Raw genomic sequence first — 487,587 nt, forward strand, 5'->3', positions numbered from 1 at the left:
CTTAATCCAGAGACACTCAGGTTTTTCCACAGTTTCGTACCGGAGCTCTGAGCAGTCATACTGCTCCCTTACATACAGTGCTACTCCCCCACCTTTTCTGCCCTGCCTGTCCTTCCTGAACAGTTTATAACCATCCATGACTGTACTCCAGTCATGTGAGTTATCCCACCAAGTCTCTGTTATTCCAATCACGTCATAATTCCTTGACATCACCAGGACCTCCAGTTCTCCCTGCTTGTTTCCAAGGCTTTGTGCATTTGTATATAAGCACTTGAGATAACCTGTTGATCGCCCCTCATTCCCAGTATGAGGCAGGAGCCCTCCCCTCTCAGACATTCCTGCCTGTGCTTCCTCCCGGTATCCCGCTTTCCCACTTACCTCAGGGCTTTGGTCTCCTTCCCCCGGTGAACCTAGTTTAAAGCCCTCCTCACTAGGTTAGCCAGCCTGCTGGCAAAGATGTTCTTCCCTCTCTTCGTAAGATGGAGCCCGTCTCTGCCCAGCACTCCTCCTTCATGGAACACCATCCCATGGTCAAAGAATCCAAAGCCTTCTCTCCGACACCACCTGCGTAGCCATTCGTTGACCTCCACGATTCGACGGTCCCTACCCAGGCCTTTTCCTTCCACGGGGAGGATGGACGAGAACACCACTTGCGCCTCCAACTCCTTTATCCTTCTTCCCAGAGCCACGTAGTCCGCAGTGATCCGCTCAAGGTCATTCTTGGCAGTATCATTGGTGCCCACGTGGAGAAGCAGGAAGGGGTAGCGATCCGAGGGCTTGATGAGTCTCGGCAGTCTCTCCGTCACATCACGAATCTTAGCCCCTGGCAAGCAGCAGACTTCTCGGTTTTCCCGGTCAGGGCGGCAGATAGATGACTCAGTCCCCCGGAGGAGAGAGTCCCCGACCACCACCACCCGCCTTCTCCTCTTGGGAGTGGTGGTCGTGGAACCCCCAACCTCAGGACATCGCATCTCATGCCTCCCAACCAGCGGAGTCTCCTTCTGCTTTCTCCCCCCAGACATATCATCTGGTCCACTCTCCGCAATGGTACCTGTGGAGAGAACATGAAAGCGGTTAGTTACCTGTGTCTGTGTTACTGGAACCCGGACATTCCGCTTACCTCTTCTGGAGGTCACATGTTGCCAAGCTTCTTCACTGGCCTCTTGGCTCCTCTGTGCAACCTGCTCTATATCTTTAGAGCTTTGTGCCCCTAGAAGGCTATCCTGAGTTTGGTCCAGAAAATCCTCAGTCTCTCGTATACAACGCAGGGTCGTTACCTGTTGCTCCAGACCTTCAATCTTCTCTTCCAATATGGAGACCAGCTTGCACTTTGTACAGACAAAGTCGCTTCTGTCCTGTGGAAGAAAGACAAACATGGCACATCCAGTGCAGGTCACAGCAGCTGAACCCCCCCCTTCCATATCACCTACCTACTATGAGCTTCCTCAGAGACGTTGGCAAGATGTAAGCCTCACTGGGCTCACTCCAGGCGAACTCCCAGGCAAACTCCTGCTGTGAGCTGCTCTGCTGTCCCCGCTGCTCCGCTGCTCCGCTGCCGCTCAGCTGGTTCGCGAGGCTCTGGCTATTTTCAAACAGCCAGGCTTCCCTGACGCAAACACACAGACACCCTAATGCCCGCCCCCTGCAGGCTAGCAGCCAATCAGACACCCACTCAGGCTCTCTCCCTGCCCTCCCAGCAAACACACGCTCGGATACTTCCTCAGCAAGCAAACACACACACTCGGATACTTACCAGTCCCAGGCAAACTCCTGCTGTGAGCTGCTCTGCTGTCCCCGCTGCTCCGCTGGTTCGCTGCCGCTCAGCTGGTTCGCGAGGCTCTGGCTATTTTCAAACAGCCAGGCTTCCCTGACGCAAAACTTGGTTCACTCTACTTCCCTGTAAGCTAACCATCCTCCCCACCTCCCTTTGATCACTGCTTGCAGAGGCAATAAAGTCATTGTTGCTTCACATTCATGCATTCTTTAGTAATTCATCACACAAATAAGGGGATAATTACCAGGGTAGCCCAGGAGGGGTGGTGGAGGAGGGAAGGACAAGGCCACACAGCAGTTTAGAAGTTTAAAACTTATTGAATGCCAGCCTTCTGTTACTTGGCCAATCCTCTGGGGTGGAGTGGCTGGGTGGCCAGAGGCCCCCCCCACTATGTTCTTGGGCGTCTGGGTGAGGAGGCTATGGAACTTGGGGAGGAGGGTGGTTAGTTACACAGGGGCTGTAGCAGTGGTCTGTGCTCCGGCTGCCTTTCCTGCAGCTCAGCCATACACTGGAGCATATTAGTTTGATCCTCCAGCAGCCTCAGCATTGAATCCTGCCTCCTCTCATCACGCTGCCGCCACCTTTCAGCTTCAGCCCTCTCTTCAGCCCACCACTTATTGTCTTCAGCCTACCACCTCTCCTCCCGGTCATTTTGTGCTTTCCTGCACTCTGACATTGTCTGCCTCCACACATTTGTCTGTGCTCTGTCAGTGTGGGAGGACAGCATGAGCTCAGAGAACATTTCATAGCGAGTATGTTTTTTTCGCCTTCTAATCTTCGCTAGCCTCTGGGAAGGAGAAAATCCTGTGATCCTTAAAACACATGCAGCTGGTGGAGAAAAAAAAAGGGACAGTGGTATTTAAAAAGACACATTTTATAGAACAATGGGTACATTCTTTCACAGTAAACCTTGCTGTTAACATTACATACATAGCACATGTGCTTTCGTTACAAGGTCGCATTTTGCCTCCCCCCACCGTGTGGCTAACAGCGGGGAACATTTCTGTTCAGCCATAGGCAAACAACCCAGCAGGAACGGGCACCTCTGAATGTCCCCTTAAGAGGAGCACCCTATTTCAACCAGGTGACCATGAATGATATCATTCTCCTGAGGATAACACAGAGAGATAAAGAACGGATGTTGTTTGAATGCCAGCAAACATACATTGCAATGCTTTGTTCTACAATGATTCCTGAGTATGTGCTACTGGCCTGGAGTGGTAAAGTGTCCTACCATGGTGGATGGAATAAGACTGCCCTCCCCAGAAACCTTTTGCAAAGGCTTTGGGAGTATATCCAGGAGAATCACGAATGCCAGGGCAAATTAATCATTAAACATGCTGGCTTTTAAACCTTGTATAGTATTTTAAAAGGTACACTCACCAGAGGTCCCTTCTCCACCTGGCGGGTCCGGGAGGCAGCCTTGGGTGGGTTCGGGGGGTACTGGCTCCAGGTCCAGGGTGAGAAACAGTTCCTGTCTGTCAGGAAAACCGGTTTCTCCGCTTGTTTGCTGTGAGCTATCTACAACCTCATCATCATCGTCTTCCTCGTCCCCAAAACCTGTGTCCGTGTTGCCTCCATCTCCATTGAAGGAGTCAAACAACACGGCTGGGGTAGTGGTGGCGGAACCTCCTAAAATGGCATGCAGCTCATCATAGAAGTGGCATGTTTGGGGCTCTGACCCGGGGTGCCTGTTCACCGCTCTGGTTTTCCACTCTGCTTGCCTCAGCTCCTTAAGTTTCACGTGGCACTGCTTCAGGTCCCTGTTATGGCCTCTGTCCTTCATGCCCTGGGAGATTTTCACAAATGTTTTGGCATTTCGAAAACTGGAACGTAGTTCTGATAGCATTGTTTCCTCTCCCCATACAGCGATCATATCCCGTACCTCCCGTTCGGTCCATGCTGGAGCTCTTTTGCGATTCTGGGACTCCATCATGGTCACCTCTGCTGATGAGCTCTGCATGGTCACCTGCAGATTGCCACACTGGCCAAACAGGAAACTGAAATTCAAAAGTTCACAGGCCTTTTCCTGTCTACCTGGTCAGTGCATCTGAGTTGAGAGTGCTGTCCAGAGCGGTCACAATGGAGCACTCTGGGATAGCTCCCGGAGGCCAGTACCGTCTAATTGCATCCACAGTACCCCAAATTCGACCCAGCAAAACCAATTTCAGTGCTAATCCCCTTGTCGGGGGTGGAATAAGGAAATCGATTTTAAGAGCCCTTTAAGTCGAAAAAAAGGGCTTCGTCATGTGGATGGATGCAGGGTTAAATCGATTTAACGCTGCTAAATTCGACCTCAACACCTAGTGTAGACCAGGGCTAGGAAACCTGACTTCTATTCCCAGTTCTGACACTGAATTAGTGTATGATCTTGGTCAAATCACTCTGCCTCAGTATGTGAATATGAAAAACAAGAGCTAAATATGCCTGTCACTTTTTGTGAAGTTCTTTAAGACCTACAAACAAAAAATGATATGTTTTAATTATATATTATCTACATGCAGTTTCAGTGCTAGTGCTCCTGAATATGAGTAATGGAAATATTGTTCTGAAAAGTCTCGGGGCTAAAAAGAAATTAAAATGGCCATTTTACTTTCCTCATTAATTTCATGCTAGGGGCATCGCAGGGTATGGTAGTTCCCAAAGCATTGATTCTACTGTGAAATGAAATTATTATTGACCAGTCATTTTATGAAACTACCGACACATTTTAAGAAGACCACTGGGGATAGTAGAACTTGCAGTCGTTTCTACATTCACTGGCCTCATAGGTATGAACCTGTCTGTACTCCTGTTATAATAGAAATCAGATGTGTGTTTAATTAATGCTAGGTCTCTATGCTATTCATTATAATTTACCATGTCATTATGGCTTGCTATGGACACTTGATTAGCAAGGGGATGACAAATTTGTGACTAGAAGAGATGGCATTTTTTAATTTTGTGGGCGATTTAAAAAGAAAGCCTCAGCAGAATTTTGTTCTCAGATTTGCATATAGCTCCTCTGAGGTAGAATCTGACTTTAATTCACAATAGGTTTGTGCAATTCTGCACTGAAAACTCATTTGCACCATATTGGAAGGGCATATAAAACAGCTCAGCTTGGCTTTAACTGCTAGTGTTATGGAGGTTCAGGCTAATTACTTTTTGGCACAGAGAGACCTGGAATCTTAGTTGCTTGTTTTGAGATGTCATTTGTAAATTAACTGTCAAAACCCACCAAACTTGTGTGAGCTAAATGGCTCATTACATCAGCCGAAGGAAACATAAGGGCATTAAATCATTTCATACAACCCAGAATTTTCACCACTAGAATTTCTGGGGAGAACATAACTTTTGAGAACTCAAGTTAACTTTACCCACTTCATAGTCTTTACGGTTTAGATGTTCAGCTGCTTAAATATTTCTAAAGCTACTAGTAAAGGTCCTTTAAGTATACATTTATCACAACAAGTGAAACTTGGGAAGAAGAAATCATATTATGGATATAATTGTTCGACCATTCAGGGATACATTTTCACAATTCTGGGAAGGCTATTAATGCTAATCCACAAAAAAGACTGGTCTATGCTTAAAAAAATTACTAGTATAAATATTTTGGTTATGAGTGTAATTTTTAGCTAAAGTAATTATATTGGTAAAACTCTACTATGGACACAGTTATATCACTATAAAAGTGCTTATATTGGTATAGCTTATTCTCCTTCTCATACGGGAATAAGCTATACCGATATAAGCACTTTTCTACCAATATAACTGCATGCCTGTATCGTTAAAATAGAACAACTTCTTATGTGCAATCAAGCAATAATGGTCTTATCCAAGCCCATTGTAGTCAATGGGAGACTTTAGGGGCTGGAGCGGGCTTTGGATCAGGCCCTACATGTGTAGCATCACATTGCCTGAAGACTTTAACTTCACCTACTCATTCTGTATTTTCTATTTCTGAACTGTATTATATGTCTTACTTAGGCCTTGATAGAACAAGACACTGAGGCATGTCTACACAAGGAATTAAGATGAATTAACTAATAGTATGAAGTTAATACACGTAAATTAAAGTGCATCAAAACCCTGTGTGCATGCTTTCATGCAGAAGTAAAGTGGCTTTAGTTTGCTGAAGTTTAAAGCCACTGCAAAATGGTGAGAGCCCTTAACTCCCACTGCAGTCAATGGGAGCTGAAGATGCTCAATGCTTCAAAGGATAAAGCATTTCCTAGAGGAAATAAAGGGGACAGGGAAGGAGGGAATGTATCCAAGCAACTGCTCCAAATTACAGTGAATTTATTTTTGTCTTGACTCTTTACTTCTGTCCTCTTTTTTTCTTTTCTTTTTCATTTAACAAAAGCACCACAGTTGCCACAGTGTAGTTTTGAGAGGGCTATTGGAAGGGTTGGGGCGAGGTGGTCCATAAGGTACTCCTGGGGGAATTCTGTACCCCTGCGCAGTACAGAATTTTGCAGAAATTAATGTTGTGCATGCAGAATTTCCTTTTTCCCCCACAGAAGCGGGCTGCAGGGATATTGGCCACCACTATGGGCCGCTGGACCTGGCAGAGCCCAGCTCACAAATAGACGACAAGGCCAGGGGATTTGGCTCATAAAATTAGTGCCTTTCATAGTAATTATTTCTTGAGGGCTCCCCGCCCAGAAATACAATCATTCCATCAAAGATTGTTGATGGAGAAGATTATAGATAAGAAGGAAAAAAAGAAAAGAAGATGGAGAAGAGGAAAGAAGAATTAAAATTGACATATAAGAGGTAGAAGTCTGGACTCACAGTGTGGTTTTGGTTTGGAAAACCTTGTCACTTGGTTTTTGATTTTGCGAAACCAAGCCCAAACCAAGGTGAAGTTCATATTAAGGTCCTATTTCATCTGGATGTCAAAGTACATGGAGTTAGAGTTGTGACATACCAGGGTATAGTCCAGACCAGTGTGGGGTTGTGTCACCCCTGTTCTACAACCTTGGGAGCCTTACGATGCCTAGCTGAAGTAGCTCCCATGTGGGCCTCTGACAAACAGCCTTCCAGCATGCAAATCACACCCTGAGTGTCTGTGTGTAACTGCAGCCTGACAGCAGTTACACTGTGGCTTTCACTAGCCTTGGTTATACAGCAGGGTGACTCCAACATACCTTCAGCCCCAGATTTCTCCCAGAAATGTATGCCTTGTGTACTACCCAGCCCTCTCCGAGATAGTACAACCATTTTAAATCCATTGTTCCGTTAAGGGAATAATATTTCAGCTTATTATCTCAAATAGTTATTCAGACACTTTAACTTAAACACACTAAAACAGTAAAACAAGTTTATTAACTACAAAGAGATAGATTTTGAATGAGTACAAATAATGAGGCATAAAAGTCAGAAATGGGCACAAGAAAAATAAAGATAAAACACTTATAATGCCTATCTTAGAAAACCATGTAAGATCCAAGCTAAGTTTCTCACCACATGCTTTCCTCAGTATTACTGACCAAACTCTATGTGTCAAGACCCCTTCCGCAGAGTCCAAAAAATGCTTCCTTTGTCTCTTGGGGTCCAGTGAATGTGATGGGCAGGGGAAGAGAGAGGGATCCCGTGGGGTGTTTGTCCCACCTTTTTATAGTTTCAGTCCCTTCTTGAAAAACATTTCCAGCTGGGCACTAGTGGACAAAGAGTATATGTGGAAGGATGTTCCCTGATGGCTTTGTCTCACCTGTTTGAGCTCCGTTTTCCTTCCTGCTTCATGATTCTGTTTACTTTTTAAATGCAAATTAAGGCAAGCACACATTCCTTTGTTTTCCAGCTTCTGTTTGGGCAGGATTGTGGGGTTTGGAACATATGGTAATAAGACTATACAGAGGAATCTTATAATTTCACATACAATATTGCCACACCTATTTTATCAGGACATTACTGACCCTCAAATTATGAGTTTTCAAACGATACATTACAAGACATACTTTGTACAAAGATTATTACAATAGCATGTAGGTTGTGACTACAGGGGTATATTCTGTCACAAGAATAAATAGTTCTAGTCCATCTTCATTACAAACATAAGATGAAATGTAAGATCTGGATCCCATTTAATTCAAATCCTCATAAGTAATAGTTATATGTATGCTTCATTTTTACATACCATAAATTACCTTTATGTTATTTTGCAGTCAAATTTCTGTTGTATTATTGACTTCGGACAATATTTTCAACTAGAGTTGGGTAGAGTTAGGCTTCTAGATCTGTATGTAGAGACCTACAGAGAAGTGGATTGATTTTCAGAAGTGCGGAACACTCAGCTGCTCCCATTGACTTTAGCCTCACATTAGTCACCTAAATTTAAAAATATTGCTCTTAGTTTCCAAAGCAGGTAATAGTTTTCTAGTTTAATGTCTCTTTGAACCTGTCCATGCTATATGTCAAACCAGTGTATCAACTATAGAGTACAAAAGGTCTTTCTTAACCATAACTTTGCATATGTTACTTTTCTGCTTTTTTAAATAAACATTTTCTCATCCTCAAATGTTTAAATGGAAAGAAAAATGGTAGTAGTTTAGAACTGCAAGCCCTTTGATGCTCATTAAAGAGAATTTTAATGGGAGTAAATATGAAGGGAAAATGCAGATCTTAGAAGACTCTGAGCAATTTCTTTTGGTCAGTAACTAGGAAAGCATTAATATATAATGCTTTCTAACTGTCCCAGAACTCATTATGGTCTGGAATGAGGCCAAGTGAATTATTAGTGGCAGTTGCTCATGTAATGACTAATGGCTAAACCTTTGGAAACAGTGGGAGAGAGACATTTATCAGTAATGCTTTAAAATGTATTTCACAGAGGTGTCTGTGTAATTAATGTATTATTCTAACTTCATACAGGAAAGGGTTCATTGTTTTAATTTACCTTCCATTTTAGGTTTGCCTTAGCTTTCTCTTTTAAACTTCAAGAAGAAAAGTGCTAGCAGTTTCTTAACCTTGTTTGTATGTGTTTTTCTGGTTATGTTCTTCCATATCTTGATCAGGTGCCAGCATTTGTATTAAGGGTGGATGAACTTATTTGAGTAAAGTGTTAATCAATGTCAACCTTTGGAACAGAACCTTTAAAAAAAAGTTTTAAAAAGTTTGGTTAACATTTTCCTCTTTATTTTCCAGTTTCTTCTGCTTTCTATCTGACACCAAACACAGATACTATGAGAAAGGCTGATTGTGCAAGATTACCAGCTCAACAGCTTGATCTTAGCACTCGCAAAACTCCAACTGAAATTTATGGGAGTTTTAGGAATATCAGGAATGTGGAATACGCTCCAGTTTTAAGGATGCAAGAGTTTTGGATAGTGTGGGTAAGGATCAGGTAGGCATCAACATTATCCCAACCAAACTTCTTCAACTATGAAGTTTGAGTATCACTGTTCTGTGCTCCTGTTGACTTACCAAAACATAATCACACTGACCAGTCAATCAATGGCTTTTTTGGGAGGCTATGATTCAGTCTAAGGATGATGGGATGAGGAGGAAGATATGAGCAGAGTCTGTATCTGAATCTTGAATTTTCTCACAAACTAACCAGACATGTTTTGTTCCTTCAGTCTCACTTACACTGGTGTAAATAGAAAGTAATGCAAGTTAAGTTAGTGGAGATGTAAAATGGGTGTGAAATCAGAATCAGGTTCAATCCTCTGAGTGTGGTACTCTTCTCCAGCTGTCACCTATTGTTCTCACTGAAGTACCTTCAGGCATTGAGTTATGAACTATCAGTGATCTAGGTTTATCTAGAATAGTCATTTACAAAGTAATATCAGCAACAATAACTGAAGTCCAGTATGCAGATGATTGTGCTGTAGCTGCACGCTCAAAGGAGGATCTACAAACAGCCCCTAATTGCTTCTCTGAAGCTTACAAAAGCCTAGGGCTAACTCTGAACATCAGCAAAACAAAAGTTCTCCACCAGCCAGTCTCCAGTCAATCATCTGACCCAGCAAGGAAGATCTATATTGAAAAAGAAGACTGGAAAATGTAGAATACTTTGCCTATCCTGGCAGCCATCTTTCACAGAGGGCTGACATAGACCTCGAGATTCAGCACAAAATTCACTGTGCCAGCCTTACCTTTGGCAGATTGTCTTGGTGGGTGTTCAACAATCACAACACCAGAACACATACTAGACTTTTAGTTTATAAAGTGGTGGTAATCCCAACTCTCCTCTAAGGCTGCGAGACTTGGGTGACGTACAGAAAACACCTGAAAAACCTGGAACGCCAGCACCAGCACTTTCTTTGGAAGATCCTCAACATAAGGTGGGAGGATCATCGACTGAAGGTAAAAAATCCATTACAATCTACATACCACACAGACTATGCTGACAGCTTGTGCCACACACTCTCAAAGAAACTGCGGAACCACCTGATCAACATCCTCTACAGCAAACAGGGAAAGATTAAGAATGAGCTCTCAAAACTGGATACTCTCATAAAGAACCAACCTTCCACACAAACTTCCTCGTGGCTGGACTTTACAAAAACTAGACAAGCCATTTACAAAACACACTTTGCTTCTCTACAAAAGAAAAAGGACACTAAGCTATCTAAACTACTATATGCCACAAGGGGCCACAACAATGGTTCCCGTAACCCACCCAGCAATATTGTTAATCTATCCAACTATACTCTTAGCCCAGCAGAAGAATCTGTCCTATCTCGGGGCCTCTCCTTTTGCTCCTCCACCCCCACGAACATGATACAGTTCTGTGGTGACCTAGAATCCTATTTTCGATGTCTCAGACTCAAGGAATATTTCCAAAACACCTCTGACCAACATATTAACCCACAGAGACCTTCCTGCCAACACTACAAAAAGAAGGATTCTGGGTGGACTCCTCCTGAAGGTCGAAACAGCAGCCTGGATTTCTACATAGACTGCTTCCGCTGACGTGCACGAGCTGAAATTGTGGAAAAGCAGCATCGCTTACCCCATAACCTCAGCCATGCAGAACACAGTGCCATCCACAGCCTCAGAAACAACTCTGACATCATAATCAAAAAGGCTGACAAAGGAGGTGCTGTCGTCATCATGAATAGGTCGGAGTATGAACAAGAGGCTACTAGGCAGCTTTCCAACACCACTTTCTACAAGCCATTACCCTCTGATCCCACTGAGAGTTACTAAAAGAAACTACAGCATTTGCTCAAGAAACTCCCTGAAGAAGCACAAGAACAAATCCGCTCAGATACACCCCTGGAGCCCCGACCTGGGGTATTCTATCTGCTACCCAAGATCCATAAACCTGGAAATCCTGGACGCCCCATCATCTCAGGCATTGGCACCCTGATAGCAGGATTGTCTGGCTATGTAGACTCCCTCCTCAGGCCCTTCGTTACCAGCACTCCCAGCTATCTTCGAGACACCACTGACTTCCTGAGGAAACTACAGTCCATTGGTGATCTTCCTAAAAACACCATCCTAGCCACTATGGATGTAGAAGCCCTCTACACCAACATTCCACACAAAGATGGACTACAAGCCATCAGGAACAGTATCCCCGATACTGTCACGGCTAACCTGGTGGCTGAAATTTGTGACTTTGTCCTGACCCATAACTATTTCACATTTGGTGACAATGTATACCTTCAAATCAGCGGCACTGCGATGGGTACCCCCATGGCCCCACAGTATGCCAACATTTTTATGGCTGACTTAGAACAACGCTTCCTCAGCTCTCGTCCCCTAATGCCCCTACTCTACTTGCGCTACATTGATGACATCTTCATCATCTGGACCCATGGAAAAGAAGCTCTTGAGGAATTCCACCATGATTTCAACAATTTCCATCCCACCATCAACCTCAGCCTGGACCAGTCCACACAAGAGATCCACTTCCTGGACACTACGGTGCTAATAAGCGATGGTCACATAAACACCACCCTATATCGGAAACCTACTGACCGCTATTCCTACCTACATGCCTCTAGCTTTCATCCAGATCATACCACTCGATCCATTGTCTACAGCCAAGCGCTACGATATAACCGCATTTGCTCCAACCCCTCAGACAGAGACAAACACCTACAAGATCTCTATCATGCATTCCTACAACTACAATACCCACCTGCTGAAGTGAAGAAACAGATTGACAGAGCCAGAAGAGTACCCAGAAGTCACCTACTACAGGACAGGCCCAACAAAGAAAACAACAGAACGCCACTAGCCATCACCTTCAGCCCCCAACTAAAACCTCTCCAACGCATCATCAAGGATCTACAACCTATCCTGAAGGATGACCCATCACTCTCACAGATCTTGGGAGACAGACCAGTCCTTGCTTACAGACAGCCCCCCAATCTGAAGCAAATACTCACCAGCAACCACACACCACACAACAGAACCACTAACCCAGGAACCTATCCTTGCAACAAAGCCCGTTGCCAACTCTGTCCACATATCTATTCAGGGGATACCATCATAGGGCCTAATCACATCAGCCACACTATCAGAGGCTCGTTCACCTGCGCATCTACCAATGTGATATATGCCATCATGTGCCAGAAATGCCCCTCTGCCATGTACATTGGCCAAACTGGACAGTCTCTACGTAAAAGAATGAATGGACACAAATCAGACATCAAGAATTATAACATTCAAAAACCAGTTGGAGAACACTTCAATCTCTCTGGTCACTCGATCACAGACCTAAGAGTGGCTATCCTTCAACAAAAAAGCTTCAAAAATAGACTCCAACGAGAGACTGCTGAATTGGAATTAATTTGCAAACTGGATACAATTAACTTAGGCTTGAATAGAGACTGGGAATGGATGAGTCATTACACAAAGTAAAATTATTTCCCCATGGTATTTCTCCCTCCCACCCCACCCCCCACTGTTCCTCTGATATTCTTGTTAACTGCTGGAATTAGCCTACCTTGCTTGTCACCATGAAAGGTTTTCCTCCTTTCCTCCCCCCTGCTGCTGGTGATGGCTTATCTTAAGTGATCACTCTCCTTACTGTGTGTATGATAAACCCATTGTTTCATGTTCTCTGTGTGTGTGTGTATATAAATCTCTCCTCTGTTTTTTCCACCAAATGCATCCGATGAAGTGAGCTGTAGCTCACGAAAGCTTATGCTCTAATAAATTTGTTAGTCTCTAAGGTGCCACAAGTACTCCTTTTCTTAGTGTCCTCAGAGAGGCCAACATCTTAAGTGTTGAGGCCCTGATTATCTAGCACCAGCTGAGGTGGAGCAGGCACTGTGTGTGCATGCCTGATGTACGCTTACCAAAACAAGTGCTGTGTGCCCAACTCACCAAAGGAGAAAGGAAAAGGGGAGGCCAAAAGAAAGGCTTTAAAGACACCCTCAAGATAAACATCAAGAGATGTGGCGTCGATACCACATACAGGGAGATAGCAGCCCAAGATAGGGATAACTGGTGAAGACTTGTCAGAGAGAGAACGTCCACTTCTGAGGAAAATCGCCTTGCCCTAGTCACAGAAAAACGCCAGAAAAGAAAGGAAAGACAACTGTCACACAGCTATTGTGGCCCAACCCTGTCTTCCAGTACCACCTGCAAAGTCTGCCAACAAGCCTGTGGCTCAAGAATTGGACTCCTCAGTCACCAAGGACCCATGAAAAATAAAATATGTGAAAGAGATCATTCTCAACCTTGAGGGATCACCGACAACCTTCAAGCACTGAGGTATGAACTATCAGTGATCTAGATCTATCTAGAATAGTCTTCTGCAACTTCACATCTCTAATATTTCTTTCAACAACTATACTGATTTCCTATTTTTACCACTTTTGCTATGTGATAGCTAAACCATGGGCAATGGTAATGCAGACATCTAGAAATACATTAGGAATGGCATTGTATCAGACCACAATAATTAAATGTGATTTCATTCCCGGTACTTCTGCTTTCCAGAAGAAATGTTTCTAGGAAAAATGGAAAAGACATGTTGACCTTCACAGTTCAGACCAATAATAGGTATCATCACGACTTCACTCTCCTCTCTGTTTAATCAGTACAGACGCCAGAATCAAAATGAAAATCTAATGTTCGCCAATACAGTGACAATCAGAATCCTCACAAGAAGGGTCTGTGACAGTGTAAAGAGAATCCATTCTGCAAAATACATAATTTCATGAAAATTCACAGAAAAATTACTCTTCTCTGGTTACGACTAGAGCTTTCACAAAACTGGCTACACTTTGTAAAAGAATTGTGATATCTTTAAAAGAACTAAGCATTATTAATTATTAGTCCAATGCCAATAACTGGCCTAATTCCTTACTCAGGCACATTTCCCATTCACTTCTGTGAGAGGAGTCAAATCTATAGGAACTGACCAGAATCACACAGAAGGGGGGAGTGATAGCTCTATGGTGTGCACCTTTCTGATCTAACAGACTCCCATCTACAGGCACAACTCTACTTGAGGCTCTACTTGGATTTTGGAGATAGGGTCAGGCATAGGCACTGACTCCCTGGGTGCTCCTGGAGCCCTGGAACACCCACGGAGAAAAATTAGTGGGTGCTCAGCACCTACTGGCAGCCAAGCTTCCCCCTCTGCCCCCTGGCCCCAGCACCTCTTCCCCGCAGGCGGCTTCACTGATCACTCCTCCGCCTCCCTCCCAGTGCCTCCTGCCCATTGTGAACAGCGGTTTCGCGGAGTGCAGGTTGGCTCCAGTAGGGAGGGGGATCAGAGGGGATGGAGAGTGCTCAGGGAAAGGGGTAGAAAGAGGTGGGGAAGAGATGGGGTGGGGTGGAGCAGGGGTAGGAAGAGGCAGGGTGGGGGCAGGGGCTTGGGAGAAGGGGTGGAGTGGGGGTGGGTCTGGGCAGAGTGGGGGTCGAGCACCCCCTGGGTAGAGGGGAAGTCGGTGCCTATGGGGTCAGGGAAAAGAAGAGGTTGGGCTAGAGAATAACTATCATAAACCTGATCTCCTCCAGGAGCCATGGTTACATGCCCTGTTAGCTAATGGGAATTAATTATGATCCAAGCAGTAAACTCTTACTGGGTGCCCCTCTATGCATGCTACAGTAAGACTGCTGGGAAAATCCACTTTAGGAGCTTTACTGCTGGGAGAGAGGGAACCAGCTTGGTAACTATATGAAAGTACCAGGCCTTCCCAGGACAGCTATTAGTTTAGGAGGGCAACCTCTGTGGAAAGGGGAGCTTCCCATCTATTTATGGAATATGAGGCGAAAACTCTGAGTTTAAACTTTTATGGTATCTCCCTACTGTGTAGATTTTTCCTGGGTCCAAAAGAATATGTCCCTACAGCAGCACTGCAGGATTTGGCCCATTATTTGTACTGGGGAAATCTAAAGACATAGAAACTGTGATTGGGGTCCCAGAGGAGCCACACTGAGGTTACTTAATTAGGGCAAACTCTGGGGCAGACAATCCCCAAAGCTGGTGGTCATTCCAGTATTTAGATCCACCAAGCTAGCCTCAAAACAGCTTCTATGATACCTTACTGGTTACCCAGAAGCCAAAACACAGTTCCCTTAAAGCAACCCAGCCTTAGGCCTTCACTCAGACCCCCAAGTCATATATGATGAGGATTACTGAAAATCTTATTCATCAAATAAAAAAGGTCTACCAATCCCAAAGGATTGGACACATTACCTCCCAGGTTAATTAATACTTCAGATCTTACCCAAATACACACTTACAGCTAATTCTTATTAACTAAACTAAAATTTATTTAAAAAGAAAAGAGAAAGAGTATTGGTTAAAAGATCAGATACACACAGACATGAGTATCATTCTGAGATCAGTTTTATAGTAGAGATGGTGAGCTTTGTAGTTGCAAAGAGTTCTTTCAGAATTAGTCCATAGTTTATAGTCCAATGCTCATATTCAGGGTGATCCAGGTGAGACTGGAGATCTCAGTCTTATGACTCAAGCTTCCCCTGCATAAAGTATTAAGCAGATCTGAGATAAAAAGGATCAGGACCCAAGACACCTTTATACAGGTCCAGGCCTTCTCTTGTCAGCTAGTAGTCCTTAGGTGAACATTAGTCAATCATGGAAACTTTGAAGTAGACCTATTTCCTAATCATCAGTGGTACTTAGCTACAGGGATTAATATAAGGCAATTGCCTGTTTTCAACCATTTGCAGTGATTTGCTATACATTTCAAAGAGAGATTAATATAGTGTGTGACAGGGTCAGGCCGGATGGCTACAGGAGAGTAATAGAAGGCAGACATATTAGCCCCAGGTTAAGTAGGTCCCTTTTCCCTGGGTAAGGTAACAGGGAAGGTTCCAGAACAATCAGGAACCTTCTGGAGACAATTAAGACAGACAGGCTGATTAGAACACCTGCAGCCAATCAAGAAGCCACTAGAATCAATTAAGGCAGGCTAATCAGGGCACCTGGGTTTAAAAAAGAGCTCACTTCAGTTTGTGGTGCATGTGTAAGGAGCTGGGAGCAAGAGGCACTAGGAGCTGAGAGTGAGAATGTGTACTGTTGGAGTACTGAGGAGTATAAACATTATCAGACATCAGGAGGAAAGTCCTATGGTGAGTATAAAGAAGGTGTTGGGAGGAGGCCATGGGGAAGTAGCCCAGGGAGTTGTAGCTGTCGCACAGCTGTTCCAGGAGGCACTCTAGACAGCTGCATTCCACAGGGCTCTGGGCTGGAACCAGGAGTAGAGGACGGGCCCGGGTTCCCCCCAAACCTCCCAACTCCTGGTCAGACACAGGAGGAGTTGACCTGGACTATGGGTTCACAAAAACAGCCAAACTGAGGGCTACCGTGAAGTTCCAAGGTGAGCAAATCCGCCAATAAGCGCAAGACCCACCAATGTAGAGGAGGAACTTTGTCACAAGTGATATCACTATATTTATACTTCATTTAAATGGTAAGGTCTCCTTTTGATCTCTGAATTAACAGAATACAGCATAGACAAGAACTGTTTGATTATACTGTTAACTTCTAACAATATATATGTAAATACACACAAAACACAAATATTATCTAATAATATAGCTCTAGAGGTTGAATTTGGGTCATTTATCCTGCAGGATGCTTAACCCTTTCTGGTCATGTGTCACAAACATAGAAAAGTAGAGCTGGAAGGGACCTTAAGAGGTCATCAAGTCCACCCTGCTGCAGTGAGGCAGGACCAAGTATACCTATGCCATTCCTGGCAGGTGTTTGTCCAATCTGTTCTTAAATATCTCCAATGGCAGCAATTCCACTATCTCCCTTGGAAACTTTTTCCAGTGCTTAACTATCCTTATTGTTATATTTCCTAATATCTAACAATCTCCCTTGCTGCAGATTAAGCTGATTACTTCTTGTCCTAACTTCAGTGGACATGGAGAACAATTAATCACCATCCTCTTTATAACAGCCTATCACGGTTCCTTCCCTACTCTGAACTCTAGGGTACAGATGTGGGGACCTGCATGAAAGACCCCCTAAGCTTATTCTTACCAGCTTAGTTTAAAAACTTCCTCAAGGTACAAACTTTGCCTTGTCCTTGAACCCTATGCTGCCACCACCAAGCGTGTTAAACAAAGAACAGGGAGACGTCTTCCCCCCATAATATCCCCCCAAGCCCTACACCCACTTTCCTGGGGAAGGCTTGATAAAAATCCTCACCAATTTGCATAGATAAACACAAACCCAAACCCTTGGATCTTAAGCACAATGAAAAAAGCAATCAGGATCTTAAAAGAAGAATTTTAATTAAAGAAAAAGTAAAAGAATCACCTCTGTAAAATCAGGATGGTAAATACGTCACAGGGTAATCGGATTCAAAACATAGAGATTCCCTCTAGGGAAAATCTTAAGTTACAAAAAGACACAAAAACAGGAATATACGTTCCATTCAGCACAGCTATTTTACCAGCCATTTAACAAAAGGAAATCTAATACATTTTTAGCTAGATTACTTACTAACTTAACAGATGTTCTGAAGAGCATTCCTGACCTGATCCCGGCAACAGCATCACACAGACAGACAGACAGACCCTTTGTCTCCTCTCCCCGCAGCTTTGAAAGTATCTTGTCTCCTCATTGGTCATTTTGGTCAGGTGCCAGCGAGGTTATTTTAGCTTCTTAACCCTTTACAGATGAAAGGGTTTTGCCTCTGGCCAGGAGGGATTTTATAGTTCTGTATACAGAAAGGTGGTTACCCTTCCCTTTATATTTATGACACAGCACTTAACATATTTCAAGGCTGTTATCAGGTCCCCTCTCCATCTTCTTTTCTCAAAACTAAACATGCCCAGTTTTTTAATCTTTCCTCATATGTCCTAACCCTTCCACCATTTTTGTTACTCTCCTCTGGACTCTCTCTAATTTGTCCACAACTTTGTTAAAGTGTGGCACCCCAAACTGGACACAATACTCCAGCTGAGGCTTCAGCATTGCCTGGTAGAATGGGGCAATAACCTCCCATATCTTACATGTGATACTCCTGTTAATATACTTGTGTTAGAGTGCTGAGGCCTAACAGATGGGTCAGCACTCTGACCACTGTGGCCTTAATTAGTTTCTCTGGTGATGATTGCTTGGCTAATTCCTCCCTATTTCCTCAATTATATGGGGAGACTGAGTGAGTTAAGGAACTAATTGGCTCATTAATTGACTAGCGTAGTAAAAAGCAGAAAGGAAGTGTTAGGGGAAGACAGGGCTACCTGTGTCCAGACCAAAGGAAATCTTAAGGAAGGGAGATTCCTTTTCTTCCCAGGGCCCTGATGAACAGGGGTTGAAGGCAATAGGGTTACAGGTATTAGAATGATTGTATTGCACTGTATAGGTGCTGATGGAGAGGACTTGAATAAATTATACAGAGTGGACACCAAAACTGTGGTTTCTGTGGTGACTCAGGATGGGAGGATGGAGAAAAACATAAATCCTTGTTATAGCACCCCAGAATATTAGCCTAGTTTGCAACTGCATCACATTATTGCCTCAGCTTCAATTTATAATCCATTACAAGCCCCAGATTCTTTTTGGCAGTACTACCACCTAGCCAGGTAGTCCCCATTTTGTGTTTGTGCATTTGATTTTTCCTTCCTAAGTGTAGTACATAGCATTTGTCTGTTTTGAATTTAATCTTGTTGATTTCAAACCAACAAACCAATTCTCTAACTTGTCATGGTCATTCTAATCCTGCCCTCCAAAGTGTTTGCAATCCCTCTTGGTGTCATCCATAAATTTTATAAGCATATTCTTCGCTGCATTATGAGGTCATTGATGAAAACATTAAATAGTACTAGATCCAGGATAGTCCCCTGGAGATCCCCACAAGATACATCCTCCCAGTTTGACAGCAAATTATAGATAACTACTCTCTGAATATGTTTTTTTAACCAACTGTGCACCCATGTTATAATAATTTTATCTAGACCATATCTCCCTAGTTTGCTTATGAGAATGTCAAGTGAGACTGTGTCCAAAGCCTTACTAAAATCAAGATATATCGCATATACTACTTCCCTTCATCCACAGGCCAGTAACCCTGCCACAGAAGGAAATTAGATAGGTTTGGCATGACTTGTTCTTGACAAATCCATGTTGGCTATTTCTTATCACCCTATTATCCTCTAGGTGTTTACAAATTGATTTTTTAAAATAAGTTGTTCCAGTATCTTTTCAGGTATTGAAGTTAGACTGGTCTATGATCCCCAGGTCATCTTTGTTGCCCTTTTTAAAGATAGGTACCATGTTTGTCCTTTTCCAGTCTTCTGGGACCTCACCAACTCTTCATTAGCTCTTGAGGATAATCATTAAAGGTTCTGAGATTGCTTCAGGTAGTTCCTTAAGTTCCCGAGTGTAAATTTAATCAGGCCCCACGTTTATTGCCAAAAGTCACTCCAACTGCAAGACTTAGTCAGCAAGCTTTGTTTGCAAACTTCTGAGTGCTATGTTCCTAAACCACTAGACTTGGCCTTACTTAAGACTATCCAATCTAACCTGAGATCCCATCAGCTGAACTTTGCCCTCACTTACACCTATACAAACCACATCTCTGCCTAAAGTAGAACAGATGATAGAATCATTATACTATATATTGTTGACTTTCTATAGAATGCTTTATTCTATAGAATTCTATAGACTTTCTGGAACTTATAATAAGAAATATAAATGAGTGGCTCACTATTCATTCCTTAATGTTACAACAAGGAAAGACTTGAAAAGCCAAAGGAAATGTAAGGAAAAACATATACACCTTCACGGCCAAACATAAAAAAGGGGTAAGTATTTCAAATCATTCTCTCCGTATATATTAGTCTAATCATTTTAAAACAATAAATGTTGCATCTTAAGGCATCAAAACAAAGATGTAAATGTTATGCGGAGAGAATATAATTCTTACTATAACTTTGCTATAAGACTTCAGTCAGTTGTCCTAAAAGTATTATGTGAATTTAAGTCCTGATCTTGCACTGGAGCCTTGCTCTTGACTTTGGTGGGATCTGGATAAGTCCTTATTGAAGAAAATATTACTGAACATGATGTCCAACACATTTTTCTTGGTTTTAACAGTAATGATCTCCAACATTGTCAGAGTTATAAGAGTTGTATTTAAGGTACATGTACAGTATAAATGTGTATTAGAAACTAACTATTCAGTTGCCCCCAAATGACATGAAATATATTTTATTAAGTCTCTAGTAGGGATCTTTAACTCATTCCCAGCCCAACAAATTTCATGCTGAAAATAAGGTTAGTTCCAATTTCACCACTGAAAGTTTTTCTGCTGAAGTGCAGTTATCAGAATTATCATATCACATCTGAACAGAAATGGAACATCACATCTATCATGCTTCTGACAATGCCAGCATAGAAAAGACCAAATTTAATTGTGACTAATAACAAACCACAATTGGTGGAATATAATTTAAAAATTCAGGTTATCTTTTGTTAAATTCTTTGAAAATACATATTAATACAAACCTATCTAGCAAAGTTATCTTTGCTATTAAAAAGCAAGCAAACAAACAAACAAACAAAATTTAAAGGAACAAAAGCAGATCTTTTTTTTTTTTTGCTTTGTAGTTTTTAATTTTTATGTTGGTCTGGTGCAAGTGTTCTTTAAAGCTAAGTCAATCTAGCTGCTTTAGACCGTCTGCCGAATGATTTAATTTTAGATTTTCCCACTGAAAATAAATTATTATTGTGCTAAAATTTATATATAATACACACACCCAAACTGAGCTATTCCCTATTTCTTAAAAAAATATAATTTCTCCATAGAATATGATGTATGCTCTTCCCTAGTTACATAGTTTAAAATCTTGATGACCTTGACTATGAAAATTTGGCTAGTTTAATTGATGAACATAAAGGCATTTTCATGTTGTAAGCAGCTCCCTCTTTAGTTATAAGTAAATAATTTGTCAGAGGGTCCTTTTCCATACAACCAAATCACTGCCATGCAATAGAAGAGGAGTTTTCATGTGCACAGTTTTAGCTCAGCTAACAATCATGTGGTAGAAAATCAAAGATAAATTAAATGCAAGAGAAACCACTGTAGCTGGCTATGTATGTACAGGGGTGGCTATGACTGCTTACCATTAGCACATTTTCCTCTTTAAAGGAGGCATTGATGATCTCTGTTAGGAGAGGTTGCTGGCGTTCTGGACTGACATTTATCTGCTAGGACTGTCATGGGTCAAAGTTGACATCTGGTATTAGGATCTGTTCAGCGCCTCAAGGACTTCCTGCTACATGGAGATGCCTGTTGATATCCAGGGATACAGCCCTGTAAGATCCAGTGAGACCATTCCAGATTATCTTTTCTATGGAGTAAGGCTCAGATCCTCAAAGCTATTTAGGTGCCTCACTCCCATTGTAGGCCTTAACTGAAAAGGCCTAGGCAGTCTTTAGCTCTCCGCCTCCCCATCATCCTGTTGTTCCTTTCCTGTTATAGGGTTGCTGTATGGTTCTGCTCTCAAACGTAAGTGGGAGCTTTAAATCATTTCCCAGGTCAGCTTTTTAAGACAAAGTTTAACTTTACCTACTTTTTGTTGTTGTTGAGAATATTAGCTAGTATATCTACAGTCATAGAAACTGAAGCCTTCTGCATATTTACAGAACTATCTGCTTATTTACAAGGCCATGGCTCTGCCAGTTTCTCCTCATTGTTCTATCAACACACCTCAATCCTAACCTGAAGGGATCATGTCTAGGGGTGAGAGGTAGTTCAGATTCCAGCCTCATTCAGTTCTTGGGCTGTCTGTTAAGATTTCCAACAGGGTGCTAGAAAGTGTTGTTTATTAATATAGACAACTTTTTCACTAGAAATTGGATTGAAATGCAGGAATTTTGAACCCTCATTACCATTACTGGGCCATTAATCAATACTAAAGATTTTCTTTTACTGGATTAATTAACAATCCAGTAAACAATTAACTCTCTGCATAACACTGTGATGGCTAATGACTGATCATCAAGGATAATATTACTAAATAAACTATGTGACCTATAAAAAGTATCTACTTTTAAATATTCTCCAACTTTACCATACATAAGAGATGGCAAAATAACTTACATAATAAATTAGTACCAAATTTGGCAGATCTTATTCAAGCAAAACTCCCATCAAAGTCAGCAGGAGTTTTGCTTGATCAAGGCATAATTTGGCCTGACTTGTCATTCTCACAATAGAAGCAATGTTTGCTCTTATATAATGGTCCTAATCCTCAGCTTTAGCCAAGGAACATATGGATGAACTTTGCCTTACTTCAATCTGCTTGCAAAGTGGCCCCTCCACAGAGAGTTGGGCTCCGTACATATCCTTGATAATTTCTCCATGATTTTCAGAAGAAAGTTCTAAATCTAACTACATGCTAAGATAAGGAAATTTATGCAATGAAGTTAGGACAAACTTGTTTCTATAGTTTCCATTACAAAGCTGTCATAATTATTTGTGTATGTCCGTTTGGGGTTCTAAAAGGTAGTAAAAGGTTTATTGGAATTTAATAATACTTTATTTTGAACTGAACAAGCCTTATAATAATGAGAATTTGCCAACGCCCAGGAAGTCTTTGGCCACATTCAGCTGGCTTTTATATTGCAGGAAAATGTGTTATTGGGGTTAAAAACAGTTTCCAAAGGACAACCCTTCAGTTACTCTCTGTACCCAGAAGAAGTAACTGCTAACCTGGCTCAAGGAAGAGCTGACATAACCAGTGAGTTTATTTCTTGAGCTAGTCATTTTATTCAAACCCAGTTTAAGTAAATGAGTCTGGCAGGGAATTCTGTGCAAGAAAGGTGACTAAACTACTGCCTTAATGCAGGCTGTCAATGACAAGCATTTTTTCAAAAGAAGAGATTAGGCTTCAGGTTGGTGCAGGTAGCCTGGCTTTTTGTCTCTATACAGCATACACCAAACTCCTTGCCATGCAGAGGAGAATCTATCTGGCAACTGAGCTATATCTGTTCAGTTCCCTTGGGAAACGTTATTAGTGCTTTAAGGTGAAAAGGAGAGAGAGTGTCACGGGGGGGGCAACAGCAGGGTGAGGAGGTGAGTGGCAAGCCATCTGCACAGCAGGTGTGGGGGGTGTGTCTCATGGCAGGCAGAGAAAGGGTCTGGTGGGGGAGTGAGGGGGTGAGCAGCAGGTGGACAAGTGGCAGGTGGTTGGGGAGGAGGAGGTGAGGGAGGTGGTGGGAAGGACGAGGTGGGGAGGAAGTGAGTGGCGAGTCAGCTGTGAGTGGGGGCAGGGCCTGGGGCAGAGCAGGGTTGGATTGTGGGTGGGGCTGTGGGCAGCAGAGGCAGACAAGAAGCTCGCCTCCCACAAGTGAGGTTTCACCCACCGCCCATGTCTACACCCCCAGGAAGGAAAAAGCTATTCCTCCCTCTGACTTTCACTTGGATTTGACATCACTACCCCTTGTTTAATGAGCAAGGTTACATTCTGGGTGGCCTTTCCCCTCAATTAGGGCATATTAAGAACAGTTCTGCTGCATTTTAGTCAGACAATAAGGATAACAACATTTCATTACTCCTGCATCCAAGTCTTAAGGAAATTTTAACCCCAAATAGCCAAAATTGATCATTTTGGCAAAGCAGGTCTGTCTGCTGATCACCTAGGCAAAATAGATGTGTCTAAGCAAATACAGGCTGCTCCTGAAGTCTTTTCCTAGAATTAATCAATGGATGGCAGGGGAGAGTTCATTCACACCACTGGCTTACACTGAGAAGCTGTGCTTTGCTTGTTCTGGAGGAAATTGATTTTGATATGAGAAATCTATAAGCCTTTGAAAATCATGAGCAGAAGATATTTTTAAGCTTGAAAGTGTAGAGGTAAGGAATATAAATGCATGGCTAAGTTTGCCACATAATCAAGGGTGGTGGGTATTGAAGGTAGGGGAAGGCTAAGTAGCCCCAAACAGCCTTGAATGGCCCAGCCCAGGCTCCGCCCTTCACAATATCCCCTGGCTCCTTCCTGCTTCCCAGCGCTGTGTTGCGGGGGGCTCTTCCCCCTGGGGCTGGGGCCCCAGGCTGGGGCTAATGAGGGCTGGCCTGCCCTCCGGGGCTGGGAGCAGGTTGCACTGCCCACCCGGTGCGCTGGACAGGGAGGGAGCACACCACTAGCCCAACCGCCTGGCACTCTCGGGCTGGAGGAGGGGCAGTGCTGCCCTCTTATGGAGTGTGGCCAACAGAGACTACCTACAAACTTAATGAATCAAAAAGAAAAGCAGTACTTGTGGCACCTTAGAGACTAACAAATTTATTAGAGCATAAGCTTTCGTGAGCTACAGCTCACTTCATGATGATGAAGTGAGCTGTAGCTCATGAAAGCTTATGCTCTAATAAATTTGTTAGTATGTAAGGTGCCACAAGTACTGCTTTTCTTTTTGCGAATACAGACTAACATGGCTGCTACTCTGAAACCTGTCATTAATGAATCAAGAGATCTCTTTTTGGCCAGTTCCTACACAGCAAGCCCTGCCCACTTCTTGGGCTGGTTTCACCCAGGTCTGGCCAATTTGCGTCACTGAACCCCCACATCAGGCAGACTTACCATTGCTGCAGACTTGAATTTGTTAGTGTTCCCAGTAATGAACTAGAGTCTTTCGTAGCTTGAAAACCAATTTTCAAAACAGGAGCATCAGTTTGCTAGCACTGTAGAAAAATTATAAACACAGCAAGGCTGTGCATTAGAACTGAATCCTTTACTGATTTTCTAGCTCTTTTGCCAGGGCTGTTCAAATCTCAACACAAACAGAAGATTCTGGGCTTAATCTAAATCATTAAGTAGGATCATCTATCATTTAAAAAGAGTAACAATCTGAATCAAACTAAATAAATAAATACAATTCCATAGTTAACTATGGGAACTAAACTCCTTCAACTTTCAGTTAAAAATGACGTTTGCACAAATTATCCTTGTAACCACTTGGATGTTTGGGTTTATAATACTCACTTAAAACAGCTAATGATTTATGACATACTCTTAATTATATATGCCTTCTCTCTACCATTATATCAGAGTCAAGTACTAACGAAAATACATATGGAAAGCTCATCCCCTCCACAGGAATAGTTTCAATACTTGCATTGTTATGTAATAATATCATAGATTCCAGGCTAACACTAGAGTCAGTTAGTTAGTTTGCTGATCATAAAAGCTTTTTTAAGGTTTCTGCTAGGAGCAATAAAAATAAGGCTAAGTGTTCCTTTGAAAAGGCAATGTAGGTTACAGTGAAATTTGAGCTGGCTTCTAGATTGATATTGATGATTAACTGTCTGCTTCAGTGGCTGTGAGAACTTCTTGTCTGGAGAGTATTCAGTTTTATTGCCGAAAGTTCCCATAGATTGCTAGAGAATGCTGTTCCTGGTAATGATCCAGGGATACTGTACATGAGTCCCAGAGGTCTACTTGGGAAAAAGAAAGGGGGGGAAAAAAGCTCATGAATTTCTCCAGATGGTCTTGGATGGAATATCCACATTCTTGGAAGCTGGCCTGGTGAGAAAAGAGGATGCTTCCCTTGTCGTGGCTAGAGAAAGTCCCAGTCCATTTAGGAAGCTGCTCATTAAAAAAATGAATAAATACAAGTTGAAGAATTAGCCATTTGAGTCCCCATTTAAAATCAGCAATAGCAGGCAAGGCACAGTGTCATATTTCCTCCTCCCTGGGACTCATTTCAGTAGTTTGATTCCCAAAGAGCTGTCAGCCTGCTGCACTCTTTAGCAGGGATGCTGAAGGGTTTGCTTTGGAAAGGAGGTAGGAGGCATTTAAATCAGTGTCATAGTCTGCCAATCAAAGCAGAAGTTGCATATTTTAAAATGTGTAATGTGGCAGAACGTCTAGTTGCTGTAGTGCGACAGCACAGCCAGTGTTAATAGTGCAACACATGAGTGGCCTGTGTCTGTGACATGGTCTGCTGCAGCAGCAGGAGATGCTTCTCACTGAGGGGGAGGAGAGTGTGAAAGCCAGTGAACCTTCTGTTGGAAGAGTGGAGTAAGAAAATTAGATTGAAGCTAAATGGTGGAAAGCAATCTGAGAATGGAGGGAGGACGAGAGAAAGACAGATCAAATTCAGTTTAAGAATCTGGAGAAAGAACAAACTTAAGAGATTTCTAACTTTTAGTAGTGCAATTAATTTTTAAAAGAAGCATCCATGAAGCTCTCAGTGGCTTTAGGCAGAGTAGCAGAAGAAGGATGCCTGCAGAAGGTACCTACACCTAGCTCAATCATTATAAAACCCTGGAAGCATTTGGAGACTTGATGGGTGGGTTAGCATTGACAGGGGAATAAGAAATTGTGCTCCAGAGGAAACCTGGTCCATGTATTTCAAAATGTCAGACTGATTGACATCTCTGGCTGGTCTTCTCCGTTCAGGTAACCAGTTCAGCTGCAAGCGTGAGCCATAAAGATATACACACATCCATGAGAGCTCACAAAACACACATGCGTGTAAAAGACAGAAAATGCCAGTCCAACCACTTTCAGGCAGTCATAAAGCAAAGCAAATGATTGAATTGCTGCAGATACAGTGAAGAGAGCACAGTAGATGGGCAACTGAGTCAGAGACTACTAACAACCAAGTCCATTTGTGATGTGTAACAGGCATTCTACATGGCTCTGAGTACTGGCTACAGACAGTGACAATGATTCAATGAACAATAGTTGGGGGTAGACATTCTACTGTAGATATAATTCTCTTTTGAACCCAGTTATATTTATGGCCTTCAAAACATCCCCTGGCAATAAGTTCCATGAGTTGCTTGTGCATTGTGTGAAGAAATACTTCTTTGTTTGTTTTATATCTGCTGCCTATTTATTTCATTGGGTGTCCCCTGATTCTTGTGTTATGTGAAGGAATAAAAACACTTCCTTATTCACTTTCTCCACACAAGTCATGATTTTATAGACCTCTATCAGATCCCTCCATTGTCATCTCTTTTCTAAGTTAAACAGTCCCAGTCTTTTAAATCTCTCCCAATATGGAAGCTGTTCCATACTCCAATCATTTTTGTAGCCCTTCTCTGTACTTTTCCCAATTCTAATATATCTTTTTTGAGATGGGGCAATCAGACTGCATGCAGTATTCAAGGTGAGCATATCATAGATTTATACAGTGCCATCATGATATTTTCTATCTTATTATCTATTCCTTTTCTATTATCATTTTGTTAGCTTTTTTTGACTGCTACTGCACATTGAGCAGATGCTTTCAGAGAACTGTCCACAATGACATCCAGATCTCTTTCTTGAGCAGTAACAGCTAATTTAGACCCCAACATTTGGTATGTATAGTTGGGATTATGTTTTCCAATATGCATTACTTTGTATTTATCAACATTGAATTTCATCTGCCATTTTGTTGCCTAGTCATCCAGTTTTGTGAGATCCCTTTGTAAATCTTCGCAATCTGTTTTGGACTTAACTATCTTGAGTTATTTTGTAACATCTGCAAACTTTGCCACTGTTTTCACCTTTTTTCAGATCATTTATGAATATGTTGAACAGTACTGCTCCCAGTACAGATCCTTACGGAACACCGCTATTTACTCCTCTCCATTGTAAAAACTGACCATTTATTCCTATCCTCTGTTTCTGGTCTTTTAACCTGTTACTGGTCAATGAGAGGACCTTCCCTCTTATCCCATGATTGCTTACTTTGCTTAAGAGCCTTTGGTGAGGGATCTTGTCACTATATACGCTAGATCACAGGTTCTCAAACTTTTTTCTTTCTGAGCCCCCCCCTCCCCGCTGTACAAACTCCATGGCCCACTTGTGCTACAATAACTGGTTTTCTGTATATAAAAGCCAGGGCCAGCATTAGGGTGCAGCAAGTAGGGCAATTGTCTGGGGCCCCATGCCACAGGGGCCCCCACCAAGCTACATTGCTCAGGCTTTAGCTTCATCCCTGGATGGGCTCAGGGACCTGGGCTTCAGTCCCATGCGATGGGGCTTTGGCTTTGTATCCTGGACCACAGTGAGTCTAATGCTGGCCCTGATTGGAGGCCCCCCTGAAACCTGCTGGTGGCCCCCTGGGGGCTCCAGACCCCTCGTTGAGAACCACTGCACTAGATCACTATATACAATAAGTCACCCTTTGCCACATGTTTCTTGACCCCCTTGAAGAATTCTTATAGATTGGTGAGGCATGATTTCCCTTTACAAAAGCCATATGTGTTTTTACTTCAAAGGGTGGAGTATCAACCCTCAGGGCTGTGAAGACAGCAAATATATCGAATCAGACTGAGATTGTTTTGTGAGGAGACCAATGCACATTAGTAAGTGCCATACTGTTCCATTCAGGACATTCATTTATGAGACACAGGCTCAGTGCCTTGCAACTGGATCAACATACTCAGCTCTTAGGGGTGAGGGGCAGAGGGTACCTCCCTTCACTCTGTAATGGAAATTCAGTAACAGCCCTGATAGGTTTTGGAGGAAGATATGTCCAGGCCTTGTCATCTGGAACCATCTGGTCAGAAACAGCATCCTGGACTAGATGAACCTTTGGTCCGATGCAGTAAGGTCATTCCTATGTTCTTACAGAAGGACACAGTAGGTGAGAATGACAAAGTCCTGGTTCATGGATTTCTGACTATATGCTCTCCCTTGAGACTCCTTCAAAATAACAACAGCATGGCTTTTGTCTCTGCCTTGCTATGTAACGACTGGGTCCAAGTCCAGCTGGCTACCCATATTTTCTCCATGATTTTGCGATACCAATAAGGGAGTGTTGTTGTCACTCAGGGTGGCAGTAATTTTGTGTTCTATGTTCCAATATTCCACCTTTAGTTCTCCAGCTCTGTCCTCCTCCTCCTCCCTTTTGTCACTTGGGGAATGTTAGTTTAGGATCACATTTGTCATTTAGACTTTTTAGGAGAGGAGGCTGGTACTCTGTAGAGGAGTAGATTATAGTTATACATCCATCTTCAATCTCCAAGCAGTCTGCAAGCATTTGTAATGTAACATTCTGCTCCTGTTGTAGAAGAAGCTCAGAGTAGCAGATTGTACTCCACGGAAAATGTCAAGAGTCACAACTGAATGTTTTTTCAACATTGCAATGAATTTTCAAATCTAAAGCATCTGGTTAGCACAGCCACTCAACTTTTAAAATAGCTTCCATATGAGAAAAGAGAAACATTTAAAAGCAGTACAGGAGAAATAACGAAAGTCTTATAAATAAGTTAGAAGATACTGTTCAGCATTGTCTCAGGCTTGCTAGTGCAAATGGGGAAGTGAGGACGGGATGTGTCCAAGCACTCAGCCCTGGGAGGAAGAGTTACCTTTTGCTCCTAAGGCAGGTTTGAAGCCTTTGAAGGGAGGAAGGGCAGCCTTGTGGTTAAGGCTCTGGGCTAGGGCTCATAAGACCGGTGTGTGTGGCCTTGGGCAAGTCATTTTACCTCTCTTTGCCTCAGTTCTCCATCTGTAAAATGGAAATAATATTTTCCTACTTCATTTGGGTACAATGAGAGTGAATTCACAAATATGTGGGAGGCAGTCTGGGAATACTGTGATGTGTGAGGGGGTTATAATTTCCTAGATACATAGAGAGATGAAAGTCATTTGAAGACTGTTAGAAAGTATGAACTTCAGGGTCATTATTTCTACTACATAGGAGACAAATGGGAGAGATAGTAGAAGCCAATTAGATGTAAAGAAAAAAGAACGAACAAATAAAACAAAATGCCATCATTTCAACTGGTAATGTTTGCTGGGTCTCTCTTTTAAGACTAGATAGTAAGTGAAGACCTTCTGGCTGAGGGTATTCATGATCAACTGAACGGCAAGTCATCTTAGACCTGGAAAAGAAATGCTGGGTAAACTCCAGACTAGATAAGTGAAGTTTCAGGGTACAAACAGAAAATAGAACCATAACAGCTTTGTGAGCCATTAAAGGTTAACACATGGTTAATGAGTGGGCTATTTCCCTTCCACTTCCTACTTTCTAGGTAATATTTTCCTTTAGTAATTGGATCAACAGTCAAGCTGAAGGTGGCATTTCCAAAATGCCATTTCTTACTGAAAGGTTAGACTGTTAATGAAACTTCAGAGAAAATGTAGGTTGTATTTCCTGTATTTGGTTTATATGTAAGAGAAGATAAAAGGTACATGGAAAAGGCAAACATTTGGCATTTGTAGTACTTCCAAGTCACTCAGCTATTAAGAGACAAAAGTGATTTTTGAATTTTCACTGACCTAAAGTTTATGGCTGGTAGAATTTTTACTTATTTATTTTTGCTTTGCATAACATCTAACTAAACTCTAGGCAATTTGCATCAAAATTCCACAACAAGCTGCCCTAATGGACCAGAGAATTTGGTCCAGGTTTAATAAATAATAAATACAGAAGGGAAGATAAAAGAGTACAAAAGTAATTTAATTGAAAAAGCATATAAGTACACCAAAACACAAAGCTTATTTAAATAGCAATTGCTTTTCTTGCCATTCCACTCAAAACAAGACAGCCATTCCCACAAATAGTGTTTGCACTGAGTAGAACTTTATGCTGCAATTAGTTCCAAAGAGCCCCAGGGGACTGAGTAAAGTGCTACGTAACATGAGTAAGGGTGGCAGAATCTTGACCTTGGTTATTAAGGAGGATATTTTCCTCACCCTTAAAGGAAACCTGCACAACACCTTCAAAGGACGAGTCTGGGAGCTTAAGTTCATAATTTTGTAAGACACTAAAAATCTTGGTCATAATAAAGACACAGGATTTATAGCTTATTATAACAGTCTGCAACCCACTGTCATGGGATACACTACTCACTGCTGTGGTGCCTCCTAATGACCACATCTGGGGATTAGCTCATGACCAGTCAGATGCCCCCTCCTTCAGGTTCTCACCCATGGTCTTGTTCTGTCTGGAGCCAGGTGACTCCCTTGTCATAATTCAAGGTGCTTCCTCCTCATGGCTTGGCTTCTGGCGAGGTCTCTATTGTCCTCCCCTTCCAGAGTATCAAAATCTCACTGAACAAGCTACCCTTATGCTGTGTCAGGCAGTCTTCTGGTCCAAGTCCAGATAGAGTGTCACTTTACCAGTGGCTGGTTGGGGAACCTGGGCCTGCCTTCTGTTCTGAGTTCAGCCCAGGTGCCCTGTGCCTAACAACCGGGGTCTACTCAATCTCATACTCTGTTGCTGTTTCCCTGGTCTCCTTCCTATATCACTTCTCTATCTCCTGGATCACCCTTGGGTTTAGCAGCCCATGCTTGCTCTGATCCCAGTGGCTACTCCCTCTCTTGGCTCCTTGCCAGACTGTAGTCCAGGGGCAGGATCCCAGGTCTTACTTGCCCCTATAGGTGCCGACTCCCATGGAAAAAAATTAGTGGGTGCTTAGCACCCACTGGGCAGCCAAGCACCCCTCTCTCCCCCCAGCACCTCTCGTCTGCTGTGGATCAGCTGTTCCGTGGCATGCAGAAGGTATTGGAAGGGTGGGAGTGGAGCAAGGAGCATGCTTGTGGGAGTGGGGCAGAACTGGGTGGCAAGAGGCAAGGAAGAGGTAGGTTGGGGGTGGGGTGTTGGGGAAAAGGGTGGAGCGGGGGGCAGGGCCTGGGGTGGAGCGGGGGCGGGAAGAGGTGGGGTGGGAGTGGGAACTTGGGGGAATGGGTGAGGTGGGGGGGGCCTGGAGCTGACAGGGTTTGAGCACCCCCAGGCAAAGTTGGAAGCCGGTGCCTGTGCTCACGCCCACAAACTCCTCCTTGCCCCTAGCCAGCCTTCTTTCTTTCTAGGGAGTGACCACGGAGCTCCTCCCTGCAACCCCTCTCATGCTCAACTTCCTAGCTTTGTAAAGCCCAGCCTGTCCCTGCCTAGCTGGGCTTTATGTTCAGTTAAAAGCTTATCAACCTTGCCTCTCCTGGAGGTGAAGCCTATCAGGTTAATTGGCCCTTTCTCACTACTCAGGCCTTGTATGAGGTAGGCATCCCATCACCTCCACTAACCCCCCCCTTTTTTGTCCCATGACTGCAGAGGTGTTAACTGGCCACTTTACCTTGAATGACCTCTTACAACACATGTTAGGAACTATGCTAAACAATCTGTTCCACCTTGTGTTTAACTGTGATACTCTGACAGGTTTCAGAGTAGCAGCCGTGTTAGTCTGTATTCGCAAAAAGAAAAGGAGTACTTGTGGCACCTTAGAGACTAACAAATTTATTAGAGCATAAGCTTTCGTGAGCTACAGCTCACTTCATTGGATGCATTTCCGATGAATACATCTGATGAAGTGAGCTGTAGCTCACGAAAGCTTATGCTCTAATAAATGTTAGTCTCTAAGGTGCCACAAGTACTCCTTTTCTTTTTGTGATACTCTGAGCACCTTTCCCATACCTGAAAAAGAGCTCTGTGAAGCTCGAAAGCTTGTGGGCAGGTCTACACTACAGAATTACTTAGGTATAACTTACTTTGCTCAGGGTTGTGAAAAATCCCGCCCACATAGCTACCACCTCTGATGGAGGTGGATTAACTGTGTCAACAGGAGAGCTCTCTCCTGTCAGCATACAGTGTCTTCATTAAAGTGCTATGGTGGCAAAACTGCATCGGTGCAGCTGTCCCAATTTTAAGTGTAGACCTGCCCTGTCTCTTTCACCAACAGAAGCTGGTCCAATGAAGGATATTACTTCACCCATAGGCGCTGAGTTTATAATCTACCAGGGGGTTCTCCCTGTTGGCTCTGCCCAAGCCCCACCCCCACTCCACCCCTTCCCCCAAGGCCACACCCCCACCCTGCTTCTTCCTACCCCCACTCTGCCCCTGCCCCGCCTCTTCCCCAGCCAGTTCCGCCCCCTTCCCCAAGCACACTGCGCCCTCGCTCCTCCCCTCCCCTGCAAACATTAATGGCCATGATTTTTGATTCTTAGGATTGTTTGTTTGCTCCTGAGGATTATTCCTTCATGTGAAATTCATCCCTGTGCAGAAGGTCTGCCCAAGGAACTTCACACCAGTTAGATCCAATTTTAAACCCTGCCTAAAGGGCCAAACCCTAACAGGTAATGAACTTCTGCATCTCCCACCAAAGTCAATGTGCTAAATGGCTTAATGTCAATGTGCTAAATGCCAATTTCACCCTTCCTGAACGCAGTCATCCGTTTGTGACAATTTTTTCCACCACATCCAAGCAATGATTTAAAAGAGGGAGGATTATAGGCTTATGACTTTGGACAAGGAATAAATTGCAAGAGCAAATAAACTCCTAAGTAACAAATAGTTTAACGCTTGTGTCTTTTAAAAGACAAAACAGAAAATGGGATATATACACATGCAGAAGATAAGGGCTACCATGCAAAAACAGGCCAATTTCTGTGGATGTCATTTTTTGGGGTCACAAATAACTGCAAAACCATTCTTGCTGATGCAAATATTGGTAGACAAATTGATAGTTAGACATTAATAATCTTTGTTCTGGCAATTAATACAATAAAAAATGAGGGCCCAATTATGTTTGCTCATGCTACTATGTATAATGCAGGTTTCTTTCTAAATGTTGTGTCAGATTGTGTCTGGCTATGCCATAGTGTGCAAGTGGTGATGAGGAACCATAAGGAGCTTTACACCTCTTGTGTATGTGCGCAGAGAGTTGGCACAAAGATAGACCCCGTGCCCTCTTGAGTGCAAAGAGTGCAGTAGCAGCACTGCTAGCCTGAGAATGCCAGTTCTAGCACGTGCCAGTGCTAGACAGTTCCTCAATAGCCATACTCCTCCTCTAGTCCTGGAGGTGTTCAGATCCTCAGCTAGTAAAGTTGTCCTGGCTCCATAATCTGTCCCTATGTAACTACCTGAATTAAGGTGCCTCTAGGACAGAGGCGGGCAAACTAAGGCCTGCGGGCCCCATCCGGCCCACGGGACCCTCCTGCTCGGCCCCTGAGCTCCTGGCCTGGGAGGCTAGCCCCCGGCCTCTCCCTCGTAGCCTCAGCTCACTGTGCCGCCAGCGCAATGCTCTGGGCGGTGGGGCTGCGAGCTCCCAGGGCAGTGCAGCTGCAGAGCCCAGCCTGACCCAGTGCTCTGTGCTGTGCGGCGGTGCAGCTGTAGCGCCACCAACCATCGGTGCTCCAGGCAGCGCAGTAAGGGGGCAGGGAGCAGGGGGGTGGGGGGTTGGATAGAGGGCAGGGGAGTTGGGGTGGTAGTCAGGGGGCGGGGGTGTGGATAGGGGTCAGGGTGGTCAGAGGGCGGGGAACAGGGGGTTGGATGGGGCAGGGGTCCTGGGGGGGCAGTCAGGAAGGAGTGGGGGGTTGGATGGGGTGGCGGGAGGCAGTCAGGGGCAGGGGTTCCGGGGGCAATCAGGGGACAGGGAGAAAGGGTGGTTGGATGGGACACGGGTCCCGAGGGGCAGTCAGGAATGAGAAGAGGGGTTGGATGTGGTGGTGGGGGGCAGTCAGGGGCAAAGGGTCTGGGGGTGGTCAGGGGACAGGGAGCAGGGGGTGGTGGATGGGACAGGAGTCCGGGGGGGGCCATCAGGGAACGGGGGGGTTGGAGGAGTCTCAGGGGGGCAATCAGGGGGCGAGAAGCAGGGGGGGTCAGATAGGGGTTGGGGGTCGGGCCACGCTTGGCTCTTTGGGGAGGCACAGCTTCCCCTAACAGGCCCTCCATACAATTTTGGAAACCTGATGTGGCCCTCAGGCCAAAAAGTTTGCCCACCCCTGCTCTAGGAGCTCCCACTGGGGCAGAACACTTCTGCATCACCTTTTAAAGCACTGTGGGCTGTGCTTTAAGTCATGACTGAGCCTAGTGTATTTTTTAAAGCAGTCCATGGGGCATCAGTTGGTCTTCAATTATTTTACATTGCTTTAGAATGTGTGTACTGATGTGATGGAATGTGGAAATATATCATTCAAAATACATGGAGTGTATACTCGGCTTTGAATGTAGTGTGCTAGTGGGTCTTTAACTGTACATCAAAAGAAGAATATCTCCTTTGTATTTTCCTGTAATATCTAAAAGGGAAAAAGCTACATCTACATATTCAGCTTGTTATTTGCCTTGGTTTCCTGATTATTTCAGTTCTTTGTATTTCATTTTTGAAAATTTATATGGTATAATCTTTGGATTCCCTAATGAATTATTAGAACAGCACATCAAATTATGGATTTTCAATTGCAAGATGTCTGTCTCTTTGCAGATGCATTTTATGTAAAAATATGAACCTGCATCTAATTTGCCTAATACTGTGTGACTTTGTAATATGGTTTTGTTACAAGAGTTTCAAAAAATTGTTCCAGACCAGTGGATCATATCTGAAGCAGCAGATAAATTGTTGCTTTTTAATAAAGTTAATGCATGTTAATATATGCTAATATATATTTCAAAAGTACCAAATAATGATATCAGATTCCTGCATGAGATTGAATGGTTTGGTCACTGGAATAGGTGAGTCATCTTGATAAACCACTGAACTCAAAGTTCAAAGATTAAAAGGAAGGTAGAAAAGCCCAAGAAAAAGGTAGATTTTCCTACAACGTATTGTGGAAAGACTGCTTGTCATCACTGTGGACTAATGCCCCAGATCTTCAGTTCCAGAGACTTGTATTCAGATTTACTTAGGTCTCAGTCTTGAGAGGCCCAGAACTGGAACAGAAGGCTAGGGGACAGATTTTGATCTCAGGTATACTAGCGCCCTTTTCACTCAGTGGAGTTATTCCAGATTTGCAGAGTCATAGGGCATGCTTCTCCAGCATTCCCCCTTATGGTCCATCATGGGGCTGCAGATACATTGAACTCAGCTTCAAACAATTACCCAGACCAGATGATTCAACCCTTCTTTGCAGGGGCTGATTTATTCATTCATTCTACAGAGGGTAACTCACTTATTTAGCTGCTCAAGTTCATACTCAGTCTATGTCCATTGAAGAGTCCTAGTCAATCTCCTTCTCTGTTCAGGAAATTCAGGTCTACCTCCAGGACCTAGGTTGTACTTAAGACAATCCCTCTGTCCTTCTCCTTAAGACAGAAGCCTCCTAGCTCTCCTCCTTGGAGTTGACTTTAGACCAGCCATAGAGCCTCAGGCAACTTCCGTGTCAACTGGCCCTTCCTCTCTCAGGCTGAGAGGGTTGAGTAGGCAGCCTTTCCTCTGCTGTTGTCTTCCCCCAGCTCATACAGGGCCCTGCAGGATTCTTCTTACTTCCTGCAGTATCTGCAGGCACCTGCACTGTTATGAGCATGGCCCTGCCAAATTTGCAGTCCATTTTCGTAAATTTCATGGTCATAGCATTTTTAAAATCTTGAATTTCATAGTTTCAGATATTTAAATCTTAAATTTCAGTGTTGTAACAAAGCATGAATATGTATTTTAAAATGGCAAAATATGAACATGTAAAGCCCATGACAACCCCCCATCGGACCCGCCCATACTATGCCACCCTTATTTCTATTTTGCTGTTGGTGGGGTGCTGCCTTCAGAGATGAGTGCCCAATCAGCAGCTGCCACTCTCCAGATCTGAAGGCAGTGCAGAAGTAAGGATGACACTACCATGACACCCCTGCAATAGCTGTGCAACCCCCTCTTAGGTCAGGGCCCCAGTTAGAGAAATGTTGCTACAGGTAAAACTACAAAAATGACCAGATTTCACAGGGGAGACCAGATTTCATGGTCTCTGACATGTTTTTCACGGCCGTGAATTTAGTAGGGCCCTAGCTATGAGAGAGGAGGCATCAGCTTTTATGCTCGTCCCCTTTTCCCAACTCATCCCCAGTTGCTTGGGAGAGAGGGGGCCTTGTCCTGCTTTCCCTGCAAGGCTCCTGGCCCCAGGCCCTTAAAGAAACAGTACCAAAGTGTGACATTCCCCACGGTACAATCTGGACTGTTGAACAGCTGTGTCCCCTCAATTCTCCACCCTGGGGTGCGATTTACACTGCTTCTCTGTGACAGCAACCACTCCTGGTCAGCTCACACACAGCCACCAGCATGTACATCACTCCCAGCTATACTGAATGAGTGCTATGGCCAGCCATTCTTGAATTACACTGAATTCAAGTCACAGACTTGCCCCCAGAAATGTGCATCTTGTACTGACTGGCACTCTCCTGGACAATACAAGCTCGTATAAAGCCCACATTTTATTAATAAAAAGTGATATGCACAAATCCTGTTATTTCAAGATTTTAAGTGATCACAAGTAACAAGACATAACAGTCAGAACTGGATAAAAGAAAATAAAAGTAAAATGCAACTAAAGTCTAACTTAACAAGTTAAATGAATTCAAGGCAAAGTTTTCTCTCACCACATGCTTCAGCATCCTACTGGCGGCTTCCTTTCAGCCAGGACTCCTCCGCCAATTCAGTGTTACTTTCCTTGTCCTTCAGGTGTTGTTGATGCCGTGGGTAGAGAAAAAAGGTGGAATATTTGGGGGCATCTGTTCCCCTTTCTTATAATTCTCTTTTTCCTTTAAAAATCAACTCCAGCTGAGATTCAGGAGACAGAACGTGTGTGTGTGTGGCTGGGAACCTCAAGCTTTTCTTTTGTCAAAATGTAGATTTCTCGCTCACACCCTTTTTCCTGCCAAAGAATTGCCACTTAACCAGGTGATAGTCCATTTGATTTCATTGGCACCTGGCTGAGACGTCAGTTTGCCTTTTGTCATTGAGGAAATGGTTTGTGCATGCTTTTCTACACTTGGAACATGTCTCAGTAATGCCATACTGTAGAATCTTATAACTTTACATACAATGTTGCCACACATATTTTACCAAGACAATAAATGATCAGCAAATTATGAGTTTTCAAATGATATCTCACAAGGCATACTACATACAAAATGTATCATACTCTTGTAAAAGGGATTAAGAGACGGTATAGACCAGTGATGGGCAACTGTGGTTCACCAATAGGAGCTACAAGAAGCGGCACAAATGTAAACAAACTGTCTGGCAGCCCACCAGTGGATTACCCTGACGGACCTCGTGCAACCCACGGGCTGCAGGTTGCCCACCACTGCCATAGGCTGTCCAGGAGGGGCTGTTTATGCCATCCCTATGCCATGTGAGGTTTCCTTTATGCTAGATGAGGTACTCCTCAGATGCGGCAATAGGCAGCTTTAAGTCCCTCTTGAGCAACTGAAGCAGTTGAAAGGGGACATCAATGGACGCCAAGATCTGGCCCTGAGGGTCACCATACTGCCCCTTAATGAAGCTCCTAGATAGTATTTCAAGTTTAAATATAATCTTCCCAGCTGACCTTTGCATCTGCACAGTGATTCCATTTGTCCTATGCCATGTAAGCCTGAAGCCGTGTGTTCTGTGAATTAAGACAGAACCCTGTATGTTGTGTGGCTATGTGTTCCTACAAACTTCAAGAAAATAAAACAGTACAGTGGTGCTCTTGAGAAGCAAGCAGTCAGCCTGGGAAAAGTGTTGCGAAAAGCATTAGTGTTAAAGAGTCACATGAGTGGATCCCTTATGCAATAATGGAAGAAAAGATCTTTATATTTTCCCTCTATGGATCAGCAGTAAAATTAAGAACTTTTTGGTTGAACAATGGAATTTAAAAGTTTGACATGCTCTTATTCTGGGTAACATTCACTTCTCCAATGGGCTAGCATGAGACCAGTTATTTGTGCCCTGAGTGGGAATTAAGTGATGCATAAATGTCACCTTTTCATCCTAGATGAATGACTTTCACGCAAGAACTACAGTAACCAGTTGTCTGTGGGTAAATACATATGCATATAAGAAAGTTATGGTGGAAAAAAGGGAGTAATTTCTTTAGCTGCATAATATCGGAAGTAATTCTCCGCAATGGCAAACTCAAATCTCATAACAAGCAAGAATTTTTGCCTCAACTCCCATTTTTATCAAAGAAAGCTGGATTTCTATTGCAGTTTTTCTCCCTGGAAAAATAATCTTTGTAATAGAGACTCACATGTTCTATTAACTGCTGTGACTTTGGGCCAACCCAGAGCCACAACTTTTGAAAGTAAACACCTTGTTTTCAGAAGAGCAGAAACAAACATGCAGAACGCTATCTCTGCGAGTGCAAGTGCCACAGATTCTACCCTTACAAAGAATGGAAGGAAGGAAGAATTGCTAAGTGCTAAAGAAGGGATAAATCACTCTCGCCAATGTCTGTAAAGTGCTTGGAAGAAGCAGGTCGGTGTATAAATGCTAAATATTGCTAATCCCCTTTTCAACCTCATTGCAACTTTTCTATTCTTAGTGAATGTTTATTAATTTGAGTGCAGTGAAAATATAATTTACAAGAGATACCAGATTTTCCATTCTTTACAATCAGAGTCTTGCTGTGCCTTGCTGGCTTTGCTACCTATTAGCGAGAGGAAATTTGACGTTTCCTCCTGCCTTTTACAGTGAAAACCTATGAAAAATGCTCATCCTCGGGATTAGAAGAAGAAAGCAGTGACTAAACACACAAAATAGACCACAAGATGACAGATGGATTATGGCAATAATATGTAATCTGGAGAGTGAATTTTGTTCATTAAGACTGCAGGGATTCTATATTCAGTCTCTGTAAAACAAGATTTTTAAATATTGCATATAAAGACTGAAATAGCCATAATACGTTCTTCCGTAAGTGATGATTTAATTATTTAAAAACAGGAATCACATCTATGAAATATTAATATTTGAGTTTGGGTGCAGCGAAGACATAAGGATATCAGCTTTGTTCAGAAATCAGGAAGGGTTTAAGCAAAACTGTAAAATAAAGGCAGTAATCCCCATCTTCCAGTCCATATGGGGGGGCCCTTGCTTTGTCTGAGACTTCTGCTTTTTATCAGCACTCTTAAGCGTCACCCCCTTTTTGAACCCTTCCACTGACTCCCCCTTCTCCTCTGCATCAGGTTTAAATTTCTGAAGTGAAAATCTGGCCCCCGTGACAGCAGTGGGAGTTTTGCGATTGTCTACAATGAAGCCAAGATGTCACACTTGGTTCACTATCAGAGACCCTCCATAAATCGGCTTCTTTTTCTACATCCAACCTAGTCTTTTCCTGCATCACCCCAGCTTTTTTATGGGTCTATTCCATGCCAGGATTACCCTCCCATTTCTAGTTTTCCAAGGCACTTCCCTTTCATCATTCAAATACCTCATCAAGCCTCATCTCTTCCATGCCCATAAGAAGACAGTCAATAAAGAATAGCAATACAAATTAAAAATATGACTTACATTCAATAAGTTGAGTCTGCACAGTGTCACAAATAGGTAGGCAAATATAAGAGCACACGGTCTGTTATTATTCTATTACTGTTATTATTACGGTAGCATCCAGAGGCACTGATTGGAGATCAGGGTCCCATTCTGCTATGTGTTGTACACATAGACTGTCCCAGCTCTCTGGAGATTAGACTCCATGTTTGCAATGCAATAACCAGTTGATAAATGTAACCCACACACCTCCTGGGTGTGGTGTTCTGTACCGCCTAGTGGCACCGAGACCACTTAAAAGAGAGTTAAATGAGTCTGCTCTACAGCCTTAGCTAAAAGTGTGGTGTTCTGTCCCATCTAGTAGCACTGAGACCGCTTAGAGAGAGGGAGAGAGAGAGATAAAATGAGTCTGCTCTACAGCCTTAGCTAACAGCCAGCTGGCTTTCAGGACTCCTGAACTCAAGCGATCCACCGTGGGTCAGGGTCACACATTTACACATTAGCTATTTGCACGCACAAGATACTAACGTACGTGAACAAATCTCAATGTACAGCTTTGTAAATATGGTCCACGATATCCAGATACTTTCCCTATCTGTTTTGTTTAAAGTTAATAAAAATCAGTGACCTTCCCCCACCCGCATACGTTTATTTAACATAGGCGTTGCATACTTTAGTTTAGAATAATTTTGAATGGTATTTAAAAACACGAGAAACCTTTGCAGCATGAAAAACCTAATGCTTTGTTACTAGTGTGTTGCATACTGGCAGTTTCACTTCAGCCGCTGTGAGGAATGTCTTATTAAAATAGATGTTTTCTAGTATGTGACCTTTTCAAATAACATTTTACATTTTACTTAACATTTGTGAACAGTTGAAAGCCTACCATTCACATTATATGTCTGTCCCATTTAATTTCCTCGCTCCTCTTCAGTCTCAAAACTATTAGGAATCAGCTCCAAAGGAGAGCCTGCTCTCTTAATGCAATGCAAAAACGCAATGGGACCATCTCAGAAAGACTAGCAGAACCTAGCCCAGGATATTGCACCACCGTAAGAGTTCCTCACAGACCAACTGGATTCAATCTCAAAAGACATTCATGGCCTCTCTAAAGATGTATGTGATGTAAAATCCTGACTGTCTCCCTTGGAAAATGAGCTACAAAAGACTGCCATTGACACCAGTGAAATTAAAGAAGAAACCGCCTCCTTAAAGCTTAGACTAGACAAACTGGGAGAAAAACAGGATGACTTAGAAAATAGCTCTCAAAGAAACAACGTTTGCCTCTTGGGCATTGCTGAGGGTCTAAAGGGGAAGGATATTATCAGCTTTCTTCAGAAGCTGCTCCCTGACATACTTAAATTGGACCCCCAGCTGTCCCCAATAGATATTGAAAAGTCTTGTTGAATGTCTGGTACTAGAAGGCAGGAGTCTGGCAAGCCCAGAACCATCATCTTCAAGCTGCTGAAGTTCAGTGATAAAGTAACGTTAATGAATTCTGCTAGAAAAGCTGAAACCCTGATGTACAAAGGCACAACAATTCTCTTTTTTCTGATTTCTCAGCTGAGCTTAACAAAAAGAGAGCTGCATTCAATAGCATAAAGCAAATCCTGAGGGGGACCAAAGTCAGATACAACATGAAATACCCATCTACCCTCATTATAGATTTAGCAGGCTCCACAAGATTTTGCAAGACCCCCTCTGAAGCTTGGCAAACACTTCAAAGACTGAGACCAGATTTGACCAAAAATAGCAGAATGGTTTTATGACAAAAAGCATACCTCAACAAGTTTAAAAATCAGTTTGTTTTCCTATGTATCCTTATAGATATAGTAATATTTGCTTATATAATCATCCAGCTCCTAACAGCTAACCAGCTAGACTTAACTCTTCTGTTATCTACTTTGGAACTGAGCAATAACAACTGTATAACCCCGCTATGCATTGAGTAACAGTTTAACAGTAAACTGGGGTTTATAGCACCATCTACTGACTGAAGTATTATTTGCACTAATCATCACAACATGCATTGCTAGACAGAATATCTTTGCTAGCTCTGCCTCTCATGGTTCATGTTATAGTGACCACAAGTTCCTTGGACCAGTCAATACTCCTGATGTGTAAAGTAGACTATATCTTAAACCTTAAATACCAGTTATTCAAATAAATACTTAAATACTAGTTGTTCAATTTATGCAGGGCATTTCACATACTATGAATGTGCTATTTTATATTGTTATATTTTTCATATTTAGATTTTGTACTAATTTATATTTGATTTAGAAAATCTATTGTAAATTTACATGTGATGAGTCTGTATATATGTGTATGCATAAAATCTATAGGTAGGAATATATTATATATATTCTAGAATACCCAATCGTATTTACAGGGTAATATTGACGTAAAATATTTTTGTATTTAGAGCTGTTTAGACTATTAGAAAATATAGGAGGGGAGGAATGGATTAAACTGATGCCAGCAGGGATCTGAACATGCCCACACTGCTTGTTTGAAGTCTGTTAATTTTTTTTTTGTTTTCTGTTACAAATATACTTTGGAAGACACATGATATTTAACTGTAGATCTCTTTGTACACCTGATACACTTAAAGGCTCAATTGAAGGCATAAATTCACCAAAACTAACCAGTATCTAATATGTATAAATACAGACTATATCCTAGAGATATAGTTTTACAATATCAATGGGGAAATATGTATCTTTAGAATAAGGTTATATGTCTCAATACAGTAGAACCTCAGAGTTACGAACACTTCTGGAATGGAGGTTGTTCGTAGCTCTGAACAAAACATGACTGTTCTTTCAAAAGTTTACAACTGAAATTGACTTAATACAGTTTTGAAACATTACTCTGCAGAAGAAAAATTCAGCTTTTAACTACCTTCATTTAAAGGAAACAAGCACAGAAACAGTTTCCTTACCTTGTCAAATCTTTTTTTTAAACTTTTCCCTTTATATTTTAGTAGTTTATGTTTAACACAATATTGCATTGCAGGGGTGGCCAACTTAAGCCTGAGAAGGAGCCAGAATTTACCAATGTACATTGCCAAAGAGCCACAGTAATATGTTAGCAGCATTCCCATCAGCACCCCCGCTCCGCTCCTAGAACCTCCCACTCCTCCCAGCCCTGCTGATCAGTGCCTCCTCCTCCCTCCCCGCACCTCTTGATCAGCTGTTTCATGGCGTGCAGGAGGCTCTGGGGGGGGAGGAGTGAGGACACGGCAGGCTCAGGGGAGGGAGTGGGAAGGGGTGGAGTGGGGGCAAGGCCTGTGGCAGAGCCAGGGGTTGAGCAGTGAGCACCCTCTGGCACATTGGAAAGTTGGCGCCTGTAGCTCCAGCCTCAGAGTTGTTGCCTATACAAGGAGCCGCATATTAACTTCTGAAAAGCCACATGTGGTTCCGGAGCCACAGGTTGGCCACCCCTGCTGTAGTGTATTTGCTCTCTTTTTTTTTTTGTCTCTGTTGCTCTCTGATTGCATACTTCTGGCTCCCAATGAGGTGTGTGGTTGACTGGTCAATTCTTAACTCTGGTGTTCATAACTCTGAGGTTCTACAGTATATCTATTGTATTGCCATGAATTTTCTTAGACTGTGCTGCTGAAATGTGAGGGAATGTAATCAACCTTCACAAAAAATTAAAATACTGAGACACTTCAGATCAAAAAAGTGTCAAGTAGCTTTATTGCAGGAAACTTATCTAGAATTGATGACAACAAAATCAAGAAGATGTGGGTCAGTGTTGAGTATCATTGAATTCTAAGAACAGATGCACATCTATCTTAACTCATAAAAGTATGACTTTTCAATGTATGCAGTCTTAGTCTGATCCAGAAAGAATATACATTCTGCTTGAAGGTTATTTTAATTCAAAAAAGTTAATTCTAGGAAGGCAAATCTGAATTTTTCAAAGATATTGCAGATATTCTAATAAAAAAGACCTTCCTGTAATACTGGAAGGTGATTGGAATACTACACTAGATAGACATCTGGACAAATCCAATTACATGAGACCCAGATCTCACAGCACATGAGCCCATGACCGTGCCCCTCCCCAGGCCCCCTCTGGAGCAGAACTGGGGGCATCGCTGGTTCTGCCAAGTCACAAACAGGTCCACCTGGGGAGTTCCCCACCTTCGGAAGAGCTGGTGGGCCACTTCCGGGTGGAGGGACCACTCGTGTTGCGAGGAAAAGTCCCTGCTCAAGCGATCCACCCTCTTGTTCCGGGTGCCTGGTAGGTGGAAGGCCTTCAGGTGGATGTCGTGGGCTATACAGAAGTCCCACAGCCTGAGGGCTTGAGGGCAGAGGATTGGGCCCTGCCCCGCCTGTTGATATAGAACATTGAGGCCATGTTGTCCGTGAGCACCCTAACTACCTTGCCCTCCAGGTGCGAGCAGAAGGCCATACACGCCAGTCGCACCACTCTGAGCTCCTTGATGTTTATATGTAAGGTTAGGTCTTGAGCCGACCACAGACCTTGGGTCTGAAAGTTCCCCACATGGGCCCCCCTACCCAGGTCCAACACATCGGACACCAGCTCCAACAATGGGGCCATGTCCCTGAATGGGATTCCTTGGAGCATGTTGTTTGGGGTGGACCACCACCATAGGGAGGTGATCACAGAGTCCGGCATTGTGAGGACCTTGTCCATCCTGTCTGTCACCTGGGAGAACTTCGACACCAACCAGAGCTGTAGGGGCCTCATCCTGAGTCTGGCGTAATGGACCACATGCGTGCACACTGACATGTGACCCAAGAATTGTAGGCAAACCCTGGCTGTTGTCACCGGGAACCTTGTGACCGAATCGATGAAACCTTTTAGAGTCTTGAATCTGTCTGGCGGGAGAGAGGCCCTGGCTGACATTGCGTCCAGGAGCACCCCGATAAACTCTATGCATTGGACTGGGACTAACGTGGACTTGGTGTTGTTTACCAACAGGCCCAAGGCAGTGGACAGAAGGAGCACTACATGATCCCTCACCTGCGACTGGGAGGTGCCCTTGACAAGCCAATCATTCAGATAGGGAAATATCTGGACCCCCTGCCGTCTGAGGTAGGCCACTACCACCGACATGCATTTTGTAAACACCCCTGGGGGCAGTGGACAGACCAAATGGGAGGACAGTGAATTGGTAATGATTCTGTCTCACCATGAAATGGAGGAAGCACCTGTGCCCCTCGAATATGTGGATGTGGAAGTACACGTCCTGAAGATCGAGGGCAGAGTACCAGTCCCCGGGATCCAGGGAGGGGATGATGGAGGCCAGGGAGACCATGCGGAACTTGAACTTCGACATGTACTGGGTTCAGACCTCTGAGGTCCAGGATGGGCCTGAGCCCCGCTTTGACCTTTGGGATAAGGAAATAGCCGGAGTAATACCCCTTGCCCATGAACTCCTCGGGCACCACCTCTATTGCTCCTAGACCTAGGAGCCACCCCACCTCCTGCTCGAGCAGAACTTCGTGGGAGGGATCCCCCAAGGGAGATGGGGATTGGGGGTGGTTGGGCAGGGAGGAAGTAAACTGGAGGGTGTAACCCCGGGAGATGGGGTTGAGGACCCATCGGTCTGAGGTTAGCCGTGATCATTCCGGGAGGAAAGCTTACAACTGGTTGGAGAAGGGAAACTTTATTGGGGGTGGATCCCTGATGAGGACTGGTGGGGTACCACCGAGTGTCCTGTCAAAAACGCCTTTTCCCCACCTGCTTGCCCTTGGAGGACCCAGGCTGCGGGGTAGATCAAGACTGCCTCTGAGGGCGTCTCTTATAGTCCTGCTGCTTCTTATGGGCGGCCTCGTACTTCAGGAGGGTGGCCTGGGTGGGAGTCTGCTGCAGCTTGAACTTAGGTTTTGCCAGAGCCGGGACATAGAGGCCCAGAGTCTGGAGGGTTGTGCGGGAGTCTTTCACGCCATGGAGCCTTGCATCTGTTTCCTCTGCAAACAGAGCTTTCCCTTCAAATGGGAGATCCTGCATGGAAGACTGCGCCTTGCTGGACAGCCCAGAGAGCAGGAGCCATGACGCCCATCTCATGGACACCACAGAGGCCACTGATCGTGTGGCCGTGTCCGCAGCATCCGAGGCTGCCTGCAGGGACGCCCTAGCAGCCACTGCCCTTTCCTCCACTAGCGCCCTGAACTCCTTCCTATCGCGCTCCTGGAGGGAGTCCTCAAACTTGAGCAGGGAGCCCCACAGATTGAATTCGTACTGGCCCAGAAGAGCCTGATGGTTTGCCATTCGTAACTGGAAGCTCAAAGATGAATAAACTTTCCTTCCGAAAGAGTCCTGTCTCTGAGAGTCTTTGCTCTTTGGGGTCGGGGCTGGCTGACCCTGTTGTTCCCTGTGGTTGACTGACTCGACCAACAGGGAGTTGGGCGCCGGGTGGGTATGCAAGTACTCATGCCCTTTAGCGGGTACAAAGTACTTGCATTCTGCCTTTTTAGAGATGGGGGCCAATGAGACCGGTGTTTGCCACAGGGCATTTGAAATCTTAACCCCCCCTTCATGGAGAGGCAAGGCCACCCTACCCAGTGCCGATGGGGATAACACGTTAAACAGGGAGTCTGAGGGCTCCTCCATCTCCTCTGCCTGGAGGTGGAGGCTTGCTGCCACCCTCTTTAAGAGTTCTTGGTGGGCCCTGAAGTCCTCCTGCGTGACAGAGGGGGGTGAGGTCGCAATCACCTCCTCTGCACGGGGCAAAGAGGCTGGTGCGGTGCTCTGGGTGTCGGCTGGCACTGGAGGGTCCACCACCTGGTCGGACTCTGGGCATGGTGCCGAGGACACATGTCCCACCACCTCCTTTCTTGGGGGTCTGGAGAGGGAGGCTGATGGTGCCTCCAAAGCTCTGGCCACTGAGTGAGCTCCCACCAGGCGCTGCACCGGAGGCCACGGTGCCCACTGGTACTATTGGGCTGGTCATGATGCTCGGTGCCACTGCACCTGCTGTGGCACCGGCAGGGCCAGCTGTTTGGGTTGGCTGGCCTGGCCCATCGAAGGACGGCTACAAATGGAGACCGGGCTGGTGTAAGATCTGCTGCTGTCTCTGGACTGGGAGGAGCGGTGGTGCCGGGATCTACGACGGCCACAGGACAGTGATCTCAATATGGCGGACTGGTACTGGCGGTAACAGCTGCTCCGCGAATGGCCTCGACGGGCAGACCCGCGACAGCGAAACGCCAATGATCAACGTCCGGGGCTGCCATGCCTTGGCGGAGACTTGGAGCGGAGTCCGAGCAGGAATGGCATTGACGACCGTGCCATGATTGACTGTGGTACCATCTCTGAGATGAGGACCGATTGCGATGCCCACCGCGGTCCTGCCGATATTCGCTCCTTAAGGATGAGCGATGCTGTGATTCCTGGCCGGCTGGAACGCAGTCAGACAGTCTGGTCGGCGTCAAGGGCGATGCACCTGGACTCTGCCTCAAGCAATCGCTGGGTGGTGATCGGTGTTGGGAACGTTCCCTTAACCAAGACCAATACCGGGCTGGAGGCGACTGCAGAGATCCCAGCAGCGACTTGCTTCTGGAGCGTGGGGCCAACATTGGCAGCGCTCCAGGCACTGACGTGGACATAACGTCCTAGGCTGCCTGGAAGGCTTCAGGTGTGAATGGTATCTGGACATCTGGAGAGGCCTGTTCCGAAGGGGCCTGGTGAGGATTGAGGACTGCCCGACATGGACCTAGCCTCTGTCCCAGACTTCCCTTGGTGCTGCTGAGAAGAGGGAGTCTTCCACACCCTCTTGGCGTGCCCCGTGGATGCGGAGCGGTGCCGACTGGTCAATGGCACTGGAGGTTCACCGTGTACCAATGCTGCGGTGCTGGGTACCGGTTCGGAGTGGCATGCCGGGGTCGGGGTCAGCGCCGACTCCATCAGGCCCGGAGCCTAATATCCCTTTCTCTTTTGGTCTGAGGCTTAAATGACTTGCAAATCTTGCACCTTTCGCTGATATGGGTTTCTCCCAAGCAGCGCAAATAGTCTGCGTGCGGGTCACTTCTTGACATAGAATGCCTACAAGAACCGCACGACTTAAACCCCGGGGCATGGGGCATGTCCTGGCCCGGGATCACTGACTAACTAAACTCACTAAAGAGCTAACTAACTACAGATACTAACGCTGAATGAATTAACAGTTCTGGGGACAAGATACAGCAGAGCTGGAGCAGAGCAGTTCCGACACACCTTCACTGGCGGCAAGAAGGAACTGAGGGTGGGAGAGGCACACAGCTCCCCTTATACCATGCCAGGCAGGCGCCACTCCAGGGGCTACGGGGGGTGCTCCCCCCTATGGGTACTGCTAGGGGAAAAACTTTCAGCACCGGTGCACATGGCAAGCACACACAGCTATTGTGGAATACACATGAGCGATCACTCAAAGAAGAATAAAGATGGTTGCAACTGTGGCACCATCCGCCCCATATCTGTATTGAACACAAACTGCAAAATAATTGCAAAGTTTTTAGCATCATGAATCATAGAATATCAGGGTTAGAAGGGATCTCAGGAGGTTATCTAGTCCAACCCCCTGCTCAGAGCAGGACCAATCCCCAACTAAATCATCCCAGCCAGGGCTTTGCAAGCCTGACCTTAAAAATCACTAGGGAAGGAGATTCCACCACATCCCTAGGTAATGCATTCCAGTGCTTCACCACCGTCCTAGTGAAAAGGTTTTTCCTAATATCCAACCTAAACCTCCCCCACTGCAACTTGAGACCATTACTCCTTGTTCTGTCATCTGCTACTACTGAGAACAATTTAGATCCATCCTCTTTGGAACCCCCTTTCAGGTAGTTGAAAGCAGCTATCAAATCCCCCCTCATTCTTCTCTTCTGCAGACAAAACAATCCCAGATCCTGCAGCCTCTCCTCATAAGTCATGTGTTCCAGTCACCTAAATCATTTTTGTTGCCCTCCACTGGATGCTTTCCAATTTTTCCATACCCTTCTTGTAGTATGGGGCCCAAAACTGGACACAGTACTCCAGATGAGGCCTCACCAATGTCGAATAGAGGGGAACGATCACATCCCTTGATCTCCTGGCAATGCCCCTACTTATACAGCCCAAAATGCTGTTAGCCTTCTTGGCAACAAGGGCACACTGTTGACTCATATCCAGCTTCTCATCCATTGTAACCCCTAGGTCCTGAACACCTGCCTACCATCAATTATACCTGCAGATCAAGTTGGGTTTGTTAAAGGAAGATTGGCTTCTGGTAATACAAGAAAAAATTGCTCACTTGATCCAGCAAGCTCAGATGTCAGATGTTCCCTCCATAGCCTTATCTCTAGGTGCAGAGAAAGCCTTTGGTTGAATCTGAGCCCTATTATTATTACTAGCACTGGTCCTCCAGTCTATATCTGGGAAGTTAAAGTCTCCCATGATCACGCAGTTTCCATTAGTATTTACTTTATTAAAGACATTAAAAAGGGCTCTATCCATAACCAAATTAGATCCCGGAGGTCTATAGCACACCCCAAGCACTATCGCAGGAGAGGCTTTACTAGTTTTCTTCCCCAATGTAATTTTTGCCCAGACAGACTCTGTCTTATCCATTGCATCGCTTCTTATTTCTTTACATTCTAACTCATCGTTGATATACAATGCTACTCCACCCCCTTTACCTTTGTTTCTGTCTTTCCTAAACAGCACATACCCTTCAATACCTGTAGTCCAGTCATGACTACGATTCCACCATGTTTCTGTTATCCCTATAATATCTGGTTTCACTTCCTGCACCAGTAGCTCTAGTTCCTCCATTTTGTTACCTAGGCTCCTCGCATTGGTGTATAAACATCTTAATTTTTGCTGTTTGGCCTCGCTCACATTTTGTACCCTATTAGGCACAGTCATTCTACAGCCAGTATAACCTATTAGACTAGTATCCACACCGCCCTCGCTCCTTATATACATTCTCCTACCCATGGCTGTATCCTTTCTTACTTCATCTTCTTCCCTCTCAAAGCTAAAATCTGGCGTGGAGATTTTCTGGACATCTCCCATCCATCTCCCCCCAATTCCTAGTTTAAAGCTCTCTTTATCAGTTGTGCCAGCCTCGATCCTAGAAGTCTATTTCCTTCCCTACTCAGATGAAGTCCATCCCGAGAGAACTGACCTCTGTCCGTGAATGCCTCCCAGTGGCCATACATCCCAAAGCCCTCCTTATAGCACCACTGCCTAAGCCATCTGTTGACAGTCATAATCTTGTCACACCTTTGTTGCCCTTCTCTAGGAACAGGAAGGATCCCGCTAAAGATCACCTGAGCCTCAATTTCCTTAAGCGTCTTCCCCAGACTAGCATAGTCTCCCTTAATACTTTCCAGTGAGAATCTGGCTGTATCATTTGTTCCCACATGAAGGATAATTAGGGGATTCTTTCCCGCTCCCTTGAGGATCCTTTTCAACCTCAGGTCTACATCCCGTATCTTAGCACCCGGAAGACAGCACACCCTTCTATTCTCAGGATCAGCTCTAGTTACAGGCCTGTCTATTCTTCTCAATAAAGAGTCCCCGATCACATAGACCTGCCTTTTCCTGGTGACAGTGCTATTCTCCAGTCTCTCCCCTGTTCCCTCTGGCTGCAAGTTCTTTCCATTCCTATTTTCCCTTATAATCCTCTTCAACCCATCCTGTATCCTCCTGGGGCTCATATTTGGTGTAGTCTCCCTTGACTCTTCCCCTTTTTCTATAGGGCTAGCCTCTCTTCTCTTCTTCCTTACCCTTCCACCTTCAGCGACTACCTGCTGAGCCCCTTCTTCATTTTCCAACTCTGCAAACCTGTTCCTAAGCTCTATTTCTCCTTCACTAGCCCGTCTTTTTCTCTGCCTGGTTCTTTGAGTCACATGTTTCCACTGACCACTTTCCTCATCCAGTCTCTCCTCAAAATTCCCGAGCCCTGCTTCCATCCGTGAGTCTGAGCTTTTCCCTTCAGATACCTCATATCTTTGCTCCATCATCTGCTCAAACCCCTTCCTAAACTCAACCAGACTTTCCACCTGCATCTCCAAACCTCGGATCTTTTCCTCCATCAGCTCTATCAGACGGCATTTCATGCAGACAAAACTCTTACCGGTTCCCCCCTCCAGGATCATGTACATACCACAGCTTCCACATCCAGTTATCCTCAATGTGTCTTTCACTGCAGGAGTCACTCCCACAGCTTCCTCTGTATCTGTCATCTCCTTCCCACCTAAATCCTGTTAATCTGGGAAACACAAGCCACACCAAAAAGACCACCCCCCCCAGCAAAAGCAAACCCCAAACAAGCACCACAATACAAACTCCCACTCAAACTCCCCTGTTTAGAGCTCTGTTTGCTAGCTCCTGTGCCGCTGCAGCTGTCTGTGCCGCTGCCTGACTGGCTGGCTACCTTTATAGGGCCCCTAGTCAGAAGCCCCACCCCCTAGGCAGGGCTCAGCTGCTCTCTCAGCACAAAGCCCCACCCCCTAATCAGGCTCAGCTGCTCTCCCAGCACAAAACCCCTACACACACACACACAAATACAAATACAAATACTAAAAATACAAAACCAAGTACAACTACCTTCTCCTCCAACAGAACTCCCACTCAAACTCCCCTGTTTAGAGCTCTGTTTGCTAGCTCCTGTGCCACTGCAGCTGTCTGATTTTCCTAGATGCGATAGCTGATGGATTCCTTCATCAAGTAGTTGCTGAACCGACTAGAGGGGATGCCATTTTAGATTTAATTTTGGTGAGTAGCGAGGACCTCATAGAAGAAATGGTTGTAGGGGACAATCTTGGCTCAAGTGATCATGAGCTAATTCAGTTCAAACTAAATGGAAGGATTAACAAAAATAAATCTGCAACTAGGGTTTTTGATTTCAAAAGGGCTGACTTTCAAAAATTAAGGCAATTAGTTAGGGAAGTGGATTGGACTGAAGAACTTATGGATCTAAAGGCAGTTGAGGCCTGGGATTACTTTAAATCAAAACTGCAGAAGCTATCGGAAGCCTGTATCCCAAGAAAGGGGAAAAAATTCATAGGAAGGAGTTGTAGACCAAGCTGGATGAGCAAGCATCTTAGAGAGGTGATTATGAAGAAGCAGAAAGCATACAGGGAGTGGAAGATGGGAGGGATCAGCAAGGAAAGCTACCTAATTGAGGTCAGAAGATGTAGGGATAAAGTCAGAGAGGCTAAAAGTCGAGTAGAGTTGGACCTTGCAAAGGGAATTAAAACCAATAGTAAAAGGTTCTATAGCCATATAAATAAGAAGAAAACTAAGAAGGAAGAAGTGGGGCCGCTTAACACTGAGGATGGAGTGGAGGTTAAAGATAATCTAGGCATGGCCCAATATCTAAACAAATACTTTGCCTCAGTCTTTAATAAGGCTAAAGAGGATCTTGGGGATAATGGTAGCATGACAAATGGGAAGGAGGATTTAGAGGTAGATATTACCATATCAGAGGTAGAAGCGAAACTGAAACAGCTTAATGGGACTAAATCGGGGGGCCCAGATAATCTTCATCCAAGAATATTAAAGGAATTGGCACCTGAAATTGCAAGCCCATTAGCAAGAATTTTTAATGAATCTGTAAACTCAGGAATAGTACCGAATGATTGGAGAATTGCTAATATAGTTCCTATTTTTAAGAAAGGAAAAAAAAGTGATCCAGGTAACTACAGGCCAGTTAGTTTGACATCTGTAGTATGCAAGGTCCTGGAAAAAATTTTGAAGGAGAAATTAGTTAAGGACATTGAAGTCAATGGTAAATGGGACAAAATACAACATGGTTTTACAAAAGGTAGATCGTGCCAAACCAACCTAATCTCCTTTTTTGAAAAAGTAACAGATTTTTTAGATAAAGGAAATGCAGTGGATCTAATTTACCTAGATTTCAGTAAGGCATTTGATACCGTGCCACATGGGGAATTATTAGTTAAATTGGAGAAGATGGGGATCAATATGAACATCAGAAGGTGGATAAGGAATTGGTTAAAGGGGAGACTGCAACGGGTCCTACTGAAAGGCGAACTGTCAGGTTGGAGGGAGGTTACCAGTGGAGTTCCTCAGGGATCGGTTTTGGGACCAATCTTATTTAATCTTTTTGTTACTGACCTTGGCACAAAAAGTGGGAGTGTGCTAATAAAGTTTGCAGATGATACAAAGCTGGGAGGTATTGCCAATTCGGAGAAGGATCAGGATATTATACAGGAGGATCTGGATGACCTTGTAAACTGGAGTAATAGTAATAGGATGAAATTTAATAGTGAGAAGTGTAAGGTTATGCATTTAGGGATTAATAACAAGAATTTTAGTTATAAGTTGGGGACGCATCAATTAGAAGTAACGGAAGAGGAGAAGGACCTTGGAGTATTGGTTGATCATAGGATGACTATGAGCTGCCAATGTGATATGGCTGTGAAAAAAGCTAATGCGGTTTTGGGATGCATCAGGAGAGGCATTTCCAGTAGGGATAAGGAGGTTTTAGTACCGTTATACAAGGCACTGGTGAGACCTCACCTAGAATACTGTGTGCAGTTCTGGTCTCCCATGTTTAAAAAGGATGAATTCAAACTGGAGCAGGTACAGAGAAGGGCTACTAGGATGATCCGAGGAATGGAAAACTTGTCTTATGAAAGGAGACTTAAGGAGCTTGGCTTGTTTAGCCTAAGTAAAAGAAGGTTGGGGGAGATATGATTGCTCTCTATAAATATATCAGAGGGATAAATATAGGAGAGGGAGAGGAATTATTTAAGCTCAGCACCAATGTGGACACAAGAACAAATGGGTATAAACTGGCCACCAGGATGTTTAGACTTGAAATCAGACGAAGGTTTTTAACCATCAGAGGAGTGAAGTTTTGGAATAACCTTCCAAGGGAAGCAGTTGGGGCAAAAGATCTATCTGGTTTTAAGATTCTACTCGATAAGTTTATGGAGGAGATGGTATGATGGGATAATGGGATTTTGGTAAGTAATTGATCTTTAAATATTCAGGGTAAATAGGCCAAATCCCCTGAGATGGGATATTAGATGGATGGGATCTGATTTACTATTGAAAATTCTTTCCTGGGTATCTGGCTGGTGAATCTTGCCCATGTGCTCAGGGTTTGTCTGATTGCCATGTTTGGGGTCGGGAGGGAGTTTTCCTCCAGGGCAGATTGGAGAGGCCCTGGAGGGGTTTTTTTTGCCTTCCTCTGTAGCATGGGGCATGGTTGACTGGAGGGAGGCTTCTCTGCTCCTTGAAGTTTTGAACCATGATTTGAGGACTTCAATAGCTCAGACATGGGTGAGGTTTTTCATAGGAGTGGTGGGTGACATTCTGTGGCCTGCGCTGTGCAGGAGGTCGGACTAGATGATCAGAGTGGTCCCTTCTGACCTTAGTATCTATGAATCTATGAATCTATGAATGGCCTTGTCTAACCGTTCTTATCTAAGAAAACATGACCTATGAGAAAAGATTGAAAAAACTGGGTTTGTTTAGTCTGGAGAAGAGAAGACTGAGGGTGGGCATGGTAACAGTTTTCAAGTACATAAACAGTTGTTACAAGGAAGAGGATAAAAAATTGTTCTCAATCTCTGAGGCTAGGACAGAAAGCAATGGGCTTAAATTGCAGCAAGGGAGATTTTGGTTGGACATTAGGAAAAACTTTCTAACTGTCAGGGTGGTTAAGCCCTGGAACAAATTGCCTAGGGAGGTTGTGGAATCTCCATCATTGGAGGTTTTTAAGAGCAGGTTAGACAAAAACCTGTCAAGAATGGTATAGTTATTAGTCCTGCCTTGAGTGCAGGGGACTGGACTAGATGACCTATTGAGGTTCCTTCCAGTCCTATACTTCTGTGATTATATAATTCTATGATTATAGCATTCCCCTCTTACCATAGGTGCTGGAACCAGGGGTGCTGGGGAGGCAGCAGCACCCACTGGCTTGAAGTGGTTTCTATCACTTTACAGTTTGGTTCAATGGCTCTCAGTACTCCAACTGTACAAATTGTTCTAGCACTCCTGCATCTTACTAATTCTCTTCTCGTACCACTATGGAATAACACGTGCCTCAGGATCAAGCATCAACTCCATGCTTAAGAGAATTTGGATATAAAAAGGTTTAAGAAAAATTAAAGATTTAATACAAGATGATAGACTGGCCTCATTTGATTACATATGTAACAAATGTTATCTACTGCTCTCTCACAGATCCTTCTTTCAGTGGCTATGCTATGATTCATGCAAGGATAGGATACAATTGTTCTGTTTCAACTCTTTCACCTCTAGAAGAATATGTTAAGAAATATGGATACAAAAATCACTTTGTAGGAATTACTGATAAGTGGCTTAATTTGCATTACCTTCGCAATCTCAGTCTCAGAATAAAATGGGAGAAAGAATTGAGCCTTAGTATCAAAACAGAAACCTGGGAGGATACCTGGCTTAATGTGAAAAATACTTCAAGTTCTTTATCCTTACTATTCTTCCAGAACAAGATATTAAACAGGTACTACCTGACTCCGGAACATTTGTTTAAGGCTAGATTGGCAAAACACAGTGAATGCTGGAGATGCAATCAGCCACATTCCAACCTTTCATACATTTTCTATTCCTGTTCAAAAATGTATATTTTCTGGAACACCACATTCAGTCCTCTCCTGGAGGGCCTTTTACATCAGAGGATTGTGACAGAGTTTCATTTGAATGGAGCCCAAGGAATGGAGAAATATTTTATGTGACTAAGGAGAAGGCAAGATATACTCTATAATTTTTTTTTTATTTTGCAAGGCAAACTACTTTTCTAATTAGGGTGGAAGGACACCAGTTTAGAAAGGGTGCTAAGAACCACAGTGTGTAAACGGCTTTAACTGTAAGCATAGAAATAAGTCTGCCTGTGTGATCAGAGAAAAAAGCCAATGATATTAGTGATAAGATGCAAACAGATCACCAGCTGATGTCTCCTGGGGTAGAGCTTGAGCAGAACCTGGGGCGAGGGCCAGAGATCACAACTGTCAAAGATTAAAGAATTGTTCCAATATGAAAGAAACCCAAAAAGTGCTACAGTCAAATGTGCAGACTCTACTCTGAGTTTCAGACAGACAGATTATTCTGTGTGCAAAGAACCAGTCTGTCCAACTTCTTTCCTCCTTCCAAAGAGTACAAAAGGGGAGAAGCACTCCAGAAAATTCCCGGATGAACAAGGCATATAGGAACAAAGAAGAAAAGCAACAGGAGCTACAAAGACTATCACTATAAGAACCAGGTGGTGAGGAGGCAAAGGGAGATGGATCTTTTAGATTCTGATTTTTGCCTTCTGAATATTTGTTGGATGTTTTGGTTGCGGGGTTAGTAAATCCAGCCTAATGAATGGGATTAAAATTCACCATGTCAGAACCCTAGGAATTTCTAGAAACTACAAGGCTATGTAGAACTAAAACCAGACTGCAAAGGAAAACCTGCTCTAAAGGGAAGCGCTGGCCTCAGGCTTCTCCCCTCAGGTACCACCCTTCCCTTAGTCTTATGTTAAGAGCTCCATGTAAAGAGCTGCATGCACAGGAGCCACATGGAGTGCATAGCAACTATTATTGGTCTGACAGAAGTCACAAACTATGCTATATATTCCTGAGCACCATATCCTGGCACCTAATCTATTAACTCACTACTTAGAGAAATGCAGTGTTGTAGCTGAGTTGATCCCAGGGTATTAGTGAGACACGGTGGGTGAGGTTGGTCCAATAAAAGATATTACCTCAGCAACCTTGTCTCACTATTTCCAAAAATATAATTTTATGCCTTGCTGAGCATTCCTGTGACACTATGCACAGATATTCTTCAGTAAAGAAGAGGAGAGATGTGCTAAAGATTTTGAGATTTTCCTGAGCTATTTATCTACTAGTCGAGTGGTTCTCAAACTTTTTGTATTGGTGACCCCTTTTCACCAAGCTTCTGAGTATGACTCCCCCTTATAAATTAAAAACGCCTTTTAAAAACTATATTTAACACTATTATAAATGCTGAAAGTGAAGCGGAGCTTGGAGGTGGAGAATGACAGCTCGTGATCCCCCACGTAATAATCTTGCAACCCCCTGAGGGGTCACAACCCCCAGTTTGAGAACCCCTGTACTAATCCTAGGTCTCTCAAAGCTATTTAAGTTCTAGGCCTGAAAGACTTTACTATTGAGCAGAGCATATCTAGGCAAAATATCTATGATAAATAAGAAGAGTTAAATGTAGGGCAATAATTTTCTAAGGAGACTAAGTACATACCCCACATTTAGTGAAATTCAGCATGTATGAAGTCATAGTTGTTTCAGGCTGGTAGGCACTTTGCAATGTGTCCACTAATATTTTTTTAATAGAATAACACAGGCTGATCTTTAGAAAGTACTGAGCACCTCAGAGGACCAAAAGATCAGACCTACTCCTGGGGAATTCTGCACCACTGTGCAATGCAGAATTTTGCACAAATTAATGTTGTGCGTGCAGAATTTCCTTTCCCCCACAGAAATGGTCTGGAGTGCTGCTAGAGGCCACTAGGGGCCAATGGACTCAGCAGAGCCCAGCTTGCACATAGAAGACACTGCTGAGGGGAGAGAGAGGGAGATAGAGGGTTCCTGGCAGCTGCAGTTTCCAGCATGCCCTGAGGAAAGGAGAGGACAGTATATAGGAAATGCTGTGCAAGCCTGGGACCAAACATTAGGCTATTTCACGCTCTGGATCCCTGGGCTTGGGGGGGGGGGGCGGGAATGGGTGTCTGGAAAGGGGGAGGCACAGCTGGGCTCTGGGGGAGGGATGAGGGTTGGGATGGCTCCATGGTTGGGCTGTGGGGAGAAGCGGGTTCAGGTGTATTGGCTGGGTGGTCCCTGCAGGTTGGCCCTGGGGGGAGGGGTTGTGGGTGTCTGGCCCTCCAGCTGGGCGGGGGGGGGGGAAGGGGGCAGAGAAACAGGAACTGCGTTGTGATAGGGGTTTCTTGAACTCTCTACTCAAAGGGGAAATTCGTGTGTGTGTCTGTATTGTTACAGACGTACTTGCTGACAGGTATTTTGAAAGAAATTACCAAGATAATTGAAACTGGCATGATTATGTAATGTTATTTGGACAAATAAAATTTGCAAGAATTTTAAAGTATTGTGAGCAGAATGTTTAATTATTTGGCATTCCCCCAGGAGTATTCCTCCAGGAGTAATCAGACCTCAGGTGAGTTTGTTGTTCAATATATACAGCTGTCTGTATTTTCTAGAGATGCACATATAATAATGAATAATATATTCAGTTAAGTTAGCCACTTTTTCTGTTAGCAGAATAGCCATCAGCAGATCATGCTTTCCTCAAATTTATTCATGATTGGAAAGTATTTGTTGATAGTTTTGGAGCAAACTTTTAAAACTATGGATTGACTGCAAAGAGTTCTCTGCAAGTACTTGATATTTGAATTGTATTTGTTAGTTGAGATTGGGCAGATAAATACCCTGTTACGGCTTCTGTTCCCTGAGGAGATGAGTGAACAAGCACTTCTGGACCAAACACTTGCACATGCAAATGGAAGAGCCCCTTATAGAAAATCCTTGTGCATGTGAGACTTTTAAATCTGCCTTCCATGAACATTTGTGCTAGTACAACTCAAACACACAAATGTTCACAGCAAGATGGGTACAAGCATTGCTGAAGTAAATTCATTTGACAGTTGCAGTGTGACTTTAGCTTGCCTTAGAATCTTGAGGTAATATTGTAGGTAACCTCACAGAATATATTCAGAGACATGTACAGAGAGGTACAACAAGTAAATGCTGTTTGTCCTGGGAGAAGTGAGACTTCAGTGGGAGCTCAAGGTGCTCTGTAGCTGACAGGATGAAGCCGAATGTTGATAGTGCATCTTTTCTGCAATTGAGTGAAAATACACCATGGATAGTAGCACCACAGTGGCATTAATCCCATTTCAGTGGTGGAGGATGTGAGTGTATGCAGTGATGAACTGCCAAAAATTTAACAACGGGTTCCCTCCTCACCCCACGAGGGGGTTGTTGCCCACCCTCGCTCCCCGAAACTCCTGCCCCATCCAACCCCCCCATGTTCCTTAACGCCCCCCCCCGACCCCTGCCCAATCCACCCCCCTCGCCTGTCCCCTGACTGCCCCCAGAACCGGGCAGGAGGGTCTCGTGGGCCACCGTAGTGGGTGCCCACCCCACCCCTAAGAGCCAGAGGCACCTGCAGGGGGTGAGGTGGGGAGTCCTGGAGATGCTTACCTGGGGCAGCTCCCAGGAAGCATCTGGCAGGTCCCTCTGGCGCCTAGGGGCGGGGGAGCATAGCTGGGGGGGAGCAGGGGGAGAGGCCGCTCCCCCACTGATCACATCAAAAGTGGCACCTTAGGCGCCAACTCCCTGGGTGCTCCGGGGCTGGAGCACCCACTGGGAAAATTTGGTGGGTAGCTTCCACCACCGGCAGCTCCCCACCCTGCGCCCGGCCCCAGATCACCTCACCTTCGCTCTGCCCCCACCTCTGCTGAGTGAGCTGCCCCGCTCTGCTTCTTCCCCCCTTCCCCCCCGCTTCCTGCGAATCAGCTGTTCGGCAGGAAGTCGGGGAGGGCTGAGAAACAGGTGGCGGCTTCACACTCAGGCCGAGGGTGGCGGAGGTGAGCTGGGGTGGGGAGCAGTCCCCTGCGTGGCCCCGCCCCCGGGTTACCTGTTGCGGTGCGGGCGGCCCTCCTTGCGCCCCCCCCCCCGCCCCAGATCACCTCTGCTTTCCTGGGCCTGAGCAGAAAGCTGTGGCCTGCTTCTCAGCCTGCCCCAGCTTCCCGCACGAACAGCTGATTCGCGGGAAACCTGGGGGGGACAAAGAAGCAGGGCGGGGCGGTGTGTTCAGGGGAGGAGGCAGAGGCGGAGCGGAGGTGAGCTGGGGCCAGGGGTGGGGCAGGGAGCTGCTGGTGGGTGCTCTGCACCCACCAAATTTTCCCCTTGGGTGCTCCAGGGCTGGAGCACCCATGGTATCAGCGCCTAAGGCACCACTTTGGGCCCGTTAAATTTAGAAGCCCTTTTAGAATCGCGGAACAACCGGTTCTAAAAGAGCTTCTAAATTTAACAACCGGTTCTAGTGAACCAGTATGAACCGGCTCCAGCTCACCACTGAGTGTATGGACAAAAGGAATAGAGTGTTGACACAAGGGTTAATATTCTTGGGGATTTCAGTTTAATGTCTCCTCCACAGAACCACATTGCTGGTACCATGCTGGGATGCTGACAGATGAAGCATGTCAGTCTCTGTGTCCCTTAATATTTCAACCTTTTATCTTCTGGTCCAGTGACAAAAGTGGTGCATACTGAGACACCACCCATACTGTGACAATCCAATTGTTATTTTATGTTTAAAAATGTCCTGTTGTTTATTGAAATATGACACCACCAGAAATCCAAAAGGAGTTTGTTGGAATTATTTACTTACCTCATAAACACTAGCTTTACTAGCTGTGGTAACAAATCCACATTTCCTCTAAAAGTATCTGTTGGTGATAAGGTCATTTGGATTAAAGTCCTCAAGGAATCTAGAAATCAATATAGAAAAAAAGATTAATAAAGGAGGGCTACTGTCCAATTTCAACAGTAACACTTTTGAGAAGAAACTATCAGAAAACTTTTCACTGTCACTCACCATTGTTAAAGTTGTTATATTATGTCTCAAACGATATAAGAATAGACAATAAATGGCATACATTAACCATACCAACAGGTCAGTTTATTCATTGTGAATAATATTCATTGCAAATTTAGCCTTTTTATCTCAGAGTAAATCACTAAATTGTGATTCAGTCCTGATATGTAAGAATGTGTTTGTTATTCATAAATGAGAGTGGAATAGATTAAGTCTATGGGATGATTGAGAAATATTAACCTTAGTTATTCACCATTTATTATTTGGGGTGTAAGACATCTTACTGACATCAGCTATTATTGTTCCTGCTTGCTGATTGGATGGCTGAGACATTTTAAAAAGGAGAATGATCAAAAATAGATAAATAATTTGTGCTGTGAATTTTTGGGATGAATCAACATATGTTAAAATTAATTACATTTTTGAGATTTGCTGTCTTGAACATTTGCACAAATAACTGGTGCCTATTTAACTGTGCAGACAATGTATCATAGGACCCCACAAATAATAGGAAGATGAAGTGAATGTACCACTTATTCACAAACATATTTGAGAATCACTTTTTGCATTATTCACCCAGCAATATTAACCATGCAAACAATGAAAATAATTTTGTTATTAATGTGGTTAGGTTTGAAGAGTCAGACAAAGTAAAAGTGCATTATCTTTTGTCAGAAGCTTTGCGATTTTAAGTGTAGCTCTCAAGAAAAAAAGAGACTATGTAGTGATTTATTATTTATATTAAAGGATATTACTTTTGGACTTGCTAAATCCCTAGTGTTGTGTTGCAATTGACAATAAGGGAGACTGCATACTTAACAATGCATACTCTAATTAATCATTTGCCTCTTCATACATATTTTTGTATGAATCATCATTATCCCTATTTTAATGACTGAAGATAGAAAAAAATAAAATATCATTAGAGTAGATACAAGTTAAAATTGTTGCTTAATAGAATGTGCTGATAGAAAAGCAGGTCACACAAACCACAAGAGCTTTGAAAAATAATTAATGGTTTGTTTGAAAAACTGCATCGGTTTAATAATTTGTGGCTGAATGTGCTGTATTTTGGAATGACTAATTAGCTGATGGTTAAGTGGAGATATCAGTGGTGGAGTGTCCTTGCTGAGTGAATGGAGACAGCAGCATCTAAAGGTTAAAAACTGATGCATGAGAACCTGCTAGGAAACAATTCACTGCTGAACATGCATGAGGTCAAGTGTGAAAACAGTTTCCTGCTTATTTTTATCTCCACGCAGAGGATAAATCAATAACCCAATATAATGTACACTCTTCAGTAAGAAGTAGCTGCCCCACTCTGGGCACATTCACACTGGCTTCATGCCCTGCAAATAAAGAATTTTGTTATCCATCAACATGACTTAGGGTCTGCTTGTTATTCCTTTCTTTTGGTGTCTTACTTCATACCTCTAAATAAGTATGAACCAATGTCCACTGCACAGCCCAGAGATGCACAGCAGGTAAACTGCAGCTGCTTGGTCATTAAAAAAAAAAACCTCTAAAAATATGACTATAGCAGATTCTATATGCAAAACTGGAACATCTTGAGCTGAGAGGGGCACCAGCAGCAATCCCTCGGCCATTGTTTTATCATTCCAGATCTCTGACTGTTGGGGAAAAACTAGAGAGAGCACGTGGGGAGAAAAAAAATCACAAAATCCCATTCCTCAGCAGTCATTTCCTTTCATTGCAGGTTGCTTTTCTGTAGCAAATATTGATTTTCTTCCTTTTGTTTCTCTTGGAGATTTATTCTCCAAGGCTCCACTTGCTTACATAGTACACCAGCACCATCATTAACAGCAACAAAACCACTGATAATAGTGTGGACTAGTTAGCTGCTGCTGTGGGGCCGTCAGAGAAAACACAAGAGCCCAAAAAGGAAGGAGAGAAAGGATGGTCTTGTGGTTAAGGCTCAAAGCTGGGATGAGGGAAGCTGAGTTCAGTCCTGGGCTTCCTGTGTGGCTTTTGGGTGAATAATTTAAAATGGGATTTTTCAAAAGTGCTCAGCTCCCATTGAAATCAGTACGGCTTCATGATGATGCTGCAGTCTGCCCACATGGTTGTCCTCAGAGGACTGGGACCCTACACTCTAAACTAGGGATCTCAAACTCAAATCACCACGAGGGCCACATGAGGACTAGTACATTGGCCCGAGGGCTGCATCACTGACACCTTTTCATATCAAGATACAAAAGCTCCCCTCTCTGCCCCGGCTCCACTCCACCCCTTCCATGGGGCCCTGCCCCTGCCCCTGCTCCCCTTCTTCCCACTCCTTCCCCACCCCGATTCCAAACCCTTCCCCAAAGTCCCCACCCCAACTCTGCCCCCTCCCTGCCCCTATTCCAACCCCTTCCCCAAATCCCCACTCTGGCCCTGCCTCTTCTCCGCCTCCTCCCCTGAGTGCGCGGCTCACTGCTCCTTCCGCCTCCCTCCTGGAAAGCGCTAAGCGCCGCCAAACAGCTGTTTCGTGGTGGGAAGCACCTGGAGGTAGGCAGAGGAGTGGGGATGCGGCATGCTGGGGGCTGTGGCGGGGCGGTGGGTGAGGGAGCTTGGCAGGCTGCAGCAAATAACTCTGAGGGCCACATATTTGAGACCCCTGTTGTAAACTCTTTGGAGCAGTCTCTCGCTACGTGTTTGTAAAGCACCTAAGGGGCCCTGATCTCAGCTGGGGCCTCTAAGCAATAATGTAATAATAACAAAACACTCCTTCCATGTGGGTCCCATATGAATATTTATCAGCTTTTCAAAGAACAGGTCTTGGAGAAGAGAGTTTTCTTTAGGGTGGTGGAAAAAAGTATCACTGAGAGCCTGGAAGACGTAAACTTATTAGTTGTGATAACTTTAACATAGGTGAAACTTTAGGCCTCAACATCTGTACAATTTCTCTTTGAATTATAAATGATGCAAAAATGATTAGGGGTATGGAATGACTTCTGTATGATGAGATATTAATAAGACTGGGACTTTTCAGCTTGGAAAAGAGATGGCTAAGGGGAGATATGACTGAGGTCTATAAAACCATGAGCGGTGTAGAAAAAGTAGATAAGGAAATGTTGTTTACTACTTCTCATAACACAAGAACTAGGAGTCACCAAATGAAATTAATAGGCAGCAGGTTGAAAACAAATAAAAGGAAGTATTTTTTCCACACAACGCACAGTCAACCTGTGGAACTCCTTGTCAGGGGATGTTGTGAAGGCCAAGACCATAACAGGGTTCAAAAAAGAACTAGATAAACTCATGGAGGATAGGTCCATCAATGGCTATTAGCCAGGGGGATGGGCAGGAATGGTGTCCCTAGCCTCTGTTTGCCAGAAGCTGGGAATGAGCAACAGGGAGATGGATCACTTTAGGACTACCTGTTCTGTTCATTCCCTCTGGGGCACCTAGCACTGGCCACTGTCGGAACACAGCATACTAGGCTAGATGGACCTTTGGTCTGACCCAGTATGGCCATTCTTATGTTCTTATGATGCAATTATTCCATCTATAGCTCACAGTCTGTATTTTCTCGTAACTCCTGAGTTCTCTCCAAGATTGCCAGAGGGTCTGGCCACTCAGATGTCACTGTATATCCCTTAAGACCATTCTATTGCCTCACTCGTTATAAGAAAATGTGCCTGCTTTATTTCAGCCTTGCTTGTGCTATTTTCAGCCAGGCTTTTGAAGTGGTTTGAAGAAATATGGGGCAGTTGTCTCCTCCCAATGTAGCTTAGGGCATCCTTCAAGAAAAGGGTTTATTTTCTTAAATGTACTTTTAATTGATTTCTGCTGGGATGTGTGGGGTAGTAAAGGGAAGGACCAATGGTAAGTGGCCAGGATTGTCAAATTTGATTTGCTAAAACCATATTTACTGTTATATTTGCTAAGATGCCTCAGATCAACAGAAGGCTGCATTGTAAAATGCAGGTAACAGCATCAGGAGATTTTCTTTTTTGCTAGGTTGTCATTCCTTGTGTTATTAGGGCAAAGTCGCAGGAGAAAAGTCTGAATTGAAAAACAACAAAAGTGACATTTTGATGTCATTTTTCTCATCAGTGAGATTAGCACATGAAATACTGTTCACAAGCCAATATAGCTAATGTTCAGAACAGCCAGAGGAACTCCAGTAGTATTGTTACTGAGACTGCACACGCAGCTGGTTCTGATAAAATCTAACATCCAAGAGGATATGATCAATGAGCAGGTGACTCAGATCATTACACGTTACACTCAGATCATTACATGTCAAAGGCCAGGACAGCCAATTAACAATTGGGCAGCTGGTGGCTTGTGAATGTAAAACAGCTGTCAAAACGAGACATACATGAAACTGCACAAACTGGCTCTAGGACATAATGGTACAAAAATATCAGAGAGAATGAATGAGGTTCCCCTTGTGCTGACAGTGGACTGGTGGATGAGGATGTTGCAACTAATTGCCAGGTAGTAAGTTAACCCTTGATAGTCTAAGCCAGAGTCATGGATCCATAGGGTCTCTACCATACCCCACCTTTTAAACAGTCCCTTGGAGGAACCCTTTCTGTGTGGCACATGCCAAAATGGTCCCAGTCTTCCTTAAGAGTAGGCCACGTGGCCTCAATGCAGGGGCAGCACCAGCCTCTTCCTGGTGGGGGGTCTGAGGCGAGCCTTAGCCCCCCCCCCACCTTGCCATGAGGACCTGTCTGAGGCCCTGCCCCTCCTCTCCCCCCAAGAGATTGCACCCTAGCCCTGTTGAATGCCAGAAGCTGGAGCCGGGCAGTGCATAGCGCTGGCTGCTCCCAGGCAGTAAGAGCCACCCTGATCACTCAATTTCAGACCTACAAGTCGCAATTCTCCAACAAAAAAACTTCAAAAACAGACTCCAATGAGAAACTGCAGAATTGGAATTAATTTGCAAACTGGATACCATTAAATTAGGCTTGAATAGAGACTGGGAGTGGATGAGTTATTAGACAAAGTAAAAACTATTTCCCCATGCTAATTTTTCCCCCCTACTGTTACTCACACCTTCTTGTCAACTTTGAAATGGGCTACCTGATTATCACTACAAAAGATTTTTTTTTCTCCTGCTGGTAATAGCTCACCTTACCTGATCACTCTCATTACAGTGTGCATGGTAACACCCATTGTTTCACGTTCTCTGTGTATATAAATCTCCCCACTGTATTTTCCACTGCAAGCATCTGATGAAGTGAGTTGTAGCTCACGAAAGCTTATGCCCAAATAAATTTGTTAAGGTTTATCTTTAGTTTGTCTAAGGTGCCACAAGTCTTCATTTTTTTTACTCTCTTCAGTGACCAATGTTCCTCAGCAAGTATTTGCAGCGACACCAGGCAGCCTTTTCAAAAACAGACTAAAGTTTATTGTCAACTGGAACACAGCAATGGGAGTCCTTAGGTGAGCACAGAAGAATAAAGTTTAAGACACTGTCTCACTCAGCCACACTGCCATGGAATCTTTCTAGCTCTTTTTGTCTCTTCAAAGGGAAGCTTTTACCCCAGCCACCTGACAGCTTTCCCCTTTGTCCTCGGGCCTGTGCTCTGCTTCCTTGATGAGATGTTGGGGAAAAACTCCTTCCTCCTGTTGTTTGCTAGATGTGAATGTCCCAGCAATCAGGGTTCCCATTGTCTTTTTGGATTCTCTATTGTGGGGAAGGGATAGCTCAGTGGTTTGAGCATTGGCCTGCTAAACCCAGGGTTGTAAGTTCAATCCTTAAGGGGGCCGTTTAGGGATCTGGGGCAAAAATTGGGGATTGGTCCTGCTTTGAGCAGGGGGTTGAACTAGATGACCTCCTGAGGTCCTTTCCAACCCTCATATTCTATGACTCTATGATATGGGTTGGTTTCAGCCAGTCCTTAATGATTCCACCCAGACAGCTATGTGACATGTACCATGTATGGCTCTTGCTCTGCTCCAGAGGGAAACTGAGGCATGCATAGGATTCATAAAAATATTACAGAAAATTCCCAGTTCCTCACACTGAGGATCTTCTGATTCTCCATCTGTTTGTGAAACAGAGCCCTCCTCATTCCCCAAAATCTTCAAACCAAGTTGTCTTATTTAACAGTACTGTTTAAATGGCTATTTCCATAGATCTCTGTGTATGGCAAAGCTGTTTCTTTTAGGACATTAAATATCTTTTGGATCAAATACAATTCACTATGTGAGCTTGATTCTTTGCTGTTTTACAGTGCAGTGTCAAAAACAAATAACTCCCCATTATATGTCAGTGTAGGGAACCACAGCTCATCATAAACAGCTGCCATTAATCTCCCAACTTTTCTCTGCTGTGACAATGCCACTTATATATTGCGGCTGACACTGCAATTAAAGATAGCTCTGGCTAGTGAGGACACACTCATGACAGCACTACAGTGTTTGTACGTTCACATCTCCATTGTACTGTTACGGTGGCTTTTATTTTTAAGCTGTGCACAAGTGAACATTATGTCAGCGAAAGGTTTTCCCCCTTTTCCCCTCATTCAATGTCTGCTCTGTCACAGAAGATTTTTTTATTGTAGATGTTATTACAAACCTCCCTGAGTTCCCCAAGTGGACTGTCACCAATCTTGTAATTGAAAACCATGTGATTCCAAGCCGGCGAGGTCTGGGCAGAATCCAAACACTGGTTTTAGCTTTGGGTCTCACATGCACTCCTGAGTGCAGAGCTTCTGTCTGGCCCCCTTCCTTGGAAAGTGGCACTCCGCAGCCCAACTAAGCCCTGAAAGCCTCCCCAGTCATAGATTCATAGATATTAAGGTCAGAAGAGACCATTCTGATCATCTAGTCTGACCTCCTGCACAGCGCAGGCCACAGAATCTCACCCACCCACTCCTATGAAAAACCTCACCCATGTCTGAGCTATTGAAGTCCTTAAATCATGGTTTAAAGACTTCAAGGAGCAGAGAAGCCTCCCTCAAGTCAACCATGCCCCATGCTACAGAGGAAGGCGAAAAACCTCCAGGGCCTCTCCAATCTGCCCTGGAGGAAAATTCCTTCCCGACCCCAAATATGGCAATCAGCTAAACCCTGAGCGTATGGGCAAGATTCACCAGCCAGATACTACAAAAAATTCGTTCCTGGGTAACTCAGATCCCATCCATCTAATATCCCATCTCAGGGGATTAGTCCTATTTACCCTGAATATTTAAAGATCAATTACTTACCAAAATCCCATTATCCCATCATACCATCTCCTCCATCAACTTATCAAGTAGAATCTTAAAACCAGATAGATCTTTTGCCCCCACTGCTTCCCTTGGAAGGCTATTCCAAAACTTCACTCCTCTGATGGTTAGAAACCTTCGTCTGATTTCAAGTCTAAACTTCCTGGTGGCCAGTTTATACCCATTTCTTCTTGTGTCCACATTGGTGCTGAGCTGAAATAATTCCTCTCCCTCTCCTGTATTTATCCCTCTGATATATTTATAGAGAGCAATCATATTTCCCCTCAACCTTCTTCTAGTTAGGCTAAACAAGCCAAGCTCCTTAAGTCTCCTTTCATAAGACAAGTTTTCCATTCCTTGGATCATCCTAGTAGCCCTTCTCTGTACCTGCTCCAGTTTGAATTCATCCTTTTTAAACATGGGAGACCAGAACTGCACACAGTATTCTAGGTGAGGTCTCACCAGTGCCTTGTATAATGGTACTAAAACCTCCTTATCCCTACTGGAAATGCCTCTCCTGATGCATCCCAAAACCGCATTAGCTTTTTTCACAGCCATATCACATTGGCAGCTCATAGTCATCCTATGATCAGCCAATACTCCAAGGTCCTTCTCCTCTTCCGTTACTTCTAATTGATGCGTCCCCAACTTATAACTAAAATTCTTGTTATTAATCCCTAAATGCATAACCTTACACTTCTCATTATTAAATTTCATCCTATTACTATTACTCCAGCTTACAAGGTCATCCAGATCCTCCTGTATAATATCCCGATCCTTCTCCGAATTGGCAATACCTCCCAGCTTTGTATCATCTGCAAACTTTATTAGCACACTCCCACTTTTTGTGCCAAGGTCAGTGATAAAAAGATTAAATAAGATTGGTCCCAAAACCGATCCCTGAGGAACTCCACTGGTAACCTCTCCAACCTGACAGTTCGCCTTTCAGTAGGACCCGTTGTAGTCTCCCCTTTAACCAATTCCTTATCCACCTTTTGATGTTCATATTGATCCCCATCTTCTCCAATTTAACTAATAATTCCCCATGTGGCACGGTATCAAATGCCTTACTGAAATCTAGGTAAATTAGATCCACTGCATTTCCTTTATCTAAAAAATCTGTTACCTTTTCAAAAAAGGAGATGAGGTTGGTTTGGCACGATCTACCTTTTCTAAAACCATGTTGTATTTTGTCCCATTTACTATTGACTTCAATGTCCTTAACTAATTTCTCCTTCAAAATTTTTTCCAGGACCTTGCATACTACAGATGTCAAACTAACTGGCCTGTAGTTACCCGGATCACTTTTTTTTCCTTTCTTAAAAATAGGAACTATATTAGCAATTCTCCAGTCATTCAGTACTACTCCTGAGTTTACAGATTCATTAAAAATTCTTGCTAATGGGCTTGCAATTTCAGGTGCCAATTCCTTTAATATTCTTGGATGAAGATTATCTGGGCCCCCCTTTCGCTTCTACCTCAGATATGGTAATATCTACCTCCATATCCTCATTCCCATTTGTCATGCTACCATTATCCCTAAGATCCTCTTTAGCCTTATTAAAGACTGAGGCAAAGTATTTGTTTAGATATTGGGCCATGCCTAGATTATCCTTAACCTCCACTCCATCCTCAGTGTTAAGCGGCCCCACTTCTTCTTTCTTAGTTTTTCCTTCTTATTTATATGGCTATAGAACCTTTTACTATTGGTTTTAATTCCCTTTGCAAGGTCCAACTCTACTCGACTTTTAGCCTGTCTCACTTTATCCCTACATGTTCTGACAACAATTAGGTAGCTTTCCTTGCTGATCCCTCCCATCTTCCACTCCCTGTATGCTTTCTGCTTCTTCTTAATCACCTCTCTAAGATGATTGCTCATCTAGCTTGGTCTACAACTCCTTCCTATGAATTTTTTCCCCTTTCTTGGTATACAGGCTTCCGACAGCTTCTGCAGCTTTGATTTAAAGTAATCCCAGGCCTCCCCTACCTTTAGGTCCATAAGTTCTTCAGTCCAATCCTCTTCCCTAACTAATTTCCTTAATTTTTGAAAGTCAGCCCTTTTGAAATCAAAAACCCTAGTTGCAGATTTATTTTTGTTAATCCTTCCATTTAGTTTGAACTGAATTAGCTCATGATCACTTGAGCCAAGATTGTCCCCTACAACCATTTCTTCTATGAGGTCCTCGCTACTCACCAAAATTAAATCTAAAATGGCATCCCCTCTAGTCGGTTCAGCAACTACTTGATGAAGGAATCCATCAGCTATCGCATCTAGGAAAATCTGAGCCCTATTATTATTACTAGCACTGGTCCTCCAGTCTATATCTGGGAAGTTAAAGTCTCCCATGATCACGCAGTTTCCATTAGTATTTACTTTATTAAAGACATTAAAAAGGGCTCTATCCATATCCAAATTAGATCCCGGAGGTCTATAGCACACCCCAAGCTCTATCGTAGGAGAGGCTTTACTAATTTTCTTCCCAAATGTAATTTTTGCCCAGACGGACTCTGTCTTATCCATTGCATCGCTTCTTATTTCTTTATATTCTACCTCATCATTGATATACAATGCCACTCCACCACCTTTACCTTTGTTTCTGTCTTTCCTAAACAGCACATACCCTTCAATACCTGTAGTCCAGTCATGACTACGATTCCACCATGTTTCTGTTATCCCTATAATATCTGGTTTCACTTCCTGCACCAGTAGCTCTAGTTCCTCCATTTTGTTACCTAGGCTCCTCGCATTGGTGTATAAACATCTTAATTTTTGCTGTTTGGCCTCGCTCACATTTTGTACCCTATTAGGCACAGTTATTCTACAGCCAGTATAACCTATTAGACTAGTATCCACACCGCCCTCGCTCCTTATATACATTCTCCTACCCATGGCTGTATCCTTTCTTACTTCGTCTTCTTCCCTCTCAATGCTAAAATCTGGCGTGGAGATTTCCTGGACATCTCCCATCCATCTCCCCCTTATTCCTAGTTTAAAGCTCTCTTTATCAGTTGTGCCAGCCTCGATCCTAGAAGTCTATTTCCTTTCCTACTCAGATGAAGTCCATCCCGAGAGAACTGACCTCTGTCCGTGAATGCCTCCCAGTGGCCATACATCCCAAAGCCCTCCTTATAGCACCACTGCCTAAGCCATCTGTTGACAGTCATAATCTTGTCACACCTTTGTTGCCCTTCTCTAGGAACAGGAAGGATCCCGCTAAAGATCACCTGAGCCTCAATTTCCTTAAGTGTCTTCCCAAGCCTAGCATAGTCTCCCTTAATACTTTCCAGCGAGAATCTGGCTGTATCATTTGTTCCCACATGAAGGATAATTAGGGGATTCTTTCCCGCTCCCTTTAGGATCCTTTTCTACCTCAGGTCTACATCCCGTACCTTAGCACCCGGAAGAGAGCACACCCTTCTATTCTCTGGATCAGCTCTAGTTACAGGCCTGTCTATTCTTCTCAATAAAGAGTCCCCGATCACATAGACCTGCCTTTTCCTGGTGACGATGCTATTCTCCAGTCTCTCCCCTGTTCCCTCTGGATGCAAGTTCTTTCCATCCCTATTTTCCCTTATAATCCTCTTCAACCCATCCTGTATCCTTCTGGGGCTCATATTTGGTGTAGTCTCCCTTGACTCTTCCGCTTTTCCTATAGGACTAGCCTCTCTTCTCTTCTTCCTTACTCTTCCACCTTCAACAAGTACCTGCTGAGCCCCTTCTTCATTTTCCAACTCTGCAAACCTATTCCTAAGCTCTATTTCTCCTTCACTAGCCCATCTTTTCCTCTGCCTGGTTCTTTGAGTCACATGTTTCCACTGACCACTTTCCTCACTCAGTCTCCCCTCAGAATTCCCCAGCCCTGCTTCCATCTGTGAGTCTGAGCTTTTCCCTTCAGATACTTCATATCTTTGCTCCATCATCTGCTCAAACCCCTTCCTAAACTCAACCAGACTTTCCACCTGCATCTCCAAACCTCAGATCTTTTCCTCCATCAGCTCTATCAGACGGCATTTCATACAGAAAAAACTCTTACCGGTTCCCCCTTCCAGGATAATGTACATACCACAGCTTCCACATCCAGTCATCCTCATTGTGTCTTCCGCTACAGGAGTCACTCCCACAGCTGCCTCTGTATCTGTCATCTCCTTCCCACCTAAATCCTGTTAATCTGGGAAACACAAGCCACACCAAAAAGACCACCCCCCCCCCCCAGCAAAAGCAAACCCCAAACAAGCACCACAATACAAACTCCCACTCAAACTCCCCTGTTTAGAGCCCTGTTTGCTAGCTCCTGTGCCGCTGTCTGTGCCACTGCCTGACTGGTTGGCTGCCTTTATAGGACCCCTACTCAGAAGCCCCACCCCCTAAGCAGGGCTCAGCTGCTCTCCCAGCACAAAGCCCCACCCCCTAATCAGGGCTCAGCTGATCTCCCAGCACAAAGCCCCTACACACACACAAATACTAAAAATACACGGCTGCCAAGATTTCCATCTCCACAGGCATTCTAGTTTATAGTTTAAAGCCTGGGATGCTTGTGGCAGGTCAAGTAAGAAACTCAGTCTTTGCACAGGGAAGTCTAAAAACTACAGTAATTTATATGCTTAAAACCTAAAAGAGTTACAGATCTTTAACACAAACCAACAAAAACCTACACACTTTCAGTCCTGAGCCTATGTTCACCCCTTCTTGTGAGTCCTTAGGCCCAGTCCATGTGTCAGGTGGGTCGACCTCTCCCACCCGGCAATATTTGGCCAGTGTGGGAGACACTGGAGCAGATACAAACCTGTCCCCTCTGTCATATGAGCAACTGCTCAGCTTCAGAACCTGAGTCACATTGTTAGCTGGGCAGTTCCACACACCCCTGGAGTCCAAAGTGGGAAAACATGTACCCTGACTGAAGGAAACTCTGTAGCAAAACCACCATTTTAAAGTGACGGGGTGTGGGGGCGGGGGAGGACTTATTTGAATGGAATTGCCATTGATGCCTCATGTTAGTCTTTTCAGGAAGATGTTGGATAGTTACAATGAACTGCTTTGGTTATGTCCTTGACAGCTTTAGGCAGTTACAGTTGCTTACAAAAAGTGTAAGTCACATTCTTTAACATGGTGGTTACAGTATGAAGGGAAGGCCACAATTTGATACAGATACATACCAAGCCATCACAGATGTTTCCAGAATTTGCTAGAACAGGGGTTCTCAAACTGGGGGTCAGGACCCCTCAGGGGGTTGCAAGGTTATTACATGGGGGGTCACGAGCATCGGCCTCCAACCCAAATCCTGCTTTGCATCCAGCATTTATAATGGTGTTAAATATATAAAAAAGTGTTTTTAATGTGGGGGGGGGGGGCGGGCGCAGGATCGCACTCAAAGGCTTGCAATGTGAAATGGGTCACCAGCACAAAAGTTTGAGAACTACTGTGCTAGAACAACCTCAGGCATCTGAAGTAAGAATGCTTGTTTTAGCCTCAGCTCCATTTCAGCTTATATGCTATTGCCACTGATATATCATAATTAAAGCTACGTTTCCATCACAGGTATTTTTAGTAAAATGGCACATTCTGCAGGTATATGGAATTCCTTTCCGTATAATTGACGTCATCAAAAGCTTCTATTTCAACTTTACATGCTGTGTTGATCACAGTGAGCTCAGTTTTGAAGTCAAAACAGGAGTACATCAAGGGTGTGTCATGTCTGCAATCTTCTTCAACATTGCCATTGACTGGGTAATGCAGCGTACAACAAAAGACATTCCAAGAGACATTAAACGGACACTCTTCTCCTCCCATGACGACCTGGACTTCACAGATAATGTCGTTCTCCTATCACATACCCAACACCATATACATGAAAAAACAACTCGACTCAATGCATTCAGCCATCAAATCAGACTGAAAACGCAATAAGACAGATATTATGACCTTTAATATTGCCTCACCATCACCAGTACGATAAAGGATTATGTTCTCACCAATGTAGAAATATTCACATACTTGGGTAGTACCATCAGCCAGGATGGTGGAACAAGCCAGGAAAATCCGGAACAAAATCAATAAAGCCAGGAACACCTTCAGGAGCTTAAATACACTCTGGAAATCATCAAAATACAACACCAAAACCAAACTCAAGATTTATCAGAGCTGTGTACTTTCAACACTGCTTTATAGGTCAGAATGCTGGGGAATGAGAAAGTATGACGTGTCCAAACTGTCTTCATTCCATACCACCTGCCTCAGAAAAATCCTCTGTATCTTTTGGCCCAGAACAATCTCAAACCAAGATCTACTGACACAGTGCAGCCAAGAGAATCTGAGCACCATCATTGCCAGGAGGCGTTGGAGATGGAATGGTCATGTGCTTCGGATGGAAACTGATTCCATCACCAGAGTAGCAATAAGATGGACACCTGAAGGCAAGCGAAAACAAGGCCGCCCAAAAACAACATGACAAAGAGCTGTGGAAGGTGAGCTGAAAAACCTGGGGCACATCTGGGGACCCATTGAAAGACTTGCCAGAAACAGACAGGAGTGGAAGAGCTTCATCACTGCCCTAAATGCCCAGAGGCATAATAACATGATAATGATGATGATGATTTTTAGTAAAAGTCATGGACAGGTCATAGGCAGTAAACAAAAATTCACGGCCCATGGCCTGTTTGTGACCTGTCTGTATACTAAAACTTGGGCCAGGGGGCCACAGATGCTCTGGGGCGGGAGTGGTCCAGGAGTGGTGCAGGTGCTGGGGGGGGTAGCCCTGGACCCCTGCTAGTACTGGGGGGGCATGTAGTGGCGTACGGCCTGGGACCCCTGCTGGCTCTGGAAGGAGGGACATGTAAAGGCATGCAGCTCGGGATCCCAGCTAGTGCTGGGGTCGAGAGGGGGGCACGGGTGGCAGTGCATGGCCCAGGGAGGGGTGGCCAGGAGGGATCCATGCGCTGCTCCTGCCACAAGCTCAGGCTTGGCAGCTCCCATTGGCTAGGATTCGCAGCCAATGGGAGCTTCAGGGGCGGTGTCTGTGGTCACAGGCAGTGTGCGGAGCCCCCTGGCCCCTCTGCCTGGGAGCTGCAGGGCCATGCTGGTGGGAGGCAGGGAGCCAGCCCAGCCCTGAACCCCTTCCCATACATCTGAACTGCTGCTGCTGGCCCAGGACAGCCCCTGAGCAAGCACTGGCAGCTGCAGAAGTCATGCAGGTCACGGAAAGTCACCGAATCCGTGACTTCCATAACTTCTGTGACAGACACGCAGCCGAATCATATAAACCAAGGCTGGATGTAAGAAAACCAGCCTGCATTTTGGGGAGGATAGGACTGGCTCTATGACCAAACCAAAATGTGTTTCTTAAACAAAGAAACGGGATTTCTTATTACCAACCTCTCCCTTTATCTTTATTAAAATGGATTTAACTCCCAGTCCCAATCAAACCTAAAGAGCAAAAGACTCACCTGGGATCAGTCTTCTTATAAGCACACCTAACAGAGCAATTTGCTTCATCTGAGCTCAGTCCCACTTGCCCAAGTTCCTTGCTTTTTCTGCAATATTTAATGTTTTTTTATCCGTGCCTGGAGCCCAACCAGCTGTTGCTATCCCTTCAACCTTTCCATAGAGTTAATACTCTCTGAAAAGTAATGAATTGAAAGGAAATAGGTGGCTTTTGAGGGCTGTTTGGGGTACAGTCCTGCTCCCATTGATTTAAGTGGGATTTTTTTTTTACCATTTATTTCAATGCAAGCAATGATTCTCTAATACTTTGCACCTTGGGTAGCCACTTACACTTGGGTAAAGTGCATGCAAAATGTGTCGAAAATGTTACTATTCAGATTGAGTATGTGAGTTTTGCGTTCTCTGTTGGCTGGTTGCAACACAGAAAGAACATATGGATTCCTTGATAGATAGCAACCAATTTATCTAAAATGTAGGAGATATGTGTGTTTGAAACTGAGGGACCAGTGCCAGCTCTGCAGGAGAGGGGATAGACCTACTAGGTGTAAAACTTATTTTGATTTTTCTTGTATTGTTGGAAAAAAATTAGAAAGGGGAGGGGAGAAAATAAAGGAAAGTTGTCTCAACAACCTTAACTTTGACTCTTTCCTAACAGTATTCTTTCATCAGAATCATCAAAATATAAACAAAACACAAACCCTACTGAAAAAAAATGTCAAATTATAGGAACATATGAACAGCCATACTGGGTCAGACCAATGGTCCATAGAATCATAGAATCATAGAATATCAGGGTTGGAAGGGACCCCAGAAGGTCATCTAGTCCAACCCCCTGCTCAAAGCAGGACCAAGTCCCAGTTAAATCATCCCAGCCAGGGCTTTGTCAAGCCTGACCTTAAAAACCTCTAAGGAAGGAGATTCTACCACCTCCCTAGGTAACGCATTCCAGTGTTTCACCACCCTCTTAGTGAAAAAGTTTTTCCTAATATCCAATCTAAACCTCCCCCATTGCAACTTGAGACCATTACTCCTCGTTCTGTCATCTGCTACCATTGAGAACAGTCTAGAGCCATCCTCTTTGAAACCCCCTTTCAGGTAGTTGAAAGCAGCTATCAAATCCCCCCTCATTCTTCTCTTCTGCAGACTAAACAATCCCAGCTCCCTCAGCCTCTCCTCAGAGGCCTCTCCATCTAGCCTAGTATCCTGTCTTCTGATAATGGTCAGTGCCAGGTGCTTCAGAGTGAATGAACAGAACAGGGCAATTTTGAATGATCCATCCCCTGTTGTCCAGTACCAGCTTCCGGCACTTGGATGTTCAGGGACACTCAGAGCATGGGGTTGCATCCCTGATCATCTTGGCTAATATCCATTTATGGACCTATCCTCCATCCTTATGTGTGTCTGTATTAATGAGCATGAGACCATACATGGAGAGGGGGCCTAGTCCATGAGTTGGTTGAGTTCAGGATCCTGACGCAGGGAAGAAAGGTAAGCAGCAGGATACGGACCCTGGACTTCAGGAAAGCAGACTTTGACTCCCTCAGGGAACAGATGGCCAGGATCCCCTGGGGGACTAACATGAAAGGGAAGGGAGTCCAGGAGAGCTGGCTGTATTTCAAGGAATCCCTGTTGAGGTTACAGGGACAAACCATCCCGATGAGTCGAAAGAATAGTAAATATGGCAGGCGACCAGCTTGGCTTAATGGTGAAATCCTAGCGGATCTTAAACATAAAAAAGAAGCTTACAAGAAGTGGAAGGTTGGACATATGACCAGGGAAGAGTATAAAAATATTGCTCGGGCATGTAGGAAAGATATCAGGAGGGCCAAATCGCACCTGGAGCTGCAGCTAGCAAGAGATGTCAAGAGTAACAAGAAGGGTTTCTTCAGGTATGTTGGCAACAAGAAGAAAGCCAAGGAAAGTGTGGGCCCCTTACTGAATGAGGGAGGCAAGCTAGTGACAGAGGATGTGGAAAAAGCTAATGTACTCAATGCTTTTTTTGCCTCTGTTTTCACTAACAAGGTCAGCTCCCAGACTGCTGTGCTGGGCAACACAAAATGGGGAAGAGATGGCCAGCCCTCTGTAGAGATAGAGGTGGTTAGGGACTATTTAGAAAAGCTGGACGTGCACAAGTCCATGGGGCCGGACGAATTGCATCCGAGAGTGCTGAAGGAATTGGCGGCTGTGATTGCAGAGCCCTTGGCCATTATCTTTGAAAACTCGTGGTGAACGGGGGAAGTCCCGGATGACTGGAAAAAGGCTAATGTAGTGCCCATCTTTAAAAAAGGGAAGAAGGAGGATCCTGGGAACTACAGGCCGGTCAGCCTCACCTCAGTCCCTGGAAAAATCATGGAGCAGGTCCTCAAAGAATCAATCCTGAAGCACTTAGAGGAGAGGAAAGTGATCAGGAACAGTCAGCATGGATTCACCAAGGGAAGGTCATGCCTGACTAATCTAATCGCCTTTTATGATGAGATTACTGGTTCTGTGGATGAAGGGAAAGCAGTGGATGTATTGTTTCTTGACTTTAGCAAAGCTTTTGACACGGTCTCCCACAGCATTCTTGTCAGCAAGTTAAGAAGTATGGGCTGGATGAATGCACTATAAGGTGGGTAGAAAGCTGGCTAGATTGTCGGGCTCAACGGGTAGTGATCAATGGCTCCATGTCTAGTTGGCAGCCGGTGTCAAGTGGAGTGCCCCAGGGGTCGGTCCTGGGGCCCGTTTTGTTCAATATCTTCATAAATGATCTGGAGGATGGTGTGGATTGCACTCTCAGCAAATTTGCGGATGATACTAAACTGGGAGGAGTGGTAGATACGCTGGAGGGGAGGGATAGGATACAGAAGGACCTAGACAAATTGGAGGATTGGGCCAAAAGAAATCTAATGAGGTTCAATAAGGATAAGTGCAGGGTCCTGCACTTAGGATGGAAGAATCCAATGCACCGCTACAGACTAGGGACCGAATGGCTCGGCAGCAGTTCTGCGGAAAAGGACCTAGGGGTGACAGTGGACGAGAAGCTGGATATGAGTCAGCAGTGTGCCCTTGTTGCCAAGAAGGCCAATGGCATTTTGGGATATATAAGTAGGGGCATAGCGAGCAGATCGAGGGACGTGATCGTTCCCCTCTATTCGACACTGGTGAGGCCTCATCTGGAGTACTGTGTCCAGTTTTGGGCCCCACACTACAGGAAGGATGTGGATAAATTGGAAAGAGTACAACGAAGGGCAACGAAAATGATTAGGGGTCTAGAGCACATGACTTATGAGGAGAGGCTGAGGGAGCTGGGATTGTTTAGTCTGCAGAAGAGAAGAATGAGGGGGGATTTGATAGCTGCTTTCAACTACCTGAAAGGGGGTTTCAAAGAGGATGGCTCTAGACTGTTCTCAATGGTAGCAGATGACAGAACGAGGAGTAATGGTCTCAAGTTGCAATGGGGGAGGTTTAGATTGGATATTAGGAAAAACTTTTTCACTAAGAGGGTGGTGAAACACTGGAATGCGTTACCTAGGGAGGTGGTAGAATCTCCTTCCTTAGAGGTTTTTAAGGTCAGGCTTGACAAAGCCCTGGCTGGGATGATTTAACTGGGACTTGGTCCTGCTTTGAGCAGGGGGTTGGACTAGATGACCTTCTGGGGTCCCTTCCAACCCTGATATTCTATGATTCTATGATAGTCTAGTGGATAAGCGACCAGTGAGGTTATTTGTATTACAGTAGCGCTTAGAGGGCCATATGGGATCAGTGCCCCATTTGGCTACAAATGCACAGTAAGAGACAGGCTATACCCAAAAGTGCTCTCAGTCTAAACAGAAAACATGGACAAAGGGTAGGAGGCACAGCAAGGCAGAGAAGAGATGAGAACCCATGACGCTTGAGTTTTAGTGCAGCGTGCTATGCACCTGACACCACTGCCCCTTAGCCTTCTAGTCAGTGACTTGGGATGAAATCATGGCCTCACTGAAACCAATGGAAAAACTTCCATTGAGTTCCATGGAGCCAGCATTTCTCCCCAGTGTGTGACCTAAAGCAAATCACTTTGCATCTCAGTGCCTCAATTTATCCATCTGTAAAACAAAACTAATCATACTTAGCTTGTTGTTTGCTCTTTTCGTCCATAGGTCTCAAAAAGTCTTACAACAGAAGATAAGTATTATACCTCAATGATTTTAGCATGTATCAGCAAAGTTATACAATTTTCCTATTAAACTGCACTTACAGCACCATTCTCAAGAAACACCAATTATAAATACTTTCCCCCCTAAAAAACATCTGTGAAAGTTGATAAAAATACAATCTAATAATATTTCTCACCTAACAGTAACCCCTAAGTGAACATCCGTGAAATTAGGATAACATACGCAGATACTGAAATGAAGATAATAAAAATAATAAATAATTCTAACCTATGTATGTTAGCTAAGATTATTGTGTTGTGATGAATTTCCTATGCTCATAAAAATATTTTTGGTATGTTTATCATGTGGGCAGTTGACATCTATGGATATGTCTACACTGCAGAGACTACACCAGCTTAATCATGTGGAGTAGCTGTACCAACGCAACTCCATAGTATAGACATGGAAGGGGGTTTTCTGTCAGTGTAGGAACACCACCTCACTGAATGATAGTAGCTCCATCAACAGAATAATTTTTCCTTTGACATAGATGCATCTTCATTGGAGTTTAGGTCCACATAGCTATGTTGATCAGGAATGTGGCTTTTCATACCCCAACCAATAAAGCTATCTTAACCTAACATGACAGTGTAGAACAAGCCTTTGATGTCCTCAGCTATTTATTACTTTGTTTTTAAGTCTTTAGGTTTTGTAAAGGATGTCCTAGCTAAGTTAGTCTTTGGAATTCAAATATGGATCTGAAAGGCCTGCCAACTGATATGCAAATGCCTGCAATGACTGGTAATACAGAACATCAATTAATCTGTTACAACTGAAGTCTTATTTACCACTTCTGTCAAATAGCATGAAAAAGGGAAATGCAAATTGCATCATTTGAATGAAAAATGTACTCCCCAAACAAAAACAATGAGCGTTTCTCTGGGAGCACTGTCAGGTTAATCAAAGGTCATGTGTCATATACTTATGTTTGAAATTTCTTGGTACTTCTAAAATACTGTCACCAGGGTATCTTAGTGCTGGGCTGAGCACACCAAGCATTCTCCCTCTGCTACTTCATGAACATAGATAGTAACCACCAAATTCTCTCTGGGCCTTATGCCTGCAGATAGCCAATGTAAGGTAATGTTAGCCCTCTAGTGTTCAAAGAGAGTTTAGAGTTCCCATAATAATAATGACAGGTTTCAGAGTAGCAGCCGTGTTAGTCTGTATTCGCAAAAAGAAAAGGAGTACTTGTGGCACCTTAGAGACTAACAAATTTATTTGAGCATAAGCTTTCGTGAGCTACAGCTCACTTCATCGGATGTATTTGGTGGAAAAATGCTATAATAATAATGCCTCAGCATATATCATGGGCTTTTTAGAAAGTGTTTATTGACTTAATCCAGGGCATTTATTTAATGTATCTGGCCAATGTGGCTCAGAAGACTGAGACTAAGAAGTTTGATAGCAATTACTAGTAAAGGAACCCATGCTGAAATAACATCACTGCAGTGACCAGACAGGCTGCTCCTACAAAGTCAAGCAGTCTCAGGGCTCTTCTTATGTGAGGTCTTCTGCATGCAGAGGTTGCACCAATCAGTTTTAAAACCAATTTAGTAAAAGCAATGCAAACCCCAAAGTATTATTTTGATGGAAAACTGGCTTATAGCAGTTTAGCTTGGACCTATAACTGAGGCCTTGTCTACACAAAAAAGTTGCACTGATTTAACTAAAGGTGTGTTTTAAACTGATTTAGTTAACTTGTGCAAAAGGCTCTGTGCACACTCTAATTTCAAATCAACCTAAGTTTATTTTGGTTTAACAGAAAATACAAATGTATTGATGCTAAACTGAAATGAGTGCGTCCCCACAGGGTTTGAACTGGTTGATATAAATCAGTTTTAAAACAAAGTTTAAGTTTCACTTAGTTCCACTGTCTCATGTAGACAACGCCTTACCAGTGCAATATAAATGAATATGTTCAGTTTTAATTTGGTTTAAGAGAGTCCACGGACAAAGAGGCAGTGGTTTAACTAAATGGGTTTAAAATCACAACTTTAGTTAAACCCGTGCAACTTTCTGATTTGACCAGGCCTAAGGACTTGTCTACACTTTCTACGCTACTGTAGTGCTTAAGCCTGGTTTACACTACACAAATAGGCTGACGCAAGGTAGCTTACATCGACCTAACTAGATAAGTGTCTACACTAAAATTTCACTCCTGCAAACATAAATGCCTTGCTACACTGACTTAATAACTCCATGAGAGGCATAGAGTCAATGTCAATGTCGTTAGGTCAACACAGTGTCAGTGAAGACACTGCATTGTTTACATTGACTGTTGTTAGCTTTCAGAAGCCATCCCACAATGCCTCACACTAACAGTACAGTTGGCACACATGCTCCTGGTGAGGACACACATCGCCAAGACAAGGAGCATAGTGTGGACACGCAAAAGCGATTTAATTACTGTGGCGGCTCTATGCCAATGTAACTTAGGTCAACATAATTCTGTCGTGTAGACAAGCCCTTAGTGAAGATGCTACCTATGCTGATGGGAGAGCTTCTCCCATTGGTGTAGGTACTCCACCTCTCCAAGAGGTGGTAGCTAGGTTGACATGAGAAGCCCTCCCATCAACATAGCACTATCTACACTGGGGTTTAGGTAGGTATAACTACATCATTTAAGGGTGTGCATTTTCCACACCTCATAGTGATGTAGTTATACCGACATAACTTTGTAGTGTAGACCAGGGCTAAGAGTTGGCAGAGAGCTGAGAAGGGGGAGGAAAAAATAAGTCCCAAAACAGCTTTTTTTTTTCTGATGTTTAGTTTTTAAAACATCTAAAGTGTTTAGAAAAAAAAGAATGGCACAAATGTCCGCAACCGAAATTTTGAACAAAGCAGTTTAAGCAAGCACAACAAAATGTTAGCATTGTTATATAATTTTAATGTGTCGATAAGCAATGAGATGAGCCATATAATATTTTCCCTCTCTCCTCTCAGAACAGTGACATTTTTCTTATGCCAAAAACAGTAAAATGAAATCCATAATAACAACATGAGGCTTGGAAGTCTTTAAACTGTACTGCTAGTAGAGTTCTCAATCAGTAAGAAGCAGGAGAAGCCCAGAAGGTAACATTACTGGTCTAAGAAGAGTGTTGGGCTCCTAGAGGAATACCCAGATGGAAAATAAGACTGATTTCCCTTGTAAAACTGCAGTCAGATACAATATGTGGAAAATCAAACAATTATAGTGACACATAGCCCACTAACTGGGTGAATATTGAGAACGTAAAATGTATCAGGCTGCTGTCTGACAGGCAAGTTGGTGTTTTGAGGCTTTAAAAAAAAACAAGCTGATAGAATGGCATAGAACTACTAAATCCAGCCTCTCCATCGGTGAAATCAAGAAAAAAAACAACAAAACCTTATCTCGTCCTCCTAAACCCATGGCATAGTCTTAGTCACTCAGAGAGTCAGCAACAACACCATCCAAGTCTTACATTATGTGTCTACTCCAGTTTGAAATTCATAGTTTCTAAGGTTAGAAAGGCCCAGTGTGAACATCTAGTCTGACAACCTGTATAGCACACTATAGAACTTCCCCAAAACAATTAGTAAAGAATATCTTTTAGAAAAACATACAGTCTTGATTTAAAAATTGTCAGTGATGGAGACTCCACCATGACCCTTGGTAAACTGTTCCAATGGTTAATCACCCTTACTTTTGAAAACGTACGCCTCATTTCCAGTCTGAATTTGGCTAACATCAACTTCCATCCACAGGAGCACGGTAGAGACGAACAGTGTTCTCTGTTAGATTGCAGAGCCCATTATCGACTATTTGTTCCCAGTGTAGTTACTTATAGGACTCTAATCAACTCACCCCTTAACCTTTGCTATGTTAAACTAAAGAGATTGAGTTCCTTGAGTCTACACTATTGCTCACTCAAGAAGCATTGTCAGAGCCTTCCCCAAATTCTTACTGATATGCATGTCGTATAAACGTTTTGGTGTCCAACTTCAGCAAAACTTTTGCTGAGACACAACATGTATATTCGCAAAAAGAAAAGGAGTACTTGTGGCACCTTAGAGACTAACAAATTTATTAGAGCATAAGCTTTCGTGAGCTACAGCTCACTTCATCGGTGAAGTGAGCTGCAGCTCACGAAAGCTTATGCTCTAATAAATTTGTTCGTCTCTAAAGTGCCACAAGTACTCCTTTTCTTTTTGCGAATACAGACTAACACGGCTGCTACTCTGAAACACGTATATTGAAAAACTCCAGTTTTGTGGCAGTAATAAAACAAGAAAAGGCTCTTCAAATCTGAGGAGGAAACAACAGGCAGCTAAACATTTTATTCCTTTTAACCCTCTACTAAGGCGTTTCTTTCATTCACAATAAGCTGCCCTTTTGTAAGGGACATTTTTTTGTGTGCCCAAATTCGTTGCCCAAATCCCACAATGTACACGTGCAAGTCAGGTAAAAGTATGAACCCTATCATGCTAGTGAAATAAATAGCTGAGATGGGAACCTCAGAAGGGGGTTAAATGTGCTGCATATACACTTAGCTCAGTGAGGGGTTAATAACTCTGGTGCATAAACAGAACAGTGAGAACAATGAGCAAGAATTGCTAATGGATTCCCACACTCCAGCCCTTGAGATAAAGAGGAAGGTTAATTGAATTCTAGTGAGCTTCCTTTGTGTTGCAGAGCAATTGAACAAATCAGGACAACCAACTTGTCCATCAACAACCTACATTTTGGGGCAAAGTAATCCCTCCTGTAAATAAATTGACCAGCAGGGACAGATTTGGCCTGCTGACTCTGAGCTCAGGGAGGTTGAGAAACCCATACCACCTGCTTGGGTTCCAGGTGACAGTGGTTTGGGGAAGATTTAAGAGGTGTTAGGAAAGTGCAGTCTGGATTGCACTTTAAACACAGATCTATGTTGCTGGGGTTCCAAAAGTATTGTTACACCAAGTGAAGCTTTGCTGCTGCTTTTATGGTTAATAGCCATCCTTTTCTGAAGCAATGACAGGAGCCATGTGGATTATTGCAAATAAAAAATAGAGCAGGAAAGCTCATCCTGATTCTGTGTCCTCAGAATTTTTCTCCTACAAAGAAAACACCCCACTTGGAGTACAATTCTCCTCTGACTGCTCAGAAGCTGTGATGTTGATCTTCATAAGTAGCCATTAGCTAATATAACATCAATTTCAGGCCCTTTCAGAAGTTCTGAGGTGATATTTTTTGAGGGGAATCTGCCAATGAGAAAGCCCACCTGGTCCTCACTGACTAAAGACATGATAATTTTTGAGTCTGCTAGACAAACATCTTGTTTGAATTGTTAGATCAGCATTAAGAAGTGGTATCTCCTTATCAGAAATGCTATCCATTTTTGGTTGCAAATTTAACTGTCTGAAATCTGACATGATAAAATAATATTGAACCAATTAGTCATATGCTCATTTAAGGCTGGTGCTTAGACTTTATAATAGTTTGCTATTTATTTCTGTGCTGTCTACACATACAGAGCTCAGTATTGCTCTGGTGAAGGCACAGGGAATTTTGCACCGACATCATGGGGAGTAGGGCAGGGACTTATGGGGATCCAAAATATTTTATTTTTTCATTTTCATGTGATAACTCTGGGTTTGGTTTCATTTACCAAGGGCATTGTGTGCAACAGATGTTTCTGGCCTTGTGGGAGTGCTCTTCTGGGTTGTGTTTTGGTTTTTAAAAAACTTTTAGGTCTGTGGTTTTTTTCAGCTTCTCTCTTCTCTAGGACACTTACATTTCCATCAGTGATCTGGTGCACTCTGCCTCCCTGGTGGGCTTTTCTTTCCCTGGCTGAACTGTATTGTTCAGGCAAGTTGTCACTGCACGTGAGGTGATTTTTCAACTTGTCGCCTCTTAACCTCTTTCCCCTGCTAGGTGCTCCACTATTGAATGTGATGGCTCGCTCCTATTCTTTAGTTATATAAGGAGGTTTTTCACCTGGTTTCTGACATCCCTGAGTGTTAACAACTGACATATATATATTTCCACATCTCTGTAATTGTATCTGATTTCTTACATCTGTAACAGCAAAACTACATAAGAACGGCCATACTGGGTCAGACGAAAGGTCCAGCTAGCCCAGTATCCTGTCTTCTGACAGTAATCCATGCCAGGTGCCCCAGAGGGAATGAACAGAACAGGTAATCATCAAGTGATCCATCTCATGTCGCCCAACTAGGGTACAGACAACTGGATTCTGGTTTTTCCATTGTGGCTAACTCTTAATCTGCTTGTTTTCCTTGCATATGCTTTAAAATGTTTGTTTCAGGGTAAGTGGGGAGGCCTTGGTTCCTCCAGTGATGAAATAATATTGATATAATTATCCATTACAGGATTTCTTCGCCCTTCGTAAGAAACATCTAGAATATTGGACTGGATGGACCACCGCTCTGATCTGCTATGGAAATTGTTAGGACTTAAATGCTACCACTGCTATTCTGCATGCATTTTAAATAAAATTACATGCTACTATGTAGCCAAGTAATACATGAGGTAAGCAGATAAAATACTGTTATAATGAAAGTTTGGGGGATGGATCTGGCTTAATGCAACTCACTTTTATTAACCGAGTACTGTAGGCAAGGACAAAATGTTTGCCAGATTTTTTTTTTTAAAAAGACGACTTGCAGTAACAATGATTCAGAAAGTTTCTGCCGTTAAATACATTATTGAAAATCAAGATTATATCTTCTATAAATCCAGTATTTATCAGATTGTCTAATATACAAAAGCTGAACTTCAAGCTGACACAAAACAGAACACAAAATACTGGCCTTGTCAAATATGTTTTGTAATTTTCTTAAATGTTTAGTCATAGTCTACTTTATAAACAATAGAATGCACATATTTGGTTACTTTAAATCTACAATGTACGTACATTTTAACTAGTTTTAAACTTAAATGTACCACAGAACAGAATGAATACACCAAGCACAAATGTGTATATTATGACTCTTCGAGACTATTACGTTTAAAAAATATCTGTTCAACAGCACACAGAGAAATGTTGGTAGATGCCATGAAAACTGTATTTTATAGTCAAAACTGAGGTTGCATCACTAGTGAAGGCATCAGTGAAAACAATATTGTCTTCTGATCATTCTGCATTACTGTTTTGGCCAGAAAACACTGTAGAACATTGACAATTGCCAGTTTTTGAAAGAAAATGTTACGTGTGGAGCCATACATTACTGTGAGCCTCTCACGAGATCTCACATCAGGCCATGTTAGAGCAACCTATCATTTCCATAGGAAACAATGGTAGTGGAAAAGGTCTCAGGTATACGACAAAAACAATTGTGTTTGGGGCCCAGCTACATTGCTTACAACTTCCAGTGTGTATCTGAGGAAAGGGTACACAATCCCCAGCCCATATATTTTTAACAACCGTATATTGTGGAACCTACAAGATATGTGCCATTCATGCTGCTTTTGGTCGCTTCTCTTTCCCATCCCTGTATTTGTGTAGCCTTAATCTATACTGAAAACTCTTTGGGAAACTGATGGATTCTCTTACTTATCTCTCAAGTGGTTAGCATTCTTTGTACTACACAAAAGAAACCACCATCACATGTAAAAACATGATTTCCCAGACTAAAAGGGACCAAACCACTTTTTAACCATGTTATGGAATCATGATACAGCCTTGGGTTTGTCAGACTGGAGCATGAGTGATAACATGGTTAAAACTTGGTTCACTCCTATATAGATTGGTAAAACTGAACTGTATTTCAAAAGCCTCAGAGTTGTAAAGAGCACCCCAACTTGCTATTTTATATAACTTGTCTACTGCTTCCCCTCTATCCATTCGGCCAGTAACCCTGTCAAAGGAGTAAGGTTAAGTTGGTTTTGCATAATTTGTTCTTGACAAATCCATGCTGGCTATTCCTTATCACCCTATTATCCTCGAGGCACTTACAAATTGATTGTTTAATAAATTGTTCTGGTATCTTTCCAGATATTGACTTTAGGATAACAGGTCTATAAATCCCCATGTCCTCTTTTTTTCCCTTTTTAAAGTCAGGTACTATATTTGGTCTTCTTTAGTCCTCTGGGGCCTCTATGAGTTCTCGAAGATAATTGCTAATGATTCCGAGATTGCTTCAGCTAGTTTCTTAAGTACTTTAGGATTAATTTCATTTGGCCCTGCTAACTTGAATATATCTAACTTATCTAAATATTTTTTAACCTGTACTTTTCCTATTTTGCTTTGTGTTCCTTCCCCGCTTGTTAGAATATTAATTGCATTAAGTATCTGGTCACCATTAATCGTTTTAGTGAAGACTGAAGAGTAATAGGCATTAAACATCTCAGCCTTCTTGATATCATCAGCTCTCCTTCCTCACTAGGTAGAGGACCTACACTTTCCTATGTTTTTCTCATGCTCCTAATGTATTTAAAGAACCTCTTCTTATTGCTGCTTATGTCCCTTACTAGGTGTAACTCATTTTATGTTTTGCGCTTTCTGATTTTGTCCCTATATGGTTTTGCAATTCTTTTGTACTCCTCTTTAGCAATCCATTCAAGTTTCCACTTTATGTAGGATTTGTTTTTGTTGTCCAGGTCATTAATGAAACATACCATGTGTAAATGTTTTTGCAAATTCTTAAACCATGTCATTTTTTTGGCTGATTTCTTATGAAAATTAAACTCTTTACATAATTAACCAGAAGAAAAAAATCCAATTTTTAAAAGCCAGTCCATCATTTTCTGATTTTAAAATCAGCTATATTGTATTTGCATATTCAAGAAAATTACAAGAAAAAGACTAGACTTGAAATTCAGAATCTGTACTTTGTAAAAATACTGTCCCTTACCATGAACTCAGTGCTGACCTTTTTTAGGTCATTCATGAATAATAAAATCTTTCTAGAGAAATATTACTAGAATAGAACTGAGAGAAAATAAAAAGAAAATAAATGCTGTACAGTAATGTGCTGGCCATTTTCAGGTATGGTACAGGATGAAAAAATGCAGAAGTATATACCTGAATACAAATTTTTGTTACAGCTACAGAATGTATGAAATCTTTCAATGCTCCATCTATGCTAAAGACAATATAGACTCTGTGGCGTCATCAATACTGCCATAATATAGAGTCTTCCTAACATACAGTAATCATAATAGAGCTGAAATCTAACATACAGGTCTGTATTATGTTTTATATGGCAAAAAGATAAGCAGTTGAAAAATCCTATGGCATTCATTTTAAATAAATCATATATCAATTATATCTCATTCAATTCAAACCCCAAGAAAATTGTTTTTATTTGAAATGGCTGTTGTTGCAATATGACTTAAGTTAGCCTCTTTTCTTGGTCAGATGTCAAGAAGATCCTCCCCACTCTCATCACTCTCCACAGTTAGTTGTCTTGTCCACCATTTCTTCACTTCTGATCCACAAGAAGCAGCATCTGACATAGGATTCATCTTGCATACAACAGATTTCATAGTTGTACGACCACCAAACCGCAGATTGACTGAAGACACTGAATGGCTTATTGGTTTGGGGGCTAGGAAATTAAATGGAAAACTACTTATTAGAGTACACATGCTTATTGAACTACTAAGTCGTAGAGCTTTTCTATATGAGAGATTTGGCACCAGTTTAAACAGACTGATTTAAAACAGATCTAGTTAAACTGGTGCAAACCCCCAATGTAGATGCACTGTGGGTTTGATCTTGCAAGGTGCTGAACACTCGGCCCTGATCCATCAAATCCTGGCCTTGACTTTATGTAGGTCAATGATCCCATTGATTTCAATGGACTACTCATGATCTTAAAGTTAAACACATGCTTAAGAGCTTTGGTGGATTGGGGCCAGTGTGCTCAGCACTTTGCAAGATTGAGCCCTTACACTGGTTTAACACTTGCTTGAATTAGTTTATCTTGTGCCATTAAATTACTGATCTAAGCTCAACCAGTATATGCTAGGGTTAAACTAACTGATGTGCATCTTAAACAGAGGAATGGAGGAAGAAGGGCCAGTGTGCCTCCTTTACATAAAATGATCCCAGTACCATGTATGCACATAGCCCTGGGGCCCTGTCCCCTGGAGTTGGTCAGCAGAGCTGGCCTGGCATGGGGATTGTGCACTTTTAAAGAAAGAAGAGGCATAGTGGTAGCGTGTGCTTCTTTCAGCGCTTCCTACTCAATCCGCCCGCCCACCCACCCACCCAACATGAGCACTGACTTAAAAGACACTACCTGGCGCTTATTTTCTATTGTGATGTAGTCATTGTGATGACAACTTAAGGGTGCTTCCTGTTTATGAGTAAATAAACCTATCCAGGGCTGATTAAGCAGCTAGACAGAAGGCCAAGGAGTTTATCAATCCAGGATATGATTAGTACAGAGGTGGAAGAGAGCATCACAAGCTGCTACAGTTATAATGAAATGTTTAATTAAGTACTGTTAGTTCATTTTATATATTTCAATAGCACCCAAAATGTGCTAGATGCTGTTCAGGAAGGCACAACTCCAGCATACCAATCAAGTGGTCAGGGTGGTGACTGATCACATCTTAATAATGTCATATTTTTAAAATCTTGAGGGCGTGCAGGGACAGTTTCCTCTTAGAAGGCTCAGGGGGCAAACCACTCCAAAGTGGGTAGGGCAGGGCAAAGAGGAGGAAGGACCATGGACCAGCTTCCCCTTCCCTCTGCATTTTCTCCATCTGGGGCCTGTGTGTAGACACTCTGACCCTTTTAAAACAGCCTCTTATCAAGCTGCATTCCAAGGGGTGCTTTGGTATTTATATATTTTATTTTATGGTTTTCACTTACCTGATGGCAAACGCCATTGTCCAAATTTTCGTTGAGGCTTCCCACCATCTGTAGAGTCCTGCCGATACCCGCCCCTGTCAGAAAGCGTTGGACTAAGGAGCTGCTGCTGGCTACTTGTCTGAATGGAGCAAAACCAAAATCAGTGACCTTCATTATGGCTGCCTATGGCATGGCCATACCATTGTAACAAACGCTTTGAAAGGTCTCTATTTCCCAGCCTACTAAAGAAACATGCGCTCACTTTACACTTTTATTTTTTCCCTGCAGTCTGTTTTCTGGTTCCTTACTGCCCCCCATTCTTCCCCCCCCAAAGTCTACAAATTAACAGAAAAAATAATTGGGCTGGAGCTTACGATAAAATTCCACAGAAGGGCTCATGGGGGTAGGAAAGCTTTCCCAGGATCCCTGGGGGAGCCCCCCTCCCATGTTGCATACCTCCCTGGATATAGAAACCAGGTCTTCTGATTCCCTGTCCAGTGCCCCTTAGACCATGCTGCATTTATAACTGAATGTCAACTTTTTAAACATACGCTGTTTTAATTTTTTTCAATAAAAATGATAACAAAAACATTAAAAAGAATTTTGCTGTGACAAGCTCAAGTATAATTCTTGATTAGTATCAACAACAATAATTTGCATAGGCCTGTACCTCTGGCTGTGCATTGTTATCTTGATTATTAGCATTCATATCTTCACTTGGCTGTGTTGTTTCAATGCTGGGTGGATTCAGAAATCGGCTCAACTCCTGCTGTTGACTCTCTCGTAGACTATGGATAATGCTACATGACTGCTGCTGTTTCTATCAAAATATAATATTTATGTTACCAAAAGGAAAAAAGAAACTTCCCTCTCAAAGACTTTTGTTCCTTGATTTTTTAAATTTTAAAAAAAATCCCTCTAAATACTGAATACTTCAAATAATGTTGAGTGGCTGGTATGGATTCCAAATTGTTCCATGTTTTCTGTAAATCTACATAGACCCCCCCTATCTTCACTATTTAAATATAGAGAAATCTGTCTCTGAAATCTACGGGCTTGAGATGTACGAATTACTCGGTGAAATCTATGTTCTGTGGCATGCAGGGGTTCAGACTAATTGACCAGACTGGTGCCTTTTGGCCTTAAAATATATCTATGCCGCAAGAGACCACCCAAAGAGCCAGCAAAAACAAAACTCTGACTTAGTAACAATGATCTTTATGGGGTTGATCAGAAGCCCGTTGAAGACAATGGAAAGATTCCCACTGATTTCAACGGGCTTTGGATCTGGCCCCAAATAAAGTTGAATAAAATGATCATGGAAGCCTTAGGAATATTTTACAGTGTGGATTTTTTGTTGGAAGTTATTATTGTAACAGTGCCAAAAATCTGCTGGGTTCTTTATAGTACCAACAGAAAAATGTAGCCTCTGTCACTAAAATCTTACAATCTAATTTAGTTTTAAATTAAAATAAATGGTCCTTGGAAAAGGCTTCATTGTGCTGTATGGTTTTAACATGCCACTTGCTTAATAATTAACAAGCCAATTTGAAAATATATAAAAAGCTTATATTAAGAAAATATTTTGCAATTCTACTCAAGTTAATAAAAAGTTCATGTAACAGGTAATGGTCTGATTCATATTGTTAAAGTGAAATGCAAAGTATATTTACTTTTATATATTGTAATTCAATATGATAATGAATTGAGCAATTAGGTTGAACAAAATCAAAACTGAGAGATAAGATTAATTTAACAACAGCTACAACTGGAGTTGGGACAAAAATAGAAAAACTAGTCTGAAAAGGAACCATTTATCTGAATATCCCTGGGAATTTGTTGTTTCAGATAAAATGAAAGCTGTATATTGGGTTTTAGTTATACAAAATTACAAAGCAGCAAGAGGCAGAGCCTACAATTCCCTGATGTACTCAAATCACAAACTTTTCATGACAACACTACAGATTTTCGTGGGAACTTTCCTATTATAATTTCGGCCAAGGTCCATTTTTTTTTTTTTGCCAAAAAACCCAGGACTAACTCAGTGGAAAGATTATGACCGGCCCAAATGTTCTAAGCATTCTGGGCCTGATTTTCACAATGACCAGAACCCAGGGCTTTATGTACAGGGATACAGGAGGGCCAGGGAGCAGTGGGAGAGTGCTAGAGGGCAAATCCATAAGCTCAAGGCTAATGAAGGCATGGTTCCCTGTAGTCAATTAAGGCTGTGTTAGGAACCTAATAAAACTCCCTGCATCAGGCAGACAGAGGAGGAGGAGAAGGAGGAAGAAGGAGAAAGGACTGGAGCTTGGAGGTGTGGTGAGAGCTTTGGAAGACCTGAGCATTGAAGTAAGGGAGACCCTGCCCAGCAGGACAGGGAGACTCCCTTCCCCGCAACACCTAAGGACCAAGGGTAACCCCACCTAAGGGGGACGAGGGTAAGAAATCCACAGGGGTTGAGAGGGGCTGGGACTCAGAGCGAGGAGCAAACCCAGACTCCTCCCCCGCTTCCCTCCTCTACCACCTTCCCAGGCTAGTAGCGGGGCCCTCGGCATCCAAGAGCAGGGGCAAAGGGTGGCATCTTAGCTCCCCGCCAAGAAAAGCACAGGACACACCAGACTAAAATTGGCCATCTTGCCACAGTACCTAATTTACACATGCACATAGAGACATGTTTGTGTGTTGAAATATACAAACTGGCCTTTTGTGTATGTAAATAACTTATTTTCACACAGTCACTGTAATGGTACATTCAAATTAGGCTTCAGAATATACACATTTGGGTCTTCTTTGCGGATTGTAGTACCACTCTCATTGGGATCTCTTTTGCAGTGATGGAGACCCTTGATTTGGTGGTGGTGGTAGCTAACATGATGATCTTCTGCCTGAATAGCTATCCAAGATGGAGTGGCAGTGGCAAAGAAAATATCAGAAGTACAAATGCCAGAAATTAGCACTCTCTTTAACCTATAGCAGGTTGTTTAGAAGAGTGCACAATCCTGCACCACTGAAGATAATGGGCATTTTGCTATAACTTCAATGAGAGCAAGGCTGCACCCACAAAGTAATAAATAATTAATAAAACCCCTAAATAATGTATCCCTTGCTTTATTCATTTGGCCTTGTCAGTTGCAGAGCAGGTCACACGGTTTTCCTGCTGTGTAAGGAAAGGGGATTTGTTGGCAGGAAAACAGGTTTTGCCTGCAAACTTTGTGGAGTTTACTAATTCTGTGAATGTAATTGTCTGTACTACAAAGACTATACCAGCATAGCTAGGTCAGCATATCTATGCTGGCATAACCCTGTAGTGCAGACACAGCCTATACCAATGGAAGGAGTTTTTCCATTCGTGTCAGACCCCACCTCCTCAAAGGAAGTTAGCTACATTGACAACAGCATTTTTTTCTTGACATAGTTGCATCTATGCTAGGGATTCGATTGGCATAGCTATGTCGGTCAGGGGTGTGCTTTTTTTCATGCCCCTGGCCTATGTCAACCTAACTTTTAAGTGTAGCCCAAGCCTGATTTTTCCACTGATACCATATTTTTTCACATAGCTTGTAATGATGGATACAGAGTAAACGAGGCAAAGTGAGAGAAAACTCTAGTGTCACTGACTGGTTCAGTTCACTGCAAGCACTCCACTAGCACTTGCTGTTTTCGCTTCACTTACTGCTCTGATACGCTTTAAGCATTTCTTCAGCCACATGCGTATGGTTTGTTTGGCCACTTCTTCTTCTATCGTGTACTCCAGTTGTTCCCTGGCAAGAAGCTCTTCCAGTTGAAGACTTTTCCTGATATCAACAGACCTGTATGACAGCATGCTAGAAGAAACACACAAATAAACAGTATTTTTAAAAAGCCAATGTACTTACCTATATTATCATTAACAGTGTTACACTTTTAAAATCTCAATGCAAAAATGTCAAACGTTGGCACCCACAGTAAATTTATATAGCTAGCTAAATAAAGGGAAGATCTACTGGTGCTTAGCACAACTGAAAATCAAGCCACCTATATTTAGGTGCCCAAATATGGATTCAGGTGCTTAACTTGAAGCACCTATGTTTGAAAATTCAGTTTCTTTCCCCTGTTTATGCTGCTTGTTTACCTTTTTGCATTTTTTCTCATCTGGGACAATGTAATTATTGGAGGATTATTATTCACTTTTGTTTATAGTCAATTTTACTGTCAGGTTTTCACCTGTGCATTGTTTGGATTTACAAACACAGCAAGGGAATGTTAATTTAAAACAATTGTTTCAAATGGGAATTTAGAAAGCTCATGGAGACATTTCTCTAGGACTTAGATTTTCTACTGTAAAAATTAATTTAGGGAAAACTCTAATATTTGGTTTAAATTTAAGCAGAGAGTACCACTTTGACACAAGCTTGTATCCGCAACTCATTTTTCAGTCTTATGTATAACATTTTGTCTGCAGAGAAACATGTTACAACAAACAAAGGAAAAGCCCACCATACCTCAATACATCATGGAAAGTGACATCTCCACCATTATGCAGCCTCTCCATTTCATAGCACATGTGCTTGAACAAAAGTTTGTCCTTGTCAAGATCTACCTCCAACCTCCCACGCAGCAACCTCAGCAGAAACTTCACACGGAAGGTAGGGATTACCCCCTAGGTATGATTGCATCATAGCTGGTTAATTATGACTACCTTATAAATAAGTCAGAGGCTCTATTTGATGCTGTTTCTCTAAAGTGACACAGATGCTATTTCTCCAAAGACCCTTGGGGTATGTCTACACTGCAGCTAGGAGTGTGTCTGCCAGCCCAGGCAGACAGATTAATCTAGCTTGGCTCGAGCTAGCATGCTAAAAACAGCAGGGTGGAGGTTGCGGCTCCGGTAGAGACTTGGGCTAGCTACCTGAGCACAGGACCAGAAAGTTGGGTGGGCTTCAGAGCCTGAGCTGCAGTGTGAACAGCAGTGCCCACACTGCTAGCTTGAGCCCTACTAGGGCGAGTCTTTCTAACCAGGTGGGGGATGCTCGTTCCCACCTCTGGTGTAGATGTACCCTTTGACTTACATGGGGCCAGGATTGTACCAAGGGCAGTGCAACTGAAAAATGCAGAAATAAAGGGGCTTATCTTCAGCTGGTGTAACTTAGCAATAGTTCCATTGAAGTCAGTGGACTATCCTGATTCATACAAGCTGAGGATCTGGCCCATATATTTTGCCTAAGATTTTAAAAGTTCTCTGGGGGACTTGGATGCCTAGTTTCCATTCATTTGTAATGGGAATTGCATATCCAAACAGGTGGCTTTGAACATGAGCCCTGACATTTTTATTTCCTGAGAATTAAACCTTAGGCCTAGAGTCATTTATTAGGAATAAAGTCAGCTAGATTTCTAAACATTCACAGGTGTGTGCCACTATGCCTGTTATGCAGCTGCCCCATCGTGTGTGCATACAGTGGTGTATAAGTAGTATGTCCTCTTGCTTTTCCAAGAGCTTCTACTCCAAGATGTAATCAACATACAAACTTCTTGAGGTGTTTGTGGCAAGAATTTTGAGTCTGGCTGTTGATAAAGAACTAGGAGTGAAAACACTTTCTCCAAAATTTGCAGAATCAAATAGTTCTCTTTCAACATTATGTTCTGTAACTTTTTTATTATGGGAAGGGATGTAAGTCCTTTGTTATACAAGGTCCCACATCACAACACTCTCTTCTCAGCCCTAGGATGTAGCACTCTGAACCCTGCCAGCCCTGCAAACACAGGACAAGGACTTCAATCCCCACACAGCAATCTGCTGCCACTAGACTAGTGGTGGGAAACCTGTGGCTGCAGGAAGCCGTGGGCCACAGGGACGTGCTGGCCACCATTTCCCACAGCTCCTGTTGGCTGGGAACGGTGAACTGTGGCCAGTGGGAGCTACTGGGCGCCATGCCTGCGGATAGTCAACATCAGCAAAATGTCTCACGGCCCGCAATCAGATTACCCAGATAGGCCGCAGGTTACCCATGACCACTCTAGATCATCAGCTGATCTCAGCACATTGTAGTTCATATTCAAAATTGTTCGAAGTAATTCAGTGATGGGATGAGTGAACCATTCATAGTTTAGTTCCTGTTGGTACCCAAACCTCTAAGTTGCTCCCATACCCAGGCCCTCTCTCCTTTTCAGCTGGGCCATTCTGAAGATAGGAAATGTAACTCTGTGTATCTCTGACCCTAGGTTGAGGGGACAACTCCTGTGCTGCCTGGAGGGAAAGGACTATGACCCCAAGCCTGTAAAGACCTATACACTTGCTTAACTTTACTACTGAATGTAGTCCCTGGGAGCAAAGTTAAGCATGCACGTATGTGTTTCAAGGATCAAGGCCTATGTGAAATGCAACATCTCATGTTCATTGTTCTTTTGTGAACCTGGGCTGATGTTAAAAAGAAAAAAATCACAAAATCCTCCTGTGACGTTGCACCCTATAAGGCTTTATAGACATATGCTTATGAATGTAAATATGACATATCTGGAATATACGTTTTATGCTACATATGCCATGTAACATATCTTTGCAAAGGTTATATTCTACTGAATGTATTCATCCTATTCGTATGCATGTATCATTTTTATATCTGAGGTTATGAGCGTTGGCTCTATGCTTGTATTTAAAAAGTGTTTGCTGTAGAAAGCACTTAAGGCAGATTTGGTCAACATAGTGTGAAGGGGTTATTCAAGTAATTGGGAATACTTGGCCAACAATGGACCTTGACAGACGTCAATCCACATCTGAGCTTTTCTGGAAACATTCGGGCTAACATGGCATCAGGCTGTAAAGAACTGAGTCATGCTTGGACATGTGACTTGCCCATGTGACTCCATGTAACACTTGTAGCTGTAATTCTACACAGGGGGAGAGAGGGGTTTCCACTCACAAGAGGGAGGCTATATAAGCCCCTGGGAAACCCCTCCATTTTGTCTTCAGCTGGCTCAAGAGATAGCCCCTCCACCCCAAAGGATGCCTGAAAGAAACGGGAACAAAGGACAGTAACTACAGGGGTGTGAGTGATTGCTGGACCCAGACTAGAAGGAGGCTGGTCTGTCAAAGAAGCTTATTGGAACATCTCTGAGGGTGAGTTTTACCTGCATTTAGTTTCCTACAGTATTAGGCTTAGACTTGCATGTTTTATTTTATTTTGTTTGTTAATTTACTTTTTTCTGTCTGTTATTACTTGGAACCACTTAAATCCTACTTTTTGTATTTAATAAAATCATTTTTACTTATTAATTAACCCAGAGTATGTATTAATACCGGGGGGGGGAGAGGAGGCAAACAGCTGTGCATATCTCTCTCTAAGTGTTGTAGAGGGTGAAGAATTTATGAGTTTACCCTGTATAAGCTTTATATAGGGTAAAATGGATTCATTTGAGGTTTGGACCCCATTGGGAGCTGTGTATCTGAGTGCTGGAGACAGGAACACTTCTTAAGCTGTTTTCAGTTAAGCCTGCAGCTCGTGCGGGATGTGGTTCAGACTTGGATCTGTGTTTGCAGCAGACAAGCGTACCTGGCTCAAACAAGGCAAGGTACCGATGTCCCAAGCTACCAGGGAAAACGGGCTCAGAGATAGTCTAGGCACATCAGGTGGCAGTCCCAAAGGGGTTTCTGTGATCCAATCCATCACACCCTCTACACAAAACTCACCCTGACTCTAGGTGGGTTTGAGACTCAGTGGGTTAGCACAGCCCACTGTATGTTTTCCTAGTAATACATTTTTTGAGGAAACAATGCAGCAGATTTACTTAGATCATAAGTTCTTTGGGGGCAGGGACTGTCTTTTTGTTGTGGGTTTCTACAATGTCTTACAGAATGGGGTCCTGGTCCACAACTGTGGCTCCTAGGCATTATGGTAAAACAAATAATAATAAAAGTACCGAGTGCAGTGCTTATTGTCAAGTATCTTACCTCTCTTTTGTCATCAACCATGTTCCATATAATCTGAAAATGTCTAAGATCATTATAGCTTAAAAGTTGGTCTTCTTCAGTGGAGTAAAACAATGAGAAATTTTCCACAATGATCGCTACAAAACACATAAATTAAACATAGTATAAGACTAGCTTGTCAGTACTTTCCAACAGTTATACAATTATTAGAGATAATGTATTTCAGCATGAACTGAATTTTCACATGTGGCTATAACAGCAGCAACCTATAGGCAACCCTGGTGCTAATGCACCCCCATATTGTGTGTTTTTGTTGTGCTCAAATTTGAAAATTTGGCCCTTAAATCTTAAATAGGGGCCTAATCTAATGCCCACTAAATTCAACTGGAAGATTCTCATTTACTTCAGCGGGAGTTGGATTATCAGGCCTATGAAATATAAACTGGAGAGTAGACTAGCTCTGGAAAAATGATTTCCTTTGTACAGCTCTCATCTACGCTTTCATTTTCACATAACTTTCATTTACAGACCTCATCAAAAGACATTTTTGTGTTTAGCGTTAACAGCCAACAATTTAAAATAAAGGTTAGAAACATGCAACATACCAGCCAAGTATCTGAAAACATCAGACAATTATAACATTAACTTGAGGGCATTTAACAATTTCTTTTTATTGAGAGAGTTTAAAAAAAAATGTTACAGTTGATATAGCCTACAATGTAAGGCCTGTTCTAGATGAGGCACGCAGATCTAAAGGTACTTCACCCACGTTCTAAAATAACTATTTTTCATATTCAATACTTGTTGCTCACCTACAAGCAAATTTAGCATTATGTATGCAATGATGACATAAAAGGAACAGAAATACATCAGAGCACCAGCATAATTTCCACAATCTGTCTTCCAGTATGTGCTGTTATCTGGAGTACAAAAAGGAGGCTGAACCTTCAAAACAAAACAGTAAATAATTAAATCAACAAAATAGGCAAGGGATTGCTTATCGGTCTGCAGTTAACATAACTATATTTTGGGAAAATAATAAAAATAATAAGGCACCTCAGACCAATGTAGGTTTTGTGGAGAAATACCACAGTTGGGGGAAAGGAGGAAATAGTTCGCTGTTATTTTAAATGGTAGCTGGTGAAAGCAGCTCAGAGCTTGACCTGGAGGTGATGGATTAGTGGGCAGAGTGAAGGTGAGGCAGATCAAAGATGCACGATAAATCCCTTTAACACATTTCTGCAATTACCCCCATATATGAGCATGGGTATATATTACTACAGCAAAACAGCAACCAGTGGCAATGAAATGTTATGACACATGTTTAACAAACAGCAATCACTCCCATGAATTCAAGACAGGAAGTGAAGAACACCTTATCCAATGTAACTGAAACGCTTACGGGGTTGGGGGGAGGAAGAGATTTTATGTTAGGCAAAATAAAATGATGATAATTGAATCTGGGCCATGTCATCAAGATTAATGTTCTTATGAAGTGTCCCAGGGTACTTCATTTTAAGGTCAGATTTATCTAAAGGACGATGGCACCATCAACAACACAGTGCTTCTTTGTACCAAGCCAGAGCACAGGATACTGAGTCAGAGGAAATTGCGCAACCAGTTTCTTGTCTGTTTTATATGTGATTATGTTGTATTTACCATGCAGTCATGCATAATCTTGTTCCAGTCTTCCCCAGTAACTATTCTGAAGAGTACGGTAATAGCCTTGCCAGCTGATGAAAAGTTTGCATGCCTGTTTTTTTAAGCAAAAAGAGAAAAAGAGCAGCTCAGATGTCAGAAATAAAATCTTGGCAATATAAACACATGCAACTTTCTGGAGAATTATTTTGCTATGCATTCAACAAGTAAAAAAAAAAAATCACTTGTATTTTCTATTATTCTTACCTGAGCTTCATGCCCCATATATTGTTGGTAGAACTCAGAGAATAATTTGCAAACGTATTCACTAAATAATTTATGCCATTAATTTAATACGGATTTAGAAGCCGGACTTTAGCCACCCAGTTTTGAAAAATTTGGCTAATATCTTATCAAGTAATAAAAGCTCATTTGGGGCCATATCCTGCCCCAGGCCTTCATCCTATTTGTGCCTCTTCTGTGGTGCAAAGGAATGGAGAGATGTCATTGGGTTATGTAGGATAATTCCCAGGTGACATAAAGCTTATGTAGCTGGCTCATTCTCACTCCATTCAAGGTGTAGGGACCATTTCTGGATGAACCAAGGATGTGAGCAGGTGTAGCTGTAGCACAGTGTTCCAGCAACCTTGGTGAGTGGAACAGTCCTTTTGGGATTGTTCCAGCTAGCACAAAGAAGAGCAGCCATTAGCCTTCTCTGTATTACACTGTTTAGTCCCAGGATTTGGGGAATGGGAAGGTGGCTTAGAGCCTTCTATCATTCACTGTCAGCTGAGTGCCACTCAGCTAGACCTAGAGATCTGGCTCTTGGTTGCTGACATAAAACCAAATGAAAATTTGTGCTCAGAAGATGGGAATATTTTATTTGGCTGTTAAAAACCTTCCACAAAGGAAAGTAAATATTGTACCTGTTAATGTTCTCTCCATATTTCACTGTGCCAAATAAAACTACACCAGCAAAAGCATAACAAAGAAGCAGTAAGAACATTCCCACAATGATGAAGAAACTCTTATACATGCTGACAACCACAGTCAGCAGCAGCATTTTCAGTGTCACCTGGAAAGGCAGAGAGGAAACACAATTCATGATACTATTAAATAACAGAAATAAAGGAGACTTTTACACAAATTTTAACTTTAAATCTTGTAATGATTGTTCTTTTTATTGGGAAAACAGATAGGCTGATGTGCCAGTCCAGTAGTTTAATGGTAGCTCCGTGAAATATGACACAGAGTCTGTGTTTGGAACAACACTTGGTCTCTTGTTCCAGGGTTTATCGCAGTGGATCTCAACCTTTCCAGACTACTGCACTCCTTTCAGGAGTCTGATTTGTCTTGAGTATTCCAAGTTTCATCTCACTTAAAAACTACTTGCTTACAAAATCAGAAATAAAAATACAAAAGTGTCACAGCCACACTATTACTGAAAAATTGCTTACTTTCTCGTTTTAGCATATAATTATAAAATGAATCAATTGGAAAATAAATATTGTACTTGCATTTCAGTGTAGAGTATATAGAGCAGTGGAAACAACTCATTGTCTGTACGAAATTTTAGCTGGATGAGTTGACGTTCCCCTGGAAGACCTCTGCGTACCCCCAGGGGTACTTGTATCCCTGGTTGAGAACCACTGGTTTATGTTAATCAGTAAAGGATTTCACTGGAGATTTAAAGAAACCCATCTATCTACAAGGGCAAACTCTAGCCAACCAGAGAGACTATGACATAACAATCAGCACAGATTGATTAAACTATTTTAATTTCTTACACAAGTCAGCCTGTCGTGTCCAAACAGATTCAAAAAGGCACAATACAGCAAAATGTAGAGAAAATGGAAGCTATATGATATTTTAGCATCATGGCAGAATTATTACCTTAGGTTGAATTAATTTCAAAAATATTTGGACACTGCAGGAACGTCTCTTTATTTACAGGGGAGGTGTAACAATTTTCATCAGAATCATGACAAAGCTGACAAATCATGTTAACTTTTTTCCAATCACACTACATCATAGGCATAGCTTAATGGGATTGATAAAGCTTTTAACATGAAAGCCTAAATAACAAGGTTAAGGGCTTGAAATAAATCTATAATGCTTCAAAAAGCTTTGATGGAAATGACCAGGTCTGGCTGTATAAGAGAAGCAAGAGTTTTTCACTTGACTTCCAAGGCTCTCCACGCTCTGTGTGGTTAGATGGGGGCAGACTTTTTTCTTTGCTGAACAGACTCTGTGACTTACCTATTCTTAACCTTTTAGTCCTAATACAGAATTAATTTCCTTGACTGCAGTTACTCTAATATATCTTATGTCATAGAAAATGTTTGGATAAAGTGTGGATACTGTTTGGAGAAGCTTTGCCACAACAGAATGCACAGTATTACCACTTACTAAAGAGATACATTTGTTCTCTGCATAGGTAGCTGTCAGTTACACTGGTGTAAATTTTCATACCAGGTAAATCGAAAGTAACTCCAATGGAACTACTCTTAATTTATACCAATGAATCTGAGAATTTCGCCCAACATCTTTATTTTACTGAGCACGAATCCCTTATTTAGATAAAATATAAGGTGCGAGATAACACTAGAAATGGACCTGCACTGTGCAGGATGGAGCTTCTGCATGCAGACAGCAGTACAACAGGATGAGCACATCACCCCATACCCTGCTTTCTTGTGGAGAAAATAAATAAAATAAAATAAAAACAACACACACACACACGCACTCACACACACACATCACATCACATCACAGCACATTGAAAAAGCAATGGTTACAAATACCGAAAAGGACACAGTATATATTCAGGGCTTTAGATGGCAATAATTTTAAATGATGTTGTGTCTTGGTTACCTTTTTGATGCCAAAAAATGTACATCATTTCCAATAATTTATTTCTGATATGTATTTCATCTTTATAAAATGTGTGGTATCCAATGCAAAGTTTGTCATGTTGGGTGTCTTCGGAAGGGTCATGAGGCACTGAGCATGGTTGTTATAGTGATGTTATAGTAATTGTTACAGTAATGTTATAGGTTATAATTTCATGTATATAGTTATGAGACTGAAAATGTATCCTCATGGCTTAAAGCAAGCCCAGGCAAAAACTCTCCAAGAACAGAGAGGCAGTTCACACCTCATCAGGGCATGTATGGGACAAACCCAGCCTAGCCTCACAGGAACAAAGGATGCTGGCCTAAACAGCAACAAAAGAATCTGTTGGACTCTTGAGGGAGTCACCCCCCTTCCTTTGGTCACTTTGGAACTGAGATGAGGTAATGCTCATCTGACTCTGAAGTGGGGTAGGCAAAGCCAAGAGGGAAGAAAGAACATATAGAAGGGAGAGAGATTTGCCATGCTCTTCCTCTTTTTTCCACCTACATCTACAGACACCACCACCACCAAGTGAATGAAGTGCTGATCCAAGGGGAGAGCCTGGATGAAGAGCAACCAGCCAGCCTGTGGTGAGAAGCATCTAAGTTTGTAAGGGCACTGAAAGTGTTAAGATCAACTCAGAATGTGTTTTGCTTTCATTTCATTTGACCAAATCTGACTTGTTATGTTCTGACATATAATCACTTAAAATCTGTTTGTTTATTTTACCTGAAGCAGTGTGTTTGGTTTGAAGCGTGTCAGAGACTCCCCTTGGGATAACAAGTCTGGTACATATGCATTTCTTTGTTAAATTGACGAACTCACATAAGCTTGCAGCGTCCAGCAGGCATAACTGGACACTGCAAGATGGAGGTTCCTAGGGTTGTTTCTGGGACTGGAGATATGGGCTAGGGTCATTCGGTTGCACAATCCAAGGAGCAGAGCATGAACAGCCCAGGAGTGGGGGTTCTCACAGTAGAGCAGGGTATGGCTGGCTCCCAGAGTCAAGGATTGGAGTGACCTAGCTGATCATCAGTCTGGATAACACCAGAGGGGAACATCACAATGTAATATACCTAAAACCCTGATATTGTAAGTGAAGCATATAAAATGGAGACTTACAGCAGCAGTACATAAAATGGAGACCAATAGAGTGTACTGTAGAAAAGCAAAGTGATAATTCTTGTAATCTATGCATAAGCATTGTATTGACTGTAATTCCTCATTTGTACTTACATGTTTCCCACAGATGGAGAAGAACCTGAAGACAATTACACATGCACCCATCATATATGTGTATGCATTCTGAAATTTAAACAAAAGAGACTTCATATACAGTGTCCCGCAGTGAACTCTCAAATGATCAGTTTTTCTCCATGAATCTCTCTTTGAAATATACAGTGCAATCAGCATTTTTTAAAAAGTAATGAAACAGAAATTGGTATCGCCAATATTTCAACAACAAATGCTGAACAATAATAAACTAACAGAAAAAGCTGTGCTATTTCAAAAGTACTAACCAAACCTCCCAACACAATAAACCAACAAAACCCTCACAGTTCTCTTAGCTGGGCTGAATTTATGTCCAACAGCCTTCCAGTTCTAGGAGTCTAGGCAGCTGCTGGCTTGCAGAAACTCCACAGGCCTGACAAGCTACTAAGCAGCAGGGGGCAAATTGAGGATGCCAGGGACAAAGGGACAGCACACAAAGCAGGTTTGCCTCCACAAAGAGTGCTTGAGAAAGAACAGAGGGCAGGCCCTCAACAATGTAGGGAAGTGAGAGCCAGCCACAACTGGGGATTGTTGACAAAAGCCACCTCTCCTCTCCAGTGATAAGGTGGGAGAACTCATGTTCCCATAAATGAGGGTGTGCATCCCCCCCCTCTTTTTTTAAAAAAACTTGAGAGGGAGTGCGCAGCTGACTTCTTCCTTGGACAGGTAAATCTTCTACCTTCCAGGACTAAACATTGTTCTGTAACAAAAACTCATGGACCAGACTCACTGACATGCTTTGCGCTGTTTATTGGTTTAAAACCTCTGCCTTGCCTTATTTTTCTGTACAATAACTCCTACCTGGATTATTCCCTCCAGTCTCTCTTTCTTTTTCACCCTCCCACCCCCCAAATGAAACTGCTCCTGGCAAGATCTCCCAATTCCAGGACACCACATTTCTTCCCTCTCCTCATTCTAATCGAGGGCCTAAAACATGCAGCCTGCCAGCTCCCTGCACGCCCTCCCCCCTGCCCCATTCCCCAAGCATTTACCTAAAGTGGCTCCGGCCCGACATGCACTGGGGGCAGGACAGGCTCCCTCCCTGCCTGCCCTGCCCCAGTGCCGCTCCGGGAAGCGGCTGGGACCTGGGGGAGGGGGTCACAGGGGTCTTGTGTTGCCCTGGCCGCGCCTCCAGGTACCTCTCCCGAAGCTCTCAATGGCTGCGGTTCCCCGTTCCTGGCCAATGGGAGCTTTGGAGAAGGTACCTGGAGGAGCGCCCAGGGCAACACACAGACCCCTGTGCCCCCCACCTCCCGCTTTCCGGAGTGGTGCAGGGGCAGGATAGGCAGGTGGGGAGCCTGCCCTGCCCCCCAGTGTGCACCGGGCTGGACCTGCCCCCTGAACACCTCCTACAGCTGAACCCCCTGCCCTGAGCCCCCTGCTGCACCCACACCGCTCCTGCACCCCGACCCCCTGCCCTAAGTCCCCTGCCGCACCCCTCCTGCACCCCAACCCCCTGCCCTGAGCCCTCTGCCACACCTGCGCTCCTCCTGCACCTCAACCCCCTGCCCTGAGCCCCCTGCTGCACCCCTCCTGCACCCCCGGGTGCAGGGAGGGGGCAGAGTTAGGGTGGGGATTTCAGGGAAGTGGTTGGAATGGGGGCAGGGAAGGGGTGGGAAGAGGTGGGGCGGGGCGGGGCCTCATGGAAGGGGTGGAGTGGGGGCGGGGGCCAGGGCAGCAGAGGGTGTGGTGGTCAATGGTGTGGCCCTCGGGCTAATGTACTAGTCCTCATGTGGCCCTCGTGGTCATTTGACTTTGAGACCCCCGTTCTAATCCCTCCAAAAAGTCCCTTCCTCCACAAGGCCTGCAGACACTAACCTATATCAGTCCAATATCTTCTCCACCTCAGCACTATAGGATGGAAGAAAAATCTAGTTCACCAACCCCACAAATTGTTACCTTCTTCTTGGTTCCCAGGGTATCTTGTTTTATTTAGGTCTTATTTTTAGTTTGTAAACACCCTGGGGTTGGCAATTGTCCTTATCTGAGTCAGGGATAGCAGTAAAACTGTTGGTGATTAACAAATAAAACCAATAAATGATCATTGGAGTTGCAATTATTGATCTTACAAGTAAAGCAAAGTGAAGTATCACCCATATAACACCAAGGGAGGTCACCAAAAGGTCATATCGATTTCTTCTGCTTTGCCAGAAGCCAGCAGGTGACATGGCAATAATCTTCATAGTGACCTAGAAAACAATAAAGATAGTCTTGCTAGTACAAATTCTTAGCAAAAGGATATTTTTCACTATAATAACATTTGGTCCCTAAAATGTTTTGGTAATGTTCTACTTGTAGATTGATTTTAAATGAGTAGGAGTTTTAATAGTTAAACAAAGGGTTAGTATGAAGGAAGAAAATGATTAAGTTGATGATGCATAACTAAAAAATTACATGTGTGTGTATGGGTGTATGAAGTGACCGAAGTATATATTAATGCCAGTTTCACACAAATACACTTAAATCCAAGGTTATAACTGTCTTATAAGTCTCATGTACTGCAAATTAATTTAAAAACAACCTTCTTTTTCCTAAAAAGAAAAGGAGTACCCGTGGCACCTTAGAGACTAACAAATTTATTAGAGCATAAGCTTTCGTGAGCTACAGCTCACTTCATCGGATGCATTTAAGCTTATGCTCTAATAAATTTGTTAGTCTCTAAGGTGCCACGGGTACTCCTTTTCTTTTTGCGAATACAGACTAACACGGCTGCTACTCTGAAACCTTCTTTTTCCTGTTGCAAAAGTTTTTTGTTTTACTTCTCGTGAACTCCATCCATGCTCAACAGCATACGTGAGCACAGGAAGCATAAGACTGGAAGAGAAAATAGTGTGGGCCAGTAGATTGCAGTGCGTTTCACAATGCTCCTAATGAAAGCATTGACTTTTCTTAGAAACAGGTTTCAGAGGAGTAGCCGTGTTACTCTGTATCAGCAAAAACAACGAGGAGTTCTTGTGGCACCTTAGAGACTGAGGGTATGTCTACAATACGAAATTAAGTCGATTTTACAGAAGTCAATTTTTAGAAATCGATTTTATACAGTTGATTGCGTATGTCCCCACTAAGCACATTAAGTCGGCGGAGTGCGTCCTCATTACCGTGGCTAGCGTTGACTTACAGAGTGGTGCACTGTGGATAGCTATCCCACAGTTCCCGCAGTCTCCACTGCCATTTGGAATTCTGGGTTAAGCACCCAATGCCTGATGGGGCAAAAACACTGTCGTGGGTGGTTTTGGATACATATCGTCAGTTGCCCCTCCCTCCGTGAAAGCAACGGCAGACAATCATTTCACGCCTTTTTTCCTGGGTTACCCGTGCAGACGCAATATCACGGCAAGCATGGAGCCCACTCAGCGTACCGTCACCACTGCTGTTGTGAGCATTGTAAACACCTTGCGCATTATCCTGGACTATACGCAGAACCAGGCTAAGAGATGCCAGCACAAGAAGGATTGTGATGAGGATATGGACACAGACGTTCCTGAAAGCACGGGCTGTGGCAATTGGGACATCATGGTGGCAGTGGGGCTGGTTGATACAGTGGAACGCCAATTCTGGGCCAGGCAAACAAGCACAGACTGGTGGGACCACATAGTGTTGCAAGTATGAGATGATTCCCAGTGGCTGCAAAACTTTTGCAGGCATAAGGCCACTTTCCTGGAACTCTATGAATTGCTTTCCCCCACCCTGAAGCGCAGGAATACCAAGATGAGAGCTGCCCTGACAGTTGAGAAGAGAGTGGCGATAGCTCTGTGGAAGCTTGCAAAACCTGACTGCTACAGGTCAGTCAGGAATCAATTTGGAGTGGGCAAATCTACTGTGGGGGCTGCTGTGATGCAAGTAGCCAACGCTATCACTGAGCTGCTGATATCAAGGATAGTGACTCTGGGAAATGTGCAGGTCATAGTGGATGGCTTTGCTGTAATAGGGTTCCCTAACTGTGATGGGGCGATAGACGGAATGCATATCCCCATCTTGGCACCAGACCACCTTGCCAACCAGTACATAAACCGCAAGGCGTACTTCTCAATGGTGCTGCAAGCACTGGTGGATCACAAGGGATGTTTCACCAACAAACAACATGGGATGGCTGGGAAAGGTGCATGACGCTCGCTTATTTAGGCTGTTAGAGCAGCTGCAAGAAGGGACTTACTTCCCAGACCAGAAAATTACTGTTGGGGATGTTGAAATGCCAATAGTTATCCTTGGGGACCCAGCCTACCCCTTGCTCCCATGGCTCATGAAGCCTTACACAGGCAGCCTGGACAGTAGTAAGGAGAAGTTCAAATATAGGCTGAGTAAGTGCAGAATGGTGGTAGAAAGAAAAGGAGTACTTGTGGCACCTTGGAGACTAACAAATTCAGAACGTGCCTTTGGACGTTTAAAAGCTCGCTGGCACGGTTTGCTGACTAGGTCAGACCTCAGCGCAACCAACATTCCCAATGTTATTGCTGCTTGCTGTGTGCTCCGTGCTCCATAATATCTGTGAGAGTATCTGTTTATGGCAGGGTGGGAAGTTGAGGCAAATCGCCTGGTATCCGATTTTGAGCAGCCAGACACTAGGGCGATTAGAAGAGCACAGCTAGGTGCGCTGCACATCAGAGAGGCTTTGAAAACTAGTTTAATAAGTGGCCAGGCTACAGTGTAACAGTTGTGTGTGTTTCTCCTTGATGCAAATCTGCCCCCTTTGTTGATTTTAACTCCCTGTAAGCCAATCACCCTCCCCCCTTTGAAATAAAGTAACTATTGTTTTGAAACGATGCATTCTTTATTAATTTTTTTTTTTTAAAAAAAGAGATAACAGACAATGTAGCCCGGGTTGGGTGGGGGGGAGGGAAGGACAAGGCCACATTGTTAGTGTGACTACAATAAACAATCAAACTTTTTGAATGACAGACTTCTGTTGCTTGGGCCATCCTCTGGAATGGAGTGGCTGGGTGCTCGGACCCTCCCCCTCGCGTTCTTGGGCGTCTGGGTGAGACGGATATGGAACTTGGGGAGGAGGGCATACAGTGGATGCAGTGGGGGTCTGTGCTCGTTGGCTTTCCTGCAGCTCCAACAGATGCTTCATCATGTCCGTTTGCTCCCCCATTAGCCTCAGCATTGCATCCTGCCTCCGCTCTTCATGCTCACTTAATTCTTTTTTGGCCTCTGCCACTCAATGCCTCCATGCATTAAGCTGTGCCCTATCAGTGCGGGAGGACTGCATGAGCTCATCAAACTTGTCATCGTGAGTGTGGTTTTTTCACCTTTTAGTCTGCGATAACCTCAGGGACAGAGATGACAGGGGGAGAGTAAAATTTAAGATTTCTGAGAACAAAAGGAAGACGCACAGTGAATCAAGCAATTCATGGCAGACAGCACATGTGCTTTAGGTACAAGGTCGCATTTTGTATTTTATATTGAGTGCCTGCCGGTATGGTGACACATCACACACACATGGCTGGGCAACAGAATTCGCTTTCCAGGCAGCCATAGTAAGCCTTTTGGTATGCGGAGTTGGCTTCTTATGCCTTCCTAACATGTGGGAATGTTTTCAAGCTGCAGAGCCCTCCTTTCCCAGAGGGTTGGGTTTCACATTTAAAAGGACGGGATGCGGTTTTGGGTGGATGTGCAGCACACACCTCCCCCCACCCTTCTGCGTGCCTATTCTCTGGGATGATCCCTTTTAGCCAAACGCAAACAGCCCAGCATGAATGGGGTCCTTTTACTGTTCTCTTACAAAAATTCCCCTATTTCAACCAGGTGACGATGAATGATATCACTCTACTGAGGCTAACACAGAAAGATATATACCGAATGTTGCTTGAATGCAACCGAAACCCAGGACCATTCGCTGCCATGCTTTGTGCTGCAATGATTCTAGACTACTTGCTACTGGCTTGGCATGGTAAAGTGTCCTACCGTGGAGGACGAAATAAGGCAGCCCTCCCCAGAAACCCTCTGCAAGGGCTTTCAGAGTACCTCCAGGAGAGCTTCATGGAGGATTCCGGCTCTATCCCCAGACACGTGAACAGACTTTTTCAGTAGCTGTACTGGCCTTGAATGCATCCTAATTCTTCAGGGCAAATCGAACATTAAACACTATTGCTTTTAAACCCTGTACTGTAGTCACAAATGTGCAGTCACCAGAGGTGCCTTCTCCAGCTTCAGGGTTGGGGATCCTGCTTGGGAGGGTATTGGCTCCAGGGTAATGAAAAGGTCCTGGCAGCCAGGGAGAACGGATTTACCACTTGCCTGCTGCGCATTCTCCTCCTCATCCACAAAATCCTCCTCCCTGTTGCATGAGACTCCCCTCTTGCAGGTGTTCACGGACATTGGTGGGATAGTAGTAGGGTCCCCCGCTAGAATGCCATGCAGCTGATCATAGAAGTGGCATGTATGGGGCTCTGACCCGGAGCAACCATTTGCCTCCTTTGTCTTTTGGTAGGCTTGCTTGAGCTCCTTAACTTTCACACGGCACTGCTGTGTGTCCCTGTTGTAGCCTCTCTCCATCATGCCCTGTGAGATTTTGGCAAATATATTTGCACTTCTTCTTTTTTGCTCGGAGTTCTACCTGCACAGATGCTTCTCCCCATACAGCAATCTGAACCAGTGTCTCCCTTTCGGTCTGTGCTGGAGCTCGTTTGCGATTCTGGGGGGACTGCACGGTCACCTGTGCTGCTGAGTTTGCCACGCTGACCAAACAGAAAATGAAATTCAAAAGTTCCCGGGGCTTTTCCTGGGTACCTGGCTAGCGCATCAGAGTTCAAAGTGTTGTCCAGAGCGGTCACAACGGAGCACTCTGGGATAGCTCCTGCAGGCCAATACCGTTGTTTTGCATCCGCAATACCCCAAATTTGACCCAGCAAGGTCCATTTTAGTGCTACCCCCCCCTCGTCAGGGAGGAGCACAGATGTCGATTTTAAGAGCCCTTTAGGTTGACGGAATGGGGTTGGTTGTGAGGACACAGTCATTTATAAATTGACCTAATGTGGCTAAATTCGACCGAACCCCAAAGTGTATTTATTTGGACATAAGCTTTTGCCCAAATAAATTTGTTAGTCTCTAAGACTCCTCATTGATTTTTCTTAGAAAGTTAGTGATGCCACAGGCAGGATGTTTAAGAATAGGTTCTGTTTAGAAAAGATAACAGTATTTAGCCATGTAATCCATGCAGAACCTTCTTTGAATCCCATGTTCTACTGAAATTTTACCTTGAATCCAACTTTACCTTTGCCCTCTATACAGTTTCCTACTCAGGATGGTCTCCAGGTAGAATGATTGCTATTAAAAAGTCAATACTTCTCAACCAACAGTTACCTCACAGAGGTATCTCAGATACCAACATATTTCCCCATATTTACCACAGGAAATAAATAGAGTATCAGATTGTGGTGTGGTAACTGTAACATAATAATGAGAGACTCATAACGTTGTGGAGGATTCTATAGAATGGTAAAAAAAAAAAACCACTACAGAAAAGATATCATGTGCAATTCTATAAATCGACTAAAATGTAAAGGTTGCTTAGGCTTTACTTTGAGCCTCTTTATTTGATGACTAGCAAAGTGGGTCTTTTTCGTTGCCATCTCCTTTCTTAGGCACACAGAGGAGCTGAGTTCTCTGATTACTAGACTGCTTTATCGGCAGATGTTTCCAGACAGAGTTGTTTCTAGATTAGGGATAAAATATTGTTACAAATCAATCTACTTTGATTTCTTTCCCCCATAAATCTGGAGAAAATGTCATTTTTGTATGTTGCGATTTCTTTTGTCCAAACAAAACCCTTTTGAAATGCTTGGAAATTGTTTGTTTTCACAGGCAGAACAAGAGAGTAGGGATTTCTAAAGCAATCATTACTTGGTGAATAAAAACTGGCCATGTATCCTACAAATCAAACCTCTCCATATCTGCTCACTCTTCTAGAGGCACTGACTCCTCTTGGGCAGAGAAGGCATAGGCAACATATGATATATATAGGATTGCTTCAAGGTATTCACTTCATTGCTTATCCATCATTGCTGGCAAAACCTATCATAGGAACATAGGAACTGTCATATTGGATTAGACCAGTGATCCATCTAGTCCACTATCCTGTCTGGGATAGTGGCCAGTACCAGATGTTTCAGAGGAAAGTGCAAAAAATCTTGTAGTGTAATTATGGAATAAGCGAAACATAAGGGGAAGTTTATTCTTAACTCCCATACATTTGTGATTGGTTTACAATCTGAAAGATGAGGATTTATATTCCTTCTCATTTTTCATCTTATCCAGTGTAACTATGTTATTACCTATACAAATATCTAATCTTTTTCTGAATCCTACTAAGTTCTCAGACTCATTCATATCTTGTGGAAATGAGTTCCACAGGTTAAATATGCTCACAGAGCTGATTTTGGTTGCGGTGTTTTCCAGGCTGCTAATTAAGGAAAACCAACCTCCTTCTTTTCACTGCTTCTACTAAATATTGCTTTTTAAGATGGGAGAAGAGAGTCATATGATAAAGGAAATTATACACCAATAGTTATGTTTGTCATAGTCTTCCCCCATTATATCCCTGTTACATAACCTTTACTTTTCTATGCTCGTATCTACATACTGCCTGTAATTCTGTTGCTTTTGCTTTTTAAATGACTGAAGGAAAGGAGATGGATACACACACAGAGATGCTTATAAATATATGTGCTTTCTATGGCTAACAGTCTTTTTGCCTTCTGTTTTCTCCTGGTGTCATATTTAAACAGACTGAGAATGAAAGGAAGGATCAGGCACAAGGTATACGTTTTAAGCAGGACTTCCCAGGTAGCGAGGCCTTGTGCTGGTTCACTGCACAGAATACCATTTGCTGCTCTGCTTTAGAACTTTACTGAAATACCATTGCCACTGCTATACATATCCAGGATGAAATTATCTGGGTTGCAGATACATGTACTGAAAAGGATACACAAGACAGCATTTTGGGCCTCTAGCCCCATAACAAGTAAAACACCCATTTCTGCAATACATACTCAAGCACTAGTCATATGAGTAGTCCCATGGATATGTAGCTTGAAATTAAAATTTGGACAGTCACCCTAGAACCAAAATAAAACATACAAAACCTAGTCTGAATCTGGAGAAACAATTAAATATATTACTGTACCTCTAGGACAAAAATGAAGGTGAAAACGACAGACATTGTTGCTAAAGGAACAGTCACTGGATCTTCGACATCCCACTGAAATGGAACAAAGATAGTAGATCATAAAACAGATACAAAAATCTATTTACCACTTTTTAATTTTTATTTCAGTGTCTATTGTTGCCATAGATTCTGTTTTTACAGCGAACAACACATTCAGGCAGGAATGGCAGGTGGGAGCATCTTTCCTTTTATATGGATTTAGCCTTAAATGAGAAATTAAAAATAGCGGGCCAGATTGTTAACTGGTATAAACTGGTGCAGCTCCAGAGACTTTAATGGAGCTGCACTGATTTACACCAGCTGAGGAGTTGGCCCGCTGTGTTAAGAAATATTATGTTTCTAGCAGTTCATTGCTAGCGATGGCCTTATGTACAGTTCAGTATTCGTTCTACCACTTTTACAAGACTCAATAAGAAACAAAAATACCTTCACTGAAAGCAAGACAGACTGGGCCAGAACAAGCACAGCAATGGTCCTCTTAAAAAACGGATGCTGCGTTATATCATACATTTTCCCTCTAAAGCCATCATTATCTGAAACGGAAGGAGTTAAACAAGAAGAATTAAAATGCACACAGGGTATTTTTTTTCTCCCGGTTTCTTGACATCTTTTTCTTGTTTGTTAATGGTAACCTAATCCTTGCCTAGTTTTGAAATACATTTCTAATTTTCTGCTACAGTTTCACATATCAAAGTGTGCTTCTGAACATGTAATTTCAAATACTGAACACCAATGTTGCATGAAGGCTTTGGTAGGGGTAAAGCAAGTGCATCATTCAATTGCTGCCAAGATAATACATTCGATTCATGTCATTAACAGGCAAGTGCAAATATATTTCATTTAAAATTCATTTTTCCATTAAGGCTTATCCTAAAACCATGGAAGCGCAACCTTTTCCGGGTTGATTTTAATAGCCTTATGCAGAGATCTGTAGTTGGAGCCTGTTTCCACATTAACTTATGCACAACCACCTAGTGGCCTAACGATTACAATTTTAATTTGAATCTTAGACTCCTGGGGAATTATGAACACTAGGGCTCAACATGAATAATGTCAGAATATCTTTGATACCCGGACGAGGTGGGAGATGAAGAGGTTGAGCTATCTTCAGTCTGCTCTTTAGATCTTCCCACCGTCTCTGATCTACAGTCAGTAAAGCTGTACCCTTAACAAAGAAAAACAAGAAGCTTTTGTCATATAAAATCTTAAACATTTATATGTTGTGCACATGAAAACAATAGCTTGCCTTGGTGCTTAAAATAAAGTTCCATAGTCAAACTCTCCTTGAATAACACAGTATTTGGATAAAGGGGTCAGAGCATCAGCCCTGTACTCAAGAAGATTTCCAAATGCACTAGCTGTGAGTTTCTGGGACTCAACTCAGCAAGCTCAGTTGTTGCTCTTTGTATCAGCGGCCTAGTGGGGGTAGGGAAACCCTACAGGAGGTCTTCCATTTGACTGAACACCATTTGCCGGGGAGCACCGTTTTAACCAGTGGTCGATTCTGTCTGGACTCTGCTGTAGAAAACCCTGCAGGAAGGTATTAGTTTGTCAGCACTGCTCTAGCTTGTCAGGGAACCAGCCTTCCACAAAATCATTATAGACACACTTCCTATGCTTGTAGTATAATTTAAATAAAATAAACATATGCTATGCTACATTTTCCATAAAGGAAGCATAAGAAGTGCATATATGACTTAAGGGTAGGTAGTAATAAAGAGCACACACATCAGAATTTTGATAGCATAGTACAAACTACACTATTTAAAATTATCTTAAGACATAACGGTCCTTACAACATCAGAGAGCTGTAAAATCTCATACCAAGGGTTTGGAGCTGGAAAAGCAACAGAGAACTTTGAAAGGCAAATGTCACAGATTTCTCTCTCAGACACACAGAAACTTTTCCCACTAAGCACTTAACCACACAAAGCTGTGTATGCAGTGGTACCATCCTCATGGAGTGTCTTGGAATGTCTAGACTCTGGAACAGTGAGTCAAATAAATAGGTGGCCATCCTACTAATAAGATCAGAAAAGCTCCCTCTGAGGTGGACATAATCTCTTTATGGAATTGAGTCCTCAAGATATGCCCTGGGAAGATACACCCTAAAATGTGATGCAGTTAAAGAGACTGATTATTATAAGACATATTAATTCTCGCTGTTAGGCCAAAAATCATACAGCACAGGAAATATTAAATTAAAAGGATTACACAATAAAAAGATTAATAAAAATTAATGGATTGTTGGAAAGATTCATTACAGAAAAAAAAAGGTGGTAAAATAAAGATAAAAGCTTAGTGAAATTTAAAAACAACCATGTCACAGACTCTAGATCTGTGTCTCAGGAGCTTTCCACATCACCACCATTTTTGTCAAGTGAGGAACTCAAAGAATGCTTCTCTTTGTTCATTGCTTATGGGTCAAATTGAGACCAGGCCTAAATTCATACTTCAGTGCACCTGCATCTGCTCACTTCAGATCTCAATTTGATCCTCTCTCTGTCTTCAGGTAATATGACCCTAAAGCAATAATGAGTTTGCTTCTTGGATTGTAACTTACTTATATTAGCATCCGCACATCTTATTATCTCATATTGCACAATGTGTCATATGATGTTTAAAGCTAACAAAGTATGAAACTATTCCCATGTGAGCTACAATAACTGAATTATTACCTTATTTTCATTGAAATTAGCAATGACAACTCCAACAAAGAGGGTCAATCCAATCATGCAGCCCAGAAACACAAAGACATGAATATAGATTCCATGGATCTGCATATATGAAAAATATGATTATTCATCAAAACAAATTCAGCAGCTTTTGAAGCGTTAACAGGATTTGATATGCTTGCTTACCGGCCCCACGCGATGAATAATGACATCTCTGACTTCCACCCAGCCTTTTAATGAAAGAACTTCAAATAGTGCCAACATAGCATTTCCCACATTGTCAAAATTAAAATTGCGAGGATTTGCCCTGAAATAATAGTAAAGGAATGAGTGCATTTTAACTATCTTCTGATAAGACCGATCTTAGGCATCTTACTGTGGCCCCTCTAAGTCAAAGAATACAACCTGATGCTATACAAAGGAGCTAATCATATAAATAAGCACAGTTTTTATTTGTATTATTACTCAACTTTTCTTTCCATATCTGCTTAGTTTTTCTTCATATTCTATGTTAGTCTGAGACTGTAAACTCCTTTGTTACAGTGTGACTGTGGCATTGTCTAAAGCTCTACAAAACATCATGCAAAGTTCTCAATAATACTTTGAAAATTAAAAAAATTACAGATACTCCACTTAATTGCTCAATCTTTACAATCTCATATTTATTTATCATCTGAGCTACTGTAAAAATGATAAAGCATATGACATGGCACTGTATTGTAGAGTGTTTCTGACAATACATTGTAAAAGTTAGCCATCGTGAAAAAAATGGTTCTGATGACACTGGCAGAAACAAAACTGTGTGATACAACTCTGCTAATGTACCTCAAGGAACAGAATTTTCAAAAGTACCTATGTGATTTAGGTTCTTGATTTAGTCAGTAGGTGCTTCTGCAAATTATGATTCATATTCATTCATAATATCAGATTTTGCTAGTCCAAAGAGAAATGTTAATGAGAGGAAATCACTGGTTTTCTCAGCCTTCAAACATAACATTCTTTGTGTTAGCCAGGATTCCAAAGGAAGAAACTCTATTTGAAAATCAAAGACTCCACTAGAGGTTAGTTTTTTTTTTAAAGAGCTGTGCATCCCCAACCAGAGACAGATTTTCCAAAACACTCAGCCTCAGCTACCATTCAGACACCAAAATAAGTAGCTAGACTTCCCGTTTCCCTACCAGCATAACTTTTTGGAAAATCTCACCACTAAAGCTATGTCTACAATATGAGTGTGATTCCCCTGCTCGTGTACACATACTCGCGGTAGCTCGACGAGAGTTAGTGTGGGTATAAACAGTTGTGTAGCTGTGTATCACAGGCAGTGGCAGCAGAGGCACGGTTCAGCTGCGCTTAGTACAAACCTGCTCAGCCATGTCTCCATTGCCACTGCCCATGATACTGCAGCTCCACTACTGTTTATACTCATACTAGCACTAATTGAGCTACCAGGGGTATGTGCACACGAGACGGGGAATCACAACCATAGCTTGCTGTATGGACATAGCTCGCACTGTGACCCACAGGCTATCAGGTACTGGGCTCTTGAAAATCTGGTCCTACAAGGCCAACAATTGGTCCTCACCTCCTTGAGGTAACACATTTTCTGCAGTGACAAAAAAATTCTCCAAACTTCATAGCTTTGCTGATTAAGATCTTTTTAGTTATTTCTGGATCAAGCTGAAGTGGATTGAATTTGCTTACTTACAGGAATTCTGCCTTCAGAATTTATCTGAAGCATACAGAAGCTGAAAGAGTTCTGCAGATGCAACAGCTTCATTGACTGTTCAAATCACAGTGTATTATTTCGTTAGTGTAGGATGGCTCAGAATCTTCCCTTGCTACCATGTTCTTTTACTCCCCTACCCCCCACATTAAAATAATTGTAGTTGTTTGGTTGAATTTGCAAAAAGTGAAACAACCTCCTTTCAAAATATAAGCAATTAAAGACAATTTTCACACATTTTTAGGTGTTAGAAAATTTTAAATTGACACTTTCAGAATATAAACCATAAACTTATTGTAGCCATTAAATCATTGTTGCATCTGAGATACCACAATTAGGGTTGTTGATTAATTGCAGTTAACGCACACCATTAACTCAAAAAAATGAATCATGATTAATCACAATTTTAATCACAGTTAAACAATAGAATACCAATTGAAATGTATTAAATATTTGTGGATTTTTTTCTACATTTTCAAATGTATCGATTTCAATAACAACACAGATTACAAAGTGTACAGTGCTCACTTTATATTATTTTTGATTACAAATATATGCATTGTAAAATGATAAATAAATAGCATTTTTCAATTCACTTCATACAAGTATTGTACTGCAATCTCTTTATATTGCAAGTGCAACTTACAAATGTAGATTTGTTGTTGTTGTTGTTACATAAACTCAAAAACAAAACCATGTAAAACTTTAGAGCCTACAAGTCCACTCAGTCCTACCTCTTGTTCAACCAATCACGAAGACAAACAAGTTTGTTTACATTTATGGGAGATAATGCTGTCCATTTCTTATTTACAATGTCACCAGAAAGTGAGAGCAGGTGTTCACATGGGACTTTTGTAGCAGGCATTAGAAGGTATTTAGATGCTAGATATGCTAAACATTCATATTGCCCCTTCATGTTTCAGCCACCATTCTAGAGGACATGCTTCCATGCTGATGATGCTTGTTAAAAAATAATTAGTTAATCAAATTTGTGACTCAACTACATGGGGGAGAATTGTATGTCTCCTGCTCTGTTTTACCAGCATTCTGCTATATATTCCGTGCTATAGCAGTCTCACATGATGACCCAGCACATGTTGTTCATTTTAAGAACACTTTCACTGCAGATCTGACAAAACACAGAGAAAGAACCAATGAGAGATTTCTAAAGATAGCTATAGCACTTGACTCAAGGTTTAAGAATCTGAAGTGTCTTCCGAAATCTGAGAGGACGAGGTGTGGAGCATGCTTTCAGAAGTCTTAAAAGAGCAACACTCCGATGCGGAAACTACAGATGCTGAACCCCCCAAAAAGAAAATCAACCTTCTGCTGGTGGCATCTAATTCAGATGATGAAAATGAACATGTGTTTGTCTGCACTGCTTTGTATCGTTTCCTAGCAGAACCCACCATCAGCATGGACACATGTCCTCTGGAATGGTGGTTGAAGCATGAAGGGACACAAATTTTTAGAGCATCTGGCACATAAATATCTTGCAATGCCGGCTACAATAGTGCCACATTCTCACTTTCAGGTGACATTGTAAACAAGAAGCAGGCAGCATTATCTCCTGCAAATGTAAACAAACTTGTTTGTCTGAGTGACTGGCTGAACAAGAAATAGGACTGAGTGGACTTGTAGGTTTAAAGTTTTTCAATGTTTTATTTTGGAATGCAGTTTTTTTGTACGTAAGTTCAACTTTCATGATAAAGAAATTGCACTACAGTACTTGTATTAAGTGAATTGAAAAACACTATTTCTTTTGTTTTTTTACCATGCAAATATTTGTAATAAAAATAAATATAAAGTGAGCACTGTACATTTTGAATTCTGTGTTATAATTGAATATATATGAAAATGTAAAAAGCATCCAAAATATTTAAATAAATGGTATTCTATTATTGTTTAACAGTGTGATTAATCGTGCAATTAATCATAATTTTTTAATCCCGTGATTAATTGCGATTAATGTTCTTAATCGCTTGACAGCCCTAACCACAATATTTCCTTGTGTATAAAATAGGAAATATCTGATGTGTACAATAATAGGCAGCATGTTTGCCTTTTCTGCATTTCCCTCAGGTTGGTAGGGAAACTAGATTGGTCTGTTTGTCACCAATGTTATTTGCTACTTTCAGTACTAAAATGCTGCAGTGTTTGGGTCCTGCAGCAGATTAGCAACTGAATTATCTAAAGAAAGATTGGCCCAATTACAACTACTCACCAGACTCGTGGCACCCAAAATCCAGGCTTCTTCTCTCCAGGTCTTAGCTTTAAATTCAGATTTTTTGAAACACTTACATTTATTCTGAAGATGCCATGACAATCTTCCTATAGTAAAATAGAGCATATTGGGTGAAATATAGACCTGCAGAGAGGTGAGGACACTGCACAACACAAACAGAACAATAAATAAGGCACCTTGAAACAGTGTAAATGGAACAAAAGGGTTATTTTTTAGGTACTGGATTAATTGCATTGGGAACTGAACTTTTTCATATGCAGGGAAGATACAGCATGAGCAGTGACAATGTAGAATCATCATTAGGCACTTCAAGGCCCCCTCCAAGACTGAGAGGACTAGTAAATCTGCAAGTTCATTCAGCTCTTGGCCTTTTTTCTGAGAGTATCATGGTGTTTATGTGATGCTTGACTGCAAGTGGAATGACGCTATTAATCTGCTTCACACAGGCCATGTAACACTGGCTGGTACTTTTTGTCACTATCAGCCTGGCCTGGAGTTTAACTGGTGATCGAGGATTGCTAGGTGTCATAGCCCATTTCCAGTCCTTTGCGCTGTTCAGTCCTTCAGTGCTCAAGTGTCATGAACTCGGTATCTTTCTCATGTCTTCCTCAAATGCCTGGCACTCCCATTCCTTTTGCACTATGTAACAACCTTCTCTTCATTCAAACCACTTCCTGAAACACTCTTCTTCAGTGAGGCTTCTTCCAATTCTTACAATCATAATCTCCCACAGAAAGCAGTGTGTATTGTAAAAGAAAGCAGGAAAAAGACATGGAAGAGAGGGTTACTCACTCTGTAGAGTAACTGAGGTTCTTCTAGAGGTGTGTCCCTATGGGTGCTCCACTGTAGGTGCAGTAGCATCCCTGTGCCTGGGATCGGAGATCTTTGGCAGCAGTGCCAGTTGGGCTGCACACACACTCCTCCCTGTCTCATGCTATGAGCAGTGGCTATGTAGCACTGTGTGGTTCAACCGCCCTCAGTTCCTTCTCTACCACAGAGCCTACGTTTGAACTCTGAAGCGGAGGGAAGGAGGGAGGGTAGTGAAGCACCCATAGGGACACACATCTCGAAGAATCTCAGTTACTGCACAGAGTGAGTAACCCTCTCTTCTTCTCCGAGTAGTGTTCCCATTGGTGCTCCATTGTAGGTGAGTGTAGAGCAGGGCCCCTAGATGGAAGGCTGGGGCTTCAAAGGCACATCTACTAAGGAGGATAGAACAGTGGTCCTAGTATGGCATCTGATGCCGTGTCATGGGTGATCGCATAATGTTGACTAAATGTGTCCATGGGTGCCCATGTGGCTGCCTTACAAATGCCAGTAATCGGCATGTTATTTAGAAAAGCTATTGAGGTGGACAGCAAGCAAATGGAATGTGTATGAGTTCCAGGTGAGGTTTGAAGTTTGTGTCATTGGTAGCAAAGGTGGATGCATTCTGAGACCCATTTTTACAGACGTTGTTTGGATATGACCAATCCTTTTGATCTTTCATCTATAGAGAGGAATAAGCATGGTGACTGTCAAGGTAAACGGCTAGTGTTCATCTGCCATCCAAGGTGTCATGGCTTCATGCTGTTTGCCATGTGGTTTAGGAAGAAGGAGGGAGGTGGACAGGTTAGTTTAGATGGAAAGAGGATGGTACCTTGAGTAAAAACTTCAGGTGTGGTTGTAATGTGACCTTCTTTTTGTAAAAGATTGTGTATGAGGGGTACATCATGAGGGCATCTATTTCTCCAACCCATCGGGCAGATGTGATGGATATGAGAAAGACCATTTTAATGGATAGGTGCATGTAGGATCAGGTTGCCATAGGTTCAAATGGAGGGCTGGGGAGATAGGCTGAGATCCCAAGGAGGGGTGGGTTCTCGTACCTCAGGGAAAGATTCTGTAGGAACTCTTAAGGAATTTTTCTGTCATTGGGTGGCTGAATACTGAATGACCTATCTTGGAGTGGAATGCAATAATGGCAGCCAGCTGCACATGAACAGAGCTTGCGAATAGCCCTGATCTTTTAAGATGTAGGGTATAATCCAGAATGAGTGGTAAAGGAGCACTCATTGCTGAGACATGTTTGGTGTCACACCAAGTTCAGAATCTTTTCCGTGTATGTAGGTAAGAACACTGGCTATTTTAAAAGAATCTCTTGTATCTGTTCTGAACAGGTCATCTCTGTATTCTGGAACCATGAAGGATCCATGCCTTCAGATGGAGAAATTCTAGATTTGGATGAAGAATCTGACCTGCATCCTGTGAGAGGAAGTGTGGAGTCAGCAGGGTGATAGGTGGACAGACCACCAGGCATAAGAGGTAAGGATACCATATTTGTCGTGGCCATGTTGGGGCAATGAGAATGACTCTGGATCATTCAACTTGTACCTTGGGAAGCACTTTGAAGAGTAGGGGAAAAGGTGGAAAGGCATAGAGGAGAGGTGCATCCCATGAAAAGAGGAAGGTGTCCCGCCGAGTTTGGTGACCTATTCTCTTGAGCAGAATTGTGGGCATTTGGCATTCTTGGGTGTGGCAAAGAGATATATGTTGGGGAATCCTCAGTGGATGAATATATGCTGTAAGGTTCTTGTGTCTATCTCCCACTTGTGTTCTTATGAGAACTTCCTGCTCAGTGAGTCTTGGTATTCTGGTGTCCAGGTAAGTATGCGGCTGAGATACTGATGCCATGCTGGATGCACCAGTTCCACAATTTTTGTGCTTCTGTACACAAGGACTGAGACCTCACACCTGTCTGTTGATATAAAACATGCAGGCGATGTTGTCTATCATTACTCTTACTGTCTATTGTCTGATTATTGATAGAAAGTGTAAGCATGTGTTGCGGACTACATGTAATTCTAGGTTGATGTGCAACATGGACTCTGATGGGGACCACTTGCCCTGTACCGTATGGGTCTGTTGATGTGCTTCCCAACTGAGTAGGGAGGCGTTGATCATAAGTATTAAGGACAGCGATTGGAGGAAGGGATCCTCCTTGCAGACATTGGGAGGTTGTGTCCACCAGTCTAATCAGTTCTTGACCTTCAGTGATATCGAGAGCAGTTTATTCAGACTGTGTCTGTGGGGTATGTATGCTGTTCGTAGCCATCCCTGAAGGCAATGCATATGTAATCTGGAGTGTTTTACCACGAATGTGGTCGCTGCCATATGACCGAGCAACTGTAGGCAAGTTCTGGTGGAGATCTGTGGGCTGGTCCTCATGATGGAAATGAGACTGACTATTGTGGAATATCTGTGATCTGGGAGGAAAGCTCTGACGTTTATAGCATCTAGTTGGGACCCAAAAAACTCTAGCTGTTGTACTGGTGTCAGTTGATTTTTGTATATTTATCTGGAGGCTGAGTTTTGAGAAAAGGTCTTTTTGTTATGACTTGGAGCGTGTTGCCTCTGGACAGAGCCTTGATGAGGCAATCATTGTAGGTATGGGACTATTATAACCCCTTGTTTGCAGAGGGGTGCCGCCACCACTTCCGGGACTTTGGAAAATACTCTGGGTGCCATAAAGAGGCCAAATCACTCTTTACTGAAAATGGTTGGACCCTGGAACAAATCTGAGGAACCTCCTGTGGAAAGGGTGTATGGTAATATGGAAGTATATGTCTTGGAGGTTGAGGGCCAAGAACTAGTTTCCTCCTGTTCCAGTGCTGGGATTATTGTTGATAGTGTGACCATCTTGAACCTCTGTAGTTTGACAAAATTGTTGCAGTTTCTCCAAGTCTAGCATTTGCCTCCACAGTCAGACTTCTTTTGGATTAGAAAATAGTGGGAATAAAAGTCTTTCCTGCTGAGTTGGAATGGCACAAGGTCTACAGGTCCCAGTCACAGAAGATGGTTTATTTCTTTTCATAGATGGTGCTCATGAAAATGTTCCCTGAAGAGGGGCAGGATGGGGTGGGTGGGAGAGAGAGGAATGGAATCGAATACCCGTTACTGATGATTTCTAGTACCCACTTGACGGAGGTGACTTGCTGTCATGTCAGGTAGAACAGAGTCAAATGGCCGCCAAACTGATGGAGTAATTTGGATGGCTGCAGCATCTGGACCACGGGGAGACATCTCAGGGCCTCGACCAAATTTTCAAAATTATTGTTTGGAGGCAGGTGCGTGGGACATACAGATGCGTGGGACATAGCTGCCTGTGTTGATGTCTGTGTACATTTGGGAAGAGGTCTCCGTTGCCTACGTTGTGGATCATAATGCTGTTGAAGGGTGAAATATGGAGGGCAAGATCTAGGGGTAGTTTGATATCTATGCTGTCTTCTCTTCTGTGCTGGTGTATAGAGGCTGAGTGAATGGAGTGTTGCTCTCCCAGATGATAAAAAAAGAACAGTTCCAAGCACTAGTGACAGAAGGACAACTCCTGGCATGCATGGCACTACAAACCTCTCTGTATGCTGCGGATATGGTGGTCCAATCCATTGTGACTTCTGTGGTAATGAGACGAGCCCCCTGGCTTCACCTCTCAGGGCTCCCCAGACAAGTCTCCCCAGGAAGATCTCCCGTTTGAAGGATCTAAACTTTTTGCTGAGTGCACTGAGCCCCTTGGAATAGTTCATATGATTATATATGGATTAAAGTGCCTTGTAGTTAGCGATTTGTCCTTATCGGTACTGAATGACGGTACCTGCTTATGTGGTCCTGCCCACTTAGGGTTCTTAGATCTCTCAACAGTGCTGGTACCAGAGGTACCCGGATGGTCAAAGGAGCGAGGTCTTGCCCCAGAAGATGTCGAGGCTACCGACCTCATGGGGGATGCCTTTCTTTGGTGGGTGAGCTCGGTGCCCATTTCTTCTCATCTTGACGAGAGTGTGTAGATTTTCTTTTAGTGGTTCGCAGTGAGTGGGCGTTGACAGATGACAGTGTTGATGATGACTGGTAGATGGTTTCCTCTAATTTTTGACAGGCCATGTGTGCAAAAAATGTCTTCTGTGCAAACTGTTATGCTTCTGTGCAAATTTTTGTGTGCGGGGGGGTTTCACACGTGCATAGCTTAGAGGGAACAGTGATGTTGACTACTGTAGAGGAGAGGTATCGTGGCCAGGATCTGAGGCAGATCACAATGAGCTCTTCATTAGTAAAAGTTTTCATCTCAGTTCATGGTCCTTTCTGTACCGTGCCTTCAATTTGAGGCAGAGGGTGCACTTTTCCCCTCATCCAAACAGCGTATATACCATGAGTGGCTGTCGTTCACAGGGAGTGCCTCACGACAGGAGCGGCGCCTCTTAAACTTGGGAGATCCAGGCATAAGTAGGGAGAACTTCCCTGTAAGGAAGGGCGTAGAAAAAGGAAACCTATGCTACTCTAAAGAGTAATGGGGAGAAAGAGGAAAGGGTTTTTTTTAATAAGGAGAAAAGGAAAGAAATAAATATAAAGGAAACAAGTATTATCTTAGAACGTTCAGTGGAAGCACTAATATTACGAAATGCACAACAGGCATATGAAGGGCTTGGCTCGCGATTTCAGAGCAGAACAAGGGCGGTTGAGAAGGAAATGAGGGTGGTTGGACCGCACAGGGCTTTATAGCCACCGCTCATGGTATGAGATAGGGAAGAGTGCATGTGTGGCCCAACAGGCACTGCTACCAAAGATCTCCATTCTCAGGTGCAAGGGACACCTACAACAGAGCACCCATAGGGACAATAGTCAAAGAAGAACTGTAATATATTGAAGACATCCATTCCAGTGTCACGACCAGAAAAGATTCATGACAACCAAATGAGAAATGGTCCCCAGGGATTCTATCACATATCACAGGTTTGACAATGAGCCCACTAAATGTGGGGAAGGGATTTTGACATTGACTTCAATGGGGCAGAGATTTCACCCTATGTTCTTTACTATGCCCCTGGTCCTGCACTGGTGGACCTTTTGCTGGTGCAGAGGCCCACTGAACTTAGCTGGGCTCTGTGCCTATGCAGGGGCTGTCCATATGGAGCAAGTTGCAAGATTAAGGCCTATCCTGCTTTGATGCTATGATTTAAAGAATTCCCAGTCCACTGACTATAACAGCCTGGTTTGGAAACGCTGGTTTCCCTTTATGAATTAACACGGTAGGCACAATTTTCTGCCCCAAAATCATTGCACCTGCAATTACTGGCTCTTAGACATCTAAGTGATCCCAACTGTTTTCTCAATCAGTGAAAGTGAAAAAAAGGGAGGTCATATGAAACCTGGGTTAAGAATTTGGCTATGAAGCTGGATGCCATGTTTGTGCCCTTACTGTACTGTCTAATTTAAGACTCAATTATGTGACTTTGGCACAGCCCTGCATTATCCTAGAGGGTGTCTGCAGGAGGAATTCCATCTCAGTGAAGCTCATTCTGTCCCTGACCAATCTGGTGAGGATGTGCACCACTCCCAGGGATAGGGCAGTCTGCTTCTCCTCGTGCAATAAGTCCAGCTTCCTGGTAAGGTGGCAAGTAGCCCCATTGCCCTGTCTCCTTTAAGACAATCTGTACCTCCAATAGTGCAGCGAGGGGATAGTCCTTGTGCTGTGCCAAGTGCGGAGACTACATTTCTGACAGGCCCCTGCAGAAGCATGAGAGGGCGTGGAAGAGGTGGCTTCCTGCACATCTGTAAGGGCAAATCAGTATGGCCAAACTTTTCAAACATGGGGTCTTAAAATCAGGCTCCCAAGCCAATATTAAGGCTGCTAAGCAAAAACAATCTGATTTTTTATGGTGCTGAGTGTTCCCACAGGTCTTACTGACCTCAGGAGAGATGGGGATGTTCCACAGCTCTGAGAATCAGACCACTTTGCTTAGATGAACAAATAAGGCATTCGGGTTGGATTTTCAAAAGTTCCTAAGTGACTTAAGAGAACAAATGTAACTGACTTTCCAGCGGCAGTGGGATTTTTAAAGTGCCTCTAGTCTTAGACAATCTCTACACTAGAAACTTACATTGGTATAACTACGTCGCTCATGGGTGTGAAAAATTGACATCCCTGAGTTATGCAGTTATATTGATCTAACCTGCGGTGTACACAGCGAGAATTCTCCCTTCATTATAGCTACCATCTTTCGTGGAGGTGGATTAACTACGCCGGAGGGCTTCTCAGTTGGGGCAGGTAACATATGCACTGAAGTGCTACAGTGGCACAGTTACACCAGTGTAGCTGCACTGCTGCACCATTTTATGTGACAATCTACCTTTAGGAGCACAAATCCTATGGAAAATCAGTGAGACTTATAGAATCATAGAAACGTAGGGCTGGAAGGGAACGAGAGATGATCTCGTCTACCCATCATTTTGAGGAGGGATCAAGTGCACCTGGACCACCCTTGACAGATGTTTTTCTAACCTGTCCTTAAAAACCTCCAATGACAGGGATTCCATCTTTGGAAGCCTATTTCAGAGGTTAACTATCCTTCTAGTTGGAATTTTTTCCTCCTATCTAACCTAAATCTCCCTTGCTGCAGATTAAATCCATAACTTCTTCTCCTACCTTGAGTGGACATGCAGAACAACTGATCACTGTGCTTGTTATAAATTTGTTTGTCTCTAAGTACTCCTTTTATTTTTGCGAATACAGACTAACACGGCTGCTACTCTGAAACTGTCATATTTGAAGACTGTTATCACGTCCTCCCTCAGTCTTCTTTTCACAAGATAAACATGCCCAGTTTTTTTTAAACTTTTCCTCAGGTTTTCTAAACCATTTATCATTTCTATTGTTCTCCTCTGGAGTCTCTTCAATTTGTACACATCTCTCCTAAAATGTGGCAGCCAGAACTGGACACAGTACTCCGGCTGAGACCTCACGAGTGCCAAGTAGAATGGAATAATTACTTCTTGTGTGCTACATACAACACTCCTGTTAATAAATGGCGGAATGATATTAACTTTTTGGAACCTGCATCACATAGCTGGCTCATATTCAATTTGTGATCCACTACCCTCAGATCCTTTTCAGCAGTACTACCACCCATTTTGTAGTTGTACATTTACTTTTTCCTTCTTAAGTGTAGTACTTTACATTTGTCTTTACTGAATTTCATCTCATTTCAGATCAGTTCTCCAATTTGTCACGGTCATTTTTATGTTGCTAAATCACTTGAGCACTTTTAAAAATTCCACCCTGTGGTGCCTAACTGTGGGTACCTAGGTCTGAAAATGTTGGCATATACTTCTTAGGACTGGGAGCATATCTTTCTCTATTGCATGCGCCTTGCCAGATTGCATTACTGGGGATTGACAGGTGATAATAGCTTATTTTCTTTTTTCACCTTGAATTAAAAAAAAAAACCCCATTTTGTTCTAATTGTACAACCGAATACAGAAATCCCCTCCCCCCCTTTTTTTGGGTACATGAAATGCCATACAGTTTCTCTTTTTCATACTGAATGCTTGTTGTTTTTCCCACTTGTTTTCTCCCTTGCCCAGAGAGGATGGAGTATACTAGTATTTTGAAACAGAAAAGCAGTTCTTACCCTTGCGATGATGATTGGATCATTGCACTTGGCCAGTTTCCCAGCAAAAAGCTGAACTCCAAAGCTTGCAAAAACAAGCATTAATGTCAGCAAAAGAATGGACACCTGTGAAAGTGATGTAAATATAGTTAAATTTTTCTCCTACATAGTAGAGGTGAAGGGCTAGATCCTCCGGGGCAGTCCAAGAATGAGCCGTTGGTGGTATAATGCTGACCTAGAGGATTTTATGGCAGGCACTCTCCCTGCTCCACTGAGTTTTTAGCCACTGCACTTCCAACTTTGGCTGCACTGAAACTTTTAAAAATGGGGCTCTCCCTAAACAACTTTGTGCTATGAATTATAATTTATGCATTATGTGTTATGAATAACAATGTATCATTTTATAATAATTTCTCCATTGAAACTGATAAAAGTATTTTTTTATGTTTTAAAACTTCTGTTATTACGTCTTTTTGGTGATACCATTTCAGCAACTTGAAATATCATTGCATTTCATATTAATTTTGGCTTTTTTAATCAGACAAGCAGTGGGTTTTTTTTCCTTAGTAGATTTTCCTATGAAACTTAAGCTATTGGCCTTTAGTGTAGGCCCTGACCCAGCAATCACTGACACTCTTTTTATTATTTGTACCATGGTAGCACCTCAAAGCCCTACTTAGAGACCAGAACCTCACTGTAGTAGGTGCTATACAAACACAGTGGCTTAACTTTAAGCAAGGGAAGACTCCTACTAACTTCAATGAGACTTCTCATGTGCTTAAAGTTAAACACATGCTTAAGTGCTTTGCTAGATCAGGTCTTGCTCATTAACATGCTGCCTCTGCTGGCTGTCTGGCTCTGTAACACCACAGCAGTCAGGCATAAATGAATTATGATGTAAACATTTTAACTGGTTGTAACAGATATAAAGCAAGTTAAACACTGGCCTTAAACTAATGATCCTTGCCCCTTTATTAAGAGACTACTTTGTGTATTATAACCAAACAATATACATGAATATACAACACACTATTTAATAAACATATACAATAAAATTGCAAGATTTTATTCCTAACCCTCATGCCCAGTCTAAAATCTTATCACACTCTCAAGGTTTTGAGACCTGATCCTGGAAAAAAATTCTAGAACAAACAAACACACACCACTTTGGGGGAAGAGAGAGAAAGAGCTGTTATTCCTAAAACAGTAATAATGGGTTCTGGGATCCCACCAGTAAAACAGAGATTTTAACCTGGGTCTCCCATATCCCACATAAGTGCTCTAACCACTGGGTTACTGGCTGTTCTGAAAAGGGTGTGTGTGTGTGTGTGTGTGTGTGTGTGTGTGTGTGTGTGTGTGTGTGTGTGTGTGTGTGTGTGTGTGTGTGATTTGTACAAAAAAATTCAAAAGATCTTGGTTTTATCTCAATGAGGAATAAAGCCAAATGCCAAAACTTCAAAAAAGTTTATGAGATAGAATTCTTGTTTTCCAGGCAACTCTACCCACCACCATTTCCAGAGCTGCAATCAGGGGTAGGATTCCCTCAAACTGTCTCATAACAAGAATGAGGAGTGACAAAGACTCTCATCTTTGCAAGTCTAAGTTTTCTTAGGTTTCTGTAGATCAGCCACGTAAACATCCTGTCTCTCATCCTCTTCCCCCAGCAGAAATTGCGGTATTTTATCTCTCAGTAATCCTGTCATCTACATCAGTACTAAGATATGCTGAATAAACAAAGTCACTTGTGAAAGAATTATTACTGCATCCTTATTAAATAAGAATGAAAACAAGTGCACTTTATATGGGTAATTTCTTTTTTAACTTGTTACTTTTTAAACTCCAATAGTAAGTGTAAAATGCATTTTCTCTATAAGGTATAAACAGAGTGCAACTCGTAAAAAAAATAGTAAAAACCAAAGCTGAATTACAGAAATACATTTTACATCATTACTCTCCATCTTGTTTTATCATAGGAACAAATAACTGGCACTTACCAAGAAGATTTCCTTGAAGCCACTAAACAGCTCTCGTACAACTTTCCTCATTTGCGGCACCAGTTTGAAAATGCGAAGGGGTCGGAGACATCGTAGTATCATTAAGAGCTGAGCTCCAGATTTAGCAGGAACGTTCTGAGGCATCCAGCAAAGGAATATCAAACTTACCTTGGAGGGGGTGGGGATGGAGAAAGAATGAGCAATCCAGATTACAATATATTATTTAACAAAGTATGATAAAACAGAACATCAATCCAAACTTGTAAGTATCCCTAAAAGATTATAATTGTCCCTTTCGGGGTGTGCTTGTGGGAAGAGAAGGCATAGGGGGCCAGATTTTAAAAGGTATTTAAGCACCTAAAGATGCAGATAGGCGCCTAGTGGGATTTCGGTGAGGAACTCCCTAGTGGGAGTTAGGCATCTAGACACTTTTGAAAATTTCACTAGGTTCTTATCTGCATCTTTAGGAGCATATATATCATTAAAAACCTGAGCTAAAGAGCCTTGCTCATGGGCACAATGTAATTCCTGCATTCTTCTGAACACGAGGACTATACAAGTGTAAGGCAACTACTGGCACTAGCTTCTTCAGAGTGAATGGCATACACATATATTCAAACATATACATATACAGTGAGATATATACACAGATAGACAAAGAAAGGTCATACTTTATATTCAGGGAACATTCATATCTAGTTTATATAGTGTTTAAAATGATCAATAGATATTATAACCATGGTATAGACATGAGTAGCATGCATCATAGATAGTTATGCCACATCTACAGAAGGTGCTATAGATGGTTAAAAATAAAGCTAAGAATTAGTCACAGTTATTTTTAGTAAAAGTCACAGACAGGTCACAGGTAACAAACAAAAAGTTATGGAGCCTGTGACATATGCATGTCTTTTACTAAAAATAACCGTACAAGCTGTGGGGCAGAGGTGCACAGCCCTGGTTACAGAGCCCTGTGGAAGCCACGGGACCTGGGCACACGGCCCCAGCTGCAGCCCCCTATGCAGGAGAGGGGTGCATGGCCCCAGTGGCAGCCCCCTGTGGAAGCTGTGGAGTAGGGGTGCACGGCCCCGACTGCAGCCCCTGACGCGGGGCAGGGGTGCACAGCCATGGTTGCAGCCGCTGGTGGAAGCTGTGGGGCAGAGGCATACAGCCCCAGCTGCAGTCCCCACCGCGGGGAAGGGGACTATAGCCCTGGCTCCTGCCCCAGCCTCGGCTCCAGCCCCAGCTTCAGCTGTTAACAGCTGAACTCCAAGAAGTCATGGAGGTCTGGTAAAGTTACGGAATCTGTAACTGCCATGACTAAATCGTAGTCTTAGTTATGAACCATGTTTATAAACAACAAATTATCTGCTGGATGCTATAATAATTTATAACAACCGATTACCTATTTATTAAAACATCAGCTAATCATTTCTTAACTCTTCATAGAGTATTTTATATACACTTTTTCCCACTCCATGCTCTGAGGTGTCCCTAAACCTCTGACTGCCAGAAGCTGGAACTGGACGATTGGGTGACCAGATGTCCCGATTTTATAGGGACAGTCCCGATGTTCGGGGCTTTGTCTTATATAGGCACCTATTACCCCACACCCCTTGACCCAATTTTTCACACTGGCTATCTGGTCACCCTACTGGATGACAGGGGATGGATCACTTGATAATAGCCTTGTTCTGCTCATTCCCTCTGAAGCATCTGGCACTGGCCACTGTCAGAAGACAGGATACTGGACTAGATGGATCATTGGTCTGACCCAGTATTGTTGTTCTTAAGTTCTGTGTTCTTATCTATAAATGTATCCTGAATATAAAGTGTGACTTAGACAGGGCGATTTCTTAGCTGTAGATGCATAAGAAATGCAGGACCCAGATGATTATTGCCAATATGATTAAAAGCAACAAAAATAATTCTTGTGATTTTTAAAAAACTATATAAAAAACAAACAATCAGTCTAGCAAAACAAAACAGATAAGCAGATGTAACTGAATTTCTCTGGTATCCTCTCAATATTCTAGGAATGTTTACAAGACCTAGATAAAACATGATTTTCCTCCAAACACACAAACAAACAAAAAAAACCCGAAAAGAGGAATGTTGAGAAACCAATGCTACTAGAAACTCTGAGTACAGACTGATCATGACAAATTATATGCAGCACATCTGGGATACAGACTAATCTCTCCAAGAGTTAATCAAACCCATCAAATTCATTTCATTTAGCAGCTCAGTTCAGACTGAAAAAACATTTAATATCTGTATTAGTCACTGATTTCATTGTTTGTTTTTTGAGTATAATCTCTTATTATTAATATTTATTACTCATCTGTTGCCACTGTCAGGCATAGTGCTTTACATAAAAAGGAAAGATAGAATTTAGAGCTGTTCAGAAAATAGTATTTCCATTGCATGAGAAATTCTGATATTTTGCGATTTGTTTTTCTTCTGAACCTAAACAAGAAACTGGAAAATTTGAAACTTCCTATAGAACAAACATTCCGATTTGGGACTATCAAAATGCGTTGTTTCAATAAGGTAAAAATGTTTCATTTTGATGTCATCAAAACATTATATTATTATATAAAATTGTAAATATAATGTATATGTAAATATATATTAAATATATTTTAAATTAATATAAAAGTCAAAGCTAAAAGACTCAAATCTATACAGTTGAAATGAAACATTTTTAGGTTTCAGAGTAGCAGCTGTGTTAGTCTGTATTCGCAAAAAGAAAAGGAGTACTTGTGGCACCTTAGAGACTAACAAATTTATTTGAGCATAAGCTTAGGGTTCATTGGATGCATCCAATGAAGTGAGCTGTAGCTCACGAAAGCTTATGCTCAAATAAATTTGTTAGTCTCTAAGGTGAAACATTTTTAGCTTATTGAAATGAAACGTTTTGAAAAACAAAAGGAAAAAGTCAAAATAATTCATTTCAACTTTTTCCCATTGAAAATTTAGTTAAAATCAATATGTTCCTACAAAAAGTTTCAATTTCAACACAACTGTCTTTTCTATTAAAGTTTTTTTGACCAGATCTACTATAGGCAGCCAGGTCTGATTCAACCATAACAGTCATCTGGTAATGCCCTCTCTACAGGGGGGAACTGGGGGATGAGGGGAGAAGGCAAGGAATGAATGGTGAAGAGCCAGCTACACCAGCAGATTCCCCTGCACAAAAGGGATGGAGCAGGGTCCAGGATCTAGGATCTGGATCTAAAGATAGAAGGAAAGGAGGTCAGATGTATAAGATAAATAAATATATACACAGAGAGAAATTACCACGCAATGGGAAACCTACATTAGCTCATGAATTTACCACAATTTGGGATGCAACTCAATATTCAGATACCTAAGTACACATTTGCAGCTGCAGTTGTCAAGTTTGCATATGAAACTGTGGTGACTGTGTGCTCAAATTACCCTCACAGTTCTCCATGATTTCATTTTTTTAAAAAACTGTCCCCAAATGTTTAATAAATACATATTCAGAAAGATGAATTTTTTAAAAAAGTATTACAAAAAAGGATTTAAATATCAAAACTTACAAGATATATAAATATATCCATGACTCCCCCAAAGTCCCTTATGACAGCTGTTGGTGTAAAAAACAAGCCATCTGCCATAATCTTCAGATTAAGCTCAATACTCATGAATATTACAAAAACATATTCAGCAATCTGAAAATCAAATCAGAAATCAATCATAATTTAGGAATAAGCAGTGGAGAAAAATAAGATGGTTGTGCTTTGTTAAATGTGAGATGATTCAGTAATGATACCTGGAGTGTTGGAGCATGCATAACTCTTCTAAAGGGGGATTCAAACATCATAGAAATGCAGGAGCATATAGTAACAATGATCATAACCCAGTCCAGGTATGTAACTAATCCCAGCAGATCGCTGTCAAAAATATACAAGGACAATCATTAAAGAGAAACTTGACCAGTGTCATCAATTGTCTATTAAAAATACAGTCTAGCTAAGGGGTTTTCTGTGAAAAGTCAATTAACTCTAGAAGGAGGCATTTGAAAAGTTTCATTGTGTCAGAAATGCACAGTAAGACTAGAGAAGTAACAGAACAAACAAATGTAACAAAAACAAAACAAAACAATCCCCCTCCCCACAAACCCAAACAAACAAAAAAACAAACACAGAAAAAGAGAAATTTTAAGCCAAAAAGTATAATCCACATTGATATGCAAAATGTAATCAAACAAATTAAATTACTTTTGCAATGCTTACTAGAGCTGATGGTATTTGGTATTTTTCACAGCTCCGGTAACAGGATCTGTTTTAGAACTATAAAAGGGAAATGAGATATTTAAAATTCAGCAATTTAAATTGCATTTTAGTGGTCATTATTATAATTGTAGTGTGGATGCATCACCTCAAAGCAATTAACTGTCTAGCTTAATGCCTGACATATTCTATGACTTAATGCTCAAATGCTACTTTTTATAAAAAAAGTTGTTTTAAGTTTTACTTACTCAATTTTTGGTAGGTAATTTTAATTCAAATTACCAGTCAAAGCAGTTAGCGGTAGTTTAATTTATGGCACAGCTCTGAGCAAGATAGCTCTAGACTGGCTGTTAAAAACTTTTAATTTAAAATGTAATTAAGTCTGAGTCCAGCTTCTACAATTAATAGCTTACTTTATTCAGTTTTGGTTTTCTGAGAGAAACAACCCACCTGAAACACAACTTCATGTTTCAAGGAGTTTCCCTTAAAGACCTTTCCTCTTGTATCACAATTCATTGGCCGGGTCCTCAGCTGGTGTAAAGTGGCTTCACTTTTTTGGTCCAATCTTCTTTAATTACTTAGTTCAATAATTTTCTCATTAATATTCCCAGATATTTCTCATCTAATTTCCTGTCCCTTAAATCCACTGATATAATAAGCTCCCAAGCCTAACAATCTTCAGCTATAGAACTCAAAACAACCTCTTCATAGTATCTTCTAAAACTCAGGTTTGGACAAATTTTTGCTCCCAGGTATAAATCTGGTTGTCTTCAATGGGATCTGCACTGTGAAACTGAGAAGGAAGGAGCACATATACATACAGAAGAACCCAGTCATAGTGAACTTGCATGTAGGGAAACTCCATTTGTAGTGAAGCAAAATGAAAGCCCCAAATTGTTTCAGTGCTTTTCACTGTGCACAATGAAATTCTGGTTATATGACCCCACTCTGAGAGGTGCTGAGAAGGCTGTAATGGGAATTAAGGTGCACAGCACCTCTCAGGGCAAGGCCCATCATGAACATCTGCTTATAGTGATATTCTTCTGTTGTGGGGGAAGGGTTCGCTTTAAGAGGATTCCATGTAGTAAACATATGCACATTACTTAGAATGAGCAGGCCTGACACCAACACACATAGGTACTATTCTCTTCTCCACTCCTGTCCCCAATCTGCTCATTGGTTACTGTGACAGGCTGGCTCACTAGCTTAGAGATGGCAGCTGAAGCTTCACCCCTTTCTTCCTACCTCTGTGCCTGCAGCTTCCTTATCTCATCTCATGATCTTGGACTGCTTTCATGAGCTTATGTCTTTTGGTTTCTTTTTCTCCAGCAATGAGGTTATAACAGGCTACTTTAATTCCTAGCTGCTATGGGCTGGTTGCACATATTTTCCTTTCAAAATAAATAGACTAGCCCGTAAAGAAAGTATTTGGCCAAACTCACTACTGGAAAGTAATACACTCACGCGTTAAAGCGAGCTCGCACAACCACCCGACAAAAGTTTCTGAATCTGTGCTCTCGACCAACTATGAAAAGTGGCTTATCGAAATATGGATGATTCTCTCGCAACTCCTCCTCTTGGACTTTCCTTTTAAAAATAATACATAATATATTTAATGTTATGCAAAAGATATCCATTATCCAAAAATATCCATTATCATTTTGTTTTTATTTCATTGCAGCTGTTAGATTTTTTTTCCACCCTACAATACCAACATTTCAAATTGAAAAGTATGTTTTAAAACCTTTGGTTTATAAATACCTTTTCATTTCAGCTTGTTCTTTTTTTTCCTGGATCATCTTGATCTCACTGTCTTCTCTCTGTGCATTTCTGTATCTCACTGTATTAGAATGCTAGAGGCAAAACAATTATTTAAAATGTGTTTTTTCCTTTAAAAGATGAAAGCAAGATATAGTCTTTTACACTGAAGTATTCTAATTGTGAAGTCCTCACTTCTAAATGCACTACAAATCATGTAAGCCAAGCATACTGTGTGGTATGTGCTACAGCATATGCTTGATTACTTTCAGTGAGTCAAATTTTGTTGTTAATTCCCCTAGTGCAACCCCAATGAATTCAACTTTATTACTGCATTAACTCTTCCTATCTTTATGATTTCATCACAGTTGTTAAGGGCAAGATTGCGCTCACAGAAGGGAATAGGAGGCATTAGGCTTTTCCTCTGTCTATTGCGCATGCTGCATGTATTACTGGTCCAAACACAGAGGGAGAACAGGATCTATAAAACAGGAGTGCAGAGAGTGGGTAGAGGGTGTCAGAACTGTCAGAGCCAGTGGAGCTGAGCTGGTTCTAATGGGGAAGCAATCTGGTACCTGCTCAGACTCACAACTTTTTCCTTAGCTTGTTCCAGCCATGGTGCAGCTATGTGCTGACAATTATTTCTGGCCCTAGGCAAAATAAGAGTAGAGAAGCTGCACCCTTTATTTTTACTTATCTTTTAGTTCAGTGAACATCTAGAAAAGAATATGAGAGCAAAAAACTAGAGGGATTGAAAACTACCATTCTGGTCTTGAAATTCTCCTTGGCAAAATCAGACACTTCAACAAAATGTCATTAAAAATTTCCAGAAGTGAAAATGTCCTCGATCTTGTGAAAATATGCCACAGTGAAATGTGTGCTTGTTATACCCCTCCAAAACTGGTAGAAAACTGTAAGGTTTTTATCCAATAAGTCTCACAAGGCTGATGATATTTTTTAAACTTTCACTGGGGACATGCAAAGTAGTGGACCAGCACTACCTGCAGCTTCGCAAATTCGCTGAAGTAAGGAAATTTATCACATGTGTGAATATGTTTTTTATTCTGAAGATAATGTTAATGTTACTATCCTATTTGCTTTCTGATTTCCTAATAAGATCTCAAGCCACAGATTAGAAAGTGAATGTTACATAGGCATTAGACTTGTACAGTGATTGTAGTGCATATTAATCTTTCCTATATTCCAAAACTAAAACCATCATTTTTGTTTGGACTTACATCTTGAGTCAAGGTTTCAAGAGATTTTCCCCTGCTGATTCGCTGGCTGTTGGAACCATGTCTTAGTGACCTGGAACAAGCATAATCAATTTGATAATAAGTCTCAAGATCAAATCTTAACCTTTATATGATGGCCATTATAAAGCACTGCTCTCCAGATACAGTATCTCAAATTCTTTTATTTTTTCCTTAGCTTACAAGAGAAGCTTTTATATTCTTCAATTGTCTTTAAGCCTGTCTAACATAAACCAATTTCTTTTCCGTCTGATCTTTAAATTGATAGTTCTGTAGACAGTGAAGGAAATGACATTTGAAATAAAAAGGCCTTTTTCCCATTTATGTACTACAATGAATTTCATTATTGTTACAATCAAAAATGTACAATTTAGTTCTTTGTATGAGTCATTCCTGTTTTAGACGAGTTAGGTATTGTGCAAGTTTAACTCTATTCATTGAATTGAATTTAATATTTTAAAAACACTTTTCCTGTCTGTGTTTACCTGCGCTCTTGCCGTATGTGATGCTGGACACTAAGTATTGACCTTTCCTTTGCAGGTTGCCCCTCAAAGGATCCACTCAGCATGCGTTGTCTAGTGCAGGCCCTAAAAAGAAATATTGTGATTATGATAAACAATTGGAACTTCCACTGTAAGCAATTTTTTATAAAGTGAGACCAATAATTGCATTGCTGGGGACAAACAGACATTCTGTTATTACTTTTGGCATGTCACAACTGGCACATATAGTTTTCCGGGAATGCCAGGGCACAGCCACACAGATAACAATAAACAGGACAACAGAACAATAGTAGGGGCACCTTGTACTTCTCATAAAAAATATATTCATATTCCCAAAGCCAAAAGAGACACAAAGGTTTCTCATCATGTTGTATAATCAATGCCAGGACCTTCTTTATGACCTCTCTTTGCTGGGACACTATGCCCCATTTGTGGGTCCCCTGTTTAGGATTTGCTATAGCAAATGTGCTTCCCCCAGAGTCTATTCACAGGTATAAATGGGGCCAATGCACAAATCCAACACCCCAGTCCACTAGAAATGATCAAACTTTATTCTGTGACTGTTAGTCATGCCATAACCTCCCATTTATTATTAATTATTATTATGAAAACTTCCAGCTACATGCGGGCTCTTCACAGCGCAATCGCTTTGAAACCAAAAAGAATGGAATTATTTTTCATGTCTTTTAGACTGTAAGATTTTGGGGGCAAGGACTGCAATTTTCTATAAGTTTTCTCTGTGCTTAGCACAATGGGAACCCAATCTGATGGCTTCTAGGTACACCTACTATATAAATATAAATATAAAGTTGTAATAATAATGTTTATAAACATTAATTATTATTATTTATTATTCTCCATAATGAATAGGGAATTCCACAAATACAGGCTCCAATTCAGGACAGCGCCCTTTTCAGGAAAACACATTAGCATGTACTTAACTTTAAGTATGAGTTTACATCTTATAGCACACACTTAAGTGCTTTCCTGGATGACTGGTGATATAATATGGTTTAAAATTGACAAGGCTGGAAATCTACAGGAAGAAACCATCAGCAGCCTAAGGGGACAAGGGACACCCTGAATCCTTCACTGAAGAGGCAAGCTGACAGTGTTCTTGTCCCATGAAAAGAGGGTCTGCCTGTGAAGTGCTTGTGAGCAATATTTCATTAGACATGATAATATCTTGTTATTTAAATCTAGGCTCTAGAATGCATGTTACGGTATTATTTTATAAATAGCCATTTGTTTCCAATACTTCTACTTTCATCTCTATTACACTTATACTTGATTTCAGTATAAACAAATCTAAGTGCTATGAGTTAAGCAGAGCAGTGGTGTGAGGTGAAAATAGTAAGCTGGGCTGTACTGTTTCTTTGGAAGTAATACATCTATGAACACCGTGAGTGTCCAGTGAACCAAGTGGCTGGATGCTGCAGGAGATATTCATAGGGTTGGAGCACTCCTACCTCTAACCTGCAGAGTAGCAGTGGGGCCTGCAGGCCTAGAGGGGAGTGCTTGTGTTGCCTTCAGCCAGTTGAGTTGGGGAGCTGATTCATGACTGGCACGGACAAAGCTTCCCAGTGCTAAGGGCAGGTGGTAGCAAGTTGCCTCAGAATGTTGGGTACCCCTGGAAAGTGTCACAGAGCATTCCAACCTAATAGGAATGTGGGCATTTTTTTTTGTACTGGCTGTAATAAACATTTTTGCTCAAGAAAGAGATGACATGAATGCTGTTGAAAGAAAGGATATTTATGCCAGAGGAATATTTGAAGAGGTCACATTTGTGAAAAAATCTTCACTTCCCAAGAACACTGCAACCTTGGATTAACACCCATGGATAATGATTGATCTTATTTTTGTGTTACATCATCTTTGTTGATATGAGTCATAAATTGATATCTCGATTGTTCAACCATCCAACTATTGTATCATCGGGGATGGCAAAGTGTGGCAGTCCACCCTCTAATCTTCTAATTGTGCACTACTCCACCACATGTTAGACTGTCTGCACCACTGCCCCACAGTCACACTGTCAAGATTGGTTAAGCCAAATTGTGGCATTGTGGCAGCCAGTCTTGAGTCTTGAAGGTGCAATTTCTCAATTTTCAGTGGCTCTTGCCTCATATCTGATAACATATATGAGTATTATGAATCTGAACCCTGTGGATACACCACACTAACACTTTGAGCCTTTGAAAACATGTTTACTCCCATTGTTTTAAATAACGTTGCACAATTACATATGGCAGGCTGCGATCTCATGAAGGCAATTATTGCTTTATAGGGGATAACTTTTTTCTTTCAAATATTTCTGTGGATATCTGTTTTCACTCTTCTCTGTTGTTTTCCTTATCTTGGTTTTAAGCAGATGGATGAAAGGAATGTGGGTCCACTGAGAGATCTGTAATGCAAATAAGCTTATAATGCCTTCCTATGTTTTCATCACCCATTACACCAGAATTCCACTAACATGCAATATTATACACTTATTACAAGAGCACATTAGATTACATTATACTGAATAGTCAGAAATATAATCACATTTAAGAAAATTGCAGTATGTCTTGCAGTGCAATACAATTTACAGTATCTCAGCCAATATCTGAATACAATGAATTTTAAAGCATTATGTGATATAGGATAATGTAATGTAATCATTTCAAGAGACAACAAAAATATTCTTTGAATAACTATGTAATTTCTGTGTAAAAGAATAGATAATCACTATTTTCTAGAAATGAATCCTACCTGACTCCATTAGAATGACACTAAGGTCTCCCAAAGCAGAGACAATAGTAGGTTCTGATGTGCAAGTTCTCTCCTATAACGGCTTCTCACTGGAGATAATGGAACAGCTTTTATTTGTATCTTTGTGAATATGAATTACTGTGCTCTTAGGCATATGCATCTGTATTTTAATATCCAGAAATAATTGTTTCCTTACATCCACATGTGACTTCCACATAAATGTTTTCATATGCTTGTACACAACTCATTTTGATACCCAGTTGCTTTGTGAGTGGAGAACACAATCCCTTGTTGTACATAATAAAAGAGAACTACTTGCAACCAAAATACTTAATTCTTCCTGTGACTACATTCTTTATGTCATATTATTAACTGAATAACAAAGCCAATTAAATAAATACTATAAAGGAACAGACCTGGATAAAGAAGCAGACCTGTTGAAAGACTATTGTCAAGATTTTAAAAAAGTAACTGCCTACAGTTTGGTTCCTATAGTCCATATTTAGGTGCCTACATAAGTTGTCTGATTTTCAAAAATGCTGAGAGTCCAGCAATCCCTGTTGAAATCAATGGAGAAATGATGCAATGCCAGTGCTACAGGACTGAGATCAAGTGACTTGAAATAGATAATGCAAATTGTCAGCAGCAACGTGCAGGGAAGCCTTTCCACACTCACAGCGCTGCAGATGATGTGACAGAGAGGACAGTTTTACAAGCTCCTTAGCCTGTTTACTAAATATCTCCTTACTTTTCTCTTCTGCCATCCTCTACTCTCTGGGAACGTCTCCCTTTATGACTCCTTAGCAAGTGACAAAATCTGCCTGACCATTCTCCCAATTGCAAAGGGCCAGATTTTTTAAAGATATTTTAGTCACCTTAAATGGCAAATAGGCACCTTGTGGGATTTCCAAAAGACCTAGTTGCCTAACTCTCATTCATTTCAAAGGGTGTAAGATGCCTAGGTGCTGATGAAAATCCTATTTAGTGCCTACCTGCATCTTAAGGCACTAAATACTCTTAAAAATCTAGCCCTAAGTGCTCTGCACTCAGTTAAGAGTTCATAATAAATCCTCTCTCAGTATGATAAACCTTTATGAATTGGAGCTGGTTAGAAAGTTTCAAAAACTTTGAAATTTCTTTGCAAAATGGGGTAAAAAAAATCACATCACAATTTCCCCTCCCCCTCCCACATTTTCTGACCAGCTGTAATGGCATCCACCTCTCACGAGCACCCCCTCTGGTTGGGTGTGTCTGCAGTCTTTAAATCAGTCACAGTCCTGGCATCGGGCCATACCCCCAGGACTTCCTCCCTGGAGGCAATGGTTTTGCTTTCTTAGTCTGTTTTGGCCCCAGTCTTCAGCTGGGTCTCCTGACAGTTCAGTTCCCTTCTGGGGGTTTACTGATATCCAATTATAGGCCCTTCCACAGTAGCCTATGGGGGGTGGGGATCCGGGTCCGCCCACTACTCTGGGCCCCGGCTTTCACCGATGTCTAACCCTTAGTTCAGGGCTCTTCTAAGCTCAGGCCCAGTAGCCAGCCAGCCAGGAGCTCTTCCTTGCTTCCCCAGTCCCTACTAGCACTGGGCTGTCCATTGTGCTGCAGTTCCCTCAGCCAGCCACACCATCCATGCTGCTCCAGCTCTATCGAGGAACTGCCCTGTCTCTGGTTCTGTAGCTCCTTTTTATAGGGCCCTCCTGGGTCCTGATTGGCTGCTTCCCCTGCAGCCACTCTAGTCTGCTTGGAGGACCTCGCCCCGCTCCTTTCTTGGGATTGTTGTGGCAGGACCCTGAGGCCTCCAGCAGAGGGCCTCTGGGCCTACTCTACCCCATCATACTAGGTCTTTGTCAGATACTAGAGAGACTGGATGTTCATGTAATGAGAGAGATAGGAAACACTGAAAAAAAGACAAGTAGAAACATGTCAAGCTGGTTGCAATGTTTACTTGCTATGCAAAGCTCTGGATGCAGTTTATCCCTTCCTTCTCAGCAAATGCAGCTGCAGCAATGTCCTTCATGTTGATCTCTATATGCACAAAGGAAATAAAGTATGTTTAATAAGAAGAAATTACTAGTCAAGTTAGAGGAAGAAACTACACTGAGCTTGGTTGCAAGACAAGATCCTACAGGGAATATTATATACCATACATTACCTGGGAAAAACTGACGGGGTCCAAAGTCATGAATGAAAGGGGCAGCCGCCCTTTACGCTGTTTCCTTCCCATTTAAAATCCCTGAAAAATAAGCAAATCAGACAGTAATTCAGCTAAATTCTCCACGCCACTGCAAGATGCTGAACAGTTTGTACATATTTTATAATACTGTACCTTCCACTAACAGTATGAGGCCTCTTGCTTTGCATAAGGTGGTGCTCTGTGTGATGACTTTATCAGGGAGGTCTGTTTCTGGCATCAAGTATAGATTTCCTGCTTATGTTGCTGTATTGTTGCAATTTGAGGCTTGTTTCATAAATGAACATCATTTAGTTGAACTGCGTCAGAGTCCCTATCCACATTTTTGCCTGTTGCATACAATTCTCCTGGTGAGTCCTTTGGACAGAATCTTTAACAGAAGATGGAAATGCTCCATCGGTAAATCCCATACTATCATCCTCATTCATTCCCGATGATGATAGGTTCTCTCACCGAATCTTTCCGTAATGCCATCCATGCTTCCAACAAACTTTTGTCATGGTTGTCTGGGATAACCTCATGTTCATGTTCCAGAAGAGCTTGGCACACACCAGATGGATTTCAGCATCCACTTCTGTCATCTTATAAATTGCAAAAAGAAAAAGAGTACTTGTGGTACTCCTTTTCTTTTTGCGAATACAGACTAACACGGCTGCTACTCTGAAACTTATAAATTGCATTCACTATGGCACTGTTTGGACAGCAGGCCAAATGCACTTTGTTAACACAATCAAACACTACATTTCAGCTATTCAATTTGACTGTATTGTTAAAACAATTTGAATCTGACTGGTCAAGCAAAATGGATTATTAATGCAACTTGGATATAATATAAAGCTTTTCTTCCTGGGTCCCTCTTATGTGATCAGATGTTTCTAAAAAGAAAAAAAGACAGTAAACTTGTCTTCTTCAGTTTCTACGCAATCTAGCCATCTAAAATGGCTTATTTACATGCTCACGTCTTTAGCTATCTGGTCTTCATTCTTGCCTTGTTGTCTAACCACTCTCTCCTAGCTGATGTGTGTCTGGGTATCTCCTTGGATTAAACATGAGCCAGTCACAGAGCTTGCTTCATGATGATCCATTAAAAGTATGGAGCTCCCTTAGCACAACAAGTATAAAAAGGGGCAACTTTTTCCAATGGAGCAGACACTAAGCAGCTCCTGAAATTCTTCATGTTTGACTTTGCTGGAGACTAGGTAGAATCCAGTGGCAGCCTTGGTTTCTAATGCCATAAGAAGCTGATCATGATAGACACACCTGAGATTAGTCATATCAGTTGTTTAAAAAAAGTTATAGGTAACCAATCCTAAAATTTAACAAAAAAAGAATCACAGATTTAAAGGATAGGTTTTAGAGTAGCAGCCATGTTAGTCTGTATTTGCAAAAAGAAAAGGAGTACTTGTGGCACCTTAGAGACTAACAAATTTATTTGAGCATAAATAGCTCAATAGCTGTAGATCACGAAAGCTTATGCTCAAATAAATTTGTTAGTCTCTAAGGTGCCACAAGTACTCCTTTTCTTTTTGTAGATTTAAAGGAGAAACCCTGATTGACTTAGGGTTGAATTTGTCTTAAGTGACCACTCAAGGGAGCAACACAAATTGGTTGTTTAATGGAGGAGGCTTTCTAATAAAGATACAAACGAACTACTTACTGTGTCTGAGGATACTCTGGGTTTGTGTCTTAAGACAGGAAGTTGCCTAATCAGGGGGGCCCATTATAACAACATATTGAGATAGTTTAATCAGAGACTAGGTAAATATAAAGTAATATCATAAAACTTTTAGAAAGAGTTAAGAACTTGCTTTTCCTTCATTCTGATATGCATAAAAGATCATTGTGTTTTGAAGAATGCTTTCATAAGAGCAGTCGAATAATCTACAAGAATACCAACAAACTAGTAAAAATGAATTTTTAATTCAACCACTATAACATATTTTAATGACACACTCAAGACACAGTTTCAGACATAAGATAAATGTTCCTTATTCATTCAGCTGTTTATTCCAACTCCAAGCTTCACTTAGGCTATTCCCTCAGGCTCAGTAAATGTCAGAAAAGCTTTGTCTGGAATAGTGAATACATTGTTGTTTATACTTAGCATTAGTGTACAATTTAGCTCTAAAATCAATTATAATGTAATGCATATCAAAAGCTACTCAAGCTAATGTGGCTTATTTCCAAAACTGTCATAATTCATTACTTAATGATTACCTTTGAAGAAGTTGATCTTTTTTTCCAACAGACCCTGAAACTTAGAAATTGCACTATGTATATATGATATGAGATGCTGATGGGAAAATGGCTCAGAATAGGTAGTACAGTAAACAGCCTCAGAGTTGGTCTGCTGATCTATATCTGAACCAGAACCATGTTCTGCATCAACATAGGTAATATGAATATTTTTATTTTAGTCATACAGCATCCAAAAATGTGCTAAGGCACTTTATAGGACCAATAAAAAGATGTGACATGGCCTGTGCCTCGTGGACCTTGCAAACTATTATGTGATGGAATATGCATGTGTAGCAATAGGAGATGATGAGGTGAGAAAGATAAGGCTCACTAACAGTGGTACGGTAACGTGGTTATATGTCAGGTTTCAGAGTAGCAGCCGTGTTAGTCTGTATTCGCAAAAAGAAAAGGAGTACTTGTGGCACCTTTTTAGTCTCTAAGGTGCCACAAGTGGTTATATGTGTATATCTGGAAGGTTCCAGTATATTTACACAAACGATTGTAGGGAGAAGAAGATGGTGGCTGGTAGAGTATTCCATTCTCAGGGGGTAGCATGTAATAGAGAGGGGAGTGGGGGAAGAAAACAAATGTGAGGAGGGTGGGGTTAAGGCTGGTGGTGCAGAGGGAGTGGGAGAAGCTCAACAGGAATGACTGGTAAATTATATAAAACAAAGGTGATGAATGATTCTGGGAATCAGGCAGATATTTAGCTGGCATCCATATGCTGGCTCTGGTGGCAGTCAGGCAATTTTACTATTCCTTACAAAAGCTATTTTTCTAGACTTTGATGATTCCAGATGATAATTAATCCATAATTGACGCTGGGTGTCATCTTCAATTCCATTTCATTTGGTCCCAAGTTCTGTCCTTGGAAGGGTATGTAGAGCCCCCATTGCCACCAATGGAAGCATTAAGTGATCATTTAAGAGATGCACAAAGATAGAATTCATCCCATTGTGTATAATTTGCACTCTTTTGCTTTATGTTAAAATATTTAGAATTTGATAAAAAAATATTGAATAAGAGTGGGTAAGAAGGACAAAAAAGGCGGCACAAAGCAGCAAGAACAGAATTAAAAGTCTTTTTGTTGAAGTAATTTGAGCAAACTGAAGTTGTTCCAGAGCAGCTTTAATTTAGAGAAGCACTTATAGCCACCTTCATCCATACAGACAACGATTAAAAGCCTTTTGGTGGGAATCTTTAGAGAAGGGCAACTTGAACTATTACTGAGTGTTTAAGGTACAAACATCAATTCTTTCACTGTCAGGTCTGTAATGTATCTGAAATTCAAATATCTCAGCTACAGTAGTTGTGATCAGTACAAAGAAAAACCATAATCTTCATGCAAGTTTGAGTTTCTCTGCTTCCTGTGAACAGTATGCTTGGGTTTAGCAGTGATATTTTATCACATTTCACATCCTTTTTTTTTTTTTGCAAGATCCCTCTTCGAGGCTCCACTGTCATAGCAAACCTCATATTTAGTGACTTTCTGCACCAGCAAATCTATCCCTTATATTGTGAAAATGAGTTCTTATGTTAGCATGTTAATATTGAAGCTGTGACACCTGCGGCAGGCCCAGTAACTATAGTATAGAAATGGCATCATCGCAATCAGCAGAGTATGGAAATAATTTGAGGCAGTTACTCGTTGCCAAGAAAGCTCCCTGTTCCTCTTGCTCATAAGGAGGCTGCTTCTTTGTTAATGAATAAGCTATACTCTTGAGACTGGTTTCAGAGTAGCAGCCGTGTTAGTCTGTATTCGCAAAAAGAAAAGGAGTACTTGTGGCACCTTAGAGACTAACAAATTTATTAGAGCATAAGCTTTCGTGAGCTACAGCTCACTTCATTGGATGCATTCCGATGAAAGATTATGCTCTAATAAATTTGTTAGTCTCTAAGGTGCCACAAGTACTCCTTTTCTTTTTACTCTTGAGACTATTACTCCTTGAAGGCCCTATGCATCCTATGTTTGTCTGTGTGTAAAAGGCAGCTGTGCCAGCAAACATTTTGCCCCAGTGGCAGGATCCTATTACCATCAAAACTTCCCCACAAGGGCTCCAAGGAAGTTTGACTCTGCAAATCTGGGTGGGGAAGCACCTGGTAGTGAATATACATTAGGACTGCTTCTTCCTCTGTCCTGTGAAACTGTCATTGACGGGGGATTCCAGGGTTAAAAGTTTCCTTGGAAGCATAGATTCTGCAGATGCCATGCTCTGAAGGGACAAGTGGGAGCAGGCGGCTAGCAAAGCAGAGACGAGGGGGATCTGTGTGGCTGCCCCTTGCAGTGAGAGCCAGATAAATTACCAGGAATCCACAGGTTCTGAAAGCAGAACTGCTGACTTCTTCTAAGGAAAGGAAACCTCACTGTTGTGATGGAAGAATTCATAGGAAACTCTGTGCGTTTCAATTGTACAGTTTCCTTTTGTTCTACACGAGTTATTCTTGCATCTGAAAGAATGGAGCCTTAAAAAGATAAAAGCAGCCCAGGAGTGGATTTCCTATGGGATACTGTCTGAGCTGAGCTTTGAGCTGACTGACGCTTTGTGTAACCCCATTGGAGTCAGTGGAATTTCATGATTATAAATCAGCAACCTGTGTGTTTTTGTCAAATGCTGCTGAGAAGCCAATACATAAAAATGTATTGTAAGGCTTTTGACTAGCATGCAGAAACTGTGCTTATTTCTCTATGGGGCATCACATTTACGTAAGAGACATTTACGTAATTGAAATGCTTATAAAAAATCCTAAGTTTCATTTGCAATGAATACTTTTGGCCTTGCAGTCACATCTTGACAAAGCATATCCAGCTGACTTGCTAATTGGTCACATTTACCATAGTTTTTAACGAATACTAAAGTTGTGTTAATCTCTACAACACTTACTGTAATTTATTCTTTAGGAATATTAAAAAGAACAACAAAAGCTGGCTGCTATAATTTTTCCTCAAATTCCATGTAATTATGACTCACTTTTCAACCATATTCACAGTTCAGGACTTGCACTGAACTGTAATTTCATACTGGAGTGCTCTTCATAAATCATTTATTCTCATTTCACAACTGTATTTTTCTAATCAATTATTCCTGATTTGTACTGCTATTTCCCTATTAGTGGTATTTTATAATATATATTGTAGGTGTGCAAGCTTTGATGACACACAACTGTAGGTAGCAACAAACTAATGATCTATAAATTGTTGGCACAGATTTAATATATAATTTGAATGTTAAACAATGTAAAACAAAAACTGGCATGAAAAGCTGCAGAAAGGTGAGAACTCAGGATAATTTGATGACATGATTCTTGCTCCTCTGAGACACATAGGGCCAAGGACTGTGTATCCTTTCCTCATGTTGCTGAGCATGTATTGGGACTATTGCATGTGATCACCATCTTAAGGGTTCCACAATCAGTCCCACACAGTTAATAATATACAGGTCTTCTGTGTTTTCTTGCATGGCTTACTTATGTGTTTGGTAGGAGTACTCCACTTGGGTTCCTGTGCAAAGATTGTGCTGGAATTCCCAGGCACGAGTGCAAAATAGAAGTGCTTTTGAATAGTGATATCTTGGTTAATTCTAAGGGAAAAGGTGGAAAAAGCCAAAATTTGACCTTATATTATAAAACACGATCTTTCTTTTGCCACTGTGTTCATGAATAATATACCTTAAGAGCATGTTATCATCGGTTATTATCATTTACACAAAGAGGTAAAAACAAGCTGTGTTTTTTAATGCAAAGAGATATACTGGCACAAATATTAAGCCCACACTGTAAACTGACTTCATACTTTAGCACTCATGCAGAAGAAACAGATTAGAAATAATTCATTACTCATTAATGAGACACATTTGTCATCCAAAAGATAGAAAGCATCAAATCAAATTACCCCTATTTGTTACCTAAGGATTTTACTGATTGCTGTCTCCTTTTCCAGAAGATTTCTTGCCCTGATGCTGAAAACTGATTTACGGAGCTATAAATAAAACAAGACAGTGCAATTTTAGTTGCTATATAGACAGTAACGGTTAAGTGCATTGAAAGACCAACTGGTCAACACATTATGTGATACACACTTCCACATAAAACACATGTTCATAGACAAGCATAAATTACAACATAGTGGCCTCCATCATAAAATCAACATTTTCCCCGTGGCTCTGTCATTGATCACCTGTTGACGTCTCCAGGTGAGAAGAGGTGGAAAATGATCAAAATAGCCTTTTCCACAAAATGCAGACTGATTCACTGCTATTCCAGTGATGCCTGAGGTGCTAGCCTCTTTCTGCCATTGCCTGCCCACCCCACGCCTTGGCTGCTTGTAGAAGAGGAGACATGGTGAACATCAGTATCTGATCTCCCCTCCAGCATTGTTGCATTGGCTACCTAGCATGTCCTATATGCTTCCACCCCCGCCCCATTCAGTTCTCCTCCATTCTGTGCTGGTACTGGGCGAAGACATGGAGAAAGTATAAACACCTGATCTGCTTATCACTGCCATTCCATTCTCACTGAACTGCTTCCCACAATGGAGGTAAGAACATAAAGACTTTCTGAGCTGCTGCGTGATCCCCTGCTCTGGTCATCTGTCTCCAGTCCTGGGCTCTACTGCTGTTTTCAGGCGAGGAGAAGGAGGCAGCATTAATTCCAGCTTTCCTCAGCGGCTGAGGAAGCCAGGCCTATCCTTTCCAAGTCTCCTTTCCCCTGCTGTGCTAGTTTTCAGGGAGAGAAGACTCGATTAATTAGACCATTTTTATAAGCAGACATTTTTCTTTGTTTCTGATGTTTGCTTGTTTGCTCCTAGTAAATGCTAGGCATATCTTGTAAGGATTATTTAAGCCTTCCTGGAAATTAGGATAAAGTCACAGACATACCTCAAGAAAGAGGTTGTCAAGCCCAAGCACTGAACTATTGGGATTCCCCTGAGACCTCTTTCCACTCAGCTTCAGAGAACTCAGTTTGACTCCAGACTTCGTCACTCGTGTATATTTATTGCATACAGCAATGCCACACTAAGATGATTAGACTCAAACACAGGGCACATCACAGACTCAAAGTTACACAGAATCTCTTTTATATACATTTACACATTTACTATACATTGCACCACACATTTTGGGACTGATTTGGTTACTTTGTAGGAACCATTCCCTTTACAGCATGCTCTGTTCATGCACTATCCATGTACAAAATACTCTTTACCTCATTTTTAAATTCCCAATATATTTTGTCCATTGATATCTTGTTCTTTGTAAATGGTTCCCTTGGTATTTCTGCCACTTACAGTAGCTAGTTCAGACATTCTCTCTCTCTTAGCTCATTGGCCCCTTTACCTCTCTTAGTTAGCACAAACATTCCGTTTTCAGCCTGCTGATCTATTTACCTCCATAATCCTGTCACTCATGTCAAGCCAGGCCTACATTCAACCGTCTTTATTTTTCTTTTTTATATTAGCATTCATTTAATCCGTATTATAGTCCCGCCTTTTTGTGCTCTCTTTTTAAAGTTTACCAGGCAAGAACATATTCCCAAGGCCACAGTAGCTGTAATCATTTTAATCACTATTAAAGGCTCAAAGTACTAACCAGGGAGGTGCAAGCTCACCTCATCTGGTACAGCCAACCAGGGTGTTTCCACTGTTTGTACAGTATTACCCCAGTTTCCTGTTGCTCGGCTATTAGTTGGGCTCTATTTTCCGTTGTACTAAATCATTGCTGTTAATGGACAAGGGAGATCTAGGTGAAAAGAGATTGATCACCAGTGACTTCCATTTGGTGTTGTCTGTTACAGACTCTGTCATATTCTCCTTAATCTGCACACTTGGCTATATGGCTTGGATTCCACCCTGAGTCAGAGAGGTGAGGTTCAGACAAAAATCCATCCAGGCTCCCCTGGCATAGTGTTGTCCCCATCGAGAAGCTGTGATAACCAAGAGCACATACTGTGTCTCCAGGCTGTACCACTTCCTTTACTCTCTCTTTAATGACTATTCGGGCCCAAACTCCCTCGCTTGTGGTCCTGCTCATTCATACTGAACACTTCAGAACCATTTGTACTTTATTCATTTACAGCAGGTTGTGCTTATTTCCTCTTCTCCTTGTGTTGCCATCTTCACGCTGGGATAATGCTGTTTATGGGTCCATTTTCTATTGTACACATGCTGTTAACATATGCCAAGTCTTTAGGGCCCCCATCCCTATAGGAATAGCGATCATAACTGGCACAGTCAAATTGCTAATTTCATGTGGTTCCTAGGATCCACATTCTAGCCTAGCAATATTGTAAATTCCTTTTTCCACTAATGTGGTTCATATAAGTGTGCTGTTTAACTATCTTGACCATTCCCCCAGTTAATTTTTTTATTTCTTGAATAAAAGAATTTCTTGAATGCATAACAAGTTTAGTACCATATATGCTGCATACAATTGCTTGAGAAACATTGTTACGTAATGAATTAAAGTATTTACAGATATATGAATTCATTTAAAAATTTGCGCAATGGAGTACATATTGCTAATAACTGACACCTCCTGCTGCAAAGTTAAAGAACTAATCCCTCCTCCTTTTTCAATGGCTTTACCAAATTAATCAGTTAGTGGGTTAATTTTAAGGTATAATCCCTCAATGTCATACAAATTACATAAGGAGACCCCAACTCCAGTGCCACCCAGTATGGCTGCCACTATGTCCTTTTTGGCTCTACGGTTTCTGTATCCTCGGAAATATGCCTCCCATTGGATTCTGCCAGTGTGCCCTGATTCTGTTGCTAAACCATGTTTTACTATGTGGCCCAGCAGGTTCCAGGTGATCTGCAAGTAACGAACATTTTAAAGAGAGGAATAAATCATAACTGAGGAATTTATCTATTCCTGCACCTTTTATGAACTTGGGGCCCCAGGCATCTCTCAAGGCTGGACTATGTCAGCTATTTAGGAATCTCTAAGTACCATACCATAATCTCTAAGTAATCATTAGAGAAAAATGTAGGAGCTTCTAGCAATCCCAACCCTATTTTTGATCAATTTGAAATAGTATCTTTAGGCACATCTCTTTAAAGCTATTTATTACAGATGGATCAGAAGTTGGGCTTGTTTCATTTACCTGTATGTGACATAGGGATATAGGCACAAAGTCTTCAGAAGACTATATTTTTTGGTAGTAAAAAAAAAACTGAAGCAGCAAGTATTTTTGTTTCCAAACTGACTCTGATACATGGTAAAACTTCTTTATTTTCCAGACTTTCTATGTCCTCAAAATACATTAATATATGCCAGGTGACCTTAAAATGTTCATTGTTTTGAAAGATTCTATCATTTCTTAAGCGAAATCATACTGCTAAGATGTATAATATCATTGAAAGCAGTAATTTGTTTCCCCACACAGTTGCCCTTTTCAAGTGTGGATATTATATGCTTTGTAAGCTCCTGTCCCAAGCATGCTTTTAATCTGTGCAACCTAATAATAAGGTTGATTATTTTTAAGAATAATTTTTATAAAGTAAATTACAGCTACATTTTCAAAGCATCATACTTTTGAGACTCTTCATCTTCCCAGAAAACCTGGGAGATGTGCATGAAACATTTCAGGATGATCATTGTCTTTTTGAGGAGCTTGGTGTGTATGTTCCCCAAAGAAGATAAACTAAATGTTGGGATTGTTGAATATAGAAAGAACTGGAAGTTAAACAGGAAATATTAGTATGTAATTTAAGTTATAACTGAACTGGCATCACAGAGACTTGCTGGGATAAGTCTCATGACTGGAATATTGGTATAGAGGAGTATAGCTTGTTCAGGAAGGATGAGCAGAACAAAAACAGAGGAGATGTTGCATTCTACATCAAGAATATATACACTTATTGATCAGTTGAAAATCTCTGAGTAAAGATAGAAGGGTTAAAAATAGGGGTGACATCATGGTAGGGGTCTACTATAGACCAACAACTCAGAAAGAGAAGGTGGATGAGGCATTTCTCGGATAAATAACAAGAATATCCAAAACACAAGACCTGGTAGTAACCCAGTAGTATCAGACATCTGCTGGAAAAGTAATACAGCAAAACACAAAATTTCCAGTAAGTTCTTGGAATGTATTGAGGACAACTGTTTGTTTCAGAAAGTGGTATAAGTAACTAAAGTACAACTATTTTAGACTTGATTCTGACCATCAGGGAACAATAGGTAGCAAATCTGAAGTTGGAAGGCAATTTGAGTGACAGTGATCATGAAACGATGAATTTATGATACGAAGGAAAGGAAGGAGTGAGAGAAACAGAATAAGGACTTCTGAAAATCAGACAAATGCAGAGAACTGGTAGGTAAGGTGCTATGGGAAGAAAATGTAAGGGAAAAGGGAGTTCAGGAGAGCTGGCAGTTTCTCAAGAAGATAATGTTAAATGCACAACTACAAACTATTCTGAACAGAATACTAAGAGGCCAATATAACTTCATCAGGAGCTCTTTTTAGTGACCTGAAAATCAAAAAGAAATCCTATAAAAAGTGCAAATATGGAAGAATTGCGAAGAAGTAATACAAAAGAATAGCACAGGCATGTACAACAAAATCAGAAAGGCTATGGAACAAAATGAGTTACACCTAGCAAAGGACATAAAAGACAATAAAAAGGTTCTTAAATACATTAGGAGTGAGAGAAAGATGAAGGAAAGTGTAGGTTCTCTTCATAGTGGAGAAGGAAATCTAATAATTGAGTATATCAAAAAGGCTGAGATGTTCAATGCCCAATTTGGTTCAATCATCGTTAAAAAGGTTAATTGTGATCAGATACTTAACAATTAATATTAACAACAAGGGGGAAGGAATGCAAGGCAAAATACAGAAAAAAAACAGGTTAAAATATTTAGATAAGCTGGATGTATTCAAGTCGACAGAGCCTGATGAAATTCATCCAAGGGCTCTTAAGGAACTAGCTGAAGCAATCTCAGAAATATTACCAAATATCTTTGAGAACTCATGGAGGGCGCTTGAGGTCCAAGAGTCCTGGAGAAAGGCAAACATGGTACCTATCTTTAAAAAGTATAACAAAAGAGGACCCGGGAAATTACGATCAGTCAACCTAACTTTGAAACCTGGAAAGATACTGCAACTAATTATTAAACAAACAATTTATAAGCATCTAGAGGATATAGGGTTATAAGGAACAGATAGCATGGATTTGTCAAGAACAAAACCCGCCAAAAGAACCAATTTTCCTTCTTTGACAGAGTTACTGGCCTAGTGGATGCGGGGGAAAGAAGTAGACTTGATATATCTTGATTTTAGTAAGGCTTTTGACACAGTCCCACATGACAGTCTCATAAACAAACAAGGGAAACATGGTCTAGATGAAATTACTACAAGGTGGGTGCACAACTTGTTGAAAGACAGTACTCAAAGAGCAGTTATCAATGGTTCCCTGTCAAACTGGAAGAGTGTATTTAGTGGGATCCCGCAGGGGTCAGTCCTGGGTCTGATACCATTCAATATTTTCATTACTGACTTGGATAATGGAGTGGAGAGTATGCTAATAAAATGTGCTGATGATACCAAGCTGCAAGGGGTTTGGAAGGCAGGATTAGAATTCAAAAGGACTTTGACAAATTGGGGAATTGGTCTGTCCATCGAATTCAATAAAGGTAAGTACAAAGTACTTCACTTAGGAAGGAAAAAAATCTAATGCATAACTACAAAATGGGGCATAACTGGATAAGTGGTGGTACTGCTGTAAAGGATCTGGGGGTCATAGTGGATCACAAATTGAACATAGGTCAACAACGGGATGCACTTGCAAAAAAGGCTAGTGTCATTCTAGGGCATATTAACAGGAGTGTTATATGCAACACACAGGAAGTAATTGTCCGAATTGTCCCACTCTACTCAGCACTGTTGAGGCCTCAGCTGGAGTACCCTGTCCAATTCTTGGTGCCACACCTCAGGAAAGCTGTGAACAAACTGGAAAGACTCCAGAGGAGAGCAACAAATGTGAGAAGAGATTTAGAAAACTTGATCTATGAGAAAAGGTTAGAAAAACTGGGCATGTTCTGTCTTCAGAAAAGAAGACTGAGGGGAGGACCTAATAATAGTCTTCAAATATGTTAAGGGCTGTTAGAAAGAGGACTGTGATCAATTGTTCTGCATGTCCATTGAAGGTAAAACAAAAAGTAATGGGCTTAATCTGCAGCAAGGCAGATTTAGTTTAGATATTAGGAAAAACTTTCTAACTATAAGGATAGTTAAGCACTCGGATAGGCTTCTAAGGGAGGTTGTGGAATTCCCATCATTGGAGGATTTTAAGAACAGGTTGGACAAACATCTTTCAGAATGGTCTATGTTTACTTGGGCCTTCCTCAGCACAGGGGGTTGTACTAGGATGACCTCTCCAGCCCTACATTTCTCTGATTCTATAATACCTGCTATATGTATACATCAGTAACAGACTATTCTGTAAATCAAAAAGAATTCAGATTTATTGAATACTTATAACAGATCTGTTTCGCATTGGGATGTGGATTCATAATACTGTGTATATAAATGTGTATACGAGTAAGTGTGCATATATAAAAATATATTTTGTGTGCATCTTGGTTTAATGTGATTCTCAATAGTTCAATCACAGATTTAGTGGATTTATGAACATGGTACCCTGTTGTGGATTTAGATATAATTGAGACTGCTGAGAGCAATGGCAATTTTTTGTTTGATTTTTTTCTTCTAATGTCGATGATTACCAAATGTAGTAACTGAAGAACTGAATTATTTTCCTAAAGTTAGGAGTGGGACATAATGACAGTATTTCCAATATTGCGAGGTATTAGCTGTGGACATCTTAGGCCCCGATCCAGCAAAGAATTACAAACATGTTTAACTTGATGTCCTGTGAGCAGCCTAATCAAAGTCAATGGGACGACTTAGACCATAAAGTTGAGCGTGTTCTCCACCAATGGCTGTGGTGCCTGTATGCATATGCAATCCTCATTTGCAACATGTACATAATGCTATATAAGCTGTGACTTGTCTAGATACATTAAAAGTTGTGTATACCTAATTTGAGCACAAGCAAAAAATGTAGACCCAACTCTACAAGTGCACCTTTGAAGATTTGGCCAGCAATATCTGGAAGGGACAACCTTGAGGAAGAATTCTTTAGAAGTGCCCAAATTATCCATTTCTCATATTTAAAGGCAGCAGTTGAGATTAAATCAAGTATCAACAGTCAAAGAGATTCATCAATTTCAGGTACTAATGGGCCTACTAGAAAAAAACCTCATTCAGGAAAACATTGCAGTTTTTTACATATTAAGTATTTTTTCTTAAGTTATTTTATGTATTAGCTAATTAAACCAAGATGCTCCCAACTTCCAAATTTACATGGTGTCACAGACAAAATGCTACAGTATTGTAAGTGAGAACATACAGTTGGGTTTAATGATTGCTGTTTCATTTCATAATGTCTTCATGTCGCACACGGTACATAAGGAGTGTGGCAATTAAAACTTTTGACGCCTGCAGAGTTCCTGAATCGTGTAGAGGAAATTTTTAGTAGCTTTAATGTAGAAAAGACAATACTTGATCACATGATATAGATTTAAGTAAGTATATTATACTCTATTAAGCTTATTTTAGGTTATACCAATTTAGCCTGCTGTTTTCTTTTATTATATATTGTAAAATGCTGGGAAGACTCACTAAGTATATGGCTATTCATTATTTATTTGTTTGTTATTTATGCAGCTCATAAAGGTGCACAGTGCAATGACTACAGTGTTATATAACCTTTTATTGTATTGCATCATTATTTCTCAGTGGAAGACAGTGTCCTGCTTTTGCCTACAACATCTGATTATTGTTAAATATGTTCTTAAGAACTTTTGTTTTAAAGAACTCCTACAGGTTACTTTAATTGGAGTGGAGCAGCTGTGACAGGTCAGCAAACCACTCTTAAAAGCTTCATCAATAAAAAGATTTTAGATGGATGTCATGGAAAACACACACTACTAGGAAACCATTACCAGGGCTCTTCCCAGATTCCCAAGAATTTATTTGTGCAGGTACTGCCTGAGAATACAGAATTAAGAAATCATCAATATGGCTCTAATGTTTCTTCAACAAGCGCTGGCACATTTCACTACTGTCACTGACAGTGGATTTGAAACAGCCAAAGTTACTCGATGCATCCGATGAAGTGAGCTGTAGCTCACGAAAGCTTATGCTCAAATAAATTTAATAGTCTCTAAAGTGCCACAAGTACTCCTTTTCTTTTATCGATCCTGATAATGAGTCTGACTTTTTATTCTTTCATTTTTCTTAGGAATCGTCAGTTACCCAAAATGCATGCAACAAACCATTGTAGCATGTGCCAATTTAAAAAAAAAACAAACCAGAGCAATATTGCTCTGCAGTGCTACATGCTGCTGGAAAAGGGTACTGCACATATTTTAATGGTAAACCATTTTTTTTAATTTTTAAAATAACCATTGTAAAAATCCAAGGTTGTTCTTCCTGGATAAAAAGATTTAGTTCATGAAATAAAAATCAAGGCATCACAGGACAATACTCATTTATTAATTATGCTAGACCAAATCTAATGATTATGGGTCAGTTCCATGTAAAGTGGCATAGTTTCATTGACTTCCTCTGAGGATCAGGTCCAGTGACATTAAATATTGCGAAATACTACTGAATAGTCAGATTTTTCTACATTTATATATCTTAGCAAAATTTTCCAGCTTACAGAGAGAATTGCACAGAAATATTTTTTTATATTAAATTTTACAGAGGCAGGGAAAATGCAAATTACATATTAATTTTGATATTACAAAATTTGATGTTAACAGACGCATGAAGGTTAGTGCAGGTGGGTGTTTTGTAATAAAAGACCTGGATTCATAGTGGACAGTGAACTATAAATCCCTGGAATGTTTTGGGGACAACTGATAAGGTAGATGTAATATACTTTTCCATGGAACCTTGGAATTTTTCTTCTAAATATGACGAGTTTGCAGTTATGTAACATTAATAGCAATGCAATATTTTAAACGTAATTACTATTTCCCATCTGTATAACCATATGGAAATATTTTTCTGTTCTATCCTAAGGAATCCAAGCAAGAAAATAACATCCACCGTGTGTGTTTTACTTGGGAGTTTGGCAGATGACAAGCGGTGGTTTAATTTATATAGCATAACTGAATGAAGAGCCTACTGTATATTATATCTGTTAATTAAAAATATCTGTATTTCGGGTGAAAACATGTATGAGTTCATGTAATATATCAGCATAATTTTCAACAAATAATGAGAAAAATCTTTTGTCAGTTTGGACAAAAACTAGCTAATAACTCAATGTTATTTCCCTGTGCACTGGCAGGGCAAAGGTGCTTTAATGTAAATGAGAATCTGGTTCTAAGGGCATTGAACAGGCATGGCTAGTGTCATTGTAGGTGACAAAAGAAAACGCTTGAAAGGTGTAAAGTGAGGCAGCTGATCACATTTACAGTGTGTTATGAAATGCAAAATGCTGGTCCTACTGACTATAATTCCAGGCCTAGCTTGTAATAAACTTCCTTCAATTACACCTACTGTTCCTCTCTATCTTTCATCCTCTCTCTCTCCTCCCCTTTAACTGCAAAGTCCTAATACTTGCTACCTGGATTTCCTTTCCTCCAAATTTTACTTTGATCCCCTCTCATCCAACTGCCATCCTCTTCTCACCAACCAAAGCTACAGATGAATAACTTCATGACCAACTGTCTTGTAGCTAAATCAAAGATGTACCTGTCTGTCTGCCCCTTTCCCTTTTCTTCTCATACTCCTCTTTCTCCTATCACATCTACAGCAGATGTTCTGCAATACCAGTGGTTTAGATATTTCAGCTGAAGGAACTGAAAACAATGTCTACATAGAAAAGTAGTCATTACTGAGAAGTGAGGTGTAGGGTTGAGATAACTATTTTAGGGAACATTATTATGGTTTTTTAGAGATTGATGAGATGATACAACTTCAAGGTTGTCAGGGTTCCTCCCCCCCTTTGAACTCTGGGGTACAGATGTGGGGACCTGCATGAAAGACCCCCTAAGCTTATATTTTACCAGCTTAGGTTAAAACTTCTCTAAGGCACTAATTCCTTAGACTGATATTGCTGCCAGCACCAAGTGATTTACACAAAATATTCAGGGAAGGGTCACTTGGAATCCCTATCCCCCCACAATATCCCCCCAAGCCCCTTCACCCCCTTTCCTGGGAAGGCTTGAGAATAAACTACCAATCAGTTGCCTTAGCAATGTGAGCACAGACCAGACCCTTTGTCTTCAGGACAGTGAAATCAATCAGGTTCTTAAAAGAAGAACTTTATTTATAAAGAAAAAAGTAAAAGAATCACACCTGCAAAATCAGAATGGAAAGTAACTTTACAGGGTAATAAAAAGATTTAAAAACACAGAGGATTCCCTCTGGGTTCAGCTTCACAGTTACAAAAACAGGAATGAAACTACCTCTGTAGCACAGGAAAATTCAGAAGCCAAAACAAAAGATAACCTAATGCCCTATTCACAGTTTCTGTTGTTTTAGATGGATTATTCCAGGTATATTTTCAGGAGCGTGACAAAGTTCCTCCTCTGCCTTGGTGGGTCCTGCGTTTTTTGGCAGATTTGCTCACCTCAGAGGTTCATGGCAGTCCTCAGTTTGGCCGCTTCTGCTAGAGGCTCAAACCTGCCGTTCACTCAGCTAACCTCATCACTGGTCAGCATGGGGAAGTGGAGAACAATCCCCGCAGTCTCTGTGTCCCACCTAGTGGGTCGGGGACAAGTCAGATCCCTTTCCAAATTAGACCTTCCCTTCTGGTGTTGCTCACAGACCAGGTCAACTCCTCCTGTGTCCAGTCAGGAGTTAGGGGTATGGGGGGGGGGAACTCAGGCCCACCCTTTACACTGGGTTCCAGCCCAGGGCCCTGTGGATAGCAGCTGTCTACAATGTCTCCTGTATCAGTTGTGTGACAGCTACAACTCCCTGGTCTATTTCCCCATGGCCTCCCCCCAGCACCTTCTTTATCCTCACAGCAGGATCTTCCTCCTGAAGCCTGATCACGCTTGTACTCCTCAGTCCTCCAGAAACCACGCCGTCTCACTCCCTGCTCCTTGCATGCCCTCCACTAACTGATGGGAGATCCTTTTTAAACCAGGTGTCCTGATTAGTCTGCCTGCCATAATTGATTCTTGTATGTTCTTAATTGGCTCCAGGTGTCTTAATTAGCTTGCCTGTCTTAATTGGTTCTAGCAGGTTCCCGATTGCTCTAGCGCAGCCCCTGCTCTGGTCACTCAGGGAACAGAAAACTGCTCATCCAATGGCCTCTGCTTTCTATTAGCTTGCTGTACCCAACTGGACTGGGTCTATCACAGGAAATATTGTACCTGCTTGGCTTCTCTCTCCATCTGGAGAGGGAACAACAAACATAGCAAAAAAAAAAAAATCCTTCCCCCCCAGATTTGAAAGTATCTTCTTTTCTTATTGGTCCTTCTGGTCAGGTGCCAACTACGTCATTTGAATTGCTTAACCCTTTACATGTAAGGCAACCCAGTACAGCTGCCAAAGATACATAAAGGTTGCTACCCTTCCCCCTATTCATGACACAAGTCAACTGTTGTTACCAGGTAATGATAATGTGTACAAGTAAAGAAATTTTGTCAGAAGTCATGGTCAGATTATTAGGTTACCTTACACACAATAATGCTTGTCACAAATAAATTACTCTCATAAGAATATTCAATGTTTCTGCCATTTTGGGACAAGAAAAATATTTCCTAAACACAAATGCCCACATATAGCCAAAGTATTAGATTAGGTATTTGGGTCAGAAAGGTAAGGGTCATAAAAGAATAAGGAGTGCAATGCAAGCTCATTTTCCCTTTAAAACTGGAGAAAATCCTTGAAGGGAAATAAATAACTCTGATACTGGGAAGATTTGTTATTTGCAGTCTCAACTTTACAGGAGACCAAAGGAGATAAATTGTGATTCACATTGTCGTGAATTGCATGCCACTTTGGTATTGAATATAAATGTCAGTAAGCACGTCACTACACTATAGAGATAAAACAAAAGAAAATTTCTCAGGTGGAAGTAAGCAAATATGTAATATAAATTAAGTGCTGCCTATCAAGTCAGTAGGGGTGGAACACAGAAATGCTGACATAATTCAAAGAGAAAATGGAATGGCTAGACACATTACAGACACTACAAAGAGGAGGTATGGGGAAGAGCAACAACATTTAGCAGAATCTTGACTTTTGGTTCCAAACCTGACTTTTGCACTGTCAGTGCAAAGAAGAGGTGAAGAACTTCTAAAGCCATCACGGTCTCATCAGTAGTAGTAGGGTACATTCTATGAGGCACTGGTATCAGTTAAATAGTTATGTTTCTTTTTGACACAGGAATGTAAAGTATACATACAATATCATTCCATGCTTGCTTAAAGGAAAAGATATTTTTAAGAAAATTGCTTCATACAGATGAGAGGTTGCCATGGAAACTAACTATAGAAAGCTATAGTAATCACTCTGACTAAATCCTCCCTAGTGCTCTCTTGCTTCCTGCATGAATGTGTAAACACTCAGTTTCATGCAACATCTGACCAGACATGTTATTTATATTTAATTCTACCCTTTAAGTCATCAGAAAAAATGCTTACTTACCTTCTCGTAACTGTTGTTCTTCGAGATGTATTGTTCACGTCCATTCCACATTAGGTGTGCGCATGCCGCGTGCACGAGCGTTGGAAATTTATTCCCATAGCGGCTCCCGTTGGGCCGGCAGGGCCCCCCGAATGGTGCCACTGCGCCGTGCACATATACCCCTGCCAGCCCGACCCCTTCCAGTTCCTTCTTGCCGGCGACTCCGACAGAGGGGTGGGAGGGTGGGTGGTGGAATGGACGTGAACAACACATCTTGAAGAACAACAGTTACGAGAAGTTAAGTAACCATTTTTTCTTCTTCGAGTGCTTGTTCACTTCCATTCCACATTAGGTGCATCACAAGCTTACCTCTGGAGGAGGGTAGAAGTCACGGAACAATCTGCCAACTATCGTGTCCTCTCTGGCCTGCTGGTTGACTGCATAGTGAGTCGTGAAGGTGTGCACCGAGGACCAGGCAGCTGTTCTGCAGATCTCCTGGATCGGGACCTGTGCCAGGAAAGTTGTGGAAGTCACTTGCACCCTGGTCAAGTGGGCCGTGACTGCCGGGGCCGGAACACCTGCGGGCTCATAGCACACCCGGATGCAGCTTGTAATCCAAGACTAAATCCGCTGCGTTGACACTGGGAGGCCTTTCATTCTCTCGGCTACAGCCACAAACAGCTGCACGGATTCGCGAAAGGGCTTGGTGCACTCCTAATAGAACGTCAGTGCTTGACGCACATCCAGGATGTGCAAGCTGCGACGACTTGGGTCTGTATGGGGTTTCGGGAAGAACACCGGCAGACAAATGTCCTGGCCCAAATGGAACTGGGAGGAACTTGGGGTGCGGTCAGAGCTGCATCTTATCCTTGTGAAATACTGTATATGGTGGCTCAGAGGTGAGGGCCCTCAGTTCGGACACCCTTCTGACCAAGGTAATGGCAACCAGAAATGCCACCTTCTAGGAAAGGTGGAGGAGACAACAGGAAGCAAGGGGCTCGAAAGAGGGTCCCATGAGTTTAAAGATGACCAGGTTAAGGTTCCATGGAGGGACTGGGGGGTGTGAGTACGAAACACCCTCTCCAATCCTTTAAGGAACTGTCCCACCATTGGGTAGGAAAACACCAACCCCCCAAAGAACTCCGGATTGAAGGCAGATGTGGCCGCCAGGTGTACTCTGAGTGAGCAATGTGTCCCAGTGCTGGAGGGCCCAGACTAGGGCGATGAGGATCACTGCTGCCCTGTCCCTGTGCACCTTGAGTAGGACGTTGTGTACCAAGGGGAGCGGAGAAAGGCATACATCAAGCCCCCTCTCCACGGGATTGCAAACGTGTCCGCGAGCGAGCCCAGGCTGCGTCCCTGGAACAAGCAGAACCGTGGGCACTGGGCGTTGGCCCTCGTGGCAAACAGGTCTACCCGGGGAAACCCCCACCTGCGGAAGAGCAAAAGCACGACGTCCGCCCCGAGCGTCCACTCGTGCATGTGGTACGACCTGCTGAGGTAGTCCACCAGCTCGTTTCATACCCCTGGGAGATGGGACGCCTCGAGGTGAATTGCATGGGCTATGAGGTCCCAGAGGAGAGCCTCGCGACAGAGTGGTGAGGAATGGGACCTGCCCTGTTTGTTTATATAAAACATGGCAGTAGTGTTGTCTGTCAGAACTGTCATGCTATGACCACTCAGAGTGGCATGAAAGGTCTGGCAGGCGAGACGAACTGCCCTGAGCTCCTTCACATTGATATGGAGTGACCGCTCTGCTCCAGACCACAACCCCTGCGTCATGAGGTCCCCCAGGTAAGCCCCGCATCCATGGTCTGATGAGTCTGTCATCAGCGTCAGGTCCAGCTGTGGGGCAGTGAAGGAGATGCCTTTGCAAACCACGGGCTGGGACTGCCACCACCACAGGGAGTCCATCATGTCCCTTGGGGCTGTCACTACCAAGTCCAGGGGGTCCCTGCCTGGGCAGTACACCTGAGCAAGTCACGCCTACAGAGTCCTGAGTCTCAGTCTGGCATGCCTGACCATGTGTGTGCATGCTGCCATGTGACCCAGCAGCGGCAGGCAGCACCTGGCCATTGTCGTTGGAGACTGCTGCAGGGAGGAGACTGCTTGCTGGATAGCCTGGAATCGGGATAATGGAAGGCTTCCTCTGGCCTGCACTGCATCCTGCACCTCCCTTATGAATTCCACTCTCTGTGTGGTATGAGTGTGGACTTGGGGACGTTGACCAGGAGCCCCAGCTCGTGGAACAATCTCAGGGCCACCTTCACATGGCCCCGCACTTCTGCCTCGGATCGACCCGCCAGGAGCCAGTCGTCAAGGTACGGGTACACCCAGATTCTCTGTCTCTGTAAGAAGGCCACCACCACCACGCACTTCGTGAACACCCATGGGGCCACAGCTAGACCCAACGGGAGAACCGCAAACTGGTAATGTTCTTGGCCCATGGTGAAGCGTAGGAACTACTGATGTGCTGGGTGAATGGTGATATGAAAGTATGAGGGCAGCATACCAGTCGTCCAGGGAAGGGATGATGGTGCCCAGAGAGACCATGCGGAACCGGGCCTTGACCAGGAACTTGTTGGGCCCGCACAGGTCTAGGATGGGGCGAAGGCTCCCTTTGGCCTTGGGGATGAGGAAGTACTGGGAGTAGAACCCCTTCCCCCTTAGGGTGTGCGGCACTGCCTCTACCACCTCCGCCTCTAGCAGCGAGCGGACTTTCTTCTCTAGGAGATGCTCGTGAGAGGGGTGCCTGCAGAGAGACGGGGAAGGGGGGGGAGGGAGGTAAACTGCAGCGAGTACCCATTCTTCACTGTGCGTAAGACCCAACGGTCTGACGTAATGTTGGACCACACACGGGAGAAACGGGACAGGCGGTTCAGGAAACAAAGGGATGGATCTGGTGATTGGTCTGGTATGCTGTCCTCCAGCGCACCTTCAAAAGCCTGGCTTAGTGCCTGGCTGGGGTTTGTGTTGGCCTTGGTTCTGGCCCGGCGCATTATTGTTACTGTTGTTGTTGCGCCGTCACCTGTTATCCCTGCCTTGCCTATGGTAAGGCTCATGCCTATGGCGAGGCTGGTACTGGCATTGAGGGAGAAGCTGCGGTGTAAAGGGCTCCTCTGGGTCGCCGAGGTGTTCATACCCAATGACTTAAGTGTAGCCCGTGAATCCTTAAGGCTGTGCAGCCTCGTGTCTGCCTGGTCTGAGAAAAGCCCAGACGCTTTGAAGGGGAGGTCCTGGAATGTATTCTGGACCTCAGGTGGCAGGCCTGACTCCTGGAGCCACACCGAGAGCCTCATGACCCCCCTGACACAATTGTTCTAGCCGCCGCATCTGCCGAATCCAGGGAGTCCTGGAGAGAGGTCTTAGCTACTGCCTTGCCCTTGTTCACCAGGGCCGTGAACTCCTGTTGGGAACCTTGCGGGAGGTTGTCCTTAAACTTCTCCACCGCTGCCCAGGAGTTGAAATTATGCCTGTTGAGGATGGCCTGCTGGTTCGCAATCCTCAACTGAAGGCCCCCAGATGAGTACACCTTTCTACCAAAAAGGTCCAGGCATTTTGCCTCCTTGGCCTTAGGGGCTGGGGCCTGCTGTCCATGGCGCTCCCTTTCATTTACTGCTGAGACCACTAGGGAGCATGGACTCGGGTGGCAGAACAGGAACTCATAACCCTTAGATGGGGCAAAATATTTACGCTCCACTCCTTTAGCCGTTGGAGCACTGGAGGCTGGAGTCTGCCATATGGTCTTATAGTTAGACTGAATGGTCTTAATGAGTGGGAGTGCTATTCTAGATGGATCTTCGGGGCTCAAAATGTCCACCATGGGGTCCTCCTGCTCAACTATCTCCTTGGCCTGCAATCCCAAGTTCTGGGCGACTCTGTGCAGCAACTCCTGGCGGGCTCTATGGTCTATTGGTGGAGGGCCGGACACAGTTGTACCCATCACCGCCTCATCCGGGGATGACGAGGAGGTTAGCTGCTGCTCAACCCCCTCTGGCTGATCCTCCTGTTCCCCTTCTCCCATAGGAGGGGCCTCTGGCTCGGGCTGGGGCAGGAGTCCATGGGACGGTACCGGACTCGGTGCCGGTCTCTCCGTTTTATCCTGGGGGGATGCTAAAGGCCTGGATTCTGTAGCCTCCGGCACCGTCTGGTGGTGCGGGGACCGGGACCGCTGTACTGAGTAACTTGCCCTGGACGGGGCCCCTTGGCACTCCTGATAGGCCCAGGGGGTCCAGAAGGGCCAACGGCCTGGTGGCCCCCATTGGAGTTGCCAGCCCACCTGAGGGTCCCTGCTGTCCGGGGCCTGGTGTGCGAAGCTATAGCGGCCGGAGTCGGCACTGGACTGCGGCGATGCTGATCGCGAAGGCCACGGCGGTGCCAACGATCTGCGCCGGTGGGAGAACGAGCGGCTCCTGGCTGAGCGGGAGCGGTACCGGTATCCCCGGGACTGGGATCTGGACCGGGACTGGGACCGGTGCTGGCGTTCCCTGGACTGGGACCATATGCGGGAGTCCTCTGGCGAGGCCCGTCTCAACTCCTCCCGGTGCCGGTCTCCAGGTGGTGCCAGAGAGTGGTGTGCCCTTTCTGGTGCTTCCTCACGCCGACCCACTCCCAGTGACACGACCTCCTTCTGGGAAGCTGGTAACTGTGAGGCCGCGGAGTTGGAGCTCAACCGGGACCAACTCCAGGAGTGGTGCCGGGACGGTGTCCTTGAGCGGCACACCATTGCCGGCTTACCCCTCGATGGCACCCGAGGCATGGGTGCTGAAGGGTTTTCCCTATGCGGGAGGGGGCTCGCTGCTGACAGCTTGATGAGGTCCTTTGCAGCCTCAAAGGTGTCAGGCGTGGAGGGCTGATTCGTTATGCCCTCGAGCCCATCGTCCGCACTGAGCTCACTTAGGTCTGGGCTTGGTGGGGCTTGTGCTGCCAGGACCTCTGGTTTTGGCGCCGTTACCGTGACCCTCCCTCTCTCATCGGTGCTTGGGGCCTTGGGAGGCACTGGCCTCCTGTGCGGGGAACGACTACGCCTTCCTTTTGGCTGCGCCGGGGGCTGCACCAGGGAGGACGAGCGGTGCTGGGGCCTAGCCTGGTGCTCTGGGGCTGACAGTTAACAGTGCTTAGCCAGTATAAGGTCTCTCAATGGCTCCAGGGCACTATGCACCGAGGAAGCCTGAGCCGGCGTTGGGCGCTCCGGGCCTGGTGGCTGCAATGCGGCCTCCATTAACAGCTGCTTTAAACAAAAGTCTCTTTCTTTCCTTGTTCTTGGCTTAAACGCCTTGCAAATCCTACACCGCTCAGTTTGATGTTTGTCCCCCAAACAACACAGACATGAGTTGTGGGGGGTCACTAACTGGCATAGGTTTGCGGCATGTGGCGCAAGCCTTGAAGTTGTGGGCCTGTGGCATGCCCTGTGGCCCGGGGCGGGTGCTGGAAGCCTGCAAGCACCTTATCACTCAAGTGTCCACAATAAAAGTATGTTAACTAACTGATAACAGCTACTCTGAAAAGGCTAAGGGACTGCTCTTCTACGAGAGACAGAGAGAGAGAGAGTTTGTTCCAACGCCGCCACGGACAGTAAGAAGGAACTGAAGGGGGTGGGGCTGGCAGGGGTATATATGCACGGCACAGTGGCACCACTCGGGGGGCCCCGACGGGAGCCACTAAGGGAAAAAGTTTCCGACACTCGTGCACGTGGCGCGCGCTCACCTAAAATGGAATGGGCATGAACAAGTACTCAAAGAAGAATTTCATGATTTCATAACTAGAGTTGGGTGAATAGTGCAAAAATAATATGTGAATATTTGTTTCAATTCAAAGCTGAAATTCAACATACCATATTTGCTATTATAGCTGACTGAATAATGGGAAAAAACAAATACTTTATTTTTTTAAAAATGCAAAATCTTATTGAACAAACTATTCAATTAATATGTTCACAATTTATGTGCCCATCTCCATGTGTAATCAAGACGGGTTAATTTTGCATACTGGGAGAAACAGGAAATAATGCTCACATTTAGCATGGTATTTGAGCATGTGCATTTCTGTAAACATGTGAGTAGTCCTCTCAGGTCAATAAGACCAATCACATGTAGTGGTACCAGTAGTACTGCTGAAGTACCTTTTGGAACTGAGGCCTATATGATTTGTTACACAAGAGTATTCTGTAGGAAAATCTTTGTTTCATTACTATTTCAAAGGATAGCATGAAAGCGCTGTGCTTATACTAACCAAATAACTTTTTCTTAAAGGACTTTCATAAGAAATGTGAACACACTTTGCTCTGCCCAGAGTACTGAAAGTTCACATGGTGAATGCACTTCTCACTATATACAAATGGTCCATTATAAAGAAAATGATAGTTTTTGTGTTTTAAGTTTTTTTTATATAGGAGTCAGTAACCTTTAGCATGCGGCCCATCAGGGTAATCTGCTGGCAGGCTGTGAGGCATTTTGTTTACGTTGACCATCCGCAGGCACGGCCCCCTGTAGCTCCCACTGGCCGGGAATGGTGAACTGCGGCCACTGGGAGCTGAAAGGGGCTGTGCTTGTGGACGGTCAATGTAAACAAAATGTCTCGCAGCCTGCCAGCAGATTACCCTATGGGCCGCGTGCTAAAGGTTGCCGACCCCTGTTATATAGATTGCGTTGCTGTAAAATATCATTATGATATCAGTAGCATGCAGATCATTGTCAGGGGCTGTAAATCAGTTTCTATTCTGTGTTAAAGGAGATCTTTATTTTTACTTTGTTTAATAGGTACCAGGTTACTGCCATGTGATCACCAATCTCTTGCTCACAATCTCAGCATGCTCAGGCCATGTGATATCTTTAACACCTAATTTTGTTATTGGGGACAATAGTGGAGACCTGTCAATGGAGAATAATATAAAGCTATATTTTTCAGTACTAAGTGGTTCACTATTACTTTTCACGTATGCTTACACTCTTGCCTGTTTCTGATATCACCAGCCCAGCCCAGGTTAGAATGTAAAAACAAATTAACAATTAAAGGACATTAACTACTTACGAAGACAGAGAAAGAAGTGAGAATATTAAAACTGAGGTGAAATAATAGTGATATTTATTTGCACATTCAGCTGCCCTTTGTAAGGTCAGGTGGTTACTGTTTGAAAACAGGTTTCATAGTAGCAGCCGTGTTAGTCTGTATTCGCAAAAAGAAAAGGAGTACTTGTGGCACCTTAGAGACTAACAAATTTATTAGAGCATAAGCTTTCGTGAGCTACAGCATCCGATGAAGTGAGCTGTAGCTCACGAAAGCTTATGCTCTAATAAATTTGTTAGTCTCTAAGGTGCCACAAGTACTCCTTTTCTTTTTGTTTGAAAACAGGTCAGGTGGTTACTGTTTGAAAACACTACAGTTCATCTTTAATATTTACCTTCGCCTTGAATTATTTAGATTTGCATTGATTTTCACCTTGTATATTAACCTTCACAGTACAATTCACCTATAACACTAGGTTATTCAAGTTTTCAGCCAAAAGAGCTTGAGCCTAAGTTTCCTACTAAAAGTTAATGGGCAGATCCTCACTTAGTGTAAGATGGTGTAGCTCCATTGACCTCAATGGACTTGGGCTCATTAACACCAGCTTATGATCTAGTCCAATATTTCTACTCCTCTACTTGGTGCGGATAATTTTCACCCAACAGAAGAGCTGATACTTGTCTGCACTTTCTCCTGATTGGTGCCATATGCTTTATTGCACTCCCGTTTGGATCAATTGGTACTGTAAATATAGGATCTGTTGGCTATGGGAAAAGGTATTTGCAGGAAACAGGATAAAAACGACCAGTATTTTGCACCTTGGTTACCTTTTTCTTCACCATGCTCACGTGGATACCCAGGCACTCTAGCTTCTCATTCTTTGTACCCTGCCAACCCACTATGTTATTTGAAGCTTATTCTGTTTTCCCTTATTGTTGTAATGCATGCACCAAATTTAGGCAAACATATACCAACTCATATACAGGTATATTGTACTAGTTTGGCGGGGAGCCTTTCTGCGTTCAAAACAACAAGGGACCAAATTTGTAAACATCAGGAACTGTTTGCTAATGATTCACAGACATAAAAAGTGACTTGCACCAAATAGATTTTAAAAATATTATGCTCAGAAAAATAGATGCATTTTAAAAAAATTACACAGCAGATCCTCAACTTCTGTAAAATGGCATAGCTTAACCAAAGTCAAGGGAGCAATGACAATTTAGATTAGTTGGGGATCTGGCCCTATGTTAGACAACTTAAGTTAAATGTAACCTTTTACAAAGCTCTTAAATACTTTAGACTGTTTCCTGATATTTCTGAAATTTTGACAAATTGTACAATTTGCAGCATTTCCTCACACTATATGTTTAAAACAATAAAGAACATATATTGTCTTACACTCTGGTATTTACCTTTTGGTCAATATATTTGTTTTCTTCAATTGCAGATCTTTTGGAGTGGTCACACGAGGAAGAAGATGCCGAAGGGAGTCTTCGCAATAAGCAGCTTGTATCCTGCTGCTGACGATCAATAAACTGCTTCATAAAACTTTCCCTTGCAAATAAGAAAAAGATATCACATTTTGTTGCTAAAAATCCAGAAAGAATTAATCCATGTTTTCTGTAATATGTCACAATTGGTTACTGTTAAGATAGAACAGCAGCAAGATGGAAATTGATGGGCTACTGGATAGTACGTTTAAATAACAAAGATGACTAGATTTAGATGTAATTATTAAAAACAACAATTGAATTTGGTGCTTTCATTCAGTTTCAAACAAAAGTGTTTGCTCTCTTTAATAACTCAGTCTTTTATTTGATTTTTAAAATGTAACAATTAATTTTAATTTTAGTTATTGACATCAAATAAAGCAGTTTAAAGCTTTTTCTGAGTTTATAATACAAATTGCTCATTAAAAGCAAACCAAAGACTCATATAATCCAAAGGATGCATACTTTCAGCAAGAAAATCAATTTTTCAAGAGTTCAAACAGCATCTGTTCATATTACAGCCTTGAATGCCAATTTTAAGGTACTTTGACAATTTTATACTTCACATATGCCATGTTTTGATTTTTAAATTATTTTTGTTTACATGATATACACATTTATTTTTCCACATTCTAAGTTCTATAGTTATATACTGAGTGTAACCAACTCTTCTCTGGAGTGATAGTTCTACACAGTACAACGAATTCATTTTTAAGATTTTATTCTTCTGTCCATAGCTTGATTTTTTTTTTCCGATGGCTAGCAGCAACACTAGGTCTCAATTACTTACCCATATATACATTTGGAAAAACACAGGGGAAAAACAATCATACAAAGCCAACAAAGATCACGGATACACTATTTAAAAAAGCAGCAAAAACTCAATATGTATGTAATCGGGGTTTTGGAAATACAATAAAATATGTCTGATCTTTAAATCTTAAAATTTAACAGTGCTTTATTTTAATCCCTCAGAGGCAGATATTTTGGCCTGTACCACACCTTTTGCACAGTTCAGATGACACAAAAGATTTGAAGACAGCCCCAACTGGCCTACCTGTGGTCTCCCCAGCACAGGAGAATCCCCAGTGATAATAGAGCTGGCACAGCCATCTCCTACACCATGCTCCCTACAGCTATTGGAGTAGGGGGAACTTGGGTGGGGAAGGGTGTAGAGGGGGCTGGGAATGGAGTATGCTATGCTCCAGCTATCCTTATCTGGCAAAAGGTCCCTTGGGAACAGTTGCAGATGGTGCATAGTTACAGAAGTCCCCAGGCTGCTTTCAAAGATTCAGTGAACTACAACTGGCTCCCCAATGCCTACCTGTCCCCGTTCATAAGCTGGGTACAACAGAAACTCTGACCTCTGAGTTTTTTGGGTCATTTTTTGAAGGAAAGTTATCCCCAGTGCAAATCCAGTTCAGTCAGGTAATGGTCAAAAGTTGTTACCCTCTGACAGCTGTTCAGTGTTCTATGCAAGGTGATTTGGTGGACTCAGATGACCAGGTAATTAAAAAACCCACACTGGAATTGATTTTTAGAACTTTTGCTGGGGTCTTAGAAAAGAAACTAAAAAAACAAATGAGGCTGAAGAGAAACTACTTTCTCATCTGCAGAAATGCTCTTTCCAATATACTCTACCTGCGTGCAGATAAATGACTTCCAGGACTATTATTCAGTCCTTTCATGAGCACTAAAGCCAGGTAAAAAAGAGAGGTGGTGATATTTTTTGGGAAGTAAAAATGAGAGACAAATGAAAAGTCACCCACTTTCACCTCTAAATACAATGTTTTGATTCTGATTTCTAAAATTATCTGCTTAATTTTTGGGAGAGAAACTGTTATATGTCCCTGGCACTACTGTGTGTGCTGGTAACTAACAAGTCTCCAGCACATAAAGAAAGGATGTATTTTATACCTTATTTTTGGAACTGTAAAATCTGAAGGAAGCTTGGAGATTTTCACCATTTGTGGCCTGTTAGGAAATTTTTCAAATATACGTAGACGCAGTGGAAGCTTTTCCTTAGTATCAGCATTGGCTTCACTTTGCTTTAGCTTAAAAAAGAAAGAAAAGAAAAGAAAAGAAAAAGAAAGGAAATTTTACTCTAAATGTAAAACTTTTATTTTTCAGAATTCAAAGAATAATAACAGCAATCAGTTGAAGAGACAGAAGATGGCAGCAAAGAACTACAGAGGGTAGTTTTGTTGCTCAGAGTTCATTAATTTACTTGTGTTAGAGGCACTGACAGATATCAAACCATACCAGTCCATTATCTAAAAGCCGTAAGATGAGAGGCATTTCTAATCATTTCAGTTTTAAATCACGAGGCATATTAGCTTTCTATTATGTATGTTTACTTCTATATTTTCTTCACAGTTCCCTAACACTTTTAAAAAGAAAATAAATATTCATGTTTTGTCTTATGTGACTCAGCTTTTTGTGCATGTTGACAGCTTTGGGATATTCAGATAGAGCATAGTGTAGATAAACGAATTGAGGATTAAAATCTTTAGAAAAACCTCAGATTATGAGTGCAATAGGAAAATCACTTACAGATGGATCTATTAAATATTACTATACTTGTATCTAATGATCTCTGAAAAAGTAGATTACATATAACTATTGCATTCTGATTATCATGTAGGGTCACCTAACCATTTTATGGCAACAAAATGACAAGTCAGAAAGGGCTACTACATGGACCAAAGTTTTTATGGTGAAACACTTTTTTAAATTGAAGAACTTAACATTAAAAATATCAATTTGTGTCTAATTGAACATAGTACACTAAGGTTTGGAAATCTAATAGAACACATCTAACTGTGGTCTTTCATACAATAGGGTGTGTTTACACAACATTTTGCACAGATCGGGAGCAAGCCTTGCAGCGCTGGGGTAACAAATTCCCATTAGCAGGGCTTGTGCTAATGCTCTAAAAATAGCTGTATAGACAGCACTTTGAAGTTGCAGTTTGGGCTGAAAGAAAAGGAGTACTTGTGGCACCTTAGAGACTAACAAATTTATTAGAGCATAAGCTTTCGTGAGCTACAGCTCACTTCATCGGATGCACTGAAGCCCACCCCACTTCCTGTTGAGCCAGGCTGGGAGGTTCACTCCTGCTGGCTCCAGAATGCTGTGTAGACATACCCTAAGGATCAGCTCTCCTTTGTCCATTATAGCAGGGGCATCAAATCTTGATTTTTTAATAGAATTGCGAAATGAGTGTATGGCAAGAATGCTGTATATTTCATATATTTAGATTTTAGTAAAGGTTTTAGTATAATACAGTTTCTGGTGGAAGCTTTTTCTGAATATTAATTCAAATTAGCTTAGATGTGAACTGTTATATGGACTAAAAACTGAAGAACAATAAATATGGGGTAATGATAAATGGTAGTACACTGAGTTGGGGAAGGTGGTGTCTAGTGGGGCACTGCAGAAATCAACTATGTCCATTATTATTTAATATCTTCATTAATGATCCTCAAAAGGGAGAAATCATGCTATTAATTAAATTCATTGGATATTAAATTGGGAGGAGTTGAAAATACCAGTGAGGACAGGGAAATTAAAAAAAAAAAAAGACCGATATTAGAAACATGGACAGACAATAACAAATGGAAATTCAATTTTAAAAATGCAAGTTAATAATCCAAGGGGAAAATATGTTGCAACATATTCATTGAGAGAAGACACTGGGGAGGCACTAATGCTGACAGAAATCTAGATTTCTGGATGGAGTGTAGGCTGTGGAAAGGTTTCTCAAGAGCAATGCCTCATCACTTGGTACTTGGAATAAACAGGACCCTTGAAATGCCAGTGTAGTGGAGGAAAAAATTCTTCACTCTCAGGGAAATGGACTGGATGATCTAAAAGGGCTTTTCTAGAGCTACAATAGCTTTTTTTTTAACCGAGTGGAAATTCTCATTGGCACAAGTTTTCTGGTTTTTGTCACTCTGTCTTTTCAATCTCTAACTTCTACATTAATTACAAGTAAATGTAGATATATGCAGACTAACACGGAGAGAAAATGTCTCTCACAGGAAATGACTGCTATTCACGGGAGTCCACAGCTTTGCATTTTATATCTAAATACAAAAACAGGGACTTTGTGATTAAAATGGTATCTGACGTTCCAGTGCAGCAGACAACCATGCTATAAAAGAGCTAAGCAACGTTACATAAATATACACTTTTTGAAAAGCAGAATGATTAAAAACATGCTTTAAAAATAATCTGAACTCAAAGCTATTCTATAGAATATCTCAGCATCAGTCATGCTGAGATAATATTAGATATTAGGAAGCTGAAGGCTTCACTTAGTGCCTCTCAACAAGTCTAGGGTGTAATATTTGCTCTGCATGACACACATCCTGTTCTGTGTCATTCCTTAAATCCTTCACATTTCAGCTCCTGTTTTTTTCAGCTTACTACAAAGACATATCTTTTTAAAGATACAGGATTTGTAGAAATATGGCAACTATGATTTACAACGAGGACTGCCAAGCGATTAAAAAAATTAATTGCGATTAATCAGACTGTTAAACAATAATAGAATACCATTTCTTTAAATATTTTTGGATTTTTCTACATTTTAAATTATATTGATTTCAATTACAACACAGAATACAAAGTGTACAGTGCTCACTTTATATTTATTTTTTATTACAAGTATTTGCACTGTAAAAAAACCCAAAAGAAATAGTATTTTTCAATTTGCCTCATACAAGTACTGTAGTGCAATCTCTTTATCATGAAAGTTCACCTTAAAATGTAGAGTTATGTACAAAAAAATCTGCATTCAAAAATAAAACAATGTAAAATCAGACAAGTTTGTATACATTTGCAGGAGATAGTTCTGCCCGCTTCTTGTTTACAATATCACCTGAAAGTGGGAACAGGCGTTCACATGGCACTGTTGTAGCCAGCCAGATGCACTAAAGATTCATATGTCCCTTCATGCTTCAACCACCATTCCAGACAGGTTCTGCTTGATAACAATCCAAAGCAGTGTGGACTGATGCATGTTCATTTTTATTATCCGAGTCAGATGCCATCAGCAGAAGGTTGATTTTCTTATTTAATGGGTTCAGGTTCTGTAGTTTCTGCATCTGAATGTTGCTCTTTTAAGACTTCTGATGACACGTTCCACATGTTGTCCCACTCAGATTTTGGAAGGCACTTCAGATTCTTAAACCTTGGGTCGAATGCTGTAGCTATTTTTAGAAATCTCACATTCGTAGCTTCTTTGTGTTTTGTCAAATCTGTAGTGAAAGTGTTCTTAAAATGAACAATATGTGCTGGGTCATCATCAGAGACTGCTATAACATGAACTATATAGCAGAATTCACGTAAGACAGAGCAGGGGACATACAATTCTCCCCCAAAAAGTTCAGTCACAAATTTAATTAACACATTTTTTTTTTTAACAAGCATCATCAGCATGGAAGCATGTCCTCTGGAATGGTGGCTGAAGCACAAAGGGGCATAAAAATGTTTAGCATGGGGATCGGCAACCTTTGGCAAGCGTCCCGTCAGGGAAATCCACTGACGGGATGGGATGGTTTGTTTACCTGCAGCGGCCGCAGGATTGGCCGATTGCAGCTCCCACTGGCTGCGGTTTGCTGTTCCAGGCCAATGGGGGCTCCGGGAAGTGGCAGACAGCACATCCCTCGGCCCATGCCACTTCATGCAGCCCCTATTGGCCTGGAATGGCAAACTGCGGCAGTGGGAGCTGCGATAGGCCGAAACTGTGGATGCTGCAGGTAAACAAACCGTCCCGGCCCACCAGTGGCTTTCCCTGATGGGCCGCACGCCAAAGGTTGCCAATCCCTGGTTTAGCATAACTGGCACATAAATACCTTGCAATGCCAGCTGCAAAAGTGCCATGCAAATGACTGTTCTCACTTTCTGGTGACGTAAATAAGAAGAGGGAAGCATTATCACCTGTAAATGTAAACAAACTTGTTTGTCTTAGTGATTGGCTGAACAAGAAGTAGGACTGAGTGGACTTGTAGGCGCTGAAGTTTTGTTTTCGAGGCCAGTTACGTAATAAAAAAAAATCTACATTTGTAAGTTGCATTTTCACAGCAAAGAGATTGCACTACAGTACTTGTATGAGGTGAATTGAAAAATACTATTTCTTTTGTTTATCATTTTACAATGCAAATATTTGCAATAAAAATAATATAGACTTTGATTTCAGTTACAACACGGAATACAATATATATGTCCAAGGCAATTATCCGATGAAGTGAGCTGTAGCTCACGAAAGCTTATGCTCTAATAAATTTGTTAGTCTCTAAGGTGCCACAAGTACTCCTTTTCTTTTTGCGAATACAGACTAACACGGCTGCTACTCTGAAACCTATGGGCTCTAGGTGGCACAGAAGGGCAGCTTTCCTAATGCTGATCCTCCCTTTCTCCCTGTTGGGGATGGGGGTCAGGGGCACAATGGGAGGGCCCTTACCCCCACCTTGGCCACAGATGAATAGAACTTCCTGTCCCAGAAAGCAAGTTTTACATGAGAAAGCATGAGGAGATGGAACAAGAGATAGTCCCTTTTTCCATTTATCTCTACAATATCAGAGTGTTTTAAACATACATCTAATTAGTATTTGCACTCTGAGATGTTCAGTTTCCCCTTAAGAAAGACATTTTTTTTCTTTTAGGCTGTTTTTATATATATATATTTTTTTACAGACAATATACTGACAAAATGTGATTCTGCCTTAGTACACATCTGTCAAAACCTGGAATGATTTCAGTAATCAGTAATGAATTCAGCAAGTAAACTTTGAAGAACATTGAAAACAAACTCTTGAATAAAGTAATGCTTAGTTTAACTCCATGGACTTCGGTGAGTTACAACAGGAATAAATTTGATATTATATTGATTAATAACCAGTCATTTTAAAATTATTACATATTGCGACTCTGATGAAAAGTCTGAATACTCGGATATTTAGAAATAATTCATATAAGCCTTTAATAATCTTCTAGAGTTTAACATTAGATCATCCCTCTCCCACAATACATACAATGCTTTAAATAGAAACATAGTCATCTGGAAATGTCCAGTTAATCTTATTTCACATTTCGTTTGAACAAACTCTGAAAATAAGAACTCCAATTTGACTGCTGTTAATTTAAATTCAACAAAATATAGCTGTTGTTTCAATTAAAATCTTTTATTCTTTCTTAAATGTATTGGTGTGCATTTCAGCTACAAAATTTCCAACATTACACACCTTGTATAATGGCAGAGCTACTGAACCAGAAAAAAATAAATGTTTAACTGTGCTCACACTGAAATGCTCTTTCCAATAAGTTATTTACATTTTAAATGCAGCAAAAAGCATTCACAGAAAAGTAAATATGTATTCAACAATAAATTAGGCTACTAGATTTTAATTCTTATACTCTCTGTAAAACAGCATGCCAGATGGATACTATCATTACTATAGTCCATTGGGAAAAACAGATTTATCAAGAGACCTTCATTGTGTTTTATTAGGAAGACTTATTTTTGGCCTACCAAGGTGACCAAGATCTGCTCTCCAGTGTTCTCTGCTCCAAAGCATCATAGGGAAAAAAGAGTTGCATAGGGAACAGGAGGTTGCATCTATTTTGGCTTATACTGAAGAAATAGCTGCTTTGGACTTCCTATGCAAGTGTCCTGGGGCTAGATAATACGCTGGGGGCTGAGGATTCCTCCGTTTGTATTCACTGTGTTTTAGTTATTCGTAAGGGTACAATTCTGACATGCAGATCACAGATTCCATGACTTTCTGGGACCTCTGTGACTCAGGGTTGCCAACTTTCTAATCGCACAAAACCGAACACCCTAGGCCCCGCCTCTTCCCCTAGGCCCCGCCACCTTCCCCTAGGCCCCGCCCCGGGCTCACTACATTCCCCCTCCCTTGGTGGCTTGCTCTCCCACACTCTCACTCACTTTCACAGGGCTGGGACAGGGGGTTGGTTTGCAGGAGGTGGTGAGGGCTCCAGGGTGAGGTCAGAAATTTGGTGTTCAGGGTGCGGGAGAGGGGTTCCGGGCTAGGGCAGGGAGTTGGAGAGCGGGAGGAGGTGAGGGCTCTGGCTGGGGGTGCGAGCTCTGGGGTGGAACTGGGAATGAGGGGTTTGGGGTGCAGGAGGGGACTCCAAGCTGGGGCAGAGGGATTTGGAGTGCGGGAGAAGCCTGCAGATGGGCTCTCGGGTGGGGCTGGGGATGAGGGGTTCAGGGTGTGGGAAGGAGCTCTGGGCTGGGGAAGGGGGTTGGGGTGCAGGAGGGATGAGGGCTCTGGGCTGGGGGTGTGGGATCTGGGGTGGGGCCAGGGATGAGGGTTTCAGGTGCAAGAGGGGGCTCTTAGTGGGGGGGGGGGCTCAGGGTGGGAGGTTGGGGCTGGGGGTTGGGGAATGGGCTTACCTTGGGCGGCTCCCAGTCAATGGTGCAGCAGGGCTAATGCAGGCTGCCTGCCTGTCCTGGGGCACCACATTGCACCCTGGAAGCAGCCAACAGGTCTGGCTCCTAGGCACGGGGGGGACGGGACAGGAGGCTCCATGGTGCGCACTGCTCTCACCTACAGGCACCATCCACTGAGATCCCATTGGCCAGGAAAGCTGGTGCTCGGGCAGCGCACAGAGCTCCATGCCCCCCCGCCGAGGAGCCAGACCTGCTGGCCGCTTCTGGGGCACAGTACAGTGCCCCATGTCAGGTAGGGACTAGCCTGCCTTAGCTCCGCAGCACCATTGACTGGGCTTTTAACTGACCGATCAGCGGTGCCGACTGGAGCTGCCAAGATCACTTTTCGGTCGGATTTTCCCTTTGAAAAAGGGACACTTAGTCACCCTACTGTGACTTCTTCCACAGTGGCAGGGCTGGAGCAGCTGTCAGCACCGGGGCCACCGGAGTAGTGGCCGATGGTCAGCCCCGGGGCTGCCGGAGCAGTGGTCCCAGGACCACCAGAACAGCGGCTGGCAGTCAGCCACATGGCTGCTAGAGCAGGGGCTGCCATAGGAGTGGCAGATACCCCTCAGGCTGCTGGAAGTCAGTCTTGGGACCACTGGAGCAGGGGCTGACAGTTGGCCCCAGGGCGCTGAAGCAGGTGGCTGGAGATCCACCCTGGGGCTACTGGAGCAGTGGTCTTCTGGCCGCTGGAGCAACCGTCGTCAGGGCTACGAGAACCACAGTTCCCAGGGCCACCAGAGCAATGGCCAGCAGTCAGCCCCAGGGCTGAGATCCCTGGGCTGCTACAATAATGGTCCCCAGGCCACCAGAGCAGTGGCTGGCAGTCAGTCCCGGGGCTGCTGGAGCAAGGGCAGCTGGAGCAGCAGCCGGCAGTGGTCCCTGCGGCTGCCAGAGCAGCAGCTGCAGATCAGCCTAGGGCTGCTGGAGCAGCAGCTGGCAATCAGCCCCGGGGCTGCCAGAGCAGTGGCCCCAGGACCGAAGCGGCAGCCGGGATTCAGTCAGGCCCCCTAGAACTGGAGCAGTGGCAGTCCGCTCCTGCTGCAGGAACAGTGGTGTGGCTGGAGCAGCTGCCAGAGGCCAGCCCCTGGCAGTACTCTGACTGTTATTCCTCCCCCCACACCTTGGTATTTTTAGTAAAAGTCACGGACAAATCATGGGCTTACATGCATTTTTGTTTATTGCTTGTGACCTGTCCCTGATTTTTACTATAAAAACCCATGACAGAATCTTAACCGTAGTCATTTGGCATGCAAGTAAAACCTTCTAAGTAGGACTCTCTCTAAACAGGTATATGATGTCCTTCCTTGCTACTGACAATAGATAAAATAGCTATGTGGAATTAAGGCATGCCTAACTTAAGTTTGAGAAAATCTAACACAAGAAAGCTCATTAGAAGTGCTAAATTATATCTGGAAATGTTGGAGCTGTCAAGATTGTCATGGTTTTTTAAAGCTATTTTCCGATAAGGCATGTGTATATATTTTTTCAAACTTTACTACTATATTAAGGCACTTTTTATATAAAGATGGCCTTATTTTCAAAGGTTTAATGGGATTTGTGGGTTCTCAGCCTTTTTGAAAAACTTGAGGTTGGGCTGAAAATCAGACCCAAAACACACATTTAGAAATTGATACTAGGATATCTAGGCATTTGCAAATATTCTCAGAATGTCTCAGTGCCCTCTTTTTTATCAAAGAGCATAAAAACAAGTGAAAAAAGAAGAGCTCATCCGGACATTTTGCTCCCAAACACAATTGCTTATAGTACAGTCTAGAGGGTATCTCATCCTGCCAGAACTAACGTGTTATTTTTAGTGCAGAATGGAATGCAGCACACTGAAGGCATTTTAACTACCTCAAGACAATGGTGGAATAAGTAAAAAATTCTGATTGAGTGTACTTGGTGCTTCACTTACAATAAATATTAATAATGTCTCTTATTTTTTTTTAAAAGGAAGGTGTTAAATATTTTAAACAACACTACAATAGAGTGGCACATTTTATTTAAAAGGCTGTGCGCAGGTACAAATAAGAATGAAGCTTTTCATACTTTGTTAAGGGGTCAATTGTGCCTTTGCCATATGCTTCAGCTATTGGGGATGCACTGCCTCAGGAGCAGATTGTCACTTTCTAAGTTTCCAATCTACTTCTTGATTTCCCCCTGCTTCAAGGGGAAGTACCTTGCACCTACACTGTATGTCCCGCACCATGCCAGCCTGAAGGTGGAGCCAAGGCTGCTCCCATTCTTCTCCTTTCCTGTCTGCTCCTCACATAAATACATGAGAGGGGATGTAGCTTCTGTCCCATCCCTACTGCTATCCATAGTATAGGTAGCTGGTAGGGGCCACACTCTTATTCCCCTCTAACTCCTCTGCTTGCTTCCTTTCCTCCACAGTAGCACAGAATGGGCCCCAAACGGGCTTCAAATTCTGCAGGATTTCCTCATTAAAGGTCGGACGCTCAGAGCCTAGTCCTGCAAATACTAATGCTAGTGGGTGTCTGCAGGATCTGGTCCTTGATATGCAAAATAACTAATTAACTTGCATGCACGATTATCTAGACTTCTGTCTGTGGGAAAGCAGGATAAGTTATCATACTGATTGAATGGTTTAAAGCAGTGTTTTGCCAGCATTTTTATCTATTTAACAGAGACATCTCTGATTTGAGAGCCTCCAGCTTCCTAACCACTAATTGCTTCATCCCCCGTGTGATATGAATACAGAAATATGACAACTCGGACATCACAAAAACATTTTCAGGATGAATTCAATCTTTCCTGGTAGATCAGCATCTTTATTTTAGTAGACATTTATCTGAAAATACTGATTTCAGCCCAAAGTGAGGAGTTTATTTATGTTTAAAAAGAAAAGCAGATTGAAAAATAAACTTTGTAAATAGTTTCCCCTAACTATTAACCAAATATGTTTAAAAAGCAAAAGGTCGGTAGTAATACTCCTCCTCTTTCTACTAGGCTACATAGATATCCATTCAGTGTAACCCCACGAACTGAGTGTCAAATTTGACTCAGTGATTTCAAACTGACTGCTCATATGAATAGGAGTTGCATGAGCTGGCTGAAAAAGAGCATAGTTTAATTTGCACAAGTTTTCTGATATACTTTACTGATTATGGTCCAGATTATGACTGGCTGCTAAGCAGTTGTATAAGGGTGAGGACCTCTCCTCTCTTGTGCCCCAGTAAAGGTTCCCATTCTAATTTATTTAGCAGTGTTTGTATGAAATATTGTATTGTAGTGCTTAGAGGCCACAACTGAGATGGGACCTTATTGTGTTAAGTACTTTGCAAACACATATGGCTTGTCTTCACTTACCGGGGGATCGACGTTGTGATGATTGATGGACCGAAGGTCGATTTAGTGGGTCTAGTGAAGACCCGCTAAATCAACCGCAAATCGCTCTCCTGTCGACTCTAGTACTCCACAGGAATAAGAAGAGTAAGGAGAGTCGACAGGAGACTGTCTCCCTTCGACATAGCATAATGTGGACCCCGCAGTAAGTAGATCTGAGCTATGTTGACTTGAGTTATGCTACTAATGTAACTCAAATAGCTTAAACCAACTTTCCCCCACAGTGTAGACAAGGCCATAGTAAAGAGTCACTTCACTCTGAATGCTTACTCTAAATGCTTTAGACAGACACAAAGTGGGATAAAGAAAGTGAGAGACAGGGAGATCCTGGGACAGATACATTTTACACTAAAGCCCCTTTACACTGCCTGTAAAGGGGCCTCAGTATTAATGAGAATTTGGCCCTGAGTGGCTTGTCCAAGAACACATAAGAAGTCTGGTCTGAAGGACACAATGGAATTATGTTTTCAGTTTTCAAAAGGACAAAGCACATTCTCTGCAGAGCTCAACAGAGAAGGGATAGTAGGAGAGGGACCAAGTAGTTGAATTTAGGACTCAGTAGAACAAGATCTGTGAGTCACACTTGCCAACACTGGTGACAGATGAGAAAATGTTTTCTCTGTTGGGCCTTCACCCTTTGAGCACATTTCTGGAAGACAGTGAAGTAATGATAGGTCAACATTTCTATAGAATGTATATTGTCCTAAGCTTGTACTCAACATAAAAAGTCAATGAGTGGGATTGTTGGCAAAGTGATTCAGGAAACTTATCTAGTGATTGACCATTATATGGAAAGTTTATTGAATCACTCTGCCAATAATAATCTGACATCACTGTACTTTTATGGCAGGTGCAGGCTGAGCACTACTTTACAGTTATCTGTGCTTCCCACTTCCTGAGACGGACAGCGAGCTTCAATTTGTAGCATTATTTCAAGTGCCTACAGAGGATCTTGAGTTCTCAACACTGACCTGTACACCAAGTGGGTTGTGAGAGAGGAGGAGATAATAGTCATCATTAAGATCACTAAGTGATGGTTAGTTTTATACCTACACCTAAAATGATATCTTGGCTCCATTGACTTTAATGTCAAATCTTCCACTGACTTCAAATTGACCCAGGTTTTGAACCTGAATATTTCCATGTTTTGAAATCACTGGGAGAATGTCCCTGTCATTTCCCTCTCCCTTATTTATATTTTTTCCCTATTTCTTTGGAACATGGCTCCTCCTAACCTGTGAAGTTTTCTAAGATGCATATCTAAGTTTTGAAAGGAAGCAGTACAAACACATGTAAATGCAAATGAAAGTTTTATTGCAATTCTGGAGGCTAAGTCTGTTCTTGGTTAGACCCATGTAACATCACTGGAATCCTAAACTCAACTATAGCCTCACCAATCAACTAGAAGAATGTGGTGTCACAGAAATAAATAAGAAGAGAATTTTATTCTGCTGATTTAAATTATACTAAAAACAAGACTTGTAAGATCAAAATGGTAACCTAAGAATGTTCAGCAACGTTTTAGATTTTAGATTTACCAGCCGCGTCCCTCGGCCCGTGCCACTTCCCACAACACCCATTGGCTGGGAGCCATGATCGGCTGAACCTGCGGATGCGGCAGGTAAACAAACCGGCCTGGCCTGCCAGGGGCTTTCCCTGCACAAATGACGGAACAAGTTTGGGAACCACTGGTCTAAGCACATCTAAGTCTTCTTTCATGAATCAGCAACTGATCTAAAGATATGAAGTGAGCAAACAAATATATTGCTTTTTCTCTTTTAAAAAAATAATTTTTCAAGTGACTAGTCAGACCCAAAGACTTATCTAAAACATAAACAGCATTGTGAATTGATTGGCTACTCAACAGCTGTCCTTAAATGTTCAATATGCTGTTGTTGGTGGTTTCTGTTAAGACTGATAAAACAGCTAGATAATTTATGCTTAATATTGCAGACTTGCTGGTTCAGATGACCAATGGCTATCAGATCACAAAAGGTCAGGGTTGCTGTGTCCATGTGTAATGATTACACCTTGTGTCAAGGCTGAATCTCAACTCTGTCACTCTGAGTGCAGAAGTGGGCCCTCAAGGATTTTCAAATTAATACTTGCCAGTCTAGGCTTGTATTAAACTCCCAAGGTTACAGCTTTTCTGACCTTGGCTTGGTAAACGCTGCCACCACCCAAATGCAAAAAAAAAAAACCCCTTTGAACCCAGGAAGAAGCACTTGGGAATTCCTTCCTGTGAGGTACCCTCAAGCCCTTTCACCCCCGCTCTGGGGAAGAGCTGAGAAAGAAAACAAAGGAAAATAGCTGTGGCTATCAGCTAATCAAACAACATGCATAAACCTTTTAAGACACCAAAAATCCAATCCTGTTTTTAAAAAAGGTAAATTTTATTAAAAACAAAAAGAAAGAAAATATATTTGGAATTTAGGATTTTGCTAGATTTTAAAAAAGAGCAATTCCAAAAATCAAGCACCCAAAATTGTTTTCTTGGGGGTTCAGCTTAAAGGTTACAAGCAAACAAAACCATCTGGGATTAGCACAGAGGAGTCCACAAGCAAATTAGAAATAACCCTAATTGTGTCTAGCTAAACATTCTGATCTACTTACACATTTGGAGTGCAGAAATGTAGTTCTAGGCATGATCTGATGATTTATGATCATACCTGGCTTAAGTTGCTTATAGCATGGCTGCTCTGTCCCTCCAGCCCAGAGAACAACAGACAAAGGGAAAGTTGCTTTCCCAATTTTAAAAAGTTTACCTTCCCATTGGCTCTTTTGGTCAGGTGCCCACTTTTTTTTCCTTTACCTGGGGGACTTTTTAACCCTTTACAGGTAAAGCAAGTAAAGAACAGCTACCAAGGTGAATTTTACAGCTAACTGGCTGGCTGGGTGTCCATCAAAGGGAGCTATCCCCCCCTTTATTTATCACACCTTGTGTTGAAATCTAATGGTTTATGGTTTGGTTTGCATGAGAGGGAAAAAGGGAACATTAAGGGCTATAGCCCTTCCAAATCCATTGAATCTCTCACAACAGAGCCTATTAAAATGGGTTGCTTTCTAGGCAGCCATTGCACTCCAAAATAAAGTGCCCCAGTACTAATGATCCATGCTTAATATTGTAGATAGCAGTTCACAGAGCACTGGCTAGCTGCCATCTATTTAGGCTGTAAATTAAAATATTTGTTAAAAAAAGAGTCAGGGTTTACCTCGAGAAAGAAAATCTCTATAAAACTCTGATTGGGTTAATGTATTTTCATTTTTACAAAGAAAGTATTGCGTTTTTACAGCCATCTTTGGGTCTTTAATAGTTTCCTTCCAGGTGCTTACATTTCAGAATCCACTTTAAGGTGTAGTTTTTACTTTTGTTCTGTGTCAGACAACTCATGTCAATTATTCTACATGATTCTTAAAGGCCCCATTCTCCTACATCAGCAACCCTGAGAAGGGGTTTTTCTTACTCTGGCCATCCCAAACGGGGCTTCCCAGGAGAAAGGAGAAAGCAGTGTAAGTTAATACAATTTAGGTCTCTGCCTTTCTACCTCCAGCCTTCATCTTCTCCACCTACTCCAATGTAGCTTGAATTCCACAGGTATGTTGTAGAGACACGACACCTCACACCACCCCTACTCTGAGCACAGGGTCCTTGGCTTGGCTGATATAATTCATATTTTGATTGTTATCTCGCATCTTCCCTAAACATTTATTTCCACTTTGTTTCCTCTTAACTATTTAAGACCTCTCTTTGAGGGATCTTGGTGATATAACAAGTAACAAATATAATATTTTTACATTGCTAACTTTTAACTCCCATGTTTATTTAATTTTGGGCTTTTTAAAAATTCTGAAGTTTTATTGACCAAAACATGGACAAAGGCAACACCTAAAATCTCTCTTCTCAAAAGTTCACAGAGAAAGATAGAGAAAAAGAAGCAGGATGCTGTGATTTCATGGTGTTTTCTTCATTTACTCTCTAGACAATCACATAAAAAGACAGCAGCAGGAGTGTCTAGCAGAAGTTATAAAAATAGCATGTATTTTCACAGCTTACTGGTTTTCTAGCTAGTCTCTGTTGTTAGAACTGCTTTGGATAAAGAGATGAATACCTGGAGGGTGACACTGTACAGAGACTCAAATCCATCAGCTTAATATCTAGCAGCAGTTAAGGAAGCAAACAAAAAACTTGGATTTATTTAGTGAAGGATATAGTGCCTATCAGCAGAACTATTTAATGGGGTTAGTTAATGAAACAGGTTAAGTAAGGGGTTGGTTGGACCATACTCTGTTTTGTCTGTCTATTCATCTATGCTCCCATGCAAATAGTATCTGTGCACCTTCCAAGTATTTAAAAATAGAAAAGTTGTGTGTGTGTGTGTGTGTGTGTGCGCATGCACACGCATGTATGACAGAAACAGAAAGAACTTATGGAAAGCTAATCCAAAGGAATGAGTTTTATATTTAGTTTTAAACAAATTAGTGGCCTGGTCATTCTTATCTCTGGCAGGAGTTAGCTCTGTAGTCTAGATCCAACTCCTATGAAAGTTCCATCTACAAACACTTATGAGCCTCCTACCAGTTGACAGGTTTTTTTTCATTGGAATGTAGCTGCTGAGAGAGGTCATGGAGGGAGTGATAATCAACAGCCAAGCCGAGGGGAGGCTTTGAATATTAGGACAGAGTCCTTGCGCTGAACTCCGCATCCACTGGAGATTCAGCACCAGGTCAGTGTGTTCATGGAACCTGTGCTAACAAACAGATGGACTGCTGCACTTCGTACCAGCTGAAGCTTTTAACAGGTGGGATGAACAGTCATACTTTCTCTACAGCCAGGCTGGCAAATGCTGACCAGGCCGCCTAACAGCTAATGTAAGCAAAGGACAGTAGGGCACTGTGTGGGTATGTATGTCAAAGTGGGGCTGAATGAGTGGAGTAGTCACACACAAAGAAGACTAGAGGAATGAGCAGAAGAGTAAGTGGGATGTGTACTGGAGACAGGTGAGGAGAGAAAGATGGGGAATACAGTGAAAGGAACAAGAGACTGAAATCCTTATGACTCTTAAAATACTCGGAACCTAAAAATGGATGTATCAACACTGATTAACAAATCATATAGATGTGCATACTACAGATATCCGAATTGTTATATACAATGTAGAGCAACATCCACAGTTCATTCTGCAGAAAGGTAATTACTTGGATCATTATCTGTTAGGATCAAAGCTACCACTACAGTCTGGGCACAAAAATGTGCCTGCAATGAAGCCAGTGCACAGTTCCTTTGACCTGCCAAAAACAGCTGCCTCCACAACCCTACCATCCCCATGCCTGTGGTGCTGTGAGTTGCCCATTTCCCCCAAATTTAGCTCACTTTTCTTCCCGCGTCTCAAAGCTGGTGGACCAGGGCTGGCATACTTTTTTTTCCCCTGGAATTATAACATTTTTCTTCTATGTCTGAAAATATGCTGCTATCTTTTTCTTAATTAAAAATAATCTTACTCTGCATTTGTTTTACTGCACAAAGTGTACTGCACTTTGGAGATTTTTTTCTTGCTCAAAAGCAGGAAATTATCTGGTCTTAGTCAGGTCTGAAGAAGGGAAGGAGATTAAAAACATTTTTTTCTAACCGCATTTAAAAATAATCACTTTAACAATGAATAAGCAACTGCATATGAATCTAAGGTAGAGGCTACAGATTCTGCTTTCTCTGACTGAACCACATTCAAATAACACAAAATACCACCGTTAGCAAGAGGGCTGAATTAGGGCTTCTGCAAAATCATAGTATTGAATTGTCTGACTTTCAGATAAAGGAAATGTTGCTATTGCATTAACGACTGTCCCGATTCTGGAAGGTGTTGAGCACCCTTGACTCCTACTAACATCAAAAGAAGCTGAGAGTGGTCAGCACCATGCAGGGTATAGCCAATATTTTATCACCTGAATCTCTTCTCTGAATTAGTTTTCCTGCCTAGAAAAACAGTGTCTAAGGATGCACTACAGTTTCTTGACAGTTTAAATTGATTTATTTCTAGACTATTTGGCAACCTTTTACTGACTCACTCTTGCATGAAGGGATATATTTTCAAATCCATCTATAGATTATTTATGCCAGAAATGGCCATCTTGCACAATATTCAGAAATTGCCAAATACTTTGCTTTTATGGAATATGATGATGCATGATTTAGCATAAATTAGGGGTCTCCAATCTTTAGTACTGGGGAGAGCAACACAGGTTCAATGATAAATGCACAGTGAGAAACAAATGGTTATTTGCTCTGTTTCCTTAGCAATAAAATTGGGGAGGGAAACGGAAACAAATACTAAAGAAAAAATTGAAAAGCAAAACATACATTCAAGGTTTTTAAAAGTCTGCTGACCTTTTTTGCTAATTATTCCAATTGTTCAAATTTACAGCAGAAGAGCACAGACTAATCAACTGTGAGTGGATCCCTGTTTAAAACAGCAAATACCCTCTTTCCACATTTCCCTATTTTTTCCCGCATTTTTGATGGTATCCTAACACTGTTAAACTGGATTTTATCTGCAGTGTCTCTCCTGTTACCAGTTCAAAAACTCAGAGATGTTTCCCTTCTTACCCTCAGAGTGAGATGCTACCAATGCACTACTAAAATGCCACTACTGTCTTGTTAAATTGCCTTTCGTCATCTTTTCTTGCAAAGATTCTGAACTGCAAAAGCCTGATCCTGCACCACTGAACTCAATGGGAGTATTGCCATAGTCTTCAATGGGAGCAGGATCAGGCTCTAAACCCCTTAAAAAGAAGGATAAAGAAAAGTGTTGTTCAGACCTTACCTGTAGCAGAAGAACAAAGGCTGTCACCATAAACAAAACAAAATGCTAGAAAAGGAGTTGTCTTTAGCTCTGACCGCTAGGTGTTTGCGGAGGTGGAAAGTACATAGAGAAAATCTCTATTTCCAGCATCAAGGGGTCACAGTGCAGTTTTGTGGATCAACAATCTGAAAAAGAGGTAACCATGGAAAACATCCACAAGAATTTGACCGCAAGCAGGGGAATCACACCCTTAGATTGTAGTGTAGTCATAAGATGACTTCCTAGTGTTGCTCAGCTGTTTTCAGCTCTTAGCAGATATTCCGCTGAATGAAACCATGCATATAATAACTGATAGCATGAACCCAACCTGGCCTGGCTGCTGGTCCTGTCCAACATCGCCCTTCCAGACAGCAGGCAATAAGTCACCTTGCAGAATTTGCTCCTTAAAGTAAAGACATGCCACATGCCACCCCTGTTTAAAGATGTGGTTAATCCACCAAGCCAAGGGCTTAGTTCAAAGCAACCCGCTTGGACTGTTCCCCTACAGAACCTCAGTACTGCTTTCAGTTGGTGTACTAGGCATCAAGAACAAGCTTCAAATGTAGCCAATGCCTATCTCATGAGAGTTCCCTGGTTTTGACCTTATATGCCTTCTTTGGGTAAAGCTTAATCACTTCAGATGTGATCAGATGTTCTTCTAATGACCATTCATGACTTTGTGATATCTCCCTGCCATTGTGGCCAGTTAGAAGATGTAGGCCACATACGTGCAGGCTGCACCTATTTGCAAGAGCTGCCTGGTTAACTCATGGACTTGTACAATGCTCTTCCCTCAGCTATTGAATGGTTGAGACACTTAGGGTATGTTTATACTGAAATTAAAAACCTGCAGCTGGCTCATGCCAATTAATTCAAGCTGACTTGGGCTAAGGGGTTGTTTAATTGTGGTGCAAATGTTTGGGCATGTGCTGGAGCCCAGGCTCTAGGACCCTGAGGAGTGAAAGGGTCCTAGAACTTGTGCTGCAGCCTGATTCTGAATGTCTACACTGCAATTAAACAGCCCTTAGCCTGAGCCCCATGAGCCCGAGTCAGCTGGCTAGAAGTTGTAATATAGGAGTAGAAAACAATGACGTACATAAAAAGGGAAGATTTTTTTTTAAACCCAAACCCTAGAAGAGTACATGAAACCTGGGAGAATAGAATCAAACCATGAAGTCTGCTACAGAAACACTTTGTGGATTTATGTTACCTGAGTTTAGATAGGCGCTACAAAAAAGTCAGAGGAAAGATAAGAGATAAGTCTTCAAATATCTGAAGGGTAAAATAGGAAGGATATATTATAGCTAGTGCTGGTAGCTCCGCCAATTATTAAGGTTGCCTAACACTTCCCATTATAAGACCCTGTTTTCAGTTGCTTATACTTAGTTAAACTTGAATCATTTGAACAGAAATTTTCATAGATTCACAGAGTCAGGTCAGGAGGGACCATTAGATTATCTAATCTGACCTCCTGTATACTACAGGTTAACAAATTTCACGCATTTACCCCTGTATTGAACCCAAACTGAAGCATCACTTGTGTTTGACATAATCATATCTTCAAGAAATGCATGTAATCCTGAGTTTAATACTCCAAGAAATGCAGAATCTATCATTTCCCTTGGTAGGTTTTTTCAATGGTTAATCACTCTCACTGTTAACAAATTGTGCCTAATTTCTAATTTGAATTCATCTGGCTTCAGCTTCCAGACATTGACTCATTTTACGCCTTTCTCTGCTACATTTAAGAGCCCTTTAGTATGTGGAATTTTCTCCTTGTGAACTCTCAATCTTCTTTTTGATACGCTAAATGTATTGAGCCCTAAGTCTTCCACTGCATTTTCTCCAGCCTTCAAATGATTTTTACGATATGATATTTTCTACACCCTCTCCAATTTTTCAACATTCTTTTCAAACGTTTGACACCAGAACTGTATGCAGTATTCCAGTATCAGTCTCACCAATGCCGTATCCAGAGGTAAAATCACCTTCTTACTTCTACTCATTACTTCCCTGTTTATATATCCAAGGATCCCATTACAACTTTTTTGCCACAGCATCACTCTGGAAATTCATGCTGAGTTGCTTGTTCTCTATGACCTCTAAGTAATTTTCTGAGTCACTGCTTTCTGGGTTACAGAACCTCATTCTATAGATATGGCCTGCATTCCTTCTTCCTAGATGTATAACTTTGCATTTGGCTGTATGAAAAAGCATTTTGTTTGAATGGGCCCAGCCTATCAAGCAACGCATACCACTCTGTATGACTGCCCTGTCCTCATTATTATTTACCACTCCACCACCTCTTTGTGTCATATGCAAATTTTTTCAGCTGTGATTTTGTATTTCCTTCAGGATCACTGATGAAAATGTTGAATAGCAATGGGCCTAGTACTGATCCCTGCAGAGCGCCACTAGAAACAACCTCATTCAATGATGATTCCCCATTGTCAACTATTTTGAGGTCAGTTAGTCATTTCTTAATCCATTTAACGAGTGCTCTGTCGATACTGAATATTGCTAGAGAGACTGGCTGGGTTTTCCCTATCAGGTGTCTGCCCTTTTTTCTTTCTCTCTCTCTTTTTTTTTTTGTTGTTGCTGCAAGATTTCAGATAACATTGTTCAGCCATTTCTAAGGACTAGGCTAGGGAAACATTAACATTTTGCCCATGTTAAAAAAAACCCTCCTGGTGACCCTTTTTAGACATGCTCTAGTGCCCCACATGTTTTGGAAAAATTTGTCAGTGATGTAACTTTTTCTGCTCCTGTGAAGATCCACAGAAATTTGCCCAACTTATAAGCTTCTGAAAAATTGCAGTTCACACATGCTCAGTACAAACTTGTTAGAGGTCTACAGCTTAATTTTCCAAATATGCCATCTGCATTGGGTAAGCTCCAGCCTAGGAATACAGGCAGCTGAGAAGAACTTGCCCTGCAATTGCATTTCTAGGTTGCTGTGGGCCAAGGCTTAGGCCTGAGAGCAAGGAACCTGTCTCCCATTGCTGGGCTCAGGCCGTGGGAAGGAGGAAGACACCTGAATTGAATGCAGTGAGGATAAGAGCTAGACATTGGAGGGCAGCAGTAGAAGATTGGCACAAGAAGGTCAGGGGGAGACTGGGAAGATGATGGTGGGGGAGAGGAAATTAGGAGTGGGGATGGGGGGACTGAGACAGGATGGGGGGCAGAGGAGACTGTGACTGGGAACCAGTGGGTAGCAGGGATATTGAGATCAGACAAGAAGCTGGAGGAGAGACTGGGACTGAGAACTTGGGAAGGGAGACAGGTCTTATGAGAAGTCAGGTTCCAGAAGAACAGGGAAAGAACTGGGACTGGCTGGGCAAAGAGACTCGGACAAGGAGCCACATGGTGATGGTGGGACAGGCATTGGAGGAGGAGCCCTGCGGGGGGCGGGAGGGAGGGATAAGACCAAGTAGAGACAGGTAACATGAGTGTTGAGGTAACTGGAGGCTGCGGGGAGAGACAGATCAGACAAGGAACTGAGAGGGAGAACTGAGACCCTCTGGACAAGGAGACTGGGGACAACGAGCCAGAGAATGGATGGAGAAGGAGACTGAGAGCAGGGGAGAAGAGTGAGTGCTGAAGGGGTGATTGGCACAGGGAGTCCCAAGTGGGGAAGACTAGGGCTTGCCGTGTAAGGAGACTGCATATGGAATGAGAATCCTGAGGAATGGAGAATGGGACTGAGATGCTGAGCCAGGGGTAGGGAAAATACAGGACAGGAACAGGTTGGAGGGGATGTGGCAAAAGAGATCAAGCTTTAGGAGAATGGACAGAAGAGTCTGTGTCCACTGGAGCACACTCCCCTACAGAATCTGGACTGGAACCCAAGATTTTCATGTCTCAGCATTCTTCTGCCATTTGTAAATATCGCTGAAACCCACTGGCAAAGGGGGGTCATCATCCTATGAACCCATCATCCCCCTCTAGGGCTTGTCCTTATAGAGGATGACAAACTACAACTGCCATCAGTGATTCCGTTAGCTCAAGTGGCAAAAGTCTGCACGTTGGATATAAGGGTTCTAACCTTGCTGATGACCCAGGTTGGTGTAACCATGAAACCATACAATGGAATTGATGTTTTTTTTCAGTTTGCTTTTTTAAAAGCTAGGATGTTACACACAACAAAACTATGTTAAATGAACATTAAGGTAGGAAAGCCAGGTACTGAAAAGTTAGTAAATGCCAGATTTAGGAATCCTTGTGTAACCTTACTTTGTCCCTGTGGCAGGGTGCTGCTAGAGAGGCCTTAATCAGCTCCTGCCACTCCAGCCCCAAATCAGGGGGATTGGATTGGGGCTGGGTAGATAGCCTGATGCTTGCCTGGTAACTGACCACAACTGCCAGCCTCATTAGCAGGAGCTATTAGGCTGGGAGGAAGTGGGAGCAAAGGGGGGTGGAGGCCAGGAAGTGAGGTGAGGCAAGACGAGACTCAGACGGAGGTGGAAGTCTCCTAGTCTGTTGCTGGCCAGGCCTGTGATAGACCAACCTGTTGTAAAAAGGTTTAATATTAGTTGGAAACTGGTGGTGTGGACTTGATCACAAATAAAGAACACAGGTGTTGCACCAGCCTGAAGTGCCCCTGAGTCTCTGAGAAGAGGGGGAGAAGGGCCGAACCGGAGGGGCACGGCATAAGCCCCGTTACAGTCACCCTTGTGCAAACATGTTGTGATACAGCCTTGAATTACATGATCCCAGTGATATTTTCCCACAGGACCCGAGCCTCATCCAGTGCCCAGGATGGGTCTGCTCTGGGAATGAATCATGTTTGTATAGTGAAGAAGTGTCTGTAGGACTCCTACTTCATCTGTGGCAGAAGTTGGACAGTGTCTAGTGAAGGAGGCAGGGGACTGCAGGAAGAGAAAGGATGATCTCCAGGTTAAAGCAACTGAATGCTGCCCTCAATAACAGCATTGTTTTATTGCCTCCACCACTATGTTCTTTTTTGATGCTGGGCAAGTCATTTAAATCAAATTTTTCCATAAGTGGTCAATAACTGTGTATTTCATTTTCTGGGTGCCCATTTTGCAGAAGTACTGAGTGCTCACAGCTGCAGCTGAAGTCAACGGGAGTTGTGCTTTCACCATATATTGTACTATATAATGCTTAGTACTCTGGAAAATCAGGTCCTAGATTCTCAGATGATGCACCTAGAATTAGTGGATACTTTTGACCTTAGTTTCTCTGCATCTCAGTTTCTCATCTGTAAAATGGGGATAATTCTCTTATCTCACAAGGATATTGTGAAAATAATTTCATTCATATTTGTGTAGCACTCAGATACTGTAGTGATGAACACAACAGAAAAGAAAATAAAAATTCTGTCTTCAGAGTAGGATTTGATTAGCATGGAATAAACAAAGCCTGGGACCACCCACTGAACAACAAGGAGAAAACAAAATACTGAACAGCTGCTCACTGAGTGTGCATTGTCCATTCTTTGTACTGAATGAGGCATGGATCTTCGGAAAAAAACCTGTGTACACACAACTTTAATTTTGGCATTTCCTAACTTTTCAGTGCTTGACTTTCTATTGTTAACAGTGTTCTCTTAATGTAGCTTTTTAAATGTCATACATATATTTACTGAACCAACAATACCTAGCATTTACATATCATTTTACATTTTCCAGAATTTGTTGTACATACTAACTGATTAGACTCCCCAGTTACCTGATAGGTATGTAATATTATCCTCATTATAAATACAAATACATGTAATTAAGAAAATAAGGAGGAAGATGCGGGTGATTTCCTAAAAGGAATGAGTAGCTAGGCATAATTTCTGGTCTGAAGGTGCTACTCCCCGTCAGTGACTCACTGTCAGAAAATGCTCTGTGCCTCAATCTTTCCAGCTATTATAAGCAGAAAATTACTCCTGTAGGAATTCTGCACCACTGCACAATGCAGAATTTTGTGTGCACAGAATTTCCTTGTTCCCCCCCCCCCACAGAAGTGGGCTGCAGAAATATTGACTGCTGCTAGGAGCCACTGGACCTGGCAGAGCTCAGCTCACAAATAGAAGACAAGGCCAGGGGGAGGGAACTGGAGGTTCCCAGCAGCTACAGTTCCCAGCATGCCTTGAAGGAAGGAGGTGGTGGCGCACAGGAAACTCTGTGCAAGCCCAGTACCCAGCATCAGGCTGTTTCTCCCTCTGGATCCCTGGGCGCTGGGGGTGGGTAGAGGATGTGAGTGTCTGGACTGGAGGGTGCGGGGGCACAGCTGGGCTCTGTGTGTGTGTGTCTAGATTGGGGGGGGCAACATAGTTGGGCTCTGGGGGGGTAGGGGATGTGAGTGTTGAGCTGGGGGGGCAGAGAAACAAGAACTAGGTTGTCGTAGGGGTTTCTTTAACTCTCTACTCGGGGGAATTTTTGTGTGTGTCTGTATTGTTGCAGACATATTGCTGACAGGTATTTTGAAATAAATGATCAAAACAACTGAAACTGGTGTGGTTATATAGTATTATTTGTACATACAGTAAAATTGTATATACAGTAAAATTTGCAGAATTTTAAAATATTTTGCATAGAATTTTTAATTTTTTGGTGCAGAATTCCCCCAGGAGCAGAAAATGAAAAAAAAAACAAAAACCGAAAGCAAACACATCCCACCCAAAATAGGCATGTGGATTTTCTAAAGGGTGATGCATTTTTATCTGGTATACAGGACATTTCTAGAGAATCAGTGACTTGTAAATTAGCTGGTCTGTTGCTTGCATTTCCTGGCGTTCCATTCAGCTTTTAATTAAAGACAGAGAAATATATTTCTATGCAATGATACAGAACCATTTTCATTACAGATATGCTCCCGATTAAAAACAACAATTACCCCACAATCTCTTTTTCCTTCTCATGATTGGTTTATAATGGAGAAGCCAAAATGTCCTTGAATCAAATACTCTGCTTTATCTTCTGTGATAAGAAAACCAGTAATTCAGTATAATAGTGCACAGCCACTAAAGGGAAACTTTTCTCCTTGAGTCCCTTAATCGGTTGCACAAATGTTAATTTCAAAGCCACATTTTTAACTGTTTTCACTGTAAATACTTTAATCAGAAAATACTACATATAATATTAATTACTTTTGTGTAAAATATATGAAGGGAAGACTTATCACTGAGCAATCATCTGTAAAAAAAAAAAAAGGTTGTTTTAAATACAGAGAAACATTAAAAGCACGTACCATAGCCTTGTGACTAGTAGTAACATTTTCAAAAGCACCTTCGTGACTTAAAAGCCTAAGTCCTACTGCCTTTCAATGAGACTTATAACCTCAGAATTGCAATGCCTGTCAGATGAGCCCGTGTCTATGCTCTGAGCTAGGGGTGCGATTCCTCTGTTCGTGTACACCTACTCACGCTATTTCTCATGGAGCTAGCGCACGTATAAATCGCAGTGTAGCTGCACTATCATGGGCCGCGGCAGTGGAGGCACAGCTGAACCATGATGAATATGGTACCCACCACTTTCAGGTGGGTTTGTACATGGCACAGCTCAGCCGTGCCTCTGCAGCCCATCACCCATGTTACTGCAGCTATGCTGCTATTTATATTTGTGCTAACTCACGGAGTGCCAGCATAAATTTGTGTACACGAGCAGGGGCATCACATTCTACACCTAGTGTGGACATAGCTTGAGCTGAGCAATGCCTGAATACCTTTAAAAACCTGGGCCTTACGCACCTTCAAAAATTTTCCTGTAAGACATTAGTAATGGGTAACTTGCTTCCTACAAACTTAAGTCATTTTTATTGCAAGTCATTTTAGCTTATATGGTCTTCTGAGGCAAAATGCATAATCTGTTTTGCTCTACTATATTCCCAAGATGATCTGATGTAGGCCCCTATTCAGCAAGGTTTTTAAGTATATGAATAACTTTAAACTTATGAATACTCCTATTCAAGACCCATTTTCAGATTTCCTAGTGCCAGTAAAGAGTTACCCTTGCAATGGGCATATTGTCAGAAACAATTTAGTTCAATCTTGTGTGACAAAGTTTCTCCTCTACCTTGGTGGGTCTTGAGCTAATTGGCCGATTTGTTCGCCTTGGAACTTCACAGCAGCCCTCAGTTTGGTCGTTTTTGTGACGCCACAGTTCAGGTTGACTCCTGTGTCTGACCAGGAGTTGGGAGGTTTGGGGGGAACCCAGGCCCGCCCTCTACTCCGGGTTCCAGCCCAGGGCCCTATGGAATGCAGCTGTCTAGAGTGCCTCTTGGAACAGCTGTGCAACAACTACAACTTCCTGAGCTACTTCCTCATAGCCTCCTCCCAACACCTTCTTTATCCTCACCATAGGACCTTCCTTCTGGCATCTGATAATGTTTGTACACCTCAGTCCTCTAACAATCCACATTCTCACTCTCAGCTCCTACTGCTTCTTGCTCACAGCCATACACACCACAAACTGAAGTGAGCTCCTTTTTAAACTCAGGTGCCCTGATTAGCCTGCCTTAATTGATTCTAGCAGCTTCTTGATTGGCGGCAGGTGTTCTAATCAGCCTGTCTGTTTTAAATGTCTCCAGAAGGTTCCTGATTGTTCTGGAACCTTCCCTATTCCCTTATCCAGGGAAAGAGACCTGCTTTACATGGAACCAATATTACTCCCTTTGCCTACCCACTGCTCGGATCCCAATAGGATCACTCTCCTATAGCCCTCTGGAGGGAGAAGGCTGCTCCTGCTTGGCCCTGAGCTCTCCCTACTGCTCCAGCTGCTCCCCTGGTTGGGCCAGACCCCCCCCCCCACCCGACTCTTGAATGCCACTACCACTCCAACTGCAGCCCCTGGGGGGCCTGCTGGCCTGTTCCCCAAAGGAGGGGAGTGAGGGACCCCAGCTGTTCCTGCTGTGGACACCACCACCACCACCTGAGAGGGGTCCTTTCTGCCTGCCTGGACCACCACCTGGAGTTCCTGGAGCTGCTGCTGTGGAGCTTGCTGCCTAGAGCTGCTGAAGCCCTGAGAAGGAGAAGAAGAGGACCATCTACCAGTGGGAGAGCACCTAAAGACTCTGCAGACCACCATGGAGGGGGCCTTAAGACTGAGTAACTTTCAAACTGTGCTCTTGTGGTGGGGGGTTCTGTGTTTGTATGGACACAGGGGGTGTGGTGTGGAGCTGCCCTCTGATCCATCTGTGTGTCCCCCAACCCCCACCACTACTACCACCACCGCTGGCTGTATACCATCTGCCTCAGCTCCTGCCTCTGGACTCAGCTGCTTGCTTGGCTTGCCATGCCCTGATTCCACCCTTTGGGCCAGCAGCAGCAGCCAGCCTAAACAGACTTTGTGCGGGCACACGTGCCCCCCCCCCGGACTGCCCACCCTACAGCTTTGCCTTTTGTTACCTGCCCCATTTGCCCTTTGCAGCTTTTGCCCCCTCCTTTTTGCCCCAGCCCCCCACTAGCTTCAGTTTCTTTGCTTGCCCTGCCCATTTTCCCTCTGCAGCCTTTGTTTGTTTGCCCTGCCCCAGCCTCAGAAGCTAGCCCTTTGGTTTCCCTGCCCTAACTCCAGCCCGCTTAGCCCCTTGCTCCATGTGCCCATGCCCCCTCCCATGCGCTTGTGCAACTCCCCATTTTAGTTTCAACCCCCTTCACTGCACCTCCAATGCTGTTGTATCCTCCCTCTCCTAGTGCAGCAAGAGGAGCCAGAATTCCACCCCGTGTCGGCGACTGACCCCAACCCCTGATTGCCTCCCGTCCAGTCCACCCGTTTTGGCGCCCTCCTCCTCTGCCTGCAGCCTAGCAGGGAGAAGTGGTCGACCTGGTTCTCCTTTCCCCTCCTTCTTCTAGTGTCTCCCCTTCCCTCCCTGCTCATGATGGTGGGGGACGAGACGGGTGGGGTTCCCCCAGCAGTCCCAGCTACCCCTCCCCCGCCTGACCCTCAGTCACCCCCCCCAAGCCTCTACCTCCGCTGCCGAACCATCTGCCACTGCCCCCGCTGGGGCACCAGCAGTAACGGGCACCGGCATGACATCTGCTGCTGCCACGTCCTTCCCCCCCTCAGATTCTGGGGGAGCCCCCCAGCCGGTGGGAAGGGCCAGGGTAAGAAGAAGGGAAAGGGCCCCGCTAAAAAGACCAGGCCCTCCATGGCAGGGGCTGCCCCCACTGCCCCAGCCGCAGCACCAGCTGTGGTGTCCCTCCCTGCTGTTCCCTCTACCAGCTCTACAGGTGTCCCTCCCCCGGCCCCCAGGGTGTACGTCCAGGTGGCGGCAGCCCCCCCGCCTGCCGCTACGTCATCTCTCCTGCCTACTGCCTCCGCTACCATCTATAGAGGCTGGGGCCCTTTTCCCACCATGACCAGGAACCACAGCATCCATTGCCTCCTGGTGCTCGCCTCGCCCTACGTGGAGACCTATGTGCGGGCGTTGGCGAGGGTGGTGGGGCCCACAGCCATTGTGGCGGCCTCCAAAATATATGGCAAGGTCGTCTTCCTTTTAGCATCGGAGGCCACCGCCCAGGAGGCGGTGGAGAAGGGCCTGGCAGTGGGGGGTTTGTTCTTCCCCCTGGAGCCGCTGCACGACCTGGGCGTCTGCCTGGTCCTGACCTCCGTCCCTCCCTTTCTTCCCAATGTGGCCCTGTTACCCGCCCTCTCTACCTTGAGGAAGCCCATCTCTGTCATCAGCCCTCTCCCGTTGGGCTGCAAAGACCCCACCCTCCGTCACGTCCTCTCATTCCGCTGGCAAGTGCAGCTTCAACTGCTGCTGGTGGCATGTGATGGAGAGGCACTGGAGGGGTCCTTCCTAGTCCCCTACCAGGGGGCCCATTACCGGGTGCACTACTCCATGGGGGAGGCCTGGTGCTACCTCTGCTGGGCGATGGGGCACGTCTGGAGAGACTGCCCCTTGGCTCGGCAAGGAGGGGCATCCGGGACCCCTGAACCCTGGCAGGGCACCAGCCCCGTCATCGCTGGCTGCCCGGCACCCGAAACCATCCCTCCTCCTTCCCAGTCCACCATTGCTCCCACTCGGGCCCAAGGGGCACCTCCCGACTATGCCCAGACGAGCAGGAGAGCCCCGCCCCTGCTGCTTGCAATCTGGCAGGGCCTGTGGAGGAGGCTGCGGTCGGGACACTGCCGGGCATGGGAGAGGGCCCGCCCCAAGGGGAATCTTCCCTCCCTTGTGCTGCCCCACCATTACCCCCTCGAGTCCCTGAGCCACCGCCTCTGCCCCCTGACACAACCCCTGCTAGCCTGCCCCTGGATGATGCCATGGAGGGCTGGGCCCTAGTCCAGGGGAAGTGGGGCAAGCGGAAGGCTCGAGCTCCGCTCCTCCCATCTGATGGGGAGGCCCCCCGGAAGACCAGGAAGGGGGCACTGATGCTGAGCCTTCCGCTCTACCCACGGGTGTGTTCCATCCACCAGAGCCGGCTGGGGAAGACGTGGCAGCACTGGAAGGCAGTATCTCCCCTCCACGGGAGTCCCTCCCCTCCGAGGTCCTCGAGGGAACCCCCCCCCCGCCCTGGCTGCATCTGAAACCTCAGTGAGCCCCGAGGCGACTGTCACGTTAGGTGCCAGCGGGGAGAATCCTGGGGTGGCGGAAAATGATTTCCCGTCCATATATGAGGAGATCGAGGCCCTGTGTCTGACCCCGATCACCCAGGGGGAGGACGACCCTATGCCAGCGGGCCTCGATCTGGGTGACTTCACTCCAGCCCCCCTTTCCCCATGCTCCCTCCCCCTAACCGTTGCTTCCTCTCCCACCTCCGAGGAGCCCCTGGACTCCTCCATCAACCTGGCCGCAGATGGCACCCCACTGACAGCCCCCAAGCCTGTTGAGGCAACAGCCAGTGCCACGTGGCCAGGATCCAAGCCACTAGGGGCACCCCTTGTTGGTGAGGAGCAATTGATCTCCTTCCCGGGAGGGAGCCCTACAGAAGAGTCCATCTCCTGATGCCGTAACTGCCAAATCCACCATAGAGCCTGCGCCTGGCATCACTGAGAGCCTTCTTCCCACCCATAATCTCGCCTCTAACCCTGCCCCTATCCTGTCCACCTCCCGAGATGTTATTGCCGCCCCTGGGGCTATCCCCTTCCCTTTTCCAATAGATGACCCCCAGGGTGCGGCCTTTGTGTTTACCCGTCCCGACTCACAAGGGGCTGCTATCTTCCCTCCGCAGCCCCCAATTGAGCTGGGGTTTGAGGGGGGCCATGTGGTGCCAGCCCATCGGGCGCCACATCGGGGGTCTGCCCCTTTCCTGCCCATCTCAGTGGGCCACGGGGCTGTGTCGGTCGGTCCCTCTGGAGCAAAGCCGGGGGCTAGTGACCCCAGCCCCCCATACGCTGCGAGAGGAGTTGTGGGGAATTTTTAGAAGATGTCCATGGCTCCCGCAACAAAGTACAGCTTGCCCTCCAGCGATGGGGGGATTTCCATCTTATTCTCTGGGCCGCGAGGGCCCTCATGGGGGAGGGCAAAAGGACCGAGAAGCAGGGCACCGCGGCCTACCGGCGGGTCCGCATCTTCCATGACTCCTTACTCACCTACGGGGTAGGTCACGGACTGCTGTGTGGCCTGTCGGGAGCCGCGAGTGTCCCTGCCGGTGAGGATCCACCCCCCCCAGCCCTCCTCATGGCACCTCTTACCATTGCAACATTGAACACCCGCGGCTGTAGGATGGATCTCCGCAGGTCCCAGGTGCCCTCCTTCCTTCGGGAGGGAGGGTACTCTGTGCTTTTCCTGCAAGAGACCCATATGGTTCCGGCCGCCGAAGACAGCTGGCGGCTGGATTGGGGGGACAGGGTCTACTTTAGCCTTCTCACAGCTCGTACAGCTGGAGTGGCGACCCTGTTCTCCCCCGACCTACGGCCCGAGGTGCTGGGGTTCGCCGAGGCTGTGCCGGGCTGCCTGCTGCACCTCCGGGTCTGTATGGAGGGGCTTGTGGTTAATCTTGTCAACGTCTATGCCCCGACATTGGGCCCGGAGCGGCTGCGTTTCTTTCAGCAGATGTCTGCCTTCCTTGGCACCTTGGATCCTCGCGAGTGCCTGGTCCTGGGTGGGAACTTTAATATGACCCTCGAGGAACAGGACTGCTCGGGGACCGAGCAGTGCCCAGCTGCCGTGGATGTGCTCTGGGGGATAGTCCACCATCAATCCCTGGTGGACATCTGGCACGACCACCATCCGGACGACGTCTCGATGTTCACCTTTGTCCAGGTGGAGGTCCATCGGTCGCGCCAATCCCGGTTGGACCGCATCTACTTATCCCGTTCCACCTTTCACGGGCCCACTCCTCCAGCATTCGAACGGCCTCGTTCTCCGATCACCACCTAGCCACTGTGACGGTCTCTCTCTGCACGGAGAGGCCGGGTCCAGCCTATTGGCACTTTAACAACAGCTTGTTGGAGGATGTGGGCTTCCTGGCGTCCTTCCGGGAGTTCGGGCTGACCTGGCGAAGGCAGCGGCATCCCCTTTCCTCGGGGCGGCGGTGGTGGGACCTGGGGAAGGTGCGCGCCCGGCTCTTCTGCCGCGACTACACCCGGGGCGCCAGCTGACGGAGGGATGCAGCGATAGAGCAGTTGGTACGGGAGGTCTTAGAGCTGGAGAGGTGTCTGGCCGCCAGCCCCGAGGATCCATCCCTCTGCAGGGTGTGCCGGGAGAAGCGGGAGGAGCTCTGGGCCCTTGAGGACCATCGGGCCCGGGGTGCCTTTGTTCGATCCCGCATTTGTCTCCTTTGGGAGATGGATTGTGGCTCCCGCTTCTTCTAGGCCCTGGAGAAAAAGAGGGGGGCTAAGAAGCATGTCATCTGCCTCCGCGCAAAGGATGGCACCCCCCTCACGGATCCGGCGGAGATGTGTGTGGGAGGGCCAGGGCCTTTTACGCACGCCTTTTCTCCCCGGATCCGACCGATCCTAACGCTTGCAGAGTGCTCTGGGATGGACTCCCGACGGTCAGCGCGGGTGACCGAGACCGGCTAGAGCTGCCTCTCACTCCGGCCGAGTTCTCAGAAGCCCTCCACCGCATGCCCACTAATAAATCTCCAGGCATGGACAGGCTAACCGTGGAGTTCTACCGTGTGTCCTTGGTCCAGACCTAGTCACCGTCTGGGCCGAGTCTTTGCAGAGTGGGGTCCTCCCTCTTTTGCGCAGGCGAGCTGTGCTCACCCTATTGCCAAAGAAGGGGGACCTCTGCGATTTACGGAATTGGCGTCCCATCTCACTCCTCAGCATCAGTGAGTCGAAAGAATAGTAAATATGGCAGGCGACCAGCTTGGCTTAATGGTGAAATCCTAGCGGATCTTAAACATAAAAAAGAAGCTTACAAGAAGTGGAAGGTTGGACATATGACCAGGGAAGAGTATAAAAATATTGCTCGGGCATGTAGGAAAGATATCAGGAGGGCCAAATCGCACCTGGAGCTGCAGCTAGCAAGAGATGTCAAGAGTAACAAGAAGGGTTTCTTCAGGTATGTTGGCAACAAGAAGAAAGCCAAGGAAAGTGTGGGCCCCTTACTGAATGAGGGAGGCAAGCTAGTGACAGAGGATGTGGAAAAAGCTAATGTACTCAATGCTTTTTTTGCCTCTGTTTTCACTAACAAGGTCAGCTCCCAGACTGCTGTGCTGGGCAACACAAAACGGGGAAGAGATGGCCAGCCCTCTGTAGAGATAGAGGTGGTTAGGGACTATTTAGAAAAGCTGGACGTGCACAAGTCCATGGGGCCGGACGAATTGCATCCGAGAGTGCTGAAGGAATTGGCAGCTGTGATTGCAGAGCCCTTGGCCATTATCTTTGAAAACTCGTGGCGAACGGGGGAAGTCCCGGATGACTGGAAAAAGGCTAATGTAGTGCCCATCTTTAAAAAAGGGAAGAAGGAGGATCCTGGGAACTACAGGCCGGTCAGCCTCACCTCAGTCCCTGGAAAAATCATGGAGCAGGTCCTCAAAGAATCAATCCTGAAGCACTTAGAGGAGAGGAAAGTGATCAGGAACAGTCAGCATGGATTCACCAAGGGAAGGTCATGCCTGACTAATCTAATCGCCTTTTATGATGAGATTACTGGTTCTGTGGATGAAGGGAAAGCAGTGGATGTATTGTTTCTTGACTTTAGCAAAGCTTTTGACACGGTCTCCCACAGCATTCTTGTCAGCAAGTTAAGGAAGTATGGGCTGGATGAATGCACTATAAGGTGGGTAGAAAGCTGGCTAGATTGTCGGGCTCAACGGGTAGTGATCAATGGCTCCATGTCTAGTTGGCAGCCGGTGTCAAGTGGAGTGCCCCAGGGGTCGGTCCTGGGGCCCGTTTTGTTCAATATCTTCATAAATGATCTGGAGGATGGTGTGGATTGCACTCTCAGCAAATTTGCGGATGATACTAAACTGGGAGGAGTGGTAGATACGCTGGAGGGGAGGGATAGGATACAGAAGGACCTAGACAAATTGGAGGATTGGGCCAAAGAAATCTAATGAGGTTCAATAAGGATAAATGCAGGGTCCTGCACTTAGGATGGAAGAATCCAATGCACCGCTACAGACTAGGGACCGAATGGCTCGGCAGCAGTTCTGCGGAAAAGGACCTAGGGGTGACAGTGGACGAGAAGCTGGATATGAGTCAGCAGTGTGCCCTTGTTGCCAAGAAGGCCAATGGCATTTTGGGATGTATAAGTAGGGGCATAGCGAGCAGATCGAGGGACGTGATCGTTCCCCTCTATTCGACACTGGTGAGGCCTCATCTGGAGTACTGTGTCCAGTTTTGGGCCCCACACTACAGGAAGGATGTGGATAAATTGGAAAGAGTACAGCGAAGGGCAACAAAAATGATTAGGGGTCTAGAGCACATGACTTATGAGGAGAGGCTGAGGGAGCTGGGATTGTTTAGTCTGCAGAAGAGAAGAATGAGGGGGGATTTGATAGCTGCTTTCAACTACCTGAAAGGGGGTTTCAAAGAGGATGGCTCTAGACTGTTCTCAATGGTAGCAGATGACAGAACGAGGAGTAATGGTCTCAAGTTACAATGGGGGAGGTTTAGATTGGATATTAGGAAAAACTTTTTCACTAAGAGGGTGGTGAAACACTGGAATGCGTTACCTAGGGAGGTGGTAGAATCTCCTTCCTTAGAGGTTTTTAAGGTCAGGCTTGACAAAGCCCTGGCTGGGATGATTTAACTGGGACTTGGTCCTGCTTTGAGCAGGGGGTTGGACTAGATGACCTTCTGGGGTCCCTTCCAACCCTGATATTCTATGATTCTATGATTCTATGGACTACAAGGTTGTAGCGAAAGCCATCTCGCTGCGGCTAAGGTCCATGCTGGTGGATGTCATCCATCCAGACCAGATCTACACCGTCCTGGGCCGCACCATCTTTTCTGATCAATTCTGGAGTTCTTTTCGTCAGGACTGCACTGGGTCCCTGTATGGGTTCTCCATCTACCCCTGGAGGAGGGAGGGCAGGGCCTGAAATGTCTGCTTACTCAGGTCCATGTCTTCCGCCTCCAGACCCTGCAGAGGCTCCTTTATGGTGCAGGTAGTCTGGCGTGGAGCATACTGGCGCACACCTTGCGCCACTTCCGAGGGCTCCGATACGACCGGCAGCTCCTTTATCTCCATCTGAGAGGTCTTCCGCAAGACCTCTCTGGGCTGCTGGTCTTCTACCAGGACCTCCTCCGGAAATGAAAACTCTTTTCAACGACCAGGTCCATGGCAGCCACAAAGGGGGCAGATCTCCTTGCGGAGCCCCTGCTATACAACCCCAGCTCCGTGTGCAGGTGGTGGAGTCCAGCTCAGTGCGCCAGAGGTTGGTCCTGGCAGAAGTCACAAGAGTTGGAGACCTCCTGGACTACGACCAGGGAGACTTGCTCAGCGCATGGGGCTCTCCAGACCTTGTACTCCCTGGCACATACTTCAGGAAGTGAAGGCTGCTTTGCTGCCCGCTGCTTGGGTTTATCTCGACCGGGTTCTGCACGAGGGCATGCCCTGCCCACCCTTGACCCCAGGCCCGCCAGACCTTTTAATTGTTCCTGCCCCATGGACCCAACTGACCCCCTCACCCCTTCGCTGTAAGCCGGCTGCAAGAGATACAGCCAGTCTGCTTTCAATCCGCGCCAAGAAAACATCTATATATGCTTGTGCTCCACACCCTTCACGCCCTCACCCTCAAGTCCTGCCCCGATACAAAATGGCAGGACCTCCTGCCCGCTTTGGAGGGTGAGGAGCCTTGGTGGACCAGCCTATATTTCATCTTAGTCCCGAGGCCCGCCGGGGATGTCAGTTGGTGGCTCCTTCACAGAGCCGTGAGCGCGGGCGTGTTCTTGGCGCGGTTCACCTCAATCCCAGACACCTGCCCCTTTTGTGGCGTGAGGGAAACCCTGGCGCGCACATACCTGGAGTGTGCCAGGCTGCAGCCCCTATTCCGGCTCCTCACCAATATTTTCTTACGTTTTGGGTTGCACTTTTCCCCTCACCTTCTTATTTATGCACTCCCTATCCGTGGCCCCACAAAGTCACGGCATCTCCTGGTCAACCTCCTCTTGGCCATAGCTAAAATGGCCATCTATAAAACCAGAGTGAGGAGGCTGGCCGATGGAGTCTCCTGTGACTGTGGGGCCTATTTCCGATCCTCGGTCCATTCACGTTTCTGGGCAGATTTCCTCTGGGCAGCATCCTCTGACTCCCTTGACGCCTTTGAGGAGCAGTGGGCGCTGTCCGGGGTTCTCTGCTCGGTGTCCCCATCCAGTTCCCTTTATTTGACCCTTTGACTGCACTCCTGTCCCTGTTATTTCATTAGTTGTCCCCCGGAATTATTTGGTATTTAGGTCCTGTGGATCCTCCTTTTTAGGCTGGGGGGGATCCTTTAGCAGTGGAGGGGCTTCGCCCGCCCACTTCCCGGATCCCAATAGAGTTACTCTCCTGTAGCCATCTGGCCCTACTCTGTCACACTTGCAACACATAAGTGAGGCAGAATATTGGATCATCAATAAGCAGTGGTTATAGAAGTCTGCTAAAGAACTTGAAGTATTTCTGTAATACTATTATTTGCAAGTGCCACAAAGTGATAGAGATGTCTCTGACAATATCATTCTTGGAAAAAAATTCAGGTACAAAGGAAGAACAGCCCATGAATCATCTTTGAGCCCACAGCCATCCTTAGGCCAGTTTACAGTTTGTAGTAAACAATCACATACAAAATAAATGCAACAAATGAATTACTTTAATTCCCAAAGCAAAAGAAGAGCAATCCATATGAAGAACATTAATAAGATTTAATTTGGCACACCATCTGTAATTTAGAATTTCAGTGTAAATCTAAGCAGGTTAGTTAACGTTTTTTTTTGTTGTTTTTTTTTTAAATATGTGAAAGAGAATAATTCTACACTAACTTGTGACACACAGTATTTTTTTTCAGTATTTTAGAGCTGAAAAAAAGCCATTGATAAAATAATTCTCCATTTCAGCCCTAATCCTGCAACAAGTTTTGTCACTGATCTCAATTGGAACAGGATTAGGCCCTTGATCTTAATAACTATTTAGTTAAATTGATGAACTTACCTGAAATGTGAACAAAAAAGTTAATAATGATAGGTGAAATGAAGCCATTCTAAGATGAATATTATAGAATGTGCAATTATGTATACAAAATCCATATTTTTAGCAGGGGATTGGTGGGCATGATTATTCTCTGATGCAAATATTTTCCAGCATGAAAAAAAAAACCCAAAAAACTCTTACTTGTTTAAGCTTCTTTAGATCTTCATCAAGTTCCAAGTTGTCCAAAATAACAGCAACAAACAAGCTGAGCAGAATCTACAAAACAATTAAAAGTATTCTTAAAGTCTGATTTCCCTTAAGAAGCAATACTAAATACTGTGGGTGAAATCCTGACCACACTGAAATACATGGGAATTTTGCCATTGACTTCAAAAATGGGGCTAGAATTTCACCCTTTGTATCTACTAGTTTTTTTTATAGTTAGTATATTTAGCTGTGTATACAATAGTTAAACAAAATTACAATTTGAAGATTTTATACTCCATGATGAATCTATTATTTATGTTTAATGAATATCCTTTGAAATGTACCTAGCAGGAGGAAATCACTTAACATTAATCAAAGTTATTACAACAAGAAACAAAGTGTAATCCTGAAGTAGCTCTTAGTAGGAGAAATACTACGAAACTACATTATGCAAAGCTACCGCAACATCCCTTGTGCTGAGCAATGGAGAGTATGTTTGTCTGTAAGCCAGGGGTCAGTGAAGCTCAAGGTATGACAGATGCTAGCTGAGAAGGAGAAAGGTAAAGGGTAACTAGAGGGGAATGCACAGATTCAGCACATCCCCTCAGCTAGGCTCCAATCCTGCAAATACTTATGCATATTCTTAACTTTAGTACTGTGGGTAGCCCTATTGATTTCAATTTGACTATTCATGGTAATAAAGTGAAGCACACATCAGGGCGCAAGCCATAAAAGGAAGCTACTTTTCTCAACTGGGAATCCTGAATGAGGGTATCAGCAGAACCACCATCTAACTGTTCTTGGGGTGAATTCCCTGGCAGTACAAAATGCCTTGCAGAAGTGACTTCAGCACTTGAAGTCTGTCTGCATTCCTACGCACCTAAACACCATAGACTTTCAATGCCACTTAGGCTTCTTGGTCCCTAAAATATTTTAAAAAATGGGATTTATGCCTATAAGTCACTTAGGCACTTTTGAAAACTTGGCTCATACACAGGACCATGAAATATAAACAACATATTGGACAAATAATTTCTGAAAAATGTCAATCTTCAGTAAAAGGAATATTCTTATTGTTACGTATTTGCTTGGACGATATTTAGGAGATTTCCTGCACCTGCTGTGAAGAGCATATTTAATAGGCTACATAATTAAACACTACTTCATCTATTAGTGGTAACAGATTTCAGTCCTGAGGTTGCTGTGTTAAATGTTAAAGTGGCCTTTAAAACGCAAAAGCAAGGCAGAATTCAGATACAATACCTCTTCACTAGCATGAAACACTAATCATTAACAACTATCAATGAAAATTTGTCCGTCATTCTGTCAGAATTTTATGGTATAGTAGTTTTTCTTTGAACAACTTGCATAGTCTATTATACTGTAATACCTAAGGCCTGACCATAACAGTTAAGAAACTATTTATATTGGCATTTACCACTTACTGTTTACATTGAAGAGACACACAGTAACTATTAAATAGATCGCAAGTTAGTACCTCATTATGTCATACATATCTATATCTCTATATATAAACACACACACAATCAAGACACACAAGACTTTCATCTTTCTCTTTCACTTCAACATAAACCTTAGAGCACTTATCACAAAACAACAGTTAAACCCAAACTTATTATTTGTTTAAACTCCTCAGTTCCCATCAGGATTAACAGTATTCACTTCCAAAATAATTTTTGTTCTTCAAGCTTCATCTTTTACTCAGTTTCTATTGAGAAACCTATTCATTTATTTCCAGCTCTCTACGGTCTTCTTTGCCAAGTACATACAACTATCACTCCTCCTTGCTCTGGCTCCTGAAAGTTATCACTTACTTCTACATTTAATTGCTTTTATTTTTTAGCCACTTATTGTTTGTTCTTAGACATCTTCTTGTTTGTTTTGGTAGCAACCTGAACCTTTCCACATCTCTTCACTGATCACACATTCATTTTTCTCCTACATTCTCCCTCTTCATTTTTCAATGTTATTTCTATTTTCGTTTTCTTTTGTCTCCATATAACTTTGATTTCTTTCCCCTTCCATAGTCTGAGAAGACCTGAGAGCTGAAATCTCAACTTTAACCATGTGTTCTCCCTGCTACTCAGATGCACTTCATTAATTGCAGGGACACTATATGGTATAATTCATATTGGGACCAGGCAACTCAAAATTCTCCTTGCAGTTTCCTTTATACTCTCCCATTGTATGCGGGAGCAGCACGAGTGTAATGTGTGTGTGCCCATACAACCCCACATACCATGGAAGAAACCAACGGACTGGTACGTACACGGGTATTTCCAGAACATGGCTGGGGATGAGATGCAGGGAGACAGCACAGCACTTGGGAGACTGATTCTCTTGAAAAGGAGATATTGGACAAGGAAGGATGTGGCCCACTGGGCCAAGAACATCCTTTGCACTGTCAGAGAAGGGGAGCGTGAGATTTCCCCATTACCCTCCCCAATCAACTTTACAACATGTGTTTCCAAGTCCAGTATTTTCCCAGTTCCTCTTTCCATCTCACCATTCCCCTTTCCAGGAGCTTGAAATGGGGCTGCAGTAACCTCTGTGGCCCTTGTACAGAGGAGGGGGAAGTGAGGAATCCATATACACAAGCTGTTCTAGCCCCAGACAAGCAGTGATTCCTGATGGCAGAGCAGGAGTCATCCCCTACTCCCCATCAGGCCTGATCCTGTTCAGGGTCAGCTGGTTTGGTGATGATCTGGTTAAGTAGCTGTAAGAGAATCAGATGCCCCTTACTGGCACCTGTTATTGGGTCAGGATTTTGGCCCATATGAAAGGACTCAGCTTCTTGGTATGGTGCAGGTGAAATTCTGTAATCAGTAAAGCAAACAACAGAAAACTGGGTGTATGTACATAGGTAAACATAGAGTAAGTCAGATAATAAAATCTATACTGTAGACAAGGTAGGAAGGTTCTGAAAGTCAGAGAAAGGAATGGAGGACAGGGAAAATAGGAATAAGAATATTCTTATTTTTAAAACCAAATATATGATGAGCACCATGGGAAACTAGTGGTAAATGCATCTGTTATTTAGTCTTAGGGACTGATGGAAACTAAGGCGATCATGAATTGGATTGTGGTGGTTTCTGTGGTCAGCATCTGAAAAACAGTACCAAGGCCTTAACTTATCTAGAGTTTTTGCAGAACTGCTTTTCCTTCTGCTCTCTACCTAGATAGATAGACATAACCTTGCCCAATTGCAGCACATCAAGGAAAGATGTCGTTAGATATACAGGTTTCAGAGTAGCAGCCGTGTTAGTCTGTATTTGCAAAAAGAAAAGGAGTACTTGTGGCACCTTAGAGACTAAAATTTATTTGAGCATAAGCTTTCGTGAGCTACAGCTCACTTCATCGGATGCATCTGGTGGAAAATACAGAGGGGAGATTGATATATACACACACAGAGACATGAAAAAATAGGTTTTATCATACACACTGTAAGGAGAGTGATCACTTAAGATGAGCCATCACCAGCAGCGGGGGGGGGGGGGGGGGGGGGGGGGAGGAGGAAAACCTTTCATGGTGACAAGCAAGGTAGGCTATTTCCAGCAGTTAACTAGAACATCTGAGGAACAGTGTGGGGTGGGGGGGGGGGAGAAATAACATGGGGAAATAGTTTTACTTTGTGTAATGACTCATCCATTCCCAGTCTCTATTCAAGCCTGAGTCATTACACAAAGTAAAACTATTTTCCAAACTTTCATACAGATCCAGGAGTTGCTCTATTAATTTTTATTGTTTTATTAGTTAATAGGCTGCATCACATATTTCTCAAGTGTTCATTTCTGCATCTATCATAGAAAAAGCATTGTACTGATTTCTAATTAACAATTTGTACCGTGAGGCTTTAAACTTTTATTTTCTTCAGTTTAAATACAGCTGTGAAGGGAATGCAATGAAACTGAAGAGGGCATCTCTGCATGATAAATAGCCCTTGTTTCACTCTGTGATCATTTGAACTATGAGGGCCCATGGTAGTTAACAGTTATAGTATTATGTTACGGTAGGACTTAGGTGTTATCCAGAAAACCTCACATCAGAACAAAGGTTGGCCACCATGTACCACAAAGATTAAGGCTAGATTTCATGATGCATCGAAGAATTAATCCCATGTCCCTTCATAAAAAGTGAAGAATGAGCACGACAATAAGATTTAGCTAGCTGAGTAAAATACACAAGACAAGAAATATTCAGCAATTTGCAGCAAAGGAAAGCACTAGAAATTTGAAGGTCAAAACTTACCAGAGTAGCAAAAAGATGATAAAGTATAAAGTAAATAGCAACTACAGGTGCCCACATATGTCCTACAGCATTAAGAGTCTGATCCATGACATCCACCCATCCTTCCTGTGTAAGGATCTGGAACATTGACATGAATGCCTACAGGAGAAAAGAATCACAAGTATATTACAGCTGCATGCACTGCATTAAAATAATTCTATGGACAACCATCAAAGTTGTATGGAGTAGATTTGACAAAGCAGAAAATCCAGTTACTGTTATCTTGATAAACAAAGGAGTGGATTTCAAATCTGTGAATGAGGATTAGACACAATTTTCAGTGCAGAGGCAGACATAAATAGTCCAATATTTGACTGACCTGTAACAGTTTACAACTGTAAACACAATCTCAACTTTCTTAGTCACCATGAAGCTTGATATCCTCCATAGTTGATGAAATATAAAGACTTTGATGGGTTTGAGGATCAGTCAAGATATTGTTTCCAGGGGTTTATTGTCCTGTCAGTTTATGAGTAGGTCAGTTTATTTTAAGTACTGTTTTCACATTCTAAATATGAAGCAAAACACTGGCTCTTTATGCCTGTAATAAAGCTGTATGATTAAATGTTTTCATAAAGTGATAAAAGTTACATTCATGACTCCTGCCTGGCAAACTATTACAGGCACTTTGAAAACACAATAAACACTGTGGCCCCTGTCCTTCAAGCTGTTACATGCAAGGTGATCTCCAAAACTATGCAAAGCCCTACTGTCTTTTTACAAGTACAGCTGGTCAGAAAATGGAACACATTTTTCATTGACAATGTTTTAAATTTTTTGGCCACCTGTCATTAGGAGCTTGATGGTATATGAGGAACCCAGATTATTTACAGATTTGTATGTTAAAACTCAAAACTTAATCTGGATCCATGCACCATTAAAGACAACCATTAAATAGAGCAATGCAGCAGGTTAGGCAGAGCCCATCTGCTGCCATTTTCTTCATAACATGCAGGCCAAGGATCTACTTGATCGGCACACCAAAGTACAGTAGAGTTCATTGCAGACTATATTCAGTGCTGGAGATATGTGTTATGATTTTCAGGTCACAATCAGGCAATAACCTCAGAAAAATCAAGACAACCTGGGTCCTAAATGTTACCTCACAACCTAAATTCAGTGCTTGGTCACGGACCCAGGCCTCCTGCTGTCAGCCCCTGTTTCTTAATATGGAGAGCAGGATAATGGAGGCTTGGATAAATGGGATTCATTCTACTGTATATGTTTTTATTTCATCATAAAATGTAAAAACTAAAGATTTTCTGTAAAAATGCAAATTCTGTGTTTTCCCATGTTTTCCCATGGCAAATGGATTTCTAGGATCCCTTCTAATTACCTATATCGGACCTGGGGATCACCAGGAAGGATGGAGAGCCTTAACCATGCTCTCTTTATCCTGGTCAGCTCTATGCCACCACTAAGTCAGGTGCAGGGCAGCTTATGCTGGTGGTGCAGCACAAAGAGACCACAGCATAGATCAGAATCTGTCCAAATATGTGAAAAAATTCTTTAGCTGATAGCTCTTTCTGGTGTCCTACTATTTTGTTCAGCACAGGAAAAGACAAATTATCACGGATACCATTCAAGAGAAAATGTTTTGGTTATGATTGCAGCAAGCACTGTATGTTTTTCAACCAATACCATAGGAGCACCACAGATAGAAGCAAAGACTGGTCAAGTACTATGCTCCTGTAAACAAAGTTTAATTAATGTATCTCAAAAAAATCTCCAGATCTTGTGAGTTTGAATCTTTGGCTGTGACCAAATTGTATATTAAACTGTTTCTTTTCCTTTTTCACTTTTGTCTAATATCAAGACTGAATTTCTTTCCAGATAAGCAGCAACGGTTTAAAGTGAGATTTTAGTGAAGTACAGAACACTAAAACAAAGTATGTGAGAAACTGAAGTGAGAAGCTAATGATGTAGCTTGCCATTACGGTTGCTTGATTCAACAGCTTGTTGTGATGTAGAGATATTTAATCTATGTTCATTGTGCCTAGACAGCACAGGAAATAGTACTCACAAGCATTTCTTGTTGGATTCCTTGAGAACCACCACCAGAAAAGCCCTTCACACAAATGTAATCAAACCATGTTCCTGAAGAATGATGTATCATAAATGCAAGTCGAAATACTGTGGAATTTTTATGTTCTTGAAGGAGCAGCAAGTTAGAACGCAGTGCTATGCTCAAAGCTAATGGCAAAAATGTAATTGTGGTGTTCCATGTTTGACACTCAGTGACTTCCATATCAAAATTGCTGAGTTTTTTAAGTAAAGTAATTTCTCGAACTGACAGCTCTGCCAACTCAACATGGGTTCTGAGAGTCAGGCTGAGATTTTTCTTCTCTGTACCTCATGACTAGTAATAAAGGTTTCACAGCTCAAATGTCTTCAGATTTTGTCCTCAGACACCTCTACATTCCTACTGCCCTCAGGGAGCTTGTGCAGATTCAGCTGACTGAAATCCAGCTAAATTTCTCATTTCTGTTATAGTTCTCCAGTGCTAACTGGAGTAAGAAGTAGTAAACACATATTTGTGTCACTAGAGTAAGCACATACGACTGAATAGAACTATTAAACCTATCTGTTAAGTAAGATGGTGCCAGTTTTACACAGTCACTTTTCAGAGCTGAATCACACACCAAGCAAGCCTTCAGGGCTGGTTCAAACTGAAAGTCCCAACTTCCTGTGAGAAGCAAAGCAGGGGAGCACCTGGGATAAATCAGAGTATTCAGATGAAAAAGACCCCACCAACAATGGATGCATTTAAGTGGCAGGTTGCAATGTTATCAATAAACATAACCAACAGGGCTTAACTTGTGGGAGGATGGCTAACTTATATCCAGAAACCAGGAAACAGGGAGGAAAACTGTCCACAAACAAGAGTCTGTAAACCAATTAAAGGATCCAGCCCATCTGTCAGAATCTTAGCCACTGGAATGAAGGTGCAAACAGGAGTGCATGTTGTATTAATTTAGATGGAATATATGGGCCCAAAGAGTCAAAGGTTTTAACATAACCCAGTCCCTGACCAACATTTAACAGTTTAAACAAGGTTCAGGGTTTGCTATATAGAGACCTCAGCCTGCTTAGTAACATGGCGAACATATCATTAAAAATCATTTTAACCTTTTAACAGAATAGAAGGAAAAATAGGGAAAGTATTAAATAGGGCTTTAATTTTAATAATATCCCTTTTTCCCTTTCCTTTAGCTGGAGAGAGTTTTTAGAAGGAAAAACCCACTTGTCTGACAGTCTTTTCAGATGGTAATAACTGTCCTTTTTGGGAAATGAAGAAGTTAGTTGAGATGCACTGCAACTGCCATTGTTGCTGTTGTTAAAGTCTGATTTTATTTCCTAAAAAACAAAACAAGATAAGCATACACCAGAGAGAACAGAAAAGAATAGTAAAGATAGAAAATGCAGCTTCTATCTCTGGCTTTAACTTTCACTCGCAAGCTCGCTGTTGAAAAAACATAGGCACAGGACCATGGCTTTATCAGCCAGTCTGAGATCTGGCAAACTTGCACCAGAACTGGGCTGTTTAGGGCATTGCATTTAGCTGCCTCTCTGGTCATAGGCTTACTGTAGTGATAGAGAGTATGCAGTCTTGGTCAGCTAAGCCAGACCTTTATTAGACAGAAGGAAAAAAGAGAGAGAGAGAGAAAAGAGTTAAAAATAAGGTCGAGAAGAAAACAGGACATGTTGGGATAGTGGGAGGGAGACAAAGTCTCCCATCTCAGATAGTGGTTCGCATTTAGCTGGAGCCAGTGGAGGTGGTGATGACATGGGTTCCCTCTCTCTCGCCTGGTCTGGTAGGACATCTCTCAGGATTAGGACGCAGGTCCAGCATCTGAGGAGATGGTGTGGGTTGCTGCCATGATGGTGGCTTTTTGGGGGGACCGCAGAAGGGAGTGATGGATGAAACAACCCCCTCCCTCATTATTTTGTCCACCAATTAGGCCTAATTTCCAACATGCTAATTTTGGTTTACTGATTTCTGATCCCCTATTGTTCTGTTTATCAGGAATAACCTTAATACAGTCATTGAATTATATCAGGAGGCCTTTTTGTTTGTACTAATTCACTTTGTCTCTCTTTTGCAACTTTTCCCATCAACATTTATTGTTATAGGTTATTGTGACACCTTATGAGCTTCCACTTACTTTTTACAGCTGAGCTCACACTTCGGACAAATACATAGGCCCAGTTATCAGCTGCAGTATCAAGCTGGCAACCTCCACCCAGGAGGGGCCTTTTATTGACAGGGAGTGGGTGGGTGAACTAGTCAAGCTGTTCAGCCTCCTCTGAGCTAACCAGTGGTATAAGAGGAGGAAGGAAGACAATGGCGAAACCTCTGCCCAGTGTTACCTTCCCCCTGCCCACCGCTATTTGGAACTGGAAGGGTTAAGTATCTCTACCACTGTCCCCTGATCTTTTCAGGATGCAGCAGGGCCGGACTTATGGGTGGGTGATGTGGGCAACTGTTCAGGGTGCCACCCTGGTCAGGGAGCACCATGGTTAAGAGGGTGCCAGTGCCCAGTCAGGGTCAGAGGCTTGCGCCCACTGGCCAGGCTCCGCTCTCAATTTGTGGGGCTTGTTGGCCTGAGCAGCATCCCAGATTGGCAGAGGGAGCAGGTGGGTTGGGTTGGCTCCCAGCTGGGGGAGAAGCTGAAGATATGGGGGGTGTTGTTGCAATTTGCAGGTTGGGAAGGTCTGCTCTGGGGATGAGCTGCGGGAGCCCCAGTGGGCCCGGGGGAGTGCCCTGCAAGGCGGGCTGGGGCCAGGGCTGTGCCATGTGCTGGTTTGTGCTGGGGAGAATGCGAGAACACCAGAAGGAGAGCTGCTTCTGCCTGGTGTCTCACTCCCTGCGCTCACCCTGGGCTGCCTGGTGCAGCCCACCTGCCAATGTAGCTGTTCAGCAGCCCCAAATGGCCTTGGAGCAGGGGAGGACAGGGTGTGCCCAGGTTAGTGGTGAGCGCTCCTGGGAGTATATAGCGGCATCTGAAATTGGAAGCTGTTGAGGAGCAGAGTCAGTGGGGATCCCTAGGTAGGTCCCTGGCAGTCAGGGAAATACACGCAGTGCTGGGTGTGTGCTGTGCTGTGTTTCAGTTTGTGCCTTGCAGCGCTGCCACCCCCAGTGCTTCATACGGTTGCCAGTCTGGCATTCTCACTGATGGTGCCAGAGGCTCGGGGGCTACACTGAGCCAGTGCTGAGCGTATGGGCTGCCTGTGCCATTTGCAGCAGTCTCTGCTGTAGATGCACACAGTCCCTACTGTAACTTAAAAGCTTCCCCAGTAAACTCAACTGTGTACTGTGTATCTGTACTTAAATCCGAAGAAAGGGCACCAAAATACAAGTTCGCCCAGGGTGCCATTTTCCCTAAAGCTGGCCTGGGACACAGAGGTGGCTATATCCTACTAATCTGATATGGCCACCCCACCCCACTGAAGCAAAAAGTGAGGGATACTATATTAAAGTTATTCTCATTTACTTCTGGCTCACAACCTTTCTGTGTGTGGTTAATGATTGTTGAACCAGTTTAGCCTTTCTCTATTAATTATATCTGAATTACTTAATATTATTTAATCTCTTTTTTAATGGGAAACTTCAATTTTAATTACTTGCTTCAAGGTGTATAGATATAATTAATATATGACTGCACTTTTTCTCTGTAAAATCTACATAAATTTATTTTTTAAGTTGAAAAGTACCTTTTCAATGTGATGAAAACTTAGCCTTCCATTTAAAATTGTAATATATAATGTGGTTAGTTCTAATGGTATCCTTTAAATAAATTTAAATCTTTCCTCATATTATTAAAGTTCCCTATATTGGAAAAACATTAGTTTAAAGAAAATAATATGGCAGTGAATAATGATTTTGTGTTTTGTACTCAGCAATCTTTCTTTCAGAAAAAGATATTTTTAGTTGAAAGGTACATTTCTAACCATTTATGTTAAAATGAACTGCAACTATCTAGCTGACAGAACTAACAGCTGTGAAAATGAGACTTAGAAATTTATGCAAATGGAGGACTTCTGAATTAATTCATTTTATGGAAAAGACTGCCAGTTTCTATGAGTCTTTACGCCCCATTACTTAATTAGCTGTTTTGATGATGGTCGTCAAACTGCATTTGTGTGAAGTGGAAGATCTGCAAATAGGGCATGTTATATGAAATGTATGAGTCAAAGTGACAATTCTGATTTTTTTGTCCATCCATTAAATAGATAATGCCCCACAAATGACTATAGATAAAGGGGGGAAATGTATAGTTTTACAAAATCTAAGGTTCACTTACAGAGTACTTGTTCAATACGTATGCTTGTATGCAAAGTATCATGGGCTAAATCCTATTGGCCTTCCTCATGAGCAGTCCCACTAAAATCTAAAATGAGGATTTAGGACCACTGTTGTGTAAATGCTTGCTCTCTCTCCCCTACCTCTCCCCTCTTCCACCCTGCTACATACCCAAGAAGAATTCAGTAACATACCATGATAAGAAAGGTCAGCCTGTAAAAACACCTCAATAGGTATTACATAGTAATGGCTCGAAAGAGTAAACAATTCATCATTTAAGAACTAACAAATTTTTTTTTTATGATTGCGTGGAACTAATGTGTCTCTAGCCGAGCCTCTTTCAGCCTCAGCCCCAGGAGTGAAATCCTGATCATACTGAAATCAATGGATGTTTTGCCATTGACTTCAATGGGGCCAGGATTTGACCATGGGTTTCTATGTTATTTTGGACCCATTTTTAAATTCTGATCCTCTTTTCATTCACACTGGAGCAGCTAATGTTTGTCCCCAAGATTCAGAGAAGTGCAATCTGCTTTCAGAGGTGTAGGTAACTATGAAACTGCAATGATCCCTTCTATTTTCTGTGTAGTTCACCTTGAAATTTCTAAGCAGTCTTAGCAGAGCCGTTCAAATGCACACATGGAAGTTCGGTATCTAACTTATTTATATCTTTCAACATCTCTCGCTCTCTGTACCTATAGTTCAGCTGCCCTTTTTTTTCTCTCTAGGGCTCAACACAGGCTGAGAAGAAACATGTGTTAATTCGTTGTTCTCTTAAAGCAAATCAAGGTAATTGTGACAGAGTATCTATTTGGATACAGTAACAACACTTCCCAGCAGTGGTTTGTTTTTCAGTGTAGTGTCTGGCCTTTCACTTAATTTAGACTTAAAAAATATTGCTCAAATGGAATATTTTGATCACTGTATAGCATTTAAACCAAAGCAGAATATAGCTTAATAATGCTATACAAGACACTGTAGAATACTTTGCTATTTTATTCATTTGGGGAGATGGTTTCTAAAAATACAAAGAAGATGGATCTGTTAATAGCACTATAGTAAACATCTGTATTTTGTGCACTTAGTATAGACATAAAGATGAAGTCAGGCCATCTGAGAAGCAGCACCGAACACTGAAATTTCTGAAATTTGTAACCAGAGCAACATTGAGCTTGTGCTTATTGACTGTTCAGATAACCATGTGAAAACATGCAATTTATAGGCATTAGTGAAAGAAGGAGGCCTACTGTTTCCAAAACCCATACTGTGCCTCATTGTACAATATTTATGGTTAAGGGTGGATTTTATTTTTAGTCTACTGTTCCAGTGTCAAAGGGACTTTAGTCAAAATTTACCCTACATTGTCATCCTTTTTGTAAGTGTAACAGTCCTCAACATTTCAGGAACTGCAAAAACCCACCATGTCAATTGTGCCTGCCATTTCAGATTCATTCTTGTATCAGGGCAAACCCCTATACATCTACAATAACACACTCTGCATATATGAACCCAACGTCATGCTTGCCCTCTCTGCTAGTAAAGCTATTTTTGCAAGCATGATTTGAAAATAATACATTCCAGAACCTTTAAACAGAATAATTTATAATTTCATGTGCACTTGTATGTATGTTTGCCGCAAGACTGATTCTGTTGTCATTCAGTTGAAGAATCTTACTGAAATCAATGAGATTTCTATGTTAATGGTAGTCCCCCAACCTTTGTCAGAGGGAGACACTTTAAAGAGACATTGACAGGTCAAATTTCACCCCAAATTCAATTTTCTTAACAGTAAATTTTCATTCATTACATCAGAGGTCCGAAAGCAGTAGAACTACAAAAGGAAAACACACATTACCAATTATATTTCCCAAACCCTTATGTTTTAGTGAATGTGTATAAGGTAAAAGAATAATATTCAGAAAAAGAATAACTGAAGACTATTAAGTCAAACTATCATATGAAATGTATTTTAAAACATTTTAATTTGATTTCCACTGATACACTGCTATTGGTAATCCATCTTATATTCAATTGAGAATTCAAGCAGAAAAACATTAAATTCCTATTTTTCTGTCTTTTAGCATCTCAATAATCCATTAACGGGAATATCCTCTTTTCCTTTGGACAGTATATTTCAGTACCTACATACCTTTGCCAAAAATTAATATGTTAATAAAATAAATGTGGGTAAAAATGCTCACATTAATGTAAAAGTTTACTAATAACATCATAGAGCTTGACAATGTTTGTTTAAACTTGATCTTTCACAGATCATTACATCAGTTAAAATCTGCAAGTTGCTGTGAGGATATCTTACCTTGATTATGTAACTATAATTCTCTTAGGGATTTTCACTGACATTTTCATAGTTCAAAACTTAAACACATGCTAGAAATCAAGTGCACAGAAGTTTCAAACTTTCAATTTATTATCAAAGGTTTTCCTAAAACTATACATTGGAGTTGACAGTACAGTATAACTAGTGGCATTATCACTGCAATTAGGCAGAAGCCTGATTTTTTTTAATAAACTTGCCTCATAGCATTCTGTTTTCTCTCCCTTCTCTAGTGTTTGAAAATGAAACCTAATTATATTTGCAATGATCCTACTAACTCTTTTTCTAGCCAGGCTTTCTAGAATTGGAATTGTAGCATAACATTTCTTCCATTAGCATATCTGTTTTTTGTCTCACTTTTGGTGGCTAACATCCCAGACACGTAATAAAGGAGATCATTAGAAATTGTTGCTTAACTATTTTGTTTGTTAAATTCATGACTCTTGAGGCTGCCTTATTCATTCCTATTTAATTGTTCCAACCAATGCACTTTCACTAAAACAGATATACTGTGAAACCAATATAGGATGATTGAAAGCAATAAAGTGTCAATGGAACCAATCCATGTACACTCAGTCTAATATAGTATTAAAGAAATGGCAGTATTTTCATTCAAAACTGTGTGTTTCACTAACTATATTAGCTACAATTTCCACTGAATATCAGAGTTTCATGTCATGCCCACAGTATCCATTTATTTATGCCCAAAAGGTGGATACATACTTTGGCAATGCAGGCAGGTTTTACAACCTTGCCTAAAATACACATTCTTGTGCATATCAAGAGCAATCATTTTTCATAATACTAAAGGTACATATAGGCTTGAAAGTATTAGCTATTTATTGGTAAATATCAGTAATCGTTGATTTCACTGCACACATAAACTGGCAAAAATACTTCCATTGATAATCAAATTCTACGGATAGGTAAAGTAAGAAAAATGCTGCTGAAGAACTTACTAGAGTTTGAATTAAGGATATATACTGTGTATATTTTGACATGTGATGCTGACAATTTGTTTTTTTAATGGTTATAAAGCTTTAACTTTTTGAGTCTCAACGTCTACCGTCATTAAGTAATTATTGCTTGCCCCTCCCCCATAATTTCCCACAACTGTTAAAATTTTAAATAGATTAAAATTTTAAAAATGCTTAAAATCAAAATTAATATCTGTAACTATTATAAGTCATTAAAATTGATTTCTGCCAAAGCCTAGTTATATATCATGTCCAAGTGGAACATTCCACACATGCACACTATTCCACACATGCACACTTTCTCCATTGTATCCTTGACCACTGTTAGACCCATACTTTTTGCTGTGCCATTATATCTACATCTGTACACCCTAGACTTCCTTCAGCAATAGACAAACAAACAAAACAGCCTAACTCAAACTTCTCTTTACAATTGTGGGTCTGCAGGAAAACAGAACCACACAGCAAAGACCACACTGTTATTTGATCTTATATAAGATAAAAAGATTTCATCGTGATGAAAACTAGATTAGACAGAAAGATTGACCTGTAATAAGATAACTAGTGAAGTAGTCAATCCTTCTTATACTTACCCTTGGAAAAGTTGTAAATCTGTCCAGTTCTTCCACAAAGCAGAACATCTGTAAACTAATTGCTGACATTACAATTAAAAGGCTGGCAGTGAATACAACCAAGCTCCCAAGTTTTTTTCCAGGTCCAAATATCTTATACACAAAATCCTCCAAAGCAGGAGAAATCTTTATAAGTCGAACTACCCTAAGCACCTGCAAAGAGAGAGGAAAAGATAAAATACAATTACAATCATATTAGTTTGTCTGATTATATTATCCATCAATTTCAATAGATTCACAGATTTTAAGGCCAGAGGGGACCTTTATGATCATGTATCTAATCTGATCTGCATACACAGGCTAAAGAACCTCACCCAACAAATTCTGTATCAAGCCCATAATTTCTGTTTGAGCCATAATATACCTTTTTAAAAGACAAGCAATCTTGATTTAAAGATAAGAAGTGATGAAGAATCCACTACACCTCTAGTTAAATTGTTCCAATGGTTAATTTATGCACCCTGTTAAAATATATATCTTATTCTTAGTTTGAAATTAATCTAGGATGATGCAGCATTTTTATTAAGGTTTCCTCCTATTGCTCAGAGCCAAGCATTTGATAAAAAAAATTATAATCTTTTTAACTCATTGCTTCCCTTGGTATTTTTCCCTTTCTATATCAATAGCCTTGATTCACAATCTTTTACAATTCCAGTGTATCAATAAAAAAAAATGTGGCTCTTAAGAGAATGTATTTGTAACACTGAACACTGGGCTATATATTCATGCAGAGAGCATGCACCTGTATCCCCACAGATAGTTTGCCCATACAATGACCTAAGAGGAAATTAACCCTGAATCTCAATGCAAAGAGTTGCATGAGGTACTATAAAATATAAATCATTAAATGTTTCATTAGCTAACATGCATAATTGTTAATACTACATTCAATGAGAGACCTTCCGGTGACATAGTTTCTCAACATGGGGAGAATATCACCAGTATGTGGTGATACACAGCTGTCTCATTATTAATTATTATTATTATTGGTACCATATAGAATCCTAGTAATGGACCACCATGCCATTGTGCTAGGTGCAGTACAAACACACAATAAAAAGAGAGTCCCTGCCCCAAAGAGTTTGCAATCTAAACAAATACATGTCTCTCATGCCCCAGGGACTCCATATATTCTGCACATCTCCGTCACAGAGACGACACTACCAGCTGTATGTATCACAGCTGCCTTGTCCCCAGTATGGGGTAAATAGAAGTCTTGCTTCTAGACACAAGCTGATGTTATGAGGAAGTTCTCTCTTCCTTTAGTGAGCTAGGTTAAGAATCCTGGAGTGACTGTATCATTTCCATGGTAAACCATGTGTTGTTTGCATGAGGGTCTAATGTGTTTTTTCTGTTGTGTAATTTGCATAGGCTACTGCTACCCACTTATTTATTTTGTAACAGGAACACATACCCCCATGACTGGTGTTTTATTACTGCTGCTTAGGAGGGCTTCTCTATAGTTTGCAACTTGTTCAGAATTCAGCACCACATTTGCTCACAGATTTAAGATGCTGTGATCATATTAGGCACAACCTTTGTACTTTATATTGGCTGCCCGGAAAGTGGTAGATTGAGTTTGGCCTGAAACTGTTGATTTTTTTTAATATACAATTCTCCCTTGAAATGTGGCTGAGTAAAAATGATCCCTTTACTCAACAGACCTTCTCCTGGGGTGAAATCCTAGCCCCACTGAAGTCAATGTGAATGTTGATATTGACTTCAATGGGCCTAGGATTAAACCACTGGTTTGCATTCTGAGTTATGTTTTATATTTAATTGTTTTACCTAGCTTTCTTTTTTCTCAGCCTAAAGAGCTCTAACTGACCTTTAAGTAGCACATTAATCTTTATTGGTGTTATTTTGCTATTTCATTTGTTTTCATTAGGAGACAAATTAAATCTAGCAAAGTTTTACTGTAATGACATCCTTGTTTTCCATGCTATAGGCTAATACATACAAATTTTCTTTTTAAAGATTTTTACATAGAGGGTGTGTACTTTTGGGGGTAAAATATATAAAGATTTTGTACCACAATTCAAAATGAAAATTAAAAAAGAACCCACAAGTTTTGTTACATAAAATTTCTAAGAATGCCTCTCTCAAGATGTAGTTATGTTTACCTCAGAAGGTGATTCTATAATATTTTTCCCCAATAAAAAACACCACCTTCTGCCTTCAAAACACAATACATTGCACTCCATTCCATTCCAAAAAAACCCCTTTATAAGATTGCTGTAATACATAAAACATGGAGTCTTTCCATTAACTATGAAGGCCTTTTGGATCAGGGTTGCAGAAAATTTGCTTTACTGTAAATTATGCTTATTTTCTGTCACAGAACGGTTTGCATGTTGCTGTGAACAAGAATTAATATTGATTTACACAGGGAGGTGGTTAAGAAGGTGAGTAATGCCTAGTGTGGTGAAGACTAACTCGTGCTGATGAGAGATTATCTGTGAAGGAAAATAAATAATGTAGACTATGATAGACATTAGGGAAGACTAGGAAGGTGAAAAAAAGTTCTGTTTTATAAACCGGGGGGTATTCAACAAGGAACTCTTTTTAGCTACATTTTTTTGGTTGACTGGGAACACAGCAACCCTGTCACCATTAATATTAAAATACCTGAAGATCTGCCTAACCTCCAGAAGTATCCCTGTGAACGTTACTTTTTGACCTTAATTGAACTGGAGATACGTTACATAGCTTGCTAAAAATCTGCTTGTTTGGGAACATGGTGTATACATGCCTGCACACTGACAAAGGTATTTCCCAGCCTCCATGTCATTTGCCTGCAAGGGGATTTGGATTGTGGAATGTGACCCAGATCTTTCAGTGTAGCAGGTGCTTCTGCTTATAAAACATATGTCTTTTCAGATAGATAGTTCTATGAAAACTACATCTTAAAAAAACTATGTGATGAAACAGCAAGTGCCCTTTATTTCATAATGGGACCAGAGGACAGGTTTGGGTTTTTTTGGAGAATGTAGGGAGGTATCCCACCCCAGTGAAGTCAATGAGAATTTTGCTATTGACTTTGACAGAGCTGGGAGTTCACCTGTAGTGTTTTAAGGTAACAACAAAAATAACAACAAAACACCCTCCCAACCACTTAACATAATTTTTAATAAATAAAAATATCATTTTAAGTTTTATTTCAACATTGTTTTAATCTCTGTAATTTAGGAGTCAGAAATTAATATCAATACCTGAATATACTTTTAGTGCTGCTCATTTCTGTTTCACTAGAATTATGCTGATAGTTAGAGCTCTGTGAAATCTTTTTATAATTTTTCATTTTATTTCTCGGAATTTGTTGTTACTTCATTTTCTCGGGTCCTGTCCCCAGGGCAGTAAAAGGCTGGTTGTAGGGTTAGCCTGTATTCACCATGTAGCAGGGGCTCCTGACCCAAGGGGCTCAGCCCACCTCCCAGCTCCAGGAATTGCAGCGTGGTGCATGGGGTTGCAATGCCATTCACTTTTGGCCTACCCATCCCACCGGTCATGCTGGCAGAGGAGTGGCGAGGCCAGTCCTGAGTAATGTTGTGATCTGGTCTGGCAGGTTAAAATGCCTACACTGGGGAGTTTTTCATTTTATGTCATTTTAATCATTGTTTTTCATTTTATTTCATGTTATTTTGCATTTGCAAGAAATATGGGGCTGACTCACTCTAACTATGTGTCACCATGAACGATTTTCATTTAAATGTAGAAGGCAGGCAAATGACACATTTTAATCCTTTGTGAAAGATTGGTCACAAAGTCAAGGCGGGGGGAGATTTTTCAAAAATACTCAGCAACAACCCACCTCTGTTCTCATTGAAGTCTGTATTAAAACTCCCATATTGCAATGGGAATATAGTTAGGCCAAGAGCAACTGCTTTTAGATAATCCCACCCCAAATGTAAAAATATATGAAAAAAGATCTATCTAGACAGATATTACCAAAGCAAGAAAAAGACGGAAGGACCAGATTCAGGCAGTAATTTCCCCCTTCTATTCTACAGAGTTAGCGATGACCACAATTATTTTGTCCAATATGTAATAATTATTTTAATATTCAAACTTCCTGGAAAGAGACCACAAGCTGTAAGTGGGTTCTGATTAAAGAAATATTCCACCAGTGAGTTAATGTGTTTGCTGCTTGTAATATTTAAGAGTTCCAACTTACTGTTGTCTGATTATTTATTTTACATTTGTGCAATAGAAGTACAGTGGTTTAGTTTAAGGTATTCATTTTCATATGTTTGAGAATTACATCATGCCACTTGAGTAGCATTGTTCTGAGTATTCTGATAGCATGTAATCTCAGCAAGATCTAAAGTGCCCCCATCTAAAAACATTCAATTCCTAGGGGGCTGTGTGCCAGGGTCAGAGATTTTGTAACCTTGTAGGTTTTCCTGACCAATTTTGTAGAATCATGTAAAGAGAATGTGAATAGGCTTTGCGCAGTTTTTCACAATCTGTTGAAGTTCATCACTACACTTCAGCGGACTGCACTATGTGTCATCATAGTTTATCATGCTTTTCTGTAAGATTTAGCTATGTCATTTATTATTTACCCTTTTCATTATTAATTACTAATCTCTTCCTTCAACACATTTCTAAATAATAGATGGATATGAATCTGTTCTAATTTTTTAAACTTATAAATGCAACATATATCACTGAAACTACTGTGAAGGTATTTTGGTCTCTCTAAGCATCACTGTTTTACTTGCTATTATCTGAACTACAATTCCCAGAATCCTCTTATAGCTAAAATGTCTGTCTAGACAGTGTCCTGTAGTTCTCATGTAAGGTTGTGATTTTCCAATGCCAAAATAATTGTTCTAGCCTTTTTAAAGAAAGGATTACTAGATTCAGTAATTGACACCTTACACTTGAGATTATACTACAATATAGTGAACCTATGGGCCTTTTCCCACAACTAGACTGACCCTATAGGGCATATTCATCCAAGGAGGGACAGGGAATTAGTTCGTATGGTGGCTAGGCTAACAAAGGACAAACGTGAGCTCACTTAGAACCTGAAAATGGGTCAACTCCAAGGAATCTCTCTCTCTCTTTGTGTTCCACCAGGGACTTCCAGCAGGAATGGGCAGGACAGCCCCCATAAATAGATTAGGAATAACTTGATGATTGCAAAATGTCAGAATCCAGGGTGGAGCTGGGGAAATGGTTTTAGAAGATCCAGAAGGGGCTGAGGAAGAGAATATCCTAGTTAGGAAAGTAACATGGGAAGGTGACAGCTGGTAGAGTAGTGTCTATGGAATCAAAAGCAAGTTTATGGGGAACTGAGGGCCAATAACAAGCAAACCACTTGTGGACATTAAGGGTCAGTGGAAGGACATGCAGTAAGAAGTGGTGTGTGTGCAAAGATGAATGAAGAATTGTGGCCAAATTAGACCAAAGCTAGGATGAAGCAGTATAGCGGAAGTTGGAAATGAGAGCTGCAAAGAAGGAGGATAGGGGGCTGATCTGCTTACTCAGATAGAGGCCTACTCTTGTAAGGTCTCCGTAGATCCACAGATTTAAAAAGAGACATTTGTTTGAATTATTATTTTAAAGACTTATTCAAAGTGATTCAGCAATATGAGAACACTGGAAGAAACAAAGGAAAGCGCAGATGGGAATACGTATTACTGTTCATGGATAACATTTTTAGTGTGCCTGAACAAGGTATTTAAACAAAAATCTTAAAATTAGTTGACTGTACCTGAAAATATGTAAACTGGGAATGGTAGAGGTCTGGATAAATATGAAGAGTAGTTCCAATTACAAGCAGCAATTCAAATTTGTGAAGAGATGAGCTGATGTATCCAGTAAAGCCCAAGCACCAGATCTTCAGAAGAGCTTCTAAGTCAAAGAGAACTGTAAAAGCAACCTAGGAGAAAACATAAGATGAAAAACAAGTGTTTCAATTACTGATTCAAATCATGGCTTTCTATGTCAGAGTTCATACCTTGCCAAGATTTGAAATGATGTCTACTTGAGCATCTATAGAGCAAAGGAAATAGCCGGAATAACATTTAGCAAAAAATAATGGTATGTGCTGAATAGCCAAGCAAAGGGATAATGGCCTAGATTCATCAAAATGGATGACAGGCATTTCTCATTTTTCTAATTTTTATGAACAAATGGCACTTATTTGTAAAGTCTCAAACTTTGACTATAAGCAGAGCATTCAAATGAAAATGATAGAATACCTGTTTGTATAACATATAGCATACTTTCACAGAAATGATAGAGCAAGTTGATATTTCTAAAGTGCTAATTTTCTACAAATAGAGATACTCACAAATTATCACTAAAACTATTTGTTACAATGTAAAAAACAGATTAATAATAAAAAAATTTCAAATTTGGAAAACCATACACATGCATTTCCTTTCATTAATTGGGTCTAATGTTCTCCCAAGCTTGGCAAATTCTCAGTTGGCCTGAGCTGGTTGCAACTGGATCCCACTTAGGTTAACTTGATGGTTCTAAATTATTTGAGATTCCGACTCTCTTTCCATAAAATAGATATGATTATATTTACCAACAGAGAGGGTTTTGTCAGCTAACTAAATAATGTTTGTAATGTGCAATATATTTTATGAACTGTAAAAATCACTGGCAGAGGTGGAAATATAATGCAAATGTTTGGGCTACCAGCCTTATGTTCAGTCTTCTAGTCAACATATATGGCTTGTTGGTGAGCAGTACCACCAGCAATATCTGCAACAATTTTCCTAAAGTGTTTGAAATATTTATCAAACTTTCAAGTTCTTTGAATGATTAAATCAAACTAAGATGTCTTGCAGCACAACCTTTTGTTTAGGCTGAGCAATAAAACCCAACTGAAAACCCTACTGTGTGCACGCACACACACACACCTGCACACACCTCTCAGTCTTCATATCATCAAAGGCAATGACCAATTTTCCCTGACTTACTCCTTTGTAGATATCATTGAGATCTACAAAACAAGTCAAGTTTGAAAAAAAATGGTTTCAAAACCAGAATGAGCAAAACCTGTGTTTGAAACACACTTGGAAAGTATTTTAATCTGGTTTGAAGAAAAAAAGGTCTTTGAGCAAAGAAGAGTCATACAAAATTTCAGCCCCAAAGGATTTGTGTGCACATGTGCACTCCAGTTATGAAATACAGAAAGGTATTGGAATTCAACCTTACAGCAGTGGAGAAGCAGTCTAACATTCACACAATTCAGAATATACAGGTGTTGCGTTAGGGACAAGATTAGCCAATTTGATGTTAAATATATTTAAATTTATTCTATAAATGTGTAGGCAGAATGATTTGCATTTTACATCCTTGTCAGAGGACCTCAAACCACTAACACTTAAAAAATGTATCATATGGTTTGCATATCATTTGGTTACATTTATACACCTGCCTTCCCACTGATAGAGCTTGGAATTTTTCTTTCATTGTAATTAATAACATGAGAAGAATCAGGAGTCAAATAGACAACATCTGACTTGAATTTTTTGTTACGTATGCAATGCAATAACGTAGGTTTGTATACAAATTTATGCTCATATCTACCCCTTTTGCTGCTGCAGAGAGGGGAAGAGGGTGAATCCAAGGAAAAAGCCATGGGGTGCCATGCAGGGGCAGGCAACTGGTTACACAAGTTGCTACCATCTGCTGTGCTGCCACAATTCCTTCTGTCAAAATACCTATGCATCCTCATGAGCCATGAGAAAAAGTATGTGAGGCTCAATTAGGAAAGAAGCCAAAGAGGAGCCATATGAGTGGCATGCTTCCCTGTAGGTTGAGGGTACTAATGCTGTTTTACGCACAGCACAGCTAGGGCCAATATCCAACACTACCACCTAAGCTGGTTCTGCTGTGCTGCCCTGGCTTGGTTGAGGGGGGTATAGAGCTACAGGTGAACGCAGAGAGGAGTCCTTCTAAGTTGGATCAATGAGGTTAGGATCCCAGATCTCTGGCCCTTCCCTCCCTTTTCAGGTTCCATTTTCTGTTTAATCTTCACTTTGGCAATAGGGACACAGACTTTCTCAGAACAGTATTGATACAAGGACATAGATTCATTGCAAAGGACACTGTCATGTGAGATGGTAGCAGAAAAAATGGTTTAACTCTGTTCATGCCTCTGGAGTGTAGGCCACTGCTTTTCAGGATTCTTAATACTCTTCACTAAGACTTCAATCCTGCAACCTATCATAATGGAGAAGGCTTCTTCTTTTCTGTCTGTCTTGGGTTTTTCTACTGCATACCCTCCTACCGTCTAACCAATGAATATATGTAATTAGATCTTTATGGTGGTGTCCACCATGGAGTTGCTCTTCACCCTTCCCAAGTGCTAGGAAGCTATATTTGGTTGGGTTTTTTGTTTGTTTTTCTCTCACACAAGATTGCTTTTGCTGATTCTATAAGGTTAATATATTCAAATTTAAATAACTTTCTGATTATCTCAGTTTGACCATGAATTTTATTTATTTTGGTACAATGGGCTGATAAATACATTTGTAATGTACCTTAAGCTTTGCAAATAGTTGGGTGTATTGAAATATGTAAATGTGGAATCTGGGTTTAGAATTTACATCCCCCCCACCCCCGACTACTGTTTTAACCCTTAAAACCTTCTCTCCTTCTAGAGCTGTCTGTCCTCTAGTTCCCATAAAGGAAGCAGGCTTCCTTCTTGTAGCTGAGCATATGAAATGCTCCAGGCTAGGCTTGTCTGCTGAATTTAAATGGCTAGATTATTCCTAAATTGAGACTATATTATTATTATGAGACTATATTATTTTAGGGATTTTAATTAACGTGAAAGACGTTCCACTTATGTACAATTTCCTGGTACTGTTGCTGGGCACTGATGAACCTGAAGTGCCAAGCAGACTTTGCCAAGTCCTGTCAAAACCTGTGAGAGCTGTGGCCTAGTCAGATACACAAAAAGAAACAGAGAGCTAGAGGAGAAAGATGAAAAGGGCTTGACTGACAACTGGAGGTGCAGCTCATTTATCTTGTTTGTTTCTTCTGAGTTTTTTGGATGTGTTTGGTTGATTATCTCATTGTTCCTGTGACGGGGTCTATAAGGCCTTGTCTGGCTGCTGCTGGAAACATTACAGAAGAGGGCAGCCGTATTGCTCTGGCCATTAGGCCACGCAGCCCTGCAAGGGAGGGCAGCCATATTGACTCTGGCCATTAGGCCACACTAACCTGAGGCTCAGGGTGGTCATTTGGACTCAGCTGCGGGGCAGTAGTGCCCTTCCCCCATATCCTAAGTGTGATAGGTGTTCCAACCCCGCGACAGATACCTACACCCCAGATTTTAAAGAGAAACTTTTTAGCGCTGAATAATGAAAAAGTAAACATAACATGCATATAGTGCCCTGCACAGAAATACACATGCAGTATGACAATAGAGGGCATTATTATTTGTATCACAGTAGTGCTTGGAGGACCTTACCAAAATCAAGGTACTACTTTGCTAGGCAATGTATTGAAAATTAGAGATAGTCCCTCCCCTCAGCAAAGTTTACAATCTGAGGCTCTGATCCTGTGTTAATTGCAGGATCAGGGCCTAAATAGACAAAGAAAGTATTATCCCCATTTACAGACCTATCAAGGTCACATCAAAATCTGTAGTAGAACTAGGAAGCAAACCTAAATCTCCTCAGTCCCAGTCCAGTGCCTTAACCACAAGACCATTCTCCCTCACATACATCTTCTTTTTTTCATATGTGGATATATACTGAGAAAATTTTCATTACTAGGACAATCAACTAAACCTGCACCAACTCCAATGCTGTACATTCTAGTAAAAATACAATTTTTATTCAAAAGCTTGTTTAAAATGCCTGAAGTGAAAGGACTTGACAGCTTCCTTTTAAGACCATTGTTTAAAAATATGAAAATGTCAAGTCATATCAGTTATGTTATTGACTCTGACCTCTGGATTCTATTTATTGTGTGCTGAACTCCAGCACAGTCTTGAAACGTGCTGCAATTGGGATTTTTGGTACATTCCATATTTATCACTGATTTGTTTGGAATATATTGCTCTGCTATGGGAAGGAGATTCATTTAGGAAAAAAAATTGTATCAGCTATAATAATGATGGAAAACTAACATTATTCCACATTTATTAAAACAATATTGTAAATATAAAACATTTACAAATTCAAATTCCTCCCAACCCCCATTTTTAGTAGGTTTATTATGGAAATCATTGAAACCTTGTTAAATTAAATATCATCCTTACAATTTCAGTTTAACTGAATAGATAAACACATTTTGGCACAGAAACTTAGAGATCAGATCTTGCTGAGGAGTTAAATGTTAGGATTTCTTTGGGTCAATTTAATGGCATTTGTATGTGAAATATAGGGCCATATTGTAACTTCTCCAGGGGCTGTGGGCTCCAGACACAGAAAATATGGCCTCCAACATAGGGGAACCCAGGGTTGTCCAAGGAAAGGAACATCCAACTCTAGAGAGTCTGCCCTTCCATGATGGCTTTGGAACTGTGTCTCTCCCACTTGTTGATAGTTTGGCTCCCTATGGTGCTTTTTTGCCATTGGCCACAGTTGTCAGTTTGAAGAGAGGGGACAGTGTGAGTTAATGTCTCTAGCTGTACTAACTTTTACTTGTGTGAGCAGTGGCTCCAATTCAGGAAAGCATCCCTAATCAGAAAAGGTGATTAGGTATACGTTTAGTCACTTGGACTAAAGGACATATTTAAAGTTAAGCACGTGCCTTTATGCTTTCCTAAATAGGATGGATTTAAGAACAAAGTGAGAAGTGCCAAAAGCCAAGCAGAACTGGACCTTGCAAAGGAAATTAAAATCAACAGAAAAAAGATACTTTATATAAATAAAAAGAAAAGAAGAAAAAGAGAAATGGTCTATGGGGAGATCTTGGCAAACCCGCAAAGTGCCCAAACCACTACTGCTTATTGCTAAAAGTAGCCAAGCTAGCAGGCCGTAAGTGGGCCTATGCAGCAACCTTAGCATGACTGAATCAGGAGGGGAGGGGTTTCGGGTGCCACAGAAAGGGCAGCTTGACCTCGCATCCTTCCTGATGAGATCTCTGTTGAAATTGCTGTGATATGCATTTTAGGAAAACAGGAAGCTTGTTTATATGTGCCCTCAGGGATGCGTCTGTCAGGGCCACGAGGCATGCAAACTCTGACAAAACACATCTGGCTAATTGATGATCAGAAGGAAACTTCTTGTTTAACTTTTGAAATTGCTTGCTTAACAAGTTTTCTTTGAGTGACGTGTTATTGTAATACTAATGAATAAATAAGGTAAGAAAGTTTTGGGTAGTTGGACTCTTCAGGGACTCTCCCACTGGACACATCTTGTGGTCCCCACCAGCAGACAGAAGTTTGGCCATCGGAAGACTACCACTGTGCCACTCAAGAGCCACACCCAATTTAGGTAATTATTGAGGGCTGGGCGTGTTTTACTAACTTGTTGTGGACGTGTGTAGGTGCTTGAGACTAAGTAAAGAATAGCTTTAAGTGAAAGCACTTTTGTGTTGTCCTGTTTGTGCCAGCCATCTATCGATTGGACGGTCGTGTCTCCCTTGATTTATTTCTTGACACCACCTCGCACAGAGTAAAGTTACCAAGAGCTTTGGGTTGAAAGAACCCTGGTTAACAGTAGAACCACGAAGCACTGAGGGTAGGGTGGAAATTAAAGATAAAGTAGGTATGGCCCAACACCTAAACAAATACTTTGTCTCAGTTTTTAATAAGGGTAATGAGGAGCTTGGGTGCAGTAGCAGGGTGGCTAATGGGAACAAGGATATGGAGGTAGAAATAACCACATCTGCTTTCTGGGACCAATTTGGGGGCCTTGGATAATCTTCATATTAAATATTAAAGGGACTGTCACATGAAATTGCAAGCCCAATAGCAAGGCTTTTAATGAATCTGTAAACTCAGGAATTGTACCCCATGCCTGGAGAATTGAAAATATTGTACCTATATTTAAGAAAGGAAATAAAAAGTTTTTCTGGGAAACTACAGTTTATCCATTACTTTAACTTCAGTTGTATGCAAGGTCTTAGAACAAATTCTGAAAGAGAGAGTAATTAAGGACAGAAAGGTAAAGGGTAATTGGGATAAAAATACAGCATGGTTTTACAAAATGTAGATCATGCCAGACCAAGTTAATCTCTTTCTTGGAGAAGATAACTGATTTTCTAGACAAAGGAAATGCAGTAGTTCTAATCTACTTGGATTTCACTAAAGTATTTGATACAGTTCCACATGGGAAATTATTTAAATTGGAGATGATGGGGATTAATATGAAAATCTGAAGGTGGGTAAGGAACTGGTTAAAGGGGAGACTACAATGGTCATTCTGAAAGATGACTTGTTAGGCTGGTGGGAGGTTGCAAATGAAATTCCTCAAGGATTAGTCTTGGGGCTGATCTTATTTAACGTATTCATTAATGACCTTTGCATAAAAAGTGGGAATGTGTTAATAAAATCTGTGAATAACACAAAGTTGGAAGATATTGTTAATATGGAGGAGGACCAGAATATTATACAAGAATATTTGGACAACCTGAAAAACTGGAGTAATTGAACTATTAATTTCATCCCATTCCTAAGTGTAAAGGTCATGCACTTAGGAATTAACAACAAGAAGTTTTGCTATAAGATGGGGATATATCAGTTAGAAATGACAAAGGAGGAGAAGGACCAGGGTGTATTGTTTGATTACAGGATGACTATGAGCTGCCAACGTGATACAGCTGTGAAAAAGCTAATGCAATTCTAGGATGTAACAGATGAGGTATTTCCTGTAGAGATAGGAAAGTATTATTGTTATACAAGGCACTGGTGAGACCTCATCTGGAATACTGTGTGCAATTCTGGTCTCCCATGTTTAAGAAAGATGAATTAAAACTGAAACAGGTGCAAAAAAGGGCTACTAGGATGATCTGAGGAATGGAGGACTGTGATGGGGTGGACTAGGCCCAGAGGCTCCTTGCTGAAGCCCTCAGTGTCCTGCCACACATATCCCGGGAAAGAAGCAGTAGAGAAGTCCTCCAAGCAGTCCAGAGTGGCTGCAGGGGAAGCAGCCAATCAGAGAGGCTGCAGGGAGCAGCCAATCAGGGCTCAGGAGGGCCATATAAAAGGAGCTCTGGGGCCAGAGATACTCAGTTCCTTGCTGGAGCCAGAAGTGGACAGTGATGCTCCTGGCTGGCCAAAGGGAACTGCAGCACCATGGACAGCTCACTTATGGCAGGGACCATAGAAGTGTGGAAGAGCACCTTGCTGGCTCCTGGGCCTGAACTTAGATGAGCTGAGGTAAGGGTGAAGCTTTGGTGAAGGCTGGGGCTGTGGGGAAGTGGCCCAGGGAACTGAAAGCCATGTAGTTAAAGGGACATGGTGGCACATGGCTGCTATTCTTAGGCTCCCTGGGCTGGGACCTGAAGTAGTGGGAGGGCCTGGGTCCCCTCCATAGGCCACTGGGGAACTGGCCTACAATCAGACAGTGATTAAACCCCTAGAAGGGGAACTGAACAACTTAGTGGTCCAGCTGGAGAGCTGGGACCAGAATAGACCAAGAAGGAAAAAAAACTGCCACCAGGGAGGAAGTCCTGGAGGTATGGGCTGATACCAGGGCTGGGATTATTTAAAGACCACAGACACACTGACCAGATGTGGTGCTTGTGAGAGGTAGGTGCTATGCTCTTACATTTAGTACAAGAAGTGGGATTCTTCGGCCAGCCCCGATCTGCAAGGGGCACAACATGGAAGAGGCATTCCACCTGTTGGTGGCAGGCCAGCAGCATCAGGGGGTCACTATGCTGCTGCAGCAGCAACAGAGGCCCCAGGCCCTGCTTATGTAATTAATGGAGAACCTGCAGGGGCAAGAGAAAGTCCAGTTTGCAGTGCTGCAACGGTGGCAGGAGATCCACTCCAACCAGCAGGAATGGATACAGAGGAGATTGGGTCATACCACACATGAGAATCAGTTGGTGACTGAACTGGTGATCTGTTGGTTCTGAGCCTGGCAAAGTTTGGACTGGAAGATGACCCCAAAGCCTTCCTCTGGAGCTTTGAGCAGGTGGCAAAGGAAGCATACTGGAAAGAGTCGACTTGGGCAGCCCGCATAGCAACATTCCTGATAGGTGAGGCACAGGCAGCTTACTGGGTAAGCGAAGAGCAGGCAAGTTCCTACCCTGTGGTGAAGGCAGCCATCTTGGATAATCTGGGGCTGACTCTAAAGGCGTACAGGTACAAGTTCTGGAAGGAATCGTTCCCGCAAGTAGCATGAACATGTGTAGTGGCGCAGAAGCTACAGGACCTGGCAGTGTGCTAGCTTTGTCTAGAGACCAGCTTGATGGAGAAGCTCCTGGATCAGGTGATCCTAGAGCAATTCCTGAAGGCCCAATTGGGAGGGGCACAGAGGTGCATAAGGCATTTCCAACTCTCCTCAGTGGGAGAAGCAGTCAAGTGAGCTGAGGTCTACTTTGAGGCCAAAGGAGAGGAATGCCAAGCTGTATGGTAAACTGAAAGAGGTTCACCAAGGGGGAAAGACCCTGAGAATTCTAGATTCTCTAGGGGTGCACTATGACAGCAAGAGGTCTGGGAGCCCTGCAGCCTATGGGAAGCACTAGTAGGAAAGAGCTAGGAAACCTGGAAATCTTCTACAGGTGTGGCCAGCCCTAACATATTAAAAAGGAACTGCCCAGTAATGGCATGTTACTATGTAAACTATTGTTACAGTGGGACCAATCAGTGCAGGTCTACTCCAAAGATCGGGCTGGCCCCTCCGTTGGTAGTGACAGTCAGGCTGGAAGGAACTGTAGTTAAGGATCTGGTAGACTTGGGGTTCAGGTACACCTTGGTTCAGGAAAAGCAGATTAGGGCAACTAGCCTGAACTGACACCTCCCAGTATACGTCTCTTATGTACATGGAGAGATCCGAGTCTACTCCACGGAAGACTTTGGGCTGGAGGTACAGGCCAGAGACCTCAACTCTGAGTCGGCATAGTCAAGGACCTGCTGTGGCCTGTAATCTTGAAGACTCTGGATGGGTTACTCTTCCCTCATGCAGGAAAGACCAGGACAGTGACCTAGGACTGAGAGGGTCCTAGCCTGGCTGGGAAGGAAAGCAGAGAGGCTGGGAGCCAGGGTAAGGAGACCCCAGAAAAGATCCCCGAGATGAGACCACAATGCCCAAGACATGAGGAACCCACTGAGGAAGTGCCAACAAGAGTTGGACCAGGCCAATGTCTCCTGAGGGAAAGTTATTAACCAGCTGGTCTGGGTAGAGCAGAAGTTGACCCGGGTACAAGTGGAAGCAAAGAGGCAGACGGAACAATGCTTGGATCTGCAGGAAGCATTGGCCCAGGCCCAGAGGGAGAAGGCTTAGAGGGCACATCAGGAATACTATATAGACCCAGAGAGAGACCTGGGCCCAGCAGGGTTCTGTGGGAACTCAGTATTAAATACCCAGTATGCTAACAAGTACAGAGGCCCAGACAGAATCAACCTAGCAGAAGGAGGTGAAAGAAGGGCTGGGGTAGAGAACAGGACCCTTAGCTAGGGAAGGGAGTAGCACAGGCAGGATTTTGTGAGCTCTTTCCTAAGAGAGGATGACCTGGCGAAATGACTGGAGGCATCAGAAAGGGAACTGGAAGATCTCAAGTTCAAGAATGAACAGCTGACTGAAGATCTCCAGTTCACTGAGAATGAACAACAGTGCTTGCTCCATGTGGTATATGGTTCTGACACAGATGCTCAGCGTATAGAGATCCTGAAGTCCAGAAGATGAAAGTGAAGAAAGGGACTGTGGACACACTCTCCACGTAAGAAAGACCTGGGAAAGTAGACTCTGAGAGGCCAGGGCAGAGACTGGCTAGAGGCTCTCTAGACAGAGGGAGAAAGCCCTGATTGAAAGGGGAAAACGATTAATAACACTCTCTAGGAGAAGAGACCTGAGAAAAGGACCCTGGTAGATCAGGGCACAGAGACAATTACTAGTAGCTCTCAGACAGTGAGATTTGGGAGGGAGAAGACCCTGCTAGAGTGGGGCAAAACATGAGGTAAGAAGAATTATCCTGTATAGAACTACCACCCCAATCCTGTTGGGGAGGAGAGGACTGTGACAGGGTAGACTAGGCTCAGAAGGCCCTTGCTGGAGGCCTAAGTATCCTGCTACATCCATTCCATGAAAGGAGCACTAAAGGAGTCCTCCAAGCAGCCAGTCAGGGCCCGGAGGCCATATAAAAAGAGCTTCAGAGACCATCAGTTCTTTGTTGGAGCTAGAGGAGTACAGCTTGTGCTCCTGGCTGGCCAAAGGGAACAGCAGCACTACTGAGTGACTAAGAGCTCCTGGCTGGCCTAAACTTAGATCAGCCTTGAGGTAAGGATGAAGCTTTGGTGAAGGCTGGGGCTGTGGGGAATTGGCCTAGGGAATTGAAAGCAGTGTAGTGAAAGGTTATGGGGCTTGTGATGTGCAGAAAGTCAGACTAATTGATCATGATGGTCCCCTCTGGCCTTAAAGTCTGAGTCTACAATACTAAGTGCCTTCCTAAACTGGGACCAATGCTTGCAGACTGACTACTCCGCAGCGCAAGTCCTACCTACGCTGATACCGCTATTCCCAGAGCTCTGAAGCACTGGCTACACATTTGGCTCTGAGGTTGTGGGATACCACAGGCTCAGGGATGAGGGTGAACAATGCTGCCTTGGCTCCTCTCCACTGTCAACTCTTTCAGGACTTTGGGTTTTGGTACGCCATTTTATTTTTCTTTGCTCCCATCTTTGCCTCACAACTGAGGGAAGCTTACAGCTCACAGAATTTAAAAATGTCAGATATTAATTGTGGATCTAATATAGCAAGCATTGATAATGGAAACCAATTAATGAAATAGTTACCCATAAACTATTTAATTATGCACCCAAGTTTCAAATGTAGGTGTCTTATTTTAGGCACTTAGGGCTAGTGCCAAAAATGGACATGAGCATCTAATTGTCACTTCAGGCACCTAAAGTGCACATCACTGAGATCCTCAAAACCCTTCTGAGCTGCTGCCTAACCTTGGAGGTAACTAAAATGCCTAGTGCTCTGAGTTTCCACTTTTAAAAGCTCCCTAGCTGTGTACGTTTCTGCCAGTGAGCATGCACACAGCTGCCTCAGTCTAGGCACCCATTCAACTGGGCATTCCCTGTGGATTCTAGCCTGGATGGAGTTCTTAGAGAATACCTAAACCCATATTAGATGGCTGGAGGAGGTAGCTTCACATATAACCTTTAGCACAGTGATTAGGATACTGACTCAGGATGTAAAAGACCTGAGTTCAGTTCCCTCCTTGGCCTGATGTAGAGCAGGGATTTGAACTTGGGCCTCCCACCACTCAGCCATGTGCCCTAAGCTATGGCACAGTCTGCTGTGCATGTGTCCTGTTGAAAATGGTCCAATGTGTATAAATGCATTGGGCTAGAGTGAGAATGAATGACTAACTCTGGACCAATACATTATTCTATAGCCCAGTGGTTAGGGCCCTCCAGTGAGGGGTAGGAAACACAAGTTCAGATCTCTGCTCCACATGCATCAGAGGAGGAAATTGAACCCAGTCTCCTACATCATGGGTTTAGGCCACTCCCCTCTTCAGTATTTCCAATTGGCTAGCTTAGGTGGCTGAGTGGCTCCCCACACAGCATGCTAGCTCTTTATGGATCCCATTCTTAGGAATCTAACTCTCTACATAGACCCTAAGCAACTCACTCAGGGCTGTGGATTCCAGTGAGTGACAAGGCACCTCAAAAGTAAGAGTTGGTAGGTAAGATCCCATGGGAAGCAAGTCTAAGGGGAAAACTGTTTAAGAGTTGGTAGTTCTTCGAAGAGACAATAAGGGCACAAGAGCAAACTATCCCACTGTGTAGGAAAGATAGGAAGTATGGTAAGAGACCACCCTGGTTTAACTAGGTGATCTTCAATGATCTGAAACTAAAAAGAGTCCTATAAAAAGTGGAAACTAAGTCAAATTACAAAGGACGAATATAAGCAAATATGACAAGTATTTAGGGATAAAATTAGAAAGGCACAAAACAAGATTAAATTAGCTTGAGACATAAAGGGTAACAAGAAAACATTATACAAATGCATTAGAAGCAAGAGAGACCAAGGACAGGGTAGGCCCATTACTCAATGAGGGAGGGGGAAAAACAATAGCAGAAAATCGGGAAATGGCAGAGGTGCTAAATGACCTTTTTTGTTTCAGTTTTCACCAAAGGTTAGTAGCAACATCTAACATAGTGAATGCCAGTGAAAATGAGTTAGGATCAGAGGCTAAAATAGGGAAAGAACAAGTTAAAATTACTTGTACAAGTTACATCTCTTCAAGCCACCCAGGTGAAATACATCCTAGAATACTCAAAGAGCTGACTGAAGAGCTATCTGAGTCATTAGTGATTATCTTTGAGAAGTCACGAAAGACGGGAGAGATTCCAGAGGACTGGAAAAGGGGCAAATATAGTGCCCATTTATAAAAAGGGAGATAAGGACAAACCAGGGAATTGCAGACCAGCTTAACTTCAGTACCTGGAAAGATAATAGAGCAAATCAAGCGATTTGAAAACACCTAGAAGATAATAAGGTGATAAGTAACTGTCAGCATGGATTTGTCAAGAACAAATCATGTCAAATCAACTTCCTTTGCTTAGGTTTCTTTGACAGGGTAACAAGCCTTCTGGATGGGGGGGAAGTGGTAGATATTTTGACTTTAGTAAGGCACCACATTTCAGGAAAGATGTGGAGAAATTGGAGAGAGTCTAGAGAAGAGCAACAAAAATGATTCAAGATCTAGTAAACACTACCTGTGAGGGAAGAATGAAAAAATGGGGTTTATTTAGTCTGGAGAGAAGAGAAGACTGTGAGGGGGCATAACGATTTTCAAGTACATAAAAGGTTCTTACAAGGAAGAGAGAAATAGGACAAGAAGCAATGGGCTTAAATTGCAGCAAGGACAGTTTAGGCTGGATATTAAGAAAAACTTCCTGTCAGGGTGGTTAAGCACTGGAATATATTGCCTAGGGAAGTTGTGGAATCTCCATCATTAGCAATTTTTAAGACCAGATTGGACAAATGCCTGTCAGGGATGGTCTAGATAATACTTAGTCCTGTCATGAGTGCATGGGACTGGACTGGATGACCTCTCAAGGTCCCCTCCAGTCTTATGATTGCAGAATGCCAGCAGCATTTAATTATCCAGCCACCTACAAAACAGCTCCTTTTCACCCTTTCATCATTCCAAAAGCACAGCCTCCGCCCTTTCCAAAACCCCTATAGAATAATTTTTTCTGTATCATGCCCACAATGTCACCAAATTCAGGTTATTTTGAGTACTGTTCAGGCTATACTTAAGAACAAGATTACAGTTAAGTATGTGCTTAAGAGCTTTCCTGAATAGGGATGCTTTCCAAGCATGCTTTCCAAAGTATGTTTATTTGGTTTGAAATAAAAACAAGCTAAATTCTTCTGTCTGCACTCAAGTTGCTTTTTTATCAACAGATCAGCCATGCATTGCCTGAAGAGGTTGTACTCAAGCCTCAGTTCATTACCACTGACATTTTGTTTGAGGAAATTACCTTTCAGAAGGCTGTAGTTTTTTTTAAAAAGGGTTGTCAGACAGGAACTTGAACAATTTGCAAAAAAATCTCAGAATGCTTAAGGGAATAAAGAAATGACAAGTTGCTTGACATTCACATAGTTTGTCTACTGTTTTCATCTTGAAAACTATCTGGATAGCAAGCCCAGTAAACTCACCTCAGCTAGGTAAAATTCATCATGCTGTCTTTTGAAAGACTCTCCTTTGTAGTAATTACTAGCAGCGACAATGACATCCACAGCTACCATGCTCAGTATGAACATATGAAATATTGATGACCTCATCATTTTCTGTAGAGGGAAAAACACAAACAAGTTGTCTTTTCTTTTAAAGAAGTAAAACTCTATAATTGAAATGTGTACACAATAATTTATTTTTATAACTTGTACTCAATCACAATAATATATTGTGCAAAACTTCATAAACAAATTGTAAATCACTGTTTATCTTATCGTCAAATATATCATTTTACTCAAACTGGTTTATATGCAATGTCATTTTTTCAATTATTTCCTCATCAACTTTTATAAAAGTTTCATTGTTTACTATTTCCATTATTTCAGTACACTCTTAAAACACTTAGCTATATTTATTTCTAGCCATTTTTCCCTTTGTGAACATTCTTTGATTTTAGTATGGCTATAACTGTTTCCTTGTTTAGGTGCCAGCATTATCAATATATGTCAGCCTAGCTCAAATGATACTAGTTACTACAACGTGCCTAGCAGTGACAGAGCAGATATTCCATAGTCCTTTGGGGCTAGTTTGTAACCTTGCTCTCTTCCATGAGCAAGGGTGACTCATAGCTTATTCCCCTCTCTTTTGGCCAGTTCCTTGCACTTTTTCCCCACAACAGGAGCCATAATCTGAATAAGGATTGTGACAACCTAGGCTTCTGATTTCCAGAAGAATTAGACAGTTTTTATTCCTAGATACTTTCAGATTGATGAAGCAGTAGATTCTGAAGCTGGTTTTAGAATGTATAGGGCCTTTTCCCACAACTTTTACAATACTGAAGTTACAAATTGTACCCAAACTACTTCCCCTAAAAGCTTCAACATGTTTGAGCAAAAGTTAAGAGAATAAAGACAAATGTACTTTAAAAGACCATGGTGCTGAGTTGCTGTTGTTGAGTACCTTCCATGATAAATTCCTTCAGTACCAAAAGATGGAATTATGGCTGCAGTTTATCAACAAATGTATTGCTGCCAATAAAATTCAAATTAAATAGCCAAATATACTGATATATAAAATCACTCACAGACCATTCCTATATTAATTGTTCCAATAGAATCCAAGAGCCAAACTTTCACATATCCTTCCACACACAATCACTTGAGCGTGCAGTTGTTACACTATCACTTTTTCCCACACTGTGGAATTTATGCTTGTAAAACCTATTTTCACAAACTAACAACTCATCAGTTGCTGACATGTAAATGTTATTGCACATTGAGTTAACACAAACAGGTTGATTCAATTTGTCCCCAAATTTGTTTCTAAAGGTAGCCAGTACTGAATTTCAGGTAAAACCTCACTATGTATAACACAGCCTGCTAGCCTTCCCTACCTTCTTTTAAAAATGTCGTATGGCTGGATTTAACTTGCTTAAAAAACAGGTTCCCCAAAATCATTCTACATCTACACTTTTCTACTAAAGCACCCCTGCCTCAGTTTCCCTCTACTTCAGCTCTGGGACCCTTAAATCAAACTCCACACTCCTCCTTGGGGATGGATTTATTAAAATAACAATCGATCTCAAAATCTTCATCACATCCAGCCAGTAAAGAGAGTCATTAAAAGAGCCAGAGGCTGCATGAAGACAGCAGCAGTAGGCCTATGGGCACTAGAGCAGAAGCTGGCTGCAAAGGAAAGGCCAGATAACATCAGCCTGAGAGCTGGATGGCTATAGGGAAGCTGTAGCCATAGCAGGTGGATGGTGCACAGCACAATGCCCAGCAAGCAGGAGGCATGGGGGCAATTACATGTGCACAGGAGGAAGATGGTGCCAAGGAAATGGTACAGGCCTCTTGCTATTTTTACACCCCTGTTCTGGACGGCCATCTGGGGCTGGGTTGGGAACTGTTGGTTTGATCTTTTACTGTAACAAACTTTTTGTGCCTAGATATTTGTGCATTTTTGTTTCTGGCAGTCCTACTAATACAAGCGACTACTTACTCAGAATCAGAGAGTGCTAATGGGACCATTAATCGACTATACCCCATAGAGTTTAGTGCCTATGGTGCCCCTTTTCAACTAGATCGGCTTGTCAAAGTTTGGGATACTGGAGATGTTCAAATTGGATGTAGAAATTCATGGGGTCTGGTATTTTATTTGTTGCAATCTTGTTTATTTACAAGGAATGTACAAAGTCTCCAGTCTCTGACCACAGAAGGAACCAAGAACAAAAAGAGCAGTTTCTTATCTTACAACCCTCAAGACTCTTTAGCTCACACCAGACCAAAAAGCACTCTCTCCAGCATTTTTCAAGATCAGGTTATGCTTACAAGCTCCTGCTTGGCACTCATGCTCTCTCTCTCTGTACTCATTGGTTCTCAGTTTTTGTGTGATCTCCCTTCATATATGCACACACACCCAACCCAAAACTATACTCGGCAAAAAGCTTCTGGACAGGTTCATATACAGATTTTGTTTCAGGTGTGGGGGTTATGCTTACAATTACGTTAAGTGAAGGGTGAGTTCACACTGATCAATCAATCTCAATAGAATTTTCACTTAACCCATAACAAGATTTTCTCCGACTCATAAGACCTGGAACTCCAACAGTGCTTGCCTGCAAGCTCATGATATATCCAGCATCCTACCAGACACCCAGAGCACTCACAGTGACACTATACAGTAGAGCCAGTTTTACAACATTTCTTAGAGTTACAATAGTATGGCTTAGGGTAGGACTGTAGGGGCTGGGAACAACTGATATTTATAGGCAGAATAACAAACTACTGTATGAAAGGGAATGTATGCGTCAGGGAAGCCTGGCTGTTTAAAAATAGCCGGAGCCTCGCGAACCAGCTGAGCGGCAGCGAACCAGCGGGGACAGCAGAGCAGCTCACAGCAGGAGTTTGCCTGGGACTGGTAAGTATCCGAGTGTGTGTGTTTGCTTGCTGAGGAAGTATCCGAGCGTGTGTTTGCTGGGAGGGAGCCTGAGTGAGTGTCTGATTGGCTGCTAGCCTGCAGGGGGCGGGCATTAGGGTGTCTGTGTGTTTGCGTCAGGGAAGCCTGGCTGTTTAAAAATAGCCGGAGCCTCGCGAACCAGCTGAGCGGCAGCGAACCAGCGGAGCAGCGGGGACAGCAGAGCAGCTCACAGCAGGAGTTTGCCTGGGACTGGTAAGTATCCGAGTGTGTGTGTTTGCTTGCTGAGGAAGTATCCGAGCGTGTGTTTGCTGGGAGGGAGCCTGAGTGAGTGTCTGATTGGCTGCTAGCCTGCAGGGGGCGGGCATTAGGGTGTCTGTGTGTTTGCGTCAGGGAAGCCTGGCTGTTTAAAAATAGCCGGAGCCTCGCGAACCAGCTGAGCGGCAGCGAACCAGCGGAGCAGCGGGGACAGCAGAGCAGCTCACAGCAGGAGTTTGCCTGGGACTGGTAAGTATCCGAGTGTGTGTGTTTGCTTGCTGAGGAAGTATCCGAGCGTGTGTTTGCTGGGAGGGAGCCTGAGTGAGTGTCTGATTGGCTGCTAGCCTGCAGGGGGCGGGCATTAGGGTGTCTGTGTGTTTGCGTCAGGGAAGCCTGGCTGTTTAAAAATAGCCGGAGCCTCGCGAACCAGCTGAGCGGCAGCGGAGCAGCGGAGCAGCGGGGACAGCAGAGCAGCTCACAGCAGGAGTTTGCCTGGGAGTTCGCCTGGAGCGAGCCCAGTGAGGCTTACATCTTGCCAACGTCTCTGAGGAAGCTCCGTAGTAGGTAGGTGATATGGAAGGGGGGAATTCAGCTGTTGTGACCTGCACTGGATGTGCCATGTTTGTCTTTCTTCCACAGGACAGAAGCGACTTTGTCTGTACAAAGTGCAAGCTGGTCTCCATATTGGAAGAGAAGATTGAAGGTCTGGAGCAACAGGTAACGACCCTGCGTTGTATACGAGAGACTGAGGATTTTCTGGACCAAACTCAGGATAGCCTTCTAGGGGCACAAAGCTCTAAAGATGTAGAGCAGGTTGCACAGAGGAGCCAAGAGGCCAGTGAAGAAGCTTGGCAACATGTGACCTCCAGAAGAGGTAAGCGGAATGTCCGGGTTCCAGTAACACAGACACAGGTAACTAACCGCTTTCATGTTCTCTCCACAGGTACCAATGCGGAGAGTGGACCAGATGATATGTCTGGGGGGAGAAAGCGGAAGGAGACTCCGCTGGTTGGGAGGCATGAGATGCGATGTCCTGAGGTTGGAGGTTCCACGACCACCACTCCCAAGAGGAGAAGGCGGGTGGTGGTGGTCGGGGACTCTCTCCTCCGGGGGACTGAGTCATCTATCTGCCGCCCTGACCGGGAAAACCGAGAAGTCTGCTGCTTGCCAGGGGCTAAGATTCGTGATGTGACGGAGAGACTGCCGAGACTCATCAAGCCCTCGGATCGCTACCCCTTCCTGCTTCTCCACGTGGGCACCAATGATACTGCCAAGAATGACCTTGAGCGGATCACTGCGGACTACGTGGCTCTGGGAAGAAGGATAAAGGAGTTGGAGGCGCAAGTGGTGTTCTCGTCCATCCTCCCCGTGGAAGGAAAAGGCCTGGGTAGGGACCGTCGAATCGTGGAGGTCAACGAATGGCTACGCAGGTGGTGTCGGAGAGAAGGCTTTGGATTCTTTGACCATGGGATGGTGTTCCATGAAGGAGGAGTGCTGGGCAGAGACGGGCTCCATCTTACGAAGAGAGGGAAGAACATCTTTGCCAGCAGGCTGGCTAACCTAGTGAGGAGGGCTTTAACTAGGTTCACCGGGGGAAGGAGACCAAAGCCCTGAGGTAAGTGGGAAAGCGGGATACCGGGAGGAAGCACAGGCAGGAAGGTCTGTGAGGGGAGGGCTCCTGCCTCATACTGGGAATGAGGGGCGATCAACAGGTTATCTCAAGTGCTTATATACAAATGCACAAAGCCTTGGAAACAAGCAGGGAGAACTGGAGGTCCTGGTGATGTCAAGGAATTATGACGTGATTGGAATAACAGAGACTTGGTGGGATAACTCACATGACTGGAGTACAGTCATGGATGGTTATAAACTGTTCAGGAAGGACAGGCAGGGCAGAAAAGGTGGGGGAGTAGCACTGTATGTAAGGGAGCAGTATGACTGCTCAGAGCTCCGGTACGAAACTGTGGAAAAACCTGAGTGTCTCTGGATTAAGTTTAGAAGTGTGTGCAACAAGAGTGATGTCATGGTGGGAGTCTGCTATAGACCACCGGACCAGGGGGATGAGGTGGATGAGGCTTTCTTCCGGCAACTCACGGAAGCTACTAGATCGCATGCCCTGATTCTCATGGGTGACTTTAATTTTCCTGATATCTGCTGGGAGAGCAATACAGCGGTGCATAGACAATCCAGGAAGTTTTTGGAAAGCGTAGGGGACAATTTCCTGGTGCAAGTGCTAGGGGAGCCAACTAGGGGGAGCGCTTTTCTTGACCTGCTGCTCACAAACCGGGTAGAATTAGTGGGGGAAGCAAAAGTGGATGGGAATCTGGGAGGCAGTGACCATGAGTTGGTTGAGTTCAGGATCCTGACGCAGGGAAGAACGGTAAGCAGCAGGATACGGACCCTGGACTTCAGGAAAGCAGACTTTGACTCCCTCAGGGAACAGATGGCCAGGATCCCCTGGGGGACTAACATGAAAGGGAAGGGAGTCCAGGAGAGCTGGCTGTATTTCAAGGAATCCCTGTTGAGGTTACAGGGACAAACCATCCCGATGAGTCGAAAGAATAGTAAATATGGCAGGCGACCAGCTTGGCTTAATGGTGAAATCCTAGCGGATCTTAAACATAAAAAAGAAGCTTACAAGAAGTGGAAGCTTGGACATATGACCAGGGAAGAGTATAAAAATATTGCTCGGGCATGTAGGAAAGATATCAGGAGGGCCAAATCGCACCTGGAGCTGCAGCTAGCAAGAGATGTCAAGAGTAACAAGAAGGGTTTCTTCAGGTATGTTGGCAACAAGAAGAAAGCCAAGGAAAGTGTGGGCCCCTTACTGAATGAGGGAGGCAAGCTAGTGACAGAGGATGTGGAAAAAGCTAATGTACTCAATGCTTTTTTTGCCTCTGTTTTCACTAACAAGGTCAGCTCCCAGACTGCTGTGCTGGGCAACACAAAATGGGGAAGAGATGGCCAGCCCTCTGTAGAGATAGAGGTGGTTAGGGACTATTTAGAAAAGCTGGACGTGCACAAGTCCATGGGGCCGGACGAATTGCATCCGAGAGTGCTGAAGGAATTGGCGGCTGTGATTGCAGAGCCCTTGGCCATTATCTTTGAAAACTCGTGGCGAACGGGGGAAGTCCCGGATGACTGGAAAAAGGCTAATGTAGTGCCCATCTTTAAAAAAGGGAAGAAGGAGGATCCTGGGAACTACAGGCCGGTCAGCCTAACCTCAGTCCCTGGAAAAATCATGGAGCAGGTCCTCAAAGAATCAATCCTGAAGCACTTAGAGGAGAGGAAAGTGATCAGGAACAGTCAGCATGGATTCACCAAGGGAAGGTCATGCCTGACTAATCTAATCGCCTTTTATGATGAGATTACTGGTTCTGTGGATGAAGGGAAAGCAGTGGATGTATTGTTTCTTGACTTTAGCAAAGCTTTTGACACGGTCTCCCACAGCATTCTTGTCAGCAAGTTAAGGAAGTATGGGCTGGATGAATGCACTATAAGGTGGGTAGAAAGCTGGCTAGATTGTCGGGCTCAACGGGTAGTGATCAATGGCTCCATGTCTAGTTGGCAGCCGGTGTCAAGTGGAGTGCCCCAGGGGTCGGTCCTGGGGCCCGTTTTGTTCAATATCTTCATAAATGATCTGGAGGATGGTGTGGATTGCACTCTCAGCAAATTTGCGGATGATACTAAACTGGGAGGAGTGGTAGATACGCTGGAGGGGAGGGATAGGATACAGAAGGACCTAGACAAATTGGAGGATTGGGCCAAAAGAAATCTAATGAGGTTCAATAAGGATAAATGCAGGGTCCTGCACTTAGGATGGAAGAATCCAATGCACCGCTACAGACTAGGGACCGAATGGCTCGGCAGCAGTTCTGCGGAAAAGGACCTAGGGGTGACAGTGGACGAGAAGCTGGATATGAGTCAGCAGTGTGCCCTTGTTGCCAAGAAGGCCAATGGCATTTTGGGTTGTATAAGTAGGGGCATAGCGAGCAGATCGAGGGACGTGATCGTTCCCCTCTATTCGACACTGGTGAGGCCTCATCTGGAGTACTGTGTCCAGTTTTGGGCCCCACACTACAGGAAGGATGTGGATAAATTGGAAAGAGTACAGCGAAGGGCAACGAAAATGATTAGGGGTCTAGAGCACATGACTTATGAGGAGAGGCTGAGGGAGCTGGGATTGTTTAGTCTGCAGAAGAGAAGAATGAGGGGGGATTTGATAGCTGCTTTCAACTACCTGAAAGGGGGTTTCAAAGAGGATGGCTCTAGACTGTTCTCAATGGTAGCAGATGACAGAACGAGGAGTAATGGTCTCAAGTTGCAATGGGGGAGGTTTAGATTGGATATTAGGAAAAACTTTTTCACTAAGAGGGTGGTGAAACACTGGAATGCGTTACCTAGGGAGGTGGTAGAATCTCCTTCCTTAGAGGTTTTTAAGGTCAGGCTTGACAAAGCCCTGGCTGGGATGATTTAACTGGGACTTGGTCCTGCTTTGAGCAGGGGGTTGGACTAGATGACCTTCTGGGGTCCCTTCCAACCCTGATATTCTATGATTCTATGATTCTATGATTCTATGAAAGCACTGGATTCACAAAGAAAGACCCATTCAAAGGACACTCTGATGACTTCATTGCAAAGCAAAAAACAATCTTTCAGACATCAGATGAGACCCTTCAAGTTACAGGGCCAAATTAAAATGTGCCATAAATTGGGGCAACTCATTGATATCTGTGTGTGTGTATAGTACTAATTCAGTTGCTCCAATCAGCATTCACACAATCTTGTAATTTACACTTAATGGCATGTAGTTTTCTTCTGACTTAAAATAACTGCCAGAGCCTGAGGATAACACTTCACCACCAGATTTTAAAAGGCAAGTTTTTGTATTTAAGTAAGATCTAACCCTCTCAATCCACAAACACAACTGCCATTGGCAGCAATAGTTGGCTTGAATTCTGAGTGAGGATAGTTATGCAGTTCTTAGGGGCAAGTCAGGTTGGCATCTTCTATAAAACAGGCACAGCTAGCATCCACTATAAGTACACCCTGTGAAACAGATCTCAGAAGCTCGCAACATTCTCCTTTTAGGTTTTGGAGTCTGTTGGGGCACAGGGGTCCACCCACATGTATCACAACGTAGGCTCAGGGTCTTGCATTGAATTTGTTTGGAGCATTTGAGGAAGTTCCTTTCAGACTTCTTTTAAAGTAGAAGTCTGAATGAAGTACTGTTTTTCACTTGTAAAAATGTTGACCTATTTGTTTTTTTTGTTTTGTTTTTTACCAGGGCTATAATAAAAGCAGGTGGGGTGAAATCCTGGCTCCTTTCAAGTCAATAGCAAAACTTCCATTGACTTCAATTAGGCCAGCATTTCACCTCTGAAGTTTAAAGTTGAAATTTAACAAAGGTATAGTCCTCACTGAGAAGTTGTGATGTTGCTTGGAAAACAGTTGGCAGAAAGGATGAGATTACAGTAATCAATGCAGGAAACGAAGGCTTGTAAGTTTTAGAAATGTGGAGGGAGTAAAAAAAGTTGCGTGTTTAAGATAGCATGTGGATGTGTGGGTCTTCAGAGACTGGAGCTGAAGATGATGTCAAGGCAAGAGCCTGAGGGAGGTGTTGCTGTCTGTGATGACAAAGAATGGGATAAAGAGAGGAGAACTTGTGAAGAAAGATTAGGAATTTGGGGCCATTTTAAGTTTTGACATAAGAAAGCCTCAAGAAGATGTTAAAGAGACATGCCCAGGTGAGCGATTGGACAATAGGATACAGATCAGGAAGGGAGTGGTAGATTTGTGACTGACTGCTGTAAAGATATTAGTAAAAGCCAGATGTCTGGATGAGTTCACCTAGGGAAAGGGAATAGACGTAAGCCAAAAACATGGGAAGTGGAAGAGGCAAGGGTCAGCAAATGAGATGCTGAATCAATGATAAGAGGAGTAGGAGGAGGAGAAAGAGGAGAGGATGGAGTCACAAAAGCCAAGGGACAGTAGGATGTTAAAACTGGGGGTATGATCAGACTTGCTCACCTGCTTTTTCCTATGAGGCTCTAATTCAGTTCACCTTTTCTTCATTCTCTTCCTCTGCCCCTGCCCCAGATTTCTGTCAAGGTAGGAGTCAGGCTGAGTGTAGCTGAGGGGCACGTGCCAGGAAAAGACCCCAGCACCTAGTGCTCCCACTGAGCCCCGGTAGGCGGCACCAAGAACAGGGAACAGCAACCGGACTGGCAGCACAGTTCCACCAGGGGAGGCAAGGGGAAGCATGCTGAGTCCCGTCCTTTCCTCACCTCTAGCCATAGTTACCATTGCTTGACAGTAGATGTCTGGAACCTGCTCCGGTCCACACTGCGCCAGCAGCAGGAAAATGATGGGAGAAGTAAGTGGGGAAGGAGCTGTGAGGGAAGTGGGGGCAAGCTGAAATGGGTGTGGGAATGCATGGGGAGTGGGAAAGGGGCCAGAGGTGACACGTGGGGTTCTGCCCCATCAGAATCTTTAAATTGTGCTTCTACCCACCCCCCCCCCCCCAAGAGTATGTGTCATCCCTGGCTGAGGATTAGGCCCAATGTTTTTGCATTTAAAATATGTTTGAAACATTATGAAATTTGGTACTTTTTTTAGTAACATTTTAAATATGATTGGCTCTATTCATAGCTATATATGTTGTATACTGGTATATGACTGAAGTACCATACGATATTCATTTGATTTAATAAATACATGATTAACATATAGATGACATAAATTTAGTGTACCTGAACCAGTTATATATTCTGATACATTTTATGTTAAAATTATACATAAATGATATATTTTACAAAATATATGGCTACATATACAATAAATATTTTTCAATAACCCATATTTATTGGCCCAGACTTGACCACTATAGCTAAGCTGCAAAACAGGATCAGTTACAATGTCTTGCTTTCATATTCTCATACCTCTGTGAAAAATTCATCTTCAGTCACACATGGGGACAGATCCAGTTAATAGGCCTGTGGAAATTTACCCCAGCTGAACATTTATTTCTTGGTCTCTGTCCAAATAAGAATTCATTGTGTTTGTACAATCTAGCACTATGGAGTCCTGGTCTATGACTGGTGCTCCTCAGTGCTACCGCAACACATACATACTAGAAATATAATAATAAATATTATTAATACTATTTATAAAGCTTGAACAAAATCCTTTCAGCAGTTTTTATGTTCAGCAGTAGTGCAGAAAAAAAAGTTCTCCATTTTAAACAAGTTATTGTCACACTTTATTTCCCCTGTACAGCAACTCAAAATTATCTGAACTCAAAAACACAGCATTAAACTGGTTTTCCCCCACAAACATTTCAAACCAAAATGTTGGGAATGTTTGGTTTGAAATACTTTGCTCAAAATTTTTGAGGAAAATTTCAAATGAAATGTCAATGGCAGTTAGGCGCCTGTCACTTCTGTCTTCGTATACAGTGTAGTTGTAGCTGTGTCGGTCCTAAAGCATTAGGGCATGGCTACACTTGTGAGTTTGAGCGCATTAGAGCAGCCCAGTGAGTTCTAACTCTCGACGTGTCCACGCTGGCAAGGCACGTAGAGTGCTCTGACTCCTTGGCTAGAGCGTTTCTGGTACTCCACCTCGGTGAGTGGAATAACGTTTGATGCACCTCCGCTGGAGCTCCGCAGTGCCAGTGTGGATGCCTTGGTCTGTTAATGCACTCTGATCGGCCTCCAGAAGTGTCCCACAATGCCTGTTCTAGCCACTCTGGTCATCACTTTGAACTCTACTCCCCGTCCTCAGGTGACCAACCATCAGACCTGCCCTTTAAATTCTCTGGGAATTTTGAAAATCCCCTTCCTGTTTTCTCAGCAAGGCGTGGAGTGCTCTCAGTGAATCTTTCCAGGTGACTATGCCTCCACGCACCAGGCGAGCCTCAGTATGGAGCAATGACGAGGTGCTGGACCTCATCAGTGTTTGGGGGGAGGAAATTGTCCAGTCCCAGCTGTTCTCCATCCATAGGAATTACGATCGATACCTTTGGGCAGATATCAAGGGACATGATGGAAAGGGGCCATGACCGGGATGCACTGCAGTGCAGGATTAAAGTGAAGGAGCTGCCCACCGCAAATCCCACGAGGCAAACAGCCGCTCCAGTGCTGCCCCCGCGACCTGCCGTTTCTACAAAGAGCTGGACACAATACTTGGGGGTGACCCCACCTCCACTCTGAGGACCACCATGGACACTTCAGAGCCCAGTCCAACAAGGCAGGAGGAAGAGGAGGAGCAAAGCGGGAGTGAGGGTGCTGAGGAAAAGGAAGACACCCTGGCATCCCTAGATGCATGCAGCCAGGAGCTGTTCTCAGGCCAGGAGGAAGGTAGAGAGTCGTAGCGGACGGTGCTTGGGGAAGGACAAACACCAGAGGAGGTTCCCGGTAAGTGGCTTTTATTTTGGGAAGGAAAATTATTCGGTACAGGCTCTTGGGGCGCGGAGGGTTAGGGTTGCATGCATGCCTAGATGTGGACTAGGGCGTTGATGTGTTCTCTCACATCGCAGTAATCGGCCTCAGTGATCTCTTCAAAGGTCTCATCCAGAACTTGGGCAATGTGCTTGCGCTGGTTTTGTGGGAGAGCCACTGTGGTCCTTGTCCCAGTCAGGCTAACTTGTCCATGCCACTGTGCCATGGGGGACGGGGGGACTATTGCTGCACACAGGCAAGACGGCATATGAGCCAGGATAGAAGCCGCATTGCAGTAGAAGACCCGCCCTTGCTTCCCAGGTCACCATCAGCAGCGAGATATCTTCCAGGATGAACTCTGGAAAATGTGGGGACAGTGTTCAGTATAGAGGCCCCCTGCCGCTGTTCGCTCTCCCCAAGGCACAAAAACCCAGAGGACAGTACAGCCATGAAAGAATCAATCCCCCTTGCCCCTGTGCTTACTTACCATTTTGGGGCTCCCGGGGGTTATGTGCGCTCACTTTGGGACAGGCAAATTATGCCACTGTGTAGACTGTGCTTGCCCTCCTTAAGTACAGGGGAATCATTGCTCTGTCTGGTGTGAACAATGCTGCCTCTGTTAAGTGTTGCATTTTGCCTTTACAGATGCAACCTTGAGATCTCAGCCGTCCTTGTTATCACCGGCTGAGAGGCTGCAAAGACTCAGGAAGAGGCCACGTAGAAGCAAAGAGGACATGCTGCATGAAGTCATGCAGCACTCCCTTAATGAAAATGAAAAAGTGCAGGAGTAGCAGGAGAGTGAAATGATGGTTCGCCAGCAGCATGTGGATCACCGGCACCAAAGCACAGAGTGGCTGATAAGCATCATGGAGAGCTAAGCAGACTCAATCCAGGTGCTTGTAGCCATGGAGATGGAGCATTACCGCCCCTCCCCCCCTGCAGCCCTTGTCCCCAAACTCTTTCCCTTGTGCCACCATGTCACCTCCAACCCACTTTCCCCAACATCCGGGTTCTTATCGCCACCAGCTGCCTGTAGCTTCACCACCCAGCCCTGAAAACTATGACCCTTACCCACTGCACTCAACCCTCATCACCATGCAGTATAGTCATCCTGCAGTGCAGCACTCATTGCACAGCACTCCAAACAAGAAGGCTGAGTATGATAACAGGACATATGCAAACCTGTGATTGTACCATTCCCCACCCCACCCCCTTGCCCTTTGTGTTTCCCAAGCAGTTGTTTCTTTTCAATAAATGCATTTTCTTTTCATTAAATAGATTTTTTTGCTTTGAAAACATTCTTTATTATTGCATAACGTAAAAGATACCTTAGCCTAGGAAAACAACAGGCACTGCAAGTCAGTGTATCATATGTAGCAAACACAGATTCCTACTAACATTGGAACCACTGCACTTCACTCCCGTGCAGGGCACCAGACAGTAATGGTGGCTTTCAGTCTCAAATTGCTCCCTCAAGGCATCCCTAATCCTTGCAGCCCCACGCTGGTCCCTCCTAATAGTCCCACTCTCTGGCTGTTCAAATTCAGCCTCCAGATGTTGAACCTCCGAGTTCTATGCCTGAATGAATCTATGAATCTTTCACCCTTCCCTTCAAAAATGATACAGAGGGTACAGCATGCGGATATAACTGTGGGGATGCTGTTATCGGCCAATTCCAGCTTCTCATATAGAAAGCGCCAGCGGCCCTTTAAATGGCCAAAAGCACACTCCACAGTCATTCTGCACCGTCTCAGCCCTTGTTGAACCACTGCTTGCTGCTGTCAAGGCTCCCTGTGTAGGGTTTCATGAGCCATAGCATTAAAGGGTAAGCGGAGACTCCACGGATCATAATGGGCATTTTGACTTCCCCTATGGTGATCTTCTGGTCTGTGAAGTTCGTCATGCACCTTTCTGGGCCAGCCTGCCTTAATGTCAATGAAACGCCCACGGTGATCCACAAGACCCTGGAGAACCATAGAGAAATACCCCTTCCGATTAATGTACTCTGAGGCTAGGTGGGCTGGTGCCAGAATTGGAATATGAGTTCCATCTATTGCCTCTCCGCAGTTAGGAAACCCATTTGTGTAAAGCTATCCACAGTATCATGCACTTTACCCAGAGTCACGGTTCTTCTGAGCAGGATGCAATTAATGGCCCTGCAAACTTGCATCTACACGATTCTAACGGTTGACTTCCCCACTCCAAATTGGTTAGTGACCGATCGGTAACTGTCTGGGGTTGCCAGCTTCCAGATTGCAATAGCCACCCACTTCTTCGTCGTCAGGGCAGCTCTCAATCTCATGTCCTTGCGCTGCAGGGTGGGCGTGAGCTCCTCGTACAGTCCCATTGAAGTGGCTTTTCTCATCTGAAAGTTCTGCAGCCACTGCCTGTCATCCCAGACTTGCATGACGATGTGATCCCACGACTCAGTGCTTGTTTCCCAAGCCCAAAAGTGCGATTCCATGGTGGTGAGCATATCCGTGAATGCCACAAGCAATCTCGTGTCGTATGCATTACTCGTGTCGATATCATCTTCAGAGTCCTCACTGTCACTTTGGATCTTAAGGAGTAACTCGACTGCCAAACGTGATGTGCTGGTGAGACTCGTCAGCATATTCCTCAGCAGTTTGGCTCCATTCCCACAGATCAAAAGGGAAGACAGAGCACGCAGTACAAAAAATCTTGAAAGATGGCGTCAATTGTGGACGGAAGCAGAGAGATTGCTGGGATGCGAACGGATGCATCATGGGGCGTGGGGACAGGCTCCAGAATGCCCCTCACCCCCTTCCCTCAAGCCACAACGTCAGAATGGGAAGAGGTGCTCTGTGCAATAGCTGCCCACAATGCACCGCTCCCAATGCCACTGCAAGTGCCGCAAATGTGGACACGCCAGTGCACTTGTAGCTGTCAGTGTGGACAGACTGCAGCGCTTTCCCTACTGCACTCTGAAGGCTGGTTTAACTCAAAGCGCTCTACATTTGCAAGTGTAGCCATGCCCTGAGACTGACAAGGTGGGTGAGGTAATATATTTTATAAGACCAACTTCTGTTGGTGAGAAAGACAAGCTTTCAAGTCACACAGAGCTCTTCTCCAGGTCTGTTGAAGGAATTCCTCCCAGTGTAAAAACAAAACATTAGGTGTAACAGATTGTTTAGCACAAGTAGTTAGCACATATTGTAAGGGATCATTCAAGGTAGAGTGACCCATTAACACCTCTGCAGTCAGAGGACAAAAAGAAGGGGGTATCTTCATCCTCTAACAGATGGTTTAAACTCCCTCATAGATTTTCACCACAACTTCAGCCACCAACACCAATCCATTGAAGTCTCTCTGGAACATTCCCACACTAACATCAACTCCTTCGACACCACAATCAGCTTCAACAATGCAACCCTACAGACAACCATACACAAGAAAAGCATGGATCACCACACCTACATTCACAGATCCAGTAACCACCCCAAACACACCAAGAAATCTGTTATCTACAGCCAGACACTCAGATAACACAGAATATGCTTCAAGGAGAAAGACCGGGATATACACCTTAAAATGGCATTCACCAAAGAAGAACACTCCACCAGAGAAGTAGATCACATCATGCAATAGGCCACTCAAATAACCCAAGAGAACCTGCTTCAATACAGAAATAAAACCCCCTCTGAAGTGATCACACCTCTAATTGTCACCTACCGCTCCCTCCTGGAATCCATAGAGGGTATCATCAATCAACTTCAACCCTTCTTGATGGGGACCCTATCCTGAAAGGAATCTTTCATGAACCTCCACTTCTGGCCTTTAAACAACCCCACAACCTCTCCAAGCTCATCATCAGAAGCAAACTCCCCACAGAACAGGACACAGCAACTAAAAGTGGCACCAGACCCTGGAAGAATAACAGATGCAAAACCTGTAGAAGCCGTGTTAGTCTGTATTCGCAAAAAGAAAAGGAATACTTGTGGCACCTTAGAGACTAACAAATTTATTAGAGCATAAGCTTTCGTGAGCTACAGCTCACTTCATCGGATGCATTTGGTGGAAAAAACAGAGGGGAGATTTATATACACACAGAGAACATGAAACAATGGGTTTATCATACACACTGTAAGGAGAGTGATCACTTAAGATAAGCCATCACCAGCAGCAGTGGGGGGAAAGGAGGAAAACCTTTCATGGTGACAAGCAAGGTAGGCTATTTCCAGCAGTTAACCAGAATATCTGAGGAACAGTGGGGGGTGGGGTGGGGGGGGGAGAATAACATGGGGAAATAGTTTTACTTTGTGTAATGACTCATCCATTCCCAGTCTCTATTCAAGCCTAAGTTAATTGTATCCAGTTTGCAAATTAATTCCAATTCAGCAGTCTCTCGTTGGAGTCTGTTTTTGAAGCTTTTTTGTTGAAGGATAGCCACTCTTAGGTCTGTAATCGAGTGACCAGAGAGATTGAAGTGTTCATTGCTGGCACATGATGGCATATATCACATCGGTAGATGCGCAGGTGAACGAGCCTCTGATAGTGTGGCTGATGTGATTAGGCCCTATGATGGTGTCCCCTGAATAGCAACCACACACCACACAACAGAACCACCAACCCAGGAACCTATCCTTGCAACAAAGCCCATTGCCCATTGCCAACTCTGTCCACATATCTATTCAGGGGACACCATCATAGGGCCTAATCACATCAGCCACACTCTCAGAGGCTCGTTCACCTGCACATCTACCAATGTCATATATGCCATCATGTGCTAGCAATGCCCCTCTGCCATGTACATTGGTCAAACTGGACAGTCTCTACGTAAAAGAATGAATGGACACAAATCAGATGTCAAGAATTATAACATTCAAAAACCAGTTGGAGAACACTTCAATCTCTCTGGTCACTCGATTACAGACCTAAGAGTGGCTATCCTTCAACAAAATTTTCAAAAACAGACTCCAACGAGAGACTGCTGAATTGGAATTAATTTGCAAACTGGATACAATTAACTTAGGCTTGAATAGAGATTGGGAATGGATGAGTCATTACACAAAGTAAAACTATTTCCCCATGTTATTTCTCCACCCCACCCCACCCCCCACTGTTCCTCAGATATTCTGGTTAACTGCTGGAAATAGCCTACCTTGCTTGTCACCATGAAAGGTTTTCCTCCTTTCCTCCCCCCCCCCCGCTGCTGGTGATGGCTTATCTTAAGTGATCACTCTCATAGATTCATAGATTCATAGATACTAAGGTCAGAAGGGACCATTCTGATCATCTAGTCTGACCTCCTGCACAGCGCAGGCCACAGAATCTCACCCACCCACTCCTATGAAAAACCTCACCCATGTCTGAGCTATTGAAGTCCTTAAATCATGGTTCAAAACTTCAAGGAGCAGAGAAGCCTCCCTCCAGTCAACCATGCCCCATGCTACAGAGGAAGGCAAAAAAAACCTCCAGGGCCTCTCCAATCTGCCCTGGAGAAAAATTCCTTCCCGACCCCAAATATGGCAATCAGCTAAACCCTGAGCACATGGGCAAGATACACCAGCCAGATACCCAGGAAAGAATTTTCTATAGTAAATCAGATCCCATCCATCTAATATCCCATCTCAGGGGATTTGGCCTATTTACCCTGAATATTTAAAGATCAATTACTTACCAAATCCCATTATCCCATCATACCATCTCCTCCATAAACTTATCGAGTAGAATCTTAAAACCAGATAGATCTTTTGCCCCCACTGCTTCCCTTGGAAGGTTATTCCAAAACTTCACTCCTCTGATGGTTAAAAACCTTCGTCTGATTTCAAGTCTAAACTTCCTGGTGGCCAGTTTATACCCATTTGTTCTTGTGTCCACATTGGTGCTGAGCTTAAATAATTCCTCTCCCTCTCCTATATTTATCCCTCTGATATATTTATAGAGAGCAATCATATCTCCCCTCAACCTTCTTTTAGTTAGGCTAAACAAGCCAACACTCTCCTTACAGTGTGTATGATAAACCCATTGTTTCATGTTCTCTGTGTGTGTATATCAATCTCCCCTCTGTTTTTTCCACCAAATGCATCCGATGAAGTGAGCTGTAGCTCACAAACGCTTATGCTCTAATAAATTTGTTAGTCTCTAAGGTGCCACAAGTATTCCTTTTCTTTTTGCGAAAACCTGTAGACACATCTCCACTGCTACAATGATCAACACACCTTTAAAGATCCATGGATCCAGGGGTGAAAGTGGGCTGGTACCATGTACCAGTAAGAAGCCAGTACCGGCCCATATGAAGCCGACATTAAAGCACTTTAATGTCATTGCCCCTTCCCCCGCCCGCCGGTGGCACTCACAAAGCAATCACTATACATCTGACCTGTCAGTCCTCATTCTTACTTACACAACACTTTCATAAGATGAAGCTTAAATTCGTTGCTCTGCTCTACACCAACAATCATGAACTGAACAGAGATACTGGATTTATGGTTTATTATAACTATCTGTAACCCATTAACACCCTCTTTTTGTCCTATGACTGCAGAGGTGTTAATCAGCCACTGTACTTTGAATGGTCCCTTACAATATATGCTAACTACTTTTCATAAATGGTTATTAACCTTTCTGTAACTGCTGTTCTTCGAGATGTGTTGCTCCAATATAGGTGTGCATGTGTTCCGTGCACCGTTGCTGGAAGACATTTTTCCCCTAGTGGTATCTGTCGAGTTGGATCGGTCCACACACTGGCCACTGAGGAGGAATCTGCCACTGGACCGAACCCCATACTGGCGGGACAAGTCCCTGGGTCTCATCTGTGGGGTGTCTGTGATCCATGTTATATCCATTCTCTCATGAGGCATATGACTCTACCTGCAATTCTGAGCCAGAGGACCTGCTCCTAGGTGACCAGGGTGGCACCATGACCCAGGGTGCTGAGAGACCATGCCTAGATGGGGAATGGTGTCTCCGAGGAGAGCGGTGCTGGGACAAATAACGGAACCGCCATGGGGAGTGATGGAGAGCAGCGCCCCGACGACAAGCAGTACCGTGATTGTGAGTAGCACTTTGGCAGGGAGCGTCGTGGTGACAGTGATCAGCATCTGGAGCGTGACCAGTGCCGGGAACGAGACCAGCAGTTGGACCGCAACCGGTGTCTAGGTGTGATACCACGTCGCTGCGGTGAATGTGGTCTTGGTGCCGAGTCCCCCAATGATGAGTGGGAAGGAGGAGGGCTCAAGACTGGTGCTTGCCCTCTTGTGGCTTGGATCTGCGGTGCCCGGTTCATCCCCTGCAGGCTTTGTCTCAGGGATGGCAGTGCCAGGAGACTCAAGAGGCTTTGCGCCGCCTCGTACACCTCTGGCGTCTATGGCGGTGCTAGGGTCATGTCCCCCTCTTGGCTCACCCTATGCAGGAAGCCCCTCAGTGCCGGACTCAAAAGTTCCCCTGCTGGGGCAGAGTCAATGGTGCCAGTTGAGTCACCTCCAATCGAGAGTGGTCCATCATAGATTGCGCTCTCTCAACAGTCTCTCTTGAGTGGGAATGCCCCCAATCAGACTTCTTCAACTACTTCTTTGGCACCAGTGATGGGGATTGGTGCTGTGTTATCGGTGCTGCCTTCCTTGGTGCTGGAGAAGTGTGCCAGTGCTGGAAGGACAATGCTCGAGAGCTCAAGCCATGCTGGGTGTCCTGAACAGACACCGGAGTGCTCCTGTAGAGGAGGTGCTCGGTACCGGATCCGGTTGCCACTCTAAAGCGGGGCGGAGTGCCTCCTCCATAAGTACAAACTTCAATTGATTGTCTCTCCCTTTTTTGGTCCTCAGTTTGAAGTTCTGGCACTTATCTTGAATATGACCCTCTCCAAGCACTTTAAACAGCTCTCGTGAGGGTCACTAACTGACACGTGCTTGCAGCATGCCGCACATTGTTTGAAGTCCTGGGACCGAGGCATGCCCCATGGCCCGGTGCTTACCGACTATTAACTACTAATTATCACTCTACTTATGCTAACAATCTATTTACAATTATCTACTATCTATTTACAGAAAGAAGAACACTCAAAGAATCACTTGTTGAGCAAGAGATAGGAGCGTTCCAGTGACTGCCACAGACAGAAAGAAAGAACCGAGAAGGGAGTGGGCTGGCAGGTGCCAATACACCATGCTATGGAGGCACCACTCCAGGGGATACCAGAGACAACCCAATGGATACCACTAGGGGAAAAAAGTCTTCCAGCAATGGTGCACACAACACAGGCACGTCTGTGTTGGAATGGACATGAGCAACACATCTCAAAGAAGAACAATCTGTTCTGCCTTACTTTTTGCTTTGACGCTGGGAGTTCCTCTCCCAGACCTGAAGAAGAGCTCTGTGTGGTCAAATGCTTCTCTCTCACCAACAGAAGTTGGTCCAATCAAAGTTATTACCTCACCGATCTTGATATCTGTCTTTGGGAATATCTCCTCATTCATGTTTTAGTAACAGCCGGCTGGGGTCAGAAAGGCCTGAATCTCGAGTTCAGGGCCAGATTTTCAAGTGTTCAGTACTCACAATTGCAAAGGCCCAATTTTCAAAAGAGCTCAGGACCTATTTACTCACCTAAGTAAGGGACACATTTTGAAAAGTGTTCAACACCATAAGTTCCCATTGTGAAATTCATAGCCAGATTGTAGAAAAGGGATCAGCACTCAATATACTGAGCTCTTTTGAAAATCTGGCCACTAATTTTGGTGTGTAAATGATTGCTGAGCTTTTTTGAAAGTCTGGCCCTAAATCTATGCCCAAGTTTGAAAAAGAAAAAAAACCCAACCAATACTGGTGGCATGGAATTTTGGCTACAGACTGGGGTCCGACTCATTACTAAGCCAGAAAACCTATGTTGATATTCAACTTCTTATTTATGACCAGATTTTCAGAAATGCAGGCATTTTTTCATGCTTTTGACTTGTGCGTGAAAACTCCAATATGTGCATATAGTCCTTATTTGCATGTGTGGAGGTATACTTGTCTCTGTAAAAATCAGATTTGGCACATGCATCAGAGTTTTGTATGTTCAAGGTTAGGCACATGAAAGTGAAGTGAGAACTTCTGCATATGCATTTTGCTAATCAGTCTCATAGCCAGGAAAAAAAAAAAAGATTTTTCTTTTAATACAGCTGATATGTTGCTGTATGACCCCCAACTGTTGTGTTTTCTGCCTTTTTTCTTTTAACTTTAACATTTAATTAACACAGTGTTTTATTATTATAATATTAAGTTCCAATTTTATACTATTTTAGTATACTTTCACTTTTGATTATATAGTTATGTACTTAATTTTATATACGTAATATTAAATATATAATCAAAACTGAAAATATACTATAAACATTACAAAATTGGAACTTTTAAATATATAATTTGTGTAAGCATCTATGACACTTATTTTTATTGTACGATAAATAAATAAGCTGTGCTTTTTCGTTTTCTTCCATTGTGTCTCTGAGTTCAACGACTTGCCTGTCATGAGTATTATTTGTGGTAAGCAACTTTCCTATTGGTCTCTATAAGCCAGGCCATGCAATACTCCTAGGAGATCAATCACATTTTTCTCTCTCACATAACTACTGTGTCTTAATTTATATGTTCCGCACCAAAGAATTTTTATTTGGATTTAGACTCTCAAAATGACTGAACTTCGTGATGACTTAATTGTACAATGCACTCCTTTTGCACCTCCCTGGTAATATATGATTGTGAGGATTAACAGCTATGTAAGCCATTTGAAGTGCGGTATAAGTGAAAGCATAATATACAATTGAGCTTTTAACATCACTTTGGATCACCAGATCAGCAGTGTGTCATTTGGATTACAGATTTTTTAGAATAGAAAATGTAGTGTGCAAACTTGAAGGAGACCTATGCCAGTTTTTGTTGTTGCTTAACTTATTGACCTTATTGAACTTATTGATTCAGCCCTGAGGTGAATTTTTTTTAACTATTTAGGAATAGGACGAAAGAAATGTTCTGATGTTGTTGCCAGACAGTTGCATGAGAGAAGAACTGTCTATAATGTCTATAATGTCAAATTGGATTTAAGGTTAGCTGTACAGTTGCTAGTTAGGTGCCTTGTTGCTGCAATCAGTCATCTACAACAGGGAAAAGATTCCTGCATTTACTGTCAGTTACTTTTGAATATAACATCCAGGATGACAATTTTCACTGTCTAGAAGACAAATTGTGCAGCCCACAGCCTTCAACGGAATATATATCCAATATGCCTAAAAGCCAATGCTTGACATAGCTTTAATAAGCTGAACACTCTCAACATTTGGAAACAGATAGGGGAGTTGAGCATCTGCAATGTGATTGCACTGGCTGATTACATAACATAATTTACACTAGCTGGAATGGTCCCTAACGGACCATTCTGCCATCCCAAGATAACTACAGCAGTGTGCTCTGGCCTTACCTCCTCCCATCCCCTATAAGGAGGAGGGAGAGTGGGTAGCATAAAGCTGGCTTTAGCTCTATATCACTGAGGAATTCCTCTACAACAGGGGAATTTGACGTAGCCCTTTTGCACAACTGCAGCAGCACAGAGGGAACCAAGGCTGGGTCAAGGATCAGGCATCATATGAACTGCAATCCCTTTTCATAACAGGGAGAGCTAAGGATGGAGTTTCACCCTTGACTCTGGATTGCATTTCTGGAGTTAATTTTTATTTCAACACAGTAATTTATATGAAAATATTTATAATGAATCATTGTTCAAAGTGCTGTTAAACTAAGATCTGGTTGGCTCAGTGGATATAGGATATGGAGCTTTTTACTTAGATGACACTGGTTTGAATCTGGCCAGGTAAGTAGTGTTCAACTTAACCATCTAATGTCTACGTGGAGACTTGTTTAAAATGAGTTGGGTGCTTTCAGTCCAGTTCCTATTAGGTAGAAATCCAAATTCGATTGACATGAATTAGCACCTTTGTTTGCAGACTTAGAGGAGAAGCCACAGACTAAATGGACATGGAGACTAAATTAACGTCTACACTCTAGAACTGATTCCCTCCTGGTTAGTGCTTAATCAGGCAAAGAGAACATTTGTTGTGTGGATACTTATGCTATTGTTATTCTGTTCCTTTACAGTGCAGAAAGTCACGACTTCAGTGTGTAAGGCTGTTAAAATGCTATTATGTCTTTCACAAACACTAAACTGACATGCAAACAGAAGGAAACGCACAATCTAACTAAACTCTGTTTGATATTTCAGTGTACAAGTAAGCAGTTTTTCTCCTAACTTTGATACTCATGTATTGTATGTCAGCATGAAAGATACATTAAAGCTGCATACATTTACTTATGTTTTAGACATTATTTTAGTGTAACATTTCACAAAAAACCCCAACCATTTCATATTAGAATGAAACAGAACTAACAAGCTGTATATTCTTCTTTCATTTTCTTTATCATTTTAATATTTGCCTTTAGGTAGCTAGATCTTGTTGAAGGATTCCAAGACAGCTTCCAGACATGGCTGTCAAATAACTTTATACTGGTTACATGATTGTCACTGTTACACTTTTCCACTATCATTGTAATACTGTTTGGGGAGGGGCGGAGGGTTGTTTGTTTTTTTGTTTTGTACAAGTCTACATTGGTTTGCTGGCTTTTCATCCTTATTTAGGTAGAAAAGATTTTGATTGTTATAATCAGCACTTAAATGACTTTGAAAAAACAGCTGGACGGGGATTGGAATCCAGAACAAAACACTCAGACAGACTACTGGGAGATCCAGAATCAACCCTTAACAAAGCAAAGTATAATTCAGACCTAAAAGAGAAACCTATTAATGCATGATCATTATAGCTATATTCAACCAACAAAATGTGGACCTCTGACTTTCATTGCCTCTAAATATTTCCTGCAGAATGGATGAAAGAAGTGAAAAGCCAACAGGTTTGACTCACTCTCTCCCTTGGTGAGGAGCTGAGGCAGCACAATATCTCCCTTCCATTTGTTTTCAAGGAAGCCATTCAATATGTTCAGGCTTCTTTGCATTGGGGGTGAAGGGGGCTTCTCTGAGTTCCAGGGTAAAGAGGGGCACAGCTGTGTTGGGAAGGGGCAGATTGAGGGCAGCTGTCTGTGGCATCAACCCACCTGGAAATTTTCAGGGATATTCCTGAGAAAGTTAAACTAGCACTTCTTGCATCTGCATTAATTCCGTTACCTTGGGAGCCTAGCAGATACTATGAAGTGTCTGTGCCTTTGTGTGCACGTCCCCCAAGGTCAGCAGAATGGGTGGCTTCAGGATGTGGCAGAAACAATGGTATTCCATCTAACTATGGTCCTCTCTTTCCCTCTCTAAAGTAGGTGCCGTGGGGCCATATCCTCATGAGATATGAATCACCACAGCTAAATTGACTTCCATGAAGATACAATAAAATACATCACCTGAAGATCTGGTCCATGATGATTGACTTTTAAAGATTTTATAACTTTTTGGTATTTTTTTTCATGAAATCAGTGTATTGTACTCTACTCTCACACTCGCTACTTTCTCATTTATTAACAATCTCCTGTCTTTATACATTTGGCTGCTATTAGTTTTTATAGTTAGCAAACTATTTATTCCCAAGCAAGGAGACTTCAAGGTATGCTTTTTGGTTTGTTTATATGACAGGCTTTGATATAGTTAGGAAATGAATTTCAATACATAGTGTGTTACATATTATGTAAGAGAAGCAGGATTTGAGAAGGTTATTCAGGGGATGGACGTTTGCATAGTTTGGACCCCTTTGTAAAAGCTCCCTGCAAAGCATCATGTTAAAGGCAGGGCCAAAGGAGGCCTGGAATACGAATCTATTATAGTGCGGATCCAGTGTTCCCTTGTCCTACAACAGAGCCTAGAGGTTTCTTCACTGAACACCATATGGTACTATGAATAAAAAAAATAAGAAAATTTCCTAAGTGGAAGAATTGATCTGTTAAAAGACATTCAAAGCTGAAACTTTCTGGAAATTGAAGACAACTGGAGGAAGTTCAAACAGTGCTTCACTCAATATCTACTAACTATGAAAATGTATTACAGAGATGGAACTCCACATAAAAATGAGACATGTGAAAGATAACTTTTTAATCACAGAGTACAAAATGAAGGTGAAACTATAGAAGATTTTCTGACTGATCTGAGATTGAACAGCCAATCTTGCAATTTTGAGGGGCAAAAAGAGTCCCTTATAAGAGGACTGGACAGGGACTGGAATCCCGAACAAAACACTCAGAGACAGACTACTGGGAGATCCAGAATCAACCCTTAACAGAGCAATTAGAATTTGCCAAGCCACAGAAGTCATCTCATCTTGAGTAAATCTTATGGAAGGTGGACAGTTATCTGACCCTGTGGACAAGATTGAGAATCCTAAAAAGTGCAAGAAAAAAAGAGACCTGAGGCAGAAAGGCACATGCAGCTCAAAGTCAGAATCCAGTGCAAAACAGCATGTGGAGCTGCACACGCTGTGGCAACCAACACAAACCAAGACAATGCTTGGCTTTTGGGAAAAGATGCAAGACATGCAATGGATTACATCCCTCTGCAAGACTTTGCAAGCATGAGCAGAGGATGCATGGCATGGACAAAGAGGATGATGACAACACTAGTAGTTGAGATGAATTCTTCATCTACTCCTGGGGGCATTCTGTGCCAAAAAATTAAAAATTCTGCAAATTTTATTTGTCAAAATAATTCTATATAGTCATGCCAATTTCAATTATTTTGGTAATGTATTTCAAAATACCTGTCAGCAAGTATGTCTGTAACAATATGGACACACAAAATTTCCCCCAGGATTAGAGAATTGAAGAAACCCCTATGACAACCCAGTTCCTGCTTCCCTGCCCCCTTTCCCTGCCCAGAGCCCAGCCGGGGGCCAGACACACACAACACCTCCCCCCCAGAGCCCACCTGTGGGCCCCCCCCAGCCAATACACCCAACCCCCCTCCTCCCCAGAGCCCAACCCATGCCCCCGAGCGCGGATACCCGTACCCTGTCACTCCCAGAGGCCAGACGTTGGGCCAGATACCCACACCACCCCTCAGAGCCTAGCTGTCCCCTACCCCTTGCCCAGACACCCATTCCCCCCCGCCCCCCGAGCCCAGGAATCAGAGGGAGAAACAGCCTGATGCTTAGTCTCAGGTTTGCACAGAGTTTCCTGGGTGCTGCCCTCTCCTTCCCTCAGGGCATGCTGGGAACTGCAGCTGCCAGGAACCCTCTAGCTCCCTCTCCCTACCCCCCGTAGTGTCTTCTATGTTCAAACTGGGCTCTGCTGAGTACAGTGGCTCCTCATGGCGGCTAGTAGCACTGCAGCCCATTTCTGTGGGGGAAAGGAAATTCTGCATGCACAATGTTAATTTCTGCAAATTTCTGCATTGCGCCGTGGCACAGAATTCCCCCAAGAGTATTGATACATGCAGTGGAAAAGGTTGCAGCAGAAGATGATTAGCCCATCAGTCTGAAAGCAAATGGGACATTTATTTCTTTTAAGTTGGACACTCGGGCACAAGCCTGTGTGTTGCCAGAAACACTGTTAGTAACTCTAAAAGGTTATAGAAAGTAAACAGGTAAAACTCAGGGCTTCCTCCCTGAGGTTATTCCCACTAAAGAAGTATGTGACCCAAATGTATGAGTAAATAAAATTAAAAAGATATAATTTGTAAAAGTACCAGGGAAAAGAGCACCCATTATTGCGTGAAAATCATGTCAAGCCCATGGTCTCATCACTGGAGGCATAGGCACCAACTCTGTCAGTGGTCCAGGACTGGGCTGTGTGTGTGTGTGGAGGGGGGGGATCGAGAACCCCCCGGGTAGAGGGGAAGTCAGCACCTATGATTGGAGGGGCAGGGGCCCACAACAATTGAGGACGAATTTGAAGGCATCTTCCAGAGAAATGGCAAGCTCTCAACAGAGTACAGAATAGAGCTAAAAGAGCCCACCAGCCCTACAGTTCATACCCCTACAAAGGTTCCCCTCACACTAAGGCAGACGCTAAAAGAGGAGGTCGACAGGCAGCTTGCTCTGAGACTCATAGAGCAAACAGAAGAATGAAGTGACTGGGTAAACTTGTTGGTCACCGTAGAGAAAAATGACAGAACCCTCACTTATGTATAGAGCCAAAAGAATTTTTAAAATATATTAAAGGTGAACATTTTCCACTACAAGGGGAAAAATTTGGGCGGAGGCTGTTGATGCCAAATATTTTTCTCTGATTCATGTACCCATTGAGACAGAATGCACCCCGTATTCACACCCTAAGCCAGTGGTGGGCAATCTGTGGCCAGTCAGGGTAATCCTGGCGGGTCATGAGACAGTGTTTACATTGACCGTCTGCAGGCACGGCCGCCTGCAGCTCCCACTGGCCGTGGTTCGCCGTTCCTGGCCAATGGGAGCTGCAGGAAGCAGTGCGGGCCGCAGGGACATGCTAGCCGCTGCTTCCTGCAGCTTCCAGTAGCTGGGAACGGCAAACCGTGGCCACTGGGAGCTGCGGGCGGCCATGCCTGTGGACGGTCAATGTAAACACTGTCTCGTGGCCCTCCAGCAGATTACCCTGACAGGCCACATGCAGCCCGCAGGCTGCCCACTACTGACCCATGCACTACTGTAAAAATCTTTGTGCAAAATATGACTTGTGAAGTATCATTTGAAAATTAATAACTTGCTGGTCAATAATATTATGGTAAAATGTTTGTAGTAACATTATAGGTAACGTTATTAATTCCCCCCAATTGATATTGGTTGCACATGTTCAAACCCATGTAGCCCTGACTAGACAGAACTAGTCACACAGGTCTTAAACAAAGAATGTGTGTTTACCTCAGTTCACATATGAGTTGTAAACTCCCCAGACAGCATGAGGGGAAAGACAAGGAAAATCTTTATTTCAGCAAACAGAGGTAAGGGTGACATAGACTTTCACTGGTCTGCATTGCATCCCGGAATGTCATACCCATAGAAAAACAGATCACACATTTGTACACACTCAGCACCTCCTTTGTGAGTACTGTTTCCGCAGTCTGCCATTTGGGTTGTGTTTGAGACATGATGTACTTCACAGGAAAATGCAACAATGTTTGGTGGTAAAAAGGGTACCAAGGTTTACACAGATGACATTTTGATCTGTCGGAAAAAATACAGAAGAGCATGACAAGAGCACTGAGCAGCTTTGGACAGAACAAGAGCTGCTGACTTAAAGCTAAATGAACAAAAATATAAATTCCATATAATGGAAATAACAGAGCTCGGAGAGAAGTTAACATGGCAAGGTGAACAGGTAGATCACAATACGATTGAAGCATCACCAATGTGACTTCCCCAACAGACAAGGATGGGATACAAAGATTCCTTGGAGAAGTGAACTATGTAGGGAAAGGTTTCAGAGTAGCAGCTGTGTTAGTCTGTATTCGCAAAAAGAAAAGGAGTACTTGTGGCACCTTAGAGACTAACAAATTTATTAGAGCATAAGAAGTGAGCTGTAGCTCACGAAAGCTTATGCTGTAATAAATTTGTTAGTCTCTAAGGTGCCACAAGTACTCCTTTTCTTTTTATGTAGGGAAATTTATGCTTAATCTAGCTGCCTAAACAAGCCCAACAGCACTATTGTGCAAAGACATGCCATGGATATGGGATGCTAGTCCTAATAATGAGTTTGAGAAACTGAAGGAGTTAATTAAAGAGGCCCCAATACTGAGGTACTATGACAATAACTGCAAAAGTTGTCCATGGACACATCCTATGAGGGTATTGGCACAGTCCTCTCACAACAGTATAGCCAAACTGGAGACCAGTAGTTTATGTGTCACAGGTACTAACAAAATCCGAGGGTAAATATACTCAAATAGAGAAGAAGGCTTTGGCCTAGTCCATGATTATAGACTGTTTAGTTGTCTTTATTTATGGGAGGCCTGTGTTAGTTGAAACTGACCATTTACCACTTATTGCCATTGCCAAAAGGACCTGATAAAAACCCATCCAAAGAATCCAGAAATTATTTTTTCAGCTATAAATGTCTGATTTACAAACTGAATAGAAACCTGGGCGAGATTTATTGGATACAGACACTCTCTAAAGTGTGACAAAAGTGCAGTGAAGCAAAGTCCAGAGCTAGATTTTGTACACAATAATCTGATTTTAAAAAAATAACTGTCCAATCTCAGACGAAATGTGGACTGTGATTGCTAGAGCTGGCTCTCACGATGAGACCCTTCAGAAAATAATTAAGGGTATTAGCAGAGGATGTCTCGGACATCATATTCCTAAGCCCCATTGTGACAGGTTTCATAGTAGCAGCTGTGTTAGTCTGTATTCGCAAAAAGAAAAAGAATACTTGTGGCACTTAGAGACTAACAAATTTATTTGAGCATAAGCTTTCGTGAGCTACAGCTTCCGATGAAGTGAGCTGTAGCTCATGAAAGCTTATGCTCAGATAAATTTGTTAGTCTCTAAGGTGCCACAAGTACTCTTTTTCTCTAAGCCCCATTATCACTTTAAAAAGGAGTTCTGAGTACTAGATGGGATTTTGTTAAGGAATCACCAACCTGGTGCCTTAAAGAAGTTATGGAAAAATATGTTAAAAAAGAAACATGAAGGTCATTTGGGGATTGAAATATCTGAAAGAAGGGCTAGAACTGGTTAATAGTTGCCTCAAATGAATGGAGACATTGAGGAATCTGTTAAGGCTCATATGCCATAAATACAGGCCAAGTCAATTGAAAGAGTCCATGTTGGTGGCACAAGAAAAACTGCCCCCCTCCAGCAAAGTAGGCAGAGATTTGATTATATTTGCTGGATAAAACTATGTACCTGTCCTAGTCGATTAGCCTCACTTTCCTGAGATAGCCTTACTACAAGATACTACTGCTAAACAGGTGATTGTGCATATCAAATCTATTTTCACAAAAAATGATATGTCTGACATAGTTATGTCGAACAATGGCCAGAGGTCAGTGACCATGAGTTTATGTAGTTTTCAGTAAAGTATGGGTTTAGAGATGTAACCACTAATTCCCATTATTCCCAATCCAATGGGTGGTGGAAAACAGTGTCAAAATAATAAAGCGCTTACTGAAAAAAATTGCGAAGTCAGATTCTGGTCTGTATTTAGCACCATTAAATTACAGAATGGCACCAATGAAGCATGGGTTGTCACTTGTTGACTTTTTGCTCAACAAAAAACTATAGAAACTGATGTCAGACTCACTGCTGACATGCAGACGTATAGAGGCAGATAAAGCAAAACAAAAAACGCAGTATGATTTGGGGGTCCTGGAAGCTGCTACCTCTTCATGAAAATGATGCTGGGAGACTCTGTAATGGGAAATTGGCTGCAAACAGCAGATGTTTTCCAAGGGGTAGTCCCCCATCCCCAGTCATATCAGGCTGTCACCCTAGACAGACACATACTGAGGAGGAACAGGTGACACCTTTTCTAAGTCTCAGAAGAGATGGAGATAAGGGGAACTAAGTCTTCTGTTTTGCCCAGGAAAGTCTCACACAGTCAACAACCTCAGCAGGTTGAGACAGCTGAGCCCCAGACCACGGAGCAACCAGAACAAGTGGATTTGCCGCCTCCTGACAGCAGTAGTGCTGATGTGCCTGGGGAGCCCTGCAGGTCCAAGCAATGACGGCAGGGCACATCGAAGATTAATTGAACACTGTCAGCAACTTAAGTTATTAGGTGGGTTACAAGTATTTGTAATTGTGTGTTATATTTATGTTGTTTGTTATTATTAAATTTTGGCTTGGAAGGGACGAGGTGGTATTAGGGACTGTGCCTTTATGGGCTAAGCTTCCTAGACAGAGAGTCTGGGCAGGGCACTGTGAAACTCTTGTTATGCACAGCTAATTGGCACTATACACAGAATAAGCCAGCTCTCTTGCAAGCACCTTACGCACTGGGTGATCTTGAACACCACACTGGCCAGTAGAGATGAGCTAATCAGGGAGTGGAGGAAGTAATCTGGCCTGATAGAGTTTGTCACAGACTACTTGCCTTTGAGCAAGGGGGCAAAGAGGGAACAAAGTGTGACTCTCCAAGCCTACACAACACATGCCTTATATGGGCCACTGAGCCAAGACTCAGTTTGGCCTATGGAAAACTGCAAGCTTTTGATAACATACAGGTTTAATACACTTATGATGTATATTTTATCATTTTGTTCTGAATATGTGCTGAGATACCTTGAGTATGAAAGGAGCTTTAGAAAATCATATTCTATACACTACTAATCATATAGAATTCAGAGCATGAATAGGATAAATTTCATTTTCATCCTCTCGATTAATGGCCATCTGAGCTGGTAGAAAATTGTGAAAATAACTGGTGTAAATTGCAGGAAAATTTTCCTTTTATTTGCAGAGTACTGCAGGGCATTTTACAAGTTGTGTAATTTATTTTCTATAAGCTAATTTGCTTTGAACCTACTTTATAACTGCTTGACAAAGATAAGTTTGTAGAACATTTTAGCAAATTCTGTTGACACTGAAAAATATGTGGACTTCTGATTATTAACTATTGACTCTAAACTGTAAGGAATGGTCTTTTTTACCATCTTGCATTGGTGTGCTTACAAATGAGTCTGTGAAATATTGGCCCTTTATAGAGCTGAGGTATTAGGTATGGTACTTACGATAAATATTCATATACTATAATAGTTCCAAATCTGGGGTATGTTTTGAAATATTATCAGTTTTATATGCAAAGCCAGAGGGAATTAGAGTCAAATGCCTCAGCTCAGACATAATGGAGAGTGGAGAGAGGTGGTTGTGATTCCTTGGCCCAGAGCTCCCTGACCCCAGTACAAACAAGAACAATAGGGGTCCTGCCATAATTTACTCTACTGAAATGCCAGCAGAGGATCAAACACCATGGGGAAATGATTGCCTAAGAAGGAGTACTGCGGAAAGGGATCTGGGAGTCATAGTAGACCACAAACTAAATATGAGTCAACAGTGTAACATTGTTGCAAAAAAAGCAAACATCATTCTGGGATGTATTAGCAGGAGTTTTGTAAGAAAGACACGAGAAGTAATTCTTCCACTCTACTCCGCGCTGATTAGGTCTTAACTGGAGTACTGTATCCAGGTCTGGGTGCCATATTTTGGGAAAGATGTGGATAATTTGGAGAAGGTCCACAGAAGGGCAACAAAAATGATTAAAGGTCTAGAAAACATGACATATGAGGGAAGATTGAAAAAATTGGGTTAGTTTAGTCTGCAAAAGAGAAGACTGAGAGGGGACATGATAACAGTTTTCAAGTACGTAAGAGGTTGTTACAAGAAGGAGGGAGAAGAACTGTGAGGTAACTGATGTAGGAGGCAGCTATATTGCTACCACCAGATTTACTTCAGTGGTGATTCCCCTGGGAATCTGTGCCTAGTTTAAGGCATAAAACAGCATAAAATGGCCTTAGCAAACCAGAGAACCTGTGTAAACTGTGCTGATGAAAGGACATTACAAAAGTAATGGGGTTAGTCATTAGGAACTGGAAAGCCTTTTAAGAGAAGAATATGTATGGTCTTCACCTTACCCAAAAGGTAACCAGATTGAAGAAATTTTGAGGATTATTGAAACCTGAAGCTGGGAAAAAGGCCAGGAAGTACTGAGCACCAATGAAGCTGGGTAATGTAATTTGCAACAACAGAAGGGAAACTGTATCTCAGAAGGGAAACTGTGACAAATCTAAGGAACTGTCTCAGACTGAGGTGTCAATAGAGGAGATTTTGGAACAAACTGACAAATAAAACAGTAATAAGTCACCAGGACCCGATGGCATTCACCCAAGAGTTCTGAAGGAACTAAAGTATGAAACGGTGGAACTACTAATTGTGGAATTTAACTTATCACTATTGGCCTCTGTACCAGATGATTGGAGGGTAGCTAATATAACGCTGAGATTTAAAAAGAAAAGGAGTACTTGTGGCACCTTAGAGACTAACAAATTTATTAGAGCATAAGCTTTCGTGAGCTACAGCTCACTTCATCGGATGCATTTGGTGGAAAAAACAGAGGAGAGATTTATATACACACAGAGAACATGAAACAATGGGTTTATCATACACACTGTAAGGAGAGTGATCACTTAAGATAAGCCATCACCAGCAGCAGGGGGGGGAAAGGAGGAAAACCTTTCATGGTGACAAGCAAGGTAGGCTAATTCCAGCAGTTAACAAGAATATCAGAGGGGTGGGGGTGGGAGGGAGAAATACCATGGGGAAATAGTTTTACTTTGTGTAATGACTCATCCATTCCCAGTCTCTATTCAAGCCTAAGTTAATTGTATCCAGTTTGCAAATTAATTCCAATTCAGCAGTCTCTCGTTGGAGTCTGTTTTTGAAGCTTTTTTGTTGAAGTATAGCCACTCTTAGGTCTGTGATTGAGTGACCAGAGAGATTGAAGTGTTCTCCAACTGGTTTTTGAATGTTATAATTCTTGACGTCTGATTTGTGTCCATTCGTTCTTTTACGTAGAGACTGTCCAGTTTGGCCAATGTACATGGCAGAGGGGCATTGCTGGCACATGATGGCATATATCACATTGGTAGATGCGCAGGTGAACGAGCCTCTGATAGTGTGGCTGATGTGATTAGGCCCTATGATGGTATCCCCTGAATAGATATGTGGACAGAGTTGGCAACGGGCTTTGTTGCAAGGATAGGTTCCTGGGTTAGTGGTTCTGTTGTGTGGGGTGTGGTTGCTGGTGAGTATTTGCTTCAGATTGGGGGGCTGTCTGTAAGCAAGGACTGGTCTGTCTCCCAAGATCTGTGAGAGTGATGGGTCGTCCTTCAGTCGGTGCTAATAAGCGATGGTCACATAAACACCACCCTATATTGGAAACCTACTGACCGCTATTCCTACCTACATGCCTCTAGCTTTCATCCAGATCATACCACTCGATCCATTGTCTACAGCCAAGCGCTACGATATAACCGCATTTGCTCCAACCCCTCAGACAGAGACAAACACCTACAAGATCTCTATCATGCATTCCTACAACTACAATACCCACCTGCTGAAGTGAAGAAACAGATTGACAGAGCCAGAAGTGTACCCAGAAGTCACCTACTACAGGACAGGCCCAACAAAGAAAACAACAGAACGCCACTAGCCATCACCTTCAGCCCCCAACTAAAACCTCTCCAACGCATCATCAAGGATCTACAACCTATCCTGAAGGACGACCCATCACTCTCACAGATCTTGGGAGACAGACCAGTCCTTGCTTACAGACAGCCCCCCAATCTGAAGCAAATACTCAACAGCAACCACACCCCACACAACAGAACCACTAACCCAGGAACCTATCCTTGCAACAAAGCCCGTTGCCAACTCTGTCCACATATCTATTCAGGGGATACCATCATAGGGCCTAATCACATCAGCCACACTATCAGAGGCTCGTTCACCTGCGCATCTACCAATGTGATATATGCCATCATGTGCCAGCAATGCCCCTCTGCCATGTACATTGGCCAAACTGGACAGTCTCTACGTAAAAGAATGAATGGACACAAATCAGACGTCAAGAATTATAACATTCAAAAACCAGTTGGAGAACACTTCAATCTCTCTGGTCACTCGATCACAGACCTAAGAGTGGCTATACTTCAACAAAAAAGCTTCAAAAACAGACTCCAACGAGAGATTGCTGAATTGTAATTAATTTGCAAACTGGATACAATTAACTTAGGCTTGAATAGAGACTGGGAATGGATGAGTCATTACACAAAGTAAAACTATTTCCCCATGATATTTCTCCCTCCCACCCCCCCACCCCCCACTGTTCCTCTGATATTCTTGTTAACTGCTGGAATTAGCCTACCTTGCTTGTCACCATGAAAGGTTTTCCTCCTTTCCCCCCCCTGCTGCTGGTGATGGCTTATCTTAAGTGATCACTCTCCTTACAGTGTGTATGATAAACCCATTGTTTCATGTTCTCTGTGTGTATATAAATCTCTCCTCTGTTTTTTCCACCAAATGCATCCGATGAAGTGAGCTGTAGCTCACGAAAGCTTATGCTCTAATAAATTTGTTAGTCTCTAAGGTGCCACAAGTACTCCTTTTCTTTTTGCGAATACAGACTAACACGGCTGCTACTCTGAAACCTGAGTTTTAAAAGTCTCCAGAGGCAATCCTGCTTGTTACAGTCTGGTAAATCTAACTTTAGTACCAGGCATTTGGGGGAAATTATCATAAAGAACAGAATTATCAGCCATATAGATAAACATGATATGTTGAAGAGTCAACACAACTTTTGTAAGGGGAAATCATGCCTAACCAATCTATTGGAATTCTTTGAGAGAGTCAACAAGCATGTGGATAAGGATGATCTAGTTGATACAGGGTACCTAGCCATTCAGAAAGCCTTGGCAAGATCCTTCACGCTCTTAAGCAAACTAAGCAGTCATAGCATAAGAAGGAAAGTCCTCTCATGGATCAGTAACTGACTAAAAGATAGGAAACAAAGTTTAGAATAAATGATCAGTGTTCACAGTAGAGACAGGTAAACAGAGAGGTCCCCCAAGGATCTGTATTGGAACTAATACTGTTTAACATATTCATAAATGCTCTGGAAAAGGGGGTGAACAATGAGGTGGCAAAAATTTGCAGACAATACAAAATTACTCAAGATAGTTAAACTCAAAGCTGACTGTGAAGAGTTACAAAGCGATCTCACTGAAGTGGGTGACTAGGCAACAAAATGGCAGATGAAATTCAGTGCTGATAAATCCAAATTAGTGCACATTGGAAAATATAATCCCAACTATACATAGCTAATTTAGTGTTAACACTCAAAAAAGAGATCTTGGACTTATCACAGATAGTTCTCCGAATACACCAGCTCAGGGTGCAGTGGAAGTCAAAAAAGCTAACAGAATGTTAGGAAACACTAGGAAATGGATAGATAATAAAACAGAAAATATCATAATGCCACTATATATAAATCCATGGTACGCCCACACCTTGAATACTGCATGTAGTTCTGGTAGCCCCGTCTAAAAAATATATACATTATAATTGGAAAAGGTACAGAATAAGGCAACAAAAATTATTAGGGGAAAGGAACAGCTTCCATATGAGGAGAGATTTAAAAGACTGTGACAGTTCAGTTTAGAAAAGAGATGACTAAGGGAGGGTATGAAAGAAGTCTATAAAAACAGTTACTAACTTTCCACAACTGTTGTTCTTCAAGATGTATTGCTCATGTCTATTCCCAGCTACATGTGTACATGCCCCATACATAGTTGCTGGAGATTTTTACCTCAGTGGTATCCACTGGGCCAGCACTAGTGGCCTCTTGAGCCGCACACATATGCGCCAGTATAAGGGGTATCACTGGCTCCGCACCCTCTCAGTTACTTCTTGCCAGTAACTCCGAAAGAGGGGAAGGAGAGTGAGTCATGGAATGGACATGAGCTACACGTCCTGAAGAACAACAGTTATGTAAGGTTAGCAACCGTTTTTTCTTCTTCGAGTGGTTGCTCATGTCCATTCCATGCTAGGTGACTCACAATCCGTAACTCCAGAAGTGGTTTTGGAGTTCATGGACTTGCTGACTTCAATACCGCCCTTCCAAACCAGAAATCATCACAGGCTTGCTGGGTGATGGAATAGTGGGATGCAAAGGTCTGAACTGATGACCAGGTCGCAGCTCTGCAAATGTCCTTGATTGATACTTGTGTGAGGAATGCTGCTGACAAAGCCTGGGCTCTCATGGAATGAGCGGTCATGATGGCTGGAGGCGGAACTTTTGCCTACTCGTAGCAAGCTCAGATACAGGCGGTTATCCAGGACAAGATTCTTTGGATGATACATGCTGCCCTCTCATCCTTTCTGCTATTGCTACAAAACAGTAGCGTAGACTTGCAAAAGGGCTTAGTCCTCTCAATATAGAAGGCGAGGGCCCATCTAACATTCAAAGTATGGAGTCGACATTCCTTGGCAGTCTTGTGAGGTTTCAGAAAGGAGGTTGGAAGAAAGATGTCCTGGTTGTTGTGGAATTGCAGTACAGACACTTCCCGACTTACGCAATCGTTCCGTTCCAAAACGCCTTGCCTAACTAAAATTTTCTGTAAGTCAGAAACGTATACCTGACTATTACTCAAAAACAAAACAAAACAAACTCCAACAACTCCTATTTCTAGCTTACGGAACTTTTTCCGTAAGTGCAAATTTGCATAAATCGGGTCTTGCGTAACCCGGGGAGCGTATGTACCATCTTTGGTAGGAAGGCCAGATGCAGGGGCAGATGGACCTTATCCTTGAAGAATACTATATAAGGGAGTTCTGATGTCACAGCTTTGATCTTGGAGACCCTTCTGGCCAATGTGATTGCCACGTAGAAGGCAACCATCCGAGAGAGAAGCAGTATGGGGCAAAATGCTAATGTCTCAAAGGGCGGCCCCGTGAGCCTTGACAGGACCAGGTTTAAGTCCCATGGAGAAGTCAGATCATGAACCAGAGGGTAGAGTCTTTCCAGGCCATTGAGAAACCTGACCGTCATCTCATGGGAGAAAACTGATCTGTCTTGCACTGGGGGGTAGAAGGCTAATATGACTGCCAAGTGAACCTTAATAGATGAGAGAGCCAGACCTTGATGTTTTAGGTGGAGCATAGTCCAAGATAGACTGCAGAGAAGACTGGGATAGAGGGAGATTCTGTTCAGAAGCTCAACAAGTGAAATGTTTCCACTTAGCCAAGTAGGTAGTCCTGGTGGAAGGCTTTCTGCTACCTAGCAAGACTTGATGAACCTGCTCCAGGCAGGCTTGCTATTCATGGTTCAGCCACACAGCAACCATGCCGTCAGGTGCAGGGAGGAGAGGTTTGGGTGAATCAACCAGCCATGGTCTTGTGAAATCAAGTCCGGGTGGGGTGGGAGCATGAATGGAGCTGCCACTGAGAGGTTCAGAAGCAGAGCGAACCAATGGTGACGAGGCCACATCGGAGCTATCAGGATAACCTTCACTTTGTCCCTCTTGATTTTTAGGAGGACCCTGTAAACCTAGGGGATTGTGGGAAGGTGTATAGAAGGTGGTCAGCCCACGAGAGCAGGAAGGCATCAGAGAGGGAGCCCCTGCTGTGCTCGCACAGTGAACAGAACTGAGGCATTTCCTGTTTTGTCTGGTGGCAAACAGATCAACTTGGGGAGTCCCCCACTTCTGAAAGATAACACTGACAACCTCCGGATGAAGAGACCACTTCTGGTGAGAGGAAAAGGATCTGTTGAGTTGGTCTACCAGTGTGTTTCAAGCTCTGGGGATATGTGATGCCTCAAGATGAATGGCATGTTTCACGCAGAAGTTCCACAGTTAGAGGGCCTCCTGGCACAGGGTTGAAGATCGAGCCCCTTGCTGCTTGTTGATGTAAAACACTGGTGCAGTGTTGTCTGTCAAGACCTGCATCACCTTGCCTGAGATCTGGGGAAGGAACACCTGGCAAGCCAAACGTATTGCCGTGAGTTCCATGATGTTTATATGCAGGGAGAGTTCTTCCAGGGACCAGAGACCCTGAGTCCTCAGACTGTCGAGATGGGCTCCCCACCCCAGATTTGAGGTGTTCAAAATTAAGGTTACAGATGGATGTGGGGCAGCAAAGGGTCTCTCTTTCATTAGGAAACCTGGGTCTCTCCACCGAATCAACGAAGCAAGGACTGGTGGTGGAATCATGAGTATCGAGTCCAAGTGGTGTCTGCTCGGGGAGTAGATTGACACTAGTCACATCTGTAGGGGTCTGAGGCATAGCCGTGTGTACTGTGCCACATAGGTACATGCTGCCATGTGACCCAACAGTTCGAGGCAAACCCAAGCGGTTGTTAGCTGGTGGATGTAACCGTGCCTCCGTGGGTCACAACTGAAAATACCAAATTCTGGATAAACTGCTGAGAAATAGGGCAGATATACCCAAAACTGGAGGTTATTCTCCCATGAGATATACTAAACCAGCAACAAAAGTAAACTTCTCTTCACCATACTGGCTAACAAGAAGTCATAAAAGCAGTTTCCTTAGGCATTCCAGTCCTTGTATCACCACCAAAAACAGTAGACTTAGAGATGAGTGGTTCTTTAAAACCAATTTCATCAAATAAAAGGTTCTTCTGATCCCAAAGGAGCAGCCACACACCCTGGTCAGTATACAACTCAGATCTTACCCCAAAATCACGCTGTTGCCAATCCTTTAGTATCTAAAATCTAAAGGTTTATTTATAAAAAGAAAGAAAGGCAAGAGTTAAAATTGGTTAAAGGAATCAAATACATACAACAATTGCAAAGTTCTTGGATGAGGCTAGTAGCAGTGATGGAATAAACTGCTGGCTTAAGTCAAGTCTCTGGTTGCTTCCAAATCATTAGAAGGTCCTCGGTCCCTTGGTTAGAATGCTCCCATTAGTATAAGTCTATAGTCCAGAGGTTTGAGCAGGAAAGAGGCAAAATGGAGGTGTTTCCAGGGACTTTTATAGTTTCTGCCATGTGGCGGAAAACCCATTGTTTCCAACAAAGCCCTCAGCACAGCTAGTGGAAAATTACAGGTAAAAGATGCAGTTTGGAGTCACATGGCAAGTCACATGTCCATGCCTGATTCTGCTTAGTCATAGCAGGAAAGTCCATTATCTGTAGATAGGCGTCTCCCAGGGTCCCTTGTGAGTTAAGTGCTCCTTGATGAGCCACTTAATTTGAATAGTCTCTTCAAGATGTGCAGGCTAAATACCTTGCAGCCGTTACTCCAGGAGCAAACATTTGAAATCCAGGTATAGAGCCAACACTCATAGCTTCAAATACAAAAATGATACATGTACACAAATAGCAAAATCATATTCAGCAAATCATAACCTTTCCATAGACACCTTACTTGACAACCTTTGTACAAGATTTATTGCAAATATATAACAGTGGTTGCAACAATGATCTATATGATTATAGTTTAATCAGATAATGTCACAGTGGGTCATGACCTTGGAGATCAGTCCAACATAGCTTGGAATCTGGCCTCCGGTAAGTAGACCATGGCTTGGATCGATGAACTCTATTCTTTGAACCAGGACCAAAGTTAACTTGTGCTCATTTATCAACAGTTCCAGTGCCTAAAAGGTGACCCGATGCTGTGCTGGACCTGAGCCTATGAGCAGACTTTGATTAGCCAGTTGTCAAGGTACGGGTAGACTTGCACGCCTTGACATCTGAGGAAGGCTGCTACCACTGCCATACACTTTGTGACAATCCGGGGGGGCTGCTGACAGGCCAAAGGGAAGCATGGTGAATTGGTAGTGGTGTTGACCCACTATAAACCTGAGGAATTTCTTGTGTCCATGAAAGATGGAGATGTGGAAATAAGCATCCTTTAAATCAAGGAAAGCATACCAATCTCCTGGATCCAGGGAGGGGACGATGGAGGCCAGGCCAGTTTCTTGAGCTATCTGTTCAGGTGACACAGGTCTAGGATGGGCTGTAGACCCTTCGTGGCTTTCAGGTTTAGGAAATATTGGGAGTAAAGCCCTTTCCCTCTGACGTTTCAAGAAACCTCCTTTATGGTCCCCACATGTAGGAGGGTTTGCACCTCTTGGACAAGAAACTCATGAGAAGGGTCCCTGAAGAGGGACAGGGTGCTGGGAGGGGTGGACAAAAACTAGAGGGTGTTACCAACAGTTATAGTGCAGAGCACCCAACAGTCCAATGTTATACAAGACCACACTGGGCTGAAGGGTGACAGGCAGTCCAAAAACAAAAGGGGGGAATGGATCTGGAGTCGAGACTGGTATGCCATCCTTGGGCATACCTTCAAAAGGCCTGCCCCGGTATCTATGTGAGTCTGACTGGAAGGCAGAGGCAGAAGGTAGGGGCTGGTGTCACTTATAGCCCTTCCATTTTCTTTTATAGGGCTCCTACCTGGGATGCGCTGGGAACCTGGGAGGCTGTCGGGGCCTACTTCCTGGAGGTTCTATGGATACCACTGAGGGAAAAATCTCTGACAAGTGTGCACGTAACGTACACACTCCTAGCATGGCATGGACATAAGCAAGCACTCAAAGAAGAATCATTAATCGTGTGGAGAAAGTGGATAAGGAAGTGTTATTTACCCCTTCACATAATGCAAGAATAAGGGGTCACTTGATGAAATAAACATGCAGCACATCTAAAACAAAGAAAGAAATACTGCACATAACACACACAGAAGGGTTGTGCATGAATGGAAATCCTGGCGTGGATAAAAAATATGCCTGCACCTAGTTCAATTTAGCTCCAGCCTGTTAATTTAACATGTTGTAATGACCAGCTGCACAGAATAAAGCAGCATCCTGTATGCGTATATAGATATTGCTCCCCCCTCCAACAACAGCCACTTTCTCCTGCTACAAACTTATAAGAACCACAAACAAAAAGAAAAACAGTGACTCTGCTGCCCCAGAAGCCACGAAATAATGGCTTATTTCAGTTTAATTTGAATCCTTCTCACCAGTTTATAAATCTGCAAATACAGAGATATCATTTTCTCTGAAAAAGATGCAGAGGAACTAAGCAGCCTTTCAAATGACTGCAATCTGGTTCTTAGCAACTGAGAGTGGCAGCTGCAATAGATAAATAAATAAATAAAGAACACTAAAAGTACAACATAAATTGTTCATAACAACAATAATGCATTAAGATTATTACCTTCCCTACAGCTTTTAAGACTGCTAGTGTGTCATCATCACACTAGTAATTTCCTTAAAACCGTGGTTTCATATTGATCAAATAACGCTAAGTAAAACTTGAATAACAAGTATTTGTGATTAACTTTTTTCCTTAACAAAGCAAAGCAATTAAATGTCACAGAAGGACATCACGTAAAATTATTCTTACAGAAAAAGTAAAATAAAATAGGGTAAATTAATTCTTGCTATAAGTCCACTGACTTTATCATAGTTACAGAAAGGATGAATTTGGCCAAGTGTTTTGTACATTATAATGAATCACACTTCTCCCGGTATCTATTCACTTAGGTACTTACCTGGTCCCTATCAGTGTAGTATCTAAATGCTTCCAAGCTATAAGTATATTTATTCTCACACACCCCTGTGAGATAGGGAAGGACTATTATTCCCATTTTATAGGTGGGGAACTGAGGCACAAAGTGAGCAAGTGACTCACACAGGAAGTCTGTGGCAGGGCTGGAAATTAAACCTAAGTTTCCTGGATCCAAGGCCAGTTATTTAACCATAAGGGTCTTTAACCATTCTCCCTCACTGCCCCAATCTCATATGATGCAGCTGACACTCCCAGCTCAAAATATGCTTAGCTTTCAAAGCACATAATCCCATGCATTGCACAGTATGTGCACTTATTGAGGAGAAATGTTAATCTACTGTACATGGCTAAAAATCCCAGCTTTCCATTAGAGAGCTATAGAACAGCTTGAGCTAGGGATTGGCTTGGTGAATAGGGAAGAAATAAACATACAAATGATCTCCCTACCCGCACACACTACAGTTACCAGTCAGTCATTAGTCCAGCCCTGGGAGTGAAGAAACTCCACGTATTTCATCCAAAAGAGAGCTGAGACAGGGTACAGACCCAGCTTTTAAAGAAGGTTTCTTTTCTTTTTAATAGTTCTCCAAGGGGGGTTCCCCCTCTGGTTTGCTGAAATAGTTTGATTGCTCTTATGTTCTCGCAGTGGAGGGATCTGACAGCTGTTGTATGGAGGAATAGTTTTCTTTTCTCCTCCATTAGTATTTGGATAGGGAGGGAACAGTAATGTCTTTAGACTGATAAGACCCCTCTTTCCCTAGCTAAACTCTTCAAGAAATCCCTTTAATTTTTTTCTCTATCTGAATGTCAGCCAGCTAATTAAGAACCCAGCCCTGTGTTAGGATGCAATTAACACAGCCAGAAGTCATGCTCACAAGCTCAGTGGCCTTATATAAGGGAAAAGGCAGTCTTGGGAGATCATGCCGATAAGTTGTGAGCTGCTAATGAAGAAGAAACAGCCCGTCAGAATGACAGTAGCCACTATTAAGGCTTTTTTCTAGATTTGACCATTAAGTATTTTTAATTATCTACTGTAGCAGTTACAAAGCTACAGTAAGTAGTTTCATATTGTCCGAATGATAATTTAATGCCACCATATAGTTTAATCTCACAGTAAAATTCCCTTGTTAAAAAATCAGAATTAAGACTCCATAGAAACCCAGTATATCGAACAATAAAAGATGGTGCCTTTATGGTGCCTGAGAAAGTAGTAAAGATTTATTTGTAAATGATGAAGCTCAGATTAACTGTTGGTATTGAATCCTCTGCGCAATTTATGAAAATCTTGTTCCCAGAAACCAACAAAATACACACAGTACATAGAAAAAACATTGCTAAAAGGATGTTTGGCACAAGTACAGAAGTATCTTCTCCAGACAGCCTTTTCCCACCCACCATCCTCGGCAAACAAGGCCAGCCTGCTGCCCTCTTTGTCCATTTCTACCACAGATGTCTTCATGCCTTCTTTCATGCCACCTCTACCCATGAACAGGTAGATTTTCAGTGGTACAAATAAACAGGAGTCAGACACCTGACTTCCATTGACTTTCAAAAGGAACTGGGTCAATAACTGACTTTTATGTCTTTGAAAATTTGCCCCCCCATGTCTTCCTGAAACTGGTTCAACAGCCCATCTCCCCTAATTCAAATTCCCGTTCAAACCCAATACCATTGAAATGTCAATTATTTATAGGAAGTGAACCGAGCATGAAGATCATACTTTATTAGAGATTTACTTTTTGTGTGTTATTTTTTATGCTATTGTAGTAATCCCCAAAATATGCAGGGTGCTTTCCAAACATGGAGAAGAAACAATCACTACTCCAAAGAGCTCCCAAGATAAAAAGGTGTAAGTTAAAACAAGTAAGCAATGGGGCTGATTCTCCCACTCTTACTTACACTGAGCAGTACCTTTGCCCCAAATCCCCAAGGGAGTCCTCAAATTTAATAGGACTGCTTGAGGAGGAGTATTACTTAACCTGGGTAAGAATGGGCCCTTTATTAATTAAATACATTGAATTTCCCTCCCTTTCCATCCTCCACAATTCACACCTTCCTCCCAAACACCAAACCCAGCTGCAATTTCAAGATCCTTACTCCCTTCCCTCCTCACCAATGAGTAATCCCCTCATAGGTAGATAACTAAGAAAGCTAGTTTCTTATATGCATCACAGAAGAAGTGGATCTTCAGAGGGAATTCAGTCCCAGTGCTTAAGCTGAAGAAAGTATTTAAGTCTCTACTGAGGAAAGCATTTAAGTTCCATGAGACAAACGTAGGTGTTTGGATGACAGTTTCAGAGATAAGGGAGCTGAAACTGCTTACAATGGTCTGGTGGACTGGGAGCTAATGACTTCTGCTGTGAGGAAGACCTTGAAGCATTTCTTCTGGTTCCTTCAAGGCCATGAGGGAAAGAAGATAGGGGGAGGGGCAGGTCAAATACGTATTTTCTTTGACAGTGACAATTTATGTTTAATCCCAATTACCTTTAATGTATTAGGCAAGAATGTATTATTATTATTATAAGACCTGAGGAAAATGCCATATTTATTTTCAAATTAAAAAAACAAACATTAAAGGACTACTACTACAAGATAGGAAGTTGGGACAATTTTCTTCATATGTAAGTCATTTTAAAGAAATGAAAGACAAAAGGGTGGGAAAGACAAGCGGCAGGTCAGTGCTTCAGAGGTCAGTTGGCATGTGAAAATAGCAGATTCTGAAGAAGGAGCAGTTGCCCCTCTTCATAACCTCATTTTCAGCACTAAGCTGCACATGTGTAGAAGCACACAGTCCCCTCCTCAGTTAACTTCTGGCTACAGTTCCAAATGGCATACAAACTCCAAAAATGGGCATCTCTTGAGGCAACTTCATGAAGCATTTTTGTTTAGTTTTCTCCTATTATTGAACTATGTTATTCTTTGTTTTTGGCAACTTGTAAAATGGAGAGAAAAAAACAGCCCCATAAGGAAGAGTTTTTAACTCAGGGGTATATCTGTCTAATATAGATGGATGTGATGTCTTGAAATCTTTGGGAAGAATGGGGTAAATTACATTGCACATAACCTATGTGTGATTGAGCTGTTTGTAAAGTACAGTAATATTTGATCAATGTTACACCTGGCTGAATACTCCGATTATTTGGCAACCCCCTGTGGTATCATGCCCCAAATTCTTCATAGAGATATTCTTATGATATGATTATGGCATAACTAAGATGTATTTTGTGCAAGATAAGACATGTGAGATATCATTGGAAAGGTTATCATTTACTGAATATGATTATCATATTTGTATGCATGTATTATTTTTGTATCTGAAGTTAGGAATACTGTCTATACATCTATTATAACTGTATTTTCACCTGGGGAACTCCCACGAAGCAGAATGCAATCAGTCTAGATTGCTGGCTGGAAAGGGCTACTAGGAAGAACAATAGGTGTTAGAAGATGCTAATGTTTCCTGGAGGGAAAGCCTTCTTGGGGACACTGCAAACAGCCTTTGAGTTATGGCTGCAGCATCATGTGATCAAGTCACCTGATACTGGACACCATGATAATAGTAGTACTTTTCCATGGACTGGGGGTAGGAATCACACTGAAAACAAAGGCGCCACATGTAAAACCTATTTAAGGCAGGGGAGTGACATCCGTTCTTCACGGAATCCCCACCCAGGATGACTGCTGTAAACACAAAAAAAAAGACAATGTGGGAAGAAGGACTGAGCCCAGGCTGGAGAGTTGTATAGCCTGTGAATGAAATATCTGAAGGTTTAAGCTGCAGGCAAGTGCAGCTGGCCTTCAAAAATCTCTGAAATTTGCCTAAAACAACGTTTAGGGTGAGAAATTACTATTTGTAACCAGTTCTTTAGTATCTTAAGCTTAGATTGCATTTTTGTTTTATTTGCTGGGTTATCTGCTTTGATCTGTTTGCTATCCCTTATAATCACTTAAAATCTATCTTTTGTAGTTAATAAACTTATTTTTGTTTTGTCTAAAACCCAGGATGTGGAATTCATAACTAGAGGGCAAAAAGCTCTTGCATATCTCTCTCCACATTGAGGGAGGGGGTGAATGTCATGAGCTTACGCTGTACAGTTCTCTGTGCAGCGCAAGACAGTAGAATTTTGGGTTTATCCTTTAGAGGGGGATGTGCACTTGAGTATTGGGCAATTTCCTAGCTGAGCCTTCCCATAGAGAGCTGATCTCAGCATCTGTGTGAAACTGCAGCTGAGTGGGTCCCTATGCTGGTGGGGACTTGAGAGTCTGTCACAGCAGTACAGTGTAAAGGGAGCCCAGGTTTGTGGGGCAGGTGGGCTCAGTGGTATCCCAGTTTCAAGTGGCACCGCGGGGGGAACCCGTCACCCCCATACACACACACTTTGCATCCGATGATGTGAGCTGTAGCTCACGAAAGCTTATGCTCAAATAAATTTGTTAGTCTCTAAGGTGCCACAAGTACTCCTTTTCTTTTTACCTGCCAAACAAGAATCAGAAAATGATGTATTACACAAGAAGTATATGATCAGCTCTATTCAGAAGCATCATATGCCATTTTCTGTTTGGGACTGGCATTGTGTGTTGTGTTTATTGACCTGTATTGAATCATCCTACCAATAGTGTCCAAACTCTGGATTACAGAGTGTGTCATTTTGTTTTTGCCCAGACAGTGTAATGTACATCATACAGGCAGTAATTATTCTCCCCAGGGGTTTTCGTTGTAGAGGGGTATGGATGGGTGGAAATATTTAGGGAAGATTTATTGTGGAGGGAGGGTTGTCCAAGCTGTGTGTTACAGAAAATCCAAACAGCAAATGTTACGTTTCTGTCACAGGAAAGATAGCATAAGGCATAACATTGATGGAGAGTTCCTCTTCTCGCTATGGCAATCTGGGAGGAATTCTGAGCCCAGGCTGCTTAAATGGGCTTTTCTTCCTCTAAACACAGACCTAAGAAGTAGAAACCTTAGCTTCAGATGGCCTAGGCATTTGATCAGCCTGGCTACTGCTACTCTAGGATATGGGGCACAGGAAAGGAGGAAGAATGGCTATGACCCACTGCATACCACTCTACTCACCCATGCCCCCACCCACATTTTAATTTGGAGCTAGTAGATCTGCAGTTTGACAGTGCACTGGGCAAGACCCTGCCATGGCACTAACATGTCTCCAGTCCTTCCCTAGATGCAGGGATGCTGCAGTCTGACGCAGGGAGCTGCCAGGCAACTCTGTTCCATGCCTTGCAGTGGTACAGAATGCTATTGTTTGTACTTACCTGTCCAAACAACATTTTCACTGCATAAACACGTCTATGACTGCATACGGGAGCAAAAAAAATCAGCCTTCCTGGGAAAACATTTTACATTAGGGAACTGCGATTTCAATGTGCATACAATGATATCACTAAAAGCATGTTCATACCTGTTTCATACAAAGGGACTCAGAACATTTCAGAAAGAGCAAGTCAGCTACAAAAATTGTATTGTAAGTAAGACACAGAGGACATTTATAGAGAATCATTATTTTTATAAACAATATTTTTAGAAGGTGCATACGCATATAAAGCTGAACAGAAACAAACAGCATACTTGGCAAGATAGAGATCTAACATTTTATTGGACTCTCCACTTTTTCATTGAATGCAGTGATCAGAGTGAAATTAGAACATAATTTTCTAGCAATTTCTTGCATAGTTTAGTTACTACATCCTTTTCCAAAACTGAGCAAGATTTACATATAAAAGAAGAGATTACTTTTGAAATAAATCAAATGCTCCATTACAAAAAAAAGATCAGATGAATAATTTGACTTAATGAAGATTCTTTGGATTCAGGCTCACCATCTATGTTCTCTCAAAACAGCTGCTTTGCAAATGAAAAAAAATAAAGCTCCACATCACTTAAGCACAGAACTGGGACTGTGCACTAAGCCTATGGGGCCTATGTCTACACATAAAGCCACACATAAAGGCTTCTGCATGCTTTTATGTGCTGTGTAGCTGCTGCATCAGCATACAGCCCCACTGCTGTTAACAATTATTTATCTTGGCATTTATATTTATATGTCATACTACATCCTAAGGCCAAGATGTGATAGCCAATAAACCAGTAACATTAGAAACGGCTTAGCCTTTATGAAGAGTCAAGCTAGTTTTATCTTAACTCAGTCAAAACTTAGTCCCACTCTCTGCCCTTCTACAGAGCACAAACTGTACCCCTTTTCTACTGGTGAGGTCCCCTAACACCTTCTTTCTCTCCCTTCCTCCCTTGCCTCTGCCTAGTGACAGCCGAGTTCCCTTCCCTCTCTGAGCTGGCATTGTGTGTGCAGGGCATTCAAGCACTCACTTAGCTCTGGCACCTTCTTGGCATTTGCTGGGGCTCATACACCTTCCCCTCAGGATGCCATTATTTATTTCACCTGAGGTCCAGTCTCTTCTCACTCCATTACTCTTCCCCCCTCCTCTGTGAGGACTCCCTGGTAAGTGTCTTCATGTTACCTCAATTTTTTTTTCTTTTCCCCCTTAGTCTACACTGCAGAGTTCTGTCATCAAAAGTTATACCATTTTAATTAAAGCACTTTAATTAAAGTGCTGTTGCATGTCCACACTATGTTCCTCATATCGGCAGAGTGCATTCACACTAGCAGCTCTTGCATAGACACAGAGAGCAGTGCACTGTGGGTTGCTTTGGGAAGGGTTTGCAAGGCCTCATGGGGCAGGTACAGCATCACATGATGCAAGTTTCTCAATCCCATTGTTCCATGGGCATCCTACTAGATTGCCAGATGCTTTTCAACTGACGTGTGGGGAGGGAGGAGGGAGAGTGTGTGACAGGGAGCGTGTGTGTGTGTGTGTGTTGGGAGGGAGAGACAGAGACAGAGTGTGTGTTGGTGGAGTGTGCGAGAGAGTGGGGGTATGTGAGAGAGACAAAGTGTGTGTTGTGGGAGACTAAGTATGTCAGCATGCTGTCTCGTAAGTTCACACAGCCACTGGAAGCAACCACTCCTGAGGGAGTTCAGAGTTCATGTTCATAGCGTGGGAGAGAGCAGGAACATTCCACGTTAATGATTTGCTCTTTGTTGCCCAGAGCAGAGCAGCATGCTCAGCTGTCAGAACTTCCATGAGCTTTGAAAGGGGAGGGGCGCATGCGTGCAGGGCTGCTGAGTTCAAAACAGTGAGCAGAACGGTCACTGCAGGCATTGTGGGATACTGGGGGAGGCCTAGCGATATAACAAACAGCTCTGTCTACACTGTCACTTTTTCATTTTACCTTCGCTGCAAAAATCTCTATGCCTCTCGTCAAGGTGGTTTTATTTTGTCACTGAAACTGAAAGAGTTTTGTCGCCAAAAATGACATTGCAGTGTGTACACCTCCACTGTTTTGTCACCAAAAGCTGCCTTTTAGCAACAAAACTCTGCAGTGTAGACAAGGCCTTAGTTGCTACTGGTGCTGTGTATGTGTGTGTGGAGGGGGGCAAGCCATTCCACTCTTCTGACTTTCCACCCATAACGACTGCCTGCAGCTGAGCTGGCTTCTCCTCTGGTCTATATCCCCTACATCACAATAGCAATTCAGCTGCAGGCAGAGTTAGAACTTGGAGCAAAGGAGATTTTTTTTAAAAAATGCATAAAGAGTTGGACTATAAAAAGCGGGTAGAAAATACAGTAAGAAGGATGGGAATGAGAAAACTAAAGGCAGCACCGAGGGGTAAATACTGTTTGCTCTCTCTCTGCCTTTTGCTATAATGTCACTGTGACAGCTATGGCAATTTCCTGCAATATCTTTGGGAGATCTTACACTGTTATGTTTATGTATCATTGTGGGCCAGGGATTGTATGTAATTCAACATACAAGGGTATACAAGGGAGGGTAAGAACAGCTCCTTCAGGAATTAAGAATAGTGGAAGGTGATTACACAAACTCACTTACGTTGTAACACTTCCAGAGAGGATTTTCCAGAGACAAACAGACAAAGAAAAACCTTTTCAATATAATAGCCTGAGTTTAAACTGACTGTGGGCTTTCTTTCTGATCCAGCAATTGGATAGAATCTTAAAACCACAAGAACGGCTACACTGGGTCAGACCCATTTAGCCCAGTATCCTGTCTCTGACAGTCCACCACGCCAGAAGCTTCAGAGGGAATTAACAGAACAGGGTATTTTGAGTGATACATTCCCTGTTGTCCAATCCCCATTTCTGGCAGTTGGCGGTTTAGCGACACCTGCATCATGGGGTTGTGTCCCTGATCATCTTGGCTAATAGCCTATGATTGGCCTTTCCTCCATGAACTTATGTAATTCTTTGTTGAACACAGTCACCCTTTTGGCCTCACAACATCCCATTGTAACAATTTCCACAGGTTGACTATGCATTGTGTTAATACATTGTGTACTTTTGTTGGTTTTAAACCTCCTGCCCATTAATTTCATGACCCCTTTCTCTTGTGTTATGAAAAGGGGTAAATATAACTGTCCGATTCACGTTCTCTACACCATTCACAATTTTACAGACCTCCACCGTATCTCCCCTTAGTCATCTCTTTTCTAAGATGAACAGCCCCAGTATGTTTAATCTCTACTTGTATGGAAGCTGTTCCATGCCCCTCATCATTTTGGGTGCCCTTCTCTGTACCTTTCCCAATTCTATCTTTTTTGAGATGGGACGACCTGAATCACACTATTGAAGGCGTGGGCATACCATGGATTTATGTAGTGGCATTACAATATTTTCTGTTTTATTATCTATCACTTTCCTCATGGTTCCTAAGACTGTTACCTTTTTTAACTGCCACTGCACATTGAATGGAATTGGATGTTTTCAGAGAACTATCAACACTGTTGCCAAAATCTCTTTCTTGAGTGGTAACAGATAATTTAGACCCCATCATTTTGTATGTAAAGTTGGGATTATACTTTCCAGTGTGCATTACTTTTCATTTATCAACACTGAATTTCATCTGCCATTTTGTTGCCTAGGCACCTACTTTAGTGAGATCGCTTTGTAACTCTTCACAGAGCTTTGTAGCTAACTATCTTCATTTAGTATTGTCTTCAAATTTTGCCACCACACTGTTCACCACTTTTCCCAGAGCATTTATGGATATGCTGAACAGCTCATGGCCCAGTACATATACTTGGGGGAACCCACTGTTTACCTCTCTCCATTGTGAAAACTAACCATTTATTCCTACTCCTTGTTTCCTATCTTTTAGTCAGTTATTGATATATGAGGGGACGGACTGCTTAGTTTTCTTAACAGCCTTTGGTGAGGGATTTTGTCAAAGGCTTTCTGAAAATCCAAGTAGACAATATCACCTGGATCACCCTTAGCCACATGCTTGTTGACTCCCTCAAAGAATTCTAATTCTAATAGAGGCATGATTTTCCTTTACAGAAGCTTTATTGACTCTTCCACAACGTACTATCTAGGTGTCTGATAATTTTGTTTTTTACCATTGTTTCATCCAGTTTTCCTGGCACTGAAGTTAGGCTTACCAGACTTGTAATTGCCAGGATTGCCTCTGGTGTCATTTTTTAAAATCGGTGTTACATTAGCTATCCTCCAATTATCTGGTACAGAGGGTGACTTAAGCGATAGGTTAACTACCACAGTTAGTAGTTCTTTAGTTTCATAACTTAGTTACTGTAGAACTCTTAGGTGAATACCATCTGGTCTTGGTGACTTATTTCATTTAACTCATCAGTTTGTTCCAGAACCTCCTCGGTTGACACCTCAATCTGGGACAGTTCCTCAGATCCATCACCTAAAAACAAAGGTTCAGGTTTGGGAATCTCCCCCATATCTTCTGCAGTGAAGACCGATGGAAAGAATTAATTTAGCTTCTCTGCAACAGCCTTGTCTTCCGTGAGTGCTCCTTTAGCACCCTGCTCATCCAGTAACCCCACTGATCGTTTGGCAGGTTTCCTGCTTCTAATGTAGATTAAAAAAAACCAGTTAAGTTTTTGTGCCCTTAGCTAGTTGCTCTTCAGATTCTTCCTTGGCCTGCCTTATTTTAGTTTGCACTTGATTTGCTGCAGTTATTTCCTGGGAAGGATTGGAAGGACTTTGGCCTATTGAGGCCCCATAAGACTGATGGGTGACCTCTGGTAAACCTTTAGCATGCTTGAAGGAACTTCATTGTTTTTTATGTTTTCTCCACCACGCTTTCACCTTAAGAATAAATGTGCTGACTTATAAAGAGTTGTGTGTTATCTAGTGACTGCTGGCAAGTACCCTATTTACAGCCTCAAAGAGAAAGCAAAGAGCAAATACAGCTCATTTAGGCAGTCTGCCTTGCTGGGAATAACACAGTGTAGGCAGGGAACTATGGAGCCTGGAAAACCACCCGTCAGGAGTGAGACAGAAATGGGTCTCCACCCAAGAGACATGATGGCTGAGGAGCCAGGAGTCTAGAGTGGGTGCCTTGGCTGGACCCTAGAGGAGGAAATACAGGTGCAATTTCCCTCTACAGTGACAGTCACAGCCTGAGTTTCTTTGATGCTGGCGTGGGTGGAATGAGGGTGCAGAGGGAATAAGGAACGCTTTTTTCCTCACTCACCTCCAATAAAGCCCTTACCTGCTTCTCTCTGCACATCCAACCCACTATAAAATATATTCCTATGTGTCCACTCCCTGCATGACAGGAGTCCTGATTTTAACTTCAAATATCTGATCACATGATGCTAGAACCCAAGCAATGAGATGCAGGAAAGCCGTTGGTGATGGCAGATACAGGGCAGATACATGGGAGAGAAACGAAGGAGAACGAAGTTATCGGATATCATGGTGATTGGTCTGATATACGAATATTAGAGCTGTTGGGTGCTCATGACGCAAAGGGTGACATGAGAAGTTGCCACAGGGTCATGGGACAGGGTCTCAGAGGATCCCTGCTTCTATATCTTGCCCTAGGCCTGATAAAACCTAGCTGGAGCCCTTTCTGCAAATAATGTAAAAGGCATGTAGAAGTTTGCCATCAATACACAAAATTGTTTTTAAAAGTTTGATTAACAGAAAAATTATTAGTGTTCCAAAAAGAAAAATCTATAATTATGAATTGATTTTGATATGTACTAAATCTTAATGAAGTAAAAGTCACTAATTAATAACCTAAATCTCTTTTGTCTTTATGGTAAGTGTTTCTATTGAAGTTAACTTCAAAGGATTAATATTAGCATCAAACGTATTTTTCAAACAACAAAGGAATACCCTTTAAGAGGAAAATCCTGTTGTCCTATATTTATGTAGTATAAAAATTCTTAATTGATAATTCTCATTGGAATTATGAAGGTATCTCATGAGCTTTTAGGAAATAATAAGTATGTTACAGTTATATGATAAAACTAATATAGACCTGAATAATTTTAATCAAGTTGCTTGACAAATAAAGAGTGATTTTCATTTGAAACTCATTCAATTGATTTTGAGGGGAGGGCTAAAGGGGTGGGAGGAGGAGGTGTCTACAACAGTTTACAAAATGGCTGCAGTATGTACACCAGAAGGTCATATTCCATTTATATAAGCACACCTAAAAAAGGGCAGAAGCCAGAAACTCCAAATGGTTTGTAAGTTACACCAGGGATCGGCAACCTTTGGCATGCAGCCCAGCAGGGTAAGCCCCCTAGCGGGCCGGGCCAGTTTGTTTACCTGCCGTGTCTGCAAGTTTGGCCGATCGCAGCTCCCACTGGCCGCGGTTCGCCGCTTCAGGCCAATGGGGACTGTGGGAAGCAGCGGCCAGCACATCCCTCGGCCTGTGCCGCTTCCCGCAGTCCCCATTGGCCTGGAGCGGCGAACCAGGGCCAGTGGGAGCCGCGATCAGCCGAACCTGCAGACACAGCAGGTAAACAAACCAGCCCGGCCCGCGAGGGGGCTTACCCTGGCAGGCCGCATGTCAAAGGTTGAAATACATGAAATATATCATTTAAAAAAAATATCAAGTAGTATGACTCAAGGGTTAGGAGCGTCACTCGTCTCTGTAGAAAGATATCATAATTGTGGAAAGAAAATGAATGGCTAAGATAGCAGACTTATGGGGAAAAACAACAATAAATATACAGCACATACACACTTCCAAGTAATTTTTACACTTTACAATTTCTTTACTTAAGTAAATGCTATGCAAGTATATTATTGGATATTGCATAAATGTGCTAAACTAAACACTGATGATGCTAGCACTTGTAATATATGTTTTCAAGTACCCAGTTTTCAAACTGACTGTAATGGGGTTAGCACCCACCTCTCACAACGTCCCCTGGTTGAATGCATGTGCCTGCCCCCTCTCAGTTTATGATGACCCCTGTTGGCAGTTTCTCAGGCAGGTTTTCAGTGACTCAGCCCTCCGGCCAAATCATACATACAGTGTGTATTTGAAATAGAACCAACCCTTCCAGGTTATACAGTCCAAAATATACCCAGTATCCTGCAACCCCTTTTCCTGAGCTCAGTCTTCTAAAACAGTCCAACAGAGCCTATCATGGTACCCTCACTTGGTCCGGCTAGATTACAAGGCTCCTACTCTGGAATTGAGCAGCACCCCGAGGGCTTCTTCCCTGAGGACACCTTACCTCTACTTGAGTCCTCGATGACTCCAGCCTTCCTGCTGAGCCACCCCTTTTGGACTCAGTTTGCTGACCACAGCTCTCCGCTGAGTCAGTCCCAGTGCAGCACCCTTCCCTGGGATAGCACAGTTCTAATTCCCCTCTCCTGCTCTAAATTTCCAAGGGCCACTCCCTGTAGCCCATCTTAGTTGAGTCCCAGGAGCCAGGCAAAAGCTCTTTCCTCACTCCCCGGTCCCTACCAGCAGACTGATCTATCCAGCCCTTTTAGCTCTTTCAGCTATCCAGGAGCACCTCTTGCTCCTCAAGTCCCTACCAGCAGACTGATCTCACTTTGGCCCTGCATCTCTTTTTATCTGAGCCTGCTAGGGCCTGATTGGCTGCTCCCTTTAGTAATTGCTGCTGTTGCATTGCGGCCACCTGCTGCTGTTGGCCTGCTACCAACTAGTGGATCACTTGCTCCATTGCCCTTTTCTGGGGCAGAGTGTGGCAGGGTCATGAGATCTCCAGCAGGGAGGGGGCCTCAGGGTTTAGTCCACCCTGTCAAACTTACATTAACTGGAGACCTGATCCAACTCCCATTGAAGTTAGTGGATGTCTTTCCACTGATTTAATGGGCTTTGAAACCAGCTCTGTCAGAGCATTTTAGGCCATTTAGACTTCTAAGTACCTGATTTGTGTGTGTAATAGGGCACTTGGACATCTAAATGAGCTAAGTAACTTGTACATGCTGCTGGTAATTGAAAACAGGAAGAAACTACTTTGAAAATCTTGACAACACTATATAAGATACACACACACACACACACACAGAGCAAATATTCCTAATTGATTTTTATAATCAATTTTGAGTTAAGGTGAATGGTAAAAAAAACAATGAAATAAGCAGTTAAAGTCAGCACTTCATCTGCTCTCCATTCATCAGTTCTCCTTCATAAGCACAGCTACATTTCATACCCACTGCTCACATACCATATCTCTAACGGTTACCTGAACAACTAACACACAGTCTTAACGCTCATCATGCTTGCTGGTTAATGCTCAAGATTAATAAAGATATGTTTTGGCTCTCATAAATTACATACTGTGTGTGTGTGTGTGTGTGAGTGTAAGTGCGTGAGAGAGAGAGAGAGAGAGAGAGAGAGAAACCGAGGTGCAGTATCAGATTGCAAATGACGACTGTGAGATGTTTTTGTGGTGTTTAGGAAATGTGATATGAATGGGTCATCTATACCCAGTAATCATTTTCATGAAGAAATTGTAGAATTGAGAAGTGCATTTATTTATTTGTGCTTTTGTCCTATTTATGGTTTAATTTAAGGCTGCCCATTAATTATTCAGAATGAGGGTGTCGTCTCTAATGGGCAGAGACATAGTAGTAATTCTGGGGCTTTTTTGAGAAGAACAAGTTTAACTGCATTATCTGGATTTCTAATGTTGAGATTTTTTAAAATTTAATATTCTTGAAAGTTAATATTTACCTTCATTTCACCTTAACCAAGTAATCTGGGAATTATTGTCACCTTCTCCTTCATCTTCCATTCCTACACCTCTGTCTTTTTCATGTCCCTGTCAGGTTTGTCACATTCAGTTTAGTTTGCAAGCTCTTCAGGGAAGAGGCCATATCTTCACTTGCTTTGCAAGGCACCTACTGTGTTTTTAGAAGCTTAAAAAATAATACATAAAATAAGAAAAATGATGATCAAGAGACATTCTATGATGTTCCAGTACATTGCATTTAAATTATGACACTGGTGTTCCATCTACATTTTAGCTTAATACACTTAATTTGGCCAGAATATCTCAAAGCAGGGGAAGTTAGTCTCTTCAAAGCATTAGCACAATGGTTCGCCATCTACATCAATAGCAAGCATGTTCCAGATGCACAGAAGATATCGAAAACAATAATATTGATGAAGAAAGGTGACCCAGAAGAATTGAGCAACTACCATCTGATCATACTCCTCTCACAAGTGCATAAAGTCTTTACCCGCATCATACTCAATCGGATTAAGACGGATATTGAAATGTCTGAAAGCAGAGAACAAGCTGGTTTCTGATCTTGGTATTTGACAATTGATCACTCGGTTCCGCAGCTCATGGAAAATGCAAGGAATACAAAGTACCATTGTGCATTGCATTTGTCAATACAAAAAGGCATTCGACTCGATGCAGATTAACACTGTACTCAACGCACTCAACGAAATCGGAATCGACCTGAAATACATTGACCTGCTGGAAGAAATTAACTGCAATTGTTCAACAGAGATAACATTATTCAATGTCCCCTGCATTATTACTGTACGTAGAGGAGTCAAACAAGGCAACACAATTTCACCGAAGCTGTTCGCAGCAGTACTTGAGTTGCTGTTCAAGAAATTGACCTGGGAAGAAGGAATCAGAATGGACGGAGAACAATTAATGCACCTTCTCTTCGCTGACGACGGTGTAATATTGGCAAAGGGCACAGCAGAACTGGAGAACAAATTGCAGCAACTGCAAACACCTTTGCATGGATAGCGGGTTGGAAGTGAACACGTAGAAGATAAAGTGGATGCAGAATGAGCATTGTGCAGCAGGAATCATCACTATAAATGGGAAAGTAATCGAGCAGGTCCACAAATATATTTATCTAAGTCAGCAGCTGAACAGAGACAATTCATTCAAAGGGGAATGCAATAGGAGGAGAAAGGCGGGGCAGTCAAGTTTAAACAAAATAAAGATGTCTCTAATGGATGATGAACTGCCCATGAAGAAAAAGAAAAAACTATTTAATGCCACTGTTCTGCCAGCAATGATATATGGAGCGGAAAGCTGGTCAATGACGAAAGCAGAGGAAGTAAAATTCGCTGTCACCCAGAGAGCAACAGAAAGGTGAATGTGAAAGCTATCACTCCATGATCATATACCGAATGAGGCAAGCAGAAGGTGTACAGAGGTGACCAATGTAGTGCAGGCAATGTACGACGCAAAGCGAAGATGGGCGGGTCATGTAGTCCGCAGGCAAGACAATAGGTGGACAACACGCAACACTGACTGGATCCCTAGAGACCACAAGCGACCACTGGGGAGACTGAAATGCATGTGGCTGATTCCTTAACAAAACTCTTTGGCCACAAATGTAAAGTACGTGCTCAGAACAAAACAGAATGGTGTGGCATCAACTTGCATTCGTGGAGGGATGGAAGAGGACAAGCCAGAAAGGTGACAAAGGTGACACTTATTAAATGCACATTCAAGATATCACCATAAAAATGAGCAGAGCAAGTCAGTGGCATACGTAGCATATGCCATGTATATTTTTATTTGTCTTCTACACAAAATCCTTACTAAGGTATAGAAACAGAAAAAGCCCACATCTGGAAGACTCTACCTATAGCTTAAGAATTTCAAAGCAGTTGGGGGATTTAGCCACATGTCTTCCACTGAAGGAATTAAAATAATAATAGGTACAAAAGTATTCTTGGAATTGCTGAAGTACGCTGTCTTTAATTCTAAGAACTAGTTGGTGTTACTGTATGAACAGTGTTCAATAATAAACATGAAGCAGTGAAAATAAATTTTATGTAGCTATAGGAAATTGACAAAATTCCCTCTTTTAATTGTACTTGTTGCCAGGATAAATAAACCACTCTTTTCCAATAAGCATAATTTCAAATGTACAAAATGTAAATGTTTTAAATGAAAAACATTTTGGAAAGCACACACACTGCTAAGTGATTTGAACCATATACATATTAAATCCATGATGTATATGACATGTGGACAACCATTTGTTTTAAGACAGCATAACATTTTTTTTTTGTATTTGGAACTTTAGGGGTGAAATACTGCCAATTGAAGTCAATGGCAAAACTCCCATTGAGTTCAGCAGGGAAAGGATTTCACCATAGTCTCTTCTATGCTTCTGTGAGAGGAACGGAAAAAGACATGGTGAAACCAAGGGTGGGAAAAGAGGCAAAACACTGCCTCTTTCACATGCTCTCCCCATCCCACGTGGATGCCCTTCTGCTGGAGATATATGAGGATTAGCTACTATAAAACTTTGGAGGTTGGGCTGGGAGCAGTAATTCTCCAAGTGACAATTCCTGTGGACTTCCTATCAGAAATCTGATCTGGAATTAGTGCTGCAAAGAGTAGTCCACTGGGGTTCTGTGTGAGGGTTCAGCAGCCTGCCCAAAAGTAGCAAACTGCAGGACTGAGGCCTACATTGGTATGTCAGTGCTTGTTCTGTTCTTTTTTCCCCCCATTATTCCCCAAAAAAAGGGGAGAGAGGTTTGAACATAAAACAGAAAAGCAAGTGGGCTCTTGTATGAGCAAAATATATTTTGAACTAATTGAATTTGATTTTGCCAGTGCGTAAGGTTAATGTGAAGCTAACTTGTATAGTTTCACTTTTTTAAAATAAAAAGACTATTTGAGAGCTCTTTCTATTGTGTTGTTGTTATTGCAGTTGTTCTCTTTAAAATATTCACTTTGGGGTGGATTCTGCTACCCTTGAATAGTACCTTATTCCACAAATAGCCTCATTGCCATCGGTGGGAGTACTTGGGACCCCAAATCAGCAAAACACATGCTTTAATGGGATTTCAGTCGGCACTTAAGTGCTTTATTGAATTGGAGCCTCACTAAGTAATGTGCTAGGCAACAGTGTGAGGAATGCCTTAAACAGCATTTTGTGTGAAAATAACATACTAAATTATACCCATACAGACACACACAACAAAATAAAACTATGTTAAGAACATTATTGAGATTGCAAAGTCAAGCAGTCAAAAACTAGGACATGTCAGAATTAAGGTTGTCAGTGCAACCTAATGCAGTCCCCTTGTGCAGATGATGCATTATGATGCAGTCTTTAATTATATTATCACATATTTTTTTCCACAGGACCCCTGGTTCATCCAGTGCGCAAGACAGATCTGCTCTGAGGATGAAACAGGGTTGTGTACTGATGGAGAGTCTTGTCTGTAAGACCCCTGCAAAAGTTGGAAGGTGTGCCGTGAATGAGGCAGGGGATTTCAGGAAGAGGAAGGATGGTCTCATAGCTAAGGCAAATGAATGCTACTCCGGAAAACTAGATTTTATCCCTGCCTTTGCTGCAGAGTTCTTATGTGATATTAGAAAAGTCACTTAAGCCAAACTTTTCACAGGTGGTCACTAATTGTGTACTCATTTTATGGGTGCCCAACTTGAGACATTGGGGCTCAATTTGCAGAAGTGCTGAGCACTCATTACTGCAATTGAAGTCAATAGAAGCTGTGACTGGATATATAAAGTACTAAATAATTCCAAGTACTCTGGAAAATCAGGTTCTAGGCATCTCAAATCGGGCATCTAAAATTAGTGGATACTTTTGACCTTAATTCTCTGTGCCTCCGTTTTTCACCTGTAAAATGAGGGTAATTATACCACTCATCTCACAATGAATTACATGCAAGGTATTCAGATTAGCTTTTGTTTGGTATTTTATAGATTTTTTTTCTCCCTTCACCTTCTCTCCTTAAGAAGGAGGCTTTATTCTTTAAGAATCTTTTCCTGATGTTGATTTTTGTAGATGCCAGATCTGTTATTACTTATTCAGGGTTGGACACATTTTCTAATAATAGCCATTTTATAAGATTTGAAATTCTATTCAGGTTTCATGCTATTAAATGACAATTCACATTATAGCTACAAGTGTATAAATTATAAATGTGTTTCGTTAAATGTCACTAGGATGTGCATCCTGGTTAAGAAAATGATTGTACTTCCATATTTAAAGCAATTTAAGCCTGACTTGGTTTACAAGAAACAAATCTATTACAAAACGAACACATGAAACTGAAGAATAAATGGGTGGGCAAAGTTCAATATTCTTCAAATAAAAATAAAACTTGGTGTCACTGTTCTTATAAACTTTTTTTTCCCTTTAAACATTTTGAGACCATTCTGGTGGAAGATAGAAAGAAATGTAATATAAGTCACCTATCTAGGTATCTATATAGCTAGGTATCTATATATCACTGTAGTATGTCAACACATCCCAAGTAAGTGTGAATTTACACTATTCTCACCATTTTTTACAGATTAAGACATGGAGGGATTAAGGGCCTGAATTGCAGTTCGATGTGTGTTATGGGTGCTCTGAGCATATGAAAAAATCAGACCTTACATGATCTGACTACGGTCACCCAGGCAATCTTTGGCAGAGGATTGCACTCAGATTTCCTGAGTTCTATTCCAGTACCTCATGCACAAACCGATCCTGAAAGTGGGTCTTTTACAGATTACCACTGTCAGCATATACTAGTATGATGCGGACTTAATCAGCCTATTTGATACAGAAGTAAAGACCTTTTTTTAAAAAAAAAACAAATTCAGTTATTTACATGGAATTACACTTTCTTCTTTCAAAAAATGTGTTTGCCGTTAGCTGAAAACATGTGATTTGTGGCTCATTATTGTTATAGCATATTTGAATAGTTTGTTTTATTATTTACTGCCTGTACTGCAAACTTGTGTACAACAAAAGATTTTTTTTAAAAGAAAGTGCTACCAAGTACAGAAAAAAGAAACTTTGGTTTAAAACTCTAAGTAATGTACAAACATTAGAAATAGGCTGAGCTGCAGTGTTCATATTTACCAAAAAATTCCTGCTCAAACAAAAGTTAATCTACAAGTACAACAGAGCAGCTGATGGATATTAGGAACTGATGAAATTACACTCTACCAGAATGGTATCAGTTGTCAGCTATGCCATAGATACTGCATAGTACCTATGCTGTGGATGACAGAGTCTAGAAGCTGACTGAAGTATTGCAGATGCAATACAATTTGCTATCACTGGAGTAGCCCTGGTAGAGAAAGACCTCCTAAAACTGCTCCAGCACCACAAAGCAGCAGAGGGAGCAGTCACACCAGGAAATTGAGAGTTTTGCAGGAGTCGTTAAGATTAGTCCCACAGAGGCAAGGTATGGGACTCTCTACCCGTCACAGTTACAGTTCCTTCCTTCTCCAGATCCAGCAGGGTGGTGTGTGTAAATTCTGCCTGGGCAGAGGAAACTGGGTGGCGAGGGAGAGAGGGGTCTGAATGGTGGAGTTTGAGCCATGGGAAATAGGAGTCAGAAGCACAGGGAAGGGTTCTCAGCCTCAGATAAGAGAAATAGGGCTTGAGGTGGAAGGTTAAGAGTCTGGGGAAGGGTTTAGAGTTGGACATCTGAGCTACCCCAGTTCTTAGTCTGGATAGGGGAAGTTTTTGAGCTAAGATGATGCTGAGATTGGAGCCTAAGAGGTGCTAGTGAGAGGTGATTTCTGAATGCAAGAGGGTTGGGAAGGAGCTTAGGAGCTATAGTGTGGGTGGTTTTGAGCCAGGAGGATAACAGGCCAGGTTGGCAAAGTTCAGTGTGGCTGAATGGAGCCTGAGGGGGGTTAACCGGGCAAATGAGATGCATGGTTGAGTGATGGTGTGAGTATGGGTGAACGAGTGGGGTAGGAAAATGAACACATCTGGGTGAGTATACGAGGGAGCGTAGGGGAGATAGGAGGCAAAAAGCTAGATGGGTGTGAGGGTGGAGAGAGAGACAAGAGGCCATGACTGGGGAAAAAAACAATCAAGCAGATGCAGAGAGAGGAAATCATATTCCTCTCCACTACACCCTTTACTGTAACATGCCATGGTTTTTATCCTGAAAGGGGATAAACTTCCCTGTGAATCTTCCCCATTCCCACCAAAATCCTAGTGTCCCACTTTCTCATTTTGAAAATCTTGGCAACCTGTAGGAAATGGAGGCAAAGAAGAGAGTGGGGGGAGGTTCATTAGCTCTGCCACCTACATTGAGTTCTAGCTTCCACAGTAACAAAAAATACCTTCTGCATCCAAGTTGCCTAATATAACTGCTTGTCTAATTCTTTGCTTTTTATACTCCCAAAGCTGCAGAAAAGGAAACGACTAATACAAATCCTGAACACAATACGATTAGCAAATTGCCCAGTTACGGATTAAGCACCCCAGTAGCATTACTGACAAAAGAATATGTTGCAGAACCCAACGTGTGCAGGAGCTAGCTTTATTCAGTACCATTCGGATCTTGAGCACTTTGGGGCTCAAAAGACAAGGTGGAGATTAAATGAACAAAGACTGACTCTGGGGAGCAATTAAGAGGAATTCTAAAGCACTGTAGTGTAAACATGAAATATCAAGTAAGCACCAGACTGTATTTGTATCAGCTCTGTGTCATATTTATCTTTCTAATCATAGAAGTTAGAAAAGAAAAATGTCTATTATCTCCTGCACTGCATTCCTGTCAATGCAGGATTATTCCTTACAGTACATTTTCAAGTGTTTTGTACTATCCAGGTTTCAGAGTAGCAGCCGTGTTAGTCTGTATTCACAAAAAGAAAAGGAGTACTTGTGGCACCTTAGAGACTAACAAATTTATTTGAGCATAAGCTTTCGTGAGCTACAGCTCACTTCATTGGATGTGAACTGTAGCTCACAAAAGCTTAGGCTCAAATAAATTTGTTAGTCTCTAAGGTGCCACAAGTACTCCTTCTCTTTGTACTATCCAGTTTGTAAAGGCTCGCATGATGGTAAGTAAGGGAGCTGCTACCACTTCCCTACAGAGACTATTCCAAAGCCTAGTACATCTCAATGGCAGCCAAAATGTTCCCTTTTTCAATTGTATCCCATTGCCTTAATTATACCCCCTCTGTACTACCCATATTAGCTTCCATCGTTAGTATTTACACCCTTTATATAGTCAAAATTCTTACCCAGGAATTTTGATTTCTCATCTTTATACACTGTACCAACAAGCCTTCGCTACAGGTTTGTGATAGGAAAGAATTTGGTAAAGTTTTCAGCAATAATCTGGGAATTAAGTGAAAGTTTTTGAAAGACAGGAGAACTGGAAAGAATTTCGTAAAAGGTTTTCAGCAGGAATCTGGGAATTAAGTGAGAGTTTTTAAAAGACAGAAGAACTGTGAACATTGGCCAAAATTCCTCCTTAAGTGTCAGGAAGCCAAACTCCACTATCTTTAGTAAGGTTGAAGCACTTATAGTGAGGGTTGAATTTGATCCATTATTTGTAAGCTTTGAGACAGTCAAGATTGTAACAGAAAGAATTAAAAGAAATGAACAACAACAAAAAAGGCTTAAAACCAAAGCTATGCAAAATATTCTCAAATCAGGCTTCAGGTTAGAAGCATATCTCAGCCTCTGCTTGAGAATGGTTGCAAACATGAGCTGAGTTTGTTTAACAGATCAGAAGCCAGTAAACATCCTTCTTTGCACCCATCTCCCCCTTCCCTCCTCTACATTAACAGCTCTCGTCTTCCCTAAAACTAGCTACACAATCTCTCTCTCCAGAGATCTGAGATAAAAGTGGGCAGCGAGGGAGCAGGCTGGTATGGTAGAGAGGGGACCTTATAAGGGGACAGTGGAATGGCCCACTATGAGGGATTATGCTTAGAGGTTTGAAATGATTAAACTACAACCTCCAAGTGAGGCTGCAGTAGCTGGCTTGAGTCTAAATCCAGCCACAGTGCATAGTTCAGTGCAAAACCCTCTTCATAAACCAATCCCTTCCAGGTTCATGGAACCTTAACTGAGAGAGAATAAAAAAAAAAACCTAATCTAAAGTCTGCTTCTGAAAGTACTTGAGTAACTACACTTCAGTGAATAGTCCACTTGAATCAGGTTTCAGAGTAGCAGCCGTGTTAGTCTGTATTCGCAAAAAGAAAAGGAGTACTTGTGGCACCTTAGAGACTAACAAATTTATTAGAGCATAAGCTTTCGTGAGCTACAGCTCACTGCATCCGATGAAGTGAGCTGTAGCTCACGAAAGCTTATGCTCTAATAAATTTGTTAGTCTCTAAGGTGCCACAAGTACTCCTTTTCTTAGTCCACTTGAAGTCAATGAAGTCACTGCATTAATAACCTGATTTTCAAAGGTACAGAGCAACTTCAGCTTTCATTGACCTCACTGGGATTGATGGGTGCTATGTACTTCTGAAAAATCAGATCACAGGTGTTTGCAAAAATCAGGGCATCTGGCCTTTTGGAGGTTAGACTGAAGCAAAATGGAGGTACAGACTTTCTGAATCTCCTTCAATATGAGTTAAAGGCATTCGAGTTAGTGCCGGAGAAGACCAAGAAAGTAAAAGAAAAAAAAATCTTTTTCCTCTCAGAAATATTTTTTCCTGTCAGATATATTTGGGGTGGAGAAATCCTCATCTGAATATATCATATTCACTTAAGAGTTCTTAAGGGTTCTCTGTAAAAAAGTTTAACGTGTGTGTGTCCTAACTGCTTTCACTTTAAACACCAACAGGATGCCAGAGGCATCAATAAGAAAAGGAGTACCCGTGGCACCTTAGAGACTAACAAATTTATTAGAGCATAAGCTTTCGTGAGCTACAGCTCACTTCATCGGATGCATATGGTGCATATGGTGGAAAAAGCAGAGGAGAGGTATATATAGGGTGGTGTTTATGTGACCATCTCTTATTAGCACCGTAGTGTCCAGGAAGTGGATCTCTTGTGTGGACTGGTCCACTAACCACTGGGAATGGATGAGTCATTACACAAAGTAAAACTATTTCCCCATGATATTTCTCCCTCCCACCCCCCCACCCCCCACTGTTCCTCTGATATTCTTGTTAACTGCTGGAATTAGCCTACCTTGCTTGTCACCATGAAAGGTTTTCCTCCTTTCCCCCCCCTGCTGCTGGTGATGGTTTATCTTAAGTGATCACTCTCCTTACAGTGTGTATGATAAACCCATTGTTTCATGTTCTCTGTGTGTATATAAATCTCTCCTCTGCTTTTTCCACCAAATGCATCCGATGAAGTGAGCTGTAGCTCACGAAAGCTTATGCTCTAATAAATTTGTTAGTCTCTAAGGTGCCACGGGTACTCCTTTTCTTTTTGCGAATACAGACTAACACGGCTGCTACTCTAAAAGAGGCATCAATAATATTCCAAAATACTTCAAAGTCATTATTTAACTTTATGATTCATCTGAACCAATATTATTGGCTAGTAAAGCTGTAACATCGGATCTATTTTTAGCACTACTGTAAAAACATGCCTTGGTTGGTGTCAAGGTTCCTTCCCCTCTTTGAACTCTAGGGTACAGATGTGGGGACGTGTATGAAAAACCCTTTGTTTTTTCCCCTACTCCAGCTTTTGAAAGTATCTTGTCTCCTCATTGGTCATTTTGGTCAGGTGCCAGCGAGGTTATCTTAGCTTCTTAACCCTTTATAAGTGAAAGGGCTTTTCCTCTGGCCAGAAGGGATTTAAAGGTGTTTACCCTTCCCTTTATATTTACGACAGTTGGGGAAACACTTTTTTTTAAAAATATGGGAAACGGGGGGAAGGAAACTAAAAAAAAAGGGGGGGAAATGCTAGTTTTATTCTAAAGCTTTGCAGTTCTTCGCCCAAACTTGTCATCAGAGCTACAGCACTAAGCAAGTCTTGCTGTTGCTGCTTCAAATACTTTGATTGCTATAATTATGCTAAACACACACACACACAAAACCCAACACGACAATTTAAATACCTGTTTTCAGCTTGCTGGGATTTGAAACACTGGACATATTTAACCCCAGAAATTGAGTTTTCTAAAGGAAACTCAGCTGAACCTTAATTTTAGTAGCATTATTGAATACTTCAACACTGGTGTGCCCTCAAAATAGTCTGTAAATACAAATTACAGAACAAGTTCTAGTGAATGTCCATCAATGAGCAGAATTCTAAAACCGAAAAGGTTCACCCAGCCTATTCAAATAATAGTAAAAAAGCCAAAGAAATCTGCAACAAACCAAATCTTTTGGATAGATTATAATAGCTTGACGTATTTAGAGTGTACCTTTCCTCTAATGGATTTCATAGTATTAACTAAATTACTTGATTGTTATGCTGACAGAATTGTGGGGAAAATGGGGGAAAATTCAGGGACCTAGTGGGACTGTAAACATCAGCCAAAGATCCAGAAAGTTTGATAGGCCAGGACTAACATTTATATATTTTAGCCACCACAAATAAACCCCAGAGAATGTCACACAAACCCCATCCTATCAAGTCACCTTCTAAATCTAAACATTGCAGTTTTGGGGTCAGTGGGGGCTGAGGAGATGGCAAAGGCTCAAACTTTCATTCCCATTCTTTAGTGGGGCCTGTCCTCATTCTTTGTGGTGTCCATGCCCAATCCTATTAGAATCTTCAGGGGGACAGGTGAGTAGGTTGATGTAGGAGGTTGCTGCAGTTGAGAGCAAGTATTCTTCCTTTTTTGCCTCTTACAGGCAAGGAGGTGAAGACCATTTTTTGATCACTCCCCTCAAAGAAACTATTGATGAAATCAGGGAGGAGGAAATGACCACCTAGTGCCTCAGAAGCTCCCAAAGAAAGCAGGGCTGTGAAGCACAGGCAGTAGAGCCTAGGAAATTTTGAATATATAGGAGCATGTATTGGTGAATAATATGCCTCTCCTGGAAGGAGCATTGCTCCAGGCTTTCTATTCAGTTCTTTCCTTCTCCAGTATGCAAGCCGATTTCAAGTTGAATCACTACCTTCTATGTCCCAGTGAGAAGTGGATTCCTAGGGTACTCACCAATTTTTCTGATCCAGGTCAACAGGGAGTTTCCAGTCCACTCCTTGGGTCTTGGACCATCAAGGAAAGTCCTGTCCTTGGCTTCTGTCAGCCAAGGAGGGAGGGATGTCTACTCTGAGCAGACCATAGACCTGTTGACTTCTTGAAGGTGAAATTCTTGTAAACATGTCGTCAATGCCCCACTGAAATGACTTCTTCTTTAGGTGCACATGTGTTAATACTGCACTGGAGAAGCAGAATCATAGAAGTGATGGCAGAACAGTATAAAGTCATTGAGGCCATTTTCCTGCAAATGCAGGATGGTTACCCATTGGACATTTTCTGGAGCTGTGTTTTGTTCAGTCTGGTTGTAAGAATCGCAGGTGATGGGTCTTCCACAAAATCCACTGGGATACTATTGCGCAGCTAACAAATCTCAGAGTCAGACAGATTTTCCTGATACTCAATAGAAATTCTTCCCCTCTCAGTTTCCCATCATTCCTAGTTATATACATTCATGCTACAATAAATTAATAAATAAATCTTCTCCATCCTTGGTGTTTTATACTCTTCAAATATTTGTAAACTGTTCTCTCTCCCATCTCCTTAGTTTTAGATAAACCAAGGTATATATATTGTGGTGGTGCCTTTGTGCCACCAAAATCAAGCTTGTGATCAGTTTTGCATTTAATGTTCTTTCACGCGCTCTGTTTTACATGAAAATCCATGTACATCTATTCCAAATTTTCAGCACATAACCTCTGAGAAAAGCTTCAGTTTTCCAAGGAGCTTCAAGAAAATCAGCTAATTAGTTTCTGACTTCTAAGCAACTAAAAGTTGCTCTCCCTCCCCACAAAAATGTACAGTTTGAGTATCATGATTGCTTTGGGCCCTTCTAGATTAAAAGCTACACACTTTAGAACTTGAAAACATTGTTCATTGTGAGAGTTTGGTTGGGTCTCTTGGGTTATGGAATTATTTTGTTAATGAATAAAAAGAAAAAAATCTTAGGATTTTATGTTATAACTATTGGTTCATATTTAGCTGAGGAAAACAAAGGTTCGCATCATGCTTAGCCAGCCTTCCAGCAGCCAATTCCCCAAGCATGAATTGGTGAGATTTTTCAGAGCAGTGCAGAACAACTAGTTTGGGAGAAATCTGGCTATTGATGCTGGTGGGCAGTTTGGGTAAGGGCATGCTGCCAGGATTTCATCCCCACTGGGGCAGAGTTAAGGTAGAAATATGTTGTCTATATGCTGGTTGTTGTAGTGGTCACATATGCATCTTTGGATTAAGGAGTAAAAGGCATATCATGTTAGATACCATGACTTTTCATTTCCTTGCTTTTACGGGTTTGTGTTAAGTATGTCAGGTGTAGAGCAACTTTTCATTCACCCAGCATGAAGAGGGTTTTGGCACTAATTTCTTACAATCAGGGCCTCTCTATACCAAAGAGTGAACAAACACAAAGTAAGAGACATCCCCTGACACAAACAGCTCTTTTAGCCTCTTCCCTTATGGTAAATTGAACCTTCGAGACCTCTGATTATTTTCATTGCTCAGTACTGAATAACTGCTAATTTTCTCTAAGGGAAACATAAAGCGCTCTCTCCCACCCACACAGCCATTGTAGAAAAAGAGGTCAGGATGCTCCCATATCAGGAAACAAAGGAAAAAATTAACCAGTTGACTGCCTCACTGCCACAGGAGGCCTATTCTATTTAATAGAGACTAACTTTTCATTTCTCTCTCTTTTCCCCACCCGATTCCAACAATTATGCCAGGCAAAGAAATCCCCCCCCACCCAAAAAAACCCACCACATACACATACACCTCACCATTCTTCAGCATCGCTGCTATTACAGCCTTAGGGTAAGAATTACTTCTACTCTGGCTGCATTTCCCCTTCCCACAATCCCATCCAGGAAGAGAAAATGGCTGGTGCTTCCATTTTTCAAAATATTCATCAAATAGCTTCCCATAATATCCAGCACTGCAACTGCAGATAGGGAGTTTGTGTGGAGCTGGCTTATGAGGTGCCAAAATCTTATCGTCTACACTGGTTTCTCTGGTGAAAAAGCACTCAGTTTCCCCACAGACACAGTCCCCTTCCATCTCACTTTTTCTCCACTGCTCTCTATAGTTACTTTTTTGAAATATGGGTACGAATATATTAATCATAATTAGTTTATATCTATCTATCTATTTATACACATACACACACACTCCTCCTCAGTCTCTGAAGTAAAAACCCACATTTTTTTGAGTCCCACTTCTTGCCCTAGTAAATCAGCTACATACTACATAAACAAAAATTGCATTAACTCATATGAAATGATGCAACCTCTATCCATGCCCAGGAGTTTAGAATAAGATTAGAATACAGGAAAATAAAGCTTGTTTTAAACTAACACCCTTGAACTTCAGGATTTGTGAAACTATGCAAACTGCTTCTGATGAAACTAGTCAACCCATTCAAGCCAAACTTACAGTACAGTCAGCTATAACAGTTTTTTTCTCTCACCCCCATGAGGAGGCTTTTAAAAATACTCATTAAAATTATTTGAAAGAAATAACATATGTATAAACTTCGACTATACACTGTATTTACTCTCTGTCTGGTATTACAGAGGGATCTGGTACACTCTTGGGGCCGAAGAGAGTTCCATGAACCTCAGGTCAACAATTCTTGGAATTGTCTAGACACTGAATGAGATCATTTTAGAAAGTTAGACAGGGACAGTCAGAGGAGTCCTTAAAAATATATTGGAAGGTACTGAAACCCAATTAAGTCAGTTGGGCCTGATTCTCTTCTCAGGAGTAATTCTTTATAAAACTGTTTAAAGCCAGTGTAAGTGAGAATAGAATGTGGTATAATGGTGTAAAACTTCTAGAGGGACTCTTGAGTTACATAGGTGTAAATGAGATTAGCACTAGGGCCACTGTTCTAATTTAATAATAAGCATTTGCTATAAAAAGGAAAGAGGGGAAAAAACCATTTTACATTCCATACTATTACTGCTGTAATCAAATTCCCCAAATACTGGCTGGTCCTCTATGTGTCACTTTGGACTGGAAATCATCTCTCTCTTATTTAATCTATCCCTCATGATGCAGCTAAAATAATCTCCTATTCCTATGATTCTGCTCATGCCCTCTCTACCCTTTGCTGGTTTCCTGTCTTTCCACATCAAATGTAAGCTCCTTGCGTTCATTTTCAAGGTACTACACAATTCTTTAATAGGTAAACATATACACAAAATAGCAATATTACACAGCACAAGATAACAACTCTTTTGGAAAAAGCTGTTATTAGAATGTTGATGTCTCCTTTGCTCTGATTGGTGTGAAGTGTTTCAGAGTTTTCTAATTCTTGTGATCCCATTTTTATTTTCAAGTGATAACCCATGATGGCCTATACTTTAATTTTGTGGTACCCATATCACATAGATTGAGACCAAAATGGTTAAAAGTTAATAGAATATTTTAAAAATAAATCAGTTTGAAAAAAGTGTTTAAGATCACAGTTCATTAACAGGACACAGATGTAAATAAATTTCACAAATATGTAAATTTCAAAATAAAACAGATAAAGATAATTTCCTTCTATGCATACATGCTACAACACCAGTTCATGTCTCTGTGTTTACCTTAAAACTCTGATGACATTACTAATACATAATGCCATATGCTGCAAGGAATGAAGATCCCTGCACTAATATAGGTGTTAGTTATGTGATTAGTGGTTAGAAGGAAGACACAGGCAGGTTAAAGCTTGTCAATTCATCTTTAAGCCACCAAGAACGTTCTACACATGTACCAGAGAAGGAAAGCATCTTTGGTGACAGAAAGACAAAAAGAAGGAAGGACTAATAAAAGTCAATCCCTTTATATTCCCATTCTTTAGGATTCTTAACGGACAATAAAAAATACAAGGTGTCTTTAACAAGGGGATTAAAAGACTAAACCATTTCCAGCAGAGTTTGAAAAAAAGATTTTTCTGGTGCCTCATGTTCAGCCTTTTGGTATCCATGAGACTGAGAACTTCCCAGTATGTTGGTAGGTGTAATTCATGGTAGGCAGGAAATTATAATAAACCTAAATCTATTAAAACAGTATCAACAACAACAGCAACATAATTTGGGAAAGTGGGTTCCTCACCATGCATTTATGACAAATGATTCATGTTGAAATGGAAATCATAATTATTTTTCTGGGACAAAAAAAATCGGTATTCGTAATCAATGCCATTCATGGGAAACAATGAAAATAAATAACTGGGGACCACAGGTTATCTTTTGGGACAATGAAAAGAAAAATGCAGTAAAAAGTCATTATATAGAAGTAAAGCCTGACTGTAGTTAAGCAAAACCCCAAATGCTAGTAATTATGGGAGGTTATGTCTCACTGGCAATTTCTATCCATTCTGAAAATCTTGAGAAAATTGAGTAGGGAGTTTCTGAAATTAAAAGCTCCACCAAAAACCCACAATCCTTGGTCTACCTCTAGTGCTTTATTCCTACACACTTCTCTCCTTTCACTAAGTAACTCAGTGGGCCAAGAACTTTCTTTATCTTCCCTATGTTCCTCTATTTAGAGACAGTTATTTGGCTATTTATGTGATCTCTACCCCTAATTCCTGACCACCTCATGGTTTTTAATAGATTGTATTCTCATGGGACCTGTGTGAGGTTGGGAAGAATTTTCCCATTTTACAGATTACCTGATTTATCCAAAATCTACAGGAAATTTATGGCTGATTGAGGAATTGAACCCAGGTCTCCTGAGGCCCAGTCTAGCACTCCATCAATTGGACCATTTCCTCCTCTCTGAGACAAAGTGCAATTTGTTGAGGAGATAAATCCTAAATTCTTGATTGTCTAGTCTGTAAACAATTTGCTGCTTGAATACAAAAACTGGCAGAATGTAAATATATCAGTGAATGAATAAATGGAATTTCATCAAAACACAGTCCTAACTGTTGAAAGAGTACCATATTCTTTGTGTTTACAGTAATAATATTTAAAGAGCCCAGAGAAAAATTAAGAAAACCTAACAAAATCTTCATTAAGAAATTTAATTCAAATTATAAAAAAAATCTTCACTAACCTTTCCCAAGAACTCTACCCTATCTGTATACTGAGTGACAACACACTTAGCCAATAAATGTCAAGATAGAAATATTATAAATTCACAAGAATCCTCACTGGCTGAAAATATCCTAATGGATGGACACTTATCTATCAGTCCCTGAAAGATGATTAATCCTTTCATGGGTGTTTTATATACACAACATTTTATATGTCTCTTAAGAAACGTGGAAAAAACCGCTAACAAAACCAAATAAACAACAAACACATCTCTCATTAAGGACTCCAGACTCAGTGAATGCATTGAATATATTGCAAAAGTTGTGGCAACCTTTAGATGCATGACCTACTTAAAATCTATTATATTTTTATTTAAGCAATGGTGCAACTGCATAAAGTAAATACATATGCATGAATTTATCAGGTTTCAGAGTAGCAGCCATGTTAGTCTGTATCCGCAAAAAGAAAAGGAGGACTTGTGACACCGACTAACAAATTTATTTGAGCATAAGCTTTCGTGAGCTATAGCTCACTTCATCGGATGCATTCAGTGGAAAATACAGTGGGGAGATTTATATACACAGAGAACATGAAACAATGGGTGTTACCATACACTCTGTAACGAGAGTGATCAGGTAAGATGAGCTATTACCAGCTGGAGAGCTGGGGGGGGGGGAACCTTTTGTAATGATAATCAAGGTGAGCCATTTCCTGCGGTTGACAAGAATGTCTGAGGAACAGCGGGGGGCTGACTTAGAACGCTTCCTCAGCTCTTGTCCCCTAATGCCCCTACTCTATTTGCGCTACATTGATGACATCTTCATCATCTGGACCCATGGAAAAGAAGCTCTTAAGGAATTGCACCATGATTTCAACAATTTCCATCCCACCATCAATCTCAGCCTGGACCAGTCCACACAAAAGAGCCACTTCCTGGACACTACAGTGCTAATAAGCAATGGTCACATAAACACCACCCTATACCGGAAACCTACTGACCGCTATGCCTACCTACATGCCTCCAGCTTTCATCCAGATCATACCACTCGATCCATTGTCTACAGCCAAGCGCTACGATATAACCGCATTTGCTCCAACCCCTCAGACAGAGACAAACACCTACAAGATCTCTATCATGCATTCCTACAACTACAATACCCACCTGCTGAAGTGAAGAAACAGATTGACAGAGCCAGAAGAGTACCCAGAAGTCACCTACTACAGGACAGGCCCAACAAAGAAAACAACAGAACGCCACTAGCCATCACCTTCAGCCCCCAACTAAAACCTCTCCAACGCATCATCAAGGATCTACAACCTATCCTGAAGGACGACCCATCACTCTCACAGATCTTGGGAGACAGGCCAGTCCTTGCTTACAGACAGCCCCCCTGAAGCAAATACTCACCAGCAATCACATACCACACAACAGAACCACTAACCCAGGAACCTATCCTTGCAACAAAGTCCGTTGCCAACTGTGTCCACATATCTATTCAGGGGACACCATCATAGGGCCTAATCACATCAGCCACACTATCAGAGGCTCATTCACCTGCACATTTACCAATGTGATATATGCTATCATGTGCCAGCAATGTCCCTCTGCCATGTACATTGGCCAAACTGGACAGTCTCTACGTAAAAGAATAAATGGACACAAATCAGACATCAAGAATTATAACATTCAAAAACAAGTCAGAGAACACTTCAATCTCTTTGGTCACTTGATTACAGACCTAAAAGTGGCAATTCTTCAACAAAAAAACTTCAAAAACAGACTCCAATGAGAGACTTCTGAATTGGAATTAATTTGCAAACTGGATATAACTAACTTAGGCTTGAATAAAGACTGGGTGTGGATGTGTCATTACACAAAGTAAAACTATTTCCCCATGTTTATTCCCCCCATTGTTCCTCAGACGTTCTTGTCAACTGCTGGAAATGGCGCACTTTGATTATCACTGCAAAAGTTCCCCCCCCCGCTCTCCTGCTGGTAATAGCTCACCTTACCTGATCACTCTCGTTACAGTGTGTATGGTAACACCCATTGTTTTATGTTCTCTGTGTATATAAATCTCCCCACTGTATTTTCCACCAAACGCATCCGAAGAAGTGAGCTGTACCTCACGAAAGCTTATGCTCAAATAAAGTTGTTAGTCTCTAAGATGCCACAAGTCCTCCTTTTCTTTTTATGAATTTATCAGATGTTTAGAATGCATGTTTTTTAAGGGCACGGATTGTATTTTCCTCTGTGTTTATAAAGCAACTTGACTCAATTTGGACAGTACTATACTATAAATGACAATTTTGTGCATTTTTTTGCTTGTTTTGACCTCCTGCAAGGTAAAATATAATTGAAAATCAGCTGGATGTTGATAGGATGGAGTCGTATCAATCTGTCAAAAGAAAACTACTCTCTGAATTGCAAAAGTAAAAAAGCCACAGCATCAGCTAAAGCATGAGGTTCCAACTTAATGGAACACAATGTACCATGTGCTTTTATGACTCTTGAAAAAAACAATATGCCACACCACAGTAATCAGACAAAGATGAAACAAGCAATTCAGATGTTATCTCGAACTTCCATTCAATGGTGCTTTCACCATCAGTTTGGCAACATTTTCACCACCACTTGCGATTAGCACTTGAGAAATGATAGGTCTCCATGACTAACTGATAGTTCTCCAAATGTAACTGTAAACGGGGAATTGTCATCGAGAGCATGCGTTTCCAATGGGGCCCTGCAGGGTTTGGGTCTTGGCCCTTAGCTATTTAACATTTGTATAAATGGCATGTAAGAAAACATGAAATCATCACTGACAAAGTTTGCAGACAATGCAAAAATTGGGGGAGTGGTAAATAATGAAGAGGAAAGGTGTGATTCAGAGTGATTTGGTAAACTGGACACAAACTAAGAATTATTCAATTTATTATGGCTAAATGTAAACATATACATCTATGAACAAAGAACATAGGGCATACTTACAGTATGGAGCATTCTATCCTGGGAAGCAGTGACTAAAACAGACTTGTGGGTTGTGGCAGATAATCAGCTAACCATGATCTCTCAGTGTAATGCTGTGGCCAGAAGAGTTAATGTGATCACAGAATGCATAAGCAGAGAAATCTTGAGCAAGAGGAGAGAGGTTATTTTACCTCCGTATTTGGCATTGCTGTGATTACTGCTAGAATACTGTGTCCAGTTCTGATGCCCATAATTAAAAAATTATGTTGATAAATTGGAAAGGGTTCAGAGAAGAGCCATGAGAATGATTAAAAGATTAGAAAACATGCCTTATAGTCAGACACTCCAAGAGCTCAATCTATTTAGCTTAACAAAGATAATTTTAAGGGGTGACTTGATTACAGTCTATATAAGTATCTACACAGGGAACAAATATTTAACAAAGAGCTCTTCAATCTATCAGAGAAAGTTATAACAATCCCAATGGCTGGAAGCTGAAGCTAGACAAATTCAGTCCCGAACAAAAGTTTAGAACTTTTAACACTGAGAGAAATTAGCCACTGGAACAATTTACCAAGGGTCATGGTGGATTCTCCTTTGGAATTATTTGGGGGAAGTTCTATGGCCTGAGTTATACAAGAGGTCAGTCTAGATTATTACAATGGTCCCTTCTGGATTTGGAATCTATGAATCTATAAGAACACAGTGCAGATGATGCTTCGGTAGGCTAGATACTGCCACACCTCAAGAATTTACATTCTTTTGTTGGAACAATTAAGAGATATGCCATGAGTAACAGACATATCAAACAATAGTGTGACAAGCTCGTTCAACTTTAATAATGTGCAACTTTCCTGAACTCATGGTAAAAGGCGTTTGTCAGGAGACATGCATCAGTGTATGTCCTGCCAGCTTGTACACATACCGTAGCTCACATGCTAAACTGAACGTTATCAGAACCATAGCCTAGAAGGTACAGATCATATTATTCTGATTGCTGTAGTGTTTTTGGTGTTGTGTTCTGAAGTAAGGCAGGCTCACTGACAAGTGTCATTCCTTATCATGCAAGACTGAAAATTATAAATAAAACTTTGTGGTGCTCTACATTGTTTTGTGAATGGAAAATTTGATTTATAAACATTCTTTATCCTAATTTTGGAGTTATGTAAGGGTTGAGTAAGATGGATTTTCATTAATTCATTTATGTAAAACTAAAAATATCAAAATTAAACATTTAAAACATTGTATTAGTTTGAATGTAGGTCTACTGCCTCCCTCTATTAGTCATATTTTAAAGTTGAAAATGGGTTTTAAGTATTTTTGTGTTGAGCATGTTATTTGGCCCACTTTTTAGTGCACACTATTGTATTTTGGGATTAATAACTGGGCATATTATACACCTAACCCACGGGTGGGATTGATTTGTAGGGAAGGATATGGAGGTAAAGAAGGATTATTTAAATTATTTAAGGTAATAAAATGATATTTTAAAAACCTTTTTTTAAAATGACAACATCGGACAGTCCCTTTATAAAGAATGTACTTTTCTAGACAAACATTATAAAATGCCTTATAATTTGGGATGAAGTCCATACTACTTTCTTTGCTGATTTTATCTTTCATGAGCACATGCAGTATGACTTTGTAGTTACCAATAAATGTAAGGCAATTCATGATTAATATTATTGCAGCTATAATTTCTCACCAACAGCCACTCTAAGCCAACATTCACACACTACTGTTTACACCGATTGCTTTATTTAAAAAAAGTACCGTACCTGTAGACATGCTGGAGCTCTGCCCTGGGGTTTATTCATATCAACAGCCACTAGCTGCCAGCCTCCAGCAGCATCTTCATGAAACATCTTGAAAGGAAAAATAGTTGTCAGAAGCATTTTACATAATGATAAATACAAATGAAACTTGTGATAAATATTTTTTTAGGATCTGCTCACATTCTGATCTCTGCGCTGTTAAAGAAAGAGGGAAACGGTTCTTATTGTTACAGAATACGCAAGATAGATCTCACCATTTTCCTATTTTAATAACAACTGTGTCAGAACAATAACTTTTAGCATGCAGAATTTCATTCAGATAATATCAAAAACCACATTACATCTACTTAATAATTGGTTCTAATTTATTAGTACTAATTACACTAACTAGTTCAGAGTGGATCTGTTCAGCACTATTTGTTTTATAGAATCTCTCAGAACAAAGCTCCTCATCTACTCAGCATATTTAGAAGAAACCCAGCTATCTTACATTCTTGTTAAAAGCAAGTTTCATGGTGGCCTTTTGCAGAACTCCCTGGGATTTACACCAAGGGAACAATAATAAATCACACCATGTCCTTTTACTGACAAAAGTACTTTACACCAAGGGTCAGAATCTGATCTTTGTTACACTGCGTATCCACAGTAAGTCCATAGCAGTTCAGTGCAGTTACTCTGACGATACAGGGGTATAATTAAAAATGTGGAGTGAAATCCTGGCTTCACTGAAATCACTGGCAAAACTCTCATTGACTTCAGGGCGCCAGTATTTCACCCCAGCCTTTAGAAAACAGAACATGTATATAAAATAGCTTTTAATAATAAGTTGTAGGTTGATTGGCATAAGAAATGTTTCCAGAAAGCCATTAACAGAAAATGTGCATATGTTCCTGTGAAGATAATGAGCTACACTAATTTTTTACTCATCATCTGAGAGAACTCCCTTTATAGCACTTACTTCAGCAGCCCATAAACACCTGAGAGCCAACTTTTCTTTGATCAGTAGTAGACTAATTTTCTGCACAAGTTAATTGATTTGTCAAGTGGGCAAATGAAGTAAATCACACAGCAAAAGTACAGAAGAAAATTTTGTCAAGGTCACTTCAAGCCCAAAACAAGAAATATGGTCCATTTTTATATGGCACTTTGTATTGGAAAGGCTCCTTTAGAGAATTCTGACCAATATAGAAACAGTAGAAGCATTTTTTTTATAGTCTGTTAAACTAGATTCCCATTATGTCAGTGTTTCAGATAACATCACTTTTTGGAACAAGATAGCCATTAACCTGTCTACAGTCCACAAATTATTTTTATTCTGTGATATGATGGTGTTCATATTTAATGTGATCACATTCTTCTGATCTGATGACGTTATCCTTAGTGTTTCTATTTTCCCCAAATGTGGCTGTTTCTAGAGTTTCCCCATAGAGACCTTTCTGTCACAGACCCTAGTTAATTCACAGAGGCTGTGGCAATAAAACTAGAGATGTGACAGATACTAAACCCAGATCTGATTTGTATACTGATGTGCTATGTTTGGTGAAATCATCTTCACCCAGAATTACATTTGGCCTAGGCCAGGTTTCAGCTAAGATCATAGTCTCAACAATAACCTTATGCCAATGAGTTTCATAGGCAAAATGTGGATTGTGTGAAAAAGTATTTCCTGCTAGGAGTAATGTGAAGGAGCAAATTTTAAACTGATAAAAAGAAAAATGTTCTGACACAAGCTATACTTAGACTGCAGAACTCAATGCCACAAGATATCATGGAACCCAAGAAACAAGCAGGATTCATTAAAGGACTGGACATTCATATGGATAACACAAATTTCCAGGTTTCAGAGTAGCAGCCATGTTAGTCTGTATTCGCAAAAAGAAAAGGAGTACTTGTGGCACCTTAGAGACTAACAAATTTATTTGAGCATAAACTTTCGTGAGCTACAGCTCACTTCAGGAATGCATCCGATGAAGTGAGCTGTAGCTCACGAAAGCTTATGCTCAAATAAATTTGTTAGTCTCTAAGGTGCCACCAGCACTCCTTTTCTTTTTACAAATTTCCAGAATTATAATAGAAAATATTAAACAAAATAATTTTGGAAGAGATTTACACCCTTATTCTTTAGGGCACAAACTAACATCCAAATACCAGGGGATAGGAAGAAATTTTCCTTACGAGGAAGTTTCCCATATCTGCCTTCTGTAGGGTTTTTTCCATGTTCCTCTCAGGCAGCTAATATTGGCCACAACCAGACACAAGATACTGCACTAGGCAGACAACTGTTCTGAAGAAGCATGGCCATTCCCATGTTCTAGATACTTAAAATAGCCTCTGTGATGATGCAGCAGACATTTTAAGTTGGATAGAGCGTGCACAAGGGGGGGCAAGCAGAGGCAACCCCCCACCAATAATCAGTGAGGGGCACAGAACTCCTCCAGCTCTGGGCTGCGGTGGAGAGAGCAAGCTCCTCCGGCCACGGAGCTGCGGCGGGAAGAGCCCATATTCCAACACCCAAATATTATATGGAAACAAAAAATAAAAAGGAATCATTCAATCTCTAATTACGATGGACAAATGGGCAGTGTGTTCAGTATATAACAAGATGTGCCCACAAATAATGGCTTGATTATGTTCTATTATATTTTTATATTATATTTTTAAGATACCCTATTTGAATGATACACTCTATCATATACAATGTACTGAGATGGGCAATAGCTAGCAGGGATTTCTGGTTTACTACTCTGCAATAAATTAAAAACAGAGGTATCCAAACAATATCTCAGTATTCAGAGCTATAACATCAATACTCTACCTGGGTAGTAGCTGTTGAGGTGGTACTGCTCCTGGACCCCCACATCTGCTGGAATTGCACTCTTATTTCAGCAAATGTTTCAATGATGACAGCAATGAACACGTTCTACAAGAAAAATGAAAAGCAAAGGCTTACCAGGAAGCTCAGCAGGTGGAAAAGAGCAGAAATTCAGTCAAACATGATTTATATTCCAGGCAGGTTTAAAAGAACAAATTGTTCAGTACCTTAACAAGCCAGGCAAGAAAGAAAATTAAGGTGATGAAATAGAAGTATGAACGCCATCGGGGAAAACTGTCAATTGCTCTATACATAAGGAACACCCAGCCTTCTTGAGAAGCAGCTTCATAAACAGTAAATATGCTGGTGCCTGTTGATGAAAAATGAAAATATTTTAAATAAAAAATAATCATTTTCAAGATCTGCAAGCAATCATCTTTCATCCATTTCCTTTTTGTAAATGGTAAAGGTCCCCCAAAAGAAGTAACTCTTCATGCACACTTGCATGTTGTTTCTTCTTATGATTGGATCTAAATTGTTTTTACATTACAGTGTTCCTCATCCACCTCTTGGATACATACACACAGCCCTCTGGATAACTTTAATGGGAAATGCAAATGACTCCAAAGGCAGAACTCAGCCCACTGTGAGTAATCTCAGTATTATCTGTGAGAAAAGTTGAATTAAACTATCAGGATTGTTGACCAGCAGGAGAAATGAGTTTGAATTTATTTGCATTAATAAAGCAAATATAAATTAGGTAATCAATAATATACAGCAAGGTATGTGGTTAAGCTGGTTCAGGTAATCATACTCAAGTATTTACCCAAATGCATTTGAACACTGCAAAAGTGCACATATCTATTACAGCCACACTAATTTAAGTGTCTTATTGCTTTTAGGAAATACTTTTCAAAGCATTTTAAAATTAAAGTTATTCAGTCTTTGGAGAGTATGGGGTGGATGGAAAGTTGTAAGTTTCTATGTGTATGGAAACCTATTTGATTTAAAAATGTATTGCTAAAAGTTATTTTTTTCCAGTTTTAAGGAACTACAAACTTTAGGAGCCAAGAGCATCCTCAAGTCTGGAGCCAATTTTTGCAAACTGACTCTTGTGCTTGTCATCCGACAACCAAACGTTGAAATCTAAAAAGGAGAGCGCCCACTCTCTTCTGTAGCTACTGGCAACCTTTCTGATACCATTTCAATGGAATGGCGATCTCATGGGTGAAGAAAGAAAGAAAGAAAGAAAGAAAGAAAGAAAGAAAGAAAGAAAGAAAGAAAGAAAGAGAAAAATTTTAAAAATGAAAAAAGGAGTCCTATTTATATATCTGCTTAAGAAGCTTGCTGAATTTGGTACCAAATGCCCAATTTATGTTATTATAAAACATTGTTCCAAATATTTTTCTTATATTGGGGCACAATCCTGCAACCCTTCATTCCACATGAGAAGGGACTACAGGATCAAGGCCTTGGGTTATTCTTTTTAAATTTTGTTTCATTATATTGGTTTGTATTTATCCTTCTGATAATGGATCAATCATAAAGATGGTTATCTGAAAACAAGACCATTGCCTTTCATACTGACCAGTTTTGTATCATTTTTATCTTGTGGCTTCCCTGGTCTATTTATTGCATACAGCTGTTGTCCTTTGTCTTACACTTACAGTGTAAGCTACTTGGGGAAAGGACTATATTTTTGTTATAGCAAAGTGGGGACCTGGTCTATTACTGGAGACCTTAAGTGCTATTGCAATACAAATAATAATAATGAGCCTGCAATGAGCCTCATTCAGGAAGACTCCTGCCCTTACACAGAGCCCCCTTTAAGGCAATGAGGGGCCCATTCACAATAAACTCATTGTGGGATAGGGACCCATATTTTTATTATAGATGATATGTTTTTTGCCAGTTACATATTTAATTATCTCCTGATTTAGATCGGATCATAATAAATTTATAAGAAAATATTCCCTATTAGGAAATACTGAGCTGGTGCTGCTAGACTTGGTCAGCACCTAGCTACGCTTGGTTCTCCCCAACAAACAGCCAGGTGGTGCAAAAGGCAGGAAGTCAATGCAGAAGCTTTCCTTGAATTTTAAGATAATTTATATAAAATATTCATTTACAAAATCATTTAACTGAGAGATTTTTTCTAATGTCTAAAAATCAAATGCCAACAGTCAGATTGTGAAATCAAAAGATCAGAATGATAAATATCAATTCTGGGCACATGTTCACTAGCACTCTTTGGTAAATGCCAGACTTTTACCCAAAATTCTTAAAAATTGTTCAAGACTGACTTTTTAATCCAGTTTGCTATTTACCTGCAGTAATTCAGATTGTGCATTCTCTACTGCAGAGCAAAAAGACTATTTCAGACAGGAACTAGAAAAATCTGAAGAAATACATGAAAACAGTGAAATTTCTTTGCTGGTTTGATCTACTGCAACAGTTTGAAATTGTAAAAGGGAAACCATGATGGAAACAACTTTTCTTACCTATTCATTTTTGTTTTTTTGCTAAGCCAGTAATTGGTGGATGAGTCTCTGTTCCACTCAGTATGGAAACAGTCACAAAGCTGCAATACTGGGGCTGCTTGGGAAAAAACTCCACCCCTACTGAAACCCATTCTAATGACCATCTCCAGAGATGAATGATAAGTTTGTCAAAAAAAAGGGGCCAGCTCCTTAGCTGGTGTAAATAGCCATAGCTCACCCGAAATAACAAGAACTCTACCGATTTATAACCAGCTAAAGATCTGGCACTATTTCTTTTTTATTACAAAAAAACAGCACAGTTTGCAACATTAATACAGGTGTGAAGTATCAGGGGGTAGCTGTGTGAGTTTATATCCACAAAAACAACAAGGAGTCCAGTGGCACCTTAAAGACTAACAGATTTATTTGGGCATAAGCTTTTGTGGGTAAAAAACCACTTCTTCAGATGCCTGGAGTGAAAATTACAGATGCAAGCATTATATACTGATACATGAAGAGAAGGGAATTACCTACAAGTGGAGAACCAGTGCTGACAGGGCCAATTCAATCAGGGTGGATGTAGTCCACTCCCAATAATTGATGAGGAGGTGTCAATTCCAGGAGAGGCAAAGCTGCTTATGTAGTGAACCAGCCACTCCCAGTCCCTATTTAAACCCAAATTAATGGTGTTAAATTTACAAATGAATTTTAGTTCTGCAGTTTCTGTCTGAAGTCTGTTTCTGAAGTTTTTTTTGTTCAAGTATAGCTACTTTTAAATCTGTTATAGCAACTATACACCACACCACAGAAACACTAAACCAGGAACCAATCCCTGTCGCAAACCTCATTGCCTACTCTGTCCCCATATCTACTCTAGCGACACCATCAGAGGACCCAACGACATCAGCCACACCATCAGGGGCTCATTCACCTGCACGTCTACTAATGTTATATATACCATCATGTGCCAGCAATGCCCCTTTGCCATGTACATTGGCCAAACTCGGCAGTCCCTACATAAAAGAATAAATGGACCCAAATCGGACATCGGGAATGGTAACATACAAAAGCCAGTAGGAGAATAAAAGCCAGTAGAAGACCACTTCAATCTTCCTGGACATTCTATAACAGATTAAAAAGGTTTTTTGACAACCAATACATCTTCTTTTAAAGACCCTTCTCAAACTGCAGTCACATTATCAAAGACAAATGTTTCTTTCATCCACCCAGAGGACAGAAATACACAATGAAAGGATCACATGTAGAAAAGTGTTTGTAATATAGAGACAGAATCCTGCTCAACTTACCTAAGTACTCTCATGCTTTGTATTATACAGAGCAAAAAGGTGCACTCAAGAGGAAAACTAAATTACTAATAATAAGACACATTTAGCTATATGGGTACTGTAATAGGGTTTTCAAACCCCATACTTAGAATAGGCAGAAAGGAGCAGAGAGTCTTCCCTGCTTAGGGACAACTGGGCTGACCACACCCAGCACAGCCTCCAGAACAGCCAATCATAGAGCATGCACCCAAAGCTGGGACCAATAAGGAAAACAATCCCATCTATAAAGGAAGGAGAACACAGAAATTCTGGGATAGCAGAGAGGCAAGAGCCCCATGCCAGGCTGCCTCTAAGAAACTGACAGGGAGACAAAGGAAGACTGCAATCCCTGGAGTTTAAGGGCTGATTGACTCATTTTATGTTAAATTGATGGGCTGGGATAATTTGAGATGAATTGAGGCAGATGAGTTAGAAACTGGAACCTCTAGAGAGACTGCCCAAGAGCGGTTGACACATACACAGCATACATAACCCAGGAGGTGTTTTCTATTTTTAATTTCTGTAATTATATGGCCTGATTTATAGCTGGTATCATAGAACATTAAAGACAAAAGTTAAGATATTAAGATAATTTAATCAGATGCATGTAGATTCAGGTTTATGCTGACCATCTTGAGTAGAGCTACTCTTTTTTTCTAAAAGAAAAGGAGTACTTGTGGCACCTTAGAGACTAACAAATTTATTAGAGCATAAGCTTTCGTGAGCTACAGCTCACTTCATCGGATGCATTTGGTGGAAAAAACAGAGGAGAGATTTATATACACACACACAGAGAACATGAAACAATGGGTTTATCATACACACTGTAAGGAGAGTGATCACTTAAGATAAGCCATCACCAACAATCTTATCTTAAGTGATCACTCTCCTTACAGTGTGTATGATAAACCCATTGTTTCATGTTCTCTGTGTGTGTGTATATAAATCTCTCCTCTGTTTTTTCCACCAAATGCATCCGATGAAGTGAGCTGTAGCTCACGAAAGCTTATGCTCTAATAAATTTGTTAGTCTCTAAGGTGCCACAAGTACTCCTTTTCTTTTTGCGAATACAGACTAACACGGCTGCTACTCTGAAACCTATCTTTTTTTCTAGAGGGGCTTTCCTTGTCCTCCTCTGCTGGCTGTGAGCCTGATGAGAAGGAAAATTCACTTTAAATCTTCTGACCATAACCCACTGGATGACCTTTCACTTGCCAGCCCATCAATGTGAAGAGCAGTTCCTTTACAGGAGTTTCTCAACGTTCCTTCCCTTTCATATATTTCTCTTCTAGAGTAACAAGCCCAATACTCCCAGCCTTGCTCATTTGTGAATTGCTGTAGCTTGCTCATTGTGACTGCATCTTGTTCTCATTCTTCATTATCTGTCCCCTTTTTGATTAGGGAACCCTACACAATGTACACTGGAACTAACTTTTAGTGTTCATGGCTTGTAAAGATCATTCATTTATATGGATAAATCTTATTTTCCAAAAGCAAGTTTCAACTATTTCTCTACCCTTTATACTGATTTATGTACATTTGGTTGTAAGGATATGATTAGAACAAAATCCTTTTTTATTTTCTTTGAAGTTTTCAAAGATGGAAAAGAATTTCACACCTTTGATTGCCACTCAGCTGCAGGTAAATAATACTACAATTTATGGGATTGCCATTAAGAGCAAGTTACAATTTAAGTGAGCAGCCTATGGCAACGGTTCTCAAACTGTGGGTCGGGACCCCAGAGTGGGTCATGACCCTGTTTTAATGGGGTCACCAGTGCTGGTGTTAGATTTGCTGGAGCGAAAGCGAGTCCCACTGCCCCGGCCAAAGCCAAAGCCCGAAGGCTTCAGCCCTGGGTGACAAGGCTCAGGTTACAGGCACCCCGCCTGGGTCTGAAGCCCTTGAGCTTCAGCTTTGACCCCCCCCCATCCTCCACCCACCTGGGATGGTGGGACTCGAGCAGTCTCAAGCTTAGGTCCCAACTCCTGTGGTCCTGTACTAATTTTTATTGTCAGAAGGGGGTCGCGGTGCAATGAAGTTTGAGAGGCCCTAGCATATAGCATTCAAATGCCTAATGGATGCCAGTCCTTGAAAAATTAGACTTTCTTTATGCATGTATCTGATTTTGGAGGCTGGTGTTTTCTGGGTCTTGACATAGAGATCACCCAGTTATAATGATCAGGGTTGTGAGAAATTCTCTTTTATTGTACTAGAAGAAAATTCCATTCCATTATGTGGTGAAACACCCCAGGATATATTAGTTTTAGGGAAAAAAATGCATTGGCTGCCATTAAAAACACAGGTTTCAGAGTAGCAGCCGTGTTAGTCTGTATTCGCAAAAAGAAAAGGAGTACTTGTGGCACCTTAGAGACTAACAAATTTATTAGAGCATAAGCTTTCGTGAGCTACAGCTCACTTCATCGGATGCATTTGGTGGAAAAAACAGAGGAGAGATTTATATACACACACACAGAGAACATGAAACAATGGGTTTATCATACACACTGTAAGGAGAGTGATCACTTAAGATAAGCCATCACCAACAGCAGGGGGGGGAAGGAGGAAAACCTTTCATGGTGACAAGCAGGTAGGCTAATTCCAGCAGTTAACAAGAATATCAGAGGAACAGTGGGGGGTGGGGTGGGAGGGAGAAATACCATGGGGAAATAGTTTTACTTTGTGTAATGACTCATCCATTCCCAGTCTCTATTCAAGCCTAAGTTAATTGTATCCAGTTTGCAAATTAATTCCAATTCAGCAGTCTCTCGTTGGAGTCTGTTTTTGAAGCTTTTTTGTTGAAGTATAGCCACTCTTAGGTCTGTGATCGAGTGACCAGAGAGATTGAAGTGTTCTCCAACTGGTTTTTGAATGTTATAATTCTTGACGTCTGATTTGTGTCCATTCATTCTTTTACGTAGAGACTGTCCAGTTTGGCCAATGTACATGGCAGAGGGGCATTGCTGGCACATGATGGCATATATCACATTGGTAGATGCGCAGGTGAACGAGCCTCTGATAGTGTGGCTGATGTGATTAGGCCCTATGATGGTATCCCCTGAATAGATATGTGGACAGAGTTGGCAACGGGCTTTGTTGCAAGGATAGGTTCCTGGGTTAGTGGTTCTGTTGTGTGGTGTGTGGTTGCTGGTGAGTATTTGCTTCAGATTGGGGGGCTGTCTGTAAGCAAGGACTGGTCTGTCTCCCAAGATCTGAGAGAGCGATGGCTCGTCCTTCAGGATAGGTTGTAGATCCTTGATGATGCGTTGGAGGGGTTTTAGTTGGGGGCTGAAGGTGATGGCTAGTGGCGTTCTGTTGTTTTCTTTGTTGGGCCTGTCCTGTAGTAGGTGACTTCTGGGTACTCTTCTGGCTCTGTCAATCTGTTTCTTCACTTCAGCAGGTGGGTATTGTAGTTGTAGGAATGCATGATAGAGATCTTGTAGGTGTTTGTCTCTGTCTGAGGGGTTGGAGCAAATGCGGTTATATCGTAGCGCTTGGCTGTAGACAATGGATCGAGTGGTATGATCTGGATGAAAGCTAGAGGCATGTAGGTAGGAATAGCGGTCAGTAGGTTTCCGATATAGGGTGGTGTTTATGTGACCATCGCTTATTAGCACCGTAGTGTCCAGGAAGTGGATCTCTTGTGTGGACTGGTCCAGGCTGAGGTTGATGGTGGGCCACCATGATATGAAGTGAGCTGTAGCTCACGAAAGCTTATGCTCTAATAAATTTGTTAGTCTCTAAGGTGCCACAAGTACTCCTTTTCTTTTTGCGAATACAGACTAACACGGCTGCTACTCTGAAACCAAACACACAGAAATCCACATAAACTCCTGTGTTTGAAATGAGTAACGGAAGTCAGCAGCTTGTTATCTTAGGCAAGCAAACGTCAGAAATGTTCAGTCCAGGGACGTTATATATTTTGGATCTTTAATCGGCAATATACTAAAATACTGAGAATGCCTGGAACTGAAAATCAGTAGGTGTAGTGATGGATTCATTTCAGACAGAAAGCTGAATGTGCAAAAATTCTTTGGAAAAAAATATGTAATTCACTGTTGACTTTCATTGTCTGTCAATCACAATCATTCAGTTGCAGCATTAAATTATTCTGCAAGGCTGTCTTGGTTATAGCAGTCTCATCCCTCATAAAAGAACTTATGAAACAGCAAGACTAATTGATATCATAGACTCAGCTAATTTGCTTTAATTAATCAAAAAATTCTCTGCTATTTAAAAAGGAAGAAAGGAATCCATGTTTAGGACTATGGAAGGATGAGGCCATGTAGAGCATAGTAACAGTCATATCCTAAAAACATACCAATGTCTAAACCAACTGAATTGAAGTTTTGTTCACAGGGAAAGTTAAAATGGGAAGTATAGCTCCAAACTGGACCAAATGGGAAGCTCTTTATTGGGATTACCATCTGGCAAACCAGCATCACCATTCTTGTAAGCAGAAGAATGGATGGGAGAATGAAAAGCTGTGGGAGAAAAAGATGAAGGGGTGGGGAGGAGACCAAGCCCTTCAAGGCAACTGGATGTCTTTACCCATTTATTGGTAAACTTTTGAACAAATCAGAGAAGCTCAATCCTAATAGATGCTAGCCAAACCAAGGTTAAGAGAGCTTTCTACAGAAAGGAGATCACTGCCTAGGGAAGAAATATGGAAATTTACTGTAACTGACTTTCAGTCTTATCGCAATCAAGTTTTATTCTACCTCACAGGGAGCGTTTCAGTGCCTGGATATTCCTAATTTTCATTCAGAGCAAAACCCATTCTACAAAAGCAAAACAAAAAACAACACAACCAGCTAACCTATCCCAAATTCATAAATACTTGTTTTTAAAAAGGGAAGATAGCAACATCTAAAAACTCAAAAAGAAAAATCCTACCCCCAAGCAGAGCTTTATTTGGACTAGATCAAAGTGCCAAAGACTACATATAATCCATTAGGAACTTAGCTATTGTTATTGATCTTCCATGGAAAGTGCTCAGTTACTATCTTGAATGGCAACAGTATAAAACCCTTGGAGAGATTTCAAGGATTCAATTCCAGCCCTTGAGTAAATAACTTCCCATAGTCAAGAAAAGGCAACTTGCTAAAGGTGCCTTGACAACAAATGATGATGTTGCTGATGCTGCCACTGGTTCTACACAATTCCACTTGAGGTTACTGTGAGTTGCACATGTCTATTTGAGGATGTAATTTGGCCCTAATGATTAGATCAGCTTCTTCCTTTAGGTCTGAGATTGTCTGATTTTCAGTACTCAGCTTTCCATGGTGACTGGAAATCACACTGGTGGGCACACATTAGGGCCAAAACTTTCATAAGTGTCCAGTGGATTTGGATGTGTCAATTTTCAAAATGACAAGGTCAATGGCAGCAGAGTTATACCAATACTGAACCCTTCTGAAAATCCATGCAAAACATTCTAAATAGAAGACACCCACAGTAATACAGTACAGCCCACCAGACTTTGAGGGCTAAAGGCTGACCAATGGCATTCACCCCCCAGAAGAGTGACAGCTACTGTACTTGAAAATCACAAATAACAAGACTTGCTGCATCTTCAATATTCTGAAATAAGACAGCAACAAAATCTGACAAAAGGAATCTCTTTAAGACAAAACACAGTTAAGCCTTCAAAGAAGCTTCAGACAACCAAGGCATTATAAAAAGAAACCACATTAATGACAGCCTCCACATATTTGGATAATAAAAACAAATACATAGGGTTTAACATATTTTAAAGTCTAGGCTCTCTGTTAAGATAAAAGTTTCTTGCCCTAAAAGAGAAAAGGGATCCTTATGACTGAATGTAACAAGAAAACTAAAATCAGACTCATTCAATGTCCTGCTTAAATATTAATGAGTTCCATATTGTCTGACATCTGTGATAAGTTGCAGAAAATAAAATGATCTACTTCTGTTGGGTATGTGAAAGATAGAAGTTAAACCAACAAATTTAAATACTTTTAGAGGTTTAGCCACCACATTAAAACACTGAGAAGGGTTGTGAGGTAGGTAAATATCATTAACCCCATTTTAGAGATGAGGAAGCAGACACAGATTGTAAGACTTTCCTAATGCTGCACATGGACACAGTGTCTGAGCTGGGATTATAACTACATGATTTTCTGCCTCTCAATGCTGTGGTTAGAGCACTCAAAAATTCTAGCTGAATATAGAAAGCAAAGAGAACCCACTCCTCCATTCAAACAAATGGCAAAACTCACAATGACTTACATGGCAATAAGATAGGCACCCAAACTTTATTGCTCCTTCAGAAGATAAGAGGTTCATCTGAGAAAGAAAAGCAGCCCTTTATCCTTGTAACATCAGATTTCTTTTATTCTTGATTGCCTTAAGAATGATGTTTCTCATGACCACTGATTTACAGGTTATCAATACAATCTTGGAAAGCATACCACAGATAGACTTAACAGTTGGCACCCTCTTCACAGAGGAAAGTCAAAAACCTTGGCACAAAAATCTCTCTCAGTTGCCAGATATAACTTTTGGAGGGACATTCAAAGTTCTAAAATTCTTTATTTAAGTCTTGTTCTGAAGCTTATTACTTTTTGCAGAAATCTTTTTTGATCTTTATTCAGTGCAGAAACTATTTCAGCACACCCAGAAAAGGAAATTTCCCTATCTATATCACTGTCAAATCTGACTCCTGATTTTTCCTGGATACAACTTCTGTCTTTTTATTAGTTAGCATTAAACTCTCTTGGAATGATTCTAATCCTTTTTTTGGGTATCAGCTCCATGTTTCGAACCACCACTACTTTCATTTCTTATATATTTACTGTATTTTACATTCTTTTACTTAAAAGTTTTTGACAGAAGAAGAAAATATTCCATTTTGTTTTAAAGGCATGTGGCTTGAAAGAAGCATTTTGCATGTATTATACCTAAATAACCTTTTGGCATTGTTAACTGCAGCAGATTACTACAAGCTACAGGGCATATCTACCCCCAGTAAGTTTTATCAAAGGGAGGCCTCTGATATTGATAGCTCCATGGGCATTGTTTTCTGGATGGAAATAAATGGTTCACAGGTTGATTAGAACTGGTGCCCATGTCTAGAGATTCTGCAGCAGCCAGGTTGTGCCCCACTGTACTATGTGCTGTATATTCGAACACCCCCAAATTATAGGGAGAAGGGTAGCTGAAATTCAGATGCCAACTTCTGAGGCTCAGCTCAGTTTCTCATATAATTTGTCCTGAATACCTGCTATGAAAGTGTGGTTAACATCCTTGTGAACATCAGGTTTTCTTGTTGTAAAAGGAGGTGAAAACAGAGAAGCTGAGTCTATGGCTGTCCATTCCTGCTTAGGAGTGCTGTAACTGCTCTTTTCTAATAGCTGATATGGGCCTGCAAGGAGAGTGTCAGGGGCAGAGGGATGGTAAAGTCATGGATGATTCAATGTGAAAAGTGAGTATGCTGCACAAACTTCTTTTGGCCACATAGCTCCCAGGGTGATATGCACTCCTGGAAACCTTCCAGGAGATTCCAGCTGCTGCAGGGTACTGAGGGTGCAATCTATTCCAAAGGTAATATCAAGTCTACATCACTCCTCCAGAAATGACCTGAAGTCATAAGGAGGATGGAATGGAGAAAGTCTATAAATCAGATCAAGAGGAAACTGATACTCCTCAGCTTCTGGGTCAGCCTCTGATTGTGAGAAGTCATCTTTTAAGACAAAAGGGGTATGATGAATCCAGATATACCAGAGACTCAAAATGGCTCAGTTGTATGAGGCTGCAATTAGGAATGGTTCTAAGATTTTATTACTGACTAGGGGAGGGATGTTCAAAAACTCTCAGTGCTGGCCCAATGATGTTAATGGGAATTTTATCACTGACTTTAATGGGAGCAAAGTTAGCCCAATACTGGGCATTTCTCCACCCTGGAAGAAAGCCCTCCATCTTAAAGGCTATGGTCAAAAGAGTTATTTATTAAATTGTCTGCCAGATTGAAGAGACAGATGTATCCAAAACGAAGGTAGTGTTTGATAAGATCTAGGTAGAGTGGAAAGCAGAACTGACTCCAGTCACATTGATTTTTATTGTATCTGGCGGAACTATTTTAAAATGCTACATGTTAGAGCAGTGGTTCTCAACCTTCCAGAATACTGTACCCCTTTCAGGAGTCTATTCTGTCTTGCATACCCCCAAGTTTAACCTCACTTAAAAATTACATGCTTACAAAATCAGACATAAAAATACAAATATGTCACATCCACACTATTACTGAAAAATTGCTTACTTTCCCACTTTTACTGTATAATTATAAAATAAATCAATTGGAATAGAAATACTGTACTTACATTTCAATGTATAGTATATAGAGCAATATAAACAAGTCATCGTCTCTATAAAATTTTAATTTGTACTGACTTCGCAAGTGCCTTTTATGTAGCCTGTTGTAAAATGAGGCAAATATCTAGGTGAGTTGATGTGCCCCCGAAAGACCTCTGCGTACCCCTGGTTGAGAACCACTCTGTCAAAAGACTGGGCATTGAGGATGAACACAGAGAGTTTTTAAAAAGTGATCTCAGTGCTTCCAAGAATGACACTGAAATAGAGCCTTTTTTGCTCTAGCATCAAAATCCATTTCAGCCTCAGCATCAATAGCTTTCAAAATGGAATCAAACAAGCACCACTGCATTATTTTATAAATAGAAGATACATACATTTAGGTTTCTTTAAAGGGCTTTGCACTGATAAGTTAGCAGCTGGTGCTGATGAACTCTGTGTCAAATATAAACTTAACGATTTAGGTTTAGTCAACAAGACCTTTAAGTGGAAATCCCTGTTTTCCTTGACAGAATGAGTGAAGTGGGTTGATCAAATCCCAGACAGACACTGTACATAATCAGTATGGAAATGTGCAAGAAAAGAAAAAATATGCCTGTATTAACCTGATAACTACTTTGAATAGGGCATGTAGAAAATGAACGGAAAGTTAAAACTGTCAAGTTCTGGGGAAAGAAATCCTCATATTAACTAAAGTGATAGATGGGGTGGAAACAACAGAAAATACAGCTTTAGTACTAGTGTTTGAATAACAGCTTTTGAACTGGAGGAGCAGGAAGTTAAGCAAAATTAGATGGGTTAGGTCAGTAATGAAGCCTGCATGTACAGAAAATTTTAATGGTACAATCCTGCGCTGATGAAATAGCTCACAATCTTCTTTTTAAAATATTATGGCTAATGGCTCCAGACATTTGCACAGCTTGAGTTTCCTACAGTGAAAACTTCAATTAATCAAGGAGAATTCACAATTCCCACATATAACCTAATGTACTGTAATGTTAAAAATAGGAACCTCAAAAGGTAAACTTGTAAAGAAACTTGTTAAGAAAAAAAACCCAAAAGAATCCTGATGGGATGACCAAATAACTTCACATGATTTACAGGGGATACTCACTCAACCAAACCAAACAAAAAACCCCATGACTCTGACTTAGGAAAATAGCTTTAAAAATAAATGTTAATACATATAAATAATTTAAATCTCTTGTATTTGGTAAAAATACGTACCTATGTTAGGAATACATTTATCCACAGAGGTCAGACTTGAGAGGGGGGTGGTGCTTTAGCTTTGCTACTTCAAAAGAAGCTTCAGAGAGTCACAATTCCAGCCTTGCTTCCCCTTGCTTCTGGAGGGGAAAGAGCTTTCGGTAGCACTGAAAATGATGCAACTTACTTCACCTTGGCAACCAGCCAACCCTGTTGGCCAGCACCTTGGAAAGTGAAGCCATAGTTCTTCCACACTCCCTGCCTGCTAGCTTAGGGAGTCAGGGAAGTATTGGATGGCTACATCTGCTCTTCCCCTCACACCCAAATCCAAGCACTATACAGGCCCTACACGACCACAAGGCGGGTGAAGGAATGTCCTTACTCCTCCCCACACTGCATGGTTATGTGGAACCCTTAGTAATTATAATTAATATGCATATGATATTAATATGCATACAATATTCTGTTTGTACAGCACTGAGCACAATGGGGTCCTGGTCCATGATTGAGGCTCCTGGGTGCTACTACAATACAAATTATTCACAGTAATAATACAATATTTGAAATGGTAAATAGTAACATTTCTACATTGTTCTTTTATACATTTTAATTATAAAATAAATAAGATTCCTAAAGACAGAAAAAATCCTGCATAAACAACAATCACACATAAAGTTGCCCAGAGTTTTCTGGTCATGCTCATTTGCTTTCCTTCAGAAGCTATATGGTGACCGAGAGATAATCGATAAGCATGTTTTTTCTTGCCAAAACAAAAAGCAATTTTCAAAGTATTTGTGTTGCAAAACTAGCAGAACATGACTTGATTTGACTTCTTAAGACAAAAAACAGAATAGTGTATTTTAAAAGTGAACTGTCTGATTATTATTATTAATGGTAGTGCCCTTGATGAGCCATGTATTTTCCAAATAGAAAAAAAAGCAGTCCCTACACTGAGATCACAATGTTTTATCCCATGAGATGAACAATTACAGGTAAATGACCTACTTGAAAAAGTACATTCCTGTCTGAAGCTTTCTGCTCCTGCTTCAGTTACAAGAAACATGACCACACACAGCCCCTTCAGAGACAGACAGGGCCCAAAGTCCAAATGTACCAATCAGGTCCAAAAAGGACTTGAATGATCCCTTCTCTCTGGAGAGCTGTGCCAGGAGTTGTGGAATAGTAACCAAGCCTGGAGGAGATACTGAACTTCTTTAGTGGGATAGCATTTTTCTCCTTCTTTCATGAAATGAGCATTCAGGAATGAAATGTACTAGCCCTCACTTCATTTGAAAAAGTTCAGGTGGGTCCCATCTTCCATCTGGGTCGAGGGAGAATTTAGACTTACAAAGGAAGCAGGATCTAAAGCTTTAATGTAGTCTGTTTCAAACAGCAGTCCATTAAAGTGCACCAGCAGGGTCTACATCGGGGTGGGCAAATTTTTTGGCCCAAAGGCCACATCTCAGTGGGGAAATTGCATGCAGGGCATGAATGTAGGGCTGGGGCAGAGGGTTGTGGTGTGGGAGCGAGTGCGGGGTGTGGGAGGAGGTTGGGGTGCAGGAGGGGTGAGGCAAGGTGCTTAGGGAAGGTTGGGGTGCAGGAGGGGTATGGGGTGCCCCAGAGAGTTGGGGTGCAGGAGGGATGCAGCAGAGGGCTCAGGGCATGCAGTTAGGGTGTGGGGTGCAGGAGGGGTTCGCACTGTACGCACTGTACGCACTGCCCTCGCCTGTGGGTACCTCCCCCGAAGCTCCCATTGGTGACGGTTCCCTGTTCCTGGCCAATGGGAGATTTGGGGGGGTGCCTGCAGGCAAGGGCAGCGCAAGGAGCCCTCTGCCCCCGCCCCCAGGGGCCGCAGGGACGCGGTGCCGGCCACTTCCAGGAGTGGTGAGGGGCCAGGGCAGGCAGGGAGCCTGCCCTGGCCCCAGTGTGTGCCACTGCCACCCCGGAGTCACTCCAGGTAAGCGGCACCAGGCCACCGTGGGCCAGATCCTAAGCCCTGACAAGCCAGATCTAGCCTGTGGGCCATAATTTGCCCACCCCTGGTCTACAAGGACCAATTAATGTGCAACACATTAATACACTTTAGAAATCACACCTCTATAGAGTGCTTTACCCCACCATGTAGACAGACCTTAAAGATTCATTTCCACAACTATCACACACTTCATTCTGAAGCTCACCTACTCTGTATGTAGAACAAGTACACATACAATGCCATGAGAAAGTAACAGCATTGCAATAGTATAAAGTAATCCTGTATACTGAACTACAATAATAACCTACATACAGCACTACATACAACACAACCATTTAAAACTCATTAATAGGTTGCTGGTTGGAAAAGTACCAGTGACCTTCTGAAATTATGAGGGTACGCTCTGTGCCAGCCTTGGAGCCTGTTGGCTTCTTCTTTCTCTATTGTGGTCAAACAGAAGCGGGTACTTTTGTCCACAATGAGTATAGGAGCCATTAGCTACTCTACAAACCAGCCACAATCTATCAAACCACTGCCTATTATTAAAGGGTTTTTTGGTACTACTAGCATACTTGATGCCTCACAAACCAAACCAACCCCACCTCCCAAAAAAACAAGAAGACAGTGCCCCTGCCCCAAAGAATTTACAGTCTGGAATCTGAACATGACCCAACAAGATGAAGATGGATCAACCAGAATGGACAGGAAGTGAAGAACAAGGTTACACCAATAAATTAATGGTAACTCAGTTAATTCACAGAAAGCCAAAGACCATGGAAGTCAATTGGTGTTTCCACTGTCTTCAATAGGCACTGGATTGGGCCCGTACTTGAGTAAAATAGTGTGTGTGTGTGTGTGTGTGGTTTAAACTTAATTTTAGCTCACTTTTTGTAGACTTCATAACAGTACTGAATTTTTAAGGAGGATTTGAATGAGATGATGCAGCCTAAAGCAGTATCCTGTTTCCTTCTGGATACCAGGAGCAATGTGACTGGTCTAAAAAAGTGTTGAACAGAAGCTGAGGAGGCTGCTCCCCAGGCACAGATACTTACCTGGTACAAAATATTTGTTCTCCACAGCCATTTGCCCCCAGTAATGCTTCACTGAAAAATTCCAAGGTGGCCAAACTTTCACACTCACATCTCCCATCCTTCCTGAGGCAACTTTTGGCACCAGCAATCTACTTGTCTCTTTCCTTGAAAATGAACTGTGTATATGCAAGCACCAGTAATACCCTATTGCTGTGACCAACACTGCCATATACAATGGCTCAAAGCATTTGAAAAGTTAGTTCCACAAAGGTAATGGTTTGACCACCTTAAAATTTAATTAAAGATTAATTAAATTTAATCTGCTGAGGAAACAAAGGGAACTAAATATAACTAAAATATATTAAATATAGACTAGGGCTGGGAGTTTTAAAGGAGAATGAGAGAATTAGGTACTGTGACATTCCCCAGCATACATTCTCAGTTGCTGAACAGCTGTGTCCCCTGAATTCTCCAACCTGGGGTGCTTTTAACACTGCTTTGCTGCGAAAACAACCACTCCTAGCCTGCTCACACACAGCCTCTAGCATGTAAATTACTCCCAGTTGAATTATATGAGTGCTCTTAGCCAGGCACTCCTGAATTATATTGTAGAGTGACACCAGCAAATTCCCAGTCCCAGATTTGTCCCCAAAAATGCGTGTTTTGTGCTGCCCAGTAGTCTCCTAGACAAATCCAAGCTTATAACAAATCCAAGCTTTGTAAAGTCCATCATTTTATAAATAGAAAATGACATACACAAACCTTATCTCAAATGGCATTTCCTGAACACTTCAATTCAAGCACATGCTGGTTTAGATAAGACAATAAAACAAGTTTATTAACTACAGACAGATTTTAAGTGATTATAAGTAATGAGGCATAAAAGTCAGAATTAGTTACAAAGAAATAAAAAGTAAAATGGAAGCTAATAACTAATTTAACAAGCTAAGTGAATTTAAAGCACAAAGATTTCTCTTGCCATATGCTTACAGCAGTCTGGCTGGATTCCTTCAGCCAGGACCCCTCTCCTAGTCCAGTGCTCCTTTCCTTGTCCTTCAGACATTATGGATGTTTTGAGTAGAGATTAGGTGAGAGAGGTGATTTGGGACCTCTGTTCCTCATTTTTGTATCTTTTCTTCCTCTTTGAGAATCTCTTCCAGCTGGGGTTCAGGTGATCAACAGTCTGTGGGATGGGAACTTCTAGCTGTTCCATTGCCAAGATGTAAATTTCTTGCTCACATCCTTCTTCCTACCAAAGAATGGCCATTTAATCAGGTGATAGTCCATTTGATTATGCTGACACCTGGCTGAAGTGCTGGCTAGCCGTTTGTTTCTGGGAAACTGCTTTGAAGCTGTTTCCTAGACTTGGAACATGTCTTATACAATAGAATTTTATAAAACTTTACATACAATGTTGTCACACATATTTTATCATGACAATAATGACCAGCAAATTGTAAGTTTTCAAATGATACCTCACAAGGCTTACTTTGTACAAAATTTATTACAATCTTGTAAAAAGGTTGAAGATAAAGGGCACAGCTGTCACAGGTACCCAACCTGCAGTAGCCTTTGCCTTCTTTGAAAATCCCATCACAGAGCATTTGGAGGAGTCAAGAGATTGTAGATCAATACAAGTCTGAAAATTGTGAAATTTAGAGGCATTTGTAAGGAATGAATGAAATCACAAACCATTTGGGGAAATAGGAGCTGTTGGAGACTATTTTGCCTGGTATCATAGTATGCACAAATCATTATACAGGACAACTCTGGTGGAATGTTTGAGAAGATAATACAAAAAAGTAGGCAAGTGTGAAACAATTAACATAATCTACTTTGATTATAAAAAAGCACTTGAGAAATTACCGTACATTTATATACATCATTTTAGTGATTTTAGCGGTAAAGGCAGCATTCTTCGACTGACCAATTTATAGCATGCAAACTGTAAAGGATGAAGGTGATCATGACATGACAAGTAGTGGAAATAGGCAGAACGACTTTTAGTAAACTTACAAGTTTACAATTACCACCATTAAAAAACTTTGCATTTGCCATTAGTTCCCATAGAGTTTCTTCTTAGCTTCTCTCCAGGCCACATGTATCCTACAAACTGGTCAAGGCAAGTTACGATGGCATACAGACGCTGAAGTCTGTATACCACTCAGGCATGTGCGTATTTGTCTGCTTGTCTGCTGGCTGCATGTACTCACCAGGAGTGCTTGTGACAATGCAAAGTGCGGTGCCCCACAGGTAGTTATCCCAGTGTGCCAGGTGTGGCCGTCTGGGACAATGCATTTTGGGAGATTTTGGCAATGTGTTGTGGTACATAATTGACTCAACCATGGATCTCTGGGAACTAGGGATCAAGTTCCAGCATGCAACCTTCTCCACCCCATAATATCATCAATAGCCCATAATTTTTGTGCCTTTTTTGTACAGCGGACATGAAGATTTCTTTAAGGACAATTTTCTGAGGGAAAATAATTCAAAAATAATTCAAGGCTGTTGATGGCATTCATGGAGCAGCAGCAGAGAGTGGAATGTTGCTTCTGGGCCCAAGAAATGAGCATTGACTGGTGGGATCACATCATGATGCAACTTTGGAATGATAAGTAATGACTGATGAACTTTTGGATGTGAAAAGCCATGTTCCAGGATCTTTGTGCTAAGCTTGCCCCAGCCCTTCAGCACAGGGACGACAGAATGAGAGCTGCCTTGACAGGGCAGAAGTGAATGGCGATCATACTCTGGAAACTTGCAACGCCACATTACTACCAGTCAGTAGGAAATCATTTTGGAGTTGGAAAATCTACAGTGCGGCCATTGTTATGCATATGTATACGGCCATTAATTATTCTGCTACGCAGGACTCTGACTCTCGGAAATGTACAGAAAACATCAAATAGATCTGCAGCAATGGAGTTCTTGAACTACAGTAGTGTGACTGAGAGTAGGCATATCCCTATTTTGAAGTCAGCTCACCTTGCCACACTGTATATCAACAAAGAGGGCTATTTTTTTATGCTTATGTAAGCAGAGTCTGAATGAGTTCCCCCTGACATCTAGTGGTAAGCTGTGGAAAAGGACTTTAGGAGCTGATCTAGTTTGCATAAAGACACCCACCCTACCTAGCTGCTCAGCATGATGGGATTGCTTGCCCAAATGATTACTTGTGGCTGGTGTTGGATCCCCAATCTCCTTGTTATTGGGGCAGAAGTAAAAAAGTGTTGTTATCCTGGTTGTGTGAACCGAGGGTAACAGAACTGTACCTGTCATACCCCAATGGAGGGACTCGCCCTCAACTGAACAGCACTTGCTAGGCAGGGAACATGGGCTCCAAAGCCCAATGAATTGAGAGAGGTTGGGGACAGGTACTTATACCTGGTGGTGTAGGCCCTGTTTAAGGATCCTAGACACCATCTGACCCTTCTTCTCTCCATGGTATAATAAAAGAGCTAATTTAGACTCAACTGAGAGTCTTGTTACATACTACAGAGCTGAAATCACTGATACCTAGGTTGAAGTATTAGACCTACTTTGGGACAGTATCTCTATTGCAAGAGACTGCCCAGTGTGCACCAGCAATGAGGCTCCCCCACTAACAGCTGAAATCACTGAGAGCTGTGTTAACTGGTGGGCATCTGCCTGAAGACATCTTGGCAAGTGGCCAGCTGGGCATCTGGCAGAGAGGTGTGACAAGGGGCCAGCAGGGCAGCTGGAGGAAAGGCGCAGCAAGTGGCCAGCAGAGCGGCTGGCAGAGAGGCGTGGTGAGTGGCCAGCAGGCAGGTTGGCGGAGAGGTGTGGCCAACCGGGCAGCTGGTGGAGAGGGCCAGAGCACAGCCCCGCCCCGCCCTGGAGAGAGGTGTGGCAATTGGCTGGCAGGGTGACGAGTGAGTTCTCGAGCAGTGGAGCATGTAAGGTCCTTCATTAGCCCCCCTCCAACACAGGTTGGGAAGTGAACTCTGCAGGTTAATCTCTGAACTCTGGGGTTGCACTGGCCAGGACAGCAACTGTGAGTGGGGTGCAGAGAAGGGACGGGCCTGTTAAAGGGACTTTTGGGTTGCTGGACTTAAGAACCTGATGGAAAAGGACACTGCCCAATTTACTTGGGGGTGGGTCTTTTGCTCATGGTTTATGTTTATGAACCCTAATTGCGGTGTTTTCACAAATTAATGCTGAATTACTTCCCTCCTTTTATTAAACATTTTTGCTACACTCAGACTCTGTGCTTGTGAGAAGGAGAAGTATTGCTCCTAAGAGGCATCGTGGGGGTGGTGTGTAATTTTCCCAGGTCACTGGGTGGGGACTCGAGCCAGTTTTGCGTTGTATTGGTGAAAAGGAACCCCTAGATACTGAACCTGGCCCTTGTTGCTGCTGGCTCCACCTGGAAGCATAGGTGGATCACCTGGGATGTTTCACCAATATCAATGCGGCTGGTCAGGGAAGGTGCATGATGAGCACATCTTTAGGAACACACAGCTGTTCAGAAGCTGCAAGCAGGGACATTCTTTCCCTACTGGCAGACTACCATTGGTGATATTAAAATACCAAAAGTGAGCCTGGGGAACCCAACCTACCCCTTGCTTCCATGGCTCACGAAAATATACACTGGCCACTCCCACAGCACCAAGGAAAAGTTCAATTTTTGACTCACAAGGTGCAGAATGACCATTGAATATGCCTTTGGTAGACTGAAGGGATGTTGGTTGTGTTTACTCACTAGATTGACTATCAGTGAGAAAAATATCACAATAGTTATAGCTGCCTGCTGTATCCTGCAGAATATCTGTGAGACAAAGGGTGAAAAGCTGCTGCCTGGGTGGAGCTGGAGCAACTGTCCGCTGACTTTGAACAGCCAGCCACAAGGAAAGTAGTTATATGGTGGAGGGAAGCTTTGAAAGAGCACTTTAACAGTCTTCCATAGTAGTATTCTCTTCTGGAGTGTTCTCTGGGCCTGGAGCTTTGGGTACTGTTAAGAATTCCGTAGTGCTTGCTGTACATTAATAAATATGACTTTTTTTCCCTGAAGCTATGAATTATATGGTGCTTGCTGTACATTTACAAGAATGTGTGGTTTGGCTAATGTTATACATTCTGCAATATTTGCTGAGAACACAAAGAAAATTTGATTCTCCAAAAATAGAACTTTATTGAGTAGGGAAAATACAGTGCAGAAAAATCAATGTGCAAAAAAACCCATAAGCAATGTTATACACATTTTTAACTTAAATTAATGGGATGAAACTTTAACGTAAAGACAGGAGTAAACATTTTTGTCCATTTGAGTACACAAATGTAATCCACCATGCATGATGTACACCAACTATGGTTTTCACAGAAGCTGTGGTTTTCCACAGTGTGGATTGTAACGGTAGGGATGTGTCCCGTGTTATGCTATAAAGTGTAGGGAGCAGTGACCTTGGAGTTCTCCAAGGATCGCAAAGGGTGCAGAGTGGAATTTTTGGACTTGTAGGTCAATAAGACTCTGCAGCATTTGAATTTGCTGACTGAGAAGACACATTATGTCCTGGTGCATTTCCCACCCTTTCCTGCTGGAATTCCAGAGCCTTTTTCCTGGCTGCTCCTTCCTTCTCCAGGCTGTCGGTCATATTGGCCATCCAAGCCCTTGGTTCACAGTCCAGTGCAGCAGTGGATTGCAGGATCTTGCTGACTTCGTCTTCCTAACTCCTTTTCTTTCTCCTCTTCATCAGGGTCAGGAATTCTGTGGGGCGGAGAAGGCAACCCTCAAGGACATAATGGCAGCAACTGCTGATAGAAACAGACAGACATATCATTGGATTTACAGTCAACAACAGAAAGGGGAGGATATATTTCAGCACTCTCTTCCCTCATTCCCATAAATACTTTTAATGAGAAATGCTTAATGACACATCACCTTTGCAGTGCCTTGACACAGCATCGCTGTTCAGCTCCAGCCGTGGTGAGTATGGCCTGTCAGGGTGAGAGGGTGGATTTTTTTGTTGCCTGAAGCTGTAAAATTTTGGATCCTATTCCATGGATACGAGTATAGGGCAATGGCACTGATTATTGACATTGTTTTCCACAGGCTGTGGCGAGTTTAGCTGATATCTCACTCCTGAGAGTCACAAAGGCACAAAGAATACAGCTGCTACTGGCATCCTGAAGATGCCCAGGCTGCAGGCCTCTAGCTGGTTTACCGCAATGTTGCCAGTCCAACTCATTGGAGTACCATGGAGGAAGGCAACTGTCTTACTGTGGAGGAAGAAATAAGGCAGCCATCCCAGAAATATTCAGGGAGGAGTGCAGGGTATATTCATGAAAGTTTCATCAAAATCTCTCAGGAGGCTATAGTAGGCACCCCATGTACACAAAGTTCCACATGACTCTCCACCCCCACCTAACCCAATAGGGGAATGAAAAGCAGATGACAACTCTAGCTCTGCTTGTTATATCTCTGCCTCATTTATAGGAATAAAACAATGAAAAGTCAGTATCTTTGTTTTGTTAACTTGGGGATGAGCTGGGCGCCATCTTTAAATTTGATCATTAGAAGGAAAAATGGATTCACAAACCTGAGTTCCTTTTCCCTTCATTGGGCTCATCCATGCTTGCCTGGTGGGACTGGCTGGCAATGGAGGAGTCTCAAACAGGTCATGGCTCATGGCATGGCTAGAATCCCTGTTCACAGCAGAGATCTCTGTCTTCGGCTCCTCCAACGTATCTGCAATGGTCTGCAGGGTGCTGATGGGTCTCTGCCAACTATGGCATATATTTCATTGTAAAAGCAGTGGGTCTGCAGGGCAGCACCATATATATTGTTGCCCTTCCTCACCTAGTGGTATCCCTGGCAAAGTTCCTTTGCTTTCATGTGGTATTGCTGCTGATCCCTGACATACCCCTTTGTCTTCATTCCCTGTGCAATCTTTTAGCAAATGTCCATGTTTCTATGGCTGGTCCACAGCTGTGCCTGCACATTCTCTTCTCCCCATGGGCCTCCTGTCTACTCTAGGCAGGAATGTGTTTAATGCATGGAGCCAGCATGGTCAGTTGGGCAGTTGAATACAGCAAGGGTGAACTGCTAGGTGTGCTAGCCAAGGTAGCCAATCAGGAAAAGGCATTTCAAAAACACGCACAGGGTTTTAAAGAGGATGGTGGTTTCCCATTTCTGTGATCCCTGGGCAGTGGAATTTAAATATTGTGACCAGAGTGGCCACCGTTGCAGAGAATTGTGCATTACTGGATAGCTGCTGGAGGACTGTTAGGGTTGACACGGGTCGTGCAGTGTCTATACTTGCACTGTGTCAACCTGACGAGGTCAAGCAAGGCCTTATGCCACTCCGGGAGGTGGTTTTACTGAGTAGCTGTAACAGGGTAATTACATCGGTCAGAGACAAAACTGTTTGACACATGTACAAATAGGTCTATGTATAGTTTCCAGTCAACAGGCACTATATTTCACCCCTTTATCTGTAATCTTATTGTTACCTAGTCCATTGAATGTTTACATTGCTGTCCCCAATGAAAGATGCTGAAGAGAAAAAGAAAAATTAAGACAATGGCAAGGAGAAGAGTAAGGATTAACATATGCATAAAGGCTTTTAAAAAGAAATAAATGCTCCACAGGAATTGTTCTTGCTGAGAAAGATAGTTAAGAAAGAATATAGTCTGAAGTCTTCTGGATGCCAAAGGAGTTTGTGAGACTATGACAGATGTACTTAGTTAAGCTAACATTTAACCCCAGGTCTCAGAGGACATGAACTAAAAATAAAGACGCAGCAGGCGAAAAAATAAATTTAGGAAAAACATTTCTACACAGAGGGTGGTGAACTTGCATAATGCTTTTCTATGAGCAGAAATAGAAGCAAATAGCACATATACCATTAAACAAGACCTACCACTGGCAGGTAATTGAAAGGAAATACTAATATGGTTTATGGGAAAGGAAAGGTACAAGTCCAGTTTCATCTGGATTCATCAGCTCCTGGATATCCTGTCAGTACACATCAGAGACCAAATATGGATTTGGACACCATGGAGAGTACAATATATTTCAAATATTTTTCTATCATTATCGTAGCACATCTAAATGCTCTTTGTGCCACATGGATGGCTCTGTGCCTTTAGCAGATCTTGGAGGACCTACAAGGTTGGAGAGATTCCCCTAACCCCAGTTACAGAGGAAACTCTTGATAGGAGCTTTGGTGAGTTTTTCTCCCCTCAAGGTCTCTTCCAGTGAGTTTTCACAAAGGAGGGGACAATCTGAGCCACAGTTCACAGCTTCTTAGCTTTTCTATTATAAATCTTCATTTTCACAAAGGTGAAAATTAAATTCACTGAAATTAGGCAAAATCCTATATCATGGCTATAAAATGGGGGGGAAGTTATACTGCTTTACTGGCACAGGGCAGGATGACTCTAGGTAGGAAAGTTGCTGACAGAGTGGAGAGGAAATACACATCTTATGACTGCTTCTACAAGCAGCAGCCTGCACCTCCTCCTTCATGATTCTGACTGCAACATAACAACAGGGGATCATAGGCCTGGCCCTGTTCCCAAAATGGCAGACTATAGCTCCTTGGTGCTACGGTACACCTATAGGTTAATTTTCCAGGTCTTTCTTCCTAAAACTCTATTGAATACTAGAAGAACCCTTTAAAGTAATCTGTACCTTCAAACTCAACATTTTCAGCCCATGCATTGCATGGATCTCTAGATATTTTAGAAAATACAGTAAACATGTGGCAGTTTCAACAAATTAGAATTCAAAAATACAACAGCAACAGGAAAATCAGTTCTTGTTTTGTCTTTTACTGGGAGAAGAAATGTTTCAAAAGAAAGTATTTGCTAAACATGTTACCTATTTATAGCTTCATCTGATAATGTTGCAAGATGTGCCACGCAGTTTGAACATAGCAACACAGCCTCACTACTGTGGTGAATGTATTCTCATACATACATATTTATGTTCCCGGATTATGTTTTTATACTTTCAAGTTATTTCATTTTTTTTAGTTAATTTGAGAAAGTAGGTGGAATTAGGACATCTTACACATATACAGGTTGCATTTTTTAACCCAAAGGATCCCAAAGCATTTTATAAATCTGTTAGGTTGCAAACTCTTCGGGGTAGGGACTAGTTTTGGTTCACACAGTTGGCACTTAGATAATCAATATGACACAAGAATTACCTCACTCAAAGAAATGGCATCATCTCTGCAATGGAACATGGCAACTATTCAAATTGTTCAAAGGTATTGTGCAGGTTAGGAAGAGAACTTTATCAGAAAACTTTGAATTGAAGCTGCTAGGGAGACACTTGATAGTTAGAATAGCCATGAGCTAACAATCTTTCACTTGAAGAAAGCACAAAATGGTGAGAATCTTGGCTTACATCTCATTTGAAAGATTGTACTTTGCAACAATATAATGCTCCCTAGACCATGGTGGAGCAATACTATTTCAGAGTGGAAAGTGCAAATTCCGAATTGCCATGCTGCAGCCTTACTGTTTTTCTTTAGAAGTCTCCCATCAAAATACTGACTCAGCCCAGCCCTAGGCACAGGGACAAAAATTAAAATCTTGACTTTAAAAAACAATATTGTAATATTTTCCTATTCCAAAAGAGTTATAGTACTTTCCGTGCCAGTGGTTCTCAACTTATTTATCATTGTGGTCCGCAGGAGCTAGGTGGCAGGGAAGTGGCAGCCTGCTCCCTGGCCCCTTGAGCCCTGCTGTGCGGAGCCGACCAGCTACCCACCCTGGACCCCAGTGGGCTGGTCAGGAGCCCCAAACACCCGCCATGTGGCTGCCCTGGACCCCCACTCTGTGGGGCTGGGTGGCAAATGCAGACCCCCAATCCCCAGGGGTGGGCCAGCAGCCCTGGACTCTATTCCCCGCGGGGCTGGCCAGCAGCCTCCAACCCCGCCATTCAGCCTGGCCTTTAGCATACAGCTGAGCTGGGTCGCAGCTGTATGCTAACTGGGCCATGGGTTAAGAACCGCTGTTCTATACCAAGAATAGAAAAAACTGTAAATATTTTGTAAAATATATCTATTGTGAATAGTAATTATTCAAGAATTTAAAGGCATCCCCTTAGCTGGTAAGATCTGATGAGATCGAAGTCTGATTTGGGATAGTCTGCAGGGCTGATCAGCCATTAAGTTCAGAGTATTCACCAGAGCACACTAGAATAATCAATCCATACTCAGACATGTAAGTCACTGGAGTTGTACCACTTTACACCAGGGCTAAACTTGCTGATTATGAATATCAAAAAGGGGAAAAGCAGCACATAAGTTTGCTTTCTTGTTCCCTTCTAATTACTGGTTCACCCATGCCATTAAAATCCTCTAGACCTTTTTCTGCACTTAAAAATCTATTTGCTTCACTAGAAGTTAGAATTGTGATTAAAAATCAAATCTAACTCAATAAGTAACAAAATGACACCAACACACAGATATATGACAATTTTACACATATGGTATATTCTGCACCTCGACACCCTTGAAGTGATTCTACCCAATATACTTTACAAAAGTAACATTCTCTGCATGTACCAGAATCTAACTAGTCCACATGTGACCGGGGCTATCTGCAGTATTCTAAACTACATCTGCTAAATTTTCTGGTTTGCCTACTTAGGTCTTCATTGTCAAATAACTTCAAGTTACAATGATATTGTGGTAATGTGCTATTTATTTGGAATTTTTTTTATTTTATTGCTATGGACTCACTGGTGGCTTTGCCATAATTGTTGTGGTGTCTCTGAAGCAGATGATGAGTCTGAAGACCTTGTCCACACTTGCAGCAGTGTGTAGGATACAAGTAGCTACATGCTGCACTGAAAGGCAGGCACCATTTACACTCACCGCAATGTGTAACTACATGCAATAGTGAAAGGCTGCAGCAGGGGGGATGCAGTGAGGAAAGGCTCCAGCAGCTCCTCCCTGCCAGAGCCTTTCCCTGTTGCTGGAAGCTTTCACTACATTGACGAAAGGCGCCAGCAGCGGGGAGGCAGCGGGACACTGCACTGCTACGAACAGCAGTGTAGATGGGGGAGGCACTGCCTGATCATGCAGAGAGCCAAGTAGGGTATAAACCTATATTTCAGGCATATAGGGCACTCTACTCACCTAACCCATGTCCCACCAACTACATTACTATTTATACCCATACTAAACGGGCTGTCATCAATATAAAGGGAAGGGTAAACATCTTTAAAATCCCTCCTGGACAGAGGAAAAACCCTTTCACCTGTAAGGGGTTAAGAAGCTAGGATAACCTCACTGGCACCTGACCAAAATGACCAATGAGGAAACAAGATACTTTAAAAAGCTGGGGGGGAAAGACATTTCCAAACGGACTCTTTCCTAATAATATACCGGTTAGACGTTTGGTGGTGGCAGCGAAAGTCCAAGGGCAAAAGGTAAAATGGTGTGTACCTTAGGGAAATTTTAACCTAAGCTGGTAAAAGTAAGCTTAGGAGGTTTTCATGCAGGTCCCCACATCTCTACCCTTGCATTCAGAGTGGGGAAGGAACCTTGACCTGAAGTTGTTTTTACCTAAGAGCAACTAGAGGGGTTTTCTGTCTATTTGCCTGGAGACAAAGGTGTTAGTTTTTGGGGAGGTTTTTTGGATTTTGATTTTTTGAACAAGAAGCACAGATCTTTAAAAGGAATTTTTTTTTTCCTTTGGGATGCTGAAAAGCAGGTTTTTGGCTGAAAGCAGTTAGAGTTGTTTTTTTTCCTGTGCTTTGGGGCCAGACTGGAGACAAAAGGGAATTGTCTTTTATAAGCTGGAGTTTTCTCTACCTAAAGGCAGGGTAGTTAACCTCCTGCAGGGAAATTCACCCGTCTTCACAGACCTGAAGAAGTTTTTTTTTTTTAATCTAAGAGTAACGAGAGGGGTTTTCTGCCTATTTGCCTGGAAACAAAGGTGTTAGGTTTTTTTTTAAAGGATTTCACTGTAGGCTGACAATCACTATCAGAGAACATAGGTATCTGGACAGCACAGCAAAATTTTACAAGCCAAGTTTTTTTTTGTTCATTTTCTTTCTAACTCTCAGGTGTAAAGTTAATTAAAAACAGAGAGGTCAGGATGACAGACTCCACGGTTCAACAAAAGCTGGAATTAGCCAGATTTGAGATTGAGGAAAAACAAAAGGAACATGAAAGACAGAAAGAACTCATGCGGATGGGAATGGAGGTAAGGGCCAAAGAAATGGAGGAGAAGGAAAAAGAGAGGAAGCATGTGGAGGAGGAGAAGGAAAAAGAGAGGAAGCATGCACTGGAGATGGAGAAGGCAAAGGCTGAGCAGAATATACCAACAAACCCTAGCAATCCTTCTCCAGGTACCACTTCCCATCCCAGAAAGTTCCCCACCTACAAGGCAGGCGATGATACTGAGGCCTTCTTCGAAAACTTCAAAAGGGCCTGCCTTGGGTACAGCATCTCTACAGATCAATATATGGTAGAGCTGAGGCTGCAGCTCAGTGGATCTTTAGCTGACGTGGCGGCTGAAATGCCTAAGGAACACATGAACCAGTATGAACTGTTTAAAACCAAGGCGAGAGTCAGAATGGGGCTAACACCTGAGCATTCCCATCGGCGGTTCAGAGCCCTAAGGTGGAAACCAGACGTGTCATTTACCTGACATGCCTACCACATTGTGAAACATTGGGATGCCTGGATATCAGGAGCAAGTGTTCGCAAAAAGAAAAGGAGTACTTGTGGCACCTTAGAGACTAACAAATTTATTAGAGCATAAGCTTTATGTAGACTCCCTCCTCAGGCCCTTCGTTACCAGCACTCCCAGCTATCTTCGAGACACCACCGATTTCCTGAGGAAACTACAGTCCATTGGTGATCTTCCTAAAAACACCATCCTAGCCACTATGGATGTAGAAGCCCTCTACACCAACATTCCACACAAAGATGGACTACAAGCCGTCAGGAACAGTATCCCCGATACTGTCACGGCTAACCTGGTGGCAGAACTTTGTGACTTTGTCCTGACCCATAACTATTTCACATTTGGTGACAATGTATACCTTCAAATCAGCGGCACTGCGATGGGTACCCGCATGGCCCCACAGTATGCCAACATTTTTATGGCTGACTTAGAACAACGCTTCCTCAGCTCTCGTTCCCTAATGCCCCTACTCTACTTGCGCTACATTGATGACATCTTCATCATCTGGACCCATGGAAAAGAAGCTCTTGAGGAATTCCACCATGATTTCAACAATTTCCATCCCACCATCAACCTCAGCCTGGACCAGTCCACACAAGAGATCCACTTCCTGGACACTACGGTGCTAATAAGCGATGGTCACATAAACACCACCCTATATCGGAAACCTACTGACCGCTATTCCTACCTACATGCCTCTAGCTTTCATCCAGATCATACCACTCGATCCATTGTCTACAGCCAAGCGCTACGATATAACCGCATTTGCTCCAACCCCTCAGACAGAGACAAACACCTACAAGATCTCTATCATGCATTCCTACAACTACAGTACCCACCTGCTGAAGTGAAGAAACAGATTGACAGAGCCAGAAGAGTACCCAGAAGTCACCTACTACAGGACAGGCCCAACAAAGAAAACAACAGAACGCCACTAGCCATCACCTTCAGCCCCCAACTAAAACCCCTCCAACGCATCATCAAGGATCTACAACCTATCCTGAAGGACGAGCCATCGCTCTCTCAGATCTTGGGAGACAGACCAGTCCTTGCTTACAGACAGCCCCCCAATCTGAAGCAAATACTCACCAGCAACCACACACCACACAACAGAACCACTAACCCAGGAACCTATCCTTGCAACAAAGCCCGTTGCCAACTCTGTCCACATATCTATTCAGGGGATACCATCATAGGGCCTAATCACATCAGCCACACCATCAGAGGCTCGTTCACCTGTGCATCTACCAATGTGATATATGCCATCATGTGCCAGCAATGCCCCTCTGCCATGTACATTGGCCAAACTGGACAGTCTCTACGTAAAAGAATGAATGGACACAAATCAGACGTCAAGAATTATAACATTCAAAAACCAGTTGGAGAACACTTCAATCTCTCTGGTCACTCGATCACAGACCTAAGAGTGGCTATCCTTCAACAAAAAAGCTTCAAAAACAGACTCCAACGAGAGACTGCTGAATTGGAATTAATTTGCAAACTGGATACAATTAACTTAGGCTTGAATAGAGACTGGGAATGGATGAGTCATTACACAAAGTAAAACTCTTTCCCCATGGTATTTCTCCCTCCCACCCCACCCCCCACTGTTCCTCTGATATTCTTGTTAACTGCTGGAATTAGCCTACCTGCTTGTCACCATGAAAGGTTTTCCTCCTTCCCCCCGCTGCTGTTGGTGATGGCTTATCTTAAGTGATCACTCTCCTTACAGTGTGTATGATAAACCCATTGTTTCATGTTCTCTGTGTGTGTGTATATAAATCTCTCCTCTGTTTTTTCCACCAAATGCATCCGATGAAGTGAGCTGTAGCTCACGAAAGCTTATGCTCTAATAAATTTGTTAGTCTCTAAGGTGCCACAAGTACTCCTTTTCTTTTTGCGAATACAGACTAACACGGCTGCTACTCTGAAAGGAGCAAGTGTTAAATCTCCAGAAGATTTGCCCTTCCTAATGCAAATGGAGCAGTTCTTAGAGGGTGTTCCTGAGGAAACCGAAAGATACATCCTAGATCCGAAGCCCAAAACTGTAATCGAGGCGGGGAAGATTGGAGCCAAATGGGTAGAGATGACAAAAAAGAAAAAAACTGGTCGCATTTGGAGCAGATACCAGAAGGGACAACCTCAAACCACACCCTACTATAGGGGGCAGCCCAAGGCCCCAACTACCCCCCAAGGAACCCTCCAGCCACCTTATCGTCCCGCCACACCGTTCTCTAGCAATCCCCCTCACCCCAGTGACCTGTCAGCTGGACAATGTTTTAAATGTAACGAGCCGGGGCATGTAAAGGCCAACTGCCCCAAGAACTCCAACAGATTACAGTTCATTGAACTGGAATCAGATCAGAGGTCCTCAGGCCCAGATACCTCCCAGATACCCTTGGAGTGGAGGGAAACCGTGAGTGTGGGCGGGAAGAAGGTCACCGCGTGGAGGGACACTGGAGCACAAGTGTCAGCTATCCATGCTTCCTTAGTGGACTCCAATTTAATCAACCCAGAGATCCAAGTGACAATTCAACCCTTCAAGTCCAACTCTTTCAATTTGCCTACAGCCAAGTTGTCTGTCCAGTACAAGGGCTGGTCAGGAACGTGGCCTTTTGCAGTCTATGATGATTATCCCATCCCCATGCTGTCGGGGGAAGACTTGGCCAATCATGTGAAGCGAGTCAAGAGGGTGGGAATGGTCACCCGCAGCCAGGCTAAACAAGCCGTCATACCTAGCTCTGTTCCGGAAACTTCTACCAGGACCTACCAGGTCAGAGGTGATGGACCCAGACACCAGGCCAATGTCTGCAACAGCAGTAGTGGATCCAGTCCCAGAGACCCAGACAGAGCCAGAACCGGAACCGGCAGAACAACTAGCACCAAACCCATTGCCAGCACTGAATCCAGTACTTGCAACCCCAACACCAGAGGGCCCCACCGAACCTGAACCAGCAGCAGCCCATAACCCTACACAAGAGGCTCAGCCGGAGCCTGAACCCCAATGTAGTGCACCAGCGGAGAGTGGTTCACAGTCAACGGAAACAGCCCCATCTCCTACATCGCTTCTAGAGGAAGCAAGCATAGGTCCACAATCCAGTGAGGAACTGATGTCTCCAGCATCAAGGGAACAGTTCCAGATGAAACAGGAAGTAGATGAAAGCCTCCAAAAAGCTTGGACGGCGGCACAGAACAACTCACCGCCTCTCAGCTCTTCTAATCAATCCAGGTTTGTTGCAGAAAGAGGACTTTTATACAAGGAAACTCTTTCTGGTGGACACCAGGAAGACTGGCATCCTCAGAGACAGTTGGTAGTTCCAACTAAGTACCGGGTCAAGCTCTTGAGCTTAGCCCACGATCATCCTAGTGGCCATGCTGGGGTGAACAGGACCAAAGACTGTTTGGGGAGGTCATTCCACTGGGAGGGAATGGGCAAGGATATTTCTACCTATGTCCGGTCTTGTGAGGTATGCCAAAAAGTGGGAAAACCCCAAGATCAGGTCAAAGCCCCTCTCCAGCCACTCCCCATCATTGAAGTTCCATTTCAGCGAGTAGCTGTAGATATTCTGGGTCCTTTTCCGAAAAAGACACCCAGAGGAAAGCAGCACATACTGACTTTCATGGATTTTGCCACCTGATGGCCGGAAGCAGCGGCTCTAAGCAATACCAGGGCTAAAAGTGTGTGCCAGGCACTAGCAGACATTTTTGCCAGAGTAGGTTGGCCCTCCGACATCCTCACAGATGCAGGAACTAATTTCCTGGCAGGAACTATGGAAAGCCTTTGGGAAGCTCATGGGGTTCCATTGGTTGCCACTCCTTACCACCATGAAACAAATGTCCTGGTGGAGAAGTTTAATGGAACTTTGGGGGCCATGATACATAAATTCGTAAATGAGCACTCCAATGATTGGGACTTAGTGTTGCAGCAGTTGTTCTTTGCCTACAGAGCTGTACCACATCCTAGTTTAGGGTTTTCACCATTTGAACTTGTATATGGCCGCGAGGTTAAGGGGCCGTTACAGTTGGTGAAGCAGCAATGGGAGGGATTTACACCTTCTCCAGTAATTAACATTCTGGACTTTGTAACCAACCTACGAAACATCCTCTGAACCTCTCTAGCACTGGCTAAAGAAAATCTACAGGATGTTCAAAAAGAGCAAAAAGCCTGGTATGATAAACATGCTAGAGAGCGTTCCTTCAAAGTAGGGGACCAGGTCATGGTCTTAAAGGCACTCCAGGCCCATAAAATGGAAGCATCGTGGGAAGGGCCATTCACGGTCCAGGAGCGCCTGGGAGCTGTTAATTATCTCATAGCATTCCCCACCTCCAACCGAAAGCCTAAGGTATACCATATTAATTCTCTAAAGCCCTTTTATTCCAGAGAATTAAAGGTTTGTCAGTTTACAGCACAGGGACGAGATGACGCTGAGTGGCCTGAAGGTGTCTACTACGAAGGGGAAAGTGCTAGTGGCGTGGAAGAGGTGAATCTCTCCATGACCCTTGGGCATATGCAGCGACAGCAGATCCAGGAACTGTGCACTAGCTACGTGCTGACGTTCTCAGCCACTCCAGGACTGACTGAACGGGCATACCACTCCATTGACACAGGTAATGCTCGCCCAATTAAAGTCCAACCTTACCGGGTGTCTCCTCAAGATAAAACTGCTATAGAATGGGAGATCCTGGATATGTTACAGATGGGTGTAATCCGCCCCTCTGGCAGTGCATGGGCATCTCCAATGGTTCTAGTTTCCAAACCAGATGGGGAAATACGTTTTTGCGTGGACTACCGTAAGCTAAATGCTGTAACTCGCCCCGACAACCATCCAATGCCATGCACAGATGAACTATTAGAGAAACTGGGACGGGCCCAGTTCATGTCTACCTTGGACTTAACCAAGGGGTACTGGCAGGTACCGATAGATGAATCCGCCAAGGAAAGGTCAGCCTTCACCACCCCTGTCGGGCTGTATGAATTTAATGTACTCCCTTTCGGGCTGCGGAATGCACCCGCCACCTTCCAAAGACTTGTAGATGGTCTCCTAGCGGGATTAGGAGAGTATGCAGTCACTTTGACAATGTGGCCATATTTTCGGATTCCTGGGAAGAACACCTGGAACATCTACAAAAAGTCTTGGAGCGCATAAAGGAGGCAGGACTAACTATTAAGGCTAAGAAGTGTCCAATATTACGCCATTGTCTACGTTCTGGAAAAGCTACGCCCATATGTTTGGGGATGGCGTTTCCACCTGCAAACTGACCATGCTGCGTTACAGTGGCTTCATACTGCCACGGGAAATAACAAAAATCTTATTCTGTGGAGTATAGCTCTCCAAGATTTTGATTTCGACATCCAACACATCTCAGGAGCTTCTAACAAAGTGGCTGATGAACTCTCCCATGAAAGTTTCCCAGAATCAACTGGTTAAAATCGTCCTTGAGATGTGGAAAATATTGTTAGTCTTTATATACTTGGTAGTATATTTAGACGTGTATGTGTTTTATTAACTCTGTTTTTTCCTAGAGCTTCAGGAAGAAAACCCAGCCAGCGTTTCATCCTATCTGTGATTTGGGGGGGCATGTCATAAATATAAAGGGAAGGGTAAACACCTTTAAAATCCCTTCTGGCCAGAGGAAAAACCCTTTCAACTGTAAAGGGTTAAGAAGCAAGAATAACCTCGCTGGCACCTGACCAAAATGACCAATGAGGAGACAAGATACTTTCAAAAGCTGCGGGGAGGGAGAAACAAAGCCTCTCTCTGTCTGTGTGATGCTTTTACCAGGGACAGAACAGGAATGGAGTCTTAGAATTTAGTAAGTAATCTAGCTAGATATGCGTTAGATTCTGATTTCTTTAAATGACTGAGAAAATAAGCTATGCTGAATGGAATGGATATTCCTGTTTTTGTGTTTTTTTGTAACTTAAGGTTTTGCCTAGAGGGATTCTCTATGTTTTGAATCTAATTACCCTGTAAGGTATTTACCATCCTGATTTTACAGGTGATTCTTTTTATTTTTTCTTCTATTAAAATTCTTCTTTTAAGAGTCTGAATGCTTTTTCATTGTTCTTAAGGTCCAAGGGTTTGGGTCTGTGGAAATTGGTGAGGATTTTTATCAAACCTTCCCCAGGAAGGGGGGGTAACTTTTGGGAGGATTGGGTGGAGGAAGACGTTTCGAAATGGACTCTTTCCTAATAATAATATACTGGTTAGACGTTTGGTGGTGGCAGCAAAAGTCTAAGGGCAAAAGGTAAAATAGTTTGTACCTTGGGGAAGTTTTAACCTAAGCTGGTAAAAGTAAGCTTAGGAGTTTTTCATGCAGGTCCCCACATCTGTACCCTAGCGTTCAGAGTGGGAAAGGAACCTTGACACAGGCATGTAGCATATGTACTCTACACGCTGTCGTAAGTGCAAACCAACCCTAAGAGTCACACACTGCCATCCAGGTTCTCCCTTGTTTTTGAGGAGGAAGTATGCTCTGAAGCAACCTTATATCCCCTCACTCCCTTGCAAGCCAGGTCACAATCTGGCCAATATTAGCAAACTAACAGGTCTTAAATCAAATATGTTTATAACTGCTGCACAATTAAACAATTCAAATTATAATTATCCTAGAGCATATTGCATCACTTTAGAACATTATATATGTAAAACATATTATAGCTCATTTCTACTAACTTTCACAGCGACGCTTTTTTGTTTGTTTTTAAAAAATCATATGGGGGGAGGGAGTAAAAGTCAATTCTCCCTACATAGTGCACGTGTTGAGACAAGGCCAATCACTGTAAACTGGTCACAGTGTAGCTCTTGTCTGAAAATGGAAATCTTCCATTTAGAAAACAATTACCTCCATCATTCAGTGACTGCAGCTTTCCTTATCCAGAGCTACACAGTCTTAATGGAATTCTGTGATAATTAAACTGATAAGACCTAATTTAGCATGCAATGACAAGTTTCTAATAGTCTGATTTCCTGATCTGCCCACTGGCGAAGAGTTTCCTGCTCTATTTTCTGGCTGAAATTAACAGTGTCTTTTTTCAGTGGAGTTAAAATCTCCATATGGGCTTCACCCTGTTCATACTTTTTTGTATTTAGTCCTCTTCACCTTTTCAGACAGCATGTCTGATGTTCATTGCTTAAAACAAGCTGCTCAGCAAAGAGTTATTATGTAAGTCTGGCTTCAGTTCTTTTCTAACAGCCACTGGTGCGGGGGCGGGTTGTTTTGGTTTAGAGCAGCTCTTTTTATTTTCTCAGTTAATTCTCATTAGGGTTGATGGTCTTAATGTGTGCTGATTTCTCTTTGACCATGGCATTCCGAGTGAGTATGTGGTTTTCCTGAGTTCTGTGTTTAGCCTTTAGAAGTTATCTGAATCCTTGGTTAGCACTCTGCAATCTCAGGAAGCAGAATTGTCATTGCTGATTACAGACCTGGACCCTCAACTCAGGCTTCTTACAGGGATTCCATGCAGACTGTACAAAAATCCATTTGCTGACTTTGACTTTAGAGAGTGCAATCCAACTGAACATCATTTATGGAGACCTTGCTGTGCTGTAGCTAAGGCTTCAAAAACAGGTGACAACAAAACAGAAAGGCTTCGACAGTGGAAGAGAAGCTGATCTCCAGAGGGTGAAGAGTTTGCTGAGGTCCCAATCTCTTCCCATATCTCAACACGTAGAGCCTAAGTTTGGCTTTCAGTTACAGCTGACAGTGAGTGAGGGAACTGACAAGCCACACACCCTGGTATCAACCCTCAGAGCAGTGCCTGCTCTAAGTCAGTGGTTCTCAAACTAGGGCCGCCACTTGTTCAGGGAAAGCCCCTGGCGAGCCGGGTCGGTTTGTTTACCTGATGCGTCCACACGTTCAGCCGATCGCGGCTCCCATTGGCTGCAGTTTGTCGCTCCAGGCCAATGGGGGCTGCAGGAAGGGCAGGCAGCACATCCCTCAGCTCGCGCCATTTCCCGCCACTTTCACGCCCCATTGGCCTGGAGCGGTGAACCGCAGCCAGTGGGAGCTGCGATCAGCCGAACCTGCAGACGCGGCAGGTAAACAAACCGGCCTGGCCCACCACGGGCTTTACCTGAACAAGCAACGGCCCTAGTTTGAGAACCACTGCCCTAGGTAATGTACTGAAAGTTCTGGGAGGATATATCAAGCAGTAGCTGCGACTACATCATTTTACAGGATTCAGGGTCATACCAGCTAAGCTAGGGCTTCCTATCTGCCCCATGGAGTTTCTAGCCATGCAGGTGGTTCTGAGTCTCCCAGTTCTTGTGTGCCGGGTGATCAGTGGTGTGCCTCATTGTTGCACTGGAGCATAAAGGACATGGGGATGAAACAGATTCTTATGTCCTCTCCCCCTACCCCTGCATTATGCCCACACAGGGATGCACACAAACTACCCTTTCGGGCTTGTCACTGGGAAATTACATTATGTTAGAACATCAGGGTTGTGGTAGCTAATATGATGTTACACCATGTAGACAGGGATGGTCACATTTAATATAATATTACCTGCCCACCAGATTAACCAGAGATTATGTTAAATACTACAGTCCCTGCAGTGCCTGTGATAAGTTGTGTTTGGCATCATGTTAGTTACCATGAATAAATTCCTTCTAAACTGCGCAGCCGCGGAGCAGCCTATTAAGCGCTGCGTAGGCACTCAGGCTGCGGCAGGAAGAGATGCCTCTCCCCTAGCCCTGGACCTGCCGTAGTCGGGGGAGAGGCACCCCTCCCCCAGCCCCAACCCAGCCCTGGCCTGGACCTGCTGCAGCCAGGGGAGAAGTGCCTCTCCTGCCCCAGCCCAGGTGCTGCTGTGGGGAGAGAGAGCTGAGAGGAGTCCTCTCTCCCTGCTGTAGCCCTGGGGAAGCCTGCATCCCAAACTCTCATTCCCCAGCCCCACCCCAGAGCCTGCATCCCCAGCCAGAGTCCTCACCCCCCTGCACTCCAACCCTCTGCCCCAGCCCTGAGCCCCCTCCTACACTCCGAATCCATCAGCCCCACCCCCGCCACATGAATTTTGTTATGTGCACCTATATGGAGGTAATGTAGTTTTTAGTGTGGATGAGCCTTTAAAGAACACATTCCTGTACTGCAAACACCATAGTAAGCAAAGGGACTTGAAAAACCCAAAACTTTTATCTTGAACTCACAGGTGAAAATGATCCTAAATGGCTCTCAAACCCAGGCTACATTGGGCTTCATTAAGAAGCAATATTATAGCGGAATGTTATGTGTCGGTAAGTGAGCATGTCTGAGTTGATGTAACTTACCTGCAGAGAATCTGGGAAAAAGGTGTAATACGTGTAAGAAGATGCGAGTTGCATCTTCTTCCAGTCTTGTTAGGTACCTTTTATTTTTCTCGCTTCTAGCCCTGCAGCTTGTGAGATACATCATTTTAGACTCTCTTCTACCCAGATTTAGTGGGCCAAATTCTCAGGGGATGTAAGGTGCACATTGGTAAGTGGTGTGAATCACCGTTCGTGTAACATATACTTGTGGGAACGGAAGGATTAAGGTACACCAATTTAGACTCTACTCTCAATCTGGCCCACAGTATGCAAATACCATTCCTATAATCTGGGTGGAGATTTTCTAGAATGGTGGTGGATTTATCTGTCTGAACTTTATTAAAGTAGTTCCACCTTATTTTCATTCCAAGCTTGCTTTTTCTTTAATTGACTCTCTGCTATATTTGAAAGCTTGCTAACCCCCCTTTAAGGATGTACATGCTGAACTGCCAGTAGTAAGGAGACTGATTCCCCACAGCACTTCTCCTTGTGTTGTCATTCACATTTATGCAAAGAGTGCAGGGTGAGTGCACAATTCTACCTAATCAGACTAGCAATAGGAAAATGTATCTTACCTTGCTGAAAATTTCCTTTCTTCTAGTGGTAAACTCTGCAGGTCACTTACAGTGGGTCTTCTTTTTCAGCCTGCTGAGAGGCACAACTAGAACTATCAGTCAGGGAAGGATGGGAGTTGCCAGCCCCTAGAAGACCCCATCAGTATGAAACAGCGCCTGCTCATACATTAAATTCTTGAGGTATTAACTAACAAGTTATTGAGCATAGTGAAATTTGGAAATCTGAACATTTCCTACTGCTGAGCAGATATTAATTCCACTTTAAAACATGGTGGTGAAATATATATTCATATGTTGAGAGGCAAAGGTCATCCCATGGCAGGGCCGTCCTTACCCATACGCAAAGTACACAGCTCCGTAGGGCACCAGGATATTTGGAGCACCAAATTTCTTGGTGCCCTATGCAGCTGCTTGCTTCTCCTGCCCCTCCAGCCAGATTTGTCCTCCCTGAGTCTGAGTAGCAGATCAGTCTGACAAAATGCACACTTTGTATTTACACGCTACACACTACAGTAATAATCTATGCACAACATATGGATAGTAAGGTATGAGTTGAGAACTAAGAACTGTTACGAATATAAGCTGAAATCAATATTGAAGTGTGTTTACCAGACAAGTCTGGGAAGTGAGTAAATCTGTTTCTCAAAGACAAAGGACAAATTGACGATCCGAGCCAGGTGTCATCAAAGTTGGTGGGCCATCACCTAACAAGTGGCCATTCTTTAGCATGAAAGGGTTGGGGAAGGCGGGAAGGAAAGGGACAGGGAAGGCAAATCTACAGTTCAGCAAAGAGACGTAAAAAGATACAGCATGGACTTCTTTCACCACTGGACTCCATGTTGCCTTCTTTACTGTTAGTATAAAATTTGCTTTGAGGAATAACCTTCAGAAAAATGACAGGTTTCAGAGTAGCAGCCGTGTTAGTCTGTATTCGCAAAAAGAAAAGGAGTACTTAGAATCATAGAATCATAGAATATCAGGGTTGGAAGGGACCCCAGAAGGTCATCTAGTCCAACCCCCTGCTCAAAGCAGGACCAAGTCCCAGTTAAATCATCCCAGCCAGGGCTTTGTCAAGCCTGACCTTAAAAACCTCTAAGGAAGGAGATTCTACCACCTCCCTAGGTAACGCATTCCAGTGTTTCACCACCCTCTTAGTGAAAAAGTTTTTCCTAATATCCAATCTAAACCTCCCCCATTGCAACTTGAGACCATTACTCCTCGTTCTGTCATCTGCTACCATTGAGAACAGTCTAGAGCCATCCTCTTTGAAACCCCCTTTCAGGTAGTTGAAAGCAGCTATCAAATCCCCCCTCATTCTTCTCTTCTGCAGACTAAACAATCCCAGCTCCCTCAGTCTCTCCTCATAAGTCATGTGCTCTAGACCCCTAATCATTTTCGTTGCCCTTCGTTGTACTCTTTCCAATTTATCCACATCCTTCCTGTAGTGTGGGGCCCAAAACTGGACACAGTACTCCAGATGAGGCCTCACCAGTGTCGAATAGAGGGGAACGATCACGTCCCTCGATCTGCTCGCTATGCCCCTACTTATACATCCCAAAATGCCATTGGCCTTCTTGGCAACAAGGGCACACTGCTGACTCATATCCAGCTTCTCGTCCACTGTCACCCCTAGGTACTTTTCCGCAGAACTGCTGCCGAGCCATTCGGTCCCTAGTCTGTAGCGGTGCATTGGATTCTTCCATCCTAAGTGCAGGACCCTGCACTTATCCTTATTGAACCTCATTAGATTTCTTTTGGCCCAATCCTCCAATTTGTCTAGGTCCTTCTGTATCCTATCCCTCCCCTCCAGCGTATCTACCACTCCTCCCAGTTTAGTATCATCCGCAAATTTGCTGAGAGTGCAATCCACACCATCCTCCAGATCATTTATGAAGACATTGAACAAAACGGGCCCCAGGACCGACCCCTGGGGCACTCCACTTGACACCGGCTGCCAACTAGACATGGAGCCATTGATCACTACCCGTTGAGCCCGACAATCTAGCCAGCTTTCTACCCACCTTATAGTGCATTCATCCAGCCCATACTTCCTTAACTTGCTGACAAGAATGCTGTGGGAGACCGTGTCAAAAGCTTTGCTAAAGTCAAGAAACAATACATCCACTGCTTTCCCTTCATCCACAGAACCAGTAATCTCATCATAAAAGGCGATTAGATTAGTCAGGCATGACCTTCCCTTGGTGAATCCATGCTGACTGTTCCTGATCACTTTCCTCTCCTCTAAGTGCTTCAGGATTGATTCTTTGAGGACCTGCTCCATGATTTTTCCAGGGACTGAGGTGAGGCTGACCGGCCTGTAGTTCCCAGGATCCTCCTTCTTCCCTTTTTTAAAGATGGGCACTACATTAGCCTTTTTCCAGTCATCCGGGACTTCCCCCGTTCGCCACGAGTTTTCAAAGATAATGGCCAAGGGCTCTGCAATCACAGCCGCCAATTCCTTCAGCACTCTCGGATGCAATTCGTCCGGCCCCATGGACTTGTGCACGTCCAGCTTTTCTAAATAGTCCCTAACCACCTCTATCTCTACAGAGGGCTGGCCATCTCTTCCCCATTTTGTGTTGCCCAGCACAGCAGTCTGGGAGCTGACCTTGTTAGTGAAAACAGAAGCAAAAAAAGCATTGAGTACATTAGCTTTTTCCACATCCTCTGTCACTAGCTTGCCTCCCTCATTCAGTAAGGGGCCCACACTTTCCTTGGCTTTCTTCTTGTTGCCAACATACCTGAAGAAACCCTTCTTGTTACTCTTGACATCTCTTGCTAGCTGCAGCTCCATTTGCGATTTGGCCCTCCTGATATCTTTCCTACATGCCCGAGCAATATTTTTATACTCTTCCCTGGTCATATGTCCAACCTTCCACTTCTTGTAAGCTTCTTTTTTATGTTTAAGATCCGCTAGGATTTCACCATTAAGCCAAGCTGGTCGCCTGCCATATTTACTATTCTTTCGACTCATCGGGATGGTTTGTCCCTGTAACCTCAACAGGGATTCCTTGAAATACAGCCACCTTAGAGACTAACAAATTTATTAGAGCATAAGCTTTCGTGAGCTACAGCTCACTTGTAGCTCACGAAAGCTTATGCTCTAATAAATTTGTTAGTCTCTAAGGTGCCACAAGTACTCCTTTTCTTTCTTCAGAAAATTGCATCTCAAAAGGGGACTGAACCAAAAAAGTGAGGGGCAAACACAACCCAAATTATCTCTCTCATTTCATCTCTCTCTTTCACCTAAGAGTACAAAAGAAAACAGCTTTTGGACCTTGGGAGAAGATCCTGGGCTGAGAGTTTGCCCAGCAATGTTATTACTTGTACTCATTTTGTAGTTAAATAAGCTTGTTTTATTCTTTAATCAAAACTAATCCAATGCTGTGAACTGTGTGGGAAACTCCATTTGAGATGGCAAGCTGTTGTATCTTGATTCCCTTAGAGGGGCAACAGACCTAACATAAATCAGGACTGTCCAGGAGAAGGCTGGACAGTGCTAAATACATGTTTTTGGGGGGAAAGATCTGGGACTAGAAGTGTATTGGAGTCACCCTGCAAGTAATAACCAAGGTTGGAGAAATCCAGAGTGTGATTGGTGTATGCTTCAGGATGCTGAGGTCAGAGCTGCTGAACCAGGGTGGTAGATATACATAGACACTTAGGGGAGGCTGTGTTGTGATACCCAAGTTGGAAGCTACAACAGCAAAGCATTGGAAGGCACCCAAGGTTGCATGGCAGGGGTGACATAGCCCCTCACTGGTCTGGATTGCACCCCAGAGTGTCACAAAGTTCTTGCAATAGAAGATCCTTTTGGTGTGGGAGGAAAAATGGAGGGCAGACTGCCAACAAAATCAAGTCTGAAAACCAGGGTTTCCTTAGCCAACATGGGGCCACCAGAATTACCTCAGGTTTCAGAGTAGCAGCCGTGTTAATCTGTATCCTCAAAAAGAAAAGGAGTACTTGTGGCACTTTAGAGACTAACAAATTTATTTGACATAAGCTTTTGTGAGCTACAGCTCACTTCATTGGATGTACGCAGTGAATTGCCCTGGGGAGAACTGTAAATGGTGGAAAGGCACACAGCAGTCCTTCCAGACATGGATGAGAGTGTGCATCTGTGAATCCACAGCAGGTTAGATTTTCATAGCTTGGCTGTGGATCTGGTGGTTCTTTGTTGATATAAGCAACTTCAACTATGGTGGACATCACTAGAACATCATGATTGTTCAACTCCGTGGCTACGGTTACTAGGGCATACCTGATTGCTCTGAGCTCAAGCCAGTTGATACTGGGTTGAAGCTCCTTGTACATATACAACCCTTATTTGGCTTTGTTCCCTGAATGAGCTCTCCCATCCTTTGCAACTGGCATCATTTGCCACTACAATTCTCTCCAGCTCTAAAATCTTGTGGCCTTCATAGTATCTACTCACTTCCAGCCACAAAGAGCATTCAATAGTGCTTTGTGCAATAAGACTGAAGTATATGGGACTAACAGGTCTTGAGGATCCAGAGAAATCAGGAACAGCTGGAGAGGACATATGTGGGATCCTGCACATGACAGGATGTCGGTGCATGATACCATCATACCAAGTAACAACATCAGAGCCCTAATACATGAAGTACAGAACTTCCTGTTGCCTTTTTAAATGTTTGTCATAGTACACTCCTCAATAACATGGAATACCATGAGCACATCAAGCCACATCTTCTTTCTAGATTGGCTTTCCATAAAATATCAAGTCAAATTCAAAGTCTCAGTCCTTATCTTCAAGGTCAACAACTCTGCTCTTCAGGCACAATGAAACTTTATACAATAAAGGTAAAACCGGTCTGTGCAGAAGATACAGCTTTCTCAGAGGCCAGTCCAAGATTGTGGAGTGAACTCCCCCAGGAACTACAGACTATCACATACTTTGTGACCTTTTACTCCAAGTGCACGGAGCATTTCTTCAGCCTTGCCTTCCCTAACAAACATACAACATAGTGTATATTAAAAAAAACCTCAAAACAAAAACAAACCAAAATACTCTACTGCATACACAATTCTCCTCCCCTGCCATCCCGAGAAAAGGATGAAAGAGAGAAAGAACCATATATCAGATGTTAGTCTTGTCACTTAATGCACTAGTAGAAGGTGCTCAGATACCAAGGTGATGAGGGTGATATAAAACCATATAGATTATAGACTAGTTCAGTAACCAATAAAAAGCTGCAATTATAAGTGAAATCAAGAATGGACAAAAAATTAAGCTTTCTGGGAAGTTGTTTATTTCATTTGAGATCCAATCATTGAGCTGGTGAAACTAATACCTAATATCCTAGAATACCAGGGGAATTTATGTTCCACTGAATGTTCTTACCAGCAGTAAAGTTTTCTTTGACTGACAGTACAAGACATCTGTATTAATCTATTCACATTAGTTTCACATGATTGCCTAGTTTAATGCAGGATTCAATTACTTTGGGTTTAACACAGCAATAAATTAAAATTCTGTGGGGAAGGAGTTGCTTGAGTTTTTCTAAGTTTTCAAAAACTTGAAAAACTTTCCTTATGCTATTTGCTGGCATAACTAAATGAATTCCACTCTCCATATTTCTGCTGAATTGTATGCATATAGCACAGTGGTACTCTGACTGAGGTTCGCAAGTCAAAAGTGGCTCTTTAATGTGTCTCCTGCACTTCTTTGCAGCACTTGATATTAAAACACTGTGTGATTTAATTATTAACCAATCTAAGCTCTTAACCAATTGTAGATGATAAAATAATAATATTTGGTTAGTCATTTTGCTGTGAGAATAATATAAATAAACTAAAAATATTTCCTCTGTCATGCTGCTTAAATATGACTATATAGCACTATAGTAAATGAAACAATGAATTCACATTACTGTGGCTCTTTTGGATAATGCTGATCACTAATTTGGCTCCTGAACCACTGAGGTCTGAGTATCACTTATGTAGCCCAATATTTTCAAAAACAGGAGCCTAAATTAGGCTTCTAATTCCATATTTAGGCAACTAAATAAATAGCCTGATTGTCAAAGCAGCACCAATTGACTTTAATGGGAGCTCTGAGTGCCCTGCATTTTTAAAGTCAGGACACTTATTTAGGTCCCTATATTAGGTGCTTAGCTTTAGCTTCCTATTTTTGAAAATCTTGCCCCTGTGGTTTAAATGTACTTTGTATTACTCATCCAGCACAAAATTAGTAACAGTTCTCTTTTGGGACAAGAAGACCATAATTATGGTCAACATTTAGGCCCTGATCCTGCATTTGGATCTGTGCAGGCAGTCCGATGTCCCTCATGGAGCCCCACTGGTTTTTAATTGCAGAAATAGAGCCTTACATACTACATTTAAACCACTGTTGTCTCTAATTTGTTCAATGCCAAGGTACTTTAGAAATGCAGTCTAACAGACATTCTAGAAGACTGTAAACCATAATATTTCTCACACATACAAAATTATAAATGTAACAGAAATAATAATAAAAAATGCTTCCAGGGGTTGGAACCAGCAAGTCACAAAGAAAGATACTCCCTCACAGAGTCTCCTTTTTTGATCAGTTTAGTCCTTCCAAAAATTCAAGGGGCCAAATTCTTCTTTGAGTTACCCCTGTGCAATCTCATCATCTTGCAAGGATGTAATGTACAAGGTGTAGCTGAGGAGAATAATTTGGCTCAAAAGCTGCTCATGTAATTCAGGGAACCAAAATGAAAGGAAAAATTAAGATTTTTGTCACACTGCCATATTTCAGTGTACGGCCCACACAGCCCTTCTATCTAGGAGGAATTTTCAGTCCTTCTATAATAATACGAAGCATGAAGAACACATAAGAGACTACCTCCTCAAGTCCCTCGCAACAGATCTGGCAGCCTATCTGGAAAAATAACTGTTTGGCTAATTCTGAAACTCTTGCTGGTAATGTTTCTAATGTAAAAAGGAGAGTAATAGGAATGGAAAATATTATAAACTTTGAATATGGAAATGTCTGAAAAGGGAAAAATCATTAATGTATTTTATTTTGAATGTTTTAGTTTATTGTACTGTGTTTTATCACACACTGAAAGAAAGACATCCAAGAATATTTGTCACATAAGAGCAATTTCAAAAATCCAAGAAAGGTGAGACTATAAAGTTTGTCACTGCAGAAGCTACATACTTTTCCATCATTTTTTATTACTGTTGCTGCTCATATATAGCAGTCCTTCCTATGTGCTCCAACTTGAAAATCCAGTGACCCCGTCTTGCTTCATCTCTGGGTTTTGGGAATTTTATATAAATCTTTGTGCAAGCGACTGGAAATCTGCCAGCTGAGAAATTATTATCAGTGTTGTTAATAAACCCCTATAGTACCAAGCATTTTGCTGAAGACACCAAACTAAAGACAATCTTGTCTGAAGAGCTTACAATCTAAAAGACAGAGAAGATGGGTCCCGCAGTGGGGAAGTCTAAGGAGAAAGAGTTTGCTTGGAATTTTTTGTAATTATTTGGTTAATAAATTAATAATGTATTTTACTTTCGGTGGGCTTTGTGGAGTTTTCGGAATGCACTGGAAAGATGAGGAGGTGGTAACTTGGCTGGCTAGAATCTGGAAAGCATTCTATTTCTAAGGGACAGTGTAGAAAAAAAGCCTGGAGACACACCTGGGAAAAGAGATGAATGGGACACTGAAGTTTGCCTCACTAGCGTAGTAGAGGAAGAAGGAATGCAGTGAGTATCATCTAAACTACTGCTTGCAACTCTTTGAGAATCAGTATAATGAAGCACTATCTAGATCTTAGAGATCCTGGCTGGTAAGAACGCATCCACACCAATTGTTCAAGCAAAGACTGCTGCCATAAAACTCCAAATCCTTCCCTTTGATGCATGAGGTAGATTTCAGTAAGAGATATGCAAGGACACAATTTGTTATTACCCTTTTGAAAATACTGTCCTGCTTATATAAAGAAATTGAATAGAATCTCATCAGGGACACATAACTTAATGTAAAAAAGGAGATGGAACAGATTTTGATCCCCTCAAAGAATTCCATGACAGGGCTAAAATTATGCCAGCTGCCAAAACAGCATACCGCAAAGGAAAAAATCTCTCTTAGGAGAAGGTCAAAATTTTGCCTTTTCAAAGCAAAGCTTGTACATAGGCAGTCTGAAACTTCTGGAAAGTCAGTAGTGAGGAAGGAATAGCTGGAATTACGGAATTACGGACAGTGAAGAAGAATATTTTGCCAAAAAACTGCCATCAAAGCCTGTAAGTGGCAGCTATGTTTTAGGTCTGTTTTTGTAAAATAAAGGGACACAACAAATTAAGTATAATTAAGAGATAATGTCAATGGAATAGAAAACTGTCACAGGATAATGCAGAGATAAAGACAAGCAATTTAAGGAAGATAAATGTTTAGGTGAAGCTGATATATTTACTTTCGGAGCAGGAGATATTAATCCTATGACAGTGTTATAGCTGAATCACTTCCTTTCTCTTATCTCTGGTGCACATTAAAGCCTCAATGTCTCAGGATTTTCTGATCAGAAAAAAAAAGTCCTCTTGCACTCCCACCATCGTGTACACTCATGAATCACATGCACAACAGGTTATCATTAAGACAAAAGCTGTTAGATAAATAATTATCTCCAGACCCGGATTCATAAATTTTAGGATCAGAAGAGACCATTATGATACAGTACACCCTCACTACAACAACCTTCATAATAATGAACCTTTGGATATAATGAACCCGGTCCCTGGATTCCTACCTCTAACTCTGGGGCTGCACCGGGGACTGAGAGTTCCTCCACCCTGGAAAAAATGGAGACAGTACTATTGCATCCACTTTTGCAAACGAAGGAAGGACTTGAGGTTCAGGTACCAGACTGTGACATGGGAGATTTGGGTACTGTTTCTTGCTTTGCCATAGTCTCTGACATTTTTTGTGTCTTAGCTTTGCTTAGCCAGAGCAATGTTTTGTTTACCAAGTTCTGATTTATGCTCACTTTAAATGCCTCACTTCTGACATTCTTCCGCAGTAAGAAATTGAATTGTTTCCCAAATTGCAGATAAAAATATCTCCTAACCAGTGTTATGGCCAAGAATTGTTTTTCATGTATTGGTGACAAACATTGGTCCAGACAACAAGTAAGAATTGGAACTATAGAGATCTGAGATCTACTCCCTCCTCACTAGAAGTAGGGTGAGCTTTCTGTATCTTCATTTCCCAATGTGTAAAATGGGAATGATAATAGTGTAATGATCTCACTGGCTCATTACTGGGCAAAGAGTGGGTTACAAGGTTTATTAGTCAATGTTTGTACTAGGCTTTGAAGATACACTGGTTGCCATTGAAAACTCTCCATTTGCCAACCATTTACCACTGCGATAGCAAAGTTTGGCCTATACTCCGAAGAGGAAATAATTGTTGGTACATATTGATTTTTTAAAAGTTGGTGTCAAATTTAATTATTATTTAATGGGCTACTAGCCTTGGAGAACAGCATTTGCAGAACTCCATGATGATACTGAGTAGATTTAGGTCACTTGCTTTTCACTTTATAGAGAAGATCTTTCATGGGGAAAAAACCCTACACAAATACCATAGGATATTTGTCAGTTTTTTAGGTTGATGAGTATGTGTGTCCATAAGAATATATCTCACTCCGTCATGTCAAACTTTGACTGCTAACATTCAGCTTGCTTGATCTGGATAGAGGAGGGATTTGAAGGCTTAAAGGGAAAGAGTGGGTATTGTGAAAGATGAAAGTTGCTGCAGCAGAAAGATATTCAAAGGATAACCAGACCAATTTGTTTTCATGGGTGCTGACTGTGGTTGCCTCTGTGTGTCTTTTTGTATTCTGTTTCTCTTTTCTTTTCCTTTTGAGTGTATTTGTAGCTGTACTTTTTATTGGTGAAATTAGTGGTGAAATTAAATGTGGCAAATGCATATCTGTAGATTAATTACAGGAATGTGTCCACACAGCATATGTGATGATTATTAGCCAGATGTTATTAATATCTGAATGTAAAAAGGGCATGTGCTGTGGAAAAAGTCCACATAGCATCAGATAATCGGTGCTCTATCTAATGCTGTAGTGTGCCTCCAGCAGTCGCCAGTAGCTTTGGAGGAAAGCAAATTACAAAATAAACCCAATACTGCAACAAAACACCCACTAAAAAAAGCTTCTTGTTAACTGTGCAGTGATGTGTATAAATGAATCATGATTACTTACATATAAAACTACATAGACTAAATTTAGATGCACGTTCAGACAAGTAATTATGTGGAAAATATAGTTCAATGGTTATAACCTCCAACCTGCCCATTTATTTCTGTGCTCCCATTTAGTTTCACAGTAGTCTTTGTGTTCTTTAGTGATGAATGTTGAAAATGTTAAAGTACATGCATATGCAATCACATACTTAATTAGACAGGTAATAACTGGGGTTTACCCATGTACCAGGACATTTTTCTGAACATTTAGTCCACTGTGTTTGTACAGTTCATGAAACTATCATAATATTTGTTACACCCTACTTAGCTAATAAGACCAAAGAATGAACTGAGGAGTAAAAATAAGAAATAAGTGACATAGTCCACATCTGAATGTTCCTGACACTTTCAGTGAGGTCATTTCTGAAGGATGATTTAATATAGGAAATATCAACCTTTCTAATATAGGAACCCAAACCAAAACAAGCTTAGAGTGAGAAACAGAAGGGATCAATTTTAATATTGAGGCATAGTGAGGAGCTGTACTATCCACATTCATGAACCCACCCTTTCATTCACATCCTTTCACTCACTCCCACTGACCCCTTCATGGACAGTGTTTGAAAAAATTACCAGACACATTAATAGATAAAGGACTCATCTAAGATGAATGGGCACTCTGTTCAGGAGCAACACCCATTTAGGAAGTTAATCTCTCTGCCCAACTGCAGGAAAGGGGATGATGCCTGGATTTCTACTAAGCATTTGTCCTTGACCCTGCTGTTCACGGAAGTTGTTAAATCTGAAGCTGCTTGCCAACAAAGAGTGAGGGCTATTTATTCTCTCTGCTGTTGCTGCTGCTATTCCCTCCCACTCCAGAATCTCCTGGCTGCTAAGACAATTATGGATCTGGGGGTCTTTGCTAGCCTATTCCTATTCCTATGGCTCTGCTTCATGGCTCATACCTTCCCCTGACCTGACTCTTGACAGTTTCACTCTTTTCCACAGATTTCTCCAACAGTAGCAGTGAAACTGACCAGTTTTGTCAATTTCATTATGTTTCCAAACTGGGAAAGCTTTGAAGCAGACACACTTGAGGGGCCTAGAGATTTAGAAAGATAACACCATACACTTGGTTCACATTATCTTCCCAATTATGTTATCAGCAATACAGGATATTATTATTATTATTATTTGTATTGCAGTGGTGCCTTGGAGCCCATGGACTGGGACCCCATTCTGTTAGACACTGTACAAACACACACTAAGATGGTTCCTTCTCCAAAAAGCTTTTTTTCTTTTTTAGAAAGAAAGTTTAAACTCTGTACTGTACTTGGACAGCACTTGCACAGTAAGGCTTCTTCTTGGCCCAGGCAAGACAAATGTATTTCTCAAGCCCTTCAAGATGGTGCAGAGGACAATGCTGACCAGAATACAAGAGCACATCAGAAAACAGCAGAGAAGAGTTCTAGGATCGGTATGTATTGTACTTCATTTAAAAACCGAACAAAACGGAAAATAGAGTTACATGCTTTTTAGAATAAAATTCCTTGGTAAATACCAAATCTTAGTTTATATACAGATCCAGTCTTGCTCCCATTCATGTCAAATCTATGTACTTCAATGGAAGCAGGATAAGGCCCAAAAGTAAAGAACCTTCTACCATGCACAACTATGTGTTGTGCATATGCGTCTCACAATATGCCCTTTCTGCACCAAATTCATTCCTGGTGCAAGCTGGCAAATCTCTATTAACTTCAGTAGTGTTGCATCCACTTATGACAGCACAGAATGTGATCCTTAATCTGTGGCAAACTTCCTAGATATCTCGCTTTTCTTTTCTTTTTTAAAAATTTGTAATTGAAATTATCAAAATCAAATGCACATAACTTGTACCGATTTACCGTAAATGAAGTAGCACTAATTATATGGTAGCTGCTAGATTGCTATGCTCATATGTTTGTTATAATGACACATTTCAGGAATGAATAGGACAAGCTCTATAATAATACCTTCAGGTAAAACATCATTGCTTTTATAAAATAAAATAATATTGTTACACAAAAAAAGTTTACCAAATAATTTAGTTACCTGTAGACATATAAGGTGCATCATCAATTGGAGCGTTATAAAATATTGCTAAGTTATTGCCAGTTATTGCCCTATTTCCAACATTCCTGATGAGGGGAAGCTTATTAAGATTGTACCAAAATAGTTCTGAACATTACCTGATATCCTCAGATTCTCTTAGACATCTTTCTATAAGATGGCTATTGTACAGAGACAAATTTGAACATAAGAATATAAAAATGGCCATCCTGGGTCAGACCAATGGTTCGTCTAGTCCAGTATCTTGTCTTTTGACAGTGGCCGATGTCAGATGCCTCAAACTGAATGAACAGAACAGGGCAAATGCTGAGTGATCCATCCCCTGTCATCTACTCCCAGCTTCTGACACAGGCTTAGGAACATCCAGAGCATGGGGTGGGTCCCTGACCATCTTGGCTAGAAGCCATTGTTGGACTTATCTCCATGAACTTATCTAATTCTTTTTTTAACCCAGCTATATTTTTGGCTTCACAACATCCCCTGGCAATGAGTTTCACAGATTCACTGTGTTTTGTGTGAAGAAATACTTCCTTCCATTTGTTTTAAACCTGTTGCCTATTAACCAGAATGACATCTGGTTCCTTTATTATATGAAGGGGTAAATAACACTTCCCTATTATTCACTTTCTCCACACCACTGATGATGTTATGGATGTCTATCATATCTCCCCCTTAGTCATCTCTTTTCCAAGCTGTACAGACCCAGTGTTTTTAATCTCTCCTCAGATGGAAGCTGTTTCATACTCTAATAACTGTTGTTGTCCTTCTTGTTACTTTTTCCAATTCTAATATATCCTTTTTTAATTGGGGCAACCAAGATTTCCTGCAGTATTCAAAGTGTGGTTGTATCATTAATATATGTATTGGCGTTATGGTATTTTCTGTCTTATTATCTATCTCTTTCAGCATATTATATCTGTGCTACAGAATCTGCCTGGTTTCCAGTTCATTTTTGGATGTTGATTCCGACTTACACAGTTCAGGTCCTCGTTGTCTTAGAGATTCTCTTTCTCTCCTGCCTTATGCCAACAGTTGAGCTCCTTGGAGATTCTTGGATGTCTCTATTATAGCAGTCCTGACAGGGTATTTTTTATGAAGGCTCCTAAAATCTTGAACTCATTCTCAGCTACATTCTGATATAGCCTAAAATTTGCTGACTTTCAGGTCATGCTGCAACACATATTTATTTACTAAGGCATTTGCCTAAAAGAGATTTGTAAGGTTTCAGGGAAGATTACTGAAGCCCTTAATTGACACTGTATCAATCTGCTCTGTAACAAATACTAATGCACCTGAGTTATTTTATGGAAGTGAACACTTTTATTAAATTAAGTGGGACTACTCAAATGCATAAGAATCAGAATCAGGGCCTTAGAGATGGTTGGAATTTGCATTTTATAATTCAAGTGTATTTTTTAAAAGTCTCAAATAAAAACTAGGCTATTTTTAAAGTTTTATCAATTACAGGAATAGCTCTTGCAATGCAGTGCTCTTACTTTTTTTTCTTCACATTTATTGACAGATTATAATAAACTGCACAATATCTTATGTTTCAGTAAATTTTTTCAGCACATAACCCAATATAATCAACCTTAGGGAATTCACAGCGTTATATTACCTCCCATACTTTCCTGCTTTGGCCAATTAGCTATTAGGAGCTGAAAGGGTTTCTTGGTTTGCCATAATGAGGATTACCCAGGATCCCTAATTGGTATATTAATAAGATGTAGTTGAGTTTGAAACAAATTATACTAGTCTTATTTATCTGGAAATATGGGGATTGTGACAGGGTGGACTAGGTTCCAGAGGCCCCTGCTGGAGGCCTCATGGGCCTGCTTCAACCCACCCCAGAAAAGAGGAAAGGGAAGTCCTTCATGCAACCTAGAGTGGCTGCAGAGAAACAATCAATCAGAAGGGCCGTTGGACTGGCCAATCAGGGGCCTGAAGACTCATATAAACGGAAACAGCAGAGGCAGAGCAGTCAGTTGCTGCCTAGAGCTCAAAGAGGGGGAACTGGGTGTCTGTGTGGCTGGAACAGCAGCAGGACCATGGACAGATCAATGTGGGCAGGCTGAGCCCAGGGGACTGAGCCCAGAACATAGCCAGACCGGGCAAGGGTACTGTAATGCGCCCTCCTGGTCTGGCTGAAGACTGAGCTCAGGGAGGACTGCCAAACGACATCAACTGAGGGTACCAAGATAGGCCCCTGTTAGGTTGTTAAAGAACACAGTGCCTCCAGGGAGAAGGCCTTGGTGCTATGGCCCCGTACCTGGGCCATGAGAAAGAACTAGAGACTGTATACTCTGGAAGGAGGAATAGTGTGTGTGACTTGGCCAGAGGGCTGAGTCACTAAAGACGTGTCAAACAACCACTGGCTGGGGAGGGGTCATGAAAGGCAGGTGCCACCCCATTGTAAGAACTGAAAGAAAAGCAGCCTCACAACCGACCAGAAAGGGGGTGCCTGTGAGAGGTGGGTGCCATCCTCATTCAAAGAGTGAGTGAATGCAGACACATATCAGCCAGAGAGGAGGCACTTGTGATAGGAGGGTGCCACAGGAACAAATGTTTTTGACTCCTCTCTTGGAGTTGGGGATGAAGGTAGCAGTTGCAGTATTTTATGCTGCAAGTACTGCTGAGGGGTTTGCAATGCATATACTCTTACAAGTGCTTCCTCTTAAGCCTGTTTGGGGTACAGTAAGGTGAAAGGAATTGTTCTATATGAGAGCATCCTTCATTTGACCTTCCTCAGACACAGTGAGAGATTTTACACATTAAGTAGTATTTCACACCATGCATACCCCCATTTAAATAAGTGGGATTTCTCATGAAGTAAGGTACTACAGAATGTGAATAAGTGTGCAGAATCTGGACTATATAATAGGGTAAGGGTATAAAGTTGGAGGGAACTGGGGGGAGAAATCTAATGAACACAGCCACAGGTGACACTAGTCCTCTAATCCAACCTGTGTTCTTAGAGGAGCCTTTTTGAACCTTCCCAGAGTCAGAAGTTATAAACCCAGAAAAGGACATTATTTTATCTAACCTCCTGTACAACATATGACTTTCCTGAATTAATTCCTATTTGAACAAGAGTATATCTTTTAGAAAAACATCCAATCTTGATTTAAAAATTGGCAGTTATGAAAAATCCACCTCAACCCTTGTAAATTATTCTAATGACGAATTACCCTCACTGTTAAAAATGTGCATCTTATTTTCAGTCTGAATCTGTCTCGCTTCAGATGGGAGTTCAAGCTGAGCTAGTTATCCACTGGTATCCCAAGTCTCTTGCAAAGTCACAGCTTCCCAGTATACCGTCCCCATCCTGTAAGTATGGCCTAGATTATTTTTCCTAGATGCATAACTTTGCATTTGACCAAATTAAAATGCATTTTGTTAGCTTGAGCCCAACTTTACCAAGCCATCCAGATCATTCTGTATCAGTGACCTGTCTTCATTATTTGGCACTTTCCCAATCTTTGGATACTCTGCAAACTATATCAGTGGTTATTTTCTATGGTCTTCCCAGTCATTGATAAAAATGTTACATAACATAGGGCCTTCTACTAATGACTCAGGAATTTTATTTATTATTTTATTTATGATTATTTCTGATTTTAGTACCATCACTATGAAAGTCAAGGGGACCCAGAGTTTAAACAACTCCTGGTTACCAGTATATAGATATTTTCCAAACATTTCAGCCCAAATGGTTAAAAATTGGCAAAATTATACACAACTGAAGACAGGTTCTTATAATGGGTAACTTTAGCCATAGAGTTGGGTAACCTTAGCTATAGGAGTCTCTATCTGTGCCATATAATATGTAAGATGTTTGGTCAGAGATGGTCTTTGAAACTGCAATGCCTAAATCTGGGGAATCTAAGAAATGTCATACTAGCTTTTCCATAACTGGTGAACCATCTGAGTTGGGACTGCAATTTAATCCAGCCTAACTTCTACTGCATGAGCTAGTAGTGCTCCTTAAATTATGCAAATGTAAATTATTTTAATATGTCCATCGCTGCTGTATTTGGGCACCATCTATAACGACACTACAGAAAAATACTGCACCAAAAGTTTAGTCTGAAAGATAAACAGATTATGAAACCATTAAATAATCTAAAATTTATCACAAATAATAAAACCCCCACATTAATCATTGTATTTACATATTGTAATAATGAATGGTTGCCCCTCCATAAAAAAGACATTGTTATAAAATTAGTTAAACCTTGGGGTGCCAGACTCTATACAAATAGATTATGACTTGACCACTTAAAAGAAAATCAATATCATTGTTTGTGCAGTAGTCATATAGGAGAATACTGTTTTCACTTAGTATCTTCACTGCACAGACATGAACTATTTTGTATCTGTTCTACTTATTTTAGAAACATTTTTAAATGGATACTGAAATGGATTTTACCAGTAAGACAGACCTATCTCATTAAATCCACTGTAGCCCAGCTCTTGCCTGCTTAGTCCCAGATCTTCAAGGTCCATGCACTTAAATCCTGCTGGACACTGGTAACCTTCTTCTAGCTCTCTGGAACAGTGGGTATCTGGGATAGCTAAATTATTCCAGGTTACATTTCTGTGAAAAATACAATATCAAACTATTAGATGTACTCAGTTTTCATATGCTTAACTTGTATATTTACTGAATTTAACATTCATTATTAATGCAGGTTATTTTGCAATGAAGAGTCAATATTTTAAATCCTGTAAAATTATTTTATTTAAAACAATTTATTTTAGTGAATTCAGTGCTCATGGGAAAGGTCAGGCTAATGCACCTGGAAACTGAAGTTCCCTTCCATTAGCAGCAGTAGTAACAACAGCAGTCACATAGTACTATCTAGAGGCCCCAACCGAGATAAGAACTCCATTGTGCAAGATGCTGTTCAAACACATATGGCAATAAAAATCATAAATAATATTAATAGTAAGAAACATTCCCTGACCCACAATATGGGGGGGGGAAGGGGGAGAGAAGGAAGTATTATTATCCCCATTTTGCATATAGGGAACTGAGGCACAAAACCTGAGATTTTTCTAAGGAGACCAAGGGAGTTAGAAAACCATCTCCCATTGGAATTCAATAGAAGTTGGGCACCCAACTCTCATAGGCTTTTTTGGGAAATTCCAGCCAGAGACACTAACTGACTTGCCCAAGAACACACAGGAAATCTGTGACAGGGCTGGGAACTGAACCTAGATCTCCCAAGTCTCAGTCCAGTGCCTTAACACCCATCCTTTCAGTTTCAATAATATATTTTATCCACAGAACAGGTCAATCTTTGTAATCTCTGACATATCTATTACAGCCAAACATCCATTAATACATTTTATGGAATTGAAATGTCTGATTTGTTTGTTTGTAATGATCTGATGAGCTAGCTATCTAAAAGCATAAAATCTCAAAAACAAATAGAAAATTAGCAATGGTTAATAAAATTCATATGCATTTCGGACTGCAGTCTGTGTCAAAAGGGATATAAATAAATAACAGTTGCCAGTTAAATTGCTATGTAAAATCAGCCTATTGTGAGAGAGATGATGGATTATATCATTTACTCTTTTATAGGCTAAGCTTGGTTCTTGTGTGTTTGACTTTGCTTATCTTCTCACAAGACTCCAAACTATTTGAGAAGTTTTGTATGTTTATCATCAAAACTTGTTCCTGAGTGTGATCCAAAGAAGAGATGCTCCTAACATAAGTTTTAGTCTGCCCTTTAGCATATTACTCCTTATGATTCTTCTAAAAGTCCTCCTCTTTTAATCTAATTCCCAGAGGCATTTTGATGACTACTTGGGGTGAAGAGAGGCTTTAATTACTTTATTTTTCTTGCTTTCATGCACTGCATGCATTATTAAAAAAATAATCTATAATTTGTCAAGGTGAAACTGAAGCTTCCTGCACAATTGTCTTTAGGCAAGGAAACAACTGTAGTTTGAACCAATTGGCCTCCATCTTTGCAAAAATACCCTGCAAATCTAGTTCTGGGCACAGATGTCTATACAGGCATATATATGTTCATGTCACCATGTTTACATACATGATCAGCAAAGATTTAAACATAAACAAGGTATGTAAATTCATTCACACTAGAATATTTTAATGCACAATATTAGTACTTTGAGATTGTGGTATATCTGCACAGAAGACATTCTGCTATAGGATTATCATGGTACATTTTATGAATATTCTTAGCAGTGAAAATTAATTCATTGGCACAAGCATATTCAGTATTCATGCCACTAAGAACTAATTAATTTTACATTATGCTTTGCATTAGGAAATCCCAATTCCCAGAGTCAAGAGATTCCCTGTGTTAGGGAATATTATTAAGTGTACTGCTTGCTCAGTCATTACAATACAAGACACTAATTTTCAAATGTTTCATTTAAACCTAGGTCACTTTCATATTGTATCTATTCTTCAAATTACAGTAAATGGTCTTCAATCCTATTCCTGGGGGAATATAGCTGCCTTCCCTGACAATGTCAAAATCATTTTTGGACAGTAAGAAAGCCGAATTCTGTCTGGTACCTTGGGTCTTTCAGCCAAGACAACATCACTGAGACGCTTATATATACTGAGGTTGCGTTTGTGTTCAGGGCAAGTATAGTATATCAAGATAGAGCTATATGTGACAAGAACATTGTGCAGAATTTAACTGCAAAATGGTTTAAATTATGTTATTCCCTGTTGTGCCAATAGTCTAGAAATGCTCAATATTTACTAAGGTCCTGGTTCAGCAAGGTGCAGCAGCAGGTGCCTAACTTTAAGCACTTGAGTAGTCCCATTATGCAATGTGCTTAAGTAACTTGCTGATGTACAATAAAAGACTTCATTCTTATAGCTCTACAAATAACTCAGCATTTTACATTTCTGCGTGGTTTTCAAAGCCTCTGGGGCAAATGCTTCATCTTTTAAGCTGATCAACTGTGGAAAACCCTGAACAAAGCAGAACTAATCCAGCATAGGGGCATTGGACTCAGGGCTAGGGTAACCATGTATATCCAGCAGCTAAACTCCTTCGTGGTTGGGGACGGCTACTGCAGCCCAAGACTGTGGGAAAGTCAATGTGCTGGCACCTTTTGGCCTGGAGAAGAGGATTCTTCCCATCTTCTCCTCCCCATATACACAAACACCAACAAGGCAACATGAAAGAATGTGTCATGACATGGCACGGCCAATCCACTGCCCCTTTTCCATGCCTACTGTGGCCAAGTAACATTTTTAAACAGCTAGAGTGGTGAGGACAGAGACAGCCAGACATTTTCAGAGCACAGCTCTTTTGTTAGGACGGTACTATAAGGAAAGTATTTTGACCTTGCATTTAACAAGTTAGAAAATACCTCAGGGGTTTGACTCTTCATTCCTTTGACCTATTTTCTACTAACTTCATTTTCTTCACTAAGAACAGAATAGGGTCACTTATGACCAGTGCTTTTGTTCTAGCATTCTATTAACTTTAACAGGTTTCATAAGAAAGACATAGGAAACTACTAACCTAGTACTGTAATTTTCATACCAGGTAAAGTAGTGACGTTAGTAATAATGGAATCTGTTAATTAACGTATAAAGAAATGTGCTCAGAACAGTGAAATAAGGAGTGAATAACTAGCCTCAGCTAGTCTGGCATGATACTGCAGGAATGTAAAAGAAGTTTACCTCTCTGAATACACCTAGATACCAACAGTAACACCACTAGTAGCTAAAGAACTGATTATGGGTGTTGTTTCCCTTGGCAAGAACAAAGAAGATTACAGTCCTTCTAGCATCATCTCACCAAGTGTAAATTTTGATGAGATGTGAGGCTGATGTGTGTGGTGATGTTTATTTTGGCCAGGCAGCGGTCAGCAATGTGTGAGTAAGAATGTGAGGTTAAAAACAGTCATAGCTACTTCAGAGTAGGGATCAGAGCTTGATGATTGTTTTGAAAAGACAAAACACAGTTAATTGGCTGTCCATAACTACAAACTAAAGAATGGCAAAAGAGTAAGTTACCTGTGAGAGAGACTAAGGCTCCAATTCAGCAAGGTACTTAAAAAGGTGCCTAACTTTACACAAATGAGTAGTCCCATTGACATGAATGTGACCATTCATTGTTTAAAATATCTGTTCACAGGCTTAAGTATCTTGGTGAACTGGGGCTGAAACTGGGGAAAACGAGAGGTTCCCCACATTACTCCAGAAGGCTACTCATTGAAGGTCGAGGTTACAACAGTATACAAAGAGGCAAGAATACCCTTAAGTAGATGACGTTAGAATCCTTTGGATAAGGCGACAGTTCCAGAGGCAAGATTAGAAGAGGAAGCTGATCCAGCTCTTGAGCACTATAACAGGAGAAATGAACCAAGACCTGGAGGGAGGGGGGAATAAATAGGAGCAAATAGGCTATCTGCCATTCACACAGGGCTGTGAAGAGTGAAACTATGTTATACCAGGTTTCAGAGTAGCAGCCATGTTAGTCTGTATTCGCAAAAAGAAAAGGAGTAATTGTGGCACCTTAGAGACTAACAAATTTATTTGAGCATAAGCTTTCGTGAGCTACATGCATCCGATGAAGTGAGCTGTAGCTCACGAAAGCTTATGCTCAAATAAATTTGTTAGTCTCTAAGGTGCCACAAGTACTCCTTTTCTTTATGTTATACCAGTTCATATTTTTAAGAAGAAACACTGAGTTCCAATTTTCAATTTCCAACAAATGGCTTGTCTATATGAGAAAGTTATACTGGCATAAGCGAAGGCGTGACTTTAAAGCAATATAATGATAGTGGTATAATTCCTCCCATGAATACTCTTATTCCAGTATAAGAGGACCTCTTTTTGCTTTAGCTTCTGTTGCTTAGGAAGGGGTTTAAACTAAATTAAAAAAAAAGCTACTCTTATACTGGAATAAGAGTTTCCACAGGGAGGATTAGACTATTATAACTTTATTGGTCTGACTATACCGCTAAAATTATATTGGTGTAATTGGTAAAACTTTCCTATGTAGATGAGCCCCAAGACTTTGTCCTTGTCTTCAGTAAAATACACACACACACACAACAAAACTTCAACACAACACATCCCATGACCCCATCTTTTTTGCAGGAAAATAGAACATAAAAAATCTATTGAAGTCTATAATTTAACAGTTAAGCCACACTGTCATATAATGACTGACAAATGACTTGGTAGTCCTGCTACCTGAATGCAATCGCTGATGTGAATGACATGCAGTAATTTTGCAGTGTGTTGAATTCATTTTGTGCTGTCTGGGAAGCACAAGTAGATGGTCAATAATAAAAGTTTACAACCGGGCAGAGTCCATATAATCTTGAATGAACATGCCTGGGAATGCAGGTTAATTTGAACTTTACTATAGAAAAGTAAACCTTCTGATGAAAACTTTTCAGAATTGATTAAGATTTTGCCCATCTTGGTTTTCAAGTGACCTATAGTAGGGTAAATCTATAAGGTAAATACTTTGTCAAAAGGAATTTAGTTGGTGATGTTTAACCTGAGTTTTTTAAATACAGCTGATATCAAATGCAATAGCTTCTTAGCACAATTCCTGATTTGAGCCCTGATTTTGGGAAAGCACATAGGTACTTGCTTAACATTAAGTACATTCCTAATTAACAAAGTACCTACTCATGCCCTTAAGTTCCATTGACTTCAATGGGAGTTAAGCATGTGCTTAAATTTAAGTAAGTATTTGAGTGCTTTACTGCACTGGGGCCTTGGTAGAGAAGGGAATATAGTGCTCAAAGTGCAGCTGACTTTCATTAAAGCTTTTGATAGTTTCTGAATATCTTAGGATCAACATTAAGAAAACTTGCAAAAATTTACACCAGTGAAAGAATATAAATTCGGTTATATTGGTGCAAACTCCTATTTTAGACACACTACACTGTAATTTAGCACTGATGCTGATACCACTGAATCTAGTAAATTACCAGAGCAGCTGCACTGATGTAAACTATGCTATACAATGGTGCAATATGCCTATGTTCGGGATATGCACAGCTATAACTATATCAATATAGTTATGCCGGTGTATATTTCTGTAATGGCCTCAGTAACCTGCAAAAATATTCACTCCATCCACCCATCTTAGGACAGGCGGGGATATGGGAGAAATTGATCAAATTGGCTGGGATCCCCAGAGCTATTTGCTGGAAAATAATGTGCTCTTCCACATCTAGGCATCCACTCCTACTCCTCCACCACACAGAGTGCATATGGACTTTGAGGAGTGACTGGGAATGGAAATCTCCTACAGCTACCTACTGGCCATTTCATAGGAGATTAGGGAGCTAACTGGCTTCCACAGACATACTCCTCAATCCCCATCACTCAAGGCTGTGTTGGGTTTAGGGACACAATCTTGGGCACCCAAATGCTGTTCCACTCTTCCTGCCCTGTAAGTAGTATATTTGCCAGAGCTGGATCTCTAGGCTTGCTGTGGGTCTGACCCCATCATCTTTTTCGTAGTCAAAATGATTTTTAACTTTTGGGTATGACTGTCCAGTAGGTTTGTTTCTTTGCCTCATAGAACCCAGGAGGCCTGGTTGGCAGCAATAATAAGGAAAACAAGGGGTAGAAATTTTCAAAAAAGAAATTAGTAAGTGGTGTGACAATGCACCTCTTTCATCACATCAACGCTTAGAATTTCTCCCTGTGGTGTTGGGTGACTGGGAGTAAATCAGTTCTACTCCAGAGGTAGAATTCTTAACATGGGTTTATTTACAATATTTACAGCGTAGGCCCTAGGACTGGCCCAAGAGGTTTCTTTAAACATAGAGAAAATACACTCCCTAACTTCCACTGGAGCACTGCCTCTTCTTTTGTTGGCTACCAACTGCCAAGCACCTTCTGTAAACAGAAATAAACACAAGTTCTCCTCTGTAGAGAAAAAAACACCTCTTTATCAAGGAGAAGCCTTTTCTCTTTGCTGCATACAACCCTTCTACAGCTTGATTTTCATCTCTCTTCTGCCCAAAAGAATTTTCAAAGATCACAGGCTGTCCTTAATTGGACTCAGTTGTCCATAATTAACCTGTGGTAACCTCTATCAGTTCCTAAGAAAAAGAGCTTTAACTATTCTAAGACAGCCTGCCTTCACCCACCCTGCCAGGACTGACTGTGTCACTCAGCTGATAAAGCTGCAGTCAGTAACCAGTGCAGGTGAGAGGCTTTAGGGTGCCAACTCCCGGGGCAAGCAATCCAGCAAGTTGATGGCATGGATCCCACTACCCTATGGAATACAGGAAGGTTATAAGTTTCAGAGTAGCAGCCGTGTTAGTCTGTATTCTCAAAAAGAAAAGGAGTACTTGTGGCACCTTAGAGACTAACAAATTTATTAGAGCATAAGCTTTCGTGAGCTACAGCTCACTTCATCGGATGCATTTGGTGGAAAAAACAGGGTAGAGATTTATATACACACACACAGAGAACATGAAACAATGGGTTTATCATACACACTGTAAGGAGAGTGATCACTTAAGATAAGCCATCACCAACAGCAGGGGGGGGAAGGAGGAAAACCTTTCATGGTGACAAGCAGGTAGGCTAATTCCAGCAGTTAACAAGAATATCAGAGGAACAGTGGGGGGTGGGGTGGGAGGGAGAAATACCATGGGGAAATAGTTTTACTTTGTGTAATGACTCATCCATTCCCAGTCTCTATTCAAGCCTAAGTTAATTGTATCCAGTTTGCAAATTAATTCCAATTCAGCAGTCTCTCGTTGGAGTCTGTTTTTGAAGCTTTTTTGTTGAAGTATAGCCACTCTTAGGTCTGTGATCGAGTGACCAGAGAGATTGAAGTGTTCTCCAACTGGTTTTTGCATGTTATAATTCTTGACGTCTGATTTGTGTCCATTCATTCTTTTACGTAGAGACTGTCCAGTTTGGCCAATGTACATGGCAGAGGGGCATTGCTGGCACATGATGGCATATATCACATTGGTAGATGCGCAGGTGAAGGAGCCTCTGATAGTGTGGCTGATGTGATTAGGCCCTATGATGGTATCCCCTGAATAGATATGTGGACAGAGTTGGCAACGGGCTTTGTTGCAAGGATAGGTTCCTGGGTTAGTGGTTCTGTTGTGTGGTGTGTGGTTGCTGGTGAGTATTTGCTTCAGATTGGGGGGCTGTCTGTAAGCAAGGACTGGTCTGTCTCCCAAGATCTGAGAGAGCGATGGCTCGTCCTTCAGGATAGGTTGTAGATCCTTGATGATGCGTTGGAGGGGTTTTAGTTGGGGGCTGAAGGTGATGGCTAGTGGCGTTCTGTTGTTTTCTTTGTTGGGCCTGTCCTGTAGTAGGTGACTTCTGGGTACTCTTCTGGCTCTGTCAATCTGTTTCTTCACTTCAGCAGGTGGGTACTGTAGTTGTAGGAATGCATGATAGAGATCTTGTAGGTGTTTGTCTCTGTCTGAGGGGTTGGAGCAAATGCGGTTATATCGTAGCGCTTGGCTGTAGACAATGGATCGAGTGGTATGATCTGGATGAAAGCTAGAGGCATGTAGGTAGGAATAGCGGTCAGTAGGTTTCCGATATAGGGTGGTGTTTATGTGACCATCGCTTATTAGCACCGTAGTGTCCAGGAAGTGGATCTCTTGTGTGGACTGGTCCAGGCTGAGGTTGATGGTGGGATGGAAATTGTTGAAATCATGGTGGAATTCCTCAAGAGCTTCTTTTCCATGGGTCCAGATGATGAAGATGTCATCAATGTAGCGCAAGTAGAGTAGGGGCATTAGGGAACGAGAGCTGAGGAAGCGTTGTTCTAAGTCAGCCATAAAAATGTTGGCATACTGTGGGGCCATGCGGGTACCCATCGCAGTGCCGCTGATTTGAAGGTATACATTGTCACCAAATGTGAAATAGTTATGGGTCAGGACAAAGTCACAAAGTTCTGCCACCAGGTTAGCCGTGACAGTATCGGGGATACTGTTCCTGACGGCTTGTAGTCCATCTTTGTGTGGAATGTTGGTGTAGAGGGCTTCTACATCCATAGTGGCTAGGATGGTGTTTTTAGGAAGATCACCAATGGACTGTAGTTTCCTCAGGAAATCGGTGGTGTCTCGAAGATAGCTGGGAGTGCTGGTAACGAAGGGCCTGAGGAGGGAGTCTACATAGCCAGACAATCCTGCTGTCAGGGTGCCAATGCCTGAGATGATGGGGCGTCCAGGATTTCCAGGTTTATGGATCTTGGGTAGCAGATAGAATACCCCAGGTCCTGGCTCCAGGGGTGTGTCTGTGCGGATTTGTTCTTGTGCTTTTTCAGGGAGTTTCTTGAGCAAATGCTGTAGTTTCTTTTGGTAACTCTCAGTGGGATCAGAGGGTAATGGCTTGTAGAAAGTGGTGTTGGAGAGCTGCCTAGTAGCCTCTTGTTCATACTCTGACCTATTCATGATGACGACAGCACCTCCTTTGTCAGCCTTTTTGATTATGATGTCAGAGTTGTTTCTGAGGCTGTGGATGGCACTGTGTTCTGCATGGCTGAGGTTATGGGGTAAGCGATGCTGCTTTTCCACAATTTCAGCTCGTGCACGTCGGCGGAAGCAGTCTATGTAGAAATCCAGGCTGCTGTTTCGACCTTCAGGAGGAGTCCACCTAGAATCCTTCTTTTTGTAGTGTTGGCAGGAAGGTCTCTGTGGATTAATATGTTGGTCAGAGGTGTGTTGGAAATATTCCTTGAGTCTGAGACGTCGAAAATAGGATTCTAGGTCACCACAGAACTGTATCATGTTCGTGGGGGTGGAGGGGCAAAAGGAGAGGCCCCGAGATAGGACAGATTCTTCCGCTGGGCTAAGAGTATAGTTGGATAGATTAACAATATTGCTGGGTGGGTTACGGGAACCATTGTTGTGGCCCCTTGTGGCATATAGTAGTTTAGATAGCTTAGTGTCCTTTTCTTTTGTAGAGAATCAAAGTGTGTTTTGTAAATGGCTTGTCTAGTTTTTGTAAAGTCCAGCCACGAGGAAGTTTGTGTGGAAGGTTGGTTCTTTATGAGAGTATCCAGTTTTGAGAGCTCATTCTTAATCTTTCCCTGTTTGCTGTAGAGGATGTTGATCAGGTGGTTCCGCAGTTTCCTTGAGAGTGTGTGGCACAAGCTGTCAGCATAGTCTGTGTGGTATGTAGATTGTAATGGATTTTTTACCTTCAGTCCTTTCGGTATGATGTCCATCTGTTTGCATTTGGAGAGGAAGATGATGTCTGTCTGTATCTGTGCGAGTTTTTTCATGAAGTTGACAGATTTCCACTCTATACGGCTAAATTCAGTGCCTTGCATAATCACAGGTTCAGAGTAGCAGCCGTGTTAGTCTGTATTCTCAAAAAGAAAAGGAGTACTTGTGGCACCTTAGAGACTAACAAATTTATTAGAGCATAAGCTTTCGTGAGCTACAGCTCACTTCATCGGATGCATTTGGTGGAAAAAACAGGGTAGAGATTTATATACACACACACAGAGAACATGAAACAATGGGTTTATCATACACACTGTAAGGAGAGTGATCACTTAAGATAAGCCATCACCAACAGCAGGGGGGGGAAGGAGGAAAACCTTTCATGGTGACAAGCAGGTAGGCTAATTCCAGCAGTTAACAAGAATATCAGAGGAACAGTGGGGGGTGGGGTGGGAGGGAGAAATACCATGGGGAAATAGTTTTACTTTGTGTAATGACTCATCCATTCCCAGTCTCTATTCAAGCCTAAGTTAATTGTATCCAGTTTGCAAATTAATTCCAATTCAGCAGTCTCTCGTTGGAGTCTGTTTTTGAAGCTTTTTTGTTGAAGTATAGCCACTCTTAGGTCTGTGATCGAGTGACCAGAGAGATTGAAGTGTTCTCCAACTGGTTTTTGCATGTTATAATTCTTGACGTCTGATTTGTGTCCATTCATTCTTTTACGTAGAGACTGTCCAGTTTGGCCAATGTACATGGCAGAGGGGCATTGCTGGCACATGATGGCATATATCACATTGGTAGATGCGCAGGTGAAGGAGCCTCTGATAGTGTGGCTGATGTGATTAGGCCCTATGATGGTATCCCCTGAATAGATATGTGGACAGAGTTGGCAACGGGCTTTGTTGCAAGGATAGGTTCCTGGGTTAGTGGTTCTGTTGTGTGGTGTGTGGTTGCTGGTGAGTATTTGCTTCAGATTGGGGGGCTGTCTGTAAGCAAGGACTGGTCTGTCTCCCAAGATCTGAGAGAGCGATGGCTCGTCCTTCAGGATAGGTTGTAGACATCCTCTACAGCAAACAGGGAAAGATTAAGAATGAGCTCTCAAAACTGGATACTCTCATAAAGAACCAACCTTCCACACAAACTTCCTCGTGGCTGGACTTTACAAAAACTAGACAAGCCATTTACAAAACACACTTTGATTCTCTACAAAAGAAAAAGGACACTAAGCTATCTAAACTACTATATGCCACAAGGGGCCACAACAATGGTTCCCGTAACCCACCCAGCAATATTGTTAATCTATCCAACTATACTCTTAGCCCAGCGGAAGAATCTGTCCTATCTCGGGGCCTCTCCTTTTGCCCCTCCACCCCCACGAACATGATACAGTTCTGTGGTGACCTAGAATCCTATTTTCGACGTCTCAGACTCAAGGAATATTTCCAACACACCTCTGACCAACATATTAATCCACAGAGACCTTCCTGCCAACACTACAAAAAGAAGGATTCTAGGTGGACTCCTCCTGAAGGTCGAAACAGCAGCCTGGATTTCTACATAGACTGCTTCCGCCGACGTGCACGAGCTGAAATTGTGGAAAAGCAGCATCGCTTACCCCATAACCTCAGCCATGCAGAACACAGTGCCATCCACAGCCTCAGAAACAACTCTGACATCATAATCAAAAAGGCTGACAAAGGAGGTGCTGTCGTCATCATGAATAGGTCAGAGTATGAACAAGAGGCTACTAGGCAGCTCTCCAACACCACTTTCTACAAGCCATTACCCTCTGATCCCACTGAGAGTTACCAAAAGAAACTACAGCATTTGCTCAAGAAACTCCCTGAAAAAGCACAAGAACAAATCCGCACAGACACACCCCTGGAGCCAGGACCTGGGGTATTCTATCTGCTACCCAAGATCCATAAACCTGGAAATCCTGGACGCCCCATCATCTCAGGCATTGGCACCCTGACAGCAGGATTGTCTGGCTATGTAGACTCCCTCCTCAGGCCCTTCGTTACCAGCACTCCCAGCTATCTTCGAGACACCACCGATTTCCTGAGGAAACTACAGTCCATTGGTGATCTTCCTAAAAACACCATCCTAGCCACTATGGATGTAGAAGCCCTCTACACCAACATTCCACACAAAGATGGACTACAAGCCGTCAGGAACAGTATCCCCGATACTGTCACGGCTAACCTGGTGGCAGAACTTTGTGACTTTGTCCTGACCCATAACTATTTCACATTTGGTGACAATGTATACCTTCAAATCAGCGGCACTGCGATGGGTACCCGCATGGCCCCACAGTATGCCAACATTTTTATGGCTGACTTAGAACAACGCTTCCTCAGCTCTCGTTCCCTAATGCCCCTACTCTACTTGCGCTACATTGATGACATCTTCATCATCTGGACCCATGGAAAAGAAGCTCTTGAGGAATTCCACCATGATTTCAACAATTTCCATCCCACCATCAACCTCAGCCTGGACCAGTCCACACAAGAGATCCACTTCCTGGACACTACGGTGCTAATAAGCGATGGTCACATAAACACCACCCTATATCGGAAACCTACTGACCGCTATTCCTACCTACATGCCTCTAGCTTTCATCCAGATCATACCACTCGATCCATTGTCTACAGCCAAGCGCTACGATATAACCGCATTTGCTCCAACCCCTCAGACAGAGACAAACACCTACAAGATCTCTATCATGCATTCCTACAACTACAGTACCCACCTGCTGAAGTGAAGAAACAGATTGACAGAGCCAGAAGAGTACCCAGAAGTCACCTACTACAGGACAGGCCCAACAAAGAAAACAACAGAACGCCACTAGCCATCACCTTCAGCCCCCAACTAAAACCCCTCCAACGCATCATCAAGGATCTACAACCTATCCTGAAGGACGAGCCATCGCTCTCTCAGATCTTGGGAGACAGACCAGTCCTTGCTTACAGACAGCCCCCCAATCTGAAGCAAATACTCACCAGCAACCACACACCACACAACAGAACCACTAACCCAGGAACCTATCCTTGCAACAAAGCCCGTTGCCAACTCTGTCCACATATCTATTCAGGGGATACCATCATAGGGCCTAATCACATCAGCCACACTATCAGAGGCTCCTTCACCTGCGCATCTACCAATGTGATATATGCCATCATGTGCCAGCAATGCCCCTCTGCCATGTACATTGGCCAAACTGGACAGTCTCTACGTAAAAGAATGAATGGACACAAATCAGACGTCAAGAATTATAACATGCAAAAACCAGTTGGAGAACACTTCAATCTCTCTGGTCACTCGATCACAGACCTAAGAGTGGCTATACTTCAACAAAAAAGCTTCAAAAACAGACTCCAACGAGAGACTGCTGAATTGGAATTAATTTGCAAACTGGATACAATTAACTTAGGCTTGAATAGAGACTGGGAATGGATGAGTCATTACACAAAGTAAAACTATTTCCCCATGGTATTTCTCCCTCCCACCCCACCCCCCACTGTTCCTCTGATATTCTTGTTAACTGCTGGAATTAGCCTACCTGCTTGTCACCATGAAAGGTTTTCCTCCTTCCCCCCCCTGCTGTTGGTGATGGCTTATCTTAAGTGATCACTCTCCTTACAGTGTGTATGATAAACCCATTGTTTCATGTTCTCTGTGTGTGTGTATATAAATCTCTACCCTGTTTTTTTCCACCAAATGCATCCGATGAAGTGAGCTGTAGCTCACGAAAGCTTATGCTCTAATAAATTTGTTAGTCTCTAAGGTGCCACAAGTACTCCTTTTCTTTTTGAGAATACAGACTAACACGGCTGCTACTCTGAAACCTGTGATTATGCAAGGCACTGAATTTAGCCGTATAGAGTGGAAATCTGTCAACTTCATGAAAAAACTCGCACAGATACAGACAGACATCATCTTCCTCTCCAAATGCAAACAGATGGACATCATACCGAAAGGACTGAAGGTAAAAAATCCATTACAATCTACATACCACACAGACTATGCTGACAGCTTGTGCCACACACTCTCAAGGAAACTGCGGAACCACCTGATCAACATCCTCTACAGCAAACAGGGAAAGATTAAGAATGAGCTCTCAAAACTGGATACTCTCATAAAGAACCAACCTTCCACACAAACTTCCTCGTGGCTGGACTTTACAAAAACTAGACAAGCCATTTACAAAACACACTTTGATTCTCTACAAAAGAAAAAGGACACTAAGCTATCTAAACTACTATATGCCACAAGGGGCCACAACAATGGTTCCCGTAACCCACCCAGCAATATTGTTAATCTATCCAACTATACTCTTAGCCCAGCGGAAGAATCTGTCCTATCTCGGGGCCTCTCCTTTTGCCCCTCCACCCCCACGAACATGATACAGTTCTGTGGTGACCTAGAATCCTATTTTCGACGTCTCAGACTCAAGGAATATTTCCAACACACCTCTGACCAACATATTAATCCACAGAGACCTTCCTGCCAACACTACAAAAAGAAGGATTCTAGGTGGACTCCTCCTGAAGGTCGAAACAGCAGCCTGGATTTCTACATAGACTGCTTCCGCCGACGTGCACGAGCTGAAATTGTGGAAAAGCAGCATCGCTTACCCCATAACCTCAGCCATGCAGAACACAGTGCCATCCACAGCCTCAGAAACAACTCTGACATCATAATCAAAAAGGCTGACAAAGGAGGTGCTGTCGTCATCATGAATAGGTCAGAGTATGAACAAGAGGCTACTAGGCAGCTCTCCAACACCACTTTCTACAAGCCATTACCCTCTGATCCCACTGAGAGTTACCAAAAGAAACTACAGCATTTGCTCAAGAAACTCCCTGAAAAAGCACAAGAACAAATCCGCACAGACACACCCCTGGAGCCAGGACCTGGGGTATTCTATCTGCTACCCAAGATCCATAAACCTGGAAATCCTGGACGCCCCATCATCTCAGGCATTGGCACCCTGACAGCAGGATTGTCTGGCTATGTAGACTCCCTCCTCAGGCCCTTCGTTACCAGCACTCCCAGCTATCTTCGAGACACCACCGATTTCCTGAGGAAACTACAGTCCATTGGTGATCTTCCTAAAAACACCATCCTAGCCACTATGGATGTAGAAGCCCTCTACACCAACATTCCACACAAAGATGGACTACAAGCCGTCAGGAACAGTATCCCCGATACTGTCACGGCTAACCTGGTGGCAGAACTTTGTGACTTTGTCCTGACCCATAACTATTTCACATTTGGTGACAATGTATACCTTCAAATCAGCGGCACTGCGATGGGTACCCGCATGGCCCCACAGTATGCCAACATTTTTATGGCTGACTTAGAACAACGCTTCCTCAGCTCTCGTTCCCTAATGCCCCTACTCTACTTGCGCTACATTGATGACATCTTCATCATCTGGACCCATGGAAAAGAAGCTCTTGAGGAATTCCACCATGATTTCAACAATTTCCATCCCACCATCAACCTCAGCCTGGACCAGTCCACACAAGAGATCCACTTCCTGGACACTACGGTGCTAATAAGCGATGGTCACATAAACACCACCCTATATCGGAAACCTACTGACCGCTATTCCTACCTACATGCCTCTAGCTTTCATCCAGATCATACCACTCGATCCATTGTCTACAGCCAAGCGCTACGATATAACCGCATTTGCTCCAACCCCTCAGACAGAGACAAACACCTACAAGATCTCTATCATGCATTCCTACAACTACAGTACCCACCTGCTGAAGTGAAGAAACAGATTGACAGAGCCAGAAGAGTACCCAGAAGTCACCTACTACAGGACAGGCCCAACAAAGAAAACAACAGAACGCCACTAGCCATCACCTTCAGCCCCCAACTAAAACCCCTCCAACGCATCATCAAGGATCTACAACCTATCCTGAAGGACGAGCCATCGCTCTCTCAGATCTTGGGAGACAGACCAGTCCTTGCTTACAGACAGCCCCCCAATCTGAAGCAAATACTCACCAGCAACCACACACCACACAACAGAACCACTAACCCAGGAACCTATCCTTGCAACAAAGCCCGTTGCCAACTCTGTCCACATATCTATTCAGGGGATACCATCATAGGGCCTAATCACATCAGCCACACTATCAGAGGCTCCTTCACCTGCGCATCTACCAATGTGATATATGCCATCATGTGCCAGCAATGCCCCTCTGCCATGTACATTGGCCAAACTGGACAGTCTCTACGTAAAAGAATGAATGGACACAAATCAGACGTCAAGAATTATAACATGCAAAAACCAGTTGGAGAACACTTCAATCTCTCTGGTCACTCGATCACAGACCTAAGAGTGGCTATACTTCAACAAAAAAGCTTCAAAAACAGACTCCAACGAGAGACTGCTGAATTGGAATTAATTTGCAAACTGGATACAATTAACTTAGGCTTGAATAGAGACTGGGAATGGATGAGTCATTACACAAAGTAAAACTATTTCCCCATGGTATTTCTCCCTCCCACCCCACCCCCCACTGTTCCTCTGATATTCTTGTTAACTGCTGGAATTAGCCTACCTGCTTGTCACCATGAAAGGTTTTCCTCCTTCCCCCCCCTGCTGTTGGTGATGGCTTATCTTAAGTGATCACTCTCCTTACAGTGTGTATGATAAACCCATTGTTTCATGTTCTCTGTGTGTGTGTATATAAATCTCTACCCTGTTTTTTCCACCAAATGCATCCGATGAAGTGAGCTGTAGCTCACGAAAGCTTATGCTCTAATAAATTTGTTAGTCTCTAAGGTGCCACAAGTACTCCTTTTCTTTTTGAGGAAGGTTATAAGCGTTCGACAGATTGCATCTGTACCATCCTTCCCCAGCTTGGGGGAAACTAGAAAGACTCAGCAGCTAGACTGAATCCTATCCACAATCAGGGTTGATTAGGCTATGGACACTAACCCACATTCATTGTTGTATGGCCTGCCCTGAACTCAATTAATGCCTGGTAGTTTGCAGGGAGGAAACAGAATCCCTTCTGCCCCCCTTGTATGTTCAAAGTTATAGCCTTTAATATCTCCTATGTCTCTTTGTCTTCATTCTCCTGTTTGTCTTAATCAATACTATCTAGACAGAAATGCTATAGCAGGCAAAAAAAAAAGTCTCAGAGATCATGAACAAGAAGAAATTATTAACAGTACAGTTTCTAAGTGGGGAGCAACATTAACTGGGATCTCGAAGGAATTAGCAATGGGATCTGTGCTATCTATTTTTATTAATTACCTGGGGGCCAGTATGAACTCCACTTTTTCAAATTCACATGAAACCAAAATGCTGAAGGATACTAAATACCCAGGAGGATAGAACAAAATTTCAGAAAGTTCTTCAGATAAATCACAGAACAGATATTGGATGGCAACGAAGAGCCTCTTGTATTCCAGATTTAACTACTCATCCTGCAAACAGGTCCATGCAAGCGCACAGGCCTTACAGCTGAAAGACACTGGGTCCTATTGTCAATGAGCCATATAATCAGTGTTCCTAACTTTTTCACCCCTTCAATTTTGGGGCACAGCAATTGGTTTTCTAGTCAAGAGTCTGCTTAGCAAACATGTTAAGTGCATAGAAAACTATTGAATAGGCTCCTTTTAACTTAAAGCATCTTAGCATAAATCAAGCATCTTAAAGCTAGAACAATATATTTATCAGTTCCGAGTTGATTTACTGCTTAGTTAAAATATGAAACTCTTGTCATATTTCACTAGACATACACATACACATTACATGGCTGTGGAAGTGAATTTTTCTGTCCAGTAAGGTCTAAAATGGATCTTCATTGCCTATTTCTTAGTCATGTACAACTTCATAAGACAGAGACATCCTTTGCTTATGTTCATCATTTTGATAAACATCCACATTATACTGTAAGCCTTCTCTCTATTATTGTTAACTCAAAATTTGTTACTGTAATACATCTAAAATAAACAATTAGAATTGCTAATGTATATTTTTTCCATTAGCATCTGTCACTACCTGAGGTAAGTGATACTGAATGCAAAAAAGTCATTGTTAATGCATCATTAAAGGTTGTGATTTCATAACCGCAAATGTCAAGAAATCGAAGCTTAAGATTCCCATGGCAACGTTAGCCATGTAACCCTGTGCACACGTAGGGGGGTTTATTACAATTTGTTTAACATATGACTTAATATATGCTTAGTGTGGCTCAAAGTGCTAACTACAAAACTGCTCTTATTATTACGTGGATAATAAGGTATTTTCTTAATTTTATCCAGAATTCATCCAAAGAAAAGTATCTGCTTTCTGGCTGAATCTTTCTTAATAAAGAAAGAAGGTAGGTTCCAGAGTTTGTTCATTAATATGTCTATTTATTCCATACATTTTCTTCTGGTTATCTTTTCAAATGTGACTTTTTTCCATAATAAATTATCCAAATTTTATTGTACCAATACAATCAAGTCCATTTTCTCCAGTAGGCATCTTCTGTGCACATGACTTATTAAATAAGTGCGAAATTCAACACTTCCTTTTATACTGTAGTTTACATTTACTGGAACACTCAACAAAAATACCAACAGGGCTCAGAGTAATTGTAAATGCTACTGCCGTGGTATAATCTGCAGATTCATCTTTTGATAAAAACTTTGCTTCTATCACCAAGGCTTCTTTTTATCATCTCCATAATAACCACCAAACTGTGACCCCTGTTCAACAAGAAGGACCTGGAAATGTTAATGCTTTTGTCATTTCTAGAATTTATTACTATAATTATTATAATTGGGTGGGATTTTCAGAGAGTGCTCAGTGTTAGGAAAACTGTCACACTCTGCTGTTACTCAAATCAGTGGGAGTTTGTAAGTTTTAAGGAAGCACAGTTAGGATGACACTGATCTCTTTTGAAAATCCCACCCGTTGGGTCTTCAAGTTTGTGTAGGGGAAAAATTGCATCCAATACAGAATGCTACTTCCACAGTCGTTACAGGTTTCAGATTATTTAATATTTCAGTTGTCTTTAAATCTATTCATTGCTGCTAGTTAACATTTGGAAACACTTCAAAGAACGTTTGCGTAGGTACACATTAAATTTCTAGATAAGGTTCTCTCTCTGATTTCTTATATTCCTATAATTCTCTAAGGTCAGAATTTGTTTCCTATGTATTAATTTACATTAAATATTTTAGACATGCTTAGGGCTGAAGCCTTTATGCCTGTGGTTTGAGAATCAGTTTCCTAAATATATTGTGAGAGCAGAATCTGTTTAATCTTTTAAATTAAAATCAAAGAAATACTGTCCATATTTAATGTGCCTCATAATTGTATTCAGACAATAAAACTTCCTGAACCTTTTCTGTAAAAGGCTGTGTCTAAATGTATTATTATTGTTACATTATATGATAGGATTGGGCATTCCTCTTTTTGCAGACAGGGACTTAAGCATGCAGACCTCACAATAAGAGCAGGAGCCAGGACCCGGAGGTCAGCAACAGAGACAGATGCTGTCAAGAATCAAGCCGAGGTTCAGAGCCAGAGTCAGAATTAGGAAATGAGCCAAGGGTCAGAGCTGGAGCCAATAGCTAAGGGTGTGGCATAGAAGCAGGGATCTGGAATAAGGGCAGGAACAGCACAGAAAGGTAGGAACAAGGAAGGTCTAATGTAGTAGCCAGCCAGGGATTCACATAATTGCTTAGACAACTTTCTGTGCCCCTTTCTGACTTAAGTAATGATTCTCAGCCAATCAGAGAGGTTGGGTTTTCTGTAATTGTGAGCTTTGTAGGTGGTGCCTACAGTGAACTATGCTCCACCAGCCCACACTCCCCACTGGTAGCAGAAAGTTGCCAGGTGGTGGCTACGATTTGAGAACAGCCTGGTGACCTCTGGACCTGGGTTCACACCATCTCTCCCCTTTAGGGTGCCCTCTGGGTGTCGGTAGGCTGGGTTTTCCTGGTTGTCTTTTTGTGAAAGATCTTTTATCAGGACAGGGGCATAGGAACGTTTTTTGTGGGGTCCAGGAGAATTCTTCAGGACTGTAACCCTCACAATCAATCAAATGCCAGAATTTACCCAGTCTCATTCTTGCATCCAGGATCTCGAGGATGACATATTCATCATGACCTTGAACATGTAGTGGCCTGGGGGTGGGGGGCAGTTGGTAGCAAGAAGGAAACACACTCTGTGTATGGGGCTTTAGAAAATATGTGAAATGCTGGGTGGATTTAGAGAGAGTGGGGCAGGAGGAATTCAAAGGTAACTGGATTGATTTGTCAGCAAATTAATAAGGTTGCAAGAACTTGTAATCAAGTTTATGAGATGGCCTGTCTGTGTGCAGCTGTTTGGTTAAAAGCCACACCATCTGGCCTACAGAAAAAGTGGGCCCTTCATGTCATTGACAGTCTGCACATTGCTTGTAGCTTCTTTTGGCCACATGGGTTTTCAGGTCATCTTGGATCCGATGGATCTGTTACACCCAGACTAAGGCTGCTGGGCTGGGGGAGTTCATGGGTCGTTCTGGGTAAATTAGAGAACCCATAGTTTGACAAAAAGGGATTCTGTCTTGTAAAGGCATGTTCCGCATTATGTACATAAACTTGATACAGTTGTACTGGTAGTAGTACCACAGGTACAGTTCCAAATTTTGTTTGTCCTTTGTGCCTGACCGTTTGCCTGGGAATGATAGGCAAAGGAGATAAAGGAGCGAATGCCCAACATCCAGAGGACTTCATGCCAGAATCCGAAGATATATTGTGACTGCAATCAGAGATGATGCACTCTGGAAGGCTGTGGAAGTAGATAACTTGATCCAGGCAGAGCTGTGTGGTTCCCTGGGAGGAGGGCATGCCAATACAGGGAATGAAATGTGCTATCTTAGTGAGGTGTCCACCAGGATCAGAATCATCATGAGCCTACTGGACTTGGGTAAGTCTACTATGAAATCTAGGGTGATGACTGCCCAGGGATTAAATGGAGTCTTGAGAGTTTGGAAGAGGCTGAGGGGTTTGTCATGCCCCTTGGAGTGGGCACATGCATTACAAGAGGTAACACAGGCCTGCACTGTGGCTTGCATGTGAGGTCACCGAAAGAGACAAGGAAATAGGCACTGGGTCTTGAATCTGCCCAAAAGTCTTGATAAGGGTGAGCCATGGCAAACTTGCTGGACTATAATTCTTGGAGGTCCAGGAGACGTGTATATGCGCCCTTTCACATAAGTTATCCCATCTTGGATGCTGTGGGAATGCCTAATTATGGCTTTCTGCTCGTCAGAAGGAATCTCCGGAGCTGAGGTTAATCACCTCAGGGCAACAAGGTCTTGGCAGAGGGGTTGCCCAGGAAGTTTTGAGGTTTAAGAATGTTGGAAGTTTTGGGGTTCGAGATCATCACAGCGTACCGTTCTCCTTTCCTGGACAGAATATTAGCTTTGCTATTTCTGGTCCCTGGAATGACAGGAGATTACGGGCATGTCTACACATTCCGGTAGATCGGCACTGCTGCAATCAATGCAGCGAGTGTCGACTTACCGGGTCTCTTCCATCGATTTGTGTACTCCACCTCCCCAAGAAGCATAAGGAAACACTCTCCCCTTGATACAGCGCAGTGTAGCCACCGCAGTAAGTGGATCTAACTACATCGACTTCAATTATGTTATTCACACACCTTCAGTTACGTGAAGTTAGATCAATTTACTGTGGTAGTGTAGACCCACCCTACAAAGTTGTAATGTGAAAAAAAAACAGGGCACATTGATTTGCTGTGGGTTGAGGGCTTTGGCCTTATTCAAACAGTCTAAATTCTTATGGTCAGTGTACACTTGGATGGGGTACTAAGCCTTTCCAGATAGCAGCACCACTCCTCAAAGGTGGTTTTGATCACCAGGAGTTCTTTATCCAGGATCTAATAGTTTTATTCTGTGGGAGTGAGTTTCCTGGAGTAAGGGGCCATGTTCCTGGGAAAGTACTGCCCTGATCACTATGTTAGAAGTATGGTAGTGGAAGTAAATGTAAGTTTCAATTGCTCAAAGGGATTTTTGGGTTCTGGGTAACCAGAGAAACTTAGGGCAACTTAGGGCACTCTGATTACCTCAAGATACATTTCTAATAGAAATTCGCAAATCCAGGAAGCACTTTAATTCTCAGATGTTCAGTGAAGCTGCCTACTCCAGGGCCGCTTTCACCTTACAACAGTCCATCTCAAGATCCTCAAGGGATAGGATGAACCCTAAGAATTTTTAAGGAGGCCTGACCAAAACCACTTCTCCAGCTTCGCATAGAGGCCACATTGGCATAGCCAAGGACAGAACGGATATGCATGGGTCCAGGCTGCATTCACGCCAATAAAATTATCCACTGCACCTGAAACAACAAGGGCCTGCTGCAAAGAGATTGAAAGGAAACACTCTGGGACACATAGCTCAGCTGATACTTGCAAATGCATTTGGTCGATAGCACTCAGCACTCATTCAGGATAGGACCATGGATCAAGACCAAAAAGGAACTGTGAAGGGACATGCCCCCCACAAGATGAGAGCAGGCTAAAAAGCTCCTCTGGGCCTATGCTGCACTAATGAGGGTTATCAGCACAGCTTGTTCACCCTGGAGGAGGAGGGGCTTATCAGGGGAAGCCTACCATAGGAAGGGATGGTGACCGGTAAGAAGGCTGCTCCATGCAGAGACTGCATGTAACAGAAGCAGGCCATCCAAGGAGGAGACAGCCATCAACCACACTGCTTCTGGAGCTTCCCCGGCTGATAGCTAAGTAACACACCCCTGAAAGAGAGGTGGGGGTTAAATCCCTTGAAGGGGCAATAGACTTTCAGAGACTGAGCCCATAAAGCCCTATCCGGGGCTGTCTTGTGACGCTGACCGTTGTTCCAGCTAAATTAGCTCCTCTCTAATAAGGGACAGGGAGAAAGAAGAACTGGCCCTCTGCCAGGGAGCAATTACCCCAAAAAAACTGCCCTAAGTGCAGCCATTTGGAGAGTAGAGAAGGTAAATGAAAGCCAGTGGGACCTGGGAGGGGTCTAGGGAATCCTGCCCTCTCCTACAGGAACGTTTTGTCAAGGTGCTCAGGCCAGTCCCCTTTACCAGGCCTGGGCTGGCTTGTTTTCCTGGGTCTCTTTGGTTTGGGTTCCTCAAGGGGGAATCAGAGATCGCACAACACAGTTTGCCACAATAGAAGTACAGGTTAAAACATCACCCTCGCTCCCTTGACTTGTGGAGCAGGACCCAATAGTGGTGGGCGCAGCTCCAATGCCTCCCATCTTCTTTCTTCCTGTCCTTCATTCAACTGATTGTCTATCCGGATGACATGCCCAGATCCAGCGGAGCCTCAACTCCAGCAAACTCATTCTTAATCTCACCCAGCAGGTCCCACTGAAACTGGAACAGCCAGGCTGCCTTATTTCACTCTGTGTCCAATGTGAGATAGCAGAAATGTCCTGCATAAGAGGCAGCTGGGGTGGTTTGACATGATTTGTTCTTGACAAATCCATGCTGACTGTTACTTATCACCTTATTATAATCTTCTAGGTGTTTGCAAATGGATTTCTTAATTATTTGTTCCATTATCTTTCCAGGTATTGAAGTTAAACTGACTGGCCTTATTCCTTATTCCCCTTTTCATAGATTGGCAGTATATTTTCCTTTTTCCAGTCCTCTGGAATCGCTCCCATGTTCCAGATTAAGAACTAGCTAAATGATGAACCTAAAAAAAAACAGTTGTCAACTGGAAATCATCCGGAATGGGAGTGTTTCATCAGGAATCAGTATTAGGCCTGATGCTATTCAACATTTTCATCAATGATCTGGAAGTAAATATAAAATCACTGCTGATAAAATCTGTAGATGATATAAAGGTTGACAGAGTGGTAAATTAGTTTGAGGACAGGGCAATTAACAAAGAGATCTGGATCACTTAGTAAACTGGGCTCATTCAAACAAAAAGCATTTTAATTAGATCTTTGCAAAACTCAGAATTTCCATTTTTCTGGAAACATCTATATGTTGAAATTTTGTTTTCTTTATGAATTGGAATAAAAGTATTTTTGAAATTTCTTGTGAAACAGAAATTGTGAAAAAAAATTCATTTCAGGAAAAATTTAAAAATTTTGTTTCAATTTTTCCATTTTAGTTTTTAAAGTATTTTACAATAATTCACGTCAGTAGTAGCAATGCATAGTATGACATGTCAGATCATGTCACAATATGACAACATAATCAAAATACTAATTTTTAAAAAATAATAATAATAAAGGGTGGATGCTACTTAACACAGATTGAAACATCTTATTTTCTAAATCAAAGTGTTTGTGTCAAAATGAAACAGTTTGACACTTAGTGTCAATATAAAAAAGTAACTGAATATTTCACCTATTATGTCATAATATGACATAACCTGACATGGTGTATACATGCGGACTACTACTCCTAACATGTTATGAAATAATGTAAGAATAATAGAAATAATATAAAAAAGAAAAAGCCCATAAAATGAATTCTGAAATGATAAACGTTTGAAACAAAATTTTTGAAACTTTACTGAAATGAAATGAAAAGAAAAACCATTTGAGGAAAATGTGGGGGGTTGTTGGTGGGAAATTTCTTTTTTTCCAGAGGAGCATTTTCCAACAGAAAACTATTTCAACAAAAGTTTTCTGATTAGCCCTAGTTTTAATATAGTCCAGTGAAAAATTATATATCTAGGAACAAAAAGTGCAGACCATTCCTACAGAATGGGGTATTGTATGCTGGAAAGCAGTGACTCTAATGAAATAGCGGACACAGTGACCATGAGCTCCCAGTGAGAAACTGTGGCAGAAAGGGCTAATGTGAGCCTTGGATATACAAACAGGAGAGTAGTGAGGAGAAGTAGGAAAGTGATTTTAACTCTGTATATGGCAATGATGAGACTGATACTAGAAAACTGCATATAGTTCTGGTGTCCACAGTCTTTAAAAGGATGTTAAAAATTGGAGAGGGTACAGAAAAAAAAAAGCTACATACATTATTCAAGGGCTGGAGAAAATACCTTACAGTGAGATATTTAAAGAGTTCTATATGTTTAACTTTCAAAAAAGAAGATTAAGAGGTGACTTCATTACATTGCATAAGTATCTTCACAAGGAGAAAATACCAGGACCCTGTAAACTATCAGAGAAAGGCGTAATAAGAACCAATGGCTGGAAGCTGAAGCCAAACAAATTCAAATTAGACACTCGTTTTTAAGAGTGAGAGTGATTAACCACTGCAACCAACTCCCTTAGGAAGTGGTGAATTTTCCATCTCTTGCTAGCTTCAAATCAAGACTAGATGCTTTTATGGAAGATATGCCTTAGCCAAAAACAAGTTATGCTTTAGTTAAACCCAAGTTATAGGGTTCAATGCAGGGGTATCTGAGTGAAATTTAATGGCCTGTGATATACAGGAGCTCAGACTAGACAATCAAATAGTCCCTTGGGAGCTTAAACTCTATGAATATATGAATTCTGTAGTATTTTTCTACTATCTATATATATTTTTTTCAGTATCTTAGTCCACAGATTTCTATATCTCATTCAGTTCAGAAGTGTTATTACTAACTTATACCTAAGGTTACGATTTTGTCATGGATATTTTTAATAAAAGTCAGGGACTGGTCACAAGAAATTAACAAAAAATCACGGAAGCCGGGACCAGTACCTGACTTTTATTAAAAACATCCCAGACAAAATGGGGAGGGAGGAGGATCCAGCACCTTGCCCCCACCCTCCGCAGTGGCTGGGAGCTGCAGGGCCCCCATTGCCCAGTGGCTGGGAGGGATCCCCCTGCCGCCCTGCAGGGCTGGGAGCTGCGGGGGCGGGGAGTCCCCCACCACTCACAGTGGCAGGGGAGCTGCGGGGGCCCTCCTCACACTGAACAGCTCCAGAGTCCCTCTGCTGCCATTTGCTGAGCGCTGCGGGGGGGGCTCCCTCCGACCTGCTGAGCAGCTCTGGGGACCCTCTGCTGCCTATGGCAGTGGCTGGGAGCTGCAGGGAGTGGCCCCCCACATGTGGCCGCTGAGCAGTTCCGGGGTCCCTTTGCCACCATCAGCAGCTGCCAGGAGCTGCGAGGGGCTCTGGTTTCTTGCATCAGCTGAGCAGTTGCAGGGGGACCCCTGCCAGCGGTGGCGGCTCGGAAGCTGCGCCCCTTCCCCCCTGTACGCACACACACACACATCCGTGGCCGCTGAGCAGCTCCGGGGTCCCTCTGCCGCTGCCACCAGAAGCTGAGAGCTGTGGGGGGCCCTTGGCTGCAGTCCCGTCTGCCAGCGGCAGCAGTTGGGCAGCTCAGGGGTCACCGCTGCGGAGGCTGGGCTGCTGCGGGGCCCCCAATGTCACTGAGGTCACTGGAAGACATGGATTTTGTGACTTCCACGACATAATCTTAGCCTTACTTATACCCAAGGTTTCAATGTCTATTTTTTTTTGAAGTTCTGTATTTGAGACACCAAAGTCTTAAAATTTTGGCCTTTATACACATAATTTGGAGTTTCATTTGCTTTCATTCTTATTTTGCCAATTTTTCTGCAAGAAGCACATCTATAAAGCAACATTTCTTTCCTGACATCTTGACAGAGGATGACATGTGGGTTTGAACAGTGAGGGCAGGTTATTGCTTGTTTCTATATTTATCTGTGTTGATGGTGCCAATTAATTGTTTGATGAGGCAATAAATGTAGACCTATGTACATATTGAACTACGCTGAAGTATATTCAGCTTGGTCTCTCTTACAGCTTACTTGTCACCTAGATACCTTTTCAGTTTTATCACCAGCAGGAATATAAAATAAAATGGTTGCAGCACTAGAAAATTATTATATAGATGTTTTTGGCTATGTAAAACCTATGATATAACTGTCTAAATTATCTCAGGATGGTTATGGATATTTGATGCTTTTGACATTCCACTGGTTTAGAGCTAGAGAAAAACAGATTAATATTTTTGTCTGATTATCCCTCATAATACAGTGACTAGACTGAACATACACACATATTAATGAATAAGAAGAACAAGAAAAAGTATGACTAGCCCAGCACAACAATTACATTATCGGGAAACTTTATCAGATGGAGACATAAAGGCATCTGCAAGAGGTACAAGCCAATCCAAGACCCATTTGATTCACATTACTTTGGGAATATGAATAAATGGGGTTCACATTATACTGATACTCAGCTTGTCTAAGTCTGTACAGTTCTACTGAAATCAACTGAGCTTTGATGATTACACTAGGAGAGGATCTGGGTACTTAGAGTACCTAATTTACTTTCTGTAACAAAATCATATCTTAATAGTCTTTATAACTACAGTAAAGATACAAATGGAAATGGCCAAAATATTGTGAGGCTAAAAATGCATCCAATTTGACTCTGAAAGATATCTCCACATGTTCTGTATTTAAAACTTGGACTTTCCTCAAGCTAGCATAGAAATGATAAAATATAAATTCATCACTTCATTAAAATTAATATTGTATATCAGACTTGCCTAGGTACCAAACAAATCTAGGGAATAAAGATGGGCAACAAAATACACTGTATTTTTGCTGGGATCCAGTTTAAAAATGCATTGCATTTTTCAAATATAAACCAAAGGAAAACATGACCCTTTATAGAGACTTTTGAATGAATCCCAAAGACAACATTAAAGCAGTGTAAGTTGTTCAGCTAGTACCAATACATTCACCTGCTCTTTGAAAGAATTCTTGCAGTGTGGATTTTTCTTAGCTTTCTCTTTGATTGTTCTCTCTTTTATAGAAATCCAAATAGTTACTGTTATTTATTTTTTTTCCTGCCACTGACATAAGACAATGTCTGAAATTTTTTTAATGTTGTTATTAGCCATGTTTATTTCCTCCATTACAGGCTGTAGTAAGTTTTCAGATATGCCTGCTAATGATGCTGAGTCCTAACATTTTGAGAAGTTATCCACAAACTGCTTTCCTCCCTTGGCATCCTGCTGTTAATTGATCTATCTTGTTAGATTGACCTCACACTTCGTAAAGCAATCCCCATCCTTTCATGTATTTATACCTGCTCCTGTATTGTCACTCCATGCATCTGATGAAGTGGGTTCTAGCCCACGAAAGCTTATGCCCAAATAAATTTGTTAGTCTCTAAGGTGCCACAAAGACTCCTTGTTTTTTTGCTGATACAGACTAACATGGCTGCTACTCTGAAACCTAGATGATTAAGTAACTGGTGGATGTTGATGATAATCGGTAAGCATTCTTACTTTAAACAAGGAATTTTGCAAGGGAGAGTGTTAATTTAATTATTATAATGAGAAGTAAGGTGAATAAAAGTAAATTATTTGAAAAAAGTTTTATTTAATTAAGATTTTTTAATTTAAATTAAATATATTTTTCTCTTAAAAATAAATCTATTTAAAATTAAATCTGAAATAATGATAACCTATTTTTAGCCCTACAATCTAGTAAAATCAATTAAGTTAAATTTAAAAAATATTAAGTGGTAGACATTTGCTGTCAAAGTTTAAAGAAAATCAAACCACTGAACTGGTGACAGCCACTGGCAAATCAGCTGGGACCAAAGTTTGTTGAAGTGCTAAACCAGCTTTTGACAACAGTAGCCTCTTCTGCAGATGCAGTGAGAATATTTTCTTCATTTCAGTTTATTCAGCTACTTCAGTTCAATGATTAGTTCATTCAAAACTAAGAAAGCAACTGGGAACTGAAAAAAAGAAGAAATGCTTGTTTTCCTCTTTCAATCTGCCAGCAGAAAAACTAAGTGTGAAAGGATGAGATAGTTCTAAAATTTTGAAGGGCATGGTGACCAGAAACAATCAGTTCAATTCACTAACTATAGATATTTCCTTTAAGAAATCAGTTAGTTTTAAATGCAAAACAGGTTTTGATAAAAAAAATGTTTTATGTATCCAGCACATTTAAAATAGATTTGTGTAACTCAAAAAAAATGTGGATTCCAATATCCATCTAAATAGAGTTTGATACAAAACATGAGTAAAAAATTAATCATCTAGAAATTAAGAAATGCATCATTCACCATTTTCTAAACTAAAATAATAAAAATGTAAAAATAAAAAATCTTTAAAAATGAAAATTAAACTATAATTGCTAAGATAAAATTGTATAATGTCTCCTCTTGGTGAGCAAAGAAAAGTACTAGCATGAAAGCTACATTTAATTGCAAATCAACATGTTTTAATGGTTACCAACCAATGACAATCGACCTCTTTTTAGGAAAATTGAAAATACAAATGCAATACAAGATTTAAAATTGATTATTTAAATCAAGGTTTGCTTCTTGCTGATTCAAACTCATGATTTACATCACTTTGATTTAAAATCAATCCACCCTGATGAAAAGGAAGTTGTTAGGGCAACAGAAACACTTTGACTCTATCCTCCTACCAGTCCATATAGGATACTCCTGAGGGAATTCTGTGCCACTGCACATATGCAGACTTCATGTCCCCGGCAGATTTCTTTGCTTCCCACTGCATAGGCGCTGACTTCTTCTGGCACTGGTGGGTGCTCAACCCCCCTCCAGCCCCCATTCCAACCCCTTCCCCAAAGTTCCCACTCCAACTCCACCCCCTCACTGCCCCTATTCAACTCCTTCCCCAAATCCTCACCCCGGCCACACCTCTTCCCTACCTCCTCTCCTGAGCGTGCCATGTTCCTGCTCCTCCCCCCTCCCTCCCAGAGCTTGCTACAGCTGTTTGGCAGCGGCAAGCACTGGGAGGGAGGGAGTAGCGTAGAAACAGCACTCGGAGAAGGACGTGGAGGCGGAAGAGGAGGTGGGGGGGCGGGGTAGGAAGCTTAGCTACCGTTGGATGCAGAGCACCCACTAATTTTTCCCCATGGGTGCTCCAGTCCCGGAGCACCCACGGAGCCGGCTCTATGCTTCCCAGCAGCGAAGGCACATTGTTTTGGGTGCCCCAAGCAGCCAGAAGAGAAGTAAATCACTGCAGGGCAGGCAGGGCTGGGGATGCCCTACCCGGTGGCTCCTACCCTGCATTGGGCTCAACTGCTAGCCTCAGCAGGGCTGAGGAGGATGGGACTTCCTCTTCCTCTGCAAGAAGTGGCTGGGGCCAGGTGGGACCCACCCCCAGACACCATGCCAGCTGTAGAAAGCTCCTCCGTCCCAGTTCCGCTTTCTGCCCCCAACACTCCTCAGCAGTGGAGGGAGGGGTCAGTGTACAGGAAGCTGCCCCCCCATCCCCCCATCCCTCGTGCATCCAGCCCCTCCCCACAGAGCCTCACCTTCCCCCCTGCATCCAGAACCTCCTCACTGAGCCCCCAGTATCCAAACCCTCAACCCACCAAGGATAACCCCTGCACCCAGACCCCTCCTCACCAACCTCCACCCTCCCTGCATCTGGCCCCCCACCCCCAGACCACCCCCACTGAGTCCTCCACACTTGAACCCCCACACTCATGAGCCCAACCCGACAAGTCTCCCGCACTCAGACCCATCACATTGAGCCCCAAACAGCTGAACCCAGACCTCCACCCCACCAAGCACCAATCCCCCAGCACTCAAACATCCCCGCTGAGCCCCCACACACTCAGATGCCCCTTGCCAAGCCCTATCCCCTCATATCTCCTCTGCTGAGCCCCAACTACCTTCACCTGGACCCCTCTGCAGAGTCCCATTGCCCCTGCACCCAGAACCCTCAATAAGCCTGGACCTTGCACTGTGTCAGAGTCAGGTGCAGCCTCACCACCAAGTCTGCATCCTAGGGGGCAGGGAGGGGCCTGCTGGGTGATCTCTTACCATCGTGCAGCCAGTGGCCTGTGGCCAAGTCTGGCGGTGACCTGAACAATGTATCAGATTCGGGTCGTGGGCAGCCCTGTGGGCATAGAGTGAGCTATTCAGTATCAGGGATGAAGATCAGAGATAAATCCAGGGCCAGGCCAGGTCAAAACTGCAAAGTCAAAGTCTGTTACCAAATTGAAAGTGTGAGGCGAGTATCAGGGTCAGCCCAAGCCAGGGTCAGCAATGGTCTTAAACTGAAGACAATACACCAGGGATCAGGGTAGGGAGCTGAACATAAGTCAAGAGTCGAGAATGTGGGATTGAGAAGCTGTGAGACAGGAAGTGTGGAAGTCTACATTGCTCAGACAACTCCCAGAAATGGCTTCCCAGTTTATATGGGGAGTGCTAGCCAATCAGGAAATCACAGAGGGCTATCGCTCATATCCCTTCAGGTGGGACTTCTTGCATGGCTTAGCATCTCAGTACCTATTAGCAGCAACCTGCCTGGGACTCTGGTGGTAACAAGGAAGCTGCATCTCCCTTGAATCCTTCAGACACTGGTTCTATCACTCTTCTGGTGGTTAAAAACTTTCCCAACAAGAAAGGAAATGGGTACAAAAGACAGAGCAATCAGCTAAAGAAGTGCCACAGTAAGGAAGTCCACTGAACAAAACATTAGTGGGAAGAGAACTGTAACAGTGTGATAAATCATGAGGGAAAAGCTGCAACAGCAGAGATGTAGTCACATAACTGATCATCACAAGAGAATGTGAGTGAGAAAATTGCCTAGGAAGAAAAGAGTGTTTGCTGTAAGCAAAGAAGCCTGGCAGCTAAAAAGGAGACGAGTAAGAGAGGAAACCAAAAAGAAGTATCATCCAACAGAAAAACTATTCAGCCTTTGGGAAGAAGGTCAGATTATGCGGATCTCACAGAAGGAGGGAATAGCTCAGACTTCACGTAGTGCACAGAAGTATTTCTATTTGCCAGAGTTGACATTACAAAATAAGAGGCGGTGGAGAGGATGGAAGTGGTGGAGTGTGGGTGTCAGGAATGCTAGAGAGGAAGAAGAGGTTGCAGTAGTCAAAATGGGTGCTGATCAGCACCTGAACAAACTTTAACAATCTGGATAGAAAGGAACAATTGGCTTTTAGAAATATTTTGGGGAAGTAGCAGCAATATTTTTGACACCACCCCCTTCTTCTTGATCAAATTATATTCCTGTAGCTACTACCGCAAGTGCTTACTTGGAAAACAAGTATTTACAGAGTATTTTGTATTAGCAGCTGCCCAGAATGTGGTAAGTGTTTTGCCCTTTTTGAAAAAGAGTTAATAGAATTATTTACTTTTCATTTCATTTCCCCCTCACGTGTTTCTTTCTGAACCTCCACCTCTTACCATATACCCAGTCTTCCTTTCTTCCTGCCTCCCTAGATGTAATTCCCATATGAATGTTCCTTTTCTGGGTGGCAGCTCCAATCCCTCTGGTAGCTCTGATTCCTGAGGGAGGATCCTGCTTCCCATCCCTCCTAGCAGAGGTAACTAGACAGGGTCTTTCGTGTTTCCAGCTACTTTTACCAGACTCCAGGCTGCTCTTCACACTGAAGAGCATGAAGGCATTTAAAAGCAATCAAAATCAAGGAGAAACCAGTATCATGTCACTTACCAGCTCTTGCAGACTCCCACAAAATGATCTACAGACCCCAGCTGGTACATGGAAATCACCTTGGAAATCTCTGTGCTAAATAAGCCCTTTCTTTCCTTTGTGTTGACTTTTTTTTCAGATATTTCTAGACTTATTTCCATCAGCCATCCTTTGGCACAACTTATCCAAGTTATCATAGATAAGGCTGTTAGCATCACCTATTATTAAGATTACCCAATGCTTCTCACATTAAGACCCTGTTTTCAGTAGCTTATAACTTTGCCAAAAACTTTAAATGTTTGCTCTCGAATTTCCCATGGTGGTTGTCAGCCCCAGACTGAATTTTTCCAGAAAATTTCAGTCTAAATATTTCAGTCATTTCTGAGAATGAAGCTAGTTAAAATATTTTGCCCATGTTATAAATTTCCGGAATCTTTTCTTTGGGAAGCTCTAGCACAGAGGTTCTCAAACTGGGGGTCAAGACCCCTCAAGGGGTCACAAGGTTATTAAATGGGGGGTCGCGAGCTGTCAGCCTCCACCGCAAACCCTGCTTTGCCTCCAGCATTTACAATGGTATAATGGTTATAATGGTATAAAAGTGTTTTTAATTTATTAGGGGGTCACACTCAGAAGCTTGCTGTGTGAAAGGGGTCACCAGTACAAAAGTTTGAGAACCACTGCTCTATCATATCCATGCTTTGGAACAGGGATTTTAAATTTGGCAGGGTGGTCATCCTGCTATCAAGCAAGTACCTTTTGTCATCCTTGTTAATCTTTACAAACTTTAATCAAGTCATAAGCCTTTGAAAAACAGCAATTTGCACATGTTCAGTAGACATTTGCTAGGGCTTAGCAGCTACGTACCCTGAAGATTCCACCAAAACTAAGCATGCTCCAGCCTGGGGCTGATGATGGCTTTCCCTATTGTTGCAGCTCTGTGCTGGGTCCAGGCACTTGAATTGAGAACTTGGAGACCTGTCTCTCCTGTACTCTCAATAACCCCCCAGGCAGCATGTATCGGGAAGTTGCCTGATTTGAATGAATTATGATACAGTCTTTACATTGTCTTTACATGATCACATACTTTCTACACAGGATCCCTGCCTCATTAAGTGTACAGAATGGAGCTCCTCTGGAGATGAAACAGGGTTGTGTACCGAAAAGAATGTTTTCTGTGGGAACCCTGCTTCATTTGTTGCAGAATTTGGAAGGTGTGTAGTGAATGAGGACTGCAGGAACAGAAAGGAGGATCTCACAGTTAATGCAGCTGAATGCTACCCTCAATAATGGGATTCTATCCCAGCCTCTGCCACTGGTAACTGTGTGTTCCTCATTTTCTAGGTGCCTACCTTGAAACTCTGGGGTCTGATCTGCAGAAATGTTGAGCATTTATAGAGGCAACTGAAGTTATTAGGAGCTGGGATTGTAACATATACAGTGCGATATAATGCTAAGTAATCTAAACAATCAGATCTTAGATGTCTCATATTGGGCACCCAAAATTAGTGGACATGTTTTACCTTAGTCTCTCTATGCCTAAGTTCCCCATCTATACCATGGAGTTCATACCATAGCTTCATCTCACAGGGATCTTGTAAAAGACAATTAATCAGTGGTGTGAAGCACTTAAATACTCTAGTGACTAGTGCTATAGAAAAGAAGAGGAAATTAATAATTCTTTCTTCAGAGCAGGGTTTGAATAGTGTGCAGTACATTAGACATGAGATTCACACACTGAAAACAAATTATTGCACAGCTGCTCATTAAATGAGCCCCATCCATCCGGTGCACTGAATGAAGCATGGGAACAGTAGAAAAAATAGTACAAAATCATGTAATTGAAAACTGTCATAATGCATAAACACCAAGGAACCGAATTAAGGTAGCACAGACAAGGACCTGATTGCAAGGACTTGATCTAGGCCACAATTCAGCAACAATGGCCGCAGGGCTCCTCCTCCTTCGATGTGTGTCTGGCTGGCTAGCTGTCTCTCTCTCTCACACACACACACACACTTTTATGGAGACTGCAGCCTATAGCCATAGCAATGACTCTAGCAAAAAAATTTTCAGATGTATCTGGCTTTACCTTTTTGTGATAACTGATGGCTTTGGTCTACTTTTAACATAATATGTCCAATCTACACTCATTAACATTAGTAGAAATTACCCATATACATTGAGAGAATACACCCCAAAATGCCCATCTATTGATGAACTTACCCTGGCTGGGTGTCATTTGTTACGCAATGATAGGTAAAAGTTCCAAACATCTGAACTCCTAGAATTCCATACAGAAGCAGAAAGAATAGAAGGAAAATTGAAACACTCCAAATCTGTTCTCCAGAACGCCTGGTAAGAAGATAAATATTACATTAAGTATTAATAAATAAAAACTAATCTCCAGAAAAATTTATTTAGTATTTGTATTACAGCAGCACCTTGATGCCCTAGTATTGGACCCATTGTGCTAGGTACTGTTCAAACACATAACCAAAATATGGTCCCTGCCCCAAAAATCTTATAATCTAAGTACACACTATAAGACTGGCCATACTCAGTCAGACCAATGGTCGATGTAGCTCAGGATCCTGTCTTCTGAGAGAGGCCAGTCCCGGGTGCTTCAAAGAGAATGGATGGAACCGGGCAATTATTGACAAGAGGCAAGAGATACAGACAGGCAGACAAGTACAAGAAAACAATGAAACAATATACCATTTTACACCACATGGTACCTACCCACAAAAACATGGCAAAAGCAGCTGACATTTCAAAAATAAATGAAAAAAACCCCACCTGTTAGAAAGACCTATTTCTTTATCCTGAAATATGCCATTCCTTCCCTAAAATTATGTTGTGCTAAGATGTAGACCAAGCAATATTTAGTGCTGTAAAAGTGAGCTTTAAAATAGGTTATAAAATTCAATATTTGGACTAGAAATGGCAACCAAGTTTTTTCCAAAAAGGGGTGCTTGAAGTTAGGCTTCAATCAATACTGGCACCTACATAATAGCTTAATTTTGAAAGTGCTGAGCTTCTCGCAGATTCCAATTGCTCCTATCAGCATCAGATAGTGGTTGGCTTATGTTCTGAACCATATACATTTTTAACTTATCATTTTCCCCCTCTCCCTCTGAGATCTGTGAATTTGGATATTTAGGACCAGATCCTCAGCTGGAATAAATCCGAAGTGCAAGAGGACCCCATGAGAAGCTGATCCATGATAACTAAAGCAACCAGGCCATACAGGAGAAGGGATTAGTTTTAAAAAAAAAGACGTAATAAAATGGATACAAAACTCTCATATTTTTCTGATTGGGTTTTTCTGAAAAATCTGATAAATACAGAATACATGATAGTGTAGCAAAATTAATCCCCAAAGGGGGCCAATAAACTCCTCATTCTACACCACCCCATCAATCATTTTGTATAATGAAGCTTTATTCTGTCTGTAAAGGTAGGACAGCTTATCACCAGGAGTCCAAATGTAAATGGAGAGAGATATAATTAACTCTCAATATGATCTCAATTATCGTTTCATAAATAACGTCATGATTTTAAGGTTGATAACCCAGGACCTTCCTGGTTTAGATAAAAGATGTATGTAATCCACTTAAAAACTGGAAATCTCCTTTTCTCCAAGGGATTCAGCTCCCATTTTTAATCTTTATTGGACCTGAAACACCAGGCCTTAACACCTCCTATTGGCCCAGGACTAAATTTAATCCATACTAAGCCTCAGCACAGTGTAGTTTCTGGGAGCGTGGGGCAGAGAAGACAACTCTGAAAAAAAAGACTAAATATTTTTGTGTCAAGCTGAGCATTTTTTGGTGTGGATAAATTGTTGGATGTTTGAAGCTGATGGGTGGTTTGAAATGTCAGAAGCAATCCCAAAGGATCTGGGAGAGTGCAGAGTGGGCAGAGCGCAGATGTAGTGGTTAAACATACTTGATAAATGCTATTTATCACATAGCTCTACAACAGAGATCGGCAACCTTTGGCATGTGCCCATCAGGGAAATCTGCTGACAGGCCAGGACAGTTTGTTTATCTGCAGCGTCCACAGGTTCAGCCGATCACAGATCCCACTAGCTGCAGGTCACCATTCCAGGCCAATGGGGGCTGCAGGAAACGGCGGCCAGCACATCCCTCGGCCCGCACCACTTCCCGCAGTCCCTATTGGCCTGGAACAGTGAACCACGGCCAGTGGGAGCTGAAATTGGCCGAACCTGCAGACGCTGCAGGTAAACAAACTGGCCCGGGCCGCGTACCAAAGGTTGCCGATCCCTCCTCTACAATGTATCAGCTGGCTATTACCATCATGTGCTATGCGTGATATTTATTACAGTTTAGTGCGTATGTGTGTCTTATTGTTTTAAAAAAGATATATGTAATAGGAGCTCCCACACTTATCTCTAGATACTCCTTCCAATATGTAAAAATCACTGGAGTAAATCAAAAATTCTCACAAAAAACATTATCTGTTTTCTGTCTCTCTTATACTGGCAGTTGATATTTTTCAAAAATGCACAATTCTGACAATTTTTTTTGTCCAGTTCTAAATCTTACAATCAGAATTTATATTTGGTTCTTTAATCCTCCTCCCAGCTGCTTATAAAATCATGTTAAAGAACATTTTAATTTTCATTTATGTTTACAGATAAATTATTTACTTACTTTAAAATATTTGTTATCCTGGTTCTTGGAAGCTCAAAGCGAAAATATATCCGGAATGCTCGAATCATAATAAGAGGCCTTGGAATCCGCAGCATGCCCCAGGGTGACATCTGATCAACTATCTCAGCGATTTCAAACACCTATGATCAAAAGAGGAGGGGTGTTTCTGCTATTCCTGCACTGTCCACAGCAGAACTAAAATTCATTTGCGAATTTAACACCATTAATTTTGGCTTGAATAGGGACCAGGAGTGGCTGGCTCATTACAAAAGCAGCTTTGCCTCTCCTGGAATTGACACCTCCTCATCTACTTCCACCCTGACGGAATTGGCTCTGTCAATACTGGTTCTCCACTTGTGAGGTAACTCCCTTCTCTTCATGGGTCAGTATATTTATGTTTGCATCTGTAATTTTCACTCCATGCATCTGAAGAAGTGGTGTTTTACTCACGAAAGCTTATGCCTAAATAAATCTGTTAGTCTTTAAGGTGCTACCAGACACCTTGTTGTTTTTATCAGTACTCTTGTAACAGTGTTTGTATTTGTGGATTCACATTTATGAAGGCAGCAAAACTATTTTCATGATAACATTTTTCACTTTCAATGTCCCTTTTGGATTGAAATTTTCCTTTTTAAACTTTTCTTTTTTAAAAAAAAGAAAGTTTAAGAAAAATCCCCTCAGCCATTTTTAAGTTATCTTAACGAGAAATAAAAATATATTCCATCCATGTTACTAATACTTCTAACTCAAATAACTCAAAAAACTTCCAGCTGTGTATGCAAAAAGTCTTGAAGAGGGATCTCTCAATCTCTCTCTCCCTGTTCTTTGCTAAGAATGAAAAGTTTTCTTTTCCAGTTAATGAAATTAACATCTGAAAATGTTGCAAAGACATTGAATAGATTCTCACTGTTACAAAAATGCACACACATAGCCAGCTAATCACACTGTGTTGTGGGATATCGTGCAGACAACAGATTACTTCAGGGAATTTGGAAGCATTCTGAAGAAAAATATCCAAGCCATCTTCTGTGAGATCCTTCCTGTCCTGCAAGCAAAGGAAGACAGAAAGCAGAAGATTCTGGAAGTCAATCACTGGCTCGGTAAGTGGCGCAGAGTGAAGAGTTTTGCTTTCATGGAACATTGATCCACCTTCTATGGGGTGAGGAGACTGTATATGGGGAGATTGCAGATTATGTATTCCTTATGCCACCCACTCCTAAACTGAATTTCGCACCCCTTGATAATCTGTACTTTATTCCCTGATAACCAGAAACTTCTATGCCTAAACTCTGTAGCATTTTCTTTTTACTTCAACGTTATCTTAATAAAATTATTATATCTAATGTTCCGTGTTTTCTGTTTTTACCTATTTTCACTATTAAATTACCAGGTTTTTTTATTTGAAGAGTTCAGGTTTTTACTAATTCACACCTGTTTATCAATCCACTCAATATTTTTTGGGATACTTATTTTTGTTAAACACTAATGCAGTCCAGAATTGTTGTATCCTGCAGCTCTGAGACTGAAGCAGTTCCGCAGTGTAAAACACAGAATACACACACGGTGGAGATTGGAAAAATAAAAAAACGTTAATAATACACTACGATTGGCTCACAGGGAGATGCTACCCACCTATTTCTTTGCATCCATTTAGTGTGGCACTGAATTTAAACAATCAATCCTCAACAGATAAAGGTAAAGTAAAAAGGTAAACATGAGACGAAAACACAAATGTACGCTTGACTATCAACATGAAAACCAGTGCTTTGCAATTTTCAAGAAAAATAAAGATCAGAGTGAAGAGGATGCATTGTGCTGCACATACTGCAGCATTGAGGTCAGTGCTCATGCCAACAGAATAAAGGAGCACGTTGAAAGCAAGTGAAAGAAGAAAGTGAACTTCAGGATAGTCAATATCAGGAGCTTTCACCAGGGCTTTAATGAAAGAGAGGTCATAGCATGATTGTGTCAATGAGTTTGTGCAGGCTCTTTGTTTCGCAGGACAACTGCTGTTAATTGCAGAAGGGCCTATTGGTGACTTTGTACGACAATACTGTCCAGCAGCAAAAACCTTTCCTAATGCAGATAATTTCACTCGTAAGTATTTGAAAAAAAATGACAATGCTTTGGTATCTAAACTGATGGAAATGTAGTATCTAGTCTGATTTTTTTACAAGTCTCCTGATGCTTTGGACTGTCCAATTCTTGGCCTTTTCTTTTTGTTTTTTATTTCAAAGCAAATAAACCTGCATTGTTTTGTGCTGCTGTGACATTCATACCCTCTGCTGACACACATTTTGTTGATGCAGCAATAACTGACATGTTTGAGATGTACCAACTAACTTGGGAAAATGTGGCCACAGCTAACATAGATTTTGCTTCCTAGATGGCTAAGTTTGCACAGGAGATAAAAATCAGAAACCAGAGCTACTACGTATTACCTATCCTGCTTGTTTGATTAAGATTGCACTACCAGCAGCTACTGCTATGGAAGAAATGAAAGACGTAAAATCTTGCATCACTGGATTTGGGGCCATTTTCAAGTATACGAACAAGCTGAAGGCTTTGTTTTATATAGTGTGAGACGAGTGCAGAGCCAACTGCCAATTAGCTACCCCTGTTGTGCAACCTCAGTGCATGAGCTTGTACTTCACTGCCTGTCATGTAAATAACGTGTGGACTGTTCTAATGAATCTCCTAGATCATCCTGAGTTTGTTGGTTCTAAAGAAGAAACTCTGAAGAGACTGGCAAATAACAAAAATGACGGCCAGATTCTGCGCACCTAGGTAATGTTCATTGTTGAAATTTGGAATCACTGTGTGACACACAGAAAACACTGCGTGTTTTCTCCAACTACTGCCAACATGTTTGCCAATACACATTTACCTAATCCTGACAACCAAAATTTCAGGCGAATTGAGCACTAAAACTGCAGGAGAAACAAACGGCGAGAAAACCCAGCTGTTTCAGAAATCCTTCCAATTCCAGACCAGGAGAAAACCAAAAAAGCATTCAAAACCTTCAGCACTCAGCTAAAAATGGAAGAAGTCCCTGGCCTGCAATCTGAACCCCAAAGTGTTTGGTGCTGAAGATTCTTTTTGGAATGTCATCCAGGAGTTGCACCCCTTCCTCGAGGTGCATTTTGCAGCAGACTATGACCATTATGCCAGAATGTTTCAACCATTTGCCACTAAAGATTACATTTCAAACCTGAAAAGGGAATTTACTACTTACATGAACATGCCTAACTATGACAATGTGAAACTGGATGTGCTGGCTTTTTGGAACAGTTATCGAGACACATCTCACAACTTCAGCAAAGTGGCATGGCAAGCTTTGAGTGTACCTGCTGGATCTATTGATGCAGAGCATTTATTTTCAAAGTCGGACTACCTCCAGTATAGCGAGAGGCTCAACATGAGTGAGGATACTTAGAAGAAAATTATGTGAACATATGCCAACCAGGATTATTGGAACAACTACTAGCTCTAAGAGAGACAAAAAATAACTTTTTTATGTTCAATTATACTATAATAAAATGTGTATTATGAAATTTTTTGTTTTTCTTTTTCCCCTCAATTTTTCATTTTAATTTTTTTAAACCTAATTTCATCCCAGTTTTAATGTTTATTTTCCAAACACTGAGAAATTCCTGAATTTCTTTTTTTACAAATAAAAATTGAAAATGAAGAATACTAAGTATACCTCAGTAGAAGAGGGACCAATCTCTTTGGGGACAGGCCAGCTAGAGTAATCAGGATGGGGTTAAATTAATGGCAAAAGTGGAAGGTAAAAAAAAGATGAGTGCTCAGGTAGCACAAAAGCAAGATGTTGAAAACAAAATTAATCAAGGAACCAGAGAAAATGAAGAGAAGAAATTCTTGCATTGCCTATACACTAGTTAGCAGCCTAGGTAACAAACAAAAGGACTAGGAACTGCTCATTTATTAACATAAATTTGAACCAGTTGGTGTTACTGAATCCTCGTGGGATGATTTGAACAATTGGAATGTTAAAATCAATGGATCTATGAAGGACTGAAGAGCAAAAGAGAAGGAGAGTTGCACTCTATGACAAAAAATGACATTAGTTGTTCCCGAATCACTGATAACACAGAAGAAAATGATTGTGAATGCTTATGGATCCATGTCCTAACAGAAAAAATACAAGATGGGGTATTAGTTGGTGTCTGCTACAGACCACCAAACCACACTAGGAACCAGAATAACCACTTCTTTACACAACTATCTTCTAATGTGTAGGAAGAAAACTGTGTGATAACAGGGGACTTCAATCTGAGTGACATATACTGAAGGTGTCATGCTGCCAATAATAAAACAGTTTAGATGACAATTTCCTAACTCAAAAGGAAGCCCATTGCAGAGAAGCTAAATGAATTCCTTGCATTAGTCCTCAATGCAGAGGATGTCAGGGAAATTCCCACACCAGAACCACACTATTTAGGTGAGAAATCTGGGCAACTGACCAGGATTGAGGTGTCATTAGAGAGGAGGTTTTGGAACAAACTGATAAATTAAACAGTAATAAGTCACCAGGACCAAATGGTATTCAGCCATGAGTTCTGAAGGAACTCAAATATGAAATTGCAGAACTACTAACTGTGGTATGTGACCTGTTATTTAAATCAGTCTCTGTACCAGATGACTGGAGGATAGCTAAAGTGTTGCCAATTTTTAAAAAAAAGGTTCCCAAGGCGATCCTGGCAATTACAGGCCAGTAAGCCTAACTTCACTACCAGGCAAACTGGTTGAAATGATAGTTAAGAAACAGAATTACCAGACAAATAAATGAACACAATTTGTTGGGGAAGAGTCAAGGGAAATTATGCTTCAACGATCTATTAGAATTCTTTCAGGGGTATCTACAAACATGTGGACAAAGGTTATCTGGTGGATATAGTGTACTTGGACTTTCAGAAAGCCTCACCAAAAGCTCTTAAGCTACTAAGCACTTGTGGTATAAGAGGGAAGGACCTCTCATGGATCAGTAACTTCTTAAAAAGACAGGAAACGAAGGGTAGAAATAAAGGTCAGTTTTCAAAATGGAGAGAGGTAAATAGAGCAGTCTCCTAAGGATCTGTACTGGGACCAGTGATCTTCAACATATACATAAATGAGCTGGAAAAAGGGATAAACAGTGAAGTGGCAAAGATTGCAGATGATACAAAATTATTCAAAGTAGTTAAATCCAAAGCTGATCACAAATTGTTACAAAGGGATCTCACTATTGTGGCAGATGAAATTCAGTGTTGTCAAATACAAAGTAATCCACATAGAAAATCATAATGATGGGATCTAAATTAGCTGTTACCACTCAAAAAAAAGATCTTGGAGTCATCATGGATAATTCTGTGAAAATATATATTCAGTGTGCAGCAGCAGTCAAAAAAGCTAACAATGTTAGGAACCAATAGGAAAGGGATAGATAATAAAACAGAGAATATCATAATGCCACTACACAAATCCATGGTACACCCACACCTTCAATACTACATGCAGTTCTGGTTGTCCCAACTCAAAAAAGATATAGGAAAGAGGCATGAAAAGAGCAATAACAACAACAACAAATATTAGGAGCATGGAACAGCTTCCATATGAGAAGAGATTAAAAAGACTGGGACTTTTCATCTTAGAAAAGAGATGACTAAGGGGGATATGACTGAGAGCTATAAAACATGACTGGTGTGGAGAAAGTAAATAAGGAGGTGTTATTTACTCCTTCTTGTAACAGAAGAACTAGGGGTCACCCAAGTTAAATTAATAGGCAGGAGGTTTAAAACAAACATAAGGGAGTGCTACTTCACACAACACACAGTCAACCTGTGGAACTCAGTCTCTGTGGATCTTGTGAAAGTGAAAGTATAACTGGATTCAAAAAAGAATCAATGACTATTAGCCAAGAATATCAGAGATGCAAACCTAAGCTTCTAAGAGCCAGAAGCTGGGAATGGACAACAATGAAGGGATCACTCGTTAATTGCCCTGTTCTGTTCATTCCCTCTGAAGCATCAGGCATTGGCCATGGTCAGAAGATAGGATACTGGGATAAATGGATCACTGGTCTGAACCAGTATGGCTGTTCTTATGTAAAAAGTGTTGCAGCCAACATGGGGGAATTCTATATTAAAACTTGTCCTAACACATAAAAAGTAACTGGTCACAGAACTGAAAATTAATTGTACCTTAGGCACGAGTGATCATGATTTGATCACATTTATAATGTACAAGCAGAATAAAGTCCAGACCAATAATATTTATGTGTATACACACGGCTCTTTAATAGGCCAATTTCAAAAAGCTGAAAACAATTATGAGCCAAATCAGATGGGAGGAAGAATTCAATGAGAAAAAAGTGAATGATAATTAGGAATCATGTAAGAACATCTTACTAGATGCCCAAAAAGCTACAGCCCCTACAAATGAGGAAGAAATCCGTGCTAGTTAAACAACCAACCTGGTTTAGAGGCAAAGTGAAGGCAGCTGTAAAAATATATATATAAAACAAATGGAAGAAAGGGAAAGTTGATAGTAATGAATATAAATCAGAAGCTAGGAATTGTAGAAAATTGATAAGGGAAACCAAATGACAGAAAAAGAACTCTAAGACTGGCAGAGTTAAGGACAATAAGAGGTTTTGAAAATATGTTAGGAACAAAAAGAATCCTGACAATGGTGTCCATTACTAAATGGAAATGCTTGAATTATCACTAATAATGCAAAAAAGGAAGGGGTGTTCAATAAATGTTTCTGTTCTATATTTGAGAAAAAACAGATGATGCAGTCTCGTCATATGGTGATAACACTCTTTTCATTACACTAGTATCTCTGGAGGATGTTAAACAAAAGCTATCACAGTTACACATTTTTAAATAAGCAGGTTTAGATAACTTGCACCCAAGAGTTTTAAAACATTTGGCTAAGGAGTTCACTGCACCATTAATGTTAACTTACATATATCTTGGGGCATTGGAGAAGACCCAGAAGACTGGAAGAAAGCTAATGTTGTGCCTGTCAGCCTGACATTGATCCTGGACAAAATAACGGTGTGGCAGATATGGGACTTGATTAACAATGAAATAAAGGAGCGTAGGGTAATTAATGCAATCAACATGGGTTTATGGAAAATACATCCTATCAAACTAACTTGATATCTTTTTTTGATGAGATTACGAGTTTGGTTGATAAAGATAAAAAACTGATATATATACTTAGACTTCTGTAAATTGATTGACTTGGTACCAGATGGCACCACTTGGTACCACTTTGCTTAACAAACTAAAACTATATAAAATTAACACAGCACATATTAAATGGATTAAAATCTGGCTAACTGATAGGTCTCAAAATGTAACCATAAATGGGTGTCTTGGCGCCCTGCACTTGTAATCTAAAATTTGTAGTAGCAGTGCCCCATTTGGCTGCGCACATGCAGAGGCCGTCTCATGTCACTCCGAGAAGTTACCTCGTGTGCACAGCCAACCAACCCCCAGTTCCTTCTCTACCCCAGAGGATCATCCCCCCAAAGTAGAGGGGATGGGGGGGGTAGTGAAGCACCCAGAGTGACAACCATCTCGAAGAACCTCAGTTACTGCACAGGGTGAGTAACCTTCTCTTCTTCTTCGAGGAGTGTCCCAGTGGGTGCTCCCCTTTAGGTGAGTTGTGCAGTGCCCCGCAGTGGAGGGGCACTGCACAGAGTTGGTTTATTAATTGTGGCTAGCACCAAGAGTCCAAACTGTGCATCTGCAGTTGACTGTTGCTCGAGAGTGTAGTGTTTAGTAAAAGTGTGAGCAGAGGCCCAGGTAGCTACTTTGCAAATGTCCGTGTTGGGTATGGTAGTGAGAAACACTATTGATGTTGACAACGCTCTGGTGGAGTGTGTGCGAACTCCTGGTGGAGCAATGGTTGTTCTGCTGCTAACACAAATGGATACAGCCCGATATCCATCTCTGTTTAGAGATGGTCTGACCCTTTGATCATTCTGTTATAGAGAGAAAGAGACAAGACGATTTTCTAAATTTTTTTTGTTCTACGTAAAAGGCTAGTGCTCTGCAAATGTTGAGCGTATAAAGAGCAGCCTCCCTGTTGTTGGCATGTTGTTTGGGGAAAAACATAGGTGAGTATATGGGCTGATTTAGATGAAAGGACAAGGCTATCTTGGGTATGAATTTGGGCTGCGGCCATAGGATCACTTTGTCTTTGTAAAATGTGGTATAAGTTGGGTGTGCCCTTAAGACACTTAGCACTCCCACCCTTCTTGCCGACATGATGGCAAAGAGGAAGGCCTCCTTCATCAATAGATGTAGCAACAAACAAGTAGCTATGCGTTCAAATGATTTCTCCATGAGGCTACGGAGGACGAGGTTAAGGTCCCACATGGGTGTAGGGTCTTTTAGCAATGGGTAGGTATTCATCATGCCTTTTAGAAACCGCTTAGTTGTTGGATGAGCGAATATAGTGCCTCCATCCACGTTATCATGTAATGAGATGATTGCAGGGAGGGGTATTCTGATGGAGCTGTTGGAGAGCCCCGATTTTTTAAGACCCAATATATATTCTGGGAGGTGAGGCCGACCCTGGGCAGTGGGGTCAACTGTGGAGAAACATGGTTAGCCTCGCACCAGGTGCGAAATCGTGTCCACTTCTGTGTATATGTTTTTCATGTGCTTAGTCTGTGACTGTTCAAGAGTATGTCTTTAACTTCCTCAGAATAGTCTTTGTCAATACCCATTAGCCATGGAGAAAACAGGCCTTGAGATGGAGAAGAGCTAGACTGGGGTGATTGATGTGTCCTGAGTCCTGTGTCAGGAGGTGAGATATTAAAGGGAGGGTTCGAGGTGGTTTCACTACCATCTGTCTCAGGTATGGAAACCATGTTTGTCTGGGCCATGTAGGCACAATGAGAATGACCCTGGACTTGTCTTGCCTGATCTTGTGTATAACATGACTCAGAAGTGGAATCAGAAGGAACGCCTACATTAGCAGCGCCTCCCATTTCATAAGGAGGGCGTTGCCCAGAGAGTGGCGTCCAAGCCCTGCTTGGGAGCAGTATTGAAGGCACTTTGCGTTGTGAGCTGTGGCAAATAGGTCTATAGCAGGGAATTCCCACAGGGTGAATATGGCGGTGAGGGTTGCTTAGTCCATCTCCCACTTGTGGGTTTGTGAGAAGTCTCTGCTCAGTTGGTCCGCCATGGTGTTCTGGTGTCTCGGCAGGTAGGATGCCGAGATGTCTATGTTGTGGGAGATGCACCAAATCCAGAGGTGTATTGCCTCCTTGCACAGAGGGTATGATCGGGCTCATAAGTGCCAACTCTGTGGGTGCTCCGGGGCTGGAGCACCCACGGGGAAAAATTAGCGAGTGCTCCGCACCCACAGGCAACTGAGCTCCCACCGCCTCCACGCCTCCCTCTCTCCCATCCCTGCATACCACATCCCCGCTCCTCCCTCTCCCTCCCAGTGCTTCCAGCCTGCCTGCCGCCTAACAGCAGTTTGGCGATGCTTAGGACTTTCCAGGAGGGAGGGAGAGAAGCGGGGACATGGCGTGCTCAGGTGAGGAGGCGGGAGAGCGGGGCAGGGGCGGGGACTTGGGGAAAGAGGGTGGAATGGGGGCAGGGCTGGGGTGTGAAAAGGCAGGGTGGGGTGGGGACTTTGAGGAAGGCGTGGAATGGGGGTGGGGTGAGGGCTGTGCAGGGGCAGGAAGAAGCAGGGCAGGGGTGGGGCCAGGGGTGCAGGGGGATATCAAGCACCTACCGGGCAGAGGGGAAGTCGGTGCCTGTGATCGGGCTCCCCTTGACGGTTTATGTAGAACGTGTGTGCTGTGTTGTCCATAAGGACTTTGACAGTCGTGCTGTGGATTAGAGGAAAGAAATGCTCACATGCGTTTCTGACTGCTCTTAGTTCTAGTATGTCTTAGTTCTAGACTTCTGCTGCTGACCAATGACCCTGGATCGTGTTGTTGCTCAGGTGAGCTTCCCATCCCATGGGGGAGGCATCCCTGGTGATTGTTATTGTAGGAGCTTTCTGTTGGAATGGGATACCCGAGCAGATGTTTTGTGGGTATGTCCACCGCTCAAGGGAATCCTTTACCTTCAGGGCATGGTGAGCAGCCTGTTGAGGGAGTGCTTGTGGGGTATATAGCAAGTGCCAAGCCACGCTTGTAGGCATCTCATATGTAGTCTGGTATATTTGACAACAAAAGTTGTAGCGGCCATGTGCTCCAAAAGTTGTAGGCACGTCCTGGCTGACATTTGTGGGCTGTCCGTGACCATAGTAATCAGAGTGGTTAAGTTGAGGAAGCGCTGTTAGGGTAACCTTGCTGTTGCTGTGGGGCAGTCGAGATGGGCCCTTATAAATTCTAGTTGTTGGACAGGGACCAAGGTGGACTTCTAAACATTTACTTGAAGCCTGAGGTTCGTAAAGAGGGCTATCGTGGTTTGTGTGGCATCTAGTGCTGCCCGCTGTGTTGATGCTCTTACCAGGTAGTCGTCCAGGTAAGAGAAGTTGTCCAGGAAAAATCATCACCCCTAGTGAGCTACCTTGGAGAAGACCCTTGGGGCGGCTGATAGTCCGAAAGGTAGCACTTTGTTTTGATAATGTTGATGTCTTAGAGTGAAGCTCAGGAATCTTCTGTGTGCTGCGTGAATGATGATATGAAAGTAAGCGTCTTGTAGATCGAGAGACAGGAGCCAATCTCCTTTCTCTGATGCCGGAATTATCGTCGATAGGATCACCATTCTGAATCGCTGCATTCTCACAAACTTGTTGAGTTTGTGTAAATCCAGAATGGGTCTTAATCCACCATTCTTTTTCTGAGTGAAGAAATAATGAGAATAAAATCCTCTTCCCCTGTGTTGAGCTGGTACTGGTTCCATGGCCCCTAGTTGAAGGAGGTGGGTTATTTCCTATTGTAATAGGGGCTCATGAGATGGGTCCTGAAGTGGGACGGGGAAGGGATATTGGTAGGTGAGATAGAAATAAATGGGATGGAGTAACCCTGCTGGATAATTTCCAGGACCCATCTGTCTCTGGTGATGTTGTTCCAGACTAGGTAATATGGTGACAGGTGGTCCCCGAATGGTGTTAAAGTGGCGTTGAGATATGGAAATAGAGAGTGTGGCAGTCTCAGGCCCTCAACCAGAACTTCAGAACGATTGCCTGGAGGTGGAAGGCTGGGATGTGGAAGGCTGGTCTTGATTCTGCCTTTGTCCCATCTGCCTCTTTCTGCAGAGTTGGATATAGTGTCTTTGGGGCTGAGAGTATGGTGCAGCCCAGAATTTCTGGTTGTAAAACCTGCCCTGCTTTTTCTGTTTCCAGGGACATAGATGCCAGGAGTCTTTATGGTGGCCTGGGAGTCCTTCAAAGAATGCAAGGACACATCAGTGGATTCGGCAAACAGTTTCTGACCCTCAAAGGGTAGGTCCTCAACCATAGCCTGTACCTCCCTCAGGAATTGGTGGAGTTAGGATGCCTGACGCATGACACGAAGGTCACGATGGAGCAGGCTGCTGTGTCCACGGAATCGAGAGAGGCTTGAAGGACCGTCTTTGTGATGAGAGAGCCTTCAGAAATGTTGGACTTGTACGCTTCTCTCCTGTCCTCTGGGAGATGTTCAATAAAAGATGACATTGTAGAAAACAGGTTGTGTGCGTATTTTGCAAGCAGTGCAAAGTAATTTGCAATGCGGAATTGCAAGGTGGTGGAAGAATAGGCTTTGCACCCAAAGAGGTCTAGTTTCTTCCAGTCTTTGACGTAAGGGGTGGATCTTGACTGTTGCTGTTTGCCCCTCTGATTTACTGCCTCCACGACCAGTGAATTAGGAGTGAGGTGGGTAAAAAGAAATTCAGTCTTTTTTGCTAACACATAATATTTTTTGTCTGACCTGTTGCAGGAAGGAAGGGCTGTGGCTAGCATCTGCCAGATGGTTTTTGCAGGGTGCATTATGGCAGCATTAATAGGCAGTGCTATTTTTGCCAATGGGGAAGCCTGGAGAATGTCAATGAACAGATGTTGGGTCTCAGGGAGCTCAGACAAGGAGATGTTGAGGGAGTCCACTACCCTCTTAAAAATGTCATTAAAGGACTTGAAGTCATCCCCCAAAGTCGGGGGGGGAGGGTGGCATGAGTGTTTCATATGGAGACGAAGATGAGATATGCATAGGTGGCAAGGTGTCTCCTTCAGGTGCATCCTCCTGCTCTTCAGTCCCCTCATCCTGGACCTCTGAAGGTGCTGGATCCATTGGTGAGGGAGGGCAGGGTGGGTTAGGAGGTCTAATGTTCTGGGCCCGATAGATGGCCCATGGGTCCCAGTATGGCCAGGTGGGTGGGAGGCCCATAGGAGGTGGCAGCCAGGATTGGGTCTGCCAGGCTCACGCATCTATCAGTGGCTGGTGATGTGAGGCCCCTGCTTTAGGAGAGGAGTGGTGAAGGGTGTACATCCCTGTGTCATCCTCATCATCATCATTGCTGGAGAGTGGTGGCGCTGAAGCCCGAGGGGTGATGATCTGGCTTGGTCTGGGCCTTGCTGGGGTACCGTCTGTACCAAATAGGGGGGTCCCTGCCATAGAAGAAACTGCCAGGTTTCTTTTCTTTTCTTTTCTTTTCTTTTCTTTTCTTTTCTTTCCTTGTGAAAAGTTGTGGTACTGGGAAGCTCGTTGCAGTGGATGGCAGTGCAGTCTGAAAGAAGAGGGTCAGAACTGTCAGTGCTGAGATCTTGCTGAGTTGTGTATGTACAGCAGGTGGCTCCATTACACTGATCAGTGCTGGGACATTCTTCAGCATGGTCGGTGCATGGGAGCTTGGCTTTAGATCGCGCACCTGACTGACAGCCTGCCTGTACCGGGTCATTGGCTCCTCAAGAAGTCTTGGAACCAGACATTCTCAGTGCCTTTCAGTCTGAGGCTCTCGGTGCCATCAGTACTGGGGCAGATTTTTCACCAGGAGACCATTTCCTTTTAGGCGATCTCGCTGTGGCAATGAATGAGACCAGTGTTTGGTCGCCTTTTTAGGGACAAGGTCCTTAGAAGCAGTCTTGGTAATGGAGCCCTTGTCTATGGCTGCTGCTGGTAACCATTGGCCAGGAGGCATCCTGGATTCTGGGTCAGAGGCTGGCCTGAGAAATTTCACCATCATTAGTTATTTAAACTGGAGATCCCTGGATTTCTGTGTCCTGGCGGGCAGTTTTTACAATGAGGACACTTTTGGGGAATATGGATCTCTCTGAGACAGTGGATGCACTGAGCATGGCCATTTGAAACAAGTATCGATTGCCTGCAGGTCAAGCAGCATTTAAATCGAGGGGAACCGGGCATGCCTGAGGAAGGGACAGCTCTGGAAAAAAAAAGGGTAGCCCATTTTTATTCAGTCATCGTTGATGGAGGCCCGTCACGTGGCGGAAGGGGGGAAAACTACACAATTTTTAAAAAAAAAAAATATAGAAGCAATTAAAGACTAACACTAACCAAAGTTAACTAGGATCTAGAGGATAAAAGAAAAAAGAAGGAATATGACTATCTACAGAGTTGAAGAGGAGCTGCTGTCGCTCCGACTCAAGCCAAGGGTGGTAGAGAAGGAACTGGGGGTCGGTTGGCTGTGCATGCGAGGTAACCGCTCGCAGCGGCGCAAGACAATTGCTATTACAAATCTCCAATTACAAGCGCAGGGTGCCAAGACACCTAAAGTGGAGCACCCACAGAGACACTCCTCGAAGTAGAAGGATTGGTTCTTGGCCCTGCACTACTTAACATATTAATCAATTACCTGGAAGAAAACTAAATCATCATTGCCAGTGTGTGAAGATCACACAAAAATTGGGGGAGTGATAAATAATGAAGAGGAAAAACTGTTGATTCAGAGCAATCTAGATCATTTGGTAAATTGGGCACAAACAATATGTTTTAATACGAATAAATGTAAATGTATACATCTGGGAACAAATAACACAGGCCATACTTACAGGATGGGGGACTCCATCTTGGTAATCAGTGACTCTAAAAAAGATTTGGGGGTCATGGTGGATAATCAGCTCAACCTGATCTCCCAGTGTGATGCTGTGGCCACAAGAGCTAATGAGGATCTTGGATGCATAAACAGGAGGATCTTATGCAGTAGTAGAGAGGTTATTTTATTTTTGTATTTGGCACTGGTGAGACCATGGCTGGAATATTGTATCCAGTTCTGGGGCTCACTATTCAAGAAGAATGTTGATAAATTGGAGAGGGTTCAGAGAAGAGCCACAATAATGATTAAAGGATTAGAAAAAGTGTCTTAGAGTGATTGACTTAAGGAGCTCAACAAAGAAAAGATGAAGGGGTGACTTCATTACAGTCCATAAGTACTTACATGGTGAACAAATAGTTAATAATGGGCTCTTCAAATTAGCAGAAGAAGTTATAAGACGATCCAATGGCTGGAAGTTGAAGCTAGACATATTCAGAGCTACATTTTTAGACTAATTGCAACAATTTAGCAAAGGTCATGGTGGATTCTCTGTCACTGACAATTTTTTAAATCAGGATTGGATGTTTTTCTAAAAGATGTGCTCTAGGAATTATTTTGGGGGAAGTTATATGGCCTGTGTGATATAGGAGTTCAAACTCGATGATCACAATGGCCTTGGATCTATGAATGTATTAGGAAATGTTCTGTAGGGATCACTGACAGAGTGCAGACTAGATTACAGTGTTTGGCCATTTAAAAATCAGCATTTATCCACTTTTACCACACAGGTGCATGAGAGATATCACAGTTTCCCCTATACTTAAATTGAAAATAACTGTATGTCTCAGATGTGGTAATTGTGCATGGTTATGTACCTTAAAATAACTAGTTTTTCGAGATGTTGTAGTCAGTGTGGATGCACACCTAGAGTGGGATCCACACTGACACATACTTGAATAAGATATGATGACTTTTAAATGGCAATCATGACAGGTCTTTTCCATCTCTAATTATTAATCGAGTCCTGCCTGTAGTCCTTAATCAGTTCTTACTCAGGAAAAACTTCCTTTGTGCTGAATGATGAAGGATTGTATGGGTCGGCAAGACAGAATACTTCCTATACTGTAACTTTATGTGAAATGTGAACAAGTTAATATTGCTATGGAAATGTTTTGGGGTTTTTTTTTAATTTCCTCTGTGTTTTACTTTAAATCTGTGATATTCCTTCTAATATACAACATGTTGAATTTCTAAACAAGTTTAAAATTAACAACATGTCCAAATTAAAGAAATTCACACTGGTGAAACATCAATGTTGTTACACCAAAGAAAACCCCTAATGTAGATGCACTGCAGTGGCTGTGTTGTTACTGGACTGTGAAAGAGTAGAACCACTGAATTTTAAATCTGACCCATGAACAACTGTGTATTTATAACATACAGTTACTTGTTCACGCTGCTGTGAGTATTTTGCATGCACAACTGCAGGGCCCACTTGTGAAATATTAGCCCTTCATATTTAAGGTAAAATTATGTAATTACCTGTAACACCAATGACACCCAAAGACAAAAAACCATGAATCCATCAAACACACACCAACGATCCTTTACATAGGAGCTATCCCCCTAAAAGAGAAATAAAAATTAGTGTTTTTTTGTTTTGTTGCTTCATTGCCAAGATAAAAAAAGAAAATCACAAATGATATCCACTGCCAAAAAGGAACAGCATCATTCTCTACCATCTTTAAAATGTCATTTTAACAGATTCCAAATCCCCAATGTCTGAGCTGGAAGATGATGGAAATTTTAAATATATAAATACATCAAATAAATAAGTAAATAATGTATTCAGGAAAGAAAGTTATGAGCTTCATTTTTCTGCAGCAGCTCCTTTCAGCCACGGCTAGAGAAGAATTTATAAATATCTTTGTTTTTCTTCTTTATAGTAGCCTATATAACAAACACTGCACCTGATTCAACACTGACTTTTACCTTGTGCCATCATTTACATGCCTACAAAGTAGGTATAAATTGCTAACAAACCAGAACACTGGTGGCTAACTTATACTTGTGCAAACAGAGTATCATTCTGGTTTGATCCATTTTTACACCTCATTTCACAGATGCGAATGATTACTCAAGGTGAAAAGCCAACCAATGCTATACACCAGTCTGAATAGGATTGGTCATTCCTTACAGTAGATGAAGACCACATATAATGTAGAGAAAACATTTTACACTAAACTCACTTTCTCTCAGTTGTAAAAATCCATCCTGGAAGTAAACAGCAGAAGGATAAAACAACAATATAGTAAGCCGTTCTCAAAGTAAAATATATCACAGATAAACTGCACAAAACATGAATGCTACCTATGGTCAGAATTTGTTTTCCTTTGACAAGACGCTTACGGTTATTTTTTTTCAGTCTAATTATGCATTTTATTATATATTTTGGAGGGCAGGAGGGTACAAACTAGGGTGGGAAATCACTGAACAGAAACTCACAATCACTGTCATTTCAACTTCTACTTGCTGCACACAACACTTTTATTTCCCTGCCCATGGTCTAAGCCGATGAGGAACTCTTCATTCAGAGGCAACGCTAAACAAACCCAACTTGTCCAGCCTGTGATGTCTGATGATTGAAAAGTAGCTTCAAGTTGTTTGTCTGCAGAGCTCAACTGCTGACACTCTATATTTTCCCCTCTGTGTACTAACCATGCCTCCAGAGGAATAAGCACTCAACAGACAAGCTAAATCAGGGGTGGGCAAACTTTTTGGCCTGAGGGCCACATCGGCATTGCAAAACTGTATGGATGGACGGGGTAGGGAAGGCTGTGCCTCCCCAAAGAGCCTGGCCCCCACCCCCTATTTGCCCCCTCCCACTTCCCATCTCTCTCAGAACCCCCAACCCATCCAAAGCTCCTTATCCCCTGACCATCCCCTCCCAGGACCCCAGCCACTAACCACACCCCAGGACCCCATCCCCATCCACCCCCCCGCTCCCTGTCCCCTGACTGCCCCAACCCCTATTCACACCCCCGCCCCCAGACAGACCCTCCCCGGACTCCCACGCCAATCCAAGCCCCCTTGCTCCCTGTCCCCTTACTGCTCTGACCCCTATCCACACCCCGCCCCCCAAAAAGCCCCCCCCTGGACTCTCACGCCTATCCGAACCCCCCGTTCCCTGTCCCCTGACTGCCTCCTGGAACCACTTGCTCCTTATCCAACCCCCCACCCCTGCTGCTTAGAGCAGCAAAGCCCCGCCACCCGGCCAGAGCCAGCCACTCTGCCACTGCGCTGCCCAGCAGGAGTGGTAGGCCATAGCACTGGCGTCATGTCATGCTGAGGCTGCAGGGGAAGGGGGACAGCAGAGGAGGGGCCAGAGGCTAGCCTTCCCAACTGGGAGATCAGGGGCCAGGAAGGACGATCCCGTGGGCTGAATGTGGCCCGCAGGCCGTAGTTTGCCCACCTCTGAGCTAAAGCCTTTGATTGTGTGTGTTGAATAAAAGACACTGATACTTCTTTTTCTAGCACATGAAAACCCTTTGAAATCTGATTTTCTTCCCTAGAGCACCAAAATATCACAATTTATCCAAAGCAGGAAGTTTTCTGTGAATGAGGTTTGAGCAGGCATTTGGCCACAAGTTCTGATATTCAGCCGCACTTGAATAATTTTCAAATACCTATTACAAGACAAAAAGTTTTTTAAAAGGTTCCCATTTCCTCCGAACAGGCCTTGGAATGGCTGAACTGGCTCTTCCACTTTTCCTTAGTATTTGGAGACACAGATTATGAGGAAGTCATGCTCCCTTCTGGTTTTACAGTAGCATGCAACAACTTTGCCTCTCCTTCCTCTTGTGGTCGGTTCATGTCCTCCTATTACTCTTCCCTTTCTGCTTGGTGATAGACACCAATCTCCTCACTTCCATTTACTGCAGATTCCATCTTGCCCGGCTCCGTGGAACCACACCCGCTTCCTGCTCAAAAAGTGCTCTGGCAAGCTGCAAGTTTACCGTGCTTCTTGACTGTACAGAGGCTACCTGTCTCAGGGTGCCTGTTTTTGCAATTTGTAGGTTAGATCCTTAACTGGAGGCTTTAGCCTTCCCAGAGCATAATAAACCGTTTTTTAAAGAATGCAAACTCAGTCATTTTATCAAAGAAAAAAGCAATTTTTTTCAGAATAGATTTAAATTCCTAACACATCTCTAAAAAATGGTACTAAGTACTTCTAATTATCATTAGGGGTTTGGAATTGAGATTTAGGCACATACATAAGTAGACATTCTTTCTGTGGCACACTTTTCACAATGTCGTCATTGTAATGGCAGATTATTAGAAAAACATAACAGATAGTAATTCTGGAAGAATCAGTTGACCCATGCTGGATTATATTACTAATAATTTGCTACAATAAACAATCATACAGAAAGTCTGACAGTGGCACTTTGGACTATGCCCATAATCTCACTTTGGCTGAATGCTTTTTTCATATTTTCAGCATTTGTCTGTATTGTTAGACATTGGGGACATCCCTAGTATCAATAAAATATTTAATTTCTAACTAGATTGTGATTCAGTGTGTAATTCATTACTGGGGGCATTTCAAAGGTAGGACTACTTCTGAATTAATGAGAAAATCACAGTGTGCTTCTTGCATGAATCCTTGCACTGATTTTCAGTACCACTTCCTACTGGAAAAAAATCTAAATATTTTTAAATACTCAATAGGCCTGAAGACATAATGAGATAATTGCATTCCATTCCACCTCTAAAAACAACCTTGGGTTGAAATTCCACTGTGGTTCAGGCAATAGTTATCTGTTCTTACACCTGATGAGGAATATCATTGGAAGGAATTTTTCCTGAAGGAATCTTTCCTGAAATAGCTGAAATGGTTGATATGTTAACCTACAACCATTTTCCAATCCCATCTACAGAAAACCTGAGATTAACTAGATTTGTGAGTTTCGCACAGGAATTTGTCTGTGAATGCACCATTGCTTAGTACAGGGATTGGCAACCTTTGGCACACGGCCTGCCAGGGAAAGCCGCTGACAGGCCAGGACAGTTTGTTATCTGCAGCATCCGCAGGTTCGGCTGATCACAGTTCCCACTGGCTGCGGTTCGCCGTCCCGCTGTCCCAGGCCAATGAAGGCTAAAGGAAGCAGCGTGGGCTGAGGGATGTGTTGGCTGCTGCTTCCTGCAGCCCTCATTTTCCTGGGACGGCAAACCATGGCCAGTGGGAACTGCGATTGGCCGAATCTGTGGACGCTGCAGATAATCAAACCGTCCCAGCCCGTCAGCGGCTTTCCCTGATGGGCCACGTGCCAAAGGTTGCTGATCCCTGGCTTAGTATATCACACCATGATATATACTGTCCATTGTGCTGTGCAAGATAGCCTTTGGAATGGTAAAACTTGTTATAAATATGCTCCCACTCTCTCAACTTTGGCATCAAAATGATAACTGGATCTGGGTGAAGTATCCTGTCCACATTGACAATATCATTTCTTGGTAAGAGCATTATTGGGAGGCAATCCCAGAGTTTCTTGAAAACACAGTTCTCCAGACCCTTAAGGTATGACTGATATCATTGCTAGCAGAAATACTATGGGGATGTTCTCTCAGGGCTTGATCCAGGAATATCCCATTGAAGTCAAGGACATTATTCATGTGCTTAAAGTTAAACATGCATTTAAGTACTTTGCTAGATCAGGGCACTATGTTAGCAGCATGTAGGATCAGGCCCTTATTTACTATTTTTTTAAATGTGGATTTAGCATTTGTAAAAGATGCAGAATCAACAACTGAGGCTCCAGTCCTCTATTTAAGTCTAATCCAAAACCCACTGAAGTCAAGGTGGATCCTCCCATTGATTTTAATGTCTTTCAATTGGGCTCTTTATGTATAAGCTAGTGTGGAGTAGCTATGCCCTCAATGTGCCTCATACTCCATCCTAGAGAATGGGGCATGAATGTGGGCCCTTGCTGTTGGAAACTATATTTACAGGTTGCAGCAACACAGATTGCCCACAATCCTTCACCTTCAGGCACCCCAACTCTTGCCAGCAATGCCCAGGAAATGGGCAGGGCCAATAGGAGAAGGCATATCACCAAGGTAGCCAAGAAATGTGCTGATTCAGTCTCTCTCTCAGGCAACCTATGGAGCGCTACTGGAACTGACAGCTGCTCTCACACCTTGTAAAACTTAATTGTGAGACCTGGGAGTTCAACAGACTATATTGACAATACACGCCAGACAAGTATGGTCTTTTGGGACAATAAGTGTTAAGTGGATTTCCTGGGGAACACCTAGGGGAAACTTAATGCAAATTCCCCAACTCCAGTTATGCAAAAACCCAGCCCTCTGAAGAGACGGACTTTGTTTACCTGTTCCCAGAGACTGGACATCAAAGGTCCAAGATTTATAAAGAACCAGGATGATCTTCCCAGTCTCAATTCTGGTTCTGAGACAGTTATAAACTTGTAACCATGGGAGAAACCCAGTCATGGGTTTTGACGGACTGACTCCTACCAAAGCCCAAGGTTGGAGTTGGGATTGACCTCTGAAAGGCTTTTTAGCATGCATCTACGTTCTATTGTTGTTTTTAATATATTTTCACCTTAAAAATAAATGTGCTTACTTAGAGCTGTGTGGAACTTATAAAACGGTGGGCAATATGCTGGTGATAGCTTCTGGAGAGAAAGCAGAGTGCTGATGCCTGTCTTTGAGATGGTCTGGCTTGCTGGGGATCTCACAGTGTAAATCAGGGAGCTGTCAGCCTTGAAACCCTAGTCAGGAGGCAGAAAAACATTGGTCTCCACCCAAGAGAGGTAATGGCTGAGAGCCAGAAGTCTAAAAGTAGGCACCGTTGTGTAGTTGTCTTGAACTGTGGACACCTCTCTCTCAGTGCATGAGAAGAAAAAGCATCTCCTAACATGCTGCCATCTCTTGCCTTTTAATGTTTATGTTCAGTATGTCACAGTCAAGTTATCTTAGACTAGAGCTGGACCACGTACATGAAGTTCAGGATGAAGCATGTATATTATGTGAGCTTGAATGTTGTCCTTATCTCTGCAATGCTAATCTGTGTTATTTTGAATTTTGGTTGATCAAACATCCTGCTGCTACCTGCTATCCCAACACAGCAAAGAAGCCAGACCTGACTGTATCTGTGATTACAACCACCCACCTTGGAAGAGCTTTAGATTAATTCATCATGACAATGTTGCCTAAATTCAGGAAGGCAATCTGAAATAGAATGAGAGATTTGCTTCGAGCGGAGTGCTTCCTTTCTTATTTAAAGTAAGAATAGTAAGCAGTTCTGCTTATCAAATAATTTTTCAAGTTTTCAATTAATTTACATGATTTTGTCTAGCTAAAATAAATAAGAATACAGACATTCGCTCACTTTTGCACTTGTTCCTTTCCATTGGAATACTGCTCTCATCAGGATGTCATTCAGATGGGTAACAATATACTTTCCTGATTGTAACAACCACACTAAAAGATAATCTGGGAATTGGTATTATTTTTTATTTTCATTAATTCAGTCTAAACCGATAAATTTCACCACAATTATTCATGGCTATGATCTCATCAAAATAGAGGTGCAGGTGTCACAAGTTTCCATTCACAGCAGCATGAAAATAAAAATAGTAATTTAGCAGTAAATAGATTTTAGGGGGGAAGTATTTAATTTTAAGTGATGAATTTATTTTTCTGGCTACCTAGAAGTCATTCTTTAAAGGTTAATTGGTAACAAGTATTGATTTTCTGTTAAAGGTGGATTACATTTTACATTGCTGACACTAATGATAATAGAATACACAGAAAAAACAAAACAATAGGATTCTACATCTTAGTTTTTTGTCTATTTTCTAAGATAGCTTTTCGCACTTCTGACTCTTTTAAAACTTATTTTATCATAATGACTGTTAGTAAATTATGAAATTCACTGCGTTACTGAATTGATTATGTTTTGTTCTAAAGAACAAATGTGAACTTTGGGGACTCTTCCTCGTTCCAATGAAGTCAATGGGAGTTAAGAAAACTGTTTACTTAATTTAAAACATATTATAAAGTGGAAATATACCGAACATTGTTTCCTAGTCATTATCCTAAATACAGAATTTTACCTGCTGGTAGTCAACTGCAAGTACAAATGCAGTACCAAAGTACCAATGCAAACCCATGGGAACAGTGGGCCCCATTAGAAACCTCCAAAAAAAGAGATACATACAGACAAGTCCAAGGGGAAAAGACCCAGAAATAGATGGAGTCTGAAAGAACTAACAGAAGAGTAAGCCAGAGGCTGAAAATAGTAGAAATAAAGTCAAGGGATTGTTCAAAGTAATTTTCTAACCTATTAGGAAGAAGAAAAAAAAGAAAGAAAAACCACAGCTATTTTTCTCTTTTTAGCTCTGCCTTCAATTCTTCTCTTCTCTCACATTCTGCCCCCCACCCCATTGTTGTTATTATTCCTTATCTTTTTCACTCTTTAGTCTGCTAGGTTAGGTGTCTGCTATCCTGTTTGTACTCCACTTTTGGGGATTCTGACACTTGCGAGGGTTCCGGTATGGTAGCAAGCAGTTCTTGCAAAGTGTCCTACCTTTCCACAGTCAAATCTTCTTGATTGTGTAGGATGGTCTGGCAGTGCCCACCCCCCATCACTACCTCTGCCCTCAGCTCCCCCTTCTGTCATGCCCTCATTTCAAGAAGGTGGCAGTAAATGGCAACTCTTTTGCTAGGTGTTGAAGATATATTTTTTAAAAACAAAAGAACAGCCATACTGGGTCAGACCAATAGTCCATCTAGCCCTGTATCCTGTCTTCTGACAGTGACCAGTGCCAGGTGCTTCAGAGGGAATGAGCTTAACAGGTAATTATTGAGAGATCCATCCTCTGTTGTCCATTTCCAGCTTCTGGCAGTCAGAGACTAGGGACTCCCAGAGCAGGAGGTTACAATCCTGACCATCCTGATTTATAACCATTGATAAACCTATCAATGACATATCCTCCAGGAACCTAATTCTTTTTGAACCCCTTTTTAAACCCTGTTATAGTTTTGACCTTCACAACATCCCCTAACATTTCTGAAAAATCAGAGCCATATTTTTTAAATTATTTTATTGAGATTATTATTTATTGAGAGATAAAGGAGCAAGGGGGACTTGATTGCAGTCTTTAAGTATCTACATGGAGAAACATTTGATAATGGGCTCTTCAATCTAGCAGAGAAAGGTATAACATGATCGCACGGCAGGAAGCTGAAACTAAACAAATTCAGATGGAAACTAAGGCATACATTTAATTGTGAGTGTAATTAACACCGGGAACAATTTACCAAGGATTGTGGTAGACTCTCTACCACTGGTAATTTTTAAATCAAGACTGGAAGTTTTTCTAAAAGATCTGCTCTAGGAATTATTTTAGGGTTCCATGGCCTGTGTTACATAAGTGATCAGACCAGATAGTCTTAATGGTCCCTTCTGGCTTGGGAATCTCTGAAAGTATTGAAAATGAGAGTCAGTAAAATGCAGTATAAAAAAATCCAGATGAGGCCCAGGTGCCTTCCCTTAAGTCAAATTAGGTAACAGGCCATCAGTTACAGATGCCCTGAACTGCCCCCTACCTCCAGCTCCCTCTTAAAGGGCCAGTCACAATGTGACAATGGTGGTTTGAATGTCTCCATTTTTGAGAGATGTAGCATCAGCAAGAGATTTGATTTTCAGAAAGTGCTAAATATCCACTCTCTGAAAATCAAGCCCATCTTTAAGCTTCTCAAGTTGAGCACTATATAAGTGAGATACCCACACAATCACTAGTCACTTTTGAGAAATCTTAGACATTAGTAGAGGGCTAAAAGCTCCCATGACACTGTCAGAAGAGTAGGACTCAGATAGTTACATGTATAGATGGGTTGGATGGTCTATATGAAAAGGTGTGTTGATTATTTATGTAACTACTGGATCCTGGGCATCCTCAGGTGTTCTTCACCACCATAGGTCAGTGCTGCATGGGGTGGCTCTGGCACTATATGAGTTGAAGCCTCTTGAGACAATGAGTCATGGATAGTCCATCAATCTGCTGGACAGTGTCTATAAATTCTACTGTGAAGCTCAACAGGTAGGGTTTTGTATAGCAATAGGATGTTGATGTGGGCAAGTTCAAGCTCCCAACCCATCCTAACAATTTCAAGCCACTTCCAACCTTGCCCACAAAAGGGGAGGGAAAGAAGAGACAGCCTGAAAAGCCTCACCTGTCTTCCAGTTGTCAAAACCTGCAAATGACAAGCCTGCTTCTCAACCCTGGCTTGGTGTCAAAAGCATTAGTTTTTTGCTGTCCAGCTGTCAAACCCTCCCGTCTTTTCTCTCACCCCATCCCCAGCTATTACATTTCATAGTCTGCCCAGGAGATAAACTAAAGCCATGGCACACATGACTCTGAGGTGCATACTCTATCCCAGACTGTATTCAGCCATCTCACTATGTGTACATACCATATCTGTTACTATGCCAAATACAAGAGAGAAATTCAGCCCAGCATATTTTATCATGTCTTATAACTATGTAATTTGTTCATTCTTTAGATAGATAGATAGATAGATAGATAGATAGATAGATAGATAGATAGATAGATAGATAGATAGATAGATAGATCCTGTTAATCATGCTTACAACCGTGTATGTTGTCTTAAATACCTAAGTAACTTTGCCTCAGACTTTTCAGAATTCTTGGCATTCTGTTTAGGAAGCTTAGGAAAGTTTAAATAATAGTTCAGATAACCAAGTAACCCTTAACTAAGGCAATACTGACAACTTTTTATAGGTGGTCACTGTATTAGTCATTCCTCTGAATAATTATAGTATTGTTTCAAAATCAACTAAGTTATTTTTTAAATGTAACACTGTAGGGAAAAGTTTCAGAGTAGCAGCCGTGTTAGTCTGTATTCGCAAAAAGAAAAGGAGTACTTGTGGCACCTTAGAGACTAAAGACTGTTTATTAGCATTTACACAACGGTATGTCTTACAATAAAATGTTTTCACCAACACTGCAGGAATGTCTGATTAAAATAACACTCCATAGTGGTAGTTAATCCGTATTTGTAAAATACTTTGCCCTATAATACAATGGACAGTGCTGTATACAAAATACATACGTACAAGGGAGGCAGAGCTAGGGTTGCTATGGGAAGCTTAGCTCTAAATAGCATTTGTGGTTGTAACATCACTTCCTTGTCATTGAATTAACTTAGGTTATGCAGTCATTGTAAGCATCCCTTGACTGAAAATTCAGTGCATTATATGAGTGGTTACAAATTTATCTATACCATAAAAATATACTTTTATGACAATCTTGTATGCTATACAAAAACATTGAAACAAATCACTTAATGTTAATAAAAGATCCTTACAGCAGTACTGATTACTATGAAGTGCACAATGCTTAGCAGACACAAACTTATATTTGCAAGAGCTCAGTAAAAAGATATTTTAAGATGGGGCCAATTAAGTAAATTTTATTCTGAAGACCAACATAAAGAAAACAAAAAGCAGCTGATGCTCTGTAGGTCTTTTAGGACTCTTGTAAAACAATATATATAATCTTCCATTTCATCACTTAAATCGTTACAGCTATGATCACTACAGAATCCTTAATTATTTCATTATTTGCAATAGTAATAAATTAGATTTTACAAAATCACTTACTGAGAGTTTCTTGGATTATTTTAGAGATTACTAACGAGGAAGTACGTCCTTATTTCACTCAGATAAGACCAATGAATTTTACTTTTAACAAATATTGAATTTTTACAAATTTACAAAAGCAAGTACACTGAACTTACATTTTTCACTAAATCAGTACATTGCAATAAGAGGGAAATTGTGAAGTGCCCCATTTCGTATTTTATGCTCTGCTGTTGACATTCTAACCACAACAACAACTGTGCATTTTAAAATATTTGTAAGTGTTCAGAGATAACAAATTCTATATAAGCTGTTCTGCTGGTCAATCAAATATAATTCCATTTCGCCTACCCCAAAGTACACATGTCGTGAATACACAATGACAGTTCTAGGGCAGGTAAAACTTAGAAGAAAATAATCCCTTTTTTAAGATTTAATAGTGAATACTTTCATTTCATCATACTGACAGTCTTCTGAAAAAAAAACAGATGATAAAATATTGCTCAAGTGTATCTGAAATGATGGAGACATGTAGTTACTAAAACAGCAACAAACAATGGGGATGGAGGGAAGAGCTCAAATAATTAAAACAGAAAAACAATGCTTTTAGGGTGAACATGTTATTCAAATCAGGGATATCAATCATGTTTGTGATGAAACACATAACACTTAGAGGCTGTCAATCACACCTGCTATGAAAAATTGAGAGGTCTTAAACTTACCTTTCAAGCATTAACAAACACAGGCATAATACAAATTCTCCTGAAACTGATTATAAAGATTGTTGGACCAAATTCCCAAAACTGTAAATCAGAAACTGCTGAAATCCAATTAAAAGATTCTACATGTATTCCAGGTGCTTGCATGTATGCACACAAAAGCCTCCTGTGCCATAGCCACAGGTACTATGGCACATGCTAAATCCTCTATTCCGGAAGTGAAAGACAAGACCGGTGAGGTAACTGGACCAACTTCTACTGGTAGAAGGCATAAGTTTTTGAGCTTCACAGAAACTTTATTCAGGTCTGGGGAAAGTAATCAGTGTATCTAAGCTAAATGTAATTTAGAACAGATTTTTAAGCATAAGGGATAGAAGACCACTGTAGAAGACCACTAAAATGAAGCAGGCAATTAAGGTTAGCAAGCAATGGGATGAGTTACGAATTACTGTAATGAGCCATAAAACTAATGTTTCTGTTAAGTCCATTTTACTGTCTAGCACAGTTATGAACTTAAATGTCCATGCTCAACTTTTGATGGTGTGTGGATTTCCTTTGAGGATGAGGACTCAGAGGTCAGATATGGAGTGATCACTTTGTGAGACTTGTTCGCCCACAGGTGATATAATGTTTTTGTCTTTTATCATTTTTCTGTTAGTGTTAATTTGAGAGCGTCATGATTATCTAATTTCACTCACATAGTTATTGCTGGGCATTTGGTGCACTGGATGAGGTACACCACATGTTGTGATAGGTATATGGATCTTGAAAGGTGTGGTGTAGAAGGTATCATTGTTGCAGTGGGAATATGTCTGCAGAGTTTGCATATATTATTCTGGCAGAATCTGGTGCCACTTTGAATTGGAATGTCCTGGTCTATGAGGGGCTTGCTTCTGATGTTGAGCTCGGGAATGTTGGGATGGGGGGTTGTCTGAAGGCCAGAAGAGGGGGGTTCAGTAAAGATTTCTTTATCCCCATTAAGTATGTGTTGTAATTATTTGATAATACTCAGTATGGGATCCAGCGTGGGGTAGTTCTCCATCAAAGAAAAAGATCCCATCACAGAACAGGCCATTCAAATACTCTGGGAGAACCTGCTTTCAGTACAGAAAAAAACCCAACCAATGACCACACACCCCAAGATGTCCCCTATCAACCCACATTGGAACCCATACGGAGTATCATCAACACTGCATACATCTATTCAGCAAGGACAGTCTCTACTGTTTAATTATTTATTGTTTTCCCAGCTTACCCCTCCAAAAAACTATTTATATTTTAAATATTTCAATAAATTTTCCATCCCTATTTTTATCCTCAAATGTTCATATTTATAGATTTTTAATATTGACAGAAGCGAGATTTGTTGAAAAGGACTTGATCAAGCACTCCCTTCTAGCAGGCTGCTTTTAAGCAAATATGCAAAATTTTCACTCCCTTACTGTGGCATACTGTGAATGGTTCGGTTTCTACCTTCCAACCCAAATGTCACTGTAGTTCATTAGTACTATATGTTAGAGAAGTTTTTGAATTATTTCAGGTGAAAATTTTAATCTCAAACATTAGCACTTTCATCATTTTAAAATAATTCAACAGATTTTTTTTCAAACATGGCTTGTTCTGTAGACTCACTCTGACATAAAATCAAGCAAGAACCATGAGCACTGTCCTATATCTTTCCAACCAAAAGACTACGTAGGCAATTTTAATTTGTATTCTATTATGGACTTGATTAACTGAAAAATTATTTATCATAATAAAAGACGCCGTATTTTATAGAATAACCACAAGTGCCAGAGTTAAGGTTGAATTTCACCTTAATTCTATGGGGATTTTTTAATTTTTACTTTTGAGAATTTAATATTCATCAAAGCAGATGTGCCCCCCAACCCCTAACAAAACTGTATATTTTAAATGAAAGCTTTAGTTTTTACAGAGCGTTCACTGATGCAGCATGGGATCATGTTATATCTTAGTTTCCCCTCACTTATGCATTTTGCTTCAGAGCTCCATTTTCTCATCCATGCTATTTATTCTGATGGACACCAGCTCTATCTTCCAGGTCAAGGGTTTCATTCATTATTGTAACTTACCATACCTTGCTTAAAACTGTTCACACATACCCCTAATTGAGTTTTCATCACAAAGCATCTTATAACAATCACGATATCACGACACAGAGCAGCAGATTGTGGCTGAAAGATGTCACACATTCTGTTTTACTATATGATATTTTTGAAAAAAATAATTGATGTCTTGATCCTGGCCAATGGATTTACAATGACACAATGTGTTTTTCCAAAAGGCTTTTTTCTTATAAAGATTTTTGTCTAGTCTTCAGAATAAGTAATTTTGATCATGAAGCTGAACATCCATGTCTGCTCCATCTCCAACAACTCTTTTCCACCCCCACCTGGGCACATTTTAAATATCTTTAAAAGATTATATTTTGAACAGCACGTCTAAAATGATGGCATATAACAACCCCAATATTTCCTTTCCCTTCTCTCTTCTGTCTACAACTGTCTACAGTTGGGGAAACTGACTTGAAGCTGACAATCCAGTTAGTATTTCTATCATTTTGTGAAAGGGGGTAAATTAGGACAACTAGTTTTGTAACTTGCAATTTTCCCCTTCATGTTTAAGTGACTAAAGATAGGAAGTTTAATATCATGTATGTGATTATTCAGGAGTTAAAGTATTGGATCATGAGGAAAAAACCCTAATTGTGAGAGGTACTAAACAACATATATCTAATAATCTATAAACCAAGACACTCTCCTGGAATTCTTGTGACCATGTTGGCCAGATTAGTTGACAGCAGGTAGGTCTCTGAGTAAAAGGAATTGGGAAGGTGGCCGCAAAAAGCTTGGTCTCCAACACACGGGTAGATCAGGAAATAAATGCCCTGGACCACTAATAATAATTTGCTTTAAAAAACAAAAACAAACAACAAAATGTCATACCTTCATCACTCTTTCCACCAAGAACCACAAGCCCATCACATTTATCAAGTGTGGAGGAATACGAAAAAATAAACATGAAGGCACGATAGCTACAAGGAGCCAGCTGTGGCTTCCTGAGTCAGAGCAGTGAAGCCACGGGGTAACATACAGCAGGAGCAGTCCTGCTCTAAAGTGATGGCACAACTTGTATAAGGTCCTTTATGCAAGCAGATGATTGAGGTCCACTCACCCTCTATTGTTCCAGACATGCCCCCAGTTTGCACCTGCCCCCACTACCCTCTTATAGCAGGGAGGCAACTGGTATAAGAAGTGAATATACTGTCTCTGGAAGCACTACACAAGCAGCTATTCATCCTACACAGTGAGAGAATTCCACGAGAAAGGCCAACAAGTTTGAAACCACTCTGCACTGGTTTTAAAAAATCAGAGAATCCACCCTTGAGTACTTTACAAAAACCCAATGAAATGGCTCCAATCTGCCAGAGGTTAATATACAAATAGACTGAGCCTTGTGGAACTACCCTGTACTAAAAACATAAGGGTTATGCTGCAAGTAAAGATATAAATTATGTAATCACTTAACTAACGTTATTACAAAAATATTGAAGTCAGTGAATATTGCCAAGTCCTAGCCAAGTAAAATCTGACATATCCACTTAATATGACATTAGTTTGAGGTAAAGTATAAAAATCTTATAATGACTCCCAAGACGTATTTGGTTTTATAATAATACAGATTACAAAGACAATCTTTTCGACATTTTATCTTGTCCTTTGTAAACCAAAATGTGTCAGACTTGTATTTAGTTGATCTACAAGATGAAGTACTCTCCTATCTTCAAAATATTAATTTTACTTTCTAATACACTTTTTTAAATTATGGGAATACCATAATGCTTGGTCACCTACTATATAATAGTAGCAAGGGTCTGCAATAAATACTGTAGGACAGGAATCAGCAATCTTTGGCCCATCAGGGAAATCTGCTGGCGTGCCGGGACAGTTTGTTTACCTGCAGTGTCCACAGGTTTGGCCAATCGCAGCTCCCACTGGCCGCGGTTTGCCGTTCCAGGCCAATGGGGGCTGCGAGAAGTGGTGTGGGCCAAGGGATGTGCTGGCCGCCACTTCCCACAGCCCCCATTGGCCTGGAACAGCGAACCACGGTCAGTGGCAGCAGTGACTGGCTGAACATGTGGACGCTACAGGTAAACAAACTGTTCTGGTCCGCCAGCGGATTTCCCTGACAGGCTGCATGCCAAAGGTTGCCGATCCCTGCTGTAGGAACTATGTTCAGTAGGTAAATGGTATAATAAATGTGTCCTCTCAGCTTTCTTGGAGTGTGAAAACCTCTCTATTCCTCTCCCATTCACTAAGGGGAAAATTTTCAGCTTAGCCATCTGCTTGTTTATTCCATTTTTCTTCCAGCAGCATGTGAATTCTTTTGGAATACATACATATTTTCCTATTCTCTGCCTAAGATTTTGGAATGTTTTCCTCCTTTAGTTATTTAAGAATACCAGCATGGCAACAGTGTCCAATCCAGACAGTTTACTTGGAATGCCCTCTTCTCTTCCATTGCCTAATCCGAAGATGGGAGTATAAAATGCTCATAAGAAAATGGCACCCATGCAGACTCTCTAAGATACCTATACTTGAAGAATAGGTTCATGATACCTTGTCTTCTGCTACTGAAGTTATTACTAAGCATTAGGTAATTTTCATTACACAGTGATTTAAATAAACATATATATATATATATACACACACACACATGCACACACACTCACACACTCTACACTGAAGAGCTGAGAGAGCAGGCTTTCCACAGCTTTATTTGCCAGTGGATCAGGTATTTTCATATATATTGAATTACTAAGTGTTATCTTATTCTTTCTCTCACTGCAATTCCCCCTCTCCTCTCTTCTTCCAATTGAAGAGACCATCCAGTCACAAATCAGTTTGGAGTCCAGAAGTCCATCATTGGGGCTGCATTAACACAAGTGTGCAGGGCCATTAATCACATCCTGCTACAAAAAAACTGTGACTCTTGGAAATGTGTGTGAAATAGTGGATGGCTTTCTGGCAATTGGATTCCCTAACAGCAGCAGGGCGATAGATGGCATGCTTATTCCAATTTTGGTCCCAGACCATCTTGCAACAGAGTACATCAATAGAAAAGGGCAGGTGCTGGTGGATCACCATGTTCGTTTCACTGACATCAATGCGGGATAGTCACGGAAGGTACATGATGCATGCATCTTCAGGAACACTAGCCAGGATAGAAAGCTGCAACCAGGGACTTTCTTTCCAGACCAGAAGATTCCAGTAGAGGATGTTGAAATGCCCATGGTGATCCTGGGAGACCCAGCATACCCCTTACTCCCATGGCTCATGAAGCCTTACTCGGGAAACCTGGATAGCAGCAAAGACCCCTTCAACAATAGGCTGAACAGTTGCACAATGACAACTGAAAGTGCGTTTGGCAGATTAAAAGCTCGTTGGCGCTGTCTTTATGCCAGGTTAGAGCTAAATGAGGAAAATATTCCCATGGTCATAGCAGCCTGCTGCGTACTGCATAATATTTGTGAGGGTGAAAAGTTTCCCTGGGTGTGGAGCACAGAAGTGGACCGCCTGGCAGCTGATTTTGAGCACCCAGATACCAGGGCAGAGGGGCACAACAGGGGGCTATTTGAATCTGGGAGGCTTTGAGACACCATTTTGACAATGAGCACCAGTAATGTGTCTTTCTATAAAGCACTCTGCCATGCTTTGTTAACTTGCTGCCTTGCATGAAAATTTTGATAATTGCTTCCTGACTGTGATTTGTAGTCTGCAAATGTTCCAGTTGCCACCGTGTATTAACTCCAGCAGCAACCACCGTGTGTAGGAGACAAAGACTGTTTATCTTTCAGGGAGTCTGTTTTTATTAAATAGCAATTAACAACACACAGAAAATGCATGGTGGAAAGGGAGATAACAGTGAAGGACAGACTCCTGAAGGAGTCTCTTATAGCTGTGTATATCTCCTGCTATCATTTTGAAAGCTGCCCAAAGGGATGGAGTGAACAGGGTACTGCAACGGGCTGGGAAGATGCAAGGAATGTATGGGAGGAGTTTGGGGAAGGCATGGAAAGCAGTTCTGTATGGGCTGCTGGGGGAGGGGGCTGAGCTCACATGTATTCTGCCTGCAGCGCAATTAGTGACTTCAACATCTCCGTTTGCTCCTCTATCATTATCATCCACTTCTGGCCTGCTAAAATTTGCTCCTGGCTCTCCTGACTGTGCACTGGACATCTTTACTGCCCATATCAGTGATCACTATTGTTCGTGTTGTTAATGTTGTTGTTCGTGGGCCCTTGTTAATGTGCATAATGATGAGGACTCTTTTGTTAATCTGACCTCTAGGACAATCATGGAAATGTCCTAGGTGGTTTCTTGTTCTACTCATATATAGGCATATTTTGGTTATGATCTTTGAGATTGGGTTTCTGATAAATAAAGTGGGGGAGGGTAGCTCCCTTTGATGGACAACCAGCCAGTCAGTTAGCTGTAAAATCCCTCTGGTAGCTGTTCTCCACTTGCTTTACCTGTAAAGGGTTGAAAAGTCCCTCAGCTAAAGAAAAAAAAAGTGGGCACCTGACCAAAAGAGCCAATGAGAAGGCTAGTACTTTTTAAATTTGGGAAAGAAACTTTCCCTTTGTCTGGTGTTCTCTCTGGGCTGAAGAAATGGAGCAGCATGCTGTGTAAAGTTTGAACCAGATATGAAAATCATCAGATCATATCTAGAACTACTTTTAACAACCCAAATATGTAAGTAAATTAGGAATGTTTAGGAAGACGCTATTAGGTTTATTTCTGTTTATTTTTTTAAGGCTTGTGAACTCTTCTGTGCTAACTCCAGATGCTTTTGTTTGCTTGTAACCTTTGAGCTGAAAGCCCAAGAAAACTATTTTGGGTGCTTAATTTTTTGGAATTGCTCTTTTAAAATCTAGCAAAAGCCTAAATTCCAGATGTATTTTCTTCCTTTTTGTTTTTAATAAAATTTACCTTTTTTAAGAAAAGGATTGGATTTTTGGTGTCCTAAAAGGTTTGTCCATATGCTGTTTGATTAGCTGATGACAACAGCTAATTTCCTTTGTTATCTTTCTCAGCTCTTCCCCCGGGGCAGGGGGAGGTGAAAGGGCTTGAAGGTACCCCACAGGGAGGAATTCCCAACTGCTCCTTCTTGGATCCAAGGGGTTTTTTTTGCATTTACCAAGCCAAGGTCAGAGAAAAGCTGTAACCTTGGGAGTTTAATACAAGCCTGGAGTGGCAAGTATTAATTTTTAGAATCCTTGCAGGCCCCCACCTTCTGCACTCAAAGTGACAGAGTGGGGATTCAGCCTTGACAGGGTTGGATACTGGGGTTATTATAAAAATGTTGTCATGGTCACATCATCAGCTGTATTCTTCCTCTCACTATGGTGACAGGCTCATTTTGATGGTCTGTTCTCAGAGCCTAACAGAACTGATTGGATTCTAGGTTCCCAAGGAATAGTACGGTCCAGCCATTAGTCATATTAGTCTGGCTTAACATCTGGGAATATAATGCAAAGCATTTTGCTATGTCTGCTGGATGATCGCCTCTGAGTGATGAACAAAGAGCAAATGTGTAGGCTGATCTTATTAAATATCTCAACAGTCTTTGTTACAGTAGACCATAAGGGTTTGTGGACGTGTTTACACAGTTTGCTCCTGGAAAAAGACTTTCCCCACAGTTCCATTCATTCCTTTCAGACAGGACCCAAGAGGTGGTTGTGGTCAACAATTTTTCATGCTTTCCAAGCACTCTCTAAGAGAGTTTCATCTTGTCATCTCAGAAGAATTTGTTTTCCCCATTAATCTCATTTGTATTAATTTTCATTTAGAAATGCTGTATTATTGTCAGCTTTCATACACACAACTTTACATCAGTATGGTTCCAGTCATGCAAACACTTAAGCACATGCATAACTTTATTCACATCCAGAGGGATAATTTACTTATGTCAAAGTTATGCATGTGCTATTAAATATCTTTATACTTTTAGCTGTTTTCTCTATATATTCATTCAATAGATCTGTTTGCCAGAAGCTGGGAATGGGCAACAGAGGATGTGGATCACTTGATGATTACTTGTTCTGTTCATGCCCTCTGGGGCACCTGGCATGGGCCACTGTTGGTAGACAAGATACTGGGGAAGATGTACCTTTGGTCTGACCCAGTATGGCCATTCTTATGTTCTTAATTCTAAAATATATAATAGCTACTTTTATTCAATTTTGCTTATACAAACTGTGATTATAATAAGTGAAATTAAATTTGGCTTTATGGTCACTGTATTGAGCTTCAATAATGAATGATGTGTAGTGTGGCCAAAAATAACTGTATTTTGTCTATATTAGTCGAGCAGTATGTATGTATATTGATTATTTTCCTTTTCATGTGATGAAATGAAAAGATTTTCAAATTAACAAAGAAAAAATATGAATAAATATTTCAACAAATGATGATAAATAAACAGGCACTTCATAAAGAAATCTCTTTCATAGCTTCTCAGTGCAAGAATTGGGCCCTGAAGCTCCCTTCCCTCCCCCGACCCAGCAGGCAGCACAACACAAGGGGCCTCCACCTAAATCTGGAGGCTTACCGAGACAGTCTTTGATTATTTAAAGACCAAGCCCCCCGTGACCTCAGTGGGCAGGGGAGAACTCGGGAAAAAAAAAAACGCTAGGCAGCACTCTGGGTGGTGGCGCACCTTTACAACTATCTAGAAACTAGACCACAAAACCGGCCCTGGGACTCCTAACACAAACCCAGTTAAGTTAAGGTGACTAGATGTCCCGTTTTTAAAGGGACAGTCCGTATTTAAGCCCTCCTGCAGGTGACCCAACTTTTTCTTAAAAATGGGCAAATTGCCCTGTATTTTCGGTCTCCCCCACCATCAGTACTAGCGGATCCTGCTGCTTGCTGGATGCCTGCTCGCCAGCCACCCGCCCGAGTGGGAGGGTGTTGTAGCCAACAATGGGGGTGGATGTGCAAGGCTGGTGGTGAAGCTGCAGTGCGCAGAGCTGGCCACTGCCCCTGCTGGTCTGTCAGCTCAGCTCCCACTGCTCTCAGCCAGCAGCACCCCGCTCCCCGTCCCATTTCTGGCCAGCACTGGCTGCGCACTGCGAGTTGTGGTGGCTGGTGAGTGTGGGTAGGCGCCAGGCGGCAGCCAGTTACATGTCGCATCTACTGCCCACCCATCGGTCCTTTATGTGCTCGCCTTCTTGCTGTCCTCTCCTTGCTTTGCCCCTCCCCGCCACCAGCCCCTCTGCTCCTCCATATCTCCCCCAACAGGGTGCATCCCATTCTCAGGGCTGTGCGGAGAACCAGCCCCTGCTCGGAGCGCTGAGCTCACCAACAGCCTGGTCAGAGGCTCCTTCCTTCCCCCACTGCCTCTGGCTGAGGTGATGCCTCAGGAAAGCCTAAGACACTCCTGCCTGAGGCGCTGGCCAGGAGGAGCTGAGCCCTGTATGTGCCAAAAGCCCTGCACAGCACTGACACAGGGAAGCCTCTCCGCCCCTCAGCTAAGCTCTGGAGTGGCCGGGGGGAAGCGATTTCTGGCCTGTTCATGCCCCAACCCTGCAGGCTCCATAGCAGCCCCACGGGCAGGGGCTTAGCACCCTCTTCACCCTCCCCCTCCCCGCCGTGGGCCCTGTCCCCAGGGAGCATGGGGATGTTTCGTCCCCTAGGCACCCTCCACTGCTAAGCCACCTATCTGGCCTGCTTCGCCAAAGCCCCTGGAGTCAGGTTCCCTGGGCTCTGGTACCCAATGCAGCCTTAGAGTTTAACCCCTTCCTGCCCACACTGCAGTCAGAGGCAACTGGGTTATGTCCGTCGCCAGCAGCAGCCTGGAGGTGTTAACTGCCTTTCGATACTGTGCCTGCAGAAAGGGACAAGCTGCTTCCAGGGAAGGAAGAGAAGAGCTCTGCAAAAATATGAGCCAGGTCATCCGTTTCCCCCCTCCCCTGTGGCTGGAAGCCACTCCCATCCCTTCCCTCCAGCACAGTGCCAAAAGACTGCTGCTGGCCATACTGTGTTGTGAACCTTGACAGAAATCTGAGGAGGAGGGGAGGCATGTGACCCCACATGCGCCCCCATGTGTTGTCTCGGGAAGACACAGTGCCAGGTAACAGAAGAGGCAGGTCCACCCCAGGGGCCCAGCCAGGCTTGGAGAGTGGAGAGCACCGGGCAGAAGGGCAGGTCCATTGGTCACCCCCCCGTGTGGGAGAAGTTTACTGGAGTGTGTGTGTGTCACAGATTGAGTCGCTCTCCTATCACATACCCAACACCATATACAAGAAAAAACAACTCAACTGAACACATTCAGCCAGCAAATTTGACTGAAAATCAACCGCAATAAGACAGATATCATGACCTTTAATATTGCCTCACCATCACCAGTACGGATAGAGGATTATGTTCTCACCAACGCAGAAACATTCACGTACTTGGGCAGCACCATCAGCCAGGATGGTGGAACAAGCCAGGAAAATCCGGAACAAAATCAATAAAGCCAGGAACACCTTCAGGAGCTTAAATACACTCTGGAAATCATCAAAATACAACACCAAAACCAAACTCAAGATTTATCAGAGCTGCATACTTTCAACGCTACTTTATAGTGTAGAATACTGGGGAATGAGAAAGTGTGACATGTCCAAACTGTCTTCATTCCATACCACCTGCTTCAGAAAAATCCTCCGTATCTTTTGTCCCAGAACAATCTCAAACCAAGATCTATCGACACAGTACAGCCAAGAGGATCTGAGCATCATCATTGCCAGGAGGCATTGGAGATGGATCAGTCATGTGCTTCAGATGGAAACTGATTTCGTCACTAGAGTAGCAATAAGATGGACACCTGAAGGCAAGTGAAAACAAGGCCGCCCAAAAACAACATGGCAAAGAGCTGTGGAAGGTGAGCTGAAAAACCTGGGGCACAGCTGGGGAACCATTGAAAGACTTGCCAGAAACAGACAGGCGTGGAGGAGCTTCGTCACTGCCCTAACTGCCAGAGTCGTAATAGGAACATGACGATGATCATGTGTGTATCACCTCTCCCTGTGTGAACCCTAAAGCCTTAAAAATAAGAAGGTAAATAAAAAGAATGCAATTTTGCAGTATTTCTTTTTAACAGAGGCTCTGTAAACTTGATGTTAATTTGAACATTTGTACTGCACAGTTCGGACTGATTGCTGTTTAATTCGCTTGAATACAAGTAATTTGACCGTATGTCCAGTATTAAGCATAGGGAAATATGGTCACCCTACGTTAAGCAGTAGAGTCTTCTTGAAAAGTGTGCAAAATTGTTCCTCTGAATAGCAGGGCAAATTCACTGCATTATCGCTGGTGCCAGAGCAGATACAGAATTACAGAAAGGAGGGGTGGATAAAGTCTGAGTGAAGTCTTCAGAGTTCCAAAATCAGGGGAACGCTAGTCTCCACAGCCAGTCCTATATTAAAAAGAAAGGGTGCCATTTCAAAATCCATGGCCACTAAAACAAATTATTCCAAGAGGTCCCAGTTCCCACCTCATAAAAGATCCTTCACTGTGAACTATTGTTGAGGATGACAGCAGAAGGACTGCCTCCCTACCACTTCCTAAGAAATGCCTCTTGCTGATCAGAGCAGTGGCAGTTCTACTCAATTCTCACTTCTAATGGGGAAAAACAAATAAACAACACGTTTAGCTATACCAGGAGTGATCCTTAGGCATTTCTAGCTCGTCTGTTACTAATAACTATTATTTTTCCCTTCTTAAGCACTTTTCTGGGTCTTTCTCCTCAACCTTTCCAGGCCCTATTCTCCCACTGCCAAATACTTCAGTTCAAACCCTCTAGAAACTCCATAACTCCACTATCTCTAACACCTTGGCCTCCTTTAAGTCCACTCTCATACCACATATTCTTCCTAAAGCCCTGGCTCAAAATCCATATCCTCTGCTCATGTGTCCGTCACCAAAGCATGTCTCCTTCTTGTTCTTTCTGTTATTCTTGTGTTCAGCTGCTGCAGTCCTTGGCAAGACATCCCAATGGGAGATGACATATTGGTTCATGCCCCACTTCATCAAAACCACAAGTGGGTGAAGGAGGGAGGATGGGTCCACAAACACCTTTTGCCTTCTCTCCTTAGAAGTTGGAGGTCTTTGCTCTCTATCAGGATAATCTGTGTGACATTACCCAGTCAAGAGTACACAAACCATATAACCAATAATAAAAAAAAAGATTTACATACCTCCCTGATCTACCCAACCTCAGGTATACCTCATCTACAGACTTTGGAGCTATGAGGTGTTACCATTATACAAATAAATAAATATATTTGGATGTGTTGCTACATCATGTCATTTTAACTAACAATTCCTCACACACTGTGTCACAGAATCTAGTGGCCCAGTCCCACCTGTAGGTAGATCTCTCCCTCTCTCTCTACCGGACTCCCTTCTACCGGAAACCCCGCTCCAGGCTACCATCACATGATGACTGATCACTTGACCCATCAAGTAGCCCAAGCCCAACCCGTCACCTGGAAGATGGACAACTAGGCACAGATGGGCTTGGGCAGCAGCAAAGTCTAATCTGGCCTAAGTAAGAACCTGTTAAACACAGTGTAAGACATTTAGATACATGACAAATACAGGGTTAGGCATTTCCACATTTGGAACCCTCTCATCAAAGGAGTATCTGCTTCGGTTGCAGCTAGCATGAGAAAAAAGGGTTTATATCCTTCAGACAAAAAGAATTACCCCTTTTTAAACATTCATTAAATCCCACCTTAAAGTTTTCACTAAATAAATAAAATAAATCTGTGCTTCAGTATCAAAATATCATGAGGTCTCTGAATTAAATACTTAACTTCAGCCAAGTAGAGCCATATTTTTCATTGAAAGCTGCTGTTTTTGAGAGAAGGGGGGAAAAAAGGACAGGGTTTTTTGTACCCAATTTGGATGCCCTAAAATAAGTATCTTTTGAGATTTTTTTTGGCAGATATTCTTGACTACCCAAATCTGTGCAGCTCTCCTTGTTCGTTGAATGTAGCCCTTGATGGGAAATTGACAAGGACAAGCACTCAGATGTAGAGCAGCCTGCTAATTTTCACCTTTTGGGAAAGAATAAATATTAACTGATGAAAGTCCAGTAGGGAATTGTGTAAGTATTTACTGGTCCTTACAGTTTAAACTGAAAAAATGAGTTCTCCCTATAGAGAATACATTCAACAAGTACTTTTAAGAGATTGAGTTCTTCATGTAGGTGGATTATACTGAATGATGGTACTTCTCCAATGTGTTGGAAGAATTTATTTTCATCCAGGACATAACAATTAATGGGTAGGCCCTAAACACAACTTCAAAGCAGGTCTCTCTTGTACTATGACAATTTAAGTGTCTTTTTCCCGTGCCTTACTCCTTTCACCAGAAGCACAATCTCCACTTGCTTCCCCCGGCACAACCAACAATCCCAGTGTTTGCCATCTACCAAAGAACCAGAAGCATAAGCAGTCCCACATCCCACTATGGGATTAACAGTGGAAGGCAGAAAAAGTAGGATGGGAAGCAGTTCTGGCTGGGGGACATAAGAAGGATAGACACAAGGAAGTGGTTCTCTGTAGAGATTGACTATGAAGGGATTTTGAGAGGCAGTGGCTCAGTTGATATGGAGTAAGGGGTAAAGCAGAAAAGGCCAGATACAATTAGAGTATGGTGAAAAAAAATTGAAAATTTTTGCAATAAGTTTCCCCATTTTTAACCAACTATGTGCAACACTTGAACACTTTGTTCAAGCTTGCCCTCTTCCAAGTTTTGACTCCCTCTCTGGTTTTATGGCAAAGTACCTTGGGAACCTCTTCACACTGTGTGATCAAGGCTTCCCATTACAGCTTCAGTTAAACTCACATATGCATGATACAGAACTTTGTTAGTGACAGGCAACAAATGCAGAGCTCCCTTGCCCAACCAATCAGGATGACTGTTAACCTCAATACCTCTAGAACCAAACCATAGGCTGGTTTCACCAAGGCAGTCCAAATAAAGTACAAACGCTTGAATAAGTTTCCACATCCCTTTCCTCTGGGCAATGAAGGTATCAAAGGCTCAAAGTAATAAAAATGCTTAGAAACAGAGACTTTCCCACTTTCTACAAACTAAGGGGGTAGAGGACATAGACATCATCCCCTCTTTCCCCAGCACATCCCTGGGTAAGCAGCCATAAAGCTCTTGCCTGAGGGTAAAGGAGTATTTGTGCAACAAGCAAAAGCTAATGCCCTAGAGAAAATGTTTCAGGCACCCAGACAAAAGCCCTGAGGCCGCTTTATGGAGAGAAAACACACATGTTACACTCTCAGACACAGCAGAGCAAGGCCCACTGTGAGCATGGCATCATCTGACAAAGAGAGGTGTAATTGCTAAATAAAAACATAATACTGTACTGTATAATAGTCAAGTTCTCTTCTGATTCTTGCCAACCTGTCTCTTCATTTGTTTACTCAGCCCTAATGAAAATTTAAAATGAAAAACACTTTATATGGATTTCATAATCTCAAGCATCAAATCCAGGGGCTTCTATCTGAGACATTCATTACAAAAAGAAAAGGAGTACTTGTGGCACCTTAGAGACTAACAAATTTATTAGAGCATAAGCTTTGCATCCGATGAAGTGAGCTGTAGCTCACGAAAGCTTATGCTCTAATAAATTTGTTAGTCTCTAAGGTGCCACAAGTACTCCTTTTCTTTTTGCGAATACAGACTAACACGGCTGCTACTCTGAAACCTGTATTCATTACAAAGTGCATTTCCACAGCTGTCACAACTTTTTAAGTTGGTAGCTTTATCAGAATGTTAATACAGTATACAAACATTTTCAACAACAAAACCATAGAGTCAAACAATCAAAAAAGCAAGGTCTGTGTGATGACTGGACGATAGTGGTTAAACATTACCACCAGATATGTAAGTGCTAAGCACTGTAAGAGTTGAATACACTATGGCATCCTAAAAATGACCTTTGTTTGTAACCATGTTATAAAGATGACAAGTTCTACTTTTGATTTACTATGCTTACAGGACTATTTTCTATAAGTTGCAACTCTTCCTTTCAGAACATAGGACATGTACAAAAAGTGTTGATACTGAACATAAATATTTTCAACCCTCTGAATGGTTTTCTAAAAGATCTTATTTTCCATTTCCTAAAGAGCTACGTGTATTTAACACATGCCTATACCACAGCTCAATTTAATAGACATCTGTTAACACACTTTATGAATTATTCTTACAAAACATACTGATGTGGTTAAGTCACACACTCCACAAATTCATGAGCATGTTAGAAAACAAAATGTGCAATATGTAAAAATCATTAAAATAAATGATTAATGTACATAGGTCCCATACGAATACTGAAATATGGAAACTTTTATATCTATAAAATATATTGAATTTGTAAAAGTAAAGCTTTGTGATAACAAACCTAGCCTCTACATTAAAATTTTGATAAGTTTATTTTTAATGATATTTGATTTTTCATGACTAATAATATATGAAATACTTGGTCCATGATTAAGGAAACATTTTTTCTATAGCTAGTGCTAACTGGGTAATTTATTTCATGAAGTAATTAATCAACAACTAATTTTTAACTTCATTATAAATGCTCAGTTCTTCAGAGCTGATTTCAGTGTCTGTGTCTTTCTGCAGCTAAGGCCCTACGTGTGTGTGTGTGTGCACGTGCGCGCTGAAGGAGGCTTGAAGGCCTGGCTCAGCACGGAAGTGTAAGGGAACCCAGACTGGTGAAACCAGTGGGTTCAGTGGTACCCCAGTATATCAGGTGGCACCTCGGAAGGGGGAGGCAACCCATCACAGTGATACATCTTAATTTAGTAAGGCTTTTGACAATCTTAGATGACATTCTCATAAACTAGGGAAACGTGGTCTAGACGAAATTACTATCAAGTAGGTGCAAAACTGAAAATTGAAAGAGCATACTCCAGAACTTTGCTGTAAAACTAGGGAGGCATATCAAGTGGGGTCTGCAGGGGTCTGTCCTGGGTCCAGTACTATTCAATATTTTTATTAATGATTTAGCTAATTGAGTGAAGGGTATGTTTATAAAATCTGCAGATGACACTAACCTGGGAAGGATGGCTAGCACTTTGGAAGACAGCATTAGAATTCAAAATGACCTTAACAAATTGGAGAATTGGTCTGAATCCAACAAGATGAAATTCAATAAAGACAGGTGTGAGGTACTAAGACTGTGAAGAAAAAAAATCAAATGTACAAATACAAAATGTGGCAGTACTGCTGAAAAAGATCTGGTGGTTATAGTGGATCACAAACTAAATGAGTCAACAATGTGATGCAGTTGCAAAAAAGGCTAGTATAATTCTGGGGTACATTAACAGGAGCATCATACATAAGACACGGGAGGTAACAGAGGACAAATTGGAGAGAGTCCAGAGTAGAGCAAAAATAATGATAAAAGGTTTAGAAAAATTTACCTATGAGGAAAAGTTAAAAAATGGGCAGGTTTAGTCTTGAGAAAAGAAGACTAATGGGGGAACTGATAAAAGACTTCAAAATATATTAAGGACTGTTATAAAATCCCAGCACCGCTACAGACTAGGGACCGAATGGCTCGGCAGCAGTTCTGCAGAAAAGGACCTAGGGGTTACAGTGGACAAGAAGCTGGATATGAGTCAACAGTGTGCCCTTGTTGCCAAGAAGGCCAATGGCATTTTGGGATGTATAAGTAGGGGCATTGCCAGCAGATCGAGGGACATGATCGTTCCCCTCTATTCGATATTGGTGAGGCCTCATCTGGAGTACTGTGTCCAGTTTTGGGCCCCACACTACAAGAAGGATGTGAAAAAATTGGAAAGAGTCCAGCGGAGGGCAACAAAAATGATTAGGGGACTGGAACACATGACTTATGAGGAGAGGCTGAGGGAACTGGGATGGTTTAGTCTGCAGAAGAGAAGAATGAGGGGGGATTTGATAGCTGCTTTCAACTACCTGAAAGGGGGTTCCAAAGAGGATGGACCTAGACTGTTCTCAGTGGTAGCAAATGACAGAACAAGGAGTAATGATCTCAAGTTGCAGTGGGTGAGGTTTAGGTTGGATATTAGGAAAAACTTTTTCACTAGAAGGGTGGTGAAGCACTGGAATGCGTTACCTAGGGAGGTGGTGGAATCTCCTTCCTTAGAAGTTTTTAAGGTCAGGCTTGAAAAGCCCTGGGATGATTTAGTTGGGGATTGGTCCTGCTTTGAGCAGGGGGTTGGACTAGATGACCTCCTGAGGTCCCTTCCAACCCTGATATTCTATGATTCTATGATTCTATAAAGAGGACTGTGATCAATTGTTCTCCATGTCCACTAAAGGTAGGACAAGTAGTAATAGGTTTAAGTCTGCAGCAACAGAGATTTAGGTTAGATATTACAAAAATCTTTCTAACTATAATGATAGTTAAGCACTGGAGTAGGCTTCCAAGGAAGACTGTGGAATCCCCATCATTGGAGGTTTTTAAGAAGAGGTTGGACAAACACCTGTGAGGGATGGTCTAGGTATAACTCAGCACAGGGGGATGGACTAGATGATCTCTGCTCAATATTTCTATGATTATTGTACGGCTGCTGGCCTGTTTCCCCAGCCCAACGATTAAACACCACACCCAGATCTCTTTCAGGCCCTTGCCCTTACCTCAGGGCAGGGATTATTAATTCAAACAAAAAATGCCCATAGTAACTCAAAACAGTGCCATCCCTTGACCAAGACAGGCCACACAGACCTTTCATTCTGTGCTGCTCTCTGCTCCAGAGCCAGTCACAGGATCCAACCTCTCTCCTACAGCAATCCTTCGAAGTGAGTTCTATCAACTCGTAATAGGCATCACCTGATCCCTTTCCAGTTTAAAGGGACAGATCACCATGTTACAATTATCAAACCCTAAGGCCCATACAATACTGACATAACTACACTATTATTTTTTAAAGCCACATACTATTGTTTTGTTTACTTTTAGTCTATGTGATGCCACAATGATTCCCTCACCCCACATTATCTACAGATTTGACAGTTTCATTCTCTGTATCTAAACTGAAATTGTGTGTTTAAACAGAAGGCAGGAATAAAATCAGGGAAATGATGCCATAAGAGGATGAATATCCTATATATTTATGGAGATCTCTGCAGATTTATGTTTTCCAGTGCCCTAAATAATTATCTAGGCAGGTACAATTAGACTATCCCAGAATCATTAACAAAACTGCTTAATAGTAAAAGGGTTTGTATACCAAGATGTTGATAGGAAGAAAACAAAAATCAGCAGAGAAACATAACATCTCTCACTTACATTGCAATTTTTATGTAATAAGTGAGATATTCATCGTATTTTATTCAAACAACTGCCTAATGTAGATAAAATAAAACACTTATTTGACACTAAATATTTTCATAAAACTCCTGTTGATATAGATGTGGCCCATAGAATAATATTTTCTTCTTGCATTCTTGGAACTAAAAATGATTGCTCAGATCATCTAATAAAACTTGCTACTTGTTAATAGGAAATACTGAATAAGTGTATCAGCATTATAATACCATTGTTGAAGATTAAATATACAATAAACCTGCATATTAGTCACCATATATTTTGTTCTTTTATGTGACATGCTATTCCATACAATTGAAAACTTCCATCTAGAAAAGAACTGAAGTGGAAACGTTTTTGAAAATTTAAAACTTCAGTACAACAGATTCAAATACATTTCCCTGTGTAAATGATAAAAATGTTATTAAAAGCTTACCTTGACTATCCCACGGATATGCATTTTTGCTATCATCTCTGCAGTGTAGAGAAACATCAATAAAGTATCTAGAGCAAATGTCAAATATTGAAGAGGAGGATAATGCTCAAAGGTCTTTGGGGTGTTCATACAAACAGAAATGACACTGATGATGGCACAGATGCGTAGCAAAGAGTGAACCCACTGAAAAATGAAGGTTTACAACTTAGTTTTGATCTTACAAAATACAGTAAGTATATGATGTCTATAACTCATCTTGACATCATTTCATACACATTTTTTCAAATGTTATGGTCTGGATTTTTATGATCTTCCCCCCACCTCCCTCAAAAAAACCCAGGCATTTCGGATTCTATTTAAAAAAACAATATACACTAAGTGATTTTGCTCATTAGGGCGTCATGTAATCTAATGGACTAAGCACTGTTTCAACTTCTGCATACTGAGGAATGTGTGTCAATAATATTACAGTTTATGTTTCTGTAATTACTCTTTGACTTTGTTACAACAGCCAATGGTGATATTCTATTAAAATTAGTATGAGTAATTAATGAATGAGTGTTCTCTTGTGAATGATTTCAATGCTAAAACACTGAAGCACAGCTGAGCTGCTCTAGTATCCATACTGCAAACAAGATGACAGTTGTCTAACATAAAAGGAACACCAAAGCACCAATGGTACATATTAACTTATTTCAGATTATTTATCTTCCCAAGGATATGGGGACAGTTTTTGAAGTAGATTAAAATGACTGACCTAAACAGTATTCTTACATCAACAAAGAAGGTGAACGAGGATCTGAGAGATCAACACTTTCCAAATATTAACCAAAAAGAAAAGGAGTACTTGTGGCACCTTAGAGACTAACAAATTTATTAGAGCATAAGCTTTCGTGAGCTACAGCTCACAGCTCACGAAAGCTTATGCTCTAATAAATTTGTTAGTCTCTAAGGTGCCACAAGTACTCCTTTTCTTTTTGCGAATACAGACTAACACGGCTGCTACTCTGAAACCAAATATTAACCATCCTCCTCAACAGTAAAAGACCCTCTCTCAAGATTGTCTTTGTGACCTCATTTTATAAATTTGGCTTGCAATTTAAATCAAGCAGTGCTGGCAATCGAAGCTATCTGAAAGGTGGGGGGAGGGGTTAAAAATCCATGAATAACTTACTTGACAATTATTGTTTCACCATCCTCAACACTTTCCAACAACTGATGGAAAAATTATTAAATAAAAATTGGAAATATTACCTGATTGACTGGCAACTGTAACCAGTTCACTATTACTGACTGAAATCTACTTGTTTCAGGATCTTTCTTAAATTTCATGGAAGTGATTATTTTAATTGTAAAATGTAATATTTAACTTGTAATTGGTAATTAGTAAGAAATAAACTTACTGGTTTGTTAATCCACAGGATATCTGCATTGTCTGACAAAGATTCATCAGGGCCAAAGTCTGTAACTGGCTGAGCTTCCACACGTGAGCTTTGTTTCCGTTTGAGCATTCTGAAGTTAACTCTTGTTATCTATAACAGTGAAGCCCCCTGAAAGAAAAGAAACAAATGTATTAAACAACCTGTACAAAAAACTCTGTTTGAACAGCTTTGTTAAACAGAAAACACTTGTCACTAGGCCAGGCTGCTCTTGTATAAAACACTGAAAGTGAATCACCTCAGATGGTTTTACACAGAAATGGGCAACTATAATAATTTTAAAAATCCTAGCAGGGCAAACAGACAATTACCAGTTTTGCTCCCATATACCAGGAAGAATATTGTTCCATGCATAGGCTTAAACCAAAGTCTGATGGGGTTTATCTGATTCCTATTGAAGTTAATGCTGATGCTCCCATTGACTTCACTGGAGCAGTAGGATCAAGCCCTATGAGTAACAGGCTAGCAGGGCAAGGTAATTGGCTGAGACAGATGTTCCCATTCCTTATTGGGCTGATAAAAAGAGCCTTATTACTATTGTTCTTCTGTCTATAATTGGTATTTGTTTAATCTTTCTTTTTGTATATACGATTTTCTACTCACCTGTCAGCCAGTCACTCATAGTTCATTCCTGTCTATGTGTATGGACAGATGTAAGCATTGGGGAGGGATCTCCCCCTTGTGCAAAGTTAGAGACAATCAGAAGCCCCCCGCTTAGAAGACCACAGAGACTGGCTCCTCTGAACACCTCAGGGATGTGAAACGCCTTCAGTGGGTTGGGAAGTGGGGAAAAGAGGCTGGACCATGGCCCTGACTTTCCCACATACCCTACACAGTGGCCCCCAGGCCTCGATGAATACAAAGAGAGACACTAGCTGTGCCATCCCCAGGGAGAGTATAATCTGAACAACAGTCTGCTCAGGGAAGGAACTGTGCCTTCCTAAAACACAATCCCTCCTGGATATCCCCTGAAGCTGGACAATGCAATCCAGTGCCTGAACCAGGACATGTGGTTTGTACAGAATGACCCTATGTTCCAAGATACAATCTGGCTAGCAGGCACCCTATAGCATGGTGATGAGCATAGTATAAATACTTGTTAGATTTGATTGGCAAGCTGAGGTGGGTTCCAAGTCCATGTAAATATCTGCACATGTGGGACCATACAGCTGCCTCACCAACCAGATCATTACTCCACATTCAAATATTGTTTATCAAACAAGGGTAATATAAAAACAAACAATAAGGGCTAACTTCAGCCAGCCTTATTCACGTTGAATAGGTAGCATCAACATGGATGAGGCCAACAGAACCTAACACTAAAAATATTATAACCTTAAACACTTTGTTTAAGTTTATTTTGTAGTAAATAAAGACCACTATATGTGTATATGAGCTGGTAGTTTTACATTCCCTTAAGCTTCCTCTTTCTCTTTCTCACTTCCATTTTCTTCCTATCCCTTATTCCTCTTTTCCTTCTTCTCCTTACATGCCATCTTGTTCATGCTTGCTTTGCATCCTTCCTGATCCTGCCTTTTCATAATTATTTCCAGGCTCACTATGTTTAGAATACAATAGGGAATTCCCCAAACCTAGAGGCTGTCTTGACAGGTTTTGATGTCACATGGCACTGCAGCATCTCGTAGTGCGTACATGTAGCACAACAATGAGAAATGTAACTAAAAGGGTGTCACAGTATCTTTAGAAATGCCTATACTGTTAGAGGATATACTATCAAAGGGCTTGAGTCTACAGTGTTTGTTAATGCAAAACTTCCATTGAGTGTACTAGAGTTCACAGCAGAAACTGCAAAACTTTTCCAATCCCTCCACAGAAGAAAAATCCACATTATGAAAATATACCTCACTAATGTGGTCTTTAGTAACTTGTTATTTAAATTTTAAATTTTTAATTATGGTTTTATTAAGAATGTTAACCCTTCCCAGCAATTACTGAGATACTGATCTTGCTAACCTGTCAAGAAAATAATTATAATAGATTGTCAGATCAGAGTCAATAAGGTCATTAGGAGATAATACTCAGGAAATACAATGCATTAACCAGGGAGCTACTATTGAAATAATTTCATATTTATATATTTCATATTCTAAAGGACAAGCAGTGCATGTTTTAAAGCAGAAGGTAAATTAATTATAGCTAGGTAAAAATAAAACTTCAACAGATTTCTTCATTTAACACTAGTTAGTAATGGTATGAATAAGTAGGAAGATTGGTGGTATTTTATAACAAAATTTTTATATGTCTGGTTGTCCACTGATTATTTTCCCTACTAAACAGATTTGAACATATAAAAGGTCATGAACTGTAGATGTCACAATGGTTTTAGTTCATCAAGCTCACCAAGTGGTGACCAAATGTCATGACCAAACAGATCATGCATATTATTTTTAAATTGTGGTCACGAATCAACAAAGCAGAAAATACAGAAATCCAAAGGGAAAAAAATCTACAAAATAAAAGTTTTCCTACTTCACAATTTGAATGAGCCTGAGTTTCCTTGGGAAAGACACCGATAATCTGGAAATGGCCTTTAGCAAGTCCTGGTAGAGCTCTCTTGCAATTCTTCTGTTTTTATTTATTTACTTTTGCTGGAACCAGAGGAGGAGGTTTTTTTGTTTGTTTGTTTTAAAGCAGGTAAAGACTGAGGCAGCCTGCACACTCGGCTGCACATCAGGATGCTAGAGCAGGAATTGTAGCTCCTGAATCCCCATCCACCATCCTTCTACAGCTCGCTCTGGCATAGTTCCACATCACAGCCAAGGGAGGGTAGATTCTAACATACACAATCTGATGCTTTCTTTGGTCACATAGTGAAATTAGCATGGAAGACTTAATCCAGTCCCCAGCAAATATTTTTGTCTCCAAAGCTTGTACAAATATTGGGTGTGGGTGTGTTCTGGAGTAAAAAATGGATTTAATAAGGAAAAGATTGCTTCATTTGGCTGTGTCCATTCACATTACTTTGTTTTTTCTCTTTAGAATAACACCAACAATCAAAATTCACAGCATTTATGCAGACTGCTACTGCTTCTTATGTAGGAATGTGCTCTTTCATCTTTGCTTTTAATTTTAAATATGTCTTTTCCTTTTTACTTTATTTTTAGAAGCAAAGACACAAAATGAAAGAATGCCACTTAGACAAGGAGCCCATCAGCTCTGTTAGCTCAGCCTTTTGTTCATTCACTCTCTCTGAGCCAGTAGATATGTTCAATCAAAGAAAATTAAAATCACAGAAAGATGATCCTGATATCATCTTGGAACAAAAAGTTCAAGACAATAGACTTGATTCATTACCATTATACCAGATTTACAAAGTCCACTGAAACGGAGTTACCGGCTGCATGCCAATGTTAACAAAGAGATAGGTTAGAGCCTGGCCCCATAAAGCATTTGTTGTGAATTTGCAAAACATATAGTATTCTGCTCCAGCAATCTCTGTAACAAAAATAAATGTGCTCCTATGGAACACTAATAGAGAATGAAGGTCATCATTGAAAAATAGAGCATTTATTTTTGGTTTCATTTTTAATTCTGTATGACATATTGAGAATTAAAAATCAGGCCAAAAAAACCAATCATGATTTTGAAATTTTAGCCCAAGTTCTATAAAATTTATTCTCTGTAAAAAAAACCCCTAATCTGCTGTAGCAGGAAAATATCCAACAGAAGACAGCACTTCACCTCACACTGTCAATAATACCAATAACTGTAAGATTATTTATGCTACTTCCAAGTGCTCTGTTAACTATGTAAAAGGGAAGAGGGCATACCATGAATTACTGATGAGAGAACTATACCACTGTGGCTGATGAAACCAGGTGACAGCTAGCTTTGAAGAAAATGTATTTTGTTTTGTTTTAAATACCTCCATGGAATACTTTATTGGCGACTACCCTGTTTTTTTCATCTGAAGCAAAGTCTAAAAAACCCCTCATCTTTTCTCCCTTATTTTTCAACACAGCATATTGTTAAGTATTCAGTTTTGTACTGAAGCCAGACAGGGTCCCCTCTCCCAACAAGACAAAGTTTGCTTTTCCCTCCCCTTTCACAATAAAGGAAATACCACAAACCAAAGCTCCTAAAATCACAATTAGATTAATACTTTGCAGATCGTTTGACTACCAGCTGCAAAGACTAGTTGGTGATGTCTTGTGTCTTCTAGCAGGGCTTCCGGACTTGTAGGTCAAATAGGAAGAATCAACACCATTCTCAGATTTGGGGAGGAATGCCTCTGCTATAATAACATAATTCTCCAAAATATTTTGTGACGTTGAACTCCATATGTTTTATGGAAATATGTTTATAAGTGTGAATATAACATAACTTGAATATGCTTTATGCAAAAGGGGACTTGTAAGGTATCATTACAAAGCTTATAATCTACTGAGCATGTTCATCCTATTTGTATTAATGTATCATTCTTGTATCTGAAGTTAGAAATATGAAGTATTACTCTGAAGTCCTATTGTAACTATGCAAAGTGTGGGTCATTAATGGTGGGTTAGAATCTTGATGGCTCCCATTAGCCAGGATAATTGGTTGTAAATGACTCTGTTTACTTGTAAGCTTTCCTGTGTTCATGTGAGGCTTGGAAAGAATGGAGGCTTGGGGTCTCACAGGACATGGTACCATGTCACCTGGACTGGAATCCATCTTAAACCTGGATTTTCCATCTAGAAGGAGGGTGTGGACCCACAGATACAAAATATTCCCACCTTGTGCCAAAGATATAAAAGGGGGTGGAAGAGAACAAAGGGGGCTGCAGTCATGAGAAAACCTCTAGTTACCACCTGAGCTGGAACTAATAAAAACTGTACCAGGGGGAAGGATTGGGCCCAGACTAGGAAGGAACCTAGTCTGTGAAAGAAGCTTATTGGAACATCTCTCAGAGTAGCAGCCGTGTTAGTCGTTATTCGCAAAAAAAAAGGAGTACTTGTGGCACCTTAGAGACTAACAAATTTATTTGAGCATAAGCTTTCATGAGCTACAGCTCACTTCATCGGATGCATCCGATGAAGTGAGCTGTAGCTCACCAAAGCTTATGCTCAAATAAATTTATTAGTCTCTAAGGTGCCACAAGTACTCCTTTTCTTTTTGGAACATCTCTGTGGGTGAGATTTACCTGTATTCAGTTTTTTAAATGTATTAGGCTTAGACTTGCATGTTTTGTTTTATTTTGCTTGGTAACTTACTTCGTTCTGTCTGTTATTACTTGAAACCACTTAAATCCTACATTTTATACTCAATAAAATCATTTTTGTTTACTAATTAACCCAGAGCAAGTGATTAATACCGGGGGAACAAACAGCTGTGCATATCTCGGAAACCTACTGACCGCTATACTTACCTATATGCCTCCAGCTTTCATCCAGACCACACCACTCGATCCATTGTCTACAGCCAAGCTCTACGATACAACCGCATTAGCTCCAACCCCTCAGACAGAGACAAACACCTACAAGATCTCTATCAAGCATTCTTACAACTACAGTACCCACCTGCTGAAGTGAAGAAACAGATTGACAGAGCCAGAAGAGTACCCAGAAATTACCTACTACAGGACAGGGCCAACAAAGAAAAGAACAGAACGCCACTAGCCATCATCTTCAGCCCCCAACTAAAACCTCTCCAGTGCATCATCAAGGATCTACAACCTATCCTGAAGGATGACCCATCACTTTCATAGTTCTTGGGAGACAGGCCAATCCTTGCTTACAGACAGCCCCCAAACCTGAAGCAAATACTCACCAGCAACCACACACCACACAACAAAAATACTAACCCAGGAACTTATCCTTGCAACAGAGCCAATTGCCAACTGTGTCCACATATCTATTCAGGGGACACCATCATAGGGCCTAATCATATCAGCCACACCATCAGAGGCTCCTTCACCTGCGCATCTACCAATGGGATATATGCCATCATGTGCCAGCAATGCCCCTCTGCCATGTACATTGGCCAAACCAGACAGTCTCTACATAAAAGAATAAATGGACACAAATCAGACATCAAGAATTATAACATTCAAAAACCAGTCAGACAACACTTCAATCTCTCTGGTCATTCAATTACAGACCTAAAAGTGGCAATATTACAACAAAAAAACTTCAAAACCAGACTCCAACGAGAGACTGCTGAATTGGAATTAATTTGCAAACTGGACACCATTACATTAGGCTTGAATAAAGACTGGGAGTGGATGTGTCATTACACAAAGTAAAACTATTTCCCCATGTTTATTTCCCCTCCTACTGTTCCTCAAATGTTCTTGTCAACTGCTGGAAATGGCCTACCTTGATTATCACTACAAAAGTTTGTTTTTTTATTTTTTTTCTCTCCTGCTGGTAATAGTTCACCTTACCTGATCACTCTCGTTACAGTGTGTATGGTAACACCCATTGTTTCATGTTCTCTGTGTATATAAAATCCCCCTACTGTATTTTTGCACTGCATGCATCCGATGAAGTGAGCTGAAGCTCATGAAAGCTTATGTTCAAATAAATTTGTTAGTCTCTAAGGTTCCAAAAGTACTCCTTTTCTCTATCAATGTTATTATAGAGGGTGGACAATTTATGAGTTTACCCTGTATAACTTTGTACAGAGTAAAACGGATTTATTTGGGGTTTGGGAGCTGAGTGTCTGGGTGCTGGAGATAGGTGACTTGCTGAGCAGTTTTTGGTTAAAGTCTGCAGCTTTGGGGGCGTAGACCAGACCTGGGGCTGTGTTGCAGCAGGCTAACATGTCTGGCTCAACAAGGCAGGGTTCTGGAGTCCCAAGCTGGCAGTGGAAAACAGGCTCAGAGGTAATTCCAGCATGTCAAGTGACAGTCCCAAGGTAGTCTCTGTGACCAAACCTGTCACCTACTGTTAAAACCTTTAATCTGTAAATAGACCGGTGGCCAGACTTTGGTTCTTGAATGTCTCCTGTGTCATGTCTTGTCAATGGCTTAGGACTGTACTCATAGATAATTCATCTCCTAAACATACCTCCTCCATAACTGTATGGCAAAGGCATAGCCAGCAGACAACAGAACATAAACTTTCCATAGGCTGACCCATTGTAAATAACATGCACAACCCATTACCACTATTTTATAACCTCATGTCTCAGTTCCTTTCGCTAAATTCCTCAAACATTGAAGGGATATGATATTGGAGCACCGAATCTGCAGCGTTGTGTTGTTGTTATGAAATCAGCATTTTGGTTTTAAACACAATTGTTTTTTGTACGTTTTTGTTTTCCACTGAATCTATCTTATTTCCATTAGAAATAGGATCTACAGTCTTGATCATTTTTCAGAATAGCAGCCGTGTTTTTCCACCAAATGCATCCGATGAAGTGAGCTGTAGCTCACGAAAGCTTATGCTCTAATAAATTTGTTAGTCTCTAAGGTGCCACAAGTACTCCTAGTCTTGATCATAACTCCCTAATATGAGTCAATTCAGAGCTTTCCAAATCTTGCAGTCAAAAGCACTTTATCTTGCTATTGGTCTTCTTTGACCAAAAATACCACAAATACCTCCTATCTACACACACAGTGAAAATTTAGGTACTCTAAGAGATACCACTAAGTGGTAACTGTTGCTAAATGCTGACATGTGCACCACTGTATGTGTGTGTGTCCTTGTCATATGTTACAAATATATTTATATATTTATTGGCTACATTGTTGCAAACTTTCCTCTAGGATGCAGACCCTGCCATCATTATCCATGCCTTTCTTACCTCAAGATTAAACTATTGCAATACGCTCTATGTGGGGCTACACCTTAAAATCATTCAGCGACTGAAGCTGGTGCAGAACATAGTGACTTGCTTATTGAGCCTCTTGAGCTTATGGAGCGCCTTGCTGGGAGCATGTAACACCAGTACTCTGGGATCTGCAACAGCTGCCTATTGCTCTCTGGATGGAATGTAAGGTATTGGGTATGACCTATAAAGCGGATGGCCAGGGACCTGCCTACCTGAGGGATTGCCTTTCTCCCCATGCTGTAATACCACAGCTGCAAACAGTAGAGGCATCCAGGCTGGATCCCACTCATTAGAGAAGAGAGGAGGTGGATGGCAAAGCATTCTCTCTGAGAGTCCAGAATGCTGGAGCTTATCCCCTTCCTTTATCCAAAACAGATCAAATTTGGTGACCTTGTGGGCACATTGCAAAAGACATCTGTTTGAGGGGGCTTCTGGAGAGGACTAAGGGTGTGCTTACCAGAACAACAGAGGGGAGGAAAGGAGCATTTTCGTAGGCAGCTTGCAGGCTGGGGTGTTTCGTAAGCGGCTTGCTGGCTGGCAGAGTGCCTACTTGAATTATTATTTTAATGCTGCTAGGGTTTTTTTGTACTACTAATTATGTGTTAAGGCATCTAGAGCCTTGCATACACATCTTTTTGTTATTAAATTGCAATACATTTTAAAAATAAAATAAGTAGTGATTATTTTCTTTTATAATTGTTATATTTTCATACATATTAATGATTCTTAAAAGAAATCATTCTCCTCCTCCACACCCCTTTCCATCCATTAGTGCACTTGTAGATTTCCAAAGCAACGAACACCTACATCCTTAAAAATCAAAATTCTGAAAGCAAAATCAGGAACCTTTTAAGCTTCTGAGGTGCGTGATGGTGGTGGTGGTGATTTTTGTTTGCTTGTTTGTAAATAAATATGGCTTTTAAAACACATTCTTATGGCTACAGGAAAAATACTACAATAGAACCTCAGAGTTATGAACACCAGAGTTACGAACTGACCACACACCTCGTTTGGAACCAGAAGTAAGCAATCAAGCAGCAGCAGAGACAAGACCAAAAAAAAAAAAGGCAAATACAATACTGTACTGTGTTAACTGTAAACTAATAAAAAAATAAAGGGAAAGCAGCATTTTTCTTCTGCATGGTAGAATTTCAAAACTGTACTAAGTCAATGTCCAGTTGTAAACCTTTGAAAAAACAACCATAACATTTTGTTCAGAGTTACAAACATTTCAGAGTTATGAACAACCTCCATTCCCCAGGTGTTTGCAACTCTGAGGTTCTACTGTACCAAAGGTTGCAGTCATAAGCCTTTTTATCCTACTACCATTCGAGCTTTACCACTATAGCTCAGTGGTTTGAGCATTGGCCTGTGAAACCCAGGGTTGTAAGTTCAATCCTTGAGGGGGCCATTTGGGGCAAAAATTGGGAATTGGTCTGGCTTTGAGCAGGGGGTTGGACTAGATGACCTCCTGAGGTCCCTTTCTGCCATGATATTCTATGATCACTCAATATTTGGGAAGACATAAATTGGACTCATAGCCATACTTGTTTATAAGGACTTGTAGGAATTTCTCAAGAAGAAAAATATAAAAGCAGCGATGGAAAGATGTAGAAAAAAGAAACAAAAATAAAAGTCTAGCACACTGAATCCCAGGGCCAGATTCTCAAAAGGTATTTGCAAAAAGGAGTACTTGTGGCACCTTAGAGACTAACAAATTTATTTGAGCATAAGCTTTCGTGAGCTACAGCTCACTTCACTGTAAAGATAATTTAGTTTGCTTTGTAAACATAACACCTCTATTTGCTTCCTACACACCTCATAAAAATCTCATGTTTTTTACTGTCTGAACTCATAAACACCACAAAAAGAACCCAAAATAATTCTTCAAAATGATTACTTCTCAGATGCTCATTATTTCAAATTATTCTAAAATTCAAAAGTCTACCTCCAAATAAAAGAGAGCAACAGATCTGTTTCCTACCTCTCAAGATAGTGATACTTGCATCTCTTGATGAGCTGATGTATTTTTATATTATTATTAACTCTATGTTTTTAGACATCTTTATCCCACAAACACTGGACATTCACCTGCACGTCCACTAATGTAATATTCGGCATCATGTGCCAGCAATGCCCCTCTGCTATGTACATCGGCCAAACTAGACAGTCCCTACACAAAAGGATAAATGGACACAAATCAGATATTAGGAATGGCAATATACAAAAACCTGTAGAAGAACACTTCAATCTCCCTGGACACACAATAGCAGATTTAAAGGTAGCCATCCTGCAGCAAAAAAACTTCAGGACCAGACTTCAAAGAGAAACTGCTGAGCTTCAGTTCATTTGCAAATTTGACACCATCAGCTCAGGATTAAACAAAGACTGTGAATGGCTAGCCAACTACAAAAGCAGTTTCTCCTCCCTTGGTGTTCACACCTCAACTGCTAGACGAGGGCCTCATCCTCCCTCACTGAACTAACCTCGTTATCGCTAGCCTGTTTCTTGCTTGCATATTTATACCTGCCTCTGGAAATTTCCACTACATGCATCTGACGAAGTGGGTATTCACCCATGAAAGCTTATGCTCCAATACGTCTGTTAGTCTATAAGGTGCCACAGGACTCTTTGCCACTTTTACAGATCCAGACTAACAAGGCTACCCCTCTGATACTAGACAGGGGTGCACCATAGTATAGACAGAAGACCAAAAGTGACCCACCAAGCTTTACAGTGTAGTTTAAAGAAAAGGAGTACTTGTGGCACCTTAGAGACTAACACATTTATTTGAGCATAAGCTTTCGTGAGCTACAGCTCATTTCAGCTCACGAAAGCTTATGCTCAAATAAATTTGTTAGTCTCTAAGGTGCCACAAGTGCTCCTTTTCTTTTTGCGAATACAGACTAACACGGCTGCTACTCTGAAACCTGTCAGTGTAGTCTGAGACTACTGTGGAGGTACAGGGCATGGATTACAATGAATACCACTTAGCTCAACACAAAGCATTACAAGTTAGTACCTGCAATCTCCAGAAGCTATGCCAGATCAAAACAGAAAACTGCTAGGGTCTGTAGCAACCAGAGGCTGCAAATCAAACTCATATATTTTATGCTACAATCCGAATTGTATGAGGTTATGCCTCAAACTGAAACAAAGCAGAGGCATCAAACAAAGCTCATGGGATGGATTAGGCCCATCTGATAAATGTATATGGCCTGCATGATATTCAGATTGTAAAGACTCCAAACTTTCATTTAAAAAGTAAGTTTCTAACCCTGCTGGTTGCAAAGAAATCCTTCCAGTTATGAACTGAATATAACCAATACAATGGTTATAATTATTATTTATTTGTATTACTGTAGCATCTGGGACTTCACCCATTGTGCTAGGTGCTTTACAAACACAGAACAAAAAGATGGTCCCTGCTCCAAAGAGCTTACAATTTAAGTAGAAGACAAGAGACAACAGATGGATACAGACAGGTGAGGGAGTACAAGGAAACAATGAGACAACACTGGTCAGTATAATAAGCAGTAGTCTCAGCACACCAGCAGCCTAACCCTTGTCAAGTTTTGTGTAGCAATGGTAGAGAAGAAATTTGAAGGAAATGAATGAAGTGCCAATGCAAGTGTTTACAGGGAGCTCCAGCTAAGCATGAGGAGCAGCATGGCAGAAAGCACAAAGGTGATTGTCTGAAAAAGTAAATGAAAGTGGGCAATGGACACTGTCATTGCAGGCTGATCAGTCAGGAGTCAACATCACATTGAATGAGATAAGACACGTAGCATGGAGATAGACAGTGGAGGTGTATGCCTGAGTGTGCAAACTGCCTGAAACAGCTACTCAGAAAGATGAAAATTTCCTTTTCTTCCATTAATCTTATTGGGCTTTAGAATTGATTCAGCAACAAGGACACTTCAATGTCAACATTATCTATTTCATTTCTGATCACTATAGGGATAGATGGGAATTGGAAGTTGCTGTAGGGAAGGAAATGAAAAGGGAAATAAACAGAGAAGGGAGGATTCAGAAGGCAGAGAAACAAAGGGCAGTGAAATAGCATTAGTCAATATTTTCTCACTAAGGACCACTGAATGCAACAATTGGCACTGAACAAATACTAAACAATAACTAAAAGTATAGTTACTATGTAAAGGCCATAGAATACCCATGATCCTTTTGCACATACCCATTTAGCATCAGTGGGAATTTCACTGTGAAACATAGGGAGTATATCCTCCTAAACTGATACGTCCCTCCATTGACTAGAATTAAAAATGGAATATTTCCCTCTCCAGCCACAGGCAGCCCAGATTTAGAGCATTAAATATTTGGATCAGCAGTCTCTGGGCACTGTCCCTTAGACAAGCTGATAGTTGGGGTCTCTGTGAGAACAGCAGTAGCCATCTGCTCCATTTTGTGCCAACCAGGTGAAGTGCCCAGAGGAGGGGCCCCACAAGTAGGGCAGAATTTACACTCCATCCCAAGTGCATCTCCTGACTAACAAACAAAGTAAGCGGCTTCTTTGCCCAACACTTGGATTTTTTTTTTTTTTAAACACATAAAGCAGAATATTGGTGGAGTTTACCAACACCATTAAAAAGCCGGTATTTTTGTCTTATAGGCACTTATGTAGGAAGGGCCCAAACAGCCCGATGAGCTTCCCCTCACCCTGCCTGTACCTCTGGGTCACATGAAGCTGCAGCTGCTGTAGGCCACAGTCTCACAGGCGCTGCGCCAGGCGCAGGGTGAGAGAGGCCCGAGGGGAGCAGCCCTGGGCACGGTACATCTGCTAACAATGGCTCCTGCTTGATGTTGACAAAAAGCAGGTGACAGGCAGGCGCCAGCCCTGCAATGGAAACGGCTGGGGGCGACCTGGCTCCTCACCCATCGGAACCGGCCATCAGCGGCTCTCAAGCAGGCGGTGCCCTCCGGCTCCCTGCCTGCCCCCCAGGGCCGGGCCCGCTCCCGGGATTCGCTGCCCCCTGACGCCCCCTGCGCTTCTAGCGGGCCGGGGATGAGCCGGGCGAGCGCCCCTCCCGCCGGCTCCCGCAGCTGGAAGGGGGGGGCGGTGCACGGCGCTCCCGCAGCTGGAAGGGAGGGGGGGGCGGTGCACGGCGCTCCCGCAGCTGGAAGGGAAGGGGGGGCGGTGCACGGCGCTCCCGCAGCTGGAAGGGAGGGGGGGGGCGGTGCACGGCGCTCCCGCAGCTGGAAGGGAGGGGGAATGTCACGCCCCCGCCTCACCCGGCAGCTCGCGGCGGCCCGGCGACAAGGTACCGATGCAGCGGGTGGGATCCGGTCCCTGCGCATCCGCCGCCCGGCCAGGCCTCCTGCCGCCGCCACCATCCATCCGCCCTCCACCAGCACCGCCTCCCCCAGGCGTCTGGCCCCTGTCACAAGCCCCCACGAGAACGGCGCGGGGCCGGGCGGGGGGTGGGTGCCAACAACGCCGGCCCCGCGGTGCGGAGAGGAGGAGGAGCCGGGGACCAGCAACACGGCGCAGAAAACAGGGCCCGGTGCCTCCGACCTACCGCCTGCATCGCCCTTCAGGGCGCGCTTGGGAGTACTGGTCTCTGCCCCTCGCGTTTGGGGATGTGTTAGGGTTTGTTTGTTTTTAGGTGGTCCTCGCTGCGGCGTCGGCGGTGATGCCGGGGGCTGAACGGAGAAGACGCCACACACACGGGGGGCGGGGGGGGGAGGAGGCAGCGGCCGCCGCCCTCTGCAGGGGGTAGAGAAGGGCGGCCGGCGCTAGCAGGTCCCTTTCTCGCCGAGGCTAGACAACCGCCTTCAGTCTCGCAGCGACGGCTGAGACTCCACGGGCACAGCACTGGTGCAGGGGCACACACGCCGGGCGTGCGGACACACGCGGTGTAAACCCGTGCGCGTTCAGAAGACATACCGTGCACACCGCTGCTTATGCAGAACTGCGCAGGTACATACACAGAAAGAAGAGCACACGCACAATGCAGATGCACAGTGCCTATACAAATGTGTACAAGTATGCAGACAAATACACACAAGCCGCGTGACAGATGCATACACATGGAATCCACACTCAATATACACAACGATAAATGTATATAAAACAATGCACACAATGTATACACACATACGCTTTTATATACATAGACACAATATTGCCGGTTGGCATGGCTTCCTTGAATCCCCAGCTTGTACAGGAGCGTGTGATTAGGTGAAAATCTTCGGGGAGGCGGGGGGGTTGTTTAAGTTTTTAACCCTCATGGTTGGGAGAAAAGCTTGAAAATGTGACCCGAATGTTACCTCAAGGTTCAAAAATTATTTGTTTGGTTTTTTAAGTTTTTGTTTTTTAAACACTTGACTTTCTAAGCAAATCTTATGATTTTGGGGGCCTAAATCATGATTTTCTTATGTGTATGTGGTATTGGTGACCCCAGACAACGCATAAACCTACATGCAGATAAAAATGTTTACATGCACACACCAGTTGTGCAGAGACATATACAGTGCAGCCACAGAGATAGATACAATACATGCACATATACATAAATATGGTCTACACACATATGATATAGCAGTAAGGATTTTGCCTGTATAATCACATTCAATACATGAAAAATATACAGCTGTATATTGTTGGATTACAAGGATTACCCTCAGCAGCAGTACCAGTAGTTAGAAGAGAAGGGAGAAGGGTGGCCAGTTGCACCTGAATGATGCTCTTGTGACCCCTCAAGAAATACATCAGACACAAGGGTAACAGAATATGGAATTTAAAAAAAAATATTCTTTAAAATACACTTCAGTACCCACCCTGGTTATTCACTGGGCCTCAAAATACAATTAAAAATAAAAGCACCCCAAAGTCCTTTGTACAGGATAAAATTGAACAGTCGCTGAACAACAACAACAAGCAGAAATTGTTCCAATGGAAAAATAAATCCAAGCTCAAATATTCCACAAATTGTTTGTCAAGCACTAGGACAGTTTGGTTATTTTGATTTAAAAAAAACCTTGTTTGGGTGCTTCAAAGCCATTATCAACTATATGCTCTTTCCCTGTAGCCATGAAGCTCCATTTTGGAATAGATTTTTTTAATGACATCATCAGCTGTGTGGAATTATTTCATATCACTAAAAGGGGGGGAACATCTCTGAGCTAAAGTTCAGAGGGATAAATGCATAGAAATTTATCTAAATGGATAAATGTATAGAAATATTTGATAAAACATCATTGAAAATATATTCTAGAAATGCAAAAATAAAGGGAAAATGTTCACATGAATCATGCCATCACCTGCTTGTATAGAATCATAGAAACGTAAGGCAGGAAGGGACCACGAGAAGTCATCAAGTTTAGCTCCCTGTGCTGAGGCAAGACCAAGTAAACCTAGACCATCCCTGATTGATATTTGTCCAACTTGTTCTCAAGAACCTCCAATAATGGGAATTCTACAACCTCCCTTGGAAGCCTATTCCAGTGCTTAACTGTCCTTACAGCTGGAAAGTTTTGCTTAATATCTAACCTAAATCTCTCTTGCTGCAGGTTAAGTTTATTATTTCTTGTCCCACCTTCAGTGGACAGGAGAATAATTGATCACAGTCCTCTGTATAACTGCCCTTAACACATTAGAAGGTTTATATCAGGTCTTCCATCAATCTTCTTTTCACAAAACTAAACCTGCCCATTTTTTTAACCTTTCCTCATAGGTCAAGTTTTCTAAATCTTTTTATCATTTGTGTTTTTGTCCTCCAGTTTATTTGCATCTTTCTTAAAGTGCAGCGCCCAGAATTGGACCCAGTAGTCCAGCTGAAGCTTCCCCAGTGCCAAGTGGAATGGGACAATTATCTCCCAAAGACGACAGTGCCGACATCTACAATGACAATGCAGGTGCGGCTGTGACTGAAGCCAAGTTTAATGAACTGTTTGGTGAATCAGAGATTCATTCAGACTTTGAAGAATTTTAAGACTTTTTAAAGTCTCATATTGTTCTAAGTTACTTGTTTTAATTATCCATTTACTGATTTTAAATATTAAGTGTAATTTTGAAGGTGAATACATATTTGTTCAGTTATTATAACAACAACAGGTTTTTCGTTAGATTACATTAAAATAATTCTAGCAAAACTTTTGAGTGTTTCTTGTGACACCAACTTTTAAAATATAGGAAGTGGTGTCATTTCCTGCAGCTCCCATTGGCTGGGAACGGCAAACCGTGGCCACTGAGAGCTGACGAGCTTCGTGCCTGTGAACACTCCAGGTAAACAAAACATCCAGGCCTGCTAGCGGCTTACCCTAATGGGCCAGGAGCCAAAGTTTGCCAACCCCTGAAATATAGGGTCTGCTTATGAAAGGATCACACAGTTTTTGCTGTTCTGACCTATCCATCTTGGGGGGGGTCAGCTTATAAATGAACAGGCTAATGAACAAGTATATATGGCAAATATTGTCAACCTATTCTTTCTCTATTTTAGGTTTCAGAGTAGCAGCCATATTAGTCTGTATTTGCAAAAAAGAAAAGGACGCTCACAAAAGCTTATGCTCAAATAAATTTGTTAGTCTCTAAGGTGCCACAAGTACTCCGTGTCTTTTTTTCTCTATTTTGGCTCACATTCCTTCCCCCTTGTTGTTCATATTAATCATGTTGATTAATTGGTCACCATTACCTTGTAAGTGAAAACTGAAGCCTTTTTAATGTCATCAGATATTAGTTCTCCTTTCTTACTAACTAGAGGGCCTACACTTTCCTTTGTCTTTCTCTTGCTCCTAATGTATTTAAAGAACCTCTTATTATTGTCCTTTATGCCCCTTCTAGGTGAAAATAATTTTTTGCCTTAGCCTTTCTGATTTTATCCCTACATGCTTTTGCTATTCTTTTGTACTCCTCCTTAGCAATTCATCCATGTTTCCACTTTTTGCAGGATTCCTTTGTGATTTCTCAGGTCATTAAAGAGCTCCCTGTGGAGCCATATTGGCCTCTTTTATAAGTCTTCCTATCTTTCCTTCTCATCAGGATAGTTTCAAGTTGTGCCTTTAATATTGTCTCCTTGAGAAACTGCCAGCTCTCCTGAATTCCTTTTTTCTATATATTCCTTCCCATGGGACCTTACCCCTACCAGTTCTCTAAATGTGTTAAAGTCTGCTTCTTTTTAAAGTCCATTGCCCTTGTTCTACTGTTCTCACGACTTCCTCTTGTTAGGATCACGAAATCTATCATGTTATGATCACTTTCACCCAAGTTACCTGCCACCTTCAAATTTGCCACCAATTCCTCCCTGTTGGTCAGAATCAAGTCTAAAATGGTTGTCCCTTTGTTTACTTCCTCCATTTTCTGAAATAAAAAGTTGTCTCCAAAACATTTAGATTCATAGATACTAAGGTCAGAAGGGACCATTCTGATCATCTAGTCTGACCTCCTGCACAGCGCAGGCCACAGAATCTCACCCACCCACTCCTATGAAAAACCTCACCTATGTCTGAGCTATTGAAGTCCTTAAATCATGGTTTAAAGACTTCAAGGAGCAGAGAAGCCTCCCTCAAGTCAACCATGCCCCATGCTACAGAGGAAGGCGAAAAACCTCCAGGGCCTCTCCAATCTGCCCTGGAGGAAAATTCCTTCCCGACCCCAAATATGGCAATCAGCTAAACCCTGAGCGTATGAGCAAGATTCACCAGCCAGATACTACAGAAAATTCGTTCCTGGGTAACTCAGATCCCATCCATCTAATATCCCATCTCAGGGGATTAGTCCTATTTACCCTGAATATTTAAAGATCAATTACTTACCAAAATCCCATTATCCCATCATACCATCTCCTCCATCAACTTATCAAGTAGAATCTTAAAACCAGATAGATCTTTTGCCCCCACTGCTTCCCTTGGAAGGCTATTCCAAAACTTCACTCCTCTGATGGTTAAAAACCTTCGTCTGATTTCAAGTCTAAACTTCCTGGTGGCCAGTTTATACCCATTTGTTCTTGTGTCCACATTGGTGCTGAAATTTAAATAACTTACTGGAAATTTTCTGTTTTGCTGTATTATTTTTCCATTAGATGTCTGGGTAAAGTCCCCCATTCTACCAGAGTCCGCCCCATTGCTAACAGTATTTTGTATTTTTAGTTTCTTGGTCAAAAAAGTAAGGTTCTTTAAATTTATACTTTGCCTTTAATTGATAATAGCTGATGTAAAATAATATAGAATAATAGCTCTGTGGAGCTTGTGAAATCCTTAAGGAGGATTGCTTGTGCAAGTGAAACTACACACATGCATAACCATTTACAAAATTATGCCCTAATAAAGAAACAGAATATGGAAGGGAAATGTATGCTTATAATTGAATTACAGTCTTTTATATTTTAGCTATTAGATATTAGAGCAAAAACCAATTAGCCATTAAGGTAGTAGGCCTTAAGAACATACTCCTGATCCTGAAAACACTAACATTAGTACCTTGAGTAGTCCAAAGAAAGCATGTGGCATAACTGTTTGCAGGATTGGGGCCCTAGATATTAAACAGCCCACTAGTGCCCCATGGCAAGTATTGAAAAATATTCATATACAGCTAAGTATGGTTAGGTATAAAATAGCTTCTATTTTATATTTCTTCTCCCCCAATATATTTTCGTACTTTGTTGCTAGGCAGCATTATGCTGTTGGCAGTACCATCTCTCAGATGAGAAGAGACAGGTGCAAACATTGAAGCTTTACAGCTTAATCTTAATTTGTGCTAGGAGATGAAATCTTAGTCTGTGTCAGCAGATACGATCTTGTGCAACAGAACTGCTGCAATTATATTGGCATTTGAAAAATTGTACTTTCCTTATTGATTTAACGGTTCATCATCTGTACATCACCACATCTGCTAACAAATAGCCAGATTCTGCCATGCTTACTCAGATTCAAACATACCTTTAATCTTTCCTCAGTGGGGCTATTTGTCAAGTAAGGTCGTAAGAATGGTAGAATATAACCCAAAGAGAGTTGTGCAGGCAATGGAAATATGCAGTATCCTGTAAAGAAAACGTGTAAAGAAAATATCATTCTTTCCATTATTCATTTTTCCACAGTTCCTGTTTTCTGTATAGTTACGTTTGTGGCTCAGGAAGCAGTTAAAACTTCAAGAAAGTCATATAAGCATGTGTTCAAGCAAAATTGTTAAATATGAATAACATAGCTAAGTCAATTTTGTAATTTGAAGAGGCTATCAATCAATGAAAACTAGCTATATGACAGTTTAGAATATTTAGGGCCAAAGTCTGGCCTCTGATTCATGCATACAACTCGCACTGACATGTGGTTAAGGGCAGAATTTGGGCCTTAAACTATTTTTCTTACTGGAATGCAGAAAAGGTTAGAAGGTTGCTTTATACTTGCCCAACTCTAGAACAGATAAATGAATTTGCTTAGTCTTTCCAAAAGAATTTTAGCACTGGGCTGAACCTAACCACGTTGAAGCTTCTGCTCTAAAGGAAAGTTTATGAAAGCTATAAGAAACTGAAAATAAGAACTTACAGTGGGCTTCTTTTCTCAACCTTAGCCATAGCTTTGGGGCCAGGAATGCTGTAACATGATCTGCAAGTCACACTGGGACTTTTCTGGGTGAAAGGTATTTAATAAATCAGTGTTTCCAAGGTTAAACCATGACCTAGCTCTGTCTATCCACCTACACCAGGGAAAGTAGTGGGCTTAAAGCACCCACTTGGGGCATGCCTAGTTGCAAGATCTGGATAGCCCTTAAAGGGTCTTAAAGAGGTGGAGGAGTTCTTAGTCTCCCTTATGCTCCTTTAAGGCATGTAGTGTAGTCCAAGGCACAGTTCTGCGCTAAATGATTACATTATCAAAGAGGAATCTGATTCCTGGTGGTGAATGACACACTTAAAGTGGCAGGTGCCTCCAGGCTTAGCTACACCAGGGATCTTCAGGGGCAAGCAGATGATGAACACCTCCTGCTCTGCCCCTTCCCAACCAAAGATAACAATAGTTGTATAATGACAGGTTTCAGAGTAGCAGCCGTGTTAGTCTGTATTCGCAAAAAGAAAAGGAGGACTTGTGGCACCTATCTCTCAAGTGCCACAGGTACTCCTTTTCTTTTTGCAAATAGTTGTATAGGGAGTTCACTCATGTTTTGGACTAAAACCCATCCAGTTTCATAAAAATCCATTGTCACTGATCCTTTCAATGACATCAGTATAAATATGCATGTTTCCAGAGCAGAATGTATATCTTAATTATCTCATTCTGGTTGAAAATAGGTAAAGCTGGGTAAATACTGCAAAACACTGTGTGTGAATATTTGTTAGTGCCAAATCCTGAGCATAAAGTGGTTTGACGTTGTATGAAATGTCACAATCTCTCTAATATTTGGCCTTTCTTCAGTCATTCATTATATTCAAAAGTAGCATGGCAAGATGGCTGAAGACCACGCAAGGATGGACAAAAATACCCCAGCAAACTGTACTCTCTCTGTCCATCGACACGCGAAGGAGTTCATCCCCTGCCCCTACCTTGCACCGTCCCTACGGCTGCCCCAGAGATTTGTGGATTTGCAGGAATGAGCCAGATCTGGGAACTTCATTACATGGTGCCTGGTTCAATACCATTACCTTAATAGACTGTGTGTGTTTGATTAGATTTATTTATTTAATTCAATTTACCTGTGTTTGTACTCACTTGTTTTAATTTTTCATTAATATCTGTGTGATGCAGTTTTAATAATACGAATGTTCATTTAATAAAGTATTTGTTGTTAAATATTTGCTCAGCTCTAAAAATAGATCTTATAAAATGTCATTAAGAAATTTAGAACTAAGTGTCCAGGATGATGCTATTGTAGAACAACAGTATAGGTCAGAGATCTGCTGCTGTTTAATAAATCACAAATAAGATCAATTCACCTTCACAAATAATTTGGATTGATATACAATTGCCAAACTTGGGTGCCTAGAATCAGGCTCCTAAATCCATATATAAGTACCTAAATAAAAGACCCAAGCTATGATTTTCCAAAATGGATACCTTAAATTAGGGTTCTAATTCTATATAAACCTACATATGTGGGCTGATTTTAAAAATGCTGGGTACTCAGAAGCAATGTAATAATGGATTGTGGTGGTGGTTGTTGTGTTTGTTTTTTTAAATCACTAGGCAGGCCAGTAGGTGATGTTAAAGTACTGAAACTATATGAATGGTGATTGCTCTAGCTTGGTGAATCTGGCATCCATATGTTCAATAGCAGTTTCAAGCATTAGATCTAATTTATTATTATTTTGTCTCTTGAAACCCAGGAATGTTTATTTCTTTAAATATACCATTCCTTTGGATGAATATTCAGAATTAAGGGCTGGAACAATCTTCCATCATGGCATTTGTAGTAAAAAAATTTAAATGATTTTTCCTAGTTTTTGGCTAGCTTTTGCATGGCCTCAAGAAAAATTAGATTATCCCTTTAAAAAGCAAGAGACTTCAACCACAATACTGATTAAGGCCATCCTGAAAAACATGTCCCCCAAAATTTACCTTACTTGTCTTTAAGAGTACACCTAACTTAGGGTACACCAGACCCTGACTCACTTTCTGAAATGGAGAGAGAGCACCTCCGACTTGCCTGAACAGCACGAGCAAGAGTGGTACATCATTACCATTGTATTAAATAGTAAAATATCTTTCCTCTGCCCACTCGCCCATCAAACTCTTAAACATAGGAGTAGTCTTTTCTTTGGCTGAGAATGACAATTTAATGGCTATGGTTGATGCAATGCACTACAAAAGCACAACATTTTGACTAAATTAGGCCTGCAAACCATTTGAATATCCATATTCACTGCTATATTATCAAAATTCAGGCCAACCAGTTTTGATTTGAGCTGTTCTGCCTTGATCTCTATAGCTCCTAAAAGTATTTCTATTCCCTATGTCAAACCATCAGCTGTTCCAGTTTCCATGTCATGTCAGCAAAGAGAGTATAAGGTGTCCTATTCTGCACACATCTGACATATATCAACTCCTGCTCAACTACAAATCTGTCAGCAAGCACAATAATAACTCTAGCATGCTGTATACATTTTTGAGCCACTTCATTAAGAAGCTTTTTAATTATTTCTATAAAGTTTTCACTCCATGGGTGTTAATATAGTTTATACTAGTTAAAATAATTTATGACCATGTAATTGGGAGACTATTTTGTAATCTCTAAAACTGAAATCCTGTTTAGCAACTGCATTGGTGGCAATAAATATGGTTGGCAAATTATTGGATCACCTCATTTTGCGTTTTATGGAGCAATATAGTAAGAAACGATATTTGAAGACTGACACACTTTCTGCTTCCATGCATTTCAGGTTAACAGCAGAGCAGCCACGTACATGTAGGGAATGAGTTCTAAAGGTCTTACATCTACTTACAGTAGGTCTGGCCTTAATATAAAGCTTCTTAGTTGCTTTTTGCCAATTACACAAGACATTTTATCTTTCTGACATGAAACCTATGGGTACTCAGCTTTCCATGAATTCTGGAAAGTGAGTTCATATCTCAGTTTGTAATATTTCTTAGTATACACTTCTTTACCATATGGTCTACCATATGGTGTGTTACCCTTACTTGGCTCAGGACATTCAGTATTATTACTCTGTAAAGAAACTGCCTGGCAACCCGCCAGCAGATTACCCTGACGGGCTGCATGCGGGCCACAGGTTGCCCCACCGTTGATTTAGTGGTGCTAATGGTGCTGGTAGGAGGGTTACCAAAAAGAACCCAAGAGGATTTTTGAAGAGTTGATATTTTTCAGCTATTTTTTAAGTTAACCACTTCTGTGTGTGTGTGACTTTTTTACAAATAGTTTGTGAGTTAGATATGAGTTTGCAAATTAAGCTACCTGGTCCTGGGGGCAGTAAAGTTAGCTGGCAATTGCAAGGCCGTAAAAAAATATTAAAGAGGCCATCTGCCTCCTAAGTTCAAATCAAGTTCTGTTTTGCTGCACAGAAAGTAATAACACCGTATGTTATTTTAGTACAAAACCTTTTCTGACTTGGATGGCAAGTTAAAATCTTGCTTGCCTTTCTGTCAAAAATAACAGCCTTTAAACTACCTAACCTTGCCCCATTGTTTGCAAATCTTATTCTCCCTCTTAAAATTAAATCAAACTGCCATACAGCTATTGCTAAATTTGCTAAACTCTAAAGATAGCTATAGAGCTTTCACTAGTTGGTTAGGAAGTTAAACTACTACTTGCTTTGCTAGGAACAATAAAGCTTTTGAACTACCTGACTGTAGCTGCAAGGCCCAGACCCAGTATGTCTACACTGCAAGTTTCTTCAATGTAAATTATGCCACTTTTATTAAAACACTGGAATTAAACCGCCATTGCGTGTCCACCCTGTGCTCCTTGTGACACTGGAGCACATCCACATTAGCAGCTCTTGCAACGGCAAAGACAGCAGTGCATTGTGGTAGTTATCCCACTGTGCAGCTGGCCACAGGGTGCTTTGGGAAGTGTTTGCAATGCCTCATGGGGCAGGCACAGCATCACATGATGCAGGTTTCCCAATCCCATTGTTCCATGGGCATCCTACTACACTGTCAGCTGCTTTTCAACTGGGGGAGGGAGAGTGTGTGACAGGGAGTGTGTGTGTGTATGGAGTGGGGGTGAGAGACAGTGTGTTATGGGGGACAGACGGTGTGTCAGCATGCTGTCTTGTAAGTTCAGACAGTGGCAGGAAGCAACCAGTCCTGAGGCAGGGGGAGGGGGAAACCCTGGGCTCTCTGCACAACAATCTCTCTCTTTCTCTCTCTCACACACACACACACCTGCCTCTGTGTTCAACAGTATGAGCATTCCACATTAATGGTTTGCTTTGTGTCCCAGAGCAGATCAGTACAGCACGCAAGGGCTGTCAGAAACAGTGCTTTGAAAGAGGAGGGGCTCATGTCTCCAGGGCAGCCAAGTTCAAAACAATGAGCAGAGCAGTCACTTGAGGCACTATGGGACAGCTCCGGAGGCCAATTACAGCGCAGAAAGCAATCAAGTGTCTACACTGGCAACAGAACGCAGGAGCCTCTGCGCAAATAGCCTTACGACTCTCGTGGTGGTGGTTTTTTGCAGCGCTGCAACTGAGGAGTTTCTGCGCACTAAGTGGCTTGGCAGTGTGTACATGTCTGCAGTTTGAGCGCAAACAGCTGCTTTACTGTGCAGAAACTTGCCAGTGTAGACAAGCCCCCAACCTCCCACCATCTCCCACCAGAGACCTCTAATCAGAGAACTAATAGACAATACATTCAAGCTAAGGCTCATCCTCATGTTCAGCCACATGCTTCTTTCTTGTCCGGTATCCTTATCCCAAGATATTTCTTGTGTGGCTGACATTGATAGACCCATTGACCTCCCTTTCAAATGGGTATCAGCTATAACAGTCTGTTCCACCTCCTCCCCTGTGACTGGCAACTGAATTCTGTTGCCTCTTTTTTTCTGTTCCCTCTGACAGCTCAGTCCAACTGCTCTGCTCACCCCTTCTCCTCAAACGGCTCAGTTATGAGTTCTCTGCACCACTCAGTTTCTCTGGTAATCCTCCCCTGAGGTATAAACAAAAATTAGGGACAAATTAACTAAAGGTGTGAATTTGAAGTGGATTAATTAAACCCCTGTGTGAACACACTAATTCAGAATCAAAGTAACATTTTTTTAGTTTATTTTAATACACTTCCAGAGTGAATTAAAATAAACTGAATTAAGGCCACTTTAATTCTAAATAACAGCATTCACACAGAGGTTTAATGTGGTTTAATTAAGACACCTCAAATGCACACATTTAGTTAATTTGGATTAATTTTCCTGGTTGTTCCCATGTAGACAAGCCCTTAACCTCAGCAGTGACCACAAAAGTTAAAATGTTTCACTCTTAATTATTCAATAGCTGTAGCCATAAAGAATTTACAGAAAATATTGTGACAGGGTCAGGCCAAATGGCTACAGGAGAGTAATCCTATTGGGATCCAGGAAGTGGGCGGACGAAGCCCATCCACTGCTAAAGGATTGCCCCAGCCTAAAAGGGGGATCCATAGGACCTAGATACCAAAAAATTCCGGGGACAACTAATGAAATAACAGGGACAAGAGTGTGGTCAAAGAGTCAAATGAAGGGAACCGGACGGGGACACCAAGCAGAGAACCCCAGACAGCGCCCACTGCTCCTCAAAGGCATCAAGGGAGTCAGAGGACGCTGCCCAGAGGAACTCTGCCCAGGTACGTGAACGGACCGAGTATCGGAAATAGGCCCCAAAGTCAGAGGAGACTCCATCGGCCAACCGCCTCACTCTGGTTTTATAGATGGCCATTTTAGCTAGGGCCAGGAGGAGGTTGACCAGGAGATGCCGTGACTTTGTGGGGCCACGGATAGGGAGTGCATAAATAAGAAGGTGAGGGGAAAAGTGCAACCCAAAACGTAAGAAAATATTGGTGAGGAGCCGGAATAGGGGCTGCAGCCTGGCACACTCCAGGTATGTGTGTGCCAGGGTTTCCCTCACGTCACAAAAGGGGGAGGTGTCTGGGATTGAGCCCGTGCTCATGGCTCCGTGAAGGAGCCACCAACTGACATCCCCGGCAGGCCTCGGGACTAAGGTGGAATATAGGCTGGCCCACCGCGGCACCTCACCCTCCAAAGGTGGCTGGAGGTCCCACCATTTTGTATCGGGGCAGGACACGAGGTTGAGGGCATGAAGGATGTGGAGCACGAGCATGTATAGATGTTTTCTTGGTGCGGTTTGAAAGCAGACTGGCTGCATCTCGTGCGTTAACGAGGTTGACTATGAGCCCCTCCATGCAGACCCGGAGGTGCAGCAGGCGGCCCGGCACAGCCTCGGCGACCCCCAGCACCTCAGGCCATAGGTCAGGGGAGAACAGGGTCACCACTCCAGCTGTACGAACTGTGAGATGGCTAAAGTAGACCCTGTCCCCCCAATCCAGCTGCCAGCTGTCTTCGGCGGTCGGATCCGTATGGGTCTCCTGCAGGAAAACCACAGAGTACCCTCCCTCCCGAAGGAAGGAGAGCACTTGGGACTTGCAGAGACCCATCCTACAGCCCCAGGTGTTTAATGTTGCAATGGTAAGAGGTGCCATGAGGAGGGCTGGGGGGGGATCCTCGCCGGCAGGGACACTTGTGGCTCCCGACGGGCCGCGCAGCAGTCCGTGACCTACCCTGTAGGTGAGTAAGGAGTCACAGAAGAGGCGGACCCGCTGGTAGGCCGTGGCGCACTGCTTCCCTGTCCTTTTACCCTCCGGCATGAGGGCCCTTGTGATCCAGAGGATTTGATGAAAGTCCCCCCATCACTGGAGAGCAGTGTACCCAAAGCAAGCTGTACTTTGTTGCAGGAGCCACGGACATCTTCTAAAAATTCCTGCAACTCCTCTCGCAGCGCATGGGGGGGGTGGGGCTACGGTCTCCTGGTTACTCCCCGACGGGGTCCTTGGTACAGCTCCGTGACCCACTGAGATGGGCAGACAGGGTGCGGACGCCTGACAGGGCTCCTGATGGGTTGGCATCACTAGGCCCGCCTCGAACCCTGGGGCGATAGGGGGAGACGGAAGGAAGATAGCAGCCCCTGGTGGGTTGGGACGGGTAAACACAAAGGCCGCTCCCTGGGGATCATTTATTGGAAAAGGGAAGGAGACAGCCCCAGGGGCGGCAATAACATCTCGGGAGGTGGATGGGATAGGGGCAGGGGCAGGGTTAGAGGCGAGATTCTGGGCGGGGAGAGAGCTCTCAGTGATGCCGGGCGCAGGCTCTATGGTGGATTTGGCAGCCATGGCATCAGGAGGTGGACTCTCTTCTGTAGGGCCCCCTCCCGGGAAGGAGGTCGTATGCTCCTCACCAACAAGGGTGGTGGCTTGAGTCCTGGCCTCATGGCACTGGACGTCGCCTCAACAGGCTCGGTGGCCCTCAGGGGGGTGCCATCTGCGGCTGGGTTGATGGAGGAGTCCAGGGGCTCCTCGGAGGTGGGAGCGGAAGCAACGGTTAGGGGGAGGGACCATGGGGAAAGGGGGGCTGGAGTGAAGTCGCCCAGATTGAGGCCCGCTGACATAGGATCGTCCTCCCCCTGGGTGACCGGGGTCAGACCCAGGGCCTCGATCTCCTCATATATGGACGGGAAATCATTTTCCACCACCCCGGGATTCTCTCCGCCAGCATCTGACACGACAGTTGCCTC

General features: G+C 42.3%; 1 protein-coding gene and 1 long non-coding RNA gene across 3 annotated transcripts; one reads left to right on the forward strand and one right to left on the reverse strand.

The window, feature by feature from the left end:
• Positions 1–86,822: 86,822 nt before the first annotated feature.
• On the reverse strand, positions 86,823–476,511 carry NALCN (sodium leak channel, non-selective). Of its 2 annotated transcripts, none has more exons than XM_038386658.2 (44): positions 473,660–476,511; positions 460,601–460,747; positions 459,198–459,380; positions 429,500–429,583; positions 414,006–414,145; positions 411,553–411,681; positions 377,166–377,320; positions 321,750–321,892; positions 321,526–321,630; positions 318,714–318,800; positions 242,138–242,269; positions 228,079–228,246; positions 222,318–222,509; positions 212,070–212,207; positions 207,795–207,869; positions 172,383–172,519; positions 170,388–170,529; positions 149,211–149,284; positions 138,114–138,215; positions 137,614–137,683; positions 136,379–136,470; positions 136,082–136,204; positions 134,621–134,677; positions 134,158–134,278; positions 133,925–134,056; positions 130,356–130,523; positions 128,383–128,487; positions 119,924–120,030; positions 116,163–116,283; positions 115,980–116,078; positions 114,373–114,466; positions 113,728–113,834; positions 113,260–113,334; positions 106,205–106,324; positions 104,100–104,168; positions 100,895–101,043; positions 99,990–100,083; positions 99,143–99,275; positions 98,352–98,467; positions 94,909–95,066; positions 94,101–94,251; positions 91,098–91,247; positions 90,449–90,566; positions 86,823–89,174 (listed from the first exon to the last, which is right to left on the reverse strand). In XM_038386658.2, the coding sequence occupies exons 2-44, from the start codon at positions 460,706–460,708 to the stop codon at positions 88,981–88,983; spliced, it is 5,217 nt and encodes a 1,738-aa protein (XP_038242586.1). In that variant the 5' UTR covers positions 460,709–460,747; positions 473,660–476,511; the 3' UTR covers positions 86,823–88,980. The 2 variants fall into 2 exon arrangements, with proteins under 2 accessions (XP_038242586.1, XP_038242588.1); XM_038386660.2 differs by having other exon boundaries at positions 473,947–474,353.
• LOC122457988 lies at positions 253,542–254,541 on the forward strand. Its single transcript, XR_006277799.1, has 2 exons — positions 253,542–253,744; positions 254,414–254,541. It is a non-coding gene; the product is annotated as an uncharacterized LOC122457988 (long non-coding RNA).
• Positions 476,512–487,587: the final 11,076 nt, after the last annotated feature.

Source organism: Dermochelys coriacea, chromosome 1 (genome assembly GCF_009764565.3).
Source record: "Dermochelys coriacea isolate rDerCor1 chromosome 1, rDerCor1.pri.v4, whole genome shotgun sequence".
NCBI lineage: Eukaryota > Metazoa > Chordata > Testudines > Dermochelyidae > Dermochelys > Dermochelys coriacea.

Excerpts from the sequence above, each read along its gene's own strand:
- NALCN (XM_038386658.2), bottom strand. The coding sequence starts at position 460,708 with ATGCTCAAACGGAAACAAAGCTCACGTGTGGAAGCTCAGCCAGTTACA. Across the intron at positions 459,381-460,600 it reads TCCTGTGGATTAACAAACCA|TGGGTTCACTCTTTGCTACG; the intron begins GTAAGTTTATTT and ends TTCATTTTTCAG. Across the intron at positions 116,284-119,923 it reads TTTTGGGTGCCACGAGTCTG|GGCAAATCCTCGCAATTTTA; the intron begins GTGAGTAGTTGT and ends CTATTATTTCAG.